Raw genomic sequence first — 576,716 nt, forward strand, 5'->3', positions numbered from 1 at the left:
CACCAGGGCTCTTCGATATTTCCATATCTTATGCCAAATAAACTATCTTATCTTAATTTTAAGGGTTTTCCTCCCAAAAACAAATAATAGGAAGTAATATAACAGCAACATGCTGCGTCACAAGTATTATAAAATACCAGGGAATACTGCTAATTTACACTATCACACAGTGTGATAAGTAAAAGAAAATCTTATGAAAAAGGAACGTTCCAAGCTCTGTATAGATTTTTATCTAACGGCCCCAATTACTAGAAATCAATACAAGTGAGACTGATTCACATTCTATCAGATAATTCAAAGTTTTGTTAGTGTAAATGAGGAACATAATTTGTTCATAGATTGTTGATGTGAATGTGGAGTATTGGAACTTAAGGTGCATCTACACCATAAACTTAATGCAGTTTGACAACACTTTGCCTATCATATCATTATATGGAATCATGGGTATTATAGTCTTACAAAATTCTAAGCCTTCTCTCACAAAGTGTACTTGTGTCTCACCAATTACTATTTCCATTATTACATAGCATTGAGCCACACCAATTAAAGTGGTGTCAAACTGTATTAATTGTACAGTGCAGAAATGAACTCTAAATCTTTTCCCTGTCCAAAGATGACCTTTTTTTAGAAATAAAATCAAAAAATGTTTTTTGCAATTACCAGTCATCTTGAATCTAAATATGGGATTTCAAAGAATATTTCAGTATTCTAATATCCAATACAGATCTCATCCCTTTTCTGCTGCTTGGCATCAGACAAGAAATAGCTGAAATTTTTTTAAAAAGCCTACTTTGTTTTCTGTGAATCAATGGTGCCAGAGTGGCCAGGACTCAGAAACAGAGTGGCCAGGACAGAGATGCTGGCACAGCAGATACAGCAAATGTGGAGTAAAATAACTTAGAATAAGATTATTCTATATACTAATGTATACAATTAGAAATATTAGTCAAAAAATCAACCCCAAAAACCTGGCTTAACATAATGGTAGATAAAGGTTTCCCCTGATGTTAAGTCCAGTCATGTCTGACTCTGGGGGTTGGTGCTCATCTCCATTTCTAAACCGAAGAGCCGCCGTTGTCCGTAAACACCTCTAAGGTCATGTGGTCGGCATGACTGCATGGAACACCGTTACCTTCCCGCCGGAGCGGTACCTATTGATCAACCTACATTTGCATGTTTTCGAACTGCTAGGTTGGCAGAAGCTGGGGCTAACAGAGGGGGCTCATTCCGCTCCCCGAATTTGAACCTGCAACCTTTTGGTCCGCAAGTTCAGCAGCTCAGTGCTTTAACACACTGCGCCACTGGAGGCCCCTGGAGACATGATAAAGGTAAAGGTAAAGGTTTCTCCTGACGTTATGTCCAGTCATGTCTGACTCTGGGGGTTGGTGCTCATTTCCATTTCTAAGTCAAAGAGCCAGCGTTGTCCGTAGACACCTCCAAGGTCATGTGGCCGGCATGACTGCATGGAGCGCCGTTACCTTCCCGCCGGAGCGGTACCTATTGATCTACTCACATTTGCATGTTTTCGAACTGCTAGGTTGGCAGAAGCTGGAGCTCTTACATTTTGTTTGAGAAGCTATGAGAACTTCTGGACATATTGGCATATGTGTTGTGCCTTTCCTAGATTACGTTTAGTTTGGGTGAAGGTCCAGGAGGAAATCAGAAAATTGAGAGGCCATCCACACTACAGAATTATAGCAGTTTTACACCATTTTAACTCCCATAGCTCCATCCTGTGGAATCCTGGAATTTGGAATATGTTGTGGCATCAGAGCTCTCTGAAAGAAAATGATATATATCTCACAAATCTACAAATCCCAGAATTCCATAGAATGAATCCAGGGCAGTTGATATGGTGTCAAACTTCTATAATTCTGCAGTGTGGATACAGCCTAACTGTCTGCCTTGAACACCAAGAGGGAGCACTCTACACTACAAAGTTTTGTTTTCCTGGATTTTGTTGAAATAGGTTTTCAATCGCTTTTCAGTTTATGTCATTTTCACTCGGAGCATCTCTTTATGGACTCTCATATAATTACTTCTCTGCTGAGAAACCCATTTCACTGCCAGTTTCATAAAGAATCCCCTACCCCCAATGTAAACCTGTTGTGATGGAAACTTGTCAAGTTTAAAAAAAAAAAAAAAAATCAGAATGCATTACATCTGCACCCTTATCTCTCCTAGCAGGGTCTTCTTTAAAGAACTCTGACATTCTTGATAAGCACAGATATCCAAATTCAGAATGTGTGCTAGCTGTCCTTAATCGAAACTGGCGTCTGCAGGTGTGTCCCTGCAAAGCCCCTTATTAAAATAGACTTCCCTCTTCCTTGCACTACTGGAAAGCTAATATATCTGTGTATGGGTTGCTAGGTTTGTCTGTTTAAAAATTATTATCCAGTGAAATATTATCAGCAAGCTTTCCATCTCCTGGCTGCGATAAATAGGCTGAAATGTCACATAAGGTCCCAGAGAATTTTCTGGTTCATATTTTAGTATTTTTAGAAATAGGTTATCATATTCATGTGTGTCTAACACTGAGACTTATGGCAATGATTTGAAGCCAAATTTGGGACACAGCTTTACAGGATGTTCTTGATTTATGCCTAGATTTCATCGTGAATTTGTTATATAGCTCTGAATGCAAGATTAAGATTGAAAGTGCCTTTTGTTTGTTTTATTCTCTGCAACTATTTGACCTAGCATTGTATGGAAATGACTTTTTGATATTTGTGTAGTTCAGAAATATAAGATATATTTGTCCATTTACATTTTCCTCTTATTTAACCTTTTGGTTAGGTCACTGGCAGAATTCATCAGATTAATAGACAACAGGACAAAACACATACATGCTTTCCTGGGAATGGTATTCATTTCCAGATGATTTTCCTTCAGATTTCCTACTGGCTCAATGATTATATGGCAGAGCATGAAGAAAACAACACTATTTTGATCTATAATTGATAGAATCTTCCAACAGCTGTGCTGGTGAGGAATTCGGTGATTTATAACCCAAAATACTGTTTTCAAATATTGCCATATGATCTTTCATGCTCAGAGGCAGTAAATCACTGAATACAATTTGTTGGCCAACAATAGTGGAGACAGGCTGAACTTCAAACCCTGCTCATAAACTTGCTAAATGTATCTGGGTAGCCATTATGTGAACCTTTGGATTTGAATAAATCTTGACTTATCTACAGGTCATATCAAAATCCATAATTTCGGCCCTAAAACCTGACCTTGACTTATACATAAGGTTGACCTAAACATGGGCATATACAGTAATAAAACAAACCCTTTAGATGAAAATTTTCAAGTGGAAGGTATTTTTTGAAGGCCCAATGTAGACTGAGCATGTTGAGTGGCAAAATATATGATAATAACTGACTTTGGAGGTAAGTGAAGGGAACAAAAGAGCTTGGGTGAGGGCATGTTCTGGTGCTGCATGCAGATGAAACCACATGATTCAATGCATCCTTGTCATTGGGCAATAATGAAATCTCTGGTCATAGAATCATAGAATAAAAGAGTTAGAAGAGACCATATGGGCCATCTAGTGCAACTCTGCCATGCAGGAAAAGCGCAATCAAAGTACCCCTGACAGATGGCCATCCAACTTCTGTTTAAAAGTTTCCAAGGAAAGAGCTTCCACCGTACTCCAGGGCAAAGAGTTCTACTGTTGAACAGCTCGAACGCAGGAAGTTCTTCCTAATGTTCAGGTGGAATCGCCTTTCCTGTAATTTGAACCCATTCCACTTTTACTTTTATGTATTTTGCTTGATATTGGTTGTTTGTTTAATTTATATTGTTTATATGCTTATGATTATTTTTATTTTTACTGTCACATTGTTGTAAGCCACTCTGAGTCCCTTCGGGGAAAGGGATGGGATATAAGTACTATTATTATTATTATTATTATTATTATTATTATTATTATTATTATTATTATTGCTTCTAATACTAGTTTCAAGAGCAGCAGAAAACAAGTCCGCTCCCTTTTCCTTATGACACCCTTTTACAAATTTATACATGACTATTATATTTATGCATAGCTTTATATTTTCTATTAATCTTTTTTTACTTTTTCATTACAGTTAGTAGTGAAAGCAGGTTAAGGATTTCTTTGTATTTTAGTTAGTGATTAGTCAGATTGTTTTTAATCCAATAATAAAATGGTGTCACTTATTTAAAATGACACCAAAATCAAGGTTTGCTATTGGGATAGCTTTGAAGGGGGACATACTTTCAAGTCATGGATGGTTAAATCCCTGGGTATAGAATTTATAGATACAGCAGGCTGACTGTATATATATAGTTCTTTCCCCTTCTGTTTTCTTTTTCTATCTGAATGTTGATTATTCTGTTGTTAATTACTTCATATTAAAAATCAATAACTATGAGATAAAAATAAAAAAGAAAGATGTACTTGAGGCATCTCACTGTTTAGTTTTTATTTACTCTCCTATAAAACAAGAATCATAGTTTTAATCCCTCTGTTTATAAAGCTCAATGTCTCCTCAACCTGCAAATTATGTATCAAGGCAGTAAAAGTACCAGATTTACTTGAGTCTGATGCTCACCTTTTTGGGCTAAATTATGTTTCCAAAATTAGATTTGATGGTGCATTAGAACTGCGAGTTTGTATAAGATAGGCCCCCCTCCTTGCCAGTGATGCTGCCAGAGGGACATTACCCTTAGGCATCACCACCACTATATCAGGTGTGGATGCTAAGTTTAGTGAACAAAGGATCAACCTGTGCTGCTTCTCTTCCCAGAGGATGCTGGCTGGTTGGGCTGCCTTTGAGGGCACCAGGGTCTCAGAATCAGTGGCTTCCCCAGCACAGGTGGCTGGAGAAACAGCCTCCTGTGCTGGGCCCAGTAGAAGGAAGAGGGAAAGGTGGCTGATGGAAGGAGGGCGAGAGGCTGTGCAGAGGGCGAGAGGCCCCAGAGGGCGAGAGGCCATGCAGGCAAGAAGACAGAGGGTGGGCTTTCCCTTTCCTCTTGGTTAATACACTGCCACCTCCCTGACATGATATTGCCTGTATCATTGGGCTTGTCATCAGGGAAGCAGGCAGTGGAATGACTGATAGGCAAGGGGGAGCCATGCCCTTCCATGAGCCCCTCCATCAGACATTTCTGTTAGGCCTGTCATCCTCTTCCCTTTATCAGGCCTGCTTTCTTTCTCACTCACTCGCATATCTCAGCTCTGACTGTGGCAATGTAAGGAAGCACATCCCTTTCTGTGCCTTGTATGGTCTGTAAATACCCATTAATATTTGCTGGTGGGAAAGGGGAGATGGGAAAAAATTGTTTATTCATTCAGTCACTTCCAACTCTTCGTGACCTCATGGACCAGCCCACGCCAGAGATCCCTGTGGCCGTTGCCATCCTCAGCTCCTTCAAGGTGAAGCCAGTCACTTTAAGGATACCATCCATCCATCTTGCCCTTGGTCAGCCTCTCTTCCTTTTTTCTTCCACTTTACCCAGCATCATGATTTTTTTCCCAAACTTTCCTGTCTTCTCATGATGTGGCCAAAATACTTCATCTTTGCCTCTAGTATCCTTCCCTCCAGTGAGCAGCTGGGCATTATTTCCTGGAGTATGGACTGGTTGGATCTTCTTGCGGCCCAAGGCACTCTCAGGATTTTCCTCCAGCACCAAAGTTCAAAAGCATCTCTCTTCCTTCTCTCAGCCTTCCTTATGGTCCAGCTCTCACATCCATAGGTTACTATGGGGAATACCATTGCTTTAACTATGTGGACCTCCGTTGCCAGTGTGATGTCTCTACTCTTCACTGTTTTATTGAGATTGGTCATTGCTCTCCTCCCAAGAAGTAAATGTCTTCTACTTTCCTGGCTGCCTCCGGATGGGACAAATAGTTATACAATTTTTTCAATAAAGTTTTTTTTGTTACCTCCAGGAAATAAATTCTTTTTCTAATGTTTTAATATATTGGAAAATGTTTCTAGCACTGCCTATATTATTTCCCCATGGTTACAGATGACTTCTAGTGTCTGTCTTAACTGGAATGCATTATGTTGCCCAACAAAGTATTCCAAAACTTTCTGAAATTGTCTTCCTAGAAATTAATTTACTAATTTGGCTATTCTTTTTAAATACTTTTGTGCTTATTGGTAAAAGACCATGGGGATTGTGGTGTATATATGATTCAATAGGCAAAACTATGGTTACTCAAACTATGAAGTCCTATAACATGCTTACCTTAAGAAAATGGGAAGGATTGATGCTTCAAACCCAAAAGTTTACTTTTCAATTACAACTTGGGGGATTTGGAGGATTCCAGACCCAAGTGTAAGATCTTCAAGCTCTGTGAACCTGAATGCCCTCAAGCCTCTCCTTAGGTGACTCTTTCTCTCTGCTGCTCCTCATTTATTTTCTCTGACACATCCTTGTGTCAGATGTGTTTAGCCCAGAAATGAGCAGCTTAGTAAACTATTGCTACAGACAATCAGTTCAGAATTTGAATAAAAATTACGGTGCTTTCTGTCCTATAAATCATAATCTGTCAGAAGATGCTGCAATTAGATGCAGCTGATGATGCATATGCTAGGCTAAACAAAGTCCAGCTCATTTTCTGTCACTTCACTGAATAATGAAAACCGTTTCAATTCACAGATCCACTGAGATCAATATGCCTGGCAATGACATGGCATTTCTGCTTACACTGGATCATAATTTTGATTCTTAAATATTGACATTGAATTTTCATCAACAATCTGAAATTCAGATAGCATAACTTTCCTTGGGACTGTGGAGCGGATACCTTATCAGCCACAGGGCTGTCAACTTTAATTGGTAGATCAATCAACTGCAACTTAATCATCACTGGGGACCTTAAAGGGGGTGTTGTTTCATTCCCCTAAAGCTATTTTGTCTTTGCTGTGTTAATGATACAAGAAATTTAAGAAAAATCCACAAGTGACATTTCTTCTGGCATCTCTTAGTAGATGGGTACATGTCTGTAGTTTTTGGAGAAGGCTTTCATATAACAGCTATTTGTATTGTAGTAATAAAAATAATGAACTATGAGTCAAGGAGTTCAGTTCAAATTTGCTCCCAAGCATCAACTCGGGGAGTCATATAAGCAAGATACCATCTTTGAACCTGAGCACTATCCCTCACATTGACAGTGGTTGGCTTTAGTTGTTACTTGCCTTCAAGTTGATTTCAGCTTGTGGCATCAATTGTAGGATTTTCTTGCCTGTAAAAGAGGAAGGCTAACTTAGCTGTTTTCTTATCTTTCCCATTCCTCTGAGGTCTGTCTCTTCAATCTTAAACTGATATAGTAGCAACTGATGTGAAAAATGTCTTCCTAAAACGTGTGAGAGAAATACTGGTCTAGAAATGAGAAGACTGCCTGATGTGACACACAGCACATTTCTGTGTCTCCATGGTGCCAGTTTACACCAGTGTAAGGCTGCCTCATTTTCTAAGTAAGCACTTAAGCATGAGGGTGCATAAATATTTCACATATGGAAACCAGCATGTGTGTGGCTGAGCATCAAAACAGTATTATCAAGATGGCAAACACTGTAAAACTGGAAGAACATACAAGCTGTGAGTGGCTGTACCAGTTTGCTTTTGCTTGAGTCTTCTGGGAAGTGCAAAATTCTGTCCCTTACTCTCCTCTCTTTCTCCCTCATTAAGTAAAATGAAACTGTAGCATTTTAAATTCAGTTTGCAGCAATTGAGGTAAGTTGAGAACAAAGTAAAAAAAGCTTTGCTGAGTTGAGCTCCAACCACTTTTGGACTTTGACATCAACTTGGCACTCATTGACGTAAGCTGAGGACAAATGGGAAAATGAGAGAAAACAGGGACATTTTAAAAGCAAAAGAGCAACACATAATTTGGACAAGGGAAAGTCTTTTTGGGAGACTTAGGGCATTATCACACATAGCTTTCCAATAATAACCTCAAAACTGTGCAATTCAAGGCAATTGTTGGAATTTCTCATTTGTGTGTGTTTTTATATTTATGTGTGTGTGCTTGTACAATGTGCTTCTGTTTTGTTTTCTTAACAGATGCTTTAACTTTCCATAGATCCTGTAAGCACACAGGTCCTTGTCAAGACTATTAGATACCATTTTTAATTAAGAAAGTAATATTACTCTTTATATCTGAGAAATCCCCTGAGTCAAAACCATAATTTTGAATGGATATGTGTTGGTCTGCTTCCAGACTGATAGTAACTGAATTACTTTAAATTTGTTATTGAAGAAAATTATTAATCCCAGATTCCCCTCTGCAACTGTAGAAAGGATTAATGCAATGTATGTATATTGTATATGAAATACATGCTAGACTTCATAAATGTGCAATGTAGGTTTTAAGTATTGTTGTTTTTTAAATCACTGCCCAAACTCAGAATGAAATCAAATACCTAGGTACAGTAGAGTCTCGCTTATCCAACCTTCGCTCATCCAACGTTATGTATTATCCAATGCAGTCTGTCTCCCACCCGGATCCATAGCTGTTTCTCTAGGCAGCAATGCGCAGTGGGCCAACATGCCCAACAACAACACAAGTTCAGCCACGCTTCCAAACAAGTGGCAGATTTAGTAACAAAATACCAAAGGAAACCCAAGAAAATAATGGATTGGCTACCTTTGTTACATGAAAAATGGAACATATTAATATAGCTCAATTAATCAAAAAGAAGAATTGTCCCATAAAGAGGATGACGGAATAGGAGGAGCACGAAGAAGAAGATAGGAAGTGCATAAATTCCCCCCCATACCTTTTTCTCTCATTCCCTTTCTTCTTACCCCTTCCCTGCCCACTTTCCATTCCTGCTTATCTTTTCTATATCCATTCTTTTTCTTTTTTTAGTGAAATTGTAAATAAGATATACTTTCATTAAAAAATCATTTTTAAAAAAGCAGTTCCATATTAGTGCACATCCGCGCGTGCACACACCTACCTGTCTTGTCGTGGGTGTTGTACAGTCTGCAACAAGTAGCTGACATCACTCCTGCCAAGTCTACATGGATAATCTGTGCATGAAAATGGTAAAACACAGCAATGCTGAATGACTATGGCTCTGTAACATCGGCCTTTCTGTCACATAACTAAAATGGTTAAGGAAAGATCGTTCTTTTCTTTGCTATGCTGTCAATTTAGCCTTCTAATGAGGCTAAATTGAGAACATTTGTAATCCAAGCTATAAAAGCTAGAGGGTTTGTCAGGCTTCCAGTATTCCGTGGCATTTCTTCTGGTTGCCAATAAAGCCAGATGTATAAATTTCCTGAAGAGTGTGTGTGTTGTGAGTTCATTTATATGCTGAAAAAGACAGATGTCAGGGGAAAGGGATGATGGTAGAACTCATAATCTTCCTGACAGCACAAGCAACACAGTTCCAGTAGCTCAATATGAGTCTAATTCTGCTCCTATTAAAGTCAGTATGAATTTGGTGTTTGAATTTAATGAGAGCAAAAGAGCAAGATGTGGAGGAAGCCAAGCAACAACTTGCTATGAGATGGATGCCACAGTGCTTCTAGAGCACATGAGTGACAACTCACTAGGATAAAAAGGCTTTTTCCCTTGGATTATGGTTGTTCATGGGTCCATTTGCCTGTGCAAAATAACTCCCACATGTCACCTGGATAGATACAAGCATACCCCTGTTGCTTAACATGACAAAGCTAGCCTATGAGCCATCTCAATGCTTCTTGCTACAGTTTCATAGGACCCCCCCCCCCCCCCGCCGCCGCCGCCGCCGCCAACTTCAGTCTTTTCCAACTGCTTTCCTAGGCTCCTTCATGAAGCCTAACTGTTTTTCTCTGTGGCTCTGGACTAGTTTGAAGAAGACAGCTGTTCAAATGTCAGCGACACACATTGTTTCATAAATGCCCAAACATCAATGGCATTGTCAGTCAGGATATTGGCTTGGTTCCAGAGATGTCCCCCTGTTAGTAGAAGGGCTTTTCACATCATAGGTTGGCTGTAAGATCTTTGTGAGAGAAAAGAAAATGGAAATCTGGCAGTGCACCCTTCCCTGAGGCATGCTACCACATCACATTGTATACTAGCTTGCCAAACATCTCGTGATGCATGCTTCTACAGTGTTTTTAACTACCTCTTGGGCAACAATATGCCAAACAGTACTATTGCCAGAATGTTTTCATCTTCTGTAGTTCTGAATATCCCACTGAATCTCAATAAAATGAAGGGTTTTACTGTTGCCCTTTTCTTCATAGTATATACATGGTTTGTGCACAGGATTTAAATTATTTTCTTTGAGGCAGTGGGCTCAGTCATTGTGTCATCCATTCCCCACCCTCCTCCACATGTTCTTTGACAATCTAGCCAAAACCCAGTTCCACTAAGCAAGCAAATGCTTTCAATTCTCACTCTCTTCAGGCACCTCCCAGGCACATACCCCCCCCTCTTTTTTCACAGCTCCAGAAACTGATAACATAAAATCCTTTTAAGCCACAACGTCTGATAAGAATTATGCCTTGGAACTGCATCAGAAGTAAGAAGCCTTGAAACATACTGACCAGCACAGCTTCTGTACAGGAACCAGCACTTTGTGGCCAGCCTAATGACCACTCTGTTCTCCAGCAGTGTGCAAATGAGTTGAACTCTGTGCTCCTTACAGTATATATTATCCATCAACAGACATAGCTAAAGTTTTAAGATCATCCAGTCATCAGATTCTAATGGAAAGTGTCTTACGCGCACAGTGAAATACCATGAATATAAAATATTGTTGCCTATTAGTGATGTAGGGCTCATCTACATCTAAAATTCAGGGGCAGAGCAAAGCAGAGCAGAGCAGAAATGTTTCAGATTGGTCCTGGAGATCATAATGGAGACATCCAGCAACTCTACCACTAACCTGTGGCAGTGGCAGGGTAGGGCCCTGACAGTCCAGCCAGATCAAAACAGATTCAACACAGCTGGACTGTCACATTTATCCTTCTTGTCATCCCTGTTGCATGGCAGATGGCTGGAGAGCTCCTGGCTATTGCTGGTTGCCTTTTCTGACACCAGGTTAGCCCTGTGTTAAGCAAAGTTTAGCCTCACTATTTGGGCAGAATGTCAACAGCAGACTGGCTACAATGCGAATGAGTCTGCTGTCAACAAAGCCAGCACTTTCACCTGCACTTGGCAGCACAGGGGAACAGAAATAGATTCCCCCCTTCTTCCCCTGGTCATGCAGGAGCCTTTGCTTTTGTTAGCAAATAGGCCTGTGTGATCAATGAAATAAATGTTTCAACACTCATTATTAAATTAAGGGGACTGGCAAATAATTTCTAAAGTGTTTTTAAAATTTTGTAGGTGGTCCATATCGTAACTATAAGAGTATAACAAAATTTTTGTTACTTTTTCTTTATGTAATTGCGCAAGGGAGAAAGTTTCCTGGGCTCCTTTCTCCCTTCTTTTTAGAGCTATCAAGCTGAAACTTGCCACAATGGTCGAACACATTTACCACTGTTACTTTCCCAAGTTTAGAATGTTTCATACATCCACTGAGTTTTGGAAACCTTAAAAAAAATTATGAACAACAGTTAAAAAACTACAAGAAGTCGTATCTCCACGAATTTCTGTTTTCAATGATACAACATAACCAGGACTATTCCCACCAAGTTTCAGAAAGATTTGCACACCCACTGATATTTACAATTTTAACCAACTTAATACTACTATTTCACTGGAAGATCCAGGGGTCTTCCAGTCCAACTCCCTTCTGTCAGGCAGCAAAAGCACAGTCAAAGCACAGATGGCCAACAGATGCCCACCCAGCCTTTGAAATAATAATAATGGTTATAATAATAGAAACCCTATTAGGTAAACTTTGGAGTTACTGCCTCTCAACTTTAACTACCTTTATCTCAAAATTCTTTAGAGAATGAATATGGGTTTTCCCCACCAAAACTTTCAGGAAGGAGGAGGCACACGGCGGTAAGCAGAATTTTGGGAAATGTAGTTTGGGAGGGCAAGGACCCTGTGGCAGAGAATTCAAAAGGCCCTGCCCTAAACTACATTTCCAAGACTTCTGCTCACTTCCTCAATGTGAGTGTGGTCTCTGCCTATCTCTCTCTGGACCAGCCATGTGCTGGAGGGGTTCCTTCCTTGCCATCCAGCCAGGTGTCCCTTTCTCCATCCCACCCACCCCGGGGGCCCTGTTCCACCCCCCTTTGGGGAGAGGGGCTTATCCTTCCATTCCAGCCTCACCATCTTCCTCAGAGCCCTTTGAGGGAACTAAACCCAGCCCTTGTGGGGGAGAAGCGGCATCCATGACGGAGACCTGGAGTTATTTACAAGTCTTACATAACTCTTCCAAAAATCATAGGTGTTTTGAATCTTAAGTTTTTTGCATGGGCACTGCCTGAGTTTCTTAATAGTGAGTTGTATGTACAAATCTTATGAAATAGATAAGACAAATGAGTCACAAATGAAATTTTGCACAGCTCTATTAGCAAAGGTGCCCACCAATGGGCAGGCGCTCTCCAGATATCTGCTACATACACATACACCCCTCTCTCAAAATTGTCATGCTAGGGTGAATGACCACAGGAACATAGATCTGGAAACAATGCTTTCCTTGTTTCATGCTGGAAAAAGATGATAAAAGGGCCTTTCAATTTATTTATTTTCATGCTGAAAAAAGATGAAGAAAGGGTCTATCCATTTTCTATTTTCTTTCCATTTCCACACTTTGATTTCTTTTGCAACATTTTCCCATAATTCAAGGTTTTCACCCAGTTTCTAGTATTTGTCTCATTTTGTAAAACCCAGCAAATAAGCATAGTCATCTATATCCCCAAAATGATTCACCCCTGCTGTGATGTATGGGACGATCACATTATTTGGCCTAGATCAGAATATCAGATGCATTACTCTATGAGTGAAAAGTCAAAATTTCATATGATGTTGATCATTTATTCCTGCTACTATGATCCCACAATATCACCCCTGAATATGCTCAATCTTATCTGAATTCAGAAGTGAAACAGGATTAGCCCTAATAGGACTTGAATGAAACCTCCAGGAAACTCCATGGATTTCCAGATTGGACCAAGAAAGAATCCTGCCTGAAACCTTGAAGGGGCTTCCTCAAGTCAGAGTTGACAAAACTGGACTAGATAAGACAGTGGTTTGATTCAATTATAAGGGGGCTTCCTATGACCTTATCTAGTTCTACAGCTACTGCTGTGCTGCAGATCCCCCCCCCCCCAAAAAAACTTCTCTGACATCCAGAAACATTTCTTATACTATTCAATTTTTGGGTATGCAGTTATTTTTCATATGGAGGCAGCTTTTGTATTGAAGGAAATGTAACATGCTTGGTTTTCCCCGTCTTTTATTAGAATCAAAGAAAATCAGTATGCTGAAGACAGAGAAGAGTTAACTGGAGCAGCAAAGTCCCATGACAAGATGGATTTTATTTACATTCATGTATAACATCAATCACCTAGACTTTGGGTTTCACACAACTATTATTCATCAGGGTAATTTGGTGAAGGTGAAAAGATGAAGACTATCTTTCAGCAAAGCTGCTGCAACTATCACCAGCACCTTAGTGTGAAAGAAGGGTGAAGGATTGTGTCTCTGAAAAAACACCTCTGAAGTCTACAATTTGCTCAAAAGCATCTCAGGCTTTTAAAAAAAATCTACTCAGTTTTTCCTTTTATTAAGCAATTTGATATTAACGCCATCAATTGCATTGCAATCACTCTGCTTCATATGTAATATACTATGATGTAATGGGGCTTAAACAATTCTACTCTGTACTGCCCTATAAAGACATTCTGTGTTAATTTTCAAAGTGTGGCTGTATTTCTTCCAGAATATCCCATCTATCTTTGTTTTGTTTTGTCTCTAAATGCCATCCATCTGAGTGATCCAGACCTGTCTCCAGAAGGCAGGACAAGACCCTCTTCTCCTGATCTGAGCAGCTGTAGCAGCAAACTAAAAAACAGCTAGTTTTCCACCATTCGGAACCATTTAATCATCTGTAACTACACAAAGAGGTTCTACAGAGATATACAATGCAGGGACTGAATGCCCAAGTGTTATTTACTGGATGTATTTTTTTAAAACTGCTTTCCCTAAATATAAGTGGAGAAATAATGTTCACTATCCTTGGAGCTGTATGAAAGTAAAACAGAAAAGTAAAAAAAAAAAAAAGACTACCAAACAGTGATAAAAATAAAAATGTTCTGCTAAGAAACTAATCTATTTAATTGTTTGCTAGATTCAGTTTACTGTAGCGCAGCAAATTAAAATTTTCCATGGCTGATGGTTTATTACGACCACTGAATCTGGCCTACTGTTTCGTTAATACCATTAGAGTTGTTAGAATTAAGAATGTTGTCATTGTGTTAAATGTAAATGTAGAGAGTGTATTTTGGATGAAGCAGTCCATAAGAGTCAATAGACCCATTCAGAGGAGATACAGTAATCAATCATGTCGGGCTGAAGCAACTTCAGTGACCAACGTGGTTGCCACTTGAGAGTCAGTCAAAGGTAACATGAATATGCAACCAATTCTTACTCTGTATTTCTTTCTTTTCAAGAAAATAAAACTTTTTTATTCTGTCTTCAAATCGTTACACTTAAAAATTAATGGCTGCATGACCTCTAGATCACTTGCATACATTTGTTGCTCCTCCAAACACACACTAGAATTTAATGGCATTGCCTTTTCTCTTTGGAGCTGAGACTGCACAGGTAGTTTCTTGCTAGTTCTGCCCCAGCCTACATATCACAAATGCTTCCAGTTCACAGAAGTGACACTGGAACCATTTCATGTTAGAGGAAAAAGGGTTCCTTGGGGAAAGAAAATATGTGAACCTCCATAAATTAGATGGACTTTTTAAAAAGTAAATGGTGCTAAAGTGATTTGTGAATCAAATCCCACTTCATCAAGTCTCCATGCTAGTCCTGTTAAGGCAGAATTAATGGTTGACTGGTTTAAGATGTTAATTTTTAAAATATGTATTGCAGAGTCTGTAGTTCCTTATGCTGACACTTGCTGTTTCTGTACTATATGCCAGTGTTAATTTTTATTTGGCTACAGCATCAGTGTTTGAATTTCAAAAGCCCAGTTTTCACATTCTATTCCCCATTAGCTGAATAATTTTAAAAATCGACACAATTTAACAAAACACACTTGTAATCCTTTAAATTAAGCTTTGATCTTGCTACATAAAAACCGAGAAAAATTAAAATTGTAGACTTGAGTAATGTGATTTAAAACCCAACTACTGTAATTCCATATTTTATCAGAACAATGATATTCAGATTTAAAAGACTTTACACAGAGACTTGATCAAACAACAATGAATAAAAGAGTTTGCATAAAGTCTCTTTTTTTGGAAATGAAAAATGAATAATATAGTATAGCCTGCCTGAATTTCAGAGTGAAAACAACTCAGTTTTAAATATTTTCATCAAAGAAAGATGAGGAGCAGCTGAAGTCCTGAACTGAACTGGTACTAAAAGACTAAAAAAAATTGTATGTTTTAGCTATCATTTATAACATTTCACTAAAAGAACACTAGACACAAGGATCTCAGGACCGAATAATGGACAGACTCACTGAGAACTGTAACCATTTTGTACACTCAGTCTAAGGTTTGTCGACACTGGTCCAAAACCAGCAAATGAACAAATGGCTGTCTCCATGATGCACAGCAGCGTCCAGTGAGTATCAAGGCTTTTTTAAAAAAAGCTTCAAATCAACTTTGCTCCACTTTTATCAACTTTGCCAAAAGTGGTTCAAGTTTAGACAGTGGGATCAGCCTGATCTGCTGTCCAAACATTACTGCCAACACTATTTCCCCATGCTGATCAGTGGAAGGAAAAATGCTTGTGGATCGTGCTGCCACTTGCCACTACTCCTAGCCAACCATGGAGCTCTGTCTGAACTCCTGGCCATCAAGGCTGCTTCTGCTGAGGTCAGAATGAGTTGCCCATACAACCATCAAGCAGGAGGGGAGATTTCTCTCACCTTCTTACTGATTATACAGATGTCCCATTCTGACATCAGCAGAGGAACCCTTGATGGCCAGGAGATCAAATGGAGCTCCATGACCAACTAGGAATGGCTGTGACAGTAACATGGAGGAGGTGATGGTCCATTGGAGCAGATGCAATCCCAGGTTATCTAGGCAATGGCCCTGGATACAAGTTATCAATGCTGAATCCAGGGCTGCTCCAAGGGTAGATTTATACCAAGTTAGTCTGTTGTAGGTGAGCCCATAGATACATAAAAGTGACTTTATAAAAGATATAGAGAATACATTACATCAAATGAAAATGGAGGCTGTAGAATGGAGGCCATCCTTTGTATAAAATGGCAAACAAATGAAACAAGTGCCAGAGAGAACATGTGGCTCTTTAAAGCGAAGCTATAGTAGAGTATCAGTGTAGTGCTTGGAGTATGCAAAATCAAGGTTTGCTTTTGGGATTTAAAAAATTTTTTAAGCAATTGTTGATTGAATCCATTGATACCAAACTCATGGATATGCAAGGCCAACTGAACTGAAGTCTCCATCTGAGGGAAGGCATTTTTGACTGTTTTGTAAGGTATCCCAATACTCCACAAGATATTTTGTTTGTGCATTGAAGGCTACAGAAGAAAAAAGAACAAAGATATTGGGAGAGTGTCACTACAAAACAAATTACCAGGAAAAAATGAAAATAGAAAACCATAAAATTAATTAGGTTTATACTGAAAGAAGGATGTTTATTTTAATTCTGCTAACTCACACTTGCCTTTTGCATTTACATTACTGCAGTAAAAACTTTGTCCAAATGAAGGTGAAAAATCCCATCCTTTACTTCAATCCCCCATCATCCGGCTTTGAGCTTGAGAGGGAAGGAAGCAGCTGCATGCATTCTGTAAAAGCCTATTTTTCACCCACCTACCCGCTGACAAGGAGTGAGTGAGGTCAAAAAGAAACACAGACACAGGAAGGATGCATGAAACAAAACCTTTTAGAAATATAAATTAGAAGTCAGACCCACCCCACGCACCCATCACAATAAAAATAGAATCTTACATGCACAATAGACAAATGTTATTTTAAGAAAGAAAACTAACAGGAGCAATTTCCTTACTCCTTAATTCCCTTATTAGCAGTGAGACTTTGTTTTAGAGAAACAGACAATTCCACAGTTATGCTCAATATATGGTGCTTCACTGGGTTATCAGCTCTCTTTTTTGGACTTCATCTGTGTTAATTTCTCTCTGATTTCCTTTCATTTTTGTCAATATCTTGGAGAGGGGAAAGAGAAAAATCCTAAAACAAAATGGGAAAAAGACACTTCACAATCAAATATTTCTATATTTACATGCATGTACTAAATTATTGATGTCGAAATTACTGTATATCATTAATTCTAAGGCACATTTTTTCTCATTTAAGGGGCTTCAAAATGTGTTTTAGATTTGATGGTACCTTAGATTTGATGAAATACGGTAATAATTAAGCATACATTCATATGCATGTAAGATTTTGTATCTGAGTATATAGCATTTTAATTCCCATATCTACCAAGTGATTGTGCTCTTTTTGAAATAATTAACACTACACTGAAATCCTACTGAATACCCACAGAAAATAGTATCCCAGTTTCATATTAGTCAAGGAGTATTCATTACTGCGGCAACATGGCAGGGTAATCAACATTGGTCTAAATTCTCCATGGGGCAGTTTGTTTGGAGCCTGTTATTGAGGAGCAGACACTCCAACTTACCCCGTTTGAGGAATAAAGCATCCCAAAGGAGATCCCAATGGACGCAATCCCTCATCACCCCATCAGAGCTGTTTCTTTACCAGGCTGCAATCGGCAGTGGTAGAAAGGAATAACAGGGGAGGGAGAATAACTGCCCCTTTTAAACCATATTTTTATGATATCTACACTACAATCAGAAGAGGAAGAGAGAAAAGTAAAAGGATAATGAAAAAGCAAACTTCGACTGCAAACCACAAGTATAACCATAAGATGACTTAACGAGGAGTTAAAATTACTTAACTATTAAGAAGTTGAATAATAAGGAGAATAAAAGAGATTCTCTCCCCCTCCCCCCACCAATAAAGGAAAGAAATAACAATAATATAAAAAGTTTATATGAAATACCCAAAAAGAATCCAATTTTGGAAAATCTACAAATAACAATGACTGGCTTCTTACATTGAATAAAGTACATCGAACTGACAAAGGATTCAAGTTGAACAGCAATTGATGGAAAGAATCTTCTAGCATTATTATCTGCATCTGATGTCCTGTTTCTTCAGACTACCTCATCTGACTTCTTCTTTCTTTCAATATATCGACCAGCTTGATCACATGTTGATATCTTTGCCCTATACATTTTTTGGTCTCCATGTTAATTAGGGGTGTGCATTTTTTTCATTAATCCTCATAATTTGGATCAAATGTGTTAAATTCATAACGTGATGATACATGGGCAAGGCCCATGCCAAAATGTAAGAATCAAATTTTATCCCATACTTTTTCATTTTAGTTTTGTAAATCTCGGAAGGTTCCCAAAGTCAGTTTCATATTCAGTACAAAGAAGCAAAGCTGAGCCAAGCCAAAAGGCTGCCTTAGGGCCTTGCTTTTCCTCTGTAAATTAATGGAGTCTCAGTATTAGGAGTGGGGAAAAGAGGGAGCAGTGTTTTCTGCCAACAGCACAGCACTCTGGGAAATGTAGTTTGGGAAGGAAGGAGCCCTATGCCAGAGAATTCAAAGGGCCCTGCCCTAAACTACATTTCCCAGATTGCAGTGCACTGATCAGAATCAGAGATATTTGCCCCTCCATAGCCAGCAAGAGTTACAATAAATTATGATTTTTGTTCCTGGGTTATAAATGTCATTTCCTAATTGGTTCTATCAGAAAAATATGGTGAAAGTTTATTAAACTGCAAAACTTTGTCTTTGCACAAGGGACATTGTGTTATAGCACATTTTGCTATCCAGTCCACCAATTCAACATCGTCATTAAGCAATTTAACAAGTTTTTGATACAAAATAAAAGTTCCCGGTTTAGATCCACTACATTCAAATTAAGGACTATACAGTTAAACAGGAAGTAATACTTTCAAACTAGGAACATATTTTTATTATTTAAAAATGTTGTTTATAAAAACTTTGAAATTTCCCCAAAAATCCATGGATAAGTGAAACATTCTGAAATTTGGTGAGATGAGAGCGGTAAATGTGTTCTACCATTGTGATGAGTTTCACACCAATGGCTGTAAAATGAGAGAGAAAGGAGCCCCTGAATTTTCCCCAATTATAGAAATTATGTGCAAGTGCTATAGCAAAATAGTAATGAAATTTTGTTCCTCTCATTATAGTAATGAATTTTCACTAACTATACTTTAGAAACAGTTTAGAAATGAAATGCAAGTCTCCTCAGTTTTGTAATGACTTTTGAAGGATTTTTAATGGATTGTACATTTCACAAATTTTGCATCTTTCTCTCTCTAAATGCCCACCATACCCTATGCAGTCTGTGATTCTCCTCTCGCCTACATCTGTTCATCCCTCACCTATCTCACACAGAGACTTTCTGCATCTTTTTTTCCAGTGCATGTGCTGTGCCATGTGGCAGTGCACCATGCAGTTCCTCTGCTGCTGCTGCTCCCTCCCCCTCTTCTTTGCTACCCTGTCCATCATGTTTGTCATTCACAGTGATTTACTACTCCAGGGTTATGGCAAAGGGCAATGCAGACAACATAGCAAAAAAACCCTTCCCCTATATATTTCCTTGGAAAATGCTCCCTTCCCAAATTATACTGATTTACATTTGGAAAATAGGCACTTGTTTTGTACTTGGTTCTAATCTGTTGAAAATAAAAAGTACAAAATCTCAATGCCTCCCTCCCCCATCACAACCTATTGGGGAAAGGAAATTCTATGTCTAGCCCATCATGTTTGATCTGTGCTGTTCAGACCTTCAGTAGTGTTGCAGCTATTCTTCTATAAGCATGAATGCCATTGGAATTATGTCAGAATTTATTATATAAAATATACATGGCCAGATTATCTAGTTCTCTGCAGTTATCAGTTTTCAAGGCTATTTTGGACAATAAAAATGTACAGTGGAATAAATACCATCTAAAGTAGCACAGAACCACTATTTATGTGATTCCAAAGATCCCATCCTTCTCAGGAAGATCTGATGACTTATGGACATTTGAATCATTTGTATCTATGATGTCCAATCAGTGGTTAATGGTTTGTTTATTCCTCATTTTTCATCATGCTATGTCTAACCTTGAAGTCATATTCCATGAATCATAGACTACCAATATGACTAAGAACATCATTAGCCATTTGTCTCCTTACACAGGTGAACCACTCGTCACTTCAGGCTTTCACATATGTCAGGCTACCTTGAAGAGTAAAACCAACACAAATTTTAATAGAACAAGAACACTCACTTGACAGAACTAATCAACCTGTCAAAAATGTGGTGGAAGATGGTTTGTTAAGAACAGGGACAGGCAACTTTGAATTAAGAGCCAATATGTTTTTCCCTGAGGACTCATAAGGACCACATGGACTGCCTAAAATGCCAAGTTTTATAAAATTGATTTTAAAAAATGTTGAACAGTGGAGGGCTGTTGTGTTTAAAAAGTATATGGACACTCATGTATGTTACCAGAATAGGCAATTCAGCCTTTTTGACAGGAAAAAAGCAGTATGAAAGAATCTGGGGAGTTGGAAGTTGTAGAAATCCTTTTGGAAGTTATGTGACTAAATGCTATGTTTTGCAGACCCTGGTTAAAAATAGGATCTTTAACTTTGTGCAACTTTCACAATTTCCTCTCTTGTGAAACTGCTGAATTTATTTCTTATTATATGTATGCACTTTGTCATATCTTGGAGCTAATAACTACCACCCAAAAAAGGTTAGAATAGGTGAAAAGATAAGACTTGTCTCAGACCCTATGGATATATCTGATCACACCATGATTAGGTTCCTTGGCCTGAGCTTAATTAACCCTTGCAATGTGTGTTCAAGAGTGATGAACCACAGTAAATTACAGCTTGAGATTTTACACTCTGAATAATGAATTCATCAACATTCAGATGGCAAGCTTGATCTTGACTGTCCAATTTTAAAAATCTGTATAACAAGAGCTTGGAAAATTTACTTTTCAGATAGTAGTACTCAGAATACCTCAGCCAGAATGACCAATGGGGAGTCAGGTAGTCCTGAGAGTTGTAATTCACACACATACACACACACACACACACACGTGTATATATTGGGGCTATGTGAAAATTGAAAAAAGTTTTAAAACTCATAACAAAATTGGGTAGCACCAATGTTATCATTTTGAAAGTATTTCTAAAGTATAATTAGTGAAAAATTTCATTACTAAAATGAGAGTAATGAAATTTTGTTACTTTTTCGTTATAGTAATTGTGCAAGTGGGGAATCTTCAGCGGCTCCTTTCTCCCTCATTTGTACAGCTATTGGGGTGAAACTTACTACAATGGTAGAACACATTTACCACTGTTAGCCCATCAAGTTTCAAATGTTTCATGTATCCATGGAGTTTTGGGGGATTTTCAGCTCTACTATGAAGCAAAATGAGGCAATCGCTTCAGGCAGCAAATTTCTAGTAAAAAGGGAGAGAAGAAATGTTGTAGTTATCTAGTTATTTTATTTTGATATTCAATAATGGGGAGATGCATTCATGTGGTTTCCTGTTGCAAGCGCTATAGCAAACTGTTTGGCTTTGGATACTTTCTACCTTGTCTCATAGATGGAAACACTTGCTGCTCTGCCTCAGGTGACAAAATGTTCTGGGATGGTCCTGAACTATGTTAACAGAGTGGTAATAAAACTCCGTGGAGAGATCTAAAGGGGTAAGATGTGGAGAAAGAGAGATGAAAGTCTCCTTTCAGGAGGTTTCAGAGGAATGTCATACTTTTAACACAACTTAATAAAGGCAGCTTATGAAAACAAAGCAAAAAAATAACCCTTACCTCCAACCTAAAGATTACTGGCTGCCAGTTAATTTCTGGGCACAATTCAAAGTGCTGATCTTGACCTATAAAGCCTTATATGGCTTGGGCCTAATCAATCTGAATGGCTGTATACTTCCTTACAAACCTGTCCAGATTTACTGGGGTGGTCTTTCCCTCTGTCCCACCACCTACACAGGTACATCTGGTGGGAAAAGGGGCAAAGACCTTCTCAGTGGCTGCCCACCATTTTCAGGAACTTCTTTCCCAGACAAGTTAGACTGGTATTCTCTGTACTTTCTTTTCACAGAGACGTGAATATCTTTCTGTTTTAACAAGCCTTTTAGGAATGATTATACAAGGCAGTCTCTCCCAACTGAAGTACTGGCTTTTTCTATTTGTTGTGTTGGGGGGGGGGGGGTGTGCATGCAATTTAATTATTTATGTTTTAAGTAGTTTTATTTTTTTTTAACTTAATTAGTTTAAAACTTTTGTGTATAATTAACTTTAATTTTGTTTCTAATCTGTTGTAAAATGTTATAATAACATTTTATGTTTAATGAATCATGATGATAATGGTTCTTCTTCAAATATATCTTAGGTTCTGCCCTGATAAGTCAAGGATGGACATGTTTTTCTTCCCTGGCTTTCCTGGAAATGTCACCTTAGGGGTATATAAATGACTCATGCCTGAGGCACCTAATCATCATAATTTGACAGCTGTAACTACAGCTTTGGCTTGGGGTAAGTTACAGGTTTTTTTGAGAAAAAAAGACCAGGAGGCCCCGACATCTACACCCACAACATCTCTGCTCATAGCATTAGGTCAATGGGCAGAAAATTGTACATTTGATGTTCTTTTAACATTGCAAGCATTAGCTTATTAGATAAAGGTAAAATTAGCTTTACAGCTGCCTTCACGATTCCCACAAACTAGATTACACATGCATGCCACTGATTGCAAAACTCAGAAACAAGAAAGCTAGGCAATACCTGATTAATGTGACTGAGATTTAACTCACTCTGTGATTTAATGTGATTTACTTCAGCCTTTTTAACCTCAGTAATGTTTAATTACATTACACCTCTTTACATTTTCTCAATATTTCTTCTGTAGGAGGAAAAGTTCATACTCTCAGGGCAGCTATGACTAGGTTTCAATTTCTGTTGTTCTATTTAGTAAGCACTATCCACTCATGGTACTGAATAGCTAGCATCCTCCTCTGAGTGTTGTTATTTTTACCATTTACCACTGCACTGTGCAAGTATTCCTAAACACTATAGAATAACATCTTTTTACTTTGTATGTGAACTGAGAGAACTAGAGAACAATTATTAAGGGTAAACACATAATTACAGTTACTCACCTGAAATACCCACAATCTGTTTCCCCCCATTGTATGTTATGTTATTGGATTAAATAGATCTTATAAATGCTCACAGCTCTAAGGGCTCAGCCCATTTGCAGGAAACAAATAAATTAAGAACAAAAAATTGTCCCAAAGAATTTCCTCTCATTCCTCAGGAATTGGGGCTTTCAGATCTTATAGCCTGGATATTCTTCTCTGTACCTAAGAGTGAGGTTGGGAATCCCAGGACAATCACATTGCCTTAAAAGGTGTTGTTCTTCATCTATTAAACATGATGCTTTTAATTTAAATGACATACTATGTTTACAATGACATTTCCTGAGTAGATTTGTGTACAGAGTTTGTATCTGGTTTCTACACTGGCCCAAAACCCCATACTCATCACAAATGGACCACTTGTCCTCATGAAGCACAGCGACTTCTGGTGAGTGCGGTGGATTTTTCTGGTTTAAATGGATTTTCCTTTCTTTTGGCAATGTCTGGGGAGACTTTGGAGTTTGCTGGTTAAGGGGATAGATTGTGTCCATGTCACCACCACTGCTGCTCCTAGCTTATTACTGAGTTCTGTCCAAACTCCTAGTGCTACAGACACTTTGGCTGATGTCAGAAATTATGAGATGCCCCTATTAGAAGGAGCATCAGTGACATAATGAGGTGACACGGCCATGGGGTGGATGTGGTTCCAGGCTGTCTAGACTGTGGCCCCAGATTCAGCACAAATCTGTTAAACCCGGAGGGCAGATTTACACTGGGCAAATTAGCCCTGCCCTTAGTCTATGACACTTATGCTAACTAACTTATCTGAGTCTCAAAGGGGCTACAAGATCCATTTTGCATACTGATCCAGACTAACACAGCTATGCTTTTGAGTTACAGAGTATGTTATTCAAATAAATAGCTGTGTCTAATAGATGAAGAAGAACACTTTTAAGTCAATGTGTACTCCTGGGATTCTGCACCCGATTTTGGGTATCAAAAGAGAAAGATCAGGCCCTGACCTCAGAGAACCCTAATCCCTGAGAAGAAGTCCTCTGCAACTGCAGTTGATCATTACTGAATCATGCTTAATCAAATCTAATTTTCAAAACCCTGAAACCAACAGAAGTATTTGCTGCCAAATATGTGCAGCGGCAAAAGGTGCACTCTTTGTAATTTGGCCAAAAAAGTATGCATTACAGTTGCTGCCTGCTTATAATTGCTTCTATATGCTCAATATATCCCATATGCATGGGGGTATTGGGATAACGATACAAAAGGTTTGCTGGGGTAGATCCTCTCTCACTCAGACTCAGCCCCCCCCCCCCCGAATCAAAATCCCCCCCCCCCCAAATCAAAATCTTGGCTACGGGTCTGAACCCGGGGGTTCATCTATGTAGAATAAATCCACTTTTACTTCCCTGGCTCAATGCTATGGAGTCATGGGGCTGTAGTTTAACAAGATCTTGAGCTTTCTCTGCCAAAGAAAAACTGAGCATTGAGCCATGGCCATTAAATTAGAGAAGGTGTCCCTCAAATAGGAGCTCCAGGTGCCCCTGAAGCAGCTTCCCTTTTAAAAAAATATTTTATTAATTATTTGACACAAACAATCTAATAGGCAATCAGAAAATATTCATCCAAAAATAAGAAACATGTCTAGATCTGTATTCAAATGGCAACTTGTGTGAAATAAGTATAGCATACTTTACCGTTCACTCAAATTCAAGACATTTTCAAAGCAAAAACTTAACCAGAATTATTGGTTACTATGTTTTAGGAAAACCTGTTTCCATCTGGATAATAGCAATAGTGCCACCAGCTATTCCCCCCCCCCCCTCCATATCATATGCAAAAATCCTAATGTAATTTTTTTAAAAGAAACTCTGCAAGGCAGGAAATATAGCTTCATGATCAAGAGAATTTCAGAATATGTCTAAACACATCATGATATCACAGTAATAAAAAAATAACCCCATAAGAGTGGGAACACGCAGTAAAATATTTTCTTGTGATTTGAGCTTTCTGACTGTTTTACATACACAGTTTGCATAAATTGAAAGATGTTTAATATCATAATTAAATGTTTCATTAACATTATTCTAACATTTTTAACCTTTTCAGGAATCGCTTATTTCTAATTTTGTAACATTCCAACTTCTCCAAATATGTATTTATTTATTTATTTCCAATATTTCTATCTTGCCCTTCTCACCTGAAGGGACTCAGGGCGGCGTACAATTGGCAACAATTCGATGCCGACACATCATTAAAAACAAACAGCATATAAAATCTATTACAAACAGTTAAATACAGTATAAAATATAAAACATATGCTAGCATTACATATTTCTTTTTCTTTAATTTTTTTCCTTTCCCTCTTCTGTTTTTTCCCTTTTTCCCCCCTTCCTTTCCTTTTCTTGGCAACCACAAGCAGCTTCCCTTTTTGCTTTGGCTCCACAATAAGATTACTGTACAATCTAGATCGAATGTGCACCTACATTTTGGCAAGGTAATTTAGCCAAAAATGGTGAGCATTAGATTGAAGTAAATAGGATAAGTCACCAGGGGGTCAGTCCTTTTTGCATCACTCTATAATACCGTATGAAAAAGTCTCAGCTTTTTGCCCAGTGTATTTCTGACTTGGTAGACATTTTCAGGATCACACTGTGAGTGAAAGAATATACCTGTCTATGCATAATTTCCCTTCAAATTCTGTTTTAAAAACTGAAAGAGTCTACAATAAAACCTCATCTTGTCAGTCAAAGCAAGGCCCATGGTGATTCATCATTCTGTACAACCATTTTCCTACACATTGCGATTTTCTCTTTATTCTGCTGTCAGTTCCACCTGTATTGAATTGGCAGTATAAAACATTTGATTAGTGATGACTATGGCACTCAGGTACCATGTATGCACACAGACACCCATATTAAAGTACTATTGAATGCAAGACTGTAGTTAAAAATCAAAGCAGAGTGAGCAAAACAGTGCTACAGTGCAATCCCTGCATCCGTGCGGAATAAATACAAAGCCTCCCATATATTCCTAAAGCCATGGCTAATAGTGAACACTATATTTTGACTGTATACGAGCAGGAAGCATACCATAGGTTCGCACTGAATAACCTAGAGAGGCCCAGAGAAACTTCCCAGGGAATTTTTTAACGTGGATAAATGAAACCATGGATGCTGTATCCATGGATAAAAGGGTAATAATGTATATTGCAACTATACCAGGTATGCACTGGAAACACAACACCGTCATTATATCAGTGGAGTGACCAATGTATCCTGTCTGTAAGGTTGGGGAGTGGAGAACAAGACAGAAATTTTCCACACAACAGCAGGGAAATGGCAGCCACCCTCACCTCCAGGTATCTATAGAAACATTCAAAGACTGTTCTGACAAAAATGCTCCAGGAACTTGTGACACTATCCCCAGCAACCTGCTTGTGTATCCTATGAATAACTGCCTGAGTGAGGTTTATGTACTGGTGGTTGAACTCTGTGAGACTGGGTGCAAACATACATCATGTTATACACTCTGTTATGGTGACTCTGGTGGGGCAGATGCAAGGAGTCAGATGAAACCATGCAGAAGACTTAAACTATGCAATGTTTAAGGAGTTTCCATAAGATTGTTTTTAAAAATATGATTCTACCAATTATTTAAAATGTGACTCAAAGTTTTTAAAAGTTGCTTTGGTATTTAGAAACACAAACTTATAGAGCCAATTTGGTGTAGTGCTTTGAGTGTTGGGTTACAACTTTGGAGACCAAGTTTTGATTCACCACTCAGCAGTGGGAAACCATTGGGTGGCCTTGAATAAGTTGTATTATTTCAGCCACAGAAAGTCCTATGATAGGTTCGCCTTTGAGTTGCCATAAACCAGAAATTATTGGAAGGCACACAACAACAGTTTATTTTGTTTGTGTACACATCTGTCATTCCAATGGTAATCATGCAGACTAAGAAAGAAATTCACCAGATATGGTATGGGGATAAAGAGGTATCACTAAGTGAGACATTCTGAGATCAAGGGGTATGTTGTTGGGTTATCTAGCAATCATGCATGCATTTTCAATGTGGGATGGTTTATGTAGTCAGTTTTGTTTGTTGCTTAGTAACCTAAAGCCAAAGCTGCATTCCAGAGTTGATGGCACCATTTTGGGGTTTTCCATGTGATGTGGGAAATGGGAGTATCCTTTCTGGGGACACACAGGAAGTAATGTACACCTTTAGAATTTGGGGCATAAAAAGGGGAGACTCTCTTCCTGCTCTCTTTCTGCTCATCCTGTTTTCTTGATCCTGCCACGCCAGGCTGATGTTACTTCTTTGTTAAGAGATATGTAGTTATCCTGAACTGTATTCTTTTGGAACTAAGATGTTTTTGCCTGTATAACCATCATCATACAAGATTGTGAGTAAACATATTTTTACTATTTTACTTTTGATGTCTCTGATGCTTATTTTATGCACATGACTCTTTAAAGGGAAAAGGAGGCTGGCTATTTTTGCTTTTTCTCACCTCTGCTCACATAAACCCCATGTCTTCTGTGTTTTTGCTACTCTGCACCAATATCTAACCATATTGGTATTATAATCCTAACAGGTTATGAATGTATTCCTAATATATGTGATTCTCCTCTGTGGTTTTCCTGTAATGTCTGCAGCCCTATCTATATTGACCATTCCACTGGTAATATAATATAAAGATAATAATAATAATAATATCTTCAATAGCAGACTGCTCTATCAGTATGTCTGTTACAAGACCGGTTTGCTACAGACCTGTATGGTGGGGCTTCTGTCCTAACATTCCACACTTAGCAGATGTCAGGTATAGCATTGCTGCATTGGTTTATTAAAATTACAGTACTAAAAAGGGCATTTGGGCAAAAACATTTTCTATTTGTATTTGACATGTATGTGCACATCCCTTGTCATCAATAAATTAATATTGTCTCATTAATAAGGTATCTTAATTAGCATCTTTCACAATAAAGCTATCATTACATGTGCAATCAGTTTAAAAAGCTCATTCCTTATACTTGCATTTCAAATGTATGGGAGGAAAGAGGCATAATTAGTGCCTGCATTATTTGAGATTTTAACACAAGGTCTCCTTTGTTCACTTGAGTGAAATAGCCTAGAGCCTATGTTCTTATAAAGGCTTTCACTCTGTGATGGCGTTCACCTTCACGTTCCAGTTTAGAATCAGCCACACATAAGCATTACTTTTCTTCTACATTAAGCCCTTTCTAATTCCTTGATGAACAGGAAACATTCTGGATCATACTCAATGTAACTTAACATGCCTAATGTAATATATTCATGCTTAGCTAGATTTCTGGTACAGGAAATGTTTAGGAGAATTGGTTATGACCCAAGAGGCAGTTACTTAGTGAATTGGCCTGGAAGATTCCTGAAGTAGTGGAGTTGTCTATACCACATCAAGTTACATGTGGTGGTGGTGCGTCTGTCTGTCTGTCTAGTTTAGATACCCTTTATCTGTTGAAAATTGTAGCTGCACACCTCCTATGTTAGTAGTCCTTGCAATTCTATTTTCTAGAGAGTTTCTGTCTTGGGAAAAGTTCCCTACCTGCTGCCTGTCATAGTATAATGATTTTGTAGTGTTTATTTATTCTTCTCAAAATAAACACAAGTCATATAGATATTCCAAAGGAGTCTACTCATACAAATAATTTGCGAAACTGCAGGAAAGGTATTAACCATAGGAACTAATTCCCAGCCTTACTGAGTAACCTACTGCCAATCTCAGGTTTTAGATCCAAATTTCTGTGACCATAATAGCTTAAAAACACAATATTAATAATTATACACAATATTAAAGTAACATTCTATATGTAGCCAGAGCAGCTTAGTAACTAGAGGTTGGGTATCATGAAGAGGTAGGAAATAGCTGATGATAGTAATAGTCTTTGTAATATTCGACTACCTATATTCCTCAAAGTAATGCAGAAAGAAAAACCCTAAAACTTTCTTTCAAAACAAATTAAAATAGTTAGAACTTCATTAAAAAGCAAGGACCACATCTCTATATATAAAAGAATGATGGCATCACGGCGACCCACAAAACAACAAAACTACAGGCCCCCCAACCTCGAAATTTGACGACACAACCCATCATCCATGGCTCTAGGTTGATACAACAAAAAGAAAAGAAAAATAAAGTCCTAATTAGAGAGAGAGGAATAATTGCTTTTATCCGATTGCTGCCAGTTAGAAGGCTAAGCGCCTCCAACTTGGTCTCCTAGCAACCCAATAAAAAATAATAAAAAACACTAAAAATAATTAAAAACACTAAAAGATTAATACAATAAAATACCATAATAACAAAAAAAACTAAAAGTTATACAATAAAATAATAAAATATAATAAATAAAAAGATAACTTACAATAAAATTAATTAAAAAATACAAATAACGTCAAATAAAAATTACACAACAATTTTTAACCAATACCACCACCACTTTGCCACAGCAACGCATGGCCGGGCACAGCTAGTAGAATAATATAGTTTTAACAGCCCACTACCAGTTGCCCTCTAGCTCTAGGCAGTCTTAGATGCCACACACTTTTTGAAACCCGTTTCAAACTAGCTTTAGAGTAGGATAGAGCTATAGTTGCCCTAGTGGATGATTTCCATCTTAACACTGACAAGGGGTGTGTGTCTCTGTTGGTGCTTATAGATCTCTTAGCAGCTTTTGATACCATCAACCATGGTATCCTTCTGGAACTCCTGGGAGTCTGGGAATTAGAAGCACTGTGTTGCTGTGGTTCCAATCATACCTCCCAGGCAGGTTCCAGAAGGTGGTGACTGAAGATAGCTGCTCCTCAAAAAAAAAAAAAAAAAGAGCCGTTATATGGCATCTCACGGGGGGTTATTCTGTCCCTGATGCTTTTTAACATTTATATGAAACCACTGGGAGAGATTCAGAGGCATGGGGTGGGGTGCTATGAGTATGCTGATAACAGCCAAATATATTTCTCTATGCCTTCAAAAGCAACCTCAGCTAAGGATAGCGTATCTTCTCTGAATGAATTGCTGAATGAGATAATGGGCTCAATGAAGAAAAACTGATTGAAACTGAATCTAGACAAGACAGAGGTGCCTACCATCAAGAGTCCTAACCTGGAGATGGGGTTGTGTCAACCAGTTCTGGACAGTTACACTCCCTGTGAAAGGCTGTGTTCATAGCTTGGAAGTGCTTCTGGATCTGTCCCTCAAAATGTCAGCCCAGGTAGATGCAACGGTCAGGAGTGCTTGCTACCAACTTTGGCTGATATGCCAGTTGCACCCCTTCCTACAACCAGAAGACCTAAAATGCATGCATGAGTCACCTCAAGGTTGGACTACTGCAATGTGCTTTACATCTGTATCAAGTTCAGAAACTACATTCAAAACACGGCAGTCAGGCTAGTTACAGGAACATCCAGGAGTAAGTATATTGTATCTATACTTCAGTCACTCCACAATATAGGCATTAAATGGGTAGGCAAACAACAAATGGAAGACTTTTACATGCCAGTGATTTTCAGTGTCTAACCTTCTACTGTGCTAAAGATTCAAACTAGGGGGAAATTTCATGGGAGGTGTTTTTTATTTGTAGGAGGAATGCCCTCATTTCTCTCACTCAAGGCTTACACCCTTGGAACAACTGGTGAATTTATAGGGTCATAACTTTGTGTACAACATTCCTTTCCTTCACTCCGTTATATTGCTGCCCTTAAACGTTATAGAGAATAACTGCTTTGTAAGAAGTGTTGATGTAACATTCAACTGTCACTTCTATAGTTGTATTCTCTGTGTAGAATGGACCATTATCTGGCTCCTCACCTGAGGCAGCAGAATGTCTTGGGATGGCCCTGTTATCACCAAAAGCAGTAATGAACTCCGTCAGCAGCCTTGTACAAGTCAGCTTCATTTCTCTCTTCATAGAAAAGGTATCAAACAGCCTCCCCAACGTGTTGCTGCAGGGAGTGAGTTAAGGGAAATGCCAAGATGCAAAGGTGAAACCTTTTAAGTGCAAAATTGTTTAATGCCAAAATGATTCATAATGTGTTTTCCTAGTTCATTCTCAGGAGAAAGTGTTCAACGGTTAAACAGATATGAAAATGCTTTCCAGTTAGACTTGCTGTCATTAAAATACTGAGATATCTAAGCTTAGCTGTGGCTGCCTGTCAGTAAAATTCTCTCTTCTGGGGACTTCAAGGATGCTTCAGCTACTGTTTAACTACAGTAATATCAGTTCTCCGATTAACTTCCTCTGGCAAACAGATCCATTTTTTAAAGTCTGAGTGTATCTCTAAGCTAACAAATGGTGGGTGGAAATCAGGACAGAAAGATGCAAGCTGTAGAAATGCATGCAGTGATATATTTGGTTTAATAGTTAACAAAAAGTGCTTCTGCTCATACAAATTTGATTTTCATTATCACCCCTCCTCCTTCAGTCTACCTCTGCTCCTTGTTCCATTCTATTCCAGAGTGTCCCCTTGCTCAAAATGGCAGCCTTTATGAGGAAGAGGTGAGGAACATTTAAATAAGTAGATGAAATCTGTCAAAAATTGAGTGACTTGTCTTGGTAGAAAGTGCTTCCTGCTAAAATGAAACTACTTCTGGATATAGCCCATATTCCTTTTCTCCCACTGGAAAAAAAATCAAGTGGGGAGTTCCAAATATTGCTAAATATCTAAATACCACACAGTATTTCTCAGGATGCAAATGGACCCGCAACCTATTCAGACAATCGGGTCTCCTGTGTGATGAGAACTGTGCAAAGGAGAGCAGGAATATGTGTTATTGGCCTCTCCAACTCTATCACTTTCTTATCATTGGCCCTAAATTGGTGACTTCTATGACAAGGGAGGCTTGAATTCATTCCAAGTTTGAGTCTAAGTGTTGGAAGAACTTTCCAAAGTGCTGAACTTATTGTGTAGCTGAAGCTGAACAGCTCTTACAGTCAGGAAATTCTTCCTAATGTTTAGGTAGAATCAAACTGCAGGCACCTAAACATTAGGAAGAACTTTGGCAGGGGGTTGGACTGGATGACTCTTGTGGTCTCTTCCAAACCTATGATTCTATGATTCTTTAAAGTCTAGGCTGAAATCTGCTCATACAAATTTGTAGATTCACTGCTCCATCCACATGAAAGCCGACAACCATTGACTTACCCTACTGTCTTCCATGTAATGGAGAGTAAATGTCCACAGCCAGAAGCTCCCTTTATTCATCAAGCCAACTCATGTGGATAAGATACCTCCTGTGGGGAGCACATAGGAATGCAGCAAGCTTCCTGCTGCAGATGTTTGCTGGGCAGCATGGGCAACATGTAAGGGGTGGGACTGGTGTGCATGTAGCTGGGATAATCCTAATTCATTAGGGAAATAGAACAACAACAACAACAACAACAACAACAACATGTACCCCATTTTTCTTTCATGACTGAAACCCAAAGTGGCTCACAACCTTATAAACTGTACATTTTAAAAGCCTACTAAATATAAATATTAAAATAAAATTAAATGCTACAATTATTCAAAACAATTCAAGCATCATTTAGCAGCCCTGTTCCATTCTTAAAAACTATTGGCTTTAAAAGACTGCTTGAATAAAAAAAAATTAGCCTGCTGGTGGAAGGACAATAGGGAATAGGCCATTATATTTTCCCTAGGCAGAAAGTTCCAGAGCCGGGGCAGCCACCAAGAAGGCCCTCTCTTGCATCCCCACCAACCGTGCTTGAAATGGTAGTGGGACTGAGAGCCTGGGCAAACTTGTACAAGAACAAATGATCTGACAAAATGCCTGGGCCACCTGTTTAAGTAAAGCCTAAGGCTAGGCATCTGGCTGTCTGAGTAGTAGGAAAAAAGTGGTCTTCCTTTCCATAGAATTGGCTCTTAACTCATGGGAGTTAGGGGCACAGGATCCGCACAAAAGTAGAAAACTCACAAATATGAATAAAAACACTGTATTTTTTACTTGGGAGATAACTTTTCCAGGCATTTCTAGACCCTCCACAGTCAACAACTAGGAGAGGATGACCATTAACTTGCACTTGAGAACTTAGAAATGCCTAGAGAAAACCTATTTTCTTCATTCCCATATAGGGCAGCAGCAGAGGTGGCAGAATATGCAGTAATCTCTGAAACATCAAATCTTCAAATGCTGTTCCTGCACATTTGGTGGGATGACTGTATATGGAAACACTGGTTTGGGAGTTGAATGTAGTGATGGAATAGAATTCTAGAGTAGTGATGAAATAGCTTCTTAAAGGCAGTAGGCTGGCTTGGAGTGTGTATGGCAGGCCCTAAAGCACAGGCAAGGGTGTGCTCTGAAAGGAGGACGTGGCCAGCGGCTAAAGGGAAGTCAGGGAGATTCTGATACTGCTCCTCCATCCTATATTTGCCATCTGAGGCAGTCACCTTGCTTTGCCTAATGGTAAAGCCAGGTCTGCCAATGGCTCTGGATAATGCTTTTCTGGAAGCTTACCTCCATAGCTGCTCTTCAATAGTTCACAGATTCAGAGCCATACACTCTTTGAACTCTTGCATTTTTAGTTTCAAATCTCTGGTGATTTGTATTTTTTTTAAAAAAATTGCATTTTGCAATGTAAATACTTTTGGTCCTGTGGGAGGTGTACTTTAAAATTTGTTGGTAAAAGCATGCACGAGTGGAATGATCTGCAATATGTTGTTGCCTTAAAAGAAAAAAACGGTGCAATTAAGATGCAAACAAGGACCATTGCAATTACTTCATTTATTTTTTATAAAAAGGAAAAGAGGAAGTAATCATGATACTCAGAAGGAGAAAGATTTTCCTTTGCAGCTGAGAAGGAGAGATATTGGATGATCAGGGGAATAAAGGCTTACGTTTTTCCTTTTGGCCTGAAAAAGCAGCGCACAATGGACACCATACCTCCCCAAATGAGTGGCTAAGATGGATTTCTCTTACCACATTGTAAAATGTAATTTCTAAAGCTGATTGAAAGTATGTTCATAAGCCAAAAAATAGAGAAATCCTGTTTTCATTCAATACAATTTTAACACAACTTGTAACTTGGTTTGGGGCAAGATTATAATGATGTCATGTGAGAAATGAATGTTTTTCTTCATGTCTAGGGAGTGTCCAATACAATTTACGGACTTGTGTGGTTATCTCCTAAGGAACTCATCCTTTACATCTAAGGAAGCCATTGCTGCATATCCAATGATACTGCTTAAATCAGAAATGAGTCACTTTCAGAGAAATGAAAAAAAAGGCATTTTTCTTGATGATTTGTATCATAAAGGACAACACTCTATTTTGACTCAGGCACAAAAGAAGCTCATAATACTAATACTCCAGTATCTACTGCCACATCATATTTATTCATAGGAAGTTGAAATATTTTGAATAATTTCACACATAGCAGTGTCAGTAATTGTGATGAGTAGCCCTGCATCACAATTCCAGCATTGCTCGTTTCTGTCAACACATGTGTTGGGAACAACAGGAACCTCTGGTTGGTTGGTTGTATGCATGCTAACAGTATCAAGAATAATAACAGAAATCAACTGTGGCTCTAGTGGTGACAGGTGATCTGGAAGCCATTCCAAGTGGACTGACAAAAATACTGAATGAAATTCCCATAAGTAGGATAACAATAGCACTATTACAAAAAAATAACATTGATTGATTTTGTCACATTATCAGATGATATCTTCTTCATTCCTAGATTCTTGATTAGAACCTGAATCTTTGCAGGGTCTCAAACTCTAATCTGTAACACCTGCATAACTGTGGAACTGCAGCTAATAAACGCAGGTGTCCAATAAAAACACTTTTTGAACACTGTCAGCTACCAATTCTGCATCTACAGATTCCACCAAATATAGCTTGAAAATATGTATGTTTTAAAAATATTATGAAAAGCATATTTTGATCTTGCCTATTTTTATATGGGACAGAATTTTCTGTGCCACACTATATAGTGAAACTTGAACATCCACGGATTTTGTTTCCACAGGGGTCCTGGAATCAAACTCCAGTGGATACTTTGTTGTACTTTGTGGTGCTGAATTCAAAAACAATTTAAAAGTCAAACTGTAGACTTCTTTCACAATGGTGATGTTTTTATCAGTTTAGCTGTTATTATGTTTTGATTAAGTGTGGATGCTGGTGCTCTGGTTTGATTTTTTTAGCACATTTTGACAAACTTTTTTGTTTCAAATAAGCAAATTAAAGTGTTATGAAAGTCTATTAGAAGACTAGAAGATTAGTTCTTACTGTGTGCCCTTTACTCTCCAAATAAATATTAGTTACATATTCAAAAATAAAAACATCAAAGCAATTTTAGGGGGGGGGGGTCTATGTGATGGCAGTCATTTTTGGATCCAGAATGCCACATTACCATGAAACCCAGATACATTTTTCAAAAAACTTTATATGATCCTCAGTTTTGTCCTTTATGGTGCAAATATTAACATGTAAAAATGTAAATGGTTGCTTTAGTCTCATTGCCTCCACATTTTTGCTCAAAATCACACAATTCTTTATACCTGGAAAACAAAGCTGTGGCATCATTTATTGCTCAAGTAAGAAGGTAAATAGGTGAGGCAACATTTACCTTGCCTTGTACTTCCTTGGTAATGAGCTCAAAAATAATAAGACCAAGGTGGAATTTGGCATCACTCTAGTAGAGAGCATTACTACTAGATGAAGAGTGTATTCTTAACCAACCACTATCCCCCAGGTAAAGGTAAAGGCTTTCCCCTGACATTAAGTCTAGCCATGTCCGACTTTGGGGGTTGGTGCTCATCTCCATTTCTAAGCCAGAGAGCCAGCATTGTAGGTAGACACCTCCTAGGTCATGTGGCCGCCATGACTGCATGGAGCACTGTTACCTTCCTGCTGAAGCGATACCTATTGATTTACTCACATTTGCATGTTTTTGAACTGCTAGGTTGGCAGAAGCTGGGGCTAACAGCGAGAGCTCACCCCACTCCCCAGATTTAAACCGCCGACCTTTCAGTCAGCAAGTTCAGCAGCTCAGCAGTTTAACCCTCTGCGCCACTGGGGGCTCCCACTATCTCCAACTCCCTAATATTCATCAAGCTATTTGAATCACTTGAATTAATATGTGTACAAGAGGTTTTAGGCAGGGATGGCCCGTGGTCCAATCTGCGTTGGAGGTGCCTTTCATTCCTGAATTACAGCCATATTTTTGTTATTAATTTTGATAGTATTTTTTTAAAGTCCTTTGCTCCAGTAAAACACATTAGAAAAAACAAGTTTTTAATGAATCACTGTTGCATGAGGCACTGAAAAATTGTTATTAGTTTTAGCTCGTTGCTTATAGCCTATGGTGAGAAACAGTAGTTATGCAGAATCTATTTTCCTAACCCTACTTGTCACTGTTTTGCCAGAACTGTTTCTATAATTATATCAAATCATTTTATAATCTTCTGAGGAACCCTGAATAAAAAATAATTACATCTCATCTCAAGTACTGTTTCGATAAAACATGACCTAATCTTTCACTCTGTGTTTACTGAGATTTATGTGGCTGTGTGTTAAGCGGGATATCCAAACCAACTGAGTAAATATTGCATTGTTTATAGAAGGAGTACTTTTAAGGTGAGAAATGTATGTTCCCTCTTTTTTAAAGAAAGGTATTGACTACACATACCAGGTATATAACATTCAAAAATCGCAAGCTTCACCTTGGTTTAGTGGAAGACCACCTCTTTGTAATGTTTTGAGTTTTGTTATTACTGGTACCCACAAATTTGCATTAACAAAAGAATGCATGTAATACAAAATGTGATCACTTTTTTTAAAAAAATGTTAATCATTTGGCAACATGGAAAAGATAAAACTATCAGAGAACAGAAACTAAATAACAAAAATTGTAATTCAATTGTATACATCAGCAGATCCGAAATATATTGTACAAAATTATCAATGATTAAATTATTATCATGGATTCATCTAGAATTTTAATTGGTCCTCTAAGGGGTTGGAATGATGTCGATTTGAACTTTGCAAATATAATAAATGGACACCATATTGAAGCAAATGTATCCTGTTCTATTTGACTTTTTGGTGCCCTAATTTGAAAGGCTTGTTTTTCAGCAAGTGCTTTGAAAAGAACATAAGGCATAGATCTACACTGTAGAATTAATGGAGTTTGGACACCACTTTAACTACCATGGGTTAAAGCTATAGAAGCCTAAGCTTTCCGGGACCATTAGAATATGCCCCATACAACTATCAATTCATCCACTGAAAGGTTTTCCCACTTTTTCCCATGGTAGTGGGGTGGTGAATCCATTCTCGTTTTATAGTCCAAATTTTAAAAAGCTATCCAAAGTCCTACACCCGTTCTGTGGTGATAGCTCAGAATTTTGGCTAATTCTTTTTAAACCAACAATGGCTTCCTCCAACTTTCCCAAGATTTCCACTCATTCAGAGTAAATCTGTATATGTATATTTTACATGTAGGATTTTTCTCCATGTTAAAGGCAAAAAAAGGATGTGTATCTCTCTACTGGAGGAGTTTTGCAGTTGTGACATACATTCTGAACCCACCCACCCCCAAACAGGTAATTTTAGCACTTTATAGATACTCCTCCTTTCTCCAAATAACTACAAAGGTATGTTGCAGTCTTAAGCAGCCCTAGCCATTATAGACCATGGTGATGCATGCTGAGAGATGCGGCACCTGCAGGGCCATGTGTTGCCCCTGGTGCAAATATTTCATATTGGGGTGAAATGATAAGTACTAGTGGATGTTGCTGATATAACCATACCAACTCAGCTTGCATTTTCTGCATCTTGCATTCCTCATTAGAAACTTTCTGCCATAGAATACACAGGAAGTATTTCCTTTATAAGAGACTGGAGGTTTTCTTTACCTTCAACCCATCAACTGATAGCTAGACAAGACCTCCTCCAGTTTAACAAGTCCTGTTCAGATTAAGAACAAGATCAGGAAAAGGAAACTGCCCATCTCCCTGTGTATTTGACTGTATTGTTCCCCACGGGTAATAAATAAAATTATTATTACTATCATCATCATCATCATCATCATCATCTCCTCCTCCTCCCAGAGAAAGGCAGAGGCTTGTGTATCTGGCTCAGACCAGATCTATCACAGATAGAGCATCAAGAGGAGCACAGGTGTAGAACATTTTTCTTAAATTTTGCATAGAATCAGGATGTTGGTTTAGAATGCTGCCTATATAAGGAAGTTGCCATCACCAGCCATATTGCTGAAGAGAACTGTGTTTAATGGATTTATGACCTTTGGACCATTTAACAACTCACATTTCTGGACTGTTTTGACATGGGACACCCATGTTTCCACAACTTCTGACATGGAAACTCTGGGTTTTTTGGTAAAAGTTCAGAGATAGAAAGTGGATAACACTTGGTTTAACAGCAATAGATGTGAAAGGGATCTAGGAATCTTAGTAGACCCAAGCTGAATCAAAAGTATGATATGGCAGCTAAAAAGCCAATCTGATTGTAAGCTAAACAATAGGAGTATAGTGTCTAAAATGAGGGAAGTGATAGTACTCCATATCTAGTTCTTGGCATGACAATTCAAGAAGGACATTGAGAAGCTGAAACTAGCCCAGAAGAGGGTGACCAAAATGGTCAAAGGTCTTGAAACTATGTCCTATGAAGAGCAGCTTAAATAATTTATTATGTCTAACTTGGAGAAGAGATATGATACCTGGTGGATCACACAGATTCCTTACTGATGCTATTGTATTGTATTACTATTTACATAGCATCTGCATGTGTGTATGTTTTCTTTTTTTATTTTGAAGCACTGACTGGACTGCAAACAGAAAATGTTTTTATTACTTTCTTCTTCCTTTTTTTTTTTACACTAAATCTTATCTAGATTTGGTGGGAAATGATATGTTTATGCCTATCCTGTATTGCTTTTTCAGGATCCAATGTTTTTGTTCTCTAGAAAATGTTGTCCAAGTATATTTATTCTACCTAGACCCATCGTGTAATCCAAAGGCATAAATTTCATTCAAAAGAAGAAGGAAAAAGCCCCTACTGGAAGAGCTCTCATTTTCTACATAAACACGCACTGAGAATTTGACACAAACAATACACAGTGTTGCAATATATATGCTTTATGTTTGCACACACAGCATGGATTTCATGTATTTGAACAACAGGAGATTTTTTTAAAATCATGTCTGTTGAAAGAAATTAGATGCTGGCTATGCTACAATATGTGCACGCTTCCATTGAGTGGTATAAAGCTGTTAAAGAAAACATGAAAACAAATATAATTTACTTATTGCCTTCCTTGTAATAGTAATTTAATATTATTCAAAAATTGGAAGTGCTTTTTCTAATAGAGACTTTTTTTACAGTTGCATAAAACAAGAAATCAACCACTAAACATTTTATTTATTTTTATTTATTTATTTTATTTTACTGACCAGAAGATATAGTGATGGAGAATAATGCCTTTTGGATGGGTCAGATATCCTTCCCCACCCCCACCCCCAATGGACATTGATGCATACATACAACAAGGATTGAGGGAGGACCCCTCAAAAAAGAATTCTTCCCCCTTATGGAATTTACTTCAGTTTTCATATTTCTAACATGACAAAGTGGAATACTGAAAATCATTCACACCTAGGATTTCTATCTGCCGCATTTTCATTCCCTTGAACAACTTTGTCTGCTCCTTTGCTCAACTGAACTTTTAAGTTACTATGGGATGTGAAAGAAAGTTTCTTTTTGAGGGGCAATTCCTACTCTGTAGTTGTACCAGCCTCTATCCTTAGATATTTTTTACTTGTTCTTAAAAAAAGTACCAGGTACTGTTTCTGTACAACATTATGTAGGTGAAAGATTTCAAGGTACAATTTATAATTTTACATGTACAGTAGAGTCTCACTTATCCAACATAAACGGGCCGGCAGAATGTTGGATAAGCGAATATGTTGGATAATAAGGAGGCATTGAGGAAAAGCTTATTAAATATCAAATTAGGTTATGATTTTACAAATGAAACACCAAAACATCATGTTATACAACAAATTTGGCAGAAAAAGTAGTTCAATACGCAGTAATGCTATGTAGTCATTACTGTATTTATGAATTTAGCACCAAAATATCACAATATATTGAAAACATTGACTACAAAAATGCGTTGGATAATCCAGAACGTTGGATAAGCGAGTGTTGGATAAGTGAAACTCTACTGTACTTAGCAATGTAGCAGGGTCTCTGTTAGTGAATCCTGTTAATAAATTGTGAAGATGTGTAATGGAACAATGGCAAGTGTTTCCCAATGTGCATGATGACTCCCTAGATGGCTGACCAATGCTCAACAGGACTAATCCCAATACACTTTGGTCCCAGTGCAAATGTGAATTGGTAGTGGTGTAACAGCAGCCCTTTACTGAATACTGAAGTTCTGGAACTTCCCAATTCTCATTCCCACAGACATAGATCCACTTATGAAGATGTAAGTCTCCAAGAGGAGTCCAACCGAAATCTGTATCTCATATAGTCATTCCAGAAAATATGATTTTTTGTTTTTGTCTTAGATTTTCAGAATAATACTCCATCTCATCCAAATCTTATAATAATCTAGCACAGAATAATTGAATTATTACATAGGAAGAATTATGCCAGTCTAATCACAATGCAAGCCATCTCCTGGTAAAATTTGTAATTTTTCTACCCATTGGGATAATGGTAATAGAAAAAGTACAAGAGATTGTGTTGCCCTTTGTAGTTTTGCAAATGGAACCAAAAGAACTAGCACAAGTAGAACAAGCAACCTAAAGTAACAAATGTCAATGGATTCATTGACACTTGCATAAGAAGGAAAACATGGTGTTGCAGGCAGTAGAAGTCTTACCAAAGTGGAACAAGATTATCAGACACAACCCAAATACTGTTTGCATTAACCAAACAGTACTTCACCTAGCATATTTCAAACCACTTTTGAAACATGGAACTACCAACAATAAAAGAGAAAACCATTTGCTTCATTCACACAAGGCTTTGGCATTCGCATTAAATGGACCTCCGAACCAGTGGTGGACTAGGTCTAAAATATTGGTTGCCAGGAGACACTGCTCTGGATTTCAGCCCAAGTCCATTAGTTTGCATTGCTCTTCTTTAATTACTTTGAGTTTTAAGTAAGGCCAACAGCAGTTTTACTGAAAGCTGGTATAGTCTGATGGCCAAATGTGCCAGCTTAAATGTGAAGTTTCCTGGCTAATATTCAGCCCTTAAATCATTAGGTACTCTTAGCCAAGGAAATCACTCCCAACATACACACTCTTTCTCATTGCATCTACAACATGGATGTCACAATACAGATCTAACCTACTGTGCTATTGGAATCCCTGAGGAATTTTGTGACTTCTTAGAAATAATAAAACTATTGTCATCCTAATAGATGTCATTTTCTATCAGAAGCAAGATACCATGCATGTGTCAAGGAACAAAATAATAACAATTTTGTATCCGACTAAAGCTCCTTTGTCAATTAGAACAGCCAATTTCACATTATGCAAAGCACAAAAATTCTTTGTTAAAACAAAACAGCCCCAGGCTCCTTTTTTAAAACAATCAGTTGTTCATTACTTGAAAAATGAAAATGCAAACATCAGAATGTGAAAATACTAGTTAAATGTGTGTAGATACATGAAGAAATCAACTGACATTGGTGGTTTCAAATTCTACTTTGCAATATTAGAAGGTAAACAATGGGTAATCCCCCAGTCTTGGTAGGTGGTTATATTTAGACATCTCGATGATCCAGTGCTATCAGTATCTCCAGGTTCCTCCTCATTTAGCTTTCATTAGAATCTCTTTAGGGTATACTCTACCTATTGTGGGCATATATGACACAGGAAAATTATGTGATGAGTATCATACTGTATACCCTGCTGTTTTGAGTAATTAAAAATACAAACTAGCACCCGCTCTCTACAGAAATAGCTGAAGAAAAACATTCCTACCTTAAAAAGCACCCTTCAAGCCTGCAGAATTTTCTTGCACATTGATCCTGAAGTTAGCCCCTTTATGCCACACATATCAAACATATTTTGGTACGAACAATTTACCTAGCAAATTCACTAGAGGCAGTCTGCAGTTCCAGTCCTTCACATTATTTAAGACCACAGGGCTCAAGCTCTTCCACTTTTAAAAATGTATGCGAAGAAACATATTTACTTTTTTAAAACAAAAGATGTTTTACTTATTAACTTGGAAAAGATAGAATGATGGTTGTGCCATGCCTGCTGGTCAAGAAGTCCTGAAGCTTCAACACTCAGATACTGGTTCTGTTAAACTATAAATCATAGAGAAAAAGGTAGGAGAGATGTATTAAAGTTCTACCAGTCCCACCTCCATTAATTTCAGTAGTATGCAAAATAAATTCCTCCCCCTTTGAAACAGACATGAACACCATCACTTAACTTTCTGCTGCATTATATTATTTCATTTGAGATACACAAAAGATATATGGAGAGAGAACAGTTTGAAGTGTTTATTGATGGCATCATTTACAATTTTATTCCAATTGTGTTCATTCAAACAAAGACAGAATGCCATTGGACTAAAATAATGACTCATGCAGTAATGAAACAATGAATTACATTGTGAACACAAATTGCAAGCAACCTATTATTGGGATTCTGTGTCCATTAAGCACTCAAAGAATTACAACTAGCAAACAAATCAGTACTAGTCAAAGTATTCTAAAAACAGAAAACAAGGTCATATTATTCAAATAAATTGCTCATTATAACAATGCTACTCAGTAATTATTTGGGGCTTTAAAAAGAAAAAAATCTCAACATCATGACACAGAAAGCTTATTTTGTTGGAAAACATAATGTGTTAATGAGGAAGGACCAGTGCTGTTGCCTGACTTCACAGCCCAACCTGCAATAGCCCAGAACACAGGGAAGCCCTTTGGAAATTCCAGCAAGCCAGACACCAATCCTTGATCTCATTACTAGATTTTGATAAAGCTTTTACTATAACTTCCAGAATCCTCTGGAATGGTAGCAAAGTGTTTTGCCATTTCAAATAAAATAGCCCATAGGTGGCTGCAGTAAAAAAAAAGTTACAACACTTTAATAAAGTTATTTGCTAAATGCCAACTGAAACAACCCTTCTTTCCTTTATAAAAAATAACAAAAAGAGAACCATGCTCCTGGTCATATTACAGATAGGAGTCATGCCACAATGAAGGGACAGTTACTTGGTAGTGTAGTCATTCCTCCATATCCCAAAATTTTGCATCCATGAATTCCAACCACCCACAGCTTGAAAATATTTTTTAAAATCTAAAGAGCCATTCTTGTTTTTGCCATTTATATAAGGGACACCGTTTTAGAATTCCATTGTATATAACGGGACTTAAGCACCCATGGAATATTGATATCCATGGAGGGTTTTTAAATATACCTCAGTGGATACAACAAGCCCACTATAGGGTTGTTGTGTGTTTTTCCGGCTGTATGGCCATGTTCCAGAAGCATTCTCTCCTGACGGTTCGCCCATATCTATGGCAAGCATCTCCAGGTAAAGCATTGCCCCATTTATTTTAACTCTGAACAGAAGTTTCTTCACTTTTAAATAACTAAAACAGTTTGCTAGCAGATTTGAATGATCAGGGGGAAAAAAAGTCTGCCAAGTAACATAATTTGCACAACCTGTCCTGATCATTCAAATAATCTGCTAGCAAACTGGTTTAGTTATTCAAAAGTGAAGAAACCTCTGTTCAGAGTTAAAACCCAATGCCTTACCTCATGATAACCATTGTCCTTCTGTGTATAATGATGACTTGTGTATACTTCACATATTTTCACACAGCATTTTGAGCGGCCTACACTGCCAAGGTCGTGCCTTTAAAAAGTTGGTGATTTTGATGGCATTGTCTAGTACCTGCTTTTATAACGATGGCATTTTTTTCATTGTGGGAAAGTGTTGGTATAGTACGCAATAACTACTTGTGCAGTTTTTTTGAAACTTTCTTGGTTCTTGTAACAATGCCAGAAATATGGCTTTTGCGCCTTCTGTGCACACATTTATGCAATTGTCCCATGGTATGAAGTTTTCAATGAAGCAGGCATCAAGTAGGAAAAAAATCATTACTGCTTGTAGAGGATGGAAGTGGTTTGCAGAACTGAACATCTTCATGAAAAGAACCTGAAAATTAGTACTGCACAAACAACATTAGCACAGTTAATCTGGCAACATTTTTGGATTCGTCCAGTAGCGGTAAAAACTTCATTTGACTGATATCGGAAATTATGGTTTCTTTAACATCATTTGATAGATTCTGGATTCAATCACACACTATTTGATAAGGCACACTGGAGATCAAGTCTGTAGTTTTGTTGCAACCCTGCACAGCATCTCTCAATATTAACAGCCACTCATTACTCTCATCATCAGTCAGTCTGGGATCCAAGCCAATGCAGATTCAAACAGCAAAAATGCAGAGGTATTTCAGAAATCATAGTCAGTAGTCCATTCCAAAGGTCGTCACCAACACATCCAAGACTATGCATAATCCAAAGTTCCAAAGCCAAGATCCAAAACATGATAAGGCACATGATATTAGCAGACAGAGCTCCAAGCTAAAGCACATTCCAAACGTTGCTTCCAGCAATGACCAAATCCAAACTGCCACTCTTTATGCCTTGTAGCACAAGTGCTCTCACCTGTTGGTCCTTCTCTGTGCCAGCCAGGTGGATCTGTGCACCAGAATAGCATCAATCCTCAGTTGCAGTCTTTCTGGGATGCTTAAATCTGCCTCATTGCTGTCCTGATCGTGAGTTAACTCGGGACTCCCACTTGCCTGAAGCATTTGGTCCTGCACTTAAGGGGTATTTCTTCAGTGTCAGGCTGCAGCTGTTGTTGATCCCTGCTTGCTACTGACTCAGATCCTGAGCCTGGCAGCCCTTCATCTTCATCTGTTTTACAGACCCTGACAAGTTTTTTTTTTGTCCACCATGCACTTCTCTACCTTCACTTATAGTGGTTTTATAATGGTTTCAGTAAGGGTATGAGATTTACCAAAAAGAGCCAAGTCATGACTAAACGGCCCCGGCCCAGTTTACCGGTCTGAACGCATCTCCCTCTATGAACCACCGTGAAGATTAAGATCTTCTGGGGAGGCCCTGCTCTTGGTCCCGCCACCATCATAGGCACAATTGGTGGAGACGAGAGACAGAGTCTTCTCAGTGATTGCCCCTCGGCTATGGAATTCATTCCCTGGCAAGATTAGATCAGCCCCCTCCCTCCTGTCCTTTAGAAAGATGGTAAAGACCTGGCTGTGGGACCAAGCCTTTGGGGCAGTGCAATAATCGCAGCAATAGGAAATTCACCCTGCTGACCGCATATTGTACGGCTGACTTGTGATGGTTTTAAATAATGGTTTTCATGTGAAGATAACTGATTTTCATGTTTATGTATATTTATGGTTTTATCTTCCGGCATTGAATGTTTGCCATATATATGTTGGCTCTGCCCTAAGTCCCCTTTGGGGTGAGAAGGGCGGAATATAGATGTTTTAAATAAATGAATAATAAATAATGACTAACCAAGTATGATGCTTTCAGTTCTTTCTCGTTATTTTTCTTTCCATGAGAGACCATTTTTGTCTGAATTCAGACAAAAGTCTGGAGTTTGTCACTTTTTCTTTTGAAATAGTCTGCAGTTTTATTTGTGATGTTAGGATGAGTTTCAAAATGCAGTCTAAGCATGGCAGGAAACATAGAGCTATTGAGAAAAACTTTGTTACATATCACACACTGTGGACATCCATCGGCAAACTCAATGAATCCCATGTCCAAATATGTATTACAATATTTTTGTTTTTTACTTCCTTTCAGTACCTCTAGGCATCATAGATTCTGAAGCAAGATCATGTGCAGCATTTTCCAAACTCAAACCCAGGGAATTTGCACTATCATCTTCAAAAGTAAGCTTACAGCTGTTGCTATCCCCCTTCGATTTTTTTTTCAGTGTCAGGAGCAACTTGAGTCGCTTCTGGTGTGAGAGAATTGGACGTCTGCAAAGACGTTGTCCAGGGGACGCCTGGATGTTTTGATGTTTTTACCATCCTTGTGGGAGGCTTCTCTCATGTCCCTGCATGGAGCTGGAGCTGATAGAGGGAGCTCATCCGCACTCTCCCCGGGTGGGATTTGAACCTGGCAGCTTTCAGGTCAGCAACCCAACCTTCAAGTCACAAGGCTTTAGTCCACTACGCCCTTGCACTTTTCTTTACATATAGGTTAGTAGCGGGAAATGCTTCATTCTTTCATCTGCTAGGTATTGGGCAGTCTTTCAAAGTACCATTGGACAGCTATATCTTTCATTTTCAGAAAAAATGGGAACCAATGAAAATACAATTTTACAGTGTTGCCCTTGGTGTCACTGCGAGAAGGGATTAAAATAAAACTTTCCAAAGTTCTTCGGAGAACACATTTTTTTATATATTGTGGTAATGCCTTTACCCCCAAATATCCATTGACAGAGATGTTTATATACTTTTTATGCTTATGATGAATTACATTCCTGGGGTGTCATATTTTCAAATAAGCTTTCATGTGTTGCATTATAATAATGTGGAAATATGTTATGCCATCTTTTGTTTAGATGACTAAAGTGCTAAAGGACATGACATTTAAAAATATGACAACTGCTACAAAATGTCACATAGGTTAAATAGAGTTGTGCTGGAGCACACAGCCCTGACAGGGCTTGGTATTAGCTAATATTCATGTTTCTACTAGAGTCAGTGGACACATTGCTGTGACACTGCCCAGTGGGGTGCAAAAGTACTGATAAGAGTAACAATCAAGCTCAGTCCTTTCTGATTCCACATTGCCTTTGAGTTTGTTTGGGCTGTATAAGGAGCAACAAGCGATACACTCGAGATAAGGGAAACTGGCGCTATCTCTGTTGCATGAAAGCAAAGCAAAGCCTCACACAGGAGGCAAAGCTAACAACTGCAAGCTGCTATTGTATTGGGAATTGCTTGGCTAAGCTCTGTCATTTATAAAAATTGTTTGGCTTTGGTCCTTCCTCTGAAGAAAAAAAAAGAGGGAAATATTGCTTGTAATAGTGGGAGAAAAGAAAATCTGACAGTCATTCTAGTTGAATGGAGCAGCCATACACTGGGGCAGGCAACCAACATAATAGCTCCCCAGCTCATATGTGGGCATCTTATATATTTACTTTTAAAAATAATTTTGGTTTACATTTAAATCCTGTTTTTCTTACAGAATGTTTCAGTCTATGTGTGGCTCTCATCCTCTCCGCCCCCCCCCCCCGCCCCCCCAATGAGGCAGATTAGGCAAAGTAAAAACAGCTGATGCAAGGTTACCCTGTCATTTTGATGGCTCAGTGGGGACTATGACCCAGATCTCATCTTGGTCCAACATTCTAACCAGACAGGATAGCATTGAAGTTCCGGGCCAGCATGAGACCATTTTCTAAGATTTCAGCAGCCATGCCTGACATCAAAAGGCGAGCCCTTGTGACATCACAAAGGATGGCCAGCCACATATTGGCTGGTAGACCAGAATTGCTCATGGGTGCAGAATTTGCTTAAGCAGGGGCACTTTCACACAGTGATTATAATGGGCCCCTCCTTAGGCAAATTACAATAACTGTGCCAAAATGTTGTCATTACCATGCAGTTTGGTGAGGCAGCTCTCTGACTTAGAATTTTAAATACCCCTACGTAAACTGCAAATCAGCTAATATTGCCATGGTAGTTAAAGTGGGATCATAAAGCTACACATATGACCCTCTTATCAATGGATCCGATATCCAGAGTTTCATTTATCCACGCTCCCAAAAAAACTCTGTCAAACAGTTTTTGTGCTTCCCTAGGTCTTTCTCCAGGGATAATCATCCCATATGTAGAAAAATATAGAATTTGCTATCATCCTTGGTTTTGAGTACCCACATGAGGTCTTGGAACAAATCCCCTGTTGATACTAATTGTTATATTGTAATTGTATAGTGTGAAAAGGACCAGATAATAAGTCAACAATGAATTGGTAGGGTTGCTACCATTGCTGCTAATAATTGCATCCCACATGGTCTTGTCTAAAACAAACATGTCATATAGGGACTCTTTCTAGCCTCTTCACTAGTACTGGAGCTTATGAAAGGTTTTCTACCAGTCCTTGGGGAGGTCTTTTCCCCCAGCAATGCAATTTTGGATGGGTTTATTCAGAAGCCAACACCATCAAGTTAAATAGGATTTCCTCTTTGTTCACTTAAATGTGTACAGTATTACACCCTGGAGCAATGCAGATTTTAACATGAGCATAGGTTCGCAATTCAGTTGCTTAATTTCCGTGCTTCCCTAATGCTAAAATTGAGCCTTGTCCCAGGAGAGAACTACACACACAATTCTGAGAACACCAAAGTTTGGAAACATTACTTTCTCAATCACAATTCTCCAAAATCCCCAGCCAGCATGGTTATTGAACATGTTGTCTGGGGAATTTTGGGAGAGGTAGTATAGAAAAGTTATGTTTCCATGCTCTGGAGATAAGAAGACTGGCACACTTGCTATATTCTCTTCTAAAAAGGCTTTCAATGTGGCTGGAAGATATATATTCCCTGCAGAGACCCAGTTGGAGACAACTCCCTTATGCAACCGTACCCCCTGGGAATAAGTATTGCTGGGTATACAATACAAATTGGGGAAGAACAATAGCAGAGTCCATCATGCCTGCTGCCATAGAAGCACAGAGAAAACTCTACAGGGAATCCGTACTGTTACAAGGCAGTTTCATGTGATGAACTCACTGCAGTAGGTTAGGTTTTGGGGTGTAGCTTCTTAGTGAAGGTACAGGTGATCAAGAATATCATCATGCTCATTTCTTCAGACAATAGTAACGAAGAAATAATAACATACCCAGAAGCAAATTAGACATTGTAAATTTTATGCAGTTTAGCAACATCTTCTTTGAAGAAGCAATGCATTTAGCTCCAAGAACCCACAGGCCACTTACATTTCTTCCTGTCATTTTGAAAGAAGGCATTAAAAGCCACAGGAACAAGATCACCAGGAAGAATGACAACTGATTCAAAATGATAGCAACTCAGTAAGGCTCACTGCTGTTGTTTCCATGAAGAGTATGATAGCTTCATAATCATGGGTAATAGAGAGGTTGGATATTTTCTGAGGCAGTTGCATTGTCCTCACATAATGATGCTGATTTAGGATTCTTCACACAATTTCCGTAACAGTAGCATCTGCAGAGAGGAGTTTTGTTTCAATTGCTTGATACACTCATCACAACAGACACCCAATTGGTCAGGTTTCAAAAAAAGAATACAACTGGGTGAGCAAAATTAGTTTTCAGCAAAAAATAAAAACATGTCACTGATCTGGACAATGACCTTTTGTGTGTATGAAAGACATGCACATGGAATGTGAAATGGATCAGTTCCTCCCTTCGTCTGTTCCTCCACATGTTTGTGTACATGCCTACTAATGGAGACATATATCTATAAGAAACAGTAGGGGAAGGGAAGGGAAGGGAAGGGAGGAAGAAAGGCAGTTTTAGAGCAGCTTCCAGAAATAATAGCAGTGTAATAGCAGTGATGATGAATTCCAGTCAGGTCAGTTTTGACTAATGGCAATCCTATCAATGAGAGATCTCCAGGTCATCCTGTCAACAACAGCCCAGCTCATCAACAAACTTAGGGCTGGGACTTCCGTGATTGAATCTATTCATTTGTAATGTAGTCTTCCTTCTGCCCTTCTTTTCTACCGTTGCCTTGATTTGTTTAGAAACCCATTTATTTGTCTTTTTAGCAGTATCTGTAGAACTCTTTTCCAGCACCCCATTTCAAAAGAGTTGGGTTTCTTCTTATCAGAGTTCATAACCATATTTTGAATTGGGAAATATAATGGCATAGCCATAGACAATCCTGACTTTAGTACTCAATTATATATCTTTAGAGTTCAGAATCTTGTCTAGTTGCTTTATGGCTACCCTTTCAAGTTTTAATCTTCTGAATTTTTGACTTTAGTCTTCATTCTCATCATTGCCTGAGTCAGGGTATGGACAATTTAGAATCATTCATTTATTTTTATTTATACGGCACCTTTCTCCTACAATGGAATCCTAGGTGAGTAGCAGTTTGCATACATAGGAAATTAATGAAATGAAACTGTTGTTACAGCAATCCCTGGTGCCCCCTTGCTTAGAGATCGAAATGTATATTGAGCATTTCTAATCTGTGGGTCATTGATTCTGCTCTGCTTCCTACTTTTTCAATTGCTTATAATTAAGAACAAGCTCAAAATATTCATATATAATCATACAATTTGAGTTAAAAAAAGAACAAGAGAGTGAAGAAGCAAATCTAGAGAGACTTGTTTCATGTGACAGTTATGCAAGTTATGCAAAAAAACCTGGATGCTTAGGTGGATTCTGAAAACTGTGGCTTCAAACAAACACATTTATGGTTTGTAAATCTATTTTCACCTCTTCCCTATATTCAAGAACAAGTTGGAATTCAGACTCAGCAACTTGCTTTCTGTGAATTGGGATTCTATTGAAACAGAACATTATGGGTTGAACAGTTTTTGTTTTGTTTTTTTTACTTTTTGAGACTCTGGGACCATTTGCATATTTTGGCATCATTAATTTGTCTTAATTATATCATGAAACCCATTTTATGAAGGGTCACCTCACTGTTATGGCAGCCTTTTGTGACGTTCTGCGATGCTCATGACTCATTTACAAAATTCTAATTATTCTGAATATTCTCATGAGGCTAGAGATTCTAGATCCTACTGAATCAGCAACCTGCAACTAGTCCTGCCAAGCTGGATCATGGATGAGTTGCTGTCACAGACTGCAGCTGCCAAAAACCTGATACCTAAGACTACATCAAAAAGGATATAATCACTGTAAAACTGACACCATTCCAGAGTCAATTAATGAATTGATATATTTTTGTCTGTTAGATTAATGTATTACTTTACAGCCAAAATTAATTTGTCTCTGCAAAACCAATGTTTATGTGACATAATTTTCTTGATGTATTTGGGAATCTTGGGCAGTTGGATTATGAATCACAACCCAGATCTATTGAACACTGTGGTTGCAGCATGCTTGGTGGGCCATCTAATGGCCTGATCCTATACAGATTTACTTTGCAGGAAATCCCTATTGGTATCGAGTTAGATTTACAAAGAAATATGTATGCTTAGTTTGAAGTGTTACAGACTTTATTTAGAAATGTCCCAGCGGAACCTACTTATAAGACAAGAGCATAAGGAGAGACTGTTTGTCTTTTCTTTTTCCATAACAGTAGTGCTCTGTGTCACTTGACAACCTGTGGGAATTTTGAAAGGCATGTCTGATGCAGCATAAAAAGCTACTATAGATGGCATGAAGGGAATGAAAAAGCCTGGTGCTCAAGAGGCAAACTCTTGGGTGTACATACAGGCACTTTTTGAATCGTGGCTCCAGAAAATACATATTATGTGAGAGACCTGTGTAGTAATCAAATGTTCAATTAGAACATCTTAAAAGATAGTTACAATTTTAATGAGGAAAAGGTTATTTTGGGTGCTGTTAAATAATTAATTGGAGCTCCTAATATTGTTTGAGTACTGAAAGGAAACATTTTCCAGAAAAAATTGCTAGAAATCGGCTCATTACACCAAATAATAGCTTACAATTTTTTCCTAGTAAATTGCTTTTGGTAGCTATCATTAAGATTTCTATTAGGCTTTTAAAAAAAATCTTCCTGGATTGAAGTAGCTTTCCAAACTTGTCTCAAACCCAGAATTCCCAAATGCTATACCTTTGATTTTTAACTTGCATTACAGTGTATATTGTAATACAGTGATAGCTAGTAAAAATGTAGTATAGACTCCCTACACATTTTTGCAAACGGCTCCATTATAAGACAGTAGTAAAAGCAAGTTGATGCTAAATTGTTGCATGTGCCCAAAGAAAAAATGGGTACTTTCTCATTGTAATGAGTTGTAACAAAATGGAAAAGGCATCTGCCTGTGTTTTAAGATAGCTCGTTTTCAGAAAATGTTAAACATTGCATTGCAAATGAGATGTGTAAAAACTCAGTTGGTTTCCTGCTTTTCAGGTTATGTTTTGTTTTATTCTTATCAGACCAGCAATGTATTGCAAAAGATGAACATAGGCACATGAGTTAATTGCTTTTGTTGTTTTTAAATGCAAACTCACTTTTGGCCCAAAATGCCTCTTCACTCAGAATTACATATATAGTTTATACCTACCAAAGAACTAAGATGTGTTAAAGTGGCCCTCTTATATCTCTCCCTAACAGGAGCAATATACTGTGCTGGGATATTGGAGACACTTTCTTTGTTGTGTCCCACTATTCAAATTGTCTTTGCTTTGCTGATGGATGCCAACTTTAGTTCCTTTGGGACCTCAATATTTTGTTTTAAGTGTACATGCACATGGTTTAAATTGTTTTAATTTGATGATCTGATTCATATGTTTTCAGTCTGTTTTATTGTTTTTATATCTCACAAAACTACGGATCCCAGAATTCCATAGCCATGGCAGTTACTGTGATGCAAAGTTGCTATAATTCTGCAGTCTGGCTACAACCTTGATCATCTATGCACAACATGGTGAGTCTATTTGCAGTGTGGCTCAAACACTCAAGTATGGCACATTTTTGTGCATCCAGTCACAGAAAAGGTAAGATGGGAGTAGGCATCTTCTACATCTTCTACAACCATCAGCAGCAATCCCTTCAACAAATTTACGGCTGTAATCCTATTCCTATTTTTCTAGATTAATTCCACTGAACTCAATGCCACACATGGCACTGTGCTGCTAGTGTTATTCATTAATTGATGAAATGATAGGCCAGGAAAAATCATTCCCAAGACATGCCTGGTAGCATAAATTACTGAAGGGTTAAAATCACTCAGTGTCTAGAGAGGCTGGACCAGGAATATCACATCCAATCAGACAACTGTAACTACCCCAGATGTCATGTCTGTGGGTGTCACCAGAGATAAGCAATGATTCATAAGCATCGAACATGTGTTTGATCCCTCTCTTCCACCCTAACCATCTCTGAGTGCTAATCTATGTGAGTAACTGTAAACAGTTAAGATTGGAACCAAAATAAACAGTGTGCCACCAAGGGCTCTTGGCAGAAATACAGAGTTCCAGTGTGCTTAATTTAAGAAGCACAGAGGCAAGGGAAGAGCAGAGATAAGACGCAACGAAGCATGCATGTTACAAATATTGCTCATGTCTGTGACTGCAAATCCAGGGGTCAGCTTGGATCCCAAGTGCCTTTTTAGGGACCCCTAACAAATGTTCTAGTCAAACCTTCATATACAGTGGAAATTTGATATTCATTGTTTTTATATCTTAGGCCTCATCTATACTGCCATATAATGCAATGTAGTCTCATATAATGAAGTGCACTGCAGTTAAACTGCATTATATGAGTCCACATTGACCATATAGACTCATATAATGCAGTTTAATGCAATTAAATTCATTATGTGAGTCCACATTGACTTCCCAAGTTACAAACATCTGACTTATAAATGACTCATAGTTAAGAGCAGGAGTGAGACAGCAGTGAGAGAAATCTATCCCGGGAAGAGAAATTCACTCCTGAAAGAGTTACCATGGCAAAAGGGGTCTCAACTGAACCTTTATCACCAATCCTTGTTTCCACAACAAGTCAATTTTTTCAAAATCCAATTCTCACAGGGAGAGAAAGTGAAGCGAAATCTTCTGACCAGGGACACAGACAGCAAAAAACACTATAGGGGAGTTAGCCCTTCCCTATGCTATCTAAAGCTAGAAAAATATATATTTGGCTGGTGTTATACTTAAAAAATGTATCCATCCTGACAAACAAATTCAACTTAAAAACAACCCTACAGAATCTATCTTGCGACTCTATTCCATGGTGGGGAGGTGGAAAGCATTGTATTACTGTGGTGTTATGTTCCATAGTGTTATAAAGGACATCCTTCTGTTCTCATTCCTCTTCACACATTCTCTTTTCTTACCAGTTTTAGAAAAATTATCAATTTTCAGATTTATCCCATGAGCCAATGTAGTCCCTGTCCATTCCATTTTAAAAAGAAAAAGCCTTGGGGGGAAAACTTATGGGATACTTGACTTTCCCCCTGGATCCCACTACTCTAGAGTAGACCGAAGCCACTGATCTTACACCATTACACCAGACATCACTTGAGGGGAAACGTGACTTAAAAAAATTACCATGCCAGTACTGATTATCCTTGTTTAAAAGTTTAGGAACACATTTTCTGCGGAATTTTATTTTTGAGATTGCTGACTTCAGCTGATCCTAAGTGAACTTATCACAGGGGTTTCTTGGGAATATTTATTCAGAGGAGGTATGCCTTTGCCTTCCTTTGAGGCTGAAAGATGACAAGTTGCCCAAGGTCACCCATTGGGTTTTTGTGGCCAAGTGGGGCTTTGAACCGTGGTATCCAGAACCATAGTCCAATGGGCAAACCACTCCACCATGTTGGCTTTCCTATATTTTTCAGCTGTGCATTTCAACCATTTTGTGAACAGGTACTCTAAAGGGACTTGTGCATTTTTTTTAAATGACACATTCAGGATTATGGAATTTCTTTTTCTTCCCTCACCAAATTGTCAGACCTAGTGTCATTTATTTTTACTAACTTTACTTCCTTTTCCTTATTTTTTTAAAAAGCAGACCAGGTTTATATTTCCAGTAGAGTTTGATAAGAAGGAGAAAATTATCATTTTCTTTTTATCCCACAAGCGGAGAAATCATGCTGGCATCTTCCTCAAAATATCCCCACAAGCTTACTGCCAGCAGCACAGGCAGGCTGCCCAGAAGGAATGGGCAGCAGCTGGTAGATTGCTTTCCAGTTTGCACACAGTGAAGTGTTTAAAGGAAAGCTGTACTTCCCTATATTACAAAGAAGAGTGAATCAGCGTTAATTTTAAATTGTCTTAAACATAATACAGACTAATGAGAAGGAAACTGCAATTTTACTTGTCAGATGGATAAACTACATCCAAAGGTAGTGTTGCTTGTTTTACAATGATGGTAGTATTGAGCCCCCAACATTTACACTTCAGTGTTAAACACATCTAATTAGAAACTCTTCTAGTTTCCATTAAATCTCCTTCAAAGAATATGGGCTTAGGGGAACTATCTAAGAGTCTCTGATTACAGACCAACTAAGCACAAAGACTCCCACCTACATAACAGTCTTTAATGCACAGACTTGATTTAAAGAGGACATTTTTGCTGACAAAGGTAGTTAGTGGGACAGCAGTTTTTACATCTTAAATATTTTTTTTATATTCTACAGTTGTAACCAGCATTTTTACAGCAAGCTCCAGGTGCTTCCAGACCATATGAAAATGTGGATTTTAAATGGAGGACAAAAAACCCAGGACCTGAGAACATGTCCCCACACAGACCTGTGGGTCCCCAGCCATTTCTTCTTCAGCCATCCTCACAAGCTTCCTCTGTATCAGAACAAAATGGAGGGTGGATGGATTTTTTTTTAAAAAAAAATCACCCTGTTACACGCTGGGCTGTATATGCGTACATGCAAATAACTTATTATAAATACAAGCAGATTCGCATGTGCACAGATGAGGTTCAGCACATAATGGAGGGAATAAAAAAAAAAACTTCTGCCAGATTTCTCTCTTCCCCCAATTGTTTATTCAAGCTCTGTTTAATATTATAAAGTTTAAAATAAAGTTTCAGAGAGTTCTAATTCCTCTCTGTTTGTGCTTCCTTTAAATCAGCTAGGTATCTGTTTCACAGCCAAATCAGCTGCTCAGCTATTTTTGGCTTTTTAAAAATGAATGTGTGGTGGCAGGCCCGGTTCTTCATGGACGCCGCTGAAGCCCCCGCCTCGGGCGCAGTGCCTTCCTGGGTTGCTCGCCGCAGAACCAGGAGGTATTTTGTATTCTTGCGATATTTCACGAGATTTCTATGAGATCTCGTGGAAATCTCACGAGATGTCGTGAGAATACAAGCTACTTCCTGGTTCCGCAGCAAACGACCCAATGGTTGCCGCCACTGCCGCCCGCCACCGCCACAGCTAAGTTTGGAATGGGAGGCCGCAATTTTGGGCGGGGGGCTTACCACCTGGAAAAACCTAGGGCCGCTCCTATGTGGTGGAGCAGTCTCCACAAGGGGAAGAGAAGGAAATCACATGTTTTTCACAAGTACAGGAATATACAGTGATGCGAATATGTCCACTTTCTGGATGGAATTGGGATAAAATGGGGCCTTTTTACCCTGTATTTTTTGTCCATTGCAATGAATCAGGGCGGATTTACTGCTAGTGTCATGTACCCACCCACCCCCTTTTTAACTCAAGAAATCCCATGTTTTAGGGGCTGTGTCGATGGGCCCGCAGAGAAAAGAGTTCTTCCTCGCCTATTTCTTCTGGCAACAACCCCATGAGACAAATTGGGCCAGCTATTCCACAATCCTGTCCTCTCCTGACTGTAACTTTTATAATTCCCTGTCAAATATGGGAAGTTCTTGGATAAGAATTTTAAGAACTGTAGTTAAATATATCTAGAGGGTATTGGCTGTTGGAAATTTATGTTAGAGTGAAAGAGAGTGACTTCATCTTTGTTCCTAAGAAATCTGAACTTGTGTTTAGTTTAACTAAACTGATACTTTGAAATGGGCTGCAATACTTGCTAGTAAAGCCAAAGATTCATTTAGATCAATAGGACTTGGGGTTGTCTACATCAGAAAAAAAAAGTCTGTACCCACCTCTATTACGGTGCTCTAGGAATACTGGATATGCTATATGAGTGTTTCTGAACTTTTTGCTTCATAACTTCCAGGCAAAAACATTGTTTTTCTAGTGTGTCCATCTATCACATTGGCATCAAGAGAAGAGGTGGTACAGATTGGTAGGTAGTGGCAAGGGCACCATTTTTTTTAATGTAAATTGATTTTATGTCTGAGCACCTTATATTGACTTCAAAGCAAGTGACTTCCGGTATTGAGCTTCACTGGAGAGATACTTGGCAGGGAAAGCACTCATGATGTTTTGGTAGCCCTGAGAATTACGATACCATTTATTTTGCCTTCTCAGCAACCAGCTAGATTAGACAAAGATCAGTCTGACAGTTGATCAGTTTCAACAACCTATACAATTGCATGTGTATAACTGATTTTGTAGAATTTGTTTGAAGCTATCAGAAATGATAGTAGATCTCCCAAGCAGAATAATGAAATTGGCAAGGTAGAAGATGAACAAAAACCAGCCCCATATTTATCGCCCACAATTGTATCAGAGAAAAGAAACAAGCTTAGTCTTCTTTGTAATATATATAACAGTAAACTTACCTACAGTGCTTGTTCATAAAGAAACATCTGGCCTACATGGTGACAGAAGGAAGAAAAAATCAATTCAAAATGGAAGCAAGCAGTAGTAGTAGTAACACAAACAGAAAGTCAGCAAACATGCAATCTAGCAATTAGTGTAGGCTTGCAAAAGTTGATAACTATAACTAAAATGTATTACTGTTGTTTTATACCTGCAGCTATAGTTGTATTTTATTGATTTTAACCAGTGGGTTTTGTGAAGTGAGATATTTATGTTGGCTGTTATTGTTTTATGTTAATGTTTCTGCAATTTTTGTATTTTGCATGTTTGCAACTTTGAGTGCTTTGTGAGCTGCCCTGAGTCCCTCTTGGAGATGGTGGTGAGGTAACGTTTATAGTAATAACGTTTATTATTACTATTTATTAAAATATGGAATTCTCCCCTAAGCTCAGCATATAAATATAGGACCTACCACTTACTGAGGAGAATACACAACTAAAAGCATATAAATATAGGACTTACTACATACTGAAAAGAGCACATAACTGTTAACCATTTGGAACTCAGTTCACCACTCGAACCACTGTCTCACCAACTCCCCTTTTCTCTTTTGGGAAGAAATATCTTTTCTGTCTGATATTTTCAATTGATTTATTATACTGACTTTAGCAGTTTTATTATTTTACATTTTGTTTACATTTTGTTAGTTCCTTGGAGTGCTATTTTTGAGTCGAAAGGTGGGATAAACGTATGAAATGGAAAAAAAATATCCACCCACAATGAGGCGATTTTGTATCTCCAGAAATGCAAGGATAAGGAACATGTATCTGATTTTGGTCTACAAATCTTATAAGAACTACCCATTAGAGACAAAGGCAAGGAATGATGGGAGCTCTGAAATTTGGATGCACAAATATTCTCTATCCTTTCCCAAGAGCAAAAGACTCTCTACTTCAATGAAAATGTTGATTTCAAAGGTTGACATCTTTACCATGTGCCTCCCATCTGCAGCTCCTTCTGCCCTATACAGACCTTGCTTCTCTGTTTAGCACATTTCCATTTAGCCTAGGATGTCAAATTCATGACCATACCTGCCTATAAAGATGATGGTGGTTGCTGTAGGAGTAGAGAGATTTGTGGAGCTTGGTGAGATCATCCTTGGGGATTGTAGCTGGAGGCAGCATTGAGTTTAGGATGAAATGTGTAATTTATGCTGATACAGTAGAGCCCTGGTTAACCATCCCTCTGAGAAATGAGGAGCATGCAGTGGGTTTTCCTTGGCCAGGCCATTGCTGGAGGAAACACCCCCTGAGGGAGATCTGGGGAGACATTCCTCAGCCAGCCCTCGCCCCTTGGGAGGCTGCTTCCCAAGGGGCGAGGGCTCAGCCCAGGGAGGCAGCCCACGAGCACTGCTGCAACAGTAATCACGGATGCTTCCGGGCACTTCCTCCTCCCCCTCCTTTTAGTGTGAGTTCTTGGTGGATACTTTAATCTCTGCAATATCTAGGTGTAAGTTGTAATTATTCAAATGGCTTTGGAAATGTCTTTCACTTTGGTGATGAAATTCTCCAAACATTGCTATATACAGTAGAGTCTCGCTTATCCAACGTAAACGGGCCGGCAGAACATTGGATAAGTGAATATGTTGGATAATAAGGAGAGATTAAGGAAATGCCTATTAAACATCAAATTAGGTTATGATTTTACAAATTAAGCACCAAAACATCATGTTATACAACAAATTTGACAGAAAAAGTAGTTTAATACACAGTAATGCTATGTAGTAATTACTGTATTTACGAATTTAGCACCAAAATTTCATGATGTACTGAAAACATTGACTACAAAATGCATTGGATAATCCAGAACGTTGGATAAGCGAGTGTTGGATAAGTGAGACTCTACTGTATATCCCTTTGAGCATTATTTTAACTATGGAAAAGCAACATGTAAATAAACATTATGAACATTATGAGCGAAGAAGAAAAGGAGGAATATACACCTATCAACACAACGTATTCCTAATTACAGTATACTTTGTTGATGTTACTTATAAGGTACTTTAGGTGCTAATTCCGGCTGAAAAACGGGACATATTTAATTGTATATGATAAACACTTTTTATACCTGCAGCATTTATTTTGTCCTGTATATTTCTTAAAAAACAATTAGATGGGGGGAAATTGTTTAAACAATAGTAAATCCACCTGCCATCTTTTTTTCAAAAATTGAAATTCATAGAACTAGAGCTGCAGTCCATTTACAGTGGCAATGCAACTGACAGACATCAAGCACCAGCAGGCCATGTCACTAAACTCTGCACTCTTTGATCTAAACAGATGTCATCTGTCAAAGAAAAGTCTGTGTATTTGGCCTTATCTGCTTGCCTTACTGAGTCCCACAATCGGCTCTGTCACTCATGCTTTTCTTTTGGCTGTAGTTTTGACTCTATTACATTTGGACAGCAGCCTGACTGTAACACAGAAAGTGTCAAGTCCTACTAAAGTACACAAAACCATGAGAATTCAAAGGGGGAAATGTGTGCAATCTTGTTTCCAGTTACGTAACATCCATCAATACAACCTGGGGTATTGAAAAAAAAAAGTAAGCTAACATTAATCTAGCCAAGCAAATAGTAAATATAGTACTATCCCTTCCCCCCCCTTTCTTAAATGAAGCTCACTGAAATAAATAAAAAAAAGCTGTTTGGGAAGGAAAAGTAAGAGGCAAAGCCCAACTACATTTAATGAAACTTAGTGTACTTGGCCAAGATAGTGTGCTCTCAATGATGGCTGTGCAATGCCTTTTGATTGTTAGCATTAGGAACTCTCAGTCTGGAAGCACCTTCAATTGTAAACTTATTCACTCAGTGCATCTACATCAGGCACAGGCAAACCCACATCTGTGGGCTGGATGTGACCCCTTGCGCTCTTGCTCTAGCCTGGGCTCCAGCTGCATGTAATAGCCCTGGTCCCAGCCACAGCCCTCTCAGTCATACGTAACTCTTGAGCTCTGCACAGCCATGTGTCAAGCCATCCTCTTTGCAGGAAGACATGGTGAGCCATTGTGTCCTCCCACAAAGAGGAACGCCCTGCAAGACATGCAGCTGTGTAGGGCTTTCTCAAGAGCCCTGTACAACTACATGTGAAACCCTTCTCCTCCATGCCAATCATGCCCCAACCTCCCTCCCATGCCAACTGCCCCCCCCCCCAGCCTTCCCCCTGTACCAACCCTCCCCCCTGGCTTGGACCATCCACCCAGCCCCAGCCCAGCATGCAGCCCCCTTTCTAAAACGTTTGCCCATGTAGATGCACTCTCACTGTCGTAACTTCCATGGATTCCAGTTGCATTTGGGGAAATGGATTGGAATGTACAAAAGCATACGCTTAAAAAATGAGTCAGTCTCAATTTGCTATAGCAGAGATTTCCAGATATTAGTGACACATTTTTTAGAGATGCATCATTTCACAACACAGTACTTCAATTTTACTAGCAAAATGGTGGTTAAACCAACCTCTTGTAAGATATATATATATATATATATATATATATATATATAGTATTCACAAAGTGTATAGAGACACAACATCTCTCACGAAAACCTTTCATTTATATATATACAGTAGAGTCTCACTTATACAACATAAACGGGCTGGCAGAACGTTGGATAAGCAAATATGTTGGATAATAAGGAGGGATTAAGGAAAAGCCTATTAAACATCAAATTAGGTTATGATTTTACAAATTAAGCACCAAAACATCATGTTATACAACAAATTTGACAGAAAAAGTAGTTCAATATGCAGTAATGTTATGTTGTAATTACTGTATTTACAAATTTAGTACCAAAATATTACGATATATTGAAAACATTGACTACAAAAATGCATTGGATAATCCAGAACGTTGGATAAGTGAATGTTGGATAAGTGAGACTCTACTGTATGTGTGTGTGTGTGTGTGTGTGTGTGTGTGTATATATATAATGTTCGCTTTTCCCATATAGTAAACAACAAAACCACTGAACCAAATCACACCATATTTGGCCACAAAAGACATAGTCATCCAATCTATGTCTTTCAATTAAAAAAACCCTGAAAAAATAAAGTCCAAATCACAAAGGACAAGGAAAAGCCGTTCTCCCCCTGGCTGCCAGTCAGAAAGGTAGGCCCCACTCCCTTTAGGCCCTGCTGCCTTCATGTCCTAGCAACCCTATAAGCCACAATGGTAACAGGCAGGGTTCACTTTGGCCTCTTTCACACTGCCTATAAAATACAGATTATCTGATTTTAACTGGATTATACAGCAGTGTAAACTCAAGGCCTTTGCACACAGCTATATAACCCAGAATTCCAAGGCAGATAATCCACAGTATCTTCTTTGAACTGGATTATCTTGAGTCCACCCTGCCATATAATCCAGTTCAGTGTGGATTTTATACAGTTGTGTAGAAGGGGCCTCATATAATCCAATTCAAAGCAAATAGTATAAGATTACAAATATAATATATAAAAAATACTCTGGTATAATAATACAAAACAATATAATCTCTAAAATTAGGACAGTAAATAAAGAACAACACTCTGAAAACAGGGGAATTCCAGACAAGAAACAATCAGGGCCAGCGAACACCTCCCAACAAATTTTTTTCCCAGTGAGGAAGCTGGGAAAAGTAGTGTATATTATTAAAGTCATCATCATTATTACTATTACAGTAGAGTCTCACTTATCCAACACTCGCTTATCCAACGTTCTGGATTATCCAACGCATTTTGTAGTTAATGTTTTCAATACATTGTGATATTTTGGTGCTAAATTTGTAAATACAGTAATTACAACATAACATTACTGCGTATTGAACTACTTTTTCTGTCAAATTTGTTGTTAAACATGATGTTTTGGTGCTTAATTTGTAAAATCATAACCTAATTTGATGTTTAATAGGCATTTCCTTAATCTCTCCTTATTATCCAACATATTCGCTTATCCAACGTTCTGCCGGCCTGTTTACATTGGATAAGCGAGACTTTACTGTATTACTATTATCATTATTATCATTATTATTATTATTATTTTATTGTATGACACAGCAAACAAGATAGATGTGCTGGATTTCATTTCACAAAATCACAAGTCGAACACTTCCCAAGTGTCTAGGACTGTCTGATGTATTTTCGGATGATGCGTGCAGATCCCAGCAGGGTGGCCTTTTGCAGTTGACAGATCGTAATTTTGTCAATATCTATTGTTTCCAAATGCCGGCTGAGATCTTTTGGCATGGCCCCCAGTGTGCCCATCACCACCGGGACCACCTGCACTGGTTTCTGCCAGAGTCTTTGAAGTTCAATCTTGACGTCCTGATAGCGGCTGAGTTTTTCCTGTTGTTTTTCGTCAATGCAACTGTCACCTGGGATGGCGACATCAATGATCCAAACCTTTTTCTTTTCCACAACTGTGATGTCTGGTGTGTTGTTTTCCAGAACTTTGTCAGTCTGGATTCGGAAGTCCCACAGTATCTTTGCATGCTAATTTTCCAATTCTTTTGCAGGTTTGTGATCCCACCAGTTCTTTGCTACTGGGAGGTGGTACTTGAGGCATAAGTTCCAATGAATCATTTGGGTCACATAGTTGTGCCTCTGTTTGTAGTCTGTCTGTGCGATTTTCTCACAGCAGCTGAGGATATGATCAATGGTTTAGTCGGTTTCCTTGCAGAGTCTGCATTTTGGGTCATCAGCTGATTTTTTGATCTTGGCCTTAATTGCATTTGTCCTGATAGTTTGCTCCTGGGCTGCAAGGATCAGGCCTTCTGTCTCCTTCTTCAGGGTCCCATTCGTGAGCCAGAGCCAGGTCTTCTCCTTATCACCTTTTCCTTCAATTTTGTCAAGGAACTTTCCATGCAATGTTTTGTTGTGCCAGCTGTCAGCTCTAGTTTGTAGTGCGGTTTTCTTGTACTGGTTTTTTGTTTGCTGTGCTTTGAGGAGTTTCTGATTTTTGACTTCAATCAAAGCAGGTTAATAATAATAATTGTTGTTGTTGTTGTTGTGTTGCTGTGAACCATGAAAATGAACACAATCTGGCTCCAAATATTTAAAAAACACTAAAATCAGAACACTAAATAAAGAACAGCACTCTGAAAACAGGGGAATTGCAGACAGAAAGCAATCAGGGCCAGCTAACACCTCCCAACAAAGGGAGGAAACAGCCAGGCTTTGAACCTGAAAGGCCATTAAATGCTAATCATTCTGGCTAATTGCAGCATTCATATTTCCTCCAACAGACAAGATTTGTTTCTCCCACCCCGGACATTAATCAACAGGAATATAAACCCCACTTGCCTGGCTAATTCCCACCTAGGGGAATCCATTTTTAACCAATATGGATAGCACTGAATAGCCTTGCATCATCAAAGTCTGGCAAATCCTCTGTTTTCTGAGGGCCATGGCCTTTCTTTTTGAGTCTGTGCACTCATGCACTGCATATGGGTACTTCTTCATCTACACAGATAGTAGAAGAACACAAAATATTGCAAAGAACAGCACTCTGAAAACAGGGGAATTCCAGACAGGAAACAATCAGGGCCAGCTAACACCTCCCAACAAAGGATTCCCCCAGGGAGGAGACAGCCAGGCTTTAATACTGAAAGGCCATTACATGCTAATCATTCTAGCTAATTGCAACATTCATACTTGCCTCCAACAGACAAAAAAAAGGAACAAACAGAAATATTGTATATTCACAAGCTTTAGGAAAAAAACATATACTAACTACAGTACCACCACTTCCTCAATACTTTATTTCCCATACCACCATGCTTCGCCACAGCGACGCATGGCCGGGCACTGCTAGTACAGTATATGATTTAAGAAGATAATGACATACTTTTCAAGATTTTTGTCCTTCCTCCTTAAGTTCACATGGTACACCTTCACACTGCAGTTGATGAACTAATGTGTCACAACATGCAATATGGAAAGCTCTGTGCATGGGATTCCTTTGGATTTTTTATGCTAAAATAGACTAACACAGCCATGTCTTTAAATATTCAGTAACTAGTAACATAATTATTGTTTTAATGTTAGCACATAATGCCAACATGCTATTAAGAAACTAACTGGTAATGAATTTGAAACATAATACTTGAAGCGCTGTTCATATTTGTCTTTCCTATACTGCAAAGTCCCTCTATTATTTGTTTTCAGATGATTTTTTTTTCTGTGTCAGGAGCAACCAGAGTTGCTTCTGGAGTGAGAGAATTGGCTGTCTGCAAGGACGTTGCCCAGGGGACGCCCAGATGTTTTGATGTTTTACCATCCTTGTGGGAGGCTTCTCTCATGTCCCCGCATGGAGCTGGAGCTGATAGAGGGAGCTCATCCACACTCACCTCGGGTGGGATTCGAACCTGGCAGCTTTCAGGTCAGCAACCCAACTTTCAAGTCACGAGGCTTTTATCCCCTAGGCCACAAAACTTAGGAGATAGTCTGTTCCCCATCTATTTATAGTTGTGGAATTTCTTTCATCTGAACCATTCTTGCCATGTGTGGCTGTATGCATGTGCCTTCAAGTTGCCTATCGACTGATGGTGACCACATGGATTCCATAGGGTTTTAAGGCAAGGAAGACTCAGAGATGGTTTTGTCATTTCCTTCTTCTGAAATATAACCTACAGCACCTGGTATTTGTTAGCTGTCTCCCATCCAAATACTAACCAGGACTGACCCTATGTAGCCGGGATTTCTGCGAGCCCAATAAAGGAAAGGATGAGGTAGGGAATAAAAATACAGTAGAGTCTCACTTATCCAACACTCGCTTATCCAACACATTTTTGTAGTCAATGTTTTCAATACATCATGATATTTTGGTGCTAAATTTGTAAATACAGTAATTACTACATAGCATTACTGTGTATTGAACTACTTTTTCTGTCAAATTTGTTGTTAAACATGATGTTTTGGTGCTTAATTTGTAAAATCATAACCTAATTTGATGTTTAATAGGCTTTTCCTTAACCCCTCCTTATTATCCAAGATATTCGCTTATCCAATGTTCTGCCGGCCCGTTTAGCTTGGATAAGTGAGACTCTACTATAACATGAGCAGGAGGCTGCAGGGAGGGATACAAAATAGACGCACTGAAGGAGAGAAAAGGATAACTTCTATCAAGAAAGGGAGATTGGGTTTTTGCCTTGCAAGGGATCTGCTGCTGCATACTCAGTTTGTATATACAGTAGAGTCTCACTTATCCAACATAAACGGGCCGGCAGAACGTTGGATAAGTGAATATGTTGGATAACAAGGAGAGATTAAGAAAAAGCCTATTAAACATCAAAATAGGTTATGATTTTACAAACTAAGCACCAAAACATCACGTTATACAACAAATTTGACAGAAAAAGTAGTTCAATACTCAGTAATGCTATGTAGTAATTACTGTATTTATGAATTTAGCACCAAAATATCACGATGTATTGAAAACATTGACTACAAAAATGCGTTGGATAATCCAGAACGTTGGATAAATGAGTGTTGGATAAGTGAGACTCTACTGTACCATTGGTCTCTCTCTCCCTCTTTTTTAATCAGGGACCATTTGACCAGGGAACACTTTTATCAGAGACGACTCTCCAACATTAGTACCAAAAGGGTTGGTGTGATGATTGATTTATTTTGTTATAATGTCCTTTTTTCTGTTTTTAAGTTACTTTTTATGCACTTCTGTGTACCATGTGTGTACTTAGTATGTTCATATTTTATATTTTAACTATGTTGACAGGGAGATGGATGTGGGGTACAAAAATATTATTATTATTATTATTATTATTATTATTATTATTACAAATCAGTTTTTGGTCAACTTTAGATTTGGTTTGGTTATTTGGGAGGTTGATTCAGAAAATTGCATTGGACAGACCACATCAGCTCTAGTTTCTGATACCATATGCCATCCATGTAGTCACCAATCCAGTAGTCACCGTCTGCTTGCCCACAGAAAACCATATTCAATAATCTAGAGCTGATGTGGTCTATCCAATGAAATTTTCTGAATCAGCCCCCCCAAATAACCCCAGGAACAGGCCTAAAAACAAAGACACCAAGAAAAAAAAAATTTTTTTGGTTGGGCTGTGTTATTATCCATTGTAGTAGCGGTGAGGCTGCAGACCATGTTTTAGTTCTTGCTAATCACTGGTGGTTACGGACCATAGGTTGGGAACCACTAGTATATACGCTGGTATGAATCAGCATAGATCTGCGGACTATTAATAAAAAGAATAAAAGTATATAAAGTGGGGGTAGACTTCTGGGGTTCTGCTGCTACTGGTCCGCCATGGGGGTTGCAGAGACCTTGTAGAAAGTGAGAGGAGATTATTTCATCCACTTTGGCATAGGTTGTTCTTGGGGAACTATGAATCATCGGTGTGGTGGGTGTGGGGTGCCGTGTTCGACAACAGTTTTTCATTGTGATGTAAATTTACATTTACTTTATTTTGTATTTATCTTTATGTGTAGTCTTATACTACATATTTGTTTGTATGCATACCTATATATTTGTGTTCATAAGTATATGAACAAATAAAATTATTGATTTCACTAACCTTAGCCATTTATTTTTGTAAACATATTACTCACATTAAATAACACACACACAAAGTTCGGAATCTGGGACATCTTTGCTCAGCCAAGCTAAACCTCTTGTGGGTTGCTGTGAGTTTTTTGGGCTGTATGGCCATGTTCCAGAAGCATTTTTTCCTGATGTTTTGCTTGTATCCAGGGCCGTAGCCAGAAAAAAAAAATCGGGAGGGGTTTTGAAAATTTTGCTACAGGCCTCGCTACAGGCCTGCTTGCATCTATGGCAGGCATCCTCAGAGGTAACGAGGTCTATTCATATATCTGTGGGAGAAAGAACTCTTGTCTGTTTGCCCACCTTGATTGGCATTGAATAGCCTTTCATCTTCAAGGCCTGGCTGCTTATTGCCTGGGGGAATCCTTTGTTGGGAGGTATTAGCTGTTTCCTGTCTTGTATTCCCGTTTTCAGAGTTTTGTTCTTTATCTGCTATTCTGATTTTAGAGTTTTTTCTAAATACTGGTAGCCAGATTTTGATCATTGTCATGATTTTCTCCTTTCCACAACACAATTTACATTCACTTTAGTCTGATACTATATATTCGAGTGTATGCATATATACTTGTGTTCATAAGGACATGAATAAATGAAACTATTGATTTCACTGGCCTTAGCCTTTTATTTTTAGAAACATATTACTCACATTCCCATATTAAATAACATAAACACACACACACACAGTTCGGGATCTGGGGCACCCTTGCCCAGCCAAGCTAAACCTCTCATTATTTTCTCTTTGGTTTATTTTATTTAAATGACAACAGCAGCCAAGCGGGTGGGTGGGGTGAGAGTCAAAAGTTGCCTCGGAAGTCCTTTCTCCAAATCGCAGCACGGTCACTCTATAGATTTAGTAAATCTATGATTATTTCCTTCCTCGGAGGGACAACCCGGGAAACGAAACAGAAACTCTGATCTCTCCCTTAAGCAGCGTTTATGCACCACGGACGCTGGACTCATTTGAATACAGCCACGTCACTCGCGTTCCAAAAGGCTGCGCGCGCTCTAACTCGCGAAACGAAGAGCGGAAGAAGCGGAGCGCGCCTGCGCAAAAAGAGGAACCCGGAAGCGGCAGCCGGCCCCACAGCGTGGCCTTTCGTAAGAGCGACAGAAGCCGGTTTCGGGGCGCGGAGTGCGGCCAGCGCCTCTCTGGTGTGCCGGGCCTCTGCATACGAGCCGCCGCCGGTTCCTGAAAGGTGAGAGAAGGGCAGGAAGACGGCGGACTCTTCAGCATAGCATGCTTTGCGCCCATATGGGCTCCTCTGTTGAGTCCAATGGGTCTCCTTCCGAACTCGAGGTGCCTGGATCTCAGAGCAGAGGGCCTGGCCCCGCCGCCCTTTCGTCTCGGTCAGGTTTCCTCTTGGCTTTCACGGAGCCAGATCCCGAAAAGTGGGAATCCTACCTACATATTTAAATAACCCTACATAAGAGGTCCCCCGTCCCCCTATGTATATAGCAGGCATGGGCAAACTTCGGCCCTCCAGGTGTTTTGGACTTCAAGTCCCACAATTCCCAACAGCCTCAGGGCCCTTCCTTTTCGCCCTCAGCCGCTTAAGGACCGGAGGGCCGAAGTTTGCCCATGCCTGCTATATAGACTCCTAACAAGTTACACAGATTGAGTATGCCCCTGAAACGAAGTACTCATGGATGTTGTCCTTTTACAAGTTCTTTAGCCTTCTCAGCCAAAAAGTGCTGGTGCTTCGCCAGACTATGAACTCCAGGATTCCGTAGCATCCAGCCGTAGTGTTTAAGGTAAAAGTAAAGGTTTTCCCCAGACATTAAGTAGTCGTGTCCAATTCTGGGGGTTAGTGCTCATCTCCATTTCTAAGCCGAAGAGCTGGCGTTGTCCATCGACACCTCCAAAGTCATATGGCCGGCATGACTACATGGAGCGCCATTACCCTCCTGACAGAACGGTACCTATTGATCTATTCCCATTTTCATGTTTTCAAACTGCTATGTTTGCAGAAGCTGGAGCTAACAGCGGGCGCTCACCCCGCTGCCCCAATTCGAACAGCCAACCTTTCGGTCAGCAAGTTCAGCAGTTCAGCGGTATAACCTGCTGTGCCACTAAGGGCCCCTATAGCGGTTAAAGTGGTGTCAAATTCCTAGAGAGGGTTTTCTAAGATGAAATATACAGTAGAGTCTCACTTATCCAAGCTAAAGAGGCTGGCAGAAGCTTGGATAAGCGAATATCTTGGATAATAAAGAGGGATTAAGGAAAAGCCTATTAAACATCAAATTAGGTTATGATTTTACAAATTAAGCACCAAAACATCATGTTATACAACAAATTTGAAGAAAAAGTAGTTCAATGTGCAGTAATATTATGTTGTAATTACTGTATTTATGAATTTAGCACCTAAGTATCATGATATATTGAAAACATTGACTACAAAAATGGCTTGGATAAGCGAGGCTTGGATAAGTGAGACTCTACATTTCTTTTTTTTGAAATTTGACTCTTCAGCATAGCATGCTTTGCGCCCATATGGCCTAGTGGGTTAAACTGCTGACTGAAAGGTCGGTGGTTTGAATCGGGGGAGCGGGGGGTGCTCCCACTGTTAACCCCAGCTTCTGCAACCTAGCAGTTTGAAAACATGAAAATGTGAGTAGAGGAATAGGTACCACTCTGGTGGGGAGGTAACGGCACCCGATGCAGTCATGCCAGCCACATGACCTTGGAGGCATCTATGGACAACGCCGCTCTTTGGCTTAGAAATGAAGATGAGCAGCAAGGCCCAGAGTCAGACACGACTAGACGTAATGTCAAGGGGAAACCTTTACCTTTATACTGAGATATCTTGTAGATCATATTTCTTCAATCTGTCAGTGAAATCCCACCCTATTAAACAATTAGCAATTATTTGCCTTAACTCTTAAACCCAAACTTTATTCTCTTTTTCTTTTTGATCTCTTGTTTGAGTTGAAAGTTGGCCGTGTATATCTACAGATTCTGCAACCTTGGATTCAACCATTTACAGGTTGAAAATATCCGCCTCCCCTCAAAAGTGGCCAAAAGCAAACATTGATTTTGCCATTTTTATGTAAGAGTCACTACACTGTACTACACTGTTGTCTGTAATGGAATTTATGCTAGAAAAATTTGAAGAGAGGTTTACAATAATGTGAGTAGTGTGTTGTTATGCAAGGCTGGCACTTTGAGTTGGAACTTTGAATAGTTTCTTTAAGATGGAATATGTAATATTGATCTTGATCATTATTAAAATGATTATTAATAGGCTTAGAATGTTATGGTCCATTGCTCTTGTGGCAGAGGGGCATATTCCTCCCAGTTAAGATCACAGCTCTGCGGTGTAGTCTTATTATTATTATTATTATTAAACTTTATTTGTACCCCGCTAGCATCTCCCGAAGGACTCGATGCGGCTTACAAAGGCCAAGGCCTCAACACACAATGTAGCAATACAAAACAAAAGGCAAATTAAAACAATTAAAACAGTATAAACCACAAGCAATAACAATACGCTAGAACACAATAGAACTGGGCCGGGCCAGAGTAATGGGTACAAGATTAAAAGTGCTGATGTGACAGGTGATAGGGCAAGTGCAGAGTGCGATATGCGATCTTAGTTCTAATAATGTGCTTATGGGACTAGGTATTGGAGATTTCCTATTAATCTGGGAAGGCACATTGGAACAGCCAGGTCTTCAAATTCTTTCTGAAGACTGCCATGTAGGGGCCTGTCTGAGATCCTTGGGGAGGGTGTTCCAGAGTCAGGGGGCCACCACAGAGAAGGCCCTGTCTCGTGTCCCCACCAACTGCACTTGCGATGCAGACGGGATCACGAGCAGGGTCTCTCCAGATGACTGAAGTGAACGCGTGGGTTCGTAGACAAAGATGAGGTAGGATGGTCCCAAACCGTTCAGGGCTTTGTAGGTAAGCACCTGCACCTTAAATTGGGCTCGGTAAATAAATGGCAGCCAGTGGAGCTCCTTAAATAGGAGGGTTGACCTCTCTCTGTAAGGGGCCCCAGTTAACATCCTGGCTGCCGCTCGTTGGACCAGTTGGAACTTCCGAGCCGTTTTCAAGGGCAGCCCCATGAAGACCGCATTACAGTAGTCCAGTCTGGAGGTGACCAAGGCATGGACCACCCCGGCCAGATCAGCCTTCGCGAGGTACGGTCGCAGTTGGCGCACGAGTCTCAATTGTGCGAAGGCCCTCCCAGACACCGCCGATGCCTGAGCCTCAAGCGTAAGCGATGAATCCAAGAGGACTCCCAGACTGCGGACCTGTGGCTTCAGGGAGAGTGTAACCCCATCCAGCACAGGTTGCCACCCTATACCCCGTTCAGGTTTACGATCGACCAGGAGGACCTCTGTCTTGTCGGGATTGATCTTCAGCTTGTTCCTCCTCATCCAGATAGACACAGCGGCCAGGCACTCGTCCAGCACCCGAGAGGCCTCCTTGGAATTAGGTGGAAAAGAGTAGTAGAGTTGTGCGCCATCTGCATAGAGGTGACACCCAACTCCAAAACTCCGGATGACCTTTCCCAGCGGTTTCATATAGATGTTAAAGAGCATGGGAGACAGAGTAGAACCTTGCGGGACCCCACAGCTCAAAGGCCAGGGGTCCGAGCAGGTGTCTCCCAGTTTCACCAACTGGGATCGACCCTCCAGGAAGGATCGGAGCCACGACAAAACCGTGCCCCCAAGACCCATCCCAGAGAGTCGTCCCAGAAGGATACCATGATCGATGGTATCGAAAGCCGCTGAGATGTCCAAGAGAACCAACAGGGTCACACTCCCCCTGTCCAGCTCTCTACGGAGGTCATCCACCAAGGCGACCAAGGCTGTCTCGGTGCCGTGACCAGGCCTGAAACCAGACTGTGACTGATCTAGGTAGTTGATGTCATCTAGAAAGCCCTGGAGCTGGGAGGCAACCACCTGCTCCAGCACCTTACCCAAGAAAGGGAGGTTGGAGATTGGTCTGAAATTGTTCAGCATCGTAGAGTCAAGGGGAACCTTTTTAAGGAGTGGACGAACCACAGCTTGTTTCAGATAAGATGGAAAACCCCCCTGCTCCAGCGATGCATTAATGATCAACAGAAACCAATCAACCAGCCCCTCCCTGGCCGATTTAATTAGCCAAGACGGGCAAGGGTCCAGAGCTGACGTGGTTGCCCTCACAGCCCCAAGGACCTCCACCACCTTCTCAAGAAGAACAAGCCTAAAAGAATCCCACAAAATTGGGCAAGCAGATGCCTCAATCACCTCCCCTGGCACTGTGGTGAAATTGGAGTCGAGCTCAAGGCGTATCTGAGCGACTTTGTCTGCAAAATGGTGTGCGAAATCACGACACCGAGTTGCTGGGTCGTCAAAAGCCTCCTCCACCACAGGTGGCTGAAGGAGTTCCCCAACGACCTGAAACAACTCCGATGATCTATTTGCTGCAGACGCTATCCGGGTAGTCATATAGGACTCCTTGGCTGCCTGTATAGCCACGGTATACGCCCTAAGAAAGGCTGTAGCCCGTGCTCGGTCGGACACGTCCCGAGAACTCCTCCAAGTGCGCTCTAGCCCCCTCCTCGTATGCTTCATCACAGCCTGCTCCCCGGTGAACCAGGGAGACGGCTTGTCATGACGCAACGTGATGGGGCGTTCGGGAGTGATCGTATCTATCGCCCTGGTCACTTCCCTGTTATAGAGATAGACCAAGACGTCGACAGGATCGCCAGGCTCCATGGCAGGGAGAACCCCAAGATTCCTCAGGAATCCCTCCGGATCCATCAGTCTCCTGGGGCGGACGATCTTAATTTGTCCTTCACCCCTGCGGAGGTTTAGGGTCGCCGAAACTCTAAAACTGACCAGATAATGATCAGACCATGACACAAGAAGGGTGTTTCATTCAGAAATGAATGAGAGAAGCAAGTATGTGAACTCAAGCTTGATTGCATTGCATTTTTCAGAGGGGCTATTATATCTGAACAAATTGTATCAGTTTTTTTTTTATCTTTTGTGGGTTGATTTGAGGGCCCTGGCAGCCTTATATATAAATACTTAAATAAATAAAGTCAAAGATTGTGTGTGGTTTTTTAGAAAAGAAATTGTGTTCATAAAAGCAAATATTGGTTATTTTATTGTCCAGGTTAAAATCTGCATTGTCATAGCTGTATTGAAGTGACGATATTGAAACTGTTGTTATCTAAGACTTGGTTCTCATGCTTAGAAAATACAATGCGTTTTTGCCAGTCATTAAAAATAATTTAAAATACTATTGCTGCCCATTTAAAATTATGTTGGAAAGAGGAAGATAATTAAACTGTTTCACTAGACTGCCTCTCATTTGTGTTTGAGATGGTAAATCATACCGGCCTTGTTTGAGGTGACAAATACTGATTCCAGGTGTTTTCAAGACTGACATGTTCTTTGTATTGCCTCACAATGAAGAACAGCACATTTGGGCTAAATTCAAGGTTAGCCTTAGTCCCATTTATTTTAGTTGGTCTTCTATAGGTGGGGCATTCATTAGGTTTAATCTGTCCATTGATTAAAATCCCTTATCTGTATCTGAAATGTTGCTAAGGTACTGGCAAAGTTTAATTCTGGTTTTGTTGATCTTTTTAGGAGGTTACATATTGAAGATGAATGTAGTTTGTCATCACATGGATCGCTGAATGGGTAATAAATGGCCCTTCCTCGACTAACAGGAGCACTGCGCTCCTTTTCAAATGTCACTAAACAAGATGATTATAGTGAAAAATCTGCTGATTTAACGGTAACTTATCTTGATGAAACTTAAAAATTGTAGAAATATTTTAATGTCTTAGTTTACTTAAAATGTTCAATGATTTTGTCAACAAACAGTCACAGATTGCATTTTTAGCATATTTTTCTTATTTTTTACATAAAGCTGACATTTGGGAAACTTGTACAAATTCCATAACTTTAGAAAAAAAATTAATGCATCTTCTGGTTAACCCTTGCTGGCTGTAGTGGGACTCCAGAAAGTAACATTCTGTGGGTTACAGCCTGAATATTTAGCCAATAGCTGTACAGAATTGGTTATTACATTATGAATATTCTGAGAGTGATACTACCTTCTGTTTCACCACAAATTGCTTATATAGATTTGATTATTAGTAGATCAATTCTTCACTTTATTGTATGTGATGCAATTACTGTTTTGGGGGATATGAATGTTTTTTAAAATTGTTTTTTTCTTTCTAAAATTGGTATAGAGATTGAGCTACTAGACCTTTGAAACAGAAAAGCTAACATATGTAATGGGTAGAAGACACTCCTGAAACAAAGGCAAAGCAGCATAAATAACGCTGCAAGTCCCCCCCCCCCCCCCCAAAAAAAAAAAAATCATTGCCAGTCAAGCCAATCTTTTTCTTCACAGTAAATTGAGAAACAAATTGCTGTCTGGTAATTTGATACTGAGATGCCACCTACGCCTACATCTACCCAAGCACTTCAGGCAGATCCTGATTTTCTTCATGTCAGTATAAGCCCAGAGTAACACTTCTGGATTTCCTTTTATTCCAGTTTTTCATCATTATAACTAGAAGAGCAATTTGGCCCTTTCTTCCCATGTCATCTGAAATAGTGCACTTATACAACTAAATGAACCATTAAAAGAGAATCCATTCTTTGAAACAAGCGTCAGCAACAACTAATATAGCATAAATTGGAGGAACATTCTGTACAGCACTTTAATGCATTTTTCTTAAATAAATTCTTGATGGATATCAGAAAAAACGTTGCAGTACTAGTTATGTTTAATCTGTATGTACAGATCTTTTAGCTGCCATTTTAATGCCTTTTATTCATAGTGGTATAGAACAAAGATAGTAAAGGTAATAAGGTGAGTGGACTTACATTATTACATTTGTATGTATTAAAATCCTGTGTCTCTGGCTCATTTCATCCTTGTGAACAATTGAAAGAATTCCAAGCAAGATCTCTGACTTGTGGATTGACAGATGACATTGCAGGAGAAGGGTAGGATGATTTTAAAGGAGATCATCATTGAAATATGGAACCGGGGAAAATATGATTAGTAAATTATATAGAATAACCAATCTGCTGTACTTCCTCCCTAAAGGACTTGGGCAGCATATTTAAATAGAAGATGACTAACAAGTTCTGATAATTGTTGCAGTGCATAAGGGTTTAAAGACAGATGATTATAGATAAAATTGTAGATGACTCTCTTTATGGCCAAGCCCAGTCATTTTAATTAGTATCAACATCATGTTTTAGGACAAGTTGCAGGACTTTATCTCAAAGGAGAGTTCTTGTGTCATGTTATACAACAGAAGATATTTCACTAATTTTGGGCTTTTCTGAATCAGTTAAATATTGCTAAGAGAAAGCAGCTTTAACGGTTCCGGCCCAGCTTATCTGTCTGAACGTGTCTCCCGCTACGACCCACCTCGAAGCTTAAGATCGTCAGATGAGGCCCTGCTCGCGGTCCCGTCAGCCTCACAGGTGCGGCTGGCGGGGACGAGAGACAGGGCCTTTTCAGTGGTGGCTCCCCGCCTATGGAACGCCCTCCCCATTGAAGTCAGGCAGGCTCCCTCCCTCCTGTCTTTCCGAAAGAGGACAAAAACGTGGTTATGGGACCAGGCATTTGAGCATGAGTAGCAGCAAAAATGAGATAAGAATATATGACCTACTGACAGACCCCACATGAACATGGAAAGCGCCTTAAATGTATATTTAAATGTATAATTATGTATATTTTAATGGCTATTCTTAATTTTATTGTAATTTTTAATCTTGATGGATTTTTAAATTTGATGAAAACTGTTTTTAATGTGTATGGTTATACTGTAAGCCACCCTGAGTCCCCTGATGGGTGAGAAGGGCGGGGTAGAAGTGATGTAATAAATAAATAAATAAATTAAGAATAATAAAATAAGATGAGAAAAGTGAGGCACATGCCTACTCAGAAGAAATATGTTGTTAGAACAATAAAACTTATTTTCAACTGAAGCACATGTAGACTTACAGTTTGAAGTTACTCAAAGTGTTGCTACTATCACGATGTAACATAAATTGTCCTGCTACACATATTTTTATGAATGTGTTGTAAAAGTTAAAGGACACAAATGCATTTTCTTACAAAATTAGGTGGGTTTAAAGTCATTTTCATGTGTAATTTTCTTAGTTGTAAACCAGGAATGAAGAGTGTGCAGCTTCATGACGCATACTGTCCTTGGCTGTTTTCGTATACTGGAACTACTCCCAAATGGTGGTGGAGCAATGGTGAAACATACTGCATTTAAATGTTCAAACAGGACACATGGATAGTAGGTGTTTTAATTTAGAGTAGAATCATGCTTCTCAAATCCGTTTTTTAGTGGCTGTGCTATTTCAACAAACCAGAAGTGGTTTCCCTCACTTTTGCTTAGTGCATGCTACTGAGTTTCATTGTCACAAGACTGCAGCATCAAGGGCTACAACCTCTGATAGAATTAAGTGATTTGAAATTGGCAACTGAATCTGCTGAAAGCTGTCTTTTGTTGAATAAAAATACAATCAGTTTATTTTTTGGTTTCAGCTACATGTAAACATTCCAAATACTCTTTGCTCCATTTTAACACACTAAAAAATTACTAGGTAACATAACAGGTAATACATAAAAATCTGTGGTATTTTAGAACATACATATTTTCTTTTTGTTGAGTTTCTGACTATTTACAATGTTTGTCTTCAGGATAAAAGATCCAAATTACAAGAAAAACTATCAAATTCTGATTTTGTCTGGAAGAGATTAGTCACATTTATTAGTGAAAATTCAGTCAAGGAAACCCAAGAGTCTCTGCAAAGAGATTTAAAGACAATACTACAAGCTGCCAAACAAATAGGTAAGTGGTAAATCAGAATTGGCTTAATTATTGTGGAAGGTTGAAGAAACAGTGTTTTATATTAATTTAGTGAAAAACAAATTAACGTAAAATACACACTCTTATCTGGCTGTCTAGCATTCTAATTCATCTTTTTAAAAAGAGGTTAATATTCAATCTATGTTATACACCATGTGATAGTAAACTGAATGGTCCAAAATGTGAACGATACTATACCAGACTTTTGGGGAAGAAAGAGAAGGAGAGATTTGGATTTACAGTGTTCCCTCACATATTGCGGGGGTTACGTTCCAGGACCACCCGCGATAAGTGAAAATCCGCGAAGTAGGGATGCTAGCCTTCTCCATAGGGAGGAATGGAGGGAGGAAGGAAGGAAGGGAAGAAGAGAAGAAACGGGAACATGGCGGCGCTGCCTCCTTCTCCTCCCACAGCCATTTGGGCTCCTTCTTCGCCCCGCGCCTGCAACAACTGAGACCATTGTAAATCAGAATTTTTTATGATTTATAATATTATTTTAGTCTTTATTTAAAAACTGCAAAACAGCGAGTCCGCAAAAAGCAAACCCCAAAGTAGTGAGGGAACACTGTACTTCAAGACATGTGATGACACATGTTGGAAATTTTCCAAGGTCTTGATACTACATTCTGGTTGGAAAAGTTGGATGGGGGAAGAAATCGCTAGGGCTGGTCAACCTTCCTTCCCATGAATGTTTCTGTGAGAAGTTCTGTTAAAGTTAAGTAGGAAGGAGGACTAGGTGGTTGAGGTAGCTATCTAAAGCTATTTGCATGAGGAAAACATTCCTTAGAATGAGGAGAAAGCTAAATGGTTAAATTCTTTAGTCTTGTCCTGAACTGTAGGGAAAGTACTAGCTGAAAGGGAGAGCAAGAAAGAAAGAAAGGGAAGGAAAAGAAAGAACTAAACAAGTGATATTTACAAATTGCTAATAGATAAAGAACAGGAGCAGGATCACCTTAAAGAAATGTGGGATTTAGATTGCAATAAGGAAATACACCCTCAAATCTGGAAAGAAATGTGGAATATGCGTATATTAAAAAACATGTCTATAAGAATAAAAGAGAATTATTATAAAGTGGTTTGTAGATGGTACCTCACACCAATTAGATTAAATCAAATTGATAAGAAATATTCTAAGCAGTGCTGGAGGGGCTGTCAGGAAATCGGTACATATATACATATGTGGTGGTCCTGTAAATATGTTTAAAATTTTTGGGAGAACGTTTTTAAAGAAATAAAGGGAATCACCAAAACAGAAATAATAGGAATGCCTGAAATAGCACTGTTGTCATTTATGGATAATATTCAAATATCAAAAGAGTTAAAGGAACTAATCGCCAACTTGGTAACAGCAGCAAGATTGTTAATAGCCAAAAAATGGAAAGGAAAGGGGGAGTGCCAATTGGAAGAATGGTATAAGGAGATTTGGGATATTGCGATAAATGATAAATTGACATGTAATATTAAAATTAAAAGAGGGTTATTAAAAAAGGATGATTTTGGGAAGATATGGGGAAAATTTATAGAATTTGTATATGTATAAGGTAAGGGGGGAAAACCTGTAAAAGAAACAATGGAATTTTGGAAATATTGTAATTGGCTGGTCTGAGGTGAAGGGATAGCACTAGGTGAGGGGTAACAAAATGTAAATAATATGAGTATGTGATATAGTTAGATAGTGAAAATATTATAGGAGCTATGATATACATAACTCTGTATTGGAAATTTGTTAAAGAATGTATAAGTTTTAAGTACTGAATATGTAAAATTCAAAATTTTTCAATAATTTAAATTAAAAAACTAGGAAAAAAAAGAAAAAAAAGAAAGGGAGAGCAAGTCAGAAACTGCTTGTCTGTAATGTATGTGAAAAGAAAGACTTGTTTTAGAAAGACTTGAATGTATCCTGTACCACTATGTAAAGAATGGAGTATACGTGTAGAAATCTGGCATACAGTTTAATATCTAGCTTTGGGGAGGCAAAATGAGGGCTTCCCCAAAAAGAATTTCTCCTGATTAAATTTTCCTTCCCTCCCCACATGTCTGCTCTTATATATATATATATATATATATATATGCCTTCAAGACACCTATTGACTTGTGTCCCCATGAATTTCATAGGATTTTCTTAGGCACGATTGCTTAGTCCATTTGCTTCCCCTGAAAGCTAGTCTATAGCACCTGGTATTTCTAGGTGTTCTTCTATCTAAGTACAAACCAGGGCTTCCCTTTGTTCGCTTCCAAGTTCAGATAGGATCTCGTGCTTTTAGGGTATTTAGGCTTATTACAATAACTAAAAACTTTAGGTAACAATTTAGAAATGTAATTTAGGCATCCAAAAATAGCAGGCAAATTGCAAAGGGAAAGTGAACACCAGCAAATATTAGAGTTCAAGATGCACGCAATTTACACTGCCCTGCTCTCTAATGCTAGAAATTTGAGGACTGAAGGGAAATATTAATGTCTTCTTTGAAAGGTCCCAGCTAATTCTCTAGCATACTAAGAAGAAGATTATGTCTTGGTTCATTGTATTCAGCAAAAGAGAAGGTAACTACTGCAAAATAATAAATCAGTGCCATACTCTCTTGCTTCCATTATTTGATTTCTTTAGCAGAAGCATGTGCAGAAGCATGTGTAGATCTAAAGAAAGAAAGTACATTTATTCATTTTATTGCAGTTTTTAGAGACAGCTTATTCTTAAGGTTTGGTTCTTGGTTTGTGTTTGTTTAATTTTGGGATAGCGAAAATTTGCTCTTTTGCGCATTGGTTAACTGCTAGTCTTCTAATGGATAATAATTGTGCTATCTAAAACTGATGGGAATTGAAGTCCAATTGCAAGCAGAAAGTCACAGTTTCCTGACCTCTGCTTTAATGACTTACCAGATCCAAGTATGTATCTAGTATCAATAGATTGTTCAAATACCTACCTAGAATACCTATTTAGTGAAGATAGGTGAAGTTGTCATCTTCTCTTATTTTGTTTCATGCACAGTGGGATCTGAGAATGGACAAGAAGCAATTGAAAGTGGTGCTGTTTTCCTTTTTAAAATATTTCTCACAAAGGAATCTGTTGGCCACAATGAAACCAAAGCAATCAAACAGATGTTCGGGCCCTTTCCACCATCCTCTGCAACCGCAGCCTGCAATGCTACTGGCCGGATTGTTTCTCACTTTACTGAAGAACAGCTCTCTGCCCTTCTGCAAATGCCAGAACAGCATAGTGACATGAAAGTGGGCTTTGGTCAAAACATAGCATTTTCGTTTGACATGCATGACTTAGATTGCTTTGAAGAACTGCCAATGAATGGTGACATGGACGAGCAGAATGCTATAAGCTTGGATTACAAGAAATTGCTGAATAACCATTTGGATCCGTTCCCAAATTGCTATGATGAAGATGCTGACTTCACCTCTTCAGAGAAAGTGGACGATTCATTTCTGTGGAGTGAGGTTGGAAAATATCTGAATGAATCTCAAAAGGGAACTCATGGTGGGCCGACATTGGAACATCTTTGCTGTACACTGTATGAGATGCTTGCTTCAAATAAAAGTGATGATGAGCTACAGAATGAGGTAGGATACTCACAAATGTTCACAGAATTCAGTCTACTATAATGTCTGTGACTTGACTTGAATCCATTGTTTCCTTTACTAGAAGCTAACCACATAATAGGGCTTTTCTGTTCTTGCTTTATTACAGTGGTTCCTACCCCCCCCCCCCAAAAAAAAAGTATATCTTGATGGTCAGGAGAACCTTTGGAAATTAGGATAAAAGGAATCAGAAGCTAATTCTATTTTTCATAGTTTACAGTAAATGGAAAATAGCACTGGGACAGTCCTAGCATATTTGTAGATTTACTCTGAAGGGGCAGTGCTTCAGCTCTTGTTAGGAAGGCAGTTAAGGGAGAACATATAAAATGTGCTCTTCTTTTGTTTTGAATGCAAGCCAAATGGCATTTTGAACCAGTAGAAATTGTTAATAGAACAATGGTCCCACATTGAAAGTGCTATTCTTGTCGCAAATTCCATTTTGGCTCACCATAAAGAAAAGGAAAGCCTAGGATTTAAATTTGGTAAGGTTGCTTTGAAGGAACATTATAGTACAGATATGATGCAACTTATAGAAGAAACTCCGAAGCTGGCAGAGGAAAAAAATGTCTTTAGAATGAAATGTGACGATCCTTTTGCCAGAAGAGAACAAATGAAATTGGGGGTTGAGAGGGAGAACTGTGAGGAGTATATTTTATTTCTCTCAAGATAATAGAAAAGAGATTAGCTAGTGCAAAGTAGAATGATGATGCTAAAATTGTGCTACAGTTCTTCAGTGTGGTACTTAATTCAAAGTCTCATATTGCACAGAGAATCAAAAATTGAATCGATGAAAGTAGAAGTCTTTGGCCGGGGGCGGGGGGCGAGGGGGGGGGATTATATTAAAGACATAGACCAAGGTCCTGCAATAGGAAATGAAGCTATGACAATCTGGTTAACACTCCAAGTGCAGTGATACCAGAGGCTTGAGAATGTATTTATGAATCCTGACCTCTCTCATTAGTGAGACAGGATGCAACAAGCTGCATAGCTTCTAAGGTATGATTTCTGGGACACTTTTGGTCATTGCTACAACTATAAAAGTATATATATATAGGGAGGGAGGGGGGAAGGAAGAAAGAGAAATAAGTTGAGTCTCCTCTTCAGCTCTTCCTAAGTATATTTCCTCTGTGTATTTTTAAAAAGAGAGAAAGTGATTAGTTACATGTCTCTTAAGTTTTAACCTTGATCTATTCATGAGACATGGCAAATTTAATAATTTTGAGCCCAAAACCTGCCCTTGACTTATCTATGAGATCAACTTATTGGCAAGTAGATACAGTAATTATGATATTGTCACTTGGGGGTCATGATATTGTAAATGTTGAATAGGATGCCTGCCATATGAATCCAAAGGTTGGAAGTGAATTCAAAGAGAACTGTTTGTATCAGCCCATTTTCAGTGTCCGGAATGAGTTGGTTTTCATTCTGTCCTGTATGGTCGTCCAAAAATGTTGTTTTAGGTTGCTTGTGTTGAAAAATGATGTGGATCTCAGTAACAAGGGCTTCTCTGTCATGATGCAAGTATATCTCTGCTTCCAGGAGAGAAACACCATATTTTTTCTAAGCTAATTTTCCATGGAGTGGAAAGAAATGGTTTCCTGCCACTTATTTGTTTATCTTTACCAGCAGAATTTGGGTGGTTTTTGGTTGTTGTTGTTGTTTTTTTGCAGAACACATTAACAACAGTGACAAAGAGAACAAATAAAAATAAGCTCCATCTTTCCTCTAGGATAATTTGGCAGAAGAATGTAGAGGCAGGAAGAAATTGGTGGCCTGAACAAATTGGGTGAAATCCAATATATATTTCATGCAGACCGATCTATTTCTATTAGCTGTGAGGATGATTGCCTCTCATCCTGCCTGCTCATGTGTGCTTCCCCAAAATCTGCTCAAGAACCTTGGAGATAGAGAATCATCTGGATCAGAGTTTAAGGGCGCATGCAGTAGGGAGAAGAGGGGGTGAAAATTCTGATGTACAAACGGACATATTTTCAGATGCTTTTGGCTTCTGTCTACTATGTATGTATGAATGAATGTTTTCTGGTTCAGTTTTGCATTCCATCCATCCACCAAATGGCGTTCAGCTGCAGTATATTTATAGATCAGGGGCCAACTGATTCAATATGTTGTACCTGTTGGCTTTGCTGAGTGGAATTTTCACTCTTTTGTGTTTGGCCTATCAGAGGCTAAAATGAAATTTGGAATATATTTTTGCTGTGACCTGGTCTGCTTTTAGTGGAACACTTAGAAACAAAACAATTGGTGTCATTTCCTTCTAATTCTCATAAAAACTGGTGTTTCATTAAATATTGTGTGTGGGTTATGAGGAAGGGGGAGGGAGGAATCAAGTTACACAGCAGACATGAATCTTAACTGGAGTTGAACTCATTTCACTTTTTTATACCATCTATTCTAAAAGCAGATCCTGTCTCACCTTGGAAGTTAAGCAGTGTCAGCTGTGGTTAGTACTTAGATGCGAAACTGCCAACAAATATCACATGCTGTAGGCTAAAGGGGAGAACTGGCAAAACGACCTCCTATTACTTGCCTATGAAAATCCTATGGAATTCATAGGGTTGTCATTGTGTCTTTAGGTTGACATGACCTCAAGGCATTCATGCATGACATTGCTCTATTTTCCAGTTACAGGCATGTTACCATAGCTTCTTCTGCCAACATCTTTTAATCATGTGGTAAAAATTTGGTATCAAATCTCTGTTACCTTTTCCATCACACTCTGGGACCAATGGTTTGTTTGTATTTGACAAAATGCAGCCATAGAGGGAGGAGCAGTTTATCTCAGAGCACCTTATGATAAGGATGAGAGAGTTTTAATTTTTTTCACATTTTTCTGTTCACCCTTCACCCCATGAAAATTTCTGCGTTCATGCCCTCTGATCTATTTTCATGAGACAGGTTAATGTATTTGTGGTTGCATAGTGGTTTAAATATTTCCCTGGGAAAGGATATATGTGATTGTGGCTAGAGTAAACCATAGTTCTTGGTATGTTACTATGTGCAAACTGGGAACCATGGTTCAAAACTGCCAAAACAAACCATATTCAAATTATTTGTGAATTTGGTGTATATAGAAGTCAGTTTGTTTCAAACCAAGATTAATGGTTTATATGTAACAAGCATCAATACAGTATTATGCGGGATTCTAATTTAGGTTTTGCTTAAGATTGCAGAGGCTTTTGTAATGGTTGGTAGCATTAGTAGCATTCTGCATGGTTAAAACTTGGTCCTTGTGCTTCCACTGTGAGCCAAAATTGTGTTCAGTAGCCATTTAAACAGACAGACCTCCACTTGTGTTTGCTTTTCTTAGTCACAAGTTATCTTTGATGGAATGGTTGCTCAACATAATATCTTTGACATTGCTGGATTCCATCCTCTCCAGTGCTCTTCCTAAAGCCTTTGCTCTAACCATACAGCATGACCTTCAGCAAATTCTCTCTTGGCTTTCTGTTCTTTACAGCAATAAATAAAAATCCTTTTAGGCTTTTCCAGGTGAGTTGGTAGGCAATAAAATTCCCCAGTGGTGCTTGCTCACTCACCTTGAATTGCCAGAAATTCTTCCTATTCCTCCCCCTTGCCCCAGTCTTTGGCTCAGGCTGGGAGACAACATGCTTTAAGAACTTGCTTTAGTGTAATGGCATCCATATCGAAGCTGGGATTGCTTTTTTTTCACAGTTGAATGTTGTGTAATTGTTTTCCCGTGATTTAGTTTCTGTATCCTACTGTTTCTGTATGCCCTTTGTTTATAGTAATTCTAAGCTTGACTTGGCATAGAACATCCTTGTTATATATCACTGAATTGCCTAGAGTATCAGGGTCTTGACTTGTAGAGTTAAGGTGCCATTGCAATAAAATACAGTTTTAATAACCATGGTTGCCATCCTGCCCAGACCTGGGACTTAAATGGCATTAAGTGGGAAGCTGACCTTTTGTGGACCAGATGTCTAATTGACTCTCTGAACTAAGCAGAGGATTTGTGTCACTAGCTATGTAGAGATATGCATAGCACCCATGGAATTAAAAACGTTTCAAGCAAAAACCATAGGCTGTGGTAAAGTTCACCCTTTGCAAGTTGCTTTAGCTCAGTGGTTCTCAACCTGGGTTCCCCAGATGTTTTTGGCATTCAACTCCCAGAAATCCTAACTGCTGGTAAACTGGCTGGGATTTCTAGGAGTTGTAGGCCAAAATCATCTGGGGACCCCAGGTTGAGAAGCACTGCTTTAGCTGCTTGCATTGCTAGTTAAAAGGCTCAGATAACAGTTGTTGAGTAAACTCTGTCTCTCCGAAACTGACACACTCACTCATCCTCGGAGTCAGAGTAACACAGAATCAAAGCACCCCTGACAGATGGCCAGCTAGCCTCTGCTTAAAAACTTCCAGAGAAGGAGACTCCACTATCCTCCAAGGTAGCATATTTTACTGTTGAACAGCTATTGTCATCAGGAAGTTCTTAATGTATAGGTGGAATATCTTTTCCTGCAATTTGAATCCAGCTCAGTAGAAAATACTGAGTAGATAATACTGAGCTGCATGGGCAAATTCATCGAGACCTAAGTGTCAACTAAAGTAAGGTTCCAAGATATCCCCCATGCACACAGTGGATGCCCAAGTCCTATAATATATATAAAACCTATACAGTAGAGTCTCACTTATCTAAGACTCGCTTATCCAAGGTTCTGGATTACCCGATGCATTTTTGTAGTCAATATTTTCAATATATCGTGGTATTTTGCTGCTAAATTTGTAAATACAGTAATTACAACATAACATTACTGTGTATTGAACTACTTTTTCTGTCAAATTTGTTGTATAACATGATGTTTTGGTGCTTAATTTGTAAAATCATAACCTAATTTGATGTTTAAAAGGCTTTTACTTAATCCCTCCTTATTATCCAAGATATTCGCTTATCCAAGGTTCTGCTGGCCTGCTTAGCTTGGATAAGTGAGACTCTACTGTATATAAAATGATGTTCCTTATATAAAACTAGCTGTACCTGGCCATTTGTTGCTGTGGCCCATTCTGGTTCAATGGGAAAGAAAGAAAAGAGATCATGTTATTTTCCTGCTGGGAGAGGCCATAGGCCCCTCCAAGGGAGTGACCCCAATACCTCCTCCTCACTATTATTGAAAATCTGGCTACCAGTATTAAAAATCTGGTTTAAAAGTATTAAAAAGTGTGGTTCAGTGGGAAAGAAAGGATTGGGATCTTGTTATTTTTCTGCTGTGAGAGGCCATAGACCCCTTCCAAGGAGTGACCCCAGTGCCTCCCCCTCCCTGTTATTGAAAATCTGGCTACCAGTATTTAAAATCTCTACAATCAGGACAGTAAATGAAGAATACCACTTAGAGAAATTCCAGGCATGAAACAATCAGGGCCAGTTAACACCTCCCAACAAAGGATACCCTAGGCAGGAAGAAGCCAGGCTACAAGGCTATTCAGTACTAATCAACCTGGCCAATTGAAACATTTACATTTGCCTCAAGCAGAAAAGAGTTCTTTCTCCCACCCTGGACCTTCCACAGATACATACAGATAAGCTTCCTACAGGATGGTAAAACATCCTGGTGTCCCCTAGGCAACATTGTTGCTGATGTCATTTCTCTCACACCAGAAGTGGCTTGCAGTTTCTGAAGTCGCTCCTGACACCCTTTCCGTGTCTAGACCTCAGAGCCTCGGCTTCCCCTAGCTGCCCCTTGTGGCCCTGCCCATGCCATTTCCTAATGGGTGGAGACTGCTTGGCCGTTTCTTGTTCTGATGCTAAGGAGAGGAGCCATCTGTTATGACGGTTGCTAAGGGAGGAGGAGTCTGATTGGCTATTGCTTAGGAGTTTGTTTTTACCTCTCAGGTGGTTCAGGTTTGTAATTGTAGGCTTGAAACACTCGTTAGTTCGATGGCTGCGTTGTGTCCAAATTTTATAGCAATTGGTGGAATAGTTTGGGAGATATGAGGTCCTAATAAATGAGCATTACAATTTTATTTATATTAATGGCAAAATCAAGGTTTGCTTTTGAGATTTTGTTTTCATATTTTCATGCCATGGCTTGTTGAATCCGTAGATGTGGAGGACCAACTATAGCCTGACCTGATCAAGAACAACTCACTGAGGGGTGGAGGGAATAACAAGTCTTTCAGAAGTAGGGATCTTTTGTAGTTTTGCATATTTTCATTTACTGTGTACACTTGTTATTCATGGTCTATTTTAGGACATACCTGATATATATTCTTGTTGTTGTTGTTATGTTTATTTACATCTCACTTTTTCTCTCCATATGGAGAACTCAAAGTGGTTCACAACTTGAGAGCATTGTGATATAACTTAAAATATACAACTTACAAGTATTAAAACAGTATTAATCATCATTAAAAGCATATGAAATCACAGCAGCTCCTGGCGATCTTAAAATCCTTTAAAATATATATATTGTGGTATTTACTGTAAATAAAACTGCAGGAGGAAAATGTAGTATTGGATGAAAATCCCTTCATTATAAACTTGAACTAGGTCATTGACATTAGTTTTTAAGTTTGGGATGGGAATAATCTTGTTTCATATTGGCTGATAATGAATACGAATGGAGTTGTTACATCAACATCTTTGCATTTGCAGAGGTGAAGCAAGTGCCCATTCTCCCCTGTTACGTACACATACCAGAATACTTATTACTCAGTGTAACTTAAAGTAAAGTTCAGAACATTGTAGGGCTCTTTTGGTGTTATCTTCTGGAGTGTGAAAATTGCATTTTCCCTGTTCCTGTCCTGGTAAGATATGGAGCCCCAGGCCTCCTGAAAAGAAAAAAACAAAAAAACAAAAACCTCCTCTGTAATGCATCTTAGTGGCATTAGTGCCTGAACTGAAGAAAACAAGCATCTTCTTAACCTTGAAAACATTGCTTTTAAATCTTGAAGTAAAGGAAGGGAAATGTAGAAAATGTTAATTTTTTTCTGATGCATGATGATTCTCTGTTTTACTAATGTTTATGATGTCTTGGTGGGGTTTTTTGCTCACTCCTAATAAAGTGGCAAAACCAAAGAGGTCCCTTGTAGTTCAAGACCTAATAGTTCAATTTATAATTTTATGCCAAACAAAATTGTATAAAGTCATTATTTGTGTATATAATTCAGTTTGTTTCTCAAGTAACAAATTGCTTTTCATTCTATAAAAAATGTTAAGTTCATTTTTCCCAAAAATTCCTAAAGACCTCAGGAATATTTTTCATGGCTTCAAAATTTCCAGAGATTTTATATTTCAAGTCTCTCCCTCATCATTAAAACATAATCATATTCTCTGGGAAATTGGAAAGTTTTGTAAGCCAGAAAGCTATATCAGGTTATCTCATTTTAATATGTCACAGTAAATGTAGTAACTCTTTTATAAGAAGGTCTAATATCTTGGGTTTTTTTTTCTGTGTCAGGAGCAACCTGAGTCGCTTCTGGTGTAAGAGAATTGGCCGTCTGCAAGGACGTTGCCCAGGGGACGCCCGGATGTGTTGATGTTTTTACCATCCTTGTGGGAGGCTTCTCTCATGTCCCTGCATGGAGCTGGAGCTGATAGAGGGAGCTCATCCGTGCTCTCCCTGGGTGGGATTCGAACCTGGCAGCCTTCAGGTCAACAACCCAACCTTCAAGTTACAAGGCTTTAACCCACTACTCCACCGGGGGCTCCTATATCATGGGTTATTTATGTTGGAAGTTTTGCTGCAATTTTTAATCACGTTTTCTTTTTAGCAACATCTCAGGAAAACCCAAATATGTAAACAAAGTAGCATTAAAAATGCCAAAACTTGATTTCTGGTGTCCAGCCGTCTGACTTTATAAATAAAGTTTTTGTTTAGTTCTTACTGTAGATCAAAACCAAGTCTGTGAATGGATCTTTCTAAATCCAAGAGTGCTGTGGAGTTGGCTCTTGTCCAGGAACAGTAGCTTAATTGTCAGATCACTAGATAATAAAGATGGGAGCTGATGAATTCTTAAGAGAAGATGTTGCCTTGTATGCTGAAAGAATGAACTTCAGAGCAACAGGAGGATTATCACCATCTGTTTGCTTGATATATTCTTTTTTTTTTTAAAGAAACTATTAGAAGAAGATGTATGCTATCAGGCAATTCATGTGAAGGAATGTGAAGCTTGGTGGAGCTTAGCCATTAGTCTTGTGCATTTGTATAAAATGGCTACCCATTTCTGTTTGTTCCATTCATATGGCCCCGTTTCCATGTCCAGCCACTGCTTCCAAAACCAGCGCCCATCCGAATTAGCTCTTTCGTTTCACTAACCGAATATACAAATGCATTTGTCCCATTGGTGGCAATGGACGGACTGTCCAGGCTCCCCTTCTGCTCAGTTTTAGGGCTGGAGGGGTGAAAATCACCATACATGGAGGGCATATCTAACACTTTTAGCCCTCCAACTCTTACAAGGTTTGGGTCATCCCCTGAATTTTAGGGATTTTTTTCTTTCTATAAATAAAATCTTTAAAACATTCCCTCTTTCCCTACTGGTCCTGTCCTCTGAGATGTTTTACTCTCAATCTGCAGAGGAGACCTGAGCTTAAAGGCAGGGGCTTAAGGTACCACTGATTCTGAGAGGTCTCTCTCAATCTGCCTGCAGAGGAGACCTGAGGTTAAAAAATAAGTAGGCTGCAAGGCAGGCACTGAGGCAGGCAAGAGGCAACAAGTGTGGCAGGCAGAGGAATGAACAGCAGCAAAGTTAACGGTTTTGTGCTGTTTTCACTTTCATTTCACGGATTCATCCATGTGGGGAGGGGCCTGCCATACCGTGCAGTATGAATGAACGGTATGGTACAAAAGCACGAATGAGACATATGAAACAAATACCGGGCCCTACTCTATTAGCCATGCCTAAGGCATTGCATATTTCAAGAATACCAATGTTGTATCTACTTTTCCTGAGATCCTGACTTGCTAGGTTATATTCTTGGGCATCTTAAAAGATGATTATTTGATATTCTGTTTTAGGAACGAACCAACTTCAAATATGCTTTGCTGCATGAGGTGAACTTGGGAGACATTTATGTTGGGATCAGGGTAGCTCTTTGAAAGAACAGAAACCTGGGTATATTAAAAAAGGAATGTTAATTTGTTGCATTTTTACTTAAAGTTTTTTTTTCTTTTATGTACATTCTGTGCCACTGTGTCTCATTTCCTGAAATTGTGTTTTTCTATAAAAATTCACTCGAGCAGATCTTCTCCAGGAAAGTAGCATGCCTCAGATATACAATGTAACACAATTTTTGAACCTGTCATTTGAATGAATACACAACTCTATGTGTATTCAAAATAGCTGCACAAAATGCATGAAAAATCTAGCGTATGCTATTATTCACAGATGGAAACAAAATGGGTTTGACTGTCACAAATCAGATGCTTTCAAATCCCTCCCCCCCTCCCCCAACATACCCATGTACACTGCTGGTCCACCACTCTTCAACAGCATCCAAAGCTTAGTTCCTCAGTATTGCACTTTCCTTCTTGCTCTGTCTCATTCAGTGAATTGGCATCTAAGACTCCCAGGGTGCTTTCCAATCACTGTTTTTTTAAACTATAAACTGAAAGAGAATCAAAGATTTTTTTCATGGAGCATTCTGATCACAGCTGTTTTCTGTCCTACCATGGACAAAGATGCTGATTTGCTATATAATCAATTGGTTTCTTTTGATATGTGTAAAATTATGTAATAAAATTGGTATTTAGTCTAGTGTTAATTTTTTATAGTATCATGGTAGGTGACAGTAAATAATATAATAAAATTACATTTGCTTTGCTCTAAAATGTACTATTAAAATGGAATATTAATAGCAAAATTGAGCATTCATGTTGGTATAGGAAAGAAGTCAAATAGTCACCTAAGTGATGAAAGCTAAATTAGTTTTAATCCCTATTACTTTAGGTTAATGCACATACAATGATGTTGGTAACTGCTTGCATAGTTCAGGATAACTGCAGCTCTTTGTGAAATTACAGTTAATTGTTGACTCAAGTAGACTGAGAAGATGTAATTGGCCTTTTCCTCTTTGTGGTCTTTTGGCAGATTCATCTGTATATATTGAAAACTATTGGTTGATGTAATAAAGGGAATTTTTCTCAGCGGTCTCAAGTTTTATGAAGCAGTGCCACAATGATCATACTAATTCTGATTGTTAGCCATGTTGGCATGGGTTCAAACATCCTGTATACTATATGAGATGTAGGCAATCTTGTAGTTCCAACAAACAAGTTGGAAATAGCAGTGTATACCTGACATGTGATATCATTAGAAGCTTCTGATAAGATGTACTATTTTCTGTTGGAGTTTAATCAGACATCTCTAGGTGCATGACAGTAATCTAATATTCCATGTTGTCTTATAGTAGTTGGACTATAAAGATGTATTTTAGATATAGTATTTTTTAAACAGACCTTTTTTTTCCATATGGAAAACAAAGTTGTTAAAAGTACTTTAGTTTGAAAATTGACTTTCAGAATTGCATGGTGAGTTATTATTTGAAAGATACCCAAGGCTCCTTGCTGTGGTTCTGAACTATATTATGAAAAATATAGACTATTTCTTATTTATATGTCATAAAAGGAGTTTACTATGGTCTACATAGCCCCTGATAGCGTAGTGGATTAAACCGCTGAGCTGCTGAACTTGCTGACCGAAAGGTTGGCTGTTCAAATCTGAGGAATGGGCTAAGCTCCCGCTGTTAGCCCCTGCTTCTGCCAACCTAGCAGTTCAAAAACATGGAAATGTGAGTAGATTAATAGGTACAGCACTGTTGGGAAGGTAATGGCGCTCCATGCAGTCATGCCGGCCACATGACCTTGGAGGTGTCTACAGACGATGCCTTCTCTTTGGCTTAGAAATGGAGAAGAGTACCAACTAGAGTTGGACACGACTAGACTTAATGTCAGGGGAAACCTTTACCGTTACCTACACAGTATACAGGATATTGTTTAACACATATGTGGTTAGTTTTCTGGAAATTATTATTACCCGATATAATTTCATACTGAATTTCATCAGAACAGTTTCAGGACAGCTGTATTTGTTAGTGTTGTGATTATTTTTTTCATCCTTTTCTATGTTGTTAAAGAGATTAGTATGATTCATTGGAGTGTTGATAGCTGAGTATCATGGCTTTGCCATCTTAATTAATGTTAATCATACTTTTTGACACTTAAATGATTTCCATGTCTTTGTGTGAAAAGAATGAAGACTGTGAAAACGTGAATGACTTCACTATTGGGGAAATCATTTAGTTTCTGCAGACTTATGCCATATGCTATTTTTCATACATAAAATATTGTGCCAGTCTTGGAAGAATTCTATCACGTCTTAATTCAAAGTTTCAGATAGAATAGACTGGCTGAATCAAAGGAATTTAAATAAGTGTTTACTTACTATTAAGAAATTAATTGACATCTTCTTCCTTCATTGGAGGCTTCTTTTAACAATTCTTCGTGAATACCTGACCAATTTCGGACACTTATTTGTGTGCTCATAATATGGTTATCTTCTCTTTTACCTTTTACCTTATTTTCCAAATAGATTTATTGAAATTAAGAAGGATTTAAGAAACTTATGTGGATTTGTTGTTCTATAATGGTTAAAAAAATACAATATCCAAAATTATATTTCTCAAGTTTTGGAAGATGCATTTCTACGTCACCATGAAGTCCATGTACTGAATTTCAGTTGTTCATTCTCAAAGAAAATGCCTAACAAGCAACAGCTGCGGAGAACTGTACATTTTCTTCTGAAATCACTTTCCTCTCGACTTCTCAGAGTGATAGATAAAAAGGTTTAAATAAAAGAACAGAATCCAGCTCATTTGACTTAGGTGGGAAAAAATACTGGCATAGTTTGCTAGCCAAGGCTTTTTCTTTTCTTGCTACCAGTTGTACTGGAATGTACAAAAGACTTACCGTATATACTTGAATATAAGACGAGTTTTCAGCCCTTTTTTAAGGCTGAAAAATGCATCCTCGGCTTATACTCGGGTGAGGGTTCTGGTGGGAAGGCATGGGGCTGAAAGAAGGTCTTCTTTCAGTCCCATGCCTTCTGTCCAGGACTCTCACCTCCCTGCTCAGCCACCTAGCTCTCCTTTCTTTCCTCCTCCCTTGCCCCGCGCATGCCTTTTCCTCCATCTGCTGCCCAGGATCTGAGGTCTAGAGGCAAATCCCACCCTTGCCTGCTTTCTTTCCTTACTTCCTGCTTGGGAGATCTGTTCCATTGCTTCCCTGTCTGGTTTGGCTTTCCCAGTCCTTGCTGGGAGATCTGCTCCGTTGCTTCCCTCTCTGGTCTAGCTTCCTCTAGCTGTCTCTCTTTCTCCTTTCCTCCCTCCTTGATTCCTTGCTAATGTCTTGGCTGGGAGATATACTCCCTTGTATCTCTGTCTGGTCTGGCTTTTCCTGTCTTCCTCCCTCCCTCCCTCATTGATTCCTGGCTTCAGTCCTGGCTGGGAGATCAGCTTCATTGCTTCCCCTTTCTGGTCTGGCTTCCTCTCCCTCCCTCCCTCCCTCCCTCCCCCTCCCTCCTTGATTCCTGGCTTCAGTCCTGGCTGGGAGATCTGCTCTGTTGCTTCCCCTCTTTGGTCTGGCTTCCCCCCTCTTTCTCCTTCCTTCCTATCTTATTTTACTCTATTTATTGTTGTTGTTGTTGTTACATTTTATTTTATTTTATCATTATTATTATTACATTTATTATTTCACTCTATCATTATTATTACAGTAAAACCCCGCTTTTCTGAACCCCGCTTGTCCGAGCCTCCATGCAATCTGAGCGGGTGTACGGGGAAGGCCGCAAAGGCCCTCCCTGTTCACTTGCTTGCTGGCGTGCGTGTTGCTAGGTAGATAGCAAGCTACCTAGCAACACGCAGGGGGCACCTCCCAAGGAGCGAGTGCCCCCTGCGTGTTGCTAGGTAGCTTACTATCTACCTAGCCAGACGCACGGCCGGCTCCTTCGCCACGCCAGGCGCTGGTGCTGCCGGCCCCCGGTGTGACGAAGGAGCCGAGTCACGGGTGGGCAGGTGAATGGGGAGGGCTTTTGCGGCCCTCCCGCTTCACCTGATCAATGGCTGGCCCAAAAGGGAGAAGTTTCCTCTCCGTTCGGCGGGTGCTTGGACCCAGAGAAGTGGCAAGCTTCCCTGGATCCAAACCGTGGCCATGGAGGCTACCTCTCCGTTCGGCCGCAGCTTGGATCCAGGGGAGCTTGCCGCTCCTCTGGATCCAAACCTCGGCCGAACAGAGAGGAAGCCTGGTAATCCGAGTGATCCGGGTTGACCGAGCTGAGGTTCGCCCGTTTAACTCGGACTACCGGGGTTCTACTGTACATTTATTATTTTACTTCATCATCATCATTATTATTACATTTATTATTTTACTCCATCATTATTATTACATTTATGATTTTACTCTATCACTATTATTACATTTAGTATTTTGCTCTATTATTATTATTACATTTAGTATTTTCCTCTATCTGAATGACCAGTGCTCTTAAAATTAGAATAAAAAAATTAAAATACATCCCAGAACCCTCTCAAATCATTGCGCTCTGGAATGCACAATTCAAGGGACTAAAAACAACTTCAGATGGAGACTTAATGAAAATTTGCTGAAAAAAGAAAAGGACATAGAAAAAAACAGGATGATACTAAAAGAATATTTGGACATTAATAAAGGAGATGAGACCACTAAAGAAATACAATGGGACGTGATGAAGGCAGTTATGAGAGGATACCTCATACAACAAAATAGAATAAAAAATAAAAACAGAAATAAATAAATGAAAGAAATACTTGATCAAATCAACCAAAAAGAAGAATTATTAAAAAAACACCCATCAAATAAGAAGATAGTAATGGACTTAGAAATACTTAGGAAACAGTTACAGATATTGCAGACAGAAAAATTAGAGACACAATTGAAATTTACCAAACAAAATTACTTCCAAAATGCAAACAAGACAGGGAAATGGTTAGCTAAAAAACTAAAGGAGAGAAAACAGAAGACATACATAACTAAAATACAACAAGAGGGGATAACATACATAGAGGAGAATAAAATCTCTGAACAATTGTACAATTTTAGAAGGCTCTATACAGGAGAGAGGAAATCCTGGAAGAACAGATATTGGAATATTTATGCAATTTAAAATTACCAAGAGTGACAGACATAGAAAGAAAAGCTTTAAATAATACAATAACAACTTATGAAATAGAGAATGCCATTAACAAACTAAAAAACAATAAAGCACCCGGACCAGATGGCTTCACCGCTACCTTTTACAAAACTTTCAAAGACGAATTAGGACCGTTATTGAAAACACATTAAACAATAAATTAGAAAATAGAACACTTCCAAAATCATGGGAAGCTGCCAATATCACTTTTATACATAAAGAAAATACTGTCTCGGCAGAAATAAAAAATTACAAATCAATTTCTTTGCTTAACCACGACTACAAAATTTTCACAGTAATCATGGCAGAAAGATTGAAAACTTTCATGACGAACTGGATAACTGAGGAGCAAACGGGCTTCCTGCCCAACAGGCAAATTAATGACAACATTAGAATTCTGATCGATACAATTGAATACTATGAGAGTCACAATGAAAAACAATTAGCATTGCTATTTATTGACGCAGAGAAGGCTTTTGATAAAATTAATTGGAATTACCTAAAGTTGTTGCTAAAGGAATTAGATATAGGATTCAAATTTATAAATTCGATAGAAGCCATAGACAGGAATCAAGGGACAACATTAATAATAAATGGCCAGGAAAATAGGAAGAATATACAAATCGAAAGAGGAACGAGACAAGGATGTCCCTTGTCGCCACTTCTTTTCATCTTGATTATGGAAACTTTGGTAAGAACAATAAATGAAGACAAAAGTCTCAAAGGGTTAAAATTAGAAAACATAACTTCAAATTAAGAGTCTATGCCGATGATGTAGTATGCATCATCGAAAACCCAAAAGACAGCACAAACAATTGGATAGATAAAATAGAAAAATTCGGAAAAGTAGCCGGTTTTAAATTAAATAAACAAAAAATGAAAATCTTAACAAAAAACATAGATGGGAACACAAAAGAATTGATACAGCTCAAAACAGGAATAAAAATAGAAAATAAAATAAAATACCTAGGAGTGATATTAACATCAAGTAATGCTAAACTATTAAAAAATAATTATGAACAACTCTGGCTGAAAATAAAAAGAAATCTGGAAAGATGGAAATACCAAAATTTTTCGATACTAGGATGAATAGCAATTATAAAAATGTCAATCTTGCCACAGATACTTTTCCAGACAATCCCAATAATTAGAAATAATTTTCTCTTTAAAAAACGGAATAGGGAAATTACAAAATTTATCTGGAAAAATAAAAAACCAAGAATAAGGCTGAAAATATTAAGACGATAAAAAAGTGGAGGGCTAGGTTTCCCTGATTTTCAAGTATACTACGAAGCCTGCAGTTTGTCCTGGGCCAAGGAATGGGCCACACTTAAGCATGTTAAATTGTTAGAACTGGAAGTCCATGACTTGCGCTCAGGATGGCACAATTATTTATGATATAACAAAAGAAAAACTGAGAAAAATGTTGGCAATCATTATATCCAGGCATCTATAATCAGAGTGTGGGAAAAATACAAAGATAGGCTTTACTCAAAGACCCCATGCTGGATATCCCCGATAGAAGTTAAACATAAGAGAGAACTAGTGACAGAAAATTGGCTTACATACAAACAAATTCTCAAAAAATTGGACAATCACGATTATAACATAAAGACCCATGACGAACTTTAAAAAGAATTCCCAAAAATAACCTGGTTCCAATATTATCAAATAACACAATGCTACAAAATCAAGGCCCCTGGGAAATTATAATGCAAAAAGGGGGAAAAAATCATCAAGATACTTTTATCAGTTGTTATTACAATAGTCAACTGAGGAGGAACAAATTAAAAATTGCCAGCTAAAGTGGGCCCAAGACATTGGACACAGTATAACCACCAATCAGTGGGAAGATATCTGGAATAAAAAATAAAATATACCTCAGCCACAGAAATTCAAGAAAACTGGTACAGTAGAGTCTCACTTATCCAAGCTAAACGGGCCAGCAGAAGCTTGGACAAGCGAATATCTTGGATAATGAGGAGGAATTAAGGAAAAGCCTATTAAACATCAAATTAGGTTATGATTTTACAAATTAAGCACCAAAACATCATGTTTTACAACAAATTTGACAGAAAAAGTAGTTCAATACGCAGTAATGTTATGTTGTAATTACTGTATTTACGAATTTAGCACCAAAATATCACGATATATTGAAAACATCAACTACAAAAATGGCTTGGATAATCCAGAACCTTGGATAAGAGAGGCTTGGATAAGTGAGACTACTGTATAAGATGTTTTTCAGATGGTACTACACCCCTGCTAAATTAGCTAATTTTAGCAAGCACATCTCGAACAAATACTGGAAATGCAATAAGGAAGTAGGCACCTTCTACCATCAATGGTGGAAATGTAAAAAAAATTAAAGAATACTGGAACAATGTTCACAATGCAACACAAACAATATTAAGAACCAAGTTCCCTTTATCACCTGAAACATATCTGCTAGGCATACCAAATGTAAAATCGAATAAGAACCAAGATAAACTGCTCTTTCTTATTGGAACTGCGGCAAGACTTGTATTAGCCAGAGTATGGAAGCAAAAGGAGGTACCTACTATTAATGACTGGATCTTAAAATTGTTTGACATAATCCAAATGGACATCTTGACTCAGAGACTAAGAGACGTCAAGGAAAAAACAGACTGGTCGGGCTTCAGAGATGGACACAAAGTAACAATAGACTTATCTGATGTATGAAAACACATCTAAATATTAGGACTGTTAATACCGGATAAGAAAATCGACAATGGCAATGTAAAATCCTCAAGAGTACAATGGGGAGTCACCCCCTTTTTAATTTTTTTCTTTTTTTTCTCCTCTTTATCACTCTCTCATTTCCCCCCACTTTTTCTTACTATCTTTACGGTATTTGTTTTCCTCTCTTTCACTGTATTTATAGCTAATAACACAATACAAATTAATTTAAAAATTATTATTACATTTACTATTTTACTTTATCATTATTACATTTATTATTTTACTCTATTATTGTTGTTCTTACATTTATTATTTTACTCTATTATTATTGGAAGGATACATAAGCACATTTACATTGAAGAAGGTTAGAATAATTTAATCAGTGTTGGACTGTCTTATTGTGATGTCTTCCTATCCCCTGCTTATTTCCTGCTTTGCTGTTCTTGGGTGCAATGTTCCATTGGCTCCTGTTTTGGGGGAGGAGCTTGGGACTCCCCTGTAGGTTTGGATGGGATGGTTCAGCCTGAGAGCTAATCTCTAGAGGCCTTTTCCCCCTACATTTGGCATTCCAGAGAAAAACCTCTTAGAGATAGGTCTTAGAATTTGGTCTGGGTTCTTTGACCTGGCAAATTCAAACAGGCAACATAAATCACGTACTTACCTGATAGTGAAGTACTTACCATATGTACTTACCACATAGGTCATAATTTAGGTACTTACCATATAGTTATTATACCTCATAGTTTACCTCATAGCTTATGTACTTACTTTATAGTTTACCTCACAGACATTATAGATAGTTCACCATAGCTGGTACTTACCACATAGGTCATAGTTTAGGTACTTACCTCACCTCACAGCCTAGTACCTACCTTTCCTCATAGCTTGTGTGTTTATCCTTTATAGTCTTTATAGCATTCATTCTCAATCAATATAGTTTTATTTCTTTATAATTTCAGCGATTTTATCTCATATTATTTCTAATACAGTAAAAGGACTGTTTCCTGTGTTCAATAAACATATTTCTGGTTATCTTTAACCAGCTTCAAGAGTGTTTACTTTGGGGTTTGAGGTATAATTAAAGGGTAAACCGAATGCCGCTTGGGTAGCCAGACCTATAGATAGCAATTTTCCCCAGCGTGCCTTTACACTTATCTTAAATTACAGTTTTATGTAAATATTTAAAAAATTAACCTACTGATGCCTCAATTAATGCAATTTTATTGGTATCTATTTTTATTTTTATTTTTGAAATTTACCAGTAGCTGCTGCATTTCTCACCCTTGGCTTATACTCGAATCAATAAGTTTTCCCAGTTTTTTTAAATAATAGATTTTATTAAGAGAAGAGAGTATTTTGTATACATAAAAGTAGGGGAACAATATAGGTATAAGAAAGTAGGAAAAGAGAGAAGAGAAAAAGGGAAAAAAGAGGGTTATTTGGTGGCTTCCGTTCTTCCCAGTTTTTTGAGGTAACATTAGGTGCCTCGCCTTATAGTCGGGTTGGCTTATACTCAAGTATATATGGTACTTATTTATTGCATTATAATATGGCCAGAAGAGAAAGAGGAAGAAGAAAACAAAATCACAGGAGTCTCCTCTGCCTTCTACAAACTGCTGTGCAAGTGAAAGTTGTCTTCACTTCGAAGCTCACTGGCAAGCACAAGGGATTTGGGAAATATGAAGAATTTTGTGTTGGGCAGATATAAGATACATTTTTTTTAAAAAAGATTAATACCTAGTATTCTGTTCTAAACTTCATAGTATGAATCTGATCATCAGGTTTTAAGAAGCAATGTTACCCCCAGAGATCTAAAAATGACAATTTCCTGCCCTCTTTGAAGTCTTTCCACTCTTGACGTGTATTCATTATTGTTGGAATGTCCTTTTGGAACTTCTAGGAATACCATATCTCACTCTTTTGTCAGTTTTCCAGGGAATCTTTGGTTTAACTCCTTTACCCACTTCCTAACTGAAATGAAGTCAAAGCCCAAGGAATGACACTTGTTTACGTTCACCCCATGTCACATTCACTTCTAGTTCCCACTGTGTAAATAGCTATTGTAAGCTCTTTAGAATGTGGACCTGTATTTTTCCTTGAACTTTCTCTTTCAGTATATAATAAAACTAAGAAGGATGATCTTTTTCTGATAGTTGTATAGAAGGCAGAGGATGTTGGTAAAAAACCTGAGTTATTTAGATTCCCTTGATTCTTTAATTTGTTACATTGAGTGCATTACAGTGACTATCAGCTGTAATTCAGAATGGAAAGTCTGTTTATATATTTGATGAAGGAACTGGCAAAACAATCTTTATTCCTTGCCTAAGAAAACCCTATGGAATATATATAGTCATCATAGATTGACAGGCAACTACATACACTCAGACATGCCTTCAAGTGACTTTTTGACTTATGAATTTCATAGCCGAGGAACACTTAGAGGGGGTTTTGCCATTGCCTTTCTCTGAAATATATCCTGCAGCTACTGGTAGTTATTGGCAGTCTCTTATCTAATCTAATCTAAATCTAATCTAAATCTAATCTATCTAAATCCATAATAAAAGTGAAAACCCGTATGTGTGTATGTGGCACAGGTGTCTGCTCACACAGACAGCCTCTGGCCTCCACAAACAGGCTACACTTCTCACTCCTGAGAAACTAGCAAGCCACTCCCTTGCACTGACATTAAGGTTACAGCGAGCACCATGAACATGTAGGCCAAATGCTGCCAATGTCCTCCCCAAGCACTACGGCCCACCACCCAAGGAATGCTTTCATTTGGGGACCATTTCATCCTAGATTTTGCTTTTTCTTCTACCACAGGCAGGCACCCCAGGGTTCTCGATTGCTGTGGAATTTGCATGGCCCCGCCTCCTGCCCTTCCCTTTCAAATCTGTCTGCAGAACAAACACAGCACAACTACACTTACTGGAGGAGTTTGGGGGATTGACTCCACATGGTGGAAGTTGTAGTTCACCCTGCATCAAGTCAGAGCACTGTGACTCCTACTGGGGAATGTAGAGGAGTTGTAGTTCACCTACACCCAGAACACTATGAACCCAAACAACGATGTCTCTTGGCCAAACTTGCCATGCAGACCCGATATGCCCAGATTTGAATACTGGTGGGTTTGGAGGGGAATTGGCTTGGACATTTGGAAGTAGTAGGTACTGGAATTTATAGTTCACCTGCAATTGAATCCTACCCATGATGGACCAGGACCAAACTTGGCACACGGAATCCCTATAACCAATATAACATATTGGACAAGTTTGGGGAAAAGGGAGTTATAGTTCATCTGCATCCAGAGAAACAGGGACCCCCACTGACAATGGACCAGGACCAAAATTCGCACAGAGAAGCCTCATGACCAACTGAACATACTGCAGGTGTTTGTGGGAAGGGGCCTTGATTCTGGGAGTTGTAGTTCACCTGCATCCAAAGTCCACTGAACCCAGCCAATCATGGATCTGGACCGCACTTGGTACACAGACCCAAAATGGCCAACTTTGAATACTGGCAGGGTTTGGGGAGGATTGACCCATGATTCTGGGAATTGTAGTTCACCCACTCCAAACAGAATACATAACATTCAAAAACAAATAATGCCTTTTTCAAATAACCTGGGCATCGCCCGGTCCCCAAGCTAGTATAAATATAAACCATGGCTGACCTTGCCCAGTTTGCAAAATAAAACAAGATCTGTTGCTTTAGCAGTGTTTTAGGCCTGTATAAATGGAGAAGTGATACTGCATCATTTTATGGGATTTGTACATGAAGTGCCTCTTTCAGGTAGCCTCCAGGTGTTGCTTAGTAGCCTGTGGAAATTCTTGAAATTGGTTTTAGCTTTACTAAAAAGACTGATGTCTGTGCTGCTTTTCTGATGTACACATCATTATAAATTATCTCATCATTCTTTAAAAAGCACTATTGATATTTTGACAATTTCAAAATTGGCTTAATCCAGACTCAGTTTACAGCGTTTAGCCAAAAATTGATGTGAAATCTGGCTTGTGAATCGTGTTCTGGATTGGATTCCTCACAGGCAATTGGTTTTGTCACTGTTGATAGCCCAAGCCATCTGCTTAGTGCGTATCTGCTGCTTGATTGTGTATGGAATCTATTTGTGTAAATTAATGAAAATGTTCACTTCTGAAAATCAGCTCTTGATCCATGCGAAGACATCCCCAAAGGCAGCTACGGAAGAACAGAGCACCATGCTGACACATGGAGTTCCATATGTCCTGGCGAGCTATGGGAGCTCCACGCATGCTTAGAATTCTTGCCCAGGGCTTTCAAATTGTGAATGAGCAAACTTCTATAAATTATATTGTGTCCACAAAAAATCATAAGACCAAAGCAGTTGTACCTTTTTTTCCTTTTCTCTCTACAGTTGTTTGAGTTGCTAGGACCAGAAGGATTTGAACTCATAGAGAAGCTTCTACAGAATAGAGCTATGATTCTAGAGAGATCTTATTCTGGACCAAATGATAAGCTGCAATCCTTGCAAGGTAAAGTTTTATTGGCTAGAGTTTCCCGTTGTTGTATGACTCGATTCCTGTTTAAGGTTTTAGAGCATTTGTTATTACAATACTTTTATCTTGTTTTAGAAAATAGTTTGTCTGATCATAGTTTACTTAATTAATTGCTTTGATTTTCTTTTGAGAACTGAGCTTTCTAAATACTCAGAATGTAAGTGCTATCTCATGGGAAGCTATCTCATACCAAAGTTAATTATTGGTTCATTTATACCAGGTCTGTGGCCTCCCTGGGTTCCCATTGTGGCCCCACTCACAATTTTATGCCATCCCACCAATTTTTAACTCTTCTAGTCTAGGCTTTCTCCCTATCTAAAGGGTGAGTGAAAAGTCACAAATGTGTCTGATGTTTTTATAACTTTTTGAACATTTTGTTTGAAAAGATTTTTGCACATATTGTAATTTTTCTGTATATACGCTATATGATGTTATGGTGTTGTAATTAAAAACAAAACATTAAGGAATTATTAAAGGCATTAAAACCCCTTTGTGACCTTTTGGCCATGCTGTATCTTAGTCCTTCATGAGTCTAAAATGACTCATGAAAACTGGCAAAATTATCCTCAGTGGGTTTTTTCTCGATCAAATCTCTCAGATGCTTTTGGCTTTGAAAATTTTATATAACATGGAGGCTATTAGTCAGTTTTCAGATTCTTGTATTTTAAAATCTGTATTCGGATACAACATTAACGAGGCATTCATGACCCTCCTCTATATGTTGCTGAACTACAACTTCCAGCACCAGTGATTATTGACCATGTTGACTGGACTGTAATGTTTGACTTCACCAACATTTTGGGACCACAGGATCCCCAACCTAGATAGAGGTAAATATCTAAGGGGAAGTTTGCTTTAAGAACATACTTAAGGGAGTAGAAGAGCAATGGACAACGTTTAGTACTACAGAGCTTGTTAGATTGCAGTTCCCATCATGTATTGGCTAAAGGTAAGCTGCTGTAGTTTCTAGTAACATTTTATGGGCCACATGTTGCCTTTTCTTGGAGTAGTATGGAATACTATTTAACTATGTATTATTGAATACCAGTTGGCTTGCCTGTAACCATTTTTCTTTCTAAGGAACAATTTTTCTGTATGTTGGTGATGGATTGTCTTTTTCCTATGCTGTTGTGTATGAAAATGTTTTGTTCTGTGAATGTCTTTGTTTTATTAAATTACAGTGTAACTATCTGAAATCTGAATGTGTACTACTTAAATTTTTCATAGGAAATAGCATTTTTTAAATTTTGTGGACAACTTTGAAAATTTTGCTATGATTCACATTCACAGATAGTAGGGATCTACAGATAGCTGTACTTTTTCCCCTCTTGCAGAACAGTGCAAAAGATTTGCTGGAGAAAACAGTAAACCCAATTATGGCTGCCAAGTCACAATTCAGTCTGAACAGGAGAAACAGTTATTGAAACTATACCGTCGTGAAGAAAAACGGAGTGCTAGGCGAGAAAAACGAACAGGAGATGATGGAGATGTTTTTGTAGATGGAGGAATGTGCTTCGACCCCAAGGAGCTGCGAATGCAAAGGTAAAAATATCATTGGTTGAAAAATGTTCTTGTGAACTTGGTTTGTGGCAAATATGTATTTTCTCTTATCCCAGTTATAATTGTTAATTATAGTTTTAAGTTCTTATATTTCATTAAAACTCTAACAATTTTATGAGAATGCTACCTTTTTAAACAATAAAATAGGAAGAAACACAATCTACTTCCTTAAGTTTTTGCAATCTATCCAACACAGGTTAGACATTCAGATGTTGGAAGTAACTTGTCATTTTAGTTAAGAGTGTAGTCATTGTACTGAAGCAGATTTCTTCTTTTGAGATTGTTCTGGACTTATCCATATTACTGCACTATAGTGATATGGACAGAAAGATCTACAAAGGTTGTTAAAGTTCTTACTGATTTTCAAAGTGGAATGTGTGCAAGCACATGCTCTAGTGTCTTAAGTATAGAATGGTGACTAGTGGATGAATGTTGTGAAGAGTAGTAGAAACCCTCCACCATAAAAATTCAATCATCCCTCAGTTTCCCCCATCAACAAAGTCAGGCTGGAGCTCATGTTTGTAAGTTTAACTCATGATACCAATGAAAGAGGATAGTTTTTTTTAGAATGGATGACTCTTTGTCCCTCTACGCATTTTAAAATTTAACTCCAGCCAGCAACATAAGCAGTTGTCAAGATTTGTGGGAGTTGCAGTCGAGAACATCTGGAGGGACAAAACATATTCACCCCTTCCTCCCTTGAGAAAAAACTTCAGTTTCCTGGTAGAAAATAGATACACTCCCCTTCTCTTTGCTCCTTTGATTATGTATGGTGATATTCTACCCTTTCGTGAAAAAGGTGATATAAATAAACTACCCCCTCATCATAGAGGTCAGTCAGAAGAGGCAGAAAGAGGTATGTGAAAGTGGTTGAGGGTCTTTTATTCTATCCATTGGTCCATTGTGTGCGTCTTTTGTTTCTACAACTCTAAAATGGGAATACTTTCTGGTTTTGTTTGACATATTGTTTTCTATTTGAAATATTATTTAAAATATACCGTATATTTTAGTTTTTTCTTCGTGTACTCTGTGAATGCACACTAATGGAGGAGAGACTGCGCCTGCGCAGGTTCCAACGGAAACTCTTCCCAAGCTAAAGTTTAAATTTTGGTGGTAGCCACGCCCCCGTCCCCAGAGGGCATATAAGGCGGCCCTGGGCGCCCGCTCTCCAGTTCCTTTTTTTCCGCCGCAAGGTTCACTTCGGATTCTCATGTCTACTACTCGCTTCAAACGCTGCACTCAGTGTGCCGCTAAAATTCCTGACTCCGACGGCCACGCCAAGTGCCTCTTCTGTCTGGGAGAGGCCCATGTCGTCGGTACCTGCCGTTTTTGCCTAGCCCTAACGGCTCAAGCAAGGAAAAATAGAGCCGCGAGACTCAGAGCAGCGCTCTACGAGAAGTCGCTCGCCCCTGAGCCCACTCCGTCGACATCGGGCACGTCGTCGACGCCGAACCTGAGACCGATGTCGGCACCGGCTGCTAAGGCCTCTTCAGTTTCGTCAAGGGCGTCTAGGGCCTCCAAAACAGCTAAGCCCGTCAAACCGCCGTGCACGCTCACCACGGTCACCATGTCGACTCGTTCTGGCAGACTTGGCCCCTCCTCGACGTCGAGCTCGGTGGCCTCCGTGTCTTCGATTCGGTCCCACCTTGGGTCTCCTCCATCAACCTCCGCGATGAAAATCGCCTTTAAGAGAGCCCACGAAGAAGCTTGTCGGACCCAGTCCGATTCGGCAATGGTCCCTCCGACGCCGGGAAAATCTCTGAGGGTTCCTTCTAAGCAGCCGCTTGCTAAAAAGAGAGCCACCCAACGTTCCTCTTCTTCTGCCTCTTCTAAAAAAGACGTCCCTTCTTCTTCGGCGACTTCTTCTAGGAGATCCTCTCCGATCGCTCCTGCACAGCGGCCTCGTCAACCCTCTCCTCGAGTTCTATCTGATGGCGAACTTCAGGATTCACCCCACCACTCCACCCAAACAGTGGTCAGGGTGCCGTCGCCTCGACCTGCTGCCGTGCATCATCCATCACGCCAGCAGTTTTTTCCCCCGACCTCGACACCGGAACGGGGTAGACAAACCACCCGCTTGGCTCGAGCTGCCCAAGCTTCGGCCTCCAAAGAAACTCGGGCTCAGATGGCTCCTGCTCTTGAGGCCTTGCCTCCCCCAGAGACTGTGCTTTCATCTCCCCCTCAGTCCCCCCAAGGGGCTGAGGACGATGAGATCGATATCGATCGCCCTGACTCCGCTCTCTCAGCCTCGGTGGTGTCTCTCGGCCTCGACCTCTCTCCTCCTCACGATGCATACGAGGTGGATCCTCCCTCACCCACGGACAATATTCGGGCCTTTTCGGACCAAATGGTGAGAATGGCCGATGCTCTAGGTCTAGGGATCAAACAAACTTCTAAGGCGGTGTCTGATCCGGTTTTCAAGCGGGTCCAAGCCCAAGCCCCCCTGGCCATGCTGCTTCCGTTCTTACCTTACCTTCTGGACGTCATCCAGGCATCCTGGAAAACTCCTTCCTCGATCCCTCCTACCTCAAAAAGGATCGAATCCTGGTACCGCACTGATGACGATGCCTTGGAGTGGCTAAAACACCATCCCGACCCGAATTCTATGGTCGTCAAAGCTTCACAGACTTCCGGTCGTGAGTCTAATACTCCTGCAGATAGAGAAGGCAAAAGGTTTGACGCGGTGGGCCGAAAGCTCTATTCTGGGGCCCTTCTACTTTGCAGAATGGCGAACTATGGGGCCTGTATGGGTGCATACCAGCAAATCCTTTGGGAGAAAGCTCAACCCTTCTTCTCAAAGTTGTCTGACGAGGACCGTTTGGTGCTGTCTACCCTTCAGCAAGAGGCTGACTCCCTAGCCCATCATCAAATTCAGATGGCAAAACATACAGGCGACACGGCCGGTAAGATGATCGCCCACGCCATTGCCATCCGCCGTCACGCCTGGCTGAGGTCGTCGGGCCTGTCTTCTTCTTCCAGACAAGTTATTGAAGACCTTCCGTTCGACGCCTTGGGTCTCTTTAATTCCGGCACCGACGATAAACTCAAAACTAACCATGATTTTAAGGTCCTAGCTACCAAATGTGGAGACCAGCCTCAAACTCACCGTACCAAATGGTTTCCTCAACGCTTTCGTCGTTTTCCGCCTCCTTCTTACCGTCACCAGCCCTTCAGGTTTCGAATAACCAGAACCGCCAACAACCTCGCCGGCCTGCTCATCCTCAGAAGCAGCACGGCCGTACTACTCCTACCTCCGGCCAGCCTCATCGGCGTTCCTGACGCCATTTTTCCTTGTCGGGTCTCTACCTCCGGTATCGATGCAAGACCCACTCCTCCGCAGCCCTCCCCTCTGCTACATCAACCTCACGGCCTCTTTTCAGATCGCCTGGCTCCTTTCTTCCATCAGTGGGAGTCTATTACTTCGGATGCCTGGGTTCTCCGAATTGTTCGAGACGGTTATGCCTTGGAGTTCGAAGAGCTTCCGCCCACGGGGCAGATCCTTCTATCCAACCCTTCTCAGGAAATTCTCGCCGAAATCGACACCCTCCTCGCCAAAGGGGCTATTCGGCCTTCTCCATCAGTACAGGACCCTCAAAACAACTTCTCCAGGTACTTCACGGTCCCGAAGAGGGGAGGGGGGCTCCGCCCCATTTTGGACTTGCGTGTGCTCAATACGTTCATACGCCCTACAAAATTCAGAATGGTATCCATCGCTTCCATCCTCCCTATGCTTCAGCGCGGAGACTACTTCGTCTCCATAGATTTACGAGATGCTTATTTCCACGTGGCGATTTGAAAAATCCACAGGCGCTTCCTTTGCTTCAAAGTCCTCGACCAGACCTACCAGTTCACCGTTTTACCCTTCGGCCTCGTCACAGCCCCAAGGGTTTTCACCAAAGTCGTCGCTGTCGTGGCTGCCCACCTCAGACTCCAAGGAATCACAGTTTTTCCATATCTGGACGATTGGCTTCTGGTCGGGCCCAACCCTGTCCTCCTCCGTCGTCACGTTGACGTTACCCTCACTCTTCTCGACTCTCTCGGTCTCCAGTTAAATCTCGACAAATCTCACCTTATTCCGTCGAACAAGATCCGCTTCATCGGCGCCCTGTTCAACTCGCTCTCTCAAACTGTCTCCCTCCCGCTCGACAGGTTTCTCGCCCTTCGGCATCAAATCTCCCTCTGCGAAACCAAACGGAGAGTTCGAGCCCGGTCCATCCAAGTACTCCTGGGCCACATGGCCTCCACAGTCCTCACGACCCCGTTTGCCAGGCTCCATCTTCACACCCTGCAGCGTTGGTTTATAGACGTCTTCAAACCATCCCGCCACCTCAACTCGAGGTTTCTCTCCATCCCGCTCCATGTTCGTCGGTCGCTCCGCTGGTGGAAGTCCCTCTCCAACGTTTGCAAGAGCCTCCCGTTTCACCAGCCTTCTCCTTCGGTCACCGTAACCACGGACTCCTCCAATTACGGCTGGGGAGCCCACCTGGGCAGTCTCACCATACAAGGTCTTTGGTCTCGCTCCGAAAGGACCAATCACATAAACTTTCTTGAACTTCTCGCCATCCTCAAAGCTCTGAAAGCCTTCTCCCGCCTGATCTCCCAGAAGTCTGTCCTCGTTCAATCAGACAACACAGTGGCAGTCTTCTACATCAACAAACAGGGCGGCACGGGTTCAAGGAAGCTAATGCTCCTTTCCTCTCAGCTGTTGTCCTGGTGCATAAGCCGCAACGTACAGATCCTGGCAGTCCATCTTCCCGGGATCCAAAACGACTTGGCGGACGCCCTCAGCAGGATGACTAGTTCCTCCCACGAGTGGATGCTCGATCCCGAGACTCTTCTCTCTCTCTTCCGAAAGTGGGGATTCCCCACTCTGGACCTCTTTGCCTCTCCCCAGAACGCGCAACTACCTCGATACGGCGCGAGACTTCCTCCGGCCTCCTTTCCGGGCTGTCTGGGAGACGCTTTTCTTCTGGACTGGTCGTCGGAACCGATCTACCTCTTTCCGCCGTTCCCTCTGATACCGAAGGTCCTCCAGAGACTCCGGTCGATTTCGACGTCGGCGATCCTGATAGCACCAGCTTGGCCTCGACAGCCTTGGTATCCGGCTCTTCTCCACCTCTCCAAAACGAACTTTCTCGCTCTACCTTTTCTACCACACCTCTTATCCAGAGAAAACGGCCAGATCCTGCACCCGGATCTTCCCTCTCTACATCTCACTGCATGGAGAATTCTCGCCTAACCTCCCTCCCGCAAAACCTGCAGGAGATCCTCCGGGCAGCTCACAAGCCGGCTACAACCAGGTCATACACTTATAAAATCTCCCGCTTCCGTGCCTTTCTTCGGTCTCGGGACATCGCCGTTTTTCCGACCTCGGTACCGATAGTGTTGGACTTTCTTATGACTCTTGCAGATCAGAAGCTTTCGCTTTCCTCTATGAAGTCTTATCTGGCTGCTCTTTCGTGGTGTTTCCAGCAACATGGTAGACCGTCTTTATTCTCTGACCATCTTGTGAAAACCTTCTTAAAGGGGTACAACAACATCCGTCCGCCCTCCCAGCCACCTACGCCGGGCTGGAACCTCGAGCTCGTGCTCTCCCAGCTAACTTCCTCTCCTTTCGAGCCTCTAGCATCGACCGACCTGCGCCTACTTTCTTGGAAAGTAGCTTTCCTGGTGGCCATAACTTCGGCTCGCAGACCCTCGGAGCTGGCGGCCCTTAGGGTTGATGAGCCTTATCTTCGCTTTCATCATGACCGAGCCGTTCTCCGCCCGGACATCACCTTCCTCCCCAAGGTGGTCTCGGCCTTTCACCTTAACCAGGACATTGTCCTCCCCGCTTTCTTTCCAAACCCCTCGTCTCCCCTGGAACGGAGGTTGCATCTCCTCGACATACGTAGGGCTCTTCTCTTCTATCGTGACCGCACCAAGGACATTCGTAAGACTCAGAGACTCTTTATAGCCCATGCCCCAGATAAGCTGGGCGATCCTATTTCCTCGCAAAGGTTATCTCACTGGATTGCTCAGGCCATTGAACTTGCCTACGAACTCGCTAAACGTCCACCTCCCCCGTCCGTTCGCCCGCGTTCGACGAGAGGTCTTTCCACATCAACTGCCTTTCTGAGGGGCATCCCGCTGGACTCTATCTGTAAGGCAGCGATCTGGTCTAACCCCCTTACTTTTGTGTCTCACTATAGAATAGACCAAAAAGCCTTAAAAGACTCAGCCTTTGCTAGATCGGTTTTGTCCTCCTGTTTGTCCTGAGGATTTTATCCTCGGAACTTACCTACCACTCGGCCCCCTGGAGGGTCCCTCCTCATGGTTTTTTCTTATCAGATGTCCCCGTGTTTGGCCATCTCGTTATGCCATATCTATGTTCTAATTTGCACTGTTTTCCTGAACCATTGTGCCTTATGTACTTCTCCTCTCTCCCCTTCGGAGATAATGCACAGTACTTATTTTTTCCTCATGTTTGAAATTGTTTATTTGGTGTCCTACCGAGTTCCTCTCTCGGCATGATGCTTGTGTTACTATATGGGTCCTTCGGACCATGTTATTTATGTTTAATAAAGATGTGTTTGGACATCAACTTGTGATTAAGGTTTGCCTTGTCCCACCATCCGGGACCTAAGCGTGCTAGTCTCCATTAGTGTGCATTCACAGAGTACACGAAGAAAAAGGACAGGTTGCTTACCTGTAACCGTGTTTCTTCGAGTGTACTCTGTGAATTCACACAAGCCCGCCCTTCCTTCCCCTCTGGCAAACCCTCTTCCTTTCTCGTTGCCTTGGCGGCGCAGGAACTGGAGAGCGGGCGCCCAGGGCCGCCTTATATGCCCTCTGGGGACGGGGGGCGTGGCTACCGCCAAAATTTAAACTTTAGCTTGGGAAGAGTTTCCGTTGGAACCTGCGCAGGCGCAGTCTCTCCTCCATTAGTGTGAATTCACAGAGTACACTCGAAGAAACACGGTTACAGGTAAGCAACCTGTCCTTAGTTTGCTTGTTAGATGAATAATTTTCTTCCTATTTTTGCGATTACAGAGAACAAGCACTTCAGAATGCTCGCTCAGTGCCAACTTTAGGCAGACATCGAGACATGGAATATGAAAAAATTCACTACCCACATGTTTATGATTCACAAGCTGAAGCTAGAAAAACCTCATCATTTATTGGAGGATCGAAGGTATGCTGGGGGCAGGATTCTTACTGAGCAACAAGCCTGACTAAGCATAGAACTAATATGGGGCAGTTTTCATACAACCAGTTTTCTCTGAAGAAGCAATAATTTTTCTCTAACTCCATTGCTATTAGTTCCGGTGAGGTGCTTTTGAACCCTTGGAAGCCTTTAACCATATTCAGCTGTTTTTTCTTTAAATATTGAAAATGTAACTGTCCTCTCAGAGCTGTTGGTCAAATTATATTTAAATATACCACAGGGTACATATTTTAAAGATGTTGTTGAACGCTTCCATGTTATGGTACTGAATTAGATCTATTCCTGAGTAGAACCCTACTGGTTTCAATACCTCTCAGGTTACAGATCCTATCTGATCTTGGAAACTAAGCAGGGTCAGCCCTGGTTAGTATTTGCATGGGAGACCGCTACTGAATACCAGGTGCTGTAGACTATATTTCGGAGGGGGGGGGGGGAGATTTCAAAAATATTGCTGTGTATTAATTGCTTAAGAAATTTCTGAAGACACAGACAGACAGACAGACAGACAGACACACAGGGGTTACATTATTCTAGGATTTTCCCACTTAAATATTGGAATGTGCACTTCTCTTCTAGTAATAGACTAATTTTTGGTTTTAGTATTCCAGTTAATTAGAACCCAAAAGTATACTGAATTACAGTAGAGTCTCACTTATCCAACATAAACGGGCTGGCAGAATGTTGGATAAGCAAATATGTTGGATAATAAGGAGAGATGAAGGAGAAGCCTATTAAACATCAAATTAGGTTATGATTTTACAAATTAAGCACCAAAACATCATGTTATACAACAAATTTGACAGAAAAAGTAGTTCAATATGCAGTAATGCTATGTAGTAATTACTGTATTTATGAATATAGCACCAAAAAATCACGATATATTGAAAACATTGACTACAAAATGTGTTGGATAATCCAGAACGTTGGATAAATGAGTGTTGGATAAATGAGACTCTATTGTATTACCAGTTCCTTAAATAAGTGCTATTAATAACATTCTTGATCTTTTAACTACAGTAAAAAGATCAAGAAAATGATCCAACTTCACATTTCTCTCCTTACAACCAATTTTGATTTATTCTTCCTTGTGTTTTTATACCTGTCTTTGTGTTTTACTTTAATCATAGTGTAATATTGTGTACATAGTCAGTACCAGTCATGATGAGCTTTCATTTCAGATCAGAGCCTGCAAACATAATCCACAATCTGAACTTGCATTTAATTTTAAGTAGAATATGGATCAAAATACATAATGGCAAATAAACTCAAATTACTATTCCTAGTTCCTCACTGATGTCCACTAATTTTGATTTGTCTCTTTTAAGAGAGATAGCAGGAAATCTTAAAGCAAAATTGGGTCCCTTATTTCCAATTTCATTACTCTAGCACTTCACAAAAATCTGTAGTAGGGATTAAACTGATTATTTTTTTGGAATTCTGGGGCTATGTTTTGCTCATTATTAGATACCATGCACCTAGCTATGGGTACAGCTAACTAATAAATACTTTAAAGATTTTATTTTTCAGACTCTGTTTAAACAGACTTTCACCTGCTTGTGGAAAAGTTTCAAAACATTATGCATTCAGCTCATTATTTTTAGCTGAGTTTCCTCCTTCTCTTTAATTTTCACAGATGCTCCTGCCAGAAGGTATTGAGAGAGAAAATAATAAAATGTATGAAGAAGTAAAAATTCCACACAGTGAGCCAATGCCTATTGGTTTAGAGGAAAAACCAGTTTATATTAAAGATTTAGATGAGGTAAGGAAACTTAACTAATTCTCCTATAGTGTTTATATAAAAACTCTGACATCTTGTTGTTCTCCACTACTCTTGAAACAATGTTGCATGTGGATAACTAGGAAGAAAAGTAAGGGCATACTATTTTTAATAGTTACATAATCTTTAGTTCTTTAACACCACTAATGTAACATGTAGTCTCCCATCCTGGTGCAGCTGTCCCACATTTACTCCCCATTTCAGGTTCTTTCCTTCTGGGGATTTAGTAGGCTACAGAGGAGAGAAAAAGGTTCTGTTCTGCAATCAAAACTTGGGCACCTAAGTCATAATGTGTGATTTTCATTCCTTTTTACAAAATAGGCTAAGTAGGGAAAATGATGAAACATTTGTGTAGTAACAGGGGGAGTGGATAAGTATGTAGTTTTGTTCTATCCAAGGCCTCATTGTACTGGCTCTCAATTGCCAGTGGAGTGAACCTTTCTTCTCCCATCTCCAAACTGCCTGTAAATATTTGATAAATGCCTCAAGAAAGCAGAAAACCTTAGGCCAAAAGTGTATGTATTGCTTATACACTTAACCCTCTACACATCTCTGCCATGATTTGTAATGGAGCACATTGTTGTAGGCTACTGGACGAACTGTTTTGGAAAAATTCAGAACCCAAAGCAAAGTTGTGTGATTTGGCCAAGTTACATACCTTGGTCAATACTAAGACTGCATCTACACTGTAGAATGAGTGCAGTTTGATACTACCTTGACTGCCATGACCCAGTGCTGTGGAAACCTGGGAGCTGTAGTCTCATAAGTGTCAGGAAGCTGTAGCCGTTCCTTGCAAGGGTAGTGAAAAGTAGTCTGAGGTCACAACAGAATCGGTCCAAATAGAGTCCAAGGCAGAAAGAGAATCCAAATGCTCATGCCAAAGGTCAATAGCAAGGGGCTCATCAAATGTCCAAACATGAAGCACACACAAAGTCCAAGAATCAAGATTACTGGCTAAGATATTCCATACATGAGAACTGCTTCCAGCAAAGAGCTTTTGTAAATGCCAGCCCATTATGCTGCTCCTGCAAAAGTCCTTATAGCTGCGATTTTTCTTTGGGCCAACCAATTGGACCTGCACAGCTGAATGGCATCCACCTTGAGTTGGAGCCGGACAGGGAGAGTTAAGTTCTCTTATTCCTGAAGAGCCTCATTCTGCCTAGGCTCAGTTGTGTCTATTCCTGGAGGGTCCTGCTCCTGCTTAGCAGGAGCATTCTCTGCAGTGTCAGGCTGTTCATCTCCTTTGGCTCAGATTCTGCTGTCGGGAGGAGATCCTCCTCTCCATCCTCATCTTGCCCCATGGACTTGACACTAAGGATAACTTCCATTGGACTTACAATTAATAAATATGCTGCTTCCAGTGTACTCTGAAAAAGTTTGGTATTAACATCTTTCAAACACCATTATGAACAAACAGTTGTGAAATCGTGTTGTCGAAGGCTTTCATGGCCGGGATCACAGGGTTGTTGTATGTTTTTCGGGCTGTGTGGCCATGTTCCAGAAGTATTCTCTCCTGACGTTTCGCCCACATCTATGGCAGGCAGGAGTCTACCGGATACCATGCAGCTGTGGACAAGTATACATAGGGACCACCAAACGCAGCGCCCAAACAAGAGTCAAAGAACATGAAAGGCACTGCAGACTAATTCAACCAGAGAAATCAGCCATAGCAGAGCACTTGATGAACCAGCCTGGACACAGTATATTATTTGAGAACACAGAAATGCTGAACCATTCCAACAACTATCATGTCAGACTACATAGAGAAGCCATTGAAATCCACAAGCATGTGGACAACTTCAACAGAAAGGAAGAAACCATGAAAATGAACAAAATCTGGCTACCAGTATTACAAAACTCTAAAATCAAAACAGTAGATGGGAACCAACACTCTGAGGGCAGAGGGCAGCTAATGACTGAACAAAGGATGCCCCCAGGCAAGAGACAAAACCTTTCCAATGCTAATTAGGGTGATTAACTGAAACATTAATGCTGGCTTCCCAGTGACAAAGGACTCTTGCCACACCCTGGACTCTACACAGACATATATTCTTTCCTTTCCTTACTTAGTTTATCCATACTTCACAACCTCTGAGGATGCCTGCCATAGATGTGGGCGAAACGTCAGGAGAGAATACTTCTGGAACATGGCCACACAGCCCGAAAGACATACAACAACCCAGTTGTGAAATCCCCTGAACTAGCTTGGAAATACGTGTCCAGTTGGATGATTCCTACAGGATTTAGGAATGTTTTATATTAAATATTTTCCTTGATCTTGGTCTTTAAAATAATTCACTTTATTTTTTTTAGCAGTACTTTTTGTTCTTTGCCTCTGGAAGTGGTTTTCTTTTTCCTTACCTCAAAAAGTAGCATGGCAAGATGACATAAAAATGATATGTCTTGGTGCTGCTGTGGTTTGGTTTTTTTTAATCTAGTTGAGCTGTCAAAAGTGTCATAAATATGGCAGTGGGTATTGTCAGGAAAGACTATAGGAAAATATGCTCGGATTCTAATTTTAGCTGTCTTTTGCTTCAAAGAAGATTTCAAACGTATCAGACTAACACTTGAAAAAGTGTTTTGAATATTAGTGACATTCCTGCTACTTACTCTTCTGTGGGCTTTGTCTGCCAGATATTTTTCTTCCACAGAAGTAATGCACGGAGGAAAGAAATATATATTCTTTGGAATGGTTTAGCTTGATTGTTCATATTTTCATATACACATTAGGGTAGCTTTGCTCAGTTTGCCTACAAATCTGAAAATTGTCTGTGTATAAGTTTCTCTTGGGCAAGCTGCACCAGACCTCCTGTAACTCATAGGGCCTCCTTGAAACTTTCCAGCCCTGCTAGATACTTCCATGGTGAAAAACAACCTGATCTTAAAATGGCCAGATGTGCCTCTGGAGCATTGGTTCCCAAACTTTGCTTCTCCAGATGTTTTGGCTCCTAGAATTCCTGACTGTTGGATAAAGTGATGGAGCTTCTGTCCAAAACAAATACAAAAAAGCAAAACCTGGAAAACCAGAGTTTGGAAACCACTTCTCTAAAGAACAGAATTGTTATTTTTTAGAGTATTTTGCTCCCTTTCCAGATGTCTTTTAGGTCCAAAATTTCTGGATAGAAGTGAGTAGGGTGAAAGTTCAGCACACCAAGATCTTGAGGACGTGAAAAATATGACGGGAATGGTCCCCTGCCCCATGGTAATGGCCCACACTTGTGTTAAATGGAGCATCATGGTAACCATAGATCCACTGAGTGCTTCAGATTAATGCAGCATGACAGAACACATGTGCAGAAATATATATATATGGTGTGTTCCACTTGTTTTTAAGCCCCAGCTACTGAAATTTTATGGACTGTTGTAGTTTAAATTGGCATTAAGAGAAATCAGAGTTCCAAATTCCATGCTTCCCCTAACTTTGGATGCTATGTGTGGCCCAACTTCTGAATGTAGCAATACTGCACCAGAAGTTATTTATTTGTAGCCTGACATCTGTACAGAATGACAAACACTTTCTTGCAATATGCGTAGTTGGTTGATTCTTCTATTTTTCTTGAAGCTATGAAGCTATGTGCAAGGTTTAGTCGAAACTGAACCCTTTAAAAGGCAGTTGCTAAAAATACTGATTTTTAAGCTGCACTTCTATCTTATTCATTGCTCAGGTACACATCTAAAGTAAAATAGGTTGCATCTGCACCAGTGGCTCCCAAACTTATTTGGCCTGTCGCCCCCTTTCCAGAAAAAATATTACTCAGCACCCCCTAGAAATTAATTTTTAAATAGCAATTAAACATAAAGATATATGTATTGATGCCAGAGCCAGCCCTAGGTATTTTACAAGTGTAGGCGAACAGAATTTTGCCCCCCCCCCCAACCAATCACTGAAAAATAAAAGCGTTGGATAAGCGAAAATGTTGGATAATAAGGAGGGATTAAGGAAAAGCCTATTAAACATCAAATTACATTAAGATTTTACAAATTAAGCACCAAAACATCATGTTTTACAACAAATCAACAGAAAAAGCAGTCTCTGTTTTGCGCCCGAAGCGACCGCTTAATTCGCCTCATTGTTGAACCGGCTCTGATTGATGCATATGGCAAATGCACCAAATGTGGCCATCACTGCCCCCCTGGATTGCTGCAGCTCCCACCAGGGGGCGGTAGCTCCCACTTTGGGAATCACTGATGTATACTGTAGAATGAATGCAATTCATGCAATTCCATACCATTGAACCATCACTTTAATTGTTGTGGTTCAATGGCATGGAATCACAGAAGTTGTCGTTTTGCAGAGTCTTTAGCTTCTCTGCCCATGAGTGCAGTGCCTCATCAAAGTACACACCCCAGGATTCCATAACATTGAGCCAGGATAGTTAAGGTGGTGTCAAACTGCATTAATTCTTCAGTATAGTTAATGTTAAACCATAGGAAACATTTAGAGATAAACTGTGTTGTTGACTTGGGGGTATGTTTTCTGGGAGACAAATGGATTATTAATTCAATTAATAAATACATTTGATTTCCTCAACTTGGCAGATTAGTGACACTTGTCCATCTTTTAGCTACTAAGCCCCACTATTTCTGTGTTACTGTTTTTGAGTTTGAAACAGCACTGCTGTAGACTTACAAAATAAAAGGAAAGGAGTATGGTTCAACTCATGTTTTCCAGGTGTTGAAGTAGAATGATGCAGTAGTGTAATATGGACTTTCTGGCAGAGAGAGCATTAAGACTGCTGGCCAGTCATAGAAATAGGCTGGCTAGAGAAAGAGAACAAAAGCCCTGAATCCTGGAGCTATTTACAAGGTGAAACAAAAACTCTTCTTTCTTATTAAATTTAAAAGAAAATTTATCTAGTACCCATGTTACTGATGAATGGATTTAGCTTTTTACTCCAAGTGGCTGGTCATTATAGGATTTATTTCATGTCATTTCCATTTTCTTTTATTTGCTGTAATTAATTGATGGTCTAAATAAAGTATACGCATACATATATTCTTTGAGTAATGGTTAGAAATGATTACAAAATCAATACTCCAATTTTTCTGTAATATTTTCTTGCTTTTGTAGTTTGACTTAATAGGCAGGGTTGGCTAAAAGTGGATGCATTTAATATACAAATGTTACTTTTGATGCCATCCTTCAGAATATTTGACGGTTCTAGGTTCACTTCCAGGATTAATTCAATCGCATTTTTAAAAAGTATTTCATGAAAGCTTGACAATACTGATCTCTTTTGAAAAATATTGTAGCATATACTGTAACTGAATATTTGTAGTAACACTGTGCAAAAGTAAAATGAAAAATTGTACACACTACTTCTAATTCAAGAAATATTTAAACTGGAACTCTTTGCCTGCAAGGACAGGAAGAGGTTACCTTAAAATGAAGGTTATTTCTTGCTTGGATGTTCATGAGGATGTTAGGTATGCTATTTTACTTATTTTAAAGAAATTGATTCTTTCTTCATATAAATATCACCTGTAGGTTTTGTGGGATCTTTAGGAAATATGATATATTTTAAGGACAGTACAAATCAGTCTCATATTAAACAGATTTAGCCATATATCTACTTTATAAAAAGTTACAATTTAAAAGTACTTCACAAGCATTCTTGTTCTTGAGCAAACCTCTGATGTCATCTGATTGTTGGGAATGAGTTTGGCTGCACCTTTCCTTCTTCTGTTACAGATGACTGAAATGAAATGACATCTCCAATTAATAGAAATCTCCAGTAAACTTTGAAACTATGGCTCCCAGCTTTGGATCAAGCTATGATCTTAAATCACCTTCAGACTGTGGTTTGAAGATCCTGAGTTGTTGTGAAGTTTTGTAATCTAGTTTACTGGTTATGAAAAAAAGACCATTAATTAGATAATGTTGATTATAACTTATTTGAAGAGGAGTCAGCAATGGCAGTGAGCCTTACTTCTGCTGCTCCTCTCTGGAAGGGTAGTTGTTTCTGATAAAATCCTAAATTATGACCTTCAAATTATAATAGTCTCAAATATCTCACCTGCGTACTGCCTCTTTGCCAGCACCATGTCCATTTGTACAGGAAGATACATTTAATGCTTCAGAATAATGGCATTTTAAGATGAGAATGGTAGATAGGTAGTTCAAATTGAGCTCTGTAGCTCAGTTCAGTGGCTGTTTAGCAAGGGTAGTGAATATGTATCTGAGTTACTTAGCAGCTTCTTAAGAACGTTGTGTGCAGAAAATAAGTATCAAGTAAGTGTTCATACTCGTGAAGTATTTTCCCTTGTATTTTATTTAATGTAATAGACTTTAAGTGTTAAGAATCATCAAGATTGATTTTAATTATGGTGTTAATTACAAAGCAAAAGTCTCAATTTAAATTATTGATTTTAATCATCACTTCCTACTTCTGTGTCACTTCATCACAGAAGGTGGATTCTATGAGTTTTTTTCTTAGCTGAAATAGATGTATGTGTCCTATTTGCTCTTGTGCTAATATCATGAAAACTTAAACCTACAAGAGAAATAGCATCAAGAGTACATATAAAAACTTCTTGCTCAGAATTTATTGATGCTTATCAATCCATAGGTTATTCAGAGATATAAACGTACTCAGATTAGTGTGCAAGCTGTAGAAACCTGCAGCCATGTGTAAGTGGGAGGCAACAAAGGGAGGGGTGCCCCTGAATTTAAATCATATCAAATTATTTAATTGTATTTGTGATAATGGTCTTAGTGGGCAATTACAAAGGATCAAGGTCCTCACCACCATATCCTTTGACCTCTGTGGGCTGCTAAGAATTGTAGGAGACTGACATGTGACTTCCCATTTTGAAAAACTATAAGGCTGTTTGAGTTCCCTGCAAATGAATGCTGCTCCAAAATTGCATCAATATGGATTTATATCCACTTGATAGTCACAGTGGAGCAATCATCCATTTAGGGATGTGTTTCTTACCAGAAATAGAAGAGCTTTTGAAGGTGATATGGAGGGTCTTGGTGTTTCAAATGTGATCCACCAATCACATAATTGCCACTCTTGGTGTCAAAAGTTATTTTTCTTTTTTAGAGAAGTATCCTGTGTACTATGAATGATAGTCCTGGTTCAAGGTCTGACAGAACAAAGCCATATTTATAAGAATGGCCATAAATCTGTGAATAATGTCTTGCTTGCCTAAAGATCTTGTGGTAGTCCCATAGAACCACTGAGCATTTCAGTGTATTTTACCACCTTTAAATGTGGAATAAAAATAGCAGTGTGATCATAACACAGTTCTTGCAGCTCACGTATTGTTTGACTAATGCTAGTATTGGTGAGTGCACCATGGTTAACTCTATGAGGTGATAACGGATATAGTTTTGTTTTGCCACACTCCTAGTTCAACACCATCTCACTTTACTAAAGTAAAATCGTATATACTCATTTATAAAACTTCAAATTTGGATATTAAAAAGTAGTTCATTTTATCCCACAGTTGTATTATTGGTTCCTTTTTATTACAGTAGAGTCTCACTTATCCAACATAAACGGGCTGGCAGAACGTTGGATAAGTTAATATGTTGGATAATAAGGAGAGATGAAGGAGAAGCCTATTAAACATCAAATTAGGTTATGATTTTACAAATTAAGCACCAAAACATCATGTTATACAACAAATTTGACAGAAAAAGTAGTTCAATATGCAGTAATGCTATGTAGTAATTACTGTATTTATGAGTTTAGCACAAAAAAATCACGATATATTGAAAACATTGACTACAAAAATGCGTTGGATAATCCAGAATGTTGGATAAGCGAATGTTGGATAAGTGAGACTCTACTGTATTTAGGAAGTTCCTTCAGTTAGGCCAAATTTTAGCTTCATGTGGAAATACATGTCCTTATCCAGACAGTGGAACGGTTTTTTAATGCCTTTGTTTTCTGACCCCCCCCCCCAAAAAAAATTCCCATATATTGAGAAATCTTAGGATACTATAAATTCCCTCCATCCCCAAGCGTGTTTGTGGGTGCAGAATCAAGAGTATTCCATGATAACCAAAATTTCCAGTGCTAGAAAATGCAAATCCACATGAGGCACAACATTTGTTTTGCATAAGTGACCAATTTTGTTTCCTGAAAAACAAATTACTATTACTTTTGTCTGAAGTAAATGTGCAGAACAACATCTGATTGTTCAAAGTATCTGAAACTCTTTGGGTGACAGTGTTGTAAATTACCTTGCAGATCTGGTTCTCCGAATTCTGCTACAAAACTAGTCTCTGAAGAACTAAAATGTCGTATATTCCTGAATGAAACAAATTGGATTTTAAACTTCCACTGTTTTTGAATTATCAGTTCATTTTTATTTAGTTTGAAGAAATATATAGTAAATTATTTTATGAAATTTGGATGTTAATATTTTTTGTTTTCCTAAAGAGAATAATTGTGTATTTTTTTACTTCAGGCACTTGAATCTGCTTTTCTGCATATAATTACTAGGAAACAACAAATATTTGAACACTGTTATTAACTGGAGTTAATTTTTTGTGTGGTATGCATGGTGAAAATGTCACAGAGATACTCTAATTATTATGTAGCTTTCCAATATTAAGTGTTTTGTGGAGAAGAAAAAATGTCATGCTTTTGTTACAGTTTTAGACATTAACAGAATATACATTATGTGCCCTAGAAATTTGTAGATGATAATTATTATGAACAATCCCTGCCCCTCAGGAACAGGCTGTTGTGTTGGATAAAAGTATCAAGATTACTTCGTGAAGTGTTGCTATGAATCAAACATAGCCACTTCTCAATAGCATAATTTAGGTTATTTAATTAGGTTAAATAAAACTAGATAGCTATTCTATTTTGCTTTATTTTATTTATTAAATGTATACAACATGTTTCTCTTGGGATGAGAACCAAGGCAGCTTACAAAAATTTAAATCAAGAGTCTTACTTTACAAAAGTTTCTTTAAAAGAAATTAATAAAACATACTTTGTGGAAATATGTTTTAATATGTGTATTCAATTGAATATTTTAAAATGGTTATGTGTTTTAGCAATGTTGTAACTCGCCTCGAGCCATGAGAAGAGGCGGGAAGAAATAAAATAGTAGTAGTAGTAATAGCATTATTTTAAGAAATGACTAAAACAAAGCATAATGAATAATAATAAAATTACAGTATATCTGTTAACAAACATTACTTGATACGCAATGTACAACTCGAAGGCTTGTCCAAATAAAAAGGTTGTCCTGTTGTCCAAAGGAGGGCAGGGAGGGAGCCAACTGGACCTACTATGGGAGGGAGTTCTGCTGCCTGGGGGCAGCCATGGTTAATGAGCTTTTCTGTGTCCTCACCAAATGGGCTTCTCCTTCATATCTTAAAACTCAAAGCTGTGTTTGATATTGTATTTGTTTCGGTTAATTGTACCTTTGGATGCATCTACAATGTTGAGTTAATGCAGTTTGACACCACTTTAACTGCCATGACTCAGTGATATTAGACTCATAGTAGTTTTGCAAGATTTTTGGCATTCTCTACCCAAAAGTTATTGCACCTCACCAAACGACTTATCTGAGGATTCCACAGCATCGGGTCTGGTCAGTTCAAGCGATGGCAAACTCTATTAATTCTACAGTGTAGATGCACCGCAAAGCATATGTGCTTTCTAATAAAGGACATTCAAGATAAGATGATGTGAGTTCATTTGCTTGTTGAATAGTTGGATGTTACAGAAAAGAGAGTAGGACATATGGGCCTCTTTAGAGAGGACAGCAAAGGGATTCTTAATAATGTCTAATGTGACCCATGTTGCTATAGTTATATTCTAATATTTTTTCTATTTTAATGTTTACATGCCTTAATTAACACTTCAGTATGATTTTTAGTGTTAGAGAGAACACTAATGTGTTAGAGAGAAGACGTATTTATATCCCACTTTTTCTTGGGAGAGAAAAAGTGGGATATAAACATTAGTACTGCTACTGCTACTACTACCACTACCACCACCACCACCACCACTACTACTATTAATAATAAAATAATAATAATAATAATAATAATAATAATAATTCAGTATCAGTAAAATAATAAATAATATTAATTTCACATTGCATTTTAAGGACACATGCAACAGATTTCTATCTCTGCTTCTTTCATAAATTAATCCATTAATTAATGGATAAATAAATTAAACATATAAATAAATGAATTATATCTATCCCCTGCTAGTAGTCAAATGCAAAAGTACCCACCTACTGTTGGAAAAGTGTGCAAACATGTTTGAGAAAATGATTCTGTGTGATCTGCTTTTCACAAAAAGTTCTTTTTGTGTTTTTTAAAACTTGTTTTGCACAAAAAACATGATTTCACACAAAAATGGATTGTGTGTAAAAGAAACGTGTGTGTGTATGTATTAAATCTGTCAAGTGCTTTGATATGGCCGATGGGCTAATCAATAAAACGTACTATTCAAACTGCAAAGTGTTTACCTCTGAGTTCTCCCTCACACCTTGATTTCCTAAGTATCAGGCTACCTTTTTTTTTTTTTTTTGGCTGGGAATGAAAAATAGCAAATGGTCTTTCCATTCCTTAGAGGGAAATACTCATCACAAAATTGTAGTTTTGAGAAAGTGGACATTGATTTTGCAGTCTGTTGTGAAGATCTTCTAATCAACTAATGCATTAGCAGATCTTGCCAACCAGGAGGTTTGTATGTGCGCTGTTACCCTGTGTCTGAATACTTTACAAAATTACCTTTGCAGTATGATTTTCATCTAATTTCACATCTAGTATGCTTACAGAATGTAGTGTTAAAATTATCCATCAATTAATAAGATAGCTTAGTATAAGTTACCTTGATAGGAATTCAGTATCCATGTACAGACGGATAACTGTGTACCTTCATAGGGCACAAAACAATGTTTAAATGCTGTGCGTAAAGAAATCCCATTACAAGAAAACTCTGTGATAGATTTGCTTTAGCGTTGCCATAAGTTGGAAATGACTTGAAAGCTCAGAGCAACACCAACTGTGCTTAAAAAAATTCTACACATGGGAGCACCATATAAAAGTTTGTTCTGGAATAGAAAATGTAGGTGACAAAAATATCCGAATGTAGTAGAAGACATAAGAAATGTAGAATATTGATCAGTTGACATTTTTATAATGTTTCCAGAGGTTATGGTGTGCCTTTTGTTATTGTGAACAGGCAAGCTTTCTTTGGAGTAGATAAACTGTCCAGTAAGAACAATGGCAAATTACTTTGTGCTGTATTCAGAAAAACTTCCAAGTTTATTTGAGCATGTGTGTGTGTGCGCGCACACACACGCACCTTTAAGTCATCTGTTGATTTATAATAATCCCATCAATTTATTGGGTTTTCTTAGGCACAAAATAATAAATTTTGCTAGGGCAAATTATATATGTAATCAAGACATCACCAAGCTCTGGAATACAATTTGTAAGCAGAATACAATCTCTTTTTGGGAGCATAAAGTTCCTCAGTCTATTCTGTTACGACTTTGTGTTTTGTTGTTTGCTGTTCAGGCCCCTTCTACACTGTCCTTATATCCCAGAGTCACATCCCAGGTTATCTGCTTTGAACTGGATTATATGTCTCCACTGCCATATAATCTTGGATAAGCAGATAATCTGGCATCAGATCCTAGGGTATAGGGCAGTGTAGAAGGGCTCTCAGTGTGGTCTGTTTCTTCAGAAAGGGAAATACTGCCTTGCAGTGGTCAGAGATTTTCCTTCTTTTAAATCTAAGTTAATTTGCTATTTGCATGAACTGATAAACACTATAATTTTGTCAGATGTGTACATGTTTGCTTTTGAATTTGGCAGGTAAGTGGCACTGTTCCATCACAAGGTGAACTACTTACTGTATGACATTCAGCATGTCTAGAGGTTCTTAACGTAGAACTATTTCACTGGCTATTGATATTGAATGGATCTCTACCAAATTGTGAATCAGTTTAGGCATTCTATCAAGTCAGTTATGCCGGTTACAGATGGGCTTGAAATAACTGCTGATTGAACTCTAGTATTCATGTGTACCTAACAGCTTCACTTGTTTGAGGATCTCAGCTAAGTTGGTTTGTCCTCCATGGGCAATGTGGTTCATTCATGCTTAGGACCTTTGGAAAGTCTTCCTGTGGGATGTTAGCAAGTCTAAAGGAAGAGCATTTTGAGAATTATCTGCTACTAGATGTACATGGAGCAAATGTAATTTACACAAATGTAATTTATGATAGATTAAATCATATAATGATGGTCTACAAGAAGTAATAGATTGTATTATTCAGATAGTTTTTATTTAAAAACAGTTTTATCTTCTTTAGTGTCTTACTCTGTTGAACTGCTATATGAAGTAAAAAATGTGAGAAAAACAAGTATGAAAAAGTCATTCAGAGCATTAATGCTTATTCCCTAAAGAATGTCCTTTGTGTTCACAGTTGTCTCACTCCACTTTGATGGGTTAGCATTTATTACCTCTGTCAGCTATAATTATCCTCTAAAGTAGTTCCCTCTGCTTTTTTGTTAAATAGATCTTGTTGCACAAAGATTGAAGGAGGTAGTTTTGTTTCCCATCATAGCAGAAGAGGTGATTTAAATATATGCTCTGAAAATCATTATTCTGTGCATGCAAAGATCTCTAAAGTGATAAGATTCCTAAAAGCTTTAAGAGTGATTCATGCTGGAGCAGTTGGAAGCAGTGCCATTCGTTAGTGCTTATAGCGAAAGAATTTTTTACTCAAGGCTTTTTTGTTCAACCATTTTTATTCTGCAATAAATACACATTTGTTGAGCACCTCCTCCAACAGGTTTACACTTCCGTTGCTGTGAAATCATGTTTTCCAAGAATTCAAAGCACAATAGGAAAAATCAGGTGGTTTCCTAAAAAGCATATCCATTACTAATGTGATTGTACAGCTGAACAAAATGAGGAATGTGGTCGAATGAGTGTCACAGATATCTTCTGGGCATTTTTGTGATGGATGACAGCTTTACTTATCATCTCTGTAGGATTTTATGAACTGTTTTAAGTGTGAGTGTGCAAGTTTCATTCACTTTTCAAGCTATGTGAAAGCTATGCAGTAGTGTTTCCTCCCATGGTAGTGGCCTGCTGAGTTTTTCTTTTCTTTTCGAATGTCTAGTTTTTAAACATGTTCTGGAAACCAGGTATCATTATAAAATGGCTTCCTTAAGTCTGAAACTTATTTGATATATTTCTACTCCATCTGTCAATATAAAATTAGGAGAGTAGCATTAAAACAACCAAAGCAAGGTATGAAACAGAAAAAATGGAGTGTTTAGAAGAACAGCATGAAAAAAGGGAAACTGAAAGCATGCCAGAAATAGATATTAGACATGTACTGCTCTTTGGCTGAAAAGGACTGGGTAAATAGCTTTTATCTGGTGCTTAGTATATCTTTCAATAGATAGCTCTACAGTGCCCAGTTTCGGGTCACTATCATCATTGTCTCAGTAATGAGGGGAAAGCCTCTCTAGATGCCTTTAAAGAGCCACCAGGTTCATAAAAGACCAATTAAATTACTCCATGGGCTAAGAGCCTGTAGCCAAAGCACCACAGTGATGCTTACTCATCTGCTAGATACTGTGGTAAACACACTTGTGCCAGTTTGAAAGTTAGCTATAATACTGGTTGTGACAGCCTGCCGGCTCACTTTTTGTAAGGAATCTACCCCATTGCCTTACCATTTCTGCCTTTCCGAGCCTCCTGGAGAGTTTCACTAATTTCCTGGAACATTTTCCCAACTAAGATTGAGATTGGCCCTGTTATTGATATAAATGCTGAGAAAAATCTCAGCTGGAGCAGTAAGGTGAGGATCCTGAAAGCTCAAATGTAGAAGTCAGTGGATAAATTTTAAAAATAAATTACAAGGACAAATTAGAGAGGCATTTGAATTTGTTTTACCTTTTATCATGATCCAGAATTGCAATTGTATCTAGTAAAGCTTTCTATTCAAAACTTATTTCTAGCATTATACAGTAGTTAGAATCAACAGTGGCATGAAGGAAGGAATCAGCTGTTCTGTTAGGTCATCCTTGATGTCTGTTAGAGGGAAGTACTTGTTAGATTTTACACTTTATATCAGAGGCTTTTGGAGTTAATATTAACACTGTGTATGCAGTCTTAGTATCCAATTCGGGTGTGAGAGACCCCGGTTTAAATTCTTTCCTGATTGCAAATTCTGCGATAAGTGGCTATTAATGTTAACAAATTACATACTGAAGGAAAATAACTATTAGGCCACCACCATCATGCTCTAGAGCAGGGTTTCTTGAACTTTTCCACTCAGGATGCCTTTCTCCCCAAGATACTTTTACATGACTCCAGGTGTATAAGTATATAAAAAAGTATAAAAATGAAACATGTTGTGATGCCTATGACACCTTTGGCCCCTGACCCTGTGGCCATTACTGTCCAGGACAAAGAAGACTTGGGTTTTTTCCCATGTCAGCAAGATTCAACTCCTTTCCAGATGCCTCATGTTGACATCTCCGAGCCAGAGCCAATTAAGGATGCCCTTGAAACAGTGCCGGCTCTCCCAGATTCTCTGGAAGGTTTAGTGTTTGATTGTAGGGCATTTGTGCAAACAGAGAGATCGCAAAGACAAAGCTTGCGGAGAAGCACCAGATTAGCGGAGCGTGGTGACTATGGCTAAGCCCTGTTCTCTTGGGAAGAATTTGGGAGTTAGACACCTGGTGCAGTGACTGTGACAAGCTCAGTTCTCTTGGGAAGTTTTAGGGAGTCAGGCACCTGGTTTGGGGGAGCTTATGAACTTCAATAAAAGTATTGCGCTGAGAACTTTCCTTCGCGGGGTCAACTTTACTTCTAACTGAGAAGCATCATTGTCTCTAGTTCTTGAAATCCAAGCGGCCTGAAGGTGCGCTACTCTCGAGTAGACCGGGCACCGGTCTACCTCCTTGCCAAGTTTGGACTGCGTTTCAGCTCCTGCACATCCAGTTTATGCCTTGCCCTGAAATCCTGCTTTTGGACATTTACTCCAGAGAACTCTTCTTGCCACTTTGCTCCTTTTTCCCCACTCAATACTCAAGCCGAGTTTGAGTGTGTTTCAGTTTCTGGATTTTGGACTCTAATATTGGACATAAGATTTTCACTTATTGGACTAATTTTTGATCTTTCCTGAAAGGTCAATTGCTTATTCAACTTTGCTGCTTAATTCCTTTTGGAACTTATTTTGCTTTAATAAAGATATTATATTGTTATTGACCTCTGTGTTGGTTTTCAGTGCTCTCGCTGCCTAGGGGTGTAACACATGTACTGATAACCAAACAGCATTTACAAGGCTTGCTAAACAGTCTGATTTTCCTTTTTATGAAGTACAGCTTCATAAGTTTCTTCTGCAGAGTCCACTGTACTTACTTACTTACTTACTTACTGAGGCGATCCCTCGTAGTTCGAGGATGATGGTCCTCCGTCTTCGCTATCTTTGGGGATAGAAGACCTCAGCTTCTATGTGGAGTTTCAGGGCCAGAAAAGCAGATGGAGGAGGCAAAAGAATGGTTTACCCCAAGGCAGTGTTCTTGCACCGACCTTATTTAACATCTTCACCAATGATCAGCCACTACCACCACTCACAAAGAGCTTTATATATGCTGATGACCTTGACCATACAACACAAGTGAAAGATTTTGAAACAGTTGAAAACCAACTCACTAATGCCTTGAAAGATCTCTCCAGCTACCTGAACCACCTGAAGCCTAACCCTGCCAAGACACAAGTGTGTGCTTTCCACCTTCCACCTACGTAACCGTGAAGCCAACAGGAAACTGAAAGTTACTTGGGAAGGCCAAGAGCTTGAACACTGTTTCCATCCTAAATATCTTGGTGTCACCTTAGATCGAACACTAACATATAAGAAATACTGCATGAACACCAAGCACAAAGTAGCTGCACGCAACAACATCCTGCGGAAACTGACTGGCAGTGCATGGGGTGCAGACCCACAAGTAATAAGAACATCAGCCCTGGCCTTGTCTTACTCAACTGCTGAGTACGCCTGTCCTGTCGGGCAAACGTCTGCCCATGCGAAGCAGGTGGACATAGCACTAAATGAAACATGCAGAATAATCACAGGATGCCTTAAACCTACACCTGTTGATAAACTCTACAAGTTAGCTGGCATTGCCCCTCCTGACATGCGATGGGAAGTTGCTGCTAACTGTGAGAGAAATAGGGTCGAACATTGTGAAAGCCATCCACTGCATGACTACCAGCCTCCTCCCACCAGACTCAAATCAAGGAAGGGCTTCATGAGAACCACCACTCCCCTTGATGTTCCTCCAGCAACAGCAAGGGTGTCCCTCTGGGCAGCTAAACTTGGCAATCCTAACTGGATGGCCCCCTATGAGGGTCCTCCTCCAGGGGCAAACCAAGAATGGGCAACTTGGAAGTCCCTAAATAGACTTAGAAGTGGAGTGGGCAGATCTAAAGACAACTTGGCAAGGTGGCACTACCTGGAGGAATCCTCCACCTTGTGTGACTGTGGAGCAGAACAAACAATTCCGCATATGTATGCTTGCCCACAATGTCCTGTCTCATGTATGGAGGAGGAGTTGTTTAAAGCTATGGACAATGAGGTTGCTGTTGCCCGCTTTTGGTCTAAAACTATTTAGTTGCTTGTGATTTCCTTCCCCCCCCCCCCATCATTTTAAAATGTATTTGTTATGCAATGCTTTTGACATGAAATAAAAAATCTTGGGGATGGATCCGTAGATGGCAGAAGAGACCTATTCATGATCTGCATGTTCTCCTGCAGTGAGGACATCGGTTTCCAGGTGGAAGGTGGTCTCGGTCAGGGTTGGCTTGACGGGCCTTCCTCTTGGCACGTTTCTCCCTTAAGTCCTCCGTTCGTGCCTCTTGGAACTCCGCAGCACTGCTGGTCACAGCTGACCTCCAATTAGAGCGCTTAAGGGCCAGGGCTTCCCAGTTCTCAGTGTCGATGCCACAGTTTTTAAGGTTGGCTTTAAGCCCATCTTTAAATCTCTTTTCCTTCCCACCAACATTACGTTTCCCGTTCTTGAGTTCGGAGTAGAGTAGCTGCTTTGGGAGACGGTGATCGGGCATTTGGACAATGTGGCCAGTCCAGCGAAGTTTATGGTGTAGGAGCATTGCTTCAATGCTGGTGGTCTTTGCTTCCTCAAGCACGCTGACATTTGTCCGCCTGTCTTCCCAAGAGATATGCAGGATTTTTCTGAGGAAACGCTGATGGAAATGCTCCAGGAGTTGGGTGTGATGTCTGTAGACCGTTCACGTTTCGTGGACATAGAGCAGGGTTGGGAGGACAATGGCTTTATAAACAAGCACCTTGGTATCTCTACAGATGTCCTGGTCATCAAACACTCTCTGCTTCATTCTGAAAAATGCTACACTCGTAGAGCTCAGGCGGTGTTGTATTTCAGTGTCGATGTTGACTTCTGCACAACAGATGTGTGTAAATGTCTAAAACGGCCACTAGATGATGTTCAGGTTTTTTTTACTGTTGCCAATTTTGGGACACCCCAACATTGAGCTAAGGGGACCCCATTTAGAATCGGAACTCACAATTCGAGAAGAAGTGCTCTAGAGCAGGAGCAGGGAACATGCAGACTTTCCATTTAGTTCTTCCCTACCATCTGTTTTGTTAGTTCACTACTGAATTTTGGTAGTAAATTGAAGTTATGGCAACAACCCCCTTCCAGTTTCATATTAAAATATGTTGTCTGTAAATGAGTACCTTGCTTTAAATTATGCATTTTAAATTCTCCCAAAAACTCAAATCAGCTTTCATGTAACTTCTCTCAAATGAAACGGAGGTTTCTTTGGTGTCTATTTTCAATGATTTTGTGCAATGGGAAAAATGACCACTTTGCATGCAATGGGTTGAGTTGGAGCAATTCAGCTCCCAGAAATAGTCCTTACCTTCTCTAGAGACATTGCCGACCAGTTTTAAATATGACTATTTGAATAATATGCCTTGATTTGATCAAACACTTTCATTTGAATGTGTCCAGAAAGCAGTACTTTATACCGTGTTTCCCCGAAAATAAGACCTCCCCAAAGAATAAGACCTAGCAGAGGTTTGGGGGGATTGCCAAATATAAGGCCTCCCCTGAAAGTAAGACCTAGCAACTAAGGCTGCAGCAGAGTTCCATTGGGGAGCATGGCTGCAGGGCTAAAGCAGCACTCCTCATACACACACTGGAGGGAGGGAGGGAAAGTGCTTGCTTTCTGTGCCTCCCTCCCTCCCTGCCTTGCCTTGCCTTGCCTGTCCCCCAGCCGCGGCTTGAAGAACCTTCCGTGGCTGCTGCTGTGCTGCCGTTTCTTCCTTCCTTCCGTCTCCCTCCTGGCCATGCTGCCTTGCTTCCCAGAGGCTTCTGATTGGCTCCTGGAGCCAGGGCAAGGGAGGGTGGGAGGGAGGGAAGGAAGAGGGCTTTCGTCCTGCTGCTTTTGCTCCTTAAAGGTACAGGACGCATTGGGATTCTCCTCTCATCTTCCTATCCTATGCCATGAAACTGATTATTTTATACTATTATTCTATTGCCATATTATTATCATCATATTTGTGATGACTCATGGGCCTTGTAGTCCTGTTCCTAGTACTATTGTGGCAGACAAAGAGGAAAACATGGGATTTTCACCGGTTCAGCAAGAGCCGGAGTCTCTTCACCTGCAGGATGTTGATGTTTGCCCTCAAGAATTCAGCCAAACAGGCCTTGGGCAGAACTCCCCCCCGTTTTCCAGGAGGGAAAATTATTCTAAAGATAGGGGAGTCAGGGAGGCTAATCGGAGAAGCCTGAGAATCGCTGCCAAACAAATGGCTGATTAGGTCTGCTTCCCTTGGGAAATTCTAAGGAGTCATGCATCTGGACAGAGTTGGGTTTCGCTTCTCGTTCTCTAGGGAAAGAGTTCTGTTGGCGGGAAAACGAGACTCAATATAGGTGTTTGGCGCGAGGGATTCTTTGCGGAGTCAATTGATCAGCTTGAGGAGAGAGATCGTGTGTGGACTTCGTAATCCCAGTTCCTTGCTTCCCGGATCAAGCTTCAAGCCTTGCCTTGTCTCACGGTTTTACCACGGACTCTGTTTCATGCTTCATGTTCGTCTTGCCTCCAGTCACGGATCTAGTCAAGAATCAAGTTTATTTCCAGCCTTGTTGTCAAGCTTCATTGGACTTTAAAGACTCTGTTATTTCCCCACACTATTGCTTGGCAAAGTGTGTGTTTCGGTCAAGTGGATTAAAAGTTTGAACTGTAATATCTTATATTGGACAATACATTTCTGGACTATATTTCACCTTATCTGAAAGGTCTGCTTCTGAACTATATTCTTCACTTGTTTTTATTGATTTTATATATTTCTTTAATAAAGATATTAGATAGAGACTGGCCTCTGTGTAAGGATATTGGTGCTCTGCAGCCAGGGTCCTGACAATATTCTGTTACTATTATTATATCCCATTATTATATTATCCTAATATATTTTAAATCATTATATTATATTTTTCTATTATTATTATATCATTATATTATTATTCTATTCTATTTTCATATTATAATATTATTATTCTGTTATTATTAAATTCCATTTTATATTACCCTATTAATATATTTTATATCATTATATTGTATACTATTATTTTATTATATTATCATATTATTATTTTATTATTATTAGCATATTATGTTATTATTATTATATTACATTTTATATTATCCTATTAATATATTTTATATCGTTCTATTCCATTCTATTATTTTATTATATTATCCTATTATTATTATATTATTATGTTATTCTGTTATTATATCCCATTATTATATTATCCTATTAATACCATATTATTATCATATTCTGTTATTATTATATCCTATATTATATTATCTCATTAATATATTGTATACTATTATATTATTATTATATTATCTTATTATTATTATAGTATATTATATTATTCATCATTCATGACTACATTGAAACTAGAATAGAGAGAAATCAGCGTGGAAACCTTGTGAAACCTAAATTGCAAGAGGTACCATAGATTGTTGTACATGTAAATAATGGTAGTAACAAGAAATTCTTGATAGGATTCATAGTTTGTCTGGTTAGAATCATAGAATCATAGAATAGTAGAGTTGGAAGAGACCTCATGGGCCATCCAGTCCAACCCCCTGCCAAGAAGCAGGAAATCGCATTCAAAGCACCCCCGACAGATGGCCATCCAGCCTCTGCTTAAAAGCCTCCAAGGAAGGAGCCTCCACCACAGTCTGGGGGAGAGAGTTCCACTGTCGAACAGCCCTCATAGTGAGGAAGTTCTTCCTGATGTTCAGGTGGAATCTCCTTTCCTGTAGTTTGAAGCCATTGTTCCGTGTCCTAGTCTGCAGGGCAGCAGAAAACAAGCTTGCTCCCTCCTCCCTATGACTTCCCTTCACGTATTTGTACATGGCTATCATGTCTCCTCTCAGCCTTCTCTTCTGCAGGCTAAACATGCCAAGCTCTTTAAGCCGCTCCTCATAGGGCTTGTTCTCCAGACCCTTATGCTGGTTTGTGATGACAACTACTTTACGGTATATAATAAGTGTTCATTTTGTTGTTCAACAATAAATGTGAATTCTTCTTCATGGAAAAATAAGACATCCCCTGAAAATAAGACCTAGTGCATCTTTGGGAGCAAAAATTAATATAAGACCCTGTCTTATTTTCGGGGAAACAGGGTATGTATTTTCAAAAGTAAGCTCCATTATTTTATTCACTCAGATAATGATGTATCTATCAATGATAATGAATGGCTTCCTATTTCTCAGTCTAACCCCCCCCCCCCAATAGGCTTGTTGATTTCAGCTCCTTGAAGGAAGGCAGTATACGTAATATTGATATCTCCATCAAACAGTTAGTGAGTCCTGAGCATCCATCTCTGTTATCTAATTTTAAAATAATCTCCTTGATCGTGAAACAAATTATTTCCATGCTGAGTTCACGGAACAATAATATTGCATTGAGTAAAACTGAGGTATTTTCCAAAATAATTTTAAAGGAAACAGTTTATTGCATAGTGATCAATAATTTATGCATTACAAGGGATTGAGCTTACTATTTTTCGGAGGCACAAACACTGAAAGTAAGAGGAAAGTGAGTAAACTTGTTTTGCTATTAGTTCACATAGGCTGGAGAACACACCAAAGATTAGATTCTGTTTATGGTAGAATCTGAAATTAATGATGTCTGCTAGGTAAATAGGAGGCTTAAAGGATGCTGAATCATCTGGGGAAATTGTGTTTAAGTCTGTCCCTGACAACTGTTGATGTGGGATTTTTTTGTCCTTGGAACATGAAAAACAGATAAGTTTCAGAAGATGCACAGGAAAGTTATTTCACTTTCAGCACTAAGCACCAACAGTTTTAGTTAACAGAACATCATGTGTTCTCTGTGGGTTCTACATTAGTGTCTTCTCTACTGATATTTATATTAATCACAATTATCTACTGCCGACATTCTAAGGTATGATTCATATTGCTCAGAATTAGCCTTGTTCAGAATTAGAATGAGGGAACCAATGGGCCATTGGATTCTGGGATCTTTGTTTTGATACGATAATATAAGTTTTTATGTTTAGAAAACCTCAAAATGGGGAGTGGAAAATCCAGAGACAAACTGGCTGGAAATTGCTTTCTCTCTGTAGATTATTCTAAAAATAACCCAATATTTAGGAGCAATACCACAGTGGAGTAATTTGAGCCATTTTTCCTTATTAACTAGCTTTGCAGGGAAAGATGGGATACCAGTAAAATAATATGAAAATAGAACTGAACTAGATAATGGCTTTAATTTTTAAAGAGTTAATGGTCATCTGATTTCTTGTCTTTCTCAATGACAAGTTTCACACTTTTTCACACAAGTTTCATATTGCAAAATTTGTTCATCCTTTTGGTCTTTGATGATTTGATAAAGATTGATTACTCTTGAAAATAATCTTTAGTTAATAAACAGTAACTTTAAAAAACCCAGGAATGCTGAAATAATTGTTCCTTGCAGTGGATTTGATGTATCTTGAAAATTGTTATTAAAGTGTGTTGTTCCCCTTGGCATCTGGCCCATTTGGTCATTTATGGCTGAGCAGATGTTTTTGTTGTAAAGGTTAATTGAATATTGATTAATGAATATGAGACTGCTTGTTCTTATGGACTCACTCTTCTTTTTAGAAAGATAGTTCAGCCTTAGAATCCTAGGTAATGTAATGTAAGCAACACCTACATATTAAAATAATTGAGAAATTGGGTACTTAATGATGGTTGTCAGATATGTTGTTCCATGTTATGTTTACCCCTGCTTGACCCACTTACAGAATCTCAGAACAAAAGAAGTGTATGGAACAACACTGTTTTTATGGTTGGCAGCTTGCTAATGCATTAGGATTATGAAAGGCATGATTTGCAGGTATTTGACTTGGAAACTGTGTGTGACTAAAATCCAAGTTCATTTAAGGTACCAGAGGATAAGGGATTGTTGCTATCACCTCAAAGAGCCCTGGTGATGCAATTATGAATGAATGACTTGAAAAAACAGGCATCAATTTTTGTGTTATTGTTACTCTGTTGTGAATTGCATTTCATTTTATAATTGACTGACCTTTTGTAGTTGCTGTGGAAATACCTGAATTATTCAGGTTTCACCATTTTGAATAGGTGGCAGTTTATAATGTGATATGATATGGGACTCTCGGCTAATCCCATGTATTTCTCTGGTAATGTAAGCTCACTTTTTGCTGTTCTTTTGTTGATGAACTGGTCTCGTTTGTAGCTGTTTGAGAATTGGGGCTTCCAGACCTTTGCTGTCTGCTGAAAATACAGTTTATCAAAAAAAAAATTTTTTTGTCAGGTTAGGTTCAGATGTGGGCAATTACCAGGTGGTGGAGGGCTGTATTGGCCTCCAGTGGGAATTAATGGACCAAACGCCACATAATGTCCCCAGCTCTGATTTTTCAACAGTCAAAAAAATTCCCTCAGATGAGCCTTAGGAAATAAACTTGGAAATAAATGAGTTGGGTGACATGGAGCATTCAAAAATGGCCATGTAAGGCCAGTTTACCTAACCTGCTCTAGCCTTCGACAACACTGCTCTATTTTGGCATAGTATAGGAAATAATTGTAGAAACTTGTCTGAAAAAGGTCGTACAGATCGAGGCTTTAGAGTGCCAAATTGATGGAAAAGAAAGGATAAATAACTCACAATTGAATGCTGAGCTTCTGTTGGAGAAAGCAGAAGATTTGATGGGACAATCTCTGCTTCTCAAATATTGTAAAAATCTGCTCTGCAGGGCTAGAAAAACCACCTTAGATAGTTTGGGTTGCTTAGTAGGGCAAGGGTGTTCCATTGTGGTGGCATAACAACAGCATTGCAGTAATGGATTTTGGTCAATGTAAATAATTCTGTTTTTTCAAAATATTAATAGAAAATCCATAGAAATGTTAATGTCAGAACAGAAAAAAAAATAGTTAATGTTTTTCAGTTAGGTAACCCCCTTCCCCATTTATATTGACCAACTATATCAGGATTGCTATAGTGCAACTTGTGGGCCATATGTGCCCCCAGGGATTGTTTCCATGCTTCCCAGGGGTCAAAATACTGAGAGGTATTCACCACCTATTTGCCTCAATGGGCAATTTAGACTCAGGGGAGACCTTTTGTGAACTTCATCATTATGTGTTCTTAAGAAAGATCTTTCTTGGGCCTAAAATCACCCAGGGGGGCCTAAAACATGGCTAAAATGCAATACTTACAGGGTATTATATAGCAATGTATGGGAAAATACAGTGGGGGGCATGCTTCCAAGATCTTCTTGGGACCTAATGCAGCACCACAGTTGCCCACCCTAAATATATGTTCCCTTTGTTATCTACCAGAAGTTGATATGGTATTTTAGTTATAAACGTGTATCTTTTCTTATGTGGACCTTCCTTGCAGATTGGACAACTTGCATTCCAAGGCATGAAAAGATTAAATCGAATCCAGTCCATTGTTTTTGAAACCGCCTACAATACAAATGAGAACATGCTAATCTGTGCACCTACTGGGGCAGGGAAAACTAACATTGCTATGTTAACTGTTCTACATGAAATCCGGCAGCATGTTCAACAGGGAGTTATCAAAAAGGATGAATTTAAGGTAGGAACTGCTTTATGTCTTGTACGATAGATTGTGTCAGAATCCGGCATATTTGCATGGATTCAAGAATTTCTCAAGGACATTGTGTTTTCCCCAAGTCTTGTGGTGATTAAGGCTGTAGCCTGTTGATTTATTTCATTGCAGGAATGCAGTATTTTTTTTCTCTGTTCAGAAAATCTTATTACCCATGTGAATACCTCTAAAATATATTTAGCTTTGATATGGAAGCAATTTTCCAAATGATAAGCATGTATTAGAAAGTCTTTTCTTTTGTGTTATTTTTAAAATAGCCACACCCTTATCTAACACAAGTAGCTACTTTCCATATACTACTTTTTAAGGTCTCTCTCCCCTGCTTACCATAAATGCTAGGGATCGTATTTCAAAATAAATTGTGATTTGTATCAGTTGCTGTGAAATCCACAGTTTTGTACAGTTTGCTCATTTATCAAACTGGTGTTCTTTCTGTGCAGATTGTTTATGTCGCTCCTATGAAGGCCTTGGCAGCTGAAATGACAAATTACTTCAGCAAGCGTCTGGACCCACTAGGCATCACAGTAAAGGAGCTGACTGGAGATATGCAGTTGTCGAAAAGTGAAATTCTGAGGACTCAGGTATGCTATACGGCAGACATAAATAGATGCTTCACTACAATGATGCAACAGTCCCAGGGGGCACATATGGCCCACAAATTGTAGTGTAAGAAAATAACAAAAGTATGCCTTGTTCACTACTTAAATATTGATGTTTCTGCAAAAAATGTGCTTGAATTGGCCACTGATGCAGGGCAGTAGTCAGCACTATTGTGATTGCCTTCTATGAACTGAGAACATACATGCTTCTTGTATGTTGCATAGAGAATTTATAGTTTCTGATCTAGTATTGGCAGGTGATTGGTGAAAGGAGATTTCATGGCACTGATGTCCTGCTTAACAGGGAAGGTAGATATGTTCTAGGAGTATATATCATCATTAGAATTTTGTCTTGCTTGCTTGATGAGTTTAATCTAATTGGCCAGTCTGGAACTATTATCACCCAACCAAACGTTCCTGGAAATTCATGAAGGTGTCTTGTTTGTTTGTTGTTATCTCAGTTATGCTATTTTTAAGCATTGAGCTTACCTATCTAGAAGCTGTTTAGAAACTTCTTCACTCTGAATTTGATAGATCATTTCCCAAAATTTATCCAAACTAGTGTCTTTTCTTTTATTCAATAGGCAGTGAATTCTGAAAATCAAATATGTATCACATAAAGAAAAATACATTTTTAGTTCTCATCTTATTGTCAATTTATTTGACTGATCCTAAGTGCTTTAATCCTTTGTTAAAATATTTTCTCTTCTGCACTTTCCTCCATTTCTCATCACTTTATAAATCTCTATTATGTTTCTTTCTGCTTGCATTTGTTTTCTTATCAAAGCAAAAAGTCTAAGTCTATCTTTGAAGAAAAGAAGCTTAAAACTTCTTGATTTCGTGTATTTTGGAGGAAATGGGTTTTACCAACAACATATCTCCTTCACACTTCCATTCTTGCATTGAAATATGGGGAAGAACCTTTTCTGGGGTTGAAAATTTGGAAATGGAGATATTTCTCATCACAACTGTTTCCCATCTCCTTCTCTGGAAAATTCAGGGTCTACCTTTGTTAGTATCTCATTCTGTTTTCTTCAGAACTCCATGGGGAAAGACACCAGATCTTGTGTGTCTGTTTATCCTCCTTTTCTTATTTTCTTCCTCATGCAGACAGGTGATCATAGTCTAGGAAAATGAAGTAAGACATTAATATATTTTTGTGATCCTCTTCTCTACACACCCTTTTCAGAGGAACTGATTTTTCATATGATAATGTTTTACTATTGAGCTTTTAATTATTTTATTGTGTTGATTTGTTTAAGTTGTATTACTTGGCACATTTCCTCTTTAGGCTGATTTTGCAATGTTACCCGCATGTTGACTAATTTTACCCATCTACAAAATGGGTTGAGAAGAGCCCTGGTGGCGAAGTGCATTAAAGCACTGAGCTGGAGACCAAGGTCCCAGGTTCAAACCCCAGGAGCGGTATGAGCGGCCGTTCTTAGCTCCAGCTCCTGCCAACCTAGCAGTTCGAAAACATGCCAATGTGAGTAGATCAATAGGTACCGCTCCGGGAAGGTAATGGCGCTCCATGCAGTAATGCTGGCCACATGACCTTGGAGGTGTCTATGGACAACGCCGGCTCTTCGGCTTAGAAATGGAGATGAGCACCAACCCCCAGAGTCAGACATGACTAGACTTAACGTCAGGGGAAACCTTTACCTTTACCTTTACCTTTACAAAATGGGTTATAGTGATGTAATTGTTTCTTTCATTTATGTGTGTGTGGTTGAAGTTTTCCAACATGTAAGTAAATAATGGTATGTGTTTGTATTAGAATCACTTTACATTCATGCTTTTGGGATGTTGACATGTGTTGGCATGGCATGTAATCATAAGAGCTATATGGTCAATTATATGTACAGTAAAACCCCGCTCATTTGAGCCCTGCTCATTCAAGCCTCCGTGCAATCCGAGCAGGTGAACACAAAGGCCCTCCCCGTTCACCTGCTCGCTGGCGTGCGTGTTGCTAGATAGATAGCAAGCTACCTAGCAACGTGCACGGGGCGCTCGCCCCTTGGGAGGTGGCCCCTGCGTGTTGCTAGGTAGATAGTAAGCTACCTAGCAACATGCAGGGGGCACCTCCCAAGGGGCGAGCGCCCCGTGCGTGTTGCTAGGTAGCTTGCTATCTACCTAGCAACACACACGTCCGACTCCTTCGCCACGCCGGGCACCGGTGTTGCCGGCCCCAGTGTGACGAAGGAGCCGAGGCACGGGCGGGTGGGTGGGTGGGTGAACGGGGAGGGCTTTTGCGGCCCTTCCCGTTCACCCACCCACCGAACGAAGGGGCTTTCTTCCTTTGGCGAAGGCTTGGAGCCAGGGAAGCGGGAGTTGCTTCCCTGGCTCCAAGCCTCGGTCAAAGGGAGGGAGAGCCCCTTCCTTCAGCCGATGGTTTCTCCAAACACCGGCTGAAGGAAAGGGATTTCTCCCTTTGGCGGAGGCTTGGGGCCAGGGAAGCAGGAGTTGCTTCCCTGGCTCCAAGCCTCGGTCAAAAGGAGGGAGAGCCCCTTCTTTCAGCTGATGCTTTCTCCAAACATCGGCTGAAGGAAGGGGATCCAGCCTTCGTCCCCACGGAGAGGCCTCCTCGCGGTTGGGACAAGGACTGGATTGGGAGGCGTTTGCAGCGCCTCCCGATCGAGCCTTCGTCCCCACGGAGAGGCCTCACTGCGGTTGGGACGAGGGCTGGATCGGGAGGCGCTTGCAGTGCCTCCTGATCCAGCCTCCGTCCTGCCTGGTAATCCGAGTTATCCGGTTGACCGAGTTGAGGTCCGCCCGTTTAACTCGGACTACCGGGGTTCTACTGTATTCATTTATGGTAGATGGTGGTGATATTAACAGGATTATAATTAGGGTTTTCTGTGTCTGGAAACAGCCTAATTCTGTGTGCATAGTGTATAAATAATCCTTTCTTTTCATATTCTGAAGTTTGTCTGAGGTACAAATATGTTGTGTTTCACTTTATGTTTAGAACTTTTTTATCTTAAAACACCTTGCAAAATAATTCATTTAAAAGGGAGATCCATTAAAACGATTACTTAATCCAAGCAAATTGGAACAGATACTGCCCAGAAATGATTAAAACCAAATCAAGGCCTGACTTAATAAAAACCATCTTCATTGCTCATCCAAAAGGAAGCAGAGAGGAAGCCGAAATGATGGGACAGCCTCCAAAAGCTGATGGTGAAAATTTGGGCCAGATTGCAGTGGATGATGTTGGCCCAAAAGATCATTGCTCTATTAATGTATCCCTTTTATTATCTCTCTGCAATCTATAAAAAGATGACTCCTTCCTGTTAGACAGATGCTGATCAAACAATCTGTAGGCCTGGGCTGTGGCGCAGGCTGGAGAGCAAGCCAGCTGCAACCAGCTGCAATGAATCACTCTGACCAGGAGGTCATGAGTTCGAGGCCCGCTTGGAGCCTATGTTTGTCTTGTCTTTGTTCTATGTTAAAAGGCATTGAATGTTTGCCTATATGTAATGTGATCCGCTCTGAGTCCCCTTCGGGGTGAGAAGGGCGGAATATAAATGCTGTAAATAAATAAATAAATAAATAGGCCAATATTGTGCTCCTTGCTGATTATTTTTAGTGTATCATGAAAGACCATCTACACAGTCAATTCTTCACTGAAATTAATTTTGACTGTCCACTTTGACTGAATTGTGCAGAGACCCAGATGGCTAGACTTTCATATCTAAACCTAGCTTTTGGAAGGCTGCATGAATGTGTATGCTCTATGGGTTACATATGTTCTTTATAGAATGCAATAATGTCTGAGGGTTATTGCATTTAAATGCCTGATTTCTATTCAGAAAGGGGATGATGCTGCATGGTAAAATAGATGAGGTTTGCAACAAATATTGTAGTCTGTATTTAGGTCCTGATAGTTGTCCTATTTGGGGTTCTTGCCAACTCTTCTTGCTCAGTCTCAGCAGGCTGTTCCGCATTCAAATTTAAATGCAGACTTAAATACAGATTAACTGAAATTTTATCTTGTTCTTTTCTAAGTGGATCCAATGTCCTATTAAATATTACCAGCCCTAACTGGACTGTACAGGCTGAGACTTGAATTCTGTTGGATCAACACAGAGTTCACAAATTGTTGCACCAGCCCATGTAGTTCCTCACTAAGCTACTAATCCTGGGATCCCATAACTTTCAGCCATAACAGTTAAAATGGTGTCAAACTGTATTAATTCTACAGTGTAGATGAATTCCTGGTATATTTTAATGATATTCTAAAAGTGTAAAGGATCTTGGGTCAAGGGTTTGTTTTGTTTTTGGTACTTCTATAAATGCTTAGTTTTCCCATGCTTCTAGTGTAGTGGTTCTCAGCCTGTGGGTCCCCAGGTATTTTGGCCTGCAACTCCCAGAAATCCCAGACAGTTTCCACAGGTTGAGAACCACTGTTCTAGTGTCCATTCTTTTGAGTCCATTTGTAGAAGCACTCCCATTTGATTTTCTTGTTAGAGGGAGTGATAGAGAACACAGTCAGCTTTCCCCAGAGTTGATTGTGTTCTCTATCACTCCTTCTAACAAGAAAATCAAATGGTACTTGAACTGGTTGAAGCTCAGAAGGAACGAGTCCTATGTGTGAGTCCACTTTTCCCACTATAGGTCTCGAGCTCTAATGCTTTAAGGACAGTCTGTATAATATGGTGGCTCTGAGACTCATTCCAAATTAGAGAATCTCTGAATTAAATAATATCTTCAAGTTCATTGGTGGTCTTAGAGAAGCCATATGCTCCATCTACTCCCAACAATGTTATATGGCTTCAAGACAACTTGAAATTGTGGTGGCTACAAAACATGTCACCAATGCATACTGTGGTGTGCATTTCCTTGTATGCACACATTAAAAAGTATCAGGAAAGTCAAAGGTTCATCCAGATAATGTGCTGAAGCAGATACCATTGCATTCTGGATCCAGGGCAAAATCATTTCTGAAACATGTGGAGAGCATTGTAGACACCTGCCCTTGCTGAAGTGCATTATAAGCTCCAGAATGGGAGCTGCCAAAAAAGCACACCGAGGACATTGCTGTGCTGCAGGGGGCTAATTGCTCCACTGGAAAAAGCAATTGAACACCTCTGACCTGTCGGTTTTCTCCTTTTTTTAACCCCTCCCCCACCCATACCTCCAGAGTGATGCATATTTCTCCCCAAAATGAAAAAACAAAACAAAACTGCAGAGTGCTTTGAGACCAGATTCCGTGGTTAGTGTAATCATCCAACTGGCCTCAAACCAGTTCTAGGCCTGTCAATCTAATCACCCAGATAGCAAAACCAGTTCCAAGCAGCATTATAGTATGCATTAGGCTTGATCGATCCACGAAAAATTTGATTCTAAACTCGTTTCAAAACTAGAGGGGGGCAGCGTTTCGTTTCTGAAGGTATTTCCGAATTTTGCCCCCCAAAAAATTCGAAATTAATGAAAATTCGTTATCTTCAAAATTAATTCGTTAATGGCGGACACGCATGCGCAATTCCCAAAAACAGCACAGAGGGAGAGGACTTTACAGGACTCTCCCACCCTCATTTTTTGAGTGATCTTCTTCAAACTTGGTACAGTGGTAGAACACATTTAACACTGATAGCTCACCAAAATTTGGAACGTTTCCCTTATCCTCTGATTTTTGGCGAATTTTCATAGCTTTTATAATAAACCATTTTTTAATAATTGCAGAAATCTGTTCCTGGTTTGAAAGTCTTATTTCCTGTTAAATTGGGTTGTCTTTACTGTGAAAGTCATTGTTCTACTTCAGAAACTTTGTTTTTGTGGCTGAAACTTTGTTAAATTGGTGTGTGTGTGATATATACTGTGTATATATATATAGTCCCTGCATATGTGTGTGTGTGTTTGTGTGTGTGTGTGTATAGGTAAAGGTAAAGGTATCCCTTGACGTTAAGTTCAGTCATGTCTGACTCTGGGGGTTGGTGCTCATCTCCATTTCTAAGCCCAAGAGCCAGTGTTGTCCATAGACACCTCCAAGGTCATGTGGCCGGCATGACTACATGGAGTGCCATTACCTTCCCGCCAGAGCGGTACCTATTGATCTACTCACATTGGCATGTTTTCAAGCTGCTAGGTTGGCAGAAGCTAGAGCTAACAGTGGGCACTCACTCTGCTCCCGGGATTTGAACCTGGGACCTTTCGGTCTGCAAGTTCAGCAGCTCAGTGCTTTAACACACTTCGCCATCGGGGCTCATGTATATATAATATACATACACATACACACAATGTGGAGAATATGTGGAAAGGTAGATAGATAGATAAGTTGGGAGCCACAGCGAAGGCACCTTCCTGGGAGCAAGGTCTAATAATAATAATAATAATAATAATAATAATAATAATAATAATAAATCCCTTGCAATATCCAAGATGGGTACCATTATTGGCAGAGAAAGCCAAGCTGTAGGAGTTGAAATCCAATCATTTATCCTCCCTATAGAATCAATTTTATATGCATTTTTAGCTACAGAAAAGCTAAAATCAGGACAGTAAAAGAACAACACCCAGAAAATGGGAATTCCAGACAGGAAACAATCAGGGCCAGCTAATACCTCCCAACAAAGGATTCCCCCAGGTAGGAAGCAGCCAGGCTTTGAAGCTGCAAGGCTATTCAATGCTAATCAAGGTGACCAATTGCAACATTCACACTTGCCTCCCACAGACAAGAGTTCTTTCTCCCACCCTGGACCTTCCACAGATATATAAACCCCACTTGCCTAGCTTCGCACAGACGTCAAAACCTCACTGCCGGGCCCCTCTCTGTCTCTCTCGGTCTCTCCATTCCCGGCTCCATCCGCCGCCTTCTCGCCTCACAGAGAGACACCAGGCCTGAGCTGAGGCGAGGCGGCGGCGGCGGCCATTTCCCCCCTCCGTCTTCCTCCTCCTCCTCGGCCTCCTTCCCCCTCGCCCCCTCCCATTGGCTGAGCCCGTGACGCCCCTTTTGCTGAGGGGCAAAAGGAAAGGGCCTGAATGGTGGGAGTTTGGGTGATTTGCAAAAGCTTTTTTTTCCTAACGAAAAAATAAGAAAAAACGGCCTCTCGCGATTCGAAACCGCGATATCCAGACGTGTGGACAATCAAGGCCGTATATTGCTTCAAAACAAACGAAAATAACGAATTAATAACGGGTAACGGGGAAATCGAATTATTTGAGCAAGCCTAGTATGCATATATGCCCATAGTCTCTCACCTTTAATCTCCACATGTACTATGGAGATAAGAATACAGTTTTACCTGGTGGGTTGTTGTAAGAATTGCGACAGTGCAATGTACATATAGTGCGATGAGAATCCCAAATGTGCTGTTTTAATTTTTTTTTATTTGATCCAGAAACCTTTGGAACCAGTTTTAAGGGGTTTGATTTATAAAAACAACCAACCCCACATGTATAAAAAGAATGTGTCCCACAGCACACAACACAACAAATGTGTTTAAAGAGTTATCTGATTAAATGAGCTAAGATTTAAAATACATGGATCGTCTTATGCCCTTTTATTCATACAGGAAATCTTCAAACTTAGTCTGTTTGTGTATTTTCTTACAAATGTTAGGAAAGTTCGGTAGGTGAATTAGCATCCAGAAGCTCATTTGTAGAAGTTTTCTGTAAAGATTGGGCAATTGCAACATTAATGTCTGATTTAACAAGATTTGTAGTAAGCACACTTACGAGACAGATGTTGATGTGGTTTATTATGTTATTGTATCATATAAACTGAGTTGGAGACCTCAGTAAATCTTTAATGAGAGTCAGTAGCACAGCTCATACACATTAGTTTACTATTTTCCAAAAATACACCTAGTTTATTTCATTGAAGTGGACGCTTCTCTATTTGCAGTGTTCCTGTCACTTTGATAATAGCTTGGAGGGCTGAACAGAATGAGAACTGAAAAATTCAGTGATTGATTGCCCTTGCAATGTAGGAGTAAGACAAAGCAGACAATGTATGAGCGTCAGTGCTGACTAGGGCAAGTAGTGCTCATGGTGGCATCAGGGCTTTCTGTTTTGTAGATGAACAGCCTGATAGGTTTTGTCAGCTGATAGACTTCAAAAACATGTGCCATGGTAGTTTTAATTCCCAATAATTCCTAATAGAAGAAGGAAAAATACTTCCCCCATTCTTAAGTATAAATGGAACTGTGCAGTTCTGAAGTTATTTCAAAAGCTCTGTGGTGTCTTTATATGCTAATGCAATTTCATTATATAATATATTCAAATAAGCTGAAACACAGAGTTTCAAGGTTTCCAGCTTGGGACATGTGTGATCAGTAGAATCATGCCCTAAATCAGAGTAAGTTTAGTTTTTCTCATTCTTGAAGAATCATACTGTGTCTCAAGTAGCACAATAAGTTATGTCTAGTATTAGAAACTTCTCCATACAAGACAGGACTATCCAAAACATCTATCATAAGCAATAAAATCTATAATGGTAACAGAGTATCATCATCATCATCATCATCATCATCATCATCATCATCATCATCTGAAAGATAGCATTGATAGTTGCTCCAGGAGAAATTCCCAGTGGACCCACAAACTATCTGAATGGGCTTACGATAGACAGATAGAAAAAGTCACAAATCCTAGGTTCTTAGATAGTAACTAAATAATTGATAGTTGAACATTCCAGTGTGGTAGACTGTGAAACTGAGATAAGAGTAGAATCTTTAATAGTCTATCATAATAAAAACTGGATGTCATGCAAATTTATAAATTGTTTCTCTTTGTTTACTTCTTTTCAAAATTGAATACTTGGTTGCTGTTGGTTGAAATGCTTGTGTTTATTTGTTTTTGTTTTTGTGTGACTGCTTGAACATTTTGATATGTTGCTAATTTACTCCTGGTTTCTCACAGTCATCATAGACTCATGGCCAATTGTATGATTGTCTTCCAAGGGTAGAGATTTGACAATGGGTCCTAGAAACTTATTCTGGGTCTGCATAGACTTTCACAGTGAGGACATAGATTTCCAAATGGAAGGCGATCCTGACAAGGGTTTGCTTGACATGCTATCCTCTTGGCATGTTTCTCCCTTTTTCTATCTATTCATGCCTCTTCAAAATCCATAGCACTATTGGTAACAGCTGATCTCCAGTTAGAGTGCTCAAGGGGCCAGGGATTCCCAGTTCTCGGTGTTTATTCCACATTATCTAGGTTAGTTTTAAGCCCATCTTTAAATCTTTTTTGATGTCCAGCGACATTCCATTTTCCATTCCTGAGTGGAGAGTAAAGTAATTGTGTTGGGAGACAGTGTTTGGGCATTCGGACAACATGGCCAGTCCAGTGAAGTTGATGGCAGATGATTGTTGCTTCAGCCCAGGTAACCTGCGCTGCTTCCAGAATGCTGACATTTGTCCGCTTGTCTTCCCAAGATATTTGCAGGATTTTTCAAAGGCAATACTGATGGAATTGTTCCAAAACTCATGAATGACATTCATCCTTTGCTGGCATACAACAGAGTTGAGCAGACAATAGCTTTATAAACACGCATCTTGATATCTCTACGAATGTCCAGATCCTCGAACACAAAAAATGAATGAAGCTCACAGAGCTCAGATGGTGTTGTATTTCAGCACTGATGTAAACTTTTGTAGAAAGGTGGCTACCTCGGTAGCAGAAATGGTCAACATGTTCTAGTGTTACACCATTAAGCTTTATTGCTGACATTGCAAAGGGATTGGTGCCTTCTGATAGAGTGCTTTAGTTTTCAGTGAGAGGCCAAGCTTTTCATATGTTTCTGCAAAGGTGTTTAACGTTGCTCGTAGGTCTTCCTCTGAATGAGTACATACTACGTTATCATCAGCATATTTCAGTTACATATTAATTGCAGCAATAATATGGCCTTAAAAATAAACCTATTATGGCAAAAGATACAGGAGATTAACATAGATACTTTTCTTGAAATATAACCATCATTTTCATTGTCAAGCATGTATAATAACTTAATGTTGAGGAAAGATCTTTTATTTTGAAGTATTCCTTTCAGTTTAACATTTTATCTGTATATCGAATAACTATATATGAGCCCTCCCAACTTTTGATCCCTGCTGTTTCTAGAAGTCTTAAATTGCTACCTTTTTCACATTAAAAGCAGCAGAGACAACAATGTACATGTGTCTCCCATGACTCACCTCTGTCTTTAAGATGCATATTATAATTCCCTTATCAATTTTCTATCTCGCCTGCTTGAATGTCTTTTTAATGCTGGAATGGAGAGGAAAAGCCAGTGCTATTCACATATGAATGGGAAATGGGCAAAGCTACCCTTTAATGTGTGATGCAAAGGAACAAAAGGTTTATTTTCACCCTCGTGCCAGATGAACACATAGCACATGACACCACATAGGTTATCCGCTTCCCCAAAAGTCAGGATATGGCAATTCTATGAGCTGTGGTGTTGTCACAGTGAGGAGAAAGCAATTGGTAACTCAGGCATTTGTTTTGTCTAATGTGTTTTAATGCTAGCTGATTTTTCAAGCTGCTAGACTTTTCGGAATAAAGACTTTTAACCAGAAATGGCAGCAGCTGGAAGCAAAGAGAGTGTGTTGCTATGATTTTGAAGAGCAGGCTTTCTAAAGGCAAGTAAGGTTACAGTAAAATGCAGACTCTGACATTAGCAGGAAAAGTACCCTATTAAAAGTGTTATATTTGAAAAGAAAAGCCAACTGCAACAATACTTGTAATTTTTTTTTCACCATCATAACTAGATGGAGAGAAATGTAATGCTGAACATTTTGCACACCTGCAGCGCTTTGGGATCAGAATATTTGCTTTTGATCGACATTTGCCCAGGGATCTGTAACAATACCAGAAGACATCAAGAGTCTGTTACTAATAAAGAGGAAGGCTTGTTCCTTTTCTTTGCTGGGAAATCTCTCCCAGTGTTTCTCAGTGGCGGCTATGCTAAAAACCAATTTCTTTTATTCACAAGGCATAAAGGTATGCCCTATTTAAAACTAGATTCTTTCCTCCCTTAAATGAAATACAAATGGAAGTATAAGAATGTCTGCCTCTCTTCTTCAGATGTAGCACAATGTGCTCAAAGGTTGACAGTGGTGTTCAGGGTTGGAGCTACTTACAAAAATGTATAGCTCCCTTCAGGGAGCTGAATTTTCTTTTCATATGCAATCATTTCTGTAATCCGAAGTCTTCCTTGTCTCACACTGAGTTATCCTCTTATGGATTTTTCTTTATAGTGGAGTGATTTATATGCCCCAGAACAAAGTGTTACTTCCCACTTCATTGTAATTTGGTCTTCCAGGTGGAACTCCATGTTGGGAAATCTACTCCCTTGCCCACCCCAAAATAGCTTCTAACAGAGATGCTTTTATGTCACTTCCATGTGTGTAAATGCTATAGAAATTGCAGAAATAAAATCTTGGATGTGTCTTAAGCAGAAAATGCCTATGCCAGAGATGGGCAACTTTTTATATTTTTTGTATTGGAGGTACATTTGGAAACTTCTGGGAACCCGCAAGAGTGCAACTTCTGGGAACCCACTAAAGAGTTCAAGCACTCTGGTACTAGAATACTGCTGGCACTATAATAACCTGCCATTCTGCAGATCTACGCTACATTATATGGTGAGTGTAGATCCATATAATGTAGTTTGAATTGCATTATGTTGGTCTACACTAGGAGTGTCAAATTCATTTTTATTGAAGACTATATCACCCTTGTGGTTGCCTTCAGAGGGCCATTGGATCCATTGGATCCATGTAATCAGTGGATACAAAGGATCAGGAGGTTGATGCTCTTTAGTTTTTACCCAGTTTAGGTCCCCAGATGTTATTGACCACTCCCATTACTTTTGATTATCCGCATTGTGGACTGAGGATAATGGGAATTGCAATGCAGCAACACTTGTGGCTCTGAGGTTGGGGAAAGTTCAAAGGACATTTTAATGACAGATATATCCACAACCTTTGTTATCTAAATTCAACCCCCGCTATCCTGACTGGATAGAGCAAACTCCAGTTTTCCAGATGTTACTGTATCACAACTCCCATCAGCTCTAGTCTTGATGTCTAATGATAAGAAATATAGGAGTTGTAGTCCAGCATCTGGAGGATCACATAAAATGACATGGTTGGCCAGATTTGACCTGCAAGCCATGAGTTTGGCACATGTGGTCTACGATTATATTGCAGTTCAGACTGCATTATTGGGCACTGTAGATCCAGTTTGTTGAGGTTTAAAAAAATAAATAAAAAAAAAAAAACCCAAGTCTGTACAGAAGTATTAATTCAAAGAAATAGACTTTTTGGAGAAAACCTATTTTTAGTGTACACTGTCTTCACATTTTTCTATTTATCCTGAGTAGATTACACTTTGGTGCAGCTAAAAATATGAAATAGTTAAATTCATCACTATGCTGGACTTTGCAGTACAACTGTAAATGGCTAACACAGAAGCATAAGAAAAATAATTGTGTTTTGGATCTATCATTGATCTGAAACAGTTGAGCATGCTGAGAAGAAATATTTACAGCTTGCTGCCTTTGTGTTTGCATGAACTAGTCCAACAGTGTCACCTGCAGGTGAACAATATGAGTTCCTTCATCCTTGCCATTATTAATCCAAGCAGCAGTGCTGCAAAATTGAAATGCTCTTGTTGTATAGCAACCACTCTTCCCAGAAAAGGTCTCATTTTGAATTCAGTATAAGCAGGCTAAGCAAATCTTTGGCCGAAAAACTCTTCTTGTATTCCTTCGCCTTACCCACTTTCATAGAATTAAATGCTAAATTGGAAATTTTTTTAGAGCTTTCTTATGGAATTAATGTAACACAAAGTATATGAAATAAAAGAGCCAGTGTGGTTTGAGTGTTGGACTACAACTCTGGAGACCAGGGTTTGCATCCGGAATTAGCAGTTGTAACGCACCAGGTGACCCTGGGGAAGTCACATCTCTAAGCCTCAGAGGCAGGAAAAAATAACACACCCCCCCCCCAAATTTTGCCAAGAAAACCCAATGATTGTAAGTTGGAAGTGACCTGAAAACACACCACCACCACAGGAAAGTTGACTGGGTAGGCCTGCCCGAAGAGATGGGTTTTCAATTGCATTTTATATTCCAACTTCTCGTTTAGCTATCGGATCTCTTCCGGCAAGTCATTTCACAATCATGAGGCAGCCAATGAAAAGGTCCTCTGGGTGACCGTAGCCAGTCAGATTCTCGCTGGTTGGAGTAGATGTCCCTCAGAGGACCTCAGTGACATAAAGGGCAGATTGTGTAGGAGAAGTCAATCCTGTAGTTAACCTGGACCCAAACCATGTAGGGTTTTAAAGGTCAATACCACCACTTTGTATTTTGCCTGGAAACTAATTGGTAGCCAGTACAGTTATTTTAATATGGGTGTAATATGCTCACTCCTAAATGTTCCTGAAACCAATCTGGCTGCCATGTTTTGAACTAATTGGAGTTTCTGAACTTAGTACAAAGGTAACCCAATGTATAGCGCATTGCAGAAGTCCAGCCTTGAGGATACCAGTGCATGCACCATCATCTTTAAGTCTTTAAATTCTAAGAGAATGGCATTGCCCCTCCTGATGTGCAATGGGAAGTTGCTGCTAATTGTGAGAGAAACAAGGTCGAGCATTGTGAAAGCCACCCACTGCATGACTATCAGCTTCCTCCCAGTAGACTCAGGTCAAGGAAGAGCTTCATGAGAACCACCACTCCTCTTGATGTCCCCCCAGCAACAGCAAGGGTGTCCCTCTGGGCAGCTAAACCAGGAAATCCCAACTGGATGCCCCCCATGAGGGTCTTCCTCCAGGGCCAAACCAAGAATGGGCAACTTGGAAGTCCCTAAATAGACTGAGAAGCGGAGTGGGCAGATCAAAAGACAACCTGGCAAGATGGCACTACCTGGAGCAATCCTCCACCTTGTGTGACTGTGGAGCTGAACAAACAACTCCTCATATGTATGCTTCCCCACAATGCCCTGCCTCATGCACGGAGGAGGAGTTGTTTAAAGTTACGGAAAATGCGATTGCTGTTGCCCGCTTTTGGTCTAAAACTATTTAGCTGTTTGTGATTCCTTTATTTTATCGCTTTTAAACTTATTTATTATGCAATGCTTTTGAAACAAAATAAATAAATAAAAATTCTAAGAAGGGTTGCAGCTGGCTTATTAGCCGAAGCTGGTACCAAGCACTCTTGAATTGTCACATCTACCTGGGCTGACATTTTGAGAGACAAATTCAAAAGCACTCCCAAACTGCGTACACAGTCTTTTGGGGGTAGTGTCAGTCCATCCAGAACTGGTTGACACATCTTCATTCCTAGGTTAGGATTCTTGATGGCAAGCACCTCTGTCTTATCTGGATTCTGTCTCACTTTGTTTATCCTCATCTAGACCATCACTGCTTCCAGGTATTCATTTAGAGGAGGCATGCTTTCTTTAGCTGATACTGTTTTTGAAGGCATGGAGAAATATCATCAACATACTGATAACACCCCACCCCATGCCTATGGATGATCTCTCCCAGGGTTTAAATATAAATCTTAAAAAACATTGGAGATAGAATGGCCCCTTGTGGGATGCCAAATAACAGCTCTGTTTTTGAGATCAGCTATCCCCAAGAAGCACCATCTGAAACCTGTCTGAGAGGTACAGCCAGAACAATTGCAACACAGTGCTTCCAATTCCCAGGCCCTCTAGACGTTCCAGAAGGATATCATGGTCGATAGTATCGAAAGCTGCTGAGAGATGTGCTTCTCCTGTCAGTGTTGAGACAGAAATCATTCACTAAAGCAGCCATAGGGGTCTCAACTCCATATCCTGCTCTGAAGCCAGTTTGAAATGGGTCAAGGACATGTGTGTCATCCAAAGCTGCCTGGAATTGGAGTGCAACTGCCTTCTCACTTACTTTGCCCAAAAAAAGGAAGGTTAGAGGCAATCTGTAATCATTAAGGTCCAGGGAATCCAGGGAAGGCTTTTTCAGCAGTGGTCTAACTAATGCTTCTTTTAAACAGGGTGGAAAATGCCCCTCCCTGAGAGATGCATTAATAATTTGTTGTATTTGAGATTGATTTGCATCTCCTTCCTGGATGACCATCTAAGAGGGACAGGTATCAAGAAAGTAGGTAGTCCTCCTTACATGCCCCAGCAGCCTGTCCAAGTCAGCAGTACTCACCAATTGTAATTGATCCAGTGTAATTCCATTTTCAGAGTTGCTGGACATCTCATCATTGACCTCTGCTCCAATGACAGTGTTTAAGTCGGTTCTTATGCGAGAAATTTTATCTGTGAAATGGTCGTTAAAGGCATCACAGTGAACTCGGAACAGCTCAGCTGGACATTAATCTGGAGATGCAATGTGTTCAGAGAAGAAAGCATTCTTTGCTGCACACATTGCCACCTTAAAGGAACCAAGGTGCCCTCTATACTGTGACTTGTCGCATAAAAGTCAAGTTTTTCACTATCTGCACTCTAGTCATTGTCCTTCGCGTTTTATTTCCCCGGAAATCTCTGTATATCAGTATTAAGTGCTGTCATTTTGAAAGGGAAAACATAAAAGGTTAATAATTAACATCTGTTATCAAAATGTCATTCCCTAATCAGTAATTTTGCTATGGTAAAAAAACCTCAATCTTTAGAAACAGAAAATTGAGAAAAATGTAAGATGAGGTCTGCAGTTTCGTTAATATCAGTCTGTTCGCATTAGCTGTTATGTTTGGAAGAGTGACACTAATTGCTTCTGATGTTACTATTTATAGGGCTTAAAAAAACATAATGCCTCCTTCCCAAAATATCCTTTTAGAACTAGGAACTAAATGTTAGTCATCACCCTAAATTTGTTAATTTTACAAATTGAGTATCAAAAAAGGTCCTTATACCTTCATTACAAAAAAAGAGGAATTTCTGTGGTATGATACTCCTAAACTATGCTTCATACATTTTTTTTCTCGTGCTGTTTTTTGTTGACAGTATTGAATATTTACAGTAAATTAATTATTGGGGGCTGTCTAAAACCACTTGAAAGCAGAAATCTTTCTCAGTGGCTTTTTTATAGGGCATTGCATGTTGTGAATTTGTCTAGATGCTGAGAGCCACTGTGAATGGTTCTTAGTGAATGGAGCAATTATTGTTCCTAGACTTGTCAATAATTTTTGTGAGAGACAGGTATAGAATATCTAGTAGCCTAGGGCTGATAACAGCAGGACCTTTTGTGGGGCTAAGTTAATGGCTTTGGCTGTGGTGTGCCAACTGCTGTGCCATCATAATGCTCTAGTTTGTAAAATTATGTCAAAATTACACCATTACCTTATTGGGGTTTCAGGTAAACAGTAGTTGGAGGTTTAGAGGAAGAGTTGTTAAATGCTGCAGTGTTACAGCTTTACTCATTTGTCATTGCAGAATAACTGTATATCTTGATGTTAATGAGATCTAGAATGTTTTGTTTAAAAACAATGTTTTATATGTAGGACGTTTTAATTTGCTCAGTGCAAATATGATGATGGCAGCAGACTATCCATAAAACAAACAGGATTCCACTTATGAGAGATATTTCATTACTTGTATTAATAACACAAAACACAGTGGAATCCCCAGAGCTGGTTATTGATTTTCTTTTGCAAGATTTAATGGCTTCTCATAAAATCCTTTTGTGCGAAGAACTCCACACGTCTGTAAAACTACTGTATAAACTCTTTTATGGTTTCCCCCAATATGAAAAGTGCTTTAACATTTAAAAAGCAGTATTTATATTTAATGCAAATGATGCATTAAACTACATTCCTTTTCTAGACTACAATTGAAAGGTACTCTGAAGTCTAATTATCTTTGATTTCACTGTACAAATTTCAGAATAACATCTGGGTTTGCTGGGGTGAATGATCCCTTGCAGAGAACTAGGTTTGAATGTGGGATGTAATGGGTGGGAGTGGTGAAATGGAAGAAAAGTGGAAGAATATATACAGTATATTTGCATTGGTTTTTCTTTTCTTTTTTAAAATGTAATCTAGCATGGTGGTTATATTTGAATAGGAGCAACTTTGGGATTCTCAAGAGTACTTACTCGTTAGCAACAACGAACAACAAAACTTAAATATGACATTTTCAAGCAAGCAAGTCTTATAGTTTTGTCTAATGGTTTTAATCTTACAGTTCATGAAAACTAATTTGGCTAAAAAAATTCAGTAGTTATCAGATCAAATTTACTTATGCGGCCTAATTTATATCCATACACTAAATTTTATATCTTAAATATTAAAAGCTTAAAGAAGAAAAAATGGTATTTTTCTCAGAATGAATGCTGCTCAACAAACTGATAGTTAGGAAAACCTGAGATTTTGAATGTCTTTGTCAAATTGGGGTGTGTGTGGTCTTGCATTATGCAGATTAGAAAACTAAAGTCTTCGTCAAGTTAAGATTCTAATTCTCATTCTGGCACAATTTTTGGAGCAGATTTTTTTCATTACTTAAGATTATAGTTCATGTGGATTATTTAGTTGCCCCTCCACACTGGCGTTTTACTTTTGCGTATTTGATTATTCATGACTGTGATTAAAAGGTTATCTCCGGAATTTCTAAGTCTTCCTGCATAATTCTATGCTCAACTTCCCCTGGAATTTGAACACAGAATCATACTGGAAGATTTAATCATGGCACCTACGTCAGCAGGGCACTGCTTTAATCATGACACCACTCGGGTAGATTCACAAAATCATATTCGATCAGAAGAAAACCAAAAAGTTACTAGGAATAAAGTCATAATACAGAACTCTTTCTTGGGTATTGTTGGTCCTTGGTAAGGGAACTTACACTATGTAGGGCATCACAGCAGAATGATTGTACAAGTGTGTGTGTATGTGTGTGTGGAATGTCTTTGTTAAACAGCATATGGGCTTTATTTATTTATTTATTTATTTATTTCCCATACTTGTACCCTGCCTTTCTCACCCCAAAGGGAACTCAGAGCAGCCTCACAACTGGCAGCAATTCAATACCAAACATACACATTCCAAAATAACAATTACAATTATTTTATTTATTTTATTTATTACAACATTTATATCTCGCCCTTCTCACCCAACAGGGGACTCAGGGCGGCTTACAATAAAACACACATATAAAACCTGTACAATACACTATAAATCAGTTAAAAATTAACTTACCTAAAACATTCATAAAACGCATTATAAAATACAGATAGGCGTGTTCAAGTTTAAAAGACTGGGTCTGTCAATTGAGTTCCAGCATACATAATAGTAATTAATGCTGCTGATTCTTATTCGAAGGCCTGGCCCCACAACCAAGTTTTAACCTTCCTTCGGAAGGATAGGAGGGAGGGAGCCTGCCTGACTTCAATGGGGAGGGCGTTCCATAGGCGCCACTACAGTAGGGAGCCACTACTGAAAAGGCCCTGTCTCTCATCCCCGCCAGCTGCACCTGTGAGGCTGACGGGACCGTGAGCAGGGCCTCATCTGATGATCTTAAGCTTCGAGGTGGGTCGTAGCGGGAGACACTTTAGGACAGATAAGCTGGGCTGGAACCGTTTAGAGCTTTATAGGCTAAACCCAGCACCTTGAATTGTGCTCGGTAGCTAGTCGGCAGCCAGTGGAGCTGGCATAACAGAGGAGTGGTACGCTCCCTGTACGCCGCCCCAGTTATTAACCTGGCAGCCTCCCATTGGACTAATTGAAGCTTCCAAACAGTCTTCAAAGGCAGCCCCACGTAGAGTGCGTTGCAGTAGTCTAAACGGGATATAACGAGAGCATGGACCACCGTGGCCAAGTCCGGCTTCCCAAGGTACGGTCACAGCTGGCGCACAAGTTTTAACTGTGCGAAGGCTCCCCTAGCCACGCTGAGACCTGGGGCTCCAGGCTCAACGATGAGTCTAGGATCACCCCCAGACTGTGAACCTGCACCTTCAGGGGGTGTGTGATCCCATCCAGCACAGGCTGTAACCCTATATCCTGTTCGGCCTTCTGACTGACCAGGAGGACCTCTGTCTTGTCTGGATTCAATTTCAATTTGTTGGCCCTCATCCAGTCCGACACAGCGGCCAAGCACTGGTTCAGGACCTGAACAGCCTCCTTAGTGACAGGTGGGAAGGAGTGACAGAGCTTCATGTAGATGTTAAACAACATGGGAGACAACACAGAGCCCTGCGGGACCCCACAAGTCAATGGTTGTGGGGCCGAGCAGGCGTCCCCCAATGACACCATCTGGGACAGACCCTCCAGGAATGAGTGGAGCCACTGTAAAACAGTACCTCCAAGTCCCATTCCCGCGAGGCGTCCCAGAAGGATACCGTGATTGACGGTATCGAAGGCCGCTGAGAGGTCCAGCAGAACCAGCAGGGACACACTCCCCCTGTCCAGTTCCCGGCGCAGATCATCGACTAAGGCAACAAAGGCTGTCTCGGTACCATGCCCCGGCCTGAAGCCAGACTGTGCCGGGTCTAAAAAATCAGTGTCAACCAAGAATCCCTGGAGCTGCGAGGCAACCACATGTTCCAAAACCTTGCCCAAATAGGGGAGATTGGAGATAGGCTGAAAGTTTCCAAATTGAGTGGGATCCAGTGATGGCTTTTTCAACAGCGGCTTGATCACAGCCATTTTTAGGCTCACTGGAAACTTACCCTCCCGGAGGGAGGCATTCACCACCATCTTCACCCACTCGGCCAAACCCCCTCTGGCTTCTCTCACCAGCCAGGATGGGCAGGGGTCTAGGATGCATGTGGTCGGTCTCGCCTCTCCAAGGATCTTGTCCACATCCTCGAGCTCAACCAATTAAAATGAATCCAACAAAACTGGACAAGCAGGTGCACTCAATAAATCCTCAGAGACTGCCATTAATATGGTGTCAAAGTCGGAACGGATCAGAGCGACTTTGTCCGCAAAGAACCGAGCAAATGCTTCACAGCGGGCTGCCGAGTTATCAGGGCTCCCACCTTGATTGGTGGGAGTTAACAACCCTCTGATGACATGGAACAGCGCTGCTGGACGGTTCTGTGTGGACGCAATGTTGGTCGCAAGGTGGACTCTCCTTGCGGCTTTGATTGCCGCGGCATATGCCCTAAGATAGGAGCCTAGCCGTGTTCGGTCTGATTCGTTATACTCTGATTGCCACACGCCAATTAAAAGCAAATATTAAAAATAAAAATAAATTATTAAAACAGCAGTTAAAATCATGCAAGTTCAAACTCATAGTCCAGGATCAGTCCATTAGTCAATCACTTTAAACATACTCAGTTATTGCAGTGCTACAGTTACTGCTCGAATGCTTGGTCCCAAAACCATGTCTTGAGTTTTTTCCTGAAAGACAGGATGGAAGGGGCTGTTCTGATTTCATTGGGGAGGGAGTTCCAGAGACAAGGAGCCATCACTGAGAAGGCCTTGTCTCTCATCCCCACCAATCCCGTTTGTGAGGGTGATGGGATCGAGAACAGGGCCTCCCCCAGTGATCTTAACCTCAAAGTTGGGACATAGAGGGAGATACGTTTGGACAGGTAAACTGGGCCAGAACTGTTTAGGGCTTCATAGGCTAAAGCCAGCACTTTGAATTGTGCTCAGTAGCAGATGAGCAGCCAGTGGAGCTGACATAACAGGAGGGTGGTATGCTCCCTGTACGCCGCGCAGGTGGGCAATCTGGCTGCCACCCATTGGATTATTTGAAGCTTCTGAACAGTCTTCAAAGGCAGCCCCACATAGAGTGCATTGCAGTAATCTATTCAGGATGTAACAAGAGTGTGGACCACCATGGCTAAGTCAGACTTCCCAAGGTACTGGTGCAACTGGCGCACAAGTTTTAAAAGATCCTCTAATCACCACCGAGACCTGGGGTTTCAGGCTCAACGATAAATCTAGGATCACTCCCAAGCTATGAACCTGTGTCTTCAGGGGGGAGCGTAACCCCATCCAGCACAGGCTGTAACCCTGTACCCTGTTCGGCCTTACGACTGACCAGAAGTAGGGTTGTTGTATGTCTTTCGGGCTGTGTGGCCATGTTCCAGAAGCATTCTCTCCTGACGTTTCGCCCACATCTATGGCAGGCATCCTCAGAGGTTGTGAGGTATGGAGAAAACTAAGCAAAGAGGTTAATATATATCTGTGGAAAGTCTAGGGTGAGAGAGGTCAGTGTGAATGTTGTGTAGTTAATCACTTTAATTAGCATTGAAAAGCTTATCTGCTGTCTTCTTCCTGCCTCTGGGGCATCCTTTGTTTAGAGTCGTTAACTGCCCTAGGTTGATTCATGTCTGGAAATCCTCTGTTTTCAGAGTATTGCTTTTTATTTACTGTTCTGATTTTTGAGTTTTTTAATACTGGTAGCCAGATTTTGTTCATTTTCATGGTTTCTTCCTTTCTGTTGAAGTTGTCCACATGCTTGTGGATTTCAATGGCTTCTCTGTGTAGTCTGACATGATAGTTGTTAGAATGGTCCAGCATTTTTGTGTTCTCAAATAGTATTCTGTGTCCAGGCTGGTTCATCAAATGCTCTGCTATGGCTGATTTCTCTGGTTGAATTAGTCTGCAGTGCCTTTCATGTTCTTTGACTCTTGTTTGGGCAATGCTGCGTTTGGTGGTCCCTATGTAGACTTGTCCACAGCTGCATGGTATCCGGTAGACTCCTGCAGAAGAGAGAGGATCCCTCTTGTCCTTCGCTGACCGTAGCATTTGTTGGATTTTTTTCGTGGGTCTGTAGATAGTTTGTAGGTTGTGCTTCTTCATCAGCTTCCCTATGCGGTCAGTAGTTCCCTTGATGTATGGTAAGAACACCTTTCCTCTGGGTGGATCTTTGTCTTGACTCTCATGGCTTGTTCTTGGCCTTGCAGCTCTTCTGATGTCTGTGGTGGAGTATCCATTGGCCTGTAGAGCCCAGTTTAGGTGGTTGAGTTCACCTTGGAGGAGGTGAGGTTCGCAGATTCTTTGTGCACGGTCTGTCAGGGCTTTGATTGTGCTCCTTTTTTGACTTGGGTGATGGTTGGAGTTTTTATGAAGGTATCTATCTGTATGTGTAGGTTTTCTGTAAACTGTGTGGCCCAATTGTTGATTGGGTTTGCGGATGACCAGAACATCTAGAAATGGCAGTTTTCCTTCCTTTTCTTTTTCCATGGTGAATTGGATGTTTGGGTGGAGGCTGTTAAGATGGTCCAGGAACTTGCTGAGTTCTTCCTCTCCATGGCTCCAAATTGTGAAGGTGTCATCTACGTATCTGAACCAAACAGTTGGCTTTTTTGGTGCTGTTTCTAGGGCCTGTTTTTCAAAGTATTCCATATAGAAATTTGCTACTACTGGGCTGAGAGGGCTCCCCATGGCCACTCCATCCTTCTGTTCATAGAATCCAGTGTCCCACTGAAAGTAGCTAGTGGTGAGGCAATGGTGAAACAGGGCTGTGATGTCTTCTGGGAAGTTTTGTTTGATTAGTGTGAGGGTGTCAGCTACTGGGACTTTGGTAAAAAGGGACACCACATCAAAGCTGATCAGGATGTCCTTGGTGCTTAGATTGAGGTTGCTGATCTTTTCTATAAAGTGTGTAGAGTCCTTGATATAATGTGCAGTGAGCCCAATGTGGGTTTGTAGCTGTGTAGCCAGAAATTTTGCCAGGTTGTAAGTCGGCGATCCAATGGCACTTACAATGGGTCTGAGTGGGATGGAGTCCTTGTGGATTTTGGGGAGTCCGTAAAGCCTGGGTGGGAGGGCTTCTGATTTGCACAGCTGTTGGCGTATGTCAAAGTTAATGGAGGAGTTCTTGATTAGAGTGTTCGTTTTTCTGGTGATTTTGTTAGTGGGGTCTTGTTTCAGTTTCTTGTAAATTGTGGGATCTAGAAGTTGTCTGATTTTTTCTTTGTATTGTTTTGTTTCCATGATTACTGTGGCATTCCCCTTGTCAGCTGGAAGAATGATGATTTCAGGATCTGAGTTGAGATCTTTGATGGCCTGTCTTTCTTTTCTCGTTATGTTGCTGGGGGGGAGTTTTGCATTTCTCAGGATCCTTGCTGTTTCCATTCTTACCTCCTCTGCTTCTTCCTCAGGGAGCTGGTAAATTGCTGATTCAACATTGGCAATGATGTTTTCTACTGGGATCCTGGTGGTGGTGACTGCAAAATTTCCTCCTTTTTCTAGAATGGATACTTAGGAATTTATATTCCTAAGTATGGGAAGATTTTGGAACAGATTGTGACACCTCAGGGCAGCGTGAGCACTGGGAATCAGACACGAAGGCCAATAAACAATCTAATATCTTTATTAAGGAAATAAAGGAGACAACTAAAAATAAGCAAAGTATATAGTCCAGCAGTAGACCTTTCAGGAAAGGTCAAATATAGTGAGTGAGTTGTCTGTCTGTCAGGTTGATGATGGTCCGTGATTTATCCAGTTCTGGCTTTGGCTGTTGCTTACGGCATTTGTCAAATTTTTGTTTTTGTCTCTTGGTGTGGAGAACCATGTCTTTCTCCATTTTCTTGTAGGTAAGGCTGTCTATTTTATCCCAGTCCTGGGTATTCATCTTTTGGCTGATGTTGATGTGGAGGTGCAGCAGTTCTTTGTCTGTGTTTGCGAGTTCTTTACGGATGGTGTGGATTCTCTCTCTCAAGAGGTTGCGTTCCAGGCGGTTGTAAATGCGATGAGCCTGTGGTGTTTTGAAGGTCCTTTTGGCTGCAAGAAATTGCTTAGTTTTCTCCATACCTCACAACCTCTGAGGGTGCCTGCCATAGATGTGGGCGAAACGTCAGGAGAGAATGCTTCTGGAACATGGCCACACAGCCCGAAAGACATACAACAACCCTGTGATCCTGGCCATGAAAGCCTTCGACAACACATTGACCAGAAGTACCTCTGTCTTGTCTGGATTTAGTTTCAATTTGTTTGCCCTCATCCAGTCCGACACAGCTGCCAAGCACCGGTTCAGGACTTAAATGCTTTGGCTTGCATCTATTCAAATTTGTCCTGAGTTTTCCTCCACAGTTCTGTTAGTCATCACTCCTATTTCTTCATTATCTTAATCTCCCTGGAAAATCAAGGCATTCTCCTGGCACCCTCAGCAGAGAAATATTGCTCAAGAGCAATTGTCTTCATTACTTGGATTACAATGTTCCCTCGCTATTTCGTGGTTCACTTTCCACGGATTCTCTGTTTCGCAGTTTTTCAGTAAACTCTAAAAGACTATTATAAATCATTAAAAAATTACAATTTACAGCCTAAGGAAGGGAGGAAGGAGAAGCCAAAGGGAGAGAAAAGGAAGGACCCAGGTGGCAACAGGAGGAGAAGGAGGCGATTTATCAACACACAATTGGTTGATAAAGACTTAAAATAGTGTATAACTACTAAAATAATGTATAAATATTAAAATAAATACAGTGTCCCTACTTCGTGGATTTTCACTTATTGCGGGTGGTTTTGGAACCTAACCCCAGCGATAAGTGAGGGAACACTGTATCCTTATTCCAGTGATTAACTGGAGCTTCTACAGAATTGCCATTTGAACCAGCCTGAGCCCCAGTGGAGTTTCCATCTTGCTGTCATACTTGCAGAAACTCTTTTCAGGCAGTCATCTGTCCCACCATAACTAGAGAAACATTAATGGCGTTGATATCTTCCTATAACATGCCTTTGAAATGGAGCATGGAGAGGCAATCTCAATGACTTTGTTCCTGTTTTAGAACACAGAAAAACCAGTCACTGCTGTTTCCAGACTGCTAATTTCATTGTATGTTTTTGTTCATTATTAGCTGGAAAGGTTCTAATAGTTAGGCATGGTAGAAGTCTGCAGATTTCTGCCTTAGGGGGATCTCTTCTGTTTGTTTGCTTGTTTTTTTTGAATTATTATTAAAACCCTGAAACCTACCATAGGAAGCCTGGTTCAGAACACAAATCTTCAGAATACGGAGCCCAAGAAATTGATTTCATTGTCAGAACAAAATGTATATACTATCTTTAAAAATCCAGTCACCCTCATCAATAGCTTTCTATATTTCAGTAAATTATTAGAGAGGAGAATGTTTGTTTCTGTCATTGATCTACCTCAGATCACCTATATCAACCAGTAGATCCCATTCTGCCTTCTGTCCTTGTGTGTAGTGAATCGAAGGGGTGAGTGGGAGAAGGTTTGTGAATTTTCAAATTTCATTTTGTTCTCTCTTACCTTTTTTCACATGTTCTAATTTAATATTTTTGAATAATCATCCTCTCTCAAAGGGTACGACATCCTTATATTTATACCTTACAAGTATGTCTTTCATTTTATCTACTACAGTAATAGGTAAACATGGACAACAAAGTGATTGAAAGAGGAAAAAAATGTGAACGGATTGATTTCTGTGAGCTGTGAAGTGCTCTTGTTGAAAGTTGTCATAGCTGATTAAAGAGTTTATTGGCATCAATCAAAGCTGACAGTGAATATAAGAGGTTAGAATATCTATGATTAGTGAAGCCAAGAGTGGAAAAAAGGCAAAGAAAGTACAGTAATGACATGAATTGTCTTTCTACTTAATACATTTAGATCATTATTTCAACTTGTGTACCGAGAAGCTATTTTTTTTTCAATGAAGCATTTAATTTCTCAAAGCACGCAGTTTTTCCCTTTCACCTTGATCACTAAAATTCTGCTGGTATGAAACAACCGTCTTAACCAGGGGTCCTCAAACTTTTAAAGGAGTCCCTCAGAGTGTTGGGAGGGGGCGGGATGGACTATAGTTTGGAAAAAAATACGAAAAAATTCCTATGCACACTGCACATGTCTTATTTGTAGTGCAAAAAAATGGAAGAACAATACAGTATTTAAAAATAAGAACAATTTTAACCAACATAAACTTACCTGAATTTCAATGGGAAGTGTGGGCCTGTTTCTTGCTGATGAGCTAGACAAGTTTATTAACGTTGTTGTTGTGTGCCTTCAAGTCATTTCAGACTTAGGGCGAGCCTAAGTCTAAAACTGAGGGTGAGGGCCAGGTAAAATGACCTTGGAGGGCTGCATCCAGCCCACAGGCCTTATTTTGGGGACCATACTCCCAGGCCCATTTTTAAATTCGTACTACACCATATGTTTCATAATAAAGTTTAAGGTCAGGGAGGCCAAAGCCTCCTCTTTGTTTCATGTCAGTCATGTTTACATATTTAATTGTTGGGTTTTTTGTCTTGCCATACTAACTTTAATAAGTCTTTGTTCCATTCTTTAAAAAAATTTATATTCCTAAGTATGGGAAGATTTTGGAACAGATTGTGACACCTCAGGGCAGCGTGAGCACTGGGAATCAGACACGAAGGCCAATAAACAATCTAATATCTTTATTAAGGAAATAAAGGAGACAACTAAAAATAAGCAAAGTATATAGTCCAGCAGTAGACCTTTCAGGAAAGGTCAAATATAGTCCAGTAATATGAAAGTAGATGTCCAGTATTAGAGTTCAAAGTTTTAAATCCAATAACCGAAACACACTCAAACCTTTAGGCTGTTTGAGTGGGGATTAAGGCAAGATCTGTCAAAGAGTTCCAGGGCTCAATCCGAGGCTAGGATGCAAGGCAAGGCAAAGTTAGTCGTGGTAAATCTGAATCGCTGTCCAGGCTTGACAGGGAGATGAGATGCAATGCCGGTCTACTCGAGAGTAGCGCGCTGCAGAACTAGAGTCGATGTGAATTCCTCAACAGACACGTTGGTGCCCAGTTGGCGCCCAGAACTTTTATGGGACTTTGCTCTCCTCTCCAGCCAGGTGTCTGAACTCTTTCCCAAGGGAAAATGACTAAAGTCAACAATTTGCCAGATGCAATCCTCCCTGAGAACTCTTAAGGGAACCGGCTTAATTAATGCTTGCTTTCTCTGCTAATTGAGCGCTTCTCCTCCAAATCTGCTTTTCTGCGCGCGAAGCCTCCCAAAACAATTTGCGGTCAAACATAGCATTCTCTGGAGAACCGGGCTGTGAGTCAAGGCCCTTTTTAATTAACTGTGGGCTAAAACTGTCAACAGGGGACATCTGGAAGGGAGCGGAATCGTGCGGAAATGGCAGAAACCCCATCTCTTCTTCGGTCTGCTCCGTAATGGCAACGGGGTCATGACTCGGGGGTCTCTGAGACACTACACAGGTATAGCATTTTCAGGAGTACATTCATTTTTATTGCCACAATTCTATCCATTAGTGATAATTTTAACCATTTCCAATTTTCTAGCTCCTTTCGAATTTCTTTACACTTTGTTTCATAATTGTTCTTCAAGAGTTGGATGAATAAGATATTAGAAATAATGAATATGGACAAATTAACATACCTGCCAAATAATAGCCAAAGCCGTCCAAGAAAGGAAACCGACTGGGAATTGGTTAAAAATTACTTAAGAGAGGAAAAAATGAGAATTATCATATGAGATCCAAGTATGCAAAATTAAAAACTGAGCCTTACAATATGAGAATAGGAGCGGACCGAGCTACCAGAATAAATATGAGAAGTTATGAAGAAAAAAGAACCTTAATGTCACCATGCAAGGGATGGAAGTCGATTTTAGTGTTATTTCTTTTGGTTTGTCTTTTTCTTTTTTTTCTTTTTTCTCTCTTTTTTCTTTTCTTTTTTTGGTTCTCTCTCTTTCCTTCCTTTTTCATATTTTCAACCCTGCTCTCAATTTTGCTTATTTTACTTTATTATATGTCCATGTCTGTGTCATTGTTGATTTGAAAAAACCTGAATAAAAATTTATTTTAAAGAAGAGTTGGGCATTTTTGGCGTAATTTCCAGGCCTAGATACTTTATCTTTGTCTTTATTTGTAAATCTGACATCTCTTTCAATTCTTCTTGGTTCTTGTCATATTTTTGGTTAATACCATCGCCTTTTTCTTACTTTCAGGCCCGCTAATTTTCCATATTCTTCAGTCTTGTTCAGCCATTCCTTTATATTTGTTCTGGGATCTTCCATAATGCAGATAAGATCATCCGCATAAACTCTAATTTTGTACGTTTGCTTTCCAATAATTGCACCTTTGAGCTCTCTGTCTTCTCTTATATTTTTAACAATATCTCCATGGCCAAGATAAAGATTAAGGGTGATCAAGGTCACCCCTGTCTCGTACCCTTACTTATTTCGAATTCTTCCAAAAATTGTCCATTAATTGTGATCTTGGCATTTTGATGGTTATAGATTGCTCCAAGACCATTTTGAAATTGGAACCCAAAATCTAGTTCTTTTAATAACAATTTGAAGAAATCCCAGTTTAAATTATCAAAGGCCTTCTCTGCATCGAGTGCTACACTGGCCAATTCTTTTTGTGAGTTAGTTTCGTAATATTTCATTAAGTCACGAATATTCCTGACATAGTCTTTCAAATGTCTGTTCGGGAAGAAACCTGTCTGGTCTTCGTCTATCCATTCACTCAAGAAATTCTTCAGCCAATTAGCCATGATATTTGTGAAGATTTTATAATCCGTGTTCAATAAGGAGATAGGTCTGTAATTCTTGACATCATGCCCATCTGTGTTCTCTTTGTGTAGCATTATAATATTTGCAGATCTCCCTGTCTTCGGAATCTCTTTTTGATTTAGAATCTGGTTCATTATCTTCTTTAAATGTGGTGTAACTTCTTCCTTCATAATTTTATAAAAACTTGTTGTGAAGCCATCTGGACCTGGGGATTTACTTATGTCCATCAATTTTATCACTTTATAGATCTCTTGTTCAAAGATCTCTTTATTTAGTTGTTCTCTCTGTTTGTCTGTGATCTTTTGTAACTTCGATTTTTCCAGATATTGTATGATATCTGATTTCTCTATCTTGTCTGCCGAATATAGCTGTTTGTAATTTTGTTTTAATTCATTCATAATCTCTTTATCAGTGGACAAGATGTTATCACCTTTTATAATTTGTAAAATTTGTTGGGCTTGTCTTTTCTTTCTTATTCTTCTCGCCAGCCATCTCCCTTGTTTATTCAAATTTTGAAAAGTGTTTTGCTTGAAAAACTTCAGTTGCTTGGCCATTTGTTTCAACTCCAAATTATTTTTCCATTTTTTAAAGTATCTCTAATTTTCTTATAATTTGTCGATCATCTGGGGATTCCTTCAATTCTTTTTCTTTAACTTCTATTTCTTTTTTGATCTCATTAAGTTCTCTATTCCTTCTTTTGTTTTTATTGCTGCTTGTTGGATAAAATGGCCTCGCATTACTTCTTTACAGGCATCCCAGATTACTTGAGGTTTCACCTCCGGTGTAATATTATCTTTGAAAAATTCCTTTAATAGCTTTTTATTCTTTTTTATGTCTTCCTCCATCTTTAACTGATTATTTATTTATTTATTTATTCCCAACATTTATATCCCGCCCTTCTCACCTGAAGGGACTCAGGGCAGTGTACACAACTGGCAACAATTCGATCTCAACACATAAATAAACATAACAGTAAATAAAATCCATTGCAAACAATTAATACAATATAAAAATACAAAATATAAAAACATACGGTTAAAATCCATTCATCCAATATCCTCGTGCTTTAGCTATAAATCAGTCCAGGTCATCTTTATCAATTATTCATCAAAAGCCTGGACACATAGCCATGGTTTTAAGGCTTTTCTAAAACTCAAAAGGGTTGGGGCTTGTCTTATATCTCTGGGGAGGGTGTACCACATCCGAGGAGCCACAACCGAGAAGGCCCTGTCCCTTGTTCCCGTCAGCCATGCTTGAGAGGCAGGCGGGACTGAGAGCAGGGCCTCGCCAGATGACCTTAGGGCTCTTCCTGGCTCATAGGAGGAGATACGTTCAGACAAGTAGATTATCATCTCTAATTTCCATCTTCGAGTCCTATATTTCTGATTAATTGTCATTGAAGAGGACTGTGATCTGAAAATTCTCTAGGCCAAATTTTTACAGCATCTGTTTTAGTAATTAAGGGGCTGGTAGTCCAGATCATATCGATTCTGGACCAACTTTGATGTCTGTGGGAGGAAAAAGTATAGTCTCTTTCTCCCATTTTATGAATTCTCTACTCATCTTGTAGATCTAATTCTTCTTTAAAATTTAAAAACATTTTCGGGAGTGTACACATTTCTTCTTTTCTCATTTTCTTCTTACTGCTTTTATCTGTTTTATCTATTTTATCTATTGTAACATTCATAACCCCATTGAAATTTCCAAAAATGATTAAATCATCACATTCTTGTTCCAATATACTCTTTTTTTTAGTTTGGTGGCAAATTGGGTTTTTGGGCTGCTGGGGACATATATATTACAGACTCCTTTGGATTAAAACTCCCATCATCCTATGATCGTCATCTTTGAATGCCAATTCAGGTGAAAAATCATTATTCACATATAATACCACCCCTCTTTTTTTCTGAAGCAACTGAATAAAATTATTTTCCAAGAGTCTTTTGATTTAAATGGGTCACATGTTTTTGACTTATGCGTATTTCTTGCAAAGCTACTATATCATAATAGTTCGAAAGACCCTTTTCCGTTTATTTGGAGAGTTCAAACCGTTAATATTGTTTGAATAACAATTTCTTTGGAATTCAAGATCACTCATTGTCTTTATTTTCAAGTTTGTCTGCGTCGTTGTCTGTCAATTCATCGTCATCCAAGTTTCCAGCTCCTTGTCCAGCAAACAATTCTTCACCTTCCGGCGAGTAGAATCTTCTTTTTTTCTTCTTTCTCAAAGTTGGTTCTGCAGTTCTCGTACATGACACCAAAAAAGTTAGGAACAATGTAAAAAAATTCACAAAACAAATGTTAGAAGTGCAGGGATCAAGAAGGAACATTCTACCACATGTGGTGGACATGTAAAAAGGTGAATAATTATTGGAAAATGGTACATGCAACCGCTCAAGAGACTTAAAAATGAAAATACAATTGAGACCTGAATACTTGTTGAGTCTGATAGATGAAGAAGAAAAACCTGACAGAAATAAAGATATTCTGTTTGTTTACTTGACTACTGCAGCAAGAATGGTCTATGCTAAATTATGGAAACGAGAAGAAGTTCCAACCAAAGATGAATTCTTAGGCAAAATAATGGATATTATGGACATGGATAGACTAACATTTTTTTCTGAAAAAAAGTACTGGAGGTCATATTAGATCTACAGACTGGAGACTGTTTAAGAATATATGAAAATATAAAGGAAAGATAAAGCTTTGGTAGAAGATGTAACACACACACATATAAGAATATAACACATATAAGAATGGAAGATCCTAAAGAAAAGTTGAAGAATTTGGGAGAAGGCATACAAGTAAAGAAAAATAAAAGAGGACTGCAAGAGATTTAAAATATTGCAAAGAAGAAGAATGGAAGTACAGACTTTCCCCTTTTGTTTTCCCCACCTTGTTGCTCCCTTCATCCCTTCCCCCTTTTTTGGACATCCCCCCCCTTTTCCTCTCTTTTTTCTTTTTCTACTCTCTTTTTCCTACTTTCGTTTACCAAAAATGTTCCCCCACTTTTATGTATTTTTTTTCTCTTAATAAAAATTATTATAAAAAATAAGGGATTCACATCTTAATATCAGTCCCTGCAGGGTCTTGCCAGAAACGAAGACCATACACAAAAGATATTTTTGGAATTAGCATTAATTGCTCAGATCTCTACAGATATAGAAAAGACCTAATGGCGATTTTGCCCCACAACAAAATGTTTTTCTACTGATCTCCCTGCCTCCCTGCATTCCCCGTTCACAACTTTCCCACAGGAAAAAGTCCATCCATAGGTTTTGAATTCTCTTTCCCAATGCCTCCTGCTGGTCTCAAGACGTCACAGAGAAGATTAATGATGTCTTCGAGAAATAGCAGAAATCAGCTCTTAACAATGCCATTCTTTCTGTACGATCACCTTCAGAGATACATCAGATGGGATCTTTCCCTAGTAATGAAAACTGTCAGTGATTGGTGCCCTGCCTTGAAAAATCTTCCCCATTGGGAAAGTATATATCATGGGCCATATGCAGCCTTGAACTCTACTTCCAAAAACAAATAGAAAAATTGGCCTAAATGGCAGAAAGAAATCATGCAATGTCATTTCCAGTGTTCATCTAAAATGGAATGGGGCAGCCTGCAGGGGCAAAAAATTGCCACTTGACCCCACTGCACCCTATAACCATTCTTCTTTCACTTGGATTCTGTTCGTAATATATTTAGGATGAAATCAAAAATTCATTTTCAGCCTCCCTGATATTTCAAGTATATGCAGAAATCTAAATAATAAATATAAGGCAATGTAAGATCTGAGCAGGGCTGTTAATAGCAGGGTTTCCTAAAGGTTTCTCATTTATAGGGTTGCCATGTGATGGCAGGTTACAGTCAGTATTACAATGAAAATGGTTTACTTGATAAAGTTAATTGTATTGATTTTTTGTCATTGCTACGCTAAATAATAGAAATAAGGGCCAAACATCTACAGGAAATCCTATATGATTTTTAACCTCTTTGCTTGATGAAGAAAGCCATGAAGCTTCAGAAGCTTTGTAGTTGTGAGCCCAGCCATGCGTTGTTGTGGCCAAGTGTGGTGGAATGGGAAATAAAGTATTGAGGAATTGGTGGTAGATAATATATGTTATTTCCTAAAGCTTGTTAATATACAATATTTCTGGTTGTTCCTTTTTTCTGTCTGTTGGAGGCAAGTATGAATATTGCAATTAGCCAGAATGTTTAGCATGTAATGGCCTTTCAGCTTCAAAGCCTGTCTGCTTCCTCCCTGGGGGAATATTTTGTTGGGAGGTGCTAACTGGCCCTGATTGTTTCATGTCTGAAATTCCTCTGTTTTCAGAGTGTTGTTCTTTATTTCTTGTTCTGATTTTAGAGTTTTATAACACTTGGAACCAGATTGTGTTAATTTTCATGGTAATAATAATAGTAATAGTAATAATAATGACACTGATAATACACACTACTTTTCTCCCTCCTCTGCTCCGTCCTTGCATGAACCCTTTGTTGGGAGGTGTTAGCTGGCCCTGATTGTTTCCTGTCTGGAATTCCCGTTTTCAGAGTGTTGTTCTTTATTTACTGTCTTGATTTTAAAGATAATATTGTTTTGTTTTATTATACCACAGTAATTTTTATATGTTACTAGCTTGGGTACCCGACGATACCCGTATTATTTGAAAAGGGCCTTGTTTGGGTGTTAGGTAATATCAGTTTGGTCAGATGTTACGCTATTTCTTAGAAAAAAAACTCAAGTGTTTGCTTTTGTTTTTTATGAATGCATAAGGATTGGGGTGAACTAAAGTTCCCAAAAATCTTGGGTCCATCCTCCCCAAACCCTGCCTGTAGGCATAATTGACCATGTTGGGTCTGTGTTACAAATTGGGTCCATCTGCTGGGTTCAGTGTACTCTGGATAAGGGTGAACTACAACTCCCAAATTCCCAGGGCATGTTGGGTCTGTGTGCCACATTTGGTCCAGATCCATCACTTGCTTGGTTCACTGTTCTCTGAATACAGGTGACCTATAACTCCTGGTGGCACAGTGAATTAAAGCGCTGAGCTGCATAACTTGCGGACGAAAAGGTCCCAGGTTCAAATCCCAGGAGCGGAATGAGCGCCCGCTGTTAGCCCCAGCTCCTGCCAACTAGCAATTCGAAAACATGCAAATGTGAGTAGATCAATAGGTACCGCTCTGGCAGGAAGGTAACGGCACTCCATGCAGTCATGCCGGCCACATGACCTTGGAGGTGTCTTTGGACAATGCCGGCTCTTCGGCTTAGAAATGGAGATGAGCAGCAACCCCCAGAGTCGGTCACGACTGGACTTAACATCAGGGGAAACCTTTACCTTTACCTTATAACTCCTGGATGTCAAGGTCAATCATCCCAAACCCCTCCAGTATGCAAATTTGGCCATGTTGGATTCTAGGTCCATCGTTTTTGGGGTTCAGAGTGCTCTTAGATTGCAGGTGAGCTAAACATCTCAGTCCCTCAAACTCCTATAAATCATGGTGAATTCTCCCCAGATCTCTCCAAAGTGTTCATTTGCTGATCAATTCCTCTGTTTGCTGTTTGCCATAGGAAAGGGTAGGAAAGGGTTAAGGGAGAGACAGTGGACGGGGTCATGCAAATGGGGAGAGAAAGGAACACTGGGATGTGCTCGCTGTAACTTGCAATGTCCTTGGAGAGAGTGACTTGGTGGCTCCTCAGCACTGGGAGTTATAGCCTACTTGTGGAGGTCGGAGGCTGTCTGAGCGGACACCCGTGCCACATAAAAACAGATTTTCACTTTTATTACGTGGATATTTATAATATAATATTATTTGCTTAGAACTGGATTATAAGAAGGCCCCTTCTACACAGCTCTATAAAATCCACATTGAACTGGATTATATGGCAGTGTGGACTCAAGAAAATCCAGTTCAAAGCAGATACTGTGGATTATCTGCCTTGGCATTCTGGGTTATATAGTTGTGTGAAAGGGCCTTGAGTCTACACTGCCATATAATCCAGTTCAGTGTGGATTTTATACAGCTGTGTAGAACGGGCCTTCAAATCAGATAATCTGTATTTTATAGGCAGTGTGGAAGAGGCCTAAGTGAAACCTCAGTTGTTGTGGCTGAGGGGATGATAGGAAATGAAGTGAGTGAGGCCTAAAGGGGGTGTGGCCTACCCTTCTTACTAGTAGCCGGGGGGAGGGGACGGCTCTTCCTCGTACTCAGTAATTTGGACTTTATTTTTCTAGGTTTTTTAAATTGAAAGACATAGATGGGATGACTATGTCTTTTGTGGCCAAATTTGGTGTGATTTGGTTCAGTGGTTTTGTTATTTACTCCATTGGAAAAACACACATTACATTTATATATAGAGACTAGCTGTGCCTGGCCTCGCGTTGCTGTGGCGTTGTCTGGTGGGGTTGGTGAGAAATTTGAGTTAGTGGTGGTATTGAATGTCTGTTTTTTCTTCGCGTACTCTGTGAATGCACACTAATGGAGAAGGCTGCGCCTGCGCAGGCTCCAACGGATACTCTTCCAAGCTAAAGTTTGAAATTTGGCGGTAACCCCGCCCCTCTCCCCGGAGGGTATAAAGGGCGCCCTCCGCGCTCGCTCTCCAGTTCCTTTTTTTTCCGCCGCAAAGCTCACTTCGGACTCTTCGTTCTTATGTCGACTACGCGTTTTAAGCGGTGCACTCAATGTGCCACTAAGATTCCAGATTCCGACTGTCACGCTAAGTGCCTTTTCTGCCTCTGCGAAAGTCACGTCATCGGCACCTGCCGTTTTTGTCTGGCCTTTACAGCTCAGGCCCGAAGAAATAGGGCTGCGAGACTCCGGGCAGCTCTCTACAAAAAGACTCTTGCTCCTGAGGTTTCTACTTCCACCCCTGCCTCGATGGCATCCAGGCCTACTTCGTCGGTATCATCCAAGGCCTCGAAAACTTTGAGAGCTAAACCGACCAAACCGCCCTGCACGGTGACTACAGCCACGGTTTCGACCCGGTCGGGCAAAATGGGCCCTTCATCGACTTCGAGTTCGGTAACCTCAGCCATTTCCACTCGATCCCGCCTGGCTTCGCCGCCATCTTCTTCCGCCATGAAGATTGCCTTTAAGAGGGCCCAGGAGGAATCCATACGAGCCCAGTCTGACTCGGCAGCTGTGTGCCCGATTCCACCGACACCGGGAAAATCGCTAAGGGTCGCGTCGAAGCAACCTCCAGCAAAGAAGCGAATGATCTAGAGGTCGTCCTCCTCAGCTTCTTCTAAAAAGGACGTCCCCTCCTCTGTGGCCTCCTCCAGGAGATCCTCGCCTATCCAACCGGCGCAATGCCTCCGCTCTTCTTCTTCTCCTCATGGTCAGTCCTCGGATGCGGACGCTCAAGCCTCTCCCGACCGGTCGGTCAGGACAGTTATTAAGGCTCCCCAGCCAGCACCATCACGCCCTCTGGCTCGACAAGAGCTTTTTCCTCCGGCTCAGACACCCGAGAAGGGTAGACAGATGACGCGCCTAGCCCGTGCCGCCCAGGCTTCTGTGTCCAAGGGCGTTCGTCCACAGCCGGCTCCTGCTGCTCTTGAGGTGATACCTCAACAGGACTGCGCTTGTTTCTCCTCCCCGGTCCCCTCAAGGGCCCGAGGAGGATGACCCCGATATCGAACACCCAAGTCGATCCTCTCGGCCTCAGTTGTCTCTCTCGGCCTCATGACGCCTACGAGGTCGACCCACCCTCTCCGACGGATACTATCCGGGCTTTCTCCGACCAGATGGTCAGAATGGCAGACGCTCTGGGGATGGAAATTAAACAAACCTCAAAAGCTGTCACCGACCCCGTTTTCAAAAGGGTCCAGGCTCAAGCCCCACCAGCCACCTTGCTGCCTTTTCTTCCATACCTCCTGGACATAATCCAGGCATCTTGGAAGACTCCATCTTCGATACCTCCAACCTCTAAGAAAATAGAGGCCTGGTACCGAACCGATGACGAAGCCCTGGAATGGCTCAAACATCACCCTGATCCAAACTCCATGGTGGTAAAGGCCTTCCAATCATCAAGTCGACAGTCCAACTCCCCTGCCGACAGGGAGGGCAAAAGATTCGATGCCGTAGGCCGCAAGCTGTACTCCGGCGCTCTCCTCCTTTGCCGCATGGCAAACTACGGAGCCTGTATGGGCGCTTATCAACAGATCCTCTGGGAAAAAGCCCAACCTTTCTTCGCCAAACTTTCTGACGAAGACCGGTCAGTTCTCTCAACCCTCCAACAGGAGGCGGACTCCCTTGCACACCACCAAATCCAAATGGCTAAGCACACCGGCGATACCGCCGGAAAGATGATTGCCCACGCAGTTGCGATCAGACGACATGCATGGCTTCGGTCCTCAGGACTCTCTTATTCCTCTCGACAAGTGATCGAAGACCTTCCCTTCGACACTCAGGGTCTTTTCAACTCAGGTACTGATGACAAACTGAAGTCCAATCACGACTTCAAGATCCTCGCAGCAAAGTGCGGGACCGATCAGCCTCAGGCTCAGCGGACCCGATGGTTCCCTCAACGATACCGTCACTTCCCTCAGCCTTTTCGCCACCAACCGTTTCGACGCTCGTCGAGCTCGAGTCACCACAGTCAACAACAACCTCGCCGCCAGCACCAGGTCCCGAAAGGTCGGGGCAAGGGCGCTACAGCTATGGCACAACCCCAACGACGGGCCTGACGCCCACTCTCTCGGGGCTTTTTCTACCTTCACTACTACTGTCACTACCATGTCTTTCCTAAGCTCCAACCAGAACTTTCCTCTCTGCTCTTTCCGCGATCGCCTAGCTCCTTTCTACCACGAATGGGAGTCTATCACCTCAGATGCCTGGGTTCTCCGCATTGTCAGAGACGGCTATGCCTTGGAATTCGAAACTTTGCCCCCCCCACGGGTCACATCCTCCACACCGACCCTTCACCGGAGATATGCTCCGAGGTGGACTCCCTTCTGGCGAAGGGCGCAATCCAGCCTTCTCCTTCCGAGCAGGACACTCGAGGTTTCTTCTCGAGATACTTTACGGTTCCCAAGAGGGGCGGAGGTCTTTGGCCCATCCTCGACCTGCGGGCCTTAAACCTCTTCATTCTGCCTTCAAAATTTCGAATGGTCTCGGTAGCCTCCATTCTCCCAATGCTCCAACACGGAGACTACTTTGCCTCTATAGACTTACGCGATGCGTATTTCCACGTCTCGGTATGCCGATCTCACAGGCGCTTCCTCTCCTTCAAACTCCTGGGACAGTCTTACCAGTTCACAGTTCTTCCTTTCAGCCTCATCACGGCCCCAAGGGTCTTCACGAAGGTGGTCGCCGTGGTGGCAGCGCACCTAAGGAAACAGGGCATAATGATCTTTCCTTATTTGGACGATTGGATGGTTGTCGCATCCGACCCCTCATCCCTTCAAAGCCACGTTTCTCAAACTCTCTCTCTTCTACAACGGCTGGGCCTTCAGTTGAATGTCGAAAAATCCCAACTCCTCCCGGCCACAGAAATCCGCTTCATCGGAGCTCTCTTCAACTCCATCGCGGAAACCGCCTCCCTACCGAAGGACAGGTTCCTAGCCCTTCAACAACACCTTTCTCTCCTCCTCCGCAACCACAGGATCCGAGCCCACTCTGTCCAGGTCCTTCTGGGTCACATGGCCTCCACGGTCATGGTCACTCCTTTCGCCAGACTGCGTCTCAGACCTCTTCAAAGATGGTTTATAGACTCTTTCAAACCCCATTGGCATCCGAGCTCAATGTTTCTCACGGTACCGGACCAAGTTCGCCTCTCCCTTCGTTGGTGGCAGGACCCAGCGAACGTTTGTGTGGGACTTCCCTTTCATTCCCCCCTTCCGTCAGTCACCATCACGACCAACGCCTCCAATTTTGCGTGGGGAGCCCACATGTCGAACCTCACTGTCAGGGACCTTTGATCCATCCAAGAGAAGTCTCACCACATACACTTTCTAGAACTGTTATCAATCTTCAAAGCTCTCCGGGCTTTTGCTCGCTTTCTTTCCCACAAGACTGTTCTGATCCAAACGGACAACATAGTAGCCATGTACTACATCAACAAACAAGGAGGTACGGGCTCGAGGAAGCTTATGGCTCTCTCAATGGACATTTGGCTATGGTGCATAGCGAGACACATAACCCTCTCAGCGGTTCACCTACCGGGTGCTCAAAACACGCTAGCGGACTCTCTGAGCAGAATGACGACCTCCCCCCACGAGTGGTGTCTCGATCCCGAAATCCTGAAATCCGTCTTCGACGATTGGGGCTGGCCAGCTCTAGACCTTTTTGCCTCCCCCTCAAACACTCAACTTCCTCGCTTCGGAGCGAGACTGCCTCCAAACTCGACTCCGGGCTGTCTCGGAGACGCGTTTCTCCTCGACTGGACTCTCAAACCCGTCTATCTTTTTCCCCCCTTCCCTCTCATCTCAAGGGTAATAGAGAGACTCTATCTAACGCCGACATCAGCCATCCTGATCACCCGTGCATGGCCACGCCAGCCGTGGTACCCAACTCTACTCCGGATGTGTGCGGGTCCTCCTCGCACTCTCCCAACTCTCCCTCATCTACTATCTTCACAGAAGGGACAGGTTCTCCACCCCGACGTCCCGTCCCTACACCTAACTGCTTGGAGGATACTTCCTTAAATTCTCTCCACCCAGACCTGCAGGCGATCCTTCGTGCTGCCCATAAGCTGGCCACGTCAAAGGCCTATGCTTACAAGCTTGCAAAATTCCAAACCTTCCTTCGGGACCGACATGTCGATCCCTCCTCTACTTCGATCCCGCTGGTCCTGGACTTCCTACTTTCTCTTGCGGATCGTCAACTCTCTCTGGCCTCGATAAAATCCTATCTCGCTGCTCTCTCCTGGCATTTCCAACGTCACGGACAACCCTCTCTCTTTTCTAACAACCTCATTAAGACCTTTCTTCGAGGTTACAACAACCTCCATCCTCCAGTTCAACCTCCGATCCCTGGGTGGAGCCTCGAACTCGTTCTTTCTCAACTGGCTTCAGCTCCCTTTGAACCTATGGCCTCCGCCGACCTTCACCTTCTCTCTTGGAAGACTGCCTTCCTAGTCGGTATCACCTCTGTGCGCAGGCCTTCGGAACTGGCTGCTCTTCGGGTGGACGAACCCTACCTCCGTTTCCACCACGACAGGGCTGTTCTTCGCCCGGACATCACCTTCCTACCTAACGTGGTCTCTGCTTTTCACCTTAATCAGGACATAATACTTCCTGCCTTTTTTCCTTATCCTTCTTCTTCTTTGGAACGGAGACTTCATCTCCTGGACGTCAGAAGAGCCCTCCTTTTCTACAGGGACAGGACTAAGGACATACGTAAGTCGCCTAGACTTTTTGTGGCTTATGCTACCCATAAGCTGGGCGAACCACTTTCTTCTCAAAGACTCTCACACTGGATTGCTCAGGCTATCGAACTCGCTTACCAGCTGGCTAAGTGCCAACCCCCCCCCCCCCTTTCGATCTGCCCTAGATCAACGAGGGGCCTTTCCACTTCTACTGCCTTCCTGAGGGGTGTCCCTCTCGACTCCATCTGTCAAGCGGCTATCTGGTCCACTCCATCCACCTTTGTTTCACACTACAGGATGGACTCAAAGAACCTCAGTGTCACGACCCAGGCTGCAGAGCACCAATAACCATACACAGAGGCCAGAATCTATCTAATATCTTTATTGAAGGAATATATAAAGTTAATAAAAACAAGTGTAGAAAATAGTTCAGAATTAGACCTTTCAGGAAAGGTCAGAATTAGTCCAAAAAAGCAATGTCCAATAAGAAATATTAAGGTCCAAAGTTGTAATCCAATAACCGAAACACTCACTTTGCCAAGCAAAGTGAGGGGAGATGACAAGGTCCTTTAGTCCATGAAACTTGAGCGAGGCTAGGAAATAACTTGATACTTGAAACAAGGCTTGAACGTGGAACAAGGTAACTAAGAACAAGAACAAGGTCCGTGGAATAACTTGATAAATCCGTGGAACAAGGCAAGGATTGATCCTTGGAAACAAGGCAAAGTCCGTAGATAAACAAGGCTGGGAAGCAAGGCGAAGGCTGGATAGCAAGGCAAGGCTTGAGCTGGAGCGAGGCTTGAATCGGAGCGCGCTGTCCAGACACAACTCGCTCCGAAGGCTGACGAATTGACTCCGCGAAGTTACTACGCGGGTAAAACACCTAAATAGAGTCTAGCTTTCCCGCCGAAGCAGTTCTCTGGGAATCAGAACCGAAAGCTAACTCTGAGACCAGATGTGAGACTCCCCAAAGATTCTCACGAGAAGCAGTCTTAATTGGCCACATTCTTAGCTGCAATCCTCGCACTCCTGCGCGAAGCTGAATCCAAACTTCTCTGTTGTTTACAAAACTCCCGGCGCAAGAATACGGGAGAAGTAGGCTCTGGGCTTGTTTGACATACTTCTGGGAGACAACTTTCTTGCAGGTGCAAGGTTCCCAGATCTGCCTGGGAAAGATCTGGCTGAGAGGAATCCAGTTCAGACTGGGAAGGTAAAAAACCCAAGTTTTCATCTTCATCAGGAATTACAATGTCCTGAGCAGGACTACAAGGCCCATGGGTCATCACACTATCCCCCTCCTCAAGGCCCCTCCCAAACTGGGGCCCTCTCCCCGAGGCGCGAGGTCGTGGTTTGGTGGGATAGGTCTGATGAAAGCGACGGGTTAGATCAGGAGCATGGACTGTGGAGGCGTCTTCCCAAGAGCGTTCCTCAGGGCCAAAACCCACCCAGTCAATGAGATATTGTAGGCGGCGGCGGTGAAAGCGAGAATCCAAAATGTCCTCAACCTCGAACTCCTCCTCCCCATTCATCAAAACAGGAGGGGGGGGCCGGTTGGTCTGTATCAGGTCGCACACCATCCGCCGGAAGGAGCAGGGAACGGTGAAACACTGGGTGAATGCGCATTGAACGCGGAAGTTGGAGTTTGAAAGTCACGGGGTTTAATTGCGCCACCACTGGATAGGGACCAATGAAACGGGCATCTAACTTCCGGCAAGGGCGGTGGGAGGGCAGAAAGCGAGTGGACAGGAAAACCCGATCTCCTACCTTGATTTCGGGGCCCGGCTGGCGATGTTTGTCCGCGTGGCGTTTATAGTCCTCCTTGGCTTGATCCAGTTGCTGGAGCAAAAGTTGTTGCACCGCTGTGAGTTCCTGCAGCCAATCCTCTGCTGCGGGAACCTCTGAAGTTTCAATGACAGGGGGGAAGAAACGTGGATGGAAGCCGTAGTTTGCAAAGAACGGCGTTTCTTTTGTAGAAGCTTGAACTCCATTGTTGTAGGCAAACTCAGACAGTGGTAACAGAGAAGCCCAATTGTCCTGTTGATAGTTTACATAACAGCGAAGGTACTGCTCCAAAGTGGCATTGGTGCGCTCCGTTTGCCCATCTGTTTGGGGATGATGAGCTGAAGATAAGCGAGAGTCTATGCCCAATAGTTTTTGTAGTGCCTTCCAAAAACGAGAGGTGAATTGAGATCCACGGTCTGTGACTAAACTCTTGGGCAATCCATGTAGTCTGAAAACATGTTGAAGAAATAGATCCGCAGTTTCCTTGGCCGTGGGGAGGCCTTCGCAGGGAATGAAATGGGCTAACTTGGTGAATAGGTCCACCACCACTAAGATCGTGGTGAATCCACAGGAAGGTGGTAGGTCAGTGATGAAATCCGCGGAAATTATTTCCCATGGGCGAGATGGGGTAGGAAGGGGGTGTAAAAGCCCTGAGGGCTTCTCCCTTCGTATCTTGGAGCGCTGGCATACTGGGCAGGTGTTGACATATTTTTCCACATCCTTGCGGATCTTGGGCCACCAAAAATCCCTTAGGATCAAATGCATAGTTTTAAATAGTCCGAAGTGTCCTGCTGGTTTGCAGTCATGACACAGACGAAGCGCTTTTTCCCTGCCCGGTCCGGGTGGGATATAAACATGATTTCTATAGCAGAGCAGCCCATCTTTAAGCGAAAAGGGAAAATGCAGACCTTGGCGAAGTTGGTCCTGCGCCCAGGCATCTGCTTGCTGACTAGCCCTGATTTCTTGAGCACAGATGGGTCCTGGAGTAGGGGAAGTTGAACCAATGGGAATGGATTTGGTGTTCCCCACCGTGAGCGTGGCAAAGTTCTCAGGTTGTAGCAGTTGGGATTCAAAGGTCTCCTTGCGTCCTGCAGCGTATTCCGGTTTACGTGACAGGGCGTCTGCTTGCTTGGTTTGGGCTGGGGTCACATAATGGATCTGGAAGTTGAAACGTTCAAAGAATAAAGCCCAACGTTGCTGCCTCTGATTTAGTTTGCGGGCAGTTCTTAGATGTTCTAGATTACGATGATCAGTGTGGACTTCAATGGGAAATTTGGCCCCTTCTAGCCAATGTCTCCAAGTTTCAAAGGCTGCCTTTATGGCCAGTAGTTCTTTTTCCCAAATGGTGTAATTCCTCTCTGGTGTGGTTAGTTGACGAGAATAAAAGGCACAGGGGTGGAGGTGATCTCCCACCGGTTGTAAGAGTACAGCCCCAATTGCCACATCAGAGGCGTCCGCTTGCACCACAAAAGGGGTTCCAGGATTTGGGTGCTGTAGAATTGGCTGGGAGGTGAATAGTTTCTTTAGTTGCTGGAACCCTTTCTCTGCTTGATCAGTCCAGCGGAAAGGCTGCTTTCCACGGATGCAGCTAGTGATGGGGTCGGACCAGCGGGCAAAATCTGGAATGAACTTGCGGTAGTAGTTCGCGAACCCCAAGAAACGCTGCACCTCTTTCTTGTTAGTTGGCGCCCGCCATTCCAATACTGCTGAAACTTTGGCTGGATCCATGGAAAGCCCTAGAGGCGAGATGCGGTAACCAAGGAAATCTACCTCTTGTAGATCAAAAGCGCATTTTTCCAGCTTGGCATAAAGTCCGTGATCCCGCAATCGTTGTAACACCATTTTGACGTGGTTCTCATGTTCTGATTGTGATCTGGAAAACACCAAAAAATCGTCCAGGTAGATTATCAAGAACCTGTCTAGATAGTCCTGAAAAATGTCATTGACAAAATGCTGGAACGTTGCGGGGGCTCCGCATAAACCGAAATTCATAACTCGGGACTCAAATAATCCGAATTTGGTCTGGAAGGCGGTCTTCCACTCGTCCCCTTCCCTGATGCGAACTAAGTTGTAAGCCCCCCGAAGATCCAGCTTGGTGTAAACCTTGGCTCCTCGAAGCCGATCCAGTAGATCCGAGATTAAGGGCAGGGGATAGCTGTTCCGCTTGGTGATATTGTTCAATGCTCTGTAGTCCACCACCAAGCGTAGTTCCCCTGACTTCTTCTTCACAAACATCACTGGGGAGGCGGCTGGGGATTGAGAGGGTCTGATGAATCCCTTGCGAAGGTTTGTCTCTAGGAATTCCCTGAGAGCTTCTTGCTCTGGTTCAGTCAGGGAGTAGAGATGCCCTCGCGGGATCGGGGCCCCCTCCACCAAGTCAATGGCACAGTCATAAGGTCTATGTGGGGGTAATTTTTCGGCTTCTTTCTCATTGAATACATCCCAATACTCGGAGTACTTCTTTGGCAAGGTGATGATGGGCTCGGTGTCTGTGGCATGGCATACCTTGGCTACGAGGCAATGGTTTTGGCAATACGGTGAAGCAAACTGCAGTTCTCTGTTGGACCAGGAGATGTTAGGGTCGTGGAGAGTCAGCCATGGAATTCCCAAAATCACAGGGAAATGGGGGACCTCGGTAACAAAAAAGGAAATCTCTTCCATATGTTCCCTTATCCACATCCTGGTGGGTTCCGACCACTGACTTACGGGGCCCGTCTTGAGGGGACGGCCGTCTATGGCTTGCACCACACGGGCATTCTTGAAATCATGATATTGTAATCCCAGAGAGTCGGCATACTCTCTATCGATGAAATTGTTGGTAGCTCCAGAGTCTATCATGGCGTGGATCATGACGGGTCCCCTTTTTGCTGACCATAATGTGACCACGAGAAGGAACAGGACCCCGGTTGGCGGCTCTTGGATGGATTTTTTGACCGGGTTGGCGAGCCTCTCTACACCCGGTCGTTGGCTTCCCCCGCCGGCTGTGTGCCAGTCGGCTCAGACGCCTTCGTCTCCGTGGAGGACGCCGCCGCAAGACGGGCGGCAGGCTTCCCTTTGGCTGGGCACTCTCTGGCGAAGTGGCCCCCGTTCCCGCAGTACCAGCAGAGGTTTAAGCGTTGACGACGGGCCTTCTCGGCGGCATCTAGTCTGGGACGCACATTGCCCAACTGCATCGGCACCTCCTCGCCTCCTCTGGGGTATGGGGTTGGCGGTGGGGGTCTCCACACCGGACGTGGCTGAACGCTGGCGGGAGCGGGGGGTTTTGCCCCGGCTCTACTGCCCTGGCCTCGAACCCACTGTTTCCTGTTGGCAATCATGACTTCAGCCCGTAAACATTGATCAATGAGTGCCTCGAGGGTCTGGGGAGGATCCACCTTGGAGATTTCTTCCAGCATTTCAATGTTGAGACCCTCCCGGAATTGTCCCCTGAGGGCTACATCGTTCCAGCCGGTGTTGTGGGCCAGCACTCGGAACTCGGCTATATACTGAGACATAGGTCTGTCTCCTTGGAAAAGGCGACGGAGTTTGTGACCGGCTGCCTCCAAATTGTCCTCGATTCCCCAAGTCTCCTTGAGGTGGTCCAAGAAGTGTTGCGCTGATCTTAGGTGTGGAGAGACTTGGTCGAACAGTGCCGTCGCCCAGCTGGCCGCTGGCCCGTCTAGAAGACTGTAAACCCATGCCACTTTGATGTCTTCTTGGGGAAACTCGGCAGCACGGGCCTCCAGATAAGCTTGACATTGGCGACGGAAGACATGAACCTTAGAAGCTTCTCCAGTAAACTTGGTTGGCAACGCCATGGCCGGAAGACGAACTCCGCGTTTCTTCAAACCCCTTATTTCTCCATCCTGTGCATTGAGCTTATCACGGATTCGGTCCACCTCTTCCTTGTCGATGGTGTAGGTAATCGGCTGGCCGCTCGGCCCAGGTACGACTCCGGTAGACATTCTGGCCGAGGTTAATTGGTGCTTAGGGTGGCGGAGTCAAACTGTCACGACCCAGGCTGCAGAGCACCAATAACCATACACAGAGGCCAGAATCTATCTAATATCTTTATTGAAGGAATATATAAAGTTAATAAAAACAAGTGTAGAAAATAGTTCAGAATTAGACCTTTCAGGAAAGGTCAGAATTAGTCCAAAAAAGCAATGTCCAATAAGAAATATTAAGGTCCAAAGTTGTAATCCAATAACCGAAACACTCACTTTGCCAAGCAAAGTGAGGGGAGATGACAAGGTCCTTTAGTCCATGAAACTTGAGCGAGGCTAGGAAATAACTTGATACTTGAAACAAGGCTTGAACGTGGAACAAGGTAACTAAGAACAAGAACAAGGTCCGTGGAATAACTTGATAAATCCGTGGAACAAGGCAAGGATTGATCCTTGGAAACAAGGCAAAGTCCGTAGATAAACAAGGCTGGGAAGCAAGGCGAAGGCTGGATAGCAAGGCAAGGCTTGAGCTGGAGCGAGGCTTGAATCGGAGCGCGCTGTCCAGACACAACTCGCTCCGAAGGCTGACGAATTGACTCCGCGAAGTTACTACGCGGGTAAAACACCTAAATAGAGTCTAGCTTTCCCGCCGAAGCAGTTCTCTGGGAATCAGAACCGAAAGCTAACTCTGAGACCAGATGTGAGACTCCCCAAAGATTCTCACGAGAAGCAGTCTTAATTGGCCACATTCTTAGCTGCAATCCTCGCACTCCTGCGCGAAGCTGAATCCAAACTTCTCTGTTGTTTACAAAACTCCCGGCGCAAGAATACGGGAGAAGTAGGCTCTGGGCTTGTTTGACATACTTCTGGGAGACAACTTTCTTGCAGGTGCAAGGTTCCCAGATCTGCCTGGGAAAGATCTGGCTGAGAGGAATCCAGTTCAGACTGGGAAGGTAAAAAACCCAAGTTTTCATCTTCATCAGGAATTACAATGTCCTGAGCAGGACTACAAGGCCCATGGGTCATCACACTCAGGGACTCGGCCTTCGCTAGGTCCATCCTTTCCTCCTGCCTTTCCTGACGTTACTTGCCTTACTCAGAGCCAGTTTTGCTGTTTTCTTTACGAGTTCACCGATGTCATTCAACCTTTATTTCTCATGATATGTTCATGGGTTCATTAATGTAGTGCTTGTGTACTATACTTACCCACTACACTGTGATTTATTTCCTGAATACCTCTACCTCCGTTTCAGGGAATCGGTCTATACTTACCTCTGTAATTCTTACAGATTATCGCTCACATACAATGTTGTGATTATGTTCTGGATCCTAATAACTAGGATCGGTTCTGCACTATATGCTGTTACATTGTTTTTGACCATTGCACTTGCATTTGCACCTTGTGCTCAATAAAAGTGTTGTTTGGACACTAAACTCGTTGTCGGGTTTGCTATGTCCCACCTACCTATACCTCAGCTTGCTAGTCTCCATTAGTGTGCATTCACAGAGTACACGAAGAAAAAGGACAGGTTGCTTACCTGTAACTGTGTTTCTTCGAGTGTACTCTGTGAATTCACACAATCCCGCCCTTCCTTCCCCAATTGCAAACCTCTCCCTTTCTCATCGCCTTTGCGGCGTAGGAACTGGAGAGCGAGCACGGAGGGTGCCCTTTATACCCTCCGGGGAGAGGGGCGGGGTTACTTTAGCTTGGAAGAGTATCCATTGGAGCCTGCGCAGGCGCAGCCTTCTCCATTAGTGTGAATTCACAGAGTACACTCGAAGAAACACGGTTACAGGTAAGCAACCTGTCCTGTATGGTTGTCTTTATGTTTAGTATGTACAGTATTTGGTTGTTTGTGTAATGTGAAAGTGGTGAGAGTAGAGGGGGTCTTTGTCGCTGTGTAGTATTGTATAGTATGCATACGTTGTCCAAGTGTTGTGAATGGTTAGATTGTGTCTTGGTGCATAGTAGAAAGGGTTGGGGTGGATGGCCGTTAGGGGTGTCTCCAAATTATTGGATGGTATAGTTCTATGATTATTATTATTATTATTATTATTGTTGCTGTTATCATCATGATTATTATCTTTATTATCATCATTATTATTATATAGTGGGTGGATGGCCATCTGTCAGGAGTGTTTGGATTGTGTGGTCTTGCATGGTAGAAGGAGGTTGTACTGGATGATTCTTAGGGCTGTCTGCAAACATAAGGAAATTTGTTCAGTGGTGTTCATTTCAGATTTGCAAAATTTGGGAACCTGCAATGTTTCACATACTTATAGTTTCTGTTTTCTCTATGATGGAACTAATTTTGGAGTAGCTCCTAATCATAATCTGGACACTGCTGACAAGGGGGTAAGAATTACATGGGCAGAGAAAAATGCAAGTTGACACTCAAAATATTGACAGTTAACCCATTTCTGTTTTGCTATGCCCTAATGCAAGAGCCAGATTGAAATGTCTTGCATGAGTTCCAATTCATTAACCAAATGTGACACTTTATTTTCTGGCTGTTTTTGTGTGGAGTGAATTGAAGTGGTATATAATGGTGATCTAAATGATAATACTTTGCAGGGTTGCTGATGAAGTAGAACAAAAACAAGCTTCTAGGAAGGCATTTTAAGATTTTTTTTCCTAATGGTTCTTCAGTATCCTAAAATAAAGATGCGATGCTTATCTGTGAAGCTTGTCATAGACACTGAGAGGGCAAGAGAGGGCAAAATAAAATTAATTATCTTTTAATGTAGAAGGAGAAAGGGTATATGCATGCAATATGGAACAAACAGACTACTCATCTAGTCTGTTTTGAACTGACTACATTAAGGTTTGGTAAAGCTCATCTATAGGGCCCCACACACAATCCATCCATGTTGTGCTCCCCTCCAAACTTCCATACGCCCCGTATCTGGTAAAACAAGGGTAAAATGCCTTTCATGGAAGCTTTCAGGAGCAACTATTCACCTTTTAACTAAGTCACAGTCTGCCCCAACACACATTCTTTAACATTAAAGGTTCCAAATTCAAAGTGTTGTTGCATGCCATAAGTCAAAGTTGCATGTGAATCAAAGCTCAGAGCTATAGCTTGACACAAGGTTTGTGCTTCTCTGCATTGCCGCCACCTCGTGCTCCTGGCACACACCTCCCATCTCACCGTTCCCTTGCTGCTGCCACCTCTGCTCTTGAGCAAGACAGAGAGAGAGAGGGGGGGGGAAGCTACATGGTGGCTATGTGGCTCCCACTCTTTCAGCCATCTCTCACTCTTTCAACCGTCCCCACCGTCCCTGATCAAAACAAGCCTGGGGCGATGGCAGTGACAAACAATGACAGCCACACACTGGCGGCACCGAGCCAACAATGGGAAGCAGCAGTGGCAATGGTAGGAAAGATGCATAGTCGAAGAGGAGTGACAGAATCGGGTGTGGGTTTGGGGAGGTTTCCTGGGGATGGCCAGGACAGCTGGGGAGAGTAGACAAGAAAAGTTGGGATAAGGACTAAACATTTTTTTAAAAAAAACTAGAGTCTCAAATATTTCTTAGAAATGATTCTTTATTTTATCTATCAGAGCTCAAAAATAGGGCTGTAACTTACAATTGATGGCATCCTAGATTCGGTGAAATACAGTAATTTATACTTTGTGCTTGGTGATTGTATGTAGTTCCTTCATAGATACTCTTCCAAATTCTAGGGGTCTAAATTTTTAAATACAAGACAGTCTTCACTTTAATCAATGATTGTGCAGAGGTCTAGAATTTTTAATAGAGCCCACTAGTCTCCCTAATCTTTCCCCAATTTTTGTACAGCTTTTAAAACAAATTCAAAACACTGGAGAGTTTTGATATTCCCCATCTCTGGGCTGTTTTAGGCCTTGGAGAGAACTTTATTTAACAACAAAGATTGCTTATAATTTACTTACCAGTGCAAAAGGTTATTCTGAACTCAAAAAAAGTAATGCAAAAGAGGGGGGGGGGGGGTAGTCATACAGTGGGCCCATGGTGTCCAACGATCAGGTTCCAGGACCCCTCATGGATACCAAAATCTGAGGATGCTCAAGTCCCTTTGTATACAATTGTATGCTAAAATAGTGCCCCTTAAATAAAATGGTTTTTAAAAAGTATTTTCAATTTGTATATTTGTATTGTTGAATCCATGGGTGCAGAATCTATTAATACAGAGAGCCAACTGTATTGCCTATCACATCCATTAGAAGTAGAGATATGTTTTGAGTCCTTTTAAAAAGCAAAACTAAGTGTGGAGGACACAGTGTTGTGTGTGGGGAGTGCATCTCTGCAGGATCCTGCCATGTGGTTCACCAACACCCGATAGTTGGCTTCCCATGTTTCCAGTTGTTCATCCTTATTCATCCCCATACCACTATTGTTAATCAAAAATCTTTTTAACATGTTATTGTTTAGTGAAATTTTTAAAGTATTCTGGCTTTGAGCTTAGCCCTACCAGCTGTGGCACTATCAGAGCCCCTTTGAAATCCAAGGGTGGAGATTGTGTAGCACTTGTGTTCACTTTGTTTTCAGTGTGACAGTGTATAGAATTACACATTTATTTTTTGGCATTATTTAGATTTCCATGAAAGAGCACTATACTTAATACAGAATGTGTCCAAACACTTTAAAACTGAAGCAGGAGGGTAGGAACATGCATCTGTTTGTTATTTTAAATTGTGACAGCATGACTGTGGCACAGGGAGGATATGTGATTGCAGCAGTACCAGTTTAGCTTTGGCAAATTAGCTAAGTAGCTTGCATTTGTAGCATTTCACACCTTTACATTCTTAATATGCATTGCTAAATATATTTCATCACAGTTTGCTAATTAATGTTCTATGAAAATTACAGCTGTTAATTTTTGTGGTTGACATGGCTCATTTCAAAGTGCTAATAAGTTGCCTCTGTAATGGTGTGATGACAGTTTATAAATTCAGGATGTACATGCACCACTTAGAACATCAGTGGGTTCATTAAAAACCACAGTTGGTGCCCAAGTAAAGTTGTAAGCTAGAGCCTGGCTAAACCAAGTCTGGGCACAGTGTGATCTGCTTTTTCTGTTTTTAAATAACTAACCCAGCTTTTCCCATATCAGAGAAAAACATGGCAAAGGCAGAAAATAGCTAATACATTTTTTCTCATTTTCTCTCTCTCTCACTCACTCACTCTAACTGTCTTTCATATCCAATGTGATGATCTTTGACACAAAGTGCTGGGCAATGTATTTGGACCTTTGATCTATTGCTACATTCTTGGGTTGCTAAGTAGTCTTATTTTCGTGGACAATGGGCTAAAAATCTTAAGCTTATTTTGTTGAGAAGAAAATAATGAGACAAGCTGCTATAGTGGGAAAAGGAACCATAACCATAATGTAGAATCTTTGGCATTTCTATGTACTCCTGAAACTCCTGTCTGAAAACCTAGAGAAAATCTGCCACTCACTGTAGACAATACTGAGCTATATGAATCAATGAGCTCAGTTACTTTGAGACTGCTTCCTGTTCTATTGGGGGGTAGGTAGAGAGCAATTATTTGTTTTTTTTGTTTGTTTGTTATTATGTCACTCTTTACTCCCAAAAGGATTTTAAGAAGAAACACTTGAATTTTTTTCTAATCAGTTGTACAACTTTTCTTAGAAGCTGCTAGTAAGATGAATTAAAGTTTAGTTGAACCATCTCTGGAAGCCGACCCCAATCCCAAGCACAAATGCAGCAATATCTTTGTGGCATATCTCAGAGGGAGTTAGAGGATCTATAGCTAACAACAACTGCTAGTGTCCTTTTGTCTAAAAATATACGCAGGAGTAAACCAAAGCAAAATATTTCTGCACAAGTTTGCCATAAATTTAATGTGTTGCAGCATCTATGCATTTCGTAACATTAAGCTGATGCAACTTAACACTTGGCCAAGAGATTCTCAGTTTTATAAGAAGTTTTTGTTTTGTTTAGTATTCATTCATATATATCTAATAAATGTAAAATGAACTGTACCTATGCCTTCTGTAATGTTCTGGTTTGATTACAATTGTCTGTATCATTTTGTTTACAAGGTAGGTTTTGAATCTGGCCCATCTACGCTGCCATATAATGCAGTTTAAAGTATAGATTGTGCCCTTGATGTTACCCAGTAAGACTTGTTTTAATGGATATTAGTTGACTTTTCCATTTACTGAAAGAGAAGGTAATGTTTTTGCATGTCCTTGGAATGTGAGATTTATTGCTTTCCGAGCAATGATTTACCACTTGGACTATAGGGATGCAAATACGCAACAAATAACTTCCTTTAAATTTCAGTAGGAAGTGGCAGGCAGTAGACACCTAGGAAGTTACTTTGGATTCCTGCAGGGTATGATTAAACTCTCCAATATTAAGGCAGAAATGTTGGCGCTTAAAGAAGTTAGTTAGTCTGACCACTATGCACATAAGCTCAATTCAGCCATGGGTCAAGAATTAAGGAATACTTCATAATGGTAGCCTGATTACTGAAGCGGTCTTGCTAGCTTTACTCTTAGTTTTGATTCCAGATTTTGAATGGCCTCAAAATATAAAAATGACTTCATTTAAAGTTTTTTATGTAACTGTTATAATTGTTAGAAAAAAACCATTTCTAATGTTATTCAGACTTTGCACTTGGTATACATTTGGGCTCAATTTATTTAAAGCAAACCTATTCCAGGTGCACAAAGTTATCAAGATTGGATTAATTTTAAAAACACTAAGGGTATAGTTAGATATGACTGTTGGGAGAATTTTCATCAAACGTCTGCTCCTTGGCGTGGGGAAATAGTTGGTCAGTGCTTGATTCTCCTTTTTATTCTGGGGGTGGAGGGAATCTAATCCATACTCTTTATCAGAGAGGCAAACCTACAAACGTACATAGATCTCTCTCTATAACAAGTCTTCTTTGACCCCTGGTAAGCTAATTCCTTACTTCACTGAAATGGACCAAGTCTCATAATCTGAGTGATTTCTAGATGTATGGACTGAACTTCATTGACTTAAAGAGCATTTTTAACATCTCAGCATTTTTTTAAGCAGAAGAAAAATAAATACAAGCCTTGAATTGACAGTACGGCTTCTTTTCTCTTTTTCCTTGTCAGATGCTCGTGACTACACCAGAAAAATGGGACGTTGTGACTAGAAAGAGTGTTGGTGATGTAGCTCTTTCCCAGCTTGTTAAGCTCCTTATTCTTGATGAAGTGCACCTGCTACACGAAGACAGAGGACCTGTACTAGAAAGTCTGGTAGCACGTACTTTGCGCCAGGTGGGTATAACTCTGAAGTGAGAGAATTACCAAGAAGAGATCAAATGGTTATGGGTAGATTCATCCTTGTGCCTAAGCTGGCTCTGAGTCGCTTAGTTGTCAATAAAAGCTGTCAAAAGCAGATAATGAATTTTCATTTCTCTCCACGTCTGTCTTTTGAGAGGTGAGAACTGAACAAAAGGACCTCTGTAATGAAAATGATAACAAAAGAATCTCTGTAATGAAAATGTTCATAACTATTTGTTCTTGATCATTTATTTAAATAAGGACCTTATCTTTGTCATATACAAATGCATAGTGTATGTTGGTGGATAAGCATCCTGTTCATGTTGTTCGATCTGATTAGGTAACTTTAAATATTGTGGAGTTGCTGCAAGGCCTGTACCACTGTGTTCTCTGTATGCTTTCCTGGGATGCATGGCTTATGTTATGTTAACTTTATCAGGCACCTCTCTGATTTAACAGATGCATTGGAAACTGTGAGAGTGAGATTTTGTAAGAACAGGCTTGATATGCAGTAATGTATTGGTGTGGGACTTTTCTTTTTGGAGACATAAATCAGGATTTTTGAAATCTTCATACAGTTCCAGAAGTGTGTGGGTGATATACTGATAAGTTTATCTAGTTAGATATTTTATTTTATTTCATTCTTCACTACAACAAACATTTATCTGCAACTTCCTTGTTGAAACAGCTCCACTAGCTGCCAGTGTGTTTCTAGGCACAATTTAAACTGCTGGTTGTGACTCAAATAACCTAGAAGGCTCAGTTCCGAGTTATCAAAGTTGTGTCTCTCTATATCAGAGTTTCTCAAACTGTGTTCCTCCAGATGTTTTGAATTTCATCTCCCACCTAGCAGCTGGTAAGATGGCTGGGATTTCTGGGAGATGAAGTTCAAAACACCTGGAGGTGCACAATTTGAGAAATACTGCCCTATATGAGCCTACTCATGTGTTGATATTTTCTGGTAAGTCCTTTTTCTCTGTTCCACAACACTCAAAGGTACATTGGGGGAAAACACAGGAGAGGTCCATCCTGGTAGCTGCTCCCAGGCTCTGGAACTGTCTTTCTAGAGAGGTTAGATTACTGACCTCCTTGCTATCCTTTTGTAGGACTTCAGTTCAAGGGTCCAGCTGTTCAGGAGGAAAGAGCCTTTCATGTATTTATATTTGTTGTCATTCTTTTTAACAGTTAGGTCTTTATGGTAGATTTAAAAAGGTAAAGGTTTCCCCTGACGTTGTCCAGTCGTGACCGACTCTGGGGCTTGGTGCTCATCTCCATTTCTAAGCCGAAGAGCCGGCATTGTCTATAGACACCTCCAAGGTCATGTGGCTGGCATGACTGCATGGAGCGCCGTTACCTTCCTGCTGGAGCGGTATCTATTGATCTACTCACATTTGCATGTTTTTGAACTGCTAGGTTGGCAGGAGCTGGGGCTAACAGCGGGCGCTCATTCCGCTCCCGGGATTTGAACCTGGGACCTTTTGGTCCGCAAGTTCAGCAGCTCAGCGCTTTAACACACTGTGCCGCCAGGGGCTCCCTTATGGTAGATTAAGTCTGTTTAAAACTTTTGTATTACAGTAGAGTCTCACTTATCCAACGTAAACGGGCTGGCAGAACGTTGGATAAGTGAATATGTTAGATAATAAGGAGAGATGAAGGAGAAGCCTATTAAACATCAAATTAGGTTATGATTTTACAAATTAAGCACCAAAACATCATGTTATACAACAAATTTGACAGAAAAAGTAGTTTAATATGCAGTTATGCTATGTAGTAATTACTATATTTACAAATCTAGCACCAAAATATCACAATGTATTGAAAACATTGACTACAAAAATGTGTCCAGAACGTTGGATAAGCAAATGTTGGATAAGTGAGACTCTACTGTATATAATTTTTTAGTTGTATACACTTTAGCTCTTTTAAGCCACTTTGAGCTCATGACTGGATGATAGCAGGATATAAATAAATAAATATTACCTACATCTGTTTCCTAGTGGGTGGCCTCTTTTAAAAGAAGGAGCACAATGTTTAGCAGTACAAGACAAAAATCTCATACTGATATAATCATGCTCCTAAAGAATACAAAACTGAAATTTTAAGCATGGTTAACTACTAGATTGATTTATTCTTTGAACAAAAGTTGTGAGTTCTCAGCACAAAATGTAAGGGTACATTCTGACATGATCATATGTTACATGCTGAACAGAAATTCCACCTGTTATTTATTTATTTATGACATTTATATCCCACCCTTTGATTAGAAGCCAAATATTGTGTACTAACAAAATGCCTGTCAAATATATTAGGTATGTGTACAGGTTCTGTAACCTTTATACTTGAAAAGGAAAGCTTCATGAAATGTAGAATGCTCAGAAAGTGATGAAGCATTTTTGAATTTGTTAACATTAATAGAAAAAGAAAGGTCATCATTAGTACCATTACACACTAAGATACAACAAAAGTGTGAATTTTTTTTTTTAAATTTAGAGTTGGGGGAGATTTTCATACTAGAAATAAAAGTAGGTAAAAAGGTGCCTAAATATTAAGCAGTTGTAGATAATAAAAATTAAAATAATTCAGAAAACCCGAAACCCTTGCAAGATTAGAAGAGCAGTCGCAGTCGTAAGCTTCTGAAAAACTCTTACTGTGATTTAAAGAGAGAGTTCTTCAAGGATTACATGGAATCACAAAGCCCAGTAGGGGAGTTGTGCGTCTGAAAGTCTTTAGCAGCCTTTTGCCAAGCACAGATTTTGGTCCATTCAGTTCAAGGGTCAAGCTACAAGTACTTTGCAGGATGTAAGCTTTGTGTTGAAATTACTGATGTGACCTTAAGTAAGAGTACAAAAGCACAAATGCACATTATGCACTTTGTGAATTTTATAGGTTGCGTTTACAAGTTATTTAAATTGAATTGACAAAACTTTTTAGTCAAAAAAGGCTTTGAGCTTGCTCATATGCTATGGATACAACATCAAAAGGTTCCTCTGAAACTAATTTGTAGCTTTGATGTTTCTAGTTGTGCATTCCTGAAAATAACACAGATGTAAAATGAAAATGCTTAAACATTTAAAATAGAAGGGGAAAAACATGTAACTGTAGTATTCAATAATATCCACTTAGCAAATTAATGCAGTTGAAATTTCTCTTTTTGGCTCAAAAAAGAATGTTACAGTGTCACCTTTTGGCAGGTGTGATCATAGCTGGGGTTTTTTTTATTTCAATACTTGTTTAACTGAATGATTAGGAGAAGTTCCTCCATCTCAATTTAGAACGGTCTACTCCAGGTTATATTGAAGAAGTCTCAGAAGAACGTGTTCTGGTTTGCAAAGAGAAGAGAGGAACTCCTCAATATCTCGCTTCATCCCTCCTTTGTTGCCCGAACACATCCTTGAAAAGAGTGAACTATACCAGAACAATAAGACTAGCAGCAATTGTAAAGGCCTTCATTCTGAAAATGCATTTCGATTGCTACCAGATCTTTAGGAAAATGGATGATCTCAAGCATAGTCAGAAAGAGCTATTTCTACTGAGGAGTGTGGGGAACTCTATTGTTTCTACAAGGTCTCAACAAAAAGTCCCTTTGCCTTACAAAGTTCAACATTGGAAGATATTTTAATGCTTCCTTCTTCAGTTTTGAATTTTTGTTTTGAATTATTACTGTGTATAGTCATGCACAAGTCTAAACACTGTAGTAAAAAGTTAACCCCCAAAACCTGGACTAAATTTTCCATTGGTCAGTGTAAATACTTCACCTTAACTCTTATTTAAAAAAGGAACTATAGCCTTCTCTTCTTTTAGGTTCTCCTAGAATGGATTAAGCTCTCACCTTAAGCCACTCTACTCAGAGGAAATAGTTCCTTTTTGGATAAGAGTTAATACTGCCTTAACTTTTGTATAAAAAGAATCACCCCCTTCTTTGAGCCGAGTGGCAAAAGGACTTTTGAATGCCTGGATGGTAACATAGCAGTTAGCTGTCTGTGGCGGTAGATCCCCTGAGGTGATACTGGCATCTCCTCCTCTTCACAAAATGACCCTTGACTGATGCACAGGTGTTATCAAAATGCACAATTTTGACCCCAAACCTGTCCTTAACATGTACATGAGGTCACTTTAAAAATGAGTATATTCAGTAGTCTAAAAACGCTCACTGTGTCGTCGTGAATGGCATCCTTATCACCAGGTGAAACTAAGATGGTTCCTGCCCAGCACACAGAATATTATCATACAGTAGGCCCATGTAGTTGAGTGAAATATAAGAGCTCTTTGACTGAGAATTCCAAACACTATTTCCTACTGCGCAAATCTCAATATTCCATAAAATGTGGCCATGTCTGGTAGAATCAAGGCACTATGCAGTATGAAAGGAGTGGCCACATTGTAAATGAGCTCACTCTGGTCAGATCAAGTATCTTCAGGAATTGGTGAATTCCTGATTTGTTAACTTTATGCACATACAATCCTGAAACATAAGATAAAATCTCACTTGCTCCCCACCTCCAGTTTAGGCTTGTTTTGAATATACAGTAGAGTCTCACTTATCCAACACTCGCTTATCCAACGTTCTGGATTATCCAACGCATTTTTGTAGTCTATGTTTTCAATATATCGTGATATTTTGGTGCTAAATTCATAAATACAGTAATTACTACATAGCATTACTGTGTATTGAACTACTTTTTCTGCCAAATTTGTTGTCTAACATGATGTTTTGGTACTTAATTTGTAAAATCATAATCCAATTTGATGTTTAATAGGCTTTTCCTTAATGCCTCCTTATTATCCAACATATTCGCTTATCCAACATTCTGCCGGCCCGTTTATGTTGGATAAGTGAGACTCTACTGTATTTGAAATACTAAATATGCTTACAGCACTGAATTACATTGAAAATACATTGGAATGTTTAAGTTCTTGATGAAGATACAAGTTAGGCTAATCTGCCTCATTGTGGAGCAGGCAACAATAGGAGGCTAGAATGAAGATAAATAGGTATTTTAATCCACCACAAATGCTTTGGATTTGAAAATGAGCAATATAACTGAAGAAAAATATTTTCAAAATTTGGTGGAATGCAGTTCAGGAAATTGATGGAATTCACTCATTACAGTTTTGTGTTTGATTACCTATGATTTCTGCTTAAAGCTTCAAATATTGACCCCTCAGCATCTCCATGTGTTCCAGTTGCACACTAACTCCTAGACTTGTGCATTAGGCAGCAACAGCCAAAATATTATTATGAAATGAAATTAAGGCAAAGAGATTGCAAAGGATAGGATTGTTGGAGGAAAGCCAGTAGAATTTGGGTTGGCGGTGTTCCCTCCTATCCTTCCGTAGGAAGGTTAAAACTTGGTTGTGGGGCCAGGCTTTCGAATAACAGTGTTAATTATTATTATGTACGCTGGAACTCAATCGACAGACCCAGTCTTTTGAACTGAACACGCCTATCTGTATTTTATAATGTGTTTTATGAATGCTGATGTAAGTTAATAATAATTTTTAACTGATTTATAGTGCACTGTACAACTTTTATATATGTGTTTTTTGTAAGCTGCCCTGAGTCCTCTGTTGGGTGAGAAGGGCGGGATATAAATATTGTAATAAATAAATAAATAATAAATTTTTGCTGGTACAATTCTTATGAATAATACATTAACAATATTTTATGTCCTGATGAAGGCTGGAGTTAGAGAGAGACGATGGGTTCTATGCACAGAGAGAAATATAATAAAACAACAGAGAATTTGCGTTGAGGCAGTTAGGTAGGTAGGTAGTTTTCTGAGAATGAGGTTTACTGTTTGTTTGAATTCTTATAATTATTGATAACAATTATCTATTTAAAGTACTTTCTGAAAGAGAGGATGGAGGAGAGAGAATATAAGAGAAGAGAAGAAAAGAAGCTAAAGGCCGTTTTAGTAAAGGTTAAAGGGTTAGTCTTTAAAGCCACCCTAAAAGAAAAGCACACCCACCCACAAGTACCCAAATGCTGCGCACCCACCTACCCGTACTTTCCAACTCCCAGTCCCTAAATAAAAAATCAAGAAAATAATCTAGGAAAATCTAGAAAAATCAAAAAATAAAATTAGATTCTATAAGCTAAACCAAAAGCTAAATCTGCGGGCGAGCAGCAAGGCAATCTGACTGCGCAGTGATCGAAGCACCTCTCTCTAGAGCCAGGACGCAACTGAGCAATGGAGGTACTCACCCCATTAAATAGTCACAGCTTGCATAAGATATATCAAGGTTTTCTTCTGTTCTGATTGGCCCAACAGGCAAGGCTCACAGGGAAACCCTGTGTGAGCACGTGGCAGTCTCCATGCGCTGCATGATCCTGAATAGAATGGAAGGTAGCCACAACCAGCAGCCAGATGGTCCATCTCGGTAAAAAAAATAAAATAAAATGGCGGCAGAGCCCTTGCCGTTATGAGCATCCAGACAAGCTGAAGGCAAATGGCCAAAACGAATCTGTGCACAAGCCTACTAATTCCCATTTTCAGCTTTGTCCATCCTAAGCACAGTGCCATGCACACCTTTCCTTTGTCTCAGAATCTGCCTCTTTTGTAATGACTTTATTAACATAAAGCTTATCCTTTCCTGCTGACTGGAATAAGTGTCAGTTACCCAAGTCATTAATCCAGTATGGTCTTCTCCAGAAGCCATCCTGGTAATGAAGGCACAATTGTCAAGTCGTCATGCTAAACCAGTCTTCTTACTTTAAGGTTAGTGGTGTATATTTGCTTAAGCCAAGAGAATTATAAGTGGACATACATAATTTATAACAGTGACCATGATGGTTACTGTTGCATGGAAGCACAGAGCTTATTGAGCTAGTGATGGATGGTTCTGTTTGTGTTCAGCTTTAAAACTATTAGGCAGGGTGGAGCCAAGGGAGGGTTTGGATATGGTACACGTTGTATGAAAGATCCAGAATGAGTGGGACTGTTTTATGATTTATGGTTTACAGCTGTTTTGGACCACTGTACGAGCAATTGCACAATTTTCTAAATCATCTTTTCTTTGAATCTGTGTCTACTTCTTCCCTTTTGTTCTACTGATTCTCTTCTAGACTTCTTTCTTATTGTTTCCCATCAGCCTTATGATGCTATTCTTTATTGCAGCATTTTCTTTTAGTAGCTAGGGGTGTTGCCAGACATTTATCCAAGTATAAACAGCAGACATTACTGAAGTTTAGTATAGCTTGAACATTCTTTATCTGGAATTCCAAAATCTGAAATATTCCAACGTTTTCTATATGGTTGGACGAGATCATATCTTTGCTTTCTGATGGTTCATTATACACAAACTTTGTTTTATGAAAAACATTAATAAAAATCTTGAGTATAAAATTACCTTCAGGCTATGTATAAAGTGTATATGAAACATAAATGCATTTTTTGTTTAGACTTGGGTTAAATCACCAAGATTATATACATATATGCAAACACAGGTATTCAATCCAAAATGCTTTTGGTCATTAATTTAGATAAGTAACATTCAACCTTTAATGGCTTCATGAGACTTTCATTTTGGAAAATATTAGAAATGAAGTTCTTATTTAAACACGGGCTGTTATTTTTAAACAGTATTAATTAGGCACACAAATGCTCCCATCTCTAATTTTTAAAATTATCTTTGGCCTTCTATCTCTTAATTTTCCACTCTCTGTCCCACTGTTTCCACATAGTCCCACTATGACACAGCATTATGGATTATTGTATTGGGTTATATTTATGCAAAAGAATTCTAATTTTCATGTAGAAGGAATTTCATTATGGTCCCGATACCTAGTTAGAGATTATGATCTGGGATTACTTACTTATTTATTTATTTATTTATTTACAGCATTTATATTCCGCCCTTCTCACCCCGAAGGGGACTCACATTACACATATTAGGCAAACATTCAATGCCTTTTAACATAGGACAAAGACAAACAACAACATAACTCCGAACGGGCCTCGAACTTATGACCTCCTGGTCAGTGATCCATTGCAGTTAATTGCACTGGCTTGCTCTCCCGTCTGCGCCACAGCCCCGGGCGCTTTATAGAGATTACGATCTGGGATTATGATCCAGGGCAGAGCTGTCATCTTCAGTGATGAAATGAAGTGACCCAGTGGTTCGACTAGTGCATGACTGATCTGCTTCACCTCTCTTTTAGAGTAAACATGCTGTAGTTTGGAGTCGTAAGAGTGTTTGAATTGTTCTGCAATTAAAATTGCATTAAATTGCAGAACAGTTTGAGGACGGTATTTCCTTTTACCCCTCCTGACAATAGCATATATTAGGACTCTCTTTTTTTTTTTGCTTTCTATTCTGCTTTAATAGTCACATGTGTGATAAACAGAGAGAGAGAGATTGTAGGGAGAAGAGATAGTTGTGCTTTTTAGCTGTCAGGTGTGAAAGCAATCTCAGACAAAATGGTATGGGTGTTCATAATGTTTTTAATGTTATGTACTATTTGCTGTCTTTGTCCCCCTAGCTTACCCCACGGTTTGACTTAAAAATGCATTAATAGAGGCTAGTGAGGTTAGGATTCTTCAAACACCAGGATTCATTTTTTTTAAATTAACCCATGTATAACATTACTCCACTGAGTAGTTGCCTAGCTACAAATACATTTTGTTCTGCATAGTTAAGACAAATTTCAGTGCCTGGATTGTCAACTGAATATACTTTTTTGGTGTATGTCTTCACATTTTGCACACTTTTTGTAACTAGCTGTACATGTTAATTAATTAATTGTGTATTTCGTAAATAAAATGTTTTTAGAATCTAGAAATACTTGCTGGCACAATTCCATACAAGCATTTAGGATAGTACTATGTTCTTCAATAAGATCCCCTGTGTCTCACCAGTTGTTTTTAAATAGCAATAGTAAGAACGGTGTTTTTTGAGAAATCAGAGATCCTGCTGTTGTATTTTTAATCTGAATGTCTTATTTTGCTCCTTATATATACATCTATATATTCAAAAAATTGTACTTATTTCGCTTATGAGATTCTTCAGTCATTCCCTGGCAGAAAAAAAATCTAGGTGTGTTACATACTAGAAATACAACCTTTGGGAATTTTTGTTGAGGCAAAGCCATTTTGAAATATACCTATTTTGAAATAGTTTCGCCATGCATGCTGTTTTTAGTCTTATGACAATCTCTGTGTTCTGACTCCTATAACGTACTTAGCAAATTTAACATGCTCAGTTAGTAGAAAATAAGCATTGCTCTCCTACCAGTAAAATCAAGAGACAACACAACACATGTAGATAAAGAACGAAGATTTTTCATATCCTGTAGTTTTCATGTCTTAAATTTCAGCGTTAGTCCCATAATTGCCACAATTACATGCTCAACAGGTGGAAGAGGAAGAATGGATGTTGTCGTTGTAACAGATTTCAAAGAAGTGTATTGAAGTTGCTGTATGTTGCAACTAAGGCCCCTTCCACCTAACTGAATAAAATCCCACATTATCTGCTTTGAACTGGAATATATGGCAGTGTGGACTCAGATAACCCATTTCAAAGCAGATATTGTGGGTTTTCTGTCCTGGATATTCTGGGTAATATGGCTATGTGGAAGGGCCCTAGGTCTGTTTGTGTCTAGTGTTCCCCTACTGTAGTAACCACAGTGCAGGAAAATGCATAGGATCCATCCTTGAAAGTTGTGTAATAATAATTCGGAATCTTGCATAATTATATCCAGGTTCACCATCAACTGCAGCAAGGATTCCAAGACAAATAGCACCCCCATTTCTTGAGGGAGAAGTTTCACTGCTTAAATTCATGTTTGTCTCCCCCCTCCCCCAAAAAATATCTTTAAAATAGGCTTCTAGATTTCAACCGTACATGAAAGATAAATGTCATACCACCTCCACCAGAACAGTCTCAGTCTCCCCATCCCACTCAGCTTCCTACTTTTCATAGGCAGTGGTTCTGCTTCAGTCCTCTTTTCCTCACCCTTTACCCAGGGAGTGGAAGAAAGTCTTTTGAAAGAGGCGGGAGTTGGAGGAGCTTGTAGTAATGTCAGAATCCTGATTTCTGATTTGGGAGTGTTTTCTGGGCCCCCTCCCCTCCTCTCTTCTCTCTCTAATTTTATTTTTCAATCAATTTCAACATCTTTTAATTAAAACTATAACCATTACAGTTTGCTTGCTCTGTTTTTACCTTTTGTCAGTAACTGATTATGTGTAGAATTTTGACATTTCATTTTAGTGCCTGCCCAATTTTTCCTAACCTTACCCGATGAAAAATGACCTCAGTCAGCATAATTACGCACAGACAGATTGTGGCCCTAGATTTGTTAGGTGAACTGTGTAGTGCTCACAAAATCCAGAAAAAAGCTCTTTTGATACAAAACAGTACATACCTTTTCTCATTTTAAAAAACACCTCCACTACAATATTGAAAATAGAGCATAGGAATTAACATAGTTGCATTGTCATTTAGTACATACAGTAATACAAGCAAGTCACTTTTGTATAAATATTGTTGTCTTTCTGCAGAAAAAGCAACCATGAAGACAAATGCTGTTGACTGTTTCTAGAATTATCTTTCCATTATAGATACGTGACATCACAGTCTCAACTTAGCAGCTATCTAAATCTTTGCTTCAATTAGCTTAATTCTAATTCTAACTCTCCTGAAAGAAAGATTTCCTTAAAATAACTTAACGGTAGCATTTTTTGCATCAAGAGGGATTAACATGCCCAGCCGTGTCTGCAATTAACCTTCTAATCTGTATTGAAAATTTTTATTCTTCTCCTTCCGTCATAATGAAGTCAGTATCCACAGCATGGTATTGCCAACAATTACATTCTAAATACATTTCAATCTCTGTGTTATCAAATTTTCTTGGCACTAAACCTTTAAATTTTGTTTTGTATATGAACTAATTATCTTTATCAAAATAATTTTCAAGGTTTTGAAACCTCACAGATTAAAAGTGCATCGTTTTTAGGACATATAGGGAACCATTTTAGCTGCAGATGATAAAACAATAACTCCTGTCCCTGGTATTTTTGCCTTAGATTTCTTGCAGTAAGAGATGGCAATATAGAAAGGCGTTCTTGACACGACCAAAAAAACTGCCTACACTCCTCCTTTCTTTTTCATGCACTAGTTTTCAGTAATTGCAGAAATGATACGGTGCCTATATTTCCTTACACTGTTACAGTTACTTGTCAATTAGATACACCTATAAATCATGACAGGATTGCTCTTTGACTCAAATCTGTTTCGGTGTTACCATCCTAATGTGGAACAGTGTTGCCTACAGACTACTTGATGTACAAATTAAATTGCTCCCTTTTAATCAAAAGCAAGTCTTGTCAAATCTTAATTTTTAAAAGTAGAACTGCTCCCGTGAGACTTTTCCAAGTAAGATTCTTGAAGCAATTTTCTTGAAGCACATTTTGCTTCTATTTTTATAGTCTATTTATATCACTGCCCATCCACCTACCTACCTACTGCTTCTATACAATTTTTCCAGCAGTTCTAGGTAGTTTAGAAGAATAAAATTGCACAGCCACTGGAAAAAGTCAAAGAAAACTAGTTTCATTTAAAGTAAAATGGACTAGGCTTAAGTCACTTGTTGCCCTCCAGTTTTTTTTTCAGACTGCAACTCTCTATCATGACTTGCCATTGTCTGTAATGGCTAGTTGATTTGAGTTGTAGTCCAATGGGTTGCCCTTCTCTAGCTGAAAATAGAATCATAGAATAATAGAGTTGGAAGAGACCTCATGGGCCATCCAGTCCAACCCCCTGCCAAGAAGCAGGAAATCGCATTCAAAGCACCCTTGACAGATGGCCATCCAGCCTCTGCTTAAAAGCCTCCAAAGAAGGAGCCTCCACCACAGTCCGGGGGAGAGAGTTCCACTGCTGAACAGCTCTCACAGTGAGGAAGTTCTTCCTAATGTTCAGGTGGAATCTCCTTTCCTGTAGTTTAAAGCCATTGTTCCGCATCCTAGTCTCTAGGGCAGCAGAAAACAAGCTTGCTCCCTCCTCCCTATGACTTGCCCTCACATGTTTATACATAGCTATCATGTCTCCTCTCAGCCTTCTCCTCTGCAGGCTAAACATGCCCAGTTCTTTAAGCCACTTCTCATAGGGCTTGTTTTCCAGACCCTTGATCATTTTAGTTGCCCTCCATTACAGTGTTCCCTCACTTATTGTGGGGGTTAGGCTCCAGGTCCACCCGCAATAAGTGAAAATCCGCGAAGTAGGGACACTATATTATTTAATATTTATACATTATTTTAGTAGTTACACATTATTTTAAATCTTTCTCAACCAATTGTGTGTTGATAAATTACCTCATTCTCCTCCTGTTGCCGCTTGGGCTCCTTTTCTCTCCCTTTGGCTTCTCCTTCCTCTCTTCCTTAGGCTGTAAATTGTAATTTTTTATTATTTATAATAGTCTTTTAGAGTTTATTGAGAAACCGCAAAACAGTGAATCCACGAAAAGTGAACCGTGAAGTAGTGAGGGAACACTTTGTTTTTATGGAATAGATTATAGAATTTGGGGACAACCATGGCAGGACCGGGGCTCTAGACTAGGTTTGATCAACCTGTGGTCCTCCAGGTCCTCCATCAGATCCCACAGTTCAGACCATTGGACATGTTTGCTAGGGCTTCTGGGAGTTGGAGCCCCAAACACCTGGAGGGCCACAGGTTGGTCAGGCCTGCTCTAGACCATTGTTGGTCATAGCCAACATATAGATCTCAGTGAGTTACTGAGCTCATACAGGAAGAGTCACATTTAGAGGTCTCAAGCCTTGCAAGGCTTTAGACTAAACTTAAAACCAGCACATTGAATTAGGACAGGATATAAAACTGGCAATCCAAGTGTCCCAGAATAGGCTGAGCATGTGTCTACCTTTCAAAAACTGGTAAGATATGCTGTTACATTCTATACAGGTTGAAGATTTCTTGTCATGTACACGGGCTTTTCCTTTTATAGTGCAAGACATAAGGTTAAAAGTTTAGATCACTAGAGCAAGGTATGAACTATCTGGGCAAGGAAAGTATCCTATTACCTAAAGCATCTTAAGAATCTGCACTGGGTCCCAAAACATCACCCTGATTTTTTAATCTGGTTGTCTCACAAAGACCCCTATCAGTCACAAGCAGCTTGATCTCCTTATAGCCATAGCTGTGCCCTACCACGACTACTTCAGTTTTGTTTGGATTCTCTTTAGATCTGTTTTTTTAACCCACTTGATAGTTAAAACTTGATAGTAGTAGTTGATACTGGTTCAGGGTGGAAAGAGCAGCTTCTGAATGCTTTGTAAAATATGTATTTGTGTTAATTCAGTTAATCTCATATTTTCATAGATTTACTTGGAACTCGCAGTGGCCCAATGGGTTAAACCCTTGTGCCAGCAGGACTGCTGACCAACAGGTCAGCAGTTTGAATCCAGGGAGAGTGGGTGAGCGCCCTCTGTCAGCTCTAGCTCCCCATGCGGGAACATGAGAGTAGCCTTCCACAGAATGGTAAAACATCAAACATCCGGGTGTCCCCTGGGCAGCATCCTTGCAAAAAGCCATTTCTCTCACACCAGAAGCGACTTGCAGTTTCTCAAGTTGTTTCTGACACACACAAAAATAGACTCACTTGAATGTTAGAATTGGACTTGAATCTAAAATTCCCACCCGGCTTCCTCCTAACAATTTCTTATGTGCCATATTTGTTCTGAACACCTTTGTCCTTGAAAAACAATATGTACCCCTCGTAAGAATGATAACTTCAGGAACAATTCTTAGTATCAACTATTTTAGAGCATGCCCACTGGTGAATCTCTCAGTGATTGGCAAGTGTTTTAGACTCCAGTTGTTGGACAATAGAAGCAAACAAAAAAATTTGATTTTTCTAAATTAGACCTAACAGCACCTGTTTAGGTGTTTCTATAGCTTGTTTGTATGAGACTTTATTTTGTTTTTGTTTTTTGGGGGGATTTTTTTCTTAATTAGCTTATTCAAATGAAGAAAGCTTAGAGGAAACGAGAGGAAAGTAAGGTTTTGTGTGAAAGGACTGTGAGCTCAAATAAGTCAAATATTTCCTCACTGGTCATGCTGTTTCTTATTTTCATTTTATATCCCATTGACTTTTGAGAACTGAAGGTTTTCAGAGAAAGGATTTTTAAAAATATTTTGTGTACTATTTTTAAACTGCTCTTTAACAAGTTTAATTGTATGTTTTAAACTGTTATTAATATTCTTAACTGTTCATTCTATTTAATGTTGCTTTTTGTATATTTCATCTTTATTATACCTGGTTTAATTTTTAAGCTGCTTTGTTTCCCAGGTTTTTTTTTTTTGAGGGGGTGGGAATATAAATAGAGGAAAAGGACTATGAAGAAGTCACCCATCCCTTCAATCTCTTATTCTCTTGTGGCTCTTGTGACCATGGGAAAGAGAGGAAGGAATGAGAGAAAACTCAAGAGCAGGAAAAATAAAATCCCAAGTATAGGTTTATCCACTTCTTGGACACACACTGCACAAAATGTTGGTATTCCCACCAGCCATTTTTCTGTTATTATAGACATTGTTGATTTTATGCTTACTTAAAATAATCCTAGCTTTGTGCAAGGCTTTCATGAAATTGGGGATACAATAGTCTTTTTTCTTTTCCCTCTTTTTTGTGACAGGTTGAATCTACACAGAGCATGATTCGAATCTTGGGCCTTTCAGCCACACTTCCTAATTACCTTGATGTTGCTACATTTCTGCATGTTAATCCTTACATTGGACTGTTTTATTTTGATGGCCGTTTTCGACCTGTTCCCCTTGGACAGACGTTTATTGGGATCAAGACAACCAATAAGGTATTTTTTCTTTGAATTAAGAGATTTGAAAAGCATTTATAAGGGAGCATTATCTATATTTGATATTGAGGGAATGGGGTAAGTGGTGGTCAAGGGAAGCTATAGAGAGCCATTTCCCTTTCTGTCCAGAGAGGAAGCTGCTGGCTTTTGAATGGCCTGTTTATTCGGCACCTGATTTCTTCTGGGTCACAGTGAAACTAATGGTGCTCTGGGGAGGTTGTCTTGTGAAGACAGATTAAGCTGCAATCCTAAAGACACACATACTAGGGGCTAACTTACTGCAATGGTACAAGAATATTGTAATCGCCTTATGTACAGGATTGTGTTGTGACTCATACTACATCAATTAGAGGGAATGCGTGTGATTGTTGTTTTGGACTTTTTATGCAACGACATAGAAGTTATGTGTGAGACTCATTTTTGTATTATCTTTTTAGTAGTTCCACCTGATTCACAAATGTGCCTATTTTCAAAATATTGCTGCCAAAAAGAATTGTCTCTGTAGGAGGAAATTGCATAATAGGAGGAAATATGCAGCCCATCTTTTACAAGATTGATTGCACTTGTAATTCTGTTTTTCTTCATTAAGCTTGGATTAGTTGTTTGATTATACAGTATTCTCATTATTGCATATTTTGCTGCAATGATAGATATGGCAGTTTCCATTTTATTTCCTTACTAGGGAGTTATTTATTATTTATTTTATTTATTTACTTACTTTGTTTTATATCCCCCCCTCTCTCTCATTAAAGGACTCAGAGTGGCTAACACTCAGCAGCAGTTTGATGTTATTCTAACATAATATAATACTAATAGAAAATACATAAAATACATAAAACTGGTGGAGACTCAACAAACCATAATGTGCTATTATGGTTTGTTGTCCCTTGCAGAAAGACAAAGTTCTGGTAGTGTAATAAAGTTTTGCCATGTTTTTATGACAGAACCAATTAGGAAATGACATTTATCAACCAGGAACAGAAATCATAGCACACCATCAAACCACTCCTGACAGATGGCCATCAGCCTCTGAATAAGGAAATCTGTTTCTGGGTTGAAAGTGTTATTTCCTGTTTGATTGGGTTTTCTGGGGCTGAGAGTGTGTGACTTGCCCAAGATCACCCAGTGGATTTCCATGGCTTAGTGGGAAATCAAGCTACAATCGTAGTCCAACTCTCAAACCACTATATTTCACCATGCTGTCTCTCTCTCTCTAAACTTCTCATATCCTCCCAAGAATTCACAGATGAAAAGCAGGACACCTATGGCCAAGCAACAGTTTGGTCAAGATGATCATTGTTATTAATAAGGAAAGAGTGAGGACAAAAGGGGGTGAGGAATGTCAAGAGGAGAGAGGAACTAGGACATCTGGGAAATGTAGTTTTAAAGCAGGCATATGGCTCCTCTGTTACTATTGGGGAAACTTCAGGGGCTGCTATCTCCCTTATTTTTAAAGCTATTGGGCTGAAACTTGCTACAGTAGTAGGACAAATTTACCACGCTTTGCCCATCAAGTTTCATAATGTTTCACTTATCCATGGAATTTTAGGGAATTATAAAAAAAAATAAAACAACTTTTAAAAAAGATTCTGTCTGCCTCCCCCTCCCTCCTCCGTCAGCCTTGATTGGCTGAGAGGCACAGGTTTAGCTTCCCTGGTATTGACACACAACTACATAACTTTGCACAGGTTTATTTATTATTATTTCCTTAACTCCTCTGCAGATTCCATGATTGTATATATTATAATAATTAGACTGTCTCTCAATGCCACAGATAGCTGCTCCAGCCCAATGCATTCTGAGAAATGCAGTTTAGTGCGAGCATGTGGCTTCTCGTTTCCCATTAAATTACTATAAGTGGGGAAAATTCAGAGGCTCCTTTCTTTCTCATTTTAAAGCTATTGGGGTGAACAATGGTAGAACATATGTATCACTCTTTGCCTATCAAGTTTCATAATGTTTCACCCATCCACTGATTTTTTGGGAATTTTCAAAGTTTTTTAAAACAACTTTTCTAAAAAAAAAAAAAAAAAACCCTACAAGAATGATGCCTTCGCCTCCCCCTCCCTACTCTGTCAGTCCTGATTGGCTGAGAGGCATGCCAACCAGTTTGGCTTTACCTCTCAGCAGGACTTAGTCACAGCTACATCTGAAGACATCAGAGACTTAAGAATCGAAGGCTCCTTTTTTCAGATTCTTATTATTGGGAAGGCAGTGAGCAGGTGGGTTGGAACTCACTTCAAAAGTGCTTTAGATTCGAATTAGATCTGAATTTTACCAAAAAAAAAAAAACCAGAACAAATTGCACAAGCCTAGTATTTACAACATGTTTGGAGGCCTACTTCTCCTCCTGCTGGGTCAAAGCAAATGTTTTCAAAATTTTGAAAAAAGAATCCAGATCTAAATCCTAGCTCTCCCAAGTTCTTTTGGGGTGCTAATATGCCCTTCTTGCCATCCACAATTGCACACCTTTGCTTTATACCTGTTAGAAGAATTTGCTGCCTATAGATACCAAGGGAGGATTTTAAATTAATAACAACAACAACAACAACAACAACAACAATAGTTTTGCTGTGAGTAAGCGGGATACAAAAATAAAATTATTATTATTAAAAGATAGTTATAAAATAAAGAGTTGAGATTATTTCTACTTTAGTATAAACCCTTTTTAAAAATCCCTACTAATGTAAATTCCAGGGAGATTTCTATTTATTTTCTGCACATTGAAGACTGAAAAAGTTATTGCTGGAGAAGAAAAGCTTATACTAACCCCACAGTTTAGTTTTTGCCATTACAGTTAGCTATGGCCTGGGCTGACATACCAATATTAACTTATACCACCCTTGTGTTTTTCATCACTAAATTTGGCTGAAAACAGGACACAATGACGCAATGACTTTCCAGTGAAATTCAGTGTTATACCTCTGTTATAGGTTGGAGAACCATAGTGAGAAAGAATGACTTACATCATCTTTCTGGGGTAGTTAATTTTGTAGGGACTGCCTAAGGGGTATTCTCAAGGTTTCTCCTAGGCCAAGTCAAGGGGTTAATTATTCTCACAATCTTCATAATCCACTGATCTGCCTAAAAGCTAGATACATTTTTGAAATATCCAAATGATGACTATTGAAGGCACATTAATTGAGACCAAAATTAGGGGAAGATACTAAGCTTTGTTCTTCAGCCTTGTTAGCCAGAATTTGCATATGCTTGACAGGCATGATCCTGTCCATGAACTCATATATAACAAGGTTTCTATAGGCAATGCATACCACATTTAACAAAGCTTCTGACAAAGAATTTTAGACTTTTTCAGTCATCTTTCCTCTTCATCCTATATCTAGCTGGATTTTTTTAGTAGGATCAGCATTGGAAAGATGGTGAAGGAGGGCTGGAGAAACATATATTTTCAATGTCAGAGTTCTTCCTCTAGTACTAGCATTTTCTGATAATGTTGTAATTCCCAGGAATGCATCTGCTTTATTATGTGTGGTATACCACTAATGCTAACCAGTTCTGGTAACATCATTTGGAGTAAATTCATAGATATAATCTTACATTTTTAATTACTCATATTTAAGCTAAATAAGTTTACAATTTAATGTTTTCCCAGCATCTCAGTGAAGGAAAGATGTTTAATTGCTTCAAAATTATGTTTGTATTCCTTAAGCATTAGTAAGACTACATGAATGTTTAAGATGTAAGCCATGGTGAAGATGGTCTTAAATAATACTAATTAGTAAAGCATCTCTATTCTATTGCTCAGGTGCAGCAATTGATCAACATGGATGAAGTTTGTTATGAAAATGTCTTGAAGCAAATAACAGCTGGACATCAGGTACGCTCGGTTTATTGGCTTTTAGTAAGATTGTGAATCATATCAAGAAGAATTTATTCTTTGCTTGGATAAACAATTTGATTTCGCTCTGTTCCATTTGGAAACTAGCTGACTCAGCTTTTTGAAGTTTTCAGAAGCAACAAAAAGCTTTTAAAATGAAAATTTCATGTAAGAAAGCCTGCAAAGTCAAATACTCTAGAATGCAAGTGAATGAGCATGTAAAATTCCTTAATGTTTGCTTTTTAGTCTCCTTTTGTCACATGGAAGCATGATTAAGAGTGCCCTGGTCTAATTACATAATGTACTTTTCCAGAAGGGGATGTGCATTTGTTTTGTACACAATGAAACATTAATTGAGGATGGCGTATTCATATTAATTATCTGATAAATAAATAGAGTCATGAGTGGGTGTCAATGGATACATTGATATCTTCTGCATACCACTCACTGCCTTTGTCACTTGCTCAAATGTGGGAGCATGGATTTTATAAACCACAATTCTATTTCATTTTATGTATTATTGAAGTACATTATTATATAGATTTTTGTGCAAACAAAAGTTTACAATAAAAAACAAATGCAGTTGACAGCAGTTGTTAAAATTAACAACACAATGATAAATCAATAAAAAGAATAAAAGTAATTTATGAATAACTATTCATAGAAACCCAGGGAGAGCTGACAATGTTCAGAGTCAGGTCAGTAATATGGAAAATGTCTGGGCAAACAAATAGGTTTTTAACTGATGGCAGAAAACCCCACACTTGGAATCTTCCTGAAATACAGTGAGATAATTTGACATAATGGCCATTGTATCAAAGAAGGGCGCCTTCTGCATTGCATCCAAATGAACCTCACTTGGCCACAATATGGTAACTAGAGCTTCCCAGTCAGAATATAATATCCCAGCACAATAATGTATTTGTACACAAGGAGGTGTCATAAAACACCTTCTACACTTTTGGCCGCTTCTGAACCAAGCCTAAAAGTAATCCCACACAGAATGTATTACAGTGGCCCAGGTTTCAGATTACCAAATGCCTGGATTACTGTGGCCAGGAGTAGCTGTAGCTGCTGTACTAGCCACTGAGAAAAGTTTTCCCAAATTGTTACCAATCTAGTAATTACTTTTTAATGGGAGATCATCCATTATCTAAGCTTATTCAGAAAGAAACAGTGTCATATTTGTGATCCAGACACTAAACTTCTCTGAATTGAACTTTAATCCAGACACCAAATCTCTCTGAATCTATTTTTTTTAGGCTTTCAATAATTTCAATAATTGCATTATGATTTCTGCAGTCAGCATCTGGTTGGGATTTCAACATAAATTTGTCTAAAATGTCAGAGATAGTTAGCTTGAGGAGGTCCAAGCTACACATGACGTTAAAAACATATTTCCATTTCTCATAGATTTTTAAAACTTGGTAAAGTGCAAACATTAAAAGGGGGGTTTATTGTTATTGAGATGCAGTAAATTGAGTAAAGAAGTTTAAAGTATTTTCTCACCTAATGTGGTTCTGACAAAAATCACTCTTGTGATTTGCCATTACCTAACAAATTATCTCCCAGTGCAAATGGAAGCTTCAGAGAAACAACTTTCATAACAGCTGTAGCAGACAAGCCCAGGGTTAAACTCTTTCTTAAATGACAGTAATCCCAACAATTTTAATTTATGCTCTGTTTATATTAAAAGTGTGAATTAAAAAGGACCTGATTGCACACTTTAAAAAACATTTTTTTATTCTTCCCACAATTTCCCAGAACTGGGAAAAGAAGTTGTTTCCAGTCCCCAGAACTGGAAGCAACTTCTTCATGTTTGGGGGATGAAATTCTGCTGTTTTTGAGTGAAGCAGTACTAGAATGGTAAATCATGTCCCCAGAGTAATTTGGATCTAAAATTCCTTTTTCTCAGAAGGAAAAAAAATTGAACATGAGGCTGTAATGGGGATGGTGGGAACCAACATGTGGCCCTTGGACCCCATGATTGTCATCCCCAAAATACATTTAATATTCCTGTCCAGCTTGGCTCTACAAGAAGTATAACATTGAAGTTAACATGTGACTGTCTGGTTCTGCTGGCTTTACATTTCAACTGCACAAAATGTAAACTTGTGACTTAAAAAACATTGGCACTTGAACATGTCCCAACTTCATGTTGAACAAGCTTAATTTTGGTATCAATTTGCCATTAGATTTCTAAAAATCCTAGCACTTTATAGGTCCCAGCAGAGAATTTAGCAGTCAATATGTTTTTGTACTGTGTTTTATCAGTAGTTTCTTAAGAAATGGTATTTCTAGGCAGTCCTTTATCCACTGTTCTGAGCTCTTCAAAGAACATGGTGTCTGAACAAGGCACAATTTATCGTTATTTAATTCATGCTGGTTAGGCCCAGTCACTTTACTGTATTACATAGTAGAGTGAAACATTCAACTGATGTTGAATGCTGGTGCATTTTAATAGATGTTATATGCATTATTGCTATTTGAGTGTAAGGACAGTAGGAATTAGCTGTATTCCACACAGGCATGTGTTTCAACAGATGGAGGGAAATCTTTTCATGTTGATTTTTCAACTGTCCTACTCTGCAAGACTTCGAGCTCTTCTTTGCTACTGGGAAATTAAAAGTTGGCAAATCAGCCTTTAATTTTTATCCATCTGTTCAAACTAATGAGATGTCTCATTTGTAGACTTCACTTTGAATTAGTCAAGGCAAGCATGGTGGTAGCATTCTTTCGTGAACATCTCCTTCTGTGTTAGTTGCCAAAAAAGGATAATAATAGGTGTCTTAGTCTAACTATGCTCTTTTTCATTTATAGAAATCTTGCAAAATATTTTTAATATTTCTTTTGTATACCGAGTTGATTTCCTTTTCGTCTAGTTTTTACAAAGCCACAGATTTCGCAGACAAGCTTTTCAATCTAGTTCAACCTGCTCCTTTAATATTTCCATTCAAAAATTTCTTAAATCTGTCAATATTACATCTCAGTTCTTACAGACTTTTGAATACGATATCAGCTGCTTCTTTTTTCTTTCCAGATGGTTAACTATCACTGTCCCCATGTGATTATTTTTCAGTAACAGTTTGTAAAATTTAATTATTGTGTTCTCTCTCTACCATTTGAGAAGAATGGAAGAAAGGAGTTTCTTTTGTTTCTGTTAGAAACATACCTGTCTGAATCTATGGTTTCCAAACCGAAATTCATAAGTTATGTTAATATTTCTTCTAATAGCATTATTGGTCATTGGCAACAGAAGACAATGTATGAGTGCAATGGGTTGAGCTAGTAAATATTTTGTAACATGGGGAATGCATAATAGGGAAGTGGTTTATGGTTTGTTTGGTTTTTTTAAAAGATAGTTCACAGGGTCTAAGGGAAGGAAAGGGAGGAATGGGGTTGGCTAGAACTGGCATTATTTTCCTATCGCACTAGTTATTCTTACATTGTTAATTCCCCGGTGAGTAGCACAATATACAAATTTCCCAAAGGAAGCCAGCCAAAGCAGTGCATCAGAAAAAAACCTCTTAAGTTATCCCTGCTCAAGCAGTAGAGAGGTGTTTACTCTAGTGGTGACTCCCCTTTTATTCCATAGTGTATTGGACAACAACAACAACAAGAAGACAATTTTTGCCATTTCCACTTCCAGTTACCCTCTTATTGAGGACTAGCTACTGTCAGAAAGAGGCTCACTCTACTTCTTAATGATTCTTTATGCAGATTCACTACCACCATAAATATGAACTAATTCTTGTATCTTGCTTTTTATCCCAAGAGTGACTCAGCAACAATACAGTACCAAACAGATTAGAAATTCAGAAAAGCCATATCTGTTTAATTTAAAAAACAATATAACTACAATGAGATCTTCATGTGGAATTATGGAATCCAGCAGAACTGGGAGGGGAAATGATTCCTCTCTGACCCCCTTGAAGCTCACGCTACACTCTCGAAAACAGCTCTGAGTGCTAAGAAGCAGTGCGGAGCTGACTTTGGAATGGTGCACAATAGGAAGGGGCAGTGGCAGTGGCAGTGGCAGTGTTGGATTTAACCTGAAGCAAGGTTACATCCATGATGCCTGGTTTATCTTGAGGGCAAGATTTGTGTGTCTGTGATTTGGGGGTGAAAAATGCCCTTCATTTAATATATATATATATAGTGATTGCATGAAAAAGGTCCTAGTACATCCAGAAGCCCCTGGGCTACTGTTTCCTCACCTTGCTAAAAAGCTTGATAATTACTATTAATTGCCACATGTTGCTGTTCCTTTTCAATAGGTCAACACAAACAGCACTGGTCTTACTGTACTGTTATAAGGATTTGGCTTTTTAATCTATATATATAAAAGGCTTTTGGCATCACGGCGACTCACAAAACAACAAAACCCAACACCCCCAAACTCTAAAATTGGCAACACAATCCATCATCCCTGCCTCCAGTAAGTTACAACACAATCACACAAAAAACACAATCACAACACCAAAAAAAGAGGCCAAAACCCACAACAGGCAAGGTGCCATGCTTTCTATATTTTGTAATCTATATATATAAAAGGCTTTTGGCATCACGGCGACTCACAAAACAACAAAACCCAACACCCCCCAAACTCTAAAATTGGCAACACAATCCATCCCTGCCTCCAGTAAGTTACAACACAATCACACAAAAAACACAATCACAACACCAAAAAAAAAGAGGCCAAAACCCACAACAGGCAAGGTGCCATGCTTTCTATATTTTGTAATCTATATATATAAAAGGCTTTTGGCATCACGGCGACTCACAAAACAACAAAACCCAACACCCCCCAAACGCTAAAATTGGCAACACAATCCATCATCCATGCCTCCAGTAAGTTACAACACAATCACACAAAAAACACAATCACAACACCAAAAAAAAAGAGGCCAAAACCCACAACAGGCAAGGTGCCATGCTTTCTATATTTTGTAATCTATATATATAAAAGGCTTTTGGCATCACGGCGACTCACAAAACAACAAAACCCAACACCCCCCAAACGCTAAAATTGGCAACACAATCCATCATCCATGCCTCCAGTAAGTTACAACACAATCACACAAAAAACACAATCACAACACCAAAAAAAAGAGAGGCCAAAACCCACAACAGGCAAGGTGCCATGCTTTCTATATTTTGTAATCTATATATATAAAAGGCTTTTGGCATCACGGCGACTCACAAAACAACAAAACCCAACACCCCCCAAACTCTAAAATTGGCAACACAATCCATCATCCCTGCCTCCAGTAAGTTACAACACAATCACACAAAAAACACAATCACAACACCAAAAAAAGAGGCCAAAACCCACAACAGGCAAGGTGCCATGCTTTCTATATTTTGTAATCTATATATACAGTAGAGTCTCTCTTATCCAACATAAACGGGCCGGCAGAATGTTGGATAAGTGAATATGTTGGATAATAAGGAGAGATTAAGGAAAAGCCTATTAAACATCAAATTAGGTTATGCATTTACAAATTAAGCACCAAAACATCAGGTTATACAACAAATTTGACAGAAAAAGTAGTTCAATACACAGTAATGCTATGTAGTAATTACTGTATTTACAAATTTAGCACCAAAATATCACGATGTATTGAAAACATTAACTACAAAAATGCGTTGGACAATCCAGAACGTTGGATAAGCGAGTGTTGGATAAGTGAGACTCTACTGTATAATACAAAATAATAAATACAGCCAGACATTGGAGCTGCAAGGATATTCAGTGCAATTCAACCACACCAATAAAATATTAACCTTCATAAAAGGCGACCAGGCTTTGAAACAGTGATACTACTCTGAAGCTGACCAACCAAAGATTTCCCCTAGATAGCAAGCACCCAGGCTTTGAACCACCGAGGCTATTCATTACAATTCTACCCCCCTAAAAGGCAACTACCTAACCTTCCAAGCAGCAAGCCTATTCCTTTCTATTCCACCTCACCAAACAAGGATTCCCAGAAGAAAATGGCCAGGCTTTCAGGCTACAAAGCTATTCACTGTTATTCCACCTACCTAACAAAGAATTCCCATACGCCACAGCAACGCGTGGCCAGGCACAGCTAGTATCTCTAATTTTATTTCATATCCAGCCTTAACTCAGCTTTTTCTGCTTTACTTTACTCACTTAATTTGCAAGCTAACTACTTTGCAGTTTTCTCTCTGATAAAGATTCTCTACATATGTGACATTATCCCATCATGTTTGTGAGTTTTCTTGTACTCTCAAACACCCATACCCCACTAGCACCCAGTCATTTGAACCTGGAATGAGTGAGCACATATAATGACATTGGTGTGTGGGTCATATATTTCAATGGGGAAGAGAACTATAGAGTCAGTAGTTTCTGTATTTTTCTGACAAAGTCTGACTCCTTAATAGGTGGCAAATGTATATTCATTTGTAATAACAAATTTGCTATTACAAAATAGCAGCACAAAGCTACTATCACCACCATGAGAATTGTCAGAATAGGAAGCTCTTACAAACGCACACCATTGTTCTATGGCTGGTGGGAGTTCCAGTCCAAAAATATCTGCAGAGCAACAGTTGCTTATGTTTGGTACATCTTTTAGATTTTTATTTTATATTTTAATGTGTGAACTATTGTCCAGCATGGTACAGTAATTGCTACGGAGGGAGTGAAAAGGATGGATTCTAATAATAGAATAAATGCACTATGCAAGGTTTCTCATATATTTCCTGGCATATCAGGGCTGAGTTCATATACATTTTTAACATTTAATAGAATAGACAAAGTTATGCATAATGATGACTTCACAATGATATTGAAGTAAGAACTGCTATTAAGCATCCTACAATGTGTTTTGTAGACAGAAATTTCAGGAATTGATAACAGTGGTAATGCTGAATAATGTCTTCTGTGCTAATGATTGCATTTTAGTTTTGACCTCCTTGCAACTTCCTCTAATTTCACACATGGACGTTTCCTGATTTATGAACTGCAGCACAGGCATTCCTTATTTTTGAGCATGGTGGTTTAAAGGAACGTTTTGATTCACAATGAGTATGGTTTTTCATATTTATAGGACTAGGCATTCAGAAGTATTTGGCTGGAATTGCTTTCTGCCAATAAAATGGCTTAAATTTTTAAATCAGGAAGATACAAAAATAGAGAATTAGGTAAAATCATTTTTTAATTTGCAGTACTAATTACATATTCTTAAACTGCATTTCTTTCTTATATGTGTGATTTGTATTTGTCATCTGTGTACATAGAGCTCACACCCTCTTCAGATATTCAGCCTATGTATACATTTCACCAAAATATTCCATCCTGCTTTGCATTATTTTCCCAACAATAGATCCAGCCTTTTCACTCTCTTACACTTAGGGTTCTTTAACATTCCACAACACTCAAAATGGTAATAACACGCTCTTAGGAAAATAAGGTTTTACCATCTGATTGTATCTAAAGAAACTTTTTACTTCAAATGAGGAGCCTTTAGGTCTCCAGATATTTTGTTCATGCAATCTCATACCATTGACCAGTCTAGGATTTTTATTTATTTATCGTGTCAGAAGGAAATTGAGAATACAATTATAATGTATTAAAAACCACAAAGTAAAAAACTTGCCATTATACTAAATTTCCTTTAACCAGACGCTGGCCACTTGGAGTGCCTCTGGTGTCATAGTAGAATCATAGAATCATAGAATAGTAGAGTTGGAAGAGACCACATGGGCCATCCAGTCCAACCCCCTGCTAAGAAGCAGGAAATCGCATTCAAAGCACCCCCGAGAGATGGCCATCCAGCCTCTGCTTAAAAGCCTCCAAAGAAGGAGCCTCCACCACAGTCCGGGGGAGAGAGTTCCACTGTCGAACAGCTCTCACAGTGAGGAAGTTCTTCCTGATGTTCAGGTGGAATCTCCTTTCCTGTAGTTTGAAGCCATTGTTCCGTGTCCTAGTCTGCAGGGCAGCAGAAAACAAGCTTGCTCCCTCCTCCCTATGACTTCCCCTCACATATTTGTACATGGCTATCATGTCTCCTCTCAGCCTTCTCTTCTGCAGGCTAAACATGCCCAGCTCTTTAAGCCGCTCCTCATAGGGCTTGTTCTCCAGACCCTTAATCATTTTAGTCGCCTTCCTCTGGACGCTAGTAAGAAGGTCCTCCATTGTGCATGTGGCAGAGCTAAGACTGCATTGCAGTAAGTGGTCTGTGGTTAGCTCTTCTTCACACTCGCATGTTGTGGACTCCACTTTATAGCCCCATTTCTTAAAATTAGCTCTTCATCTCGTGGTATCAGAGTACAATCTGTTCAGTGCCTTCCAAGTTGCTCAGTCTTCTGCATGCCCAGGAGGGAGTTTCTCATCCAGTATCAGCCATTGATTGAAGTTCCAGGTTTTCATCTGCCACTTTTGGACTCTTGCTTGCTGAGGTGCTCTTGTGAGTATCTCTGTAGATCTTAGAAAGCTATTTCTTGATTTAAAACATTGGCATGCTGGCTGATATCCAAACAGAGAATGGGCCGGAGATGCCAATGCCTTCATCCTTTCATTACTTGCTGCTACTTCCCAATGGATATCAGACGATGCAATACCAACTAAACAGTATAATTTCTCCAGCAGTGTATAATGCAGCATGTCTAATTAAGAGCCACATCCACCGTTTTAATGTGGTTAGATGTATTCCATACTGGGCATGCGTATTCAGCCGCAGGGTAGCAAAGCGCAAGGGCAGATGTCTTCACTTTATCTGGTTGTAAGCCCCAGGTTGAGCTGGTCAGCTTTTGTATGATATTATTTCTAGCACCCACTTTTTTGCTTGATAAGCAGTGCTTCTTGTAAGTCAGAGCACAGTCCAGAGCAACTCACAGGTAATTTGCAATGCTCCAGTGGGATTCCTTCCCAGGTAATTTTCTGTCAACATATATCAGGATGGTTGAAATCTCTTTCTCCTTTCTGAATGTTTGGTTATCTGTTCCAGATCAGCATCATCCATGTCCTCAGGAGGGCTTGAGGGCTATAGTTTCTCTCCTTTTCATTTTTACCCAGATGCTCTCAACCTGGCTTCCAGGATTTATGTCATCCTTAATACATAACGCTGCTGCTCTTCTTCTTTTCCTGTTTGATCTGTTTCTCTGAAGTAGGTTATACCCTTCTATTACTACATTCCAATCATGAGACTCATTCGAAAAGTTTCAGTTATGCCTGTTATATCACTATATGAACTACTATCTCTCTTTTCCCTTCTCGGTTTAAAGCCCTCCTCATCAGATTTGTCAGACTCTTAATAAAAACAGTCTTGCAAACTTCTATGATGTGCAGCCCATCCCCTGCCAGAGGTCCATCTTCATGAAACCGCAGAGCCGAAAGAAGCCAAATCAGTGGCACTATCTACAGAGTCAGTTGTCCACCTGAAATATTATTTTCTCCCTTTTTGGGCTGTGTTCTCCAAAAAGGAGAGAGAAAATGACAATGTGTGCATCAAAATCTTTCAGCTTCCTTCCCAGAGCCTCATAATCCCTTGTGATGTCCTGAAGGCTATGGACCAAAATAAAGAGGGACTGCCATTTATTCAGTAAAGGTACAAAAAGACTGTAATCATAAATTTCTGCTCTGATCTGTGGTCATTCTTACTAGTGTATGCCAACACATCTTATAGTCCCATCAAATTGGAGTGAGTAGATGATTGTCTGATCTGGCTACGGTGGTCCATGCCTTAGTTACCTCTAGAATGGATTATTGCAACGCACTCTACGTCTGCCTTTGAAGACGGCCCGGAAACTCCAACTAGTTCAGCGGGCGGCAGCCAGGTTCCTAACAGGAGCGAATTACAGGGAGCGACCTACGCCCCTGTTCAAGCAGCTCCACTGGCTGCCATTCACCTTCTGGACCCAATTCAAGGTGCAGGTGCTGACCTACAAAGCCCTGAACGGTTTGGGACCCACTTACCTTTCTGACAGCATTTCCCCCTACGAACCCGCACGATCTCTTCGTTCATCGGGGAAGGCCCTCCTCTCGCTTCCGCCTCCGTCACAAGCGCAGTTGGTGGGGACGAGGGAGAGGGCCTTCTCCATGGCGGCCCCCCGACTCTGGAACGCGCTCCCCAGGGAAATTAGGCAAGCTGCCACCTTGGAAGTGTTCAGGAAGAGCCTGAAAAACTGGCTCTTCAAACAGGCCTTTGAAGAAGTACCGACCACTGTATACTAAACCCTGGTACTAGCGGGTTCTTCTGACCAGTTGTACCTGTTGGTTAACTCCTTGACACAGCCTCAGTGTTCACCCCAGTCTAAGGCTCTTCCCATGACCTTGTAGCACCTTAACTTACTTCTTCTTTACAAGTTCCACTCAGTGCACTTTGCCCAGCTAATTTTATGTTTTTATTGCTGTGTTTCTCAAGTGTTTTATAATGATTGCGATTTTTTAATGCCTTTTAAATTTATTTGTGTGTTTTTGTATTTGATATTATTGTATGTTGGTTTTATATTTGTAAGCCACCCCGGGTCCCTCTGGGGAGATGGTGGCGGGGTACAAAAATAAAATTATTATTATTATTATTATTATTAAAATCAGGCATAAATCACTACACATTGAAAAACATTCTGTTTTTATCAGCTTATCCTCCTTTGGAAGTTTTTGTAAATTGAAATTGTAGTATGATATAAATGCTTGTGGGGCCCTTGGTGGCACAGTTTGTTAACGCGCTGAGCTGCTGAACTTGCAGACCAAAAGGTCCCAGGTTCAAATCCGGGGAGCGGAATGAGCGCCCGCTGTTAGCCACAGCTCCTGTCAACCTAGCAATTCGAAAACATGCAAATGTGAGTAGATCAATAGGTACCGCTCCGGTGGGAAGGTAACGGCGCTCATGCAATCATGCCGGCCACATGACCATGGAGATGTCTATAGACAACGCCGGCTTTTCAGCTTAGAAATTGAGATGAGCAGCAACCCCCAGAGTCGGTCACGACTGGACTTAACGTCAGGGGAAACCTTTACTTTTACCTATAAATGCTTGTGAGGGGGAATGCAGTACAGTTATCTCTCCACTATTTCAATTTTTAATTTTGTAGATTTGATTATTCACAAATTTTATTTAAAATAGTCTCTCTGGGATTCTCTAGGTCCTCCAGTGTTACTCTTTAGTCAACTTCCTCCATAGAATCATAGAATAATAGCCATGCTGGAAGACCTAGAAATTCCTAGAAAAGTGTTCTCTCATGTAAAAAAAACCCGATTTATTTGCATTTTTTCACTTTTACGGGTGTCCTGAGTCCCTAACTCCAGCAAATGTGGAGAGCCAGCTGTACAAATATAAGGAAGATCACAACAATAAATGATAAGTGGTAATAATATTCCTCCCTGCAATTGTACAGAAAAGCCCTGCTTCCCTGCAGTTTGACACAGGTAGCTTCTAAGCGTGGTTATAGCTCTTATTTTGCCATAGAAAGATCCCTAGCTTCACTAACCCTATGCAGTAAATTTGAAGCATTTCAAGGTTACATAAAACATGAAATTTAGTTTTAATCTTATCTCTTAGTCAGTGTGGCATTATGATTCTGCTATTCTTTAATATTAAAATTAAAGCATTGCATTTCACAAGAGACTAACAGTGACTTTTAATTATCAACTTGCACAATCTCTGGTCTTTTACTTCAGGTGTAAGAATAATTAAGCATTACCTCTGGTAAATGCTTGGAAAGGTTGCCTTTTAATTCAGCTACACAGGTCACTTTAGTGGGGCAACATTTCCACTTGATATTGTTTCCAATTAATATTTGGAATCCTTTTCTATGCGTAATATCTTAAATGTTGCTGTATTCCAAATTGGCCAACTTTTTCTTATCAGATGCAATCAAAATGTGAGAGAGCAACTACCAGGTGATGGAACCTGGGCAGCCTTTTTATTATATGGAATTGCTGAAATGAATTTGACAGATACTGATTTAATTTGCAAGGAAGATAGATTGCAATGATCTGTTAATTGGTTTCTTGCTGTTAATTGGACTTACAAACATCTGGGAAAAATGGAAAAAGTTCAGTTATTAGAAGTAACTATTGACAACATTGGTATAGTTCTAGCCAAATAATTATATGATATATTTTTTCTGAAAGCTCTTAAATTTTGTGCTGTTCATTTTTAAAATAATTATGTTGTTCAGTAGGGTTTCTTTTTCGTTTACTGAAGAATACATTTCCTTTTAATATTTATATTTGTTTAGACCTCACTTGTGTATGTTGAATTAGGAATTGCTGTCTTTTACAAATTTTCAGTAGCTCAACTGTGGATCAGACTATGCAAATGGAAGTTGCTCTGTGTTCCTAAAGGCAACTCTGAAAGGCAGAGGACAACATTAGCCTTTTGGGAGACTTTGAAGGGCCACACCACCACTGCATTCCTAGAAAAGCAAAGCTCCACTCCCAATGCCCTATAGGCCGTTTAGAAGGCCCTGCTAGATACTCCCAACAGTCTAGAATGCATTTAAGAATAAAACTTTGACCCTAGGACTTGAGGGCTAATCATTATTGTGACAGATTTTAACAAACATGCAATGGTGGTGGAGAAATGTAAAGTCTTTCCTTTCCCTCTACAACCCTAATTGCTGTAAATATTCATGTAAAAGTCTAGACATTTTAGTTAAAGAACAACCCAAAAAAATACAGTTTGACTTACTCTTGTCAAAAAAGGAGTGGTAAAAGGCAAGAGCTCATCTATCCTGGGAGAACATGAAAGAAGCACTGACACCCCCCTCCCCTATACTTTCTCCGCTGTGGCACTGCTTATGGCCTTTTGAATGCCTGGTGGGGAAATGACAGTGGCACCTAGGTGTGGTTGACCCCGCTGAGATTTATTTATTTTATTTATTTACAGTATTTATATTCCACCTTTCTCACCCCGAAGGGCTCAGGGCGGATCACACTGTACACATACATGGCAAACATTCAATGCCATATGAACATAGAGACACAGACAAAAAAAAGAGACACAGAGGCAATTTAACATTCTCCAGCTTCCTGAGGGGATGCTCAATTCCGACCACAGGGGGAGCAGCTGTGACATCTTGATGGATACTTCCTCATTCCAAACGGCAGCTGGACAATTGTTATGATGTCGTAAATTACTTAAATTAGCCTCCCTGAAAAGCAGTACCTAAATTCCTACTTGATAGATGCAACTATCTTTCAGTTGTTTAGGTCAACAACAAGCAGGGCCTATTTTTTTTTAAAGGTCGGGTGCTCACTCCAACACGGGCTGGCCTCGAACTCATGACCTCTTGGTCATAGTGATTTATTGCAGCTGGCTACTTAACCAGCTGTGCCACAGATGGCATTGGTTCTTTCCCTTCTCCATGGAATAACGTTTAACACCCACTGCCATATCAAAATTCATAATTTTGGCCCCAACATCTGTCTCTACTTATGCCTTATGTTGACTTATACATTGAGTACATATGATAAATATCAGCACCATCAGCTCCATTCTGGTCACAGTTATCAGGATTAAACACACATACACCTCTGTTTGCTGTACTGACACAAATGGGATTCCTCCATTCCTGTATCTTGTAGAAGATTGAAAGTTTTCTACCTTATTCCTGTCAGTATGATTCTACCTGGATTTTGGAGCAGTTGCCATGTTGGTCACCTAAACTCCCAAGACTACAAAATCCAATCCAATCAGCAAATCAGTATTCCCCCTCAAGTATTCTTTAGCTTTGGTCTATTAGGAAACTTGAGAACAAGTTGCAGTTTTTATACCAAGATGCTATGACACAAAAAGGTCAGATAAATATAATGTCTTCAGTGGCATATGTTACATAGGCCTTTAATCAAATTAACATAATATTATACCTTTATGAGAATTTTATAGGGTAGTGTTACATCCTCTGTCCTAATGTGTCTGTTTAACCTTATCTGTACACTGCAATTATGGTTGAGTTTTAAATAACAAGCTTTAGCAACAAAAGAATATCTTACCACATGTAAGAGCTTGGGTTATCAACAATTATGGGGCAGTAGCAGTAGAGATGGACCAGCTTTGACAAGAGCACAAACCAATCAGTTGCTGCTCAAAAGACTTGTATTTTATATTCTTTTCAGTCTTCATTTAACCATTCCTCCCCTGCTATCTCATCTCTAGTCAAAAGGGGGATGTGAGTTAAGATAGGCATCATTAACATTCTACCTGTTTCGGCTAGTATATATATTGAGGTTCATTATTGCTCCCAAACTATTAGTGTCTCTTTTTCTTGTGTAGGTGCAAAGGTGTTTTGTGGATATTAGGCCTGTAACCTTGTACTGTCAGGATTGTTATTAATATATGCCAGCTATTACCTTCACTGTATATTTGTTTATACTTAGGCTGGCTCCCATGCAAACATACATTTATTTTCATAATCTACTGCTTTGCAATACATCCCTATAGCTCCAAAAAAGCTTAAATGAGGCAGACAGAAATCTAAAAATAGCCAAGCCTGCTACAGTACTTCCATTCCAGTTTAAGTATCATTCTTTCTTCCACCATGTAGCATCTGTGTGCAGTAGTATAAATCTCCCAGTTACACATAAGCCTGGTGGAGTTTGATTTTGGTGCAGGCAATACAATAGCTGTGCTCAGAACATAGATCTAAGCAACAATATATGTCTCTATTCTACCTATTCTTGAAGTGCTATTTGTGCTTATAAGCTCATGCAAGAGATGAACAATAGCATCTTGTTGTACGTAGTTGGGATGCTTTCTCCATGAAAAAATTCTTAGTTCTCTTCTTGCAGCAATTGGTTTCATTTCAGATAAATTTCTAATTTAGAATAATAATCGCCCTTCAAGAAATGTTTGCAGGCTAATGACCTAAATTTGCATAGTAATAGGATAGCTATTCTTGCTTAATTTTTGCTACAAGAATAGACACTGCCATTTCTTTGCTGTCCATAACCATTCAAAATAATGTTTTCCTACCAGTAGGCATCAGTAAGGTATTAAGTAATCATTTTTGTTGTGGTAAAGAATGTTCCTCTTTTAACCTTCATACTGTTTCTTCTGGGATTTCCAAATGGCATGTGAGAGCATTCCTCACCAATCTCTCATAAATGCAGCAGTTGTAATGTAAAGTCTTCAGTCTTATGGGATAGTAATTTGAATGCAGGGTAAGAAACTGAGGGTAAGAGCAAATGGACAGTTCACACAAGCCTTCTCCGGTTCAGGCTTCTTTTCATCCTGGATGACAACTTCTGTTAACTCCGGCTGTCATTATCATTTCTAGTCAACATGTGATGGGCTCCAGGTTTGAGAATGAAAGCATGCACAATTAAGGGGTGTCCTCTCTGTATTGGGACTGGAATCCTTAATTGGTTCATAAGGGACCTGGACCCAGGGTAAGCAGGGAAGTAACCAAGTCAATGGTGCCAAATCATTCTAAAATGGTAAAATCTAGGCTATGGCTGAATACTAGAGTCAGGGTGGATAACTGTGAAAGGTTGGGATGGTGCATTAAGCTCCTCCAAAATTTCTTGGAGGGCCTTGCAATCCACTGCATTTGTTACTGCATGCATACAAAAGACCCCAAACACTCTCTAAGGCACAGGGAGACATTCTCGGCAAGTTTTTGACCCTTCCTAGGACATGGTAGGATATTTTCTTTTGAAAAGATTTGCAAAGTATATATATCCTTGGGGTTCCAATGGGACTTTAAACATGGTGGAAATGCCACTAAAATAGTTGTAATATACATTACTACTTTAGTGCTCTATGATAGGCTGGGAATTTCATTGCACATACATGGTAGCTGACTCTTAGTAATTAATGTTTTCTTCTCATTTTTAAATACTTCACCAGTCTTGAATGGATTAGTTTAATTCATGAGTATCTTTAAATAATATTAAACATTTGTTGGAAGATGTTTTCTGTATTTTATTGTCTATAGTTTAATTATATTTAAACTACTATATCATGGTTTGAACTCATGATTTTATTCTTTAAAATTATAGTGAATGTGTAATTGGAATTAGAAGGTATACAGACAGGTATCCCATTGATTCTTTTCATTATTTTTTTTAAAATAAAGAGCTTGCAAGCCCTCCATATCCATGGATTCTATGTCAAACTATCCACTGTTAGAAAATATTCAAAAATAAATTCTAAACAGCAAATCTTGATTTTGCAACTTTATATAAGGAACAGCATTTTACACAGTATATAATGGGACCTGGTCATCCATGAATTTTGGTGTCTACAGGGACCCCTGGAACCAAACTCCAGTGGGTACCAAGTGACCACTATAAATTGTATATGTATAAATTACACAAATTGTTTCGGCATTCAATAAACTGCCTTTGAAAGTTCATTGTTGTAATGTTTGTATTCTGGAATTTTCTTCTGTCAAGTGATTTTTAGATGGTATGCAGGTCTATTCCAGCCACTCAAACTAAGTAGAAAGGATATAATAGGAATTAAACGAAAGAGCTGTAAACATTTTAAGTTCTACCACAAATAGTAAATGACATGAGAGATTTGTTTCTGTCCCTTTGGCACATGTTCCAGTTTAATCAGCTTTCATGATTTATTTTAACTTTGCGCTTGATTCAATTTTGAAGTACATTTAAAAAGAATGCAGATGTAATGCTTGTATGCCATATGTTGACGTCCCTTTATTATGTTTCCTCTTGTAGACTAATGGAGTCATTTCATAGTTACTGATGTAGTCAGAGGCTACTCATTAACTCTCAAAATGTGAGGTTGGCTCCTTATGGAGATGCCAGCAGTTGGGTAGGCTAGCTTCCGTTCAATGTTTTTATTCTACTTGAGAATAGAAGGTGGTGTAACAACATGCCATATAAAGAAGTGCAGGACTGGCCAAATTTTCAGGTTTTCCTATCTAGTAATGCAAGCCTCCAATGCAATTATCTTGAAAATAAATTATGGTAGCCAATAAATGGTACATAGTCTAATAAAATATATCAATGATGTTAAGGATGTTAAAAAAGGAAAGCAGATAGGGCAGTGTTAGAGTTGTGCTGGCTAAAGAGCACAGTCCAATGGCACACAGAAATTGTTCTTCCTAAGTTAGCAGCGATGGTACAGCTTGAAATTTATTTCCAAGGTCTTCTAACTGGCTTGTCTTGTATTTAAGAAGTAACAGTACAGAAGTAAAGACTGATTAACAGAAGTGGCCAGAATAAAATGATTAATGTAATGGTTGATATATCCATAGATGTTGATAGTATGAGCCCCAAAGAAAGTCAGCAAGTAGATCAGCCAATATTAAGACACACCAGTGTTCTAGCTGATATAGTGCTTGCAGCATTATATACTGCTTTCCAACAAATGTTGAGGGGACAAGAGCAGCACTGTAAATCTAAACAGCAAGACGTAAACTTTGTACAGAGCAGGAAATAAAGATGTCTTGCTTGCTTGTTATCAGCTGGCCATTTTATAGAGCTGAAATGAAATTGGGTTGTAACTTGGAAATAGTTTGTTTTGGATGGTCAAGTATATGTGAACTAAGGAAAGCTTTGAGAGTCAAAAGGAGGAATGAAGACATTAAAAGGAGCTTCAGCTCATACAGGGAACATGGAGAATAGAAGATGTGGGAGGTTGGAAGCTGATGTCAGGCACTTGAAAATATTTGTTATATACTCATTTTACAGAAGAGAAAAGAAAGTGGACCAGGAAGAGAGGACCATTAGCCAAAATCTATTGATGTACTAATGTATGTTCACTAGGGATTATATTATTTGCTAATTTTAACAATTTTCTTCCCACTGTGAGAAATTATTTGAAAATGGTGCATTTTTCAAACACTATTTGCACTTTGGGACTTACTTTGTGCAAGGTTCACCATTTTTGTATAGGAAACATTATTTGCTGTGTAGAAAATAATTTTCTTTGTAGAAAATACATTTTTCTGTGCAGCAAATATTGTAATTGGGGATGTATCCTATGCAGAATTTACACGTGGCGTTTCTATAAAAAAAAAAACCAGAGCAAAGAGGTGTGGATTTTCAACAGAATGCTTCCTGAATTGCAGTGATTCAGGCCAGGCTTTTTTCCCATTGGGGTCTTTCCAACACTCAAGAAGTTTTTTTTGCAAATACTTTACCAGATATTTTTGAATATTCTTTCCATTCCTAACATCTACTTTGGGGGACCCTGCTTAATAGGGGAACAGGGATGCAGAGGAACTCAAAGCATCAACCACTTGAAGAAGTTAGAGAAAAGATTAGATGGTGGTGATGAGGATGAGGATTTTGATGGTGAAGATTTTGTGGGGATGGGAGTGTGTATAGTGCCAATCATATCCATTGTTACCTTTCTGATGTACTGTAATAAGAATTATTTAAACTTTTTATTTACTAAAAACTGCTTTTAGGCAGCATAACCATGGTATTAGTTCCTTTTAGCATTCTTACAGGTGAAAAAATGTACCTTTGAAGGATTGTTCTTTTCTTTTCTTTTTTCAGATATGCATAATTCTGTAGTGCTGTCCTGAAGACATTCCTTTGTGCTTTGCTTGCATATTTTGTCATTTAAAAGCTTAGTTTTCCTGAGAAAAACTACACAAGCTTTCCGCTCTTGAGACACCAGAGCTAGCTTTGAACTTCAGAGTACAGATCTAATTACACAGCTTGTAGCTGTGGAACCACTTTTCTCTATTCCAAATTACTTTTCCCAATTTATTTGCATAATGTAATGCATAGAGGTTAGCCACCGAAATAAAAAATCTCTTGACATAGTTAGGACAGGCTAAATTAACCCTCTTATTCCTGTAGAGTTCTGTTTTATATGCTTATATAATAAACTGAAAAACAATAAATTTAAGTCTGTGTTGTAGTCAGTTATTACAGTTACTTAAATACTATTTATGGTGTAATATATTTAAAGTGTAACTCATAGATTGAGTTTCTTGTGACACCAGCAGGTTTTCCCCTTTCACAAAAGGAAAGGCTATGGAACTCCCAGCAGCTCGATATTTCGCCATCCTTACAGTTATATTCCATATACACATAATGCGCACATACTCATTCTGAGAGGGAACTTTTATGGTATAATGCTTGATGATAGAGATACGTTTTTCACCTTCTCTCAAAATGCCAGAACTTTGGGGCACCCTATGATACTGTTTCGCAATCTTTTCAAAATGCCTAATTAACTTATTGAACTGATTGCCCCAAGATGATGTACAGGTGGAGTATTCCTTATCCAAAATGCTTGAAATAAGAAGTAATTTGATTTTGGATTTTTATACTTTGGAATACCTGCATTTGCATATATATAATATCAAGGAGATGTGATCCATGTCTAATGACAAAATTCATTTGTATTTGATACACAACTTAAATTTTATACAATATTTGTAATAATGTTGTTCATAAAAAAATAGTGTCCATTGAATCACTAAAAAGTGAAGGTGTCACTATCTCAGCTACCCATGTGGATGAATTTTGATTTCAGAGTGTTTGGGATTTCAAAATGCTTTCTAAGGGATATTCAACCTGTGTTGACTGGTGGCTTAAATAGCTTTAAAAGAGGATTATACAAACTGATGTGCAGATATAGAGTCCTCTCAGCCTTGATAGCTAAAGAGAACCCTCATGTTCAAGAGAAGTATGCTTTAGAATATTTTATGTGCAATGGGTTAAACCCTTGTACCTACAAGACTGCTAACTGGAAGGTTGGGTTGCTGACCTGAAGGTTGCCGGTTTGAATCTGAAGAGAGCACAGATGATCTCCCTCTGTCAGTTCCAGCTCCCCACGCGGAGACATGAGAGAAGCCTCTCACAAGGATGGTAAAAACATCAAACATCCAGGTGTCCCCTGGGCAATGCCCCTGCAGACGGCCAATTCTCTTACATCAGAAGTGACTTGTAGTTTCTCAAGCCGCTCCTGACATGGGAAAAAAATTGTTGCACTATGATTCTACTTTAGCTACCTTGGAATTGTAGTTTGCTGAGGCATTGAAGGAACTTTCAAGCAGAGATTTCTAAATACTCCTCCCTAAACTATAAATCCCAGGATTGCAGAGAATTTGGAATTCTATGTCAATTCAATTGGAAGCTACAAACATTGAACTTGACATGAGTATTGCAGGAGACTTGTGTTTAAAGAAATATGTCTCTGTTTTATTATTTCAAGGTTATGGTGTTTGTTCATGCTCGAAATGCTACTGTCCGGACTGCGATGGCCCTCCGTGAAAAAGCTAAGAACAATGGTCACATTTGCTACTTTTTGCCAACTCAAGGTGCTGATTATGGGCAATCAGAAAAACAAGTAAGTGACTTATATGAGTGATCAATTTTATTCCTATCTAGATTAGATGTATTTACTAGGGATGTGCAATCCATTAAAATGGTTCAAAAGTCATTACAAAACGGTGGGGGGGGGGTGCTAGTATTTCATTTCTAAAGAATAGTTAGTGAAAAAATCATTACTATAATGAGAGTAACAAAATTTCATTACTATTTTGCTATAGAACTTGCACATAATTTCTATAATTGGGGAAACATCAGAGGCTCCTTTATCCCTCATTTCTAAAGCTATTGGGGTGAAACTTGCTACAATGGTAGAACATATTTATCACTATTAGACCACCAAATTTCAGAATGTTTCACTTATCCATTAAGTTTTGGGGAATTATCAAAGTTTTTATAAACAACATTTTAAAAAAACTACAAGAGCTATCTCCTTGTATTTTCTATACAATGACAGGAGATAACAGGGGATCATTCCCCCCAACTTTCAAAAATATTCATACATCTTCTGACTTTAGGGATTTTGAAAAAAGTTTTGGCAAAAACGATTTTTAAAGCCACAATAGCTATCTCATTAAATGTCTCTCATATTAACCAATAGAAATCAATATTAACCAATTCTACATTTTCATAGAATCCTAGAGTTGGAGGGGACCCCCAAGAGCCATCTAGCCCAATACCCTTCTTCCAGGTAGAAGAGCACCAACAAAACTCTACTGATAGATGGCTATCCAGCCTCTAAACTAATTAATGTGCTTCCCCTATAGTGTGGGAGCCACCCATTTTGGGATTTCTTCCCAGCCCAACACAGAGATTTACTTACAAGAAGTATGCATCAGTCCTCCTCTTTGTAGATTCAACCATTCACTGGAACTCTCTCTTTCTAATGTTAGCGAGGGACTCTCTCCGCTACCCTGATTGATGATTTTTGATGCTGATGCATTCTGGGAAATGTAGTTTAGGGTAGGGCCTTTTGAATTCTCTGGCATATAGTTCCTCCCTTCCCAAACTACATTTCCCAGTGTTTTGTGCTGTTCCCAGAAAACACTGCTCCCTCTTTTTCCCACTCCTAATGCCGAGACTCCATTAATTTAGAGAAAGGCAAGGCAAGGCACTAAGGCAGCCTCTTTGGCTTTGCTTTGTTTCTTTGTGCTGAAAAAGAAACTGACTTTGGGAGCCTTCTGAGATTTACAAAACTTAAACGAAAAAGTATGGGGTAAGTTTTGATTCTTTACTTGTTTGGTGTCGGCCACGCCCACATATCAGATATTGCCTCCTAAGTACAAAATTTAATCCGAATTACAAGGCAAATGAAAAAATGCACACCTCTAGTATTTACATGCAGTGAGTTGCTTCTGTTACATGTAGCAGATGTTTACACAACTCATTGTCATGGCATTCCCTTTTTGTTCAAAGAAATAGAACAATCCGTTTGATGTTTGAAAATATTATCTCATGATATGTTAACATCTCCTTAATTGAGTTTCAAATAAGTTTGAGATTTTGTATCATTCATATGTATGTTTGTTTTGAGAAGCCCGCTGATTTTAAGTTGCATGTGCCAGTCACAACTCATGTGATATATGTATGTTTCTCTTGTGACCTTCCACCGAGTACAAAAGACATTGTGAGAAACAGCCTCTAGGGTTGTTTCTAAGCGCTGTTCTGTTATCTTGTTGCATGGATGCTGCTGTAACAGGTTTCACTCTTGCACTGGTTTGCTAATCTGAAAATGAGCTGCATGGCAGGCATCCTCAATGTAATTCTTTCCCGTGTTAACATTTTGCCAGTTTCCAGAAGGTAGAACTGGCTTGAGTAGGAGCACATATGACATCTTCTTAAAGCCATAGCTTTTCTGTGTGGAACAATATGTAAGTAATCCCCAAGTACTTGATGTACTTGTTCACATGCCATCAGAAGCAGTCTCTTGAGCAATCTTGTACATTTTTCTAATGAGAAGGAAGGAAAGAGTTATCCAACCACCCTGCCAGAAATGTACCCTGCCTTTCTGCTAAAATGAACACAGTGCTCTGGCTGCTGGTTGTCATAGAAGAGCAAAGCTTAAGAAAGCTTAAGAAAAATTCATTAACTTCTGCTATTGGCCATTTTCATTCCTGACCACCCAAGAAGAACAGGGAGATCAAGTTGGGTCTACCATAAACCAGGAAAAATTGCTTCTCCATTACTTAGAATGTCTTTTTCCTTCGCTTTCTTTTTTCCATTTTATAGGAAATGGAACTGTGATCAGGGGCCTCTCATATCTCTCAAGCACTTAAATATTCATGGTATCTTATAAATTATAGTGATACAGCCATCGATAATCAGTACTCATGAAGTACAGTGAATCATTGTTATTGCAAGCCTATTTGTATGGAGAACATCAAATAGTTCTGGCATTGAAAATAATGTAGATGTTGCCTTTTGAATTACATTTATCTCTTTACCAAATATCTGTTGATTTAATTTGCAAACTCAGGAAATAAGAGAACCAAGAACACCGGCAGTATCTTAGATAACAGCCAGTGCATTTGTTTTGGGTTTCAGGAACTTAGGGAGAACAATGTTTCCAAAATGGAAATTTTACTGATGGTTAAAGTAGCAAAGTGTAAACTATCTGCTAGTGCTATTCCAACTAGAGATTTAAATGTAATGTATTTATTTTCTGCTGACACTTCATGACATATCAAGGCAATTGAGATCCATCTGCTAAGAAACATTACTAAAACATTAATATTATTTCCCAAAACTGGCAATTTTGTTGTTCAAATCCATAGGTTCCTCTTATTAGTGATAATTAATGGAGCTATTTCAATGCCCTGTGAGACCTAAGAGCAAAAAAGATATTTTCATCTGTTAATGTTTGCAGGAAATAGTCATTTGTAGTTTCTATCAAGTTTGTGGCTCACTCATGTGAAAAATTTATTATAGCAAAACTTCAGCACAACACATCAACAGATGCAACCTTGTTGAAAAGTTCAGAAGCTTATTCCTTTTACTAGCTTTTCCTGCCTTTTTCCCTGATTGTGGAGTTTTAAATTCTAAGCCTTGGCAGTTACAGTCTTGTAACTAAAATATCTTTCTTCTGTCGACTCATTTTAAAATGCTCTGAAAGGAAATATGTGGTGATTTTTTTTACAGTTTATCTAATTTGCTTCCTTACTGAGGAAGATAGAGCTAAGTTTTCAAGAGGAAAGTGTGAATGTTTGCATCCTGTTAACCCAGTCATTACAAAATTCTGCAGGCAAATATTACTTTTTGGAAATGAGAGACTAGAACATTGATAAGAGAGAAATAATGTTTCGCATAAAAGAGGTTATCTACTTAAAGAAGATAATGCACCAGTTGAATGTTACGTAGAGGTGGAGAAAGCATCCCATTGTGTCTGAGTTACCAAGGAGAATATCCAATATAGTCTCTAACATTTTTCAGAAGTCTCTAGGATTTACTAGCAAAAATCTATGAGCTTTGAAAAAATTAGGTTTCGTGAAATGGGTTATCAAGCTGATTTTGGCTACTTGTGAGGAACCTTTGGCCAATGTACTCATCAATATAAATCAAGAAGTAGTATTTGAGACTTGTGAAATCTGCAAGTAGGAAGTTTGTAGCGAGGTTTTAACAGCACTGTATGTGAAGCTTGTGCATTGAAGGTGGCTTGATCATTTCTAAGAAGGAACTGTGATTTAGTTACCAAAGAGTTGATTTAGAATGGAGATTGAGTCCTCTTCCTTCTCTATTTATCCATTTTATGCCATCATTTTGCCAAGCATCTGCAGTATTCAGTGTATTAAAATTTATCCACAAATAGCAGTAATTGAACAAACACCTCAAATTCGTCACTCTAGAAAGATTAATGAGAAATAATACACACCACTAAACAGAAAAATCAGAGTTGTGGTGCTTTTATATTTTGACAGAAACTATTGTGTACCCAATCCATCAAATACATGAGGTTTTATCCTCATTTGATTATACTATATATTTGTGGGGAAGGGAAATTTTTAGGTCAGAGGGAATTAAATTTCAGTAAACACGGACAGTGCTTATTGTTGAGTAATAATGGAAGATATATTTGTACTGCTGAGCTGGTGTGCAATATATTTTTAAACATGTTTCTATTCAAATTCCGGGAGATAATTGATTCTTTGGATGTATTCTAACTGTTACACTTCCCTGCCTCAATTAGATAAGATAAGAAATTAGATAAGAAAGTCCCCAAGGATATCAGTTCCTCCATTCAATGAAGAGGATAGGGCATATGAAAGTTTACGTAGTAATATGCTTTACATTTTTAAGGTACCATAGAACTTTTTGTTGTTACATTAAAATAATAATAATAATAATAATAATAATAATAATAATAATAATAAATGCAGACTGTCCAAGGAAACCGATGAAACCATTGATCATATCCTCAGCTGCTGTAAGAAAATCTCACAGACAGACTACAAACAGAGGCACAACCATGTGGCCCAAATGATTCATTGGAACTTATACCTCAAGTACCACCACCCAGCAGTAAAGAACTGGTGGGATCACATACCTGCAAAAGTATTGGAAAATGAGCACGGAAAGATACTGTGGGGCTCCCGAATCCAGACTGACAAAGTTCTGGAACACAACACACGAGACATCACAGTTGTGGAAAAGAAAAAGGTTTGGATCATTGATGTTGCCATCCCAAGTGACAGTCGCATTGACGAAAAACTACAGGAAAAAACTCAGCCACTATCAGGACCTCAAGAAAGCAGTGCAGGTGGTCCCGGTGGTGATCGGCACATTGGGTGCTGTGCCAAAAGATCTCAGCCGGCATTTGGAAACAATAGACATTGACAAAATTACAATCTGCCAACTGCAAAAGGCCACCCTACTGGGATCTGCGCACATCATCCAAAAATACATCACACTTGACACTTGGGAAGTGTTCGACTTGTGATTTTGTGAAACGAAATCCAGCATATCTATTTTGTTTGCTGTGTCATACAATAACAACAACAACAACAACCACCTATCTCTCCGAGGGTACTCTGGGCGGTTTCCAGAACAAAAGTGATAAACATTAAATTCCATTATGAACAACAAAAACAAATCAAAAGAAAAGATAAATAACATCAATATAAATTTAAAGTAAAGGTTTCCCCTGACATTAATTCCAGTCGTGTCCAACTCTGGGGGTTGGTGCTCATCTCTATTTCTAAGCCGAAGAGCCAGCATTGTCCATAGACACCTCCAAGATCATGTGGCCGGCATGACTGCAAACCATGCCGTTACCTTCCCACTGGAGCGGTACCTATTGATCTACTCACATTTGCATGTTTTCAAACTGCTAGGTTGGCAGAAGCTGGGGCTAACAGCAGGCACTCATTCCGCTCCCCGGATTCGAACTGTAAATTTAAAACATACATAATTAATAAAAAATAATTAAAACACATAAACCTCATCATACACATTTACATTGTAAAATCTGAATAATTAAAGTGCAATTAGAGTATAAAATAATGATGAGTAATGTTGAATAGACATACAGTGCTGATGATGTACAATAGCCAAACAGCGCCAAAGTGCATTTCCAGTGTCCTGGGGTTATATATCGAGACAACTTCTCTGATAACTTAGATTTTTAATAGCCACTGTAACTTGTTGTCTTATTGCTTCTGTGGCCACCAGCTATACCACTATAGCTATGCTGATAAAGTGAACCAACAGGATTTCAGCCAATCTACATGCGAGAGAAATAAGGTCGAACATTGTGAAAGCCATCCACTGCATGACTATCAGCCTCCTTCCACTAGACTCAAATCAAGGAAAAGCTTCATGAGAACCACCACTCCTCTTAATGTTCCTCCAGCAACAGCAAGAGTATCCCTCTGGGCAGCTAAACCAGACAATCCCAACTGGATGGCCCCACATGAGGGTCTTCCTCCAGGGGCAAACCAAGAATGGGCAACTTGGAAGTCCCTAAATAGAAGCGGAGTGGGCAGATCAAAAGTCAACTTGGCAAGATGGCACTACCTGGAGGAATCCTACACCTTGTGTGACTGTGGAGCAGAAAAAACAATTCCGCATATGTATACTTGCCCACAATGTCCTGCCTCATGTACACAGGAGGAGTTGTTTAAAGCTATGGATAATGCAGTTGCTGTTGCCCGCTTTTGGTTTAAAGCTATTTAGTTGCTTGTGATTCCTTTATTTCATCACTTTTAAAATTATTTAAATGCTTTTGACACGAAATAAAAAAGCCAATCTACATAAGGTCCAAACCACTGATGATGCACAAAATCAAAATTTGATCCAAATTAAATTTCCTGGGTAGAACTTCTGTTGTCAAAGCCAAAATTTTTGCCAGAATATACATTCCTTTTCCAATCTATGCCACTATATGAAGCCTTCACAAATTGAAAGCAGGCAAAGCAAATTAGAGAAATTCATAGCAGGGACTATAGTCCAGGGATTCACCAAGAAAATTAAATAGAGTATTGGTACCGAAGGAGGGCTGCATGTCCCAAGTCTCCAACACAAGTTTGCCATGTGTCAATTCACAATGATGCATCCACATTATGGTTAAAAATGGAGTTAGAAAATGAAAACATAAATGTAAAGGCCCTACTTTCTTTCAATTTACCATAGCAGTACTTAGTAAAAGTGAAAACCTATTTGTAAAGTCCACATATGCAGTTTGGAAAAAATAGAGCACATTACTCGCCCCATTTTCTTCTCTGTCCATTTCTAGCCCACCCTTCAGTTAAATTTGAAGTTTAAAAGTAACAATACAAAGGATTCATGGGGAAAGGATTGTGCAGAATGAAATATCTCTTCTATGAGCAAACCTTACAACAAATGAGTATTCAGTTGATAAATTAGAAGACCTCATGCTATCATTCCATAAGAGCCTAGAGGTTGAAGCCCCCTTGTCATATCTAGCATCCCCAGCATTGCACACATGTTGAAAAGCTAAATATATATATTTGCTCCAAACTAACCAATAGCGCTGTCCAAGTCTCTGAAGCCATTTTATTGGCCCCTTTGCCAGATCTTCAGGTATTTGGGGAGCCCCTTAACTTTTTAAGGTCTGCACAGGGTTTTTGTCATGCTTCCTGTTCTAGTTATTTCTTGTTTGCAAGTAGGGAAGGGTCAACAAACCTGTACATGCTTTAAAAAGTGATTGGAAACCATGTCCTAAAATGTGGTGCAGTGGCCAAACCCAAATCTCCTTACCCCAGCTTTTAGAAGGGGTTCATGAGGACTGAAGGGGGCACGTATGACCCTGAATTTGCATATAGACCATCCCTAAGGTAGGACCACATAATGGATAAAAGATTATAATAGAACAGTATTTTAATTTTACAGAATACTATAGATAGCATATATTGCAACAGTATTGCTGTGGATAATATGTGACCATTTAATTCTCCCACCACATTTTAAAAATCCAAATGTGACTAGGTTTCCTGAAATGTCAACATTTATTAGACCTCAAAAAAAATGTCAGAACTGGGTTTTTTTATTAGTTTCTTCAGACTATTTTTGCAACAATTCCAGATTTTGTGGTGAGAACAAGGGTGTGTAGGGAAGTCTCTTTTCTATTAAACTTTTTTTCTTTATTTCTTAATGTTTCCAAATGTGATTGTCATCATCCATAATGTCTGAAAGCTCTAGTCAGGAGTAAATTCCTGAGAGTAATTCTTAATTGCAGACAGATGTCTATTAATTCCTGTGGGATATTTGATTTCAAAATTGAAAGGGCAGGTTGTCTTCTGTCAAGCTCTTTTAAAATCCAGTAGCTCTTTATTTTGTCAAAATGTTTATTCTATGTGGAATGGAAGCCACAAAAGGAAAATAGATTCTCTTTTCAATGTCATATTTCTCAGCACAGAGACAAAAGTAATTTTGTTTTCTAAAACAGTCTGGCTGCAATCCTGTTCACATCTACATAAACAAATATTATTAAACTAAGTAGGGCTTACTTTAGAAACAAATACATAATATTGCACTATGACTAGAAGTTTTACTCCCTTCTACAAGTGGGTGACACCCAGACTTCTAATATAAATGTGGTGTAGGCCATTGAAAAGAAGATATGAATACTGTATTAGTACTTGCCATATCCTTCCTATCTATGGGTCTACCTTGTAAGCAAGATTTCAAGCAAGGCAGAAAGGTCCAGGTAGCACATTAAAACTAGAAAAGAAATGACACTCATTTACCACAGTCAGTCACGTACCTTGTCTTGTCTCCTGTTTTGATTGTTGTTATAGTTACACAACCCATTTTTTCCAAACAGCCTCTTCAAATTGGTCGAGTTGGAAAATATTGCTTTCAAGACCCCCTCATTGCTACATTAGCACGCTAGTGGGGGCAGGAATGAGATTGCAGACATTCAATCAAAGTCCACTTATTCATACTTTCATTTTCTTTGAAAACCATTCTCGTTTTTGAGTTCACAGCATATCCAGCAGGTTGAACAGTCCTGCTGCTCTTTTTTTATCTTGGAATCATAGAATTGTCTTTCGTTAATGTACTTTTTGTTCTAGAATTTTATATAGCTCTTCCAGACTAAAATGTGATTTTTAGTGATGTCCTAAAGGTGCTTCTTAAACACTTGGCAAAAAATACTCTGCTGAAGTTGCCTTAATTTAATTCCACTGCCAGTTTCTAGCAGCTATTATTCACTTTAATTATTTTATTAAAAAATATTGCTATATTGCTCTATAATCTTAGGGTAGAGTACAATCAGAACTACAATTTTAAAACTATTTAAAAAAATAGAACCATAATCCAGTATAGATGAAAAAGCAAGCCATGAGCACCAAACCACAAATGAACAGCCAGGGAAGAGGCCAAGATCAGCACCAGTCAATCTTCCAAGGCAATAATAATAATAATAATAATAATAATAATAATGATGATAAGAAATCCAGCATATCTATCTTGTTTGCTGTGTCATACAATGTCATTCTGTCAATAATAATAATAATAATAATAATACAGTAGAGTCTCATTTATCCAAGCTAAACGGGCCTGCAGAACATTTGATAAGCGAATATCCTGGATAATAAGGAGGGATTAAGGAAAAGCCTATTAAACATCAAATTAGGTTATGATTTTACAAATTAAGCACCAAAACATCATGTTATACAACAAATTTGACAGAAAAAGTAGTTCAGTACGCGGTAATGTTATGTTGTAATTACTGCATTTACGAATTTAGCACCAAAATATCACGATATATTGAAAACATTGACTACAAAAATGCCTTGGATAATTCCAGAACCTTGGATAAGCGAGTCTTGGATAAGTGAGACTCTACTGTAATAATAATAATTTTTCTACCTGCCTCTCCTTGTGGCTCAAGGCGAGTTACAATAACACTAAAAACACAGAATCGTCTAAAACATTATACAAAATACACAAATTAAAATATATTTCTACAACATACATATTAAAATACACAGAACAAAGATTAAACATAAGACACAAGTTTAAAATATGTGATTAAAACTGGCTGGGTGAGCTTGCTGGAAGAGATAGGTCTTCAGATTTTTTTAAAAAAATTCCAACAGCACATTTAGCTATTGGAGCTCTTCCAACAGGTCATTCCACAGTCTTGGTGCAGTCAATGAAAGCATCCTCTGGGTGACGGTTGCCACGCAGGCTCTGGCAGGCTGGAGTAGCCGCTCTCCAGAGGATCTAAATGTTCAGGAAGTATTGTACGGGAGAAGGCAATCCTGTAGCTAACCTTGATCCAAACCATGTAGGGCTTTAAAGATCAAAACTAACACTTTGTGTTTTGCCCAGAAACTAATTGGCAGCCAGTGGAGTGACCAAATAATCAATTATCTCCCTCATATTTGAGGAGCTCATAGATAATATGAGTCTTATTTTTCACTGGCCTGGCATTGCTTAAGAGCAATTTGAGATTTTATGGTTGGCATGGCTCACTCTCCAAGATCCTCAGGCTGGCAGGGTGACTGAAAGGTGATATAGGCATTAAACACCTTTCTCTCATTGCTCTATATGAGCATGTGACCCTGCCATTGCTCTATATGAGCATGTGACATATCTCCCTCTGCCCCAGATTCTGAATACACTGAATTAAAAACAAACAATAGAGGACCAAAGAGTTATGTATACCTAAGCAAAGAAGTGTTCTGTATCTTTACATGCTGTACTTCTCCTAGTATTAAGATATCAATTTCATTGCATAATTGTCATAGTTATATTTTTTATCCTCCCCCTTTTTACCAGAAGAGCAGTTCTGTCAGCCAGTTTTTATTGGTAGACGTTTAGGAGCAATGAGGTCTGCTGACAAAAGGAGATATCTATCAGCAGAAAAGGTTTGTGCCTTAATACCCATAAACCCAACAGACAGTACATTTTTGAGTTAGAATTCAATAGTTAATCTGACAAGTGGCATCCTAGCCAAACAGATGAGTCTTGCAGTAGGTCAGGATAGAGATGTAAATAACATTTGCCAAACTTTCCATTTGTGATGTAACAGGATTGCTTGACGTGTTGAGACACCACGTTGAGATATTGACAGCCACCATGAGATATTTTTACCTCCAGTGTCAAAAGGAAAATTCGTGCTTCCCCACTCCTTGCATTTTGGTCTTTTTATCTCTCCTCCCCAATGGTTTTGCTCAGACTGGCAATCCTAATCAGGTGGACTTTAAACTAGATTATGTGGGGGAGGGTGACATTATTTTTGGGAACAGTAGTTTATCAAGGCCTGGAATGAACAGACAAAAGGCTAAAGAGAGGGTTGGATGAACACAACAAGTATCAAGCAGCGAGGGGGCAATAATCTCTATCAAACAGGTAAGGGGAATATCACACGGGCTTAGATAACTTTACACTAATGCCCAGAGCATGAGAAATAAACAAGATGAGCATGAATTCCTAGCACAACAAAACAGTTGTGATGTAATAGGGGTAACTGAAACCTGGTGGAACGAATCCTATAATTGGAATGTAGCCATGGAGGGGTATAACTTATTTCAGAAAAATAGACCAAACAGGACAGAGGGTGGAATAGGAAACAAGGACAGAAAAATATGTAGTTGTGGGGGTCTATTACAGACCTCCAAGTCAAACGGAAGAACTGGGTGAAGCTTTCCTTGACCATAGAATCATAGAATCATGGAATAGTAGAGTTGGAAGAGACCTCATGGACCATCCAGTCCAACCCTCTGCCAAGAAGCAGGAAATTGCATTCAAAGCACCCCCAACAGATGACCATCCAGCCTCTGCTTAAAAGCCTCCAAAGTAGAAGCCTCCATCATACTCCAGGGCAGGGAGTTCCACTGCTAAACAGCTCTCACAGCGAGGAAGTTCTTCCTAATGTTCAGGTGGAATCTCCTTTCCTGCAGTTTAAAGCCATTGATCATTTTAGACACCCTCCTCTAAACACATTCCAGCTTGTCAACATCTCCCTTCAGTTGTGGTGCCCAGAATTGGACACAGTGTGATTCCAGGTGTGGTCTGACCAAGGTGGAATAGAGGGGTAGCATGACTTCCCTGGATCTCAATACTATACTCCTATTTATGCAGGCCAAAATCCGATTGGCTTTTTTAGCAGCCGCATCACATTGTTGGCTCATGTTTAACTTGTTGTCCACGAGGACTTCAGGATCTTTTTCACACGTACTGCTGTCAAGCTAGGCATCCCCCATTCTATATCTTTGCATTCCATTTTTTTCTGCCAAAGTGAAGTATCTTGCATTTGTCCCTGTTGAACTTCATTTTGTTAGTTCTGGCCCATCTCTCTAGTCTGTTAAGATCGTTTTGAATTCTGCTCCTAAGATGACCAAACATGCAGAAATAAGAGATATAATAGTGATGGGGGATTTCAACTACTCTGATTTTTGTTGGAAAACAAACTTTGCCAATAGTACAAATTCTAACAAATTTCTCACTTGCCTTGCAGACAATTTTATTGTGTAGAAGGTAGAAGAGGCAACAAGGGGAATCAGCTATTTGGTTCCAATCCTAACCAACAGTGTGGATCTGGTCAATGGAATGGAAGTGGAGGGATCCTTAGGTGGGAGTGGCCATATTCTCCTGGGGTTTGTGATACTAAGTGAAGTCAAACATGCATTCTAGACTTTAGGAGAGCCGACTTCAGGATATGTAAGGAAATACTGAGCGTGATTCCATGGACAGGAATACTTAAAGAGAAGAGAGTTAATTATGGATGGGAGTTTATTAAAAGTGAGATACTAAAGGCACAATTAACAGTGCCAGCAAGGAGAAAAAAATAAGAGAAGTGTAAAGCAACCGGAGTGAATTTCCAAAGAACTTTTAACTGACTTAAGATTTAAAAGAGATATGAACAAGAAATGGAAAAGGGAGGAAATCACCAAGAGGAATTCAAGTAAATAACCAACATATGTAGGGAAAGGGTTCATAAGACTAAGGCACAAAATGAACTCAGGCTTGCCAGAGAGATTTAAAACAATCAAAAAGGTTTTTTTTGGTTATGTCAGTAGAAAAAGGAAGAAAAAGGAAACAGTAGGACCTTTGCGTGTAGAGGGTGGTGAAATGCTAACGAGATAGGGAAAAGGCAGAGCTTGTCAACACTTTCTTTGCCTTAGCCTTCTCCCAAAAGGAGACTGGTGTCCAACCCAACCAACAGAAATCTGAAGAAATAATGGGGGAAATGAAACCTAAAATAGGTAAAGGAGTAGTCCAGGGCCAGATGAACTACTTGCAAGAGCATTGAAGAAACTAGCAGAAGTTGTTTCAGAACCACTGGCAGTCTTTGAGAACTCTTGAAGAAAAGGAGAAGCCCTAGAAGACTGTAGGAGAGCAAATGTTGTCCCTATCTTCAAGAAAGGAAAAAAGGGGACTCAAATAATTTCCACCCAGTGTGTCTGACATCAATACCAGGAAAGATTCTGGAGGTGATCACTAAGGAAACAGTTCTGCAATCACTTAGAAAGGATGCCATAAGGAAGAGGGAGCAGGCCTGTTTTCTGCTGCCCTGGAAACTGGGACTTGGAGCAGTGGGTTCAAATAACAGGAAAGGAGATTCCACCTGACCATTAGGAAGAACTGTAAGAGCTACCGTGTTTCCCCGAAAATAAGACCTCCCCAAAGAATAAGACCTAGCAGGGGTTTGGGGGGATTGCCAAATATAAGGCCTCCCCTGAAAGTAAGACCTAGCAACTGAGGCTGCAGCAGAGTTCCATTGGGAAGCATGGCTGCAGGGCAGAAGCAGCACTCATTCATACACCGGAGGGAGGGAGGGAAAGTGCTTGCTTTCTGTGCCTCCCTCCCTCCCTGCCTTGCCTTTCCTTGCCTGTCCCCCAGCTGAGGCTTGAAGAACCTTCCGTGGCTGCTGCTGCGCTGCCGTTTCTTCCTTCCTTCCGTCTCCCTCCTGGCCATGCTGCCTTGCTTCCCAGAGGCTTCTGATTGGCTCCTGGAGCCAGGGCAAGGGAGGGTGGGAGGGAGGGAAGGAAGAGGGCTTTCGTCCTGCTGCTTTTGCTCCTTAAAGGTACAGGACGCATTGGGATTCTCCTCTCATCTTCCTATCCTATGCCATGAAACTGATTATTTTATACTATTATTCTATTGCCATATTATTATCATCATATTCTGTTACTATTATTATATCCCATTATTATATTATCCTATTAATATATTTTAAATCATTATATTTTTCTATTATTATTGTTATATCATTATATTATTATTATATTATTATTCTATTATATTTTCATATTATTATATTATTATTCTGTTATTATTAAATTCCATTTTATATTACCCTATTAATATATTTTATATCATTATATTCTATACTATTATTCTATTATATTATCATATTATTATTTTTTTATTATTAGCATATTCTGTTATTATTATTATATTCCATTTTATATTATCCTATTAATATATTTTATATCATTCTATTCCATTCTATTATTCTATTCTATTATCCTATTATTATTATATTATTATGCTATTCTGTTATTATATCCCATTATTATATTATCCTATTAATACCATATTATTATCATATTCTGTTATTATTATATCCTATATTATATTATCTCATTAATATATTGTATATCATTATATTATTATTATATTATCATATTATTATTATAGTATATTATATTATTCATCATTCATGACTACATTGAAACTAGAATAGAGAGAAATCAGCGTGGAAACCTTGTGAAACCTAAATTGCAAGAGGTACCATAGATTGTTGTACATGTAAATAATGGTAGTAACAAGAAATTCTTGATAGGATTCATAGTTTGTCTGGTTATGCTGGTTTGTGATGACAACTACTTTACAGTATATAATAAATGTTCATTTTGTTGTTCAACAATAAATGTGAGCTCTTCTTCATGGAAAAATAAGACATCCCCTGAAAATAAGACCTAGTGCATCTTTGGGAGCAAAAATTAATATAAGACCCTGTCTTATTTTCGGGGAAACAGGGTACTCAGCAGTGGAACTCTCTGCCTCGGCATGTGGTGGAAGCTCCTTCCTTGGAAACAGGCTGGATGGCCATCTGTAAGCTGTCCTTCAATTGTGCTTTTCCTGCATGGACTAGATGACCCATGTGGTCTCTTCCAACTCTATGATTCTATGATTCTCTCATCTGAGAATAGAATAAGCAAGAAGTTATGTCCTTAATTCTGAAAATAGCTCTGCCATGGCTTTTGTCAACCTGTCAGTCCGTACTGAGGATTCTATCTAATTCGGGGGTATTTAATTTTGGTAGAATGAAAATTGCAAATGTGGTTTCTAATTATTAGTTTGGGATTTAGATTATTTTTATGGACACAGCAGTGTTGATAAATATATATGGTAATTGAGTACAGGGTTGGGGAAGAGGGGAGGGTTGGGGAACAACCTGTTTTTGTGCTTCTGCTCTATGAAACACATGGTGGCTATCATCATAGAACCCATTCTGAACTTGGGTTTAGAATCTAATCTTCTGATCTGGAATTGTACTGATATGTTGTCCTTTCTTACAGTAAATGTAGTAGGCATCCCAAAACTCCAATGGGACATAAATGCTGCTAAACCAGCTGTGATCTCAGCTTATAGGATTTATTGTATGACATTGCTAGATATAGATAGAAGAAGAAATGCACAAAAACTCCAGATTAATAAAAGTTTACTCTGCCTAAGTTGAGCATGTATACAAAACTAAGAGGAAAGGAAGATTTTTGCAGTGCATGTCTTCTGCCAGCTTTTGCTTGAATTCCAAATAATTTTAATAGTGAAAATTAATTTCAGAATAGAATAATGTTATTGTAGCTTTACAAAGTTAGTAAGCCTCTCTCAATCTCATCTTTCTCTTTTGCTACACATATTACTGAGTATTGAGCGCCATCTTGTGGCCTTTTTGTTATTGCACTTCATTGTTTTGGTATTCTTCAAGGTTTTTCCTGTTTTGGAGTATTCCATAGTCATATGTGAGCATCTTAATTGTATCATGGAAGATTTTTATTTTTTTTACTCAGAATACTCTACAAATGTCCTCACCTTATGTTGAAAGCTAAGCAAAAAATGGAATAACTAAAGTATTTTAAGAAAGCTTATATTGTTTATAGATGCCAACCATATTTAGATGATTTCTAAATTCAGATAAGCACAAATCATTAGTCAGTGCATGCAACCCTTTTGCTTGCCCTTTAGCTTAATCATGGTTATGCCTAGAAGTTTGTATAATAATTTTCCATTTCATCTAATCTGGGAGACCATGTTTAATAGCTTTGAAAGAAGCCAGAATATAGTGAACAAAATATTTGTGCACATTCTGTAATGAACCAATATATGATTGTGTAAACCAGACCATTGTGTACAAATCTGATGACAAATTTTCAAATAACTTTCTTTTTTGGGTAAGTATTTTGCCACTTTTTTACTTTCTCTCCTCTTAAGTAGCCTTTCATGCTGTTAAAAGAAAAAAGAAACCTGGAAAATTATGTATCTAGTTTTATTAAACTGACCTTTGGTACTGAGACTTACAAAACACATTATACAGATGATATGATATACCATTGTCTGACACTGTCGTTGACAAAATGACAGCCCATAATCTGGCACTCTGTATTATGGCATTGCCATTGGCCATATAGTTATACAAAAACATGCAATAACTGATTGTTTTTAATGTATGTAGTGATCCAGTATTATTTTTAGACATCAATATATGTATTTTGCATCATTCTCTTCTCCCAAAATAGGGGCTTGCCCATCAAAGCAGCTTACAACAACTTTGAATGAAGTAGACCTAAAAGGAACCAGATCCTGTTCGATCTTGGAAGCTAAAAAGGGTCACCCCTAGTTTGTACTAGGATGGGAGATCATTGACAATATATGGGAGGCTATATTGTCAATGTGAGATTTGTGTAATGAGAGTGTTTAAATGTAATTTGTGCCATGCTTGTATTGCAGTCAGATTGCATTATCCAGAGTGTGTAATAGTGTGTAAAAAGTTAATCACTAATGAGCTATGATGACCTTAGTGTGTGTGGCTGGAACTAGGGAGGATCCAGACACAAGAGTATGTACATATCTATTGCATCAGGTTCAGTCTGTCTTGAGTTTGAGTCGAGTTTGAGATCTGTTGGAGAACAGATCAGTCCTGTGTTTGTTCGTCATCTGCAAGAGTCTGTTTGTGCTATTTACTGCTCCATTCAGTAAAGCTTTGTATATTGCTTTTACTGACGTCTCGAAGTGTCGCTTCATTCTGCGCAAGAAAGAGGGAGTGAGAAGGTCTCAAAGATTAGCTCACAAGTCAGATGCTAACTTTCCCATGGGAAGTTTTTGTGCGTCCTGTACTCCTTAATTCACAGACTCGGGATTTCTTAAAAGTGCCCCTCATTGTATTCTTGTTGCGGTGTCAATTTTGCCCCAAAACTTTCCTAAAACCCAGAAGTACAACAGCGATTCCAAACTGAAACAAGAACCCAAACCGGGCTAAAAAGCTCCTTGCTGTGAGCGGCAAAAACAAGCGAAACTGGAAGACACTGAAGAATTAGCGGCAAACCGCTGCAGAGACAAACGCTGAGCCAGGAGTTAAAGGAGCAGAACGCTGAAACGTAGTCAAGCCGGTCCGAAGTCGGGATAAGGAGAATGCGTCAGGGTCGGAAACAAAGCCAGTAGTCAGCAACAGTAGACAGCCACAAAGACAGGAATGACGCCAAGTCGAGTTTGGGAGCAAAGAGATAAGCCAAGTTGAATTCCAGTCCAAGGTCCAAGGGGTGAAGTCGTCACAAGAAGGTCCACGTCATGGAATGGCACAAAGAGCCAAGACAACGGAGGCGAACAGCAGCTAATGCAAAATAGTAATAACAGTGCAGTCCAGGGAAACCCACACAATTCCAGCCCTCCATTGCAGAATAACCCGGATTAAACTTACATCTGTTGCAAAGTCCCAAGCCAGTCTTCAGAATCACATACAGGAAACCCAATGGCACCCAGCAACACCTTGCCACACGCAAAGCATAGTGACCCAACATCCCCAACTTTTTTAGGTTTCCTTGGGCGTCCAAATCTCTAACGCCCTTGGATCAGGTGTCCCAAATTCCTCATCAGAATCTGAGCTCCAAACAGCCAACGCCCTTGGATCAGGCGTCCCAAACTCCTCATCAGAGTCAATATCCTGCCCACACCCAACTCTATCCACACCTGTGGAACTACCCTCATTCCTCCAGGCAGACCATGTGGGATCTGCTTCTGAAGATACCCAAGTCTCTCCAGCATTTACAGCATCCATGGACCCAGATTCCTCCCCGAGATCCTCCGGAGCCCATGCCCAATCTATGCCAACTTCTTCCGACACCACTGGTTCCTCAGCATCCATTTCCAGCTCAAGATCCCCTCCCAAGTCCCCGCATGAATCTTCCTCAGAAGATTCCTCATCCATCTCCGATTCTCTTCCTGTATAAATCTTCCAGCGAGCCCTCCTCACGAGGGTTCCTTCCTCTCCTGATCCCTCCATTATCACTCACAGCCTCAGAAGACTCATTCACAACACCAGCTCCTTCCCTGTGCCGAGTTCCCAGTTCCAGGCGAGCCATGCCGAGCCGTGACTTCCAAGTAGACCTTGCCTTGTTACCACGTCTTCCTTGTTCCTGAACCGAGTTTGACTCTGCTTTGTTTACCTTGCTTCCTTGATTCTGCTACTGGACTTTTCAAATGGATTTGCAACGATTTGTTCCTGCTATTGTTTCATGGACAGACTTTGATTTCTGAAAAGGAAGCTATTGAGCTTCACTTGTGGATTAAAATTTGGACATTGCTGAACTCTTTCTGTTGCAACACAGACTCCTTAAAGTGCCAGATCAGACTTTAGTTCACAACCAAAAGGAGCCCAAAAACAAACTAAGAAGGCTCAGAACACTTAATCTTCAGTGTGAAACACAGAATTTCCATCAACCAAATCAAAACTACTGACGCTGGAGAATAACCCGGATTTAACCGGAGTATAATCCAGTTTAAAAACAAACTTTGCAAAACAACAAAGAAGGCACTCCAATTCCCAGCAGGACGTCAGCAGGCAGGAATAGACGACCAGCAGGGCCCTGAAGATGTCTGTCAAAGTCACCCAAACACAATGTCGGCATCGTTGAGTCCAATCCGGGTCAGAGAAAGAGAAGTCAGCAATACGAAATCCAGTCCAGGTCAGAGAAGGAGAAGTCAGCAATTCGAAATCCAGTCCAGGTCATACACAGAGCCAAAGCGTAGAATGCAGCATGGCAAGTTCACAGAAGTCTTCCCAAACAGCTCACAAGGTCACACAAACACAGAACAACACTTTACTGACTGCAAAGGTGATCCATTTCCCAAACCCACTTTTATTCACAAATCATCCTCAGAACTAGAATCAGCCAACACCCTGCTAGCAGCTGCAGCCTGTTGCCTCAATTCCTCCTCAGAGCTAGAATCAGACAACGCCCCACCAGACCTCCTTTCAGCTGAATCCCCTTGCCGATCTCTCCAATCTGTCCATCTTTTATCCAAACCCATAACTCCCCAAGATTCAGCCGGATCCCCACTGTGCCAACCCTTGAACGTGTCTCTACTTGTGGGTTCTCTAAAGATGTCCTGGATCTCCCGCACCTTAGTCCAGTCCATTACCTCATCCTCTGAAGTTGTCATCCCATTCTCCTGATTCTCAATCCCATCATCCCCCTCAAAGCCCTCAAATGTGTCATCATCAGTAGACTCCGTAAGTATTTCCCAGATCCAGGTTTCTATGGTCGGTTTTCACAATAATTGTATGTTTTGCACCCTCCAACCAATGCCTCCAAACCTCAAAGGCCACGTTAATCACCAACAATTCCTTCTCCCATATGGTATAATTCTGCTCAAAGGATGAAAGTTGTCTCGAATAAAATCCACAAGGTCTCAACCTTCCCAAACTATCCATTTGTGACAGTACAGCCCCCAACACGTAATTTGAAGCGTCTGCTTCAACTACAGATAGCTTATTAACATCAGGATGAACTAAAATGTTACCATCAATAAAACTAGATTTAAGACTATCAAAAGCTTGTTATGTCTCTTCAGTCCACACAAAAGGATGTTTTTTCTGGATTAGACGGGTTAAAGGTAGTGTTAATTGAGCAAAATGAGGAATAAATTCTCTATAATAATTAGCAAACCCAAGAAACCTTTCAACATCCTTCTTGGAAGTGAGTTCCTTCCATGAATTAACTTTATCCACCTTATGTGGATCCATCCTTAATTCATTCCCGAGATAACATGCCCTAAAAACTCCACCTCTGTTACTTGGAACACACACTTAGATGCTTTTGCATCCCTTAGACGTCTTAACACCTGCTGCACATGTTGTTTATGATCATGCATGTTTTTAGAAAAAATTAAGATGTTGTCCAAATTTATAACCACAAAAAGTTCTAACAAATCGCGGAAGATGTTGATCAAATGCTGAAACACAGCTGGCGCATTGCACAATCCGAAAGGCATTACTAGAAATTCATAAGCCCCAAAATACATATTGAACGCGATCTTCCACTCATCCCCTTCCTTAATACGAACTAAATTATAAGCGCCAGGTAAATCTAATTTAGAAAATATAGTTGCACCTTGTACCCTGGACAATAACTCAGGTATTAAGGGTGGTGGGTAATGGTCTCTGATGGTGAACTTATTTAACACCCAATAGTCACAAACCAACCTAAGATCCCCAGTCTTCTTTGCTACAAAAAACACTGGTGCCGCAGTAGGGGAGCTCGAAGGTCTGATAATTCCTTTTTCCAGATTCTCATCTAAAAATTCACATAAAGTTTGTCGTTCTGGAACAGATAAAGCATACAAACGCCCAGAAGGTAATCTGGCCCCCTCTTCTAGTTTGATGGCGCAATCATAAGGCCTATGTGGGGATAACTTAGTTTCTTTTTTACAAAACACATCCTTAAAACTAAAATAACATGATGGCACCCCCTCTAGGTCAGGATCATGGCTGGACACAACCAAACACTGTTGCTTCCCAATTGATATTGTTTTTGTGACCCAATCTATTTGCGGGTTGACCTTAGATAACCAACTCATACCTAAAATCACTGTATATCTTGGCAATCTGGTAATATCCCACACGAAGTTGTCTACAACTCCTTGCAAACTCCATGCCACACCCAACATCTCATGAGTAATCAAACCAGCTCCTACTAACTTACCATCTGCTCCTCCTACCCAAACCGCTTAGCTTTTCTTAGTTAACGGTATCCCATGTTCCTGTGCAAACTGCTCGTCCATATAGGAACAAGTAGCTCCTGAGTCCACTAATGCCCAAGTAGTAACCTTCACACCTTCCCCAAACACAAGTTTAACCTGAACAAAAACATGTTCCTTACTTCTGGGCAAATGAATTATTGGCCCTAGTATACTGGATGGTTTTACAAAGCAGTTTCTTGCAAAATGACCCCCAGCCCCACAATACAAACATACATTCAACTGTTTCCTTCGTTCTTTCTCAGTATCCATAAGCCTCCTATAGAAGCCCAACTGCATAGGTTCTTCTTCCCTTTTACTACTGCTAGCAACATTAACTTGAGAAGAAAAAATTAAACCCCTGCTGAGATGTCCCTTTCGTCTGAATTGCAAGCGTGCATCAATGCGCAGTACTTTTTTAACTAAATCGTCCCAAGATTCAGCCGGTTCCAATCTGGCTAGCTTATCCTGCAAGTGTTCAGATAACCCAGAAGTGAAAAATAGCATAAACGGCTTTTCTCCCCAGTCCAGCTGATATTTCAGAAGATTAAACTCAGTTAAATATTCCAACACTGAGCTTTTCCTCTGCCGCAGATGGTATAGAGCCCAGCCAGCATTTTCCAAATGCAGGGGATCCCCAAAAGCATTAATCAATGCTTCCTTAAAGTCATTGAGATTATTTTTTATGGGACTGTTCCCGGTAACAACTGATACAGCCCATTTAGCCGCTGGGCCAGTTTATTTATTTATTTATTTATTTACATCATTTTTACCCCCCCTTTCTCTCCGAGGAGACTCAAAGCGGCTTACAGTAAAGGGCAAAAATTCAATGCCTAAAAACAATGTAAAAACAACAATTCATATAAAACAATCTACAAAACAACAGTTCATATAAAACAGATACCATAACAAAATAAAATCACATTATATAAAATTTTAAACATATCCAAGATTAAAATCCATTCATCCAGAATCCTCAAGTCTTCGTACAGGTCATGTAAAGTCCATGTTCTCATTCATTAAAAGCTTGTGTGCACAACCATGTCTTTAAGGCTTTCCTGAAGCCTAGGAGAGTTGGTATCTGCCGTATGTTGCTGGGGAGGGTGTTCCACAGCTGAGGAGCCACCACCGAGAAGGCCCTTATCTGCGAGACTGGTGGGACTGAGAGCAGGGCCTCCCCCGATGATCTAAGAGTTCTAGAAGGCTCATAGGCGGAGATACGTTCGGACAGGTAAGATGGGCCAGAACCATTTAGGGCTCTGTAGGTCAAAACCAGCACTTTGAATTGGGCTCGGTAGCATATCAGCAGCCGGTGGAGCTGACTCAACATGGGAGTAGTACGCTCCCTGTAAGCCGCTCCTGTTATTAGTCTGGCTACTGCCCATTGTACTAGTTGGAGCTTCCGAGCCGTCTTCAAAGGCAGCCCCACGTAGAGCGCGTTGCAGTAGTCCAAACGAGCTGTAACCAGAGCATGGACCACCGTGGCCAAGTCAGACCTCCCAAGGAACGGGCGCAGCTGGCGCACAAGGCGGAGTTGTGCGAAGGCTCCCCTGGCCACCGCTGAGACCTGGGGCTCCAGTCTCAGCGATGAGTCCAGGAGAACCACCAGACTGCGAACCAGTGTCTTCAGGGGGAGTGCGATCCCATCCAACACAGGCTGTAGCCCTATACCCTGTTCAGCCCTGCGACTGACCAGGAGGACCTCTGTCTTGTCTGGATTAAGTTTCAATTTGTTCGCCCTCATCCAGTCTGACACAGCGGCCAGACACCGATTCAGGACCTGAACAGCCTCCTTAGTGACAGGTGGGAAGGAGTGACAGAGCTGGACATCATCTGCGTACAGATGACACCGCACCCCGAAACTCCGGATGATCTCTCCTGGCGGCTTCATGTAGATGTTGAACAACATGGGGGACAGTATTGACCCCTGCGGGACCCCACAAGTCAATGATTGTGGGGCCGAGCAGGTGTCCCCCAGTGACACCATCTGGGAACGACCCTCCAGGAAGGACCGGAGCCACTGCAGAACAGTACCCCCGAGACCCATCTCGGCAAGGCGCCCCAGAAGGATACCGTGATCGACGGTATCGAAGGCTGCTGAGAGGTCCAGCATAGATCATTGACTAAGGCGACCAAGGCTGTCTCGGTGTCATGCCCCGGCCTGAAGCCAGACTGTGCCGGATCCAGAAAATCAGTATCTACCAAGAATGCCTGGAGTTGTGCGGCCGCCACACGTTCCACGACCTTGCCCAAAAAGGGGAGATTGAAAATAGGCCGATAGTTCTCCAATTGAGTGGGGTCCAGTGATGGCTTCTTCAACAGCGGTTTGGTCACAGCCAATTTAAGGCTCGCTGGAAATATGCCTTCCCGAAGGGAGGCATTCACCACCACCTTCACCCACTCGGCCAATCCCCCTCTGGCTTCTCTCACCAGCCAGGATGGGCAGGGGTCTAGGATGCATGTGGTCCCCCTCACCTCTCCAAGCACCTTGTCTAGTTAGCAAGCTCAACATAAAAGCTGCTTTCGCTGTGTCATTTGGTAGCTCCGTAGCATTAATTTGTCCAAAATACAGTTCCACTTGCATGAAGAAGACAGGCAGCATGTCCTTAGATCCATCAAAACGCTTGGGCAGCATGACACGCCCCTTGGGTGACGATACCAGAGCTTGCCCTGCCTGCATTTGTGTCAAATGAGCTTGCAATTGGGCCACCTGCGTGGCACGTCCCTCCAGTGTTGCCATGGCTTGGCTGTGTGGGCAGAAGGCAATCTGTCGAGACACAGAGGCCTTAAAGAGCCACACACACTTTTAGTCCAACAAAAGATTTATTATAAAGCAAGTAATATGCTCAGAAACACTTAAATTCAGTGTCTCTGGCCAAAACCTAAAGAGTTCGCCCAAACAGGGCCTCAAAAAGCAACCCAGATTAACCCAGATTAACCAGAAAGAAAATCCGGATTAAACAGAAAGAAAACCCGGATTTAAACTCAGTCAAAATAAATAGGAAGCAAAAAGCACTGTAACAAAAGGTTCCAGCAGATAGCGCTGTTTCCACAGTCAGTTGCAAACAAAGGTTGCCAAAGCCAACCGAAGTCCCAAAGTCGCCGTAAAAGCAGTCCGAACGAACGCCATTTCCCAAGTGGTTAAACAGAGCCGTAGTCGAACTAATCCAAGGGTCCAGGAAGGGAGAAAGCCACACTCACGATAAGGCTGTCCAAACGTCATGTCAAAGATAGTCAAGTAGAGCCGTAGTCGAATTAATCCAAGGGTCCAGGAAGGGAGAAAGCCACACTCACGATAAGCCAGTCCAAACGTCGTCACTAGGATGGTCAAACAGAGCCGTTGTCGAATCAATCCAAGAGTTCAGGAAGAGAGAAAGCCACACTCACGTTAAGCCAGTCCAAACATCAAGGATTCCCAGGTAAGAGAACTCCAAACTGCAGAACCCGAACCCAAAACCCAACATGAAAACAGGCAGGGACAAAATACACACGATACATAACCGACACTTTGCCTTCTGCAAGATTCCCCATTTCAGAGCCTACTTTTATCTTACACATCATTATCCGATGATGAGCTGGCCTCCACCCCATCAACATCTCTAACAGCTGTCCTTGGACCCCTGTTTCCACCCCTCCAGTTCCTCCGTCTCCTGTCAAGACTTAGGTTTCCCCATGACTCGGATGTATCTTCCGTTAGCCAATCCTCCTGTCCCGAAAACCCCACAAACGTATCGCTAGAAGTTGCCTCTGCACATATATTCCTAATCTCTTGTACCTTAGTCCAATCCATTGTGTTCTCCTCATCTTCATCACTCCCAGACCCATCATCCCCAGAGAAACCCATAAACGATTCATCATTTGTGGGAGCAGTAAATGTATCCCGGATCTTCTTCCTCTCCCATTCTTCATCCGATTCTTTGTGCCTCTATTCCCATCACATTTCCTTCCACACTCATCGACTCCTCGCCACTTGAAAACCCTTCGAATGTATCCTCATCAGTAGGCACCATAAGTATATCCCAAATCCGTTCCCTTTCCTGTTCTTCATCTGACACCTGCTCTCGATTACCCCTTGATCCCCTATTGATACCGCTACTACTGCTTGCAACATTACGAACTGGCTCTACTACAACACTTTCTGGGTTGCTATTGACTATATATTAAGGACTATTTCTTACTCTGACTTTCCACCTTAAATGCGTGTATATATGTGTGTGTGTGTGTGTATGTGTGTGTGTGTGTGTGTGTGTGTGTGTGTGTGTGTGTGTATATATATATATATATATATATATATATATATATATATATATTCTGTTTCAGTAAACGGCTTGGGTGTTATATTAGCTCCGGTCTGGTTTTCGAGTGCTCGTGCTGCCTTGGGGTGCAACACAGCAATCCAGGGGGCGGTGATGGCCACAGGCGCATTTGAGGGCAATTAATAACTGTAAGGGGGTGGTGAAAGCATAAAAGAAAGAAGAGAAGATTTAGAAAAAATGATTTATATATTATGCTCATAACGCTTAATTTTTCTTTGAACAACTGGACCCCACTCAATTTGGAAACTTTCGGCCTATTTCCAATCTCCCCTATTAGGGTAAGGTCTTGGAACATGTGGCTGCCTCGCAGTTCCAGGGATTCTTGGATGACACTGATTTTCTGGATCTAGCACAGTCTGGCTTTAGGCAGGGGCATGATACCGAGACAGCCTTGGTCTCCTTAGTCGATGATCTTCGCTTGGAACTGGACAGGGGGAGTGTGTCCCTGCTGGACCTCTCAGCGGCCTTTGATACCGTCGATCACGGTATCCTTCTGGAACGCCTCACGGGAATGGGACTTGGAAGTGGCTCCACTCATTCTTGGAGGTGGCTCCACGCATTTCGTCCCCCCCTCAAGTTGATTCATGTAGGAACCAATGATACGGCTAGACATACCTTTCAAAAGATCACAAATGATTTTCAAGCTCTTGGAACAAAGCTAAAACAAAGTAATGTACATGTGGTCTTTTCATCCCTTCTCCCTGTTGTACACAGAGCATGGGGAATAAACAAGATGAACTCCAAATTTTAGCACAACACCACACTTACGATGTCACAGGCATCACTGAAACATGGTGGGATGACACCCATCACTGGAATGTAGCCATTGAATGGTATAACCTTTTTCACAGAAACAGAACAAAGGGGAGAGGAGGGGGAGTAGCCCTATATGTCAAAAACATTTATGTTGCAGAAGAGATGCAAGACAGCAATCCGGGAAACCAACTTGAAAGCATCTGGATAAGAATCAAGGAAACCAGGACTCAAAAAGATCTCGTCGTGGGTGTCTACTACAGACCTCCGAACCAGGATGAAGAACTTGATGAAGCCTTCTGTCAGCAGCTGACGAAACAGGCACAAAGAAGAGATATAGTAGTCATGGGTGATTTCAACTGTCCTGATATCTGCTGGAAAACAAACTCGGCCAAGAGTGCAAAGTCCCTCATATTCCTCACTTGCCTTGCAGACAATTTTATGGTCCAGAAGGTAGAAGAGGCAACAAGGGGATCAGCTACTCTTGACCTCATCCTAACAAACACGGAGGACCAGATCAATGCAGTTGAAGTGGTCAGATCCTTAGGGGCAAGCAACCATGTGCTCCTGCAATTTGCAATACAAAGGAAGGCCGAAACGGAAAAAAAGTCAAACCCACATTCTGGACTTTAGGAGAGCTGACTTTCAAAAAATGAAGGAAATACTGAGCGGCATTCCATGGACGCAATTATTAAAAGACAAGGGAGTCAAGGATGGATGGGAGTTTTCCAAAAGTGAAATACTCAAGGCACAAATGCAAACAGTGCCAACAAAGAAAAAAAAAACAAGACAACTGCAAAGAAGCCAAAATGGATGTCCAAAGAACTTCTAACCAGGCTAAGACTCAAAAAAGACATGCACAAGAAGTGGAAAAAGGGAGAAATCACCAAAGAAGAATTCAAACGAATAGCCAACTCCTGTAGGGAAAAGGTTCCCAAGGCTAAAGCATAAAATGAGCTCAGGCTTGCCAGAGACATTAAAAACAATAAAAAGGGCTTCTTTGCTTACGTCGGTAGGAAAAGGAAGAACAAGGAGGCGATAGGGCCTCTGCAAGGAGAAGATGGGGAAATTCTGACAGGGGATAGGGAAAAGGCAGAACTATTTAATGCCTTCTTTGCCTCGGTCTTCTCACAAACAGAAAGCCATCTTCAACCTCAGCAACATGGAATGGATGAAGGATTTGGGGAAATCCAACCCCAAATAGGGAAGGAAGTCATCCACGAATACCTGGCTGCTCTAAATGAATTCAAGTCTCCAGGGCCAGATCAACTACACCCGAGTATTGAAGGAACTAGCGGAAGTTATTTCGGAACCACTAGCAATAATTTTTGAGAGTTCTTGGAGAACGGGAGAAGTCCCAGCAGATTGGAGGAGGGTGAATGTGGTCCCTATCTTCAAGAAGGGAAAAATGGACGACCTAACAATTACCCTCCAGTTAGCCTCACGTCGATACTAGGCAAAATTCTGGAAAAGATCATTAAGGAAGTGGTCTGCAAACACTTAGAAACAAATGCGGTCATTGCTAATAGTCAACATGGATTTACCAAAAACAAATCATGCCAGACTAATCTGATCTCTTTTTTTGATAAAGTTACAAGCTGGGTAGATGCGGGGAACGCCGTGTATGTAGTGTATCTGGATTTCAGTAAGGTCTTCGACAAGGTCCCCCAAGATCTTCTGACAAACAAGTTAGTTAAATGTGGGCTAGGCAAAACTACAGTTAGGTGGTTCTGTAATTGGTTAAGCGAACGAACCCAAAGGGTGCTCACTAATGCGTCTTTTTCATCTTGGAAAGAAGTCACGATTGGAGTGCCACAGGGTTCTGTCCTGGGCCCGGTTCTGTTTAACATCTTTATTGACAACTTAGACGAAGGGTTAGAAGGCACAATCATCAAGTTTGCAGATGACACCAAACTGGGAGGGATAGCTAACACTCCAGAAGACAGGAGCAGAATTCAAAACGATCTTAACAGACTAGAGAGATGGGCTAAAACTACCAAAATGAAGTTCAATAGGGACAAATGCAAGATACTTCACTTCGGCAGAAAAAAATGGAATGCAAAGATATAGAATGGGGGACGCCTGGCTCAATAGCAGTACGTGTGAAAAAGATCTTGGAGTCCTTGTTGACAACAAGTTAAACATGAGCCTACAATGTGATGCGGCAGCAAAAAAAAGCCAACAGGATTCTGGCCTGCATAAATAGGGGTATAGCATCTAGATCCAGGGAAGTCATGCTACCCCTCTATTCTGCCTTGGTCAGGCCACACCTGAAATACTGTGTCCAATTCTGGGCACCGCAATTGAAGGGAGCTGTTGACAAGCTGGAAAGCGTCCAGAGGAGGGCGACTAAAATTATCAAGGGTCTGGAGAACAAACCCTATGAGGAGTGGCTTAAAGAGCTGGGTATGTTTAGCCTGCAGAAGAGGAGGCTGAGAGGAGACATGATAGCCATATACAAATATGTGAGAGAAAGTCATAGGGAGGAGGGAGCAAGCTTGTTTTCTGCTGCCCTGCAGACTAGGACGGGGAACAATGGCTTCAAACTACAGGAAAGGAGATTCCACCTGAACATCAAGAAGAACTTTCTCACTGTGAGAGCTGTTCGGCTTTTGCGCATGCGGCTGGAGTGAGCAGTCGCACTCTAATCTCTCCCTGAAGAAAATAAGTAATTAAGCCCTAAAAAGAAAACAAGGAGAGTCAAGAAACTGAGGAGTGAACATACTTCAAAAGTAAGTGAAGATAAGACTCTCCAGAGAAACCCGAAGAGGAAAAACAAAGATATAAGCCTTAAAAAGGCTCATTAGCTAAAAAATAATGTCTCCAAAAGAGCCTCCATTAACCCGAGCTGACTTGGAGGGGAACAAAAAGCTATAGAAGAAATGAAAAACATGTTACAGGACAATTTCAAAATTATGAATGAGACTTTGAGTAAAATGGAGGAGAGAATGTGTGTTCTTGAAAATAAATTAATTGCTACAGAAAAACAATCAAAAACATTTTGAAAAAGATACAGAAATTAAAAGAAAAAATCTCAGGCTTGGAATATAGAAGCAGAAGGGCAAATCTGAGACTGGGAAACTGGCAGAGAAAGAAAAACAAAAACCGGAAGATCTAAAAGAAGAGATTGTAAAATGGTTTCAAAAAAATCAAATAGAAGTGTCATCAATGGATATGGATAGATTGCACCGAACCTCAAAAAAAGGAGGCACGAGATCACCTCTATCTACAATGCCAAGGCAAGTGATTATTAAGTTTGCTACTGAAAACAAGAAGGAAGAGGTGTTTAGCGATTCAAAGAGGATGAAACCACTATATAGAAACAAGCAGATTACAGTGAGACAGGATTTGTCTAAAGAAACTGAAAATTAAACAAGATTTACAACCCTATGCCAAAGCATTGTATTCAGGTGGAGTACAATTTACCTGGGGTTCCCAATGGCTATTATCCACTTTAGACGAGGGAAGAGATACATTGCCAGAACACCAGAACAAGCGGAGGATCTCCTGAAAACACTTGGAGTAAGGAACACTGCAAGCAGAGGCAAGAAGAAAAAAGATACAAATGTTTCCTCAAGGAGTAAAGAGAGTAAAGCCCCAGCAGAAAGTCAAGAAGAAGATGTGGAAGAAGAGGAGGAAGTGGAGGAAGAAGAGGGAGTTGAATAAATAAAATTGAACAATTCAAACTTATTTTGAAAACAACTGTTTACTTTTTCTCCTCCTCTCTGGACGCACAAGGACTGAAATGGCTGCTGTAATAACATTTGAGACTTGGGTCATTATTATTATTACTTACCCACCTTTACCCTAATTCAGGGCTGGACAAAGGTACAAAGTATGACGTATCTTATTTATGTTTTGTTAAACAAATAAGTAGTACAATTTATGATTTGTTAAAACATAACAGCACAGTTGGTTGCCGGGTATGACTAGAGAATATCTAAGGACCAGTTTAATTTGTACAGATTTTTTTTGGGGGGGGGGGGAGCCTCTTATTTACGTAGCTATAAGGGTAAAAGCTTAGAACTGGAGGCATAGTTGTTAACATTGCAAAAGGGGGCAATTAAAGAATAATGTTAGAGGGCATGCTAATAAAGGTTAAACAGGGAAGGGAGAGAGTTATAGGGAACACAGAGGACACAAAAGACCCAATGGAGGGGAGGGAATTAAATTCCTCACCCAGGCCACATTGGGGGATTGAGGGGTTGACAACGAATAACAAAAAAAGAAAGAACGTTAAAAAGGAGCCTAGTAAAATTACCAAGGAAACAAACATAATCCAATGGGTTTATTACTAAAATGTGTTAGCTTGAACATCAATGGTTTAGCAACAAACTATAAGAGAACAAGACTAAGAAGGTTTATCGAAACAAATAACTTTGGCTGTATAATGTTACAGGAAGGGACCCAGAAAAACTATTAAATATCTCAGGCTGGCATACATTGGCAGAGGCGAGAGCAAACAAAACAAAGGGAGTTGCTATCTTGATAAAAAATAATATAGAGGTGGTACAAACAGATTTAATGGCAGATACTAAAGGGAGAGGGGTAACCTTTAAAGGAGAAATATGTGGGGTAAAAATGACAATCCTAAATATCTATGTGCCTAATAAAGGCCAGGGAAAATATATAGAAAAGATATTTAAGAAGCTAGAGGGCTTCTATGAAGGGGAAGTACTTATAGCAGGAGACTTCAATTTAGACATGATAAAAAAATAAGTGTAGACTGTTGGACAAATGGAAATTGAAGGATTGCTTTCAAGAGGTAAAAACACAACCAAAACCAACTTATTATTCTGGAAGACATAAAAAAATTACCCGCATAGACTATATATTAAAGAGAGACTCTAATCAATCTGAGATATTAAAAGCAGAAACTGGTCTGTTAGAAATCTCAGACCATGCACCACTCCAAGTAACACTGCAATTAACAGAGGAGAAACCCCACTATAGATGGAGATACAAGGAATTACTATTGATGAAGGAAAAAGATAGGGAAGAGTTGGGAAAAGAAATTGAAAACTTCTTCCAAGTTAATAGAAATACAGCAAAAGAAGGGATTATTTGGGATACAGCAAAAGCCTTTATAAGAGGATTATTAATAAAGAATGAAATAGCCAAGAAGAAACTTATGAATCAAGAGAGAAATACAATAATCAAGCAATTGGAAGATAAGTACAGGGACCCTCAGAGTAGGTATGAAAAAAGAACAAAAAAAGAAATAGATAAATTGAAAGGGGAGTTGGAGGAGATAGATAAATTTAATATATGGAAAAAAGAAATAATGGTGAAAAATGATTTCCAAAGGGCAAATATTAATTCAGTAAGGCGCTTGGCAAACTATTAAAAAAAAAGAAAGGAAAAGCAAAGGGTGAAAGAAATATTTGATAAAAAAATAGTTTGGTAAAGGACAATAAAAGTATAAGGGATACATTTGCTGATTTCTACCAGAAACTATATAAAAGGCAAAAATAATTTGCAAGGCGATGACTGGGTCCGAGAAAAATTGGGAGAAGAGGACAGAAATCTTTTACAAAAGGTTATTTCATATCAGGAAATTGATGAGGTAATAGGAAACTTTAAAAAAGCAAAATCACCCAGAGCTGATGGTTACACAGCAGAGTTTTACAAACAAATGAAGGAAGAACTAATACCGGAATTGGCAATAGATTTTAATAATGTAATAAGAGGAGGTAAAGTACCTGAATCTTGTAGGGAGGCAGAAATAATAACAATTATCAAACCAGGGAAGAACCCTAGAGAAGTAAATTCTTATAGACCAATTAGTTTAATGAACGAGGATTACAAAATATTTGCAAAAATATTACCAAATAGACTAAAGGATTTATTATCAAAAGTGATAGGGGAAGACCAATATGGATTTATAAAGGGGAGAAATATCAGCCATCCAATTAGGAATTTGCTTAAAATTATTGCACAGAAAAGTAAAAAAAAAATAGCATTTATTAAATTGGATGTATACAAAGCATTCGACACAGTGAATCATAACTTTTTATTTAAAAGGATGGAGAATTTGGGATTGGGATAAGAATTCATAGAGGTTATAAGATAAATGTTTAAAAAAGGAGTAGCAAAATTACAAGTTAATGAAGGATATTCCAGAAAAATAGACATTGAAAGAGGTGTTAAACAGGGGTGTCCTATATCACCAATGTTATTCACAATGGCTATAGAATATCTAGCAGACAGAATTAAAAACAATGGTAGAGTAACAGGATTTAGGACAGGAAAGGAGGAAGTGAAAGTGAATCTGTGTGGATGATTTTTTTAATAATCACAGAAAATCCACTGGACACCTTGAAAGAACTGGAAATAATACTGGAAGATTATTATAAAATCTCAGATTTACGGATAAATATGACAAAATCAGAGCTGTTGGGATTTAACCTGGAGAAAGGAATTTTAGAAGAGATCTGGAAAAGAAAAGATATAGAGATTGTAAAAAACAAAATTAAATATTTGGGAATTTACTTAACTAATAAGACAACAAGGATCTGTGATTATAACTCTAAGAAGACATGGAATAGGATACAGCTGCAAATGATTAATTGGAAGGACAAGAACTTAAGTATTTCAATGAGAATTAGATCAATTAAAATGTGTATAATCCCCAAATTATTGTATTTGTTTCGAACTCTACCACTGGAGATTTCACAACAAAAATTCAAAAAATGGGATGGAGAAATAAAGAAGTGGATATTTGGAGGAAAAAAAAATCAAGAATAAGAAATAAGGAGCTGTATAGATCCAATAAAGAAATAGGATGGGGAATACCAAAGTTACAAGAATACTACGAAGCATTCCAGCTGAAAGCGTTGTTGGAATTAGTAGAGGAGAAGCAAGAGAAGTGGATAAGAATAGAGAATGAAGTAAATAAAAATAAAGGAGACTATGGAATATTTATGAAAAATTTAAAAGAGGGAATAGAAAAAACAATAGGCCCAAGGAAAATAGCATTAAAAATATGGGGGCAATGGAAAGAGAAACGGATGCCATACTTATCAAAAGAAGCCCCTATAGGTAGTTTAAGAAATAATGAGGACAGGAGTATTATAAAAAAAATGAAACAGATGGGATATAGTTAAATTAAAGATTTATATAATGAAAATAAGGAATTAATGGAATAGAAACAATTGGAAAGATTAGGGGGTGGGATAAATTGGTTAACACTAAGAGGAATTTGGGAACAAATCAAGAAGGAAGAAAGTAATGAGGGAGAAAATATAATAGACAAGATATTAAAAGAGAGACTTGGTGGTAAAAAAGGATTAAATAAAATATATGGAAGAATGATAGAAGATAAGGAGTCTATGTAAAGAATAATGGAAAACAAGTGGGAAAAGGAAGGGGGCCTAGGAAAAGAAAAGATATAAAAGATAGTCAGTGGTTTAAATAAAATAAAAATAGACAAATATAAGGAATTAGAACTGAAAATAATTACGAAATGGTACAGAACACCAATTCAGCTGGCACACATGATTCAGGGATTAAATCCCAAATGTTGGCATTGTGGGAGTAGGGAGTCATGGTACTCTCATCTATGGTGGAAATGTGAAGAGATAAAAAAAAATTGGAAACAAATTCTAACACAGGTTGAATTACATACTAAAACCAAATTTGATATAAATATGCAAATTCTGTTAATAGGGATATATGGGGACAGAAGAATTAAGGACCAAGACCAAGACTTAATGATGATAATGTTTAGAGCCGCACACGCAGTAATAGCGTGGGGGTTGAAGGATAAAAAGAAATGGACACTTGAAAAATGGTATGAATATATATGGGATCATATATTATGGATATTATGGACATTATAAGGAACAAAAAAACATGGTCAGACAAACAGAAGAAAATTAAAGAAATATGGACTCCATTTAGCAGATGGCTACAGATTGTTAAACCATATGACGAAAGTTCGAAGAAAAAATTGGAAAGAATGGAAAGAAGGCTCATGTAACAAGAAAATAAGGTTTAAGTTGTCAACAGGGGTGGGTGTGGGGGAGGGAGAAGGGAATGGAAAAGGAAAATGTAACTATGATTATCTATATACATAAAAGAGTGATGGCATCACGGCGATCCACAAAACGACAAAACTACAGGTCCCCCAACCTCGAAATTTGACAACACAACCCATCATCCACGCCTCTAGGTTGATACAACAAAAAGAAAAGAAAAATAAAGTCCTAATTAGAGAGAGAGGAATAATTGCTTTTATCCAATTGCTGCCAGTTAGAAGGCTAAGCTCCGCCCACTTGGTCTCCTAGCAACCCAATAAAAATAATAAAAAACACTAAAAATTAATACAATAAAATACTATAATAACAGAAAATAACTAAAATTAATACAAGAAAATAATAAAATATAATAAATAAAAATATAACTTACAATAAAATTAATAAAAAATTGCAAATAACATCAAATAAAAATGACACAACAATTTTTAACCAATACCACCACCACTTTGCCACAGCAACGCGTGGCCGGGCACAGCTAGTGTATTATAAAATAATTATTAATACAAATTCCCTTTGGGGAGGAAAAAAAACTGTGAGAGCTGTTCAGCAGTGGAACTCTCTGCCCCGGAATGTGGTGGAGGCTCCTTCTTTGGAGGCTTTTAAGCAGAGGCTGGATGGCCATCTGTTGGGGGTGCTTTGAATGAGATTTTCCTGCTTCTTGCAGGGGGTGGGACTGGATGGCCCATGAGGTCTCTTCCAACTCTATAGTCCCAGATGGTGTCATTGGGGGATGCCTGCTCGGCCCCACAACCGTTGACTTGTGGGGTCCCGCAGGGTTCTGTACTGTCCCCCATGTTGTTTAATATTTACATGAAACTGCTGGGAAAGATCATCTGGAGTTTCGGGGTGCGGTGTCATCTGTACGCAGATGATGTCCAGCTCTGTCACTCCTTCCCACCTGTCACTAAGGAGGCTGTCCAGGTCCTGAACTGGTGCTTGGCCGCTGTGTCGGACTGCATGAGGGCCAACAAATTGAAACTGAATCCAGACAAGACAGATGTCCTCCTGGTCAGTCGGAAGACCGAACAGGGTATAGGGTTACAGTCTGTGCTGGTTGGGGTCATACTCCCCCTGAAGGCTCAGGTTCGCAATCTGGGGGTGATCCTAGATTCATCGTTGAGCCTGGAGCCCCAGGTCTCGGCGGTGGCTAGGGGAGCCTTCGCACAGTTAAAACTCGTGCGCCAGCTGCGCCCGTACCTTGGGATGCCGGACTTGGCCATGGTGGTCCATGCTCTTGATACATCCCATCTAGACTACTGCAATGCACTCCACGTAGGGCTGCCTTTGAAGACTGTTCGGAAGCAGCTGGCAGGGACAAAACATAGGGCCTTTTTAGTGGTGGCTCCCTGCTTATGCAAGCAAAGTCAGGCAGGCTCCCTCCCTCTTATCCTTTCATAGGAAAGTTAAGACCTGATTGTGGGACCAGGCCTTCAAACAACACTAGCAGCATTAAGTATTATTATGTGTGCTGGAACTCAATTTGATAGGCTCGTATTTTTAGATCTGATTGCACCTATCTGCTATTTAGTATTGTATGTTATTAATGTTGCTGTAATTAATTAGTTAACTATTTTGATTTATTTGTATTGTATTTTATATTTTTATATACGTGTGTTTTATTGTAAGCCACCCTGAGTCCTCTTTTGGGTGAGAAGGGCGGGATACAAATGTTGTACTAATAAATAAATAAATAAACAAACGTACTGGACGTTGGCTCGGTTCCCGCATACTCCCTCACTTGAATTGAGGTATGTGCAATCGCGCACTGCTACTGTTCACGTGGTGCCACTGAATTGCCGTTCCAAAACACGTGAGCACTATGAGCATTGCTGTGGTGAACTGCCACTCGTGCAATTGGTTGATCGCAAGGCCAAAGCCTGGAACGGCAGCGGCAGAACTGGCTACTGGCAGTACTACCAGCAGATTTTGGAGCATGCTATGAATCAGGAGATTTCCCGTAATTATTATGGGAAAATGACGGTGTAATATAACTTTAAGTTAGATTGTGATATTGTGACAAGTTAAAGTTAATTAACAAATAGTGCAACTATAATTGGTGAGTATTAGTTATTTATTTTGTAATAATTATATGCGCTTTACAATTTATAGTATCATGTTTATTTATTTCGTTAGTATTTATTTTAGTTTGTTTTTTGCAAAAATATTTCAAAAATTTACAAAAAAAATTAATTAAAAATACCTCCAAAATAATTTTATTTTTTCTACAAATAATAATGGCTTAACCAAAGAAAAAATGTAGATAATATCGAATATTTGAAATATGGCTTTATTGAGTCGCCTGTAAACAATACATTACCAATGTGCCTGATTTTCCAAAAAGTTTTATCAAACGAAGCTATGAAGCCTTCCAGACTACAAGAACATTTGACTAAAATTCATGGTGATAAAAAAGATAAGGATGTATCTTATTTTCAAACACTAAAAGAAAAATTTATCAAGCAACTGACAGATTATTTAAACAGTTTCGTATTGAAAACTATGAAGAATTTAATCATTTGCTGCTTCATACAGAAGTTCATTAGTTGTCAAAGGGTGCCTGCTTAGATAGGTTTTATAAGCTGTTTAACTCAGTGCTGGAGTACTTAAAAGGTAAAAATAATGCTTTATGATCCAATTTAATTCAATCCAAAAGTGACATCGCTTACTTGACCATCTTGTTTTAAAAATTTAATAATAATAATACTTTATTTTTGTATCCCGCCACCATCTCCCCGAAGGGATTCGGGGTGGCTAACATGAGGCCAAGCCCAAAAAGACAAAGTATAACAAGTTAAAATATAAAACAAACAATAAAATAACAAGCAACAAACAAACCAAAAAAAAGATTCAAGCACCGTTTTACAAATAAAAAAAGTTTTACAAAATAAAAAGTTTTAAAACAATATCAGTTTCACCACCAAAGGGATAAAAGGAATAAAAGGGGGTCAAAGCAAAGTGCGTAAAAGCTAGGTTATTCCATAAAGTGCCTGGCCGAGTGTTCCAAAGTTTCCTAAGATGATGTTAGGGGTAGGATGGGGTGGGACCAAAGATAAAGTGCAGAATAGCAGCATGGTTGTCCATGGATCTGTGGTGTCTTGTTTAATCAAAAGTGCACTGAAAGAAAGCAATCTTCAGCTTCAGGGTGATGAACTGAATTTAATAAAAACAACATCTGTTATTTCTGCATTTGTGACAAAACTTCTTCTGTACAAATGAAATTTTGGATGAGGGGAATTCAGCCAGTTCCCAAATTTATCAGGAGCAGAAAAAAAGATGAAGACATACTTTCTTATTGTGAGCACTTGGATGCTCTCCATTCAGATTTTAATCAACAATTTGATGATATTTTGAAAATGAACTTACCTCATTGGATTTTGGATCCTTTTTCAAGTGCAAACACAGAAGAATCTCTACAGTTACAAGAAGAACTGATGGAAGTAACTACAAATGATGGATTGAAATTTAAATTCAAAAGCAGCTACCATCAATTCTGGCTGCAAAAGGAGATCCCTACGGCTTCTCCTGAAATATGGGCTGTAATTCAAAAGTTCTTAATTGCATTTCCTTCATCATATTCAGTGGAACGTGGATTCAGTGCGGTAACCAATTTATTAACAAAACAAAAAAAATAGTCAATCACAGTCATTTAAGATTACTGCTGGTGAAAATAGAGCCGAGGATTACTAAATTGGTAGCATCATACCAGGTTCATCCTTCTCATTAAAATGATTTTGAATGTTTTAACTTTTTTTGTATTACTTTTCTATTCTGCGTTCAAAAAATAGTTTCATAATTTCAAACTTCAATGTTTCTAATTTACACCTTTCTTTACTATATTTTACGAAAAAGGTAGAAACATTAATACATATATCTTTCTGTTTAATTGCTATTAAAGTTTTAAAAAAATAATTTCCAGGGGGCACTAAATAATATTTTTTCTGGAAAGGGGGCGGTGGGCCAAATAAGTTTGGGAACCACTGGTTTAGCACATTTCCCTGGTTTTGAATGTTCTGTAAACTCCTGTATGTTATCTACTTAACAGCTGTGGGTCCATGGACCATAATAACGTTTATATAACTTCATGATGAAGCTACATTTCTCCCTCACAAGTGGGGGAAATAAACATCTGGGAGTTAGTAGTTTTTCCTGCTGGAGAAGGAGACAACAAAAGCCACTCAGACTCAGATGCAAAGAGAAAGGAAGAGAGGCAGAAATAAGAACTGAGACCCTTTATCTTTACCGCCTCCTTCTTCCACTAAAACAGCCAATCAGATGTTAAATTTTAACCTAACCTGGAGCCCAAGATTCCATTCCTGAAAAAAGGTCAAATACCTCAACAAATTTCATCCCTTCTCCCCTTCTCCAACCTGAGTCCAATGACTTCCTCAGTCAATGTTTCCAACTGAGACCAGCACTTCCAGCATCCTAACTAGATCTATTGGTGGTGGTCCCTTTGTTAGGTAGTTTGGTAACTTTGGTGCATACAAAAAGGAACCATGTAGAGGTTCATGTTTTTATGTTGATATAATTTAAGTTTAAAATAATTTTAGGTTGTATGTTATAATTTGGTCATATATGTGGGTTCATTGTGGTTTATTTTTGGTTCTGGTAGGTTTATTATTGTATTTATTGTTGTTTCAGGCATTGAATGTTGTTGGAATCTGCCCTGAGTCCCCTCGGGGAGATAGGGCAGAATGTAAATAAAGTATTATTATTATTATTATTATTATTATTATTATTATTATTATTATTATTATTATTGGAGGAGGGAATGGTAAATTCCAATTGCTACTCTGCTGTAGCACTACATGTGATCTCCCACTCTGAGGCTTAGGCTCAGAACCCCTGTGGGCCGCACCAAATCTTTCTGAGGGCTATGCAGGCTTGGTCTAGGTGGAGGATGATATTTCTCAAAAGGCAAAGGTTTATAGCAGAACCCTTAGTTTCCAATGCTTCATATAGGATTTTCATTATAGTAATTATTTATAACCCCCATGTTTGCACAAGGTTGAGCAAATATAATCAGAAATGTCTATAATTGTAATTTAGCCCTAAAGAGTATACACAATAATATTGATAGTTCAGAAAGTTTACTGAACTATGGAAGTTATTAAATGATGGTAGCAGAATGCTACTTTGACAACATTGTTCTCGCTGTTTCAGGGTCACTTTTCCTAAAAAAGAATTCTCAAATAAGTCATTGCAATTCCATTACCAGCTATTCAATGCATTCAGTATGTGGGTTTTTGTATTTTATTTTATTGTACTATTAATATACATATTTGTGGTGGGTGCTTTTTCCGACAATGAGGTTTTTTAGAAGTCTTTTTTTTTTGTTCTCAGCAAAAATCTCTAGAGGGCAGTTGCTTTGAAATTATACTAGTTTGTCATGTTTTGCTTACACTACCTCCATATTTCACAATCTGCTGCAAGAGTAGGAAAGGAACTGAGATTAGGTTATACATTTAGCGCAGGGATGACCTGTTTTAAGGATTTCAGCAAAGGTTAATTCTGGTGTGACTTTGAAACCTGGAAGTTTGTAATGTTTTCTGAGGAATATGGGCTTTCTCTGTTGCTTATAAACTAGGAAAAGATATAAGGTCCCAGTACGTAGTAGATCTCCTTAAATTTAACAATCAAACCTTTCTAAGGAGATAAACAGTTTTATATGGTAGAATCTCACTTATCCAACATTCTGTATTATCCACCGCAGTCTTTCTCCTGCCAGTTCCACAGCTTGTCTCCAGGACCATCATTCAATATCTAAACCACTACATTACACTGACTCTCACACAGGGTAAAAACTGCAAGATCAATTCCAAACATAAATTTGATTAATAGTTCAAAACTATAAAACATCTAAATAGCTGGTTAAAATGGTCCATTACAAATTTTTCCCAAGAATTTTTAAGAACTCATCCAAGGTCCTGCTGAAATGAACGTTTTCAATGTTAAAAAAAATTCTGGGGTAGACAGCTGTGTCTGTAAAGTATTTTTGCCCTAGGGTTCTCTTCAGTCTAAACCAGATGTGAAGGAGTTTTGGCCAGGAACATCTGGAATGCCGCAGTTGTCGACCATACTCTAGATCAGTGTTTCCCAAACTATGATCTTTCAGATATTTTAGACTTCAGGTGTCCAGGAACCCTGACAAGTTGAAGTCCAAAATAGCCGGTGAACCATATTTTGGGAACCACTGCTCTAGATGAATAGGGCCTCACATACTGATCTTAGTTTTGAAGAGCTATACCTGGGTGCATGTGGTCTATTAGAGGGGATGGCCCAAAGTCACTTTGAACTTTAAAAGATTACAGCAGTTCATAACAGGACATGGATAAGTGACAAGAATCCTAGCTCCTACAGCTATTATCATCACATTTTTCACCAGTTGGAGCTTTTAACTTATCTCTTTTATATGGAAACATATATGAAGTTGTTCAAAATACATTTTTAGACAAAAGATTCAGCCCAAATCTTGAAGGACTTAAAGGGGAGATATATATATATATATATATATATATATATATATATATATATATATATATATATACACACACACACACACACACACACACACACACACACACACACACACATACACACACACACACACACACATATATATATATATAGCAAAGGTCATGCTTGCTTGGTGTGTCTTTGCCCTCAGCTAAAGAAGGAATGTGAAAATGATTGTGACTCCTTTTCAGATTCCTGATCTTTTAAAATATATTGCTATTGTTGTTAAGGGCAACTTTTAATTCAAATGTTTTATTCTGGCTGGGGTAATTTCCCCACTGGTAGGTCAGCTGTTGCAGAGATCCAGTTGCCTAATGACATAAAAGAAATAGCATGTTCTCTTACACTATTTGGCTTTTACCACCTCCGCAATTTGGATCTTAGTTTGTACTTCTAAATACTCAGAGTAGACCATTGTATCTGTGAGACTTACATGAATATCATTGGTTTGAATTACAATTGAATTCAGGTCTATGGAGGTATCAATTTGAATTAATGAATTCATCTTTGAATAATACCAGTAAGAATGTAATTTGCACCTTATTTATACATGAATTTTTCAAGTATATGGCAGCCTTTCAAATGTCCGACTTATTTCATTTTACTGTATTATACTGATTTATCCTTTTCTCCCATCCTTATCTATAAAAAGGTGCAAAGATCCAGAAACAAGCAATTGCGAGAAATGTTTCCAGATGGATTCAGTATTCATCATGCAGGAATGCTGAGGCAAGATAGGAGTTTGGTGGAGAGTTTGTTTTCTCGAGGCTACATAAAAGTTTTGGTTTGTACAGCAACTTTAGCCTGGGGTGTCAATCTTCCAGCTCATGCTGTCATTATTAAGGTAAGAACATGTCCTCCATCTGTATCGAAACATTTTAAAAACATCATAATGTCATATAGTAAAAAGTGTGTTTTGTTTTGCCTTTTCAGTTCTCGCAAAAGAGAAATTATGGAGAAAAATGTACTGCTAATTATCTAGCAATGTTGTGGGGGTAGCTTTCTCAACTGACGCTCTCCTTTGAGAATTTAGTTGGGTAGTAAAGATTTAAATATATCACAGATTATGAAAGGATTAGCTTAAGTACACTTTTGAAATCCTGCTGTATTTGCCTAATTTTGGTCTCCAGCTCATCTGGATTACAGTCATGTGTGTTTATGTTAATTTTTATTAACTTTTCTTCAACCAGGGAACACAGATCTATGCTGCAAAAAGAGGCGCCTTTGTTGACCTTGGAATTTTAGATGTCATGCAGATATTTGGCCGGGCTGGGCGGCCTCAGTTTGACAAATTTGGAGAAGGCACCATTATTACAACACATGACAAACTCAGCTATTACCTTACTCTGCTTACTCAGCAGAACCCAATTGAGAGTCAGTTCCTTGAAAGCCTGGCAGACAACCTGAATGCAGAGGTATAGTTACTTAATTCTGCATTGCTAATATATGCACTTTTTGAAAACTCATATGAATAACAAGGGACCAAAAGCCAATATTGTTTATATACATTTCTATAAATTTCACTAAATAGTTTCAGGGGATTGTCTTGTGACATTGGTAATTTATTATGAAAAATTAATAATCCTCTGAAGAGTGTACTAGTTTCAGAGTTGTGCCACTGTTCTTTATCTATGTTTTCTTTAAACCTATATGCACTTTCTAAATCAAGATGATAGGTACCATAGGTTGCCATTTTTATGTGTTAGAATAAAACAAGTCTGTTTTAGATTCTTGAATAAAGGCTGAAAAATATATCCAGGTTTAAAACCTTTTAGCTAGCATACGTAATAGGGTTGTGAATTGTATCTCATTCCCAGACCTGACCCACTTTAAAAAAAATCTTAAAAATGCTTTTTCTAGTCGAGAATAGCCTCTGGGAGTGGTTTGAGCTGTACTGTGTTTATTTATTTTCCACTTTTTCTCTCTTAAAAGAGACTCAAAGCAGCTCACAATGTTTTCAAAATGTACAATTTAAAGCTGAAAACACTTTAAAATAGAATTAAACATAGCTGCAGCTATTGTTTATCAAAAAAGTACCACAAAACACAAAAAAGTAACTTTCCTAAACGATGACAGTCTGAAAATAGTTTCAGGTTGCCCAAAATTTCACTTCTGTGTCAGTGTGCTGATGTAACTCACTGAAAGGGTTGAAAGTAGTTGAACCCTTGGTGCCTGCCCACCTCTGTCTAAAATAAAGAAGTCATAATTATATATCCTTTCCACCCTACTCCATTTTTTCCAGGTTCACACTAAACAACACACACATTTTCTAAGCAAATAAATGGTAAAACATTGGAGCATTTGGAAGGAGGATTGGGTGGCCCAACCCATTTTCTAGGCTGCCTCGTGTGGTCTGTTTTGAACAGGAATTTGACATGTAATAGCAATAGACTTTTCTGTCTATGATATGCGGAGAGGAGTAGGAGCAAGTGGTAAGCGTGGTATGCTGGCTTTTATACTTCTTGGACTACTGTAGACGTTTTCCTTCCCATTATTCTAGAGCAAAATCTATATCCATAATAAAAGTGAAAGCCCACAGGTAGGTATCCCAGGGTTCTCCATTGCTGTGGAATTTGCATGACCCCGCCTACTGCCCTTCCCTTTCAATCTGTCTGCATAACAAACACACCAGAACTGTGCAGCAACTAAACTTACTGGAGGAGTTTGGGGAATTGACTGCACATGGTGGAAGTTGTAGTTCACCCTGCATCAAGTCAGAGCACTGTGACTCCTACTGGAGAATTTAGAGGAGTTGTAGTTCACCTATACCCAGAACTCAAACAATGATGGGTCTGGACCAAACTTGCCATGCATACCCGATATGCCCAGATTTGAATTCTGGTGGGTTTGGAGGGAAATTGGCCTGGACATTTGGTAGTAGTAGGTATTGGAATTTATAGTTCACCTGCAATGAACCCCACCGATGATGGACCAGGACCAAACTTGGCACACAGAGCCCCCATAACAAACAAAACATATTGGACAAGTTTGGGGGAAAGGGAGTTGTAGTTCACCCACATCCAAAGAGCACTGAACCCAGCCAGCGACAGATCTGGACCACACTTGGTACACAGAACCAAAATGGCCAACTTTAAATACTGGCAGGTTTGGGGAGGATTGACCCATGATTCTGGGAATTGTAGTTCACCCACTCCAAACTAAGAATACCTAACATTCAAAGACAAAGAGTGCCTTTCTCAAATGCCCCGGGCATTGCCGGGTCCCCAAGATAGTGCATAATAAAAATGAAAAATGTGTATTGGCAGAGGTGTCCACTTATGCCCCCCCCCCCACTCCACTGAAATGCAGGTTATAGTGAGTTCCATGCACATGTATCTCAAACCCTGCCAATGTCCTCCACAAACATCATTCTGCCCCCCACCCAAGTGAAGGCTTTCAGGTGGGGACATTTCATCCTAGATGTACTGTTTTTCCTCCAGAATGGACATCCCAGGATCCCTTAATTTACATGACCCCGCCCACTGCCTCTACCTTGACTCTTTCCTACCCCTTCCTATGGCATACAGAGCAACAGAACAAGAGGTTTGGGGAGAATTCACAATTATTTTCAAGAGTTGTACTTCATTTACATCCATAGAGCACTGTTAACCAAACCAATGATGGATCTGGACAAAATTTGGCACAGAGAAGCCCCATGATCATACTGCATGGGTTAGTGGGACTGGACCTTGATTTTGGGAGTTTGTGTCCACCTGTATCCAGAAATTACTGAACCCAGCTGACTTCAGATCTGGATCAAACTTGGCACACAGACCCAACATGGCCAACTGTGCATATGGGCCTGGTTTGGGGGTGATTGGGGGATCTGGGAGTTGTAGTTCACCCTTATCCAGAGAGCCCTGAACCCAGCCGACGATGGATCTGGACTAAATTTATCTAACATCTCAAAACAAACAATGCCCTCTTCTAATACCCCAGGCACTGCCGGGTCCCCAAGCTAGTAAGGCTATAAGGGCAAAGTTGGAGAAATTTTAGAAGCTGAGGTAATGTTCTTTGGACACAGCATTCCTAGCTGCTTAATCTGATTACTAGCATACATTCCTAAAAAAAAAAAAAAACAATTTGAACCATTGGAAATGTGTTTTATGGTTTCAAGTTTTCTCTGACCCATGACAACATTGCCATTGGGTTTTCTTGGCAAGACAGATTCAGCAGAAGTTTTCCATTGCCTTCCCTGAGTACAACTTACAATGTCTGGAAGTCCCTGGCTGTTCCTTTTCTAAGCATTTACCTTGTACTTGTACCCTTTACCCTGTACTTCGCCTGGCCCTTCGTTTCTGAGATCAAACTGGATATGGAGCCTTCAGGATGTTTAGATAACTTAGAGAACTCTGAAATTCTGTTTCAAGGGTAAAGTAAGGTGAGAGTTGTTTTTGATTCACTGATTCTAAAGCTCCTTCAGAATCCTGAGTCAGTTTAAGCCATTTTTCCTCAAGTAGGTTTGGGGGGTTTTTTTTCGTGTCGGAGACAACTTGAGAAACTGCAAGTCACTTCTGGTGTGAGAGAATTGGCCATCTGCAAGGACGTTGCCCAGAGGACGTCCAGATGTTTTGATGTTTTACCATCCTTATGGGAGGCTTCTCTCATGTCCCCTTGTGGGGAGCTGGAGCTGACAGAGGGAGCTGTTCTCCTTGGATTCGAAGCATCAGCTTTCAGGTCAGCAACCCAACTTTCAGGTCAGCAGTCCAGTTGTGCCACTGGGGGTTTGGTGAGGATGTGTGTAAAAAAACAAGTTGAACTGTGCCTTTTTTCCTGCCTTGGCAGCTGTTAAGAGGTCATGGAGTGATGGACGATTAGCATTTCCATTTCCATTCTGCCCTTCCAGTGTATTTCTAAAGTTGCTTTCTGTGTTGTTGTGCTTCCTCCTGTAAACTAATACAACTGGAATTGTGAGTGAAGTCTAGCCAATTTATGATTGAATTACGTGTTCCACTATTAAAATGACATCAGAAGAACACGCCTTATGGCATTTGTCGAACATTCTGAAAGGTGTATTTCGGTTTGCCATAGGAGGTAGAAATCATCCAAAACAAGACAGAGATCTTGCAAAGCTTATATAAATGTTGATAAGCCCCATGTTGCAATGTTCCCTAGATCCCTACCCTCACCGTACTGAAAGGTTTTTTTCAGAGAAATTTAATTAATATGGTTAGATCTTTCCTATGATAATAGGAAATGTATTTCATGGGGAGTGATTTTACTGCAGCTGTTTGAGTATTCTGCTCTCAAAGGACACATCTACACTGACGACTTAAGTCGGTTTGAATATTTTGAAAGAAACTGGTTTCACTGTGCGGATGATTAGATTGATATGTCTGGAAATAGGTTAAAAGCCAGGAAGGTGATAATGTTAACCATAGCAGTTGGCTTCAGATTGGTTCCAGAAAGTGATAGTTAGCAGTAGATGTAATCAGTTACCTGTCTCAGGGTGTCAATTAGTTCCCTGGTGCCCAGCTATGTCCTTGAGGTGTTTTTCTGCAGCCCTCCCCCCAACTCCCTCCTTCTGAATTTTAAACACACTCCATTGTGGGCCGCTGTCTACAATATGCTTCACATTCCATACAGCCGATTTCTCTGTGCAATATGGTTTATGTTGGGGGCTCACTGAAGTGCATTCAAGGGTTTAACTTGGACTTTCTTGCAGTATTGCTTGATGCACTTTAAATCCTTTAATTCACAGTGCAGCGCGCTTTGGTGATGTGTGTTTTGTAGCCACCGCAGTTTGGCTTCAAGGTGCATTAAATGGTCAGAATAGATGTGCCCAGGGTTTACTGAAAGAGGAGAGAAGTTTGATTTTGTGCAGTAAATATGTCTTTGTGTAAGTTTTTGGTTTGGTCCACACCATTCTTCCTCAGCCTGACTTGTAAGGAGAGAGCATGGCAAACCATGAACGACTGTGTTGATCAAGGGAGCAATTCTTCTGTAAAGAGCTTCAGCTCCATCAGGCAAAGAGTGTTTAAGCTGTTCTGTGCTATAAAACAGTATGCATTAATCTTTTTACACATACAGGCGTATCTAATGGTGATCAGCTTCAAATATATATTTACTATGATGGCCTTGATACATTAAGTAATAGAATATTGCAAAATGGACAGCAAGTGAAAGATTTAATACTTGTTTTCTTATCACACAATGCTGGAGCTTGTTTAGGGACCACAAGTGGCCTTCCTGTAGGATGCAGTTTATCCATCTTTCATTACACTGAAAACTTCAGAGGAAAAGTTAAGAGAATAATCATTTTTCTTTGACCATCCCAAAAATGCAATTTGGTTTTGTAAAATGTAATTATGCTTTAAAAGATCTAGTGCACAGTAAGCGCAAAATTAATCTTCAATGGCCAGGTTCTGACAACAGAGGGTCAATGTTGAAGTGTGTTAATGATTTCTAATAAACTTACGTTAGTGAAAATAGCAATGCATCTCAGCTGGTGTAACCAAGAATGCTGAAAAGCAAAAGCGTGAGGCACTGACAAGACCATGAAACCATCATTTTTATGTACTCTGGAACACTGAACATGTCTTTTCCTGCTGACATGACAAGCCAGGAAAGATCAGTACTTGTTTGATTACAGAAAATCAATCGTAAGTCAGGCCAATTACAAAAGTCTTTCGTTTCTTTTGATTGTTACTTGGTCATTTATCTCTTTCGATTCACATCTCTATAAATCTTTTCCTTTCCTGCTTGACTAGCTTTTGCAGAAATCTGGAAGAAAGTGCTTTGGAGACATCATAAAAAATCTGAATAGTTTTTTGTTTTATATTTAATCCTTTTTTTAAAAAGTTCAGCAGAAAACAGACTATGGCCAGAATTCACTAGGGCAGTTGCAAATATGTAACCTGGAGTTACACATTTGTTACTGGTACATATTCATAATCCCTACACATTCATCAGTTTGGAGAATACATAGAGACACAGTGATTTTTTTTTAATACTGTTATGTTTAATTCTGTTTAAATGTTTGCATATTTGTTTATTTCAAATTATGTGGTAATACTTTTAATGTAAGCCGCTTTGAGTTTCCTTCTGGAGAATAAAGCGGGGTAATAATAATAATAACGGGAAGCAGGCTCTATGGGTCACAGGAGTCTTTTTCCCTGTTGACTGGAAAATAGCTAACTAACATAAACATGTGCAATCTCCCATGCAAAGCAGAATTGCGACAGACACCCACCTTCTGCCTATTGCACCAGAGATTCAGAGATTGCTCACAGAAAGGAGTGGAAACAAATACTTCAGCGATCTGTTTTGTAGAAGCTGTTAAAAGATCCTCGAGGCTCTCAATCCCTAGAGGCTGTCGCACAAGCTACCTACCAGGCCTAAATGAAGAATTGTTAAATCAGCTACAGGAATATCTCAGACTATTTCAAGAGAATCCATACAGCGATGAGACTATAGCAGCAGGCCAAAAACTATCTACGGCCATAGCTAATGCTAAGAAAGACCGCTGGATAGAGCTGCTTGAGAACCTTGATATGTCCAAGAGTAGCCGAAAGGCCTGGCAATTGCTGAGATGCCTGGATAGTGACCCTCTGGTCAACCATGGACACACAAACGTGACACCAGACCAGATAGCCCACCAGCTAATTCAGAATGGGAAAACCAACCGCAGTAGAGTAAATATGAAAATCAACAGGACGCCAGAACTTGAAACCCACCAGTTGTCTTCTCCTCTAAACCTGAAAGAACTCAGAGAAGCTATCAAGCGATGTAAAACTGGTAAATCACCTGGCCTAGATGACTTAATGATGGAGCAAATCAAACATTTGGGGCCCAAAGCTGAAAACTGGCTTTTGAAATTTTACAATCAATGCTTGGCACACAAACAGATTCCCAGAGCATGGAGGAAAACTAAGATCATTGCCATTTTAAAACCTAGTAAAGATGCCTCCAGTGCCAGGAACTACCGACCAGTCTCCCTCTTATGTCATCTATATAAAGTCTGTTAGAGGATGCTATTAAATCGATTAGGACCTGTCATCGAACCTAAGCTTATTGCACAACAAGCAGGATTCAGACCAGGGAAAACTGTATAGGTCAAATTCTCCATCTGTCTGAGCATATCGAGGAAGGCTATGAGAAAGACTGCATTACAGGAACAGCTTTTGTGGACCTTATGTCAGCCTATGACATGGTGCAACATAGAAAAATGCTGCCTAAGGTCTATGATATCACCCGGGACTTTGACTTTACAAAAACTGTCCAGACCCTCCTGGAAAACTGCAGCTTCTATGTGGAGTTTCAGGTCAGGAAAAGTAGATAGAGGAGGCAAAAGAATGGTTTACCCCAAGGCAGCATTCTTGCACCAACCTTGTTTAACATCTTCACGAACGATCAGCCACTACCACCACTCACAAAGAGCTTTATATATGCCTAACAACACAAGCAAAAGATTTTGAAACAGTTGAAAGCCTTGAAAGATCTCTCCATCTGCTACAAGGGAGAGTTACAGGGAGAGATCTACTCCCCTGTTCAAGGAGCTCCACTGGCTGCCTTTTATTTTCCAGTCCCAATTCAAGGTGTATACCATCACATATAAAGCCCTAAACGGTTTGGGACCCACCTACCTTCGTGACCGTATCTCCTATCATAAGCCTACCCAATCCCTTCGGTCATCAGGGGAAGCTTTCCTGTCCCCACTCCCGATATCCCAGACCTGCCTTGTGGGAACAAGGGAGAGGGCCTTTTCTGCTGTGGCCCCCTGATTGTGGAATTCTCTGCCCGCTGAGATTAGGCAAGCCCCCACACTAGCAGCCTTCAAGAAAGACTTGAAAACTTGGCTCTTTCGCAGTGCTTTTGGAGAGTAACCATTTTATATTTCTTTTCCGTTGCTCCCTCTAATATCTATCCTCCAGAATACCCCACTTCCTTATGACCCTGTTCGCTATGGTTTTTATTTTTATGTCTTTCTCACCCCGAGTTTTAACTTAATGTTCATGTGGTCTGCTCTTGTTTTTCATTGTCTCCTTGTTTTATTTTGTAATGGATATTATTATTTATTGTATTACTTATTGTATTGTGATGTGCTGTTCTTTTATATGCTGTTTATATTGTATTGTCTTGGGCATGGCCCCATGTAAGCCGCCCCGAGTCCCCGTTGGGGAGATGGTGGCGAGGTATAAATAAAGTTTTTTTATTATTATTATTATTATTACAAAGAGAACCACCTGAAGCCTAACCCTTCCAAGACACAAGTGTGTGCTTTCCACCTATGGAACCGTGAAGCCAACAGGAAACTGAAAGTTACTTGGGAAGGCCAAGAGCTCGAACACTGCTTCCATCCTAAATATCTTGGTGTCACCTTAGATCGAACACTAACATAAAGGAAACACTGCATGAACACCAAGCACAAAGTAGCTGCACGCAATAACATCCTTTGTAAACTGACTGGCAGTGCATGGCGTGCAGACCCACACTTAATAAGAACATCAGTCCTAGCCTTGTCTTTCTCAACTGCTGAGTACGCCTGTCCTGTCTGGCACAAGTCTGCCCATGCGAAGCAAGTGGACATAGCACTGAACGAAACATGCAGAATAATCACAGGATGCCTTAAACCTACACCTGTTGATAAACTCTATAAGCTAGCTGGCACTGCCCCCCCTGATGTGCGATGGGAAGTTGCTGCTAACGGTGAGAGAAATAAGGTTGAACATTGTGAAAGCCACCCACTCCATGACTAGCAGCCTCCTCCCAGTAGACTCAAGTCAAGAAAGGGCTTCATGAGAACCACCACTCCTCTTGATGTACCCCCAGCAACAACAAGGGTGTCCCTCTGGGCAGCTAAACCAGGCAATCCCAACTGGATGGCCCCCCATGAGGGTCTGCCTCCAGGGCCAAACCAAGAATGGGCAACTTGGAAGTCCCTAAATAGACTGAGAAGCGGAGTGGGCAGATCAAAAGACAACCTGGCAAGATGGCACTACCTGGAGGAATCCTCCATCTTGTGTGACTGTTGAGCTGAACAAACAACTCCTCATATGTATGGTTGCCCACAATGCCCTGCCTCATGCACGGAGGAGGAGTTGTTCAAAGCTACGGACAATGCGATTGCTGTTGCCCACTTTTGGTCTAAAACTATTTAGCTGTTTGTAATTCTTTATTTTATCGCTTTTAAACTTATTTATTATGCAATGCTTTTGACACGAAATAAAAAAAAGTGATTGATACTTTCTTTTATTGCCTTTGAAGCAGATGGTGTCAAAAGGCCACTACTTAACAATTATTGTTAGCAAACATTTGTGTTTGTATTTTCCCCTGTAAATACTTTAGTACAATATGGCTTGAAGTCAGTCTTTTTAAATGTACAGAAGATGATCATTGGCTGGACATTGAGAGAATCTGTAAGAATGCATAGGCCTCCCAGAGGCCTGAATCCTCTTATCGCAACATATGTTATTTAACTTTACATATTTTTAGGCATGTAGCAGTGGTGCTAAGAAACCCTGTTAGTGAATTCTGAAGGTGCCTAAAGGGACACCGAGAAGAATGGCTTCCTAGCCAGAGTTCTGATTCATACTAAACATTGGTTCTGTTATGTATTGGTCAGTTTGCTGGCTCTCCTGTGAAATAAATGAAAAGCAGTCCTTTATTGGATACAGATGTTATAGAAGTGCCTGATTTTGACTCCCACAAACCTAAGTCCACTTACAAAGGTTTAAGGTCCTAATGGAATTGCAGCCAACATAATTTGATTTCACAAAAGACAACACAACCCACTGCAGGTGAAAATCCATGTTGAGAAAAGATTATTTTATGGTTGATGCATACAGAATGGAAGGCTTAAGTAACTATTTAGTCTCAGAACTCAATATAGTTGGGGGACTGCCAAGGACAGCTCTACCCTGAGGAATACACAAACAAATTTCTTTGAAGGCTTTTTGAATAGTAAGCCTAGGCCTCTGTTCCCCTTCTTTTCTGCTTATTCCTTCTGTTTGTCTCTTCTGATTACCATCCCCAACACTGCATGTTTTTCCATGCTTCACGCACTGCTCTTCTTCCTGATTTTCCATTGTCTCTTTTCTCTAGGTCTTAGCTCTCTTGCCAATTACTCATTACCTCCGTTTTGAGTACTGAATTCAATTTTGAATTGAATTTATGGAGGTCATGATGATTGATGTATTGGTTGATTAATTGAAAGAGAACTGGTTAATTTTAGAGAACATTCTAGATGGGAATTGAGAAATCTATGGGGGTAAACCCATAATTAAGAGTATACTTAACGGTATGCTCCTCCCTAAAAGCTAAATCCCTGAATTCTATTGACAGAACCATGGTCATTAAACTGGAATCATAGAGCTAGTGAGAATGGACCCCAGAATTTTATTTGAATGATGAGGAGTTGGACAGCAGGACCACCCCAAGCATTCAACTGACAATAGGGAATTTACAGTAAAACTTATGGAGATATATTCCTAAGCAAAGTATTTCTATCTAGATGTCTGAAACACTGGTTAAGAATATGACTATAGGAAAGAACAATCTAGGGATCATGTAGTTAGGCGTCTTACACTGATTATCTCAAATGCTGAGTTTATTAGGGAAATGCATCAGAGGATCTCTCCAGCAGTTTTATATAGCAAATGATACAAATATGTAGTTTAGAAGACAGCAGCAAGTGAATAAGAAGGTTGCTCAGGCAGGATATAAAATGTTAAACAGTTGGCATATGTGTGGTGTATAAAATAGATGGCCGTACAGAAGGGTAGCATTTCCAAAACAAGCGAACTGGGAAGACTAAAAATGCTGATGAGACACTTGAGAAAAGAATTCATGCTGTGCTAGTTTAAAAGCAAATATTTTATCTTCTGTGCACACAGGATTTTTTTTCTCTTGCAAATTTTGGCTTAGTTATATTGTAGTGTTAAATGCTTCAGCTGCCTCAAAACTTTGCATCATGACGTAGTTCATTAAAAGTGTGTAACATTTTTCTTTGTAGATCTTTCTTTCATTACCATATCCTTTAAGCTTAGCTTAGGCAAGGTCATTCTTAATGATGTACATCTACTGATTGGGAAATAGGTAAAGGATATAGTGACAAAATTAGTATCTGTATTACAGCATTCTAAAACTTTTGTATAGATTTTTTTAAAAAGATAAATATGTGAAATGTAAAGAAATTCACAATTATTGTCCTGCCCAAGAGCAAAACAGTTCCTGGGTGCAAAAATCAGGAGAGGGAGAGAATAAAGCAGAGGGAAAAACCTTAGGTGGATTGTTTTTTTTTTAAAAAAAATTATTTTTAGTTGTTTGTTTTTGTAATTTGTTTTTGTAATTTTGCCCACCACATGCCTTCTTCTGTGTTGTTTTATGAAGAGAAGTTTTGTGTTATCATTTTTTAAATTGTCAAAATGTTCGTAGTGCGGTAGCTGTTAATTTATTCACAAAACCTCAAAGAATTTTCTAGCACAAATTACCTGAGAACTGTCCTCAGTTCAGTCACTATTACAACGCTGATATAAATTGAAAGAAGGGGCCGGGCTGTGGCGCAGCTGTTGAGCAGCTGCCTTAAATCACTCTGACCATGAGGTCATGAGTTTGAGGCCAGCCCGTGGCGGGGTGAGCACCCGTCAATTAAAAATAAAAAATAGCCCCTGCTCGTTGCTGACCTAGCAACCCGAAAGATAGTTGCATCTATCAAGTAGGAGATAAGGTACCACTTATAAAAAGTGGGGAGGCAAGATTAACTAATTTACGACCTGGTATGAGGAAGTGCCGTCAGTGTGGATGATGAAGCAGCTGCTCCCCCCTGTGGCCAGAATCGAACATCCCCTCAGAAGAAGGTTAACTTGCGGGTTAACTTGCGTGTCTCTCTCTGTCTCTGTTTGATGTGTTTATGGGCATTGAATGTTTGCCCTATGTGTGTTATAATGTGATCCGCCCTGAGTCCCCTTCGGGGTGAGAAGGGCGGAATATAAATACTGTAAATAAATAAATAAATAAGAAGACCTCAAGTGATTACAGCATGCGAAGAATCCTAGCTTTGCTATTTATATTTATATGTTTTTCAAGAAAACATTTCAAAGTCTTGGATACTAAAACAGATTAAAGAATTACCTTTTTTTAACTCTTTAGAGTTTCCAGTTAACCATACAGTATTTGCGATAATGTGCTGACAGAAATCTAGCTATGGGGAACTTGCAACACTTGAGGAGAGAGAAAAAATACTGTTAATACTTAAACTTAGATTGCCGAACATTGAACGCAGTCTACATGACAACCTAAGCTGACTTTTCTCAACTTATTTTTACCCTGGAAGTTACCTTTGACATAAATAAAATACATAAAAATGAACATATCTATAGCTCAAAAATATTATTTTACTTTAATCACTGTCTCCCACAGAACTCCTAGTAACCTCTCACAGAGCCCAAGGATTTGAAGTACTCTTGATTGATAAACCCTCACTTAGACCATATCCTAGGCAGAGCCTCTTACAATCTAGGCCGAATTTATTTATATACTTACCTGGCACTAGTAATGGCCTGCTTGCAGGAATATGTGTTTAAGAAGTGGATTAAAGAGAGTTGGCCAGGAGACCAAACCCAGTCATTCTCAGGATTTCCATTGCTTTCTTGCCTCCAAGGCTCACATTCCCAAATGAGCATAAATTCTTGGGGTTTTTTGTGTTTGTACTGTCATTTTTGTTTCATGATTGAGACAAAATGTTGGAGTACTGCCTTAAAAACAGTGATGTTTTGTTATTTTGTTTAAAAAACCTAGATCTATGTAGGTAGTTTTTCACATTGTATTCTGGTCCCAACCTGTAATTGAAAATGAAATAAGCCAGAAAACACTGAAGAGGACACCAGGTGGCAGCAAATCTTCAAAAGTCATTTCTAGTTCAATCAGCGTTCCTTATGGACTTTGGTGATAATATTTAAAAGGTTTACTGTCTTCTTGTCTCTAGTCTTTAAAGCATTTGTTTTGTCATAGTCTCATTGATATTAATAAGAGAAACTTGACATATGAAGAAGTTTGAAGGTTTTTCTGAATATCTCCATATTTTTTGCTTGCTCAGGCTATCTGGTTTCCTACCAGATCTAGATATCAGAGCAATCAGAACAGTAAAGTGAACATATGTATAAAGCATTATATTGGATGACTGTGGTCTACTTTGGGGTCACCTCATTTTTCAGTAGCTCAAGTAGAAAAGGTGTGTTGTCTGTTCTAAATAATTGTTACAATTTGAATGGTTCAGTGTTATTATTTCTAGCAAGGTTAATGTTACTGTCTAACAGGCTGAGATGCCATCAGTTCTGTGTCAGTAGATAACACATAAGTACTCCAGCAAACCATGGAAGAAATCAAATTCACAAATTAGTTTAGATAAAAATTGTTTAACACCTGTTGCACTAATTTCTTGCAGACATGTGTTTTTGACCTTTATGAGACCCCATTCAAATACCACAATAACCTTTTGCTTTAAACAGTGGCAAAATGCAGTTTGGTTCAAAGAAAAAAAGAAACACACACTATTTCTTTTTATTGGTTGGAATAATTTTCAGGGATGTTATGGCTTAAGCATATCCTAAACAAATGTTTCTAATCATATACAGGTTGAAGAATTTTGGAAAGATTTATTTAGTGAAAGAAACTTGAGATATCAGAATAGGTGCTGATGTTTTCTAAGGAAGAAAAGAAGGTGTTACTGGAGGCGGCAACTGAGGATGTAGCCACATTGCAGAATTATAGCATTCTGACATCACTTTACAACCTGTTTTTCTCTCAGTTTATTGACTGCTAATCAATCCAATATGGTGAATAAACACCAGTTTAGGACAACCATTGTCTTGTTGCATTTGATGAAAAGTTGAGAGAGATAGAATATAGTTAGATATTTAACATGACATCATAAATGTTGAGGGCTTTTCCTATTACATGGATATGATCCTGCAACAAATCTACTTTCATAATGTAGTATACTCACATACAATTTAAAAAACTGATTAAAAATCAACAAAAAACCAGTTTTGACTTATACACATGTAAATACTTTCTCTCTTTGCCCTGGCAATGGTTCTGGCCTTTTTGACTGCCTCGGGACAGTGGTGTGGTACCAAAATGACTGTCACTACTGCAACTTCCAGACACATGGTGTCAACTACATAGATCTCCTCCCTTTATGGTGTTTTCCCTTCTCAGCTGCTCAGAGCAGGGTAGGGAAAGTTTACTCACAAAAGGAGAGAGAGAAAAAAAAATGGGCACATGCGCATAGAGAAACTACCCTAAAGTGGGAAAGGGGAAATGTTGAGAGACAGGCAGGATTTGTTGATGGGACTATTTCCCAATGGTAGTACTGGTACTTTCTACCCTCTGCAGAATGGCCAGAGACATGTCTGTGGGTCACACCAAAATCTATAATTTTAAGCTCAAAACAGATGTTCAACATGCATGCAGTCAACTTATACACAGCCATATATGACATAGTTTCAGAACTAATTATGCTGAATCCCATCCACATGTAACAGTACAGATCAATAGGCAATGATTTTTATTATAGGAATTCTGTTGCTTACCCTTTAAAAACAAAGCAAGATTCTGGCTAGATATACAATTCTAGTGTGGCAGGAGAAGCTGGCCTTTCCCAAATAATATAAATAAATAAGCAAAAACTGCTCAACAAAATTTTCAAACTTTTTGTGTTTTTGTGTTAGCCTTGATAATGATTCTCTCACAAATGGGTCAGTAAATAATATATAAATAAATGGCACCTGACAATTGTTCAGTAAGAATCATAGAATCATAGAGCTGGAAGAGACCACAAGTGCCATCTAATCCAACCCCCTGCCATACAGTAAAAAGGATAATCAGCTCTCTCCTGACATGTGGCCATCCAGCCTCTGTTTAAAAGCCTCCAAGGAAGAAGCTTCCACTATACTCTGGGACAGTGAGTTCCACTGTTGAACAGCTCTTACAGTCAGGATGTTCTTCCTAATGTTCAGGTAGAATCTCCTTTCCTGTCATTGCTCCAAGTCCTCTTTTCCAGGGCAACAGGAAAAAAAGCCTTGGTAAATGTAGTGTTAAGAAAAAATGTAAATCTCATTGGGTATCCATTTAAACCAAGGACTTGGTTCTAAAGGGATCCCTTTGTGAGTTCAGCCCTCCCCCCATGACTAGAAATATGAGATTTGGGAAGCCTTCCTAATATTTAAAAAACAGTATTATGTAGACATCCAGCTAGAGCATTTGTGCAGATGTACCAGCACTGCAAATCAATAATTCTGTTTTCCCAAATGTAGAATAAATACTTTTATTTGAGCTTTTCAAAATCAAAAAACATTCCCATAAAAGAAGATGCATCTTGTGGGAAGATTTGGCAACATAGCAACAAGTGAGATAAAATGCCCTCCTCCCTCTGCCCACCAGCCAAGTCCCAAATGACATATTTTACTTGACTTGAAGGAAAATGATGGAACTGTGGGATAAGCATTCTTCAGCTTTTTTCCTTTTAAAAATTAATTGCAACCACTTAATTTGTCGGTTTCTGACAATTTCTTTGTAATGTCACTCTTGAGGATTGCAATCCTGTTCGTGAAAAACTCTGTAAATGATGGGCTTTATTCCATTTTAATTCTTTAACATACATTTTCTTTTTCCTACTTTTAGATTGCTCTTGGAACAGTGACAAATGTCGAGGAAGCAGTAAAGTGGATAAGTTATACTTACCTTTATGTACGGATGAGAGCAAACCCATTAGTATATGGCATCAGTCACAAGGCTTATCAGGTAGAAAATGCTTGGGGAAAAAACTAACCTGTTTTTTGGTTCTGTAATCCTTTCGTGATGGGAGATTAAATATTTGCCATTGCTGTTTTTCCTGACATCAGCATGACCAAAGTGCTTTAAAACATGGAAAATATTCCACAACACAAAATGCGGGTGGGGAAGCATCCTAAAATATTTTTATCAGTTATCTTGATACTGTAAATGAAACTCAGTAATCCAGCAAAACACTTGGAACAGTCGAATTAACCATCTTTCCTTAAATTATGTGTGTGACTCAAATCTGGCTTTCTCCATCAATCTATGTTATTATTTCAATACTAAATATAAACTTTACATATTTTGGTTCAATATAGTAAAAGGAGTATGTATATTGGAGGGCAGGAGAATGTCAACCTCTTCATGCATTTTATGAATAAATGTATACATTTGCAAAAGGACAGATATAATTAATCAGCTATATATAATTGTGTCTTGAAGCATCTTAAAGGCTAACACATTTAGTGAGCTATTGTGGAACATAGCACACTTCATCGGATATGATCCAATACAGTTAGCCCTCTGTATCCATGGATTCTATATCCATGGATTCAATCATTCACAGCTTTACAATATAAAAAAAATACAATAAAGAAATGTTGATTTTTGCATTTTATATAAGGGGATCATTTTACTATATATAATAAGATTTGAGCATTCAGGGATTTTGGTACTCATGGGGATCCTGGAACCAAACCCCAGTGGATACCACAAACCCACTGTGAACTCTTCCAGACAAGCCCTATATCCCAGGATCTGATCCAGGTTTTCTGCTTTAAACTGGATTATATGAGTCCGCACCAGCTAATCCAGAAAGTAAGAGCTTCTACAACAGCATTCCTGCTGCCTGCCTTCTGGACCACAAGAACTACAGCCTTTCCTCACACTGAACCATCATGTTAAGGTCAGAAGTGCTTGTAACGTGTGGCTATTGTTCCTGGTTGCTTTGGGAGAGGCTGGGCGGCGACTGATAAATCTTGAGCTGCCTGGGTTTGCTAAGGATGCTGAGTCCTGTGATGCCAAGATGCCCAGAGGCTACGCGCATCTGGAAGCTCTGACAGCGTCAGTACTGGCAGGCCGCAGGGCTGCTCCGAGGGTTATATACTGAAACATCTATGGAGTCGCTCCGGAGGCCGCCTGGAAACATCTAAAAGCCGCCATTTGCTTAAAATCATTGCCAGGAGCCGGATCCATCGGTTGGGGCCGACGGATAGCACAGGAGTGAGGAGATGTTGTCGCTGCTGTGGCTGTTGCTGCGCCCCCTGACTCTGGGCCCATTGGCTCCTGGCCCCCACTGTGCTTATCCTCCGGGCTTATCTGCCCCATGATTGCCTGAGCTGACCGGGTTTGGCTCAGAAGCTGTGGAGGGCATTTTCTCCTGCTTCCGCAGTGCCGGCCAAAATGACATTTCTGTGTAATTGTCGTTTGCTGCTAGACCAGGCCTAGGACTGCTGTGTCATCGCTGCTGCAGTGTGGAGGCAAGTGGCTTGTACCATCTACTATTAAGCACTTTACCAGACTGAACCAACTGCCTTGTTAAGCACCTTACTGTATGAATTATCTGCTATGCACTTTGAAAAAACCACCCCACTAGCACGTGATTGAACCTCAGGAACATAGCCATCTTAATTAAGCACTTATTGGACAAAATCTGACTGTTGCACTTTATGGAACTGAACTTTAATGCGCTACCTCTTATATTATATCATTAGACTCTATTAATTCGAACTGGCTCTATGAACTAATCCTGGATTGAGTAAAGAACACTACAGCATCTATCATTCGGAATAATAAGCACTAATGCACTTTAGAGATAAACTGTATAGTTGCTATTATAATTAACATCAGCTGTGAGGCTAGTAAACAGTTAGGGTAATAGTTGGGAGCAAGGAGGGGTCAGTTAGGGGGTGGGAAGGTTTGGTGGGTAATTGGTGCAACAAGTAACCTCAAAAACAACAAATAGTACAAAGTACAGATTATGGTGAGGCATTCGGGCACTTTACTAGAGGCTGCAATCATTTTAACTGTAAGCTTGTCACTTCTTAACCTCCAGTCGAACCTCCGATACCCCAGTGATTTTAATTTAGCTCCCATCACCTTAGCACATATCACTTTAAAATTTGGGAGATTACAAGGGAGGAAGTTACAAAGCCTTCTGGCATATAAGACCTACACTGCTCCCAAGGTGAAGGAGAAGGAGAAGGAAAGAATTTTAATTAACTTTAAAGAGTGACGCAGCAAAAACAAGATCTTACTTAAAAGCTGATGTTAACATAATGATGGACCATGTGGGGGGAGGGTGGCCATCTAACAGCCGAGGAGTCCCCATAGAAGTAATTCAGGAGAGAGGGAAATACGGGAAAGTGAGGCATAAATTAATTTGGCCTAGGGAAAGGAAAAGAGTTCTTGTAGATTTAAAACGGCCTCTCGATATGGTAAACTTGTGTGCCCAGGTTGGCGGTCCTTCCAGATTAAAGGTGGTGCTGTTGAATGCCAGGTCTGTCGACAGAAAAACAGCTATCATCCAGGATCTTATCCTGGACGAATGGGCAGACCTGGCATGCATAACAGAGACCTGGCTGGATGAGCCTGGGGGGGGTTAACCTCACCCAGCTTTGTCCGCCAGGTTATACCATGCAGCACCAACCAAGATCTGGAGGGAGGGGAGGTGGAGTCATAGTAATCTATAAGGAGTCCATCCCCCCTGACCAGGTACCCCATCCCACAATCAACCTTGTTAGAATGTGTCCACCTGAAGGTGGGTGACCGGGACAGACTGGGGATTCTGCTAGTATACTGACCACCCCGCTGCACTATAGTCTCCCTGCCTGAGCTAGCTGGGGTGGTCTCTGGCCTGGCATTGGAGTCCTAGCAGCTCATAGTGCTGGGGGACTTCAATGTCCATGCCGAGACCAACCTTTCAGGTGTGGCTCAGGACTTCATGGCCTCCATGGCAACCATGGGGCTGCCCCAACTAGTATCTGGCCCCACCCACAGAGCTGGGCACATGCTTGACTTGGTTTTCTGTCAGGGATGGGAGGAAGATGGCGGTGTGGAGGAGCTTACCATTGCTCCGTTGCCATGGACCAACGATTACCTAATCAGGTTTAGACTTACTGCACCCCCTAACCTCTGCAGGGGTCGAGGACCAATTAAGATGGTCCACCCCAGGAGTCTCATGGATCCGGACAGTTTCCTGATGGCTCTTGGGGAGTTTCCCGCCACCTCGGCTGGTGATACTGCCAATGCCCTTGTCGCTCTCTGGAATAGGGAGGCGACTAGGGCAATAGACACGATAACTCCAGAACACCCCCTCTCGAGTACCCAAGCTAAACCATCTCCTTGGTTTACTGAGGAGTTGGCAGCGATGAAGCGAAAGAAGAGGGGACTAGAGCGCGTGTGGTGTTCTTTCTTTGCAGCTAATATTGCATCCACACAGAACTGTCCGGTGTAGCTGTTCCGAGTTGTCAGAGGTTTGTTAGATCCCGTCCCCCAAGACTGGATCCCTGACAACTCGGCAGCCCACTGTGAAGCATTTGCTCGGTTCTTTGCGGACAAAGTCGCTTTGATCCATTCTGGCTTGGACACCATATTAATGGCAGTCTCCGAGGATGTAACAAGTGCACCTGTTTGTCCTATTTTGATGGGTTCGTTTCAATTGGTTCAGCCTGAGGATGTGGACAAGGTGCTTGAAGAGGTGAGGGCTACCACATGCATCCTAGACCTCTGCCCATCCTGGCTGGTGAGAGAAGCCAGAGGGGGATTGGCTGAGTGGGTGAAGGTGGTGACGACTGCCTCCCTTCGGGAAGGCATATTTCCAGCGAGCCTCAAATTGGCTGTGATCAAGCTGCTGTTGAAGAAGCCATCACTGGATCTCGCTCAATTGGATAACTATCAGCCCATTTCCAATCTCCCTTTTTTGGGCAAGGTCGTGGAACGTGTGGTGGCCACACAATTCCAGGCATTCTTGGATAACACTGATTTTCTAGATCCGACACAGTTTGGCTTCAGGCCGGGGCATGGTACTGAGACAGCTTTGGTTGCCTTAGTCGATGATCTACGCCAGGAAATGGACAGGGGGAGTGTGTCCCTGTTGGTTCTGCTGGACCTCTCAGCGGCCTTCAATACCGCTGATCACGGTATCCTTCTGGGACGCCTTGCCGGGATGGGTCTCGGAGGTACTATTTTACAGTGGCTCCGGTCCTTTCTGGAGGGTCATTCCCAGATGGTGTCACTGGGGGACACCTGCTCGGCCTCACAGCCATTGACTTGTGGGGTCCCGCAGGGTTCAGTGCTGTCCCCCATGTTGTTCAACATATACATGAAGCCGCTGGGAGAGATCATCAGGAGTTTTGGGGTGCGGTGTCATCTGTACGCAGATGATGTCCAGCTCTGTCACTCCTTCCCACCTATCACTAAGGAGGTAGTTCAGGTCCTGAACTGGTCTGGCCGCTGTGTCGGACTGGATGAGGGCCAATAAATTGAAATTGAATCCAGACAAGACAGAGGCCCTTCTGGTCAGTCGTAGGGCCTAACAGGGTATAGGGTTACAGCCTGTGTTGGACAGGGTCACACTCCCCCTGAAGACACAGGTCTGCAGTCTGGGAGTTCTCCTGGACTCATGGCTGAGCCTGGAACCCCAGGTTTCGGTGGCGGCCAGGGGAGCATTTGCACAACTAAGACTTGTGCACCAGCTTCGCCCGTACCTTGGAAGGTCTGACTTGGCCACAGTGGTCCACACTCTGGTTACATCCCATTTGGACTACTGCAGTGCGCTCTACGTGGTGCTGCCTTTGAAGACAGCCTGGAAGCTCCAACTAGTACAACGGGCAGCAGCCAGATTAATAACTGGAGCGGCTTACAGGGAGCGCACTACTCCCTTGTTAAGCCAGCTCCACTGGCTGCCGATATGCTATCGAACCCAATTCAAAGTGCTGGTTTTGACCTATAAAGCCCTAAACGGTTCTGGCCCATCTTACCTGTCTGAACGTATCTCCCCCTATGAGCTTTCTAGAACTCTTAGAACATCAGGGGAGGCCCTGCTCTCGGTCCCACCTGCCTCGCTGGTAAGGCTGGTGGGAACGAGGGACAGGGCCTTTTCGGTGGTGGCTCCCCGGTTGTGGAACACCTTCCTCAGCAACATACGGCAGATACCAACTCTCCTAGGCTTCAGGAAAGCCTTAAAGACATGGTTAATGAATGAGAACATGGACTTTACATGACCTGTATCAAGACTTATGTTGAGGATTCTGGATGAATGGATTTTAATCTTGGATATGTTTAAAATTTTATATAATGTGATTTTATTTTGTTATGGTATCTGCTTTTATATGAATTGTTGTTTTGTACACTGTTTTGTAGGCATTGAATTTTTGCCTATTTATTGTAAGCCGCCTTGAGTCCCCCAGGGAGAAAGCCGGGGTAAAAATGATGTAAATGAATAAATGAAATAATCTGTGATAAACAGGAAACCTGGAATCAGATTCTAGGATATAGGGTCTGTCTGGAAGGGCCCCGTGTCATCAGATAAGTGCCCTTATCTAACTCTATATAGCATTATTTGGAAAACAGGTCATTGGAAAACAGGGAGCCCGTGGTGGTGCACTGGGTTAAACCACTGAGCTGCTAAACTTGCTGACCGAAAGGTTCGTGGTTCGAATCCGGGGAGCAGGGTGAGCTCTCTCTGTTAGCCCCAGCGTCTACCAAACTAGCAGTTCAGAAACATGTAAATGTGAATAAATCAATAGGTACCACTCCAGTGGGAAGGTAACTGCACTCCATTCAGTCATGCCAGCCACATGACCTTGGAGGCCTCTATGAACAATGCCGGCTCTTCGGCTTAGAAAAAGGAGATGAGCACCACCCCCAGAGTCGAACATTACTAGACTTAATGTTAAATGGAAACCTTTACGTTTTAGGAAAATGGGTCATTGGATGACTTGCTCTATCATTATGATAGGAAAATATTGCGGTATATCCCAGCTAATTCTTCACACATTGAACTGAGTATGCACTTATACACAGGAAGTTCTAATAAGAAATCAGAATAAATTATGACTCAACCATTTTCCTGATTGAATTTCATCTCTGCCACGTACTGTCTTAATAATCTTGTAAAAGCAATTTGCAGTTTGATTGCAAAAGGAACTAAAATGCTTTAAAACATGCTTTTCTAAAAATTGTTTTCTAATTCTTCATTGCAAGCTGTCGAATTCATTATTATATAGTTCAGAAATTATAGTTGTGCTCTATTTATTGATTGCAACTGGTAACATTTTTCAGTTTTCTGGTACATTTTTCTTGTTTCCTTTTCCTCCTTTGTTTGAAGGAATTACAGTTTTTCTTTCTAGAAGAAAATTGCAACCTCATAGCTCAGGGCAAGATTTGAAGAGTTTGCCAAGTCTGATAGTGTGCACAAGATACAATTTGAAAGATCCCTGAACAATTTCAAAGCTCTTTGCATTCATATGTACTACATATAGAAGAAAGATTTATTTATGGAGTCAAATATTTCTCTCCAACTACTCTGTGTCTCAGCCTTTATTCTGCAGCAGTGGGCAACCGCTTTGCCTGCCTCAGCACAAGAGGAATTAGCTGCCAACTCACTATTTCACACAGGTAGTTTTTGCCATAGAGGGAAACACAGATTTGGGGGATGCCTAAAGGAAAGACAAGCAATCATAACCTTTTCCCATGTGTTTAACAACGCAAGAAAGTATTCCTCAAAGCTACATATAAGTCTGGTTATTATTCAGTATAAAAACAGAAAATTAAATATTTGAGTCTTTTTATAAGATATCCAAAACATACACTGTTTAAATTATTAAATGCACTCTTAAACATTTTGCATTTCTCCCACCCAAACTGAAATTGGTACTCCTAGCTAATTTCCTCAGAGTCTCCAGTGTGTTAGCCCATTGTTCTTGCTTCACTTATTTACAGTTTGCTCTATGTCTTTTACCTTGGAAGAGTAAGAAGATGTCATAAATTTACAGACTATCTTATATATAAAGTGTTTTCTCTTGGTAGTTTATCTGGGTGAACTCTGTCCAGTGAATTCATTAATTTTGTACTCCATGTGTATGTCGATCTTTGTCTGATAAAAAGCAAATAGGACAGTGGTGAAAGGAGTAATATAGAAAAATGAGTGAACAGACACATACATTTTAACATGAGGAATAATTTTCCATGCAATATTTTAGATGGATCCAAGTTTAGAGAAACACAGAGAACAGCTAGTAATTGAAGTTGGCCGAAAGCTAGACAAAGCCCGGATGATTCGTTTTGAGGAGAGAACTGGATTTTTTTCTTCAACAGATCTCGGCAGAATTGCCAGCCACTACTATATTAAATATAATACAATTGAGGTAATGTACTACTTTTCTGCATTATTTCTTATACTTTGAAATCAAACCAGGATGTTACATTGAATGCACTTTCATTAATAACATTGTTAATAAAATTATAAATAGCTATCCTTCACCAGATTAAACATTTCTACATCCAAGTGGTAAAAGGAATCCTAGTACTACATAGCAGTACTTGTTCTGAAAAACTGTTATTCATTATAGCAATGTCATTATGGTGTACGTTTGTATGCAGTGGCGTGCTTCCAAATCTAATGCCAGTGGAATTAGGCCTTTCTTCCTAATTATCTCATGTTTAGTCCACCATAATAACAAAAACCTGCTCTAGTGTAATTTTATTGTATTTGGGACACTGCAATAAGATGGAGAAAGATCACTGAGTCTAATAGAGATAGTGGGATCCAGTATTTCTGCATGTTTACACGTATGTGTGCAAAATAATGATATGTTGGCATTTCTTGTCCTGTATTTTAAAGCCATATTCTGAGAATCTTACCTGAAATATATTACTTTTTGAACACTTCTAGTTTCTGTATTGGTTGTTTAAAATCCAGTCAGAAATGTCATCATAATGAAATACATTCAAATTGTAACCTAAATTTGGATTTTTTAAAAAATGCTGTCTTAATCATTGCAACATTGTCAGGAAGTTCCCCTTTGTATATTGGACTCATGCAACCCATCTCAAGCTGATGCCTTCAAATATAAGATGTAAAATAAACAGAAAGTTCCCTGCAACTGTTGATGAGAATTACCTGTCCCATTTTAGTTAGGGAGATAGTGCCAAATATCCTGAATAAACTACATTTGAGTGAGTCAGTTATGTATTTTGGTTCAATATAGTAAAAGGAGTATGTATATTGGAGGGCAGGAGAATGTAAGCCTCTTCATGCGTTTTATGAGTAAATGTGTATATTTACAAAAGGACAGATATATTCAATGTGCTCGATATAATTGTGTCTTGAAGCATCTTAAAAACTAACACATTTACTGAGCTATTGTGGAATCCTTTTCCTCCCTGCAGACTTTCAATGAACTCTTTGATGCTCATAAGACAGAAGGTGACATTCTTGCTATAGTGTCCAAAGCAGAGGAATTTGAACAGATCAAGGTAAGATCACTTCATAGTTTATTTAAAAGCAGTTTTCTTTAAAAATTATTTGTGTAAGAAATTTGTGAACTGATATTTTAAAGCACAACCTCGTGTATTGTGTATAGAGTTTTCTCTTCAGTGAGGTATAAGGATAGAATTTGCAGTTTCATAATTAAATGAATTCATTAAGTTCTTAGATCTTGTCCAAGGGTGTTTTATAAACATAAAGGCTCCAGTGTTTGTATTTGTTTTTGGATAATACAACTTTTCCGTGATCTCTTACATCAGAGTCAGCTTGACACATATTTCACTTTATTCTAAATTCATGGAAGTGCCCCTGACTTTGTAGTATTTGTCAAAGCCAATTCTATGAACTGTCAGACTGAATTGCTGATATAGAAATGTAACAGTTAGTATGTCATTAAAATTATTTTTTTTCTTTCTTTTCATCCAAAATGTATTTCCTAACCAGAATTTATATTCACTATCCATATCATACCTATGTTTTTGAATCATTGTACTTCCTTTGAACTGAATAGTCTTAATGATGGACATAAACCAGGGAATTGGAAGCAAATGTTCTGCTTTGGAAGGAGTTCAAAAAGTATGTGTGTTTATTTAAGAAGAACTTTGACTTGCTGAGGGGGTTCCACTGGCTTTTTATTTCATTAGCCAATGTCAACTGAGCCCTCAAACCAATTGATAAAACAGTATTTATTTAGCCAAAGACAATCCCTTCTGAAATGGAAACCCAATAGCATTTTACTAAAAACGAGACCCATTTCTCACTTTTCAGGTATGATCTGTGCTACCTGTGCTTTTGCTTTGGCAGTTGAGAATTATAATTTTCTGTTGCAAAAAAAAAGATAATTACAGCAACTCCCCCCCACCCCTCCAATCTGACTATGTAGCTGGTAGACAGGCAGGTTCTCCCTTCCCAAACAGCAAAAGTGACATTCTGGAGATAATTATGATGTTGTCCCATAATAAAAACATCAAACAAAGGTGCATCAAACATCAAACAAAACATCAAACAAATTTCTTCCTGAGCTGTGTGGAAGTGTAGAAGAAGGTCTAATGTGAGCAAACTGTCCATTTGTTAACCAGAGTTGGGCTTCTTGAAGCAAGATAATTGGATAGCAATTAAAGAATCCTACAAATAGTTCAAGTGACAGTTCTGACTTTTCAGCTCTTCTTTTGTGCTGAATGAGATGGTCAGACCTTGATGGAAGCTGCCTCTAGGTGGTTCCCTGCAGGTGCCAAACATTTACCCTCTTTAAGTAAGTTTTAGACTAATAGATTTTCATCAAATCAAAGAATATGTAGATTTATGCTCTGTTTTGCGAGTACAGATGAGAATTTGAAATACTATGCATTATTCAAACTGCAGATATGAATATTTCTTTACTTGTATTAAGACTTAATCTTATTAACAGTGAAAACCTTAATACCATGAATCATAGTACTTCAGAGTTTTGAGCTAAGAACATAATATGCCACATGCAAACTATATGATTTTAATGAACACATTTAATGTTAATTCAAGTTTGCAATAATCCAGAAGGACGGAGGTCAAATAAAAAAGGAAATTTTCATCAGGTGGGAGGATTGTATGGTCAGAAGATTTAATTTTTGAGGCATATTACATTTTTATGTGTCAATGGCAACCTTAATAAAAGGTGATGCATAATGAAATACAATTGTGTCATTATTAAGATAGTTTCAATTAGGTTCTATTAAGCACATTGCTGGGAGACTTGTTTTTCAGCAATTGTAGAATGTTTAAAAACACATTTGACAGAGATAATTGACATTTAATTTTCATGTGGAAAATCTGACAAGTTGCACCAGCCTTTTCAAAGTCTACTAATTTGTATTTCAGGTGAGGGAAGAAGAAATAGAAGAGCTGGAAACCTTGCTGAGTGATTTCTGTGAACTTCCCGCTCCAGGTGGTGTGGAGAACAGTTACGGGAAAATAAATATCCTTCTACAAACCTATGTTAGCCGAGGAGAGATGGACAGCTTTTCTCTTATTTCAGATTCTGCTTATGTTGCACAGGTAAAAACTATATAATATGCTATTAATTTCTCTGCCGGTGAGTTACGTTTGAAACACAGAGAACCAGGAGTTTTGTACAGATTTTTATCCATGTACAATTGCCATGAAAATTTGATTTGGAAACCTGGGACACATTAACACAACACAGTTTTAATGCCATTACTCAATTTTAACCGCCATTTTCCCATCTAGTGCTTGTGGTTTGGTGATGTGAATTTTAATGTCCCTCCCTACCTTACCAGTTCCAGGATTCCATGGGATGATACCATGTTAATTCAAAGTAGAGGCACCATATAATTCTGTAGTGTGAGTGCGCTCCTGGAGTGAATGGACCCTGGATTGTACCCAAGTCTTACATGCCTGTAATCTATTTAAAATTGACCTTGCATGGCCAAGAACTCTTCTGCAACTGTTTTAAAACAGAAAAATATGTCTGTTATGAGACATATTTTTCTGGCTCAGGAGGCCTGCTGAACCTGACCGTTGTCATCTATATACTTGCAGGCCTAGAACACACCTAGAATATTGTTCTGTGGCTTCTCAGTTAAAAGGAGAACTCTGAAAATCTTGTGATCAAACCCGTTGTTGCTGTTATATCACTTCTTTTATTACTGTGTCTTTTCTTCCTCCTACTCTTTGTCTTTGATTAAAAGTAAAGCATTTTGGAATCACATTTCAGTTCAAAGCAGTTTAGCTGTAGTTCAGGTGCTTGTGCCACCTAGAATGGACCCATTGAGTCAGTTATTGACCGATAAACCAACACTCACATAAATTCATTGATTCAGTGGGTTTAATCTAGTTGACAATACCATTTGTTTTTAGCATCCAAGGAGATGTAAAACTACTTTAAATAAATACAAATAGACAACCTCAATGGTGGCATAAATAGCATGATAAAGCAGCAAAAAAAACTTAAGCAAAAAAAGAGCAGCCCCTTTGTTTTCAAAGGCACAGTGTTTCACCTTCAGCTGTTAAGTGTTTGACAAAGACACCAACTGAATCTTTCCAGAAGAATTTTTCATAACCTGGATGCCACAGCAGAGAAGGTTCTAAACATGAAAGCTTGGAAAATTTGTTCTTTTTAACAGCATCTTATAGCCACAAGTGATTCTAAGAGTTGTCATCTGAAAAGTAACTCCTTAAAGATCTAATGGAACCATTCTGCATGAAACCAGCTTGTCCCATGATGGATAAGGAGTTCACTTATTGCAATTTATAATCTACTGTTTTTTCTGCAGAATGCAGCACGTATTGTTCGAGCCCTTTTTGAAGTAGCCCTTCGTAAACGCTGGCCTGCAATGACATACAGGTTACTGAACCTCAGCAAAATTATTGACAAGCGATTGTGGGGCTGGGTCAGTCCTTTGAGACAGTTCTCGGTCCTGCCACCACATGTCCTTGTCAAATTAGAACAAAAGAATCTCACAGTGGATAAACTAAAGGACATGGGGAAAGATGAAATAGGTAAGAACAGCTAAATGGATAGATGCATCATGGATATTTGAGCTCAGTTACTTCATCTTATTTTTACTGTATTTAAATTCTGTCCATTTCTAGAGCTATGGGAAAGTTAATTTGACACAACTGTAAATTTATATTAACTGACACATAAATAGTACTAATAAGCATAGAAATTCTCCTTTTTTGTGCATCTTGTTTAGTATTGTCTGTATTAATAGCAGATCCATAGAGTTTAAGACAAGTTTCTCTTTGGTGATGTTACTTTGTTGCAATAGAAACAACAAATAGTCTAGTACTTAGTCAAAAACTTACTATAGCTTCAAAATTGCAAATGTGCTTATTTACTCAAGCACATAAAATAAAGATATAGTTTTGATTCTAAGTCCCAGGTCAAAAAGTTATTGGGGTGAGGAGGCTGCTAGATTGCTAGGTTAGGTAAAGCACCATTACCATCCTGCCACAGAGGTACCTATTGATCTACTCAGATTTGCATGTTTACGAACTGCTAGGTTGGTAGAAGCTGGGGCTAACAGTGGGAGCTCAGCCTGCTCCCCGGATTCAAACTGCTGACCTTTCAGTCAGCAAGTTCAGAAGCTCAGCGATTTAACCTGCTGCGCCATCAGGGGCTCCAATAGGTAGGTTACATGATACAATTTTTAATAAATATTTAAACCCATTACTGACCAAAAATTTTAAAGTATTGTTTTCTGAGCTATAAAACACTAAATCATTTATTCTTTTGGACTATAGCCAACTTCAAGCCCAGTACCATAGTATGAATTCCTCATGTTATCTTCTCCCTTGTTCCCCCCCCCCCCCCAGATCTACTCTGGAGGATATGTGGGGGTTGCAGAAACGAGAGGGAATGCATCCTAAGTTGGTGTCCTTTTCTTAGCAGACTGACACGGTTGGATGAACCTCTTTATATTCAAACATGCTAAGTCAAAAAGAGTTCATTTATCATAGGACCAACACATAAACTAGCATAAACATTTTATCGTTAGATGTGTTTAAAGCTTCTGTTATGTAGTTATCTCATTTCCTTCTTGGTAAATGTCAACCTTTTCAGGTTTTTTTATTTATTTACAGGACATATGCTCCATCATGTGAATATTGGATTAAAGGTCAAACAGTGTGTTCATCAAATACCCTCCATTATAATGGAAGCAACTATTCAGCCAATTACACGTACTGTGCTGAGAGTTAGGCTGAGCATTACTTCTGATTTCAAGTGGAACGATCAGGTAAAACTATAAAAGTATAAAACGTTTGGAGAGAGTACTGCTCTAACTAGTACACAACAGTCACTAGTAAAATATATTCTAATTCTTATTGTTCCAAGCCTTCATGCAAGTTTAATGCTTAAATGATGTAATGTTATATTAATCATAATCATACACTAGGTGAGTGGACTTCACTATTTGTGGTGTCAATTGGATGCCGGGGGAAGGCACCTATGCCCCATTTTAAGCTTCATATCTACTCCAAGGTATGAACAGAGTTATAATGTTGTCAACTACTTGCACACATTTTACCCAACAGAGTTCAAAATTCCATCATCTATAATGCCATAAAGCATAGCTTTTATAAAAAGCCTGCTAGCCCCATGTATTCTTGAATGAGAGTAGATAAGTAGTAAAAAGAGGCCTTCCATTAAACACTGAATAAATTTAAAGATGTCCTGCTAGTGTTAGGCATACTGGTGTTACAAAATGTTTTTACCAACATTTAAAAAATATTATTTCTTTTGTCAAAATAGTGCATCCTCCAGTTTATAACACACAGGGTGAAAGTCATGAGAGACCTAATGAATATTTTCAGATTAATAGCAATTTTCTTTGCCTCCTAGGTGCATGGAACAGGTGGAGAGCCCTGGTGGATTTGGGTAGAAGACCCAGTCAATGATCACATTTACCATTCAGAATATTTTATTATTCAAAAAAAGCTGGTAAATATGCAATGCATAATAGTAATCAGAAACAGTTTCATAAGCATCAATTTGATATAAATATTGTAACATAGTGATATTGAAGTAGTCAGTATCTATCTGAATTTCATTTGCAGATTCCCCTGCTAAAATTGGCTTTCTATATAACCGTTTAGGGACCTCACTGTAAAAATCAAATCAAATCAAGGATTTGCCTTACCTTCACCTCTGAAGGGACAATTACTCACAGATGAAAAATCAAATATGTGATGATTCCTTCTATTATCCTTGTCAATATAGATTATTACTAGTTATAGTTCCATCAAACGATCTCATTTAATAAAAAAAGAATTTTCTCCTATTCCTGAAACACAACTGGATTTCTCTAGTTTTGTAAATACAAGCAAGCATAGTTTTCTAACCTGCTTACATTTTTATATATATACATCAGGAAATTGAGTAATGTTTTTTATCGATCTGGAGAGTATTCATCGTTCTGTTTGTTTTATTTACTGTAGGTCATTACAAAAGAAACTCAGCTCTTAGTATTCACAATCCCAATTTTTGAACCACTTCCATCCCAATACTACATTCGGGCTGTTTCTGACAGATGGTTAGGAGCTGAAGCTGTTTGTATTATTAATTTTCAGCATTTAATTCTACCAGAGAGACATCCACCTCATACAGGTAATAGTCTAATAAGAGCTACATTCCTGCACAGTTATATGTGCACAGTTGCTTGTGTACGAATTATTTAAATATACATTTTTTCCTGTTACTATTGGTAATGGTGCAAATTTTTGCTGTTTCTTTGTTTGTTATTGTAATAATAATATTAATTACAATAGACCTATCTCAACTATTATATTGGCTGATCAGTCTTTAATGAGCATTTGGAACTTTATTTTTACCATAGTAAATTCTTTCACTCTTTACAGCATTCTTCTTTTTTGCAAGTTGGATATTAAAAGCCGCAGAATTTTCACAACATAGGATAGGAGGGAGAAATCTTTAAAGGATTAATTTTTAGTTCTTTTGTCCATGATCTCTAAAAGTGCAGGGACATTACTTTGACTCTATCTGTTTCTACATTACTAAGTCATGAATACAAAAACAGTTGGCACATGAGCTTGTTTGCATCTTCTGGGTTCACCAAAGAGCTATACATCAGTGGGCCTATTATCGTAAAGACCTCTATTGTTGCTCTCCCTGTCTCATTTAAATTCAGCATACTGAATGGACTCAGTAATGTACATGTCTGGAGCTCCAAGCTCTTTTTCTCTTTTTTCCATATAATAAATTCATACATGCATGTGATGTGTTTGGCCATTGTTGTGCTGTGTCTAAGCTGTCTGGAGAAACATGTGTACCCTATTTATCTAATTGACTGCTCAATGAGTACTATTCTGAAGAAACAAAAAGATATTTACACATCGGCAGATAGGGGGGACCTCCAAGATTTATGGTAATTGACTGCCATTCCCATCTGGTTCCTCTGAAACAGTGCAGCGTACAGAGGTCCTGCTAGACAAAGATCAAGAAAAGGCTTTTTTCTCCTTCTGACAGATCCCAAGAAATCACTGCATTAGTGGGAGCTGATGAAAGACTTCTGAAGTATCTATGAAAAATATGTTAAGAATATTAAGCCTTGAAGCCTTAGTAAAGTTTATGACTCTGCAACCATACCTTACAATAGAACATCCCAAAAGGGGCATTGAGATCTTGAGCCAAACAAAACTTCAAAGAAAGCATCTGTTGAACAGAGTCATTGCAAATCTGTACTAATTTGATAGAAGTCCATTCCAATCTGGTTATATTTGGACTCCAACTTCCTCATGCTTAATGGTATTATTAAGCAGCAGAATCTCCAGGATGTTGTATGTACATTATTCTGATGAATGTTTGCTTTCCTTATATTTTTAATTATTTTAAAACTTACTACAGAACAAAAGGCACAAGTTTTCCTTTTTCTTTCTTTTTTCTTAATGCAGTTGTTTTCCAAACAATGTAATGAAGGGCGGTGTGTTTGGGGGGGGGGCTCAATTTTTTTTGTTGTAGTCATAGCTTGACCTCATACATGTCATGCATTTTCCTCCATTGAGCTTTAAGATGCAGTTAGAATAATAGAGTTTTTGTTTTGATTAAAATTATCCATGTATAGCTGTACTTTTACCATACAGTCCAATTCGCCCCGCCCGGCCCCTAGCACTTTACCCAACTCTGGTTCGACTATTCATGTTGCACAAGTCTGCCCCTCCCGCATAATCTTAAATAACCCCACTCCCTTGTCTAACTGCCTTGATATACACATAATTTACTTTTCAGTTTTAGTAATTTGTATGTTGCATCTAAGGCAGGATCAATCTGTGTTACATCAAGCTAGTTTTTTTCTAAAATGTGGTCTTGTTTTATGAACTGGACTCATTTCAAAAATGTAAAACCTAGCTCTGTTCAATTAGGTATTTTTTCAATGTCAGCAGAATAAAACCTGATAATTTTCTTCTATTAATTAGTATTATATAATGAGACGGGTATATGTAGATATTCATATTGCTTGAGCCAATGTGTTATATTTTGTATTTAGCAATGAAATTGGCCAATAAAATTTACCAAGGATTATCTTTTCCATCTGGATAACAAAAATGCATATTCCAGTTGGAGTTCTTCTCATATTTTGCTTCTAGTGTATCTCTAATATAGTGAAATCAATATCTTTCTCTGTGTTAAAGATAGGAAAAGCATGTTGATTCCTGCATGAATGAATATACAGTAGATAGATAGATAGATTAGATAGATAGACAGATAGACAGACAGACAGATAGATAGATAGATAGAATATCTCAGGGAAGCTTCACATATGAATGTTGGTTGAATCAGATTATATACACTTGGAGAAAGGTAATGTATTTTCAGGTGGTAACTAGGATTCAGAATGTTGCTGTCTGTTTTTGTGGCTTACATGGTTTTATTCTATGTGTATTGTTTTTGTCATAATGTACAGAAATAGATTCAGGAGCAGATGTGTAGAGAAAAATTACTAGAGACATGTGTGCGAACCCTCTCAAATGCTTAATAAGTACAGTCACCAAGATATATACACTTAATAAGCAGCAGTTTTTGATGGCTCCAAAAAAAGCTATTTTTGTATATCTGCCTGCCTTTTTCATAGAGAAGCCAGATGCAGGAATCTATCATTGCAGCAACTCTTCTCCAAGAAAAGAATTGTGTGATTGATCAGATTTGTTGCAGTGGTAGTTTAAGGCACCCTGTTGGCAACTGTTCTAGGATCTACTTGCCTCTGATGCGATTTTTCAAGCCAAAAATAGCCTAATCCGAGCAGGGCTGTTGTGGTGGTGATTGTAATGTTGTTGCCTGCTTATAGGAGCCTTCTCAGAGAAGGAGACCTATTTTGTTATGGTATTATTTTGATGGTATCTAGAGTGCCACTGTAGGAAGTTTGTCCATGAAGTGGCTTCCTTTAATGTTTGTGTGGAATCTTAATGGACTCCCATGACTGGCCATGAAAGAGAAAAATAAGAAGTTGCTTTATATTTAATTGACCAAGAGGTCAAAATCTAGTCATTATTTTGCTGTGTGCTAGTATTGACCTTGGAGGGCTTTTTTTATCGTGTCAGAAGTGAATTGAGGCAAGTCGCTTCTTGGAGTTGATAGTCCCTTAATTTGGTTATCAAAATGTTAAATGAAACCATCAAGTTAATATTTTGTGGCTGTCTTGTACTGATAGGGAGAATGCCATATAATCTGGATTTCTGGGCAGTACAGTAAGGCCTAGAAAGACACCAGATTCCATCTTATTTTGAACTCTAAGTAGAGTCAGTCCTGGCTAGTATCTAGATGAGGGACCAACAAGGAATGCAAAGGTGTGATATGCTGTCTTTCAGAAGAATGCAGTGGCAAACCATCTCTGAGTATTTCTTGCCTAAGAAAACATGATGTAGTTCAAGAGGTCACCATAAATCAACAGGCAACATGAATACACATACAGACACACCACACACGCGCGCGCGCGCACACACACACACACAGTCTACACTGGAAGGGGGCACTTGTTATTAAGAATGAATACCGTATATACTCGAGTATAAGCCGACCCAAATATAAGCCGAGGCACCTAATTTTACCACAAAAACTGGGAAAACTTATTGACTTGAGTATAAGCTGAGGGTGGGAAATGCTGCAGCTACTGGTAAATTTCAAGAATAAAAATAGATACCAATAAAATTACATTAATTGAGGCATCAGTAGATTAAGTGTTTTTGAATATTTACATAAAACTGTAATTTTAAAATAAGAGTATCCACCTCTGATTAAATCATTATTCTAACCTCCTTCAATGTACTGGTAAATGTGCTTACTTATCCTTACAATAATAATAAATAGGGTAAAATAAAAAATGTAATAGCAACAATAATGGTAATGAGTAAAATAATAAATCTAATACAGTAATAATAAATAGAGTAAAATAATAAATGTAATAATAATAACAAACTAATATAATAAATGTAACAATATTAGAGGAAAAATAATAAATTCATTAATATAATATTAAAGAGTAAAATAATAATAGAGAAAAATACTAAATGTAATAATAATGAGTAAAATAATAAATGTAATAACAGTAACAGAAAAATAATAAATTTAATAATAACAATATAGAAAAATAATAAATTTAATAAAAATAAAAATAGAGCAACATAATAATGTAATAATAATAATAAATGTAGTAGTAATAACAACAACAATAATAATAATATAACAACAACAAAAAACAATAATAATCCCCATAGATTATTTTAACTACAGTATACATTTTGGAAAAGGTGCTGTATGTATATAAGTAAGAAAAAGTGGGAAAGACTGACTTGGGAAGGGGGGGGCGGTGAGAAAGACTGGAAATGAGAAAAAATTGGAATGGGAAGGGGTGTTTGAAACAATGGGAAAATTAGGTGGCAAGGGGGTAGCTGGAAAAGTAGGACAGATTGGTGTGGGAAAGGGTCAAGAATGGAAAGGGGAAAGATTGAGGTGGGAAAGAGAAGTTGGAAGCTAGGAAAGGTTGAGAGGGAAAGGGGGATGGAAAGTGGGAAACTGCAGTGTGGAAAGGGGCAAAACTGAAATGGGAAAGAGGCTGGAACCTGGGAATGGCTGGGATGGAAAATGGAGAGAGATGGGCTGGGACATGGAGATAGTAAAGACTGGGATAAAAGGGGGAAACTAGAAAAAGGGAAGAGTGGGATGGGAAAGGGGTGCTGTAAAAGGGGAAAACTGAGATTGGAAGAGAGGAAGGGGAAAGCATGGGGAGGGAAATTGTGGGTGGGGGTCCTTCCTTTGGCTCTTTGGAAGGGGCTGCTTGGGAGAGCCACCTGCCTGCTCTCCTTCCTCTTCCTCCTTCTCCCTCCTCCTCCTCCTCCTCTCCCCGTCCCCAAAAGGGAGACCTGGAAAGCAGGGAGGGGAATAGAAGCACAGAGGCGGCTGCTTGGACGTGGCAGGGAGCATCTGCTCCACACTTCCATCCCCTCTTCCTTCCAGATGGCCAGCTGGACGGGAGGAGGAAAAGGAGGAGAAAGGGGTGTTCCCCCGTTTCTCCTCTTCTTCTCATCCTTCCAGATGGCCAGCCTGACCGGAGGAGGAAGAAAGGAGAAATGGGGGTGGGCAGTGTCCCTTGTGCCTCCTCTGCTATTTCTCCTCTTCTTCCTGCATGGCCTGCTGGTTGGGGGAGATGGATTGGCAGGAACAGCAGCCCTCGCTGCATAGGAGCCTCGCCTGGAAGCCCCTGTGCAGCCTCCGCTGCTAAGTTGGCTTCGGATCCTCAGCTCCAGGCGCCGTTGCCTGTCTTGACCCGAATATAAACCGAGGGAGGATTTTTTCAGCCCCAAAAAGGGCTGAAAAACTTGGCTTATATTCGAGTATATACGGTACATACTTGTTTTCCCTGGATGTGTAAAAAATCTTTCAAAGCCTCCCAATGGTGTTTTTGTCAGCGGGGATGATGGGTAGCAGAGTGAAATCCAAAAATTCACCATCCCGATCTGCCTCCTTCTCTCCAGACTGTCTCCCGGTGTGGAAAACAGCACTGGACAAACTCACTCCAGCAGACGAAGTCCAACTGTTGATTATCTTTATTTACATGATCTATTTACAGATAGAGCAAATTCAGTCCTTTCCCCTCCATGAGTCCTTTCCGAAAAACTCATGCACTAACACAGCACATTGCTCATCGCTGTTCTCCGCTCTACACAGGAAACCTTACTCCCTCGCATTCCACAGGAACCAAGATAGTAGGTCCCGGTCAAAACACACTTGACCCCATTGGTCCTGTGATACATCAATCATAGCAGACTCTCATTAACTCCATCATTGCTGAATCCAGATTGTTTTTAACATTTCACAATACACAATACCCTGACAATTCCCCTCCGAAATGTTCAAATCAATTCTCTACATATACTTTAACACTCTACACATTTGATCAATCTCTCTTGAACTTCCACAAGATAAAACATGTATACATACAGTCTTTTTCAATCACATGTAAATTGTTTTGATCACAATACATCAACTCTCTTCTTGCATCTTTATTAACACAATCGATGCCAGAACCATAACCTAATACACTGATGCTTCACTTCATTAATCAATAGTTTTCCCAACCTCTGAAAACTTAATTCATTGTGCCACATAGATTCATTTGATGCTGCCAGGTTATATTACAACCACTGCTGGCTTAACCATGGATTTCAATTTCTCTTAAAATCTAATTTCTTAAAACCAATTCATTACATAATCAAACTTCACCCAAAAAACTCTAGAGAGTTCTTTCTCTCACTCTCTATCTCTTTTACATCTTTATTTTTCATCACAATTATTCACAAAACTGATTTAACTCTCTCTGAACATATATACATATTTCAACTTCCTTTCAGACTAATAAACAGGCACAATGTTTTTGCATCTCTGGCGCTTTGGTAACACCTGTGCCAATTGACAAGTTGGAGACCACTGATCAACTGATTCAATCTCGGTCTCAAGAAGTGATATATCTTCACTTTTTTCTGTCACCTGCTCTTCACTCTAAAGCTTAGGTGATTTTTTTCCCTTTACCCCCTCTCTTCTGACTCTTCTGGGGAGTCTGTACTTCCCCATGTTTCACTGGAGTAACCATCTCCTCCTTAATGGTTCGTTGCATATCCTTTTCAACAACAGAACCCCCTCCACCTGAAGCTTTCTGTACCTCCGCTTCTTTTGTGGAATTGTTATTAAACAACATCTCTTTGTTCAATTGCAACCTGTCCCAGCCTTCATCCTTCTCAAAGAACGCCTTCTTTGAGAAAATAAGCCTCCCAAGACCACTGTGAAATTTAAGCTTGTCTTGGTAGTAGCCTAAAAACTGCATCCTCCTCCACTTAGGGTCACCCTTTTTCCTTTGGTTGGCTGGAACTAATACATTAGCATTTTGACCATATACTTTTAGATATCCTATATTTTGGGGGGGTTTTTGTACATTCTCCTAAATGGGATGTCATCCAATTCCTCATCCCATAACCTGTTTAAAATGTAATTACTTGTGTGTGAACACTCTGGCCAATTCTTAGTTGAGCTTTTGGAATCTCTAATTAAACACTCATTCATGTGAAGAATTTGCTTCATCCTATTTTGAGCCACACCTTCTTCATTTGACTTATTTGATTTTACATTTTTAAAACCTATATTCCTTTCACTCAACATTTTCTTCATCTCTTCATTACACACATTAACTCCTTTGTCAAAAACTATTTGACCTACATGCTGTTCATAGACCCTTTGAACCATGTCTATCCAATTAGACACCTTTACAACAGCTTCCTTCAAATCCTTAAGGAAGTAAATATATCCAAATCTCGTGTGCCTATCTACTAACAGCAAAGTAAATTGAGAACCTCCCTGGCTTTTTACATCAGATTCTGTTACATATAGATGGACCATTTCAAACATTTCCTGGGTCTTAATTCCAGATCCTTTTGGATGCTCTTTTGATTCAATTCCCATCTCTGAACAAACTGCACAGTCTAATAAATTTTCACATTTCTCACACTCAAAATCTGTGCATATTTCTAAAGTTTTTCTGAGCACCTCTACACGTGCATGATCCATCGCTCTGTGAAGATGATGGATACAACTGTCATGCATAATTTTCTGTTTCACACAATAGACTTGTGCCCCATCTGGAAAGTTATTTTTGTCAAACATCATATACATTTTGTTCCTTTTTACACCTTTTGCGACTACTCATCCATCTCTCTGTATATAGCAATAGATTCCGCTAAAAATGACTCTATATCCGTTCTCAGTTAAGGTAGCCACACTTAACAAATTAGAACTCAGTTCTGGGATGTAGAGTACATTTTCCCAATCCACATTCAAGCAAGGGATGAACACAGTGCCACATTTGTTGAACTTCCTCTCAGTTCCATCAGCCAAAGTCACTGCTGTTCCAGACACATCCCTTCTGTTTTTCAAAAGTTTAATATTTGTAACAACATGGTGTGTACAACCTGAGTCCAAATACCACTTGTTCTTTTCGGTGATCCTTCCATTCACCGCAGCCATAAACACTTGGGGCTTAGTTGTTGTTGACAAATTCTTAGCCCCTCTGTTCCCACGAGAACTTCTTGCCTTGTTGTTTGGGCAACTCCTGGCAAAATGCCCTGGCCTGTTGCAGACAAAACACCGCCGTGTTTTGACCTGATGTACTGCAACCTCCTCATGATTCCCAGGAACACCATCAGGACCAAAGCTGGCCGCTTGCGCCCCCTCCTGGTCGCACTGCACCATCGTCTGCTTCTGGACTTGTTCAAATGCCCTCCGGTCCACTTCCTCTTGGATTCTCCCACACACTGAATCCAAAGTTAAATCCTGGACTCTCACATTCTGGAAAGAATGTACCAGAAAGTCCCAGTCCTCAGACAAGCTGCACAGCACCAGATAACACTTCTGTGCTTCAGAATATTGTAGGCCTCTTTCCTCAGCTCCAATCAATAATTGCTTTAGATTGTCCAAATGTTTTCTGACATCTTGGCCCTGAACAAGTTTTGCTGAAAACAGCCTCTTAGTCCAAATCATTTGAGACATGCAAGTCTCTCTCTCATGGACATTTCTTAAAGCTTGCCAAATCTCTTCAGGAGTATCCTTATTTCTCACATGGACAAGTTGGTTTGGTTGGAGGCACAGTATCAAATATGCTTTGGCTTTCCTCCTGTGCTCAGCATTTTGATCTGAACCATCGAGTGTATTTTGCAAATCCTGTGCTTCGAGTAAAGACCGCATCATTACAGACCACGATGCATAATTTTCATCAGATAGCTTTTCCATGCTGGAAATGAAGCTTTTTCCAGCCATCTCTGCCATCAAGATTCAACACCCCAAGCTCCCTGTGAATCAGCTGCCTCCGTGGCCCGCGGTCCCCGAGATTAAGCCGTACTGCCACTTACTCAAGTGCAGACTCAGGCGGTCACAATCTTCTCCTGCAGCTTCACTGGAGCTCTCTTTCGGGTCCCCTCCGTCTCTGGAATCCCTCTCACAGTCGCACAGTTGCTGAAAGCTCACCAGCCATCAGCATCTCCATCTACTGCGCAGCAGGAAGCGTGGAGGCCTGGGCCCATAACCCAATGTCAGCGGGGATGATGGGTAGCAGAGTGAAATCCAAAAATTCACCATCCCGGTCTGCCTCCTTCTCTCCAGACTGTCTCCCGGTGTGGAAAACAGCACTGGACAAACTCACTCCAGCAGACGAAGTCCAACTGTTGATTATCTTTATTTACATGATCTATTTACAGATAGAGCAAATTCAGTCCTTTCCCCTCCATGAGTCCTTTCCGAAAAACTCATGCACTAACACAGCACATTGCTCATCGCTGTTCTCCGCTCTACACAGGAAACCTTGCTCCCTCGCATTCCACAGGAACCAAGATAGTACGGTCCCGGTCAAAACACACTTGACCCCATTGGTCCTGTGATACATCAATCATAGCAGACTCTCATTAACTCCATCATTGCTGAATCCAGATTGTTTTTAACATTTCACAATACACAATACCCTGATAGTTTTGTCATTGTCAAAACTATCAAAACTTCTCTGCTACTGTGAAATCTAGGAAGTTAATTTCAGAAGGAAACTGGGTACTAAAATTTGGTCACTGTAGTGAGTCAGATTAAATGTCATGCTGCTTTGTTTTAAGTTGTGCTTCCTTCCAAATCCCCTGAGTGTGGTTTTATTTTTAGCTTTTGCCCTTGGTGGAACCCCCATTGTATAAACAAGCGCTTGTTTTTGAAGGCTTGATATCCTCATTCTTCTCCATGATGTTCTCTGGGCTGGTTTAGTTCTCTTTGCCCTCATAAATGATGGGGCATATTTGCTTTAATATGGTAGATTTAGATCTAATTACAGTAGGTTTGAAAAGATGATGGCCTCTTATGAAAAGGTCTATCTATGCAAATTTTGGACAGTTGGTGTCCTTAATCTGACTTATATACGAGGGTTATCCAGAAAGTAGATTACATTTTGGAATTAAAAATGAACAAAGTATATGAGAAAACATTTACCATATGCAGTTGAAAGCCACACCCAAATACCACTTCTCAACATAGTCGCCATTCAAATCTAGGCACTTATCATAGCGATGGCAACTCCTTCCCCACAAAACTCTGAGTCCTCAAACAGCCTGTCACCCCTTCCCGCAGCTGTGCATCGTCGCCAAAGCGCTGCATTGAGGACGCAAGTGGCAGAGTTTTGTGGGGAAGGAGTTGTCAAGCTCATTCATCGCTATGATAAGTGCCTAGATTTGAATTGCGACTATGTTGAGAAGTGGTGTGACGGCACGAGTGGCGCCATCTATATGTCGAACTGTAAGTTGCAAGATTTGAATTGTTGTATCATGCCTGATTTTGCCTTTACCCTGTAAATGTAGTTGATTAGTTATTTATAGCTGTCAATCAATGTTGTTTGCACCAGTTATATTGCTTCCTTAGCTCAATTGTTTGGCTCCACCTCTTCCTGGAGTAGGACAGTGTTTCCTTTTGCATTCCACCATCAAGTTTTCTACCAGATGGGCGTGAGAGAGAGACTTGGCTCTAAAAGCCCTTGATTAAGTTACCTCTCAGCACCAATTCTGAGGTTCTTACCCTTGAGACCTATGCTTCATGTTCAGGGCCAACCTGGATGATGTTGAGGAGTCTCAAGCGCCTTCAAATCAGTTCTCTAGCACCAAAGGAAACTGGGTCTTCAAACATAGGCCATTGGACTGAGGCTGAGGATTGCTCCGGCATTCACAGCCATTGAGAAAGAGGGACCTGGAACAGCTTCTCAGCTGCAAAACTCCTTGGACTTAAGATAACCAAAGACTGTAATGTATATTTTCCTTTACCCCTTTGAAACTTCCAGCTAATTGCCTTAAAGGGATAACCTTTTGTGAACAATAAAACCAGTTTTTGAGTTATCTACAGTGTTTTGGTCCTTGGGAGTCCCAGTTTCCCTAAAGGAGGGCAAGAAGCAATCCCCTGGGGAAAGATGCCACGTCCATGCCTCTTTCACTAAGAGTTATAGCCCCAGGCGCGACGGCACAAGTGGTATTTGGGTGTGGCTTTCAACTGCATATGGTAAATGTTTTCTTCTGTACTTTGTTCATTTTTAATTCCAAAACGTAATCTACTTTCTGGATAACCCTTGTATATAGATGCCTAAAACAAATATTTTCATCAGTTTTCCTGCATTCAGATTTTGTTGTCAGGAAATTATATTTTCTTTTAGAATTGGAGTTCCTGTGTCACATTCAATAATGATGAGTTTTACGGAATTTTCTACGTTGCTATGTGAAATTACCAGTTTAAATATATCCTATTAATGATTACTCTCTTTTTTCTTTAGAATTGCTGGACCTCCAGCCTTTACCTATCACAGCCTTGGGACATCCTGAATATCAAGCTCTATACAAATTCACACACTTCAACCCAATTCAGACCCAAATATTCCATACATTATATCACACAGATTGTAATGTCCTCCTAGGAGCTCCCACGGGTTCTGGAAAGACAGTTGCAGCAGAATTAGCTATTTTTAGGATTTTCAACCACTATCCAACATCAAAGGTTTGCCAAACCATTATTTTTTTTATGAAGTGTTCACTTTGTGTATTCTGCTTTTGATTGATTCTCAACTTGTACAGTGACTAGACAATAATATTAAATATGTATTTTCTGGATTGTATTCTCACCTGTTTTATCATATTTTGTCAGATTGGAAAGACCACTGCAAAAACCAAAAATACTGTTTTCTTGCTTTATTCAAAACAAAATAAAACCTACAGGCAAGTAATTATATCTGCAACCAGGAGGGAAAATTTATTCAATTTTGTAACATTTTTGAAATACATTTCAAATATTTTCTAAGTAAATTACAAATAGGTTCAAAACTGGGAATATAAAGTTAAAACTTAAAGTAAAAAACACAGCAAAATTGATTTGTTTCTCTTTATGCCAGTAGCCACCTGCTACCACCACTGAACTGGAGCCTCAAAGGTTGAAAGAAGCAACTGGTGGCAAAAAGTTTAAATTTCCCATCATTTCACAGATCCTCAGTCTCTCTCCAATCTTGTATCTCATGCACAATACAAATAAATGAATGAGATGTGAGGCTGGAGAAAGATGCAAGGATGAAAGAGACAAACATGCCCAAAGAGGGCAGCAAGGTAGCATAAGTACAGGTTGGACACAATGTGTCTCATTATAAGATATAACAGTACAACACAATTAAATGTACCATACATACTCGAGTATAAGCTGACCCGTATATAAGCCGAGGCACCTAATTTTACCACAAACACTAGAAAAACTTATTGACTCAAATATAAGCCGAGGGTGGGAAATGCAGCAAATACTGGTAAATTTCAAAATAAAAATAGATGCCAATAAATTATATTGAGGCATCAGTAGGTTAAATGTTTTTGAATATTTACCATATTTCAAAGAAAAATAGTAAGCTAGCTCTGTAAGTGGAAAAACAGGGTCAACAAAAACAATATGGTATCAACAATAACTTTATAATAATAATAATAACAATAATAAAACTTCATCTGTATCCCACTTTATCTCACCTTGGGGACTCAGGCCGGCTTCCAACAGTAGCAGGCAAACATTCAATGCCTATATAAACATCTATCCTCTAAACTGCCCCACTCTCATATGTCCCTGTAAACATTGGAGTACCCTTCTGTCCCTCACACTCCGGGTTTTATCTTTGTGTTCATGCGGCCTGCTCTTGTTTGACTGTTTCTTGATTTCTTGATGTGATGTTTATTATTATGTATTGTATTATTTTTAATTATGTTATGATATGCTGTTTTATATTTTATTATATTGTATTGCTTTGGGCATGGCCCCATGTTAGCCGCCCCGAGTCCCTGCTGGGGAGATGGTGGCGGGGTATAAATAAAGTTTTATTATTATTATTATTATTATTATGCAGAGCTAGATATAGATCTATTATTATATAGACTAATTTCTCATATGCATTTCCCTCTGAAACGTTAGTAAATCCTCTCTCTCTATATATATGTGCATTTCCCTCCTGCAATATTTGCAAGCCCCTTTTATCTATGTTTATCTCTATCTGGACATCTCTCTATGTGTGTGTGTGCGTTTCCCCTGCAATATTTGCAAGGACTTTATATCTATATTCATATCTGGACATGTCTATATTTATTTGTGTGTGCATTTCCACCCTGTAATATTTACAAGCACTATATTTACATCCATATCTATCTATCTAGACATCTCTCTTTATATAGATAATTATATCTATATAGTATTTGCAGAGACTTGCAAACGTGAGGGGAAAATTCATATATAAAAATAATGTATACATATAGATACACATATACAGGTACACGGAAATCTCTAGTTATCTACACGTGCATAGGATTTGCAAAGACCTGCAAACATATGAGGGGAAATCATATACAAAATGTATGTATATAGATAGATACAGATATGTAGGTACATAAGGATTGCAAAGGCTTGCAAGGGGAAATGCCTATATGTCTGTAGGAGAGATTTACAAATATTTCAAGGGAAAATGCTTTTATAAGATTAATGGATCTATGTATTTTCTTCTTCCTGACTTGCAAGGCCTCTCTCTTCCTCCTTTCCCTTTTCAAAACATTCCCCTGGTTAAAAGGAAGGGAGGCTTTGGAAAGGTAAACACACTGATAAGGGAGAAAAATATATCATCTATTGCAAGCAATGGCCCCCAGGCTCTGCTGTAGGCTTGACCTTGACCCCATTATAAGCTGAGGGAGGCTTTTTCAACTAAAAAAAAAAAGGACTGAAAAAACTCGGCTTATCTTCGAGTATATACCGCATATTGTTTTTAATGCTTATTTATATACTGTGTGATTGTTTAAAATGTTTATTTATTTATATATTGACAGTGGTTGATTTTGTGTTGTATTTTTAAAATTTGGAAGCCATTTTGGGTCCCCACTGTGGGAGAAAAGCGGCATATAAATAAAGATTTATCATATTATTATTTATATGGAAATACAGGTATCACAAAATCCAAAATACGGAGCACTTCTGGTCCCAAACATTTCAGTTAAGGAATACGCAACCTGTACTGGTGTGTCATTTTGTGAACTAAATATGATCCCCTAAGTATATTACTATATCCTGTATTTGTGTGATTCTAATACGCACCTTTTTTGGCTAAATGGCCCTTCCAAAATTAGAATCATAGAATAGTAGAGTTGGAAGAGACCTCATGGGCCATCCAGTCCAACCCCCTGCCAAGAAGCAGGAAATCGCACTCAAAGCACCCCCGACAGATGGCCATCCAGCCTCTGCTTAAAAGCCTCCAAAAAAGGAGCCTCCACCACAGCCCGGGGCAGAGAGTTCCATTGCTGAACAGCCTCACAGTGAGGAAGTTCTTCCTGATGTTCAGGTGGAATTTCCTTTCCTGTAGTTTGAAGCCATTGTTCCGTGTCCTAGTCTGCAGGGCAGCAGAAAACAAGCTTGCTCCCTCCTCCCTGTGACTTCCCTTCACGTATTTGTATATGGCTATCATGTCTCCTCTCAGCTTTCTCTTCTGCAGGCTAAACATGCCCAGCTCTTTAAGCCTCTCCTCATAGGGCTTGTTCTCCAGACCCTTAATCATTTTAGTCGCCCTCCTCTGGACGCTTTCCAGCTTGTCAACATCTCCCTTCAGCTGCGGTGCCCAAAATTAGACACAGTATTCCAGGTGTGGTCTGACCAAGGCAGAATAGAGGAGGAGCATGACTTCCTTGGATCTAGACGCTATACCCCTATTGATGCAGGCCAGAATCCCGTTGGCTTTTTTAGCTGCCGCATCACATTGTAGGCTCATGTTTAACTTGTTGTCCACGACGACTCCAAAGTCTTTTTCGCACACACTGCTGTCAAGCCAGGCGTCCCCCATTCTGTATCTTTGATTTCCATTTTTTCTGCCGAAGTGAAGTATCTTGCATTTGTCCCTGTTGAACTTCATTTTGTTAGTTTCTGCGGTGCATTAGATTTGCGTAATACTCCTTGGGAGCTGGCAAAGCGGCCAGCAAAGGGGCAAGCCGTCAAAGGGCAAGCCAGCAAAGCAGGCGGCAAAGGCACCTTTGCAATTTCCTCCTTGGCTTGCCAGGGCTGTTGCCTTGCCAGCCGCAGGCCCCGAAGCAGAGGAAGAGGAGGCAAAGGCGACTTCCTTTGCCCTGGCTCACCAGGGCTTCCCTCTCAACGGAGTCAGCCTTGGTTCCACCTTGGTTCCTTTTCTTCTTTCTCTCTCCCATCCTTCTCTCTGCCTTTTCTTTCTTGTACCTTTTTTCTGTTGTCTTTCCCGCCCTCTGTCTTTTCTTTCATGGCCCTTTCTCTCGTTCTTTCTTGTATCTTCTTTCTATTCTCATTCTCTCTCTCTCTCTCTCTGCCTTTTTTCAAAGCTCCTTCCTCCCCTTCTATTCTTTATCTCTCTCTGGCTTTTCTTTCAAGGCTCCTTTTCCACCTTCTTTCTTGTACCTTCTTTCTTGTACCTTCTTTCCATTTTTTCTCTCTCTCTGCCTATTCTTTCAAGGCTCCTTAGTTTCTCCCCTCCCTTCTTGTACCTTTTTTCCATTCTCTTTTGCTGTGCATTACATTTGCCAGAAAATCCTTTTTGTTGGTTTTGGGGTCCTGCAAATTGAGGTAGACATTAGATTTGATGGCACACTAGATTTGCGTTAATACGGTTAATGTCAATTTGCATTTTATGTGTGTTTGTGATATTATGTTTTGGATAGCTAAGTATACAGGTTGTTTTATAATAACATTTCATGCTTTGGTGTTATATATATCATCATGGTATTCTGGTTGTATAAATGAGTAGATATTTTAAGTTCAAGTTTGTGTAACTACTTTGAAGACTAAATTATTTTTGAAAGATGAAGCAATCTTTTTCAGTTTGCAGCAATATACAATCAGCTAGACATTAATAAAATGCTTCCAAGGTTGTCCTTTGCCAACACAACTATCACAGCAAGGTTATTTGGTTTATTTATATTTTTCTTTGTGCTTCTTTTCTTTGTACCTTGAAGGCAGTATATATTGCTCCCCTAAAAGCTTTGGTGCGAGAAAGAATTGAAGACTGGAAAATCAGAATTGAAGAAAAGCTTGGTAAAAGGTAAGAGTTTTTTTTAAAAAAAATCCCTGATCAAAAATGAAATGGTCTAAGCCTCAGTAATAGCTACTCTACAGGCAAAGGTGTGCTTCCGGTAATTCTCTTTCCTGCCACGTCTAAATTGTCAGGAATGCCACAAGAAAATTGGTGATCTTGAGCATTTCCTTATTTTTGTTAATAAGATTTAAGCTGTCTTCAGATAGTATTCCTGAAATTTGATGAGTGTTCTTTTTTCATAAGAGCATGCAGATATGCAAATAAGCACTTCTGAAACCCATGATCTTCCTAACCCGATATGCCTATCCCACTAAAAAATAAAACCTTCCTTACATGTTGATCTGACTTTATTTAAGGATCCTTATATTGAAACATATTGTCCAAATAAATTACTGTTCAAAATCAATTTATACTAGTGAAATTATTTTAATTCTTGGATTTAAAAAAATCAGATGAACTTTTCCTTTTTCTTTTTTTTAAATCTCTGGCTTTGTATGAGAGATTTTACTATTCACTAGGACATCCATGGTATTACCCTCGTCCTCAGCACTCAAAAAGAGATTCACTGCTTTTTTACAATGGACATTAACATGAAGTGACCCTAGTGTCTGGGATACTATTGTGAATTCACTGTTTCATTCTGACAAGATAGTGTTATTTATCATATTTATATGAAAGATCAATGTTCTCGCCTTACTGTCTGCTCCCCAAATAGATAAGAATGCCTATTGTATCACTTCACAATGACCATTTGACTCCCTTTACAGGGTTGTGGAGTTGACAGGAGATGTGACTCCTGATATGAGGTCAATTGCCCAAGCTGACCTTATTGTTACTACTCCAGAGAAATGGGATGGGGTCAGCAGAAGCTGGCAGAATAGAAGCTATGTTCAGAAAGTTTCCATTCTTATCATAGATGAGATCCATCTTCTAGGTGAGCATCATTTTTATCATTAATATTGCTGGAATTGAAGTGTGCTCTAGCATTGCTAGCTGAACTTTAAAAAATATTGATGTGGATTCTTCTTCTTTTCATTTCTTTTCTAGGGGATGAGAGAGGCCCTGTACTAGAAGTTATTGTGTCTCGGACTAACTTCATCTCTTCGCACACGGAAAAACCTGTCCGAGTGGTTGGTCTGTCAACTGCATTGGCTAATGCCAGAGATCTTGCTGACTGGCTAAATATTAATCAGGTATACAGAAGACAGTAAAGTCCACAAGAGGAAGATAGTGGTAGGGAATAGCACCTGTTGTGAAAGCTAGTTACTGAATTTGTTATTGTTGTATTTTTACTGCAACACAATATTTCAAGCCAGCCACATCATTTATAGTAGCAGTCTAGCATTATTTTAAATAATAAAATCATCCTTCAGCATGAACAAATAACCACCTTTGTCCTGTCTCTTTAGATGGGGCTATTCAATTTCAGGCCTTCAGTGCGTCCAGTTCCATTGGAAGTACACATTCAGGGCTTCCCGGGGCAGCACTATTGTCCCCGTATGGCAAGCATGAACAAGCCAGCATTTCAGGGTATGTAGCTACAGCTATAATTTACTTTTAAAATTCTCAATAAACAAATTCATATATTCAGTTGGTGTGTATCTTTTTAGTTTGCTTTAAGAAGAACATTTTCTTAACAGCATGACCTAGTTTCAGACCTCATACATTAAAAATCACTAACATAACACATGCAAATGGAACCGAAATGTATTTCAAACATTATAATTGAAATTACTGTTAACTTTTGACACAATGAAAACATTGTACTATAAATATTTTTAAATGCATAACCTCTAAACCCTTTTTTGGTATAAATTTAACAAACAGAAGTTGCATGTCAAACTAAGCTTTCATAATTCTGATTTCAGAGCAGTAACCATAAACTTCAGAATTTTCAGTGAAACTAAATATGTCTCTCTTTTCAATGTTTTATTCTTAAACTGGCAAGATTTAAGAACCACCTTCATATTCTATTGAAACATGTTCCATATAGGTTTCATGAGGAATATTTATTATATCAATTAAAAAGAAGTTCCTAAATAAATTTTGTGATGTGAACTGCTGTTGATTGTAAGGCGACAGTTGTGAGGTGACTTTTTAGCTGATCTAATTAGTCTCATGACAGAAGTGAAGTATTGATTGGAGGCTGGAGACCAATCTTGGCAGTCTTGATTATTTACACCTCAAGAAGGAACATTGTAGAAAAACACTAATGACCAATAAATCTTTCCAGAGCTGTTCAGCCACACCTGTTCCTGAAGGAACAAAAATTCATTAGCTATCAAGCTTTCCTTAGGAAATAAATTGATTTCTATAGGAAGAGGCTATCACAACATAGCATTATCCTCTGCTCTGTCATATAAAACACATTGGTTCTCTTTTTAAAAAGGTATTGTCAACATTTATAATAAAATTAAACTTCAGTATGAGTTCATAAACCTCCATAATGAAATAAAATTGTTAGGTTTAGCAAGTTGTTTCCCATTTAATAATACTTTCCACATATTAATAACACTATACTGTTAATCTTTTTGCTGCTTCATCAGTTTGCTATAGAAATATGATAGCCAGACAACTTTCCATTCCAGTCTGAACGTGTTGACATTTTCCCATTATTATATCTATTTCCCAGCCCATTACATTTTGCTGTGAGCTGACACTCTTCATATTCATCAAAAGGATCTTTTAAAAATCAAGCTTTTTTGGTTTGCATGTTTTACTAAAAATATTTTTAAAACTATTAAAAGAACTCAAGACAAACAAAAAGTTAAAATGTTCCCTGTCTCTGCTGTAATTCTTCAAATATTTGAGGCTTTCCTTTGATTGTCAGTAAATGTGTAATTTTAATTTTTTCAGCCCTTTTCATGCATGTATGTCTGATATAAGATGGGAAATGCTGCTTTGAGGAACTGGATTTCATTGTTCTGAATTGTTGGTTTTGTTTTTTAACAAACAGCTATTCGAAGTCATTCCCCAGCCAAGCCTGTTCTTATATTTGTATCATCTCGACGTCAAACGAGACTTACTGCTTTGGAGTTGATTGCTTTTTTGGCAACTGAAGATGATCCAAAACAGTGGCTGAATATGGATGAAAGAGAGGTAAGTGCACTGACTGAGTGAGGTGAATGTGATTATTTCTTGGCAGGCATATAGTATTAAGAGTGAGTTCCATTAGGAAATTCTCGTTTGGTTTGGCCATATCTCCCTTCCTCTTTAACAATATTTAAATATTGATATGGGGTACACAACATTCTTATTTGCTTAATGTTAATTTAGCAGTTATGAGTGGCCCTTGTTCATTCCTTTTCTAAAACTAATCCCCTTACCCCTTCCAAGACCTTCATCGGAGATAAATACAGTATAAATAACACTATTACCTATAGTTAAATCTAACAGGGTGCCCCTTTTGATAAGGAATTCAAACTAGAGTTTCACAGTTGATGGTGACAGGGGAAGAATAGAAGAAATTGGCATTCTAAAACAGAGAAGCTGGGAGGAGAGAGAGTACACTATAAAACATAAAAGGGACCTCTCTAGTTCAGCATTCTTTTCACACAGTGATCAGCCAGATGTTTATAGAAAGCCCACCAAAGCAGCACATGATTGCAATAGTGCTGCTGTCAAAGGTCAGATGCCAGCCAGGTAGATAAATATAGTTTATTCAAAAATAACTCAAAAAAGCTCCACACAAAGTCCAGAGAGCTCACAACACTTTAACTTCAACATAAATAAACAGTTCAGAGCAAAGAAATCTCAAAAACACAAGCCGGAATATAATCCGGATTATCCGGAGATGTAATCCGGATTAAAACCAAAGTGCTTGAAAACAGCTCAAAATTGCAAGGCAGAGTCAAAACGGCAAAACAAGCAAGGGCAAGAAATCCCAAAGGCCCAAAATCTCCCCAAAACACCAAAAGTACAGCAGAAAGCCCAAAACTAAAGAGAAAGCCCAAACCGGGCTAAAGTTCTTCGCCAAAAGCGGCGCAGGCAAACAAAGCAGGAATAGCAGCAAGCCGCTGCAGAGTCGAAAGCCAAGCCAGATGTCAAGGGAACGAAATGTCGTAGCGAAGTCAAACCGGTCCGGAGTCAGGATTGGAGAACAGCGTTGGAGTCGAAGGCGAAGCCAGCAGTCAGCCATGGAAATCAGCCACGGAGATGGGAATGATGCCAAGCCGAGTTAAAGAGCGAAGAGATATGCCAAGTTGAGTTCCAGTCCAAGGTCCAAAGGGTGAAGTCGTCACAGCAAGGTCCACATTGCGGGATAACACAAAGAGCCAAGACAACGGAGGCGAGCAACAGCTAATGCAAAATAGTAATAACAATGCAGTCCAAACAGAAAACCCACACAGTTCCAGCACATCGTTGTAGAATAACCAGGATCAAACTTACATCGGTTGCAAAGTCCCAAGCCAGTCTTCGGAGTCAAATACAGGAAACCCAATGGCGCCCAACAACACCTTGCCACACGCAAGGAACAATGGCCAAAAAAACCCCAATTTATTTATGTTTCCTTGGGTGTCCAAACAACAAAAGCCTTAGGAACAGGTGTCCCAAGCTCCTCATCAGAATCCGAGCTCCAAACAGCCAATGCCTTAGGATCAGGCGTCCCAAGTTCCTCATCAGAGTCAAAATCACTCTGCCTACGCCCAACCCTGTCCACACATGTGGAATCGCCCTCATTCCTCCAGGCAGACCATGTGGGGTCTGCTTCTGAAGAAACCCAAGCCTCTCCTGCGTCCTCAGCATCCATGGGCCCAGTTTCCTCCCCAAGATCCTCCAGAGCCCGTGCCCAGTCTATGCCAACCCCTTCTGCCACCACCGGATCCTCAACAGTCATTTCCACCTCGGGATTCCCTTCCAACTCCCCAAATGAATCCTCATCTGAGGATTCCTCATCTATCTCCCTGACTCTCTTCCTATGTAAATCTTCCAGCGAGCCCTCCTTGCGAGGATTCTTCCTTTCCCCTCCTGATCCTACCATTATCACTCACAGCCTCAGAAGACTCATTCACAACAGCTGCTTCTGATCCTGGAGGTAATGTGTAGCCAATGACTCCTGGTGTTGCTCCTGATTCTTTTATGGTATTGCACAGAATTCCGCATGTGCAAGCTATGAATTCTGTTAATAATGATGTGGGTTTCCTGGGAAAGGTGGAGGAAAGAACTGGAAAATATTATGAAAAAAAATAGTTGTTTTACTGAATATGTAATAATGTAAAAAAAACATATATACTTCCTTGCCTATATGAGCTTGCTTAAATGTTAAAATCTTCAAGGAAAGGTATCTGCTTCCCAAAAGGTAGTTTCCCTGGGTTCAGAATTGTGTTCAAAACATGGAACAAAGATAATGGCTTCATGACCATGGTCTACTCTTCCAAGAGGATGGACTACTGGCAAGTGATGGGGTGCATCTCACACAAGTCGGAAAACATCTTTTTGCACACAGACTCACAAACCTCATCAGGCGCACTTTAAACTAGATCCACTGGGGGAGGGGAACAACAGCCTGGCGAACACTATATTACCCACAACTACAGGGAACCGCCAAAGGGCTAAACGGAGGGCTGCACAAACACAGCAAAGACCAAGTACAGAGAGCACAATAATCCCAAATAAACAGCTCAAGGGGAGGTCACAGGGGCTTACATGTCTTTACACTAATGCTCAGAGCATGGGAAATAAGCAAGATGAACTCCAACTCTTAGCACAGCACCACACATACGATGTCATAGGCATCACTGAAACCTTGACAAGGCCAGATCAGCTACATCCAAGAGTATTGAAGGAACTAGCGGAAGTTATTTCAGAACCACTGGCAATCATCTTCGAGAGTTCTTGGAGAACAGGAGAAGTCCCAGCAGATTGGAGGAGGGCGAATGTGGTCCCTATCTTCAAGAAGGGAAAAAAGAACGACCCAAACAATTACCGTCCGGTCAGCCTCACATCAATACCAGGCAAGATTCTGGAAAAGATCATTAAGGAAGTGGTCTGCAAACACTTAGAAACAAATGCAGTCATTGCTAATAGTCAACACGGATTTACCAAAAACAAGTCATGCCAGACTAATCTGATCTCTTTTTTCGATAGAGTTACGAGTTGGGTTGATACAGGGAATGCTGTGGATGTAGCGTACCTGGATTTCAGTAAGGCCTTCGACAAAGTCCCTCACAACCTTCTGGCAAACAAACTAGTAAAATGTGGGCTAGACAAAACTACGGTTAGGTGGCTCTGTAATTGGCTAAGCGAACGAACCCAAAGGGTGCTCACCAATGCGTCGTCTTCATCATGGAAAGAAGTGACAAGTGGAGTGTCGCAGGGTTCCATCCTGGGCCGGGTTCTGTTCAACATCTTTATTAACGACTTAGACGAAGGGTTAGAAGGCACGATCATCAAGTTTGCAGACGACACCAAAATGGGAGGGATAGCTAACACTCCAGAAGACAGGAGCAGAATTCAAAACGATCTTGACAGACTAGAGAGATGGGCCGAAACTAACAAAATGAAGTTCAACAGGGACAAATGCAAGATACTTCACTTCAGCAGAAAAAATGGAAATCAAAGATACAGAATGGGGGACGCCAGGCTTGACAGCAGTGTGTGCGAAAAAGACCTTGGAGTCCTCGTGGACAACAAGTTAAACATGAGCCTACAATGTGATGCGGCAGCTAAAAAAGCCAACGGGATTCTGGCCTGCATCTATAGGGGAATAGCGTCTAGATCCAGGGAAGTCATGCTCCCCCTCTATTCTGCCTTGGTCAGACCACACCTGGAATACTGTGTCCAATTTTGGGCACCGCAGATGAAGGGAGATGTTGACAAGCTGGAAAGCGTCCAGAGGAGGGCGACTAAAATGATTAAGGGTCTGGAGAACAAGCCCTATGAGGAGCGGCTTAAAGAGCCGGGCATGTTTAGCCTGCAGAAGAGAAGGCTGAGAGGAGACATGATAGCCATGTACAAATACGTGAAGGGAAGTCATAGGGAGGAGGGAGCAAGCTTGTTTTCTGCTGCCCTGCAGACTAGGACACAGAACAATGGCTTCAAACTACAGGAAAGGAGATTCCACCTGAACATCAGGAAGAACTTCCTCACTGTGAGGGCTGTTCGGCAGTGGAACTCTCTCCCCCAGACTGTGATGGAGGCTCCTTCTTTGGAAGCTTTTAAGCAGAGGCTGGATGGCCATCTGTCGGGGGTGCTTTGAATGCGATTTCCTGCTTCTTAGCGGGGGGTTGGACTAGATGGCCCATGAGGTCTCTCCCAACTCTACTATTCTATGATTCTATGATTCTCAAGATATATTAATGTAAAAGTTGACACTAACTGACTATTGAAAAGATCTGAAAGAACTGTGTCATATCACCCAACCCTTAAAAAATGAAATATGATTTTCACCTTTTTGGGTCATATTACATTCTATCCCATTCCCACAAATGTATAAATATTCTTTGTAGTGTCAGTCCTCAACATAAATCTGTATTGCATCTGAAGAAGTGGGTTTATATCTACGAAAACTCGTGCTAAAATTAAAAACAGCCTTGTTTTGTTTTTGAATTCTCCCCCCGCCTTTCAGTGTACAGACTTAACATACCTATGAATAGCTAGGGAGTTTCTTGAGAAAGTTGAAATCACTATTTTATAGTTTGGGCAGCCCTCTTTTGCTTTTATACTGTTAGACCTCTAATCATTATTCCTCCTGGTTCTAAACATGTATGGTTGAATAGAATACTGTTTTTGCGCAGTCCCAAGTCTTGTCTCTAGCCCGTGCTGACTTTGATGTTGTGGGACAAGATAAGACTTGAAAATGGATTGTGTAAACAAATATTTGGTGTGTTGTACCATAACATTCCAGTACTATTTAAGGGTCATCTAGGAGCATCATTGTCATCATCATTATCATCATCATCATCATCATCATATTATATTGTGGTCAAGTATGATTGTCTTCCAAGAACAGAGTATTTGCAGTGGGTCTGTAAGTGACTGTGGAGATCTACTCTGGATCCACATGGTCTGCCCTAAAAAGGACATAGATTTCCAGATGGAAGGTGGTCTCAACAAGGGTTTGCTTGACATGCCTTCTTCTTGGCACATTTCTCCCTTTTGCTCTCTAATTATGCCTCTTCAAAATCCATGGCATCATTGGTAAGAGCAGACCTCCAGTCAAAACACTTGAGGACTAGTACTCTGTGTTTTTTCTTCGTGTACTCTGTGAATGCACACTAATGGAGAAGCTGCGCCTGCGCAGGTTCCGACGGAAACTCTTCCAAGCTGAAGTTCAAATTTTGGCGGTAACCACGCCCCCCTTCCCAAGGGGCATATAAGGCAGCCCCAGGCGCCCGCTCTCCAGTTCCTTTTTTTCCGCCGCAAGGTTCACTTCGGACTCTTCGCATGTCTACTACTCGTTTCAAGCGTTGCACGCAGTGTGCTGCTAAAATTCCTGACTCGGACGGCCACGCCAAGTGCCTCTTCTGTCTTGGCGAGGCTCATGTGGTCAGTACCTGCCGTTTTTGCCTAGCTCTCACGGCTCAGGCCAGAAAGAACAGAGCCGCTAGGCTTAGAGCGGCGCTCTACGAAAAATCTCTCGCGCCAGAACCGACTCCGTCGACGTCGGGTACGTCGGCGTCCTCAACTTTGAGAGCTATGTCGGCACCACCAACTAAGCCTCCGGCAGCCAAGGCTTCCTCGGTCTCGTCCAGAGCGTCCAAGACCTCCAGGGCCGCTAAACCGGTCAAACCACCGTGTACTGTGACGACGGCGACCGTGTCGACCCGCTCCGGAAAGGTGGGACCTTCCTCGACGTCGAGCTCTCTGGCTTCGGTGACCTCGATCCGCTCTCGTATCGGTTCCCCTCCGTCCTCCTCTGCTATCAAAATAGCCTTTAAAAGGGCTCACGAGGAGTCTCGTCGAGCGCAATCCGACTCAGCTGTGGTTCCTCCCACACCTGGCAAGTCCTTGAGGGTTGCATCCAAGCAACCGCCGGCGAAGAAACGGCTAACTCAGCGCTCCTCCTCCTCGGCCTCCTCAAAGAAAGACCCGCCATCTTCCTCGACAACTTCCTCGAGAAGGTCTTCTCCTATTGTACCAGCCCAGAGGCCTAGAGATGTTTCTCAGTCTCCATTGCACCCCCTGTCTGATGGGGAGCTGCAGGACTCACCCCACCACTCTACCCAAACGGTGGTCAGGGTGCCGGTGCCGGAGCCCCTTGCGCCGCCTCGCTCGTCGCGCCAACAGCTCTTCCCTCCCACCTCGACACCGGAGCGTGGCAGACAAACGGCTCGCCTGGCTCGGGCAGCCCAGGCCTCAGCCTCTAAGGACCTTCGGCCTCCGGCCCTCTCTTCCCGCGAGGCCTTGCCTCCTCCCGAGACTGTGCTGTCTTCTCCCCCTCAGTCCCCCCAAGGGGCTGAGGAGGAAGATGTTGATGTCGACCGCCCAGACTCTGTCCTCTCGGCCTCGGTGGTCTCTCTCGGTCTCGACCTCTCTCCTCCCCACGACGCGTATGAGGCGGACCCGCCTTCTCCTACTGACAATGTTCGTGCTTTCGCTGAGCAAATGGTCAGGATGGCCGACGCCCTGGGTTTGGAGATCAAGCAAACCTCCAAAGCAGTGTCTGACCCAGTCTTCAAAAGGGTGCAGGCCCAAGCTCCGCCGGCCACGCTACTCCCCTTTCTGCCTTATCTGTTGGACGTTATCCAGGCCTCCTGGAAAAACCCTTCCTCCATTCCTCCGACCTCGAAGAGGATCGAGACTTGGTACCGTACCGACGATGATACCCTGGAGTGGCTCAAACACCATCCCGACCCTAACTCCCTGGTCGTTAAGGCCTCTCAATCCTCAGGTCGTCAGTCGAATACTCCGGCCGACAGAGAGGGGAAGCGCTTCGACGCCGTGGGTCGAAAACTTTATTCCGGAGCCCTTTTGCTTTGCCGCATGGCGAATTATGGAGCCTGCATGGGTGCCTACCAACAAATTATCTGGGAGAAGGCGCAGCCCTTCTTCGCTAAGATGTCGGACGAAGACCGCTCCGTCCTCACTACCCTCCAACAGGAGGCAGACTCGCTCGCTCACCACCAAATACAAATGGCGAAGCATACAGGTGATACTGCGGGTAAAATGATTGCCCACGCGATTTCCATTCGCCGCCACGCCTGGCTGAGGTCTTCGGGTCTCTCCTCATCTTCCAGACAGGTCATTGAGGACCTTCCCTTTGACGCGCTCGGACTGTTTCACGCCGGTACCGATGACAAACTCAAGTCTAATCATGACTTTAAAATTCTTGCGTCTAAATGTGGCGACCAACCTCAACCTCAGCGCACTCGCTGGTTCCCGCACCGTTCCCGCCGTTTCCCGCCGCAATCTTTCAGACACCATTCTTTCAGGCGGCCTTCGGGCTCGAACAATCAAGCCCATCACCAACCTCGCCGGGGACCTCATCCGCAAAAGCAACGCGGTCGATCCACCCCTGCTCCTCCGCAGCCTAATCGGCGTACCTGACGCCAACCCCTGCCAAAGCTCCTCGCCCGCTACCGTTGTAGAGCCCACGCTGCCTCGTCCCTTCGGTATCTTTGCAGACCGACTAGCCCCTTTCTACAATCAATGGGACTCTATTACTTCAGATGCATGGGTTCTCCGCATTGTCCAAGACGGCTACGCCTTAGAGTTCATGGACCTCCCTCCTACAGGTCACGTTCTCCACTCAAACCCTTCCCCAGAGATACTGGCCGAAGTCGAAGCGCTACTGGCCAAAGGCGCTATCCGTCCCTCCCCTCCCGAACTGGACCCTTTAAGTTTCTTCTCCAGATACTTTACAGTCCCGAAAAGAGGAGGCGGGCTACGCCCGATTCTGGACTTAAGGGCACTCAATATATTCATTCGCCCCTCCAAATTCAGGATGGTCTCTATTGCCTCTATCCTCCCGATGCTGCAGCGGGGAGACTACTTTGCCTCCATAGACTTACGAGACGCCTACTTCCACGTGGCAATACGAGAGGCGCACAGACGGTTCCTATGCTTCAAAGTTCTCGACCAAACCTACCAGTTTACCGTTTTGCCCTTCGGTCTCGTCACGGCCCCGAGGGTCTTCACCAAGGTTGTCGCCGCCGTAGCGGCCCACCTCAGGCTACATGGCATCACGGTCTTTCCTTATCTGGACGACTGGCTTCTCGTCGGGCCCGACCCGGTTCTTCTCCAAAATCACGTCTCTTTCACGCTGCGTCTTCTAAAATCTCTCGGCCTCCAACTCAATTCCGAGAAGTCAAATCTCTCCCCGTCAACCCGAATCCGGTTCATCGGGGCCCTCTTCGACTCCGTCGCAGAGACTGTGTCACTTCCGTTCGACAGATTCCTGGCTCTCCGCCACCATATCGCCCTTTGTCGATCTGCCCGGAGGGTCAGAGCCCGTGTCATTCAGGTCCTTCTAGGCCACATGGCCTCCACGGTTCTCACGACCCCGTTTGCCAGGCTGCGCCTTCGGACCCTGCAAAGGTGGTTTATAGACACTTTCAAACCGTTCCACCACCACAACTCCAGATACCTGTCGGTACCGTCGTCCGTCCGCCAGTCTCTCTCATGGTGGATGTCTCACCAAAACGTGTGCAAGGGCCTTCCTTTCCATCCAGCCCCGCCATCGCTAACCATAACCACAGACTCCTCCACCTACGCTTGGGGAGCCCACATGAACGGTCTAACGGTTCAAAATCTTTGGTCCCCGTCAGAGAGGGCCAACCACATAAACTTCCTCGAACTTCTCGCCATTCTCAAAGCCCTAAAAGCATTCTCCCCCCTCATCCGCCACAAGTCCATCCTCATTCAATCGGACAATCTAGTAGCAGTATTCTACATCAACAAACAGGGTGGTACGGGTTCGAGGAAACTGATGCTCCTCTCCTCTCGTCTCTGGATTTGGTGCATAGCCCACGGCGTACAGATCTCTGCAATCCACCTACCGGGCGCCCAAAACGGCTTAGCGGATGCCCTCAGCAGGATGACTTCTTCCTCTCACGAATGGAAGCTCAATCCCGGGGTCCTCGACGGTCTGTTCCGCCTCTGGGGGCGCCCTACTCTGGATCTCTTCGCGTCTCCCCACAACGCTCAGCTACCCCGCTACGGAGCGAGGCTCCCCCCGAACTCTTTCCCCGGCTGCCTAGGGGATGCCTTTCTTCTGGACTGGTCGGCGGAGATGCTTTATCTTTTTCCACCGATTCCCCTCATACCGAAAGTTCTCGAAAAACTTCTCTCGATCTCGGTCACGGCGATTCTCATAGCTCCGGCCTGGCCCCGCCAACCGTGGTATCCAGCCCTTCTTCGCCTCTCCAGAGGATCGTTTCACCCTCTGCCTCTCTCGCCGCACCTTCTCTCACGGGAGGACGGCAAAATTCTTCACCCGGACCTTTCTTCCCTTCATCTCACTGCATGGAGGATTCTTACCTAGCCTCTCTTCCGCAGAATCTGCAAGACGTCCTGCGGGCAGCCCATAAGCCGTCTACTACCAAGGCTTATTCCTACAAACTCTCTCGCTTTCATGCCTTCCTTCGATCCCGTAACGTCGACACCTTCCCGACCTCGGTATCGGTGGTCCTCGACTTCCTCATGACTCTCGTCGAGAAGAAACTTTCTCTTGCCTCTATAAAAGCTTATCTCGCAGCTCTTTCCTGGTCTTTTCAGCACCACGGCCAGCCATCTCTTTTTTCTCACCACCTGATCAAAACCTTTCTCCGGGGCTACAATAACATCTGCCCGCCGTCGCTACCACCTACGCCGGGCTGGAGCCTCGAACTTGTACTTTCTCAACTGTCTTCTGCTCCCTTCGAACCGCTTGCCTCGACCGATCTACGCCTGCTCTCCTGGAAGTTGGCCTTTCTGGTGGCGATCACGTCGGCACGACGGCCATCCGAGCTCGCTGCCCTCAGAGTCGACGAGCCTTATCTTCGTTTCCACCATGACCGCGCTGTTCTTCGCCCGGACATTACCTTTCTTCCTAAGGTGGTGTCAGCCTTCCACCTCAACCAGGACATTGTCTTACCAGCTTTCTTCTCTAACCCCTCCTCTCCTCTCGAGCAAAAACTGCACCTTCTCGACGTTCGGAGAGCACTTCTTTTCTACAGGGACCGTACTAAGGACATTCGTAAGTCACAAAGACTCTTTGTCGCCTATGCCCAGGACAAGTTGGGTAATCCCATCTCTTCCCAAAGACTGTCCCACTGGATCGCTCAGGCCATTGAGTTGGCCTATGAACTAGCCAAGCGACCTCCCCCTCCTTCCATCCGCCCGAGGTCGACTAGGGGCCTCTCGGCGTCGACCGCCTTCCTTAGGGGTATTCCGCTTGACTCCATATGTAAAGCGGCTATCTGGTCAAACCCTCTCACGTTTGTCTCTCACTACAGGCTGGACAGTAAGGCCCTTAAAGACTCGGCCTTTGCAAGATCAGTACTCTCATCTTGCCTCTCCTGACTCTCAGACGTTTTTTCTCTTCATATTCACCCACAGGTGACTCTCTATACCTCTCCTTCAAGTTGGACGGGGTTTTTTCCCCATACCTGCCTCTAGGGATATGTTTTTTTTTTTTCCCATGATTGTATTGAGCAGTTGCTCTGTTGCTTTGTACCGCCTCGTTGGCCCTGGCGGATATGCCAAAGACCAAGATGTGTTTGTCCCTCTCCCCCTGGGAGAGCGTTTATATGCACTACGCAATTGTGTATTTTTCTCTATCATGTTTATTGAAAAATTCCTTCCATGTTATGTTCTTCTTCTATGATGCTCATGTTGCATTGCACTGGTCCTTTCGGACAATTTATTGCACTGGTCCCTTGGGACGGTTATTTTTTCTATGTCCTAATAAACATGTGTTTGGACATTCACTGATTGTCGAGTTTGCCTTGTCCCACCATCCGGGACCTTAGCGTGTTAGTCTCCATTAGTGTGCATTCACAGAGTACACGAAGAAAAAGGACAGGTTGCTCACCTGTAACCATGTTTCTTCGAGTGTACTCTGTGAATTCACACAAACCCGCCCTTCCTTCCCCTCTGGCAAACCTCTCCCTTTCTCGTTGCCTTGGCGGCGTAGGAACTGGAGAGCGGGCGCCTGGGGCTGCCTTATATGCCCCTTGGGAAGGGGGGCGTGGTTACCGCCAAAATTTGAACTTCAGCTTGGAAGAGTTTCCGTCGGAACCTGCGCAGGCGCAGCTTCTCCATTAGTGTGAATTCACAGAGTACACTCGAAGAAACATGGTTACAGGTGAGCAACCTGTCCTTATGCCACATCTTTTAAGGTTAACTTTACGCCCATCTTTAAATCTCTTTTGCTATCCACCAGCATTCTGTTTTTCATTCTTGAGCTGAGAATAAAGTAACTTCTTTGGGAGTTGTGGGCATTTGGACAATGTGGCCAGTCCAGCGAAGTTGATGGCAGAGAACCATTGCTTCAGTGCTCGTGGTTCTTTATTCTTCCGGAATGCTGGTGTTTATCCACCTGTCTCCCCCAGAGATTTGCAGGATTTTTCAAAGGCAACGCTAGTGAAGTCTCTCTAACAGTCAAGAGGGACACTTGTAGGTGGTCCATATTTCGCAGGCATTTGTTTGATATTGATATCAAACAATACACCTCCCATCATTCTTCAAGATTAGCCATATGGTGAGATCTGATAGGCATTGTAGTCCAACCTCTGAAAAAAACTGATGTATGTAAAATTCCTAAACCATATCAAAGAAGAAGATTCAACTACATGTGGTAATCATAATTTCAGTAATAATGGTGACGGTAGTAACACCACACAGATTTTATAGTGTTTACTCAAAAAATACTGATGAAAACTGAAACTATAGTTACTCTCAGAAACCTAAAAATTGCAGCATCTCAAATGTGTACTTACTTTGTTTGTTCTTCGATGCAGTGTAAAGATTCTACTTCTTTGAAGGCTGTTGATAAAATTTGTTTGTGGGTTTCAAAAGCAGCAGTTTTCCTACAGCAAATTTAGCTTTATAAACATCTTCCCTTGTTAAGGCTGTACTACAGTTAATTCTTTAAAATTAATGTAACTTCTTAAAATGTTGGTATCTAGTAACAGTTAACAAATGGCTCATCCAGGTCCTGCTGAGGTCATGGGGAAACAAGTTAGATGGAGGTCTTTGTGACTTGAAAAGGAAACCACATGTAAAGCTGAGAATGTGAGACGCAAAATGTGTGTGCACACATAAAGACAAATATGCTTTCTAGATTATCTAAAAACAGAAATAAACAATGTTACATCCTGAATTTCTGCTCCATGTAGTATCTTAGAACTATAGAGTATAGAGTATACATTTTTTTCTCGGCAGTGTAATATTTTCAGTGTGACACATAATGAAGCCAAAATTGTGTGATTTTGAATACTGCGTGACAGGTTGTCATGTTTTTCAGGTAAAATCTGTACTTATTTTTCTTCTCTGCTTAGTGGTTCAATACTGATAAAGTAATGACACAGATATTGATTTTTGAGGAAATAAAACTATGTTAATATAATCAGCTTCTATTTGGAAGCCAGTAAAATTTTCACTGGAATCTGACCACATTTATATATTTGCTGCTACTAAGTTGGAATTCTTTATCTGGAATTGTTTTCATTTTATTTCATGTATAGTTAGCTATTTTTTAAAATATGTATTTACATATCTTTGTTTATTCAGATTTTTCTATTTATCTTGTTTTCCCTCCAGATTGGTGCAGGAATAATTTATAGGTACCCCTCCTAAATTTTATTCTCACAACAATCCTGTGAAGGAGAATGACAGATAGTGACAGGCCAGAAATCACGGAGTAAGCTTCATAGCTGAGTGGAGATTTGAATATATGTCTCCGAAGTCTAAGGATGCATCTGCCATATAGAATTAATGCAGTTTGACACCTCTTTAACTGCCATGGTTCAGTGCTATGGAACCCTGGAATTTGTAATTTGGTGATGTACCAACAGTTTTAGCAGAGAAAGCTAAGGAACTTCTAAAACTACAACTGCCATGATTTCATAGCATTGAGCCATGGCTGTTAAATGGTGTCAAACTGCATTTATTCTACAATGTAAAGTCAGCCTTAGTCCATTATTGTGTTGCATTGTGTCCTCTGTGTTGCAGAGTTGTAAGTTGTATTTTTTAAAAAAACAACATGCCATTTTATTGTACCACAGCAGTACTTTAACTTCACTTAACATCTGTGCCAGATGTAAAATACGTAATTATATTTTGTTTTAAGACTTCATAACTTTCCTGATTCTTTTGTTCAGGCCATCTTTCTTTGGCGTCCATTTCAGACAATCTATAAGTGTTATGCCGTGGCATATGGTCTGAGTCTGATGTGCTTTGAAAAGGGTACAGAGTACTAATAATGAGGATTCTGCAAAAATGGGAAAACCAGGGCAGCAGATATGCTTTGAGAAAAAGTATGGGGTTTTAGCATCTTGAAACAATATATCATACTCAAAGGGACAGAATTGGGCTGCACAATCTGTTAGCTCATTCTTGTCCAATCTGGTCTCCTCCTTTCTTTTGGAGCCAGCATTGTCATCAACTTACTGAATTATACCCTGACTGGAATGAATTTCAGACACAGGGTAATGTATCTACTTAAATGGAATTCTATCTTTTTTTTTACAAAAGCTTTTTTGATATAATTTTTAATAAAATACCAAAAATCCCACATTGTTTACATTAAGTTGTTCAGAATTTTGCATTCGTGTAAGACCAGGGGCGGGGGAATCTAGTTACTTATTTTATAATAATCTTCCCATTTCTTAAGTTTTATTCCTGCCCCTTACACACTTTGTAAAAATTGAAACTATATATTGTGCTGTAAAAAGGATCTTAGCTTTCAAAGATAGCTATGAAATGACATGTCCATCATTAAACCATATAACTTAAAGACAGTACTTTTTCAGCAGTTTAAATATCAACGTGCTATCAATTTACTCAGAAGAGCTGAAGTTGCTTTAAAACATATTCATATTAAAATGGACCCACTTTGGTGGGTTGCCAAAATCCATCCAGTCACCTGAACAACTGGTATGCTTAAAGTTGGAGCTGTTTTACACCAGAAATGCATCAGGCATGCATTCATATTTTATGGATGTTGATTTAGTCGCATTACCCTGACTTTTTCTTTGTGTGTGTGGGTGTGTGTGTGCTGAGCAAAGCTTTGCAAGCTATTTACAGGGTAATATGGTACCTGTTTACTAGGAAGTGAGTCCCAATGAATTCACAACTTGAATTGTGTTTCACACTTTTAATGAGCAAAATGCTTCTTACACCCTTGCCCTGGAATTCTCCCAGCATATTTGGCCTGGAAACCACCCCTCCAGGATAGTGTGGAAATGTGTATTTCAGCATAATTTTTAAAAACTAACTCATAAATGGAATTTTTCTACAAAATAAATTTTCTTCAGAATTTTGAAGCTCAAGCAAATCTATCTGTTTGTGGGCAAAACTGTTTCTTTCTCACTTTACCACACTGATTTATGTGAAAGTGAGGTGGGCTTACAAGAAATGGCTAAGCTTCCCCGCTGCTAGGATGACAGGCTTGCAGCACATATGCCAGCACTCCTGCTAAGAGCCCTTTAGTTTTACTGTGTTAAATTACACAGCTTTGCAGGCATCACTATCATCACCACAGGGCATTGCATATTTGGGAGGAGCAGCTTTCTGGTGAAAAACTGATAACAAAAAGAATGGTGAATGTTCTTATTGACTAGTTTCACATGTTACCATGATTAGACTATCTCACCAAGGCCAAACCTCGAAATATCGCTATAACTGCATTTTCACAGATCTTGCATTGTGAGCTATTGATAAAAAGGAAGATTTTTGTAGTGAGTTATGCAACATTTTATACTTACATTGTACAGTAGAGTCTCACTTATCCAAGCTAAACGGGCAGGCAGAAGCTTGGATAAGCAAATATCTTGGATAATAAGGAGGGATTAAGGAAAAGCCTATTAAACATCAAATTAGGTTATGATTTTACAAATTAAGCACCAAAACTTCATGTTATACAACAAATTTGACAGAAAAAGTAGTCCAATACGCAGCAATGTTATGTTGTAATTACTGTATTTACGAATTTACCACCAAAATATCACGATATATTGAAAACATTGACTACAAAAATGGCTTGGATTATCCAGAGGCTTGGATAAGCGAGGCTTGGATAAGTGAGATTCTACTGTATATATGCCACTAAAATTTCAATGACAATTGATAATACTTGTAGTTTTGTTCCAATGAGCAGCAGTGTGATTTGTTCTCACACCAGAACTAGTGGATTTTTACACTCATTTAATATTTTTATTCTGCATTATTTGTTTTTGGGTCAAAAGACTCAGGATATATTCACCTAAACTGCTATGACTGTATTTGGTGGAATTGTGGGGTTTGTAGTTTGGTATATCTGATGAGCTCTTTGGCTGGAAAGTCTAAATGTCCCTCCCTGAACTACAAATCCCAGCATCCCATACAGTGTTATCATCACAGTTAACCGGAGCCCCTGGTGGAGTAGTGGATTAAAGCCTTGTAACTTGAAGGTTGGGTTGCTGACCTGAAGGCTGCCAGGTTCGAATCCCACCCAGGGAGAGCGCGGATGAGCTCCCTTTATCAGCTCCATGCGGGGAAGCCTCCCACAAGTATGGTAATAACATCAAAACATCCGGGCGTCCCCTGGGCAACGTCCTCGCAGACGGCCAATTCTCTCACACCAGAAGCGACTTGCAGTTTCTCAAGTCGCTCCTGACACGAGAAAAAAAATCACAGTTAAAGTGGAATAATAGTCTTATAATGAAAATCAGAGCAGATTAAACCACAATTTTGTTGGATAATTCTTAGAGAATATACATTACTTCTCAGATAAACAAACATACATTGAGATATTACAAAAATATTTCACCCCCATGTCTTAGTTGTGTTTGATTATCCACAGAAAATTGTAAACATTTCTTTATAAATTGTTAATTTGTACTTTAAAATAGCTTATATATATTCCCTGTTATCCTTGTATGTTTACTGGTTTCATATTTTCTAAGCTACCTTGAATAATAGGGAAAAGGCAGGATATGATATGATAAACTCTTGACATGCTGCAACATACAATGTACTATGTTTTACTAACATTTTTGAAAAACAGATATATTCTTTAAATTCCAAAGATGTGCATATAATGGCTGTATTGTGTGAATGTTTTAGAAGGTTATGAGAGTCACTTCCAACACCAACTTCTGTTTTCTTGTCACAAGTTTCTCATGTTATCTCAGACAGTGTTTCTGAAACTTTTCTACATTTTAAAAGCAGGTTTTCAGGTAATTTGGGTTGTATTTTCAGAAAGTAGAAATTCAGTTTTACACCTCACTTTGCTTTTCGGTCCATACCCACACTGTTTTCAAGTATTTATTGTCTGGAAATGCATTGCAATTTTTAGTTTAAATATTAAGGGATGAATTGTAGCCACATGTCTAAAAGATATAAAAATCTTCTTGTTGTTAATTTACATTTTTCTGTTTTACTGGCATATGTAATACATTATGAAGCTGACTAATGAGATTTGTGGCTAATGAAAATCCCATTGATTTCCAAACAGGACATAATTTAATGCAGCCTGACAAGTTTATATAGAATACTACTGTTTTCTCTTTCCTGTGCTTTTTAATTTGCTTGCATGGGACACTAATTAATTTGTCTGTTAGTGAACAGACTGTTTTTCCCCACTTTTACAAAATCCAGCATTTGTATAATGGATTTTTCAGATATTTCCTATTTAATGCTGAAAGTCGTTTATTAGAGGCTTAAACTAATAATATTCTATATATATTCTTTTTTGTACATTGCAGATGAGTGTCATCATAGGAACGATCAGAGATTCTAACCTGAAGCTTACCCTTGCCTTTGGCATAGGTATCCACCATGCTGGCCTGCATGAAAGAGACAGAAAAACTGTGGAGGAGTTGTTTGTTAACTGCAAAATCCAAGTACACACTTTCTGTCTGTAACATAATGTTGAAAGGTTTTCTAATTCACTTTCAAAAGTTGTGCTTATTTTCATAACAAATTATTTTCTCATTTTTAGGTTCTGATTGCCACGAGCACATTAGCCTGGGGTGTCAATTTTCCAGCACATTTAGTAATTGTCAAAGGGACAGAGTTTTATGATGGAAAAACAAGACGTTACGTTGATTATCCAATTACAGGTATTGTCAAAAATCATAGCTCTGTTAGAACAATCTATATTATCCCTATGTGGCAACGTCACAGAAAGTACCATACATATTCATGTATAAATCAAGGGCAGGTTTTGCGGCCAAAACTATGGTTTTTGATATGACCCATGGAAATGTTGGTGGTCATTCTTTTGGAGAGGGGAAAGGGAGTCAGCTAGCTCAGGCTGCTGCTGCTATTTTTCCACCGAGGCATTCAAAAAGACTGAAAGTGGTAGCATGGCAGAAAAAGTAGAGGGGGGCATTATTTCTTCTGGATTCTCCTGGGATGGACTTAGTTCCTGCCTTTTGCCATTCTAGTGAGAGAAGGGAGGTTTACATTTTTAAAATAGCTTAATGTACGCTGTTCACATTGATCTGTGGATAAATTGACTCAGTCTTGAAGGGATTTTTAAAAAGGAAAATTGTTTTATTTATACATGAGTACATAGGGTAACCAATTGTCTTCTTAGGCATGAAATAGAAACAAGTGAGCTATATTTATTACACTCTTTTCTTGAACTTTTTAACAGCAGAAGATACCTTTTTAAATTCTTACTGTATTTTGAGAATGCTAAAACAAGAGAAATCCGAAGGCTGGTAGTAAAAAGAAGTGAAAACACAATTGAACAAGTTATGACATTAAAAGCCATTAAATTTTAAAAATGCAAAATAATTTTAAAAGATAACAGCAAAGTTGTTTTACCCATGCTGTAGAGAGGTAATGGCTTTGATTGTCAGAGTAATTATTTGTGGGCATATGTTCCCAAGACTTGGTATCTCCAGTAGAAAAGTTATCAGATAGCTGTGAATGTGAATTTTATAAAGTCAAATGCTTGTCCAATCTGTTATCTACTGTGCAGAATTAATAGGGCCACATGGGATAAAACACCATGTGTAAACATGACTGGATATGTTATTTAGAAACATCAAAACAATGTTCTTAGCCACTATACTACTGAGAATTGTTCAGATTTTTTTTCTTGAGAGGCATGCCTATATCTTGCCTAAAACAAAAGTAATAGAGACTACAACTGCAAATGTCTTTGTTTTTAATATTTAAATTTTACTAATATTTCAGTAAATATAATATAATTATAGTATCACATCTGTATTTTAGAATATGATAATATTATGTCAAGAGTCAGACGCCAGTTAACATACAAAACAGAGTTTATTCTGAAGATAAGCCAGAAAATAACATAAACACAGGAAATATCCTTGAAACACTTCACTTTTCAGTGTTTTGAGAGTAGATTGGACAATAATAACTCAAAAACGAGCCATGCTAATTTCCCATGCTGGCATTCAATAAAAAACTAAATAACGCTTCAATTCAGCTTTGGAAAACAAATAGAGTTAATTGCTGGAAAATAAACAAACTAGAAAAGCAATAAAGCTGCTTCCACGGTGCAGATAAGCCGAAAGCCTCAAAGGGATGATGAATAGCCGTTGTCAGAGGAATCCAAGGTCAGGTCAGGAGGCAGCAGAAATTCCGAAAGACAAACCAATAGTCAGAAGCCGGGAGTAGCCGTCAGTCAGAGGGTGTAGACAGAAGCCAGGTCAAATACAATCCAAAGTCCGAAGAGGGTGCAGTCATCCAAAACAGGTCCACGATAAGACACAGCGAGAGCCAAGCTAGGTGATATCAGCAGATTCAAATCATAGTCCAAGTCCAGTCTTCATGGAAACACAGAGATCCCAATGGCGCCTCAGCAACACCTTGCCACACGCAAAGTGCAGTGGCCAAACATTCCCATTTTATTCCCCTTCCTCCTGGGTGACCAAACACTCACACCCAAACACCAGGTGTCCCAAATCTACTCAGAGTCTGAACTCCACACAGCTAGAGCTCGTGGATCTGGAGTACCTAGCAATTCGTCGGAGTCCCAATCATCCTGCCCACACTTAGCCCCATGAACACTTAAAGAACCATCCTCCCTTCTCCAAGCATCCCAATTGGGATCAGCTCCTGCAGAAACCCCAGGTTCAGAAGTATCCATAGGCCCCAAATCCCCAGACATCTCCGGTGGCTGTGCCCATTCAGTGCCCGCTTCCCCAGCCACCACCTGTTCCTCAGCATCCATCTCCCCATCTGAATCTTCCTCAGAAGATCCCCCATATAGCTCTCTAAGTCGCTTCCTGCGCAACTCCTCCAGTGAACCCTCATCACGAGGGTTTTTTCTTCCTCTTCGAATTCCATCACCATCAACCATAATCCCCAAAGGCGCAGTCACAACATATTATATAAAACAGCTTATAGCACCTATACCTAAATATCCCAAAAAATTAAAATAAAACTTTCCTACCCCCTATCTCTTCTATATAAAAATTCAAGAACAGTGAAGTTATGTTATACTTACTGTTGTCATTATTTGATTTTGTAGATGTTCTTCAGATGATGGGACGTGCTGGTAGACCTCAGTTTGATGATCAAGGCAAAGCTGTGATTCTAGTTCATGACATCAAGAAAGACTTCTACAAAAAATTCCTATATGAACCTTTCCCAGTAGAATCGAGGTAAATGAGAAGCCACATTTAATGAAGAAATGTGATTCACGAATGCATTCTGTTCCCTAAATCTCAACATTGTATAGTTTTCAGATAATTCAATTCCAAGCTGACTTCTGCCTCCAGGTAGACTTTTTTGTTTACATTGGCAAACTAGGACATTATTAATCAAGTACTTTCTAAGAGGTTGATTAGGTGTATGAATTGCTACCGTATGTGTGGTAACACCCAGATTTATTTCTCCATGCACAGAAAGTTATCAGGTTCTGGATATGAGGGATGATAAGAGGGTAGGTAGATGAGAGAATAAATTGAGCAATAGCACCAAAAGCTTCACTGTTGCAACTAACATTCTCCTCTAGCAGAGGTCCCATTGTCTTCTTGTCCTTTATTGTGGAGTTCAATCTAAGATACTTCTTAGATAAAGTAATAATGGTGCCATCTTTTTAATAAGACATTTTTAGTCTTTCTTAAATACCGGTAGCATTTTTCCCATTTTGGATGTTCTATGTGGGATCAGTCTTAATAGCTGCAATCTGATTTTACAGAACTAGAAGCTGGAGCCTGATGTTTAAGACTCTCTGCTGCAACCAATTTGAATGTTTTGTGTGCATAATACCATTACAGGCTTGATGTGAATTCATTGGGGCACTTTTTATTATTGATATATTCATTTTTCTTTAGTTTGCTGGAAGTTTTGTCTGATCACTTAAATGCTGAAATTGCAGCTGGAACTATTACATCGAAGCAGGATGCAATGGATTATATCACCTGGACCTATTTCTTTCGTCGCCTTATCATGAATCCCAGGTGAGTCATTAAAGGACTGAGAGCACATGAAGGCAGAGTAGGTAACATTGAAGGCTTTGACTCAAAGCTTGTTGAACTGTGAACATTTTTCTAAGGTCCCATCTACACTGAACATTTAATGCAGCCAGACAGTGAACTGCCACAAAAGCATGCAAAAAAGCTCTTAATGTTCATTGCTGCTCTGTGGTTTGTGTCATCACTATCCAAGCCTCAAATTGGTCCCAACATTTCCTATGTAGTCATGTACACAGCAAAGCCACGTTCTTCAATACTGGTTTGAGTGACTGAACTTCTGGGATTTTCATCGTTTCTAGTTCTACTCCCTTACTACTATTTTTCATGGAGTAGATTTTTCTCTGAAACACGGAGATTCTAGTCTTATGAGATTGCTTAGATGGTTGACCACTTGGAAGCCATATGTCAACTTCTCTAACCTCTTCTGAAAGCGACCAGAGTATATATAAATAAATTACAACATGAGATTTGGTCACATTACATATATTTCAGTACATAGATATTCAGCATCCTTTTTCTGATTTTTATTATGCTGATATAAACTTTCATTGTACAAATATTGTGCAAATGATTTATAAAGTGCTTTTAACACTTTACTTATAACTAATGGCTTATAAGTGCCTGGTATTGCATATTCCCAAAAGGGGATATGTAAATAGCTGCTTAAATTTTCCCTTCACAGTAGAAAATCCCCCCATCCCCACCCCAATCATACTAGCTGGCGATTCAGCCCATATGCATTGCTTTGGATCCAGGTGCTGTTGTTAGCTTGGTTTGTCAGTTAAGTAACCCAAATTATTATACCTTTTGGCAAAGATCCATACAACTGCTTAGTTTCACACAAGAAACTTTAACTCAGATTTTTGACTCTTTTAATAAATTATCTTCCCATGGCTCTTCATAAGTTGCTTTTGAATCACCCATCAGTTTGAAATGAAATGTTCTGTGTTATATGAGAATGTAGTTCTTGAGAAAAACAAGTCCTTTGGACTTGCTGAAATATCTTTTTGGAATCTGACCTTCTTTCATTAATTGAAATAATTATCTTAATTTCTTACATTAGACTATATCTTCCCATTGAAGGGGGAAAACATCTGGATGTTAAAACTTTAACATCATGCTTAAGTCTTCTGAACCAGTCTAAAACCACCAGTTTAAAATAGCTTATTCTTAAATAAATTGTACATTGCAGCTTAGGAAACTAAGTTAAATATTCAGTGAGAATTTCAGATAACTATGTTAATACCAGCTAGGAAAGAGAGCTTTAATAAAATAGTGTCATCTGTTGGAACAAATGTTCTTGAGCTATTGATTATTATTATGATGTTAGAAAAATTTGATAAATTCGATTTTGGCCAATAGGAACAAGCACTATGTGTTCCTCACTGGATACCTTTTACACTACCTTGGGAGGCTGGATTAGTTGGTTCGTACAGCCAGGCTTTCTCTGTAGAAATGTGGAACTTCCTCCCAAAGAAAGTCAGGGTAGCATCATCTGTCTTGAGTTTCCAATGTATGGTCTTCATTAAATAAACAAAATGCAACATTTAAATGACAGAAGCACTGAATACACAACAGCAAATAAGGAAGAGAAAAACATGGAAGAAGCAAAAGGACTGTACAAGGAAGAACAAACATCCAACACTAATTTAATGTTCTAAATGTACTTTTCGTAGTTTTCAAACTTCCCTCGAAACATAACCACCCTTTCAACTACATTATCCTATGAGCATGAGAACCCTTGATGTAGGGATCAATATGGAAAAGCACACCAAACATCTTTGGATGAATTTCAGAATTTGCTGCTGCTGCCAGATTTGAAGGTTTAACCCTGATGGGTCATACTACAACTGAAAAACCTACTGGCTTTTCTTGGATCTTACATTATGAAATCATTGCATCTGGCAGAGTATTGGATGATATATTGTTTCCATTCTATTAACAAATGTTAGGTCAGAACCAGACCTTAGTCTATACCATAACAACAACAACAAAATGAACAGTGGAACTCATCACTATAAAAACTATGCATGTGCTATTTTAATGTTTTGTATGCTGCATTTATACTTTGATAATGGATTTATGTTTAATTTGTAATCATTATACTTCTACAACTTTAAATGTCTGACATTATTGCGAATGTATTTTAATAGAAGAAAAAACAGTGAAATCTTTTCAAATACTGTAGGAGAGGAATATCACAAGGAATCCAATAGGAGATTATGATGTGATAGAAAGGACGGAAGTGAACACACATGGGCATTATATTTCCAAATGAAAATATAATAAGCTGCAGTTTGTTATTCCTGTTTTTTTTTTCAGCTGTAACACATACTACCTTCCAGATTTTATTACTAATCCTGAGCGATATTCAGCCATGTCATTGTGTTTCATGCAAATAGCGTTCTGCCAGCCGGTATGCATTTTCAGAATTAGCAATAGGAATTATGATCAGTTCAGTTTGTATTACATCGGAATGTGCAGTAAGTTGCACAATCTGTTGTACAACTGCTTTTCTCATCCTCTTGCACAAAATATGATCCAGCACACCTTTCCTAGTGGGGATTTTCTCTCCAATAAAGCCAAGCTGGAGTTAAGCCACTATATTTAGCATACAGTTCCGTTCTTGCCAAAAGGGCAAAATATGCATTTAACATATATATAAATACTAAGTGTACATTTTGGGATCCAAAACATGTAATCCCTACATGGATCTTTCTTATTAAAATCACAGAAGCCATTTTCAAAAGGAACAGAGTAAAACTAATGAGGGATACCAATGTTGTCAATGAGTGCTTCTGTCCAGAAGATAGTTGAGGGATGGTTCAGAGTGAAACTTGCTTTACCAGTGGTTTTCAGCTATTCTCTCACACTGAGCAGATTGTTGGCTTCGTTCAGGGACCTCTCATCTTACCCTCTGAAGACAATAGAGATGTTTAGAGGCACCTACCATGCACCTAGGCTCATTCACATGTAGGATTAATATACCAGCAGGCACTGTCTTAGGTCACCCTTCACTGAAGTGTTAACACAGTACAAATGTGCTGATGTGTAGAAAGTGCATTTTACTGTGATGAGTGCATCCAACCTTTATACAAGTAAGTGCTTTACCTCTGACCCATTCACATGTGCATCAACACTGATGTCAAAAGGAGAAGGATAAAATAAGGAAAAGAGCCTGGAATAAGACTTAAAAAATCCTTCCTGCTTAATAGTTGCTCTGCCACATCTGTGCTCCAGATGCAAAGTGGTAAATGCAACATCGTGCATTCGGATTTCCATTGTTCTTAGTTCTCTGAACTGGAACAGGGATACTATATATAACTGCCATTAATTTAAGTGAAACATAGTTCCAATGTGAATTTGCAGTTTTAGGAAGAAAAACAGAAATGTTTCTTTTGGTCTGTCAGGAAAGCTGGTGTCCTAGCATCATTACAAAAAAAGTACTAGGTTAAGCTGGCTGTGCATGACGTAGTATGTACTAGGCATGTCCAAAAATCATTTTGAATCTTATCTCGGATTGATATCGGATTGTTCTTGCTTTTTGAGACACATTCTGATACGTTGTCTCACGGTGCAACTGGCAATGTATTTTGAACCATCGTTGGCCCATTCTCTAATTGTCTCTTAATATTTCGTTAATTTTTTTCCCCAATTTTTTAAAAATATATATATATTTTAAAATATTTTTATTTTTTTTTGTTTCTGCAACCTAGCTTGAATGGGATCTTAACGTGGCTGCCGCTCCCCGGCCAATCAGAAGCTTCCACGACGGACGCAAAGGTGGGGGCTAGGTTCCTCTGTGTCCACGTGGAAGATTGGCATAAAAGCCCATTGCATAGCCCGGGCAAGCCATTCTGGGATGGGTTTTACGCGGAGAAGGTGGTGATCTGCAGTGCAAACGGAGAGCAAGCAAGCCTGTCTTGAGGGAGAGAGGGTGAAGGGGTTCGTTCTGGTTGTTCCGACAGAGGGGTTTGGGTTTGGGTTAGGCTTTTGTTGCTGGTTCCTTCTCTTGGGATTGACTGAGTGTGTTAATTTTGGGTAATTGAAGGCATTCGCTTGAGGATTGTGGGATTACAGCCAGAGACACCATTTTCCAGAGTTCTTGCTTACAAAGATAGCAAGGGAATTTATAGGTTTCAAAGTAACTTGGCACTCCTGGCCAGGGCATAGCTTGGCGTGGTCAGTCACTGCTCCATTTCTAATTGAAGGCAAGGCATTGCCTTTGAGGGTTGTGGGATTACATAGCCAGAGACACCATTGATTTCCAGAATTCTTGTTTACAAATATAGCAAGGGAATTTATAGTTTTCAAAGTATCTGTGCACTCCTTGCCAGGGCATTGGCCAGCTTGCTCACAAGTACATTACCAAAGGAAGGCAAGGCATTTCCTTTGAGGCTTGTGGGATCACATAGCAAGACACACCATTGATTTCCAGTGTCCTTCTTGCTTAAAAATATAACAAGGGAATTTCTAGTTTTCAAAGTTTCTTTGCACACTTTGCCAGAGCATTGGCCAAGTTGGTCACTGGTACATTTCCAAAGAAAGGCATTGAGTTTGGGGCTTGTGGGAGCACATAGCAAGACATAGCATTGAATTCTAGTGTCCTTTTTCCTAAAAATATTACAAAGGGAATCTCTAGTTTCCAAAGTTCCTTTGCACACAGTGCCTGAGCATTGCCTGGCTTGGTCACAGGTACATTTCCTAATGAAGGCATTGGGTTTGGGGCTTCTGGGAGCGCATAGCAAGACATACCATTGATTTCCAGTGTCCTTTTTCCTTAAAAATATTACAAAGGGAAAATCGGACACAGAAACAAAGTTACACAAGTAGAAGAAGGACTTTCACATTGAAAAAAACATAATTGAACAGGAAATAAAATTTCAAACCAGGAACAGGTTTCTTCAATTATTAAAGAATAGTTTATTATAAAAGCTATGAAAATTCGCCAAATCTCAGAGGATACGTTCTGCAATTTGGTGAGCTAGGAGGGTTGAATGTGTTCTCCCACTGTACCAAATTTGATCAGGATAGCTCAAGAAATGAGGGTGGGAGAGCGCTGTAAAAGTCCCCCCCCCCGGGTGCTGTTTTTTTGTTTGTTTGTTTGTTTGTTTGTTTGTTTGTTTTGTGATTGCGCATTAGCATCCACCATTTTAGAAACATTTAGAAACATTACGAATTTTCAGAAATATCTGAATTTTTTGAGGGAAAAAATCGGAAAAAGTTTCTGTATCGAAGCGCCGGCGCCCCCTACTTTAGAAACTAGAATTGAAACATTTTTTTCATCGATCGGACATGCCTAGTATGTACATTTGGACAGTTTAGCTTTTCTCATATCATTATATTAGGGGCAGGGAGACTGTAGGAAGAACCACAAAATATTTTAATGCATCCATCCAAAAGAACAAGTCTTATTGACCCACAAACTCTGAAATGTGTCAAACTGTGACACTTGCCATTTTAGTACTTAGCAGGAAACCAGAGCTACATTTTGCAACAATAATTCATTGCACAGAAATGAAGGGATTCCAACCAGTAGAGTGAAGGTTTGTGTGTTGGAGTTACCATCTATACTCTAAAAAGCAGAAAACAAGTTCAAGCTTTTGGGTGTTTTGTCGAGCACTGAAGGTGACAGTGTTGGTATTCCTCCTCTTTCTATCATTTTGTTTCTGTCCTCGTTATTTTTTCCAGCCTGTATGGATTTGATCAAATTAAATGCTTTCTTTTTACAGTTGAGAATAGTATCCAAAAAGGGATCCTATTCAAACAGGTGCAAGGTAGAAAGGCGTTATCGCTGACTCTCCTCACCAACATTGTAGTGTTCCCCAGACCTCTAGAGCCACTTTTGGGTAGGGTATTAAATGTTTCAGTAGAAACACTGGGAAAACAACATTCTCCCCTCCTCCAGCAGAGCCATCTCATAAGCAGAGTTTGATTCCTATTTAATCTAAATAAGATTAGTTTAAGCTGTCTAATGAAAGGACTGGCATTTTTCTAATGCAAAGCTTTCCTAACTGCATGTCATGACACATTAGTGTGTCACCTGCAGTTTGTAGGTGCGTCATGTGATACCTCTGAGTCTGTAAAATAAGCAACAAAACATATTAAAAATCAAATATTTGCATGAAAAATATTGTGTTCTTCACATATTTCATTGTTAGAACTTATGTATATGTCCATATCTCTTATAAGGGGCTGGGTTACCTCAAGTTTTCTAGTAAAACTGAATTACCCTGTTTCAGATTGATGCATGTCTTTAAAGTGTGTCACCAACATGAAATGTTTGGAAAGCTCTCTGCTCTAATGTGACGTGAATTAGTAGCCCATTGGATACATTTTTTTCATCCCTGGAAACTTTCCAGACTGACAGCTGATTGTTCACTGACCACCATTGGTCCAGGGACTACTATTTTGATCTGGGTTTCATCCTGTATCTTCTCTTCACAATCTTGTTTCTTTAATTATAAATTAGTTTATTAACTGCCTTTGTTTGGTCTTCTAGTAATCCTTATCCGTTTTCAACATTGACAACTATGGAGACATCCTCATGGAATGGAAGTAGTCAAAACATTTCTCTAATGGAGATGATGATGATGTTAGTTGTAATAGTACAGTAGAGTCTCACTTATCCAACATAAATGAGCCGGCAGAATGTTGGATAAGCGAATATGTTGAATAATAAGGAGAGATTAAGGAAAAGCCTATTACACATCAAATTAGGTTATGATTTTACAAATTAAGCACCAAAACATCATGTTTAACAACAAATTTGACAGAAAAGGTAGTTCAATACGCAGTAATGCTATGTAGTAATTACTGTATTTACGAATTTAGCACCAAAATATCACGATATATTGAAAATATTGACTACAAAAATGTGTTGGATAATCCAGAACGTTGGATAAGCGAGTGTTGGATAAGTGAGACTCTACTGTATTAGGATAAATTTAAACTGTTAGGCATTTGGGGAGTTATTAACTGGGGAGAAATGCAAACCCCTTTTGGAATCAGTTTGCATTTCTGCAACAAAATGATCTGAGATTAATTAACAAGACAATTGTGTTGATATTTCAGGTTATCAATGTACATTACTTTTGAATGTTGATGGCAGGCCATTTTTATCATGGACTTGATTCACTTTGATTGCCAATTGAAAATGATAGTGTTAATCTTCCACAGTATTACTTGGTAAAAAATGTCTCCTTTCTCTTTCAAATGAGCCAATTCTCCAGAGAATACCTGATTTTTCCCCATAGAGGCATGTTGATCCACAACTACTGGATTAGATCCAGAAGATATGTTGGTTGGATCATCTCTCATGTGCTCCATCAATCAGGGATATGTTTATAGTTATGGATTTCATCTAAGCTTCATATCTTTAGTTTGGTTTTACAAATTTTCCCATCAAATAGGAAAGAGAATTGCAGAATGTCTCACAGTAGATAAAATGCAACCTTTGTGAGAGAGTAACTATTGATATCTCTCCTGTGTTCGGAATGGTTTTTCTCCCCAAAATAATATGCCTCAAAAAATAATCCTGAGCAGGACTGTTGTGGGGGTTTTGCCCCAAGAAGCACTCTGAATGCAAGCAAAGGTTTTACGTAATAGTCTTTTTCATATGTCCCTGGACCCTGTTTTCATTATCTGTGCCATTACTACTACCGTATAATCTGAACATAAAAAACATGGTGTTTATAACAAATGACTTCACAGGCCTGACAGTTATAGCAGCACCATTTCAAGGCTGATGAAAAATTTCCCAGGGAGATCTTGGGTCAGGTTTACATAAACTAAACAGGAAGCAATTGCTATCACAATCCACATTAAACCCAAAATGGTCTGTGTAACTTCATCTACATTTTATGTCTCTGCACGTTTCTCTCTCAGCTGGTGAAATTCCACACTTGCTTAGATTACAAAAATAAGATCATGTTTCTTGTGATGTTCTGGATATATTCTCTGCTACATTTGCAGACTGAGTTGTTTGTGTTTGTTATAAATTACTTAAAACACTTAAAAAGTTTGTTCTGATTGTTTATATCTGATGTACTTTGTAAATTTTTATGGCACCCAGGGATTTGTTATTGCTTTTTTCCCAATGGGCTACTAATAGAAGTTAGCCTATCTACCCCATGTGCTAGATGCTGTTAGTATAAAACTGCCTTTGACTTTCACACCTCTCAGGGGACGAGTAATTGTTGTGTTCAAACAGCCTGTAATTGTGATCCCGCTGGCTTTCTCAGTAGGCTTCTGGCTATTAGAATCATTAAACAACTCAGCACCTGTTAACAGCATTGTAAATATTCAACCTTGCTTGTGGGCAGGTTGAGCTGAATATAGGAGAAGGCTTACAGAGCCCAGCCTCATAAATTAGAGCTTCCGACAAGTCAATTATTGTGAAACTGGGTTTCACTGTGAAATAAATGAAATGGTGTGTTGACAAAAAGGTGGGCTGTCTGTTTGCAGCAGAGGGGAAATAATGACTAGATGATTCAATGCAGTGGCCATGAAACTGCACAGTTTGTATCCTTTATCTTCAGTTAAATAGTTAGATAATACAGTTAGACAGAAAAGCGGGAAAGGGGGCAGTTTTGTATAGTTTGATCATACGAACATTTTTTTATATATCATTTGGATCACACACATATATATCATTTGGATTGCATATATTAAAACATCAGGTTTGTGCAGCCTGAATATAACCATTAAAACCTGCATCTATAATTATTTACTGTTCTCTCTTATCTAAAAAGTGTCAAGTTGGTACAGTGCTATATATATATATATATATATATATATATATATATATATAAAAGATTCTAGCTCACAAGAATTATTTCAGTCACAATCACATGTATGCAAATTTGAAATCCTATATATAAAGTTTAAACCTGTGCATGTTTGGCTAAAAATAAGTCTTTTGTTCAATGCAATTTACTTGTTCATACATACATTTAGGTGTACAACCAAAGATTCTGAGAAAACTTTGATTTTTCTTGTTGTTTTTAAATATTAAGGAGGACTCTTTTTTTCCTTTTGAGGTAGGAAAGTAATCATTTAATTGATGGTGTTTTATGTAATTGCGTTGTGTCCCCCTCCCCACAAAAATCTGTGGGACTCTATTTCACAATTTTTCTGCTGTTATATCAAGCCAATATTGTAATCTTTACTGAATGAGGCAAATTGGAGTTGAACACGAATATTGAAATATTTGCTTGGAAGCAAAAACTCAAAATCCTCATTTAAAAAATTAAAGCATTAGTAAAACTCATTATATAATTTATTTATGAGAAATAGTTTTCCAAATTGGTAGATCCCTCAAAAGATATCTATACAAAATTCCTTAAACTTAAGATCAAGTCGGGGTGCTGTGGTTTTTAACTTGGAATATGTTTTAATTGATTTTAACTGTGAATTTTTAATACTGTTTATATTTAATTCTTTTTTTAATGTTTGCATATTTGTACATTTTAAATTGTATGCTAATACTTTTATGCTAAGCTGCTTTGAGTCTTCTTCGGGAGAGATAAAGCGGGATATAAACAATAATAATATACTGTGGGACTTCCGAATCCAGACTGACAAAGTTGTGGAACACAACACACCAGACATCACAGTTGTGGAAAAGAAAAAGGTTTGGATCATTGATATTGCCATCCCAGGTGACAGTCGCATTGACGAAAAACAACAGGAAAAACTCAGCCGCTATCAGGACCTCAAGATTGAATTTCAAAGACTCTGGCAGAAACCAGTGCAGGTGGTCCCGGTGGTGATCGGCACATTGGGTGCTGTGCCAAAAAATCTCAGCCGGCATTTGGAAACAATAGACATTGACAAAATTACGATCTGCCAACTGCAAAAGGCCACCCTGCTGGGATCTGGGCGCATCATCTGAAAATACATCACACAGTCCTAGACACTTGGGAAGTGTTCGACTTGTGATTTTGTGATATGAAATCTAGCATATCTATCTTGTTTGCTGTGTCATAATAAAATAATATGAGCTGTGCTTTTAGTGCACTACGCCACAGGCATGACTAACTGGACACAAGCCAAATTGGACACACTGGATAGAAAAAACATAAAAAAATTATGATTATAAATAGAGTGCTGCACCCAAGAAGTTACATTTACAGACTCTACCTAGCAAGGTCTGAAGGAGGAAGAGGGCTGCTCCAAGTCAAGCAGTCAGTAGAGAAAGAGAAAAGGGACTTGAAAGAATACACCCAAGAAAGCCAAGAGCCAGCACTGAAAGAACCCCGTAAGGCTGAGATGCTGAAAACCAAAGAATCAAAAGAAGAGTACAGAGCCCAACAGTTTGCAACACAAAAAGAGCGGTGGCTAAACAAGCCACTCCATGGGCAGTATTTTAAGAACATTGAAGGGAAGATCAACAGCAAGAAAACATGAGAGTGGCTTAGAAGGGGAACTCTAAAAAAGGAAACAGAAGGCCTGATTTTTGCTGCACAAGACCAAACCATATGAACAAATGTAATAAAAACAAGAATTGAAAAGTCCTACAATTGGATTTTAGAATCCAAACAGATAATCACCAGCCACATAACACACCAGTTTTTATTATTGACACTGCAATACCATGAGACATTAGAGTCGAGGATAAAGAGCTGGAAAAGATCATGAAATACAAGGACTTACAAATTGAAATTGGACGACTATGACAATAGTGGTGGGTACACTTGGAGGCATTCCACGAAACTGAGAAAAGCACTGGAAAAGCCTTAATGGGAACAGAATATCAGTCCACATGCTGCAGAAGGCAGTACTTCTCAGAACTGCGCACGTTCTGCAAAAATACCTCTTAATATCCTAACCCCTTGGAAAGAGCCCAATATTCAGAGACAAATCCCAGACACTTGGACCTAACATGCATGTGTTATTTGTGTTGTGTACAAATAAATCTATAATAGTAATGATGATGATGGTGATGGTGATGATGGATGCTAATATCAGAAGTTGTTCCTATGGAGTTCAAGGAGACATACATCTGGGAATATATGCATATGATTATACTCCTTGATTGACTACATCCAAGAAAACGTGTACAGATTGCATACACATTTTAATGTAATTATTATTTTGCAAAAGTCATGAGTTATGTAAGCCCCCAATGGCGCAGCGGGTTAAATTGTTGAGCTGCCAAACTTATTGACCGAAAGGTTGGCTGTTTGAATCCGGGAAGCTGGGTGAGCTCCCACTGTTACCCCCAGTTTCTGCCAACCTAGCAGTTCAAAAACATGCAAATGTGAGTAGATCAATAGGTACTGCTCCAGCGGAAATGTAACTCGCTCCATGCAGTTGGCATCTATGGACAACGCCGGCTCTTCAGCTTAGAAATGGAAATGTGCACCAACCCCCAGAGTTGGACACGACTAGACTGAATGTCAGGGGGAAACCTTTATCTTTTAATGATTTATGGAATTATCTTTAAAGCATGGAGAGGTGATCTTAGAAAGTAACCACTGTTTTCAGCATATACTCTGGGGCAAAAAAGGCAGCATAAATAAAAAGTACCCTAGATACAAAGAATTGATTTCACTGATTTACTTAAAAAGCAATCAGTGATGCTACACAGCAAACATTTTGTATTGTGGGGAATTTATGAAACAGTTTATGATATGACCTGTGGGATCTGCTGCCAAAATGAGGAAAAATACTTTTTGTGCCCAAATTTGCACCTAAAACACTCCTTTAAATTATAACATAGAAACCAGCTAAACGTAGGCTGTATTCCTAACCCCAGTTTGTTGTTGTGTGTCTTCATGTCGTTTCTAACGTATACAGGGTTTTCTTGGCAAGATATATTTAGTATCTAAAGTGGGTTTGCCTCTGCCTTCATTTGAGGTTGTAAGTGTGTGACTTGCCTAAGATGATCTAGTAGGTTCGATGGCCAAGCAGAAATTCGAACCCTGGTTTCCAAAGTCTTAATCCAATGCCCAAACCGCTACACCACATTGGCTACCTGGGAGTATTCCCCATTAAATTACTGATTGTGAACAGTGACTTCTCAGCTTATTGTTACCTCTGAAAAACAATTGAAGAGAAACTGTTAAGATTAAGATTAATTTCTCTCTCTCTCTCTCTCTCTCTCTCTCTCTCTCTCTCTCTCTCTCAGTTGCATAGTCGTTTCCGACTCTTCGTGACCTCATGGACCAGTCCAGAGCTCCCTGTCGGCCATCACTGTCGCCGCTCCAAGTTCCTTCAAGGTCAAGCCAGTCACTTCAAGGATACCATCCATCCATCTTGCCCTTGGTCGGCCTCTCTTCCTTTTTCCTTCCATTTTCCCCAGCATCATGATCTTTTCCAAGCTTTCCTGTCTTCTCATGATGTGGCCAAAATACTTCAACTTTGCCTCTAATATCCTTCCCTCCAATGAGCAGCCAGGCATTATTTCCTGGATGATGGATTGGTTGGTTCTTCTTGCAGTCCAAGGCACTCTCAGGATTTTCTTCCAGCACCAGAGTTCAAAAGCATCTATCTTCCTTCATTCAGCCTTCCTTATGGTCCAGCTTAATTTCTCAGTTGGGAGTTAAAATCTTTCAGCATCTCAGTTGATAATTAAAAACTTTAAAAGTGCTTATCATCAAGCTCAAATGTTGCAACTAAAGGTATCTTGTTCTGTATTTCTTTTAATTAACTTCTGGTATAAAATTATTAACAAAAAACTTATGTTTAACTAGTAGCAATTGTGTTGTAGACTTATTTTATCCTTCTATCATTTAGTATGGCCATGCTAATTTATTGCTCACATGAAGCCCCATCTTTCTGATGAGCTTATTAAATAACATCTTTGTATTTTCCATGCAAATGTGTCACACTTTTAAGCTCCCATTCTAAGGTGCATGTCAAAAAGTGTATTTCAGTGGAGAGGTAAAATCTCTCCTATAATCCATCTGAGCAAAAATCTTGTGGTATCCCTATTCTTGGCTGTTCTCCCAGCCTTCTATTTTTATTATCAGAAGGTTTGTGTTTGTTTTTAAAATGTATGCTAAATTTAAACCATTAACCCCCCGAAGTGCCCTTAACGACCATTGTTTTACTGGAAGTTGTTATTTCATGATCTCAGAATCAGACTATTTTATGATTCCATCTTAGTCTCATCAAGCCCCCCTTTTGGCATTTATAACATTTATGGATAAAGTCGCATTGTGATCCAAATTTTGTAATGCTTAAGAAAATTAATGAACTTGCTGTTCACAGAAGAACAAGGATTTGGAGCAGAAAGTATAAAAGGGGTGGGGATTCCAAAATAAAACTGTATTGGTTGTGACATATGGTATAAATATAAAAATGAGGATTTTAACATAGCAGCTGTAGAATTGGACAGCCTATTTATGGGGTATTTTATTTCCTCGATCCTTTATTCACATCCAAACTAAAACTACTGTATGAGATGTGCAAGCCAAACTGTCTGTTTAAATAATGTATTCACACATCATTTCAAATTTTGCACATAATAAGGTTCTAACAAATACACATTTTAGACCAGCTTTCAGTGCAATTCCTTTACTGGTTTCTTATACATTTTCAATATCTGTTCAAGAATAATAAGGCACATACATTTTGTTCTCTGACTGGGAAACCAGCACATATTTCTACACACAAGCTAGTCATTATGAACTTTTTGTTACATTTTTATCTACAGAGTGAGGATTTTTTTCATGTAGTGGAACGTGCACTTTTAGAAACAACACGGAAACAATAATTAGAAATAATAACTACCATTATCCAGACACATCTGACATGTGTGCAAAACTGTGAAGAAACAAATTTATATACAATATTTTAGTTACTAAAGCACTATTGGGGGGGGAAACCACAGCATTACATTATAGCATTATGATTTTTTTTAGTTGTTAAAAATCCATATAGAGAAGTCGTTAGAAAACACACATGAATCTTTGTGTAGTAGAACGGATCAAAACTGGGAATTGAGATTTGCCATGACTATTTCTTGAACTGTCAGGGGATGGGAGATTTGATCATACTTCTCATTTTCTTATCTGGCCATATTCTTGCAAGCATTAGAAACTGCAGTCAGAAAATAATATATCATATGACATGCTCATTGGTTTCTGCCTCAAAGTTCATGCTCAGTTTCCTTGTAACAATGTATTGTGCTACATGATTTTTTTAAATTTACTCTTAATACATTTTTCTTCTTAGTTATTATAACCTAGATGACGTGAGCCATGACAATGTGAACAGGTTCCTTTCAAACCTTGTTGAGAAATCGCTTGTTGATCTGGAATACTCTTACTGCATTAAAATAGGGGAGGTAAGACTAATCTATACTTTATTCAGCGTTTGAAAAAAAGAACTGGTTAGCCGTAATCTTTATTAGGGATTACCCTTTATCCTAATGTTTGCTGTATTATGAAATATACATAGGCTACTGTGGGACCTCCTGTTGAAGCTACTGGAATTTTTCCATTGCTTTGGTATTTAAAACAGTAACATGCTGTTTAAATTTCTTCATGATTCTGATCTTGTTATTATCCAGTTTTAAAATGTAATACCTCCATTACAATAGAGTGTGAAATGTATTTTGCTCAAGGAGAGTGCTTTTCAGCATGCATTGTGTTCTTATAATATATTCATATATATTTCTCCATGGGTAGGATGACCGCAGCATTGAACCATTGACTCATGGCCGCATCGCTTCATATTACTATTTGAAGCATCCAACTATCAGGATGTTCAAGGATCGTTTAAAACAGGAATGTAGTGTGGAAGAACTGCTCTCAATTCTGGCAGTAAGTCACTTTCCCCTTATTTATTTGAATTAACCATTCTTAATTCTAGTGACATCCTACTTTGCAATTTTTTTATTAACAGACATTGTAAAATGTAGATGTTAGTTAACTCCTTTTGGGATCTTGTTAAGTAATGTAATCACTGGTTGGTTGTCAAAAGTTTCAAAAACACAGCATGTGATAGAACAGTTTCATCTTCCAATGTCTCAATTTTTTTCTTGAACAAAACAGTGCTAAGGTACAAAACACTTTCCATTGTTATTTCACATTGGTGCAGCAGTGATAGTATGGTAGAACCACTTCCAGCCAGCAGCACAAATTGGAACTGTGTTTCCAAAGAATCTCCAGGGAAGCTTTTAGAATAACTGGTGCATGCTGAAATAATAATAATAATAATAATAATAATAATAATAATAATAATAATAGTTTTATTTCTTGCCCATTTCTCTTCACGGCTCGAGGTTGGACACAGTATTACTAAAACATAAACACATAATCATTTTAAAACACTCTGTAAAATACACATGTTAAAACATACCTCTATAAAATACTTATCAAAATACCCTAAACAAAAACAAGGCCTACAGTGGAGTTTAAAATTAACAATTAAAACTGTCTGGGTAGGCCTGCCAGAAGAGATAGGTCTTCCCTTGTATCTTAAATTCTGACAGCTGATCCAGCTGTCAGAGCTCTACTGGCAGGTAAAGAGAAAATATCACCTCCAGTTCCACTGATGAAAGCAATTCCGTTTACATGTATACAGTGTTCCCTCACTTAATGCAGGTGTTCCGTTCTAGGACCACCCACGATAAGTGAAAATCCGTGAAGTAGGGACTCTATACTTATTTTAATAAATACTGTATAGCACCCTCCTTCCCTCTCTCTTTTAATGTACAGTACATACTGTATTTCTGAAGACATGGCCATAAAGCTGCAGAGGGCTTTGTTCATGGACTTGCCACCGCCAACGCTCCATGCGCACACCCCACTGCCAATCTCCTGCGCATGCGCGCATGCCACTGCCAATGCTCCGCGTGCACACATGCCCCATTGTCAACACTCCACAGAGCATTAGCGGCGGTGACGGGGCATGTGCTGAGCGTTGGCGGTGCAGCAGCAGGGACAGCGCCATGTGCAGTGACGCCATCCAGAATGGGGCTCTCAGGGATCCAGCTGGGGCGGGGGGGGGGGGAGAGGCCCGCTGCTTGGTTGGTGCAGGCCCTTGGAGCCAGGCCCTGCTTTGTGGTGGTTTTTGAGGCCCATGCTGGGCCTACTGGCATTGCCTGCGGGCGGCTGAGGAGAACAGGCCAGAACAGGCCACATGCCTTAGCCGGGGCCCGCATCTGAGAAAGCCGGCAAAACAACAAGTCCGCGAAAAGCGAACCGCGAAGTAGTGGGTGAACACTACTCCATGAGATCCAGTCCATAGGAAGTGCAAGAAAGTATTTAGGAGCGCTGATATTTATCCTCTATTGTGCATTTTTTAAGTCCGCACAGATGTTGAAAATCAAATAGTGCTTCTTTCACATAATGGCGTTAAAGATCCTTTTTCCCAGATTCACACTACTGAATATTGTTAGATATTGTGTTGTAATATTGGAAAGTTTTTCCATGGTTTAAATTTTAATCTCTGTTCATGCCAGCTTAATGTATTGTCTGGCAATCTCAAGCAACAGTTAGAAGAGATGAAACACGTGTTATACAGTAGTGTAATTTTCTTTCATTAAAAAAGACTGAAACACATTGGCCAGGATCCAGAGAGCTACTTTGTGCACACACAATAGAACATTTAACTTTTTCTCTTTAAACAGTTGGATTCCTATTCCATATTACAAACTGCTTGTGAAAGCCTCTTCAGTTTCAAAAGACATGTGACAGTTCAGAGATAAAAATATAAAGCTCCTTTGGATCCAGGTCATCAATAAAAAAAATCGCTGTGTGTCCAAAGCAATTTTTTTTTCATTATCTTCCATCTCCCTTTTTTCTGTAGTGTAAAGGCATTCTCTCTTTCACAACACATTCTTATTCTTTGCTTATTGTGCACCTGGATTGTGTGGCTTCATTTTTGATGAACAGGTGGGAAACTTTGTCTAAAGAAGGATTAACGTTTTGAACGAAATAGCCTTCAATTGATTATAGCTATGTGAGCCTGTTTCTTCTTGTGTGTCTTAAAATTCTGCAGTTGCCCACAGTTCAAAACAACCTACTTTCTCCTATGATATACATGATGTATTAATAGTATATAACAATCTACAGTAAACTGCAGTAATATTTATTACTGTATATGCATGTATTTGACTACGTTTCCGTGGGATCACTACTTGTGTATGTGTGTGTTAAGGGAAAAACACCTGGTCAATTACAACTCATAGTTGGGTAATTGGAGCAATCAAGGGGAACAAGCTTGAACCACTCCCTGAATGGGGTATAACTTGGGGAATGTTTGTAATGCTTTTGGGGACTTACTGAATTCTGGCTGAGAGCCTACTATGCTTGTTTTCTTGCACCATTGAAGAAATCTCCAAGAAGATGCATGAATTTAATGCAAATAACTTTATGTGAGTTTTATTGCTTCAGATGGACTGAGTTATTTTGAAGCTGGAGTTTTTATTTATTTATTTATTTTTCAAGCTTATATGCCGCCACTCCCCTAGGGCTCAGAGCGGCTTACAACAACCGGCTAAAATCAACAATTTAAAGAACATCTTAAAAACATCTTTAAAAACATCTTTAAAACATCCTAAAAGCACCTTTTAAAACATCAACAACAGAACTCAAAAGCCTGTCAAAACAGGTGTGTCTTACATGCCCTGCGGAAGGCCAACAAGTCCCGCAAGGCACGAACTTCAGGTGGCAAGGTGTTCCAGAGAGATGGCGCCACTTCTGAAAAGGCTCTGCGTCTAGTTGCAGTTAGATGCAAAGTCTTAAAACTGGGGACTTCCAGTAGGTCTTGGTCCTCAGAACGGAGGGAACTCTGGGGTTTGTAGGGAGTGAGGCGGTCCCTCAGGTACATTGGCCCTAGACCATGTAAGGCCTTGAAGGTAAGCACCATCACTTTGAAAGTGATCCGGTGCTCAATTGGTAACCAGTGCAGCTGCCGTAAGATTGGTGTTATGTGGCATCTTATCGGGACTCCCGCAAGGAGCCGGGCAGCTGCATTTTGCACCAATTTGAGCTTCCGGATCACCGACACAGGAAGGCCAATGTAAAGGGCGTTACAGTAATCCAGTCTCGAGATGACTGTAGCCTGGATCACCGTAGCCAGGTTGTCCCTAGACAGATAGGGGGCTAGCCGTCTAGCCTGCCGAAGATGAAAAAAGGCAGTTTTGGTAATGGCGGAGACCTGGGCCTCCATCGTCAATGAAGGGTCCAAGAGGACTCCCAGACTTTTTACCAGTTGAGACGGGCGTAGCACTTCGCCATCCAGGGTTGGCAACTGGATATCCCCACTGCCCGGTCGGCCCAGCCATAGGATCTCTGTCTTTGCTGGATTCACCCTCAACCTACTGGAACACAACCATCCAATAATGGCCTTGAGGCACTGATGAAAACTGTCGGGTACAGACTCCGGTCGGCCCTCCATCTTTAACACAAGCTGAGTGTCGTCAGCATATTGATAACACTCGAGCCCGAAATCTCGGACCAGCTGAGCAAGTGGTCGCATATAGATGTTAAACAACAGAGGGGAGAGAATGGCCCCCTGAGGAACCCCACAATGTAGAGGGGACCTCTCAGAGACCAGGCCTTCCCTCTCCACTCACTGTCCACGGTTGTGAAGAAAGGAGGCCAGCCAATTTAAAGCTGTCCTCCTAACTCCAGCAATGGCAAGGCGGTGGGTCAGAAGATTGTGATTGACTGTGTCAAATGCTGCTGTGAGATCCAATAACACAAGCAGCACCGACCCGCCCTGGTCAAGCTGGCATCGGAGATGATCTGTGATGGAAACCAATACAGTCTCTGTCCCATGCCCCGCACGGAAGCCGGACTGGAAAGGATCCAGTCCAGTTGTGTCATCTAGGAACTGCTGCAGCTGCACCGCTACTGCCCTCTCAATCACCTTTTTGAAGCTGCTTGATTAATTTTCTCCTTGACTCTGCTACTTAAGAGTAAAGTTTGTTTTTTCCATTTTCCTGGCTTGTTTCTTTTGCTCATTGTGGATGCACAAAAGGGCTGGATAAGTCTGGACAGGACTTGCACGCAGTTTGTTTTCCATCACACCCGTAACAATATTGACCAGTAACTTTTGTATCTTATGTCAACAAAATATGTGTGGAGTACATTTAGAGTTCCATATAAATAACTAAATTCCAGGGTACCACAAATTACATCAAACAGTTGCCATTGTGGATTCCTCCTTGCTACTCTTCTGCAACCTCTGTACGTGCCATAGAGCTTGTGAGGAAAAGAAGGGTCAAGAATGAGCAGGGGGTGATTGATGCCCTCACCTACCCATCATCTAATGCAGAGCTTCTTAAACCTTTTCCACTTACCACACCTTTCTACCTGAGAAATTTTTACATGACACGAAATATATGGCTAAAAAAATCAACCATTTATTGAAAACAAATCAGCATTTGCCAGGCTTTTAAAATAGGCTGATTTTCCTTTTTGTGGAATACAGCTGAAACAGTTTCTGCAGAGTCCACTGTAAACACTGCAAGCTGTTGCTAACGGATTTGAGTAAATGGGGCATTCAGAAACCTTTTATTGTTTCCAAATTTCTCATGATCCCAACATTGATCTAGGGGGATCCCATTTGGGGTTGGGACCCACAGTTTAAGAAGCAGTGCTCTAAATCTTTCTGATTTTCAATAAAAGTGTTCTTTTTCTCATGTGCCATAATTGTAGACAACAAATTTACACAGAATGTATTAGTAAAAGCTACACAAAATTAAAATATATGTTTAAAGTATTCTGGATTTGACCCAGATTTGTTCTTCTCTGGATCATAGGGCTCCTTGCATCTAGACCCAGTTGGTAATCTTTCAGGAGCAATGTAGAGAAATCTACTTCTGCTAATTCTCCACAGCCCCCAGACTAGCGCCTGTTCCATTCAGAGAACTCAACTTCTAAAGAACGTTTGTATAAGACTCATGGTCAGAATGATCTAGATTCTAACTTCTCTTTCTGTCTTAATTGAAATCTACGTAATAATCACTGTAATGCTTTTATCAGTCAAGGACTGCTTCAGTTACTATTTTTGAAAATGATGTAACTGTTTTGCCCTTTCCATTAAAAAGAAAATCATTTTCTCTGGATGGTGGATCGATCAGGTGTTTAAATTAAATTTCTACCCTTTGAATAAATGACTTTAACATTCCATCCAAATCACAGAATGAAAAGGTTAGTTTTACACAACAACTTCCAGTGTCACCGTCCCCTGATTTCTAAACTTATTAAAGATCTGATCTAAATACAGTTTCAAATAATGTATTTAGGTGCATTCCTTAATCCCAGTGGACATCCACACAAATCTGTATTGAAATTGAAGCTTATTGGTACTTTATGTTTGTCATGTTTTGTATATCAAACCTGCCCCAGGCGCTTTTTTTTTGTGAAACATCCATTTACTATCCTTAAATGAGCAAGACAAAAATATGAGGCATTCAAATTATTGTAAATATTAGCGCAAAAAGTATTAAGTGAAGTCTATTTGCGTTAGCATGTCATATTTCAACCATATAATTTTACATTTGTTTAATTCAGTTTTCATAAACATTAGTTAAGTAGTATCTAACATTTTCTTATTAAAGTTGCAAATTGAACATTTTACTCCAGATGTGAGCTATGCTGAAGATACTAAACATTTTAACATTTGCCAAGTTGCCTCCTCCAACACTATGTGCTAATGAGCTTTATAATTAAGGGAGTCAATTCACACCACTATTATTAACTAGTGGCATTGCATCTGTCTTGCTCCATGGATGCCCTTCTCACTTACTTATTGAAGGATTTAACAGTTTTAGAAATAGGGAATTACATGGCATGAGGTAAGTAGTTGTGATGACTCATGGGCCTTGTAGTCCTGTTCCTAGTACTATTGTGGCAGACGAAGAGGAAAACATGGGGTTTTCGCCGGTTCAGCAAGAGCCGGAGTCTCTTCACCTGCAGGATGTTGATGTTTGTCCTCAAGAATTCAGCCAAACAGGCCTTGGGCAGAACTCCCCCCCCCCCCCCCCGTTTCCCAGAAAAGAATCTTATTCCAGAGAAAGGGGAAGCAGCGAAGCTCAACGGAGGAGTTTACGCATTGCTGCCAGAAATCAAGCTGATTAGGCTTGCTTCCCTTGGGAAATTCTAAGGAGTCACACATCTGGACAGAGTTGGGTTTCGCTTCTCGTTCTCTAGGGAAAGAGTTCTGTTGGTGGGAAAACGAGACCCAATATAGGTGGTTGGCGCGAGGAATTCTTTGCGGAGTCAATTGATCAGCTGGAGGAGAGAGATCGTGTGTGGACTTCGTAATCCCAGTTCCTTGCTTTCCGGATCAAGCTTCAAGCCTTGCCTTGTCTCACGGTTTTACCACGGACTCTGTTCATGCTTCATGTTCGTCTTGCCTCCAGTCACGGATCTAGTCAAGAATCAAGTTTATTTCCAGCCTTGTTGTCAAGCTTCATTGGACTTTAAAGACTGTTATTTCCCCACACTATTGCTTGGCAAAGTGTGTGTTTCGGTCAAGTGGATTAAAACTTTGAACTCTAATATCTTATATTGGACAATACATTTCTGAACTATATTCTTCACTTGTTTTTATTGATTTTATATATTTCTTTAATAAAGATATTAGATAGAGACTGGCCTCTGTGTAAGGTTATTGGTGCTCTGCAGCCAGGGTCCTGACAGTTTGACTCCGCCACCTTAAGCACCAAACAACCTAAGGCCAGAATGTCTACAGGAACCAGAGCGGAGGCTCAACCACCCAGTTACACCATTTCCCAAGATGAATTCAATCGAATCCGGGACACACTCCGAACGCAGGAGGGAGAAATACGGGGCTTGAAGGAACGCGGAGCCCGTCTCCCTGCCCTAGAGCTACCAACCAAGTTTTCTGGAGAAGCCTCCAAGGTTCATGTTTTCCGTGCCAGGCGTACTTAGAAGCCCGCCAAGCCGAGTTTCCCCAAGAAGATGTCAAAGTGGCGTGGATCTACAGTCTCCTAGATGGGCCTGCGGCCACTTGGGCGACGGCGCTATATGATGCGGGTTCCACACATCTAAGCACCGCGCAAAATTTCTTGAACCACCTTAGAAAGACCTGGGGGATCGAGGACGACGAGGAGGCGGCCGGCCATAAACTCCGGCGTCTCTTCCAAGGGGACAGGCCGTTGTCCCGGTACATAGCCGAGTTCCGGGTGCTGGCTCAGAGCACCGGCTGGAATGATATAGCCCTTAGAGGACAGTTTCGCGAGGGCCTCAACATTGAGATGCAGGAAGAAATCTCTAAGGTGGATCCCCCAGGGACTCTTGAGAGACTCATCAACCAGTGTTTACGAGCCGAAGCCCTGCTTGCCAACAAAAAACAGTGGCTCCGAGGCCAGAGTGGAAGAGCCGGAGTGAAACCTCCCGCTTCTGCCAGTGTTCAGCCACGTCCAGTATGGAGATCCCCACCGCCAGCCCCAAACCCCATGGGAAGCGAGGAGGAGCCGATGCAGTTGGGCAATGTGCGCCCCCGACTAGATGTTGCCGAAAAGGCCCGCCGCCAACGTTTGAATCTGTGTCGGTACTGCGGGAATGGGAGCCACTTCGCCAGAGAATGTCCAGCCAAAAAGAAGCCCGTCGCCCGCCTGGCGGCGGCGTCCTCCGCGGAGCCGGAGGCGGCCGAGGCGGCTGGAGCAAAGCCGGCGGGGGAAGCCAGCGACCGGGCGTAGAGAGGCTCGCCAACCCGGTCAAAAACCCCACTCAAGAGCCGCAAACCGGGGTCCTATTTCTTCTGGTGGTCACGCTGTGGTCAGTGAAAAAAGGACCCGTCATGATCCATGCCATGATAGACTCAGGGGCAACAAACAATTTCATCGATAGAGAGTATGCCGACTCTCTGGGATTACAATATCATGATTTCAAGAATGCCCGGGTGGTGCAGGCCATAGATGGCCGACCCCTAAAGACAGGTCCAGTAAGCCAATGGACTGAACCCACCAGAATGTGGATAAGGGAACACATGGAAGAAATTTCTTTCTTCGTTACCGAGGTTCCCCACTTCCCTGTGATTTTGGGAATTCCATGGCTGACACTTCACGACCCAAACATCTCCTGGTCCAACAGAGAACTGCAGTTCGCCTCAAGATATTGCCAAAACCATTGTCTAGTAGCCAAGGTCTGCCATGCCACAGACGCAGAGCCCATCATCACCTTGCCCAAGAAATATTCGGACTTTTGGGATGTTTTCAATGAGAAGGATGCCGAGAAACTACCCCCACATAGACCCTACGACTGTGCCATTGACCTGGTGGAGGGGGCCCCAATTCCGCGAGGACACCTCTACTCCCTGACTGAACCAGAGCAAGAAGCTCTCAGGGAGTTCATAGAGTCAAACCTCCGCAAGGGGTTCATCAGACCCTCTCAATCCCCAGCAGCTTCCCCAGTGATGTTTGTGAAAAAGAAGTCAGGGGACCTACGCTTGGTTGTGGACTATAGAGCATTGAACAATATCACAAAGCGGAATCGCTACCCCCTGCCTCTGATCTCGGACCTATTAGACCGGCTCCGAGGGGCCAAGGTTTACACCAAGCTGGATCTCCGCGGGGCTTACAATCTAGTTCGCATAAGAGAAGGGGACGAATGGAAAACCGCCTTCCAGACCAAATTCGGATTATTTGAGTCCCTAGTCATGAATTACGGATTATCCGGAGCTCCCGCAACATTCCAGCATTTTGTCAACGATATCTTCCAGGATTATCTAGATCGGTTCTTGATCATATATTTGGACGATTTTTTGGTGTATTCTAGATCACAATCTGAACACGAGCAACACGTCAGAATGGTGCTACAACGATTGCGGGATCATGGACTATATGCCAAGTTAGAGAAATGCGCCTTTGATCTGCAAGAGGTAGACTTCCTGGGATACCGCGTCTCGCCACTAGGGCTCTCCATGGACCCGGCAAAGGTTTCAGCAGTATTGGAATGGCGGGCGCCAACCAACAAGAAGGAAGTACAGCGCTTCTTGGGGTTTGCAAACTACTACCGCAAATTCATCCCAGACTTCACTCGCTGGTCTGACCCAATCACCAGCTGCATCCGAGGGAAACAGCCTTTCCGATGGACGGAGCAAGCAGAGAAAGGGTTCCACCAGCTAAAGCAGTTATTCACGACCCAGCCAATTCTACAGCACCCTGATCCTAAAACCCCTTTTGTTGTGCAGGCTGACGCCTCCGATGTAGCAATTGGGGCTGTACTCATGCAACCAGTGGGAGAACATCTTCATCCTTGTGCCTATTACTCCCGTCAACTAACAGCCCCAGAGAGAAATTACACTATTTGGGAGAAAGAACTTTTGGCCATAAAGGCAGCTTTTGAAAATTGGAGACATTGGTTGGAAGGGGCCAAATTCCCCATTGAAGTTCATATTGATCATCGAAATTTAGAACACCTAAGGACCGCACGAAAGTTAAATCAAAGACAGCAGCGCTGGGCTTTGTTCTTTGAACGTTTTGACTTCCAGATCCATTATGTGACCCCAGCTCAGACCAAGCAAGCAGATGCTCTATCACGGAAACCAGAGTATGCTGCAGGACACAGAGAGACCTCAGAATCTCGATTGCTGCAACCCGAAAACTTCGCCACACTCACAGTGGGAAACACCAAATCCACTCCAATTGAACCAACTCCCTCTAACCCGGAACCCCTTTCCACTCAAGAAATTAGAGCCAGTCAACAGACAGATGCCTGGGCTCAAGAACAGATTCGCCAAGGACTACATTTCCCATTCTCACTTAAGGACGGGCTACTATGCTACAGGAATCATGTTTACATTCCTCCAGGTCCCGGCAGAGAAAAAGCACTTCATTTGTGTCATGACAGCAAACCAGCAGGACATTTTGGGCTATTTAAAACCATGCACTTGATCCTGCGAGATTTCTGGTGGCCCAAGATCCGCAAGGATGTGGAGAAATATGTCAATACCTGTCCTGTATGTCAGCGTTCCAAGACACGAAGGGAGAAGCCGTCAGGGCTTCTACATCCCCTTCCCACTCCTTCTCGCCCATGGGAGATAATTTCCGCGGATTTTATCACTGACTTACCACCCTCCCTTGGATTCACCACGATTCTAGTAGTGGTAGACCTTTTTACCAAGTTGGCCCATTTCATTCCCTGCGATGGCCTTCCCACGGCCAAAGAGACTGCAGATTTATTCCTTCAACATGTTTTCCGACTACATGGATTGCCCAAGAGTTTAGTCACTGACCGTGGATCTCAATTCACCTCTCGTTTCTGGAAAGCACTACAAAAACTATTGGGCATAGACTCTCGTTTATCTTCAGCTCACCATCCCCAAACGGATGGGCAAACTGAGCGCACCAGTGCCACTTTGGAACAATACCTTCGTTGTTATGTAAATTACCAACAGGACAATTGGGCTTCCCTATTACCTCTGTCAGAGTTTGCATACAACAATGGTGTCCAGGCTTCAACTAAAGAAACCCCGTTCTTTGCAAACTACGGTTTCCATCCACGTTTCTTTCCTTCTGTCATTGAAACCTCAGAAGTCCCTGCAGCGGAGGACTGGCTGCAGGAACTCACAGCAGTACAAGAACTCTTGCACCAGCAACTGGATCAAGCCAAGGAGGACTACAAACGCCACGCTGATGGCCATCGCCAGCCGGGCCCCGAGATCAAGGTAGGAGATCGGGTTCTGTTGTCCACTCGCTTTTTGCCCTCCCACCGTCCCTGCCGGAAGTTAGATGCCCGTTTCATTGGTCCCTACCCAGTGGTGGCGCAACTTAACCCCGTGACTTTCAAACTCCAACTTCCGCACTCCATGCGCATTCATCCGGTGTTCCACCGTTCCCTGCTCCTTCTGGCGGATGGTGTACGCCCCGACGCGAGTTGGCCGCCCCCCGCCCCTGTTCTAGTGGACGGAGAGGAGGAGTTCGAGGTTCAGGACATTTTGGATTCTCGCTTCCATCGCCGCCGCCTTCAGTATCTCATTGACTGGGTGGGTTTTGGCCCCGAAGAACGCTCCTGGGAAGATGCTTCCACAGTCCATGCCCCCGACTTAGTCCGCCGCTTCCATCAGGCCTACCCTACCAAGCCGCGGCCCCGCGACTCGAGGAGAGGGGCTCTGTTTGAGGGGGGCCTTGAGGGCGGGGATAGTGTGATGACTCATGGGCCTTGTAGTCCTGTTCCTAGTACTATTGTGGCAGACGAAGAGGAAAACATGGGGTTTTCGCCAGTTCAGCAAGAGCCGGAGTCTCTTCACCTGCAGGATGTTGATGTTTGTCCTCAAGAATTCAGCCAAACAGGCCTTGGGCAGAACTCCCCCCCCCCCCCCGTTTCCCAGAAAAGAATCTTATTCCAGAGAAAGGGGAAGCAGCGAAGCTCAACGGAGGAGTTTACGCATTGCTGCCAGAAATCAAGCTGATTAGGCTTGCTTCCCTTGGGAAATTCTAAGGAATCACACATCTGGACAGAGTTGGGTTTCGCTTCTCGTTCTCTAGGGAAAGAGTTCTGTTGGTGGGAAAACGAGACCCAATATAGGTGGTTGGCGCGAGGAATTCTTTGCGGAGTCAATTGATCAGCTGGAGGAGAGAGATCGTGTGTGGACTTCGTAATCCCAGTTCCTTGCTTTCCGGATCAAGCTTCAAGCCTTGCCTTGTCTCACGGTTTTACCACGGACTCTGTTCATGCTTCATGTTCGTCTTGCCTCCAGTCACGGATCTAGTCAAGAATCAAGTTTATTTCCAGCCTTGTTGTCAAGCTTCATTGGACTTTAAAGACTCTGTTATTTCCCCACACTATTGCTTGGCAAAGTGTGTGTTTCGGTCAAGTGGATTAAAACTTTGAACTCTAATATCTTATATTGGACAATACATTTCTGGACTATATTTGACCTCATCTGAAAGGTCTGCTTCTGAACTATATTCTTCACTTGTTTTTATTGATTTTATATATTTCTTTAATAAAGATATTAGATAGAGACTGGCCTCTGTGTAAGGTTATTGGTGCTCTGCAGCCAGGGTCCTGACAGTAGTCTAATTAGATGCAAGTGAAAGTCCTTAGGGAAATGGATATTTAAAAGTAATTTGAAGAATCTCTTAATGATGCTGGAAGTGAAAACTATAGGCCACAGTGAAAAAGGGCTTGTCAGTGTTGCAAATCATGGGTGCATAGCAGTTGTGCTGTTTTTAAGCAGGATGTAAGAATGTATATATTAGCTAAAATATAAAATAATCATTTTAATCATTTTATTTTTAGATATAGTATAATAAATGTCTTTTTTTAAAAAAAAAACCTTCATAACAACAACATAGATCGTACATAGTTAAATTCTTCATGTCAGCCCACTCACAAGATTTCTTATGACTCTTCCAGAGAGAAATTGGATTTAACTACAAATACAGGGTGCATCTGAACCTATTTTCCTTTATTTACTCATCTTTATGAACATTTTCTCTGTGGTTAATGTATGTAGTATCTCTTTAAAGTACACATTCTCTTAAATAAATAGAGAAAAGTACAAAACTTAATTAGTGTACTACCACTAACCCCTTGTTCTCAAGATTGTTCATCCAAGGTGTTAAGACTGCTGGGATTTCCACTTCTTAGTCATGGGTCTGTGGGGCAGAAAGAGTTATCAGGGCTATGAAGAATGTAAGACAGGATAGGAAGCCTTTGACACTGCTGATCAAACATGGCAAATTACAACCCTTCAGTTGTTTTGGATTCCAACTCCCAGAAGTCCCAGCAAGCTTACCGGCTGTTAGGAATTGTGGGAGTTAAAGTCCAAACACCTAGAGGGCCTATGTTTGCCCATGCCTGCTCTAGATGCTTCTAAATTGTCAGTCACAGGAGCCCTTGCCTACATATTCAGTAGTGAAGAGCAATGGCCCAAACCTTGCTCTTGGATCACATGATGTTGATGGTTTTAATTGTGTTTTATTATAATTTAATCTGTATTTTAAATGACTTTTTTGTCATTTTTTGTAATTGTTTTAAATGGCACTGAATTATTGCCATGTTGTTAAGCTGCCCTGAGTTCCTCCGGGGTGAGAAGGGTGAGGTAAAAGTATAGTAAATAAATAAGTGGCAGCTTAACAACATCTGAAGGGCCACATGTTTGTCTTTCCAGTTCTAGAGGCTTGTGACTTAGGGAGCAGTTACTGCAATTCCACTATGTTAAATAGAACATTGGAGTTATTTCTTTATTTGAGCATCATGCTCTACTATTACAACTTTGTTTGGGATTTTGCGCTAAAAGAGCATGATTGGGAGACTGGGCACATCCGGTGGACTTACATGCTTCTTCATTTCACTGTTGTATATACGGTCACATCATCAACACCATTCCCTTCCTTTGCAAGAATAACCAGGATGCAACCTTCAACTACATCCATTTTAGTATTAACCCTAGTTAATTAAACCCAAAGTTTTAAAATCCATGTGTAATCATAGTTTCAACTCTTCTGGGCAGCTCGTTGTGATTAGCGGTAATATCAGATAATAGCGTCACTCTATATAATTTTTTAATAGAGATCTCTAAAAATGACAGTGTTGAAAAAATTATACAATAAAAGTGAACCAAAATAGTATTCCAGTTAGTATGCATGAAGGATTCTGTTGCTGTTTTTACAAGTGAATACTTTGAAAATATTGATCAGTATTTGATCGTTTAGAGCAGAGGTCCCCAATCTAAGACCGGGGGCCACATGCGTCCCATTGAAACCATTTATCCGGCCCCTGTGGTGGCAGCTTGCCTTTCCCACCTCCTCCCTCACCTGGTGTGCACCTTCCAAAACTTTGCTTGTTTATAATGGTATTTTAATTATTATTTAATTAATAATTGTTAAGGGGTGTTTTGCTAATGCTTTTGGTGCACAAAGGCAGAAGGAGGTTGGACTAAATGGCCCAAGGGGTCTCTTACAACCCTCTTTATTATTATTATTATTATTATTATTATTATTATTATTACTATTATTATTATTGACACAAAGACACAGTATGACATAGCAAACAAGATATATATGCTGGATTTCATATCACAAAATCACAAGTCAAACACTTCTCAAGCATTTAGGACTGTGTGATGTTGATGTTGTTATTATTATTATTATTAATTATTATTATTATAATTATAATAACTGAGGTTGGGTGGCCATCTGTCAGGGCTGCTTTGCTTGTGCTTTTGGTGCACAAAGGCAGAAGGGGATTGGACAAAATGGCACAAGGGGTTTCTTCAAACCCTCTTTATTATTTTTATTATGATGATGATGATTATTAACATTGATTCTGTATTTGTTCCTGTTTTGTTTTTTCACTTGAAAATAAGATCTGTGTAGTGTGCATAGGAATTTGTTCATAGTTTTTTAAAACTATAGTCTGGCCCTCCAACGGTCTGAGGGACCGTAAACTGTTTAAAAAGTTTGGGGACCCCAGATTTAGAGGATCAAATCCTTTTTGATCTTTTTAATCCCTGCTCTCTAATCCCTGTAGTTAGATCAAAGAAATAACATTCTTTCTAACTAATTCCAGTTTAATGCCTAAACAATATTTTGATTCACTTGTCATTTTAGATTGTTAGTTCTCCTCCAAGTGGAAGGATATCCTTTTTAATTTAGAGATCATCTTTCATCTGCATGGATTGCACATCCAATTCTGCCATATCCCATACCCAGAGATAAATTACGGAGTGAAACAGGATGTTTGTGTTGGATGCTATCAATATTGCTATAGAGGCCTCAGAGCCCTTGCAAAAGTCAGCCTCTACACAGTGATGCACAATATTTTATCTATGATAGAGTCTGTTCTGTCAGGGCAAAACTTTATACTTGACATATCATTATTTTCTCTATCTGCATGTCTGTTATTCCATTCAAGTTGCCTCAAACCAAACCACTTTCTAAATTACTTCGGCCACATAAATCTCTAGGATTTGAGTCCATATTCTTTTGACTAGAACATGTGGCTAGTTTTTTGGTAGTCTGGAATGAGGAATACTTCTTAAATCTAAGCACTGGAGATGAACTGGCTTGTGCCATAGGTGCGATTTTCTGTAATCTGAGTAGCTAGAGCAGTTTTATTAGCCAGAGAATATTTTTTCTAGATATGATGGGGTTGTGTATTTTTCAATGCATACGTTCCCTGATCCTGTGACCTTAATTCTGAGTGTCTCCCCAGACACAAGTAATTCCATCACTGATTTTTTTACCCCTCTTAGTTCTAAAGCTAGCTTTAAACTGAAAACACCTGGTGCTCTCTGTCATTCCTGCAAAGCACAATCAGTAGGTAAATCACAATGACAGTGCCCACCACTCATTGCTGACTAAATGTGGCATATCGTATTTTTCTTGTACAGTGTGGAGGAGGAAGGGCAGAGAGAAGAGTTCAAAGCACCAAATTATGGCATAAGAAAACTCTATTTCTATGTTTTTCCCCATTTAAAGTAAACAAATGTTTATTTTTATTCTATTGCCAGGATTTGTAAGCAAGTTCGTTTTTAAAAATGAATGAGTATCAACCTAAAATAAAAAGTAAATGTTTTAGAGTGAAGTTTATACCATCTGTTTCAGCATTTCTTGTGATTTTTAAGACCATGCCTATCATTATTTTTTCCTGATTAAATGTAACTTTTAGTACCAAAGGAGAAAACCAAGTTATATATAAGACTGAGGATTAACTCAAATTAAGAAGAAAAAACAATTACTTTATTAATTATATAGTGTTTGTTTGTTTATTACTGGTATTATTGTGCAGCTTTTCGGGGCAAAACCTCCCAACTACAAGGCTAAACATTTAAAACTCATATAAAACAGCACTTTAAATATGCAGGTCTCTGGGGGGCATTTTGCAGTTCTCCTCTGAGACCAAGACTATTCTGTCCACCTTACAGATCTGTGTTCCAGAATATTAAAATAATGGGACTTCAGTTCATTTCTTCCTATTGGGTGGCTTCTTTTGGTCCATCCTGATGTAGAGAAAATAGTAGTCCTAAAGTGGCTGGGTGGTGTTAGGTCTCCCCTTCCAAGGTTGGATCTTTTCTTTTACAAGAGAAAAGCTGGAATCACCTATGTTCTTGGCAGGGAAAGCTTACAGTCCTCTGTCTTGGATTTGTTTGAGATCTAATCTAAATCTCTCTAGTATGCTAAATAGTGGTAGCACAACATTATCTGGCCCTTCCCTGCCCCTCACATCTTCTGTTTGTGTTATTACTGACCAGGGAAAGTTTTATGACCTCCAGGGAAAGTGGAGGAGAGCATTACAGGGGAGATGTAACATTTGGCATCTCTGGATTTCCCTAGCAGCCAGGAATGAACAGTAAGAAGTTAACATATTTGAACAGCTCTTGGCTGTGGGGAAAAACAGTCAATGCAATACTTATTGGCCCAATGCTGACATCTTAATTTCCTTGTATTACATAAGTCTGTTGCCCTAATAGAATGATACAGAACTTTTTCTCTATCAAGGAGTTTTAACCTATTGGGGGGAAAATACAGGACTGCACACAAATGAAAAAGAGGAGTGCCTTTTAGAACTGTGGATAGGGTCAACTATCAAAAATACAATAATAATAAAACTTTATTTATACCCCGCCACCATCTCCCCAACGGGGACTCGGGGCGGCTTACATGGGGCCATGCCCAGAACAATACAATATAACAAAATATAAAACAACACATCATAACACAATTAAACAATACAATAGATAATAATATACATAATACAGCTATCAACGATTAAACCAGACTGGATTAACTCTTTTCCAGTGACAACTTGGAAAAGCTGGATGAAATTAATCAAAGTTCTGGGGCCCCTTCACACTGCACAGTTCTAACATTTCAACTGATGTGGCCACATCTTATGGAATTGTGTTATTTGCAGTTTAGGGAATAGCATTTAAAATTTAGTGCCTAAATATGCTAAAGGCACCAGATCCCATCCTAGATGCCAAGCAGGGTTCATGTTGGCTGGATGTGAGATTGCCAAAGAATACCAAGGGCTTAAAATAGCATTTCAGAGGAAGTAGCTGGCAAACCCATTTCCAAGTTTTCCTTGACTAGGAAAGCCCTATGAAATTCATGTAGTCGCCATATGTTGAAAGAAGACTTGAAGGGCACATGGATACACACACATTTACAGACTTCAGCCAGAGAGTTCTGCTGCCTTTGATGAGAGAGCAAACCCCTGGACTGCATAGGATGCGGTCATGACTGTTAAAGGGGAATTAAAGCACTATCACTCTGTAATGTGAAGTAGTCTGTGGTTCCAAGCCCCAAATGATGGTTTCCCTACCCTATAAACCAGTAAGAACAGGCAACCCCCTCCCTTCAACTTCTATGTACTACTGCCTGTTCCACTTCACCCCCTGCCACTGTTCTCCTTCCAACCTTCTCTGGAAAAAGGCTAAAACATATTGCCCCTTTATATATCTACCTGCCACTTATATATTTATATCTTAAACTATGAATTTTAAATGTATATTCTATTTGTATTCTATTTTAATCATTATACAATGTATTTATTTTATGTTACTGTGTTTTAACTGTGTTGTACCCCGCCTCGATCTATGAGGAGAGGCATGTAACAAGTGCATTTATTTATTTATTTATTTATTCTAATTACATATCTGGAAAGCCACATTGTGTGGTGGTTTCACTGTTGGACCACAACTCAAGAGACCAGGCTTTGAATCCCCAATCAACCATGAAAACCCATGGAATGACCCTGGGAAAATCATACACTTTCAGCTCCCCCCCTCCAAAAAAAAAAAAAAAAACCCTGTGATAGGATCAGAAATTACCTGAAGGCACACAGCAATATTTATATATCTACCAGTCACTTTATTTGCTTCACTTGTTGTACACATGAGAAGAGCTCAAATAAAGTACTATTATGTCCTCAGTGTAAAAAAAAAAATCTGCAAACACCAAAGCTTATACTTTTTGTCAAATTAGTAGCTAAATATTTCTTCATAATATAATCTGTAGGTCAGCTGCCTACTCAATTTGTGTTTGTAGTAGATCAAGGGATTGAAATAATATCAGTAAATCTAAAAAAAATGCTTACCAAAAACATAGTAGTAGATGTGGCTTGAATGTTTGCTGTTTATATGTATGTTAACTGCCCTGAGTCCCTCTGGGGAGAGAGGGCAATCTAGAAATAAAGTTGTTGTTGTTGTTGTTGTTGTTGTTGTTACTATTATTATTATGTATAAACAAGCTTTCCTTTTCATTGTGTGTGAATTCCTGAGCAGTTGTATAGTTAAGAACTGAGCCTTTCTTATGTTAGAAGATGGACAGACCACCTCAGTCAGAAACCAAGAGCTGAGCGAGATTCTCCTAAGATCACCTCACTGCAGAACCAGAAGAGAACCAAAACCTATTCCACTGCAGCCTCCTATGGAGCTCTCAAACTACCATAACTCTGGAAGAGTTCTCTCCCCAAAGGGCAGTGTTTTTGTGGAACAATGTTGATTCAAGGCCTTCATTACTATGAGATTTATTTGCATAAGAGTAGATAGAAGAATTTGGCTATTTTATTCCCGCTGTCATGTCCATCCTTTTCTGTTGTGCCTATGAGGTTTGAACCCAATTCATCTACTTTTATTTCCTTGGTTCAGGATGTTTTAAATATTTCAGCAGTGTCAATAATTCTACTGTAGTTTCACCCTTGGAGAATAATAACAAGGGTGAAAATTTGTCTCTTCAGTGCAGATATATGAAGGAAATTCATTCAAATATGGATGTTTTCATGGAATAAATCCTGCTCCTATGTCAGTGTCTTCATTCCTCTTATTAGAAAATAGTGCAGCCCTAGACATTTCTGTGCAGAAGTTGCTCTTACTTTTTGTGACAATTAATACAAAATAAATTGGCCTGGTATTGCCCTTTAGCTAAGCCATGTGTGTATATGATAGAGAAAGATCTACTTTGTAGATGTCAGCTTAATTGCAGGTGTATTGCTCTTTTATTACTGATTTTTTTTTTTCGTGTCAGGAGCAACCGGAGTTGCTTCTGGAGTGAGAGAATTGGCCGTCTGCAAGGACGTTGCCCAGGGGACGCCCAGATGTTTTTTGATGTTTTACCATCCTTGTGGGAGGCTTCTCTCATGTCCCCGCATGGAGCTGGAGCTGATAGAGGGAGCTCATCCGCACTCTCCCCGGGTGGGATTCGAACCTGGCAGCTTTCAGGTCAGCAACCCAACCTTCAAGTCACTTAGTCCACTACGCCATCTGGGGGCTCCTTTATTACTGATACAATTGCCAAAATGCATGCACTCTGTGAGCTTTCCAGTCCATGAGTCCATGATAGTTCCCAGTCTTTATCTTCAAGATTGTGCCACAGAGCGTTGTTGTAAATAGTATAAAAGTATGGAAAATAAATTAGAGCTGCGCTTTCTATACACACTTCCCTTGGAGTACACCTCATTGAAGTCACGGGGGTTTGCTTTTTTATTCTTTGTTAAAATGTTACCTCTATTATTTAGCTAATGAGATCTAAAAGATTTTAGTGGCAAATGCTATGTGAGCCATAAGAATGCCTGCCCACCCTCTCTTGCTTCGAACAGAGCAGATGGATGCTTGACTGCCTGCTAATCCACAGCTGGAATGGTTTCAGCATTTTCCACGTTGCTGGGTTAGAGTGGCTTTTCTAGTGGACTGAGAGGGCAGCAAGAGAGGGATATCATTATTCATCAGTATCCCAGTGGGATCGCTGCCAGCAGAGATTAATTTTTTCTCTTATGCTTGTAAAACAAGCTCAGGTGGAGTCTCTAATCCTCAGGGCACGGGTGGCAGATCAAGGAAGATGCTACAAAGCTAGTTAATTTTCAGATTCTAGGGGAAACAGAAGCTCTGTTAGATGTATAAATACATGATTGCAAATTTAAGTAGCTCAAATCCAAATGGGATCTTACCAGACATCTGGTACTGAAAATCTCTTATTTTTTTCTTTGTTGTTTTAAATTGAAGTTCTGGCAAGTTTGCATCCCAGCAAAATACCTCTCTCCAGATACTCCATCTTCAGTCTTGGTAGATCATGTCTTCATAGTTTGGTATGGGGTTTTTGTTTTTGTTTTGTATTTTTATCTCAAGATGAATAAAAAAAATATTAACCTTATAGACATTTCTAAATATCTGTAATGTGAGATCTATTACAAAATTGCCAAGTTCCATTTCTAATTTCCACTATAAGTGAAAATGGCCCACTCACCTGGATGTAGCTAACACCATTTGTAGTGGATTTATATTAAATTCCTGGAGGCTCAGACAAATACCCTGTTTCCCCGAAAATAAGACATCCTCGGAAAATAAGACCTAGTAGAGGTTTTGCTGAATTACTAAATATAAGGCCTCCCCCAAAAGTAAGACCTGGCAAAGTTTTTGTTTGGAAGCATTCACTCCAAACAGAACACCAGATTGGTAAATGTACATGGAAATAATGGTAGTAACAGGAAAATCTTGATAGGATTCACAGTTTGTCTGGTTATGTTGGCTTGTGATGACAACTACTGTATAGTATATAATATATGTTCAGTTGTTTTGTTTTTTTGTTCAACAATAAATGTGAATTCTTCATGGAAAAATAAAACATCCCCTGAAAATAAGACCTAGCACATCTTTGGGAGCAAAAATTAATAAAAGACACTGTCCTATTTTCGGGGAAACAATTCAAGTTAACAAAAAAAAAACAAACTAGAATTTTTTCTTTATTTATGACATTTTTTTCTTCTTTCAAGTTTGGCCTGGTGCCTGACAAACTGCCAAATGCCAATATTGGCCATTTAAAATATAGCATTAGCTTGCCTTTATTCTCACTAGAACAAAGAATGAAATAGATGATTTGTAAAATGCAATTTTTAGTATCAAATAAAAATTAGTTTTAACAGCCTCAGTCTAAAGGGTAGCCAGGAGGGAGGAAGAACAGTCAACTAGATCTGAAGCAAGGAAGTTGCAGAACCAAGACCCTAGTTTCAGAACTCCTAAACTCATTTAGGCATTGAGCCAAAGACCCCTGAACTCACTTAGACATTGGTTTGAATTGATCCCAGGACTACATTCTAGCAGTGAACAGAATCAAAGGTAAAATGGAGGGACCAATTTTTTTTTCGCAAAGTCTATTCTGCCAGTAAGTAAACCACTGTAAATGCATTCCAGCCATTTAAGGTATGAAGGGGAAAAATTATGCCATGGGAAACCATCAAATGTGGAAAAGGCACTTCTGTGGGGCAGAGTAAGCCAGAGATTTTAGCACAGGCCTTTCAGTGCTCCATACCTTCTCTAAACCATTATCTGTTAATGCTTTCTACTCTGTATTTTAAACAAAGAAGGAATAATGTGAAACAAAAGAACAAAAAGTATCAGTTGAGTTCTAGTCCTTGTTGGAGCACATTTGCTGTTGAGATGTATGTAGTGCCCTACAACTAGTTAAACCACTAGCAATATTCTGCAAAGGTGCAGCTCACAGTTAAAATAGGACAATCTGTTAAAAAAAAAACAATGCAAAGAGCTCTGTTGTTGGGTAGAGATTTGGTTTTGTGAATTTGAATCCAGAGGATTGATTTATCCATTTATTATTTTGGACTTAACTTTCACTTCGTAGTTAGTATTCTTAAATACTAGTTTCATAATATCAAGTGGCTTGTTACTTCCCTCAGATAACAGCCTCAGTTCAACTCACATGGCAAGCAGCTTTTGGAATGAAAGAGTTTTTGGTAGGCTTGCATGCTAAGTATGATATGGATGTTAATTGTGTAGACAAATCCCACAAGACTGAACAGCCTTGAGTAAATGTGATTATTTGGATTCTTTTTAGGTTTCCACTTGGTGTTTCAGTTTTTTCTTTTGCAGTACTTTCGAAACACAGGTGACATAAGGTTATCTTTGCCCTTGAATAGTTTGTTTGTGATTTTTTTCAATATATCCAAATTTATTGTATTTGTTTGATTGGTAGTAGATTTCCTTTTTTGGGAAAAATGAACACTGGTTTAATTAAGACTTCTTTAGTAGAGTTTAGAAGCAGAAGTATTGGATCTCTGGAGTCACATTGAGACTAGTTCTAGCAAAGTAGGGCACATAGAATCATAGAATAGTAGAGTTGGAAAAGACCTCATAGGCCATCCAGTCCAACCCCCTGCTAAGAAGCAGGAAATCGCATTCAAAGCACCCCCGACAGATGGCCATCCAGCCTCTGCTTAAAAGCCTCCAAAGAAGGAGCCTCCACCACAGCCCGGGGGAGAGAGTTCCACTGTCGAACAGCCCTCACAGTGAGGAAGTTCTTCCTGATGTTCAGGTGGAATTTCCTTTCCTGTAGTTTGAAGCCATTGTTCCGCGTCCTAGTCTGCAGGGCAGCAGAAAACAAGCTTGCTCCCTCCTCCCTATGACTTCCCCTCACATATTTGTACATGGCTATCATGTCTCCTCTCAGCCTTCTCTTTTGCAGGCTAAACATGCCCAGCTCTTTAAGCCGCTCCTCATAGGGCTTGTTCTCCAGACCCTTAATCATTTTAGTCGCCCTCCTCTGGACGCTTTCCAGCTTGTCAACATCTCCTTTCAACTGTGGTGCCCAAAATTGGACACAGTATTCCAGGTGTGGTCTGACCAAGGCAGAATAGAGGGGGAGCATGACTTCCCTGGATCTAGATGCTTATACCCCTATTTATGCAGGCCAGAATGCCGTTGGCTTTTTTAGCTGCCGCATCACATTGTTGGCTCATGTTTAACTTGTTGTCCACGAGGACTCCAAGGTCTTTTTCACACGTACTGCTGTCTAGCCAGGCGTCCCCCTTTCTGTATCTTTGCATTCCATTTTTTCTGCCGAAGTGAAGTATCTTGCATTTGTCCCTGTTGAACTTCATTTTGTTAGTTTCGGCCCATCTCTCTAGTCTGTAAAGATCGTTTTGAATTCTGCTCCTGTCTTCTGGAGTGTTAGCTATCCCTCCCAGTTTGGTGTCGTCTGCAAATTTGATGATCGTGCCTTCTAACCCTTCATCTAAAGGCCTAAAGGCCCTGAATATCTTCCTAAATCTAAAAACTTGAGAATAGTGTTTAGCATTGTGATAAAAAACATGATTTGCAGTATTGGTAGGGGATGTTTTCTTCTTATATCTGCATGAATATTTTGAAATGTAGAATTGAGTAGATACATATTCTAATATACTCTTATTACAATGTGAGGCATTTGAATTTCAGTCCTATTTCTCTCATTTTGGCCGGTGACACTAATATTTGAATAAATGTGTATAGAATTACAGAGTGATCACTGAAGGCATAATAGAAAAATGTTTCCCAGTTGTTTCCTTCTGGGCAGTTACTAAACTAAACTGCTGGAATTGGTTTATCATTGCTTTTTTACTGTCATCAGCTCCTATAAACCATGCCAAAACAGTCTATTAATCTTGAAAATATGGGCAGGTATCTTAGTGATTCTGCATTCAGTTAAACTTTTACTTACGACAACTAACCTTACGATAAAGCCCCAGGATTTTCACAGTACTTTCTCAATATATAGTAATACTAGCTGTGCCCAGCCACGCGTTGCTGTGGCAAAGTATGGTGGTATGGGAAATAAAGTATTGAGAAATTGGTGGTAGTTAAGGTAAAGATAATCCAGTGCAAAGCAGATAATAGAAGATTACAAATGGGTTATATAGCTGTGTGGAAGGGCCTTGAGTCTACACTGCCATATAATCCAGTGCAAATTAGATAATCTGTGGAAGAGGCCTAAGTGAGGCCTAAGTCTGCCTGTCCCCTGGGTTGAGTTGGTTGCTAGGAGACCAAGTGGGCAGAGATTAGCCCTCTAACTGGCAGCAATTGGATAAAAACAATAGTTCCTTTCCCTTTAATTAGGACTTTATTTTTCTTTTCTTTTTGTTGTATCAACCTAGAGGCATGGATGATGGGTTGTGTTGTCAAATTTCGAGGTTGGGGGGCCTGTAGTTTTGTTGTTTTGCCGGTCGCCATGATGCCATCACTCATTTATATATATATATATAGATTAATATTGTTCAGAATAAAATATGGACAAATATTCTTGCAGTCTTTTCCATACTTTGATCTTTCAAACACAGAGCATATGTTGCATCAGTAAATCTGGTTTCTTACATGCAAAGAGGAAAGTTATGTCAGGTAATAGTGAGGATACCATGACTATGCAGTTATGATATTGTACTTCCCCCATTTTGAGAAACTTTAGGAAGGCTCAAGATTCTATGTTTTAGTCCTCAGCATCTGCTACTCAGAAGTGTATTGGTGTATTGCTTAAAAACATTGTGATTCAATTTAGCTATCGGGAATAAAAGAGCATCAATTGTCTTGTCAGCATGAGATATCATGCATTGATACTTCCCACTGATTATTTATAATGCTTTCTGTTCGTTATACTCAAAAATCCTGAATCATGCATTACTGGAGTAGTATACAAGATAACCTCCAAGATTAGGGACCTTAGGCTTGACTCGCTTCAAGATATCAGACAGCCCTTAAGCCCTGTATCTTGAACTTTAACTGAGTTCAGCTTCTGCCTTGACATCATTTTTATGTTGCAATCTAAATTGTTTTGATTTTATCATGCTACTGCTGAACCTGCTGACCGAAAGGTCGTCGGTTCAAATCTGGGGAGTGGGGTGAGCTCCTCCTGTTAGCCCCAGCTTCTACCAACCTAGCAGTACGGAAACGTGCAAATGTGAGTAGATCAATAGGTCCGCTCCAGCGGGAAGGTAACGGTGCTCCATGCAGTCATACCGGCCACATGACCTTGGAGATGTCTATGGACAACTCCAGCTTTTCAGCCTAGAAATAGAGATGAGCACCAACCCCCAGAGTCGGACACGACTAGACTTAATGTCAGAGGGAAACGTTTCCTTTTACTAGGCAGGTGAGCAAAAATTAGAAAGATTGTCCCAACAGTTACACACACACCAATAGAAAAAAGAAGTTGAGCAGGCAGCACCTCACTCAATTAAATTGTAGTAACTTGTGCAATTGCAGAGCAGGGTGTACAGTTCCTAACACAAAGCATAAGTATAAAATTCAATGTTTTGATTTTGCTTGCGAAATGCCTTGTAAAACAAAATATTGAAGGCAATTATACAAATGAGGTTTCTACAAGTGCTTTTTTGTACTCTGTTTTGGGCAAATTTATTTATTTGATTCATATGCAACATGACCTACAATATTTAAAAAGCAAAATACAGTTAAAACATTATTTTTACAGAAATTTGAGGGAATTAAATATCAATACAATTAAAACAAGGATGACACCATATAGAAATGCTGATTATGATACTATAAATATTTAAATTGCTAATAACAAAGTGTGAAAGAACACTGCAGAACATTGTTCAACTCTGTACGCTAGTAAGTGCAACTGAGGTTTGTAGATCAATTGTAAGAACTCAAATGGATTTTGAACTAAGAGAGTGGCAGAATGGGAGGCATGAATATTGATGTAAAGGTTATACTGTTACACTGTTATACTGTTAATGCTGTTTTCTAGTGAGTTGCCAATGAAATTGAAGTCTTTTCTTTCTATGTGCTTTCTCCTAGGAGTTATTCATGATCTATTTTAAAACACTTTTTATATGTGCAGACTTTTAGAGTGAAGCTAATTCTGTGACATATTTATGAAAAATGGCACTCTTAATCGTCATCCATTCTTTCTCCAATTGGCCACCCTCATCAAAGCCACTTTCTAGTGAGGGTTTGCCCTATATATTAGTTTTGCTACGGTAGAAAGTTTGTTATGCTATGGCAATTTAAGCTCACACCCCAAAAGAACTCTGAACTTTTGATCAGTCTGGCTCACAGTTTGACCTGTAGTGCGTTCATACTGGGAAAGGTCATTTAGATGCTTGATCCCTTGATAATTACAAATGGCATCCATAGTTTGCAGAGAGACCAGGTAGCTGAAAACTAAAGCTGGAAACAAAACAGTTTTGAAATAGCCATGTAGTCCCATTATGCACAAGAACAGATTAAAAACAATAGTTTTCTCTGTGGTTTTTAAAATATTAATGAAGTCATGATAATGTCAAAACATGCATTACAAGCTAAAATAGTCTTTTTCAATTGTTCATCTCAGTGACTGTTATGGTTGAGCCTTCTGGCTCCGGTACTAGGAGACGGGGTCGTAAGACTCCTCGAGAGTCAGACTCTTTTGAGGAGCGTGAAAGGAAACAGCTCCAGGACTTATTTGCAGAACCAACAGATGAAGACTCATTTGAGGGTTTTACCGAGGGAATGGAGGAAGAGATGGTTAGCTCAGAGGAGGATGACATGGAGTGGACTCGTGTGAGGGAGGATTTGGGTGTCATCGGCAATGATAGCATGGGAGGCGATTGGCGGGTTGCAGGATCAGACCCATGGACGGGCTGGAGGGATGGAGCGGGATCCACAGCTGGGGATGCTGTGGGGCATAGTCAAAGGTGTTTTAGCTCTGATGAGGATGATGATGATGAGGCACCTGGAATTAGGATAGCAGCTGACAGCGATGAGGAGTTATGAACTGGGATAAAATGGGGTTTAGGATCAATGGCTAATTGCGTTGGGCAAGGTAATCTGGACGAACGCTTGGGCTCTTGTTGGGGAACTTCCTGAAGACGGGTGTGATTCGTTGCTGGATACGTAAGTTACTAAGGACACTGGGCATAGACGGCGGGAGGAACTGTGTGGGGTTTTTCTGTGCAACTTGTGTTTAATCTTGATAGCTTGGACCTCCGTCGTCTTTTTGACGGACATTAATTACCTACTCTGGATTGACGCTGGACCGACTGACTGACTACGACCTTGGACTATCCTTTCTGTGGCTATCGGTGGAACTTGTGGAACTTTAGACGTCTGCACTTGGCTTTCGACCTTGGACCGGATTGGGACCCTGTTGACCGCCGTTACCCTGATTGATGTGCCTGGACCCGGATTTCGCTCGTTGCATGGAGGAGTAAACAGCCTGAGTTACTCATCTGTAGCTTTTGAGTAGCAGAGAGGAATCTGCTGCCAGCTTTTTGTGTTCATTTTGACCTCTGTTTACCAACTTTTGTTTGTTTAAATTGCCAGGCTGAAGTAAGCACTTTTGATTTAATCCGGATTAAACTCCTGTTTAATCCGGTTTATCCTTTCGAACCGTTTTAATTCAAACGGAGCTGTTTCTGTTGCTTTTCACACTGAAGACAAGTGTTTGCCTAGTCCTTTGCTTCCTACGGGCATTTTTTAGTTCTGTAACTTTAATAAACTGTGTTGTACTCTATTTGGTGGCGTTCTGTCTTTGACAGTGACAGCAGACCTGTTGAATCAGCAAAAGGTGTTGATTGATCAAGTTCCCATTGATTTTGTGAGTCTGCTTTGGCTGAGATTTCCAACAGGATTTTGCCCCAGGTTCCATGGTACAGGCCAGGTGCAGCAGGGTTCTTTCATTTGCCTCCACCAAAAAGTTTGCCATAAGTTGTTGAATGGAGTATCATTCTGGCAACACTGAGATTGGAGGTTCAGGTTTATAGGCAATCACCCCCCATCCCAGCTCTCCTGTACCTCCCCTTCTCATAGGAAGACATTAACAAATGAATTGCACTGTTTCGTATTTGAACATGCAACCTTCCTCGTAATATAATATGACACTTGAAACAGTGATGATTAAAATTAGGAGTGAAGAAATACCACTTTCCAATAATACTGTCTTCCAATGATACTGTACTACTGTCTCCCTGCCATGCCTGGAGGGAAAAACTGAGTTGAGAGATTCTCCTTGAACAGGCACCCAAATGAGTTGGCATAAACTTTGACTAATCATGCAAAAAGAAAAAAACGCAAACCCCCACCCCTTAAGTCACCCTGAAGGTACAGACAGCAAATTGCCTCATATATTCAAAGCAGGAGAAAGCACATGACATTCACATTTGCCCCCTTGAAATCCTTGCAAATATATGACATGCCTATGTTTGCCCTCAAATGTGTTTAAATATTTGGCAGAACAAACAAAAATTCTTTTATACATTTCTGAGATTTTAAAAACCATACATCCTATAAATTATAGGACAGGAAAAAGCCATCCTTTTTATGGAATAGAAATAAACTCCTATAAATAGAAAGATCAGAAGAATAACTATTCCAGAGCTAATTTTAACTGCTAGGCGCCAGTATAGTAAAAGGCATTTAATTATGGTAGATTTGTTTGTTGTTTGTAAATCTGTGTTTGACTTAATCCCATCTGCTTGCTGGTACACATATATGTAAATCAAGTTCATATTTAAACTACTGTCCAAAAGTTGACTTAGTACTTGCTAGGAATATGAATGTTTTTTTTTTTAACATCCGATGTTCAAATGTCTTAGGGGAGAGCAAAATGGGGGGGGGGGATCTGTATTGTAGCAAGTTTATCAAAGTGATGTAATAAGAACTCTTTAAATGAAATTGGTCATTTAAAAGCAAATCCAAGATATATTATTGCTAACTAACTGTTGCATTCTATTGTTTTGTTTTTCTTTTTATGGAACCAGAGGACAAAGTGCTCATGTTTTGTCCTTAGCAAAGAAACATGTTCGATCCATAATCATTTTGGTTGTTTTTTGTTTTCCGGGCTGTATGGCTATGTTCCAGAAGCATTCTCTCCTGACGTTTCGCCCACATCTATGGCATACTCATTTTATTTCATGTTCTGTATACAATTTAGCTGAGGACTACCATGAGCTTTTCTTTCAGTATAAAGTCTGTACTTTTTGCCTTTCTTTTTTACTCTTTTACTTCTTGTTTCCATTTTCTTAATTAGAAAACTCAATGTGTTCTCTACCAGTTCTCTCAGAGAAATCTTTCCTTTTTAGGGGTCTTACATCTGTCAGTGTCATCTTTCCCCCACTTGTGCTGCCATGTCTACTCAGTTCAACTTGATAGTGGTACTGGAAAAAAACCATATAAGGGGGTGCTATGGTTTTTAACTTTGAAATTGTTTTAATGGTTTTTAACTGTGAATTTTTAATACTGTTTATATTTAATCCTGTTTTAATGTTCGTATATTTGTATATTTTAAATGGTTATGCTGATGCTTTTATGTTGAGCCACTTTGAGTCCCCTTCGGGGGATATAAAGCAGGGTATAAATAGAAATAATAATAATAATAATAATAATAATAATAATAATAATAATAATAATGCTTCAAGGGGAAATGGGAACAATGGCTGAAGTATTTCTGTTGTAAAATGAAATAAGGTTTCATGCTATTCTAATAGCCCAACTTCTTCTCAAACCATAGAAAAACTGGTTTTCTGTGGTAGCATCCTAAATTTAATTGTAGGTAAATTTTATGATTTTTTTTTAAAAAAATAACTGTTTTTGTTTGCTTGTTTTAAGTTTTGTATACTTTAATTATACAAAATTTAATTATAGGTACAGCTCAGGCCCTACCTATCTCCGTGATTGCGTCTCCCCCTATGAGCCAGTGCGGACCTTGAGATCATCCGGGGAGGCTCTTCTCGCGCTCCCACCACCATCTCAAGTGCGGCTGGTGGGGACGAGAAAACGAGCCTTCTCGGCAGTGGCCCCCCAGCTCTGGAATGCATTGCCAAAAGAGATCAGGCAATCCCCTACATTATCCAATTTCCATAAGGAACTGAAGACCTGGCAGTGTCGGCAGGTTTTTCAGTAATTACATCGGAATACCGCCGATTTCTGGGCCTGAATATATTGCACAAGATTTCTCTAACTTAAAATGATACATTTTAATATATTGGGTTTATGATTCCCGTCCCCTTGATCAGGTCATATAAGTGTTGTTTATTTCTATAATTGTATTTTTACTTTGCTTAATAATGTGTTATTATGTTTGTTATGTAATGTTTGTGTTGTTTTTATGATTGGAAACCGCCCTGAGTCCCATCCGGGAGATAGGGCGGTATATGAATAAAGTTTTATTATTATTATTATTATTATTAATTATAAGATGCTTTGAAGAGTGCTGCAAGTAGTGGTGATGGTAATGACAATAATAAATTGAAATGTAGCTGTAGGCATAGGCAATATAAAGAGGAAATTAAAATATTGTTGCAAATTTTCTGCTTTAACCCCCAAACCTTAACAATTGCTACATGAAAGACAGTGTTATCTCTTTCTTAGGTATTATTTATTTATCATGTCAGAAGCGAACTGAGAGTACAAGTTGTAATGTATTTGAAAACACAAAGTTAAAAAAACAACTTGACATTATACTATTTTATTTATTTATTTATTCATATACGGCTCTTCTCCCCCAGGAGGGACCCAGAGCGGTCTTACACAATGGCAAAATTAGATGTCCTTTGACCAGTAGTTGGCCACTTGGAGTGCCTCTCGTGTTCCTATAAGAAGATCCTCCATAGTGCATGTGGCAAGGCTCAAGACTGCATTGTAATAGGTGGGCTGTGGTTTGCTCTTCTCCACACCCGCATGTGGTGGACTCCACTTTGTAGCCCCATTTCTTAAGGTTGGCTCTGCATCTCATGGTGCCAGAGCGCAGTCTGTTAGGTGATTTCTTATGAAGAACTTTTTAAAAAAATTCATATTGATCTAGCACTAAAAAGGAGATCAGTCTTTAACTCCAGGCTTAATATCTATTGTGGTTAAGCCATAGGCACCATTTGCTTTGAGAAAAAGGCCCTTGCCATTTAGGCCTTGGTTTCTTGATCATTTTTGTTCCTTGGACCTCTTTGCCAGTCAGGTGAAAACCTCAAACCCCTTCTCAGAATGTAGCAGCAGATAGTTTTATGACACACTCAACATTGGTGTGGCTTTAAATTACACTTTAGGATTAATCAAAATTACATTTTACAAATATAGTAAGTTGATTTTGATTTGGTTGAAGCTCATGGGCCTTCTGAAATCTTTCCATGGACACCCCCACCCCACCCACAAGTAAACAGAGGACCACTGACTTAGCAAGCAGTATACATTTTTCTTCAAGAATGTCATCGAAAAATTTCTCACTTACAGTCTATTAACTCTTGTCATCCTCTGACTATCCTAAGCAAATAGATATCCTGCCAGTGTACCCACTGCAAACACTTTTTTCTGTTTCATCAATACAGTAGAATCTCGCTTATCCAACATAAACGGGCCGGCAGAACGTTGGATAAGCGAAAATAATAATAATAATAATAATAATAATAATAATAATAATAATAATAATAATAATAATAATAACAACAACAACGAGGAGTTAAGGAAAAGCCAATTAAATGTCAAATTACATCATGATTTTACAAATTAAGCACCAAAACATCATGTTTTATAACAAATCGACAGAAAACACTATTCAATACACAGTAATGTTATGTAGTAATTACTATAGTTATGAATTTAGCACCAAACCATTGCAATGTATTGAAAACATTGACTACAAAAACACTGACTACTAAAAGGCAGACTGCATTGGATAATACAGAATGTTGGATAAGCGAGACTCTACTGTAATTAAATTTTCCACAAATAGAACTCTACACCCCTCCAGGGGCATATTATTCACACAAAGGAATATTGGCTGAATATCCTAGAAACACAAGTTCTGTGTTACTTTTAATTGTTGTTTCCTTTTCCTCAGCCTGAGAACCTCCCGTCCAGAGTCCTCATTTTCCACAAATGTGCAGTGGGTAATATCTTCAACCAAATTTTGAAGATCTCTAGAGTGTACATATCTACCATTGATTCTCTAGCAGGCTTAGCCTTTTAAAGAACAACTTTCCTCCCTGAGAGCTTTTCTTATGTATGGGAAACTCAGTGGAAAACATTATCATCATAATGTCCTACTGGCTATATAGTCTTGAGTTGTGTGTCTCTGTGTGATGAGATTTGTTTTAATGTTGTTATTTAATTCCATACACTCCCATGCCTTGTTGTTGAACTCACCCAGGTGCTTACTTTGACTGGCTCCTTATTCTTTTTTCAATGCTTAGTCACAAATATTCCACTGTGCTTACATAGTAATGGACTACAGTAAAGACCATACAAATGTATAGCTTCCTAGTTGTTTTTGTAACCAATTACAGTAAAGGGTTATGCACTGCCAAGATTAATACAGTCCAACCAGATGTCTCAGCTGGTGTGAACTTTGGTAGGCTGTGTTTAGATATTAGTATCTCAGCATGAAAGAGAAATCGTAAAATGTTACAGATTTACTCCCTCCAAAGTTCTCTCTTAATATGCTTTGCCTTTAGTGAAACTCCATTTTAGATAAAGTAGCACTTACCTTGTCCTCTGGTGAGTGCTTAACTCTTCTAGGTTTTTCGTAGTGTTTTGGCTCTGGTTTGATGATGCATCACAACTTGTCAAATAGGAAAAAATAGATTTGTAGCACTCTTACAGAAGTCTGCAAAAAAAGTGGAGTGCTGTAGCAGATATCCATTAAACCCTGTTGATTTGCTACATTTCAAAAAAGGGGAAAGCAAGCATCTATTAAAGATGAGATAGATTTGAAACCAACATCCCTAAAAGCAGCATACTACCTCTAGAATTAATAGCACACATGTTCATTGTCTTCTTTTCTCTATTATCAACATTTTAGTCAAGTCCTCCTGCTAAAATTTCATACATCTATTAGTTGTGTTAGTTTGAACTTCTAGGTGAAACATCTCCAAATGAAACCTCATGTTTGCCAGTGCAATATTCTTCTCCTGGTGAAGAGAACTACTTGCACCTTTGGAGAGTGAAAACAACCTCTAGGAATGTGAAAAACTAATTTGGTATGCTTTAAGACCTTTCATGTTACAAATTAATCAGCTCAGTCCAAGAAGTCTAGAATTCATTAACTTTAAAGGCTCTGTTAGCTCTCATCACTGAAATTAAGTTTTAACATAAATATGACTTTCTTTTGTCACTTGCTCTGTCAAGTTATCTCACCTCCCTTATTCACAACTCAGTTAATGCATATTTACACTTAGAAGTACTGCTGAATTCCATAGGACTTATTACATAGTCATCCTGCATAGAATTGAAGCCTTACAGTATAAAGAAATATATACTTTATTTAGACATTTATTTCCTTCTGTTCTCTGGAGTCTACATCCAGGCAATTCCTCCTAGAGCCACAACCTTAGTATGCAATTAAATGTTGTGTTACCTAAATATTAACACTAGCTTATAAATATTTAGAACCTAGAATGTAGTGTACATCTGAATTGAGTACTCCAAATTATTTTTTGCATGTTAGAAAAAACACCCCACACTTGAAATTTTGGTGACATAAATAGAACTTTACCCAAGATAACTGTTACCCAAGTTCCTCATTAGAATGCCATTTGTTCTGAGTCCTTTGGACACTATAGTTATTAAATCTGTTGTATTAAATCTGTATTTAACTGTGCAGTCATAAGACAGTTAGTGCCTGTCAGGAAAGGCCTCGTAATTTTATTATGGAAAGAAAAAACAGGATATAAATAAATACAATAATATTACTGATCACTTTCAGTTTTGAATAGCCTTCAAACAATTGTACAACAATCTTTTGCACAAAGGGCATTTGTTTTACCTCCCCATCACTGTCTTTACTTGTGTATTGATATGTGAATGCTGGCTTTATAAAGCTAGTGGAAGTCAACAGCAGGGTATCAGAGAAGAAAGCTGAATAGGAGAACGAATGCTGTTTGGAACCAGAACCGGTCTGAGGTAATTTCAACTGTTAAGCAAAAAAAATTTTTGCGGCCCCCCTGTGCATGGCCTCCAGTGCTGCACACCCTGACCCTGCCTCTCACGCAGCGTGGGAGACGGGACGTGGCCATGCGACACAGGAGGTGGGGCCCCGCCCAGACGTGGCCCCACTTCCCACGCCGCACGCCCTGGCCAGGCAGCGGCGGGAAAGTCCTTCCTGGCCGCGGCGAAGGCCCAGCCAGGCTGGCTGGGCCTTCACCGTGGCCTGGAAGGACTCCTGCTGCAGCCTGGCCAGCCTCTTGTGCAGCATGGGAGGCGGGGCCGTGGCACGGGAGGTGGGGCGTGGCCATGTGATGCAGGAGGCGGAACACCGCCCAGATGTGGCCCCACCTAGCACACCGTGCACCCTGGCCCAGCTGGCCAGGCTGTGGTGGGAAAGTCCTTCCAGGCCATGGTGAAGGCCAAGCCAGACTGGCTGGGCCTTCGCCGCGGCCTGGAACGACTCCCCCTGCAGCCTGGCCGGCTGGGCAAGATCAGCCGGGCCAGGGCAAGTGGTGCGGGAGGCAGGGCCTCCCGCGCAGCGCGCCCTGACCCCGCCTCTTGCACAGCATGGGAGGTGGGGCCAGGGCGCGTGGCGCAGGAGACGGGGCGTGGCCACGCGATGTAACTGGCTGGGCCTTCATCGTGGCCTGGAACGACTCCCGCTGCAGCCTGGCCAGCTGGGCAAGGCCAGCCTGGCCAGGGCAAGCGGCATGGGAGGCGGGACCAACCCTGGCCCCACCTCCCACGTCACGCGCCCTGACCCCGCCTCTCGCACTGAAGGCGGGCCCAGCGCAGGCCGGAAGAAGAGGTAGGCCTTCCTGGAGAGCTCGCTCGCTGCCGAACAGGCCTTCCTGTTCGGCGACGAGTGAGCCCATGGTCCCCGCCGGGGGGGCACCTCGACAGCGCACCCGGGGACCGTGCGCCTGAAGCGGGGGCTTCAATGGCCTCCATGTTGGGCCGGGCCTGTTTGGAACACTGGTGAAAGTTTTAAAAGATAGTAGAAAATGTCCTATTTCAGTTTATGATCAGTAAAATTGTTGAAAGTGCAAAGATTGTGCAGCCAGAATAACTGAAATAGATTTAACACAAAGTAGAGATAAATGTTTTATTTTATTGAAGCCTACTGTGCTAATTGAGTGACTGATTAGATAGAAGGCCAAAAGGAAGGATTTTATGGAATTCAACAGGTAACTCTGCTTCGGAAGTGTTGCCTGAAAACCATTGGATAAATACGTTTTATAGCTACTGACAACTATAAAATACTTCTTCTTTTTCACATCTACTAACAGACGAATCAGTCCCGCAATTAATGATGGCACTGCAAGTACTGGGTGAGAACTATTTTCAGTAAAATGTACCAAATTTGCACTTTCCAAACCTTAAAATGAAATTCAAAACGGTCAAACATCAAAATACGTAGGTTTTTTTAACTTTGCAATACAGTTGAGGACAAAACAATGGATATACTTGTAATCCCAAAAATGTATACATTTATAAACGTGTATTAAAAGTATATGCAGGATGTTTCAAAAAGATGGATCCAATTTGAAATCTCTATATCTCGGCAACCGCAAGCCACCCATGAATTGAATCCTTACCCCTTAAAGAGGTGGGGCATAGAGTTTCAAAGTATTATTCCTAAATGCCTCTCCCAGCTCACAAACAGCCTCAGACATTGCAATATGGTGACACCATAATATAAGGAAAATGAGATATTCTGCATTAGCAGAATTATTTTTTTAGATTTTTTTCTGGCTTAAAATGGTTTGTAAAACTTGCTAACCTGATAACCTATTAAACCGTTTGTAACTTTTTGTTGTCATCTTGAAATATAATGCTTTGAAATTAGGTCTTTCATTTTGAAACACCCTATATTTGAGGAAAATATGGCCAATGGAAAAATTATTTTCAGTTTTGAAAGTTATCAAAGACATACATACTTTTGGAAAATACAAATGTGTCTTTTCAGAAATGTGCAGGATAATGTGAAAAAATTGTCAGGCCGAACAAAATGAAGCCCAACAGATTATTCTATCCCTATGAAAGGAGACATCGGTAACCATAACATATGACACTCTTCAAGAGTGGTAGCTGGATGAAGAATAGAGCCTGATGCTTTCTTTGTGGATTTGTGATGATTCCAAATATGACCTCTTTGCTGCAGATATTTAGAAACCTCTGAAAAAGAATGATGGATTGTGTGGCCTAGGTGATAGAGGAAGTTGTCTATATGTACAATGTGAAAAAGCTGCACAGTATATTTTGTGGGCTACTGTATGATTCATAGCCTTAATGCAGGATTTCATTGAACTTGTAAGAAGTAGAATGAGATACATTGTTGAAGATTCAGGAGGAACATTAACCAAGAACACTTGAGGCTGGTACATGAACACTAAAATCTATTTACCTTTCTTCAGTCCCTTAGCCATTCTTCCACAATGTTTCCTCCTGGCCAAAAGAGGGTAGGTACTATCAGGGAAATGTGCAACCAGCTCTTCTGAAACACGTTACTTTTATTTTTACTGTGCTTCAGTGAAGGAGCTGCATATTTGTGCCCAAGGTAACATCCGACAAAATACAAGGACTCTTATATTTATCAATAGTTCTGCAAAATTATGAGATTTGATGCTACAGTTTTTGAAAGTGATGCTGCAGTAGTGTTATGCAACTTCTTTATGGGAATAAATACAAGAGGAAAGGAGAGAAAAACACAGCAGAAAATAGATTGGCATTATGGAGTCCACGACATTTACCAAGCAGAGTGAGGTTTGTACTGAAAAGGGAAACGAAAATGGAAAATATTGAGTGAACAGCAGGGCCTATTTGATTTGATTATGAGGGATGTTTCTTTATTCTGCCTGTCTTTGTGCAATCTGAAAACAGTAGCAGGGGGTTACGAGCAGAGTTCATCATAGGGTTGTCAATCACTGTCATTTAACATTTGCAATGGAAGACGTCTTTATTCAAGGACAGCTGGGCAAATCAGAAGCACAGATTTGCAGTTAGTAGTCTGTCCTGCCTACACTAAACAAACAGGGACAGGGCAGACAGACCGGCCTCTCACATAAAACTATAATGGACTCTTCTGACCTTGGTGCCCTTCATTCAGCTTCATTCCCAGATGCATAAAAGCTCCAGTGCCCATTCTCAATTTCCTTTAATTACTTACATGATGCAGATAAGAAAATGAACTTCACTTACAATCATCCATCACACACAGGAAATGAAGTAGACAAGTTGTTTGAAACAGGAGGAGGGTTTTGGAAGTAAATAAAACAGGTTGCTGTCTGCAGAAGGGAGGAGGACAGGGTGGAAGGCTATTTCTTTTTTCCAAAAACACCAGTTAAGCTGTGGCTACTCTGTTGACCCAACCCTTCTACTGTTCCAGCCTCCCAGTCTGTCTGCTAGTTGTAGTTGTGAGGCCATATCGGGTAGAGGAAGGGGGGGAAATCTCCTTGGTAAATATTCCTTAAAATATCGTTAAAAGGATGCAAGTTAAATAGGAGCAAGGCAAACATGCAGAATTCTATAGGGCTTAAAATGGCGATGACCTTTAGGTTCAGAAAATAAATGACCACAGTTTTCACAAGAGATCTGGCAGAGACATCAAGGATTAGTTAGCAGTTGTCTTCAGTCAGTCTTTGGGAGCTGGAGGAACCTTTTCAAAGAGCCTGAAACCTTTTTACAATACTTGGGTTTTGTTTCTAGATTTTCTTAATGCTGTTGTTTTAATGCTTAACATTTCGGCCTCATCTGTGTGAACATTTGGACAAAATCCAGTGCTTATTCCAACTCAGGTAAGCTTATTGAAATGAATTGGGCTTGTTCATTAACAATTACATATGTCTGATTCATTTTGTTGGGTCTACTCTACTTGTGGCATTCATTGTATTTCGCCCATTTAATTCATTACAGGTTTGTAGGCAGTACATCAAAATTAACAGTTCAAAAAAGAATACTAAACCTGACATTCTACACTGTAGAGTGAATGGAGTTTGACACCACTGTAACAGCTATGATGCAATGCTATAGAATCCTGGGAGTTGTAGTTTGGTGAGGGAACAGCAAACTTTGCGAAAAGAAAGCTAAAGACCTTGTAAAACTACAACTTCCACGATGCCATAGCATTGAGCCATGGCAGTTAAAATGGTGCCAACTACATTAATTCTATCAGTATAGATGCACCTTATATAAACTTCAATTTATCCAGTCAAACCTAAGAAAGCATTTCACTTCAGAAGTGCTTAAAAAGCATTTTATGTATGTTTTTAGCGACTTGCCTTTTTATTTGTATTTTTATTTTGGGAAGAAAGCAGGATATAATAAAGTTTCACAATACAATGATACAATACATATGTAGGGTAAAGTAAGGATATATTGTGGAGCTCCATTCCCCAGGCCTCCTGTTACTTCAAGTGCACCACAGAGCTTCACACATTCATATAAAGCACCAATAGCAGCTTGTCCATTATGTTCAATGCACATAAATCTCTAGCACTGCTGTTGATGCAAGGACACAGGTGGAGGAAGATGAGAGGAATTTCTGTTTGCAACTACCCATCCCAATTTAACTGTGCTCATGGGACAGGCAGCCCTGAAGCTTAGAAGAGTTACTTTTTCAAGACCACAGATCCCTGGTGGCCAGCATGGATTCTGGAAAATGTAGTCCAAAGTAACACCTCTTCCAAGCTATGAGCCCTGCAAAATCAGAAGTTCTGTCTGCATTGCTGTGCTTGTAAAGATCACCGTCGAGTCCTCATCTGTCTCAGAGGAAGGACTCTAGGGACACATATGTGACAGAACTAGAGCGGTCAACACCACTTTTAATTGCGTGGCTCCATCCTGTGGGACACTGGAGTGTTTTATTTATTTATTTAATTTATTGTTTTACCCCACTCCCACTTCTCCGCCCTTTCCTCTTGGACATACTCTTTATACAATAAACTACCGAAATTACATTTGAAATATCAGTCTTAATCTCAATTTTTCCACTCCACATCTTAATACATTCTCTAGGTAATTCCTAACTGGATCCCACATACTCTTAACTATTATAACATTTTGGGACACTCTAATGTGTAGTTTGTTGTGACATCATAGGTAAAGGACAAAACTACAAATCCCAGAATTCAGTAGTATTAGACCATAACAGTAATGTGGTTTCAAACGGCTATAATTCTGTACTGTAGAAACAGATTTTGTTTCAAGTTCCAGCCTTTTTGCTTCACATCACATGTCAGGCTGGAGTGTCTTCCAACCCAAATAAATGCTGTACCAAGAGGTTTCATGAGCTGTAAAAAGAAAAAGAAAATCTACAAAATTACTCTTATGTTTTGTCCCTCCCAGCAATTGGGTTTTTTATTTGTCTTGCACTAAAAATCTCTCCTTTTTTCCTTTAAGGATGCTGAAGAATATGCAGACCTCCCAGTGCGACACAATGAAGACCAAATGAACAGTGAATTGGCCAAATGTGTCCCCATTGAAGTCAATCCACATTCTTTTGACAGCGCACATACAAAAACCCACCTTTTAATGCAAGCCCATTTTGAACATGCGTCGCTGCCATGCCCAGATTATGTCACTGATACCAAAACAGTGTTGGACCAGTCAATTCGAATATGTCAGGTATGGTTATATACTCTTTTAAGATCAGTCACCTAGTTTAGTATTGATAACTACTGTAGTGTATATGTCTTGCATAAGCTTTAATTGTTGATTAAAATGATTCATTTCTTTAAATATTTCTGTGGTGAATTCTCAAGGCAGCATCCAATGAAAATTGCATAAACCTCTGTGTTAAGTCTAAATAAAAATAAAATATTTTAGATTGGATAAAATCAAGTTAAAATGTTTTTAAAAAATGAAAAACAGAAAAGAGGCAGCATGATGTGGTAGTTTGAGTGTTGGATTTGGACTCTGGCATACTATGGTTCAAATCATATTCAATCTTAGAAACCCACTGGCCTTGAGCAAATCATACTCTCTCAGCCTCAAAAGAAGCCCATGGCAAACCAGTTCAGAACAACTTTTGTCAAGAAAACCTCATGAAAGATTCATCTAGAGCAGTGATTCTCAGCCTTCCTAATGCTGCAACCCCTTAATACAGTTCCCCATGTTGTGGTGCCCCCCCCCCCACCATAAAATTATTTTCATTGCTACTTCATAATTGTAATTTTGCTACTGTTATTAATCATAATGTAAATATCTGATATGCAGGATGTATTTTCATTCACTGGACCAAACTTGGCACTAATATCCGATATGCCCAAATTTAAATACTGGTGAGATTGGGAAGGGGATTGATTTTGTCATTTGGGAGTTGTAGTTGCTGGGATTTTCCTACAATCAAAGAGCATTGTGAATTCCACCAACAATGAAATTGAACAAATCTTGGCACACAGAACTCACATGACCAACAGAAAATACTTGAAGGGTTTGGTGGGTTTTGACCTTGAGTTTAGGAGTTGTAGTTCACCTACATCCAGAGAGCACTGTAGGCTCAAACAATGATCTGGACCAAACCTGGCACAAATACTCAATATGCCTAAATGTGAACACTGGTAGAGTTTGGGGAAAACAGACCCTGACATTTGGAAGTTGTAGGTGCTGGGATTTATAGTTCATCTGCAATCAAAGAGCATTCTGAACCCCACCAACGATAGAATTGGGCCAAACTTCCCACACAGAACCCCCATGACAGGCAGAAAGATCTTCAGCCTTCTCTGCCAATAGGTTTCCTAAGACCATCAGAAATATGTGTTTTCTGATGGTCTTTGGTGACCCTTCTGACACACACTTCCCTCGCAACCCCCCAGAGTCCCGACCCCCAGGTGGAGAAATGCTGATCTAGGGTCTTCATAAGTCAGAAATTATTTAAAGCCACATAATAGCAGCTAATAACAACCACAAAAAGATATCAAATAGATCACTAGCTAAAACTGTTAAATTACTAAAACTGTCCCACCTTGAGCCACAAGCAGAGGTACGTAATAAAACTATTATTGTTGTTGTTGTTGTTGTTGTTGTTGTTGTATGACTCAGCAAACAAGATAGATATGCTGGATTTCGTTTCACAAAATCACAAGTCGAACACTTCCCAAATGTCTAGGACTGTGTGATGTATTTTCAGATGATGCGCGCAGATCCCAGCAGGGTGGCCTTTTGCAGTTGGCAGATCGTAATTTTGTCAATGTCTATTGTTTCCAAATGCTGGCTGAGATCTTTTGGCACGGCACCCAATGTGCCGATCACCACCGGGACCAACTGCACTGGTTTCTGCCAGAGTCTTTGAAGTTCAATCTTGAAGTCCTGATTGCAGCTGAGTTTTTCCTGTTGTTTTTCATCAATGCGACTGTCACAGGGGATGGCAACATCAATGATCCAAACTTTTACCTTTTCCACAACTGTGATGTCTGGTGTGTTGTGACCCCACCAGTTCTTTACTGCTGGGAGGTGGTATTCCAATAAATCATTTGGGCCACATAGTTGTTTCTCTGTTTGTAGTCTGTCTGTGCGATTTTCTTACAACAGCTGAGAAGATGATCAATGGTTTCGTCAGCTTCCTTGCACAGTCTGCATTTTGGGTCATCAGCTGATTTTTCAATCTTGGCCTTAATCGCATTTGTTTTGATGGCTTGCTCCTGGGCTGCAAGGATCAGGCTTTCTGTCTCCTTCTTCAGGGTCCCATTCATGAGCCATAGCCAGGTCTTCTGTACTGTAATGTATATTATCATTTATTGTATTGTTCAATGTGTTATGATTTGTTGCTCTTTTTATATTCTGTCAAATTGTATTGTTCTGGGCATGGCCCCATGTAAGCCGCCCTGAGTCCCCGTTGGGGAGATGGTGGCGGGGTATAAATAAAGTTTATTATTATTATTATTATTATTATTATTATTATTATTATTATTATTATTATCAGCTTTTCCTTCAATTTTGTCAAGGAACTTTCCATGCAATGTTTTGTTGTGCCAGCTGTCAGCTCTAGTTTGTAGTGTGGTTTTCTTGTACTGGTTTTTTGTCTGCTGTGCTTTGAGGAGTTTCTGATTTTTGACTTCAATCAAAGCAGGTTTTTCACTTTGCTTTACATATTCTGCCAGGGCATGTTCTTCTTCTTTGACTGCTTGTTTTCCTTGTAAGAGTCCTCTGCCCCCTGATCTTCTAGGCAGATATAGCCGGTCAACATCACTGCGAGGGTGCAGTGAATGATGAATGGTCATGAGTTTTCTTGTTTTTCTGTCCAAATTGTCCAATTCCGCCTGTGTCCAATTTATAATGCCAGCAGTATACCTTATGACAGGTATGGCCCAGATGTTTATGGCCTTGATGGTGTTGCCTCCATTGAGCTTGCTTTTGAGAATTTTTCTGACCCTTTGTGTGTATTCTTTGCTGACCACAGTTTTCACATGTTCATGCTTGATGTTGTCCAGCTGTAATATGCCCAGATATTTATAGGCACAGTTCTTTTCAGTCTTTATCTCATATTCTACTACCAGCCCTTGAGTTAGACCTTTACAATCCCATTTTACATGTCCTATAAATAGAGGAAATAATCAAATACTTGAGAAAGGGGTTTGATTTGGACAGTTATTTTAAAGTCACCATGAAATCAAAAAAGAGAGAGTTTAAAAAAACTTGAATGACCAGCTTTTATGGCTGGTAATGCTTTGAAAACAATGTTCTCAAATCTGTCTAATTTGAATTTAAACCTTACGTGGTCCCCCAACCATAAAAATGGCTTGGAAACCACATTTTAAGCACCATAATTTTGCAAATTAACATAAAACTCATTTGATGTACAATAACCTTGTACCTGTTCTCAGCAAAATCAAGCTTTGTCATATATATACATATCCCACAGACATATACTAAAGACTCAAAGACAATAATATGTGCATAAAGCACATTTCATACAATGGCTTCATTTCAGAAACCATTGTTGTATTTAGATCATACACATTAATACAGTTAACAGTGCCAGTAGTTTTCTAAATCCTGACAATATATGTAATAACATCAAATGACAGTATAAGAACAAATGTGATAAAAGGTCCTATCTTAGGACCTGGATGTGATAAAAGTCCTATCTTACTCCTTTATTGAAAATGTTCTGTTTTTTGTATTTACTGTGAATTTCTTAGCAAAATGTAGAAGATTGCACACACAAGTGCACATAAAAAGGCTTATCAAGAGTACTCCCATCATTACTCTAATAGCATGATATCTAAGTTAGTTGTGTATTGTTCACCTTCAAATCATTTCCACCTTGTTGCAACCTTGGAGGAAACCTGTCATTGTTCATAGCAGATTTTGCCTTTGCCTTCCTCTGAGACTGCGAAAATGTGACTTGTTCAAAGTCACTCACTGAGTTTCCAGGTCCAAGTAGAGATTTGAATCCTAGTCTCCAAAGTCATAGTCCAATGCTCAAACCTCTATACCATGCTAGCTGCCAATAAATCACTCTGGGGGAGGTTGCTATGACATTGCCTTTCCACTGTTAGTACTAGAGTGACTTTTTTTTGGCTTTGTTTACTTTAAATGAGCTGTTTTACATAATAAAAACAGAAGTTATAGATATAAGGTAATGTTATCATTAAATATTAGACTTATTGTGGAGTAATCCTTGTCTTGCTGTACCAGTTTAGATACCCATTTGGGGAAATTGCATTTTGAAGGTTTCCTTTTGTGTCTGAAAAACTAAAATCATCCTTACACTAAGAATATGTTAAGTTAGAATCTGAATCCTTTCTACTGGTATAGTAATGGTTGTATAGCTTTTAAAAAAATATATTTATCGATTATCTGTTTGAACCATGTCCATCCAAGATGGAGCAACAATACAACCACAAAATTACAGAGGCCTAAATGGAATTGCGAGTTCCGGCTTGATTAGATGCATTGCATTAATTACATAATTGTTAGCAAGTTCCTATTGATTTAAGGGACCTTTTCTGGTTAAAACAAGCAATTGCATTAGACCAATCACATTACATGCATTGTAACATAATGTGATATAGCATTAGAATAAGGCTTCTATAATTTTTTAAAAAACACAACAAGACAAAGATAATGACATATAACATGAGCAAGAAGAATCAAGAAACTCTGTCACAAGAGGTAAAAATAGATACAGTAAAAAATAAAATATTTGGGAATCTCTTTGATGAACAACAACTCGGACTTATTTAAAAACAATTATGAAAAACGTGAAAAGAGATACAAAAAGATTTACAAAGATGGAGCAAACTAAAGTTGTCTCTTTTGGGAAGAATATCAACAATCAAAATGAACATACTACCTAAAGAGTTATATTTATTCCAGACATTACCAATTATGTCTAAAGAATATTTTTTTTAAAGCTTGGAATAAAGAATTGACTAAATTCATTTGGAGTAATAAAAAACCTAGAATTAAAATGAAAAATTTGCAAGACTCGAGAGAGGTGGAATGTTATTAATTTGGGATAATATTGTGATGCAGCAGCCTATATTTGGATAAAAGAATTGATTTTTTTTAATAAATGAAAGATTATAAAAACACAATATTTTGAAGTATAGCTTAATGGTTTAAAATTTCAACAACTGGTTTCTAGACTTTTTTGTATATACAGGAAAGCATTCGAAGTTGCATACAGATGCACTTGTAATCTGTTATAGTGCAGTCTGACATTTCATCCTCCTGTAGTCATAAAAGCTTCCAAAACTAGAGATGGTGAAAATGTTGATTCAGATTCTTGCTTTTTACAAAGGTCCTTTGAGGTCTAAAGCAAACCACAAAGGATTTTGTGCATTTACACCTCTGATAAATAAAAAGAACATTTTCATTAGAGTTTACTAGGGCTTCTTAAACCCTGTATTTTAAGATCACATTGAAGTTTACTATTAAGGACCTTAATACAAAAACAGTATTTTTCAAAGGGAGTATTGGGAGTAGCATTGTCTTACTATTAGAAGAGAACATGGATTCTGATTGAAATTGTAGAGCATCTTGTCCAATAGATAATCATCATCATCATTTGTATCCTGCTCCATCTCCCCATGGGACTCGGGGCAGCTCACAACACAAATAGATGTTTTGAAATTATTAAATGTTAGCTCCAATTATTTCAGGATAGCACATTTTTACTATAGTATAAGAGTAGCATCCTGTATTTTCCCAATTTTTCAATTAAGAGTATGTGAAATCGATTGTTGCTGTTTCCCTTTGTATGCTACCTTACTGGCAGTTCAGTGTCATTAAGGCACTATGGCAGCTCACAGTGCTGTGTGAAACTGCCTACAGAATTTGTATTAATTAAAATAGGTAATTGAAGTAGTAATACCTTCTGTCTCCCATTCAGATGGCAATCACTTCTGTGGAGGAATAATCTGACAGTGTCCTGCTTTGCATTTCGATTGGCCATCAGCCTCCACTTAATAAGATATTTTAGCATTGCCAAGTAGTAAGACTGCCTTGGTGCTCAGCCTTAACCTTCTGAGGAGTGTTTACCTATGGATGTGTTAAGCACATCACAGTAGGGTACCTGTACATTGAGAGAAGAGTCGGGCTTTGGGTGTTACACACACATTCCTACTGCTTACTGTGGAAGATTTAGCATGTTATCCGCACTTGTGGTTTTATTCTTATGTCTTTCTCACCCCGAGTTTTAACTTAATGTTCATGTGGCCCGCCCTTATTTTTATTGTTTCCTTGATTTTGCATTGTAATGTATATTATTATTTATTGTATTGTTCACTGTGTTGTGATGTGTTGCTCTTTTATATGCTGTTATATTGTATTGTTCTGGGCATGGCCCCATGTAAGCCGCCCCGAGTCCCCGTTGGGGAGATAGTGGCGGGGTATAAATAAATTATTATTATTATTATTATTATTATTATTATTATTATTATTATTATTATTAAGGGAATTCACTGAAGGTGAATTAAGGTATCCTCACTGAAGTTTTCTCACCAATCCTTGTTACTGCAACAAGCCAAATTTTTCAGAATCCCATTATCACAGACACAGAAAGTGAGGTGAAATCTTCTGAACAGGGGCACCACAGTAAAAGAAACATTACAAAGGTATTAAACCTTTCTGTGATATCCAAAGCAGAGAGGGAGGGGGGAGGCTGGGTTACACTTTAAAAATGTACCTGCTCTGCCCTACAGAACCTATGCTGTTTGTAACTTGGGGACTTAAGTTTGGAGTACGTACCTACAGGATTGCCTTCTCCCATACAAACTGCTCCAAACACTGAGGTCCTCTGGGAGGCTGCTATTCCAGCCAGGCAAATCTCCACTGGCAGCTGTCACACTGAGGACCTTTTCATTGGCCACCCCAAGACTGTGGAATAACCTCTCATAATTTATAAACCACCTAAAGACCTATCTCTACCGGCAGGCTTAACCAGCCAGTTTGAAGCATCAATTTTAAACTTCTGTCTTGTATTTAATCTCTGTTCTGTGTATTTTAATATGTATTCTATAGAAATACATTATATTATGTGTATTTATAGAATTTTTACAATGTTTATGGGCTTTAATTTGCTGTAACCCACCTCGAGCCATGAGGAGAGACGAGTAAGAAATAAAATAATAATAATAGTAATAATAATAATAATAATAATTATTATTATTATTATTATTATTACTATTGTTATTTTATTATGACACAGCACACAAGATAGATATGCTGGATTTCATATCACAAAATCACAAGTCGAACACTTCCCAAGTGTCTAGGACTGTGTGATGTATTTTCGGATGATGCGCACAGATCCCAGCAGGGTGGCCTTTTGCAGCTGGCAGATCGTAATTTTGTCAATGTCTATTGTTTCCAAATGCTGGCTGAGATCTTTTGGCACGGCACCCAATGTGCCCATCACCACTGGGACCACCTGCACTGGTTTCTGCCAGAGTCTTTGAAGTTCTTGTTTTTCGTCAATGCGACTGTCACCTGGGATGGCAACATCAATGATCCAAACCTTTTTCTTTTCCACAACTGTGATGTCTGGTGTGTTGTGTTCCAGAACTTTGTCAGTTTGGATTCGGAAGTCCCACAGTATCTTTGCATGCTCATTTTATTGTAAGCCGCCCTGAGTCCCCTGTTGGGTGAGAAGGGCGGGATATAAATATTGTAATAAATAAATAAATTTTCCAATTATTATTATTGTTATTATTATTGACACAACGACGTTGTATGACACAGCAAACAAGATAGACATGCTGGATTTCATTTCGCAAAACCACAAGTCGAACACTTCCCAAGTGTCTAGGACTGTGTGATGTATTTTCGGATGATGCGTGCAGATCCCAGCAGGGTGGCCTTTTGCAGTTGGCAGATTGTAATTTTGTCAATGTCTATTGTTTCCAAATGCCGGCTGAGATCTTTTGGCACGGCACCCAGTGTGCCCATCACCACTGGGACCACCTGCACTGGTTTCTGCCAGAGTCTTTCCAGTTCAATCTTGAGGTCCTGATAGCGGCTGAGTTTTTCCTGTTGTTTTTCGTCAATGCGACTGTCACCTGGGATGGCAACATCAATGATCCAAACCTTGTTCTTTTCCACAACTGTGATGTCTGGTGTGTTGTGTTCCAGAACTTTGTCAGTCTGGATTTGGAAGTCCCACAGTATCTTTGCGTGTTCATTTTCCACGATCTTTGCTGGTTTGTGATCCCACCAGTTCTTTGCTGCTGGCAGGTGGTACTTGAGGCATAAGTTCCAATGGATCATTTGGGCCACACAGTTGTGCCTCTGTTTGTAGTCTGTCTGTGCAATTTTCTTACAGCAGCTGAGGATATGATCAATGGTTTCGTCAGCTTCCTTGCACAGTCTGCATTTTGGGTCATCAGCTGATTTTTCGATCTTGGCCTTAATTGCATTTGTTCTGATGGCTTGCTCCTGGGCTGCAAGGATCAGGCCTTCTGTCTCCTTCTTCAGGGTCCTATTCGTGAGCCAGAGCCAGGTCTTCTCCTTATCAGCTTTTCCTTCAATTTTGTCAAGGAACTTTCCATGCAGTGTTTTGTTGTGCCAGCTGTCAGCTCTAGTTTGTAGTGCAGTTTTCTTGTACTGTTTTTTTGTCTGTTGTGTTTTGAGGAGTTTCTAATTTTTGACTTCAATCAAAGCAGGTTCTTCACTTTGCTTTACATATTCTGCCAGGGCATGTTCTTCTTCTTTGACTGCTTGTTTTACTTGTAAGAGTCCTCTGCCCCCTGATCTTCTAGGCAGATAGAGCCGGTCAACATCACTGCGAGGGTGCAGTGAATGATGAATGGTCATGAGTTTTCTTGTTTTTCTGTCCAAATTGTCCAGTTCCGTCTGTGTCCAGTTTATAATGCCAGCAGTATATCTTATGACAGGTATGGCCCAGGTGTTTATGGCCTTGATGGTGTTGCCTCCATTGAGCTTGCTTTTGAGAATTTTTCTGACCCTTTGTGTGTATTCTTTGCTGACCACAGTTTTCACATGTTCATGCTTGATGTTGTCCAGCTGTAATATGCCCAGATATTTATAGGCCTCTGGCTGGTGACACTTTATTGTTTGGCCATTGGGCATATTTATGCCCTCACTTTCAATGATTTTTCCCTTCTTCAATGCCACTGTCGAACATTTGTCCAAACCAAACTCCATGTTGATATCAGTGCTAAAAATTCGGACAGTGTTAGTCAGAGACTGGATTTCAGTTTGCGTTTTCCCATATAGCTTCAGGTCATCCATGTACATCAAATGTGAAATTTTGTGAGAATTCTTAGATGTTTGGTAGCCGAGATTTGTTTTTTGTAAGATTGTTGACAGAGGGATCATGGCAATAATGAAAATCAGAGGGGACAATGAATCTCCCTGGAAAATTCCTCTTCTGATGTTGACAAGTCCATAGCTTTCATTTCCAACAAACAGTTCAGTTTTCCAGTGCTCCATCATGTTTTCAATGAAGGTGCCAACGTTTTTACTAATCCCGATGGCGTCCAGGCACTTGATGATGATGATGATGATGATGATGATTATTATTATTATTATTATTATTTGAAACACAACAAGATGAGTCCACAGCAGACACTCTGCTGGCTGTTGTACTGGATCACATGCCGGACACTTCCAAAGTGTCTAGGGCTGTGTGATGTATTGGCGAATAATGCGTGCGAATCCCAGTAAGGTGGCCTTCTGCAGCTGGCAGATAGTTATTTTGTCAGCGCCGATTGTGTTTAAGTGCAGGCCAAGGTCTTTAGGCACTGCACCCAGTGTGCCGATCACCACTGGGACCACTTTGATTGGCTTGTGCCACAGTCTTTGCCATTCGATCTTTAAATCCTCATATTGTGCCAGCGTTTCCAGCTGTTTCTCTTCAATCCTGCTGTCACCTGGGATTGCAACATCAACAATCCATACTTTGTTTTTTAACAGGATAGTGAGGTCAGGAGTATTGTGCTCCAAAACTCTGTCTGTCTGAATTCGGAAGTCCCAGAGTAGCTTGACATGTTCATTCTCTGTAACGTTTTCTGGCTTGTGATCCCATCAGTTCTTTGTCGCAGGCAGATGGTATTTGTGGCACAAGTTCCAATTAATCATCTGAGCAACGGTGTTATGTCTTTGCTTGTAGTCTGTCTGTGTGATCTTCTTGCAGCAGCTGAGGATGTGATCTATTGTTTTATCTGCTTCCTTGCAGAGTCTACATTTGGGATCTGTCGTCGACTTTTCGATTTTGGCTTTGATGGCATTGGTTCTAATGGCTTGTTCTTGGGCTGCCAGAATCAGGCCCTCTGTCTCCTTTTTCAAAGTTCCATTTGTGAGCCACAGCCATGTTTTTTCTTTGTCAATTTGGCTCTCAATTTTTCCCAGGAACTGTCCATGGAGAGTCTTCTTTCGCCAGTTTTCTCTTCTGCTCTGGATTGTGTTTTTACGGTATTCACTCTTTGTCTTTTGCACTTGAAGCAGTTTACTACTGTTGTCTTTCCTCAATGTTGGTTCTTGACTGCCTTTCACATAATCTGCCAGGGCATGTTTCTCTTCCTCTACCGTTTGTTTCACTTGCAGAAGCCCTCGGCCTCCTGATTTTCTGGGCAGGTAAAGTCTATCGACATAACTACACAGGCAGTAATGAGTAGTGGATTGTCATGAGTTTTCTTGTTTTTCTTGTGTTGGTCAGTGATTGGATTTCTGTTTCTGATTTTCCGTGAAGCGTTAGATCATCCATGTACAGCAAGTGGGAATTTTTTTGTGAATTTCTTGCTGTTTGGTAGCCCAGGTTTGTTTTCTGTAGAATTACTGACAGAGAGACCATTGCAATGATGAACAGCAGTGGTGACAGTGAGTCGCCCTGGAAAATTCCTCTCTTGTTATTAACAGTTCCATAGCTTTCGTAGCCCACGAACAACTCAGTTTTCCATTGTTTCATTGCATTTTCGGTGAACTTTCTAATATTTTCACAAACCCCGATGACATCTAGACATTTGATAATCCAACAATGTGGCAGTGAGTCAAATGCTTTTTTGTAATCAATCCAAGTTGTATAGAGGTTTGTTTTGCAGCTTTTGCAATTTTGCAGTATCATTTTGTCAATCAGAAGCTGATCTTTCGTGCCCCTACATCTTCTTTTATTGCCTTTTTGTTCTACTGGCAAGATTTTATTTTCCTCTAAGTAATCCTGGATTTGATCAGCTATTATGCCTGTCAGCAGTTTGAACATTGTAGGCAGACATGTTATTGGCCTGTAGTTTCCTGGTATTGTCCCTTTTGCTGGATCTTTCTGTATCAAATATGTATTCCCAGTTGTTATCCATTTTCTGATGTTTCCAGTTTGCAGCATCTCATTGAATTGTTCAGCCATTTTTGAGTGCAGACTACTCAGATATTTAAGCCGAAATCCGTGCAGTTGATCATTGCCAGTTGATGTCCAGTTCTTGACTTTCTTCACTCTTTCAGTGATCATTTGTGTTGTTATTTCCAAGGTTCTCATTTTGTTCTCTGAAAATTTATTTTCAAAGTCTTTTATCCACTCAGCTTTTTTGTTGTAATCTTTTTCTGTTTCCCACAGATCTTTCCAGGATGCATTTGTAGCTGTTTTTTCTGGTTTTTCATTTTTCACAGCCACCTGCTGATTCAGACTCTGGTAGAACCGCCTCTGATCAGATTGGAAGAGTTGATTTTGTTTGTATTGGATGACTCTAGCTTCATATCGCTCAATTTTTCTGGCTGTTGCTGTGATTTGTTGTTTCACAATTTCAAGAGCTTCTTCAATTTTTCTTGTGTTCAGCCAATATTTTTTAATCAGGTAATTCTTTATTTTGACATTCTTCCGTTTTTGCTCCTTCATGTTTTTTGGATTGCTTGCATCTGATCGCAGGCTCTTGATTTTTAACTCCAGCCTTATTTTCCATTTTGGTTTTCCAATCATTTTTCTTGCGGATTTCAGTTGTTGTATCCCCAGTTCTTGTGTTACAATCACTGCTGTGCTGTATGCAAGCTGGTTGGTTTCTTCCATCGTTGTTATCTCAACAGTTGTGAGTGCAGTATTCACATCATTCATTAGAGGTGCCAGATGTTTTCTTGGTACTGTCTTCAATCTGGCAGTCTTTGCCTTCCTTTCTTCAATTCAGCATAGGTCAAAAAATGTCTTTAAGTTTTTGTTGCTTCATGGTCAATGTGCCAGATATAGTATAAGCAATGGCCACAGGTTCTTCATACTCATCGTCTTGAAAAATTCCTGCGTTTTCTTCTGGCTCTATATGTTCAGTAGGCTCAGAAGTCATTAGATCTTCTGCAGTTGTCTCCACAGTTCTGTTTTTCTGTTTCACAGTTGCTTTTTATTTCTTCAATTTCCACTTCGCTGAGCACCTTTTTCTTGGTGCTGTATCTCCTCTGGTCAGCAAGCCTCTTATTATTATTATTATCATGTGTTTTCTGCTTGAGCATCCACCCTTACTTACCCTATATCAGATGGAAAGATTATATCCATGTAGTAGCTTCAACACATGATAGCCTGCACTGGCTGCTTAATCCAGTGCTATGCTCCAGACTGGCCCCAAATCAACCATGATGATGGCCGCTTGCAACAGCCTCAATGAATACAGTTGTATTTCCTGTCAACTACAAAATGCTGAAGCAAGATGTACATAAAAACTTGTCAAAACTCACATATGGAGCTGTTTATTTGCAGCACATGTGAGATGTCTGTTGAGAATGTAGGGCTATGAGATAAATGTTGTATGTTTGACTTCAACTTATAATTTTCATGCTGCTAATAAGAATGTGGTGGAGTTCCCAGTCTTTGCTGATGGACAACATATCTCAGGTGTTTCTTGGAATTTCCTGTAAAAGAGCAACATTTATCATTTACTTTTATTCCTCAAAATTTTGCGATAATCTTGAGAAGGAATTTTCTCTTTCCAAAGGTAACATTAAGTAAGAGGAAAGTACTTTCATGCAGTCAAGACATGGTCCCAGTTTCCCTATCCTCCTCCCCAGTATAGCCCTCTATAACTCTTCAAGCTGTAACCTAGGAATGTCAGGAAACCTCCCATACAGAAAGGATACAATCTAGGTGAAAGCAGTTAGCAGAAATGAGATCTTTTTATTTGTGTGTAAATGAACATACTTTTAGACCCCCCTGCCAATCCAAGCCAGTTCATTTGCTTATCTTGTCACTTGCTCCTATCATATTTTAGAATCGTGCAATGTGCAGATATGGTTCCCAGGTGCCAAAGTGTTGCTCACAAAAGTATAAATGTGAAACTTGGTGGGTTTGGGTTTGGGTGAGGTGTGGTTTGTTTTGGTTTTTTGTATTTCTAGCAGATTGCTGATAAATTCAAAGGAATATGTTCTTTTTAAAAAAATGGTTGAATAGCCTAGATGGAATTACTTTCCATCTCTTTGAAGAGATAATTTATTTTGAAAGCTTGTCATTTGTACATGTTTGTTTTAAACACCCCAGGTAGCCATAAGAACTGTTGCTCAATACTATATTTGGTGGCATTGAATGATACAGTTCTCCTTATGTACAATTTGCTCCTCTCCATTGCCCCCAAACTCATGGCAAACCTTTTCCCAGTTGGTGCTGGAGGAAATGACTAATGCTTAACCCATTTGTGTGATCAATTCACTTAAGCAGCTACTGTGAAATGTTAATCACAACTTTAATTTGTACTGCATTAGCATTTTGATTAACTTGTAGGCTTGCTAGCACACTTGAAGCACTTTTACTCATAGTTACTGCTCGGAAATGACTTTTTGATTAATTAAGTTTGTTAGATAGCAGCTGAGCTTCCTGAATGCTAACCTTATGGGGCTAAAAGTTCAGGAGAAAGTTATTGTGAACAACTGTTGCTGTTCAAAAGAATTCTTGAAAATGTGCTTCAAATACTAAATTATTTGCAAAATATTGAACAGTACTACAAACTGACCTTAGCACACACCCATTTCACTAGAAGGCATATTTAGTTGGAGCAAATGCTTATACGTTTTCCTTATCTTGGGTTCTCATTTTGAAATGTGCAGGTTGTTGTTAAATTTATAAAGGAGTTTTAATTATTATGATTCACTTAATTGGCCACTGAAGGGTTTTGTGGTCTCTGTAAACAGGCTGCTTTGTGTTTCAGGCATAATTTTAAAAGATTAATATTGGCTTTGAAATGTTGGAGCTGATTCATCGTTGTTTGGCCAAGTCCGTCTACACAAGGAAGGGCCTACATAAAATCGGATAGATCTCTGTTCTTCTTCTTTCTTTCAGTGGCCTAGAATGATATTCTGAAATTAAGAGTAATGAGCAATTTGAAAAATCATGTATTATTTTAGTTTATATGCTTAGTCCAGAGTGTTTGAACTTTCTTGATTTGCCTCCCTGCAAGGGTATATTCTGTGTGCTGGTGAGATTTTTTTCTTGTGATAAAAATTAATTGATGGGCCAGTTTTACTAGTTTATTATGTGAGACAGAAAATCATAGAATTAGACATTGTGATACTTCCCTACTGAATCTAACTATAATTAGGATGTAATTCACTCACTGTAGTGTGTCTGTCTGTTTAATACATTTCACAGCAATGCATCTGAAACATATTGTGATGAGTAATAATATATTTTCAAAATATATCACTTTGTCTAATAAATTTTAATTGCTATTTTCTCTATTAATTTTTACTTGCCATCTTAATGCAGCTGCGCTAAGTCCCATGAATTATAATTGATTATCTTGAGCAAAACACTGTTTAATTCACTTGATCCAAATTAATTAATAAGAATTTGGGTTTACTGCTTAAATCAAAGTATGTGAACAGATATAGGACATCCTTGATATGATGAATATTGTTGATATATCACATTTTGCATGACATTATTTCACAGTGATTCTGTTGATCACTTTTAACGCTTTTTAAAGCATATGTTACAGAAATAAATGCATGCACAATGGCAAATTGAGATTTCCCACAGAAAAGATTTCCCTGGGTTCAGCCCTGCTGCCTTTTCACCAGATTTTATACTTTATCTCAGTCAGACACTGAAAATAAATAGCACTCATTTTCTGAAACTTTGTTCAGAACTTTTTAATTTCATGGATTGGTTGGACTGCTTGTAGAGTTCCCTTATTTCATTGGAGGATTCTACAATATTCATCATTCTTGCAGATTAATAATGACATATATTACTTAAATGTAATTAAAAAAAAAAAACTTCTCTACATGGACCCCCGCAGTTTCAGTAGATTGGCCCAATCCTACAAATTTAATTCTACATCATGGGAACAGTAGGATAAAAGGGAGGTAAGTGGAAATATCTTTTTTAATGGAAGGAGAGGAAAATCAGTCTAACCCAAGATAAATGTAATGGATTGAACATTTCCAAAGTAATAACTAGTTGACCCTATTATATCAGTGCAAAAAAAAACCAGTACTTTCAGAACAAACCATATCCGTTAAATATGTTCTCCCTTTAGTTGCTGTGGTCTACCTGTGGTTGGTTTGGAGAGTACAAGCAAAATGGCTCAATTTGGTCCATCAAGTATTTGCAGGAATTTCAATTTCCATTGATGTGTCAAGCATTTGTACCTTTTGCACTTAGTTAATGAATGAAAATGTGAGTAGGTTTCCAAGCAGCAAATGGAAGAAGCCAATTGTGTCATGGTTCTTATTTCCTCACAATGTCCCTTTCCGGGATTTCACACCAGGATAGAGATGCAATGAATAAATATTATGGCTGAGAGAGCACAAAATAAGAGGGGTGGCGGGAGAGGATTTGCCTTGTGGGCTTTTAGACGCTTTGTTGCAACACATGCTCAAGCTTTTGTTATTCCATATTGGTTATAAATAGACCGCTGTCACTTTCTGCAAAGCTCTGTGTGTGGCAGAAGATTCTATGACAGATTTCAGTAGCTGGCAGATTTTGGATTTGCTCGCTCAGGTCTCTGCGCTTGTCACTAAACCTGCTTCAGTGACCACAACAATGAATGCAAGAAATAGTGGCAATAGTGGCAATAGGATATGTTGTTATCCAGCTTTCCCCTCTTAAACTTGGGCCCTCTAGGAGTTTGGGACTTCAACTCCCACAATCCCTAACAGACTACTGGCTGTTAGCAATTGTGGGAGTTGAAGTCCAAAACACCTAGCACACTCAACAAGATGTCGGAAGCCCCTACCATGTCACATAACATTATAATATATACCAGGCATGGGCAAACTTAGGCCCTCTTGCTGTTTTGGACTTCAACTCTCACAATTCCTAACAACCAGAATTGTGGGAGTTGAAGTTCAAAACACCAAGAGGGCCCAAGTTAGCCTGTGCCTGGTAATTACAGATAAAATATACACAGATATATTCACAAAACCTGACTCCCACCATTAAAAGACTCTAAGACCAGGACAGTGAATACAGAACAACACTCTGAAAACAGGGGAATTCCAGGCAGGAAACAATCAGGGCCAGCTAACACCTCCCAACAAAATATTCCCCCCAGGCAGGAAGCAGCCAGGCTTTGAAGCTGCAAGGCCATTACATGCTAATCTCAAGGTGTCTAATTACAACATTCATACTTGCTATTCAAACTGGGCAACCAATGATTCCACAAGGTAGAAAGCAGCCAGGCTTGCAAGCAGCAAGGCTATTCAGTGCTATTGAACCTGGCCAACCAACATTGCATTGCATTATATTTATAAAACCCTCCCTGATGCTCCATTCCAGTTTGGACTTCAACTCCCACAATCTCAGACTGCCTACCTGCTGTTAGGAATTGTGGGAGTTGAAGTCCAAAAGACCCGGAGACCCCAACAAGATGGTTCAAGTCCCTACCGTCTCACATAACATTATAATATAGACCAGCCATGGGCAACCTTAGGCCCTCTTGGTATTTTGGACTTCAGCTCCGACAAATGGGCCCTCTTAGTATTTCGGACTTCAACTCCCACAATTCCTAACAGCCGGAATTGTGGGAGTTGATGTCCAAAACACCAAGAGGGCCCAAGTTTGCACATGCCAGGTAATTACAGATAAAATAGACACAAATATATGCACCAAACTTGACTCCCACCATTAAAAAAACCAGGACAATACATAAAGAACAACATTCTGAAAACGGGAATTCCTGACAGGATACAATCAGGACCAGCTAACATCTCCCAACAAAGAATTCCCCCAGGGAGCAAGCAGCCAGGCTTTGAAGCTGCAAGGCCATTACATGCTAATCAAGGTGACTAATTGCAACATTCATACCTGCCGCACCGAGACTATTCATTGTATTCCATCTCACCAAACAAGGATTCCCATAAGAAGAAAACGGCCAGGCTTTGAGGCTGCAAGGCTATTCACTGCTATTCCACCTGGCCAACAAATGCTTCCCATAAGCCACAGCAACACGTGCCCGGGCAAAGCTAGTAATAATATAAACAACTAGCTGTGCCTGGCCATGCGTTGCTGTGGCTTTTTTTAGTGGTGTTGGTCAATCTACATTAGGTTTTATTTTTGCTGTGACCCTCTCCCTCTTTTATACTCACAATTAGTAGTAGTTGTTGAAGTCTGTTACGTTGTTCAATTTTTATGTTGATTGAAGATTGGTTGAGAGGAATGTTGTCTGTGATTAGTTGTTATTCTTGATACTTGAATCTGCTGAATGTGCTTTATTTTTTACTGTTGATGAATTTTTTTTGTGGTGTTCCTTGGGAAGTGCTGGGGATTATTATATATTTTGTCCTAAAGCTTGTGGGTACACGATGTTTTTGGTTGTTCCATTGTGTGCGTTGATGTAGAGATTTTGTGGTTTCCCCACTCTGCAACATATAATTGTCCATGTGAGAAGCATTCGGTGTCAAGATTGATGCCGCAGACTTGTAGTGTTTGTCCTTGTGCCTTGTTGATTGTCATGACAAAAGCTAATCGTATTGGGAATTGGAGCCTGCTGAATTGAAAGGGCATATCGGTGGGAATCATAGGTATTCTTGGGATGAGGACATCTCCTTTAAAGGGTCCGGTTGTGATGTCCCCTGAACCCTTGGGCCGTGATCCTGCCTCCATTATGGACCACAGTGACGAGGAAGACTCTGCCCCGTTCCAGATGTTCCCTATTGACAATTCTAGTTCACAGCTCATTAAAAAGGCCCTTGAAACGGAGCCTTCTCCCACCAGTTCCCCTCCCTTTGATAGACAAATGTTTTGGGATACTAGTAGGTTTGAGAAAGCTGACAGGAGAAGGAGCGCGCGATTAGCAGCTAGAGAATCTGCTGATTAACCTGTTTTCCCCTGAGAATTCTCAGGGAGAATCGCATCTGGTTGAAGATGTTGCTTTAGCTCTTTTCCCAAGGGAAAAGAGCATTTGGACACCTGCTCTGTGAATTGATTTGAAGTTCCTTAAAAGTTCTGTGCGCTGGCTAGCCAGCGCGGAGTCAACGTGTCAGTTGGAGGATTAACTTCACTTCCAGCCAAGTGTGGACCGTGTTTGGATCCACTACCTTCCAGCCTAGCCGTGCCTTGCCTAGCCGTGTTTCCTTGCCTTGTCTCGCCGTGATTCCAGCCTTGCCTTGTCATGTCGTGATTCCAGCCTTGTCTTCAATTCCTTGCCTTGGATTTGCTTTGAACTCTAGTAAAAGACTTGGACGTTTCCCCACTCAAACTGCTTGGAAGTTTGAGTGCGTTTTGGTTTTTGGATTACAAACTTTAAACTCTAATATTAGACATTGGACATTATATTATTGGACTATATTTGACCTTTCCTGAAAGGCCTATTGATGAACTATATCTTCTACTTGTTTTTGTTTTATTTCTTCAATTCTTTAATAAAGATATTAGATTGTTTATTGGCCTCAGTGTATTGGTTTCCAGTGCTCTCGCAGCCAGGGGTGTCACACCGGTGATTATTCTTGCTTTGATGACATTTTTAAGTAAACTTTTGGCTGCCAGACGTGTTCCATTGCACAATTTTGGAGGGTTAATGTTTCTAAGCATGATAATAGGGACGCCTAATTTTAATTTGAGGATATGTGGTGGGAGTCCTGGTAAATCTAGAGAACTGAGGAATTCTGTAGGGTAATGAATTGCCTCATCGGCTTCAACAACTGTGTCAGTGCATTTATAAATTAAAATTTCATTTGGTATGGTTGACAAAATTGTATGATTTATGGCATAGACATCTACATTTTTTGGAGCTAAATAGCCCGTTCACTGAGCCAGTTTTCGTTTGTGTAATTATTTTGGATCTTTGGAAATATTTTTTGTATAAGTTCTTCTTTAGTTGTTACAATGGTACAGAAGTTTGGAGGTAGTGTAATTCGTCCTGTTGTTTGATCGATTGGCAGTTGTCCATTTCCGATGTCTAATAATTGATTGGTAAATATGTCTGCTGTGCGGTCTTGCTGGAGTTGGACTCGCATGTTTCTAGTCAGTTTTAATGTTTTGACATATTACCACAAAGTAGAGTATTTTAGGCATGCATTGATTTCATCCGCTGGTGTGGAACGGGGAATGATGGGTAAGGTTTGCCTGAAGTCTCCTGCCAGAAGTATTGTGGCATTTCCAAAGGGGCCTTTATTGCCACACAGGTCTTGAAGTGTATGGTGGAGAGCCTCAAGAGATTTCTTGTGGGCCATAGTACATTCGTCCCATATGATTATTTTCAATTTTTGGAGTACTTTTCTCATACTTGATGTTTTTGAGATTTTACAGATTGGTGTTTCAATGTGTTGTATGTTTGAGGGTAGTTTTAGTGCTGAATGTGCTGTTCTTCCTCCTGGTAGCAATGTTGCTGCTATTCCAGATGATGCAAGTGCTAAAGCAATGTTATTTTCCGATCGTATTGTTGCCAGAATGAGTCTTATCAGGAAGGTTTTTCCTGTACCTCCTGGTGCATCCAAAAAGAATATGTCTCCATGTTCATTTTCTACTGTATTGATTATCCGATTATACACTGTTGTTTGCTCATGTGTCAGTTTGGGGATATTAGACTGTACATAGGTGCGCTGTTCTTCTGTGTTGTAATTGAGTTCCTGTTGCATTTCTACTTCAAATGTTGGGGGTGATGTGTGATTTGGTGTTGGCATTCCTAATTGTTCCAAGTAGTTTGTGTGCTACTTGTAAGCAAGCATCTTCTATCCTAATGAGGACTTCATTGTAAATTTGTTTGCTTTTTTCCTCATCGATTTCAGTATTTTGTCTGTGTATGAGATGGAAAATATCTTCTGCCATGTATGATTTATATTTTTCCCAGAGTTGTGTTGGAAAAGATGGAGAGCAGGAGGTTAGAATGATGACAAACAGTGCTCGAATTTGTTTGGGATGTGATGTCTGGCATGCATCGTTTATGCATTCATCCTAGTATTGATCGTTCTCCAGCAAATTCAGAGCTTGACAGACACCACGAAATGTGTCGTAGGTTATTCCATTGGCTGTTTTTAATTGTTGAAATGATGTTGGTCCTCTGACATTTACTAATAACAAACGAAGGAAGAAGCATTCATCTTGCCTTGGATGTACAGTGTATAACCTTCCTATGGTGTTGTCTTTGAATACACCTGTTTGTCCTTCTACTGGTTCTCCTCTTTTGCATCGAGCAAAACTTTTCCTGGTGGGATCCCACGTATAATATGTTGGTACTTCAGAATAAAGTAGTGTTCTTGCAAATGGGTTTGTTTGACACAAAGTGAAGAATGATGTTAAAGTTGTTGGTGGTGGATTTTCTGCAACTTATTGTAATGTTGCCTCAGTAAACTAGACTCGTTGTCCATTTTCTAAGTGTACAGCCAGGTGTACCACAGGTGGACTCCTTTCATGTATTGGAAACATGAGAATGCGCCAAATAGCCTCGTTGCTGCTGATGTATCTTCTTGCCTGATACTGGGAAATTTCATCAATATCTATTGTTTCACTTGTGTTTTTTGGTTCCATTGCAAATACTGCCATGTCACTTCCTTTGTTGATGTATTTGCAAATGTATTTGATTGATTTTACAGAGTTGCAGTATTCTACGTTGATGTGTGCTTTGTATGTTTTGCTTAGTAGAGGAGAGTATGGTACAATCCAGCGGTTATCCACTTGTATTTCTTCTTTGTGCATTCGTATCGTTGTTACATGGCCTCCTTGCTCTGGTGATCTTCTCCTATGCAAAGGATAGCCATCGTTGCCTGTGATTGTGTTTGGTATGAGCGTGCGGGGATATCTTTTGGTGCATGTTCCGTCCTTCATACATGGTGACTTGGGATTGAGTATGCCACATGGTCCATGAATCATGTTTTTGGTTACTATGTCATGTAATTCTTGATCTACGTTAGGATCAGGTATCTCAGCACTTATGACTTTGTCTATTTCATTGGATGTGATTTTTTGGTAGAGCCAAATTAGAATATGGGCATGTGGCAGTCCTCTTTTTTGCCACTCCACAGAATACATCCAGCACCGTACCTTTCTGAAGACTTCATGTTTTACCATGAAGGCCATCATGGATTTTAGGTTTTGTCTAAATACTCGGGCAGTGATGTCATGCCTGTCAACAGATGTTTGACCGGGAAGCAGAAGTTGTTGTATACTGTTCCAGGAAGGATTACATGTAAATGTAATGAATAAGTCCGGACGTCCATATTGTCAAACATAAGTGATGGCATCTTGGGCGTACGAATGCATATGGCGTGGACTCCCTGTATAGGACAATGGTAATATTGTGAGTTTTCCAATTTGTTTTGTGTGGCCGTCATGTTTGGCTGCATCTCTTAAGTGTATGTATTCTTCGGATCGGAGTTTCAACTGATTGAAGCGGATGTATTGTAATCTTTCTGATTCATACATATCCACAACATACTGGTGGAAAAGTTGTCGACATTGCAAGATGTGGTTTGTGTCGTGTTGTCTTATCATGATTCTGTAGGCGTAGTAGTTCATTGCACTACATTTGTTATCTGTTTCTGCGCCAGTGATGGGATTGACCATTTTGATATTAATGTGGTATCCATCTGCACCATCCCAGAAAATAATGGGGTACTGTAGAGCATCGTAGCATCGATGCCTTTCTGAGACTGTGGTTAATTTATTGTTTCTTCGATGAAGTATAATGTCTCTTGGCTGAAATTGATCTCTTACTATTACAATCCAACCTCATCTACAGTTGGTGCGTTGTATCTGCGTTGATGTTGTCCAGTAGGGGTTTTCTCTGGATGGATAATAAGTTTGTGTGTGTCTGTTGCCATCATGTCTAAGGCTGTTCTAAATAATCGTATCAAATGGTTTCTTTCCAGTAGTAATTTTTGTAGTTGTTTTACAATGTTTCTGTGCACTGTCAGAAATACTACATCGTCTAGTTACTTGTTGTTCCTCATCTGTGAAATACAGCTGTAGGAATTTATGTTCGTTGTCATTGTATGGTAACAGCGATCCAGCATTGTGATAGATTTGTCCTTGGATTTTGAATGTGGGCATAAATGGTGCTGTTATGACACTGGCCCAGAATGAAGTCATCTGGAAGCATGAATTGTATCTTCTGATGTTTGATAGAAAATGTTTCGATTCTGGAGATTCCCCGGCAAGTAGACTATGTAATGGCTCTGGTGGTGGTTCTAATTGTGGTAATTTAACTTTTCCAGCAGCACAGCACATGCCTTGTGTTTCTCCTGGGAATTTCATGGCATTGCAGTGAAGGCAGATTGTTGTTAGGTTGCCAATTTGTACAGGATGGACTGTGCTGTAGTCCTCAGTTGGATTGTATTGGAATGCCATGCGGTTGTATTTGGTGGTGTTTTGTCTCTGAACTTGTTGGTGTGCGTTCCTTTGTTCGACCTGTTGTTGTGTGCACTTGTGTTGTTTGGTGATGTGTCGGCTGTGTTGAGCAGTGAGTCATGCTGCCTCCAGTCTTTTTTTACGGTGTTCTGCATGTTCATGTGCATATTGTACAGCTACTGTGTCCTTTTTTCGCTTTTTTGCTGTTTCTCTTTCTGTTTCAGTTTGTTGTGAAGAGGCTTGTCATTGTGCTCATCTGTCGCGTGTATGGCGGCCTATATTTGATTTTCTTCGAGGCATAGCTAAGACAGTGCCTTGTTTTGAAGTAGCCCCAGAATAGAATAGGAAGTTGTGTGAATGTTGTTTGCGTTTCAGGTAGTTTTTGTAGGGGTGTTGGGTATGTGTCAGAGATATAGTATAGTTTCAGTTTTCCAAGGTAAACGGGCTGGGAGAAGCTTGGATAAGCGAATATCTTGGATAATAAGGAGGGATTAAGGAAAAGCCTATTAAACATCAAATGAGGTTATGATTTCACAAATTAAGGACGAAAACATGTTATACAACAAATTTGATAGAAAAAGTCATTCAATATGTAGTAATGTAATATTGTAATTACTGTATTTATGATTTTAGAACCAAAAGGTTGTGTTTAAAGTGGTTCTATTGTATGTGTTTTGGTTTGTGGTTGTGGTTGTGTGTGTAGGTGTGTATGTGCTCTGGGTTTGGTGGACATTGGAGGTTGAGGTTGCTTTGATGTGTTGTTAGGGGTGTGTGAGTTGTGTGGGTTTGTGGTGCGGTTGGTTGTAAGTGATGAGGAAAGGCAGTGTCTTTTTGTGTAGTAGTGATGATAGTGTTTGTGTGGAGGTTTGTTGGCCATGTGGCAGGTGTGGTTGGATTGTGTGGCACCTGATTGAAGGGTTGTCCAGGATGTGTATTTGGGGTATTTTGAATCTGTAGGATTGTATTGTTGTATTATTAGTTTAGTTATGTCTTTTGGCTTCCTTTATATTGTGTCTGCTCTGTATGTGGTTTTGTCATGAGTGGTTTTTTTGGTGTCATCATGTGTAGTAAAAAGAGTGTCAATGTGGTGAATGGTTTGGTGTGTCTGGTTTGTGTTCTGGAGTTGTTTTTTGTCATCATGCGTATTAGGAAGAAGTGGATGTGGTGAATGATACAGTGTTTTGGGGCAGTTTTAGTTTCTGGATGTTCATGTTTGTAATTTGTATTATCGTCTTGTTGTTGGATGGTGTAATATGATAGGTAGTGATGTGTAGGTTGAGTAGTTTTAGAAATGTTATTTTGGAGAATGGTGGTGGTGGTGTGGTGTATTTGGTTTGGATTTTTGTTTTTTTTGTTTTTTGTTTTTTGAGTGATGGGTGTCTTTCCAGTGTGTTTAGTAGGGATGTACCTCTTGGTTATGTTGGTGTGCCCCCCCTTTCCCGTTCTCCATGTTTTCCTCCCATAATTTGGGAGGGTAGGTTGGTGTCTCGGGCCATCCGTTTCCGCTTCCTGAAGTTTGTGAGGGGCGACAATTGAAGCGTATCTTATTGTTTAAGTGTGTTGTGGTCTCCTCCTGGTTTTGTTCCTGACCCCGGCAGGGAAAAGCTATGGAGTAAAGAAGCGAGGAAGGAAGGGTAAGTGGTGGTGGTTGCGTGTTTTCCTCAGGTGTCCTGGGAAGCGGGTTGTTTTATTTGGTGCCCTTCAGGTTCCTGGCTGTTTACCTCCTTCCCTCCCTTTTGGAAGGTGTGCAGTTTGTGAGGGGATGTTGCTCTCCCGGGTGTTTCCCTGTCCTATGGGGAGGCGCCATTTGAAGCACACCTTGGTTTTGAAGTGTGTGGTGGCCTCTTGAGAGGAGAAGTAGCGTTTTCAGGGTTGTTCTTTTCTCCGGCGGGGAAAAGCTGTAGAGTGAGAAAGTGGGGAAGAGAAGGTGAGGGGTAGTGGTTGGCTTAAAGTTTTCCAAGGGCCGGAGTTTGTGAAGGGATTTTTGGTAAGGGCCGTGGACTCACCCCTCCCGCAGACCCCAAGGGCCATCCTTTCAAATGTACCTTGTTGGTGCCTTGTGATTTTTCCGTTCTGGAGAGGAAGGAGTGGGGTTTTTTTGTCCCGTGTGTCTGTTCCCGGCAGGGATAAAAGCTGGGAAGAGCCAGCAAGGGCCACTGGTGGTGTTTTTTCCTGACGGGTTGTTGTAAGATGGGGGGGAGGGGGAAAGAGGATTGCACGGGAGGGAAGGTTGAGGAGGAGGTGGGGGGAAGAGGTGGTTTTACTGTACTGCGTCTGTCCAGCTTGGAAATTCTGTGGAGGGTGAAAGTGTTGAAGAGATGGTAAGGGGGAGTGATTGGTTTAAAGTTTCCCAAGAGTCGGAGTTTGTATGGAGATGTTTGTGAAGGACCGTAGCCTCCCTGTTGTGGACCCTGAGGGCCGTCCTTTCAAGCGTACCTAGTTGGTGCCCTGTGATTTTTCCCTTCCGTAGGTGGAGGAGTGATGCTTTTTGTCCCCTGCGTGTGTTCCCGGCAGGCGAAAAAGCTGAGAAGAGTAGTATTACTGTACTGTAATATTATTAATAATATTACATCTATCTATAGACAACCTAATCAGTGGCTGGGGCTGATGTAGTCCAATACAACAGGGGGTTGCAGTTTGATGAAGGCTCTGTGAACAAGTTTAGTTTAAAGATGTGTGCCGAGCAGTAGAGAGATTTTAGAGCGTGGGTATGATCTACTCCCCACCTCTGAAAGAGAGAAGTCTCTTCATCTTTTTGAAGATGAATGTTTACCAACTTTAACCTTCAGTATTCTGAAATTGTTCTTATCCTGGGGATGAGAACTCAGCAAGGCTGAAAGTGGTAGACACTAGACATGTGGAGCAGGACAGAAACTAGGGATCATTCTCATTCCAAAATCTGTATTTTTAAAACATTTCTAATATTTGTGGTGGCCTTAGTGTTTTGGGGGGAGCCCTCCCATGTTTTTTCCTATGAGATGTGGATCACATCCATCCTCAGAGAACATTTTGAAAGCATTTTCAATAGCAATATTTTGTGTTGTTGTTCTTTTAGCTTGATCAGAAACAAGAAGCTGTTGAAATGAAAGCATGCACTCCCTTTTTAAAGCTGTCTTCACACACACACACACACACACACAGAGAGAGAGAGAGAGAGAGAGAGAGAGAGAGAGAGAGAGAGACCTTTTTAAACTCAACGTTTCTCCCAGATCAGTGTAATTTAATTGAAATGGCGCTGCATGTGTAAACAACACCTTTGTTTAAGGAAGATTCCACTGTTTAGTTTGCCTTAAGTAAATGCTGCCTTTTGTTTGTCTGTAAAACATTTGATTAAATGTGCAGGCTAATATAGACAGCTTAGCATTCCTCTAGTGGGCTGTAAAAGAAGTCTGAAGTATACATTTCTAGCATCAAAATGCAGACTAGATACTCTACAAAGAAGGAGGGGGGAAAGGAAAACAAAAACCAAACCACTAGAGTTATTTTGCTATTGGAAATGAAAATGTCTGGTTGCAACACATGCTAAAGTTTCTGTTAGTCTCTGGTATTTTAATGTCAATATTCTTACTATTATAGCATTTTACAACTCCTTCAGTTCAGTTCATGGGGGGAGGGGGTAACTCCTTGCATATTTATTTGTATTATTTACTTGGATCCTAGAAAATGTAGGAATGAGAGAATATTATTCAATTTGGCAAAAACTTAAACCTTTACATTTTTCTTCAGAAACGAGTTGAAAAGCATAATGTGTGAGAACACAAAACTGACAAATGTATATCCTTACTGCTAATGTCAACCATTTGTTTTAATGGTTTAATAGAGCAAAAGGCAGTACACGGGTTCTGGGGAACATCCTAAAGCATAGTAATACACAGTAAAGATCTTTCTGTGGTTTCAACTTTCCATGCCTGGTGGGAAATGATCAGTTTCCCCAGGAAATTATCACAGAGTTGCATTGGCAGAAACAGCAAATTCCTAGGGAGGATACTTACCTAAAGTATCTAGGCCAGTTCCTCTGGTGTGCATGGAGGCTGTCCATGTCCTGAAGAAAATCATCAGTGTCTCTCCTCATCCACACACATGGAAAGCAGTGATGGAGGATAAATAGCTGGTGTGCCCCTGCGCCTTGTGTGTTTAGCCACTATATATGTGGGGTGTATTCCCAGAAGGATCGTGGTTACCAGATATGTTTGAGTGTCATTGAATTAGCTTACTTCCAGTATCAGAATACTGTAAAATAGTGATGGAGGAGCCAAGTCAGTGGTTCTCATCCTGTGGGTCCCAGATGTTTTAGCCTTCAACTCCTAGAAATCCTAACAGCTGGTAAACTGGCAGGGATTTCTGGGAGTTGTAGGCCAAAACACCTGGGGACCCACAGGTTGAGACTGTATTAAAAAATTCTACAAATGCCTTGGGCTATTTCAAATATTTTTGACATCAGTTAGAGCACTTTCACCCAACTACAATGTAATTTCAGACAAATACCATGTAGATGAGACTGGCAACATGTTCATTTCCTGTGGCAGAATCATTTTGGTGATATTTATGTTGAAAATAACAATGTTCACAATCCTATTTGGATTGTATAAATTTGTCTATGTACCTCCTGTGTGTATGTGAGTGAGTAAGAGAGAAAGAGAGAAATACAAATTCCCTTGTCTGGTTTGTTTATGCAAATATATCCCATCATTGGTTGGTGTCTATCTTCTGGCTATGTAAATGTCAAAATACTTAAAATTACAATCATGGATGGACATAAGAGTCAGTGGGGGTTAATACTGTTGATATGATTGTCCAAAATGCTGGGGATCAGAAGTCTTTGAGATTTCATGATGGTTTTTGTTTTGAGGATTTTGTAATACCCATATTTGCATAAATGTATATCATGAGATACCTTGGAAATGGGACCTAAAGTCTAAAAATAAAATTCATTATTGTTTCATAAACACTTTATACACATAGCTTGAGTGTAATTGTATACAATATTTGTAATAATTTTATACATGAAATAAAGTTTATATACGTTGGACCATCAGAAAGCAAAGGTATCACTATCTTGGCCACTCGTGTGGATAATTCCAAATAAAATATTATCTACCTGTATAATGCCGCTCTCAGTTGGTGAAGCTGGGAGACACCTGCTCGGACCCCTGGCCTTTGACCTGTGGGGTCCCGCAAGGTTCTATTCTTTCTCCTATGCTCCTTAACATCTACATGAAACCGCTGGGCAAGACCATCCGGAGTTTTGGAGTTGGGTGCCACCTCTATGCAGATGACACTCAACTCTACTACTGTTTTCCACCTGACTCCAAGGAAGCCTCCCGTGTCCTGGACCAGTGTCTGGCGGCTCTGCAGGACTGGATGAGGGCTAACAGGCTGAAGCTTAATCCAGACAAGACAGAGGTCCTCCTGGTCAGTTGTGTAGTCAATCGGGGTATTGGTTGGCAACCTGTGCTTGACGGGGTTACACTCCCCCTAAAGGCTCAGGTCCGCAGTTAGGGTGTTCTCCTGGACTCGGCGCTGACACTTGAAGCTCAGGAGTCGGTGGTGGCTGGGAGGGCATTTGCACAATTAAAGCTTATGCGCCAGCTGCGACCGTACCTCGATAAACCTGATGGCCATGGCGGTCCACGCCTTAGTCACCTCTAGGTTGGATTACTGCAATGCACTCTACGTGGGGCTGCCCTTGAAGACGGCCCGGAAACTTCAAATGGTTCAGCAGCCAGGCTGTTAACGGGAGCAAATTATAGGGAGCGGGCAACCCTCCTACTGAAACAGCTCCACTGGCTGCCGATAACCTTCCGGGCCCAATTCAAGGTACTGGTCATCATCTATAAAGCCCTAAATAGTTCAGGTCTAGTTTATCTTTGTGATCACATCTCTTACTACGAACCTTCAAGAACCTTGAGATATGCTGGGGAGGCCCTCCTCTCGCTCCCGCCACCGTCTCAAACACGGTTGGTGGGGACTAGGGAAAGGGCCTTGTTTTCAGTGGCCCCCGGCTCTGGAACTCCCTTCCGAAGGAAATTAGATCAGCCCCAACTCTGGCCACATTCCGAAAAGGGTTAAAAACCTGATTATTTCAGTGTGTGTTCGACTGAGCAGGCATACTTGACGCTATCCCTCTCCAATGTCCCCACTCATTCCTATTTACTGCACTTTATTGGCCCAGCTCCAGAAATTGGAATGATTGCACACATATACATTTTATCGCCTGACCCCATCAAATTCCTTAACAGTGCCTTGTCTACTGTTTATCATGTTTTATTGTTTATATGCTTGTTTTTATATGCTTCTTTTATATGCTCTTGTTTTAAATGCATTTGACATTGTATTGTATGATGTACCGGGCTTCATCCCCATGTAAGCTGCCCCGAGTCCCTCCGGGGAGATGGGGCGGGATACAAGAATAAAGTTATTATTAGATTTTTCCACAACATGTGTGGCCTCTTATGCTTCTCACTTCTTCTGTTTTGCACAATTGTGTGTTTGTATGTGCCTTCAAATCACCTTTTGACCCCATTAATTTAATAGGGACTTGTTGGGCAAGGAAGTGATCCTGCCAGTTCTTCTGAAATACTGCCTACAGCACTGTTGTATTCATTGGTGATATCTCATCTAAGTACTAACTTAGGAAACAACTGATCATTCATACCTGAACTTCTTAAACCAAATTAAGATCAAATATGGGACAGTGGCAATTTGAGTACTAGACTAAGGAATAACATTGGTTAAACTGGATAGACATTTGTATTTATATTACTAAAATGTGCTTCTAAATATAGCACAGGACATGAAAGAAAATTTAGTTTCTGTTCTCATGGGAAATTTAAATGTTTGGGTTTTTTTTTCTTTTCATTTTTATGTAGGCAATGTTGGACGTTGCCGCATACGAAGGCTGGTTGGTGACTGTCCTCAATATAACCAGTTTGTTGCAGATGCTGATTCAGGGGCGATGGATCCGTGACTCCTCATTGCTTACTTTACCCAACATAGAATACCACCATCTTCACCTTTTCAGGTAGACATTTCTTTTGTGTTTGGAATGGTGGTACTCAGTGCAATTGCAGAGCACTCAAAGGAGAACCAGTGGGTACTGAAAGAAGCTTGGAAGTCAGATCAGTAATCTCATTTGCTGTGAATCCATGCATCAAGGGTTCTCCATGCCTAAAAAGAATCCAGAAATATATATGTCCAAACATTGTGGATGGTGCTATCCCCCCAAAGGACAATGGATTCATGCCTAGTGCCAAATAAGCAATTTCAAATAAAAAAGCCTGGTTTTCACAAGTTAACAAACACAGTGGGAGAATGTGTATATCCCTTGCCTTCACACACGTAAGTATACAATGTCATCTATTAATTAGGATTATCACATGTTTGAAGACATTGATTTCCAATTTCAAGATACCCTTCTACACAGTCCCATTTTTTAAAAATTACTCATGGTCACCCCAAATTACACTGACTGTACCTCATAAAAATATATGTCCATATTCACAGGCTGGTCTATATCATTACATGGTGAGCTGTCAATATATTTCTGATTTCTACATTCTTTAACTTTTTAAGAGATATAATAGAAAATATTAGTCAATTGTTGTGAAACAACTCAACAAAAACTCCAAGATATGCTGTGAAAAAGCAAATTAACTTGCAGGAGATCATTAGGAAAAGAATGTCATAATCAAAATGTTTTTATAACAATCTTTAGTGCAGCTATACTTGGAAAATTGTGTAGACTTTGAGTCACTTCACCTCAAAAGTGCATTGTAAAGCTAAGGAAGATGCAGAAAAGAGCAACTAACGTGACTAGGAAGAGGGATAAGCTTCCCTGTAAGGAAATCTTGTAATGCCTGGAGCATTCTGCCATGTAGAAAAGTTGACTGACTGGGAGATATGATAAGATGTATGAAATGGTTGTGCAGTGGTCAGAGGGAGGATTGACTTTCTTTCATGTAATACCATTGATCACTCTTGTTCAGTGGTTCTCAACCTGTGGGTCCCCAGATGTTTTGGCCTCAACTCCCAGAAATCCTAGCAGCTGGTAAACTGGCTTAGATTTCTGGGAGTTGTAGGCCAAAATACCTGGGGACCCACAGGTTGAGAACCACTGCTCTACTTGAAAAATAGAAGATTCAAGACACAAAAAGAAGAACTACTTATTTTCAAAGCACATAGTAAAATTTACTATCATGGATTGTCACATAGTCTACTTGCTACCACTTGCTCAGTATTAGTTGTTGAAAGGTGCTTTTTTGTTTTTGTTTTTTGTTTGTTTGTTTATTTTGCTCATAAGCTCTAGATGTCCAAAGGATGTCACTGGGCCAGATGAACCTTTGATCTGATCAGACAGGCCCGTTCCTATTTTCTTATTTCCAAATAATTCACTGATTATATACACATAAGTGTTTTTCAGATTGGAATGCTAATTAGACTAAAGAGACTACCACAGTCTTTTTAGTTGTGAATACAGAAGCGTGTATGAAAGAGATTGCCATCCTGTTAATTTTTAAATTGCGAACTTAAATCAATAACATTAATCTACATGGTAAAGATCTTTTTCCTTATTATTAAACCAATTTAAAGCAAGGAGGTAACTGCCTAATGATCTTTGACCCAAGCACAGTACTCTCACAGTTCCCCATTGTGTAGTGTTTTGGGAGGAGGAGGGCTTTAAGTTGTGGAGTTTGCAATATGATGACTTTAATATAATCTTGCATCTTAGTTTTCTTAATCTAAGAAGCTGTTGAAGTAAATTGCCAAGACTGTTAAAGTTCCACTTAAAGTGGGATTTCCATTCTTCTTAAGTGTGTCTTCCTATTTTCACATATTCTTCTTTTCATTTTTTTCTACCTGATTTCCTTAGCTTCACACCTCAACTGGGTATATGTTTACTGTTTTCCCAGGAAATGGAACCAAGGAAAGAAAAAAGGCAGTTATCAGGGATCTATTGAATGTCTTCCTGAACTGATAACTGCATGTGATGGAAAAGAAAATATATTTACCGCCATGGTAGAGCATGATTTGCATTCCACCCACGTTGCACAGGTAATTTTCTCTCTCTCTTTTAGTCAGTGTACTGAACATATTCAATTTGCAGTACAACCCCCTTATCTACAGACTCTATATTTACAGTTTGACTTACTCACACTCCAAGAACTATTCCCCATATGTAGAATTTGTGGGCCTCTATAGATCCTCTAGTGTGCTTCTGCAGTATGTTTTAGTCCCATGTATAGTCAAAATATAGGTCTCACAGTTTAACACAGTTTCAGGTATCTATGGAGGAGGTGGGGGATCTTGAAACATATCATAACATCTACTGTATTTTCTTTTATACTACAGTATACAGGATTTACCAGTAATAAAAAGTATGGTAGTAAAGATGATGATAGCAGCAGTAGCAGTAGAAATAATAGAAATGAAATTTTGATGATGATGATGTATTGATCATCCTAACAAATATTTCAACGACTGGTAGGATGAAAATTCAATTTTTTTCTCATCACCCTCACATAATTGTACCCCAGAAATTTAGTATTCGTGCCAAAATATATTTCCCAAAGGTGTACATGATTGGTTTGGGCATCAAGTTCACACCTATAATAATAATAATAATTATTATTATTATTATTTATTTATACCCCACCACTATCTCCCATAAGGACTCGGGGCAGCATACAAAATAGCACACAAAGATGCTATACATAAAATGCATAATACATAAAATAAAATGACTACAACATGTTCTTTTGAGTTGATTGGCTTGTCATTCCACAATGCCTATGAATCATGTGTGTGCACCACAGTTTCCACATGCTGAAACCTCTAAGAAATTGCTTTGGGAACGTCCTTACTATATCATATAGCAGCCATACCAGTTATACAACCACGCCTCAGACACTTGGTGTCAGATGTCCCAAGGGTATGGTTCAACATGGTTTTTAATCAGGCCAGTTAAAAAAAAAACAACACCCATTGCCCCAGGAAGTGAGATCAGTTGCCAAAGTCATAGCAAAAGAAAAGGCTGTTTGCTTACTGGTGGAAAAAATAACAACATGGCTAGCCAAGCCTCCCACTGAAATTAGTTCCAGAATCTGGGAGTCAACACTGAAAAAGCCCTTTCTTTCTCTTTTTATGTTTCTTGGCCATAACAAGTGGTACAGACAAAAAAAATTATATCTTTATTTATATTTACTGGAAAAGAAGGAATGTACTTTGAAAAATAAGGTGTTTTACATCCAGATCCATTACTCACCGTAGGATTTCTACTCATAACAGACTTCATGTTTCCGTATTATAGAGCCAGGACTTCACATGTAGAATGGGATATTTGATTCATTTTGTTCCTTGGTATTTTAAAAAATATTTATATATCCTTATATGAGTGGATTTTGTACATTTAATCCAACACATCATTTATCTATAACCTCATTTCTCTGTCCTCTTCCTATTTCTCACTCTTTCTCCATTCTATATTATCCACTCATTTATCCAGTATATCTTAGTTCTGTTCACTCTTGTTTTTCTCCTCACCCCACCCCATACCCATACCACAGTTTCCATTAGAACTTTAACTTCATCCATGAGCTCAGCTGCCCTCATTTTGTTACTTGGTAATCACTAAATACGGTACTATATGTTATATGTTGTCATACATTGAACCATTTTCTGTATTCAATGATAGCAAGTTAAATATTTGCTTGTGTTGCAAAAAACACAAATAACTATTGTCAAGTTCTCCCATTCTTGGCACCTTAATGAACGATAGTGTAAGTGCATTTCTGATATGCATTTCTGTCTCTAACTTCCAGGATTTAAAATTTGACTTTCAAGCAGAAGGTAACTATTTAAATACACGTAACTGACATCTATATTTATTCATAAAATAGTATCAGATTGTGGATAAAAAATGCATTTAAACTGAAATAACCCCCTTTTAACAGCAGATTTCAAACATTGCATATGTAGACTTCAGTCTAAGTTGCGGATATGTTGAAAAATTAGAACATTGTTATAATTAGTTCAGGGAAAACTCAGAAGTAAACTAACTTAATTTATTTGCATAAATTGCCGCTCTGTTATCTTTAAAAGCAAATGCAAATTGGCTCCGTCTGATACGATGATGGTTATTTGGCTCAAAAGTGCTTCAATTTGCGTAGCAATCTGGTGTCGTCTCTGCAGTGAGACGATCACAGGTAACATACAAATCCTGAATTATTCTAGAAATTAGTATGTTTAAAGCATCAATTTAAGTGCTAATTGCAGTAGTAATGAGAAAAAGCAGTACTACTGTGAGATTTGCATCTACTTCCCCATCAGTATGCCTGGAACAGCGGCTGACTGGCAGAGGATTTGGCTGCTAATTAAATAATTGTATGCATGGTAGTGTTCGTGTCTGATTCAATAGATGAAGATTAATCCTCAGATAAATATGTTTGGCTGGTATTGAAATGTCTTAGCCGTTTCTTCAAAAATAGCTTTTGTGTATGTTGTGAGTCCTACCTTTCTTGTGTCTGTTTTAATGCATCCATAACATTAAAATTATACCTACACAAACCATCAAGATGCATGTGTCAATGAAATACATTAAAATACAGGGAAAAATTCTCAGATAAGTTTGAGATTGGCATGCTACTTCTGCAAAGGAAAGCCATGAATGTATGTTGCTCCTAATATTTTGTTGTTGTTCCTTTCCCACATGGGTATGACTGCCACATAATTTTGGAAAAGAAACTATTGCAGAAATATGTTTTTGAGATTAATTGGGCTTAATTTTTCATCCGCCTCTTTCTAAACCTACCATTAAACTAATTAGGTAGAAATCCAAAGAAAAATATGACTCACCAGTGAATATTAACCTATTCTCAATAGGCATGATGAATTCTCACCATGGGCATAGTTTCCATAAGCAGAATTTTTCAAAAGGATTTAATACCTCCCAGATTCTTCTCTCTGCCCCTGCCAAGCAGGGCACATGATAAGGTGTTGAATGAACCAGGAGGCTTTTATATGCTGAATAGACTAATGTAAAAAAGAAAAACCTGACACACACATCCCATTCTCTGAAATAGGCCATAGGCCTCTCCCAGGGAGCGACCACAGTGCCTCCTCCTCCCTTTTATTGAAAACTAGCTTGGGGACCCGGCGGTGCCCAGGTCATTTGAGAATGGCCTTATTTGTCTTTGTTATGTATTCTGTTTGAAGTGGGTGAACTACAATTCCCAGAATCGTGACTCAATCCTCCCCAAACCCTGGCAGTATTATAAGTTGGCCATTTTGGGCCTGTGTACCAAGTGTGGTCCAGATATGTCGTTGGCTGGTCATCGGCTGGCTGCAGTACTCTCTGGATGGGGGTGAACTACTACAACTCCCAGAGTCCCAGGGCAATTGGCCCGAAACACCTGTCAGCATCCACAGCAGGCAATGTTCAGTCTGTGTGCCAAGTTTGGTCCAGATCTATCATAGGCTGGGATCAGTGGTCTTTGGATGCAGGTGAACTACAACTCCCAAAATCAAGGCCCCTTCCCACAAACACCTGCAGTATGTTCAGTTGGTCATGAGGCTTCTCTGTGCGAAGTGTGATCCTGGTCCATTGTCAGTGGGGGGGTCACTGTTTCTCTGGATGCAGGTGAACTATAACTCCGTTTTCCCCAAACTTGTCCAAAATGTTGTATTGGTTAAGGGGGCTCTGTATGCCAAGTGTGGTCCTGGTCCATCATTGGTAGGGTTCAAAGTGCTCATTCATTGCAGGTGAACTATAAATCCCAGTACGTACTACTCCCTAATGTCCAGGCCAATTCCCCTCCAAACCCACCAGTATTCAAATCTGGGCATATCAGGTATGCATGGCAAGTTTGGTCCAGACCCATCATTGTCTGGGTGTAAGTGAACTGCAACTCCTCTAAATTCCCCAGTAGGAGTCACAGTGCTCTGACTTGATGCAGGGTGAACTACAACTTCCACCATGTGCAGTCAATCCCCTAACGCCTCCAGTAAGTTTAGTTGCAGCTCAGTTCTGCTCTGTTTGTTATTTGAAAGGAAAGGGCAGTAGGTGGGGTCATGCAAATTCCACAGCAATGGAGAATTCTGGGATGCCTGCCTGTGGTGGAAAAAAAATCAAAATCTAGGATGAAATGGTCCCCAAATGAAAGCATTCCTTGGGTGGTGGGCTGTAGTGTTTGGGAAGGACATTGGCAGGGGTTGGGCTACATGTTCATGGAGCTCGCTGTAACCGCAATGTCAGTGGAAAAGAATGACTTGATGGCTTCTTAGCACTGGGAACTGTAGCCTGTTTGTGGAGGCTGGAGGCTCTTTGTGTGAGCAGACACCCGTGCCACATACACACATACGGGTTTTCACTTTTATTATGAACTAGCTTGGGAACCCGGCGGTGCCCAGGTTATTAGTAGAGGGCATTGAGCTGTTTTGGATATTATGAATGAGCCCATTGCTGCAGATCTGTGGCCGATGGGGTTTGCAGTGGGAGGCGATTTGGGTGAAAGTACTGGTAATCTCCTAATCCTTTGTCCATCCTCCCCCAAACTGCTGCAGGGTGCAAAGTGTCATTTGGGATATGTGTGCCAAGTTTGGTTCAGTTCTACCATTTGTAGCATTTGCAGTGGTCTCTGGAAGTGAGTGAAAATACTGCAAGTCCAATCATCCATGGTCCAAACTCTTCCAAACCACACCAGGATGTAGAGTTGGTAATGGGGCCTCTGTGTAACAAGTTTGGTACTGATTCGTCATTGGTGGGAGTTGCAGTGGTGTCAGGAAGCCAGTGAAGGTATTGTAAGTCCCATCATCCATGGTCCATCCCCCTCCAAACAGTACTCAGGTGTAGAGTAGGACATGGGGGTTCTATGTGCTAAGTTTTGTCTTGTTCAGGCACTGGTGGGAGTCGTAATGTTCTCAGGAAGTGAGTGAATGTATTGCAATTCCCATCATCCATGGTCCATCGTACTCCAAACTTCACCAGGGTATAGAGTGGGTCATGGGTGCTCTGTGTTCCAAGTTTGGTCTTGATCAGTTATTTGTAGCAGTTGCAGTGGTCTCAGGAATTTAGTGAAGGTACTGGAAGTCCCGTGATCCTTGGTTTGCCTTCCACCAAACTGCATCATTGACTACAAAAATGCGTTGGATAATCCAGAACGTTGGATAAGCGAGTGTTGGATAAGTGAGACTCTACTGTAAATACTACATAGCATTACTGCGCATGGAACTACTTTTTCTGTCAAATTTGTTGTATAATATGATGTTTTGGTGCTTAATTTGTATAACGATTACCTAATTTGATGTTTAATTGGCTTTTCCTGAATTCCTTCTTATTATCCAACATATTCACTTATCCTGCCAGCCTGTTTACGTTGGATAAGTGAGACTCTACTGTATATTTCTAATCTTATATTATCTGCTCAGAACTGGATTATATGAGGCTCCTTCTTCACAGCTGTATAAAATGCACACTGAACTATGGAGTAAACAACAAAATCACTGAACCAAATCATACTAAATTTGGCAATAGTCAAATCATACTAAATTTGGCCATTGGCCAAAAGACATAGTCATCCAAAATATGTCTTGTGTGGATTTTATACAGCTGTGTAGAAGGGACCTCATATAATCCTGTTCTAAGCAGATAATATAAGATTTAAATATAATATGAAATAATTACTGTGGTATAATAATACAGAACAATATAATCTCTAAAACCAGGACAGTAAATAAAGAGCAACACTCTGAAAGCAGGGAAATTGGGAATTCCAGAAAGGAAACAATCAGGGCCAGCTAACACTTCTCAACAAAGGATTCCCCCAGGCAGGAAGCAGCCAGGCTTTGAAACTGCAAGACCATTAAATGCTAATCAAGGTGCCTAATTGCAGCATTCATACCTGCCGCACCAAGACTATTAATTGCTATTCAAACTGGCCAACCAAGGATTCTGCAAGGTAGAAAGCAGAAAGGCTTGCAATCAGCAAGGCTATTCAGTGCTGTTCAACCTGGGCAACCAAGATTTTCCCTAGATAGAAAACCCCCAGGCTTTAAAGCCACTAGGCTATTCCATCCCATTCAACCTGTCCTAGCAAGGATGCCCTATGTAGAAAGCAGCCAGGCTTTTAAGCTGCAAGACTATTCAGTGCAATTCAATCTGGCCAAACAATGATTCCCCTACAAAGAAAGTAGCCAGGCTTCAAAGCGGCTCTTTGATTGAGGGTGCTACTCCAGCTACTCCAGAAAACGGCCAGGCTTTGTGGCTGCAAGGCTATTCACTGCTATTCCACCTGCCCAACAAATGATTCCCATAAGCCGCAGCAACGCGTGGCTGGTCAAAGCTAGTAGCCTATATGTTCTAGTATGGAGGGTAGTCATGCCCTGGTAAATTGTAATAATGAAAGCAGTGCCTGAAAATCAACTAATAAGTTTTTATATTATCACTGAATGTTAGATTTTTTAAAAAAACTTATGCCAAAGAATTATACAGTTAGATGTTATGATGTTTTAACTGCATTTTAGTTGGTAAGTTTCATTTGTATGCTCTGGTCTTTGCCCCTCCTGTAAGCCGCCCCAAGTCCCTTCAGGGAGATGGTGGCAGGATATAAAAATAAAGTTGTTTGTTGTTGTTGTTGTTGTTCAGTTGAGAAACAGACATGGATAATATCTTCTATACCCAGATTTAAGACAGGACCTAGCTGTAAGATCTTTTAAAAATATTTATCCAACCTTTCCTTAGAAAGCTCTCATTAAGCTTTAGGTCTTAAACTGTTGATTTCTAGGTATCAGACCACAATATACTGTCTGTACCTGTGTGGTGGTTTGCCAGCATTAGCAATGACTGTGGATAGGATTTAGTATCTTTTAAGACAAGACTCCTTTCAAGAGTGAAACAAAACCCATAAAAGGTCCATTTCCGATCTAAAACTGAAGTTGCCAGTCACACTGAAGGGAGCATGTGAACAGGACTGCTTCTTCAAATATTTTAGATCATATGGAGATATAAAAGATACTCATACAGATCAAACTAACATTTCAAAATTGAGATAGAATATAATTAGTAATAAGTAGTAATAAAAGGAAGGAGCCCCTGGTGGCACAGTGTGTTAAACCGCTGAGCTGCTGAACTTGCTGACTGAAAGGTTGGCAGTTCAAATCCAGGGAGCGGGGTGAACTGTTAGCCCCACCTTCTGCCAACCTAGCAGTTCAAAAACATGCTAATGTGAGTAGATCAATAGGTACCGCTCCGGCGGGGAGGTAACAGTGCTCCATGCAGTCATGCTGGCCACATGACCTTGGAGGTGTCTACAAACAATGTCTGCTCTTTGGCTTAGAAATGGAGATGAGCACCAACCCCCAGAGTCAGACACAACTAGACTTAATGTTAGGAGGAAACATTTACCTTTAGTATCAGCTACAGATTGCAACATTCTGGAATACGTGCAGGAAGAAAAAGTACCCGTATGATTGCTAGTGTATGGTTAACCATTTGGACCAGAGTTCTTTGACTTTGGCCACTGAATCAAAAACACTCTTTTGCCGTTTCCTGTCTGGAGTGAGAGTTACAACAAAGACTTTGTCAGAATTATGCCCTTAAGTGCCTTGGCTTCTCACCTACATGGTCATCACATCCTAGAAAAATAGGAGTGAACAGATAAGGGACAAAAGCAAGTATTTTGACAGAATCTCTTTTGTTGTTCTTGAAGAGGCACTCCAAAGTTGCTAAGTTTCAGCGTGGCTTAATTTTAAAATATAGTTCCAATTGATCAAGAACTTTTTAAAAACTTGAGAAAACTAATCTCAGGGAACTCCTGAAGATTGCCAAGTAGAACAGATGACAAGATAATTACTGCCTTTTTAAATAACATTTAAGATTCCTGCCGCTTTATTGCTGTAAAAAAAACTTCAGAGTGTATGTAACTTTACATAAGAATTTGAACTTTTGGCTAATTATCTGAACTGATTCTCTGAACTTTCTGTGGTTGGCCTTGTCAGTAATTAGCACTTCAGTGACTCACTCATTATGGATTATGTTGGGAAGATTTAATTCAGAATGTAATTATAAGTAGTTTTCAGTGGCTTATAGAAGAATACTTTAATCAGCATGGGCAAGGCTATTTTTTCTAATTTGGACATAAAATAATCTTTGTAAAGCATGTGTAGTACCCTTGAGGGGTTTCATGTTTGTTTTATTTGTGTAGAAGTAGTCAAATAAGAGGCTAGAAAATGAAATATTTATGGTAACAACTCTAGCCATTGTATTAAAACAAACAGACCCATTGAATCTTATAGAAATGTAATGAAATCCCATCTCTGTGTGTTGAGCGCCACATTCGAGGAAGAGTTCAGATTTCACTGGAAGAATAATTCAGAAATGATACACCCTCTTGACCATAACAACAAAGCATCCTGTAGCGCTTTAAAAATAAACAATTCACTGTAGCACAAGCTTACATGGATATAGCCTATTTCAAAGATCCACAAAGTATTATCCAGAATTTTGGGATATATTCAGAATACAACATTGTGTCAGGATCGTAGATAGCGAGGTTACTTAACATTTTGAAGGGCATTTATACTGTCCTTTCACAGACTGGATGCAGACATCACAAACATCCAGGTAAACCTATTAAAACATGTTCTTTGATAACCATTAAGGAAAGATAAGGGGCAGATTTTATATTTTGTGTCAGAAACGAACCGAGGGTACAGTAGTAATGTATTTAAAAACACAAACAAAGTTAAAAACTTGACATTATACTAAATGTCCTTTGACCAGTAGCTGGCTACTTGGGGTGCCTCTGGTGTTGCTATAAGAAGGTCCTCCATTGTGCATGTGGCAGGGCTTAGGCTGCATTGTAATAAGTGGTCTGTGGTTAGCTCTTCTTCACACTCATATGTCGTGGACTCCACTTTGTGACCCCATTTCTTAAGGTTGGGTCTGCATCTCGTGGTGCCAGACCACAGTCTGTTCAGCGCCTTCCAAGTCACCCAGTCTTCTGTGTGCCCAGGAAGGAGTCTCTCATTCGGTATCAGCCATGGCTTGAGGTTCCGGGTTTTAGCCTGCCACTTTTGGACTCTCGCTTGCTGTTCCTGTAGATGAAAGGCTGGAACAAATTTTGTCCAAGAGATTCTAACCAGTTATCTCAACTTGCAACCCTGCCTTGGGCTATTTGCGAGGCTATCAGAGTCCCACTGCTTCAGTAGGCAATGGCAGCTAAATATTTCATGCTAACCAACAAAGTACTTATTTGCCCAATTAAGATTCATTTCCCTGTGGCCCTCCAAAAGTGCCAGAACAAGGGTAAGAAGACTCTAAGAAACTCAAAGTTACATCACACAATGAATACTTTTTGTTCAAAAATAGTATTTTAGCCATGTCCAAATTATGCAGATTCAAGCTTCATCAACTGATCTATGAAAACAATTTAATTGGATAATTTTTATTTGATAACTTATTAGAACAATGATTTAATTGACATATAGTAACATCTTCCAATGCTGATTGTATGTATGGTATTCTCAGGGGCAAAGTTAGTATTGAGTAGGATAGATGCATTTCGTATATCTGATACTCATGGATTAGAATCACCTACAAAATGTAATAAAAGGACTAGCCCAAGTGAACTTTCTCACCAGAATTGAAGGAAGGATTTCTCTGTCTTTTTCTCTCACAGTTCTGCTGTGGTTATGACTGTGGTTTCCATATTCTAAGGCCAAATGAACGACAGGACATAAAAATATTCTGGATCCCATTCTTGAAGTAGGAATGATAATATTGAAACTCACAATTTCCTGAAATTTCTTAAAATCTTGTATATCAAGCATTAGGGCATTACAGTTGTGATGGGTGGAAAGTACAATATATAGATACAGTGGAACCTCTGCTTAAGAGCATCTCAACCTAAGAGCATTTTGAGTTGCTTTTGCTCGCCCCAGGTTTCACTTTGACATAAGTGCAGCATTTTGCATTAAGCTCTAGCGCCAGAGGGAGTGCTAATGTGAGAAGGAGTGCTAGCACGAGAGTGCAGCACTTTAAGGGAGCTGCCTTTGTGCCTCATGCTCTTGTCCACTTTGGGAGATTGCTGTCTACTTTGGTCTTGTCCACTTCAGGGGTTTGCTCTTGTCTGTTTTGAGAAAGTTTGGGTTAGTTGATTTTGTGTGGTGTTCATTCCTGGTATGGAGAGAGAAAGGGAGCAAGAGAGGGAGGGAGGCTGGAATGAGTAAAGTATGAAGAAAATGATGCTTCCCCCTCTTTAGTTTGTGCTTTGTGCTTCCTTTCCACAACTTTGTGGTTCTACCATTTTAAAGTTTATCTTTTTGGGTTTTTTTATTTCATGTGGATGTCCATTCATACATTATTTTTATTTATAAAGTACATTTTCTTATTTTAAAAAACATGTAACAAAAATGGAGGGTTTGGGGAGCAGAATAGATTAATAGCATTTAAATGCATGTTAATGTCCAATTTTGCTTTGAGATAAGAGCATTTCAGTTAAAAGCTCGGTCACAGAATGAATTAAACTCTTAAATCAAGATATATTGACCATTACAAACTATGGTTTTAAAAAGTTAACATTTCTGAAGTTTCAAAATGAATGGGATAACTAATGTATTTCTTTTCCTCTCATTTGTAAAGAGCAGAACTTTGGTTGAGGCTGAAAGGTATTTCAAAGTACATGTTTTTTTCTTTCTTTTTTATGAAGGCTTGGCATTTCTTGTCCCACCTGCCAGTAATAGAAGTCAGTCTGATTATTAAAGGTTGTTGGGATGATGCCGTTCAGAAACAGAAGGAGTTACCTGTGTCAATGTTGGCAACTAGCATGCGGGATGACAAAAGGTGGATGAAGTTGCATGCAGATCAAGAATACATGCTCCAGATAAATCTGCGAAGACCGCATTTCGGTTATGTTAAGGTAAAATACTCACTATTGTGATTTTTAAGTTCCTCCCATCAATACCTGTTGCTGTATTACTCTTTTATCTTCATCATTCATCATACCATGACTACATCAACTGATTTTCCTATGCTTAAAAAGTCACACAGAGATAGATAATAATTGGTATGTTCTGAACCCTTGTTTTTGTAAACCCAGTGGAAATTCGGGATTCTGCCATCCAGTCCCACTTTTTCATCATATCCACTAAAGAATGTGAAAAGACCATACAGCAAATCAGTATATTTTTATTAATATGTGTACATTTTTTGTATTTAAATATGAAGAATCAGTTTTATATAGGTCATGCTGTATTTATTGGAAGAAATGGTGTGCTAGTTCTCTGTCTCCATCAACCACCTTCATCAACAGAAGCCTGCAGAATAAATGTGAGGCTCAAAGAGGGGAGAAATAAAGAGAACAAGACCCACTGCACTAACAGACTTCCACTAAGGCAACCTTTGGAGTTAACCTGCTCTTAACTGGTACTTTCCTTCCATCCAGGGCAAGCAAGACAGCAAAGCAGTTGCACCTCGGTTCCCTAAGACCAAAGATGAAGGATGGTTCTTGATCCTCGGCGAAGTTGACAAGAAAGAACTTATTGCTCTGAAACGAGTTGGATATGTCAGAAGTCACAGTGCAGTCTCAGTTGCTTTTTATACCCCAGAAACCCCTGGAAAGTAAGATGGTGCAGAATAATGATAGCTTGAATGTTTTTTTTAACTTTACCTTCTACAGAGAAACAAACTGATATCTTTTTTCCCTTTACAGGTATATTTACACATTATATCTTATGAGTGACAGTTACCTCGGAATGGACCAACAGTATGACATTTTTCTGAATATCATACCAGCTAGTACTTCTGCGCAGGTCAACACAGAAATCTCTGACGCCTTAAATGACCTGGGTCTGAAGTAATAAGGCCTATGTACTCTCTCCTGCCAGCATGTTCATTCTGGGAAAGAAAGACTTGCCTTGGCACAATCACCATCCAACTTTGACATCTAGAAAATTGAAAATGACTGCTTTATTGATTCTGATGACATGGAATTAGCCACAGTGGCCTTTTACCTGATTAAAGGGTTGCATTTTTAAAACAAAAACAATTAATTGAATGTTCATATAATATGTGTCTGTTTTCCTGTTAACACAAATGCCACAGTTTGGTTTTGGCAAATTGATAACTGAAAGGAGTATTTTAATTTGAAAGCTCTGCCATTTCTACTAGAACACGTGGAATTGTTATTTTTACCACTCCTTGTGATTTGAAAACATCATCTGCTGATGAGTAATGCAGCTACATACAGCTGGAGCCTGAATTCTTGAAGAGCCAGTTGTAGTCCAGAATAACTCTTTTGGAGTATGGATGCCTATTGAACACAGCCACTCTGTGTCTATGCCTCTTGTCTCCTTTTTAATTTATGAGAACTAGGAAAAAGAAATATTGCTGAGAGGTATTGCAAGCATTTGAATTGAGACAAAATGTGACGAATGTATCCTCTATCATCTCAGAATTTTCTATGTAAACTAGGAGGATAGTAATAAAGTTCAGCACTTAAGCACATTATATATTTGGAAAGTTATTGTACCTATGAGCCTTTTTACAGAATTTCAGTACACACTGTGCATTTCATGGATTCTGCCTTTCAAATTACAAAGAGAGGGTCTGAGTTGATTGCTGAGTTAAAATTTGGAGAGCTGGGTATCACTACTTTCTTAAGAGTTTCCAAATGCCTTTCAGGATGCAGTGCTCTCACAAAATAGTTTACAAAAAAAAATCAGAACAGAAAACACTAACAAAATAAACAAAAAATACCCTTTACAATGCCATTTAATTAAAACCTTCAGTGCACACTTCACATTTGCAGGATAACTTAATGTAATATTTTATGTTCCAGATATACTACTGTGTTTAGCTTTTCTTCTCTTTTTTAATTTCTTTTCCCTTGCTTTCTTTCAATCATTTATTCTTTGAATGCATTTTTATTTATGTTCAAAATACATCTCAGTTGGATAGAAAAAAATTATGGTATAAGCAGGAAAACAACTTAAAAGGAAGAAGAAAATAACCACATTAGTCATAAGTTTCTATAAAAGTTCAATTATAATTTTCATATATACACAATTTGTTCAAATATTGCAAGCATTGCTGAATCATGGGTGGGGAAAAAGTATATTTCCAATAATGAAGTATCAGTCATTTCACAATCAAAAGGACATAAAAAATTCACTTCCATTGGCCAATTTTTAATTTCCAAGGAAAGATGAATAATTCAAAAGGAACATGCACATCCCTGAATATCAATAAACTTTCCAAACCAAATTTACTCACATGATTACTTTCTCACAAAATATAGCTATTTTAGGACAACTCCAGTCAAAAGGAAATAGCAATTATGTGTTTTTAACAAGCATTTTTTTTTCACAAATTGGAATCTAAGACCATTGGATGAGGAATTGACCATATCACTTGCGATGATAATAAAGACGAGGGTAAAGGATCTTGGAAAAATACATCTTATTGAATGTACCTATCAAAAACTCCAGACACCACTTGAACAGAAGATGTAGAGAGAGGAACTAAAGAAGTTTGGGAAATCATTATACTACGAAAATGTGATTTTTCACAAACTGGAAAATGTCACTGAGGTGTTGTCATTTTCAAGACAGGAGATAAGTTCATTTTATCTTCTGATAAGTTCAGAACATAGGTTCATTTCCAAGAATGTGTCTAGGGCTTCATGATTTAAAAAATAAGCAGATTGGTGGGTTACAAGAGCACCCCTATTATATAATATAATAATAATAATAATAATAACTTTATTTTTATACCCCACCCCATCTCCCCGAATGGACTCTGGGCGGCTTACATGGGGCCTTGCCCGACACAACAATATAATAACAGCCACCAGACAATAAAACAAATATCCCAACAATAAAACATCAGCATCAATAAAACAGTCATAAAAATCAACATACAGCATAAAATGTTAAAAACAGGAGACTAATACACGGATCTGGGCCAAAGTGCAGAATATTTCAAAATGGGGAGAGGTAGTTTCACAGCTAAAATAGTCAATAAAGTGCAATGTAGTAATGGCAAAGCATCAACGATCGAGCTATTGTTGAATGGCAGATAAATCGAACCTACAACGATTAATCATTGAAGGCCTTTTGGAAGAGCCAGGTTTTTAGGCTCTTCCGGAAGGAGAGGAGGGTGGGGGCCTGCCTGATCTCCCTGGGGAGCGAGTTCCAAAGCCAGGGGGACACGACGGAGAAGGCCCTCTCCCTCGTCCCCACCAACCGCGACTGCGAGGGTGGTGGAAGCGAGAGGAGGGCCTCCCCCTACGAGCGAAGAGAACGTGCAGGTTCATAGGGGGAGATGCGGTCTCTAAGGTAGGTGGGTCCCAAACCGTTTAGGGCTTTGTAGGTGATAACCTGCACCTTGAATTGGGCCCGGAAAATAAACAGCAGCCAGTGGAGCTCCTTAAACAGAGGCGTTGAACGCGCCCTGTAATTTGCTCTGGTTAGAAGCCTGGCAGCCGAGCGTTGTAGTAATTGTAATTTCCGGGCCGTCTTCAAAGGCAGCCCCACGTAGAGCGCATTGCAATAATCCAGTCTAGAGGTAACTAAGGCATGGACCACCATGGTCAGATCAGACTTCTCGAGGTATGGTCGCAGCTGGCGCACAAGTTTTAATTGTGCAAAGGCCCTCCCGGCCACGGCCGACACCTGGGCCTCAAGAGTCAGCCCCGAATCCAGGAGGACCCCCAAGCTGCGGACCTGCGCCTTCAGGGGGAGTGTGACCCCATCAAGCACAGGTTGCCTCCCAATACCCCGATCAGACGTACGACTGACCTGGAGGACCTCTGTCTTGTCAGGATTAAGTCTCAGCTTGTTCGCCCTCATCCAGGCCAACACAGCGGCTAGGCACTGGTCCAGAATCCGAGGGGCTTCCTTGGATTTTGGTGGAAAAGAATAGTAGAGTTGGGTGTCATCCACGTAGAAATGGCACCGTACTCCAAAACTCCGGATGACCTCTCCCAGCGGCTTCATGTAGATGTTAAAAAGCATGGGGGACAGAATAGAACCTTGCGGGATCCCACAGGTCAATGGCCTGGGGTCCTAGCAGGTGTCCCCCAGCTTCACCAACTGGGATCGGCCCTCCAGGAAGGACTGGAGCCACTGCAATGCAGTACCCCCAAGGCCTATCCCAGAGAGCCGTCCCAGAAGGATACCATGGTCGATGGTATCGAAAGCCACTGAGATGTCCAAGAGAACCAGCAGGGTCACACTCCCCCTGTCCAGTTCCCTGCGGAGGTCATCCACCAAGGCGACCAAAGCCGTCTCGGTACTGAACCCAGGCCTGAAGCCAGACTGCGATTGGTCCAGAAAATCCGTATCTTCCAAGAATCCCTGGAGCTGAGAAGCAACCACCCGCTCCAAGACCTTGCCCTATTAGATCACCAGTTGCTTTCAGTATACAGAAGCCATTGCGCCAAAGGCTGCCTCTGGGACGCTCTCAGTGAAGCTCTCACACAAGGGAATAGTTTTTCCCAGGCACATTTTCTTTCAGTATAAAACCGAAAGACAATGACTGTGCAATAGTCTCAAGTTGCTTTGCAGAAATAAACCTATTCTCATCTCATTATGTTGAGCAACTTGTCTGCCCACTGTGGTTTTTTGTCTATCTGCTGTGGCTAATAAAATGTGTTTGTTTTAGCCCAACTTGAGTTTTAAAAATTTGTGACACTAAACCAGCTAAAACTAAATTGATCACCCAACACTTCTGTTGAGGAGTTTTTGATTCTGCAGACCCATAGAGGAACTAGCAATAGGATGAGGTTCAACAACTGTGCTTTTAAGCGAGTGAGTATAATTTCTGTGCCAGGAAATCTTTTGAGAGGGATCTCTAGCAAGCCTACCACTTAGATCTCTCTGTCAGTTGCTTTATAGAGAATGGCTTACTTGAAAGAGGAAATAATCCTTATACGGGAAAGATTCTACACAGAGATTAAGAGTTTTGGTTCATGTCTCCTAATGAAGCTTCAGACCTCCTTGTAACTTGACTCTTGCATTCTTCAAGTCAATGAGTCCTAATGAACAATTTATCTGATTCTGTATACCTGGAAAATTACAATCTTCTCTGCTCTTGGCAGTTGAGCACAAGCCTCTGCTGTACACTTTGTATTGCCTAGTCATTTTCATTTTCATTTAGTATAACTTTGTAAAACACATGTGCACTTACTCAACCTCATCTTATAAAACCCATCATAATTTTAATATGAATGATGTATTTGTAATTAATACCAAGTACCCTGTTTCCCCTAAAATAAGGCATCCCCGAAAAATAAGACCTAGTAGAAGTTTTGCTGAATTGCTAAATATAAGGTCTCCCACAAAAGTAAGACCTAGCAAAGGTTTTGTTTGGAAGCATGCCCGCCAAACAGAACACCAGAGCATGCAGGATTGGTAAATGTACGTACCATAGAGTATTGTACATGGAAATGATGGTAGTAACAAGAAATTCTTGATAGGATTCACAATTTGTCTGGTTATGCTGGTTTGTGATGACAACTACTGTACAGTATATAATAAATGTTCATTTTTTTTTGTTCAACAATAAATGTGAATTCTTCTTCATGGAAAAATAAGACATCCCCTGAAAATAAGACTTAGAGCATCTTTGGGAGCAAAAATTAATATAAGACACTGTCTTATTTTCGGGGAAACACAGTATGTTTTCCCAGTAAATATTAACTAACGAAAAGCTTATGGACTGTAAAGTTTTATTTATTTACATTATTTATATTCCGCCCTTCTCACCCCGAAGGGGACTTGGGGCGGATCACATTATATACTTATAGGACAAACATTCAATGCCCATATACACATAGAACAGAGACAGAGACAGAGACAGACGCAGAGGCAATTTAACCTCCTGGGGGGATGTTCGATTCTGGCCACAGGGGGGAGCAGCTGCTTCATCATCAACTGTGACGGCACTTCCTCATTCCAACGTCGTAAATTAGTTAAATTTGCCTCCCCACTTTATAAGTGGTGCCTTATTTCCCACTTGATAGATACAAATATCTTTCAGGTTGCTAGGTCAGCAACTAGCAGGGGCTATTTTTTATTTTTTAATTGACAGGTGCTCACCCCGCCACGGGCTGGCCTCGAACTCATGACCTCATGGTCAGAGTGATTTATTGCAGCAGGCTGCTCACCAGCCTGCGCCACAGCCCAGCCCCTAAAGTTGGGCCCCCATTTCCATGGGTTTTGCATCTACATACCTATTCAACCATCCATGACTTGAAAATATTTTTAAACCCAAGCAACTTTAACTTTGCTATTTTATATAAGAGACACAAATTTACAACACTGTGATATATAATGGGACTTCTTCAAACACCATGAATTTTGGTCTTGGAACCAAACCCCAGTAGATGGGAAGGGTCCATTGTAGTTCTATTATGAAAACTCAGTTTCATTTGCTTGTGATCACAAAACACAGTTATAGCACTGATTCCATTTTAGGTGCCATGTCTGTGTCTTGGAAAATCCTGGGGTTATAGTTTAAGGGAGATACTCAGAATTGTCAGCATGATAACATCTCCTGTGCCTCCCCAAACTACAGACCCTGGGATTTTAAAGAATGAAACCATGGCAATTACAGCAGAACAACAAATGTTATAGTTGTATGTGCAAAAAAAACAAACCTCTACTTAATCTTTCCCATGTGAGGATTCAAATGGATGTGAATTCATATGCCCAAATGATCAGTAGAAAAGCATGGTGATTTGTGTTTGCTTGCATGCCTGTTTTTGATGGGCATTTCTTTGCATGTTAGGATAAATTATATAGCATGGCAAGAGATCATTTTATCCTGACAAAACACATTTCAGATTTCCCTAAGATTTGATGAACTTTCAGCCCGATATGCAGGAACATGTGCTTCTAAATTTAAGCTGCTGAGAGTAACCAAAGAAACACAACTACTACCTTGATTCTTTGTTTATGGTCCTTCTAGAGCAGTGGTTCTCAACCTGTGGGTCCCCAGATGTTTTGACCTTCAACTCCCAGAAATCCTAACAGCTGGTAAACTGGCTAGGATTTCTGGGAGTTGTAGGCCAAAACACCTGGGAACCCACAGGTTGAGAACCACTGTTCTAGAGGCATCTGATAGAAAACAGGATGCTGGTCTAAGACCAATGCATAGTGGCGGTTCTTGGATCAGAAGCTGATTCATAAGCCATTGGCTACTGATGTGCAGAAAATTTCTAGGAAAGAAAGAAACATTTATATCAATGGGCACAAATACGGTGCCAGTCCCCAGCACAGTAGGAAAAAAAGTGGCAAGTCCCTCACATCAGATAGCCTAATAAATTCTAAGCTAAATTGAATGTTGGTCTGCCCTATCAAAGCTTTACCTGTCTTCTTCTGCTCAAGTTAATGACAAGCTTTGTTGTTGTTTATTTGTTCAGTCGCTTCCAACTCTTCATGACCTCATTGTCGGCCATCGCCAACCCCAGCTCCCTCAAAGTCCAAAACCCAACAACCACGGCTCTTACAGCAGAGGCATTCCAGAAGTTTTTCACTGATAAAATCACCATGCTTCGGCAGGAACTGCCCCCTACAGTTGATACCTTAAGTGAGCTTGAGACTTTGTGGCCGCTTAGTGGGCCTATCTTTGACCGATTTACTCCGCTTGACAAGGAAGATGTCGCTAGAATCCTAGCTGTTGCAAAACCAACCACCTGTTCCCTTGATCCGTGCCCCTCCTGGCTGGTGAAGAGCTGCCTGGAAGGTCTACTCGATCCGTTGAGTAATATAATCAATGGCTCTCTTGAACAGGGGGTCTTCCCGGACAACCTAAAAGAGGCAAGGGTTCGTCCCTTGCTAAAGAAGCCTAGCTTGGATCCCATGACCCTTGCCAACTATCGTCCTGTCTCCAACCTCCCATTCTTGGGTAAGATGATAGAGCGGGCTGTACTGGGACAATTGCAACAATTTCTGGATGATACAGCCGGCCTGGACCCTTTCCAGTCAGGCTTCCGCCCTGGCCATGGGACGGAGACAGTCCTGGTTGCCATTACAGATGAACTTCGTCTCCAGTCTGATAGCGGCGGATCAGCGCTACTGGTACTTCTCGACCTTACCACAGCGTTTGACACCGTTGACTACGATCTAATGATTCACCGTCTCACCATGTCCGAAGTTTGCGGTCAGGCCCTCAATTGGTTCAACTCATTTCTGCGAAACCGAAGCCAATGTGTGGAGTATATGGATCAAGTCTCTGACAGATCTCCCCTCCTATGTGGGGTACCCCAAGGTGCAATCCTCTCCCCTCTTCTCTTCAACATCTACGTTAGACCCCTTGCTAGTTTGGCTCGGAGTTTCGGCCTAGACTGCTATCAATATGCGGACGACACCCAACTCCTTCTGCGTTTGGAGCCTGGAGCAATGTCAATACCAGACAATTTCACCCTATGTCTGGAGGCTCTGTCGAACTGGCTACGTGCTAGTAGACTGAAGGTGAACCCGGCGAAGACTGAGATTCTCTGGCATGGCCGCTCGACTGGTCTGACCCACTTGCTACCCACCTTCGATGGTGCTGCCCTATCTCCTTCGCCTACCGTTAAGAGCCTGGGTGTCGTTTTAGATTTGCAGCTGACAATGGAAGCTCAAGTCGCTGCTGCCAGCAAACAGGCCTTTTTCCACCTACGACAAGCGAGGCAACTGGCACCCTATCTATCTGATGAGGCGCTGGCAACAGTCATCCATGCCACGGTCACATCTAGGCTGGACTATTGCAACGCCCTGTATGTTGGCCTTCCGATGTCCACAACCCGAAAGCTCCGTATTGTTCAGAATGCGGCAGCCAGGCTACTCACAAGAACACCCATGAAATGCCACATAACACCAGTGCTGCAGCATCTGCATTGGCTTCCAACTGATTACCGTGGTCTATATTAGATGCTAATTCTGACCTTTAAAACTCTTTACGGCCAGGGCCCATCGTACCTTAGGTACCGTCTCTCCTTCTCCCATCATTGGAGGTCGCAACGACCATCCCAACGAGACTTACTTTATGTACCGGGTCCTAGAGAAGTGCACTTGGAAAGGACCAGACGCAGAGCTTTTTCTATTTCTGCCCCTGCCTTATGGAATGCCTTGCCGCCCTATATGAGAGCCATGCGTGAGTTAAGGCCTTTTACCCAAGCACTCAAGACCTGGCTCTTTACTAGAGCTTTTAATCTATGTTAATTTATCAATATTTGTATGTATGTATTTTTATCCTTTACAATTTTATCTTGTAAATCGCTTAGAGCATCGTGGATGGAGGGCGATTAATAAGTAATTAAATGATGATGATGATGATGATGATGATGATGATGATGATGATGATGATGATGAAAGTCAAGCCAGTCACTTCAAGGATACCATCTATCCATCTTGCCCTTGGTCGGCCCCTTTTCCTTTTTCCTTCCTTTTTCTCTAGCATCATGACCTTCTCCAAGCTTTCCTTTCTTCTCATTATGTGGCCAAAGTACTTAATCTTTGTCTCTAATATCCTTCCTTCCAGTGAGCAATCGGTCATTATTTCCTGGAGTATGGACTGGTTGGATCTTCTTGCAGTCCAGGGCACTCTCAGAATTTTCCTCAAACACCACAGTTCAAAAGCATCTATCTTCCTTTGCTCAGCCTTCTTTATGGTCCAGCTCTCGCATCCATAGGTTACTATGGGGAATACCATTGCTTTAACTATGCGGACCTCCATTGCCAGTGTGATGTCTCTACTCTTCACTATTTTATTGAGGTTTGTCATTGCTTTCCTCCCAAGAAGTAAACGTATCCAGTCCCAAAACAGATTCTTGCCTTTCTTTCCACACCAGCACTGGACAAATTATCTGGCAATTGATCACTTAGGTCCTAGATAGATATTTATTTTGCTAAAAACATTTCTACACATAGATATGCAAAATGTATTCTATAAAGAGAAAGTTAATTCTTCCTTTCCTTCCTTCCCAAAAATAGTGGTTTGATACATTCTCTCATATTAATGTATTAAGGATCCTTAGAGACTGCTTCTAATTCCAAGTTAATCTTGCTGATTCCAAAAGACATTTTCTCATTTAGAATGGCTACATCCCTTTTTTTCTGCTAAAGAGATGTGACACTTTTAGCTCCAAATATGAAGGCAGACACTGATAATTCAGGGTGGAAATTCATGTATGAAAATCAAAACTGCTGCCATTTATGTGCATTCCACAATATCTACGGTTTGTTAACTACACACGCTTGGACATGAAGCATGAAGAACTCTTTTCCTTCACTGTTTAGTAATATTTGCAAAGTCGTTATTGTCCTTAAATATATCCCAAAGCATTCCCTGCTTGAAGCAGAAATTGTAACTGATTAATTGTCACATAACTTTAACCTAAGGGAAGTGCTTTCACACAGTTCTTATAGTGAAATTTCCCATCATGAATAAATGTTAAACTCTTCCATTTAGAACAGGTTTCTGATGCCAATATCACTTTCAAGAAGCTTGGTACTGGGATGGGGAGGGTACGCACCATTTATTTTACAGTGAGTCTACATCACTGGGGACCAATTACTCTGTGTAGTATGGCTGCCCGTGTCAATGTCTGCCAAATGTTCATCTGTCTTTTTTCAGAGATGCTTAACCCTTGATGAAATTCTAGTGTAAGAGTCAAAGTGTATAGATACTATATTGTTCAAGAAGATGTATGCATGGATATTCAAAATATTTTTGCAAAAGTTTCATGTGGTTCTAAATGTTCCTGAGAGAACATGAAATAAAGGATTGCATCCTCTTTGAGTCAATAATTACTTTTAAAAGGCAAGGATGAAAGTGCAAATGCAAGTTGACAAGTGAACATTAAGAGTACAAATGTGGAGCTTGTTTTCAAAAAGTACCAAATCCATCTAAATAAAGTTTGCAGGAATTGAAAAAACATTTTGAGGATATGCATTCTTTTCTGGTAAAATGCAATTTTCCAAGCCCTCTAGCAAAGTAATTTGATATATTTTGATTGTTTTGATCTATACATAATATTCTATTCCTATCCAACAATGTGCTGCTGCCTATAATTTGTTTTTCTTTTCTTTTTTCATTGCAATTTGGCACCCTTTGGAAACAAACTCCACAATTATAATGACCACAAATGAATTACATAACTTTAAAGCAGATGATGAAGACACTGAAATACTGCAAGATTTTCCATACCTTGGCTCACACATTAATCAGAAGAAGACTAGAATCTGGAAGGGCAGCAATGGAGAGACTAGACAAGATCCTGAAGTATAAAGATGTATCATTGAATACCAAAGTTGGAATTGTCTGCACCAATGAATTTTAAATTTCTTTATATGGTTGTGAAAGTTGGACAACTAAATAGTAAAGAAAACTAATAGAAACGAAACCAACTAATTTCAAATGTGCAGCTGAAGAGTTAAACAAATGCCCTTAAAAAAACCAATAAATGGGTCTTAGAGAAAATCAAGCTTAAACTGTCCCTCAAAATCAAGATGACCTCATTGAGACTGTTGTACTTTGGACATATAACAAAAGACATGATTTGCTAGAAACAAAAGTATTTAGTGATAAGTTAGAAGGCAATATTGATATGTTAGAAGTTAGTAGGAAAAGAAGATATATAGATAAACTCAGTCAAAGATGTCACGGCCCTGAGTCTGTAAGAACTGAATATGGCTGTTGGTGATAACGTGACTTGGAGATACCTCCTTCATAGGGTCATCATAAATCAAAATTGATTTAATGGCATTTACCAACAATGACGTGGTATATCATTATTCTTTTTCAGTTATGTTGACTAATAGCAATGACATTTGATTCAAATAAATGTTATCCAGAGAGCCATATGGAAAGAATAACAAATGATTTCTGCATTCAAAACTCAAGAAAGATAGCTGCCATGAAACAGAATTGCCATCTCTCGTAATGTAATTTATGAAAACTCATAATTAAGAAGCACGCTTATTTAGTTAGAATTATGATTTTAAAATGTTGCATAATAGTACAAAATTGTATACTGTATATGTCAATCATATGTTATGTTATCATTTATTGTGAATATAGAAAGTGAAAATAAGAAGGAATGGCAAAAAGGGTTTGAGTTGACTTTGTAGACAGAATGTCCTTGCATTTTTTTCTCTCTCTAAAAATAACAGTCCCCAACATATTCTTTGCAGTACTTGAAGGGTTCCTTTTTATGTTACAAGTCCCCCGTGCAAGACAAAGAATTTGGGGATGTCTTGCCCAAAGAGCAACCTTTCCAAACTCTGTTCATGAAAAAAAAATCATTCAAGAAAGATCTCTGAGACTATGGAAAGCCCTTTGCCCAGTCAGAATAGGCCATACCGAGCCTGTGGGAAAGTTTTGTCAGCATCAAACCAATACATAAATACCTAGATTTTCATTGCAATGTCTTTGCCATTCCATGGCTGTTGAATACAAGAGATCTTCCACATTCAAATAAGTCTGCATCTCCAGCTAGAGATTATGTGTTATGGAATGTATATGGAAAGGCTAACTGCTAAGAAATTTGCTTTTTAACCCGCAACAATCTCGAGCTCTGAGGATTACCTGGGAAGGAATTCCACCAGAGCATTGCAACACACCAAAATACTTGGGAGTTAGCCTGGGCGGTGCTATGACTTACAAGAAGCACTGCTTGACTATCAAGCAAGAAGTGGGTGCTAGAAATAATATACGAAAGCTGACTGGCACAACCTGGGGATCACAACGAGACACAGTGAAGACATCTGCCCTTGTGCTTTTCTACTCTGCTGCTCAATACGCATGCCCAATGTGGAACACATCTCACCACACTAAAACAGTGAATGTGGCTCTTAATGAGACATGCTGCATTATCACTGGATGTCTACGCCCCACAAGACTGGAGAAATTATACTGCTTAGCTGGTATTGCACCACCTGACATCTGTTGGGAAGTAGCAGCCAATAATGAAAGGACCAAGGCAGTGACATTTCGAGCCCATCCCCTGTTCGGATATCAGCCAGCATGCCAATGCCTTAAATCAAAAAATAGTTTTCTAGGATCTACAGAGATACTTGCAGGAACACCTCAGCAAGTGAGAGTCCAAAAGTGGCAGGCTAAAATCCGGAACCTCAAGCCATGGCTGATCCCAAATGAGAGACTCCCTTCTTGGCACACAGAAGACTGGGCAACTTGGAAGGCATTGAACAGACTGCGCTCTGGCACTATGAGATGCAGGGCCAAACTTAAGAAGTGGGGACACAAAGTGGAGTCCACGGCATGTGAATGTGGAGAAGAGCAAACCATGGACCACCTATTACAATGCAGTCTGAGCCCTGCCATATGCACAATGGAGGACCTTCTTATAGCAACACCAGAAGCACTCCATGTGGCCAGCTACTGGTCAAAGGACATTTGGTATAATGTCAAGTTTTTTAACTTTGCTTGTGTTTTCTAATATATTACAATTGTATCCTCGGTTCACTTCTGACATGATAAATAAATAAATACCCACAACAGGCTTTGAAAGATAGAGATGTGTTTTTGGTGGGAAGATACTTGAGAGTGTAATGTGTTGCAAGGTGAAGGCTGCTAGATTGTGTGTGAAAGTCGTGTATGAAAACAACGTATTTTGATGGTCTCCTACATTTGCCTTATTTCTGGTTTCATTAGATGTTAGTCTTCCTCCGTCGTTCATTTCAACTGCCATTGGCATTATGTCCCCTCATAAGTTCCCCTGAAGAAGTGTATTCTATGTAAAAGGCCAATCTGTTTATGTAGAAGGATGTAGAAAGCCACTCTTTTTCGATGAGTCAGCCATTCCTTTTTCTTTGGGTTGACTCCAAACATATTATTACAAATCCACCTCATTTTCTGTAGCTTGCTACAACCTTAAACTCACTACAGGGATTTTCAGGGAAGTATTGGTCATGCAAGCATCTGCACTGAAATCAATATGCAGCCACACATGCCCACTCCTCAGGGTTCTAGTGTTAGGGAGACACTGGAGAAGATACTGAAGAGGATGAAAACTACATTCTCAGAAGTCATTCTCCGGAGCAAGCTTATAGTATTTTTCTTTTTCCTATTCTCCCTAGAAATAGGGGGACAATTTTTCAAAATTTTCTCCATGTTTACTCCATTAGTTTTCATTTTAAAAAAATAGTGGCTAGCACTCCAGCCATCAACCCAGTCTCTCATTAGGACATTGTGGGAAATGTAAATAATGACAATTAATTTTGCCAATGGTAAACCCAACATTCAGAAAACTTTGCAAGACTTTTTCTCTGGAGAAATGTGGTGAAATAGACCGTCTCACAGGGGCAGAGGGGATAGGGTCACAAACAGGGCAGATCTTTTTGAGAACTCACTAGAGCACATCTGTGAAGGAATGGGGTTTGTTTATCTGTTTTTTTCAAGGTTGAAGGCAAGCCAAATGTACTGTTTGGCTATAGCTTTCTGGGACTAATCACCAAGCCAAATGTGAATAGGCAACCCAATATTCATGTTTGATAGTTCTCCTCTGTTCTGCTTTCCACTGCCAGAAAGCTGCATATATTTACAAGCACTAAATGTAGTGCGTTTTTCAACTGCTTAAAAGAAAAAAAAACAGGCCTGTAATGTATTTTTTTTTTAAAAAAAGAGCAAATCTGAAGGATCCTATCCTCTGTGTATCTTTTGAAGAGTATGCACACTTCTTCTTGTGTTTATTCATGCCATGAACGTAAAATTCATAGTATCCCTGATTTGAAACAAGGAAACCCACCGAATAAAGACCCGGCGCTTGGGAGGAAGATAATGCAGACAATTTCCAACACAGAGGCTTGTTATTCGGTGTCATGCAGAGTCAGGAGTTGCCATGGAATCCATTTGCCTCTAAACCAGCTCCTCCTGCTGGAATACTTCCTCATTATCATTTCTGCCATGAGCACTAAAAGGAGCTGAGGAGAAGAAATGCTACCATAGGGCATAGCTGTCTGGAATATGTCTAAAAGTCTAAAATCTACATTCAAAACTTGCTGTCAGCAATAGGTCCCCCCTGCTTAAATTCCCAATTTCTAATAATGCAGAACATAAACAATGGATTGTACTGGTGGTCACATTCAGTTCCTTGAAAGGACTAGGCTCTAGTTTCTGTTTTAATGCTTAGAATAGACCAAGTCTGAAAAATAATAATATATACAGAAAGGACACAGTGAGAACCTATGCTGTGCTTCCAAGGGATTCTTTCTCATTGTGTGTAATATGTTACTTACTTACCTACTTACTTAGGTGATCCCTCGTAGTTCGAGGATGATTGTCTTCCGTCTTGGGGGTGTGTCCTTAGATGGCTGAAGAGACCTATTCTTGACCCACATGTTCTCCCACAGGTGGAAGGTCAGGGTTGGCTTGAGGCTCCTTCCTCTTGGCACATTTCTCCCTTAAGCCCTCCATTCGTGCCTCTTTGAACTCCACAGCACTGCTGGTCACAGCTGACCTCCAATTAGAGCGCTCAAGGGCCAGGGCTTCCCAGTTCCCAGTGTCTATGCCACAGTTTTTAAGGTTGGCTTTAAGCCCATCTTTAAATCTCTTTTCCTGCCCGCCAACATTCCATTTCCCGTTCTTGAGTTCGAAGTAGAGTAGCTGCTTTGGGAGACGGTGATCGGGCATTCAGACAACATGGCCAGTCCAGCGAAGTTGATGGCATAGGAGCATCGCTTCAATTCTGGTGATCTTTGCTTCCTCAAGCATGCTGACATTTGTCCGCCTGTCTTCCCAAGAGATTTGCAGGATTTTTCTGAGGCAACGCTGATGGAAATGCTCCAGGAGCTGAGTGTGACATCTGTAGACTGTCCACGTTTCGCAGGCGTAGAGCAGGGTTGGGAGGACAATGGCTTTATAAACACCTTGGTATCTCTACGGATGTCCTAATCATCAAACCCTCTCTGCTTCATACGGAAAAATGCTGCACTCGCAGAGCTCAGGTGGTATTGTATTTCAGTGTCAATGTTGACTTTTGTGGAGAGGTGGCTGCCAAGGTAGTGGAAATGGTCAACATTTTCTAATGTTACACCATTAAGCTGTATTCCTGGCATTGCAGAGGGATTAGCTGGTGCCTGCTGGAAGAGCACTTTGGTTTTCTCGACGTTCTCGAGCTGTTGTGCAGTGAAGATCATGTCCACTGTTCCTCCTTCATCGATCACTTGTGACACCGAGTCCTTGATGGAGTACTTCCTCAATCCTTTCCGCACGCTGCTGGATGTTTTTATGGTGTCGTAAATTAGTTAAATTAGCCTCCCCACATAAAGCAGTACCTAAATTTTCTACTCGATAGATACAACTGTCTTTTGAACTGTTTAGGTCAACAGCGAGCTAGGCTATTAAATGGCTGGGACTTCGATCTCATGACTTCTCGGTCAGTAGTGATTTATTGCAGCTGGCTACTAACCAGCTGCACCATAGCCCGACCCTGAAACACTCGCAAGTTAAGTGTTCACTGATTTGATTATTCATGGATTGCTATCTTGTCACCACCTCTGCTGCTGCCCTACACACAATCATAAACATATGTTCTCTCTAGGCATTTGTAGATTCTCCAGTGCAACTCTTTAGCCAACATCCACAGATTGCACTGAAGACTTCTCCCAGGTTTTTTAAAAAAGTGAGTCAATATTCACAGTTTTCTCACTTTTTCAGGGGCTCTACATCTCTAATCCCTACAATTATGGAGAGTTGACTATTTATATGAGGGTGGGTCAAAAGGTTTTGCATCCTGTGTCATAAAAACATAGAATCATAGAATCATAGAATAGAAGAGTTGGAAGAGACCTCATGGGCCATCCAGTCCAACCCCCTGCCAAGAAGCAGGAAATCGTATTCAAAGCACCCCGACAGATGGCCATCCAGCCTCTGCTTAAAAGCTTCCAAAGAAGGAGCCTCCACCACAGTCCGGGGGAGAGAGTTCCCCTGCCGAACTGCTCTCACAGTGAGGAAGTTCTTCCTGATGTTCAGGTGGAATCTCCTTTCCTGTAGTTTGAAGCCATTGTTCCATGTCCTAGCAGGGCCGGCCCAAGGAAATTTTCAAGTATTGCCGCCCCCCGCCCCCCGCCAAACCAATCAGGCATCGAGTTGTTGCCAGTTGTGAGGCCACCCTGAATCCTCTTCGGGGTGAAAAGGCGGGACACAAGTATGGGAAATAAATAAATAAATAAAATCAGGACAGTAAAAAAAAGAAACAGGGGAATTCCAGACATGAAACAATCAAGGCCAGCTAACACCTCCCAACAAAGGATCCCCCAGGCAGGAATCAGCCAGGTTTTGAAACTGCAAGGCTATTCAATGCTAATCAAGGTGGCCACTTGCCTCCAACAGGCAAGAGTTTGTTCTTCCACCCTGGACATTCCACAGATATATAAACCCTCCCTCCCTCTCTCTCCCCGAGCCCAGCCAGGAAGGACTTCCGTTCTGGGCTGCCTCCTCCTTGACAGCGCCCCGCTTCAATGTGCACCCCAAGCGGCGGCTTCAGCCGCTTCAATGTTGGACCGGGCCTGCATCCTACTCTGCAGGGCATCAGAAATCAAGCTTGCTCCTTCCTCCCTATGACTTCCCTTCATGTATTTGTACATGGCTATCATGTCTCCTCTCAGCCTTCTCTTCTGCAGGCTAAACATGCCCAGCTCCTTAAGCCACTCCTCATAGGGCTTGTTCTCCAGACCCTTAATCATTTTAGTTGCCCTCCTCTGGAAGCTTTCCAGCTTGTAAACATCTCCCTTCAATTGCGGTGCCCAGAATTGGACGCAGTATTCCAGGTGTGGTCTGACCAAGGCAGAATAGAGGGGTAGCATGACTTCCCTGGATCTAGACACTATACCCCTGATTATGCAGACCAGAATCCCATTGGCTTTTTTAGCAGCCACATCGCATTGTTGGCTCATGTTTAACTTGTTGTCCATGAAGACTCCAAGATCTTTTTCACACGTACTGCTGTCAAGCCAGGCGTCCCCTATTCTGTATCTTTGCATTCCATTTTTTCTGCCAAAGTGAAATATCTTGCATTTGTTCCTGTTGACCTTCATTTTGTTAGTTTCGGCCCATCTCTCTAGTCTGTTAAGATCGTTTTGAATTCTGCTTCTGTCTTCTGGAGTGTTAGCTATCCCTCCCAGTTTGGTGTCATCTGCAAACTTGATGATCGTGCCTTCTAACCCTTCGTCTAAGTCGTTAATAAAGATGTTGAACAGAACCCGGCCCAGGATGGAACCCTGCGGCACTCCACTCGTCACTTCTTTTCAAGATGAAGGAGACACATTGGTGAGCATCCTTTGGGTTTTGCAAGGCTCACTTCAAAAAAAAAAGGCACAAGAGTGGCTTCTCAAACAGGCAGGGGGAAATCTCTCTTTCAAGATCCCACCCACTGCCACTATTGAATGTGGGACACCCTGCCCAAAGCCCTTTACATTTAGGCTAAGGGAATCTTCTTCTTAATATCCCACACCTTTGACACGTCTTTTTAATATGGGATCTCTTAAATCCCACTATGGCAGGGGGCAATCCTTCTTTCAGGATCCCAGCCACTGCCAGCTATAAACACTTGAGTCTGTGTGTGTGCATGTATGAGATGATGTGACACTGAGGGGAAGTATGTGAGACAAATTTTCCGCTGACTTTAGGTAAAGCAATTCACCACTCAGGAACACCATCTTTACTAAAAACAAAGAATTATTTATTTATGGTTTCTTTAGTCCAAAAACCATAACTTGTTGCAAAGGTTTACTTCTTCAGTTTCATTTGTACATACTATCGATAATATCTTTCATTCTTTAACATCAACCACTTGACTGAAACTTTGTCTCAACAGTATTCCTTTTCCTCAGCTCTACCTCACTGGAAAACTTAAACCTAACTGACTTCAGACATCTTCTTTCTAGCTCACCGGCTAGAGAACTTCACTAACTGACTCTTTTTAAAACATTCCCTCCTTTTTCATCCAGCTAGCTCCACCCCTTTCGTGCTAGCTTCGAAATAGTTACATTTCTACAGAAGCAGCTATGTTACCATGGTGACACATAGCCAATCAGCAGTAGCTAACTCCTGCCCACCTTTACCACTGAATCAACATTAAATAACAGACAAAAATCCCCAATAAAATAAGGCTTTCCGTTACAGCCTTACTGAAATCCAGGTATGCTACACCCTGTATCAGCCCAACTCATAACTCTATCGAAGAAAAAAGAGATCAGATTAGTCTGGCATGACTTGTTTTTGGTAAATCCATGTTGGCTGTTAGCAATGACCGCATTTGTTTCTAAATGTTCGCAGACCACTTCCTTAATGATCTTTTACAGAAGATAGGGACCACATTCGCCCTCCTCCAATCTGCTGGGACTTCTCCTGTTCTCCAAGAACTCTCAAATATAATTGCCAGTGGTTCTAAAATAACCTCAGCTAGTTCCTTAAATACTCTTGGATATAGCTGATCTGGCCCTGGGGACTTGAATTCGTTTAGAGAGGCCAGGTGTTCCTGGACAACTTTTTTCCCTATTTGGGGTTAGATTTCCCCTAATTCTTCATCCATTCCATGTTTCTGAGGTTGAAGATGGCTTTCTTTTTATGAGAAGACCGAGGCAAAGAAGGCATTAAGTAGTTCTGCCTTCTCCCTGTTTCTTGTCACCATCACCCCATCTTCTCCTCGCAGAGGCCCTATTGCCTCCTTGTTCTTCCTTTTTCTACCAACGTAAGCAAAAAAGTCTTTTTTGTTGTTTTTAATGTCCCTGGCAAGCCTGAGCTCATTTTGCACTTTAGCCTTGTGAACCTTTTCTCTACAGGAGTTGGCTATACGTTTGAATTCTTCTTTGATGATTTCTCCCCTTTTCCACTTCTTGTGCATGTCTCTTTTGAGTCTTAGCCTGGTTAGAAGTTCTTTGGACATCCATTCTGGCTTCTTCGCACTTATCTTTTTTTTTCTTTGTTGGCACTGTTTGCATTTGCGCCTTGAGTATTTCACTTTTACTTTTTATTTCACCCATCCATCCTTAACTCCCTTGTCTTTTAATATTGGCATCCATGGAATTCCGCTCATTATTTCCTTCATTTTTTGGAAGTCAGCTCTCTTAAAGTCCAGAATGCGTGTTTGACTTGTCTCAGTTTCAGCCTTCCTTTGTATCTCAAATTGCAGGAGCACATGGTCACTTGCTTCTAAGGATCCGACCACTTCGACTGTATTGATCAGGTCTTCCACATTTGTTAAGATTAGATCAAGAGTAGCAGATCCCCTTGTTGCCTCTTCTACCTTCTGGACCATAAAATTGTCTGCAAGGCAAGTGAGGAATTTGTTGGACTTTGTACTTTTGGCCGAGTTTGTTTTCCAGCAGATATCAGGATAGTTGAAATTGCCCATGACTACTATATATCTTCTTTGTGCCTGTTTGGTCTGCTGTTGACAGAAGGCTTCTTCAAGTCCTTCATCCTGACTCGGAGGTCTGTAGTAGACACCCACGATGAGATCTTTTTGAGTCCCAATTCCCTTGATTCTTATCCAGATGCTTTCAAGCTGGTTTCCCGGATTACAGTCTTGCATTTCTTCTGCAACGTAACTGTTTTTGACATATAAAGCTACTCTCCCTCCTCTCCCCTTTGTTCTATTTCTGTGAAAGAGGTTATAGCCCTCAATGGCCGCATTCCAGTGATGGGAGCCATCCCACCAGGTTTCAGTGATGCCTATAACATCGTACGTGTGGTGCTGTGCTAAAAGTTGGAGTTTGTCTTGAATGAACATATAGCAGCAGAAGTTGCTACAGATCGTAGCCTGAACTATCCTCTACACAATACTACCATTCTTTCAGAGATCCAAAAAGATAGCCTACATGGTTTCAGATTCAATGATTTGAATAACGTTAAAACAGCTTTAAAATCATGGGTCATAAAGCAAACCCCTGAATCTTTCCAAAATTGTTTTGATGCCTGGGTTAAATGATGGTGCAAATGTGTACAAATTGGTGCTGAGTATGTTGGATGGTAGTTTTGTGTAGAGAACAGTTCAGACTATGATCTGTAGCAACTTATATGTTCATTCATAATGTTTTTATTACACAGGAGGCAAAAAAATTGACCCACCCTCATACTTTTTCAGGACCTCTGGAGAGGTTCTCTGTGAAGAAACCATTAATGTGTTTTGTTCTTGAAACCAAAACAGATAAGGGAAAAGTTAGTGTGTAAAGTGGGGAAAACTTGATCTTTTACTATTGACTTGAATCAGAAAAGACTGATTATGTTTAAATATCAGGTTGTGGTTTGGTTCTGGAAGGGGATGGGCTGCAAAAAAAATTATCAGATTAACCATTACAAAGACAATTGTAAAGAGAGATGTGACCATGAAGAAGTTTCTCCTTTTCATACACTTGGAAATAATCAGAGGGTTCGTTATGACTACGTTTGCATTGTGAAAACTATTTACAGCAATGAAAGTAAGACAGGGATAAAGGTAGAAAGTGGGAGGACTGGAGGAACTGGGACATATAAGCAGCTCAAAAAGTGAGACAGTAGATGTTTATTTTGGGCTGTCCCTGTCAAATTGAAATTGTTGGAGGGTATGGAGAAGAAGCCAGAAGAGAATCAGAAGAGGTGCCAGAAGTCCAAGAATCTAGGAGAAATCTGCAAAACTTCTCACCTTGGTACTACATCTCTGTCATGATGGAATTGCAAAGCAATTGCTCTGTAAAGCAAGAGAATATGCTGCTGTTAGTGTTTTTGCTGAATAGCCAGAATGAATGTAACAAACAGCTACTGGATAGCAGCAATAGTAGGGTAGAGAAAATATGGAAAGCATGATTAGACTCAGAGTAAGAAGCACGAAAACTGGAAAAAGGACTCCTAACCATTTAAGATATGCAGAAGTTGTACTGCCAGCAGAAAACAGCAAAGTCTTGGAACAACTACTAAGGGAAGTTAGGAAAGTGCAAAAGCAAAGTTAACTGAACATTACGAAAAGAAAAGAAAAATGACCACAGATGATTTACATAATTTGAAAGTGATTGATAAAAACATCAAAATATCCAGAAACGTTCTCTATGTTGTCTTAACAATTTCTCTGATCTCTCAAAATGGAAATCAAAGTAAAAAAAATCAGAGGACTAGGATCTGGGTGGACAGCTGTGAAAGAACTAGATAAGATCCTCAAGTGTAGAAGCTAAGCAGGGTTTGTACTTGGACGAGAGACCACCAACAAATCCCAGATGCTGTAGGCTATAAATTGGCAAAATCACCTCTTGATTAAGGAAACCCTATAAAATTCATGGAGTTGCCATAAATCAATAGGCATCTTGAAGGTGTATTCACACAATTTGCCTAGGCATTGTAGAATCAACAGCCTGCTTAAGCCGTTTAAGAGTGACAGGTGGTCTTAACATGGCATATGTGCAAAAGCAAAGTCAAAGCAGGAAAGCAGACAGCATGAATTGTCAGTCGGAAATAAGGTGATGAGTCTAGCATCTGTCACACACACACACTTAGGAAGCTCTGGAAGAAACAAGACAGATTACCAAGGAGAATCTTAGCATTTCAATTGATCCATATCTACACATTCACCATCTATGGCCTAATATACTCAATTCCTTAAAAGAGTTTTTATAAATCCAAAAAGGGAAGTTTGATTTTGCCATTTTTATATAAGGAACACTATCTTATTACATCATTGTATATATTGGGACTTGGGCATCCATGGATTTTGATAGCCATGAATGCCAAACTCCCTCAGACACCAAGAGTTCACTGTGTGATCTTATCAACTCTGCTCTACTGAAATCCTTTTGGTTCAGAGTTGGAAATCATGTTGAATTGCAGCTCCTGTCATTCCTCAACAATGGCTCTGAGCCTCCATTTGCAAGAAGTTGTTTTTCAGCACATGTTTCCAAGGCAAGTTCTTACTAAACAGTAGTCCTAAGACTCATGGAAAATATTAACCTCATTCCCCAAGGTTATTTCTTAAAAAACTATTGCGTTGAACAAATTAAATCATTAAGGAAACAATCCTAGGTACAATTACATGAGAGTAAACCCCACTGGATGTAGTGGGGCTTTAGTTCTTAACAGAGGATAAAGAAAACAGCAGGATGCTAGCAGCATCCAAGAAGAATTGCGGATGCTTTGATTTTCAAGCTCCCTGAGAAACCAGCAGTGTATAAATTGGGGGTGGAGACTATGGAAGTCTCATCTGGGCAACTACCGGTGACTGGGATCTGCATTGTTTGTAGCCATCACCCAGGGACCATGAAGTGCTGCACATACCCCACTCTGGCCTCCTCCTCAATTTTTAAAACTTTCTCTAAAAAGGAAAAAAAAAATATTTCTATTGTATCACCCTGAATTTACTTCCTGGTTTATTAAAAAAAAAAAAAAGGTCTTTCCACGACATAAAATATCTTCTTCCTGCCCCAGTCATAGAAAACTATCCCACCCTCTGTGTCATAGAATGTGGAATATCATGAACAAAATAAGAACATTTGTTTTTTAAAAAATGAAGCTGTTGAAAGGTTCTCAAAACAATTTGGATGAGAAGATGTTCTGCATATGCGTTAGGGTCCATCTCTACTGTATAATTAATGCAGTTTCCCATCACTATAACTGTCATGGCTCAATGTTATGGAATCATGGGCATCAACCCTCTTTGGAAGAGAAGTCTAAACACTTTGTAAAACTATAACTCCTATAATTCCATGAACCATGGGCTGACTCTGCTTAGCTTCCAAGATCCGACAGGATGTGATGCCTTTAGGGCAGCAGTGTTTCACAAACTGTGCTCCTCCAGGTGTTTTGGACTTCAGCTCCCAGAAATCCCAGTTATTTTACCAGTTGTTAGGAACTGTGGGAACTGAAGTCCAAAGTATCTGGATGAACAGAGTTTGTGAAACACTGCTTTAGGGTATTTAGACCCTTGTTCCAATGTCAGTGTTGCTTTAAAAATCACTTTCAGCAGCCAGAGATGGGAGGAAAGTGTTGCCAGTCATAAAAGGAGTTTCACTGGTTTAGAAGTTTGTTAACTGAAGCATTCTGTCTTTCAAAATGTACAAATGAAGTTTTATGATAGAATTTTAGGGATGGGAGGAAATATTAGTTATAAAATCTGTAACAATTACCTAGATTGATCAAGGCTGGATCTGCACTGCCCTATATTCCAGGATTTGATCACAGAGCATTGTCCTTGAACTGGGTTATATGAATCTACACTGCCAGATTATCTGGGCTATGCAGATAATCCGGGATCAGATCCTGGGATATAGGGCAGTGTAGAACCAGCCAGAGACACATATTTCTGCAGTGCGCTTTAACCTGCACCTGGAAAATGCACATTGCTGTTTCTGTTGGGAGTCAAGAGGTGGTAATAAATCCCATGTTAATGAGGGAAACTGACATCAACGGAACAGCATTTAATTGATCAGGGGCTTTGCCCTTACTGGGAATCATGCCTCTACCTTAACCCCTGCCAGGGCCCAGGTCTGGAGGGAGAGGCCCTGAGTGCATCTACACCTTACAATGTATGCAGTTTGACACCACTTTAAATGTTACTGCTTAATGCTATGGAAGCATAGAGGTTGTGGTTTTACAGAGTATTTAGCCTTCTCCCCCAATGAATGCTGCTGCCTTATCAAACTACAAATCCCAGGACTGAATAGCAACTTAAAACCAAATGTCTTTCAGGAGTGAATTTCCTTTCCCGTTTTTCTGCCTTTTCTGCTGTGGCCCCCCAATTATGGAACTCACTGCCCATTGAAATCAGGCAAGCACCCACCTTATTAGCCTTTAGGAAAGATTTAAAAACGTGGCTCTTCCGTTGCGCTTTTGGAGAGTAGCTGTCATATACTTCTTTTGTTACTCCCCCCAACATCTATAGACTGTTCTACTATCTTATGTCTCTGTTCCCCGTGGTTTTTATTCTTATCTCTTTCCCACCCCGAGTTTTAGCTTAGTGTTCATGCGGCCTGCCCATGTTATATTGCTTTTCTGATCTCGTGTTGTACTGTACATTATTATTTATTGTATTTTAATTGTGTTATGATATGTTGTTTTATATTTTGTTACATTGTATTGTTCTGGGCACTGCCCCATGAAAGCCGCCCCGAGTCCCCGTTGGGGAAATGGTGGCGGGGTATAAATAAAGTATTATTATTATTATTATTATTATTATTATTATTATTATTATTATTTGTAACTGGAGGACTGCCTGTACTAAGAGGTGGTTTTGTTCATTCCTCTATATAGCCTAGTACAGTGCCAGGTATTCATTGATGGCCTACCATCCAAGCATTAACCAGTGCTAACCCTGGGTTGCTGTGCATTTTCCTTGCTGTATGGTCATGTTCCTGAAACATTCTCTCCTGATGTTTTGCCCTGGATGTATCTTCACCTTAATGAAGCTTGCAAGGCCATTAATGCTAATGAAGGTGATTAATTACAACATTCACACTGGTCTCCAACAGACAAGAGTCCTTTCTCCCACCCTGGACCTTCCACAAAACTCCCTTACTTAGTTTTACAATATACCTCACAACCTCTGAGGACGCCTGCCATAGATGTGGGCAAAATGCCAGGAGAGAGTGCTTCTGGAACATGGCCATACAACCCGGAAAATGCACAACAACCCAGTGATTCCACTATGAAAGCTATCGACAACCCAGAGCTAACCCTGGTTACTTTCCAAGAGCAGAAGGTACTACCTGGTGTCTTTTGGGTATGTAATCTCCTGCTGCTCAACTTCTTTTCTTCTGGATGTTCTTTGTCCTGTGTGGGAAGCAAGCGGCAAAGGCTGTAGTCCTGCAGTTGGGGTGGAATGAAATGCGACTTCTGTCTGGAGAACAGAAGTATCCTATGGGTGAAATAATTTCAAAGGCTCCCAGGCCCACTGCCTTCTCTGTTTATGACCTTTGGAGTGTGAGGGGAGAGGACTGGACTCTTGGGAAATTTCACAGTGAATTCCCGGCACTCCACCCATAGGCCATATGCGGAAAGGGGTGTAAATCAGACTCCAAGGAAGCCTCTTGCAAGTAGAAGGAGAAAGGAGAGGAGGAGGAAAAAAGAGCAATGGAAAAGGAAAGATAAATAGTTCCTCTGTTTTCTGAGTGGTAAATAAAAAACACCACTCAGAAAACTAAGGAATTCCAGACATGAAACAATCAGGGCCAGCTAACACCTCCCAACAAAGGATTCCCCCCAGACAGAAAAAAGTGAGGCTTTGAAGCTGCAAGGCCATTCAATGCTAATCAAGTTGGCCAATTGCAACATTCACACTTGCCTCAAGCAGACAAGAGTTCTTTCTCCCACTCTGGACATTCCACAGATATAAACCCCAGTTGCCTGGTTTCCAACAGGCCTCACAACCTTTAAGATTGTGAAAGGTGGGTGATGTGGGTGAAAGGTCAGGAGAGAATGCTTCTGGAACATGACCATACAGCCCGGAAAACTCACAACAACCCAAAAGGAAAGATAGCAGTAGATTATTCTGTTTATCAAGTTGTTCGTGCTATTGTTGTTATCCTTATTTATACCCCGCCTGTCCCCTAAAACCAGGCTCAAGGAGGCTCAAACAAATGGCACAGAGTCCTCCTATAGTTTGAATGCGTTTAATCTTTATGTCTTTTAATAGATGTAATTTAACGGCCTTCTGTTTTACCTATGTGTTTTAATTATGTTGTATCCCAGCCCTGAAGAGAGGCCCAGTAACAATAATTAACATGATCATTTATTTATTGTTATCCTTGAGGTGAGGGTGATTTTCATGTGTGAACCCCACAAAGATCTGTTTTCAGGGTTGTTGGGAATCTATGAGCGGTTAGACTCAAAAAAATAACCCTCTTTCGGGGGTGATTCCTCAAAAATACAGCAGAGTGGCAGAAGCACACTTTACAAGCAGCAGAAACTTATGTGTGGTGAGGTTGGAGAAGCCTTTGTTCTTAGGATGGCAAAAGATTGTGAAGTCTCCTTAAAAGTTCAAAAAGCATTTATTGAGGTAAAAAGAAATCCATTGTGGCTAGAAAAGGTTTTGGAGCTAACTAGTTCTCTAAGCTAGCATCTAAGGATGGTAAGAAGGTGAAAAATAACAAAAATATCTAAATAGCTACATTTTGCCAGGAGAGTGGGCAAAATGTGTCCTTCTTAGATAGAAGACAAAGGAGGAAGAGATATGGCTGCTGACCGCATGGTCCGAGCCTTTTGGGGCAATTAACATTCCAATCTAAATAGAAGAAGTTACCTCATCCCTAAAGAGGTTCACATTACTATATCAACAATGTGAGGCGTGGATGTAAAGAGGAAGGAAGAGAGAAACCAGCAAAGACCTATCTAGGCATGCTTGGAATAGAGAGAGAGGTTTCCCTCATTCTAACCTATCCACTACATAACTAATAGAGACTTGTGTAGTCCAGGATGATATCCCACAGGGGTAAATTTGACCTTGTCCTTCTTGACCCACAGAGTACTTGGCAGTGACCCTTTCTCAGAGAAGGCTAAAGACCTTCTAAAACTACATCTCCCATGATTCCATAGCATTGAGACGTGGCAGTTCAAGTGGTGTCAAACTGCATTCATTCTCCAGTGTAGATGCACCTTCGAAAGGAATCCCTTTTTTCTTTTTCTTCTAGATGAGGCACCACCGTCCAACTCTTGTAGTCTCTTCCAGCTCTTGCTTTGAAAAGAAAGACATTGCTGATCATTAACAGAAGATGGGATATCCATGCAATTTGACACTAATCTTTTATTACATCCACTTAAGGTTGTAGGAGAAACATCCCTGAACTCTTCTGTCTTTGGGAGGCCAAAGGTGCCTTGTTATGGAGAGAATGCTCTCTGGTTTTTAGCCCTGTCTAATTCATGTGGTTCAAGGTAAGTGCCTCTTAAGAAAGGGCCAAGCCAGATAAGGAAAAAACAGGTTTCCAGACTTGCAACAAGCCAGTAAGGCTGCACATTTCTGCACACATTTCCAGTGCCTGCCATGTGGCTCAATTGTAGAGACACGTCTAGAGACTGTGCTTTGAAAGCGATTGCAGTTCCTTTCTGGGCAGTTTATTCACAGAAGAATTGCAGGTGGAAATTGTTCCTGTGTCCCGTCCTTTCTCCAGAAGTGAGATTTTCACCCACTCTTAGGGTACATCTACACTGTAGATTTAGTGTATCTTGACACCACTTTACTGCCTTGTCTCAGTGTTATGGATTCCTGTGGGCTGTGTTTTGATGAGACACGTTTGGCAAAAAAAAAAAAAAAGGGGGGGGGGGGACTTTCCAAAAGGACAACTCCTAGGATTCCCCAGCATTGAGCCCTGGCAGTTAAGCTGTTGTCAAACCTCATCCATTCTACAGTGTAGATCAGGCATGGGAAAACTTTTTTGCCTTGGGGCCGCATTGTGGGCCTGACTGGGAGGGCCAGACCATAAGGGAGGAGGGCCGGACACACGCTGAGTGGGGAGGGCCCAGGAAAGGATGGGGCCAGGAGGGGCCAGGGCAGGGCCTGGGTCATCCTCGGGTTGTCCTCAGAGCTTAAGTATGGGGCTGCTCATCCCATCCTCATGCTCAAAGGTGGAACACGCAGCAACTGCCCCATCCTCCTCCCCAATCCTCGGGCTGTCCTCTTGACATTATGCTGGGAATGAGGTTGCTTTACTGTCTATATATCCTGGGAGGAGAGTGAGACACACAGTGGCTAAGAGCACTCCAGAGAGCTCTCTGCTGCTAGGTGCCATCCTTCCCCATCTTTTTGGCATAAGACGCAGTGGGCCACCATGTCCTTATGCCAAGAGGAAAGGGAAAATAAGGAGGGCCTGAGGTAAGCTTCCAGGGGGCCGCTTCCGCCCAGGGCCTTAGTTTGCCCATGCCTGGTGTAGATGCACCTTTAATCTCCCATATCCCACCGCCTCCACTGGAGAATAGAAAACGTGGAAGCGTCCATCATAAACACTAACACTGGACAATTTCTTGTTTCCAAAGAGAAACGAAACAGACTGGGGAGAAGGTTAAATATCCCAACCGCCATGAGGAAAGCATGCCACTCATCCTAACAGCAACAATGAGGAAACCGTGAAAATGAACGAAATCTGGTTCCCAGTATTAAAAAAAATCTAAAATCAGGACAGTAAATAAAGAGCAACACTCAGAAAACGGGAATTCCAGACAAAAAATAATCAGGGCCAGGTAACACCTCCCAACACAGGATTCCCTCAGGCAGGTCATAGCTAGGCTTTGAAGCTGCAAGGCTTTTCAGTGCTAATCAAGGTGATTAGCATTACCTGTTTTCAGAGTGTTGCTCTTTATTTACTGTCATGATTCCAGAAGTTTTTTTAAATACTGGTAGCCAGATTTCGTTCATTTTCATGGTTTCCTCCTTTCTGTTGAAATTGTTCACACTGAAAACAGGGGAATTCCAGACATGAAACAATCGGGAACAGCTAACACCTCCCAACAAAGGATTCACCCAGGCAGTAATCAGCCAGGCCTTGAAGCTCCAAGGCCTTTCGATCTTAATCAAGGTGATCAATGGCAACATTCACGCCTGCCTCCAACAGACAATAGTTTTTTCTCCCACCCTGGACCTTCCACAGATTTATAAACCCCGCTTGCCTAGTTTCCAGCCAGGCCCCTAGCCAGGATTTTGATGGGGGGGAGGGGGGGCTGGGATTTTCGTTGGGAGGGGGGCTGAGTCTGAGTGAGAGAGGATCTACCCTAGCAAACCTTTGGTATCGTTATCCCAATACCCCCATTACAGTTTAAATAATAAATGTAAGGCCTTCTCAGGACCACCCTGAGAATTTCGGGGGGGGGGGGTGAGCTGAAGCCCCTCAAGCCCCCCCCCCCCCATGCCTGTTTCCAGCAGGACTCACAACTGCTGGGGATGTCTGCCATAGATGCAGGTGAAACGTCAGGAGAGAATGCTTCTGAAACATGGCCATACCGCCCGGAAAACTCACATCAACTCAGTGATTCCGGCCTTGAAAGCCTTCGACAACACAACGATGATGATCATTTATACCGTGCTTTCCTCTCTTAAACGAGACTCAAAGCGACTCACAACATTAAAAACAATCCAATAATTCGCCCACCCTCACAGCTGTCCCCTTAAAACAACGTCTATGTTTTAGGAAATGCCATAAGACAGCTTGTTGGAGAACAAAAAAGCGTTTCTGCTAATAAGTATTAAATTGTGCCTATGAGTGCCTTAATGTCCCAGACTCCTTACTTCTCATAGGGTTTTCTTAGACAAGGAATATTCAGAAGTGGTGTGCCAGTCTGAAATAATGCCTACAGCAAAGATTTTTGTAAACACAGAGATCAGTGTGTGTATACAACGTTGTGTATATATAAGTCACTTTTGGCTTATGGAGACCTCCGTGAATTTCATAGGCAGGTAATAGTCACAGGTGTGTTGTCTAAGGCTTTCATGGCTGGAATCACGGGATTCAGGCATGTAGGGGGGGGGCTTGAGGGGCTTCAGCCCTCCCCCCCGAAATTCTCAGAGTGGTCCATGAGAAGGCCTTACATTTATTATTTAAACTGTTCTGTTTATTCATATCATGATCTGATCACCATGCTCAATATATCCCATATGCATGGGGGTATTGGGATAACATACCAAAGGTTTGCTAGGGTAGATCCTCTCCCACCCAGACTCAGCCTCCCCCCCCCCCCCAACCAAAATCCCAGCACCACTCACGCCCAAATCAAAATCCTGGATACGGGCCTGAACTGGGTTGCTGTGAGTTTTCCGAGCTGTATGACCATGTTCCAGAAGCATTCTCTCCTGACGTTTCATCATGTCAGATTACACAGAGAGGCCATTGAAATCCACAAGCATGTGGACAATTTCAACAGAAAGGAGGAAAGCAGTCAGTCAGAGGTGGTTTGACCAGTTCCTTCCTCTAAAATACAACCAATGGCACTTGGGGTTCGTTGGAGACTTTCCATCAAACCAGTATGAAATCAAATGATATGAGTCCTCTTAGGTATGATTCAACGGGACTCCTTTAAAATCATAGATTCATATAATTGGAAGAGACCACCAGGACCATCCAACCCAAGCCCATTCTTCCAGCCTGGGATGGCACTGGTGGGACCATCCCACATCTCTTAGACCAATAGGTCCACGCGTGAAAACAGCATTCAGAGGCCCACAGAGACATTAGACACCTGTGGTGGCGTCAGCCTTGTCCCCTCGCTTTCTCTCGCTGGGGTTTATTTATTTATTCAAAACGCCCGAGATCCAAGCCAGAGGCTTTGGCGGGCGGCGCCCTAATCCTCCGACAGATCTGGCTAATCTCGCCTTGTTTCCTCAAAACGAACCTCCCTCGGCTCCGATCCTTTCCACCGACGAGGGAATAAATCCCACCGGATTCCGCGCAGCTTCTCCGGCAAAGACTGGCTCCGAATCGGCACAATAGCCGTTCCCTCCAGCTCTGAACCGCTTCGATTCTCTATCTATCTTTCTGGCTGCTCGGAAGATTTTGCAGAAATTCTATTGTACCGAGAACCTCGCTTGGAGAATTTAGAACTAATTTCAGGGTTTTGTTGTGTTTGGTTTCTCTCTCTCTCTCTCTCTCTCTCTCTCTCTCTCTCTCTCTCTCTCTCTCTCTCTCTCTCTCTCTCTTTCTCTCTCTCTCTTAAAAAGCGAGGGATTTAGGCACGCATCAAGAAATCGTCAAGAGAAGCTTTCAAAATAATTGGTTTAGGAGGATCGGTGGTGGAGACCCTAAATACCTTGTTTCCAGAAGGACTACTGCCTCAAGCCTCGCATCCACTTCTCTGCGAATCTATTGGCCTCCTATGGCAGAGAAGTCAGCATATGATGAACCAACCTGGACACAGGATACTATTTGAGAACACTGAAATAAATGGTGGACGGACCACTCTAACAACCACTATACTATGTCAGGCTACACAGAGAAGCCACTGAAATCCACAAGCATGTGGACAATTTCAACAGAAAGGAGAAAACCACGAAAATAAAAAAAATCTGGCTACCAGTATTTAAAAAACTCTAAAATCAAGACAGTAAATAAAGAACAACACTCAGAAAACAGGGGAATTCGAGACAATAAACAATCAGGGACAGTTAACACCTCCCAACGAAGGATTCACCCAGGCAGGAATCAGCCAGGCTTTGAAGCTGCAAGGCCATTCAATTCTAATCAAGCTGGCCAATTGCAACATTCACACTTGCCTCGGAGGAGAGTTCTTCCTCCCACCCTGGGCAGGCCACTGATATAAACCTCACTTCCCTAGTTTCCAATATATCTCATAACCCCTGAGTCTGCCTTCCATAGATGTAGGCGAAACATCAGGAGAGAATGCTTCTGGGACATGGCCATATAGCTTGGAAAACTCACAGCGACCCAGTGGCTTCCTAGACTTCCCTGGGAACGTATTCTTCCTTTCCCATGTTTTAATTGTGCCATGATTTCTGATCTAAATAGAGTCTGTCTCACTTCGAAGAAAACCCAGCGTTTGCCCCAGATTTCCCTAAATGGCTGGAGCTCAGGCTGTATAATTAATTCCAGACTGTAGTTTGACGCCACTTTATTTTCATAATGGAAAGTTATAGATTGGTGAAGCACCACCACTGACAGGGAAAACTATGTAAAACTACAGCATTGAGCCAGGACGGTTAAACCGGTGCCCAACTGCATTCATTCCACAGTGTAGATGCGCCCCTGGTTTAGTGTTCCAACCCGACCCATCTCTCCGGCTTTTGGGGAAAAGTCTTAGAAAAATAAAATCCTTTCTCGTCTCCTCTCCAACCAGTAACAGATGAAAGAGTTTACGGTTCCTCTTGTTGGGTTTCATCCCTGGGCTGCACAAGTTTCTTGCCTCATCAAGTTTCCAGTCCTCAGTAAGTATCCAGGCTAGAGGCAGGGTCAAGCTGAGGGTTTTCCTCCCTCACATTCCTATGCATGTTTCCCAAAAAAGGCTTTGTCTTTGCTCTTCACTGCTAGCCACTGTCTCCTCCCCTTTGAAGACTTAGTAATGGGGTTTCTGTGAGGGAACTTCCTCTTCCGTTTAAACTGCCCTCGGTTGACCATGTGGTTTCCACCACTTTAGAGTCTTCTGCTTTTCCTTTGTCTCTGTGAGGATGCACATTTTGCCTCCCTCTAGGCAAAATGTAGCTGCATGGATATTTTTACCGTTTACCTCCTTTAGAAGATGAGATTAGTAACGTGGTTAGCTCCAAGACCTTTTCTATCAAGGATGTATTTGTTTTACTTCAATAAATATTTTTGAATTAAAGTTCTGACTCTGCAGTCTTAAACTATCCTGATAAATGAAAGCTTATCCCAGCTCATCACACTTAAGCTGGTTAAGGAGTTTCTTGTTAGTACTCTGCTATATTTTTGGAGGAATTGCCCCAATTGAGGGTTATTTTGAGCCTAACAGCTCAGATTCCACAACACCTAATCTGGCTTTTCTTTTATGTGGCTTCTGCACTGCAGAATTGATGTCCAATGTGTTGTAGAAGGCGTTCATAGCCGGAAAGACTGGATTGCTGTGAGTTTTCCGGGCTGTATGGTCATGACCAGGAGCATTTTCTCCTGACATTTCGCCTGCATCTTTAGCAGGTATCCTCGAAGGTTGTGAGGTTGGAAACTAGGCAAGTGGGGTTTATATATCTGTGGAAAGTCCAGGGAGGGAGAAGGAACTCTTGTCTGTTGGAGGCAATTGTCAATGTTGCAATTAATCACCTTGATTAGAATTGAATAGCCTTTCAGTTTCTTTTTTAAAATATTTTTTATTTATTTTATCATGGTTGAAAACAATGTTCAATACCACCTGCTTGCATTTTTTGCATCTACTGTTATTTTATATCCCATACCAGGTGTTAGCTGACCCTGTGGACAATTTCAACAGAAAGAAGGAAACGATGAAAATGAACGAAATCTGACTACCAGTATTTTAAAAACTCTAAAATCAGGACAATAAATAAAGAACAACACTCTGAAAACAGGGGAATTCCAGACCAGAAACAATTAGGGCCAGCTAAGACCTCTCAACAAAGGATTCCTCCAGGTAGGAATCAGCCACGCCGTTAAGCTGAAAGGCTATTCAATGCCAATCAAGGTGGCCAATTGCAACATTCACACCTGTCTCAAACAGACAAGAGTTCTTTCTCCCACACTGAATATTCCACAGATATATAAACCCCACTTGACTAGTTTCTAACATACGTCATAACCTCTGAGAATGCCTGCCAAAGATGCAGGCGAAACGTCAGGAGAAATGCTTCTGGAACATGGCCATACAGCCCGGAAAACTCACGACAAGCCACTGTATTATATGAGTCTACACCAGGGGTCCCCAAACTAAGGCCCGGGGGCCGGATGCGGCCCTCCGAGGTCATTTACCTGGCCCCCGCCCTCAGTTTTATAATATAATATATTGATAATAATATTATAATGTAATACAATATAACACTAATAATAATACCATATAATAATATTAATTATATATTCTTTATTACACATAATATTACTAATAATATTATAGTATAGTGGTATAGTTCAATAAAGTAATATATAATGCTAATATTGTGCTATGCTAATAATATAATATATTGTATGTACATATAATTTGTAAGCCACTCTGAGTCCCCTTTGGAGTGAGAAGGGTGTGATACAAATGTAGTAAATAAATGCAGTAAATAAATAAATAATAAATAAATACATTTTAGACTTAGGCTCGCCCAAAGTCTGAAATGACTTGAAGGCACACAACAACAACAACAAACAAACAACAGCAACCCTAATTAACTTGACTATCTCATTGGCCAGAAGCAGGAGCACACTTCCCATTGAAATCTTGATAAATGTATGTTGGTTAAAATTATTTTTATTTTTAAATATTGTATTGTTCTTTCATTGTTCTTGTTGTTGTTGTTTTTGCACTACAAATAAGACATGTGCAGTGTGCATCAGAATTTGTTTGTATTTTTTTTCAAATGATAATCCGTCCCCTCAACAGTCTGAAGGATGGTGGACTGGCCCTCGGCTTAAAAAGTTTGAGGACCCCTGGTCTACACTGACCATATACGGCAATGTAGATCCAGCCCAAACCTGCAGATATAACGTTTATTCTATGTTTACACAACTCATGTGGGCGAAACGTCAGGAGAGAATGCTTCTGGAACATGGCCATACAGCCCGGAAAACTCACACCAACCCAGAATTGATGTCGTTTGGCACCACTTTTGAATGCCATTGCTTGGACTTCTAGAATCATGGGAGCTGCAGTTTGTCCAATGGTGTTGGTGCTTCAGCAAACTGCAAGTCCCAGTTAAAGTGATCTCATACTGCACCCTGCCATAGTATCGATCAGGCATGGGCAAACTTGGGCCCTCCAAGTGTTTTGGACTTCAACTCCCACAATTCTTAACAGCCTGCCGGCTGTTACGAGTTGTGGGAGTTGAAGTCCAAAAAACCTGGAGGGCCGAAGTTGGCCCATGTCTGGTATAGATGCCCCCTCCCCCACAGAGGGGAACAGACAGACCCCTTCCTGGAGATGATTCTGTTTTAGAAAGGGGCGCGTCCGTCCTGCTGTGACGTCACCCCTCCCAGCCAATGGGCGGGCGGCCTTTGGGAGCGGGCGCCCAATGGGAAGCCGCCTGTCCGGGTGAGTGGCGTGGAGGCCGGGCTGGAGCGGAGCCGGGCCGAAGAATGAAGTTGTGCTGAAAAAGCCCTGTGGGCGCGCGCGGCGAGTCGCGAGGCACTTTTCAGCCCGGGGAAGAGGCGCCGCTCTGCTCTGCGATACTCTGCTCGGGTCGCCCAGGAAGGGAGGCTTCACCCGGATCCAAGGCGGAAAGGGGCCCACGGGGACGCCCTCCTCCTCCCTGTCAAAGGCGAGGCTGGAAGGCAACCTCCCCGCCGGATTCGCATTGAGGACCCAAGAGGGTTCACCTCGGAGGTAAGTGGCTTCCGTGAGAGCCAGTGGTGTCGCTTTTATTTTTATGGGACCTGTTTTAACTTGGGCAGGGCCTACGTTTTGGAACTGCATTATATGGTCAGTGTAGAGCCTTTTAATGTAGCCCGGCGCAGCTAAACTGCATTATAGGGGTCTCCTGATAATATAATATATATAAGATAATATAATGCAGTTCCAAACTTCCAAGCTCCAAAGTTTATTTCGGGGTTTGTTTGCTTTTGGGTTGCTGTGAGTTTCCCCGGGCTGTATGGCCATGTTCCAGAAGCAGTCTCTCCCGAAGTTTCGCCCACATCTATGGCATCAGAGTTTGTGAAGTCTGTTGGAAGCTAAGCAAGGGAGGTTTGTATATCTATGGAAGGTCCAGGCGGGAGAAAGAACTCTTGTCTGTTGGAGGCAAGTGTGAATGTTGCAATTAATCACCTTTATTAGCATTGAAAAGCCTTGCAGCTTCAAGGCCTGGCAGATTCCTTCCTGGGGGAATCCTTTGTTGGGAGGTGTTAGCTGGCCCTGATTGTTTCATGTCTAGAAATCCCGTGTTTTCAGAGTGTTAGATTTCAATGGCTTCTTTACAAAAGCATGTGGACAATTTCAAAAGAAGGGAGGAAACCATGATAATAAACAAAATCTGGCCATCAGCATTTTAAGAAACCCTCTAAAATCAGGACAGTGAATAAAACTTACAGCCTGGAAAACTCACAGCAATCCAGAGATTCAGTCCATGACAGCCTTCGACAACACTTTTGGACGGATTTAGGCGGCGAGCGTCCAAAAAAGTCGTCAAAAGAGGTTTTAGATATGACAATTCCTTTACAGCAAACCCTGTATCCAAATTTCAGCTTCCTAGAATTCCTTGGGAATGGAATGCAGGGAGTTGTAGTTCGGTTTGGCAGAGAAGGCGAAGGCCTACTTAAAAAAATAAGAAGACGTTTGAACCCGCTCTCATTGTTAAAGGATGTGGTTGAAATGATTTATTTACTTACTATATTTATATACCGCCTTTCTCGCCCCTTTAAGGCGCAAGACTCAAGGCGGTTTACAATATATTAATGGCAAAATTCATTGCCAACATACATATAACAGAATAAAATCATAATAACTAGACATTAACATATAACTATAAATCAAAATCATTAAAACCATTAAACATATGCATAAGCAAGATTTAAACACTAAAACAAAGCATTAAAAACATCCTAATATAAATATTAAAATTACATGATCTAATGACTTGTCGTTTGCTGAGGCCCCAGCACCATTGGGCAAACTGCAACTCCTATGATTCTAGAGCATTGAGCCATGGCACTTAAAAGTGGTGCCAAACCACTTCAATTCTGCAGTGCAGATACCGCAAGATGAGGAACCGTTGGCTCTTTCTTCTGTTACTGCCTTGGAGACGGGAAAGGACGAAGACATGTACTATGAATCCCACGTGTCCCCCTCAGTAGCCATGCCCTTCTCGCCACCCCTTTACTTTCCGGATGTGGAAGAAAAGATGCATTTACACTGTCGAAATAATGCAGTTCGGCAGCACTTCAACTGCCATGGCTCAGTACTAGGGAAACCTGGAAGCTACAGTTTTACAAGGTCTTTAGGTTTGCCTGTCAAAAAAGGCAAACTACAGCGCCCAGGATTCCATAACATCCAGACATGATAGCACTATGTAACACGATTTTTGTTCCTGGGTTATCAATATCATTTCCAAATTGGTTCTGTCGTAAAAACATGGGATATATTTATTATCCGGCAGCATATTTTGCTATAGTTTTTCAATGAATATCTCCTCGAGTCTCAACCAATTCAACAGAGTTTGTGACAGCCACAAAAAAGACGTTTCTGGAATATAATTATGACTTTCAAAGTAAGTAGCGCACAATTGATCGGAAATAACACTTTCAAACCAGGAACAGTTTTTTTTTTCAAATGTTGTTACCTAGTGTTATTAATATGGTGCCAAACTGCATCAATTCTACACTGTAGATGCAACCTTGAGCCTGTTTTCTGGGAAGCGAAGTTCAGGCATGGCTGTCACTCCCATTAAGCGCGTGCCTTTAAGGGGAGTCTACTCAGGGATAAGACCCACTGAACTCCAGTGGGACTCATTTCTAGAAATCATAGAGTTGGGGGAAAACGTCCAACCCCCTGCTAAGCAAGAATGCACTACTAAAGCACTCCCTAGAGATGGCCATCTATTGTTTCTGTAGGATCTGATCACTCAGCAGCGATATTAGAATGGTCTGTGTCAGCCTTCTAAGACATCTTGTGAGACTTTAAAAGCTCAAGAAAGAAGGGGGATCAACTTTTAAAAAAATCTTAGTGGCCTCCAAAGCCTTGGTGAATTCTTTTTTTTTTTTCAAGCTTGGAAATATTTTTAATAGGAACAATTATACAACAAATGAGGTTCTATGGGATTACCTACCGTGGAGTCAATTTTAAATTCTCAGTTTTTTATATACTCACATGAACTTATATCAGCCTGTAACATCAGCCTCCAAATAGTTAGGATTGAAACTCCTAGCAGTCTCAGCTGTTATAAAGAGAGGTCAGTAATGATGAGAATCATAGCCATTTTCACGAGTTTTGTAGAAGGCATTCCCGTACTCGTTGGCATTGAACTCATAGGCATCTGTAAGAGAAAGACAAATTGCAAAATGACCACAGCGAGTCCATTCTGCTGCCCTTGTTGCTTAAGCATGTTGCACTCAAGACCATATTTCCCAATGTGGCATCTTCTAGATGTCTGGACTATGATTCTCATCATTACTGCCTTGGTGGATTCTTGATTCAAGAGAAAGGGTAGGAAAAATAATATTTGACACCACTTCGACCTCCAGGGCTCATTGCTGTGGAACCCTAGGAGTTTGGTGAGTTACTGGGAGTTACTGTTTGGCAGAGAAGGCTGAAGCCCTTGCAAAACGACAACTCCCTTCATCCCACAGCCTTGAGTCATGGCTGTTAAAGTGGTGCCAAACTGCATTAACTCTTGAGTGTCAAAGCACCCCTGGAGACCTCTGTGTGTCTGTCCTGACTAAGCCCGTCCTTTTCGTTTGCCTCCACAGTTGGATCTGGCCGGGGCCTTTCCAGAGGTGAGCTGTCTCGGTTTTGCCTGGAGGTTCCCCAAAAATGATCCCGAGAGGAGGAGGAGGAAGGCTCGCGTCCCGTTTCCGAGGAGTTTCGCCGGCAGCACCTCAAGGATGGATGGATGGCTGAGCTCTCCGGAGCCTTGGAGCTGGACCTCCTTTGTCCAGACTTAGCCACTCTTTTTCCTTCCTTCCTTCCTTCCTTCCTTCTTTCTCCCCCTTTCCCTTTCTCACACAAACCGACGTTTGCCTGTTGCCTTTTCTTCGCCCTCGGCTCTCCTTCTCAAGGTCGCACCTTGTTTCCGTCCTTCCTTCCTCTGCCATGGCCGAGGCCCCTTACTGGTGACAGGGAAGCACTTTTCCCCACGATGCCTGCTTTAAACTGACTCTCGGGCCTAATTTTGGATGAGTTTGTGGCGCTTCCGTGGCCGAAAAGCAGAAGGAAGAACCCACCATGAAAGAGAAGTCCAAAAATGCGGCCCGGACTCGGCGGGAGAAGGAAAACAGCGAGTTTTATGAACTGGCCAAGCTGCTGCCTTTGCCTTCGGCCATCACTTCCCAGCTGGACAAGGCCTCCATCATCCGACTCACCACCAGCTACCTGAAGATGCGAGTCGTCTTCCCCGAAGGTAAGTCACCTGAGGAAAAGGAAGGGGAGGTGGGGCTGGATGTTACTTCTTCCTGCCCAAAAACTTTGGGAAGGAGAGTGGAGGTGTTGGAGCCCTTAAAACTGCGGTGCGGCAACAGCAGACCCGGCATCGACCCTTTTTATTTCCTAGCCTTGATGCTGTTCATCTGTGTCTTCAAGTCCTTTCCGTCGGGTTTTCCCGGCAAGGTTGATTCAAGAGGTGGTATAAAATAGACCTGATAGAAGGAAAATTCTTCCAGTGGAATGAACGAATGCATTAGGAGAGGGAAGAGTTTGAGGAGCTGTGCCATAGGAGGAACTGAAAGAGTGTGACTCGCTTGGAGTCACTCAATGAGTTGCCATGGCCCAACTCTGGCTTTCCAGGGTCCTAATCCAGCGCTCAAATTACTGTGGAGGTGACACACATAGGATCTTTCTCTCAGGGTGCATCTACCAGTGGCTCCCAACCATTTTTTGACCAGGGACCAATTTGGCCAGTAACAACTCTCCAACTGTAATACTAAAAGGATTATGAATCAGGTTTTGGTCAATTTTTGATTCGATTTGGTTATTTGGAGTGGTGATTCAGAAAATTGCATTGGATAGACCACATCAGCTTTAGTTTCTGATACAGAACATATGCCACCCAGTAGTCACCATCTGCTCACCCATAGAAAACCATATTTAAGAACCTAGAGCTGATGTGGTCTATCCAATGCGATTTTCTGAATCGGCACCCCAAATAACCCCAGGAACAGGCCTAAAAACGAAGACACCAAGAAGAAAAAAAAACGGGTTGGGCTGTCATTATCTGTAGTAGTAATTGAGGTGAGGGGGGCCATATTTTAGTTCTTGTGGACCACAGGTTGGGAACCACTGATCTACACTGTAGAGTGAATACAGTGTAGCACCACTTTAACTTCCATGGCTCAATGCTGGGAGCTTCCTGGGAGCTGTCATTTCACGAAGTCTGTAGCTTTCTCTACCAAAGATGTTAGTGCTTCACCAAGCTACCACTCCGAGGATAGCATTGCGCCAGTACAGCTAAAGTGGTGCCAAACTGCATTAATGTTACAATGTACTGAGCCAGGACTACGCTAATCTCCAGTGTTTGGGCTGCTCCTTCTGGGGGCTGTCCCTCCTTTTTAAAAAGCTCACTAGAGAATGTTGTGCCCCTCCTCTCCCTGCCCACGAAGGCTTTCTTTTTTTGCGGGGGGGGGGGGGCGCTTTGGTTGGTTGGGGAGCCTTCTGTCCTCTGCCTCTTCCCGTAAAGTAAACCCTCGCCTGGCCGCTCCCTCCCCTCCCCTCCGCCAAAGTCACGCGGGGCCCCAAAGGCCAGTTCTCCCATATTTATGAAAGATAACTGGACGAGAAATGAATTAATACCAAGCTAAATATTTGCCTAGATCGAAGCGCAGCTCCGGCTGCTGTACAGAAAGGAAAGGAGCCCAACCACTACTGCAAGGAGGCTTCTTTTGCAAAAATAATAAAACAAAATAACCAAAGGAAAGGGGGGGGGGGGGGGAGAGAGAGAGCAAAGCAAAGGAATTAAACCCCTCTTTTTGAATATGTATGAGCTTAGCACATCTGGATCCTAGATGTCCAAGAGCTCCAGGCTGATAAGGAGTAAAAACAAAAGACAACACCAAACATTGTTTTCCGGCTTCATTGATAAGAAAAGCCAACTTAATTTCAATGATAAAGGCTCCTTCCACACAGCTGAATAAAATCCCACATTATCTGCTTTGAACTGGGATATATGACAGTGTGGACTCAGATAACGCAGTTCAAAGCAGATATTGTGGGTTATTCTGCCTTGATATTTTGGTTTATAGGGCTGTGTAGAAGGGCCCAAAATTGTTTGGAGAGGGGTTAAAGGTCCATTGAGGGGGAAAGAGATGTCCCTAAAAGAGAACCTTAAATTTAGGATGGGAACAGCGACTGGATTACGGCCAGGTGTGAAAAGGAGATACAAACGCCAAAATCAGTCCTTGTTTTAAGATATATAAAAGGGAGAAAATCAGTAAGTGTTAAGGCTGGATCTACACTGCCAAATAGTGCGGTTTGAAGTGTATTATATGGTCAGCGTAGACCCACATAATGCAGTTCGAACAGAGTTCTATGGGTCTCTACTAGGCATAATAATGCACTTCAAACTGCATCGTTTGGTTGTGTAGATCCAGCATCTGAACTTGATGTATATAAGAGCTTACCTTCACACCATTTGGTGTCTTTAATTTTTAAAAAAATACTGTCTACCTTTCTAGATCTACGTAGATACCATAATCCTAATTATATTCGCTCTGAAATCCTCTGTATTTTTCCTTGAGAGGAACTCGGGAGAGAGTGTAGTTTCCCTGTGAGTTGAAATCAGGGCTCAAACTAAATTCCCAGGTAAATCAACACCGGACCCAGTTTTTTGGCCAATGTGAAAGCAAAAGATTAGTTTTTGTCAAAGTATTTATTTTTTAAAGTTTGTGTCAAAGTATGAAAGTCGGTGAAAATGAACCGAGCGTTTTGAGGCAACTAAACAGGCGCAGAGATAGATACGGGAAAGATATGAGATTTTCTAAGAGGGAAGTCCTTCCGGTGAAGGAACGAAAACAAAGCAGGAGAAGGAAGAATGCAAGGAGCGAGGTAATAGGAGAGGCGTGACAGAAGGGATTGGATCCACGGGATTAAAGAACAATATTATGAATAGAAGCGAAACAACCAATGGCAGTATATTTTATGACTATACGTACATATATATGTATGTGTGTGTTGATATACCGTACTTATATGTAATTTTACACATTTTACATATACAAATTTTATATATATGACTTGGATACGATGGTTAGCATTGATTATACTCAAGGAGGAAGAAGCTATTGGGGCCGTTGTGGGGGAGATTAGACAAAAGTTTTATTGTAGACCGAAGAGCGGGATACAAGTATCGTGTGTGTGTGTGTGTGTGTGTGTGTGTGTGTGTGTGTATATATATATATATAACATTTATATTTATATGTATGTATGTGTATATGTGTGTGTGTGTGTGTGTGTATGGCAGTGTAGATCCAGCCATAGATGCATGTGTGTGAGTGCATATATGTATATGTATATGTACACACACACACATACATATATACAATTACACATAAATATGGGGATGTTTTCTCTATATATGAATATGTATGTATATATACACACACATATATGGCAGTGTAGATCCAGCCATCTTTGCCTGGATCTTCACTGCCCTATATCCCAGGGTCTGATCCCAGATTATTTTCTTGTCCGAGATTATCTGGCAGTGTAGACTCATATAATCCAGTTCAAAGCAGAAAATCTGGGATCAGATCCTGGGATATAGGGCAGTGTAGATCTAGCCTACAAACACCCATTTAAGCTTCCGGGATGATGTTATTGAGTACAGTAGAGTCTCACTTATCCAAGCTAAACCGCGGCAGAAGCTTGGATAAGCGAATATCTTGGATAATAAAGAGGGATTAAGGAAAAGACTATTAAACATCAAATTAGGTTATGATTTTACAAATTAAGCACAAAAACATCATGTTATACAACAAATTTGACAGAAAAAGTAGTTCAATACGCAGTAATGTTATGTTGTAATTACTGTATTTACGAATTTAGCACCAGAATATCAAGATATATTGAAAACATTGACTACAAAAATGGCTTGGATTATCCAGAGGCTTGGATAAGTGAGGCTTGGATAAGTGAGACTCTACTGTAATTGTAATTTCGCAGAAACTCGATTTCTGTATTTCTCTGAATTTGTGCGGTTGAAATGGAATTTAGCTTCCCAGTCACTCTGCAGCCCTATGGAGACATTTACTTCCACTGAGAGTGGAGGGCGAGCGGTGTCCCTTCAAACCGCACACTGTAGCCCGACGGATGTTTTAATGCGTTTCTTGTGTGAATCAAACACTAGGCCGCGTTTGGAAGCGAGAATACGGAGAGTTTTGCCTTTCATTCGAGCCTTAGTTGACAAGGTGTGCGAAATTCCCGGCTGTCTCCTCCATCGGCTTACCGTGGAAGAGGTCAGTTTGGAAAGGGTGTTCTTCTTGCTTTTCTTTGACGAGACAGGGAGAGTTATTTGGCTCCCTGGAGGCCAGGAGGCTCTCCTTCCAAGCTCCGGGTGAGCAGGATCCGAGGAGAGCCGGGCCCTTTCCCCCGTGAATTCCTGTTTGAAGCCAAAGCGCACGGTTATCCCTTTCTCTGCCGGGAAGGACGCAACTGGGCCCACCAACTCTGACCATTGACCGGTAATGAAGAAAGTGGTTTCCTTGCGCAGCTGATTACAGAGGAAAGCCTGGAATCCAGTTTGAGTCCCGGATGGGGATTGCACAAACCCACAGAGCCACTGAGGCGCATTGTTGGGGAATCTGAGTTGTTAGGCTCCAAATAACCCTCAGTTGGGGTGATTCCACCATAAATATAGCAGAGTATCAGAAGGAAACTTCATAACCAGCAGAAACTTTCTCCTGGTGAGCTAGGATAAGCTTCCATTCCTCAGAATGACTTGGGGTTGTAGAGTCAAAATATTTATTGAAGTAAAAGAAATACATTCTTGATAGTTAAGGGTCTTGGAGCTATCTGGCTTACTAAATCTCATTTTCTAATGAGGTAAAGGGGTAAAAAAAAGTCAATGCAGCTGCATTTTGCCAAGAGAGAGACAAAATGTGCATCATCATAGGTAGAAAGAAGGCTTTCTTTGGTCTGTTTTTATGAGAGTTTGCCGCCTGGCCCTCGCGGTGTGGGAAAGCTAACAGGACCGCATTAAATGGCCGGTGTGGATGAGGCACGTGTGTTGCCATTTCAGGGAGAGGCCGCGGAGAGTCCCAAGGCGCGCACCGCTTTCGGAGGGCTTATTCCTCCCAAGACTTCGCCTTCCGTCTTCTTTGCGTTCTTTCAGTCTCCGCTTAAGGAGACTCCTTTGAGTGGGTGTGGGGGGCAGGGGTGGGGGAAGTGGGGTGGCGCCCCTCCCCCGCGGATCAGCCGCGATGTGCGCGTCTCTGGGCGCTGCGTGGGGCCGGGGGCGCCGTGCTTGGCGGCGGATGGGCTCAATTACCGGCGCCTCTCCCGCCGGGGCTTGGGATCAGGCGCAGCAGATGGCCGCGCTCTCGGCACCCTCCCTCTCTTGAGAAGCCCTCCCCGCGTCTCAAGCCGCCCGAGGTCTGCTGCTGCGTCAAGGAGGGAGGCAAGGAGGACGCAGAGCCGAGCCATTGCCTCTCTTGGGAAGCTGGCAGGGCCATCGGAAGACAGACTGTGGTCATACAGCCACCAAACCGGCGCTAGCCAAGCTTGCTGGAGAGTCTCTTCTGGTGTTTTGGGGTGCCTCGACACTGGAGAATGAGAGTAGCTTGGTACCACGCCTCAATGCTAGGGAATCCTGCGAGTTGCAGTTTGACCAACAGCCAAAGAGTGCTGGAGCCTCACCAAACTGCAACTCCCAGGATTTCATAGCATTGAGACGTGGGCAATTAAAGAGCCATTCTGTACAGTCATTCGGTCGGTACAAAGGCGCTTTTGTTTTCCTTTGCTTTCCTGTTGGATGTTGAACACGCACAGTTCCGGCTCCCACTGGGCATAATAATAATATCTCGTAGAAGGCTTTCAGAGCCGGAATCTCTATGTTGCTGTGAGTTTTCCGGGCTGTATGGCCATGTTCCGGAAGCATTCTCTCCTGACGTTTTGCCCACATCTATGGCAGGCATCATCGGAGGTTGTGAGGTATATTGGAAACTAGGTCAGTGAGGTATATATATCGGTGGAAGGCCCAGGGTGGGTGAAATAACTCTTGTCTGTTGGAAGTGTGAATGTTGCAATTAATCTTCGTTTCTTTTCAGATAAGCTCAGACTTTCTCCCTTTTCCATGCCTCTAGCATATTGGTGTTCTGGTAACCCACACCTTTTCCTCTCTCTCTCCCGTATTACCTCTGAGAGTTTTTTTTCTGGAGAAACTGCAAGTCGCTTCTGGTGTGAGAAAATTGGTGTCTGCAAGGATATTGGCCAGGGGACGTCCGGGTGTTTTACCATCCTATGGGAGGTTTCTCTCATGTCCCCGCATGGGGAGCTGGAGCTGACAGACGGGAGCTCACCACGTCCCCCGGATTCTGCCAGGGGGCTCCTTCTCTCTGTGAGTGAAAGTGCATCTACACTGAAGGATTGGTGCAGTTTGTCACCACGTCTCAATGCGATAGGATAGTTTGACAAGGCGACCTCTGCCAAAGAGGTGGTGCTTCACCAAATTACAACTCTCAGGATTCCATAGCATCCAGCCATGGCTGTTAAAGTGGTGTCAAACTGCGTTGACTCTGCAGTGTAGATGTACACTTGGTCTCTGAGCTGAGCCAGAGGAGAGTGGAGTAGGAGGGGCAGAATGGCTGTGTGCTTTGATGGCTTACCTTCTCGTGTGCAGGTAGATCGATACACACCTTGATGAGAAAAGACTCTCATTCAATGAGGCTGTAAGGGTGGCGGATGGTTGGCCATTGACCTCAAAGTAAATCCCATTGATTTTCCCAGGCAGGTTCCTTACTCCCAGGCTGGGAAGGGGGTGGCATCTTCGCCTTGCGGCCTAACCGTGTTGACTCAGGAATAAGTCCCATCGATTGCGACGACATCTCTTTACTTCCCGGTGGTCACGTGAAAGAAGGTAGAAAAGAGGAGGAGAGGAGGAAGGTTTGTGGAGGGAGGAGAACTGTGGCCAGAGTGAAGGCTGGAGCGAAATGTAGAAATCTGATCAAACTTGGTTGGTTGCTGTCTATGGTTACCTCTTCCATTCGTGGCATTTGGAAAACTCAAGGTTTTGGCTGCTTTGGTTGACTTAATCCACTCCTAATGTGATCTTCCTCTTTTGCAATTGCAGCCTACTTTACTGATCGCCATCCTTTTCCAATGCATCCAAAGTAAGACAACCTCCATTTAATCCTCTTGGCTCCCAGTGACACTTCAGGCCTGCTTTTCCCCCTCCTTTTTGACAGCACCTCATTTGAAAAGAGTTCATTCTCTTTCTGTCAGCTTTCTTCACTGCCCAGCTATCAGACACAAAAATTAGAAGAGGAAGGCAGGGAAAAGCCTACCTTTTAAATATCCAATGATATTATCATCACTTGATTATCTTTTTCTATAGCTGCCTTTCTAGGTCTTTGGGCGCATCTAAACTGCAGAACGAAAGCAACTGAACTGCCATGGCGCAATGCTGTGGAATGGTGGGATTTGTAGTTTGACAGAGAAAGCTAAAAACATTACTGAAACCACAACTTCCATGAGCAATGGTAGTCAAAGTGGTGTCAAATTGTGCTAATTCTACACGGGAGATTGTGTCTTCAAGTTCTGCAATTGACTTAAAGTGACCCCATGAATTTCATAGCGTTTCTTAAAGCAAGGAATGTCCAGAGGTGGTTTGGCCAGTTCCTTGGTTCATCGCTTCACTTGACATATTTTGGAAATCACCTGCAGTCATTATTTTTGTTTCCTCTATGTTCAGCTATAGCATTGCTTTTTCCACCTCCTTAAGTTTTATCAGTAGCTATTCCAAGTATGTGTCCTTATTTGGCATATGATCTGCATATTTTACATTGTTGATATTCCTTCCCCTAATTCTCACTCCTTCCTGCAGTTGTAGGCTGTGGTTAGAAGCAGACCTGTCTTTCTTTTGATGCCTGTTCTTTCCTTTCTTCTCCTTTGGACTGTCTTTCCTTCCTTGGAGGGATGCGTGAGCTTCAGAGACTGACTTCTAGCATTTCTCCTCCTCAACCTGCCTCCCCTTCTTTCCCCAGCCCCTAGAGATGTTCCTGAACTATGGCCTTTTCCGGGGTCAGAGGACAATTCCAGGCCTTGTTTTGTTTGGGGAAGGTGGAAAAAGCCTGATTATGGCAAAGATTCAGGTTAAAAGCAAAGAATGAGGAAGAAACACTCTCTCCCTGTCCTTGAGGGAGGGGCCTATACTGTAGAATGAAAGTAGTTTAACACTGCTCTAAGGGCCATGGTTCAAAGCTATAGTATCCTTAGATTATTCAGCCTACTCTGCCAAAGAGTACTGGTGCCTCAACCAATGAAAATTTCAAGGTGAGAAGCATCTTTGTGTGTTTCCTTCTCTTTGGAGCAAGGAATTAGGAAAGAGTGACTTAGGGCCCTTCCACGCAGCCATATAACCCAGAATATCAAGGCAGGAAATCCCACAATATCTTCTTTGAACTGGAAAATCTGAGTCCATACTGCTATATATTCCAGTTCAAAGCAAATAATGTGGGATTTCCTGCCTTGATATTCTGGGTTATATGGTTGTGTGGAAAGGCCCTTAGAAGGGATGAAGTTCAGGGGAAAGATGAAGTGTAACTGGGCGTATCCCACCCTAAAAGGTAAAGGTTTCCCCTGACGTTAAGTCCAGCCAAGTCTGACTCTGGGGGTTGGTGCTCCATTTCTAAGCCGAAGTTGTCCATAGACACCTCCAAGGTCATGTGGTCAGCATGACTGCATGGAGCGCCTGTTACCTTCCGGCCAGAGCGGTACCTATTGATCTACTCACATTGGCATGTTTTCGAACGGCTAGGTTGGCAGAAGCTGGAGCTAACAGCGGGCGCTCACTTCACTCCTGGGATTTGAACCTGTGACCTTCCGGTCTTCAAGTTCAGCAGCTCAGTGCTTTAACACACTTCGCCATCGGGGCTCCCATATTCTACCCTGGGCAAGCCGAAAAGGAACGCGTACTTGGGTGTTCTTTTACATTATATATAGATTTACTGTAGTTTGACACCATTTTAACTGTCATGATCCAATGCTATGGAATAATAGGGGTTGTAGGTCTTTAGCCTTCTCTGCTAGAGTCCTTTCTCCTCAACAAAGTACAAATCCTAGGGTTCCATAACATTGAGCCATGGTAGTTATAAGCGATGTTAAACTGCATTCATTCTACAATGTAGATGCACCCGACTTAAGTAGGGGCCTTCTCACATAAATAGGAACTAGCATAAAAAGGCCAGTTTAATTGGTCCTTGCCTTCTATGTGCCCACATGATGTCCCCTCTCCATGAAAACATGTTCTTCAAGTTTCTAGTGATTACATAACCTTTAAAGTCGCCCCTTTAATGATAATAATTCCAATAATAATAATAATAATAATTTTATTTTTATATCCTGCCACCATCTCTCCAAGGGACTGGTGCGGTTAACAAGTGGGACAAAGCCCAGAAACAAAGTTTACCAACTAAAAACGCATTTAAAAACCTAATAAACATACAACAATCTGATTAAACAATTAAAAACAGCAGATCATAAAAACATCATTAAAATGAATCAAGGCAAACCTCAATAACCAGAATCAGGAATATAGTGGGCAAGATCAGAAATGAGAGAGGGCAGGGCATGGGCATGTGCAAAAAACCGATGATAGGGCCAGGGCTGGAGTAAAATGCTGAGTTCAATCTAACGGTCCATTAGGGCTGGGCATTCATGGACAGGGGCCTAACCCTTTTTGCTTTGGGAAGGTCAGCAAAGGAGGGTTAGATGATATGGCCATAAATGACCACGGAGGCTCAGAAGTATGGGTTTTGATTTTTAAGCTTAAAATTTCTTGAAACTTGAAGGATTTTTTTTTTCTGTGCGAACGTGATAGCTTGAAAACTCGGAAAATGCGTTCTGATGGAAGAGGGAAGACCTATGATTTGGAGGCAGGTCCCTTTCTGTATCATCTTTTCCTAAGCACCCCTTCCTTCCATTGTCCAGATGCCATTGGATGCCCCTAGACAAAACGCACCTTCCCAGGGCAAAGATTTATTAAGGAATGATAATAGCCTTTGAGAATGTATTTTTCCTGGGTGTTGAAGCCTCGACCTCAACAGAGCCGTGCGGAGGCTAAAGGGGATTTCTCTTGAGATCCCCTGCGTTGATTTAAAAGAGGTGGGGGGGGGGGGGCTAGACACCGAGGCGTCCTATGGATCCCCCTTTAAATCGGTTTGAACAAGGCAGAAATCCTATTAGGCGAGGATCCTTTGGAGGTACGGCAAGTGGAGGGGTCCAGACGAGTCCGAAGAGCTGGGAGGTTGCCACTGACTTTGCAATAAGAAACAGGGGTCCCTAGGGTCCTGTTTTGTGTTAGGGAAAGGGGAGGTGTCATTGTAATAGGTGTGTGTTTGTGTCAGAAAGAGAGGGGGGGGGGCTTCCCCTTTCCCTTCTGAGCACCGCGTTTTTAAAATCCACTCGATTTACTAAAATTGCTCAGCGCCAAACCTACAGTTGGTCCAATTGACCCATTGATAGGAAGGGCAATGGGCCCATTTTAGGCAGGGCTAACCGTGCATTGTTGCCTTGTTCAGTGGATTCTCTATTTATTGTTTTCCTTCGCCTCGCCAAAGAGACGCGCAAACATCGCACCTGCCTTTTGTTTCCTCTGTTTGTTTCCCCCTCGAAGCGAGCTGCCTCTCCGCCTTGGGGCCTGTCCGAGGTGCGAGACCGCAAGCTGCGAGAGGATGGGCCTTGTAGTCCTCCCGAAAACACCCGCCAGGCGCCGGAGGGGGAAGTTAGAGGAAGGCGGCAGGGAAGAAGCCAGGAGGCTTGCAAGAGGAGAACCCCCCCCCCCCCCCCCGAAGAAAAGAAGTCGCTTTTGGGAGGTGGAAAATCCTGGCCGAGGACTTGGCCTCCCCAGGACAAGGAAGAGGGCATTCTTAAAGGATTTATTTCTGTGAGTTTTCCGGGCTGTATGGCCATGTTCCAGAAGTATTCTTTCCTGACGCTTCGCCCACATCTATGTCAGGCATCCTCAGAGGTTGTGAGGTATATTGGAAACTAGGCAAGTGAGGTTTATATATCTGTGGAAGGTCCAGGGTGCGAGAAAAAAGTCTTGTCTGTTAGAGGCAAGTGTGAATGTTGCAGTTACTCACCTTCATTAGCATTGAAAAGCCTTTCAGTTTCAAAGCTTGGCTGCTTACTGCCTGGGGGAATCCTTTGTTGGGAGGTATTAGCTGTCCCTGATTGTTTTTTGTCTGTTTTTTTTTTTAGTGTTTTTCTTTATTGACGGTCCTGATTTTAGAGTTTTTTAAATTATTGGTAGCCAGATTTTGTTCATTTTCATGGTTTCCTCCTTTTTGTTGAAAATGTCAACATGCTTGTGGATTGCAGTGGCTTCATTCCTATTTTTTGTACCGCGGTTCCCTACTAAAACAAACGAACAGGAACAAAAGCTGCAAGTCTAACGCCTTTCTCAACGGAATCTTTAATAACTGATAATTCACGCGAAAATAGAATTGTCTACCCAAATCTTTCCGGGTGAAAATAAAAACGAAGAAACGGTTAAGACTTAGAGGTATATACTGTATGTCGTTGGCAGTCTTTTTTTCGGTGTACTCGGATGCAAATCCAGCTGAACTCAATGAGACACCCTCCTAAGTAGGACCCCGATTTGTCTCTTTCCTCGTTTCAAATACAGTCATGATTTGGATTTCGGTGCGGCCGTGTTCCCTTCTTTCGCCTTTGCTCTGTTTTTTCGCCCAAGAAATGCCATTTTCTCAATCTGGAATTGAAACTAGCCACTCGTGGAAAAATAAATAAATAAGGGAGGGGAAAGGAGCCTGGTTTCCCGCGTGGAGGGGTGATTTAAGGCTGTTTTTCTTGCTGTTCGGGGAAATGATGAAGCGTTGGGTTTCAGTGTTTGTTTTCTTGCAGACGTTTTTCTCATTTCAAGGCCTCCAAAACTGCCTCCTCGCTTTGTTTGAGCCCCATTTGGAAACGTGGACTTGAAACGAGACCTGCAGAACGGAAGCCCCAGGAAGAACGGCCCGAAAGCAGATTTATAGCCGGGGAGGGAAGGGAAAATCAACACAGGGCTCGGCTTGATTGACAAAACCCAGAAGCGCCCTGGAGAAAAGCCATCGCGCCATTGCCAGATTAAAACCAAACATAACATTATTGTGGTTATTTTTATTCCAATATTATTATATTACTATTATTATTGTTACGACAGTTATTTAATCGACCGTATGGTGAAATAATATACACGCCCGCTTCCCCCCCATGGCTCTTTCGCCGAAATGTGAACAACCGCTGTCCCTTTGTTGTTGTTTGCATGAAAAACTGGAGAGTCGTAAAGTTTTATGGCCCGGACAAATCGGTTTGTGGACTTTGTTGGTAATATACGACCGTGGCCTCAGGATGAATCCGTTTCTATTCCCTTGGGATTCCGTCCGTGGCAACGCTTTGACGGATGAAACGAATTTGGCAGGAAGGAAAACTTGGGTTGGGTTGTTTGCTTTGAAATCCTGACCTATGCCTTGATTGGATTTTCAGGAACCCTTGGCTCAGATTTTTGGGTAAATTCTTATGTTCACGTGAGCAGTGTAGATATAGAAGAGGAGTTAATTTGGAAAAAATATATCTGCAGCTTTGGGCTGCATCCAGGGTCGTAATCAGAAAAAAAATTCGGAGGGGCTTTTGAAAATTTTGGGGGGGGGGCGGTTTGAACCCCTACCCCCCCCCCCCCAATACCTGTCAATATCTGCTTGAGATAGTGCCTGGAGGGACTCTTAATGTTTTGCTTCTCGTAGACTTAGCATGGGATTTGGTTAACCAGTTAAAATTCAGGAGTAAACCAGGTTTTTTTTTTAACCTGAAAATTTTCGGGGGTGGTTTGAACCCCTAACCCCCCCCCCCCCCCCCTTTCAGGCCTGGCTGCATCTACATTGTCCTATATGGTCAGTGTAGCCTCATATAATGCAGTGGGTTGCTGTGAGTTTTCCCGGGCTGTATGGCCATGTTCCAGAAGCATTATTTCCGGACGTTTAGCTGACATCTATGTCAGGCATCCTGAGAGGTAATGTGGTATGTGTTGTTGAAGGCTGTTATGGCCAGAATCACTGGGTTGCTGTGAGTTTTCCGGGCTGTATGGCCATGTTCCAGAAGCATAATCTCCTGACCTTTCACCGACATCTATGGCAGCCATCCTCAAAGATTGTGAGGCCTGTTGGAAACTAGGCAAGAGGGGTTTATATATCTGTGGAAGGTCCAGGATGCGAGAAAGAACTCTTGTCTGCCTGAGGCAAGTGTGAATGCTGCAATTAATTGTCTTGATTAGTACTGAAAATGCCTTGCAGCTTCAAGGCCTGGCTGATTCCTGCCTGGGGGAATCCTTTGTTGGGAGGTGTTAACTGGCTCTGATTGATTCATGTCTGGAATTCCTCTGTTTTCAGAGTGTTGTTCTTTATTGACTGTCTCGATTTTAGAGTTTTTAAAATACTGGTAGCCAGATTTTGTTCATTTTCACGGTTTCCTCCTTTCTGCTGAAATTGTCCACATGCTTGAAGCTGACAATGTTAATCAAGGTGGCCAATTGAAACATTCACACCTGCCTCCAACAGGCAAGAGTTTTTTTTCCCACCCTGGACATTCCACAGATATATAAACCCCAATTTACCTCATTACCTCTGAGGACCATAGATGCAGGAGAGAATGCCTCTAAAACATGGCCATACAGTCCGGAAAACTCACAGCAACCCAGCGACTCCGGCCATGAAAGCCTTCGACAACACATCGTATAATGCAGTTTGAACAGCACTGAACTGCATCATACGGGCCTTCACTGACCATATAATACAGTTCAAACTGCATTACACGGTAATGTAAATCAAGCCATACGATCCAAACAACAATTCTTGTGAAGTTAAAATGAAAACCGCTGTCGAAAAACAACGCTCCCTTAGGATTTTAGAAGATTCAGGCTGCATCTACACCGTACAGTTAATGCCGCTGGAAACCGCTTTAACGGCTCAATGCTATGGAATCCTGGGATGTGTGTTTGGCGAGGCACCAGCACTTTTGGTCAGGGAAGGCTAAAAACTTTTTAAAGCTACATCTCCATTGAGTCTATCAGGTGAGCCAAACCTGAGTTTAGAATTTAACTACTTTGGGGCTTTTTTCCGGTAGAAGAGCCCCGGTGGATCAAACCCAAGGCCTGTGTGTCCTGGCCTTCTTCCGATCCCACTGTGGGAAGCCACAAGCCAAACATGCGTGTCTCAGCCCCCCTTTGCTCTCGCTCCCTAGCAATTGGGGTTCAGGGGCACTCCTTTTGATCCTGGAGGTCATATATAGCCAGGTTGACTTGCAGCCACGGATAACCTTCTGCTCCGTGGTTTTGCCCATCCCACCTCCGCAAAGCCATTGGAGTTGAATTATCATCACCTCCAAAGAGAAACCTTTGGAAGGCTGGAATAGTTCTAAATAAAGGATTGTCTAAATACCCCAAAAGCGCCGATCTTGTATGATAGTGGAAGCTAAGCAGGGTAAGTCCTAGTTAGTGCTTGAATGGGAGGCAACCAATAAATACAGGCACTGTCGGCGCTATTTCAGAGGAAGGAACTTGCAAAACCATCTCTGAGTACTCCTAGCCCAAGGAAAGCCAATGCAGTTCAAGTGCATCGACATGAGACTTGAAGGCACAGAGAGGCACACTATAAAGAACAAGAGAAATCATGTTGTTGTTGTTGTTGTTTTTTTTTGGGGGGGGGGGCTCAAGGTGATCTTATTTCCATATCAATGGATACAAATATGATGTAACATGAAAGAAATTCAAAGAAGAGACCTTCTTTATGGTGACCTGCCAGCTCTGAAACTCCCTGCCAAAAGAAAATAGGCCGTTTTATTCCTAGCACTAAATTAAAGCATTCTGCATTGGTTAAGCATTTTAATTTTCCTTTTGATTGATAGTCGCCTTTTTCTTTATTACTTGATAATAGCTAAGAAATGTATTTTATTTCAGTATAATAAAGCCATCTCAGAGTATCCTGTGTTCAATGTTCAAACTGTGGTCTCTGCACAGCAATGTGCTGCCATTTTCAAAGCACAGAGTTGCAAACTTCACTTAAGGTTTCACTTGTATTTTTGTGACACTTCTCTTCCATTGAAATCTTTAATCCTGGTAAGGATGTGTACATGTTTGTAAAAGAAATGGCAAAATAAAGAAATAAACTCAGAATTATAAACTGACCCTGGGCATTCCTACAAACGACTTGAAGGTAAACAACCAGCCCTCCAAGTTGCATGTGATCAGGAGCTGTCTGTAAAGAGTCCAGGCCAGATAGTTGAGCCTGATTTCCTCCTTGGCTATGGCTGTACCCACAGTGCAGAGTTATAGCAGTTTGACATCTCATTGGTTACCATGGGGCAATGCCAAGAAAAAAAATCTAAGGTTTGCAATGTTTTCTTTCAGAGAAAACATTACAAATCCCAGGATGGAACTATGGAAGTCAAAGTGGTGTCAAACTGTACTATAATTCTATTGTGTGTGTGGTCTCTATGGCTCTTGACAGCAGAACTGAGCTGCTGGCCTTGCCTAGGTAGGGAGGAAGCAGGGATCTGTGTGACCTGGAAGTTTGTGAGACCTACAAGAAATCATTGAAGATGGAAATGCCTTTGACTAAAAGTCACGTTATGGATCTGCTGTTAGTCCTTCTGGACAGGCAGGCTTGAGGATTGTAGGGAGAAACAAGTAAGATCTGGGCTGCAAGTTCAAGGGCTAACAAAATGATGAAAGATCTGGAAGCCATGTACTTGGAGAAGAGGAGACGAAGAAGAGGACATGACAGCCAAGTTTAAATATGCGGAAGACGGAACAAGTTTAGTGTCTGCTGCTCCATAGATTAGGACAAGAAAAATGGGTCTGTTGGGGATTCTGAGCTGTTAGGCTCAAAAATAACCCTCAGTTGGGGTGATTCCACCATAAATATAGCAGAGTAACAGAAGTGAACTTCATAACCAGCAGAAGCTTACATGTAATGAGCTAGGATATGCTATTCCTCAGGATGGTTTAGGATTGCAGAGTCAGAACTTCAGGTTCAAAATATTTATTGAAATAAAGGAAATACATTATTATATATACAGAAAAGGTCTGGGAGCTAACTAGCTTACTAAATCTCATATTTTAAAGAGGTAAAAGGGTTTTAAAAAATCCATGCAGCTCAATTTTGCCTAGAGAGAGGCAAAATGTGCATCCTCATAGGAAGAAAGAAAAGCAGAAGACTGAAAATGGCGAATGGCCACATGGCCATCCCAGGGCAATAAAACTTAAAAGGAAGTTCCCTCACAGAAATTCCATTACTACAGCATCAAGGGGTGGGGGGAAGAGAGAGGCTAGCAGGAAGAGTAAAGACAAAGCCTTTTTAGGAAACGTGCATAGTAATGTGGGGAAAGGAATCCCTCAGCTTAACCCTGTCTCTAGCCTAGCTACTCATTGAGGACTGGAGACTTGATGACACAAGAGACTTGTGCAGTCCAGAGTTGAAACCCAACACGGTCCAAACTGCAAAAAAGAGATTCCACCTCAACATTAGGAAGGACTTTCTGACCTCAGAGCTGTTCATAGTGGAATATGTTGCCTCAGAGTGCAGCCGGAGTCCCCTTCCTCGGAGGTTTTTATGATCATACAACAGGTAACAAGCGACACTTGAAATGCCCTCTCTTCAGATACATGACCAAAGGGACAGCAGCCCTCTCCAGTTATCACTCTGGCAATGGTTTTAATGGGCTTCTAAAAAAACTTCTAGAACGTGCCAGTGACCAACATATTACAAAGAAAGAGCCAGTTAGCTCGGTATTTTTTTCCTAAGTGAGCAAGGGGGTGCCTTCCATTATTGGCCCCTCCGCCTCCTGGCCCGATTAAACTCGTGATCATCTCTCCTATCAAACTAACCCTTCCTCCTGATCTGGACTGCCATCTCCTTGGAGGCCAGGGCCTGCCTATATGCACTTTTTGAAACTGAGCTTCATGCACAGTAGAAGAAGGAGCAGAGAAGAAATCGTTCTGACCACTCTCTTCCATCTTTTCTTCCTCCCTGAGATTTGGGCAAGCCTGGGGAAGGGGGAATACGGCTGCTGCGGGTCATGAAAAGTCTTCGGGAACCAACGACTCTAGAATAAATTGTTCTTGGTATTACTTTGGTAGTGAGATTGCCTTGTCAGGGAAATGGCTCCCCTGTTTAATAACAAATAACTCAATACAGGATTCCGCCTAGGTGTATTGCGAGGCATTTGCAAAATACGGAACAGGACAGGCCGACTTTCCAGTGGTGTATGAATCTGGATTGAAGGCAGAAAGGGCACAACGGAAAGACTGTTTCTAGTACCACCCAAAACACACACAAATCGAGATGATGGCATCCCCTTGTTCGCGTGAGTCCCGCTTTACTTTCTAGGCCCCTCAAAACCCAGTCTTTTGCCTTTTGGGATCCACTGTTTGGGAGCTTACTTTTGAAACAGGACTTTCCTGGCGCTCTCTCCGCCTCTCCCTTGGATTTGTGATGACTCTGGGCAAGAGGAATTGGTGGGTTGGTTTAAAGAGAGAGTACCTATCGGCATGTTTAGAATAGTAGAAGGGCCATCATTCTAGACAAAGCCCTGCTAACCAAAAAAAAGACAACTAAAGCCCTCTCCAGAGATGTCCATCCAGATGTCCATACTATTAATAACCTCCACAGAAGGAGAGTCCATTGTGCACTCTTGAAGTGCAAGGACTTCCTAATGTTTAAGTGTCATGCCTTTCCTTGTAATCTGGATGAATCCGTTCCCGTTCATGTCCTATATAAGATCCGTATATCTATTTAAAATATGACTGTTAAATCACTGATGACAGTCTTTGTTTAAACGCTGGATTGTGACTCTGGAGATCACGGTCCAAATCCTTACTTGGCCATGGAAAACCATTGGGTGACTTTGGGCAAGCCACATTATCTCAGCCTCAAGGTCACCTCTCCTTTGAACGAATCTTACCAAGAAAACCCAGTGAGAAGTTCACTTTAAGGTCGCCACAATGACTGGAATACACACAGCAACACACAAACCATATCACCGCTCCATCTTCACTATATTCTCTTTCCCAACCAACCCAGACAGAGCGAGACTTCTCCCTCTGTCACAGCGATACTTTTCAGAATAGATGCATTTCTTCCTTCCCGTGTGCATGTGGTACTTTCCCATGGGAAAAAACAAAGCTTTTATTTCCTTTTACAGGCGATGAATTAAGGTTCTGGTCTAAGATAAATCCAGTAACCCGCCTTAACTGGATTCTGGATAGACTCTCAAATCACAATTCTGTTCACCTTCCCAGAATCTAGCGCTTTGAGGATGCAACAATATAGTTTAGTCAAATAAAATGTTAATAATGTTTACATTTTTATATAAATAGCGTTTAGTTGTTCTTAAAAATGGTTGGGAACGGCCTGTCTTGGCAGAAACACGGGACATAGAGTCCTTCCACATCGCCCTATATCCCACAATATCAAGGCAAAAAATCCCACAATATCTGTTTTGAACTGCTTATCTGAGTCCATATTGCCATATATTCTAGATCAAGGCAGATAATGTGGGATTTTATTCAGCTGTGTAGAAGGGGCCATAGACGAAATGATTAAAAAAAAAACCCCACACTCACTTGCTTGGGGAAAATCCGTGGGATTTAATGTGACTTAATTCGGAGTGAACAGATCCACGGATTCACTCTTAAATACACGCAGGGGGCGAGTTAAATCGGCATTAAGATCGTAAGGTTGAGGTTTAATTAAAAGAAATTCGAATCAATGGCTTCGGAACAAAAGGTAGAGCTAAATTAGGAAATTATTCAGCCCTGACTTTGAAGGCAGTTACATTCCTGAAAACAAAGTCTCGCTCGGTCAGGTAAATCGGGCGGTCCCGCGAGGAACGAGGAGGGTCAGGTGAAATCGTTCGTTCTGGCAAGGAGTTCAGGCACAGAGGAGCTGAACCACCCAGTTCCCAAACAGCAATCCCGGGGTGTGTGTGTGTGTGTAAAACCTGGTGTTGTAATGTTTTCTGGTCTTACTACTGAGAAAATGACACGAATGGTGTAAATACAGTGCCTCAGTTACATTGTAGAACTAATTCAGTTTGCCAGCACATTGCCTGCCATGACTCAGTGCTATGTGGAATTATGGGAGTTGTAGATTACCAAGGTCTTTAACTTTTTCTGCAGATGAGGACTGGAGCCTCACCAAACTGTAAATCCCAGGATTCCATAGCACTGAACCCTGGCAGACAAAGTGGTGTCAAACTGCATTCATTTTGGAGTATAGATGTGTTGAACCTGATAGACTTGAGCAGTCATGGTTGAAGAAGGAGATTGTTGGGTTTCATCCCTGAATTGCACAAGTCTCTTGTGTCATTAAACTTCCAGTCCTCAATGAGTAGCTAATCTAGAGACAGGGCCAAGCTGAAGGATTCCTCCCCCTACATTCCTTTGTCCTTCCTCCTCCTGCTAGCCACTGTCTCCACCCCCCCCCCCCCTTCGATGATGTAGCAATGGAATTCTGTGAGGGAACTTCCTTTTTAAGTTTTATTGCCCTTAGCTGGCCATGTGGCCATTCACCATTTTTCAGTCTTCTGCTTTTCTTTTTGCTTTTCTTTCTGGGGCCCTGGTGGTGGCGCAGTGTGTTAAAGCGCTGAGCTGCTGAACTTGCAGACCGAAAGGTCCCAGGTTCAAATCCCGGGAGCGGAATGAGCGCCCGCTGTTAGCCCCAGCTACTGCCAACCTAACAGTTCGAAAACATGCCAATGTGAGTAGATCAATAGGTACCGCTCCGGACAGTTCGGCTTAGAAATGGAGATGAGCACCAATCCCCAGAGTCAGTCACGACTGGACTTATCGTCAGGGGAAACCTTTACCTTTACCTGCTTTTCTTTCTATCTATGAGGATGCACATTTTGCTATCTCTAGGCAAAAGGTAGCTGCATGGACTTTTTACCCTTTTACCTCTTTAGAAGATGAGACTTAGTAAGCTAGTTAGCTCCAAGATCCTTTTCTATCAAGAATGCATTTCTTTTACTTCAATAAATATTTTTGAACCTAAAATTCTGATTCTGCAGTCCCAAACCATCCTGAAGAATAGAAACTTATCCCAGTTCATCACACATACGTTTCTGCTGGTTATGAAGTTCACTTCTGTTACTTTGCTATATTTATGATGGAATCACCCCAACTGAGGGTTATTTTGAGCTTAACAACTCGGATTCCCCAACAAGTTGCACCTCCTGCCGTGAAAAGTGAGAAATCCGGTATATAGTTGTTCCAAAATCGGAATGTTTCCCCCTCATGTTCCATGTGCAGCCACAAACCTAAGAAAGAGGACATGGTTTCCTTGTTTTGAAGAGTTTCCTTTACTGAAACTAATGTTATGAGTAGCCCTGTCACAGCATTTCTCGCCTGACGGGGATTTTAGTGATTTTAGTGATAAAACCAAGCGTGTCAAGACTCCGTGTGTGTCTGATGTAAGAAAGGCGTTGGAATGAAATGCACGTCGCCCGCATTAGAGCAGGAGCAATTTTCGGATGGAGTTAGGACCTTGGAGCCAGTTCTGTATTCCTTCCTTCCTTCGTGGCTGGAGAATGTTGTAATAGGAGTTCTGCTAAGGAGGGTCAAACTATGGACTTCGAAACATTGCCAGTTTGTAGTCCACATAGGGTGCGTTTACGCTTCAGAAACAATGCATTTCCAGACTTCTTTGACTGCCAAGGCTCAATGCTGTGGAATCATAAGAGTTGTAGTTTCACAAGGTCTCGAACCATCTCTGCCAAAGAGTTCGGGGGCCTCACCAAACCACCAAAGGACAACTCCCAGTATCCACATGGCAGCTCAAGTGGTGTCAAACTGCATTTATTCTACAGTGCAGATGCATCCATGTTGGAAATAGCAACCTCCCAAGCCTTTCACTGTTCATGTGTTAATGTATATATTTGCTAATCTGTATTCAGTGTGTATGTTGCCATACCTGGGAGGGGTTATAGACATGTACTGAGCATGTTAAGACTCAGGAGTCCATATTATAGTCAGTCTGCTATATACCTCATTGGAAGAGGATATATCTGCATTACACCTCAGTGGAGGCGGATGCATGTTGCTGTTTGGAACTTCAATAGACAAGAGTAACTTATGGACTTTACTGAGTACAACCATACCTAAAGACTATGGACTATTGATTAAGAATGATACCCTGTGTACTCAACACAGAGAGAATTACATCCTATCTATAACTGAACTTCAATAAGAAATGTGCCTGTATGGTTAATTAATACAAGATATTTGGGAGTAAACAAGATATGTTATTTTTTTAAAGTAGACTTTGTTTTTTTGAAATTTCTGAGTGCATATTTTAAACTAAGAGGTTTCAAGGGAGCAATTAGAACTGCAACTGCAACTTCAACTTCAAAGAAACAACCATCCTCTGCTAACCAAATATATTTTTGTAGTTGCAGGCCTTTGTTCTTGGCAGTTCAAAGACATGGTTCTTCAGTTTAACAGCTGAGTTATATGTGTGCCATTACATGAATGCTTCTGAATATCACTTGTTCATGCATAACAAGGTCATGCTTTTCTTGACTAATGGCTTACAAAAGGTGGTCTCCACATATTCGTGGAGATTCACATTTTCTAAAAGGATATATCATTTTTCCTTTTCAATAAGGTTATGATTGCCATTTATTTCCAAAGGGTATGTTCCCAGAGACTGGGTGCAATTATTTCCAATCGGTTATGGGATTTCCAATAATCCATAGCCTTCTTGGATCATGAAAGACAACGGGATTGGCAGGGCTTCTATCAACGCAATTCACCAATGCCCAGATCTGGTTGATCAGAATAGCATTGTTCCAAAAGATGTGGCTCCCTTAAGCCAAAGGGCATGGGGTCGCTGAACAAATCTGGGCCGGACCCAGAACGGCGCTGAAAGATCAGAAAGAGATTCTTATGAGGAGGAGGAAGAGGAGGTCCATGGGTGTACCTTTCTAGTGTCCTTTCCCGATCCTTTCCTGGGAGTTTGTTTCCTGCTTGCCGCAATGTGAAGCTAGCTTTGAACTGCATTGAATGGTCAGTACAGACGGGGCCAAAGGCTGCCTAGATAAACTCCGGGAGGGAGCAACAGCTGCCAGATCGCCCCAAGGCTCGCCAGGCTGGTGGCGGTGCTGGGGAAAGGCCTCTCTCCCTTGACAAGTGGGCCACTGGGATTTGGGCAACTGGAGTGGCAGCTCCGCCGCCTCATTTGCTTACTAATAGGTTTCTTGTTTTGCAAATCGCCTTCGCGTTTTCCAGGCACAGCCTCCAAAGGCAGGGGACGGGGGTAATCCGGAGTGGAGGGGATTTCTCTTCGGGAGGGGAGTTCTTAAAGGGCCGCGGGAGAGAAAGGAGCAAGAAGCCCTCTTGAGCCAAACATGAGCCCCTCCCATCCCCCAGAGCGACACACTTCCCTTCACAACACTTTGAAGAAATGTAAATGTGATAAACCAGGCTCGGAGAGGAGAGGAAGAAGCCAAGCGCGGAAAGGACATTTATTTTTGATCTTGGCAGGTTAATGTAGCGTGGCTTGGAAGCCTTCCAAAATACATTTGGGGTGTTCTCTCCCTCCCTCCCTCCCTCCCTCCCTCTCTCTTCCTCCCTCCACAGGTTTCTTGTCTTCGACCACTTCAGCCAGGAAAATCCCCCCTTCAGACCCCAAACGTTGTTCGACTCTCCTCTTCTTTTATTCAGGTTTTTCCCTCTTCTTTTCTTTTCTGCCATATCACGAGAGCCTTCTTGAAAACTCCGAGCTTCTTCAATTCCCCAAAACAAAACAAAACAAAAATGAGATCCTAGCTTCAAATAAAATAAAGGCAATTAGAGGATTTGTCAGAGACAACAAAAATGGGCTGCGGTAGGTCAAGTGCAAAGAGAAAGAGAGAGAGAAGAAACCACTTGCCTCTCAGCTGTGGTTAAAGTGAACGTTCAAAAGAAAGATCAAGAGTAAAGAAACCACACATCTGAAGATGCGAGCCTTTTAAAGATTTCCTGCTTGTACTTTTCAATGACTTCAGATGGATTTCTTTTTCAATGAAGGTGGTTGTAAACAGGATGTAAATAGGAACAACTCGAATCAAGACGATCCCAGATAGTGAATCAGCGTACTAACATACAACATAAGGCTTTTATAGCCGGATTCACTGTATTGCTGTGAGTTTTCCAGAAGCATTCTCTCCTGAGGTTTTGTCCACATCTATGGCAGGCATCCTCAGAGGTTGTGAGATGTTGGAAACTAGTCAGGTGGGGTTTATATATCTGCGGAATGTTCAGGGTGGGAGAAAGAACTCTTGTCTGTTTGAGGCAGGTGTGAATGTTGTAATTGGCCAGCTTGAATAGCATTGAATAACCTAGCAGCTTCAAAGTCTGTCTGCTTCCTGTCTGGGGGAATCTTTTGTTGGGAGGTGTTAACTGGCTCTGATTGTTTCTTGTCTGGAATTCCCTTGTTTTCAGAGTGTTGTTCTTTATTTACTGTCCTGATTCTAGAGTTTTTAAAATACTGGTGGCCAGATTGTCTTCATTTTCTTTCTTTCTGTTGAAATTCAACAGCCAGTTAACACCTCCGAACAAAGGATTCCCCCAGGCAGGAAACAGCAATCATTTGAAGCTGCAAGGCTACTCAATGCTAATCAAGGTGGCCAATTGCAACATTTACACCTATCTCAGGCAGACAAGAGTTCTTTCTCCCACCGTGGACATTATTCCACGGATATATAAACCCCACTTGCCTAGTTTCCAACAGACCTCACATCCTCTGAGGATGCCTGCCATAGATGTGGCCAAAGCGTCAGGAGAAACTGCTTCTGGAATATGGCCATACAACCTGGGAAACTCACAGTAACCCATGAACACATAAGGTTTCATAGAAGCAGAGAAGGGAGAAGAAATAGCAGCTCTTTTTCCTTTAAGGAAGGATGTATCTGCACGGTAGAATGAATGCAAATGGACTCCACTTTAACTACTATCTTTGTAGTTTGTAGTTTGGCGATGCACTGTACTCTTTGGCAGAGAAGGCTAAAGAAGACCTTATCAAAGCACAACTCCGCCACCTAAACGCCCAAGTGGCTTCTGGCTTACGCGTTTACTCTGAAGTCCCATTGACTTCAGTGAGAAGGCTAGAAAGCTAGAGGTCCTTCTTCCCCTCTCCAAAACAACCATCAATTACCCAGTCCAATTACTCCATCTCCACCTTCCCCACCCTGAACAAATCTTGCCAAGGAAACCCCATGATAGGGTCCCCAAAGCTTGGAAAAGACTTGAAGACATGCAACGACAACATCATATGTAAGTTGCAATGGTGGATGAATATACTTCTTAAGTGAGAGGCATTCAGTGCGTTGAAAGGACTGGCATCCCCGGCATCCCCAAGGCCTCCCCCTCCCTTCTTTGGCTGAACGAGAGAGTTAATTTCTCTCGGCAGGTTAGGCTATAACGCAGCCACTGGTTGTTCATTAAACCGCAGGAGCGGGGTCTGCTTCCCGTCTTCTAGCGGTTGAAGAAGTGGAGGCATCCCTCCTCGCTCCCACATTCACATTTAGATTAATTAACAACTGGCAAACACACACACAGTTGGAATGGGAGCCCTTAGATTGGCAAAGATAGGGCGCCATAGCAGGGAGGGCTTCGAGAACCAATCACAGAAATAACAAACACAGATGCCTAGATCTTTTTTCTTTCTTTCTCTTTGGCTTCCTGTGGTTGCCCAGCTTTAAGGAGCCTGATAGATGCCTACCTTCTAAAGCTTTTCTCGCTTTTCTGGTGAAACCTTCAAACGCTTTCTCTCCTTTGTTGTTGTTGCCGTGTGCCTTCAAGTCGTTTCCCTGAGGTCATCATAGGGTTTTCATGGCAAGATTTGTTCAGAGTGGATTTCCCCATGCCTCCCTTTTTGGAGAATTGTGATCTTTGGAAAGGCATGCCCTTGTTAGAAATCATCACCTTTTGGGAAATGGAAATCTCCATAGCTTTTTGGAAAATGGCATTAACCAACATTTGGGGAAAATCAGGAATTTCCCTGAGAAGAGTTAAAAACTGGCTTTAGCCAACCTTTTCCTTAGTGGTAAATATCCACTAGTCAAGGCAATTAGGTTTCTCAGCTGTTAAACTGATATTACTAGTTATCTGTTTGAGAGAGAGAGAGAGAAATAGAGAGAGCAAAATTTCAGAAGTATTGTTTTCAGTTGCCCCAAAACATCTACTCTCCCTTAAAACATATTTGGTTTAAATCATGCTCTCAAGAGACCAAAAACAAGTAGTCTTCTTTAAAAGTAACAGTCGCTTTACTCACAAACTTCATGTATTCAGCATACAGGTACATTGCATATCAGTCCAGTTACAGATAGGATTTGAAGTAGTTTCTCTGTGCAGACAACACAGAGCATTTTTCTTATAATTTTAACAGTCCATAGTCTAAAGCAGGGGTCCCCAAACTAAGGCCCGGGGGCCGGATGCGGCCCTCCAAGGTCATTTACCTGGCCCCTGCCCACAGTTTTATAATGTAATATTTTTATATCAGTTTTAATAATATAATATATTGTATATACATATAATATTGATAAAAATATTATAATGTTATACAATATAATACTAATAATAATACCATATAATAATATTAATTATATGTTATATATTACATATATTATAGTATAGTGGTATAGTTCAATCTAGTAATATATAATGCTAATATTGTGCTATGTTAATAATATAATATATTGTATGTACATACAGCTGCTCTGAGTCCCCTTTGGGGTGAGAAGAATGGGATATAAATGTAGTAAATAAAGGTAGTAAATAAATAAATAATTTTAGACTTAGGCTTGCCCAAAGTCTGAAATGACTTTAAGGCACACAACAATAACAATCATACCCTGTTTCCCTGAAAATAAGACATCCCCAAAAAATAAGACCTAGTAGAAGTTTTGCTGAATTGCTAAATATAAGGCCTCCCCCGAAAGTAAGACCTAGCAAAGTTTTTGTTTGGAAGCATGCCCAGCGCCCGCCAAACAAAACACCATAGCATGCAGGATTGGTAAATGTACATTATTATTATTATTATTATTTTATTTTTATACCCCGCTTCCATCTCCCAAGGAGGACTCAGGGCGGCTTACATACCAGTTGTATATGGAAATAATAGTAGTAACAAGAAATTCTTGACAAGAGTCACAGTTTGTCTGGTTTAGTTATGTTGGTTTGTGATGACAACTACTGTATAGTATAGAATAAATGTTCATTTTTTTGTTCAACAATGAATATGAATTCTTCATGGAAAAATAAGACATCCCCTGAAAATAAGACCTAGCGCATCTTTGGGAGTAAAAAATAATATAAGACACTGTCTTATTTTCGGGGAAATACGGTAATTAACTTGACTATCTCATTGGCCAGTAGCAGGCCCACACTTTCCATTGTAATCCTGATAGGTTTATATTGGTTAAAATTGTTTTCATTTTTAAATATTGTATTGTTCTTTAATTGTTATTGTTGTATTGCACTACAAATAAGACATATGCAGTGTGCATAGGAATTTGTTCGTATTTTTTTTTTTCAAATGATAATTCGGCCCCTCAACAGTCTGAAGGATTGTGGACCGGCCCTCTGCTTTAAAAGTTTGGGGACCCCTGGTCTAAAGCGTCTCTCTGTTCTGAGAGTCCAATAGAGTCTCTGTCTAGTCTGAAAGTCCACTGGTGTCTGAGATCAAAAATGGAATCTGAACTGAATAGTCCCAGATCTGATCACATGGTCTGCAGCCCCTCCTACAACAACGAGTTAAGGAAAACTGCATACCAATACACACATATACAATACAGTAAGAAATCTGAATTATATACAAACAAATAACTATTGGAGGCTTGAAGAAGGTTGCTATTTCCAACATTCCTGTGGTTGAGAGAATGTTACCTGCTCATAAGTACATATGTTACCTGCTCAACAGTACATTTCCATGGCCAAGTTGGAATTTGCACCCTGGTCTCTAGAGTTCTGGGGAGCATCTGTACCATAGAATTCATGTAGACTGACATTACTTTAATTGCAATGGCTCAATGCTATGGAATCACGTAAGTTGTCGTTTTGTAAAGTGTTAACCTTCTCTACCGAAAACCCGCATCATTGAGCCATGACAGTTAAAGTGGTGTTAAATTGCACTAATTCTACAATATAGCTGCACCCAGCAGGGATCCCATCTGGTCCTCTGGCTTTGCTATTTTTTCCTTCGTTGAGGGTGAAAGGAAGGCTTGTCAAGCAAACCCTTGTCAGGACCGCTTTCCATCTGAAGAGCTATGTCCTCACGCAGATCCAGAATAGGTCTCCACAGTCACTTATGGCTCCATCCTTGGTGTTGGGGAATCTAAGCTGTTAGGCTCAAAACAACCCTCGGGGTGTTTCCGCCCTAAACATAGCAGAGTATCCGAAGTAAACTTCATAACCAGCAGAAACTTAGGTGAGGTGATCTAGGATATTCTATTCCTCAGGATGGTTTAGGATTGCAGAGTCAGACATTCAAACATATTTATGGAAGTAAAAAGAAATACATTCTTGATAGAAAAGGTATTGGAGTCAAACACAGCTTACTAAATTTCATCTTCTAAAGCGGTAAAAGGGTAAAAATTCCATGCAGCTACATTTTGCCTAGAGAGAGGCAAAAGGTACATCCTCATAGGTAGAAATAAAAGAAGAAGACTGAAAAATGGTGAATGGCCGCATAGCCAGCCCAGGACAATAAAATAAGTTCGCTCACTACATCATCACAGGGAAGAAGGAGACAGTGGCTAGCAGGAGGAGGAGGAAAGACCCTTTTCCCTTTTTGGGAAAACATGCATAGAAATGTGGGGAAAGGAAACCCTCATCTTAGCCCTATCTCTAGCCTAGCTACTCATTGAGGACTGGAAGCCTGATGACATAAGAGACTTGTGTAGTTCAGAGATGAAACCCAACAATCATAATCAGCAGGACTGATCGCCTATGAGGAGGATGCACCCCTAATCAATAATTTCCAAACTTGGTCTCCAGCTCCCAAAATTCTTGACATATCTTGCCAAGAAAACTCACTAATAGGATTGCCGTGACTCAGAAAGTACTTGAAGGCACACAATAATAATTGAATAATTTAATAGTTAAAACTATAGTTAAAACCTTTTTTGAAAGGTTTTAACTATAAAGTCCTGGTTTGCGTGTGTGAAAGGGGGGCGGGTTAGGGGAAGCTAGGTATAAATAATCATAATGATATTACTTATGTAAAGGTATCCTGTAGCATCTTTGAATATGTAGCATCTTTGAAAACTGATATTCCAGATGGATACAGCTATGTCTTTGTATTCTATTTGTATGACCTAGTGACCATAGTTAATAATAATAAGTGCTAGTAATTTGGTGAAAGAAAGAAAGGAAGGAAGGAAGGATGGAAAAAGAAAGTTTTCAGTGACTGTGGTCCCTTCCACACAGCTGAATAAAATCCCACGTTATCTGCTTTGAACTGGGATATATGGCAGTGTGGACTCAGATCACCCAGTTCAAAGCAGATATTGTGGGATTTTCTGCCTTGATATTCTGGGTTATAGGGCTGTTTCCAAGGGTCCTGTGTGTATATGTATACAACATATAAAATCCGAACCTTTTTGACCAAAGACACCCTTGCACCTTTTTGCCTCCCTCACTCGTGAAGTCACTGAGTCAGCTCTCTCGCTGAGTGGCTGTTTCCCCGGGCTTGCTGAAGGCCCTTCCACACAGCCACACAACCCAAGGCAGAACATCCCATAATATCTGCTTTGAACTGGGTTATCTGAGTCCACACTGCCACATATTTCAGTTCAAAGCAGCTAATATGGGATTTTGTTCAGCTGTGTGGACGGAGCCTGAAAGTGAGTGAGGCTCAGGAAAAGCCGAACTCGATGGAGGAGGATGGAAGAAGGAAACAGCCTAGGAAGAGGGCTTGAAAAAAGGTCTGATGTTTGTGCCAGAGAAATCGTTAGCTGGATTTAGGTCTCCCGGCTCCTCCCCTTGTCTCGTGTAAAGCTGCTTACAGGAGCATCGACGTGACTTCCTCCCCTTGGAAAGAGGTGTTTGGGAAGTCAGACGTTAAAGAGACGGATTGAACCCCGCCAGGGCAGGGGAGAAAGTTGTATGTGAGACCCAAGGCGATTCACAAAAAGGCCCAACCTCCTTTCTACTCGAGCTGAACTATCTCCGCTTCCCTATTTTCACAGTGCCTCCGACTGGTCTTAATGGTGCGTGCTTTGTTTTTTGAAACAGCAAAATGAAACCTTAGCTGAACATTCTCAATGCTCTTTCTTCAAGTGCAAAATCTAGGAGTTTGTAACATGGAGCTGTAGAAGTTGAAATGGATTCGTAGTGCTATAGTTGTGTGCTGCAAAAGGGCCCTCGGGGGCTGATGGAACCAAGGGAAGGAGAATTCTTCGGTGGGGATTTCCAGAGTCTTCATCTCACAGGGCATCTCAGGTTGTGGAGGAAAGGGAAAGAAGTTTCTCTTGGATTTGAAGAGAGCTCCTATTCGGGCTCTGAGGAGTCGTTAGCCCAAGAAAACGCTATGAAATGAATGGGATCTCCATAAGTCGAGGGGCGACTTGGAAGCATATGCACAGAAGAAATGGTGGAAATGAATGGTGCAGATTTTGGAAGTTAAGTAGGGTCTGTCTTAGTTGGTACTTGGATGAGAGACGTCTAATAAATACCAAGTGATGTGGGTTGTATTTCAAAAGGAGACGCTGGCAAAATCATCTCTGAGTATCCCTTTGCAAAGAAACCCCCCAGAAATTCATAGGGTCACCCAGGACCAAAATTCGGGGGCGCAAAATAATTTAGAAATCAGGCTCTATCGATAAACTTCAGTGGACACTCAAGACAGATCAGCTTCAGTGGCTACTCATGGGGATTTGGTTAATCAGTTAAAATTCATGAGTAAACCAGTTTTTTAAAAAAAAAATCTGAAAAATTTCGGGGGGGGGGTTTGAACCCCTACCCCCCCCCCCTTGGCTACAGCCCTGGTGGTCACCATAGGTGGACAGGAGACTTGAAGGCACACACACAAGTCAATGGTAGAAGGACACTTCTTTGCAGCAAGGACGCCCAACACAGTCCCCTCTGCGCCTTTCCTCAGACACCAGTCACGCAGCTTGAATTAGGATTCATAACTCGACCCTAAGACGTTGACGCTGCCTAAAGAAAGCTTCCTGAACCACGGGACTGCATCCCAAGCAAGGTAATGCTCCCGCTCCAATGGGAGAGAATAAAAACCCCGCCCTTCCAACATCCTGTCATCCGAACTCAGTTCATTGGATGCAAAATCTGAAAAAGACATGAACGTTCCTCCAAAAATCAAGGTCAATGCCATTGCCTAACAAACCCTTCCAGTATTTTCTGTTGGTCATGGGAGTTCTGTGTGCCAAGTTTGGTTCAGTTCCATCGTTGGTGGAGTTCAGAATGCTCTTTGATTATAGGTGAACTATAAATCCCAGCAACAACAAATACCAAATGACAAAATCATTTCCCCTACCCAACCCCACCAGTATTCAAGTTTGGCCATATGGGGCATTTGTGCCAAATTTGGTCCAGTGGATGAAAATACATCTTGCATATCAGATATTTACATTGAAATTCATAACAGTAGCAAAATTACAGTTATGAAGTAGCAATGAAAATAATTTTATGGTTGGGGAGTCACCACAACATGAGGAACTGTATTAAGTAGTTGGGGCATTAGGAAGGTTGAGAACCACCACTTTAAAGTTTGGCTGAAGAGTTGGAACAGAGTCATGGAATTGACATGGAAGCCATTGATGGGGCAATCAATGGAAGAGACACAAGTCATGGTAGTCTTTGTCTGCTCCTACTGTTTTCCTTGTCATGCCAGAATTATTTGTTGTGTGGTGGTTTGAGCAAAGATTATGGTCCTGGAAACCAGGGTTTGAATTCTCACTCAGCCATAGAAATCCACTGAGTGACCTGGAGCAAGTTGCTCTCTCTCTGAGCCTCAGAGGAAGGCAAAGTTCAAACCATTCTGAACAAATAGCACCAGAAAACAACAGGTTACCATAAGCTGGAAATGGCTTCAAAGCACACAACAACAAATTGCAAATAAGCAGCCTGGGAAACTGCACAACCTGGATGTTTTTTTTCACTGAGTGTCTATGTCTTCACAGGACTGGGAGAAGCCTGGGGCCACCCAAGTCGAACCAGCCCTTTGGACAATGTTGGGCGAGAGCTGGGATCCCATCTGCTTCAGGTACTACATTCAGAAAAAATGTTGCTTTCTATTTGCAGATTTTAATGCATGCACCCAAGAAGACACACCCAGATCCTTGAAAACTGTCTCTCCTCTTGTGGGATGAACTCTCCATCTGAGCTCTTAAAGTCATACATTCTTAGAGCTGGAAGAGACCACAAGAGCTGTCTAGTCTGATTCTGTGCCATGCAGGAATAAACAAGTATAACATTCCTGATGGATACTCATCCAACCTTTGTTTAAAGCCATCCCAAAGGTAAGCCACTACATGGCTAAATGATAATCAGAGGCAGAGAAATAAGTGGTTCTTCAGAAGTTGTTGGACTGAAGTTCCCATTTAACCTGAGTCAGCACTGCCAAGGAATTATGGGAGCTTGTTGGGTTATCTAGCAATCATGCATGCATTTTCAATGGGGGTGGTTTATGTAGTTAGTTTTGTTTGTTGCTTAGTTAACCTGAAGCCAAAGCTGCATTCCAAAGTTGATGTCACCATTTTAGGGAAATGGGAAATGTGGGAAATGAGAGTATACTTCCTGGAGACTTACAGGAAGTGACATATGCCTTTAGAATTTGGGGCATAAAAGGAGAGACTTTCTTTTGTTCTCTCTTTGGCTCTTCTTGCTCTTCCAGCCATGCCAGGCTGATGTTACTTCTTTGTTAAGAGATATGTAGTATCCTGAACTATATTCTTTTGGAACTAAGATGTTTTTACCTGAGATAACCATCATCATACAAGATTGTGAGTAAACATATTTTTACTATTTTACTTTTGATGCCTCTGATGCTTATTTTATGCGCATGACTCTTTAAAGGGAAAGGGAGGCTGGCTATTTTGCTGTTTCTCACCTCTGCTCACATAAACCTCTAGTCTTCTGCGTTTTTGCTATTCTGCACCAATATCTAACCATATTGGTATCATAATCCTAACAGGTTATGAATATATTCCTAATAGCGCTGCAATCCAGTAGCAACATCTAGAGGGCTGTGCAGTGTCCACCCACACAAATGATTTGTAAGGCCAGAGGATCCTATATGGTTGGCCTTTTCTTCCGCTTCTAGGTTTCCAGAACAACTGAAAACATTGCCTTTAGTGGAGCTTTAGGGCAGAGCTTAAAAATATACTATGTTTGATCTACAATTTCCAGAACTCTTCCATCAGTTATGGGAATTATAGTTCAGGCTATTTCCCTTTACATTTTGTGAAAGGTTTTGCAATAGAGGCCAGAAACTGTTTAGCAAAGAACCTTAAGTTCATAGATTTTTCTCTGAGATCCCAAATAACATTTCTAGTCAGCATTCACAGTCCTGTCAAAGATGGACAATTATCCCCAATCCTTTTAAAAAAGTGTTAGGGTTGCTGGAGAAAGCAGGAGGCCTTTGATTAAATGGCTATTATTTCAATCTTGGAAAATTTATGGTCATATTCTGTCCCACTCCCACAACCAGGGGATTTTGCTTAAATACCTCTATAATCACCAGAACTATAGTTAACAGATCCAACATATCATAAGACACAAAGACTCATTAGGAAGACATGAATGCTTAGTAAAGTGGGAGGCAGTAGGAAAAGATGGAAACTAAATTACAGATTGATTCCACCAAAGGAGTCATGGCTGAGCTCTAAAGAGCTGAGCAGGGCAATTGACAAGTGGGTGTCATGGAGTTTTCCCATTCATAGGGTTTCCATAGGAAGTAAATTTGGTGGGAAATGTTAACAACAAAATGTATGTAAAAAAGTGAACTTATTTATTTTAGCTCAAGGTGCTACAAGATTGTTTCACCCCTTTTTTGTTTTCTTTTCCACTCTTTTTCTATTAATTGTTGGCCTGAATCCACTTCAGTTCTTAGTCTGAACTAGAAGAGATTAATGTGTTGTCGACCAGAATCACAGGGTTGTTGTATGTTTTCTGGGTTGTATGGCCATGTTCCAGAAGTATTCTCTCCTGATGTTTCGCCCACATCTATGGCAGGTATACCTCACAACTTCTGAGGATGCCTGCCATAGATGTGGGTGAAATGTCAGAAGAGAATACTTCTGGAACATGGCCATACAGCCTGGAAAACATACAACAACCCTAGAAGAGATTAATTCATGCTTCTGGCTCAATTGTACAATAGTGTTCAGCACCTTGGATAAATCCTTTATAGTTCAGAGTAAAACCCAGACTGAATTCAAATAAGAGCCACATGGATTTGTCTATATATTGAGTCAAGAATTGATTAAATGGCTCTAATTCTACTTTGGATTTAGGCTATTCTGGTAGCAAATAGCTTTGTAAATAGCTGGTATTCATTCTTTTTATGACACCTTGCCATGAATATTTAATTATAGTCATCCTTACACATGGGTGGTTTGACTTATGTAGAGTTGCTTATTTACCAATTTAATTTATAATGTTGTTTCTAGGAATCTCTAGGTCTTCTAGTGTGATTCTATGGTTACCTTCCTCCAGGCATGCTGCAAGACCTAAAGATTTCTAGAGAGAACTCTCTAGCCCATGAAATGCAATTTTGTGATCAGCTTTCAGTGGAAATTGACCATAAAGTCATGCAACCCCCCCCCCCCCCCAAAAAAACTCAAACATTCCTAAAGTCATGCTCTTTTGGATAAAAAAATAGCAATTTATTTATTTAATTTCATGGGGGCCCTGTGACCCCAGTAAATGTGGAGAGCTGACTATATTCTTATATTTACTGTATATCTAGTAGATACAGTTCCACACTATGCCAGTAATCAGAAGAAATACAACAATCAGAGTAACAGATACTGTGTACCTCTGTGTCAGGGTGCAGTAATAGATCAAACTCAGTGCCAAATAATGATATTATCACCAGTTGGGTGATATTAATCAATTTCAATTTGTGCAGGTCCAGAGTAAGAGATTGGATTGATATCTGTTTGGACTTTACCAGAAGATAAACCTGTAAAATGGTGGCTGAGACTTAAAAGGCTGTAACCTACAGAAGGTTCCTCTGAGATTTAAAAGGCTGTAACTTACAATTGTAAGACTTCTCATGAGAGAATAAGGGTATTTTAAACTGCTATAAAGCAAAGCTAAACTGTCCATTTAGTTCTTCCAGTGCAGTCTTATCCATAGAGTTATGCTTAGGAAGCTGAAGGCAATGTCACAATCTAATTTCCTTGGAATGAGATTTCAACATGTTGGATATCTGACTGTTCCATAGTTTTGCTCTGTTGGGCATTTGTCAGTCTCCCATAGGGATCTTTCATATTTCCAGGTTGTGTCTTCTGACTCTATCCCCCTTCATTTAATTCTTGGATAAAAGTAAGATTGAATTAGCAAGAGCAGAACTCACACGTTTTGTTTTCATACTACAGCTCCCAGCCTCCTCCAACCAGTGCCCATGCTGGCAAACCTACTAGAGGTAGCAGTCCAAAAATTAGCTTTCCCAAGAGTTGGGGGAAGGACACCAAACAGAAAAGCAGATTTCACCATTTGTCCTTCTTTCCTTTTAGACTTTGGATGGTTTCATATTTGTGGTAGCTCCAGATGGCAAGATCATGTACATCTCTGAGACCGCCTCTGTTCACTTGGGTTTGTCACAGGTATGGTACTATGTTTTGACAAAATTCATGCAACATTGTGGTGGGATTAGAAACTGATTCTATATATAGTTGGGGGGGGGGGGAGATCATATAGCCTCTCTGATGTCATTGGGATAAATGGCAACTCCCAGCATTCCTCAGCATTAGCTATCCTGGGAGTTGCTGCAATATCTGGTGACTTCACTCCCACTCCCCATTAAAAGCCAGAATCTACAGTCAAGAGATTTCTATTTATTTCAAAATGTGTGACTTCCTGGTAAATAATTATTAGATCATAAGTATTCATCCCTCCTTTCTACTGATCTAAGAATTGGGAGAAACATGGGATAAAAATAAAGTAAATAAAGTAAGATTTGCTTCTGAGTCAACCTTCACTGGATGGGCACATTAAAATAATCTAAAGAGGACTGATGGAGTCCAGGCCCCTCTGTGTACCTATGTTCCTCCTAGTCCTCTGCATCCATTCTTCCTGACTGCCTTCATTGAGGGTTTGTTGCTTGTATTTCCAACTTGCCTTTTCTCTAACTTTAATACTCCAGCCAGTAATTCTCAAACCTAGAGGTTTTTGAACTTCAATTCCAGCAGCCTCACTCACTTTAGCCAATGGTCAGAGATACTGGAAGCTGAAGCCCAAAAACACTTGGAGGACCAGAGTTTAGGAACCACTGCTCTAGGCTGTTGAATTGCTTTTTAAAATAGCATTCATCTATATATATGTGTATGTAGTAAGTATGAATGTTATTTTACAAGGAAATTCTGTGTAATCTCAGAAAGGAAACAAAGGTGCATGTTCTTTCCGTTTTCTTTTTTTTTTTTAAAGGTTTTTAACATATGTAATTTTTGGAAACAATTTAATAATGTTTTTAATTTTTTAAAATTGAATTGTTTTGACTAATTTATCTGTGAGTTACTTTGGGTCATACTTAGGTGGAACAGTGGCATATTAAATACTATATATGTGTGTGTGTATGCTTTTAAAATGATACATAACCATTTAAAACTAAATGTCTCATTTATGTGTGTGGAATATATGAGCATTATTTTAAAAAGAAATTGTATATATTCACAGGGAGAAAAATGGAAGGAATGGCCCCCACTTAAATTTTTTCCCTATCTTTTCCCACAAACAATTGTATACTGCCCAATGTGTTGTCAAAGGCTTTCATGGCCATAATCACTGGGTTGCTGTGAGTTTTCTGGGCTGTATGGCTATGTTCCAGAAGCATTATCTCCTGACTTTTTGCCCACATCAATGGAAGGCACCCTCAGAGGTTGTGAGGTATATTGGAACCTAGCAAGAGGGGTTTATATAACTGTGGAAGGTCCTGGGTGGGAGAAAGAACCTGGGCACAGCATATTATTTGAGAACACAGAAATGGCGGACCAACAACCAGCATGTCAGACTACACAGCGAAGCCATTGAAATCCACAAGCATGTGGACAATTTCAACAGAAAGGAGGAAACCATGAAAATGAACAAAATCTGGCTACCAGTATTAAAAAAAACCTCTAGAATCAGGACAGTAAATGAAGAACACTCAAAAGCAGGGGAATTCCAGACAAGAAACCATCAGGGCTAGGTAACACCTCCCAACAAAGGATTCTCCCAGGCAGGAAGCAGCTAGACCTTGAAGCTGCAAGGCTAATCAAGGTGGCCAGTTGCAACATTCACACCTGCCGTAAACAGACAAGAGTTCTTTCTCCCATCCTGGACATTATTCCACAGATATATAAATCCCACTTGCCTACTTTCCAACAGACCTCATAACTTCTGAGGATGCCTGCCATAGATGTGGGTGAAAGCTCAGTTGAGAATGCTTCTGGAACATGGCTATACAGCCCAGAAAACTCACAGCAACCCAAAATTCCTAGAGAGAGAGAGAGAGAGAGAGAGAGAGAGAGAGAGAGAGAGAGAGAACGTTTATTAAAAAGTTGATATGTATATAAAGTTATATGTAAATAATGTTTGGTGCTGGTTTTAACATTTGTAAGAAGCCTTGAGTCCCTCTCTTGGGGAAGAGTGAATGAGGATGATGGGGCGCCCCTTGCTTTCGGCTTGTGCCTCTTGTCGGTGCCTCTTGTTGTCCCTTTGAAAACAAGAAGACCAAGACCAAGGAGACACTTGCTTCGAAGGGCTAGGTTCCAGTGTGGCATTTCTTGATGTGATTATATACCACTTGGAGAAGGATCAGTGTGATTCAGGCCCAGGCTAAGCGTCCTTGCAGAGCCGGTCCAACAATGAGGTGAATTAAGCGCTTCGGGCGCAAAACATACGGGGGCACAGTTGAGACTCCTTTTTCTGTTGATTTGTTGTAAAACATGATGTTTTGGTGCTTAATTTGTAAAATCTTAATGTAATTTGATTAATAGGCTTTTCCTTAATCCCTCCTTATTATCCAACATTTTCGCTTATCCAACGCTTTTATTTTTCAGTGATTGGTTTTGGGGGGGGGGCACCAAAATTCTGTTCACCTACACTTGAAAATTACCTAGGGCTGGCTCTGCATCCTTGGCATATATTAACAGGACCCGAACCCCGCTTGCCAAGGCAATCTCACGAAGGGTTCTCTCTCCTCTCGTTCTTTCAGGTGGAGCTGACCGGCAACAGCATCTATGAGTATGTGCACCCGGCCGACCACGACGAGATGACGGCCGTCCTCACCGCCCACCAGCCCTACCACTCCCACTTCGTTCAGGGTAAAGCCCACGGGTAAAGCCGCAGGGAGGGAGCCGGGAGGGAGCCGCCCTGAGGAGCTCCCCCTCCACTTGACCGACGCCTCTTTTTCCCCTAGAATATGAGATCGAGCGCTCCTTCTTCCTCCGGATGAAGTGTGTCCTGGCCAAGAGGAATGCCGGCCTCACCTGCGGGGGATACAAGGTGCGGGGGCGCCAGGACACCAACTAGCGGACAGACCGGGAACTTGCGCAAGCCAAAGGGAGGAGGCTTTATCGGCTTCATTCTACACTGTCGAATTAATGCAATTCGAACCCACTTTAACTGCCATGGCTCAATGCTATAAAATCCTTGGAGCTGTCACTTTACAAAGTCTTTAGCTTACTCTGTCAAAGAGGGCGACTGCCTCTCCAAACTACAACACCCAGGAGAGAGACTTGTACCCTGGTCCAAACGGACAATGATTGGGAATCTCACATCAGAACAACATATTTTATGTGTGGCCAAGACCCCAAAATAACATATAAAACAGCTCTGTATTTATTTATTTATTTATTTATAGTATTTATATTCCGCCCTTCTCACTCGAAGGGGACTCAGGGTGGATCACATTATATACATATAGAGTAAACATTCAATGCCCATATACACATAGAACCAAGACAGAAACAGATGCAGAGGCAATTTAACCTTCTCCTGAGGGGATGTTCAATTCTGGCCATAGGGGGGAGCAGCTTCATCATCCACTGTGACGGCACTTCCTCATTCCAACATCGTAAATTAGTTAAATTTGCCTCCCTACTTTATAAGTGGTACCTTATTTCCTACTTGATAGATGCAACTATCTTTCGGGTTGCTAGGTCAGCAATGAGCTGGGGCTATTTTTTTATTTTTTAATGGTCGAGTGCTCACCCTCCTACAGGCTGGCCTTGAACTCATGACCTCATGGTCAGAGTGATTTATTGCAGCAGGCTGCTCACCAGCTTGCGCCACAGCCTAGCCCCTTTAAGCAAAACAATACGTTTAAGAAACACATATGTGGGGCTGATGGGGTAAATTGTAGGGGTGATAAGGAAATATGATGTATATATTCAGTTTTATCATATTTACTTACTGTATTGTTATAAATGTCTTATTTTAACTTACTACATAGAGTGTAATCAAGTTTTATCATGCCTTGTCATTTGGTTTGGTATTGTGATATGGCCTAAGGGCTAATCAATAAAATTATTATTATTATTATTATTATTATTATTATTATTATTATATTACAACACTCTGGATTCCACAGCATTCAGCCAAACTGGTCTCAAGCTGTATTCATTTCACAGTGTAGACCAGGGGTCCTCAAACTTTTTAAGCAGAGGGTTCAGGGTCCCTCAGACTAAAAAAAAAAAATACAGTATGAACAAATTCTTATGCATAGCACACTAAAGATATTTTATTTTTAGTGATATATAGATAGATAGATAGATAGATAGATAGATATGAAAGAACAATACAATATTTAACATGAAGAACAATTGTAACATACATAAACTTACCAGTATTTCAACAGGATGTGTGCTCCTGCTTTTGGCTTATGAGATAGTCAAGTTCATTAGGATTGTTGTTGTTGTGTGCCTTCAAATCACCAGTCTAAAGATTAGGGCAGGGCCCAGGAAACTATTCACAATAAATATAGAAATTCTGTGCCCACATCATTAGGAGAGAAATGCCACCAAAGTAAGTTTTACCTCCAAGTAAACACAGGCAGGATGACTAAGGGCCAATTCTTTACCTGTTTGGGAAGAAGCCCCCTAAAAAGTTCATGCAGCTACATTTTGCCTAGAGAGAGGCAAAATGTGCATCCTCATGGATAGAAAGAAAAGCAGAAGACTGGAGATGGCGAATGGCCACATGGCTACCGCAGGGCAATGAAACTTAAAAAGGAAGTTGCCTCACAGAATTCCATTTCTGCATCATCAGGGGGGGGGGGGAGTGGCTAACAGGAGGAAGAAAGACAAAGCTCTTTTGGGGAAAACATGCATAGGAATGTGGGAAAGGAATCCCACATCCAATCAATGACTAGATACTCATTGAGGACTGGAGACTTAATGAGACAAGAGACTTGTGCAGTTCAGGGATGAACCCCAACACAGAGCCTGGGATAAAAGCAGTGTAGATCTAGCCTTAGCCTCATCTGTCTCATTCTTGCCCCTTTGGTCAGCCCCACCTGATCCCCCCTCCCCCGGGACCCCTCTCTGTGCCCCACCAGGTCATCCATTGCAGCGGCTACCTCAAGATCCGCCAGTACAGCCTGGACATGTCCCCCTTCGACGGCTGCTACCAGAACGTGGGCCTGGTGGCCGTGGGCCACTCCTTGCCCCCCAGCGCCGTGACCGAGATCAAGTTGCACAGCAATATGTTCATGTTCAGGGCCAGCCTGGACATGAAGCTCATCTTCCTCGATTCGCGGTAGGTCGTGGGGGTGGGGAGGCCCCTCCCCCTCTTGACTGGGCAACCAGCGCGCCAGGTGAAGGCGCCGCCAAAGACAAAGGAACCGACGGATTCTCTTGGTTTCTTTGTTCCGTCTTTCTCTTTCTCCTCCCCGTCTCTCCTGCGTCCTCCTGCCTCCCTTTCTCTCTTCGGCAGGGTAGCCGAGCTGACCGGTTACGAGCCCCAGGACCTGATCGAGAAGACCCTCTACCACCACGTCCACAGCTGCGACACCTTCCACTTGCGCTGCGCCCATCACCTGCGTAAGGCGCCGCCCTTCCCTCCCTCCCTCCCTCCCCCCAGGCAGGCTTCCTCCAGGGCGGGAGCGTCGCGCGCGGGGGGGGGGGGGGCGTTACTTTTTAGACACCACAGCACTCAGAATCCCGGGGCTGGAGTGCAAAAAAGCCACTTCTCCCGCCATGCTTAGATGGAGCCTCCAGTTCATCAGGATTTTCTCCAACGTGCAGTGAACTGGCTGGGAGATCCTGGGAGTTGTGATGATTCAAAACAGGAATTTTTCTACAACTATGTTGGGAAGTAGGTCTGTGGAACTCACTCCCAAGTGTAGTACGTTAGCCGGGAAATTCTGGGAGTCCAAAACAGTTACCTTTTCTAGTTATGCTGGGAAGCAGATTGGGTTGCGTTCAATGGGATTTACTCCCAAGGAAGTCCCCCGAGTCAAGAGGATTGGAAGGACTGTAGGAACTTTCTTTGCCTTGAGAAGGAGAAAGCAAAGCCGACAAGCCTGAAGTCAAGGGGGAGAGTAAAAAAGAAAGAGCAGGGTGGGAAGAACGGGGCGTATTTTGACTCAACCCATCCTGTGATCGCAGCCCCTGTTTCTAAAGCACGCATTTTCTTCCTCCTTCCTGGAGGAGATCGATCCCAAGATGCGACTTCGGTTTAGGGGTAATAAACTCTTGTTTATTTACTACTAAAAGGAGAGAGTCGGGATTTCTCACCCTTAGTTTTAGGAGTGGTAATAGCTTTGAAGTGTGATTTATGTTACCACTGTGACCACCAGGACAAAGGAGTACTGGTGGTCACCCATATTAGTTTTAAGGGAAGCAAGGTAGTTCCACAACTGTCACCACCACTTTTGGTATTCTGAGTAACAGCTGCTAGGAATAAGAGCTAGGAGTGGGACTTTGCCTTCAATCAGTTCTGTTTAGCTTTGAGAGCCTCCAGCTCTGACCCTTCAGATTATCAAATCAGATAATCCACATTATCTGCTTTGAAATGGATTATATGAGTCTACACTTCCATATAATCCAATTCAAAGTAGATAAGATGGATTTTATATGGAAATTTATTCCCCATCCACACAGCTGAATAAAATCCCACATTGTATGCTGGAATATATGTCAGCGTGGACTCAGATAACCCAGTTCAAAGCAGATATTGTGGAATTTTCTGTCTTGATATGTCTGTGTAGGAGGGCCCCTAGAAAGGAGCTCAGAAGGTGAATTGAAAAGTTATGTAAGAAAAGATACACAAGAACAGATGGTTCCAGGTTTAGAAATTGGAGACAAACTTTGGATGGACTAGCAGATCTGTGGATGTCTTGTGGTGGATTAGGAAGGTATTAATTATTTGCCAATGATACCATAACTATCTTTAAAGGAAGTCATGTAGAAAATGGAGCAAGCATATTTGAGACTATTCGGGGAAACTAGGACACAAACCAATGAATTGAAATTACAAGAGATTCCACCAAAATTAGGAAGAGCTTCTAGGATAAGAACTATTTCATGGTGGACTAGACTGTGTGAGGTGGCAGTATAATTTTGGAAGTCTTTAGATAGCCATTTCATGGGGAGAGGTGGAACAGCCATTTCTTTAGAATGCTTTAGATGGGTATTCCTGTATGGCAAGGGGTCAGACTAAATGCCCCTCAAAGTCCCTTCCTTCAGAATTATATTGCTTTGCTGAAGCCAATTTGAGATAACCATGCATTGGTACTTTATATGGAATGGAGGTCTGTGAACTCTTCTCATCTCTGGAAGCAAATCATAGGGGCCAGAATTTATTTCTAAATGTTAACAGTGCAAGCCTGGATTTTAGTAGTCTGAAGTAAATCTTTTTGCAATCAATGAGGCTTACTGCCAGATAAACAGGCACAGGACTGCAAACTATGGATTTTGTACTGATCTGGAGGGAGGACAGCAGTGACATCCCAAAAGATTCTGGAGCTCCGCTCTTACTATCCAACACTATTATGCTCTTTAAGGCTGGTGGTTGCAGTCCAACAAGATCTGGAGAGACACATATTCCTATTTCATGTATTAGGTTTTAAGGGAAGGATTTCAAGTTACAAACAAAACTAAAGTAGCTTCCACAAGTCCTGAAAGTTTTCCTAGAGGGTAAGGCCCAGTTGAGATGCCCTTTTTTTAGTAGATCTGCATAGGATCTATAAGTGATTCATGATAACATGATAGCCTTCAAAATAATTGATGCTTCTGGATTAGAGATGTAAACATTTCCAAAAATTATGTAGCCATAGGAATTAAAAAAACTTCAGGAAAAACACTAGACAGGGCAGAAAATGCAAAAAGAATTACAATGTTAGCATCTTTTATAATTTTATTTGTTACATTAATAACATAAAATATATAACCTGATATGGAATACAATGTCATGTTCAGTATAGTAAAAGTACAATTTATTCAGAAGAGAAAAAAAATCAATTTGATTTATTTTTAAAATTACGTTTTACAACTGGATCTACAAGGTCCTGAGTTATAAGGAATATTTAAACTATAAATGACCTCTGGTTTTACCACACTGAAAAGCACTGAAGAAACCATCACCATTAGTTTTTTTTTTAAAAGAAGACAACTATTTTGTCTCCATTTGTTTGTCACACCACCAAGTAAACAAAATACATTCATTTCCACAAAAAGGAATGAAAATAGAAAATGAAATACCAGGAATTGCAATGCTCACTGTGTTATACAGAAATATCCCCCCCCCCCTTACAGAGCTTTGTTATATAGTTTTGGGGCAGAAAATATGTTAACATCTTGTGATATTCATAATTATAGAAAAAAATTAGTCTATAATCCACTTAAAAATCAAGAAAAAAGAATGAGTGTGGGGATGGAAATCCACTTTTCCACTTTATTTTTTCTGTCTCTCCTCCTCATGCCTTCACATCTTTAATGTCCCCCCCCCAAATATCTGCTGAGACCCAGGCTTACCTGTATACCCTTCCTTATCTTGACCCGGGGTGCATCTACACTGTAGAATTAATGCAGTTTGACACCAGTTAAACTGCCATGGTTTAGTGCTATAAAATCTTGGGATTTGTAATTTAGTTAGGCACCAGAAGTCTTTTGATGGAGAAGCTTTGAGTCATGGCAATTAAAGTGGTGTCAAGCTGCATTAATTCTACAGTGTAGATGCACCCCTTGAAACTCCTTATTGAGTGGCCAGAGCCACCCCATGCTCAACATAATCATCCTGGATTTGGTCACCTCATGAGATTTGGTAATAGAGCTAAGAAAAGCTTCTCTCTGGCACCCAAATAGCTACTACAGATACCTCTTGTTTTGATTTCCCAACTCTCTGTTTCACTATGAAGCAACCATATCATATATGTCTAGAGTTGTCCATTCAGCTGCGAAAGAAATGCACCTGCTACATGAAAACACGAGTCCCCGGTGGCACAGTGGGTTAAACCCTTGTGCTGGCAGGACTACTAACTTGAAAGTTGGGTTGCTAACCTGAAGGTTGCCGGTTCAAATCCAACCCGGGGAAAGCACAGATGAGCTCCCTCTGTCAGCCCCAGCTCAATGCAGGGACATGAGAGAAGCCCCGCACAGGATGGTAAAAAACATTAAAATATCCGGGTGTCCCTTGGGCAACATCCTTGCAAACTGCCAATTATCTCACACCAGAAATGACTTGCAGTTTCTCAAGTCACTCCTGACGCAACCCCCCCCCCCCAAAAAAAAACAAAAAACAAAAAACAACTATATGAACAGCTGCACTCTCTACCTGCGTAGCTTGCTGGCTCTAACATATTGGAGTTTTGGATTGGCGTTAATGGAGTCATGAAAAGCGCCTTTGGGCTAGTCATGCACATACTCTTACAGCTTGTTCAATCTCATATGACTGTGAAGCTAAGGCAGGAAAGAGAAGAGCCATGTGCACTGCTTACAACTCACAGGAGGAAAGGGTCTAGCATCCATCCATTCATCCATTCTCCCCTTCTGTTAGGACACATGATCTGATACTCTTATAGCAGGCGGGCTTGTTCACTCAGAGCAACTTACAATTTGACGTCTTTGCACTAGAGGTCTTTAATCACAGGCTGGATGGCCATCTGTCAGAAATACTTTAGCTGCAGACCTCTATATTATTAAATGGTTGGATTAGATGACTTTTGATATCAAACTTCCAGTTGTACAGGTCTATGATTCTATTGCTCATTCTACCCCAAACCTCCTCCTGACTGATGTTGTGTGGTGCCACTCAGTGCCTGGGAGATTTGGTTTATGGATAATCAGCATTTTTGTTTATGAGAGAAGACATTTGTGGATTGAATTTCCAACATGTCTTCCAAAAGAATTTCATGCCTATTAAGGTAATATAATATATCTTTCCAGCCCCTCACAAAAGTTTATTTTTAAACAGTGGTGGAGGACGTGCTGCCCACCCTATCCCTCTATGCTCAACTGCCTTAAAATGCATTAAGTGGTAGGTGATGGAATCAATTTGGCAGGAATAAATGGCATTATTTGGAAGAGTGCCAAGTGGAATCACATCTCAGAACTACTTAAATTTCAAGCCTGGCGTGAGTGGGAAACCTTCCAATAGCAAAACCCTCTGGGTTTAATCCAGAACTACTCAGATTAATCAAAATTTAACTGGCATTGTTTAATTTGGATTCTGTTGTTTATTTCTTACTCTGCTGAACAAGGTCTAAAATTTCATTCCTGATCCTATCTGCATATTCAGATGTGCCAATCCTTTCATTTTCAGCTTATTGTCACCAATAAACATGTTTAAGATAACATTTCAAGAAATGTTTAGATGCCAGCATTTAGAATACACTTTTTTCAGATCAAATTAACCCACTGCGCACAGTAATTTACTACTTGGTTTATTAATTCGGTAGTACGATGCCTGCAAAATCGATGCCTTCTGCTTATCGTGACAAGTAGAAATCCAACTGGTGAAACCTTTTGTAGCTGTACATTGGTAGGTTCAGACAAGTTGTAATGTTCAAATGAAGAATGTCTGAGATGATTGCTCTGTTTTGGGTAGAAGGCAGACATGGTTCTACTGCTAGATCTCTCAATAATTTTCTGCAGTTCAACAAGGGGTTGAACAAGAGGGAGTATAACCAGATCTGGTCCTAAATCAGGGGACTAAGGCTCTTTCCACACAGCGGAATAAAATCTCACATTTTCTGCTTTGAACTGAAATATATGGCAGTGTGGACTCAGATAATCAGTTCAAAACTGATATTTTGGGATTTCCTGCTTTGATATTATGGGTTATATGGCTGTGTGGAAGGGCCCTGAGATCATGGAAGCCTGGTGTGAAATAGGAATAGATGTGCCTGGTGCAGAATTTGGCCCTTTGCTCATGCTCTTTGAAAGACTCTATCCAGCAATTCCATGTCTCCTTCCTGTGTTTTCAGACTCAGCCTAAAATCAAACATATAGATGTGTCTTGAAATAGCTGCCATGCTGTGCAACCCTACATGAATGCAATACATTGAAATCAATGAAACTTGATTAACTTGCAAAAGGTTTTCTGACGTCTCATGCAACAAATGTATTTTAATATTTCATTTTAACCAAAGATCAGACTATGGTTATATTATCCAGAATATCAAGGCAGATAATTCACATTAACAGAGTATATACTGGGATATATGGCAGTGTGGACTCAGATATTCTCATTCAAAGCAGATATTGTGGGTTATTGTGCCTCAGTATTCTAGATTATATCGCTGTGAGGAAAGGCCCTGCGATATAACCCAGTTCAAAGCAGTTAATCTGGATTTTATACAGCTGTGTGGAAAGGGCCTATGTTAAATTGCCCATTGCCAATTTTAAAATGTGAGACAGCATTGAATTGAGAGCTATATTTGTCTTTTTTGCTATTGGGAGCCTTAATGTACTAAAGAGCGGTATTGATGTTTGATTGCAAAGGAAGTCACGAGAATGGAACTTAGTACCCAAATAGTGCCAATCCGCTCCTTGCTCAGTTTCTAGCTTCTCAGAGGAGGTTGGGAAAACGTTATCTTAAGAATGGCTTTTCCGTTTATTGATACTTGTGATTTCCTGCAGTATCATAACAAAATGCTATAGATGTTTAAAAACATTTTGCAACCCGCCTGTTCTACACACTTCAAATGAGCAACTTGGGGTTTTCTAGATGTTTCTGGACTGCACCATCCTCATTTCTTCCTACTACTACTACTATAGTTAGAACAAGGGAAGGGGTAAAAATGATATGGTTGGTATCGCTCAGGTCAGGGGACTGGTGACTGCTCTGGGCTTTAGTCTGAACTTCAAATGAGCTATATGAAGCACTGAACCCTATCCATAAAATAGTTACAGTTAGGGTAACTAACTAACTAACTAACATTCAGACTTTAAAATTCAGAGTGTCTTCTTCACACCACTGACATGGAAGCCACCATTGTCACAAGTTATCCATCTCACTTAACATGCTGACCTGCAGGAAAAGCTGAATATATTTACATTTATGTTCTGTTTTCTTTTTCAGTGCTAGTGAAAGGGCAAGTCACAACGAAATATTACCGCTTCCTCGCCAAGCAGGGTGGCTGGGTCTGGGTGCAGAGTTATGCCACCATAGTCCACAACAGTCGGTCTTCCCGGCCTCATTGCATTGTCAGTGTCAACTATGTCCTCACGTAAGTGTCAAAGCCTTGTGAGGCTTCTTCTTGTATTCCAGCAAAGGGGAAGACATGGATGTCAGGTTACAGAAGTGTTGGGAAATCATACGCCACATTGCTGTGAACTCACATACTGTGGACGGGGTAGGAATATGAGTGTTAAAGAGTTTGCATCAAAGGTGCTCTTCTATTCTTTTGCATGACATGGAAGTATTTTAAGTGGAGTCATAAAAAAGCAGCCAATATTTCAGTCCTGCCAAAAAAAATGTGTGTGTGGGGTTGGGTGGGATCTCGCTCTTTTTAGGCTCAGGGCTCTAGTTGACAAGGCCTTTTCTTCTCTGTGAGTTTGGTAGAAATCTGTGGAGTCCTTTCATCTGCCTGAAAGCTTTCCTCTCTTGTCGTTTTCTCTTTTCCTAGAGAGCACAGAACAAGATTTAGGGCTTTGTCACCCCTCATACGGTTGAAGGGGCACCCTGCATTAAATAAAGTTTAATGCAGCGTAAAGGAAAGGTTTCAACGTACGGAGTTATTTATACTTAACAAACACAACATCTGTTTTCCTTTTTCTCCCAAAAAGGGATAAAAAACCCGAGAGTTTGAAGTTCTTAATTTTATCCAGAGTTTCTATCAAAGCCCCATGATTTCTTTCTTGTTCAAAGAGATGAAGACTTGCATGGGAGGTGAGTGAGTTGGAGGGAAAGAGGGGGAAGGAGAGCAAATAGGGGCTTAGGCTGACCAAGAAGGGGCCATTAACAAAATAATAAAATATAGAAGTGTTGCAGAGGAGCAATAAAAACTGTCTTTTCCTCACACTTCTTCTCCCATACTTGCTGATATTTAGGTGATTGCATGGATGACATTGGTTTCTCAAACTCAGGCTCCCTGAACAGGGATTTGTTTTCTTTCAACATATGCAGTTTTATGCATATTGAGTGAGAAGCAAGTTCTATTCTGTTTGAGACATAAATGTTCACAGACATGTAGGTGTACAGCGTAGACTTTCAATCTGAAGAAAGTCTCATTGTTGTCTGCGGAACTTACTTTGAGGCATATGTGTATGGTATTTCATCCCTAGTTTGCTCTTCTGTTGCCATAATCAAAGATGGTTTTTTTCATGTCAAGAGTGACTTGAGAAACTGCAAGTCACTTCTGGTGTGAGAGAATTGGCTGTTTGCAAGGAAGTTGCCCAGGGGACGCCCAGATATTTTAATGTTTTTACCATCCTGTGGGAGGCTTCTCTCATGTCCTCACATGGAGCTGAGGCTGACAGAGGGAACTCATCCATTCTCTCCTCTGATTTGAAGCAGCAACTTTCAGGTCAGCAACCCAACCTTCAAGTCAGCAGTCCTGCCAGCACAATGGTTTAACCCATTGCGCCACTGGGGGCTCCATCAAAGATGTTAAAGAATAGTGAAAGAATAGTGAAAGGCAGTTTTTCTTCAAACTCTGATTTGAAAGTCTGGTGATTTCTATGATCATAGAGACCAATCTCATCAAAGACCCATCTATGAGTCATCTGATAACTACTGACACCACAAATGTTTTCCTATTTTAACTTTACATTCTGTGTGCTAGTGAGCATACTGCATAGGTTCCCCTAAATCAGTAGTTCCAAATCATGGCTCCCCCAGACAGCCTCAACCAGTATGGCAAATGGTGAGGGATTCTGGTCCAAGAACTCTCTAGGAATCCATATACATGGAAAAATACACATAAATATGCTTAGAAATATTATTGCCCATATATTGCAATTTAGACTGAAATACTACAATTGATGTCAGATAAATACTGAAGACTACTATTCCAATTGCTTAAAAAAATGAAAATAATGCCATTGGGCTAGTTGTGGGATATCTCTCTCCATGAATTGTAGGGATTTGTATAGCACCATTGAGGAAAGTTTGCATTGTGGCTTGTCTATTTCCTTACATGTTTTTTTCTACCATCTTTGCCTGATGAAGGAGCCATTGAGTGTCCAAAACTAGCACATGCATTTACTGCCTTCTGGTTGGAATAATAAAGGTGTCACCTATATATATATATATATATATATATATATATATATATATATATATATATATATGATTTTATAAGTATATTATTTTTGTGTTACTATTTATTTTGTATTTGCTCTGATTTATCTGTATTGTTTCTGTATCTCTGTGTGAGGGCCTTAAGCCCTGAAATATGGTTTAAGAATGTATTAATTAAATGAATATATGAACAGGCATATTGAGTAGAATTATAGTCTTTGACACAATTGACACGCTTTTAAATTCAGGGTGTGTTTCCATGCTGGCACACACAGAGCCCTTCCACATAGGCATATAACCCAGAATATCAAGGCAGAAAATCCCACAATATCTGCTTTGAACTGGGTTATCTGAGTCCACACTGCCATATATTCCCCCCCCCCCCCAAACCAATCACTGAAAAATAAAAGCGTTGGATAAGCGAAAATGTTTGATAATAAGGAGGGATTAAGGAAAAGTCTATTAAACATCAAATTACATTAAGATTTTACAAATTAAGCACTAAAACATCATGTTTTACAACAAATCAACAGAAAAAGCAGTTCAATAGCTTGCGGAGGCAGGCCGCAGGAGACAGGAGTTGCCTCGATGGTGCCCCCAACAAGATGGCGCCACAGGCAACTGCCTAGTTGGCCTGGTGGTTGAACCGCCTCTGGACAAGTCACACACTTTCAGCCTCAGAAAACCCTGTGATAGGGTTGCCTTAGGATTGTTATAAGTTGGAAGCCTTCAAGTCAAGGCACATAATAACAATTTTCCACTACCTGGTGCTTTTGAGAGCATGGAATGAAGATCTTTTATCTCAATGGCCACAGTAGTGCAATGGATTAAACCCTTGTGCCATCTGAACTGCTGACCTGAAGATTGGCGGTTCGAATCCACGAGACGGGGTGAGGTCATGTCTGTTAGTCCTAGCTTCCCATGCGGGGACATGAGAGAAGCCTCCCACAGAACGGTAACACGTTCGGGCATCCTCTGGGCAACGTCTTTGTAAATGACTGATTTTCTCACACCAGAAGTGACTTGCAGTATGTTCTCAATTTGCTTTTGACATGATAAACAAAATCTCAATGGCCACAATCAGGACCGGTTGGGAATTATGGAATTGTAATTTTTATTCCTGTTTGTGGATTATTCGCTCTTATTCCTTCACTATCTATATTGGGGCACTGCTTTATATACATACTTGTGAGCAAAATAGAAACAGTTCAACCATGTTTGGAATCACGGCTTTCATCCTCGTTGTTCCCACTGGATCACTCTTTCTCTATTTTTAATACATTTTATTGGCATTTTCACCTGGTCACTGCCAAATGAAAATATCCTAAATAGTCTCGGATATTTCATTTTTGAAGCAAGCAAGAGTTCTCTGTTTAAATAGAACTGATTTATGCCAATTTGATTTTTACTTGCTATTTGCCTAACTAATTGTAGAAGGTTGGGTTTGAGATTGGAGGGGAAAGAAGAGGTACATACAGTACTTGATGTATCTACCCAGAAGTACAGTTCATTTTTCCCCTGGGTAAATGTGTATAACATTGCAGCATTAATCATCCAAATAAAATCAGTGAGACAGCTCTTACTGTACTGAGTAGCTGAAAATCTTATCATCGTGGATGAAAATGTCCAAGCCCTACATTGATTATTTAAGAACAATTTTTCCATTCCATGCTACTTCATGACAATGGATAGAACTAGGCATGTAGCTATGAGAGAAAGGGTAAAATGGACATTGTCCACCAACAAAAATCCCACTCCTCAGTCCCAAAAGTTCTAGCATTGTAGTAAATTCAAACTTCAGTTGGCCATTTAGAGACATTGTTTAGACATCCAATGGAAAGGAGTAGGCACCATTTCCAAAGGGATGCAACACAGTAAGAAGGAATTCTAGATGTGAATGGTAATGCAAATTCTATAAGTATCATAAAGGTGCCCGATCCTGTTTGATTTTGGGAATTAAACACGGTCAGCCCTGCTTAGTACTTGAACGAGAGACTTCTAATTAATCTGAGCTGCTTTGGTAAGAACAAAAGTAGATTGGAGAAATTTCTACAAGGCTTTCCCTTTAATTGACAGAGTTAACATTAACATGGCAAATGTGGGTTGTTGTATGTTTTCTGGGCTGTATGGCCATGTTCCAGAAATATTCTCTCCTGACATTTCACCCACATCTATGGCAGGCATCCTCAGAGGTTGTGAGGTATGGAGAAATGAAGCAAGGGAGGTTTATATATGACTAAAGGCAAAAGCAAGGGTTTGCCAGAGGTGGAGTTAACCAAATCTAGTCTGCTGGCCACTGTCCTCCCACACAAGGTTCAAGTACAAGTACAGGTTCTACCAGGACCATAGCCAGAAATTTTTTTGGAGGGGATGAGGTTGAAACTTTTTTTTAGTAAATCATGAAGAGTAGTTCCATAACATAAAATAATTTAGAATCAGGCTCCTTTGATAAACTTCAGTGGACACTCAAGACAGATAAACTTCAGTGGATACTCATGGGAATTTGGCTAATTAGCTAAAACTCATGAGTAAACCAGGTTTTTTTAACCTGAAAAATTTCAGGGGGGGGTTGAACCCTTACCCCCCTCCCCTTGGCTACAGCACTGGGTTCTACCCATCCCAATTGCCAGAAAGATTGTTGGGGGTCAAATGGGTACAGATTTGGATTGTCCCTGCTGCAGAAACAGTTGAACCACTCTGAACCCTATCTTCTCATTTAGCGATCTCTTCTCAGTTCTCTGCCCCCCTTCCTCCAAAACAGTGCTAGACTATGGTAAAATCCTGGGAATTGTTTGTTGGCTTTAAGTGATTTCACAAGATATACTATATTGTGAGGTTTATTTGGCTTGTCAAATAATAATATTTTTAAAATCGTGTGAGCATCAGGCAGATTTCAAGGTTTTTATTTATTGTTCTCAAGAATAATAAGTTCAGGATTCACACATGACATTAACAGTGCTGAATTTCTTTCATATTATACAGTACATGAAAGTCCCAATTGCCCTCTTCACATTGCTGATAAGGACCACAGATTGAGATGTGTTGTTTTGTGACCTACAGAGGATAACAGAAACACCACACTCTTAGTATGTCAGAGAGCTTTATATCGGCAATTGCTGAGAACACTATTTGTTTTTGTGTCTGCGTGGATCACAAGATAGGCAATAACTTTTTATTTATTTCATAGTTTCTCTCTCCAGTCCCTGACCCTGTTCAGGACTCAAAGTGGTTTATAAGCAAGCATAGCAAAACTTTCACCTCATAGAAAAGTGCAAAAAACAATTAAACCTGTGTGTATAGCTCCTGTCTCCTATAGGCAATGTTGAATACAGAGCTCAAGACAGAACCTAGTGTGCATCCTTGACTTAAGATAATTGCTAGTGTCAAAGTAATAATCCAAATAAGAAAAATGCTGTGCTGATGTTAAGAATTTCAAGTGACACTGGAGGTATGTGTACTGGTACTGTTGACAAAGACTATGTAATCTGGGGTGAGTTAGGGCTCATCTTCAATTTTATGGCATTCTGTTTCCTTGAAATCATCGCTTTTAGCTGAAAAGATTTCTCATTCTTAATTTTTTTGCTATAGGTGTTGTGCACCAAATGTTGGTTTCTCAAGGTATTCACTAATTTTTTCCTCCTACCAATCTCAGAGGAAGGTATATAACAAAGGCATTTAATAATAATGGCATGGCATTTATTTATATTCCAAGACCAAGTCTCACATTTGTTTTACCAGTTTGAATAAGGGTGCTGAATGTCTATTTAGTCAAGCATTACAGCATCAAGGGCTTAAACAGATTAGATGAGAACAAATCCAATTAAAGACCAATGTCTGTGAAATTTGATAGGCCTTTGGCATGAATGAATTGTTTGCACAATATCATTAATACTTTTTTAAAAAAATCTAGTGATTAACAACCTACAAGAGACTTAATTGTGGATCAAATATATAAGACGGAGTGAAAAATGTTTAGGTTAAATAGAAAAAGAGTTTTGAATCCATAAATATAACGGTTAAGGGAGTGGCCATGTTACTGCATGCCTCCTCAGCTCCAGTCAGCCTCTAAGTCTATCAGTCCAACACCTGATTACGGTTTATCCAGTTTCATCTTATAAACTCAGGAGAGGAAATGAGCAATTTCATGGGAAATTGTTCTCCCTCATTCATTGTGTCTCCTTTTTCTTGTATTCAAACCAAAGCCACTTTGCTGCCATTTCAAACCACAACTTCCTGCCTGCAAATCAAATCAGAGTCAAGAAAGTCCAGTTGTTCTACCTACATTGTCACCAAAATAAGTTTTTGGTGAGTAGGGCTATAGCTCAATGACAGAGAATGGCAGTTTCTTGCATTTCCAGCCTAAGCCAAGCAAGATTCCCAGTATAAATCCTGGAAGACTACTGCCCATCTTGCCAAAGCTTGGACAAGTTACATTTCAGATCTACAGCTCCAGGGAAGATTCAGCTGGAAGGGCTACTGGGTGGCTAGGGAGCTGTTTACATATGTGAACAGATTACAAATAAGTGAACATTTATTTTCAATGTTTAAAAATATTTTTCCTATTTATTCATTTAAGATGTGCAGTAATTATTTTATTTACTTGCTGATCGATGTCTAACAGTAAATGCAGTATGGTTTTTACTTAGTATTAAGTGAATAGAGCTCCCTTACATGTGAACACTCTTAAAATAATTTTGGAAGCATACTATGTTTCTTCATTTCACCCACCTATCCAAAATGTATTTATTTATATACTCAGAGATGCACTCCCAATTCATTATAAATCATTGTTGGTTCTCCGATGAAGCAAATGAAAGTTGTTTCTACTTTTAAAGGATTGTCATCAGCAAATTATTCTGTCTGATGGTAAGATGACAGATTTTACTGGGATATTTTCCCCCATCACTTGGCTTTCTATATGTCAGTTAATGTGGATTCAGTTTCTAGGGACTACATCTCATTAAACACAGTGAGATTTACCACTGGAAATAAATAAATAGGATTGTCTGATTAAACTGTACTGCTTCATCCTTATCTCAAGTTTTGGTTGGGAAAAACATATTCCTATTTCACGTTTGATATTTGTGGAATGCTAGTTTACCACCCCATAGTGATAGCTGGTATTATACTGTTTTGGAAGGAGAAGCCTCAATAGAATCTAAATGAAGTCAATTGTGACTGAGGCTAAGGTAATAGGATGCGAAGATCAGGTCAGTTCTTGACTGCTCCGAGTAAACCTTGGAGAAGACACGGAAAGCACATTTTGATTCTATGCACTGAGCAACCCAAACTCCCTTTTGTTCAGTACCTTCCTGGGCTGGAAGTCAGAGCTCATTTCTAAACAATAGCTATCTGAGCTTTAAATAGCTTCACATCTCAAATCACTGACTGAGGATAAGAGTAGAAAATTCTTGTTGGATGGGGAATATCCATGGGCCGTAGCCACTGGATAAGAGATTTTCCCATCCCTGATATAAACCGTGGCTACAATTTTGCAGCTCTGTGGTTGTTCCAAAAAAGCCATATGGGAATGATCTTCCACTGATCCTACATTAGTACAACCAGAAAATATTGTACTGATTGTTCTTGGTATAAGATTTGCATTTATGAAACAATTAAACACGAACTTTTTTTTTTTAAAAAAAGCCAGATTTGAGACTGGAAAGCCCAAAACAGAACAGATAGCCCTGCGTTTTTGATTATATGGAGAAAACCAGAAACAAAGGCCACCCTATGTTAAATATGTAGTCTTGAAAACTGAAAATCCAATGCTAACATTTCTATTCAAATTAAAGGCAATGGAGCTGTTTTGTCGGATGAATGGAGTAACGAATTGGACTGTGAAACGAAATCTGCTATTTCCACGCTATCCAAGTGTAACTGTTTTTCTGTAGATTTAATGCAGTTGAAGCACATTGACTTAAATGTAAAAGTTACATTTTCAAAGTAATAAAAAGTGGATTTTTGTTCTGTTTCTCTATAGAAGCTTCCAGACCCATTCACAACCGAAGGTAAAAAAATGTGCCATAGTTTTTCTCTGAGCACACATTGTTTCAAGGGAAATAGAGAGTTTCCCACTACTCGCTTTAACGATCAACAGTTTTAGGAGCCTAGGTTAGCTCCAAGTCAAGTGTTTCTGAAAATCTCTACACAGAATGACTAGCCCAAGATCATCTGAGATTCTTATTACAGTAAAATAAGAAATTGAACTTGGATCTTGGGATGTTCAAGCTAACATCACTGGCATTAATGGGCTTTTTTTCCAAACATGTAAAAAAGATTGCATTGAAGATTGAGGTGAAAATGTCTAGTCTGGGAAACAGTTGGGGGTCCTTATTAACTTTGCATATAATGGGGGATGCTTTCCCAGCAGTGTGTGAGGATTTACATTTCTGTGCCATTAATACAAATAAGAGGTACTGTTTATGCATAGATGTGCTGATATTAAAGTGGAAATGTACTGCAAAGGCTAGCTTTGAGAAGATGCATTTTTAAAGGGAGGGACAGGGGAGAAAAAAGGCTGTTTTACCTCTCATCTAATAGACTTTTAGTATATCCTTGGCAGATATGCTGCTAAAAAAATATGCATATATGAATTTAAAGTAACGGAAACGATTGCATCAAAACTAAATCAACACGCTAACACGTCCAGTGTTGACACTGCAGGACTGTGCCATGGGATTCAGCATGGTGAAAAATGTATTATTTTAAAATGAAACATTGACTCAATCTCCCCTCTTTATATCTTTGGTGCTTATCCAGGGTGATGTTGAATGTTCTCAGGGTACTTTTCAGACAGCTTCTCTCTTAGCCAACTTTCCCATTTATTAAGTTAATACTAACATCGAAACAGCTTTTGTGACTTAATGCCAAAGGCATATTTTGTTCATTTACATAGTTGTTGCATTTACAGGAAGCATTTACAGGAAGATTTGAACAGTTGTTTTGGAAGTTAAAATATACAGTAATGTAGGCACACCAATGTGAAATCTGAATTGTCATTTTCATTGTTTCCCACATTCACTACAACTTGTACTCCAGTATAGTTGAAATAATACTGAAAAACCAGTCGTTTGGTACCCCTCTTCCATTCAATGAGAGAACATCAAATATGAATGGAAGCTGTAGGGCTGCTAATAAGGTCCACTTTCTGAAGATACACTAGTGCTTTCCTGAGCTGTGATGAATTTTCTGGCTTCCACTCCATATCACTGGATATGATATGTAACGGCATGACAATGCATAATGGATGTTGGTTTGCATCAAGGGTGGACAAAGTGTGGCATAAGCCTGCATGTAGTCCTCAAGTCTGATTTTTCAACTCCCCAAATGCCCATATCTCTAAAGGTTTTGAGGGACCTAAAAAGGTTTTGCCTGAAGTCTTAGGGGCAGAATGTTGTCACACATTTTGGGCATTTCCTTTGATCTATATAGGCATTTTCATACTGAGAAGTGACTGGTCCAGAAACCCCAGTTACATCCTGGTTTGAATAAAGGCTCATATAGGTCTTTTAAAAATTGTGTCCCCAAATGCCTGAAAATGTGGCAAAACAAGCCAAGTAACACTGACAAGGCTTGGTGATCACAGTTGGCCATGCAGGTGAAGTGGAATTTCACCCTCCCAATTTTTGGGTATTTTTGGTTTTTGTAATGGCATAACTTCCACCAGTCCGAATTTGGCAGGAACAGTCTTGATTAATCCTGTTGTCTCACTTTTTCATTTGGCTTTTAAATACTCAGTTTTTCTCCTCCCCACTTGTCAGAAATGTAGACCTAGTTTGGACTCAATTAACTCATTAAGGAGGATAGGAGAAGAGGGGGAAGAATCTTGACCTTAGACTCTGACAAAGCAAACTGACTTCTCTTCGTTTGTGTGTTCTTCCTCATTAATAACTTTTGCCACCTTGAACACACCCTGATTTTCCTTGGTCAGATATACCTGAGTGAAATATGGGAGGATATGATATGTGTGCATGTAACAATTTAATCTGTGGACAGCCAGTGTACTCCCACAGCCAGTGTACTTTCACGACTCCTCACAAAGGCTCATTTTTATTGTTTATTAGAAGGGGGCATGGGTGTGGGTAATACATTGTGAAGATACTATTTTCAGCAGCAACTCTCCAACCCACAAAGTAGAGCTGACATCAAATGGCATATCTCCCCAATTGATATAAAGTTAATAGTGACATAATATGGTGGAAATTTTACTTTTTGAGGCTGAAGATCAACTCACCAAAAGTTTGGGAAATTGTAGTCCAAAAAAGGAACTTTTCACAATTTGTTAACATTTGATTAGTATAGTCGCTAGTCAGTCCATTGCAACCATTTACATGCCATTTAGTCAGTTCTGTAACCTGACCCAAAAATCATTGCATGTGATCTGGTAATTGTATGCACAAAAATATATTATTGTATGCAAATTCCCTCACGAATTAGCAATTGCATGTATAAATGTATCATGCACATTTTGCGGAAAGAAAAAGCAGGATATAAATAAACATAGTAATATTAGTAGTAGTAGTAATTGCTAGAACTTCAAATCTGCTGCCAGTATTTTTGTTGTGTACGCAATTTCTTTTTAAATAATCTTTTTTGGTATTTGACAACATAATACACTACAATAAACACACTCAACACTACCTGAATCTACTACCTGAATCCTCCCCCTCCTATCTTCCTCTCCTACATAAAATATTTTTAGTTCACTTCCCATCTTCCAAACTAAAGACAAAATAATTAGAGCATGTTAAACCTCTATACTGCTTAACTAAAAATATATTCTGACATAAAATTCAACAATTTTTATAGTCTTCAAATCCTGTAAGCATGATCTTCCCTTCTTTCTTCTTTATGAAGAATAAAAAAATATTCCCAGTCTTTTAAGAAGTTGTCTAATGACTTCTCTACAGTCAAAATAGATTATTGTCAACTCATGGCATTGTGAAAATTTTAAAAATCTATTCTTTTGTAGGCACACAATTATTTCTCAGGCTCTGGGCATACAACAGCCTTGTAGCTAATATCATATAATTCATCACCTTACAATTAAGCCTCTTAAATTGCTCATTTGACAACCCTAATAAAATAGTTCACTTGTACATGCAATTCTTGACGCTGATTTGATAATTGTGCATATAGTGCACAATCAGATCCACAAGGCAAGCTGCCTGAAATGGATTAATTTTATCAAAATAAAATATCTATAATTTATCTACAGTAACTATTATTGAGCCTTTGTGAAGCTTGCAGTAGGGAATGAACTGAAGAGCATCTGTCTGCTTATGTTATTCAAAAGTATACTGTATTGTAGTTGTAGTCCTGAAAATCGCTAAGATATTCTTCCATTGATATTCATTTCTGAGATTGGTTTTGTGATCAAGGTAACTTTTTTGATAGGCAATTTTTATATATTCAGTTTTTCCAGCTGGTTTCAGAAATATAAGAATGGTAACTATAGAGGCTGCTTTCTTTTTGTCTATTTCTTTCCCTAGACTCCGGCAATGTTTTCCAGCGATTCACTTTCATACCATGCCAAATTCCTTGATTGATGACAGATAAAACCAGTTTCAATTGGCACTGTGAACTTACATTAGTGGAACTTCCAAGTTGGAAAGTTCTCCAAGCTCTACATTTTCTTGGCATCATCTTAACCCATTTATGGTGGTAATCTCTTGCAAAAACGTTCATTTATCAGCTCTCTGATGTGGATACTTATGTGACTCTCAAGGTTTCTCTTTATGTTTTAAACCTCTAGAATTCATTTAAAAAGTATTACAAGTCCATTAACCAACTGTCATGAGAACAACTGCCATTGGCTCTCCATGCATGTAGATTTCTTCCAAAAGCACATGGATTGACATCAAAAGTGAAGGAGAATAAAGGCACATTTGCCATATGTGAAATATGTAATAATTGACAATTAGTGTGTTTGATCTATTGGTTTAAATGTTTAGCTATGACTCCAGGAGACCAGGGCTGTAGAAGCCCACTGGGTGACCTTGAGTAAGTCATATTCTCTCAACCTCAAAAGAAGGCAATTGCAAGCTTCTCTGAACAAATCTTGCCAAGATAACCCATGGGGGTATGTTTACTTTTGTTGTTAATTGTCAGCAAGTTGGTTTCAACATGACCTTGTGAATAAAAGACCTCTAAAGCATTCCTTACTAAGTGCCTTGATCATATCTTGCAAACTTGAGGCTATGGCTTCCTTAGCTGAGACAATCCTCTTCTAATGAGGTCTTCTAGGTTCAGCTTAGGGTTACTGTAAGTTGGAAGTGACTTGAAGGCACTCAACAAGAAATTTTAAAACATGCTGTAGTTGTGTTTTAATTTAAGAACATCCTTGCTATAAGTGGCTAATTCTTGAGTTTACATTTCAGTTTTTCATCTTAAAATTGAAACTTTGGGAGTTAGATATCTGAAAGTTCTTTCTCTTCTTTGGAAACTTACAGAGGCTTTCCTTACAGTGGACTGTCCCCTAATGCCAATATGATAGAAGCCTTTGCATGCTGATCTGCCCTCAATTTGTCATCATCTTCTTCTCCTTCTTGATCTGGGGGATTCTCCACTTCTGACCACAAATTGTGTCTTAACAAAAATATTCATTTAAAATGACCATGTGGCATAATTACTGGCATCCATCTTTCAAAAGGAAGTCAACTTACTTGAAATGCCATTGCCATATTTCTTCAGCCTCAATATGGTCTCTACTTGTCTGTACTGGGCTATACTGGGCAGTCTGGGCTATACTGAACCCATAACCCTTGTGGGGCAAGTGGGCTAATTAACAAAAGACCCTCCCCATAAATGTATAGCAGAGTATAGCAGAATAACTTAATAGCAGCAGCATGACCCAGCGGTAGCCAAAAGTGATAAAAAGAACAAAAACACAGAGGCCAATGTTATATCTTCCTCAGGAGGCTTTTTTTTGTAGTAAAGTAACATGGTTGCACTATTTACAAAAACAAGGTTTTCATAACACAAATAAAGTTCTTTATACTTCCTTCTTTGCTTCCATGCTGGGCTTCTTTCTCGTGCAGATAAACAGCTTCTAGCTTCGCTCTCACAGAGCCTCCTCTCACAACAAACAGGAGTTTCACACAGTAGCTTTACAAACAGCAGCCCTCACACTAGGGCCTTCTCTCACCAAAGCTTCTTATGCTAGGCCTTCTCTCACTGAGGAATTCTCTGCTCAGGGCAACACTAGCTTTGGCCCACTAATCCTAACAGACTTTGGCCTACTCACTCTCCTCAGGGTGACACTAGCTCATTTAACCCTTTCAGTGCTTATCTCACATTTTTGTAATTAAAAATACTTAGTTAATTTTTAATATTTTTGACAAATGTGCCCTTTAATATTTTTGAGTTTACACTTCAGTTTCTCATCTTAAAATCAAAACTTTGGGAGTTAGATCTCTGAAAATTCTTTCTCTTCTTTGGAAACTTACAGAGGCTATTGGCCTAAAGCAATAAAACATTTATCTGATTTATAAACGTTTTAGTTGGTTGGTCTCTTTGAAATCTATCTGTTATTAGAGTTGCAGTCACTCATTGGGTATTCCAAAATTGAAATGTGATTTCTCCTTCTTCTTGACTATGGATGTCAATGTATGTGTTTACAGAAGAATTCCAGCCACAGGGAACCTGTAACCCTTCCAACATTGTTAGGCTACAGTTTTCATCAACCTCAGATATGGCTGGAATTATCATTCTCGATTTGGTGGATCAAGATATCCCCCATCCCTGGCATAATATAAGATGTTTGATTCATAGGCCATCATTTAGCTCTGCATGTCTCCCGAAGATGCCAATACTGAGGTCACTATAGTTCACAGCCTGCTACTTACACACCCACCCTATTTTGAAACAGAACATCTATTTATATGCTAGGTTTCATATGGTTTGTGTCTTTTCCTATGTATATGTAACACTAATTGGCCTTTATGATGCTGAAATATCTATTTGTCACTATCAGCATTCATTGCAGTTGCTTCATGCCAGAATTTCAACTTGCTGATTGAGCTGCCACATAGTTAAGCAGTCCTTTTGGCTTTTCTGAGATTTCATTGAGGCAAAAGTCTCCAGTCTGCCAATGAATGCACTTCTGGAAGAACAGTAAAAAATATACAAAAAAGCAGAGACAAATCTCTTGGGTACATAGGTGATTACTGCAATAACTCATCTTCTCAGTTCTGCTTTCCCTAAAAGCAGCACAGCTATTAATCAATGAACTTTGTTCTTATAGAAGAACTCGGTCATTAAAAAAACCTGTGACATATCAATGTGAGTCACACAAGTTGGGGAAAATGAGCCTTTTTCCTAAGGTCTAAAACTATTTGATCTGTATGTGGAAATTAGGAGAAATAGTATAGTTCTTAAAGGTCATCTTTCATCTTAGGGAAGAGTCACTAATGTTCTTTACCAAATGAAGTAGCTGCATTCATTCTACCACCTCAAAATTCAACTTGTAAGGACCAAACATTAGGATAGGAATTATGGTAATTACAGTTCAATAACATTAAGAAGACCACACATTCCCCAGCTTTATATTAGTTAAATTCCGAAAGTTGCTATTACATGTGGTGATGGTGGCCATAAAGTTACATAGCTTTGAGGTTAGTCACATTTATGGAGGATTAGACTATGGCTACTAGTTATGCCAACTGTATTTTAAGCCCAATCTTAGAGACAACAAGGTTATGAATGCAAGTAATTAAATAACAATGGTGAAAATAGGTTGCTTCATGCCAAGTAACCTCTGGGCCACTATGGAAAATTGACCACTAAACTAGATTGCTTTTGCTCTGTGCCAGCCAAGATCTTTTAATATGTTCAATGTGAATTATGGGTGTAAGTCAGGCTTTTTTTTTTACAAAATGTTCTTTGTCTCTTGTCTCCCTTCCTACAGAAATAAATACTGGTATCCACAGACAAATAGTCAGAAGTATTTGTATATTCAGATTAATTATAACTCTGATGTTCATGGTTAAAAAAAACACATTTTGAACAGGAACATTAATAACATTTCATGGATTTTGGGAGTGCATAGTATAAACGAAGTCTGATACTTTTCCACAGGATGCCTGGTTTCTCACAGTGTAATGTACCACTGCTCTTGGCTTATTGCAGCATTTCAAGTTTGTGGTGGGCAGAGATCTCTCTGCTCGTTGTATGATCAAAGTTGTGCCATGAATAACTTCTTTGTTAAAAATGCATTCATCAGCTGTTGATTAAATATGTACAGGTCCACAGCAGAAAGACTGCAGAAAGATTAGAGCAAAAACTGGAGCTGAGTTCAACATTTTTAGTTATTTCAAGATTTGTTTTTCCTGAGCTCACATACAGTGTATGACCAAACCATCACCTAGCCTTTTCTACCAGAAGTATAGGATGCCTGTTGAATAACTGCATACTTTAAAAATTGATCAATTTTTTTTGGGGGGGGGGGGCTTCAAGTGTGTTCTTACTTTGTTCAATAATTGTGCCTTGAAAAAATGTCCAATTTCTTCTCAAAGGATTCTTGACCAAAATGTTTAGCTCTGAGGTATATAGATTCATCTCTGCATCAGAATGCACTCATGTTATCATTTTGTTCTGGTTTGAAGGACAAATGATTATCGGAGTTTTTACCCTGCTATGGGAGTAAAAAAATTAATCCATAGTATTGCCCTCACATTTTAACTTCCTGAAACGTTATGGAACAATTATTCGGTGTGAAAAAGTGTTTTTTCCCCAAAAACACCCCCTCCCCAAAAACCTGTTTTCTTCTTAAAAGGTTTCTCCAAACAGATTTTTCTGCATAGAAAATAGGGACCTTTTTGCACAAACACCCAGATATTTTTTAAGGCTATTTGCATACTGGGAGAAAATTTGGTCAGATTTTCATTCATTCATTATTTTTCCCAGTAAGGCTTTCTGAATGTTAGGAAACCCATTTAAAAAGGGGAACAAATAAATATTCTTCCCATCCCTAAAGCACACATTGCTGGTCATTGGGAACAGTTAATTTTAATTTTTTCATAAATGTCCCAGAGTTAACAATGAATGACTAAACTTCCTTATCACATCAGATCATGTAAGTAGATGAGGACAAAATTAAATTGCAAGAAGGAATAGAAGGATCTCAGTGAATGAAAGAAATATGCAATAGAATAACAAATGAGATTCATTGTAATTAAAGGTAAAGTGATGCTCATTACGGTGAAATAAAACCAAATTAAACTGGAAAAAAACCCAATATGGTAGGATCTATAAAGCAATAGAATCTGAGTTGGCTGCAAATGAGCTACGATTGCAGTAATTAGCTCTGATGAATGGAAAAAATATTCAAAATGTTCAGAAAATGGCCAAATACATGTGTTTTTTTTTTAGTGTTGAGATACCCTGACAAGAAGAATGTTTGATTAACAAATATTTTCACACTTAGGGATTTATTCTGTGCAAAATTGGCATATTATTGTTTTGTGCAGAAAACAGCAATTTCTTGTGCAGAAAATCCTGCTTTGTGTGTGCAAAATATTGGAACTGGGGATTTATTATGCACATAATGTGCATACATTAGAATTTCCATACAACATTTTTGCATAGTTGTGGGCCCCAGTCACACTACACAATTATAGATTATTTTTCCACTTTAACTGCCACCCTGAAGCATGTTTAGTGAAGTACTTAAGGAGCTCTCCTAATGAGAATTTTAAATGCCCTTTTCTTAAACTACAAATCTCAGGATTCTGTTGGATGTTGCCATGACTTTTAAACTGGAATTTTCACTGGAACTATAATTGTGTGGATTGAATGGACTCCCATTCACCACCACAAGTGAAAGAAGTATACTATGGAGCTGTAAAAGCTTCATAAGAGGACAACCAAAATGATCAAGTTATGCTGCTTGATGATGTAGGTACCCAGTGGTTTCTATTTAAATATAATGGTTGTTAGAGTGCTAATCTGATTGACTCATAATTGACTTATTATTATGCTCATTAAGATATTCCATTTGACTTTTCTAACCATAGAGCTATTTCACACCACACACTATACACTATGATTCCACTTTACCTGTTATGGTTGCATCCTGGAAATTGTAGTTTGGTGAGTGCTAGAGATCTCTGGTTGTGAAAATTTAAAATGACCACCCCTAAATGGAAACTCCCAGGTTATCCTATATGGTTACCATTGCTATTAAAGTGGAATCAAAATTTAATAGTTGTGTAGTATGAAAAAGACCATATTGATTTCTCTTTTTCTCTTTTCTATTTCATGAAAGGATAAGATAGTGGAGGTAATGTTTCAAATTAAGCAAATATATGGGCACAAATCATATTTGGATGTAGTACATTCTCTACATCAAGGACAATTTTCTGCCTGTATACTCACATCAGCAATTGATTCAGTGGGCATACTCTACTTGGAAATAACATTAGCCTTGAATCTGGTGACAAAACCTATGAAAAGTAGACTGATATAGTAATTTCATATTAGAGTAAGTGTATGTTTTTGTTGAGTTTATCTATGATCCTGGGAGTGTTAGGAGCAAAAGAGATTTGTACAATATAGTTTCTCACTCAGTAATCACAATTATAATGCAAGCAGTAGTTGTTTGAAAAGAGCTCTTACTGTGTTTCTGTATCACAAATTGGCATTCCTCTACTTCTCAGCTTGTGTATGAAAACAACATGCTTGCTGATGATAAATTTATCACATTATCACTACATTAGCAAATCAAACGCTCTCAGCACTCTTGTAAGTAAACTTTTATGAGTTGGAATGCTATTGCTCTTAAACTGGATACAGAACATATTTTATTAGGTGACAACTTGTGATTTTGGAAAAATATCTACAAATATGGAAAGTATCTTCAAAAGTCTTTTCATATGGATGGAATAGGCTCACTGCCACATCATCATTTAGTTACCAGCTCACTTGGTTTTCTGATCACAAGCACGATTCAAATTTCATCTTGAGCTGACCTTATCTAGAAGCATGGCCCAAGAAGCACTCATATTGTAGTAAGTAAAAATGATCTGATATAATTCAGTCTAGATAAAGATTTCCTTTATGTTATTGTATATTTGACTGCAGCTTGGAAAAGAACAAAGAGGAACAGAAACCTCAAAGGTGCTCTTGGAACAATGTTCACTGAACATCTGGAGAGCTTTTTGTAAAACTTAGAGGTGGGGAACATTGGTCTTACAGATGTTTTGGATCAAATTCTAGAAGCTGTAGCTTGTGTGGCCAATGGTAAAAGATTATGGGAATTTTCAATCCCTAGATCTGGAATTAACTTTGCCAGTTCCTACTGAGAACAGCTAAGATGCATGTAAAATTGTTTAAGCTACTCCTTGAAAACAGTGGTGGGTATATGGTATCAGCATATTTATAGTGGTGTAGGCAAGGGGGCAAGAGGAAAAAGGCTTCAGGCATAGCTGTTGTGAAGGAAATAAAACACCGATAAAATAAATTGCATGGAGCTGGCAGATGTGCCTACCTACCTCACTGCTGATTGACCCTGAAAAAAAAATCCAAGTACTGGTATGTTGAACCAACATGAATCCAGCCACTGTTTCAGTTACAGCTCAGGAAGTTGTCATCCTCTCAACATCCCTTGGGCTGAAGCAGCACCAGGTGCACCTTTGGGGCCTCCTTGTCTCTTTTCATTCCTCCATTATTGCCCCCCCACTTTTTTCTGTAGTTCAGAAAGGGACATGCATACCAGATGAAGATTTAGACCTGGTTGTCCTAGGTGGTATTAAATAGAATTCATGTCTTTTCTTCAGGGATACAGAATACAAAGGACTACAACTTTCGCTGGATCAGGTTTCGGCTACAAAGCCATCATTTCCATATGCAAACTCAACTCCAACTATAACTGACAACAGGAAAGGCAGCAAAGCACGTCTGGCAAGCACCAAGTCAAAATCTAGGACATCACCATATCCACAGGTAGGATCATGATGATCACCTCAGCTCTAGTTTTCTCAATGGGTTTAATCTGTTTACAAAAAGTTTAAAACACACAACACATTACAGCCAGATCTTTTAGGATGGCTTCAGATTTTATAGCAGAGTGTTTTGAGACTGGACAAAGCAATTTGGGGTCTCCAGGGTCTCGAAAAGCTCTTAAAACTTCCTATGACTGATGGGCCTGACTTTGCTCTCACTGCCTTAAGCTCATCTACACTGACTATTGCAATCTCAAACCATTATGGAAGAAAGTGGTTTTGTTGTTCAAATGTTTACATAGGAAATCCTGGAACCGGTTGGAGGTGTGGATGGTTATTACACAAACAACAGTGCACTGATGTACATTAAGGGCTTTCTTTTGCATACTTTTGTGGAAGATTGTTGTCTAGCCACAACATTTTGAAGCTAGCTTCAACTGCATCAAATGGTCGGTGCAGATGACACCTCAGACTATGGTGGAAATGTTCGACCCTTCAGATGTTGTTGGATTGCAGTTCCTATAAACATTCACCTTGTCTATGCAGAGTAAGAGAGCTCTAGTCCTGCATTTTTTAGAAAGCACACATTGCCCTCCCCCCTTTAGACTGCATTGTTACAAGCATATTGCAAAATAAATTCCACGGAGATCAAAGGACTGCTAAGGCAATAGTGTTCATTTTCAGGGGGTTGGTTTTTATCAGTCTCTACCATTCAGAATTCTATCAGGCTGTACTTTTAAAATGTAATGCACAACTTACTGTAGTCAATAATAACTCACCAGGAATGCATGCCAAGAACGTAGCAAAGTTATTGTGTATATTACATTTTCGATCTATATCTAAGTAACTCTGGGTTATGAGACACAAAAGGCTGTTGACAAGAATCTTCCTTATGCATCTAGAGATTGTGATCTTGAATATTTAATCTTTGGCAGAGATGATTTCCTGACCACATCTATGAACAGAGAACATTAATCTGAAAATGCTCTCTATATATCCAACTTTTCCATGTGATTAGTGTAGGAATATTTGGTATCAATAGCAAAACACAATGCAGCATAGCCAGTGCTATATATGAGTTTATGGTAGGAAACAGAAGAGAAAATATGCAGAATGCTCTTGTAATGTTAAAAAGGCAAAAGCATACTAGGGGATGCTAGACAGAGAAGGCTAATCCACTTTATCGGGGGGGGGGGGGGGGTTGAAAGAATAAAACTATTTCTCCTATGTTCCTGTTATTTCCCACACCCATGTCCCCATTGTGGAAACAACCTTTGTTTATGAAATGGGAAGGGAAGAGGGGGAATAACAAGTAAAAACGGGGAAAATGGTTTTCCTTCTTCAACTCCTCTCACCCCCACAAAATGGACCTCCCTGTCTTGGCCCCATTTTGATGTCCACCTGGATAATGAAACAATACCAAAAAAGTTACCTAACTTGGGTAGAATAGTCCCTAATTCTGACTCTCGTGTCTGTAGGGCACTTCCAAACAGGGCTTAAACCTGCTTCAGAGCAGGTTAAAGTCTTCATGGGTGCCCAAAAGAACTGGACTTTCCCGGGGGTTGCCCCCATGCCAACTTCCAACAATTAGGGAGTCTTTAATGCTTGGGAAAGCCCTATAAACAGGTAAGCAGTATGTATGTGTAGTATTTCCAGAGAAACATTTCCAGAGAAACATGGCTGCCCAGAAGGCATAGGATTTCACAGGGACTTTCCAATCACAGAATTATGGGGTAGGATTATGTGAGGTCACTGAAATTATATCATTTATGTCTTCTTGTCTTCTCTTAACTTTATTGATAGTGAAAGTGAAAAATTCTTGGCTTCATTTGACTTGGGCTGTATCCAGGCTAATTGAAACGACCAGAAAGTCCCTGATTTTGTTCCTACTCTATCTAATTCTATTTTGGACAGCCATACACATTTTGTTTATCCCAGGATATTTTCTGTCAGCTCTTGGCATGGTCAAAAATATTTTATACTAGCTCTGCAGACTGATTTCTTTTTACCCAGAATAAAATTGGAAAGAACAAGGACAAATTCTGGAACTTTTCCATCAGTCTAGATGTGTTGTACGTCCCACAGAGTCTTTGAATGGCCTTTTGTTTTGTGGAATAACCTAGCTGCTTGCCTCTCTTGTTAATTTGTCTGGTGAGTGTCTTCGTATTTCACTTAGCAAAACTTATTTTTCTTCCAGTGCTGTAATGGCCTCTATTTTTTTGTAGTTTTTGTAGATGGAAGGCAAGAATAGTTTATCACATGAGGCAGGCAAATGCAATTACAGCAGGACAAGGAGCGTCTTTGGCTAGGACTCATCACATGATATTGCTCCTCTTCTGCCACACCACCAAAGGGAGAGAGCCTGAAAAGTGTTCCCGTTACAACCACAAATATATTGATGACCTCCTTTGGTAAAGAAATGGCTTTCAAAGGTCTCTCACCAGGAGAACAGAAGAGGAATGACACTATGTGATAAGTCTCACATCCTGTGTCTGGGGCCTGAATAAGTTACAGATTCCAAGTTTGCTATCAGTCTACAATATAAGCAGCAAATGATCAGAGATGAGAAGACCACATTACAGCATCAGCAATCTACCACAATATCGTCAGAAGCATTTGGCACCGAATATCAGGCAACTTATGAACTTTATGACAAAAAGTGGCAAAGTGTGATATCAATTGCCGTCCACCTCGATAATGAAGCTGTCAGGGGCTTTTAATTGACAAAACACTGACTGTGCTGTGGTCCCAAAATTTAGCTTGTTCAGTGAGTCCAGATACTTTTGTGGTGGCACTTTCTGCACTCACTTAAATCTCAAACAGCTACTCTCAGCAAGTGATTATAATAGTCGTATTTCTGGTTTAATGAGGCAACACCAACACCCCCCGGCTGAACAAATCTTGCCAGGAAAACACTGTGATACATTCACCTTAGAGTCACTATCAATCAGAAATAATTCCAGAGCACACAGCAGCAACAACAAGCATATCTGCCATTTGCCATTGCAGCTTTCAAAATATCTTAAAGGGTTGCTCCTCATGCAGTTCATGACAATAAGAAATTTGGGAGTTATAAAATATATGGAATGGCTGTCAGAAAAGCTGCCACCTGTGATTCTCTGACAGGAAGCCTGTGTCCAAACTAATATTCAGGTTATAGACTTTTTCTGATAGGTTTATCACCTGTCAGTGATAAACTGACCACTTCTAGAAGACATGCATTCCTTAGCAGAATTTATTTATTTAAAAACATGTATTCCAGCTGGTACAGCTAAATTCAAAATAGCTCAAGGGAACATAAAACCAAAATGAAACAATACATCACCAAAACAAATAGTAATGATAATATCCATTTGAAAAAAAACCATGAAATACCTGCTTGAAACGTTGAATTTTATATCCTGAAAACTAAGAGTTATGGTTACAAAGTCATGTTCAATTTTTTATTATTCAAAGTACTGTAATTCACTTTAAAGCAACCAAATTCTAGTTAAATTACATTGCAAACAATCCTAGTTAAATTACAAAAATAATGTACAGTTCGCTGTACAGTTAATGATCTTCTCCTTTTTCAAATCTTAGGTTTTCTCTAGATTTCACTCTCATTACAGATCTATCTATCTATCTATCTATCTATCTATCTATCTATCTATCTATCTATCTATCTATCTATCTTCTTCAAAAAATATCATTTAAAATTAGTAACTTGACCCAGTAGTCCTGTTATTTCTGTATTTGCATTTACATACTGAATAAATGGGTACTATATTGCCACGAATTTGACATTTATCCTATTTTTTCTTATTGAACACTGTTAACCCCCTAAAGCGTCATTTATCCTATGCAGAAGAAAAAGTAAGAACACTGACCTATTGACCATGGTTTAATATTACCTTATACTGATCGCATAATGAACAGTACTCTTTCAATGATGGAAACATTTGGTTAACAGTTGGGTCAAACTTTAGTTTTTTCAGTAATTCATTTTTGCTCTCATACAATTGACTATCATTTTATGTTTGAAGCTATATTTGCAGTTGCAATGTTGAAAAATTATTCACTTAGATAACCGCTATACCTACAAAAGTTGGAATAATATTTCTAACTCATTACGTAATGAACCCCAAGAGGTCATTTCTTCTTCCTTTAAAAGGACTGAAATTCTCAACATCTGTGGCAACAGGATTTACAGTCCAAGAACATCTGGAGAGCTGCTCTCAGATGATTCCACCCCTGGTCAACAACCAGGGTCTACAACTATTTGGCAGGCAGTTTCTCTAATTTGAGCACATCTCCCATTGATTAAAAGGATCGTATAAATAATATATGTAATATATGAGATCTCATACCAGCAGACTTTGCCAACTTTGGAAATAAAAGGAGAAAATAGCCCTTTATTTAAAAGTGGCTTCCAAACTGGTATAGACTCACCACCAGCAGAGGTTATTTTCATGGTCATGCTATATTACTTTAATCTAAGCCTTTCACCATCTGTTCTGACTGTAACAGTGACTGCAGAAAGCTTTACACTTTACATTTCAGGGTTATATTAGTAAGATGCAGGATAAACGTGATTTAAAAGCATGCACATGTCCTCAGTACAATGTAGGCAGCATCTATGATCACCCTCATGTCTGGGACACAAATCAAGAAGGAAGTTACAAAGTCTTAGTGCTGCCAAGGTTTCATCTTGGCAGGACCTGAGGAAAGCTTCACATAAATCAGGGTGCATCTACACTACAGAGTTAATGCAGTCTGACTTCATTTTAACTGCCATGGCTCAATGCTATGGGATCATGGGAGCTGCGGTTTTACAAATCCTTAGCCTTATCTGTCAAAGAGTACTGGTGCCAACTACAATTCCCAGGATTCCATAGCATTGAGCCATGGCTGTTAAAGGTGGTGTCAAACTGCAGTAATTCTAGAGTGTAGCTGCACCCTGAGTGAAATACCAGACACTACCTGAAGTAAGTTGTTGACCTCCTTTCAGGGTGCAGGATTTGGGAATATATAACCTCAAACTGTCCAGATTTGAGAGGGACATTCCCATTTCATCTTCCGTCATTACACTTTTTCAGCCAGTTTTAAATTATGCTAGTTTCTTTCCACTCCTCACATTGCCCCTTTTTGGATGCTTCCAGACAGCACGAAAACATGGGTTTAAGAGGGAGGACAAAAAAACTCGGGACCTGAGAGCAAGTCCCCACACAGACCTGTAGATTTCTTCCTCTACCGTCCTCACAGGTCTCCTCTGTCTCGGAACAAGATGCAGGGTGGATGGGGGAACATTTCTTTTTTTAAAAAATCACTCAATTATGTGCTGAACCATAAATATAAGCAAATTCACATGTGTGCATATGAGGTTCAGTACATAATAGAGTGATTTTTTTAAAAAAAAATCCACCGGATTTCTCCCTTTCCCTAATCCAGTGATTCTCAACCTGTGGGTCCCCAAATGTTTTGACCTTCAACTCCCAGAAATCCTAACAACTGGTAAATTGGCTGGGGTTTCTGGGAGTTGTAGGCCAAAACACCTGGGGACCCACAGGTTGAGAATCAATGCTCTAATCATTTTTTCAAACTCTGTTTAATATTAGGCAGTTGAAAATAAAGAGTTTCAGAGAGTTCTAATTGCTCTGAGTTTGTGCTTTCTTTAAATCAGCTGTATGTCAGTTTCACAGCCAATCAGCTGATCAGCTGTTTTGGGTTTTTAAAAAGCGGATATGTGCTGGAGCAAGTCTCTGCAGGGAGAAGGGAAGGAAATCACATGTTTTTGGTGAGTGCAGGCATATACAGGGATGCAAACATGCACATTTTGGAGGTGGAATCAGGATAAAAGGGAAACCTTTTATCCCGTGTTTTTCATCCATTGCAGTGAATCAGCGCGCTTATAGCGCTAACGTCACGTAGCCACCCCCTTTTTAACATGTGTTTTAGGTTCTGTGCAGATGGGGCCTTTGCCCTTGCTTATTCAGTTGTTGTAAACTGAGTTCAAAGTGCAAAAGTAATTTGTACTTGACTCAGGAGACAGGTAGAGAAAGGGGCAGAAAATTCCCATTAAAATTAATTCAGGCAAAAGCAAACTATTGCAGCATCTCCCAACTGATGTGTTCTTCTTTGTCACTTATTTTTGTCTTCTTGAGAACTTTTTGATATTACTTGATTACATTTGGCCCATTTTTCATCTGTGATGTTCTGGAGGGTGTGAAAACACATTACAAATGACAAAAATCATCACTGATGTTACTTAAAAATAAGAAGGCATTAAAATACATTCCAAAAATAAGATCCCAAATCCTAAATCCAGTATGTCAAATGCTAAATGGTCACTCAAGACACACTGATTTTAGGAGTTCTACAGGGGCTGAAATACTCTAAGGGTACCTGATCCCGGAAACTAAATAGCATCAGCCCTGACTGGAGATTTCCAATGAGTGCTAAGTGCTGTAGGTTGTATTTCAGAGGCAGGAACTGACAAATCACCTTGCCTAGGAAAATCATATGAATCACCATCAGCTAGCAGGTAACCTGAAGGCACATACACATACACACAATGATGAATGAAACAGATTATTTGTTGAATAGTACAATGATTAATAAGAATGAATGCCTTTTTTTAAAAAAACCTAGCTTTCTAGGTTTCAATAGGAAGGGGTTGAAATATCAAAATCTTTTTTGGGAGTGGGTGGATTTCTGGGCTGCTGCCAAATGTTACCCAGCAAGGAATGTGCCGGTGCTTAGTGGCTTAATTAAGTTTCATCCCGTCAGTTACTTAAGTGTCATGCTTAGATTCTATTGCAATCTACTGTGTGCAGCAGCCCAAGCTTTTGCAGCCTCCCTTCTTAACTTAAGTGTTACACAGCTTTGTAACTTGTAAGCTGATATGTTCTGTTGAATTACTCCTTGTTGTTAGAGGCTGAGAGTATAAGCTCTGGAGCTCTTTCAGCAAGAAGGGGAGAAAAGAGAGTCAGGCACTCATAAAATGTATCAACTTTCCCATTTTGTCTTGATATTTATATAAAGCTTTAGGTAAAGAGAGACACCATGAAAGACTTTGCCTCATGTTGGCTGCGGTCCAGCAACCACTTAGAAGGAGACTCATGTGACCAGCTTTCTCATTGCAAGATGAATTTTCGTAGCCACCCACAGCCAGGGTGAGCTTTCAAATTCCCAGTATTACTAGTCAGAACTTAATCTGAGCTAGGGCTCTGCTACTCTACCTCCTTTTAATGCCAAGGATTAACCTTGAACCATTTCAGATGCAACGGGCATTTCTGTGCATGCCCAATGCCTCTGCATTATAGAAAAATAACAATCAGGCCTACATATGTGAGACTAGTGACAATGGGCATAAACCTACTACGGCAACATATTAATGTAACTGTATAAGTGGTGGCGGAGCCTCTGGTGGCTCAGTGTGTTAAAGCACTGAGATGCTGAATTTGCAGACGGAAAGGTCCCAGATTCAAACCTGGGGAGCAGAGTGAGCGCCCGCTGTTAGCTCCAGCTTCTGTCAACCTAGCAGTTTGAAAACATGCAAATGTGAGTATTTATTTATTTATTTATTACAATATTTATATCCCGCCCTTCTCACCCAACAGGGGACTCAGGGCGGCTTACAATAAAACAGACATATAAAAACAGTACAATACACTATAAATCAGTTAAAAAATTAACTTACATATAACATTCATAAAATGCATTTATAAAATATAGATAGGCGTGTACAAGTTTAAAAGACTGTCAATTGAGTTCCAGTATACATAATAGTAATTAATGCTGCTGATTCTTATTCGAAAGCCTGGCCCCACAACCAAGTTTTTACCTTCCTACGGAAGGATAGGAGGGAGGGAGCCTGCCTGACTTCAATGGGGAGGGCGTTCCATAGGCGGGGAGCCACTACTGAAAAGGCCCTGTCTCTCGTCCCCGCCAGCCGCACCTGTGAGGCTGACGGGACCGCGAGCAGGGCCTCATCCGACGATCTTAAGCTTCGAGGTGGGTCATAGCGGAAGACACGTTCGGACAGATAAGCTGGGCCGGAACCGTTTAGAGCTTTATAGGCTAAAGCCAGCACCTTGAATTGTGCTCGGTAGCTAATCGGCAGCCAGTGGAGCTGACGTAACAGAGGAGTAGTACGCTCCCTGAACGCCACTCCAGTTATTAACCTGGCAGCTTCCCGTTGGACTAATTGAAGCTTCCGAACAGTCTTCAAAGGCAGCCCCACGTAGAGTGCGTTGCAGTAGTCTAAACGGGATGTAACAAGGGCGTGGACCACCGTGGCCAAGTCTGGCTTCCCAAGGTACGGTCGCAGCTGGCGCACAAGTTTTAATTGTGCAAAGGCTCCCCTAGCCACCGCTGAGACCTGGGGCTCCAGGCTCAACGATGAGTCCAGGATCACCCCCAGACTGCGCACCTGCGCCTTCAGGGGGAGTGTGACCCCATCCAGCACAGGCTGTAACCCTATACCCTGTTCGGCCTTCCGACTGACCAGGAGGACCTCTGTCTTGTCTGGATTCAATTTCAATTTGTTGGCCCTCATCCAGTCCGACACAGCGGCCAAGCACCGGTTCAGGACCTGAACAGCCTCCTTAGTGACAGGTGGGAAGGAGTGACAGAGCTGGACATCATCTGCGTACAGATGACACCGGACCCCAAAACTCCTGATGATCTCTCCCAGCGGCTTCATGTAGATGTTAAACAACATGGGAGACAATACAGAACCCTGCGGGACCCCACAAGTCAACGGTTGTGGGGCCGAGCAGGCGTCCCCCAATGACACCATCTGGGACCGACCCTCCAGGAATGAGTGGAGCCACTGCAGGACAGTACCTCCAAGTCCCATTCCTGCGAGGCGTCCCAGAAGGATACCGTGATCGACGGTATCGAAGGCCGCTGAGAGGTCCAGCAGAACCAGCAGGGACACACTCCCCCTGTCCAGTTCCCAGCGAAGATCATCGACTAAGGCGACCAAGGCTGTCTCGGTACCATGCCCCGGCCTGAAGCCAGACTGTGCCGGATCCAGAAAATCAGTGTCCACCAAGAATCCCTGGAGCTGCGAGGCAACCACATGTTCCAAAACCTTGCCCAAATAGGGGAGATTGGAAATAGGCCGAAAGTTTCCGAATTGAGTGGGATCCAATGATGGCTTTTTCAACAGCGGCTTGATCACAGCCATTTTTAGGCTCGCTGGAAACTTGCCCTCCCGAAGGGAGGCATTCACCACCACCTTCACCCACTCGGCCAAACCCCCTCTGGCTTCTCTCACCAGCCAGGATGGGCAGGGGTCTAGGATGCATGTGGTCGGTCTCGCCTCTCCAAGGATCTTGTCCACATCCTCGAGCTCAACCAATTGAAATGAATCCAACAAAACTGGACAAGCAGGTGCACTCGTTATATCCTCAGAGACTGCCGTTAATATGGTGTCAAAGTCGGAACGGATCAGAGTGACTTTGTCCGCAAAGAACCGAGCAAATGCTTCACAGCGGGCTGCCGAGTTATCAGGGCTCCCACCTTGATTGGTGGGAGTTAACAACCCTCTGATAACACGGAACAGCACCGCCGGACGGTTCTGTGCGGACGCAATGTTGGCCGCAAGGTGGACTCTCCTTGCAGCTTTGATTGCCGCGGCATATGCTCTAAGATAGGAGCCGAGCCGTGTTCGGTCTGACTCGTTATACTCTGATCGCCACACACACTCTAGTTCCCTCTTCTTTCGCTTCATTGCTGCCAGCTCCTCAGTAAACCAAAGAGCTGGTTTAGCTCGGTTACTCGAGAGGGGACGCTCCGGAGCGATCGTGTCTATTGCCCTAGTCATCTCTCCATTCCAGAGAGAGACCAGAGCATCAACAGGATCACCTGCCGAGGAGGCGGGAAATTCCCCAAGAGCTGTCAGGAATCCTTCTGGATCCATAAGTCTCCTGGGGCGGACCATTTTAGGTCCACCACCCCTGCAGAGGTTGGGGGGCGCAGTAAGTCTAAACCTGATCAGGTGATGGTCGGTCCATGGCAAAGGAGCGATGGTGAGCTCCTCCACACCGCCACCTTCCTCCCATCCCTGACAGAAGACCAGGTCTAGTGTGTGCCCCGCACTGTGGGTGGGACCAGATACGAGTTGGGACAGCCCCATGGTTGCCATGGCGGCCATGAAGTCCTGAGCCGCACCTGAAAGGTTAGCCTCGGCATGGACATTGAAGTCCCCCAGCACTATGAGCCGCCGGGACTCCAACGCCAGGCCCGAGACCACCTCAGCTAGCTCAGGCTATGTGAGTAGATCAATAGGTACTGCTCCGGCGGGAAGGTAACGGCGTTCCATGCAGTCATGTTGGCCACATGACCTTGGAGGTGTCTATGGACAATGCCGGCTCTTCGGCTTAGAAATGGAGATGAGCACAAACCCCCAGAGTCGGACACGACTGGACTTAACGTCAGGGGAAACCTTTACCTTTATAAGTGGTGGCGGTAGGAGGAAAAGGAAAGTTGACACTGGCTGGCTGAAAATAAATAGAGTTTGTCTTATTTTCCTTGCAACCACTACACAATCTTGGAAGACTTGCATCTACTAGCATTGTGCCCCAATAAAATCCTACCCAGTTTCTGGGTCACAGGATTGTGATTGAAAAAGCAGAGGTGAACCCTACCACCATTCCTGGAATAAATACAATTAGGAATTTATGTTTCTAGATCTTAAATGAGGAATCTTATGATACTCAGCCTAGACATCTATGAACTGTGTTTAGGCATGGCAGGAATGTTTAGGTTCAAAAAGATTTGTGCCATGCAGGAAAAGGCAATGTGATTGTCAGGCGACTTTTAAACTGGCCTAGATGTGATAGAAATAATAGGAGCCTGTACATCTTTGTTTTTGTCAACAAGGTAGTGCCTTCCTAATCTTGGAAAGTTACTTTTATTTGTAATAGTTATAGTTATAACAACCCCCATCCCAAAGTAACTCTATACAGACTGACTTTTTTTGTACAAGGCAATTGACATCTCAGTGTTAATTCAAAGATGCACCAGTTGATGAGGACTAGGATGGGCCCAAGCCTTTACTGCCACCTGAAGTTCATTCTGCCAGAAGAACGTTCCTTTGAGAATTGCAACAGAACAGTTTAATGTTTAAGATCTGCTGGTAGAAGGAACCAGGGAAGCAAATATTGTGGCAGAATTTCAAACATTGTTAACTGAAAGTCTGGATTTTTGAAGTCTGTGTGAAAGGGATTTCGGCTTAAGGGGAGCAAGGCAAGCTTAGATAGTGACTTCAGCAGTCTTTCAGGAAAAGGCCACAAGAAGTAGAAAGAGACATTGTCTCGGAAACCACAACTCTTCTTTCAAGGTGAAAGCAGTAAGAAATACCCTCTCCAGGGTAAAATTAGATTTGGGGCCTGGCTTTTTTAATGGTTTGGGGTGGGGGTGGGGGGTGGGGGAGTGGGATGAAGAAAAAAAACAGTGAGTTTTGCTCAAATTCCTTAAACTTTCACACTTGTACCATTTCTGGATCTTGTCCCATTTTCCAGACTATTTGGGAGATATTATGGCCACATTTTAGTTGATAAACAACCGGATTATTAGGTTCATCACCCTGCTGCAAAGGCAAAAGTTGCCAATTGAAGAGTGGTCAGGGGGCCCTTTTATACAGTGAACCCACTCAATTATTCAGTTATAATTTTAAGGGCCTATTCAACGTGTTGATTCCTATCTGCAAATTAGATCCAGGACTTTGGACAGCTCTGTTAAATTTCAGACTAAAAACTAGAGTGGATTTTGTACTTACAGACATCAAGGTTATCAGTCACCACAGTCTAAATTCAACATTTCTATAGTAAAAAGGATTGTGGCATATCTAAATTGAATTGATTTTGTTGATTTCATTGCAATGTTATTGCCACTATGTCTCATTGGTCAAAGGACAAAATACCATGTAAGCTCTTTCCCCCCTTTCATTTTAAAATAAATATCTCTTTAAGCTTTTCTTGGGTTAAAGTATCTTCACAGGCTCTAAAGATATCTTCGATCATCCATGCTATATTCATAGTTGTTTCATGCTTTGATTGTGCACTGGATTAGCCCATGAAATGTCAGATCTAGTTTTAAGAAGTGCACAGCCACCCTTGTCAGAATCCAGCAGAAAGTATGATTGGAAATGGCCCAAAGAAAGAGATGATTGGAAATGGCCCAAAATAGCTCAGATGAATTCCCTGGTGCTCCTTTATTGCCAGTCCCTTTAGTTTTTGAAAGTGGTGAGTGATGTCAGGCAAAATTCCACATCAGGGATTGTGATTTGACTGGAGAAGCCACTTCAAAAATAACAAAAAGGTTTATGTGAGAAAATAAGAAGAAACAACTTCCTTATTAGGCTAGAATAGCTTTCCTATCACCACTCATTCTTGCTTGCAAAATGCAGCTGAAGGTCACTTGATAACCTGTGCTTTTCCCTTAGAAGATCATGTGGCTGTGAGTGTGTGTATTTATTAAAATGTGGTCAAATTGTCTCACCCCTCACAAATAGAGGGGGGTCCTAGGTGGTGTAGAGAGCATTACAAGCCTATGCTTTTAAAAATTTAAAATAAACAATAAGCGGGGCTGTCTTGGGAGCAGCTTGTAGGCCAGACTTCCCTCATCCATGTTCCACAGTAATGCCATAGTTTTCCCCTTGAACTAAATTCGTTCTTCCAAAGAATCTTTAAATATAAATGTTTTAAAATAATTTCTTAATTGTTTTCAAAATCTTTCTATTATTACTTTTTAATTCATGTATCTTCATGTTGTAATTTAATTAGGGGAAACCTCCAGAGACCAGATCTTGTGCATCTGTTACCTGAGAACAAGAGGGTCCTACAAGCTTCTCAGCTTTACATTCTTTGTAAATGAGGCTTGGTGTTGACATTTCCAGGGAGCAGGGCGATGGAAAGAGTGGGGATAGTGAAAAATATGAGCAATGTGCTGAAGGATCCCCTCCTCACATGTCCAGCAAGTGTTTTAGGAGAAATAGACACATGCTTGTGGGCCCCATCCATCACTGAACATTTGATACTTATTAGAAAGGAGAGAGCCACATGGTGTAACGTTTTGGATACTGGACTATAACTGCAGATCAGAGTTTAAATCTCTGCTCAGCCATGGAAACCTACTGGTGACCTGGGCAAGTCACACTTTCTTAGCCTCAGAGGGAGGCAAAGGTGAACCCCTATGAAAAAACTTGGCCAAGAAAATTTTATGATAGATTCACCTTATGGTTGTTGTGTGACTTGAAGGCACACAACAGCAAGAAAGGAGGGATCTGTGGGTACAGCTGTTCCAACCTGACAAGAATCCTGGTTGTCTGAGAAGGCAGATTGGAAGGAAGGATCTGAGTACAGCAATTTCTCAAGAAAAAAATGCAGAAAGTGTAGCTTATTGAGAGTGGAATGATAAACAGTCATGATAGCAGATCCTATTTGTTTTTCTCTGCACCCTTCTCTGTTCCATTAATGCACACTTGCAGATAAGCCATCAGAGCAGTTTGAGAAGTAAGGGTGTTATGTCATATATTTCTTAGCAGTTCATTTTTTATGCCACCAGGGAACTTAGATTTGGAACTCACAGTTGTTGATAAAGTGCAGATGGGAGAGGGCTGGGCAGGGATAGAAGAATCACGTGCAGGTTTTCTTGCCACTTATAATTGTTTGGCTAGCCTACAAAGAGGCTAGCCACATGAGATGTGATCATTTTTAGCCTCCAATACCAATGGATATATTTTGTGTAGCTATTTGCACAAAGAAGGACTGTGTCTGTAACCTCTTTTGTTACGGTTTGACCAGCAGAAGATTAGCCCTTTGTATATTCAAAAATGAGCAACACAAGTAGAAGAAATGCAAAACTCAAATGTTACTCTTGTGAAGCAGAGTTCATGAAAAAAGCAACTCTATCACAAACTTTATAGCAGTGGTTCCCAAACTTATTTGGCCTACTGCCCCTTTCCAGAAAAAATATTACTCAGCACCCTGGAAATTAGTTTTTTTAAAATTTTTAAATCAAAATTAAACAGAAAGATATACAGTAGAGTCTTACTTATCCAAGCTAAACGGGCCGGTAGAAGTTTGGATAAGCGAATATCTTGGATAATAAGGAGGGATTAAGGAAAAGCCTATTAAACATGAAATTAGGTTATGATTTTACAAATTAAGCACTAAAACTTCATGTTATACAACAAATTTGACAGAAAAAGTAGTTCAAGACGCAGTAATGTTATGTTGTAATTACTGTATTTACAAATTTAGCACCAAAATATCACAATATATTGAAAACATTGACTACAAAAATGGCATGGATTATCCAGAGGCTTGGATAAGTGAGGTTTGGATAAGTGAGACTCTACTGTATGTACCTGTGGCTATCACCACTCCCCTGGATTGCTGCAATGCCCACCAGGGTGTGGTAGCGCCCACTTTGGGAATCATTACTTTATAGTAATAATATAGTTACAATTCCTATGGAATATCAAACTCACATATGATCCTTGCATTTAATTCATGCAATCCTTTCCATCAGAAAATATGTCTTCTCCAAATCTTCATATCTTGTTCATGGAGATGAGCATGGAAGACAGACTTGCTAGCATCGGATAGGCTGTAAGTCAGGAGCTCATGCCAAGTAAACTCGGAAGTGAACATTTATTAAACCCAAAAACATACAACAGACTCTCCTCAGTTATACCCCTTCAGGAGTGCCCCAAAACTTGTTGACCTTAATTACTCCAATTACTCAGCCTGTGGATTGTAATTAACTAGGGTGAGTCTTTTTCTCTTAACACACACTCACGGTATTGATCCCACAGGAACTTAGCCATGTACCTTAATATCTTTCACTTATGCCATTAGAATAAATAATAGTTGAACTGTCAAATACATTCCTATTCCCACCCATTCTGTGTCCCACTACACCATCTGAAAATCTCCAGATCTGCTGCTAACAAGCAGTTTGTAAAAGTAGCATTGTGAATAATTTCCTATACAGTAAAACCCCGCTCGACTGAGCCCCGCTTGTCCGAGCCTCCGTGCAATCCGAGCGGGTGAACAGGGAGGGCCGCAAAGGCCCTCCCCGTTCACCTGCTCGCTGGCGTGCGTGTTGCTAGGTAGATAGCAAGCTACCTAGCAACACGCACGGCTGGCTCCTTCGACATGCTAGGCGCCCTTGCCAGGCGCCGGTGCCGAAGGAGCCGAGGCACAGGCGGGTGGGTGGGTGAAAGGGGAGGGCTTTTGCGGCCCTCCCCCTTCACTCACTCAATGGCTGGCCCAAACGCCTGCCGAAGGGAGAAGTTTCCTCTCCATTCGGCGGGTGCTTGGACCCAGAGAAGCGGCAAGCTCCCCTGGATCTAAACCGCGGCCATGGAGGCCTCTCCTCCGTTGGGAGGCAGCGTGGATTCGGAGGGGCTGCAAGCTCCTCCGGATCCAAGCTGCCTCCCAATGGAGACGCCTGGTAATCCGAGTCATCCGGGTTGACCGAGCTGAGGTCCGCCCGTTTAACTTGGACTACCGGGGTTCTACTGTACTTAAAATGTTCTGCTTTTTCACTCTCTTTCTCTCTCATTGTACTTATACCTTGACTTTCAGCCAAAAAAGGTGTTTAGAACATCTGACAATTTTTTAAAACCCCAATAAAAACCCAAAAGCCAAATTAAAACATAACATTTAATGCATTTTCTGCATGTGAGACTCTATTTCTCTATTACTGCAATTTGCTGTGTGACAGACCTTCTGATTAGGCACACATTCAATATGTAGAGCTGATCCTACTGGGCTTCCAAGATCAGGTAGGATGTGGTTTCTTTAGGGTATATTTTCATTGAAATAGTAATTCCTAGCCTAGTGCCCTCCATATCTGTTGAACTACAACTTTGATCATGGCTAGTCGGTGAAGTCCTTCTTTTACTTCCAGTTCCACTGATATGTGGATGGAAGTCAAATTCCTAATAAATCTTCTTGTGTTTGAACCATAACCCCTGATTTCTTTTCTTTTTTTTTCTTTGCAGTATTCTGGATTTCATACTGAAAGATCCGAGTCTGACCATGAGAGCCAATGGGGTGGAAGTCCATTGACTGACACTGCATCTCCACAGTTAATGGATCCCTCTGAAAGACCAAACTCTCAGCATCATGATGTTTCCTGTGCCTATAGACAATACTCGGACCGCAGTGCTCTCTGCTATGGTTTTGCACTTGATCATTCCAAGCTGGCAGATGAGAGGCACTTCCATACTCAGGCCTGTGAAGGTGGCAGGTGCGAAGCTGGCCGATACTTCCTTGGCACACCCCAGTCTGGGAGAGAGGCATGGTGGGGTTCCCGCTCTGCCCTGCCCCTCACCAAGTCTTCTCCAGAGAGCAGGGAGACCTATGATAATAGCATGCCTCATATAACTTCCATTCACCGGATACATGGTAAGTTGTGAAACAAGCAAAGCAAAACAAAAACTGCCAGAAAGCAAGCTGTGGTATCAACATGAAGCCTAGCAATCTAGATTTCTTTTCAGTTTACTTATGAATCTGTCAGTGAAGTTGGGAAGCACCTTTTGTTGACTGGTTCCTTTCAAACAAAGAAGGCTTGGTGTTCCATGTTGGAATTGATAGATAATATAATATAATATAATATAATATAATATAATATATTCTGGTTGCTAGGAAAGGAATAAACATATACAGTAGAATCTCACTTATCCAACATTCGCTTATCCAACATTCTGGATTATCCAACACAGTCGGCCTTTTAGTAGTCAATGTTTTTGTAGTCAATTTTTTCAATATATTGGTGCTAAATTCATAAGTACAGTAATTACTACATAACATTGCTCTGTATTGAACTGCTTTTTCTGTCAAATTTGTTGTAAAATATGATATTTTGGTGCTTAATTTGTAAAATCATAATGTAATTTGATGTTTAATAGGCTTTTCCTTAATCCCTCCTTATTATCCAACATATTCGCTTATCCAATGTTCTGCTGGCCCGTTTATGTTGGATAAGCGAGACTCTACTGTATACCTAGATGGGGCCTCCAGCAATTATTCTTAATTTATCTGCTGCCTCCTTTCCTCTCCCTTTCTTCCTTCTTTCCTCTTTTTTTGTCTGAGAGATAGAAGGGAGAGAAACAGGAAGGCAGACAGACATTCACCCCAATCTACAGTTTGAAAAGTGATTTTTAACAACAAAAACTTCCAGAACGCTCCCAGGCTGAATTCATACCTGCAAAACCATTCATTCTTACCTTGATCTCAATCCTGGTTGAACACATGGTGTTTCCAAGGGCTTTAATCTGATTATTACTGTGGGGGAGGGAGACCCTTTTTACCCTGCAGTTTCTAGGGAAAGCTGGCATTTTCATACATGTTTCCTTCACCCTGAATTGGGATTAGAGTGGAATTGGAGGGTGAGGTCGTTGGAGGGAGAGATAGGTATGTGCTTACTTGGCATCCCCATCCTGCAAATATATATATGTTCAGTGTATGCTTGCAAATATCCAAAGGTCTAAGACTCTGTGCTCAGGACAGTAATATTATATTAAATGGGGTGGGAATTCAATTGTGCATTCTTGTAAAGATATATTTGATCAGTGTATGTATACTGATATCCACACATTTGAATACCAGATGGGCCTGAGATTCTCTGCTTTCTGGGCAATTTATTTAACTCAATGGGAATTTAGTCTCAGGTTCTAACAAAGATCAGGTCATGCTTCTAAAACCATTTTTCCTGTTAATTTTGAGAGAAGATCATGTGAAATATCTAAATGTCATAGCCTAAACTGAATGAGCATACATTTAAATCACCAAACACACATGCACATGCACACACAGAATTATACAGACATACAGAGGATGGGGAGGTCATGGGGTTTCAGAAGGAAAGGAAAAGGAGGAATGACGTGACAGCTAATGGGAATGCAGGTGGGTGGTAGGAATAATAGGAAAACAAGAAAGATTATCAGTTTATATGAATATACAGATATTCATATATACCAGGAAGAAGAAAAAATGCAGCTGCTGCAGTTGTGTGATCTAAAATAATCCAATATGATGAACACATGAACATGGTAGAAAAACACTTTTCTACTGACTTCAAGGTGGGAAAACTGTAGCTTTGAAGACCAACTTGAATCCAGATTAATATGGGTGAGTGTGACATTAATGGGGTCAAGCCAGGGCAGGATACTGCATCTAGCCCTCATGTGGATTCAGCTCTAGTGGCCAAGAGGGCTGAATTACTTCAGAAATTGCAGTCAAAAAGGTCACTATTCTATCCAGTCCTATTTCAGTCCATTTTCCTAGCCTTATTCGAAACAATGTGTAAACAGAAAAAAACACAATTTCACTTTCTCCCCATACACAGTTCTGTTCCTTCAGATGGGCCCAAAGCCTTGGAATATGGTGGGGTTTATAGCTGTACTTATTGGGGTGTTTGCATATCCAAATCGTATTGATTTATTATTAATGTCTGGGGCTAGCCATGACTTTGTTAAATCCAGGATAGAGTATGAATTGTTTTTTTCTGCTCCAAGCAGGGGTAAAGTCCTGCAATGGCATCATTGTCTCAGATCCTTCTGTCCTTCTCTATTCAAGCCAGGCAAGGAAATGTTAGTTTCCTGTTCTTTCCTTCCAATGTGACCTGATCAAGCAGTTTGTTCTCATGTGTCTCTATCCAGCATACCTCCAAGCACTGTCCAGTTATGCTTTCTCCTGAAACTACAGGATCATGAACTGGCAATGTAAAGGGTCAAAAGATGGCCAAAGTATAGTATATATTGGAACTTATAATGAATTCAGTGCTGAATATTCTGCTTTATTCAGCTTTTAACCCAATGCTGACTGCTAATCACATTTGTTTTATTCACCTTCCAGGAAGAGGGCACTGGGATGAAGAAAGTGTTGTTAGTTCCCCAGATCCTGGTTCTGCCAGCGAATCAGGGGACCGCTACCACTCGGAGCAGTATCAGGGCAGTCCGCATGAGCCCAGCAAAATTGAAACTCTCATCAGAGCAACTCAGCAGATGATAAAAGAAGAAGAAAACAGGCTGCAGTTACGAAAATCGGCTTCCGACCAGCTGGTTTCTCTTAATGGAGCAGGGAAGAAACACTCAGCTTGTTTTGTAAACTACCACCAGCCGCAACAGTTGAGAGGAGATGTCTGTCGGGGCCCCAGCATCTCCAACACCACATCTCCCTGTGAACACACACAGCAACGGGAAGGGAAAATGCTGAGCCCTCATGAGAATGACTATGACAACAGCCCCACAAGCCTCTCTAGAATAAGCAGCCCCAATTCTGACCGCATTTCTAAATCAGGTTTGATCCTGGCAAAGGATTATCTTCATTCTGAAGTGTCGCCTCATCAAACTCCAGCAGAGAACAATCCCACAGGTTCACCAAACTATTACAGTTCCCATAAGCAGTATTTTGATAAGCACGCTTACACGTTGACGGGATATGCTCTGGAGCACCTTTATGACAGTGAAGCTATTAGAAACTATTCTTTGGGTTGCAATGGATCCCACTTTGATGTGACTTCTCATCTAAGGATGCAGCAAGATCCAGCACAGGGACACAAGGGGACATCTGTTATAATAACCAATGGAAGCTGATGGGTATTTCCCACAACACTATTTTTTCTTACTTAAAATATGTTTGTGCTAGAAAAGAAACCTTGCAGTAATAGCAGCAGGCATACATGTTTCAACAACCTTGTTACCAACAGTTGATAAACTACAATGCACTAGGAGGTGGGAATTGTAAGGTAGTGAGGAGGTCCCGGTTCATCCACCTTCTTGTTTAAACAAAGCACTGGCCCTGATGCTCTAGACATGCATAGAGCTGAATCTAAAATAAATCTAAAAGATAGCAACCATATTATGGAGGAGGTCTAAGCCATGAACATCTGTGAGATGCCCAATAAGCAGTTTGGAGTCACTGGAATAATGTGCATTAGAAGATAAGGCCCGAAATTCTTAGGAGCTTGATCTCCTCTGGCTCTAGTAAACAAACCCACTATGCACTCTTTACATGCAAAGAAGGGGAAGGAATGGGAAAAGGTGAAATGGCTATTTTGAAATAACAAAGCAACATTGGTATAATATCACGTTTATACAGATCTTTCTCCTCAATTGGTGTAAAGCATGAATGGTCAAAAGTTAAAATTCCTACATGTTTATTTGCTGGGGTATTGACAATTACATAGGCATTGTATGCAGCAGTCTGTATCCTGGATAGAGACACATGAGTAGAAAGCAAACTGCTTGATCAGGTCACATTGGAAGGAAAAAACAGGAAACTAACGTTTCCTTGCCTGGCTTGAATAATGGAAGACCTGTAACTGTGTGGATCCAGACCAAAGGACCAGTTTCAATTGTGATCCAATTTTGAATGATGATTATGATCTAGGGAAAATGATAGTTATAGGTAAGCAAGAAACAGTTTGGCAAGCACTAGGTGTATGATGGCAATCTAACCAGGAGTATGATGTGAGGCAGTAGATGAACCGTTTTCCTTCTAGCTAAACAAGCAATTGGGGAAGATCCAGCAGAGGAGCAGTTAGAGGAACAGGTCAAAACTACAAGTGGAAAGTTATAACAAATACTTTACCAAAAAGACCTTAAACATAATCCAATGAATGAAAAGTTAAAAAGGAACAAAGCTTTTCTAAATGTATGATATTCTCCATTGCAAAATTGAATGGGTCACAGGTAATGATGCCAGTGGACTGAATTTGGTGAAGACCCAGAATCATCTGTCTCATTCTTAGGCATATTTTAATAAGCCAACCCTTTTATTGTAATGGGGTTGACTCAAAAATACTGTAAGTTAGTGGTAGCATTTTAATCTGTGAAGATGTCATGACATTCCTTCATTTTCATTTTTCTCCATATATTTTATATCGGAATGGAATACAGCTAGTACAAAGGTGGGGAATCTGTGGTCTTCCCAATGATATTAGACTCTCATACCATTTTGAGGGGGCAGTGGGGGGAATCATCTTCTTTGCATGGCGTTTCATGGGATTCCATCTTTAAAGAAGAGGGAGAATTTACTCACCCCCACCACACAGGATTTCCTCCTCCCCTTTCTAGCTTAACCATCCACTTAATTTCCCATCACACAGACTGGCGATTGCCAGTTTTAAAATACTCTTTCCAATGTGATCTTCCCCTCCTCTCTTTGAATTCTCCCTTTTGAATAGACAAGCAGACTTTTAATACCCCTTTCCATGATCTTTTCCTCCTTTGAATACCTCCACTTTTAACACTCATGTCAATGGAATCTTTTCTCCTTCGCTTTGAATCCCTTCTCTAGAGGAGATCAGAACATTTTAAAACACTTTTTTCAATTGGACCCACACAGCTTTTATACCACTAATGCAAAGAAGGATCATAAAACGGAGTGTCAATGCCAGTTTTTAGGCATTTCTATGTTCATGCAATGGAGTGGAGTCAATTTGTTTCCCACAAGCAACCACTGGAAGCAATCTTGCATCGTTTGATGGGCTCAGTGGAAGTCTGTCTTTGAGCCATGTAGAAACAGAGGAAGAAAACCATCTGATGAAATCTGACTGCATTTACACCAGGCAGGTCACTCCAATTAAGTCTACTCTGAAATCCAGCTATGTTGGATCTGTAGTTGGTGTCTAAATGATTTGAGACCACATTGGCTCCACTGAACTGGCACCTAATTGTCTGTGTTGTCATCATTGCTCCATGCAAGTACTTAACTTTGGCCAGATGCAACAGGCAACAGCTATCAATAGTCTCCCTGGAGGACGTAGAGATTTCTAGAGGGAACATACTAACTAAACCTATAAAAATTACACCTGCAAATGTGGAGGGCTGATTGTAGTAGTACATTTCATACTAAGCTGATCATGTAGCACTTCTTTCTATCTGCAGTATCACTGATGGCATTGAAAAAACTATTCAGACACAAATGCTCAACCATGACAGAAAGAGCAGCAGGCCGCATCAACAAATGACACCATGATAGCACTTGTTCAATCAGTTCAGGTCTAGTGATAACATTTGTTTTGTACTGATTCTAAGTATTAGTGATTATTTTAAAAACAGAAATTCACCAGTTTAGCATGGGACTTTGAACACTTTGTTTTGACTTGGAATCCCTCTGAATTCAACCACATTTGTGGTACTGAATTAGGATGACCACACTTTTATTTCTGAATAGGTTTCTCATCTTCAAGGGCTACATTGAGGACAGACTTAGTGTAGAGAATATCTGTATCTATTGAATTTGGTCAAGATGGATGGCAATTTCATTTTTTTTGCTAATAATTTACCAATATCCAAAAGTATGTTATTTAAACATGTTAATGTGAGACAACTATCCTTTGCTAGGTCTGTGCTAAACAGCCATGTGAAAGTAGGAATGTCTAGTTTGGAACAATCATATTGACAAATTGAATCTTCCCTGATTTACTATGAGCTTAGCAGTCCCACCATGCTTGCGTAAATCGATACAAAGGAGAGTCAATGGTTAAGATGGTCATGCTATGTGAGAAGTTGCTCTTTCCACATGATGGCATTCCTCAGCATGCTTTCATATCTGTCAGCATTTTACAGTTGGAGACAAGGACATGTGTAGCCAAGTAACTTCAGTGGTCAAGATGGCAACCATTAGGAAGGAGGAAGAATTTGTAAGCTAGGAGAGGCTGCAATAGTTTGCTTTCCCTTGAATCTATATCAGTGATTCTCAACCTGTGAGTCCCCAGATGTTTTTGACCTTCAACTCCCAGAAATCCTAACAGCTGGTAAACTGGCTGGGATTTCTGGGAGTTGTAGGCCAAAACACCTGGGGACCCACAGGTTGAGAACCACTGATCTATAGGGATGGACAAAACCTTATTCTCCTCTCCTGTCAGTTGAGTTAACTGAATTATGCAGTTAATTTCAGCCTCGATTAGACTGAAAGCTGATGCTCTGCAAAGGAATTGACACCACTAGATTAAAGTTGCTGATGCTATCACTTTGAATTCAGTGTGCAGCAATTGAAAGAAGGAAACTAGAAGGAGAAAGTAGCTGGGATATTTTAAATGCAGGTGAACAAAATGGAATAACAGAAGATTAACTGGGGCTGACCTTGCCAAATTTGGGTAATTATTGGATATGTGCTGTGCATGGAATTATAGGAAGTCTGAAGTAGTATGCCTAATGATTTTACTATTAGGTAAACTGAGGCAGGGCACTAGCTTCCTCTTCTCCAAAAGCAGGCAAACTGTTTTGGGTCAGTCTTGTGAATAGAATTTCGAAGTTTATAAACAGAAAAATGCTAGAGCACCAATCAATTTTTTCTTCATAAATGACTACACACAGGATTATGATACTTATAGGTTTCATACATATGAAAGTCGAGATTTTAAGGATGCTGACAAGAGTTGTCAAAGTTTGATAAAAGACTGAATTTAGCCATGAGAGGAAATGAATGAAATGAAATCCCTTTTCATATAACTGTCTAAGATGCAAAGCCCATTTACTTAATTCTCTGCTAGATCTCTTCACAATGAAGTGCCCATGAAATGTGTCCCTGTGATTATGACAACCTTCTAATCACAATAATAGATCTGAATAGGTTATGTTTTTCTAAAAAAATTCTAAATACGAACTATATATTTTCTCCAAAATGCAGGAGAGGTAGTCTGTCATGTACAGAAATGTTGTTCACCACTGCTTTCTCAGAGCTTTGATTTATTATTGTTTTTACATTTGATATAACATTTTCCTTACATTGAAAAAGTGGTTATTTATCTGAATTAATATTCCATTTTATCTGACTTAGATCTAATAATTGCAATAATTTAGGAGCACTTCATAATTCTTGCAAAATAAATATCACATTTTTATGTCTGGAAGACATATTGGGTAAGCAAACATGTAGATATCAATTTAAGCATCTTTTAGAACAGATATAAATTGATTTTTGAGCTTCAAATACTTTTTTTACATTAACTGTGATATAACAGTTTTCTAATATAATCTTAACGTTAATGCAAGATATTTATTTTCAAATGTAACCTATCCCAAAAACAACAAAAGCACTTACAGGTTTATCACATGACCATGTTTTAGTGCTATAACACTATGATTTTATAGTGGCACTTTAGCTGCCATGGCAACATCCTATGGCATCCTGGGAAAGGCATTTAAAATTATTGACCAAAGAGATTGTGGGTCTCACTAAACTACAAACAGCAGGATTTTGAAAGATCAGAGTGAAATATAATGTTATAGTAGCATAGTGTGATGAGGAACTTAGTACTTGAAATTAACATGTGAGATTGAGAATTCAAACTTTTTGGGAATTTTGAGTAATATGCTGCTTCCCCACATTTTATTTCACATTACAGTAAGACCCCCATATCCACAAGGAATTAGTTACTGGCCTGACCATTACCACATGATACTGTGGATACAACTGAAAACCATTTAATATACTCATTTTTAGTTCCAGCATGCCATAGAGTTACATTGGGAAAGAATGAAGAATCTGTTCACTTGGGCTTCAAATGGGAAGAACAAATGGACAGGTTAAAGATGGGCACTTACTCCTTGTAAAGATTGCACTCTTGTGGTGCAATCTTTACATGTGTACTTAATAGTGAACTGCATTAAGCTCAACAGGGCTTGCTCCCAGTTAAGTGTGTATAGGATTATACTCTTAATATGATATTCCTAGTCGGAGAGAGCAAAGTGGGTACAATAGAAAAACACTCGGCTCCAACTGTGGTGGTCACAAGGATTATTCTTCTCCTGCTAAAGTTCCCCTTTTACAGATATAATTCTATAGTGGAGGGTTCCCTCAGTCTTCAGAAGATTTTGGTCCATTTCTGCACATGTGTGGCTATGTCTGAATACTGCATAGGCAATCGGGAGGCAGGAAAGTCCATTCCATGAATGGAACATAAACTAGAATCCAAGTCAAAGAATCAGATCCCATCTCAGTTGGATGTATGTAAGCAATTTAAAGCAATGAACTTAAGTGCACCTAACTTGTAGAAAATTGGCTTGAAAAATCAAACTTTCCAGTTCTCACTATTGATGACCTCTTTTTTAAAATGGTGAAACCAAGTACATTCACTTATTACTGTAGTTATTTAAAGTATTTTTAAACAAAAATATTTAATTTGTAATGCATGTGACTTTGTTTTTAAATGGAAAATGTTCTGAAAATACATAAGCTGGTTATAAAAAGACAGTGTTTTACGTTTAACAATGAAATTATGCACAACTATTTTCTGTTTTAAGTACTGACACTTTCTTATTTTTTCCATGAAGAAAAGGGCAGGTGTAAAATGTATTACTATACTTAAGAGCACTCTCCAGATAATGCTATTCTTTCTGTTTGCTTTCTGACCTCCATAAAGGCAGCGTTCTCCTAAGCCAATTGGCTTACAAGTGGGTTGCAATAAATCTAAGGAAACTTACTTACAATTAAGCATGCTTGGGACAGTACATAAGAGAACTGCCTTAAGCTTCTTTATTTGAAAACATATTCCAGAAAACTGAATAGATATTTTACTCATGTACTGTCTATGGATATAGAATTCTGCAGATGCTTCAATGCAGCTATTGCGCTCTAGCATGCACTTCAATAAAGAGGCTGTTGGCCATGTTGTCTGGAGATGATGGCAGTTGTATTGCAAGTCATCTCAAGGGTGCCACGTTGGGGGAAAATTCATGTAAAATAACCTATTCCTCCTACACCAAAATAAACAGGGAGGCTCTTGTAAGCACCTCAGACCTTCTGTGAAACACAACAGGAGCAAATGTGTTTTGGAGCCAGGGAGGTTCTTGTGTATAGGTAGCAAACATGCTGGACTGTCAACATTACAAATCCCGTGACTCACAATGTTCAGGTGCTAGTGACATTGTAGCCAAACACCTTGTAATTGAAGTTTTCCTTTGGAATGTAATGTAGGAAATTCAACTTTAGCAATGTTGCCAATATCTTGAAAAATTTCCCCCATTTCTAATTATTTATATTGTAAATAGATTTCTGAAGTAAATTTGAAGTCAATGTGTATAAGATGTATTTATTATGTGAAGATTTCTTTTCTTTAAAAATACAGCTACCAATATGTAGTTTCTGTCTGGTTTCTTGATTCTTTTTGCCATTAAATGCTTACCCTTTATATGGAGAGGTGAGCTTTCCTTCTGCAAATCTAGGGATTTTCTTTCGAGACCTGTTCAAATAATTACACCAAAGAATGAATGGGTTGCTTCTAACTAGGTTTATCAGACCATTGAATGGGTTTCTCCCACTATAGCTCCTTCATGCCCCTTGAATTTTATCATGAGAATCTGATTAACATCAAAAACAGACTTGGAAGGGGGTGTAGACAGGAGGAAGAGAAATTTAGAAGGAAAGTAGGATACTGAATGGAACCCCTACATATCTTCCAACATATTTTGTGGACAAACAAAACAAGTATGGATCTCCAAAATAAAATGAGAAAGTATGGGAACAAATTCTGGGGTGTTCTGGTCTTTTTGAATCAATCTAGTTACACCCTGAGTGCAGACTAATTTTGTGGGAATTGAAGGTAGCTGAAAGCTATAGCAGAAAGGAGGAGAAAGAAAGAGTGGGACATCGAAAAACACTCTATGGGTGCTTCCAGACAGCACAAAAATGCGGAATTAACATGTGGGATAAACAAACCCAGAACCTTAGAGCAGGCTCCCACACAGACGTACCAGTCCTGGGCTTTCTTCCCCTGCTGTCCTCACAGCCCTTCTGTCTCTCAGGATAAAATGGAGGGCAGATGGGGGACTTCCACCAGAAGTTTTTTTTTTTAATCACTCAATTATGCATTGATGCTTATATGCGCATATGCGAGTATCCTAATACAAATATGGAGAGATTCTTATGTGTACATATACGCATCAGCACATAACGGTGGTATTTTTTTGAAGCCACCAGATTTCCCTCTTTCCCCAATTGCTTATTTAATATTATAAAATTTAAAATAAACAATTTCAGAGACCTCTAATGGCTATCCGCTTCTCCTCTCTTGAAACCAGCTGGGAATCAGCTGTGTTCTTGTGGGAGCTTGAACAGGTGATTAGCTGTTTCTGGCTTTTTAAAACTTGCATGGCCAGGAAGCAGTCTCCACAGGGGGTGGGGTAAAGAGGGAAATCCCATATTTTACATGACTGCAGAGCCACAGAGTCATGGGCCTCTGCCGCTTTTTTTTGCCCGGAACTGGGATAAATGAGGACCTTTTTGAATCAGGTTTTCCCTCCGTTGCTGCGATTAAGTGCACATTTAGCACAAATGTTATCTGGCCATGCCCCCTTTTAACCCATTCTCTCGCGAATTATAAGTACTGTGTGGGAGTGCCCAAAATGCAGTTTGTCAAAGGGTTAACTGGAACTTCCTCTGCCAAGTCAGGAATAGTGGAGGGTATGCCAAACGCTGCCTTTGAAGGCTAAAATAGCCTTTTGGACAACATAAATGGACATTTTAGTATTTTAAAGAAGACCATTTAAGGCCTAAAAATAACCTTTAAATGACCACTTACCATGAAGATTTCAAGTTATGCACATGACTGATTTTGTCTTAATGGTGTGTATATGAGTGTATGTGGAGAGCAACATGCTACTTTCAGGTCAAGGTTTGCCCAACTCTTTTTTTGATAAAATGGGAATCACTTTAATTGCAGTAATCTCTGCATGTGAACATTCACAAAATGCTTCTTATAGAATCATAGAATCATAGAATCATAGAATAGTAGAGTTGGAAGAGACCACATGGGCCATCTAGTCCAACCCCCTGCTAAGAAGCAGGAAATCGCATTCAAAGCACCCCCGACAGATGGCCATCCAGCCTCTGCTTAAAAGCCTCCAAGGAAGGAGCCTCCACCACGGCCCCGGGGAGAGAGTTCCACTGTCGAACAGCTCTCACAGTGAGGAAGTTCTTCCGGATGTTCAGGTGGAATCTCCTTTCCTGTAGTTTGAAGCCATTGTTCCGTGTCCTAGTCTGCAGGGCAGCAGAAAACAAGCTTGCTCCCTCTTCCCTATGACTTCCCTTCACATATTTGTACATGGCTATCATGTCTCCTCTCAGCCTTCTCTTCTGCAGGCTAAACATGCCCAGCTCTTTAAGCCGCTCCTCATAGGGCTTGTTCTCCAGACCCTTAATCATTTTAGTCGCCCTCCTCTGGACGCTTTCCAGCTTGTCAACATCTCCCTTCAACTGTGGTGCCCAAAATTGGACACAGTATTCCAGGTGTGGTCTGACCAAGGCAGAATAGAGGGGGAGCATAACTTCCCTGGATCTAGACGCTATTCCCCTATTGATGCAGGCCAGAATCCCATTGGCTTTTTTAGCAGCCGCATCACATTGTTGGCTCATGTTTAACTTGTTGTCCACGAGGACTCCAAGGTCTTTTTCGCACACACTGCTGTCAAGCCAGGCGTCCCCCATTCTGTATCTTTGATTTCCATTTTTTCTGCCGAAGTGAAGTATCTTGCATTTGTCCCTGTTGAACTTCATTTTGTTAGTTTTGGCCCATCTCTCTAGTCTGTCAAGATCGTTTTGAATTCTGCTCCTGTCTTCTGGAGTGTTAGCTATCCCTCCCAGTTTTGTGTCGTCTGCAAACTTGATGATCGTGCCTTCTAACCCTTCTTCTATACACATGTGAGGACTTTAGAATATTGCTGAACTTGTACATTGCTTATTCTGCAATTTACAAGTGCAAAATAATGTTCTCTCCACTGTGGAAAACTTATTATGAGCAAGGAAAGGACTATGAAATAACTTGTTTACTCTCAATTTGGAAATTCAACATGCAATTCAATTTTTAGCTGTTGTTTATTTCATTTCTTAGTAGAAACATATAAAAATGTATTAGCAGTATTCTCAGCACTCTCGCAATAAATTGTAATTTGGAAGACTGTATTAAATGTATCCAGCCATGGATTGATTGTACAAATGTGAGTATGTATCTTTAAAATGATGACGTTTTTTAATGGACCACCTGACAAGGACACACTGTGAGGATATAATGAGGATGGTAAAGAATAGATCCCTTAACATAATCACAACCACATAATAGAGATGATAATGAGCAATGACCTGTTGTTCGTCAATTTCAACATGCGTCTTCTTCCATCTGCAGTCCATCTGTCTTCCTTTTCCTCAGTCTAGGCCACAGATCCCTTGCAATGAGGCATGTCAAAGAACTTTTTTTTGCCATAGATGAAACACAACATGACATTTCTCATGATTCTCATTCTGCTTACAAAACTGACCAGATTGGCAGTTCAATCTTACTTTAACAATGATGATGGGACAGTTGCCATGCACCTAAGAGCAGCAAGTGAACTTAAAGCATGAAAGGCCAACAGGCCAGAATATACAGCCTTGTCCTCAAATATAGAAGAATGACCTTGGGACCGTCCCTTCACCTCCTTAGGATCTGCTTTCTGAGACAACTGTTTTACTGCTCCAATGGTAGGGCTGGCTTTATTGGATATAATGCTATAATGTATACAGATAAGACAATCCAGGATAGACATAGCAATATACAGGGAATATGGATTCCTGTTTTCACATGTCAACATTTAAATTAGATTGGAGACTATGAGATAAAAATCTATGAGGGTTATGAGCAGGGAAGGCCCAAGGTAATTTTCAAGTGTAGGTGAACAGAATTTTGCCCCCCCCAAACTAATCACTGAAAAATAAAAGAGTTGGATAAGCGAAAATGTTGGATAATAAGGAAGGATTAAGGAAAAGCCTAAATAAAGAAAAATACTCTGAAAACAGACAGGAAACAATCAGGGCCAGCTAACACCTCCCAACCAAGGATGCCTCCAGGGAGGAAGCAGTCAGGTTTTGAATCTGCAAGGCCATTGAATGCTAATCAAGCTGTCCAATTGCAAAATTCACACTAGCCTCAAACAGGCAAGAGCTTTCTCCCACCCTGGACTTTACACAGATATATAAACTCCACTTACCTAGCTTCCAACAGACCTCACAACCTCTGAGGATGCCTGCCAAAGGAGGGGGGGCCTGGCCCCGGAAGCCAGGCACAGGCCCTGGAGGCAAGTGGCCCAGACTAAAGCCGAGAGGAGGCAAGGGGTGCGTGCGCACCACTCGCTTCCTCTCGGCTTTGGCCTTGGCCCGCTCAGCTTCACCCTGCGGGGCGGGCCCAGACCGAAGCGTGCGCACCCGGGAGCGCCTCAACTGCGCCCCCTACAGAATGGTGCCACAAACAAGTGCTTGGTTCACCTGGCAGTTGAACCGCCTCTGGTTATGAGGAGGAAAATGTTGGCAAATAATTAGTAGAAAACCAAAAAAAATCACCCACTCCTCCTCATTTATGATAGTACAAACTGTGGTCCATGTCATTACAGTTGTACTAGCAGACTGAGACTGGCAAGAATTGAAATATGCTTTCTTCTTGTTTATTAGTAATAGTAGTAGTAGTAGTGTAGTAGAAACAGCAGCAGCAGCAGCAAAATAGGCTACTAGGGTATGCCATTGTTAGTGCATCAGTGTATAAATGCATATAGCACATATGTTATTCTTATTGTGATTATCAAGCAGGCTATTGTGGGGAAAACAGCTGATTCTGATTTTTCAAAATAGAAGATCCTTGGTTTCCTGTGATCAATCTTCTAAAGGATGGTAATAAATACACTAAACTGCAAGTGCCAGCATGTTTAAGGCAGCCTAGGTCCAATAACATCCTACAGTTCATCTTTATGAACAATATAGTCAACCACAAGTATAACTTATCAGTTTAATTCTGAATTCTGAATGAATATGAATGATGTTTACTACTGGAACATGATATTATGTGATAGAAATACAATGTAGTATTGGCAGAGGAATTCAGTCAAAGTTATTTCTCCATTCATTCATGTTTCTTTCCTGAGCCAAAATGCTGCATGGAGTAATCCCATATGGCAGATTGATTTGGGCTTACTCCAAAGTTAACTTGGAAATGGATCTTGGCAAAATGCAGTGCCCCATCAGGAAACAATTTTTAGTTTCTAGTAAGGATTTCCGGTACTTTTCTTTACTACTTTGGCCTGCTTCTAAAACCTTTTTTTTCTTTTTAAAATCTAGAGTGTCTTCAAATGTCATTTGGGAATAGGGGAAGATAACTTAATCTAGAAGTTGCACCGTGTCTGAAACAAACAGAACCTGAGGAATTCTACTTCATCTCAAAATCATTTGGGATCACTTTACATACTACATGTTTAATCAAAGATGTATTAAGTATGCAGGTATGCCTCTTTTAACAATGGAATATTTTCTGGGGCATTGCTTCTTCAACAGAAAATTTAGTACCAGAACCAGAAATAACACCAAAAAAGGAGGGGGAGGAGGGGTCGGGGAAACTGAACACGTTTAAGCAGACCTTTTGTTCAAAACTATCAGTATGCACAGACGAAATGAAACAGCTGTGTTAGTTAATTTGCATAACTAAACAAAAACATTGTGACACTTTTAGAGATTTTGAAATGGCCTTCCAAAATGCACTCATGGTATCTTTTCCCTTCACCAGCTTCCACTCTTTTTATCATTTCTATTTTGTTGGCTAAATATTTAGCTTCCACTTTTTATCATTTCTATTTTGTTAGCTAAATATTTAGATTTATGCCTTTTTAAAAAAAACATGCTGGAGAAAGCTAATGAAGCATGATTATTTGATCTCATCTTTTCTCCCAGTTTTACCACTTGCACATGCAAGCCATAGCTAAATGTTAACTTACCTGTTGTAGGCAGGCATACACTGTTAATGGAAATTGGCTGCAGTAGAATTCTATTCTTTTCTACATCAAGCTTTCTGTATTGCATTGTTTATTGTAGATATTGTACAGCAACCCACCATCAGAAGTGTTTATGTATTTAGACTTTCATGCCATATCCAAGATACTTTATTATGTAAGTATGGAAATACAGGTATTCTAAACCCCCACCCACCCAAATTTCCAAAATACTTTAGATTCCAAGGGATACTCAACCTGTAATAGTTATATGTTACCTCCAGGATTAGATGCAAGATGTTCCTAATTGCCAATTCTCGAATATCAAGAGCGTAATTTTCATGATCCTGCTTGTGAGCTTCCTAGAGGTAGCTTGTTGATTACTGTGGTAGCACAATATTGTCTAGTTGGTTTACTCAACTTTTGTGCTACAGTAAAAAAAAAATTCTCACTACACGGTGTTGGGGTAGCAATGACAACTAAATGCATTTGTGGAGTTTGATTCCAAATCTGTCTGGAAAAAAACATGCTGAAAATATGCATTCTTCTGCTATAAAATGCAACTTTCCAAGCCCTGTACTGAAGTGATTGGATATGTTTTGATAGCTTTGATCTGTACATAATATTCTGCTCCTAGTCAGCAATGTGCTGCTACCTATACCTCGTTTCTTGGGTTTGGTACCTTTGGAAACAAACTCCACATTTAAATTCTATGTTGCAACATTGTAAAAAATGAAAAAAAATGAACGCTTTTACGAGGTGCTATAGACATTCCTTTGGTCTGATCTAGCATGGCTCTTCGTCTCTGCTGTATAAAAGGAAAGAAGCCATGATTCTTTTTTCTTATTGCATTGTGTCATTCAATATTCTAAGAATCTTAAGATATATAACTTCAAAGAAAAATTTAACACCAATGGAAAGGAATATTTTTGTACTCATTGGCCACAGAAGATATTCTCAAAGGCATTGTAATTTATCGCAAGATGTTATAGATGGCAGATTTCAAGTTCTATTTTTATTGAAAAGCTCCAACTGTCAGGACCCTGGCTGCAGAGCACCAATAACCTTACACAGAGGCCAGTCTCTATCTAATATCTTTATTAAAGAAATATATAAAATCAATAAAAACAAGTGAAGAATATAGTTCAGAAGCAGACCTTTCAGATGAGGTCAAATATAGTCCAGAAATGTATTGTCCAATATAAGATATTAGAGTTCAAAGTTTTAATCCACTTGACCGAAACATACACTTTGCCAAGCAATAGTGTGGGGAAATAACAGAGTCTTAGAGTCCAATGAAGCTTGACAACAAGGCTGGAAATAAACTTGATTCTTGACTAGATCCGTGACTGGAGGCAAGACGAACATGAAGCATGAACAGAGTCCGTGGTAAAACCGTGAGACAGGGCAAGGCTTGAAGCTTGATCCGGGAAGCAAGGAACTGGGATTACGAAGTCCACACACGATCTCTCTCCTCAAGCTGATCAATTGAATCCGCAAAGAATCCCTCGCGCCAAACACCTATATTGGGTCTCGTTTTCCCGCCAACAGAACTCTTTCCCTAGAGAACGAGAAGCGAAACCCAACTCTGTCCAGATGCATGACTCCTTAGAATTTCCCAAGGGAAGCAGACCTAATCAGCCATTTGTTTGGCAGCGATTCTCAGGCTTCTCCGATTAGCCTCCCTGACTCCCCTATCTTTAGAATAATTTTCCCTCCTGGAAAACGGAGGGGAGTTCTGCCCAAGGCCTGTTTGGCTGAATTCTTGAGGGCAAACATCAACATCCTGCAGGTGAAGAGACTCCGGCTCTTGCTGAACCGGCGAAAACCCCATGTTTTCCTCTTTGTCTGCCACAATAGTACTAGGAACAGGACTACAAGGCCCATGAGTCATCACACCAACTCATAATGTAACATAATGTGATAATAGGCATTGAAATATGGTTTATGCTTTAAATAGACTGTGTGCACCACTCTTTTGGGCCATAAGGTAATCAGTAAGAAATTAGAATTTCAAACACCTCATGATCAAATATGTGCATAGTGGGTGGGAAAGAGACAGAAATATCTATGTTAAAAGTGATCGATTTCCTGAAATCTCAGTAGAAATACGTTTCTGCATTTGCTGCTTATCCAGATTACTTGCTCATGTTTGTTTGTTTTAAGAATAACAAAAGTACAATTTGGATACTACTACTACTACTACTACTACTCATACTACCACTACTATATCCTGTCTTTCTCCCCATAGGGACTCAAGGCAATGAACAACCACACAATCTAATAACCATTTTAAACAAAACAAATATAAAAATAAAAAACAATTAAATATTAGTGCATGGATATAGAGTTAAGGTAAAGGTAAAGATTTCCCCTTGACATTAAGTTTAGTTGTGTCCGACTCTGGTGGGTGGTGCTAATCTCCATTTCTAAGCCAAAGAGCCAGCATTGTCCATAGACACCTCCAAGGTCATGTGGCTGGCATGACTGCATGGAGTGCCATTACCTTCTTGCAGGAGCGGAACCTATTGATCTACTCACATTTGCATGTTTTCGAACTGCTAGGTTGGCAGAAGCTGTAGCTAACAGTGGGAGCCCACCCCACTCCCTGGATTTGAACCACCGACCTTTCGGTCAGCAAGTTCAGCAGCTCAGCAGTTTAATCCACTGCACCACTGGGGACTCCTACTGGATATAGAGTTAACATACAATTAAAATACATTAAAT

At 40.3% G+C, this 576,716-nt stretch overlaps 2 protein-coding genes and 1 long non-coding RNA gene across 4 annotated transcripts; 2 read left to right on the forward strand and 1 right to left on the reverse strand.

The window, feature by feature from the left end:
* The first annotated feature begins 68,331 nt into the window (after positions 1-68,331).
* On the forward strand, positions 68,332-438,520 carry ascc3 (activating signal cointegrator 1 complex subunit 3). Its single transcript, XM_003215509.4, has 42 exons — positions 68,332-68,533; positions 73,926-74,076; positions 77,026-77,176; positions 80,181-80,761; positions 102,075-102,192; positions 103,551-103,758; positions 110,809-110,950; positions 112,617-112,742; positions 136,716-136,916; positions 137,390-137,530; positions 190,013-190,177; positions 204,826-205,002; positions 208,769-208,840; positions 228,961-229,095; positions 270,059-270,250; positions 270,597-270,821; positions 286,030-286,149; positions 293,388-293,552; positions 294,577-294,663; positions 296,528-296,704; positions 297,943-298,168; positions 299,255-299,409; positions 300,015-300,113; positions 300,611-300,779; positions 312,010-312,230; positions 316,709-316,794; positions 317,556-317,722; positions 317,836-317,981; positions 318,198-318,318; positions 319,745-319,887; positions 336,618-336,755; positions 336,854-336,974; positions 339,368-339,500; positions 340,176-340,301; positions 354,501-354,612; positions 354,956-355,090; positions 394,272-394,496; positions 423,891-424,042; positions 425,931-426,072; positions 436,722-436,931; positions 437,457-437,632; positions 437,724-438,520. The coding sequence occupies exons 2-42, from the start codon at positions 73,987-73,989 to the stop codon at positions 437,869-437,871; spliced, it is 6,624 nt and encodes a 2,207-aa protein (XP_003215557.2). The 5' UTR covers positions 68,332-68,533; positions 73,926-73,986; the 3' UTR covers positions 437,872-438,520.
* Positions 438,521-455,683: 17,163 nt separating this feature from the next.
* On the reverse strand, positions 455,684-465,163 carry LOC134298878 (uncharacterized). Its single transcript, XR_010005992.1, has 2 exons — positions 462,685-465,163; positions 455,684-458,687 (listed from the first exon to the last, which is right to left on the reverse strand). It is a non-coding gene; the product is annotated as an uncharacterized LOC134298878 (long non-coding RNA).
* Positions 465,164-472,649: 7,486 nt separating this feature from the next.
* Positions 472,650-568,349, forward strand: sim1 (SIM bHLH transcription factor 1). 2 transcript variants are annotated; one of them, XM_003215510.4, is made up of 12 exons: positions 472,650-472,897; positions 475,972-476,621; positions 507,599-507,681; positions 511,160-511,249; positions 513,838-513,946; positions 514,042-514,127; positions 516,181-516,380; positions 516,558-516,664; positions 523,146-523,293; positions 542,087-542,252; positions 558,258-558,663; positions 561,115-568,349. In XM_003215510.4, exons 2-12 carry the CDS (start codon positions 476,447-476,449, stop codon positions 561,852-561,854), a joined length of 2,310 nt encoding a protein of 769 aa, XP_003215558.2. In that variant the 5' UTR covers positions 472,650-472,897; positions 475,972-476,446; the 3' UTR covers positions 561,855-568,349. The 2 variants fall into 2 exon arrangements, with proteins under 2 accessions (XP_003215558.2, XP_062836465.1); XM_062980395.1 differs by lacking the exons at positions 472,650-472,897; positions 475,972-476,621 and adding an exon at positions 506,463-506,658.
* The last annotated feature ends 8,367 nt before the right edge of the window (positions 568,350-576,716 follow it).

This window comes from Anolis carolinensis, chromosome 1 (assembly GCF_035594765.1).
Source record: "Anolis carolinensis isolate JA03-04 chromosome 1, rAnoCar3.1.pri, whole genome shotgun sequence".
Lineage (NCBI taxonomy): Eukaryota > Metazoa > Chordata > Lepidosauria > Squamata > Dactyloidae > Anolis > Anolis carolinensis.

Coding starts and splice junctions, on each gene's coding strand:
- ascc3 (XM_003215509.4), top strand. CDS start 73,987: ATGGCCCTTCCTCGACTAACAGGAGCACTGCGCTCCTTTTCAAATGTC. Junction 110,951..112,616: donor CATTTATTGGAGGATCGAAG/GTATGCTGGGGG, acceptor TAATTTTCACAG/ATGCTCCTGCCAGAAGGTAT. Junction 394,497..423,890: donor AGTCAATTCGAATATGTCAG/GTATGGTTATAT, acceptor ATTTTTATGTAG/GCAATGTTGGACGTTGCCGC.
- sim1 (XM_003215510.4), top strand. CDS start 476,447: ATGAAAGAGAAGTCCAAAAATGCGGCCCGGACTCGGCGGGAGAAGGAA. Junction 511,250..513,837: donor TTCACTTGGGTTTGTCACAG/GTATGGTACTAT, acceptor TCGTTCTTTCAG/GTGGAGCTGACCGGCAACAG. Junction 558,664..561,114: donor TTCCATTCACCGGATACATG/GTAAGTTGTGAA, acceptor TTCACCTTCCAG/GAAGAGGGCACTGGGATGAA.